Raw genomic sequence first — 576,716 nt, 5'->3', positions numbered from 1 at the left:
TTAGTGCATGTAATACGCTTTGTTCTCGAACAAATTTGCTGTTTTGATCAAAATTTGGATTTGCTTGACATTTTTTACTGCATTAAAATAGATGTTAATAAATAAGGAAGACAATATGACAGAGAAAGTAAAAGATAATTATTTTCTCCGTGCTACTTTTTACCCATATTTATTTTCTTTTAAGAATGTTACTGCCACTTTCTAATTAAAGCTCCTTCTGAAAACTTTTTCAAAGTATTTCAATCGCTTCCTTTTATTCACTAAATGTAACTCAAAGTAGACATTCACATTACTGTATAGATATTGCCTTAACAATCAAGTTATTGTGTCAGTGTCATGTTTAAGTTTTGAGTAACAATATGCCAGAGAAAGTAAAAAATAAATACTCTGCTTATCTTCACCCATATTTAGGATTTTTTTTTTTTTAGTGTTAAATCCACTTTCTATTTGAAGCTCCTTCTGGAGACTTTTTAACAGTATTTCAGTCGCGTCATTTTTTTCACTAAATGTAACTCAAAGCAGATAGTCACATGGCTGTAGGTATTGCTTCAACAGTCAAGTTTTGTCATGTGTTTAAGTTTTGGGTAACAATGTGCCAGAGAAAGTAAACAATAAATAATGTGCTTATCATCACCCATATATATATATATATATATATATATATATATATATATATATATATATATATATATATATATATATATATACGAGTATTTTCTTGTAAGAGTGTTACTGACACTTTCTATTTGAAGCTCCATCTGGAGACTTTTTAAAAGTATTTCAGTCGCGTCCTTTTTTCACTAAATGTAACTCAAAGCAGACATTCACATAGCTGTAGATATTGCTTTAACAACCAAGTTTTGTCATGTTTTAGTTTTCAGTAACACCTTTCGTTATTATTATTCAGGAAACTAACTCTTTGGATGACGACTATATTTCAACACTGATATTTATTTCTTTGACTGAGAAGAAACTAAATGCAGGAAAAAAACTGTGTGTCACTTCGCTGAGTGAACAATTATCGAAACAGTTCTCATGCATCATTTATTAGTGGTGGCGCCATTCCATTACGTGACTGAAATCCTCAGTCACTTAAACTCATTAGGTCAGATTTCGCATCAAAAGTGACAGATTTCGAGGAGAGATGTTTGATCGGGAGGGGAAGAGAGTGACACTCTATCACAGCGCACGCGCAAGCTGACAGCACATTCAGAATTTCGAGGGAGGCTTTATTGCGATGCGCAGTTAAAGAAATTTTTATGTCAAAAACAATAGAGCGACTCAGGTGTCGAAAGTATTAAGGATTCACGTGCATCTTCTCTTCTTAAAATCAGGTTGAGTTTTAAAAGTGCTGTTAATATGTGTGCTTTCTGTGTGCTAAGTTTTTCAGTATGCTCCCTAGCTTATCATAGATGCTTTTATTTTGTTGTTTTTTCTCCTTTTCCAGTTTTTAATTTAATTTTAATTTCATTTCAGAACTACCCGATAGTGAAAAATTTCGTAAAACGAAGATAAAAGCAGAGTTATAGCAGAGTTCACTAATAAAATATCTGTCTATCTATCGATATATATATATATATATATATATATATATATATATATATATATATATATATATATATATATAGTGTTATAAAAATGATTATATAACGTTCAGGGGTCCTAGTTATCTTACCTATTCCGTAGCACTTGACTTTGAAGCTGCTTTTAGCTACATTTATTTCAAAGCGGTTTTTTCACACAAAAAGGATAAAATATTTCAATATTTTTTATAATGCAAATTCTAGAAAATAAAATAAATATCTAATGCAGTAAAAATATTTTTTCCTTTAATTGAGTTGTTATAGGGTTAATATGTAGGTCATTTGTTTTTTGAAACAAGTAATTTACAGTTGTTCGCAAATAAAGTTAATGAATAATTAGTTAGCCACTATAGTCATTTCAGTGCTTTTGACTGTCATTACCGTGTCTCAGTAACGGACAATTAATCGAATAATCAAAGCTGTAATTCTGGCGAACGATCTCTGTAAACTTTTCATGAAGTAGACATGTTGTGTCGTAAAAATTGCATTTGCATTCGAAAAAAATTCCATCAACAGAAAAAAAAATGCATGAAAAAGAAACCTTTATCTGAGTATGTCCTTGATATTATAAAAAAGCATTTTTTAAAAATAATTAAGTGCCGTATGTATTTTAATAATGACTTATATCATTTTACCATTGTGATTGCATTTACAATACCATACATTTTCACGGTTCTTAACTGCGTTCAAAACAATCTCCATTTGGGAATCGTGAGACAGCTTTCTGTAAATTTTATCGGTCCTCTTAGTGTCAGCATTTTTATTTTTTGCGATGGTATACAAACAATTACAGAAACAACTTAAAACGTCATAACAGTTCCTTCATGTACACATACTACCGTATTAGAATTGCAAATGTGTGTAAAAGTCAAGGGATTTGGGGGTTGATCCCTCCAACTCCCTGCCTGTGCCTCTGCAGTAAATCCATAAACATTCTTCAGAAAACAATACAAACTTCTGAAAACCGGCAAGCAGCGCTTTCTTCATAAGTGTTTGGAATTTTGTGTATATTACACATCAGAAAATATATATTCATAAAGGACAAGATGAGGAAGGACAATTTCTATAGATAGCTGACTGACTTTCTCAAAGTTAAGCAATTAGTATTTTGTATCATTCAACGCAAAATACATTATTTCTAGGATATTTTACCTTTCAAGTTGAGTTTTATGGTATAATTGAATTCCCAAAATAAGTTTTGGAAGATTTATTTTATGATGATAAAGACATCGTAAATGGCTGGCATGCTACTTTCATTATTGTCAAACATCCTGGTCAACCCTGTCTAACCTTTTTATTATTTTTTTAATTATGCTGTTAAAGACATGGTAAATGACTGACATGGTACATTCAGTAATATCAGTCAGTTACCTTTTTCCAAATTATTGTTTTTAATCATCCATAATGTATTTTGGAAGTTACATTATACCAATCTTAGAAAATACTTTTTTGCTTTGAGAATGTCAGTAGTACCCACGTAAAAACCCGGAAAGAAAACCACTGTTAAATTGAAAATATTATGAATATACCCGTACAAAAAAAAAAAAAAAAAAAAAAAAGTTTAAGAAACAAGGTAGATGCTATTTGATATCATCGTCTTATTCAGTGAAACAAGTCATTTGATATGTTTGATATTACTATTTATTTAGTTCTATTATAATTCAATTCAAACGCCATGCGTTTATTAAAAACAAAATTTGTAGTTGACAGCGCACGACAACGGCATTTGAATTGAATTGTAATGTTATTAATGAGAAAATGACAGAGGATTTCAATAGAACAAAATAAATAGGAATATCTAACATTTCAAATGACTTGTTTTACTCAATAAGACGATGATATCAAACAGCACCTACCTTGTTTCTTACTAGTGTTTTTTTTCCGTAGTCGGGTTTCAGCTTTTTATTTATTTATTTATTGTGTTTTAATATGTTTCGTTTTAAACTGTGATGGATAACAAAATAATACCGTGAGTAATACACACTTAACAAGCAAGCATTTTATTTTGATATACAAGAATGGTAAATTTAATTTATTGCTATTATATCAAACTAATAGAAAATTAGAAAATTTTAATTATGAAAGATTGATTTTACTTAATAAAACTGCGACAATAATCAATACCAAACTTGCTTTAACCTGTTGTTCCCTTAGTCGTGTTATTGATAAATTTATTTAAAACTCGCACTAAAAAAAATCGGTTAAAATCGGAATTTACAAGGTGAAATCGTCTCCTCCTGTACTTGAAGTCGGTTAAAAAGTAGCCTCTGTTACTGGGGTCATATTGACGAATCGATTGACACCTTATTCATAAAAATCGTAAAAATAGTTTAGTCGCTGCGGTGGAACATACGTAAATACAAGACTGCTAAAATCAAAAAAATCATCTCCTCCTATTGTGGAAGTAGATTAAAACGTAGCCTATGTTACCCAGGCTATAGTAAAGAATCGATTGACACTTTATTCATCAAAATCGGATGAATAGTTAAGACGCTATGGTGGAACATACGTAAATACAAACATACATAGGTTGCTAAAAACATAAACTCTTCCTTTTGTCTTCGCCGAAGTCGGGTAAAAAATTTAAAATGAAATGGCTGTCGCGAAACTGGAAGATATAAGCTATGCTTTTATTAAATGACATGTCCTTACAATGTTAAAGGTACATTGGAAATAGGGGATTTGGTAGCCGAGCGGTATTGCACAGCAACTGCTTGCATGCAGAGAGGCGCGGGTTCGATTCCCGCCTACTGCCCTATGCGTTCTTTTGATTTCCTTGTATTGTAATAAATCTGAATTGTGCTATCTGTCTTATGTGTCTGAGCAAAAGTCGAACTTCCACCTAAAATGTGGCTTAGTCAAACGGAAGCCGCTCTTATTAGCCTCAAAAACGGAATAACGCCTTCGTTATTCATCACCTTTGGTGCTCCAAAGGACAGCAGAAACAACAACACATTGAAAAAATAAACCGAATTAAAGTCCAGTTAATAAAGGTAAATTTATTAAAACTTTATTACAGCGTACATAATCATACAACAAACTCAAACAAAACAAACATATATTACAAAACAACAACATATTAATATGAATTACTATATAAATAAAGACAGAAGATTAAACGAAAGAGCACATTATCAATTTTTCCTATACAGGAAGTTGTAGCATAGAAACAATAGACTTATGGTAACTGAAATACGATATAAAACTTTCTCATTCAATTTTTTCCTAGTATTTTGATAAAACAGCAACAAAAAACCTTTTCACATTAAGGTAAAATGTTTTTTTTTTTTATCAAATTGCATAAACTGAAAATTTTAATTTAAGTACATTTGTTCTAATTCGTTTAACTAACGTATATATTTTTGCTCTGGTTTAAAGTATAAGTTTATTACAGTATATATGCAAACTTTCAAGAAGGTAAAATATCTAGAAGTATTTAAAAGTTCAAGAAGAACAAAAATTTAAAATAAAATGTTTGATTGAAATTTAATTGTTTCCAGAATGGTAAGTGCTATCAAATTTAAACTTGTTTTAATTAATGTTAATGCTTACAGCTCACTATTCACTAAGAACACATTAAATGAACATAAAAATGACTAATTTTGAGAATTGAACTCGCTCAACTAACGAAACGCTTTTTTATGTCGGTTTTTATTTTTAACTTCAATCCGACTGCCAAAATAACCCATAACAAGCATAGCTTCAAAAATATGCTCGGCTCTTGGATCACGAAAAATATTTTGAGCAGCTAAGTATCCTCAGGAGAAAATATATAGATAATCGTCCATGTAATTTGGTGAAAACGCAACATTTACATGCGCTATCCGAAAAAAAATTTTTTTTTGGCTGAGGAAAACAACTCCTTTTATGCCAAAGCCCAATTTAATGCCCGAAACGCTTTCGTAAATAAAGACTGCAATTTCAAAACAACCTTCCTTTTCAAAGATGGCAGCTATAATCAACGTTTGTTAGGTCTTGACCGTTTGTTGACTCTGGTTGTTAATTTTTTTATCTTTATAAGAGGAAAAGCTTCAAAGCAAGCAAAACAATCATTATTTCTTTCAAGTACGGATTTTGATTTTTATGTTTGACTACGATTTTCTCCGTGATGTGTTTAGTCGAGGTAGAAAAAACAATAATTACTTCTTTAACAATAAACCCTTTAGATAGCATCGAAAGTACGTATACACATTAAGAAAAACATGAACTGTTTTGAAATTTTTACGAAAAAGGGTGAACTGGAATAAAAAAAAAAGAAGCCCGATTTCAAATCAAGATTCGTCTTCAAAACGAAAGCAAAAATGAAAAAAGCCTTTCGGGGTTTTTTTTACCCGGGAAAGCCAGCACGTTTCTTAATTGCTACTTTCCACCTGCAGCTATTTACTCCATTTTATATCATTTTTTAATCAACGAGTTCATTTCAGAAATTGTTATTTACATCCCGGACGTCATTGTTGTATGCGAACCATGAAATTGTGCTCTCCCACCACCGCTTGAGGTATTATTAGTGGCCGACCACTTTTGCTTTTTCGAAGGTGTACAAATATGACGCGCAAAATGATGAAAGGTGTGATATGCTTTTTGAACCTAGATGAATTTTACTTCAAAAATAAATAATGAAAAAAAAAAATCCTTCCAAATTCTAGCTAATTTCCACTCGTCTTTAACTCTATTAGCTTGAAGAGGGAATAGCTTATTTCTCGTAGTACAATCTCCTAACTTTACTGAAAATTAATTAATTTATTTATTTATTTATTATTTTTTATTTAATCCTCAAAGAATTATAAATAAGTGAATTTGCGCTAAAAAGCACAAATGCGTTCACATTTGTGCGTTCAAAAGCACAAAATTTGTAAAATTGCGTGGACGCATGTTTCGATGTTACATGGAAGTCCTTTTTCAACGTAAAAATAGGTGAGCTTATAAATGTAAATTTAAAGTATTTTTCAGATAAAATAGGGTGGTTTTTTTTTTGGATTTCTTTGCATATGTATTCCCACATCTTTTTGTACTGAAAGCATCTTTTTGTAGTTTGTGGAGATTACTTTCGTAAAAACTCCAAAACACTTTTTATTTTTCAAATTTTGTGCTTAATGTTCTTATAGATGTAAATTTAAGGGTTTTTTTTGGGGGGGGGGAACAGGCTTTTGTCGAATTTCTTTGTCTTGGAACCCAAAACAAGTTTTTTTTTTTTGCCCCGAAACATTTTTGAATTGCTGATAAAAGATCTTAATAGCAGCCTTTTTGCTGCTTCAATGCTTTCTCGAAACAATAAAATTCAATAAAATTAACTAAACAATGAGTTTTTTTTTTTTTTTTTGTTAAAGGTACTGGAAATTAAAAATCAGTTTGAAATGTAAGATTAGTTTTGATAAAAATATTCAAACAAGTGGGTTTTTAACTGTCGTCGATTTCGTCTTTTTCTTACGATTGTAAAACAGGTATAATTAGTTTTATTTCTTACGTAAACATTTAAAAATTCTAATATCTGACCATCCGTCAGGGTATTAAATACCGCATGGTTTCCTGGTGAGAATCCTGCAGAGAATTGGTAGTGTGAGGTGGGGAAAAATAGGTCAAGGTGTAAAATTAGTCAGTTTGTACATGAATCAATGTGAACACAATTAAAATGGATTTTTTTTTTTTTTTTTGTAACCAACACTTGTAATAATTTTTCTTAGTTGTAAGCAACAACTTTTAATATAAAGAAATGTTCTCTCCTGAACGTGACAACAGAAAGAGAGTATTTTATCAGCATCGGATATGACTTTGACAAACTTCGAAACATCTTCTACATTTAATTTATTAACAGGGAAAACAGAAGGTATTTCGTCATAACCGAAGATTATTACATAGGTTTAAAACAGTCTGATAAGAAAACATTGATATTTTCCCCCTTTATTTTGTTTTATTTTGGAAGAGGTAAAGTGGGTCATAGATAGACTTAGCTGATTTTTATAGTGCAGTGGAATCCACTTCATTGAACCACTGGTTAATCGAACCAGTCGCTTATACGTATCAAATCTTAAAGAACCAAAACAAATCTCATTACGCAAGCCTAATATTATTCCCTTCTTGGGATCAAAAATCCGTTTAATTATACCAAAGAACATGAGAACAAATGGGAAAAAATTAAAATCTCCCACTTTCAGTGTTTCAAGTGAATCAATGAAATAATAATGGCTCCTTGTAACTCACGTTTAAAACCAGCAATATTTACAGGAAAAAAATGGTTAAAGAAGCTTCAATTGCATGGTGGCACTGTTCCAGCAGAGGTCAAATTTTCAGGGACATTTCAAATTTCTTCCGCTCAGTTACACGATCAATAATATGTATTTTTTTCCAAAAAAAAGTTTAGTTGTAAAATACCTAATTTACATTTCATTGAAATTTTAAGTGACCGATTAGTGCTTTTTAGAACTTATTTTTTCACTCTCACATTTTTAGTTGCTACTCTTTATTGAATTGAATCGATACTGATGGAAGGAATAATTAAAATCGTATCGGTCTGAACACGTTGTTGAACGAGTGTAAAAAAATTATTTGCTTTATTTTAATCTATTTTTTAATGAAAAAATTTCGTAAACAGCAGTTTTTCTTTTTAGTATGCTCACTATACATTGGGGCTTACAATAATCAGAGGGCATTTAAATGTTTTGTGCTAAACATGTTCGCGGTAAAGCTAGTCCTGTTTGCAAAATCGGACCAACCGATTATTAGGACCGAAATGGTCCCACCCCAATGTGGCCCTATTAACCGTATAATCGATTGTGTTTAGTCTATTATAGTTAAATTATTGTAGATATTTAGTTAGATATTAATTGGAAAAATCACACATGCTGATTATAAAGAAGTGCAAGAAAAAGTATTAAACAAAATCAAGAATTGGCTAATTGTTATGCATTTCTCTAAAAATGAGAAGATTGATTTTGTGGAACAGTCTTTTAAAATTACAGGAAGATTTAATTTTCAATCAGTGTCAGCGACATCATTTTAAAATTTTAAATAGAATTCATTGTGGAAATGTTTTCATCTCTGCTTTTTGTAGCTACTTCTCAATAAACAGGTCCACCAATATTCTAAATTAACATCATTTTCCCACGATGGCCCATTTTACCACATCATGGGGTGAAATGATTCTTTACTTTTATGGCTATTTTTTGTTTATTTAAAATTTCGAATGTGTCATGAAATCACTTGAATATGTTTAGAATAAATCTGATGTCATAGGAAACATGAAACTATAACGGTTTTGTTGCTATAAAACGTTAAATGCGAAAATAGTTCAAAACTGACTTATTCCCCCCTCTACCCCTCCCCCTTTTATTTAAATCTCAAACAGCCTGCTTGCTGTCAATTCTAACATAAATCCTTTCAGATTTTTTTTTTATATATATATTTCGCTAGACTGCGATTGATTATAGAATTCCGGTTCAAGCATCGAAAATAATGCTTAAAAAATATATATATATATACTAATCCACATCTTTTTATTAATTCCGTTTACCACCTTCAAAAATTTTATTTTATTTTTTCGACTATAATTGTTGTTATTTCGATTGTATTTGTTCTTACGATTTTTCCTCGGACTCGATGCACCATTCATTCGCATTCAAATGATTCGGCTACTTTTGAATAAAAAAAGGTACACTTTCAAATAGGATAAGAACGAGTTTCTGGTGTAATTTGTTCACACTAGGTGACGAAGGAAGCATATGTCATAGGTATGATTTACACGAGAGCAATAAGTGCCACTCTCTAATTTCTCTCTCTCTCTCTCTCTCGAATAATGTAGAAGTAGGGATCATATCTGGAATAATATCATCTTCAAGAAAGGAAAGGGAGGGGGGGACTTAGTCAATGAACTATTGTAGCAATGTCTATGATTTAAAAGTGAGTATTGCTCAGAAGTTGTCATTTAAAAGGCGGCTTCATTACAAATCCTTCACAACATATTTGGTTCCGTAAACTTGTAGCCGTCCTTTGAAGGTTACCGTTGTTTAGAGCAGAGCTTCGCAACCGGTGTGCCGTGGCACACTGGTGCGCCGCGACAAGGAACCCAGTGTGCCGCGGTTTTTCGTAGTTATATAAAAAGAAAGAGCCATGATTTTTTTTTTCTTTTTTAAGTTACGACCGAATAGCGTTTTATCGTTCTGTAACTTCTCAATTCACCCTATCGATCATGTGCAATAAGACATACCCAACAAGGGGAGAGGCAGGATTTGCTGCCCCACCTCTTTTAAACTTCTTGTGATCCTATTATTTTCAGTTTTTGAAAACGGATTCTAATTTCCACGGAATCAACTAATTATACAGAATTTTTTCTAAACCTTTCGCAAACAGGAGTATCGTCCCCTCCCCCAGGCAAGAATCGTGCCCTCCCGCACAGAATTTTAGCCCCAGCTTTAGCTTTTGTTTTCCTCTTTTCTAGTTCCGATACTAATCTCATTTCATCATAGTTTCTCAAAGCTCGGTTTTGAGACTTAGCAAAATAGAAATTAAAACCATACACTGTTTCCTCCATCGTGAAGCTCTCATGGCAAGAACTTACCAGATGAGCTGAAATCGTGAAAATCGTGAATTTTATAAAGTCGAGGCCGCGTAATTCTCGCCTTTTCTCCGCACTTTTTGAAAAAATGGGGGCGGATCACCAATCTCTACTTCTTCATATAGTGATTCGCTGGCTTTCATGTGGTGAGGTACCATCAATAATTTTTGAATTGAGGGACGAGGTACAACAGTTTATGATTTTAAAAAACGAAATGCAGTACGCCAGTTTATTGCAAGACAAATATTGGCTGGCAAAACTAGCGTACATGGCTGACGTTTTTGAACTCCTTAACGAATTGAATCGGAAAATGCAAGACAAGGAGATAATTTGGGTTACCTGTATGGACAAGCCAAACGGGTTCAAATCGAAAATTCAGTTGTGGAGAGAAGAAGTAGTTCGTGGCTCATTGGACATGTTCAAACGGAACGTCAACATGGTATGTGAAGAAAATGGCATGGCAGAAAAGCTGCTAAATGTGGTGGCAGAGCATTTAGTCATTCTTCAGGACAAGTTCAAGCACTATTTCAAGAATACTAACATAGAAAAGTATGACTGGACTCGCGATCCATTCTCTTCATCTGCGGATATATCAGTTAAAGACCTTTCTTTGAAGGCTCAAGAAGAATTTATGAACCTCAAGAGCGATCGTACCCTTAAACTTAAGTTGAGCGAAGTACCTCTGGACGTATTTTGGTTGCTGGTTAATTGCTGGTGGAATGAGTATTCCACAATATCTTGTCTAGCTATTGATGTACGGCTATCATTTCAACTACATATCTTTGCGACCTCAGCTTCTCAGCCCTCGCACTTATAAAAAAAAAAAAAAAACCTGTAAGAGATCATCTCTAAAGAGCTGGATCAAGAACTTCGTGTAGCTTTTTCCAGCATAAAGCCGAACGTCAAACATCTTTGCTCCTCAAAGCAGGCTCAAGTGCCTCATTAGTGTCAAACGGAAGTTAGGTGCTTGGTTTTAATTTCTTGCTTGCTTCTTTCTTGAAACATTATTTGATAAATTGTTTTACTGCAGTGTGCACTTTAATGACATGTTTGACAGAAATGCTTTGAAACATATGAAGCATAATTTTCTGTAAAGTCTGATATAGGAAGTTTTGTTGTTCATTATCAACCTCAATAGATTCGAAATATTTCTACTTTCAAAATAAATTTAAATACACTACGTTTGTTACAATTGTTTTGTTCATGTAAAAAAAGTCTCCCCCCCCCCCCTCCCGTCTTTTTACCAATGAATGACAAAAACATTTCTATATTACCATTGCGAAAGTAAGTTCAGAGTGCCCCGTTGATCTAGAAATTTCACAAGTGTGCCGCACAGTAAAAAAGGTTGAGAAACACTGGTTTAGAGGTATAAATCCTTTACTGCGGAAGTTAATTTTGAAAAAAAAAAAAATAGAAAAACCATTGAAATCAAAAAGGTTAAACTGTCACGATATTTATTTTTTCCTTTATACGCCAAAAAAAGGTGGTTGCAAAGCTACTGTATATTGCTGAAGAAAATGAAAGGAAAACCTACATAACTCTTAGAGATGCTCTTTGGACAGGTTTTCAAAAATTGCATTGAAATGAAGTATCATGGTTGTCCTGCAATTTGTCAGAAAAAAAATGTAAAGACACTAATTAATAATTCAGAATCATTAACTTACTGAATTTATCTACATAACTAAACTTAAACTACAGTAACAACATTAATTACTGAATAATTTACACACACACACACACACACACACACACACACACACACACACATACATATATATATATATATATATATATATATATATATATATATATATATATATATATATATATATATATATATATATAGTAAAGTACCACGAAACATCGTTTCGTCTCAAGACATCAACAAAAGAAGTGACGATCGTGAAAACCGCTTCCCAAACTCCTTAGGTTAAAACCTGTTACTTGGTTCTTGACAAACAAACACTTGCTCATGTTTTACAAACTTCTTTATTTGTTGCGTCACTTTTCTCACAGTGCAATTTTGTAGCCACATATCCTTGTTCAAGATTATCCAACCGAAGTGATAAAGAATATTCCTTATTACATTGTTGCAAGTTGGCAAAACATTGATTCGCTCAATGCACCAACCCATGTTCAATAGCTGTAATTATCCTTGCGTGCGCAACAAGTGAAAGAGCAGTGTCACAGCTTGGAGAGTCATTATTTGCAATCCCCTTCCAGCTAACAAGTTGACTGGCTGTATCTTTGCAAACCAAGAAGTGAAGCGTCTCGTGTCCAATGCAAATAATCGAAATGAGCTTTAATTAGATCCCTTGGTGAAAATAAAAATGGAACTCAGATTTACCAACTGAGAGTTTCGCTTCAAACTCCATATTATTTTTTTCCCGTGAATGATTTCTGTTTATATGTTAATCATAGTAACATTAAGCCGCAAGAAGAAAAAAGAACAAAGCAGTCTTAACGTTAATTATCGTGTTTTTATTTTTTATGACTAAATCGTGCGGTGGAGATCAAATGAAATATATGACAGACATTTACGACTTGAGACTTAATTTTACGAGATCCGTAAATGTAACTGAAGAGAAAAGTTATCGTACAAAGTGGAAAGAAGCTGTCTTCTTTTCTTCAATGAAGTAATGTTTATTCTTGAAAAAATGCTTTTTAAACGGTTTTGCTGTCTTCATATTTCAACCTTTTTTTCTTTTTATAATTTTGTTATATTTTGGCAATTTAAATAATCTTAGACGCCAAAAAGAGAAAAGGCAGTTTATTAAGAACTGAAAAATTGAACTCATTTGCTGTTTCTTTTCTATCCGAATATGCAATATCTAAGAATAATACGTTGCAGAATAGATAATCCGTAAATCTCAAAACAAACTTACTCATAAATTGTAAAAAAATTTGTTGTTGTTTGAACTGTATTTGACTTGTTTTAAAATTTGGTATCCTTTTTCTTACTTGCATGTTTCAACATTCGTCTTGACAGTAAAATTTCTTGCTGTGTCACTTAAAGTGCAGAGAAAAAAAATGCTTATGAATTCAAATAAGCATTTAATAGCACTACCCAAATAACTAAAACTCGAAAACTGTAGGAGATAGCTTACCAGGAAACATCACGATCAAGGAAATTCAAAAAAATTCCAAATTGGTGGCATTCGAAAGAGCATTGGAAAACATGTTTATGGCACTGAAACTACGTGCCCTCGTGACCACGTTATCGAAATATGATGTCTTAAAAATTGCCGAAATTTTTAGTAAAGTCGCCAAATTTAGCGAGTTTTGTTCAGAAATGGAAGGTACGGCGCGAATTCAACATCTGCATCTGACAAGACATTTCACTTCCATATTTGGTCACCACCAAAGCGCGTGAGAAATATCGCATTAATTCTTTACTTACCATGGCGCGGGGTGTCGTGGCACAGACTGCGGCATTGAAATTTTTAGGGGCTTGTGTTCCGGGATATTAACGTGCAACTGTATAGGGGAAAACGCCACAGCCCGAAATATTTGTTTTATTTTATTGTAAAAACAATGGAATTTTTTGTTATTCTTAAGACTGTCTGTTAAAAAACTGATGTTTAAAACTTTTATGCTTCTGCGGGTGAAATATTTCCACTGAAAGAGTTTATTCGATGATGAAACTGTTTAAAAAAAAATGTGATAACCGTAGAGAAACGGTAAACACACTTTAAAGTCTTTTTTTTTTTTTGAAAAGTCGTAAATCTGAAGTCTTCAACAGTATCTAAATACGAAGAAAACGACATTTTTAAAGATTTCAAACCATGTTCTCAAATTTAAAAAAAAAACGATTTCTGTCAGTTATTTCCAGTGTGTTTTTCGTTATGTGTATCGTTTTCAAGTTATGTGTAAACCCTCTAACAAGTCAAATAAAAAAAAAAACTGTATTAATTTTTATTTTGCTTGTATTTGAATTCCCTTTTAACGTGAAACATAACTGGTAAAAGTGACTTCAGTATTTTTAAAAATGACTAAATAACATGCAATATGATGTGCATTTACGTTATAGCAACTTTCAATTGCAGTGACAGACTTTTTCGAACTACGGGGGTTGTTGTAATGAACGTCGACTATAAAATTTTTGATAAGAATCTGTTATGAAGTAATTTCTGACATCGTTAGTTTTGTTGTGCAAATTTTTGACATTTACTATCCGTTGTTTTCTTTTTTTTAATTATTATTTTTTTCGATTTTAAATTAAAAATTAAACATTTTCGCTAGCAGTGGTCAGACAATAAAACTTCATGAATGATAATAACTTTTGAAAAAATAAATAAGAGCTGAGATACTACAATCCATGATCATGTTCTTTCAACATCAAAAACTATCCATTTTATTTTCAATATATAAGCTTTAATAAGCATGTTTTTTTTTTTTTACTTATTCATATTAATTCTCGTACATAATTATTAATTACTTACAACACATTTCATTACAAGAGTACAAACTTAAATTAGTTAAGTAAAACACACTTGAAATGCACTTAAATTCTGAAGTGCATTATCATCACGATTACAAAGTTAAATCCTACGTTCAATTTCGTTACAAAGTTGTAGCTCCTCTGGATAAAGCTCTCTAGTTTCCATTTCACAGGCTTCATAATTACTTTTTAATTTTACCCACACAAGTAAAGGGTTAATTCGAAACATCGTTTACGCGCTTTGCAGATGACCAGGAATGGAAATGAGAGGCTTGCTAGACGCAGGCGATGAAATCACGTGGTATTTTCCATTTCTTGCCAAGTTTTTTAATTTGGCAAATTTTCGTAAGATTTCGACAGACTTTGACCCCCCATATCTCAAAAACAAAAGGACGAGGGCACACAATATTTGGGTCAAATTTTTTTCTAAAGATACTCTTTCGAATGCGACCATTTTTAACTTTTTTCATGATTACTGAACTCGTGATGTTTCCTGGTTAGAAGCATTATTATTATTATTATTATTAACACCTTTTAAGACATCCTTAGATAGTATTCAGAGCAGTAAAAAAAAAAAAATAAATAAAAATGTGAAGCCCAATATTGACTAAAAATGGAACTATTTATCAGTAAAAACTAACTTCTTTGATTAGTTCAAGAATGAAATTAATTAGAAGCTATTAGTTATATAGATTCTTCAGAGATTCCAATTTGTTCAATGACGTTACTTTGTAAGTTCGAAATATTTCTTCTCCAACTAGAAAACAGGAGCATTATTCTTGATGAGTTTCTTTACTTTATTTCCAAATGTAAAATTACCATTTATAGGCTAATCAATTTCTCTGAAACATTTATATACACCTATTATCTTAACGTATAATATCGTCAAAATCTACATAGTGTGATCTGGAAAAAAAAAAACGATAATTTTTTTGCGATAGAGTAAAATAATTGTGGTAATGTGTTTAAGGCTAATAATTATTCAAAATAGAATCCATTTAACTCTATAGAACGTTTTGAACGGTGAACCAATTTATTCATAGACTCTATGAATTTGGTTCTGAGAATGCTCTTTAGCACCTGTGTCACAGCTGCTTGAATGACTGGAACATCATCGTATAAAGCGCCTTTTATTATAACTTTCAGTTTCGGGAACAGAAAATAGTCACACGTGGATAGCTCAGGTGAATACGGAGGGTGTTGGATAGCATAAATCTATTTTCTATTCCCGAAACTCAAAACTGCAATGAATTTTAGAATGATGCTTTTAGAATGATGTTTCTGCCATTCAAGCAACGTGACATACGTGATAAAGAACATTCTCAAAACCAAATATATAAAGAGTCTATGGATAAACTGGATGTTGCCGATCGCAGATTTTCTATATTGCATAGATTCATTTGAGTGAGCTGAAGTGCCCCCGCTGAGAGACATTATTTAACTTTCCTCGACAGATAAATTCAAATGCTGATAACCTGAAAAATTAATCATCATACTTAAGCTCAATCAGCATTTGAAAATTCCCTGGTCAAGAATATTTTCAAGCGGTATATTATTTGATTGATAACGAGTGAAGGGCTGATTAAGATTCTGGAGTCGACTGTATGTACTTTTGATGAATATGATATTTGATTATTGTTTGTTTTGATTAAAAACTTACAATCAGGCACTTACTTAGCACAAAGTTTTTCGCCTACTGTGCATGGTTAAATATAATATTCTAAGTTCCTAAAAAGCAGTAAATATGCTTTAGGAATACGATAGTTCTCCAATGATTTCCCTTTCAAATAAATGATTAAAAATAAGCGTAATAGCTATAAAAATAATACAAAGTGGTGTAATAGTTTAGCGTTGGACTCTGAAACCCATGAGGCATATACTCAAACCTGGTTCCAGTTCAAGGATTTTCAAGATGCGTGACAGCGTTCATGTCATATGATTATGCAGCATGTCAAAGATTCTTCGAGCATTCGTTTGGCTTTGAATGCTGTTGGCAAAATTTAATTCATATACTGCATCCACGGAGAAGATAAACTAGATTTTTAAAAAAAAATGTGTCATTTGGCGACGCCAATCAGATGTTTGGCTTGGAAAAGATCAAATTTGGACGAAGCAGACGGTGAATGCGAATTGAGGTGGCGTATTTTTTTTTCAATTCCAGAAAAAAATCCAAAAAAATGTATATAGTGCAGTCGACAGTTTTTTTCGTCAATACCCCCAGGTGCCTCCGTCTGATGAGGAAACTGGGTGTCAAAATTCTCGTAGTAATGGTATCCGCTGATAGCTGTGCCACATCTCTGTCGTTCTTTGGGGCATGCTGGCATGCACTAGGGCTGCGAATGTGGTAGTAGCCACTACGCAGCCCCATTAGAAAAAAATAAACAGTATAAATAACAAATCAAATACTTTCATTGGCTTCTCAATGATTTCAAAGGTCTTTAAATCATCTAAAATCACGAGGCTGGTATACGAATGAAAAGTAAAATTCATAATATACATGTGTATATCACTCGAGTTATATATCCTAAAGTTTCTCCAAATAATTCCTGGGGGTAACTTAATGTCAACCTTTGGAACATCATAAACCATGGTCCATAACTAAATGGAATGCATGTCTGTGTGTGTGGTGTATGTTTTATCTAACCTCATTATTTACCCGTCAGTTCTGGTTCCTGCTAGTTTTTTATGTATAAAAATGTGCAATACCTCAAAATGTAAGCCATGTGCCCTTTTGCCGAAAAGTTAACAACTTTAACAGATGTTTCCATCTTTGGCAGCTACTGTTGCGAATTGGTTTGGGGAATCTAGTCACGCTATCTGTGGCCATCCTATCCCCGAAATAAATGTCATGTCACTTCTAGTGTCCTAAAACCCTCTTTCATTCTACAACCCACCCTCAATCCATAACCTCAACTCTCGGCACTCCTCGTAGTCATTTCTTCCGAATGACAATAAAAAGTTTCACGGTGGACAGCGAAAGGAGCAATAAAAAGGTCATGCCTCTTTTGCTTTGATCCTTTGTGTGGTATTGGCAGGTCAATGTTAACGAGAAGACACCCCTCGCACCTTTTTCTTCTGACAGATCGTGCACGGCGGATTATTGATTGAAGGAGATAATTACCAGAGGAACTCCACAGGTTCCGGTGATTTATGGATCAGTTAAGTCATTTTAAAGTAGGCGCATAGCTAGGCAGCTTTAACAGATATCGGAAAAATTATAGTTATGTCATAAGGCACGTTAATTTCTTCATATTCTAACAAACTTAGACAATGATTCAAAACATCCATCTAATTTAGCTCTTTTATTTTATAAGTTTATTTTATTCTTATTTATAAGCCTATTTTACTTCCTCAGTCACAGCGTCGCTGATAGGAGACACTAACCAACACTTACAAAAAATGCCACCGAGGTAAATAAAATGTGTCCATGATGCTCAGTATTTGTAAATTTTCTCCCTAATTGATGATGGCACTGAAAATAAGGTATTTCATTGAGAGATCTTTATTCACAGCATGTTTACAGGCAAATGATAATAGCATTTTCTGAAAAGAAAACTACTTACATGACCATTGAAAAGTGCCCATATTTTGTGCTTTTTCACGTGTGGTTATCAGTTATGCCCTCAAATATTTCTTCTTCTGATTTAAACACTATTTTGATGTCGCTCGTCCAAGATACACTAATTTTCTCAAAAATAGAAATTGTTATAATTTTTAAAACGTTTTTCTGCACTTCTTTGTGTTTAGAACCACTTAGTGCAATTTTTTTAAATTTTGGTCTTGGTTCTGAGGAGGTTAAGAGAAAGTTGGCAATGGTTCAGAAAGTTTCCAAAAATTGAGCGTGACTTTTGTGACAAACTTTTGTGACACACACTGGTCGAGCCGCAACGAGAGGTGAGTTTAGGGTCAGCCCCCTGCCACATCTCTCCGTCTCATGCTATGTTGACAATCCTAGTACAATACTATTCATGAAAATATTTCTTTCTCTCTCTCTCTCTCTCCTTCCACTCCTCCCTCCCTCCGCCCTAATAAAAAAAAAGGTTCTGGATGAGCTACTGCAATTCATGTAGCAATGCGTTAAGTATACAATTTGATAATGACCTTACAAGGGTCAAATGTATTAATTTGGAAAGCAAATTTCTTAAATGTTTTATGAGAATTTGAAAGATTTTTCAAAAAGGTCTTGTTCAAATTTGAGAAGGCGATGGAATTTAAGTAAAACTAACGTAACTGAACGTAACTAAATGCTTCTATCCTTAATTAAAAGTTGTACTTTGAATTTCGGCAATAATTAAGCTCTCAATAGGTTTCAGATAGTGTAATATCATTTTCTTTTACCTAGCGTGGTAACTTGCAAACGTAGACATTAGCTCAATACACATTATATCGCCCCCCGGTTACAACCTGACGAACATCTGAAAATTTTTAAAAAATATTTATCATTGATTTATAATCAAAATTCAATGCTCTTTCCAGCTAAAGCATTTGTATAATAATGCTACATTTATTTATTTACTTATTTATTTATTTTTTAATTTTTATTTATTTATTTATTTAAGCGTGGTAACTTGCAAACGTAGACATTAGCTCAATACACATTATATCGCCCCCCGATTACAACCTGACGAACATCTAAAATTTTTTAAAACATATTTATCATTTATTTAAAATCAAAATTCAATGCTTTTTCCAGCTAAAACATTTGTATAATAATGCTACATTTAATTATTTACTTATTCATTTTTTAATTTTTATTTATTTATTTTTTTTTTTATTTTTTTAAAATTTTTGAAGAACTTAATTACAATATCCTTGAACTTGACGAACATTCGGTAAATTTTTTTAAGGTTGAATTTGCATTTTCATTGCATCTGTCTTTTTTCTGCAAATACTTTGAAGACTTCAAAATGTCTCAATATTATGAAACAAAACTTAAAAGAAATTTATTAATTAATACCCGAGTTGACTATATTCTCCGCGGGAAACAATTTCAAATCTGAAAAAGCAATTAATTATTTTCTTTTTAGAGTAGAGAGGTGAGAGTATTTTACGCCAGTGTAGAATGAAAATAAGTAATAAAAAAAGTGCTGAGATCAAAGATACCTGGCATCTGTTCCATTTCATTATGTTTTATTTTACATTCCCAGCCTCTGATCTCAAGTTTTAACTGAGTTAAAATCTGCCAAAGAAAAACATTGACCACAATTTATAATTGGTTTAGGCGAATAATTGTACGGAAATATGAGGACCAGTTCGACTAGTTGATTTAAAGTACAAAACGCTGAAAAGCTTAACGTGGCTGAAAAAGTTAATATCTGGTCATTAAAGTAGTTATTCTGTGTTATCTTATCAATTTTTCTTCTTTTTTGACATTAATTTATTTTTGCAATCGCCTTATGTTGATTTATATGTTAAGAATAGCGAAGGAGTTACATGTTTTAAAGGTGAAAGAAAATTGCAAAATACTGTTATAGAAAAAGAAAAAAATATGGTAAGGCGTCTTACTATACGTATATAAGGCGTTGCAAAAATAATCGTAATTGTCAGCACACACTGTAAAAAACAAATTCTGAAACGTCGTTGATTATTTCCGTGGAACGTTTCGGGATTTAACGGATTCCATCTACAGTCAACTGTTAATACCTCGAAGTCCCAAGGGACGGGCTAAAACGTTCGAGTTATTGGTAGTTCGAGTTACGGGAAGTTTAAAAAACAGTCTCAAGAGTTTGGACCCAATAAAACTGTGAGATAAGGAAATATTCGAATTATAAGCTTCGAGTTATCGAGATCCGACTTCCCAATAAAATTAAGTTTCTTTGCAAGAAAAAAAAAGAAAAAATCTTGAATTACTTCAAGTTGCACGAATGCAGACAGAGTGCAGAATGCACTGCTGTGAAAAATATTTTCAGCTACCGGTTTAAAGATTTAAAGAGCTTGTTAAATAAGTATATCGGCTTTAGTTCGATTACGGCTCGTCCCGATTGACTAAGCTCCCAATGAGAGTGAATAAGTCTCTAGACAGCTGCAACTTTGTAAGGCAAGAGTTGCAGGCAAGGAAGATGCTAGGCTCTTGCTTGCAATTCTTCCTTAGCTTTGGCCATGGTTGCATTGGAGCTTTCTTAGTAAATCAGGAAGATTCTAATCAATTATGTTAAACCCACCGATTTTCCCTTGAAGGTTCCAGACTGGCTTTAATCGGGGAGATTCAAGAACAATTTCAGGAAGGTTACTGACTTTTAGAGGAAAACGGTCCTGGGTTTTGCAAGATCGTTTTTACAGTGCAAAGTAGAGTTTACTTTTCGTCAAAATTTGAAAATGCCTCCGATTTTAATTTTTACTTCATTTATATTTTTATCGAAACTAGTCCAATTATTTACATCTTACATCTTAAAGCAAGGTTATGATTCTGGTATGAACATAATGTGTCAAACAAGTTTGTTAGAATAATTAGCTATCGCTCCGGTAATTTGTACCTGAGCACCCTAAGAAGAGGGGTGGGGGCTAGCACTCAGCACTCCCAGAAAATATTGTGCGCCTGGAGAACTTAGAGACCACGACAGTTTTCAGATTTATAAATTAGTTCATTTGAACGTGGAATATTAGAAGAATTTTTCTTTCTTTCTGAAGTAATGACTGTACAAATACAACAAAAACTTCAGCAAAACAAATATGACATATTAAAGCAACTATCACTTCTGTGAGATAAATAAATACCTTTGTACTGAACAGTAAAGTAAGACAAAACAACGTAAGCAGAAGCACAAATTTGTAAATTACAGCAGACACGTGTTTCGGCGTTACAGGGAACGCCTTTTTCATTGCAAAAAATAATGAGCATATGGATGAAAAGACATCCAACAAAAGCTCTTTTGTTGGATGTCTTTTCATCCATTTGCTCATTATTTTTTGCAATGAAAAAAGCGTTCCCTGTAACGCCGAAACACGTGTCTGCTGTAATTTACAAATTTGTGCTTCTGCTTACGTTGTTTTGTCTTACTTTATCACTTCTGTGTTTGACAAACTTGTGAATAAAAATTGATGAGTAGAAATTGATATTTAATACAGCAGTTTCCAGAGCTTGGCGTTCAATTGCTCGCGCGATTTCAGAAAACTCGGCCACATTCATAGAGGACGAAAAAACGCTGCGCGAACAACTAACTGTTGGGCGCGCAACCCCGACAACCCGGGATTTTCAAACTTTTCGGTCCAACATAGCCACGATCGTTTATTACGAAGCCGTATACAGTGAATTTAGAGCAATAACGCGATAGCTTTAATTCCACTCCCCGTTTAACTGCGTATCATTCAACCTTTTACAACGAAATTACGGTTATTACGAAATGTTTATTTGGTATTATCGACTTTGCAGTAAGCGCACGCGGCTGTGTACCAAAACGTTTCTTGAAACATGATGGGTGCTGAAACGTTTTACGAAAATGACCGGAAGTAGTGCACAGAATGTATATTCTGAAGGTATCTAATAAATCAACGCACGTATAAATAACTAACCTTTTCTGAAAGTCTTAGAATAACGTGATTCGTTTTTGCACTTTTTCTCATACTTTTAAACTTTTTGTTTATAGTAATAATGTGTAGTAGCAGAAATATGATTCGGACACCTCATATTCAACCGTTTGGAAACACTATTGGTCCTTTATAAAAGTTTTTGATACTGATATGAATGGTAGCGCGATATAATATTATATCCACCTAAAAGAACGAAAAAAAAAAAAAAAAAAGAAACTGGTCAATGAACCAATAATGGGCTATTTAAGGACAGTAAGTGAGTTTTATCAAAAATCTTCGAGAATTCTTTCATAAGATCATTTATCCATAAGTGGGTCGCACTTTCATACAGTATTATTAAAAAAGAGTAACTTTTTTCTTTGTATATTTGAAAAAAAAAAAAAAAATCAACTAATCTATTTGATTTATTTTCTTCTATTCATGTCCTATTAGCTTGGTTTAAGCGAATCAAAGCAGGTGGCATATTACAGTTACATAGTTCATTAATGGTATAATTTGGCTCACATCTGAATTCATTACTGCATTAAAACTTCTAGAACTTACTTTTTTTTGTGTTCTATTTCGGTAGGACTTCGTGAACTAGATCAAGAAAAAATTTCATTCAAGCACTTCAGTCTTTTTCTAAAAGTATTTAAAAAAAAACTTAGAATAGCTATAACAGACATTTTTTCTTTTTTTTTTTTTTTACATTTGATTCATTTTTCAAAGAAGCTAAAATACACTTTTGATGTGGAAATCGATCTTACACAAACTTTAATATGATAACCAAAGAGCTAAATAATTTTAATTGTAAGGAAGACGTCTGTAAGAATTAAAATCTAATCCAGACGTACAAAAAAAAAAAAAAAGTTAGGGATAAATTATTTAGCTGCTCTCACGTATTTTTTTTTTGAATAAAAATTTAAAATTTTCAACTTAGTATCGACATTTAAATTTCTTCCAAATTAAAAAAAAATCTGTGCCTTTATATTAGACAAAAAATTTAGTGACAAATTATAGGAATTTAGAGCAAAATAAAATAAAACTGCTGATTAAAATAAACGATTTGGGAGATAAATTCTTCCTTTGCATTCCTGATCAACGAAAATGGATCCATGTTCAATGAAACGTTGCAACTATATTTACAAAAACAATTTGAACCAATTTTCTGTAATTATATCTGTTATTTTGTTAAAATTACCCAATACAATAGTTGCTATGGAACGAAACCTTTCAAGTCTTAAAATAATTAGAAACTATTTGAGATCGACAGAGTGTCAAGAAATTATTAACAATTTGACGATAATATCAACGTAAAAGCTCAAAAATTTGTGTTTTCAGAAAATTATTTACTTTTCCTTTCTTTTTTGTACAAAATATCAACTCGAATTAACTCAATAAAAGTTAAATAATAAATTAGATCCCGACATTTTTATTGAATTCTCGGAAACAAGCAGTAACAAAGTTTTTACACATTCCCAAAATTCGTTGCTCACACTCAAGAACTGTCTGAACTTCCCGATTTCTGCAGTAAAAAAATAAAGTTTATCTTCATGGGTGCAATAATTTTTCTTATTTTGTCAAAAAACTTGATTTGGTTTAGTGGTTCACCCATTTTATATAAACTTATGTAATTACGAACTCGCAAGTAAATGCGTATTTTATGCAAATTTAATCAAGGATTTCTTTTTTTTTTTTTTTTTTTTTTTTTTTTTGTCCAGAGCTAAATTTATTACCCATGATTTCTGCAAATCTCGAAATGTTTCTCAATCTTTTCCCGTTTTATGGAGACAATTAATAACGAATCTAATCAACAATCAAACATTCATTTCAGCTAATCTAACTGTTCCAATGTCCTTCTTCAAATTACACCGAAAATTGTAAGGCATAAATATACCACCCCAGAACTTTTTTTTAAAAACAGAAATGGTAGATATACAGCTGCTGAAGCATGTATCTGGTATCTAATTTGCTGTTTCGAAAATGTGGAATTAAATCACCAATTCGATAGAGAAGACAGATTTTGGGCTACCGAATCATTGAAATGCTGCGTGAAATGTCACTTAGATTTTCTATCGAGGTATATTTTAACAGAAACCTGTCAACCTGTCCAAAAAATTTCGAATTATTTGACTGGCCTAAGATTATATCTCGACATTAGATAAGCTACAGAAAAAACGTCATGTACTGAAGAAGCGAATTCTTCATTTAATCTACTTTTGGTATTCATGAACATGATCTAGCGTTAAAACTTGTTACCTCCGGTAACTGCTGCTGGAGTTATATATTTCACAATTAAAGCACAGATAACAGAATGAAATTACCTAGCCTTTTGAATTGAGTGCTTCATTGCATTGATTATCGAGGGCCATAAAACCAGTTCTTCACTTCAAAGTTTTTGACTTCAATCTTTTTAGGTAGCCTTGATAAGGTTGTACCCAGAAGTGTAAAGCGAAGAGGACGTTATCATTTTTGGAAGGCACCAAGTGCACACCAATCGCAATGAATTTGCCAACTTGAATGCGCAGTAAATGTTCTTTAATTGGCGAGGTAGCGGAATGACTGCTGCGTAACATGTTAAGTGTGGCGGCTGATAAAGATGACGTGAAATGCAGAAAAGGAATGCCATCTCTGGACCGCAGTTCTTATCGGGACAGTCTCGACATGATCTAGCACCCTAACCGTTGGGGAGGGAGTGCCGCTTCAACAGTTGCAGAAAGCCACTGATAAACAAGATAGAGGGTCTACTGAACTGGAATAGACTGAGTGAGAAGTAAACTGTCATTTTGCGTCAAGTTCAAAATACTCAGACGGCGTCTCTTATTTTAGATGAGGGTCATTTATTGAGATAAAACGAAGGGATGAAAATGAAGGGACGGTTTGAAATTGCGAGCTTGCACTGCAGGTATAAATCCTGGAAAAAGCATTCTATCTACAGGCTCGACAAGCGGGCATGTCAGCCTAGTCGGAAACTAGGGGCAAGGGCGGATACAAGGGAGGAGCGATGGGGGCGATCACCCCCTCCTTGAGTCGAGATACAGGGTGTATTTTCGATATTGTAGTCCCCAAAATGCAATTTTACATAATCTTCGATAGCGCTAGAAGCAAAGGAGCTCTTCCCCAGATATTCTTCTGGAATTCCAGTCTTGAAAATGCAGTCGTATCCCATAAAGATAGGGACCAGAACTTTCTACGGGATGGTTTTCGAAATTAAAGTTCTAAAATTTCAATTTTAGACGATCTTAGATGATATTAGGGATAGGTTCAAAGATTCACCCTGGATATTTTTCGAAAGAAACGCAACTGTAGGACACCTTTGATTACATAACCGTAAGGCATGGGGTTCAACACGGAAGTTTTTAGAAAGTTCCAAAGAGTAAAGAGTAAAAAACAATCACCCCCTCCTTGAACATTTTCGGATCTGCCCTTGACTAGGGTTCCATCCGTTGAGAGGGCCTCGGAATCGGAGTAGTGTAGATTTAATAAGTTTTATTGGGGGAAGGGGGCCGCCTTTGGCGACCTTGTGTATCTGAGAGATCAAGTCAGACAAAGCTGAATTCTGGTTCCGGGGGGGGGGGGAGAGAACTGAGAGGAAAGGACGTCAAGAGGAATGGTATAGCTGAATTTATAGGCCCAAATAAAATAATAAATTATTTCTAGCTTGTCCAGTACATGTATCACAAGAACCTAAATCTACTACACCTACTGAACAAGAGCAGAAGTAATTTTTCATTTTATTTCGGCTTATAAATACAGCTGCTCCAGTCCTTTCGGATCTCCCATATAGATGGACAAATGGACATTAAAAAAAAATCATTACAAAATCTTATAATTTTAAATTAAGTGAAATAAGTATTAGTTCGTTTATTTTTGCTAAATATACTTAGAAGTCTATTGTATGTATTAAATGGTAAATTAATAAGGTTTGATTAATGGCTTATTGATGGTTGTATCCCTTAAATTATTTCTCACTTGCCCAGTAGATGCATCAGCAAGGGTCTAAAGCTGCTACATCTACTGGGCAAGATATAAGTAATTTTTCAATTTATTTCGATGCATAAATGCTGCTGTACCATTCCTCACAGTTCTCCCCTATTAAGAGAAATGGACATCGTGGTGAAAAGAGATCATTACACTGTCTTATCATCTAAAAGAAATTGAAACGAATATTATTTAGTTCATTTATCGAAAATAAAACTACTCAGGAACTAAATATTTGAAATATCTATACGCTGTCTCCTCGTTGTAGCTTACTCAGAATTTAACCAATAAGGAATCTTTCGGAAAACATTTTTACGTCAGCCTGCTCATTTCAGCAGCTTCATTTCAGAAGAAACATCTCAAGTATCTAATGTAGAACAAGGTACGGAATTCTAAAGGTAAAAAATCAGAGAATTTTTTTTTTTTTAATTTTGAATATTTTTTGATTTTACACAAAATCTGTCGTTTATGAAAACGTATTATAAAAAACATTTTCAAAATTTAAAAGTGATTCAATTTTAAACAATTTTTTAAACTTTTTTCTTTATTTTTTAATAACTTTATCTTATTTACACGATTTTTGTTATCAAATTTCCATCCACTCTAAAATCTATCCCCTCTGGATCTCTGGAATAAAATCTTTTAACTAAATGTAGTTAACTAATAATACTAATAATTGGGTAAAAACAAATTTGTATACAATGAGTTCTGTAGAAATTGAGAAAAAGTCATACATACACAAATACATAACACCAACAATTTTATCTGAAATGAAGTTATTTTATAGGAGGCAATAAGATCTGACTTAAAAATATTTTCCGAAAGATTGCTTAGTCATTTAATTTTGAGTAAGCTACAATGATGAGCAACGTAGTTATTTCAAATATTTACTTTTTCAGAAATGGTATCCATACATTTTCAAAGATTTCCATTTTTCGTTTTAGTTGTATGGCTGCAATTTCCAGCTGATTGGAGCGTGGGTTTCATTGTGCGTTTTCTTCAATTTTCGTTTACATCTGATAAAGTTTTTCTATTTCTTTCTTTCTTTTTTTTCTTTTTGTAATATCGTCTACTTCTTGTTTAATAGTATTTCTTCTCATAAATGGGTCCAGGGGTAGGAGTAGAGACTACCATCTTGATTAGATGCATATCTACCTCTTTTCAGTTAGTTTTAAGTCGCTGATATTACATCGATTATCAGCATTTTGTAATACTCTGAAAAACTAAATTCTTCTCCTTGCAACTTTTATTGGAAATACTTTGGGCTGTCGCGTTACCCAACTTTTATATAACATTCGAAAGCATCATGCAAAATTACGATGTCAGCAACTATATGCTTCCTGCCGAAAACCATGTTACTTTCTGAAATAATTTCAAAGCATATTACAAGCAATTGTCAAAGATAATAAGCATTTTAACTTGGCTACCATGCCACTTGGAGGGTAAGAATAAATCATCTGTCGACCCCACGCCTTTTCAAACTACGAGGATAGCGCGGGCACTCTGTAGAACCAACTCAACAAGTGACCCCTCGAGGAACGTGCTGCGACGTGACATGATCTCGAGAAATCCCCAAGATACCTTCTACCTGAGCTGTCAGATTCTTAGGTCCGGTTTCAGACGTTGCAGTCAATTACTGAACCATCAACTCTGTATTCCCGTGATTGGTTTATGCTGAATCTACGACGTAATTCAACCGCTGAAGAGCGCGCTGTCTCGTCCAACTAAAACGAAGTTGTTATCGTTATGAACTCCATGGTTAAAAGAAGGAATGGCCTCAAGGGCCGATGCAGGTCGAAAAACCTCTCTTTATTCACGCTGCTGATGTTCGTCATGACACTTGTTTCGCTATCACTATCGTTTTTTTGCAAATCGCTTTGTTCGCAGCATTTCGACTGCTTCCGAATAACAATAGAGTCTTTTTTATTTCAGTTTTGTTTCTTTTCCCCCTTGCAGATTAGAAGAGGCTCTTCCCTGCTGTCAACAGTGTCGTCTCTTACGTATTCTGTGTTTTGTGATTTTGATCCGCAGTTCTGAAAGCAAATAGATTTTAATCACAGCGGTGTGTCCTGCCCACAGTGGCGGATCACCGCATAGGCGCATGAGGCGCGTGCTGGGGCCTCCAGCAAAGCAGGGGGCCTCGGAGCCGCGAAGTTTCACATCCTCGAACCAAAATTTTTTGTTTTGAGGATTTGCCATGGAAAGTCATAATTCTGAGTGGAAAATGCTCAAAACTCATGGAAATTGACTAAATAGTCATGGATTTTAGGCGCGGGCTGATTGCTCCTAATGCAATCCCCTGCGTCTAAAAAGTGGCCCCATTGGTGCTTTCGTTTGGATTTTTCCAAGAGAAAAAATTGGGATATTAAAAAAAAAAGTGTTTTTTTTTTTTTTTTTTGAGCAATCACGATTGCTTATTGTTCTCATTTGACTGTTTTTGGTGTCCGTGCCTTTTTCAACTTGGATCAGAACCCTCTGCAGCACCACCGTAAACCGTCCTCTGCTGGCGGCGAGGCGCGGCTGCTCCGGTCCTGAGCTACCCGCTTCTCTTGGTCGGAGGCGTCCATGTCCTACACACACGCACGTTCACACACATACACACACACACGCCTGCGTGCATACACACAGGTCCACGCACACACACAACGTAACCGCCCAGGAGGAGAGGCAGGCTTGGGGGGGGGGGGGGACAGGAGCCGTTTCTAGAAACAATAACTCCAATGAGTAGGGTCCTGTCTCAGTTCGTGATTGCGAGAAACATAAATTGAATTCAAAATTTCAGAATTCAAATTAATTTTCTTTCTTTTTTTTTTTGTATGTACGAGGTTTAAAGTTTCAAAATATATTTGTTTTTTTCCATTCGGAATGCTTTATCAAAACAAGCAGCATATTTCGTGCTCTATAATTAAGCGAGAAGAGTCTTTTCTTTAACTTATTGTGCCGTAACTACTCCTGCTGATGTCAAATGCAGGGTCAGCGAAATGAGGGGGCCAGGTGGATCGCACGGAGCGTCAAATCAGGGGGGTACAAAAGAAAGTCGGATTCTAAGTTTCCTAAATTATGTATTACTTTTTTCCGTTCCCTTAATATTTTCTGTTTGGAAAATATTCAGAAAAATATAGTTATTTTACTTTTCAAATTATATATTCCAATTTGAACTTCTTTGATGAATTCAGTTCTCAGTTGTTTGGATAAAAGAAAAGTTTCTGTAATAAATCGAGACAGAAAAGTCAGTGGGGCAACACAAATGAATCTTTGACCTTCATCGAATTCAGCTCCTTCTGGGACACTTCAACTTAGGCCCTGCACTAGCAGGGTTTTATTATTGCAAGAGGGGTAGATCCGAGAACTCCCATTTCTTTGTTCAAACAAGTCCCCAGGAAAGTGGGGTGTTAAGATAAGACGTAACAAAGGTCTCAAGGCTGTAAACTAATGGGGAAGCAGAAGCATTAGTATTGCTCAAGTTTCAGATCAGTATTCTAATATATGACAAAACCAGGGGGTTTTGACCTTGGGAAAATGACCGCGACAGCCGTTTTTCTCTCTTTATTATACTCGTACATTTCAATCCAATTCAGTTCAGAGTTTTCTTGTTGTCTTGTCACTATCTTTAGCCTCTTTCTAGTTTGATGGAAAAAGCAGCCTTTTCCCTTATAAAAGAACACTGGAATTTCGGTGAGCAATCATTTTTTTTTTTTTTTTTTTTTTTGTAGTGCCTCAGTTAGCAGTTTAGTTATAGTTTTAAAACAGAATCGTTTTTAAAGAGCCGAAGCGTATTTCTTTTTGATGCACTGCTCCTACGCATCATTTTTTACGATACCGGAATTTTTCTTGCTATCGATATAAACTATTCGCCCTATGTAAGCAGGGAAACCCGTTTTTTTTTCTTAGCGAGTTATCCATAAAAAATAGTGAAGTAAATTTTTATTATTTGCTTTCATCTGTAGCGTAGAGTGTTTGTATATCATATTAACTAAGATACAGTGTTCCTTGATTAGAAGACATGAATTTACGTAACAGAAGTTGCTTATATTCGTAACTGTTTTTTCCCCGTTTTTGAGCTGACGTAATGGTGTTGCTTTGGTCAAACTGATACCGAGTTAAACTTAGATTCACAAATTTTAAGTGTTTTTTCATTTTCAATGAGCAAAAAAAAAAAAAAAAAATTTAAATGAAGGAAATTATTCCGGAAATATTAAAAGAGCGTTTTTCTGAGAAGAGAGCCGGGTCATTTCATGTCAAGTGTGATCCAAAATTTGAGAAATTTTTCTCTCACATTTTTGTATTTCTTTGAAATTTGGCTTATCGATTGTATTCTTCGAGGTAATCAAAAGTTCAAATTTTAGATTTTTATCTCTTTTATTACTTCCTTTTACAACAAAAGAAGTATTGTATTCGCGAAAAGATTTTCACTCAAAAATTGGCCTTAATTTCCATTTTGCTCACCCTCGAATGAATGTTGAGTCTTTTTTTCGACCTGACCACACGTACATATATACCTAAGAGCGTATAGGCGCCCGAAATATCCATTTTGACGTTTCCCGAGTTAATAACAACGAGTTTTCTTGTGACGTATGTATGTACGTATGTATGTGCGTATGTGTGTATGTATGTCACATAACTTAAGAACGGTATGTCCTAGAAAGTTGAAATTTGGTACGTAGACTCCTATTGGGGTCTAGTTGTGCACCTCCCTTTTTGGTTGCATTCGGATGTTTCTAAAGGGGTCTTTAGCACCTTTTTGGAAGGAATTCATTGTTAGTTTCGATGCAAACTCAAGTGGTGTTATAATTTGGAGGACACTTGGCGATTTATCGACAGTCTTTTAGTCGCCAAGTTTTGTCGCCAACTTGGCGACAAATTTGGCGATTTCTTTTTAAAAGTCTGGTTTCAATGTGGCGATTGTAGGTGATATTTAGAGAGTTAACTCTTGAATCACATTAAAATTGCAATAATGGGGAAATAACATTAAATTGGTGTAAAAGGAAGTCATGTGATGCACAGCTCGTTTTTTTTTTTTGTTTTTTTTTGTTTTTAAGACTTTGATTTTCAGAAAAACCCTTTTTTTTCATGAATGCTTGAACATAAAATGGACGTTGCTGTTCAATATGATATGCAACGATTAATTTTATAAAAAATTTCATTTTTAAAAAGTAAATTTTAAATTTCTCAGAAAACATAATGATTTTTTTTTTTTGAATCTCAAAATATTTGTGTATTTTATCGACGTTTGTGCAAAATTTCAAGTTGGATCTCAATGGGATCATATTTTTATGAATTTTTGAATAAAATTTGACTTAAGAAATAATGATATTTTTCAGATTCTATTTAGTTAAATATGAGGTTCTCTTACTAGTGATGGTCTAGTGAGTAGTAATTAAACATGACTATGCTTGAAATGAGCTGGAATGAACCTGTAGATTAGTACGAACTCCTCCTCGCCGCACCACCGTTTTAAAAACTGTTTTCAAAATGTAAAAATAAAATAAAATAAAACAAAAGGAATAGTAAACTTATTTAAAATTGCTAAATGTTCTTCTTTAAAACAAGACGAAGTCACTAACATGATTATTTTTGTGAAAATTACCACTCGCTAAAATTAATGCTTTTACAGTATTACAAATTTATGCCTGAAACTATTATTTTTGAAGTCCCAGCACATTTTTGACGCCTGACATCAGCAAAGAAAGTCTTAAAATGCGTTTTGAAAGTTTCAAAATTTTTCTGGGGGAGAACCCCCAGACCCCCCCCCCCCCCCTTTCCTTTCAAATCAAAAGTTTTTTATTTACTTTTTTTGTCCAGGTTCCTCCCCCCCCCCTAAAAATGTTTTTCTAGTAGCGCCACTGAATTACACTTACATTGAAAAACAGCGTAAGAAAGCTGGGATTTTGCTCGATGCCGGAGATTGGAGCTTTGATCTCAACCCCTGCACTGGCTAAATTACGTAAAAATATAGAACGGCAAAATTTTTCACTAATGTTTTGGGGTTTTTTTTTTTTGGTCAGAAATGTCGTTTTTTCCCTTTTAAATAAAAATGTAACTACCTCCTTCGCCCTCAAATCTTGTTGATTCAAAGAACAAAAAAAAAAAAAAAAAACTTATGATTTTCTGCATTGTTTATATTAGTAAACTATATAATTTTTGTTTTGTCAAGGGCCTCCGGATCAGGTTGCGCCTGGGGCCTCACAATCCCATGATCCGCCACTGCCTGCCCATACTAATAATTGAGTTAGAAAGCTCTTATAAAAGAATGACAACTACATCCCTTCATTAAATTCCAGTGAGGTACAGTGAGTGATTCTGCTGATAGCATTATAATACCATTTTAAGAACTGTCCACACTGAACTGTGAAGTTGACAACAAGTTGTAGCTATTAAAGAAGAAATTGATGCTCAAATAAACGTGCTTTTCTGACTCCAGGAAATCGTTAAAAGTGCCAGGAAATCGTTAAAGTTAGCAAATGGCATGGCAGAGGTCTTCAACCTTGATCCGCGGAACCCTAGGATTTTCTATTGGCGCATCTGTACATTTTTCACCTCCTTCCTACAAGAAATCAGTAGTGCCAACTGGACTGTTGCCCCGCATTCCTTCAACAACGAACTTTTTAAAACTAGGCTTTAAATAAATAAATAAAAAATAAAAAAACCTTTAGACTTAATTTTGAACTAAATAGATTTAATGTTTCTTCTTATTGATTATTTTTATTGGTTTGAGGTTTTTCAACTACTTGTCCAAGTGCTGCTGGGAAGTTATATGATTTTCTTTTTAATCCTGATTTATAAGAACTAATTTTATTTATAAATTATGGTCAAATACAGCAAGTAAATAAACCTTGCATTGTTTAATATTGTTTGATTTTCAACCAATATTTTAATCTTAATCTAGATTTTTAAAAAAATTCAAAACTGCTCCCCCTTTAGATCTTGGTTTTTGAAGGCTTTCTATGAGTAAAATCTACGAAACTGGCTTAATTTGGTTAATAATTCAACTTTTTTTTTGTTTCATACTTTTTTTATGCAAGTTTGACCCTTGTTTTTGCAATTTGTCTGTTTTCTTCTTAAAATTTTCTTGAGTGTTTCTTGTATTTTAATTGCTTAAATTTTTTAACGAATTCATTTTTCTTTATTTAACTAATCTTTATTTCACTTGCTCAAATTTGTCAACAGCTTATCTAAGCTACAAACACTTTTTTCAATCGAAATTTTCTCTGTAAAATCTAATAAAATGTTTTAAAGAAATCCTATCGAAAGCCTTTTTTACAACAATAAAACAAAAGCTTTTCAGCATGAATTAAAAAGATTTTTTTTTTTTTTCACGAAAACCCAAAGGCGAGCAGTTATGCCAACTGTTAAAAAGCCTGTAGAAAAAACTAATATGAAAATCAGTTCTGAAGAGAGCTGCTTTGTAGAAACACCATAGAAAGATGCTCTATAAATATCAGTCGAAAGTTGTGTGGAACTTTATAAAAATATGTTCCATAGAAATTCCATAGGCAACCGTTCAATAGAAATGCTATAAAAAGATGTTATATAGAAATGATACTGACAGCTGTTGTGCAAAAAACTTGTAGAAAGCGTAAAAATTCTGCAGAAAGTTTTCCTGCAGAGCTCCTGTGGAAAGCTTTTCTGTGAAAATCCTATGAAAAGCTTTTAAGAATTCCTCTAAATAACGTATTAGTATGTTATCCTCCGAATTAGTGCGTGATATATATCTAAAGCAATTGTAGCTTTTATTGTACTGAAATAATTTTAAACAAACAAACTACAAATATCCTATTGAAAACATTTTTCTAGAAATTCTATAGAATGTTATTTTTTATGAATATTGTTCAAACCTTACGAAAATGATCATGGAAATATGCTATCGGAGAGAGTTCGTCAGAAATGACAGAGAAAGTTTATCTGTAGTTATTTTGTCGAAATCTGTTCGATTCAAATCCCATATAATATTACTTTTTTACAAAATTTTAATTGGGAACTGTGCCATACAAATTCTAAAAATATCATTCACAAGAGTGCTTTTCCATAAGTAAAATAATATTTACATTTTAAATGCAAGTTTTGACGATGTGAGGTTTGGGCTAAGGGGAAACTATGTTATTTCTTGCATTCAGCCAATTTATATGCATTCATCTTTCCTTAAAAATCATCAAGAATTCGGTAGATCAACGTGCATTACTGGAAACTGCGAACTGTATTAGAACTTGGTGTTCTCAGAATTATAATGTAAGTTTAAAAACAGTCGCACGAACTAATTAGAAATGAAGAAAAGATGTTCTTGAAGGGATTAAAATTCTGCCGTGGAAAGGCTCAGTATCTGGAAAAAAAAAATTTTTTCCTTGCATTTTTATCACCTATTGTATTTTAGCTTTACTGCACAACCTGGCTTTTCTATTTCCGCTAGAAACAAAGCAGCACGAAGATATCCTCAAATTTTAACATTTCACTATTGTTAGTGTCTAAAACGCGTTTCTTCAAATATCTCAAAAACTCATTATTGCAGATACTTCGCTTTATTCCTCCCCCTCCCCGCAGAATTGATCGCAAATGCATATAGAAACAAACTCAATCATTTTATGAAAAGGGACGAAGGACTTCCAAACATCTTTGGTGGTCAAGACACAACCAGCAAGGTTACAAACTTAATTTGCTAACAAGCTATTCGTGATCATTATTCGGTTTGTTGAACCTAAGAAATTATTTACTTCCTAGACAGTTTCTAGACTTATAAACGGCTCGACGTCGTGGAAAAGAAGTAATTGCTTAAACTAGATATATAAAAACACGTGTTTTCACAAGTTTTAATTTCGGGCAAATCAATTGGATTGATTGAATGCTGCTATTAGAGCTAATAAATTTCAGTCTTTAATGTATTTTCCAAAATGATGCCAACATCGTTTCAATTGAGGGAATAATTACACATGACTTATATGAGAGGAAAATTTATTAAAAACTCACTCTGTTATCATATGTGTAGTTAAATATTTCAATTGGAGACTGATACGTTGTTTCAAAAATGATACTTTGCCAACATGTTTTCGCAATACCATGTTTCTTGTCTTGAAGATTAATTATTTATCATCATGTTTATAAGCAATGACGCTTTGTATTGACATTTCGACTACTGGCAAGTGTGCAACATGTTTTTGGTTCATAAAGCACCATGCCTTTTGAAAAATTCCTGTGTGCGCCTCTGGGCTGTGATGTACATTTAAGTTCTATCGAGGATATCGTTTGCACTCATTTCAAGGGATTGGTGTAAAACGACAATAATCGAAATTTCAAAAAGCCATTTTGTTTACAAATTTAGTCCTACTGATGAAAATTAATGAAAAATTAATAACTTTAAGGATGAAAATATAAAATTAGATTTTTTTTTCTTTTAAATGGAAACTATTTTTTTCAAAAAAAAATCAACTTTTGACAGCACCTGCGGCTTTCTTGCTTTTTTTCTTTTCTTCTGAAAACAGTTTTTAAAGTGGAAACTTGGGAACGTACAACTTTTTCGGCGATTATATTTTTGTTAACCCTGTTCTCTTATATTTTTTAAAGTGAAATTTCATATTAATTTTTCATTGATAGTACTAAACTCGCTCGAAGCATTTTAGATTTTTGACACGCAAAACGAAAGTATAGATGAACTTGAATGATTAAAAGTAGGACAGGGAGAATGAATTGCTTAATTAGTCAAACCACATTATTTCTATTACGTTTATGGAACTAAATTTCATTAATTTCCAATTGCTGAAATCCTATTTTTCCTGGGATTTATAATCGTTAAACACAGATCAGTATAACTGAATCTCATTTTTTATATGTTTTGAGCAGTTCACGTATTTATTCCGAATCCATGGTGTCAAAATTGAAAAAAAAAGACAATACATCTTCCTTCTGAGCTGGTTGGCTCATTTATTACGAAACATCAAGGAAGCAGCAAGGGGAAGGGTATTCTTGGTTTCCGTACTCTTGGTTTTAAACCACATTGTCAAACTTAGTATGTTGTTATTACATGTTCATGCAAGGACCGTTATGAACAAGTGTACCCGACCAAGACGATCAGGAAGACCAGGGTCGAAGTTTATCTCCACACCGCTCATAGGCTGACCAGGGGCACCCCGAAGAGGGGTAACGGAAGGTACTGTGACCTCCAAAAAATTTCCATTTTCGGCTAATTTTGTCTGACGATTCGGCAAAATTTTCATCATTCGGCGAAATTTAGAGTGCCATTCGGCAACTGAGAATTTCCGCCCTCCCAAACTTTAAGTTCGGGGTGTTCCTGAGGCTAACCTGAAATCTGCCAACTAGATTAAGGCATGGGCACTTGGGGCATGGGGCCCAGGACACAAACATTTAGGGGTACCAAATTTGTTGGTAACGTTTTAATTGGACTCATTTCCTATCGGACTACAGCAAAATGTAAATACTAAATCTAGAAAAAAAAATTCCCCTTAAAAATTTTATATCTTTCTCAAATCCCAAAACCACTCCAAGTTTAGTCTATATTTACACTGTGAAAAGTTATATCATTCATAGATAATTTTGGCAAAGCTGGACATCTTATGCACACACACACACACACACAATTACGTTTCATTATCGTATAACTTCTCTTTTTATAATATATAATGTATATTCTATATAATATGTTGTAATATAAAATACCGCCAAATTTAGCATGAATGTCTTTACACTCAAGTATCAAAATATTATTTTGATTAAGTATATAGAATAAGTGGGGGGTGGGGATTCAATAAATTTTGTGCCTAATTTTTCCTGAGTCCTATTCCACTCAAAGGCAGTAAACGTACCATGACTTTGGAAACCCAGTGAAATTATTCCGTGAGAGGAAGAAGTCATTTCGAGAGAAAATTAAAATAATAATAATAATAATAATAATAATAATTTGGTTTCAAAAGTAATATGAAAAATGCTTAAAAAACAAAACTGACAGTCCTAAAAATTTGCCATCCCATTCTGTCTATGTAGAAATTCGGCTCTAATCAATATAAAATTCTTGCTCGTTATGACAGAGGAGAAACTTCTGGTCAAGTTAATGCGAAGCATAAATAATCTATGCGCAATACAGTTTCATGCAGGGGTGGACTGGGTCCCTCGAGAAAGCGCCAACCTTGGGGGAAAAAAGATGGAAAAAAAAAAGCAAGGAAAAAAAATGCATGGGAAAAAAAAACAATGGTTCTCAGGTTTGCAAGTTTAAAGAAAAGCGAAAAAAAAAAAAAAAAAAAAAACCCGAAATCGCACAGGTTAGTAAACGCAAAGAAAATAAAAAGAGAAGGCGCTCAGGTTCAAGGGTGCACAGGCAGGAGCAGGGCGTTAACTCTAAGATGAGCTCCCCCCCCCCCCCTGCTTACCATACATCTTCAGGGATGAAATGAATTCAAAGTTAAAATTATAAAACACTATTGATTGGTAACCTCGTTCAGCAAACTTTTATCAATTTCTTTACACGCCTTGAGCGTTAAAAGAATATAAACACACACATACACACACACAAACACACATCGAAGGCGCACAGACCGGAGGGCGTTCACTTTGGTTCAAGTTCAATCCCCCCCCCCACCCACCTTACCTATACTGCCGTGTGCAGGTAAAGGGCAGTTACTACAAATTTTTCATTTTTCATTTTTTTTTTGCATTTTTGTCATCTATTGTACGTTATCTTTATTGTACAAGCTCGCTTATTTGGTTTCCGCTGAAAAAAAAAGGCGCGAAAAAGACGTCTAATTAAAACATTTCCCTATTGCTTGCATTGAATCCGAAACGCGTTTTTTCAAATATCTCGAAAACTCATTTCTGCAGATACTGCCGTTTACCTGCACACGGCAGTATAGCATCCAGGCTGCTGTGATTTCAATATATTATTCAATTATCATTAAGTATTAATTGAGAACGGCAGACTTATGTAGATCGCTTCAAACGTTAAAAAAAAAAAAAAAAAAAAAAAAAAAATTGAACTTTGACATCTGAAATTCAAATTATGTTTTTCGCAATCACGAGTATGTGTCTGTATGTAGGCGTCTGTGTTTGTGTATGTGGAGGGGGTATGTTTGTTTGTGTGTGGGGGGGGGGTTATGTGTATGTGTGTGTAGGCATGTGTGTTTGTGTCTGTGGGTAGTTGCGTGTATGTGTGTTTGTGTGTGGGGGATATGTGTATGTGTGGGTAGTTGTGTGTATGGTGTTTGTGTATGTGTAGGTGTCTGTATGTATGCGTATGTGTGTGTATGTGTTTGCCTGTGTAGGTGTATGTGTTTGTAGGTGTACGTGTAAGTGTAGGCAAGTAAGTGACGGAACCCGGAGACTGTTTTCGCTAGAGGAGCAGCATCGTGAGGCGGCCGGCCGACGGTGGTGCTGCAGAGGGAGGTGAGGGGAAAATAAAATCATAGGAATTCAAAACTGCCAAGTGAGAACAATAAGCAATCGTGATTCCATAAAAAAAAAAAAAAAAAAAATCCGAAATCGCACAAGCACAAACAGGAGGGCGCAAGAACAAGCGGGCCGGAAGGCGCTCACCCTCTGTTGCAGCATCTCTCCTCCCCCATGACTCAAAAAGGGGGGGGGGGAGTTGCACAAAAAAAAATTCGTATTCAGGTGAGAGGGCGCATAGGTGGGAGGGGGCACTGCCCCCATCCCCCTCCCCAACTACCTATCACTTCTGGAGTGCTATTAATTCAAAGTTAATTAAAATACACCATCCATTGTAACTCTCTTCTATAAACTTTTATACATTGCTTCACACATTTCGAACGTAAAAAAGAAAACATAATGCGCACAGCTTAGACAGCTTACAGACAGGAGGGCGCTTACTTTGGCAGAAGTCCCCCCCCCCCCAACACTCTACATTCTACGTATCACTAGGGTGTTAGTTAATTATAATTCACTATTCATTGTAATGACCTTCCGCAAACTTTTATGAATTGTCTCGAACTGTTTAAACGTAAGGGGAAAAAAACGATAGCAACAGGTTCGACGGCGCAAATACGAGGGCGCTCACTTTCGCTCAGGATAGCCTCTCTTCAACCGCGACTTACCTATCACATCCCAGTGCTAGGAATTCAAAGTCAATTATAATAAAGTATCAACTGTGGACGCCTTCAGCAAACTTTGGATTTCTTTACACGCTTTGAACGTAAGAGACAGAAAACAAGGGCCACAGGTTTAAGGGCGGGAGGATGCACGGTCCAGAGGGCGCTCATTTTGGTTCAGGGTCTAATCCCCCCTCCCGCCTTACCCATAACACCGCGGGTGCTATGATTTCAATACATTATTTAATTAAAATCAAGTATTGACTGAGAACAGCAGCAGACTTTTATAGATCGCTTCAAACGTTAAAAAAATAATTAAAAAAAAAAAAAAAAACAAGGCGCGCAAGCAGGAGAGTGGAAGAACATTGAAAAAAAAAAAAAAAAAAAAAGTTGCACAAGCAGAAAAAAAAAAAGCATACAGGTTTCAGGACGCATGTGCGCATAGACTGGAGGGCGCTAACTTTGGCTCAAGATCTCCTCTTCCCATCCCTGAATTACCTATCACATCCCCGGTGCTATGAATTCAAAGTTAATTATCATAAAATATCAACTGCGAACTCCTTCAGTAAACTTTTATGGATTGCTTTACACGCTGTGAAAGTAAGAGACAAAAAACAAGGGCCCCAGGTCCGAGGGCGGGAGGATGCACAGTTCAGAGGGCGCTCTCTTTTGCTCAGGATTTTATCTTCCTCCCTGTTGCCTTACCTATAACAACCCGGGTGCTGTGATTTCAATATATTATTCAATTGTAATAAAGTATAGCAGCAGAGTTTTGTGGATCGATTCACACGCTTCAAACGTAAAAAAAACGAAGGCGCACAAGTATAAACAGGAGGGCGAGAGAACGAGCGACCGGAAGGCGCTCACAGTATTTCAGCATCCCCCTCCCTCTTTTTACTCACCAAAAAAGAGGGGGGGGGGGGGGGGCGGTGCAAAAAAAAAAGTGCAAAGGAAAAAAAAAATGTGTTCAGACTTGAGGGCGCAATGGCGCATCCGCGGGGGGGGGGGGGGGCGCATCGACCAGCGGGCCAGTCCACCTCTGGATTCATGGATTAAAAAACATTAATGCACATACTCAGTATGCTTCACATACGATTCATCCAGGGTAAATAAACTATGTAACACGATTATTGTCAGTCAACGCCAAGCGCTCTTCTACTACGATTTCATGCATTAAAAGGCGGACGCTTGAGAATTAAGACATTAAAGGCAAATTGCGCGTTGAGTATTTGAAGTATCGTTGTTGGGGGTTAATAGTAATGATGAAGACGTCAATTGCTGGGGTGTGGTTACAATTTTAGAGGACAGCAGATGGTGATAGCCAGAAGAAAACCTGTTTTGTTGCGTTGCCTCTTCACTAAAAGCCTCGAGGAGGAACAATCAAGTAATTTCCTACCACTCATCAAGCATATGTTGCTACTTTCCCCTTCAAATAAAATGCGAAGCAGAGATTTAATCGAAAATCTTTATGCAGTCGGTATTGGAAGTTATACTATTAATCTCTCTCTCTGTCTCCTTTTTTTTTAGTTTTTAATTTATGACTTGATCGGCTCTTTTGTAATGTATAATAATTTTGGAGACCCATGCGAGGAGCTGGCAATAAAAGTGTTATTAAATAGCAAGGAACAAGAATGGCAGGTCAAACTGATGTTAACGGTGTATGGAAAATTCTGAAAATAAACTACTCTTCGAAATATATATAAAATTATCGAATGAATCAAGTATTTTACCTATTGTAAATTCGATGGCTCGCAAAGGAATAAGCGTGGACTGTATAATTTTAAATAAATATTTTATTTTATCTTAAAGCAGAAAACTATTAGCTCAGTTAACATGAAACCAGAAGACACAGCTGCATTTCACATAACATAATGGTTGAATGACAAAACACATGGCTTGCAATGCTGAAAAAGTTCTTACAGTTCGTTGCCAATCGGTAATAAGAAAAACAATAAATAAATGCAAAGGCTTTGCACAAATATCGGGAGGAAAGTTGGATAATTCATTTAGGTAATCAACATCCCGGGCAGCCTTGAAATATTCAATTTCAAAAGATACAAATTTTAATTTGAAGGAGTTATTTGAGCATTATCTTGAATTGGAAGTATACAAATATTGGAAATTGATCTTTTAAATAAACCATTGCATGTACGCACTATGACCACTCTTACCTTACCATCTTTCCCAGGTATAACTTCCGTCACCCGGCCTGTAAACCATTTCAATGGAGGCAAATCAGGATCTTTCAAAAGTACCATCATTCCGACAGTTATGTTGCTTTTATTGAATAACCATTTAGATCGTTGTTGCATATGGCTTAGAAAATTATTTGACCAATTTTTCCAGATACTTTGCGTCATTTTTTGTAATTTTTCCCATTTTTTAAGTAAATTTTCATTTACATCAGTAAGCTGTGGTTCAGGAAGGGCAGTCAATGGCCTACCGATTAAAAAATGGGCTGGTGTTAATATTTCAAAATTTTCAGGATCGGAAGAAAGAGGTGATAGGGGGCGAGAATTTAAGATGGCTTCAATTTGTATAGTAACGGTTAAAAATTCTTCAAAGGTTAATCTAGATGTACCTATGGTTCGTTTCAAGTGGTACTTAAAACTCTGAACTCCTCTTTCCCACAATCCACCAAATGAGGGAGATCGTGGAGGAATGAATTCCCATCTAATTTCTTCACTTGTCAGAAAATTAGTGAAGCGTGGATTATTTTTTGTAAGTTTAATTAAATGTTTAATTTCCGAAGATGTACCCTTGAAATTTGTGGCATTGTCACTGAAAATGACTGAGCTTTTTCCACGGCGAGCGAAAAATCGCTTCAAAGTAGCCATAAGAGCACCAGCTGTCAAGTCGGTTACAATTTCAAAGTGAACCGCTTTAGTTACCAAACAGATGAATATTGCAACATAGATTTTTTGATAAGTTCCCTTTCTTTGCCCTTTAAACTTTATTTGAAAGGGGCCACAAAAATCAAGACCCACATTCGTAAATGGGGGACTAGGCTTTATTCTTTCACCTGGAAGATCTCCCATGATTTGACTTACACTAGAGGGTTTTACTTTAAAACATCTTACACATTCATGTACAATTTTTCGCGCAGTGTTACGTCCATTTAATGGCCAATAATGTTGTCTAACGGCATTTAGTAGACCCTGCGGACCAACATGTAAATTACATAAATGAAAGTGCAAAAATATGATCTTAGTAAAATTTTCATTTTTAGGCAAAATGAGAGGGTGTTTCTGATCATAGGCAAGATCAGAATTGGACAATCGTCCTCCAACTCTCAATAAACCATTTTGGTCTAGAAAAGGGTTAAGAAACCTTAACGGACAATTTGGCTGTACTGGAAGTGATTTCTTTAAAGCTTTAATTTCTGCAGGAAAATTCTTACCTTGAAAATGTTTGATTAAAGCATATTTAGCATATTTAAATTCTTCAGTAGACAGAGCTCCACTTAACTTACTTACATTTCTACAATTATTTACAAACCTAAAAATAAATGCTACAATACGAATTATTTTTACAAAATTATTGGACAAATTTACTATATAATCAAAGAAATCACATTCATTACTTGAAATTAAACTAGGAGAAGTGTTAACCTTAAACTCTTGTTTAAATGGTTTTTCGAAATTTTCATCGAAACTGATGCCATCATTTTTGAGCATTGATGAAACATCAGGACCATTAAACCACAGTTGACAGTCAAGTAAAGATGAAGCGTCTAAACCACGTGACAAAACATCAGCGGGATTAAGTTCAGATCGAATGAATTTCCACTTGCAGTTTGCAGATAGCTCTTGAATTTTACTTACTCTATTTGCAACAAAAGTTTTGAGCAAGTGCGGTGATGTCTTTATCCAGTTTAGAGCGATCGTTGAATCCGACCAGAGATTTATTTCAGCTATTTGGATCTTGAGAGACTGGATTACTTTGCGCATAAGTTTCACTAAGAGCAGACAGGCGGATAATTCTAACCTAGGAATGGTTAGAGTTTTGATAGGAGCAACTCTCGATTTGCTACAAAGAAGTCGGCTGGAACTTTCACCGGTTTCTGAGTAAACTTGTGTGTATATCACTGCACCAAATCCTTTTTCAGATGCGTCACAAAAACCATTGAGGGCAATTATTTTATAATTTGGAGTTAGTACGAATCTTGGTATTTTCAAAAATTCAATAGTAGGGAGCTGTTCAATAAATGAGAGCCATTCTTGCAGAGCAGGAGCTGGCAAAGGATCCTGCCAGTCTAGCTGAAGGAGCCAAAGCTTTTGCATAAAAAACTTGGCTTTGCTGATGAGGGGTCCCAATAATCCAAGTGGGTCGAAAAGACGAGCTATTTGTGAAAGAACATCGCGCTTTGTAGGCTTTGTATTTGTTGCTATAGCAACCTTGAAATAAAAGGCATCACTAGAATTGTTCCATAACACTCCTAGAGTTTTCACTGTGGCTTCAGACTCCTTGTCGAATGAGAAAACTTCAAAGCCATAAGGTACGTTGGAGCTGCACCACTTATGAAGCGTCATGCCTCCCCGTTGAAGTAGCTCAACTAAATCATTTTGAAGTGTCCTAAGCTCTTGTTCGTTAGAAGCGCCAGACAAGCAGTCGTCCATGTAAAAGTCGTGCAAAAGGACGTCAGACGCACGAGGAAATTCCTTTTGCTCGTCTAATGCTAATTGCTTTAGCACTCGTGTAGCTAAGAAGCTTGCAGGAGCAGTTCCATACGTAAGTTTTTAAACTAAAAACTGATACAGGTTCACTAATATCTTGCTTCCAGAGTATTTTTTGAAAGTGAGTTTGATCAGGGTTGATTTCAATTTGACGAAACATTTTGCTAATATCAGCGGTAAATGCAAACCGGTGCTTACGAAAGCGTAGCATTATAGCTAAGAGATCATCTTGAATAACACCTCCTTTATAAAGAACATCGTTCAAAGAGATATTTAAATTGCTTTTCTGACTTGCATTGAAGACTACGCGAAGTTTGGTTGAAACACTTTCAGGACGCAGTACCCCATGATGAGTAAGAAAATATTCAGAATCGTAGATATCCTGAGAATCGACAATTTTTTCCATGTGACCCAAAGTTTGATATTCGTCTAGAAATTCAGTATACATGGCTTTTAATTTAGGATCGCATTCAAGAGTTCGCCATAATTTATCGAGTCTCTTGGAAGCGATTTGTTTTGAGTTGCCTAAATTTATTGCGTTTATATCCGATTTGAAGGGTAGCGAAACCACATAACGACCATCGGGTTTTCTATAATGAGTTTTCGTGAAGTAATCTTCACAATACTTGAGTTCATCACTTATAGGTTTTTCACTATCTGGAACATGTTCTATATTCCAAAATGATTTTAAAGTGTTGTCTAAAGAGACCATACCTTTAGTTAGAAAACAGTGATTGCCTTGATTGGGGTTTTCATTTGAATTTGGAATGGAACCACTAACAATGTGACCAAAAACTGTTTCTTGCAAAAGTAGATTACTTCCCTGAATTTTAACTTTATTAGGCATTAAAATATCAAAGAAAAATTCACAGCCTATCAAGCAATCAATTTCCGAGCAATTACACCAGTTAGGATCAGCAAGTGTAATATTAGAAGGTATATTTAAATAACGAATGTCAATTCTTTTCGAAGGATGACATTTAATAATTTCTGAAGCAATTAAAAAATCAACATTTTGTTTGAAACTGCCTAATAGGTTAGAGACTTGAGCAGTAACGAAATGTGAAACTTTAGAAAATGACTTATTAATACCAGTAATTTGAATATTTATTTTTTTCTTGACTAATCCTAGACCGTCGGCAATCTTTTTAGATATAATTGAGTTTTCAGAACCTGAATCTAAAGTACATCTAACTGGAATTTTCTTGCCATGTTTATCAGCAATAAATATTACGCACGAGTTAATTAAACCACTACTTTTTGTTTTCGTAGTTGAAATAAGCGAGTTCGTAACTGAAGGTTCATTGACGGAATTTTTTTCCACAGCTGAAATAAAAGAGTTCGTAACTGCAGATTCATTGAATGAATTTCTTTCGTCTTCCCTTGGCGCAAGCATTTTTCGATTCTCATTCGAAAACCAGCAAAGAAGTGACGAATGTAACGAGTTTTTATTTTGCGAAGCACAATTTGAGCAGCGAAATTCAGATCTGCAATTTGAATCAGTGGTATGATTCAAGCATCGAGGACATATATTATGCGCTTTCACAAATTCAATACGTTCCGATAACGACTTAGCCTTGAATTTAGGACAGCGGTATAATTTGTGGATTTGTGCACACTCGCAATGATTATTTTTTCCTTTTGTTACAAGCGATTTGGATTTGCTATCGAAATTCGGTTTTTGCTTGTTGGGAAATGGTTGTTTACTAGTTGAAGAACAATTTTTTAGCCCATCTAAAATTCTAGCTCGTTCTTCTAAAAATTCTAGAAATTTATCAAAAGTGGGAATTTCCGTTGATTTGTTTGACATTTCAAATATTTTCTTGGATTCTCGATCTAATTTCTGACTTAATACATTCAATAGAAACGCATCAGATAAATTATTTCTATCGAAACCCAAATTTTGAAGTGAGCGAAGATGTCTTTTTACATTGTCAACAAGCAATCTTAATTGGTAGGAGTTTTCATGAACCTTTTCAAAATTAATTAAGCTAGTTATATGTGCATCAACAATAGCACGTTTGTTCTCATAACGACTATCTAGCGCTTTAAATAGCGAATCGTAGGTGTCTTGGGGACTTTCAATAAGCTTAGCATCGGCTTTTAACGAAGCCCTCAAATAACACAATTTTTGAGTATCGTTTAAAGCGTTATTTTCTCCTATAACGGTAGTGAATTGAGTTTTAAAGTTCTGATAATCTTCATATTTACCATTAAATGTTGGTAAAGGAAGGTCAGGAATTTTCATATTAGCTTTAATGTTTCCATTTTTAACTTCTTCATTATTCAATTTAGAAAGTAAAATTTTATATTTTACCTCCAGTTCTTCAAGTTCTTCAGCGATAGCCTCCGCTAAAGTTAGGTTATCTTTGATATCCACGGAATCAGGAAGGTTGCAATATCCGTCGATTAATTCTGTAGCGACGGTTTTTGCAGAATACACAGCTTCCAATTTAGTTCCAATAATAACCAAGTCTTGGTTTTTGTCTTCTGTTGGCTCAAAGCTTTGAATAAATGAGGCAATTTTGCCGATTTTGGTTCTAAGTACACCTCGTTTGCGATTGAGTGTGTACAGTTCCATTTTGAAAACGTGCAAGTATCCGGCTGCGAAGGACCATGTAAATTCGATGGCTCGCAAAGGAATAAGCGTGGACTGTATAATTTTAAATAAATATTTTATTTTATCTTAAAGCAGAAAACTATTAGCTCAGTTAACATGAAACCAGAAGACACAGCTGCATTTCACATAACATAATGGTTGAATGACAAAACACATGGCTTGCAATGCTGAAAAAGTTCTTACAGTTCGTTGCCAATCGGTAATAAGAAAAACAATAAATAAATGCAAAGGCTTTGCACAAATATCGGGAGGAAAGTTGGATAATTCATTTAGGTAATCAACACCTATATTTAATAAAATATCCGCCTAAGGAATTTCTGTAACATTTTTCTTTATGTTTTCAGATGTCTTTCTATTTTTAGACGGTTTAAAATAAATATGCGTTACGGGTACTTTTCTGGAAAAAATTAATTTTAAAAAAGAGATTGCAAGATCCATGTTTACTTCTAAAAATTGCGTTTATTGTAAGTTATATATTTTCCTTACTTTCTTTCATAATATGCTCTTAGATTTTGTGTGTAAAAAGCATAATTTAAATTGGAGTAATAAACTTTTATTTACAGTCTAGCTACATCAGTATTATCTCCAAAATACATCAATATCTACTTCCTTACAAGTTTGACGCCATTAAATGATTGAAATCCTCTTGGCATCGGATCACATGCGCAAGGTGGGAGACAACTTCATCTTGAGCAAAAAAAAAAAAAAAAACTCTGTTGGTACCTTAATTAGTTTCATTCACCCAGTGGGAGAACTCTTGGTATATGAACCATATTTCCATGTCTGAATTTCACCAAAAAGTACTCTTTTCACCCTAGGGTTACAAACGGCTACCGTTTGTCACCTTCAGCTTCAACAGTGTGCGTGAATTAAAAGAAAATAATAAGAAAAAAAGCACTCTAGGCTTCAATATAATCCGAGGTCTCTACATTCACATTCAGGCTTATCACAAGCATAAAAAAATATTTCGAACACAAAATAATTCAGATTAGTACGACCAATATTCACGAGATATGAAACGTTTGACTTATACCGCTTTACACTCTTGGTCATTTGTATATTTTTAGAGGGCATATAGGTATATAGCAGTCAAAGAGAGTGTATCAGAAATGAATGAATACCTTTGTGCCGTTAAGTAACCGTAACAAAAACAATGTAATAAATGCACAAATTAACAACTAATTACAATTAGTTTTCAATAGCAATGAAAAAGATATATATAGAGTGTTTCTTTTTTCTTCTACGACATGTTATAATTTATTGTTTATTCTCTTATAATTTTTATGATTCCGTTAAATTTTCTGCATGTTCTCAACTCTGTGCATTTTGTATCAGAATTTTGAGCTCAAGTACTTCTCTAAGTTTTGGTCGTAAATGTTCCGATCTTTTGTGTTGGTATTGTTTCTTCATGCAGATGATTCACCTAAACATGACTGGATGAACCTGATGACAGCATAAATTATACAGTTATATTTTAGCTCTTAATCACTACATTTCTCCTAGCATGAAACTTTTAATACCGTACTCTTCATCTCAATTTGAGCATTTCTGTTTTCGGAAATATGGGTGAAATAATATGCCGTTCAGGATAAACTTGAACACGCATTATATTTAAAATGCGTTGTGAAAACATTGCACGCAGAGTAAAGATTTGGAATTCCACATTATTATCTACAGTGTTTTTCCCAATACTTAATTTACAGTAAGGAAATTTATTTTATGTTAGTCAATTTTTTTCTCAATAGTATAGTATACTCTCAAGAGTTACGCACTTTTTCCATAATAGGATCAAAAAGAGGTAAGTACTATTTTTTGCATGTTAAATCACCTCTAACTTCCTTCCTCCTTTTTTAAAGGTAAGAATATATTGTTGGTTCAACATCAAGATCCTTCAATGACGACAAGTAGGTGAGAATGGTGGTCCTAAGGCTTTCCTAGCATCCTTTGGATTGAGATGGATCCTCATTTCGGTAAGTTGTTTTATGTTCAATTAGATCGATCTAAACTTAATTTTCGCTAACAATCGGACACTCAAGGGCGTGCACAGAGGGGAGGAGGGGACACCTGTTGGCCCGTGCCCGAGCCTGAAGGGGACTCGTAAAAGTCATTTGTGGCGGGCTCCAAAATTTCTGTGCACGTCCCTACGTACCACTCAATGGATTAACTCGTTGTGTTTTTTCCACCCGCATCGAACGAACCATTTTTATAGATCGTAAGGCTAAATCTGAAAAAGTGACCCAAACTTTGAGAGGTGATAGAGTATGCCAATACCAGGGGTTGGCAAGTATTTTAAGTTGCGGTCAGGGTAGTTTTTCAAAATTTTTATGAATATCCATAACACCGGTATTCTACACTTACCATTAAAAACTTAAACCAGTCGCGCACAGTAGCAGATTTCAGGGGGGAGGAGGCCCGTGCCCCTCCCAAAGGGATAAAATTAATTTAGCTGTCCGATTAAATATTCTTAATTTTTTTTCTAAACAACACAAATCAAATTCTTTTAACTATCATTTAAAAAAATGAACAGCGTATTTGAAAAAAAAAATGATTCCGATTGGAGTAAGGATGTGTCGTTCATGAACGAACGGGTCAAAAAGAACGAATCTTTAAAAGGAACGGATCCGTTCGTTCACTTAAAAAAATGAACGACCGTTCTTTTGAACGGTGAGCAGTTTGGAACATTGTATTGAAGCACTTGTGATAAAATCGTATGTATATATATATATATATATATATATATATATATATATATATATATATATATATATATATATATATATATATATATATATATATATATATATATATATATATATATATATATATTAATTACATTCATCTTCAAACTTTTAACTCTAAATCAATCTCAAATTTAATTTTTTCTCAGTACAGCACAGAAATTCATTTCAAACCTTTTTACTTTCTGCTTTATTCATCATTTTTCTGTTTATTTGTGATTTTCCAATGCGCCCATTAGTAATGTTTTGAGTAACTTGTTTGTGCTACTAACAAAATGTTTGGACATTCCACTTCCTGTCCCATGCACGTGTTAAAATCCTTCTTACGCATTTTATGGCCAAAATTATTTCTAAAAATAACTTTTATCTCTTTTCTGGCGATTTTTTGTCTTCTATATACATCGGTTCCCAACCGGTGGTTCGCGAACCCCTTGGGATTCATAAGAGGTATAAAGGGGGTTCACGGAAATAAACAGTAATGGTGGAATTTCAAAATGTTTGTTAGATATAAAGTTTTAAGTTCAAGTTTTTTTTTTGTTTTTGTTTAACGTCCATTTGTTTTTTTCTTGCACATACGGTACACTTTAGAAGCAAATGTTAGCGTATTTGCTGGCCTATTTTGAAAATTTCAAGATCTAAGGCTGTTATTACAAGGAGTGGGTTTTCATTCAGCATGATTAATTTGAAGCAGTGCCGGAAAGGTTCGATTTTTGAATACTATGAAAGCGTACGAAATCCTTAGTTTCCTCAATAGCTTTTGATCGGAATATTGGATTAAATCTGATGGGAACATTTCATGGAGCATACTTAACCGTCTGAAACATTTGTAGTTAATTTTTGATGCTTAATTTCTTTGCCATTTGAGTGTGACGAAGAACTATCACTCTTCTGGTGTGAGGAAAATGCGTAGAAGTGCAATCGCGCTACTGTTTTTTGCTATAATGTTCAAGAAGAAATAGTTAAAACGCCAAACATACTTCAAGCGGTGTGAAAAAAAAGCATTTTACTTTTTAAAAAAAATCCCTGATCAATTCTTGTGACAGTGTGAGGTACACAGCAAAAAAAAGAAATAGAATTAGAGAGAACTCTTGTGTACTGAATTTGCGTGGTATGTAAAAAAGTAATTCATGAAATTTGTACAGAAATATTCTCTTGTAACAAGTGAACATAAAAATATTTTTGTTGGTCCAAATCACCTTTTTTGAAATAATTATTGTTAATTATAGGCGTTTTATTGTTTTCAAAAATAAAATCAGATGAAACAAAAATAACAATGCATTTTATTTTGCTCGTTTAGTATAAGGACAAGAAAATTCTTCAGCACTCAAACGATGAATAATGTACACAGTATACCTCTATCAAGCAATTAGACTTATAGTTCTTGTAAAGAAGATACAAATTCAGAGATCTATCTAATTTTACTGGTAGAAAAAAAATAATGTAATTAATGTAAGACAGCTTTCTGAATAGTATTTTTAAAGATTATTCTTAAATTGACTTTTGAATCAGTGTAGTACTGTTGTGTCAGAAAAGGACATTTTAAAATTTGTTTTCCTCTTTTGATAACATTTCTGCATGAAAAAGGATTTTCAACACATACAGAAATAAATATAGAAGCAAATTAAATGCTGAATCTAATGAGCGATTGCAACTGTCAGATATTTTGGTCAAACTTTAAGCTTCTTTATTCCACAACCATTCCACTTAGTTAAATTTAGTTGAGTTTGCTCTGCGTTAATTTTTCGAGATCGTTTCAGTTTGTGCTTTTGTATTTCGCAGTTATATTTTCGTTCTTTATTGCGTGTGAGGTTTCTGTTTCTTTTTTTTTTCTTTTCTTTTTGCTTGTTATTTAATGCACCGGCTGTTCGCCAACTTTTTTTGTAACTTGAAAGGGGTTCGCGAGGGAAAAAGGTTGGGAACCGCTGTTCTATAACATCCCTATCAACTACCATCTACTATATTGATTTGACTGAATTTTTAACTTGCTTGGTGACTTCCAAGTCGCTTATTTTACATTCAATATCCAGAGGTTTTGAATAAGAATAGTTACTGTCAATTTTTCCCCCCATTAAAAAAAAGTGTTACTTGTTTTCTGTTTTCATTGGTACTGTGGAATAATTTTGAAGCTCCCTAATATTTAGGAAATGAACGGATCCGTTCGTTCACCTAAAAAATGAACGACCGTTCTTTTGAACGGTGAGCAGTTTGGAACCTTGCATTGATGCATTTGTGATAAAATCGCTTCTTCTTTTTTTGAAATACATTCATCTTCACATTTTTAACTCATTAATCAATCTCAAATTTCTTTTTTCTCAGTGAGGTACAATATATTCAGTTTTAACCTGTTTTACTTTCTGCTTTATTCATAATTTTTCTTTAACATTTGGCAGTTCTTCATTTGCAATTTTTCCATGTATCCATTAGTAATGTTTTGTGTAACTTGGTCCTTCTCACACTTTCTGTCGCGAAAATTATTTCTAAAAGTACCTTTTTCACTTTTCTGGTGATCTTTTTGTCTTTTATAACACCCCTCCTATCAACTACCATCTATATTGATTTGACTTAATTTTTAACTTGCTTGGCGTATTCCAAGTCGCTTAATTTTAAAATTTCATTTTCATTATCCAGAGATTTTGAATAAGAATAGTTACTGTCTATTTTACTCCCCATTTAAAAAAGTTACTTTTTTTACTGTTTTCATTGGTACTGTGGAATAATTTTGAAGCTCCCTAATATTTAGGTGAGTTTTTTTTTTTTTTTTTTTTTTATTAAGTTATCCGATACTCCAGCTGAGCTACCGATATCTATGTTGTTACTTTTTTCGTTATACATGGTCCATTGGAAATACTATACGTATGTATATATGCAGTGCTGTAGCTGGAAAAATTTTATAACTTCATTTTTTGACACGCTGAAATTGAACCTGCAATTTCTGGAATGAAAAACGTATCTTACCATTCGGCAACTGAGAAATACCTTACAAAATGAACTATAATTGCTTTATACATCTAAACCTGAATAAAGATTTTTTTGATTTATTTTTCATAGGCATATCTTCTTACTTTTAGATAATTTTAGTTATTCTTCCTTCAAAGAATATTACTGATTTAATGAAACATATCGCTTGTACGTGAGTATGTCGTGCGGAGCGACTTTTTTAAATGAACGAAGTATAGGCCATATCACACGTAGCGAAATTCGTTCAACCTGACGATCAACTTCGGTTCGACTCAACCGCGAGAGCGAATTCCGACCGGAAAATCCCCGTGTGCTATGCTTTCCGAGGTTGAACGTATTCCATTCAACTTTTTATCTTCTCGGCAAAAAAGTTGGATCAACCTCAACTTTCAGCCAATCAGGAGGAAGCAATCCTCTGACCTGTTACGTCAAAATACAACATGGCCGCCTGTAACAACATCAACAGCGTGTGCAAGGAATGGAATAAACTGCTAGAATAACTTCAGGTGAGTTATTAGTACTATATTTTCGTCAAAAACAAATATAAAACGTAATATTTTATAAATCTCCACCTTATTATTGTGTTAAAAGGTTAATTTCTAGTTCAAAGTCGTCGTAAGAATTTCCTTGCCAAATTCGCCAATCTCGTAGTGTGCAATCTTGCCAAATCAATGAATGTTTATAAACAATCTGAAGCAAGAGCAACGGTAATGGGTCAATCCGTAGAAATCACCCAGGCCGTGTTGCTCGACATTTTTGATTTTCCTAATTTTTTTACTAGTTAATTCTCACTACTAGGTGAGTTCAAAAGTGTTAAAAGAAAATTTTTTAAGCTCATACTTTTTTTTAACCCACTACTTTAAGTTTGCTTAGTTGCCGTTTTTGGACCAAAAACAAGTTTTACGTAAATGCATCTAACTCGGTCAATTTTACAGTTATCAGGACAAAACAAAATCCATCACCAGAAGGATGCCCCAGATACGATTTGCTTGCAAAATATTATTTAAATGGTGAGAAAGGTGAAGAAAAAAAAATAACAATTACAAACTGAAAATTAGCATAAAATACGAGTTTTAGTGCAACAAAATTAGTAAAAGGAGGAGAGTCTCAGCTATATTTTTTTTCTTCTGTAGATATAATATAGGACTACTTGTTGTAGGAATTTTAAACTTAAGAACTTTGTCCTTTTTTTTATTTTTGCAAACTTTTTCAAAAATGGAAAAAAATCGAATTTTGACTAAGTTTAAAGTAAAATATCTCAAAAGGGACTAGTGAAAAATTATGAAATTGATACAGGTAACACCTTTTTTATGACATGAAAATATGATTACAATTTGATGACTGAGACTCAACTGGTACTAGAGTTATAGAGCATTAAAGTTGGCCAAATATTGCATTTTCGCAAAGTTTAAAGCAAATTATTTCAAGTGGAACCGAGTGAAAAACAATGAAATTGATACAGGTAGCAGGTAGCACCGTTTTATTATATGAACCTATGATGGCAATTTGGTGACTGAGATTCAACTGGTGTCAGAGTTATAGTGCATCAAAATTGGCCAAATATTGCATTACACATGCACAAAGTTAAATATTAATTCATAGATAAGCTTCACTTTCCAAACATTTAATAGAAACAAAAGTTCATCTTCTTTAGCAAATTAAATTCATGCAATAGAATTATGCACAAAAAATAAGCAAATGAATAAATGAAATAAATGTTTAGCTCCTTTGTCCTAAACATTTAAGTATATACACATCATAAATCAATTGTTATTAATAACAACACATTTTTTTTTTTTTTTTTGCTACAATTTATCATCTTTTACTTAAGTTTTCTTCTGTATATAAAATACCAGACACCCGGTTATCACATTCAGAGGCTGGAGGCAGATGTTATCGCTGAGATGACATCTGCCTCCAGCTCGGTTATTCGCTCTTCTGGACTGATGAGTTCCAATAAAAACGAAACTGTAGTCTCAAGATATGATAATCGGGCTGTCTGGTATAACATGTTTATTATTTAAAAACAGCACACACACCATGCCTATACTTTACGGAAATACATTGATTTTACATTTCATAAAAGCTAGGGGGTACTTTGCCTGTCCTCCTCCCTGTATAATATTCATGTTATATATACTTGTCTAATTTGTTTTCTTAATTTTAGATTATGTGAGAAAGAATTTCAAGTTATTGTTTACAGATGCAGTTATAGAGGTTGCAGTCAAAAACTGTTTGTTCCAGGGCGAAGTTAATTATTGTTGAACTTTGAAATGTAATTGAAATTATGTATTAATACATATGAGTGTGTGTGTGTGTGTGTATGGAATTTATTGTAAATAAAGTTTATGTATAAATTTCATGTGTCAGTTTCTCTAAAGAATACTAGAAAAAAATGAACTATTTTGTAATTTTTTTTTCTTTCTTGGTATATATTATAAATGATAATGTTCCTTCAGTATGCTTTGTAAAAACATCTATGAAGCATTGTTCTTCTCAGAGAACAAAAGTAAAACAACTCACAATTTCTTACTTAATTGAATGTACCTGCATGACTCAATTAAATCAATAGAACCATTTTAAGTCCAATTTTTCAAACTATGAAAAGTAGTACAAACCTGCCTAAATCAGTAGAAAAGTTGGTATTCTTGCGTTCTATGTAACTTGTAAACTATGCAATAAGTACTTTATACTCTTCACTATTTAAAAATTTAAGTTTTGATTTTTTTTAAAAGTAATAAATTTTATGTGCATGTGTTGGAAAGATAAAATAGAATGGGTCATGTACAGAGGTTTCATATGAAAACAGTAGCATGTATATATAAAAGTAGAAAATTTTGTTATTCCACTTTTTGTGCATTGCTAAAAAGATTTCTATTTTAACAACTAAACTTGGTGTACATTCAATAGCAAAATAATAATACTTAGACGAGGTTGGGTTTTTGCCAAAAAAAAAAAAAAAAAAAAACCTGTTTTTGAAATGACCTGTTAAAAACTCCAATACTGACATTGATAGTTTTTATAAACACATATGGTTTCCTGATGCTGAAAAATTATTTCACATTATATCATTAAAATTAATAGTTCAATTAATAAGTTTGATTAAAATTAATTGATAAATTTTCTTGTAAATTTGTTACACTGTAAAAGTAGTTGTGGATAACAGATACAGCTTGTTTTCAAAGTAGTTTTGTTTTAAACTTTTTAATAACTTAATTCATTTGTAACAATTAGATACAATTAATTTTATCAATCAAAAAGGCTTTCTGGGAAAGGATTTATGCAATGTCTCTTTTCTTTTGAGTAAAAATGAAACTAAGTTGATCAGAACTCAATACTTAAGTATAATAGTATCTAAATATTTTGAATGGTGATATTTACTTTTTTTATGTTATTAATTTTTTCTCTAATATAAATATTCTCTGTTTATAGAGGAACTAATAGTTGCTTGATACAACCAAAGACATAAGTGTCAAAAACTTAAATACCAACTCTAATAGCTTTTGTAGCGGTTATCTCTCAATTCAGGATGTCCCAGCAAAAGTATGATGGGAAAGTTTTAGACAAAACAATATACCCCTGTTCAGCATCAATAGAGAGGATATTCTCCAGTTTTGAATTGATCCATTCCAAACTTAGAAATAGACATGGTGTGCAAAAGGATTTGAAATTAGTATTTTATCACTGCATGGTTTGAGGAGAAAAGATTTAGAGTGGGAATAAATGTAAATGTTGACTAAAGATCCAAGTTTTATTAAAGTTTGAAAATTAAACTAGACAAATGTATGCATTGCCTTTCACTTTCAGCTTTAAAAAAAATTAAGGAATAAATAGTCATTATTATTGTTACTATTCAATATACTGCTATTTCCATTACTTGTTATCCTATACTAATAGTAGCTCTTTTATTCATCTCTCTCATTCTACAGACAAGCAGCTTGTTGAATCAACATTCTGTTTGGGATTTTTTACTAAACATATATTTTTTTTTAATCCAAAAGAGTCGAAAAGTTTCCTCTAGTGTATGAAATCAAAATACTTTAAACTGAGAATCATTTGTTGTAGCAATTTCATACTAAATACAACTTTTTTAGTCAGGTTTTGGGCAGATAAGTGTTTAAAAGTAATAACTCAGAAATGTCCATTTACTTGATTTATAACTGCTGTTATTAAATTTTGTCACATATTTTAAAGTGGTAGACAAGTTTACTGGTTTAAAAATCACAGCTTTTACATAATTAGACAAGTTATTTATAAATATCGACTCTTACTCAGGTCCAGATCTACATGCCCGCAGTTGGGGAGTCAGGGCAACGACCCAAGAAATTGGAAAACTTTTTAGATAAACGAATACACTTAAACCTTCAACGTTGCAAACACATTTGGGAATTTCTGTAAAGTATCATTATAATTAAAAGATTTTATTTGGGAAAATCAGCAAATGTGAAATAAATACATAGAATTACCTTAATATGAGCCACGAAAATGTCCGTTTCAAATAAAATTATTAAAAAAAAACCTTTAAATATATTATGAAAAGCAGCAAGACTAATCAAAGTGTAAAAAACGTAATAGTTACATAAGAGTTACCAACCTTTGCAAAAAAAAAAAAAAAAAAAAACTTGCTATTAGACCCAGAAAGATGGATAAAACAAAATTTTTTATTGTAAAAAGTTTCTTATGGTCCATTGATTTTGTAATGAACTTATACGTAAAATGAGAGGAAAAAAATCAGGAGTTAAGAATTTCAAACTCCCTCAAAAACAAAATAAGTCAAAAAAAAAAAAACTTTGTCTGATAATTAAAATAGCCGTTTAAAACATAAACAAATAATAATATTGAATTTAAAAAAAATAGTGAAGAAAAGCTTCCATGTTTTTATTCAATTCTTATCGGGGGAGGGGGGATCAAAACTTACAGATCCAGGCCTGCTTTTACTCATTGTTATTAGGTAAAAGGGCTGTTATCGCTGTATTGAGCTAGTAAAATTAACATGTTTATAAATCACTTTTTCATAATTTCGAATGATTGCAACTTTCAAAACTGAAATTTATTTACAGTTTTGAAATAAATTGAGAAAAAAAACCCCATTAAATCCAAAAAACATCGCTCAGAGTACATTGTGCTAAGTCGCCTAAAGTGGTAGACAGAAGCCCCGTTTAGGATCAACCCTTCGTTTGAGAGCCTGGAAACCCTGTTCAACTTCTCCAAGAGAAAGTTGAATGAAAGCTTGAAGTTGAACGGGTAGGTTGAGCGAATTTCGTTACGTGTGATATGGCCTTAAGTCAAATGAACGAGTTGAATGAACGGATCAGAAAAGTGAACGATCCTCTCATGCCTCTGATTATTGAAAAGAACGACATTGCATACCTCTAGATTGGAGTAATATTAGAGTCACACGCCAGTGTGAAATAATATATTTAACTGTCGTAATTCACTGACCTAGAATTCAAAGGTACATAAAATCGCTATTCGTTCAATAATACTTCTTTGATAGAATCGGTAATTAACAGTAAGGGAGTCTAAAAAACATTTTAAAAGAACTTTAACATAGGTATAAAAATTGAATGATGGTAAGCTTTTTTTTTCTTTGCTTTTACTCAATGGTGCCTGATTCAAAAACAATTTCTGTATCCACCCCTCTCACACAATTACTTAAAAAATACTAGAAAAAGTTATGAAAGATGTACTTTGAGGTATTATTGTCAACATAAAAATATTTATTAAATTTATTTGTGTGATTTACGCTTTCAAAACATTTTTGACTTTCCAGTTTTTGACCTTCCGCGCAAACATAATTTCCGCGTTTGGTGAAGTTTTAGCATCGGAAACTGAACAGTCAAATCTCAACTTACGCTAGGGATGTGACTCCCCATTTAGGTTGAAATTTCGCGTTGAGGAAAAGAGTATCTATACGATTTTTTTAATGAACATACCAATTATTTTAGACATTTGTAAACACCCCTCAAACTATTTTAACTTATTTCGTAACTTCATTTTGCAGAATATAAACGTAGAGAGCTGAAATTGTTAATTTACAAATCGTCACTCCGCATCTTTTTCATTCTTAAAATGAAGTTAAAACATTATTTCACATAAGCGGGCTGTTTTTCTCTCGTCTGACAACTAAAGAAACTTAAAATTTTTTGATATTCTTGAACAACTGAAAAGTGCGTCGAATATAATTACTGTGTCTACTCTACAGTACTATTGTAGTGCTGCATTTTATTATGGCTACATACTATACGTACTTTACTGTTTCATTTTATCCCCTTCTCTCCGATTGATTTTGTGCACCCTAGCCGTATTTTTATTCAATAACACAGTTTTTTTTTTTTTTTTTTAATGTGCAAGTGTCGACTAGCGCGAAATGGCTGAATAGCGAGCTTTTTTCGAGTAGCGAATTTTGGAGCTAACGCGAATTCCTAACGCGAAAAGGAAAGCTCATTCACGAAACTAATATTTAGTACCCAATAAAGAAGATGATACCTAAACCTTGCGATTCCCTTCCGAAAATTTTCGTGTTACGGGGTGAGAAATTCGCGTTAGGTCTAAAAATCGTTACTCGGAAAAAGCCTCTATTCAACCATTTCGCGCTAGTCGACACTTGCACATTGAAGTAAAATAAGCATTCTTAGTTATGTTTCATATTTTGGATATTTATTAATATTTGATTGTAAATACTGGTACCGTTTGGGATATTTTTAGAATTTTTTTTTTTTACTGATTGAGTGTTGATATATATCAACAAAATAAAAGTCAATTATTAAATATTGTAAGTTTTCAAGGTCATTTGATAAAATTGAAAAATGCTCTTATTTCATTTTATCAGTAACGTAAGAAAGAAGATGGTGTTCAGGTTCGGATCCTTAGCTTGAAACTCAAACTCAATTAACTAGTTTTTACAAAAAATATAAGTGCCTGTAAAATTAACTCCTATAATGAAAATTACAGCTTTTCTCTTTTGTTTAAAGATGTTTTTAACCATCTAAATCAATTTTATGTACATATATGTATGTCTATATAAAATTTTAATCAAATTATGACTACATCTATTAAACTTTCAAGTAGCCTAGTTGCACTTCTTGGATGAAATATTCACTGTCAGGAAAGGATTAAAAACTTGAAAGTTGAAGTCCTTCAACTTTTTAAATCCTTTCTTGCATCGAATATTAGTAAAAATCGTAAAAAAATCGTTTGGAATGACCAATTCGCTCGGTAAAAGAATGAAACAATAAATATATAATTATTAGTAAGTATTTCATTTTCAAATGAGTCAATTTATTAATCTAAACCAGTTTAATTTTTTCATTCAATCCTCAAACGGTGTGTATATGTATGCTTTTTATTTATTTATTTTTTAAAAAGTAGCGAAGTAGCTACTACTTTTCAAAAGTAGTTTGTAGTTGCTACATTTTGAAAAAAATAGTTGTAGTTGTAGTTAACTACATTTGTAATAAAGTACTTGTAGTTCGCTACAAAAAAAAGTAGTTTTTCCAACCACTGATCCAATTAGATCATGAGTTGGGTAAGGCGCTGATAAGAAATAATGTACTCCTTGCTCTTTTTACATCTTGTTTCCCCTTTGAGGTGTTTCTTTCTTATTCCTATGCATATTTTTGTTTGCTTTTCAATAGGAGAAAAAGAGAAAAATCTGCAAGATTTATTATTTTTCAGAGCAATTTTTTTAAGGAGTTATTGGTTCCTTTTCACTAGCAAATTTAGAATATTAACCGGTTAGGGGAGAAGGGAGGGGGGCATAACATGCCAGAATTACCTCCAGGGATTTTGGGTAACAGTCCTTTTATGCACATTTATTGCCGTACTAGGATTGTCAATATGACATAAAATCAAGAGTTCTGCTGAGGTTTGCCTCCCCCCCCCTTTTTCTGAGCTATTGATTTTTCCCTTCATGCATAAATATCATTCGTTATTTTATATTAAATCAATTTTTATTGGCATTTATTAATTCATGTGACTTCTATTTAGTTTTGCAAAATCCACTTCGAAGCGGAGAACATCTGCATTATTAAATTGTCAATGAAGTTACATTAAATCAACATGACTTTCATTAATTTCTGTAAAATAGTTTTCCACATGGTCTGCTATGAAAAGAAGAAAAATACCAGAAGTTTTTAGCATTCAGACAGAAAAGTTTTCAAAAAATAAACATGATAGAGCTGAGATAAAACATTGCAAATCAATTCGAAGATTTGAAGAACGTTTCGCAAAACGTGTTGGCAAAAGAGCGATCTTTCCTACATCAACGTATTGAGCAAAATGAAGAACTCCCGAGACTCAATTGGTAATTTGGCGACCGGATAAATGTTCGCCGATGCTTTGGCGATGATTTCAAGACCGCGCCCTCTGAAACTCCTAACCAATCAGCGATTCAGAACAGCCATTCTCATTGTTGCATCTAACAGGCGTGGCGGCACAACGGTGTTTATGGTCTTTTGAGGTTTTTTTTTGTTTTGTTATTTTACGTGACCATCAAATTGCTTTCACACATAGCTCACGACAACTCCTACTAAAATTTACTCTCGCAAACGTAACAGTTTTTTTTTATTGGGAAGGTCTTCCATTAAGGGTGCTTTTGCAGTTCGACTTTTTTAGTGCCTTATTTTTTTTTTCTTTGATTTTTTCCGCTCAAGTTTTTCCAAGGTTTTTCCTATAGCCAGCACCGACGGCGCCTTTGTTTTGGCGTCGAGTAATGGCGATCGCCGTCACTCGGTGTGTCATTAACCTCAAAACAAACACAGAAAAATACAATTTACTTTCCTTAAGGGGGTGTCCATAAATGATGTCACACTTCCTTTCACCATTTTCGACCCCCCGCCTCCCGATCATAGAGTGTCACGCTTCATCTTACCTTTCGCATCCTACGTGCTCTTCTTTTGCGTCGTGTCGCGCTATTTTTCATAAACATACTCGTATAAAAAATGCGTGATGTCACTCTCTAGTTACCCTCCCTTTCCCCGCTGTCGTTGTCACAAACTAACAATTTTACAAAAACTCTTCTCCCCCCCCCCCGCCCTCAAAGAGTGACATCATTTGAGGCAGTGAGAAGCAAAGTGATGTAAGTGGCAAAATTAAAAATTTAGAGATAATAACCAGTACACATGGTAGGTGAACCTCTCCTCTGTTCTTGGGGCAAGAGGTGGTACTAGTAGTCCTGGTAGTTGCTGCTATACAGCATGATTTAGAATAAAATTTCAATGAAAGTCTACCTAGGAGGTTATCTTTAAAAGCGTTTTACTCAAAACTTGAATATGTCCTACATCCCTTTGCTTCTCACTGCCTCATTTGTGAACAGCAAGTAAAGAAAAAAAAAAAAAAAGAGAGAAGAAGAAATGTGGATTTTTAAGAAAAGAAGAGTAAAACTAAAGATACATAAAAAGATCAAATGAAAAAAGAAGACATAACTGAAGTGTCCTGGCGTCTTCCGAAAAAAAAAAAAAAAAGATATATGCCCCAACCTAATAAATTAATTATAAGAAGAAAATGAATAAGGAGAGGAACGAAGACTGACGTACATAAAATCTCGCATTTTCCCCATCTGATGACCTAACTTCCACTTTCTTCATGATTTTAGTTTAATTTGATAAATATTTTTATTTTGGTAATTTTTTCTATTGAGTGACTACCGGCTCAGTAACCTACTTTTATATTACCAGTTTTAAGTTGTTATTTCTCATATTTACTTTGTTTTTAAAATTACGAGAAAATAGGCCGGTACATAGAAGTTTTCTGTTAAGATCTGCGTCGATAAATTTAAAACAAACAAGTTTTCGAACTGTCCTTTTCATTTCATATAAAAAGTTTGAGGTAATTCAGTTATAAAGTTTCTTGTATAAAGTTTGAGGTTGTCTTGATGACGAAACCTATCCAGTTGGCATAAACCTTGGCAGAAGTCGAAACTTTTATGAATTGAGTTAAGCATGAATTTGTGTGCGTGTGTGTGGGGGGGGGGGGCTGCCTTAGTTCATCTGATAAATTTACCAATTACTAAAGTATATTGCCCACTAAGAACACAAGGAAATTGTCGATGAACCGAAACTGCTGTTCAGGTGAGAATGACAGTGGAATAAGTCAGCTTCCGTACCACTAATTACAGTTGCAGTAGAATTTTCTGCTCGAAGGAGCATCAGTCTCACACCAGTCCTTCGATAAATTCGACTTTTTAAAGTAAACCCGTAGTAAATTTTGGAGTGATAGTGATCAGTGGTTTAGGTCATTTAAAGTCACTTTTAAACAAGCTAAAATTCTGACCAGCGGCGTAGCGTAGGTTTCTGTCGCCCGGGGCAGTCACCAAATTTGCCGCCCCTCTTAAATTCTCCTGCTAAATGCCCCCCCCCCCAAAAAAAACGACATTTTTAGTATTTTACGGAAAGAAAACATTATTTTGCTACCCAAAACATGTTTTACATTTTAATATAATCTTATGTCAACAGGAAATATTGTTGATCGAAATATTTTTCAAAAATTATTGCATTATGAGCGAAATATTTTCCTTAAATCAAACATTTTAAACGTGATCAAAAACTGTATATACTGATAGTAATTCTCAAACCTTTTATTGGAAAGAAAAAGAGCCAAAAATATGATTATAAATTACCTGATAGATACATATATTTATGCTTGAAAATATTTTTTTCTTCTTAACCTATACTATTAATTTTCTACTTTCCATCAACGGAAAATCCTTAACAACACTATCAATGTCATTGTACCAGTCTGTTCTGTAAAATGTTACATAAAATGTCGTTAGATAAAATGACCCCCTGAATCCAAATATGACCACCGTTTCCCCCCACCCATCCCATTTTAGAGTTTTGGAGATAGTACCACTTCCTCCCTCACCCTTTTTTTTGTTTTGTTTTGTTTTTGTTTTTGACCGTTTTAAAGCCATTATTTTTATTTGGAGCGGGAAAGGGCATAATGTTAACCGTTAACATTCTTCTGAGGGACTAAAGAAAATAAAAGTTAAAAAACATGAACATTTGACGCCAGGAGGGACCCTCAAAATGGTATCTAAAATACCCTAAAATATTTAAAAAATCATCAAAACAATCTTTTTTTCCACAATTTGTTTTCGATCGTACTTCTCGATGCAAAATCAAAGTATCAGCTTCATTTTTATGAGCTCCATGTCCAAAAAATGTGCACGTTGAAGGAAAAAAAATAAAAATAAAATAAATATAAATAAAAAAAAATAATAAATCTTGAAGCACCGTATGTTGCATATGAGTCGCGTCACAGACCTTTAGTTGCAAACCTTCCCGAATTATTTATATTTATTGAAGTTACGATCACACATACAATTAAGATTTCGAATGAAATTAAGTATGCCTACAATTTAGCATTAGCATCTTCTTTATATAAATACTAGTGGTAACCGCACGGCTTTGCTCGTAGCAGAAAATTAAAAAGTCTTTTGGTTCGCCTGTATTAATATTTGCCATATAATATTTACAAATATTATATGGTGAATTTCTCGCCAATTGGCTTGCCCATGTTACGGTTCCACGTTATGATAACTTGGTAATTTACTCGTCCATCTTTATGATAATTTTGCTCGGAAAAATGTTCTTAAAATTGGAATTGAAAAAGAACAAAATCGAATTTTCGAAAAATCGCTTCGAGGTGCACGCCCCCATGCTACAAACTAACTTTGTGCCAAATTTCAAGGAAAATCGGCCGAACGGTCTAGGCTCTAAGCGCGTCACAGAAATCCAGATATCCAGACAGAGATCCATATATTCAGACAGACAGACTTTCAGCTTTATTATTAGTAAAGAAAACACAAACTCCAAATTAATGTGTCCGGGGTTAACTCGGAAAATACAGGACCGATTTCGTTAAAATTTTCAGTTTGCCTAGGTTAGTGCTGAAAAGGATTATAGTCCTTTTTGAAAAAAAAAAAAAAAAAAAAGTCGATGAATAATTCTTTTTTTATTCGAAATTCTTTATTTATTTTCTTTGACGTTTTGGACTCCAAAACGGATCTTTCAACCAGGGGCGGACTGGGTCCCCTAAGAGTTGGAAAAAATTTGACTCCTAAACCCGATGGGTGCAAAAAAAAGGTGCACAGATTTGAGAGCGCAAAAAGAAACAGGCGGCAAAGAAAAAAACTGGGGCGGTCACGTTTAAGAGCGAAAAAAAAAAAAAAAAAAAAAAAATATTAATTTGAATTTTTGGCATCTTGAATTCAAATTATGTTTTTTGCAATCACGAGCGTGTGTGTTTGTGTAGGTGCATGTGTGTGGGTGCGTGTGTACGTGTGTATGTATGCATGTGTGTGCGTGTTGTGTATGCAGTGCTGTGTGTGTGTGCGCGCGTGTGTGTGTAGGCGTTCGTGTGTGTGTGTGTATGTAGGCATATGTGTTTGTGTCTGTGCGCAGGCATGAGTGTGTGTATGTGTGTGTATGCGTGTGTGCGTAGGATATGGACGCAACCTGGAGACGGTTTTCGCAAGAGGAGCAGCATCGTGAGGCCGGTCGACGCGACGGCGGTACTGGCAGAGGGAGCTGGTGGGAAAATAAAATGATAGGAATTCAAAACAGTCAAATGAGAACAGTAAGCAATCGTGATTGCTAAAAAAAAAAAAAAAAAAAAAACTCATGCTAAAGGGCGTTAAAAAAAACCGCAGGCGCATAAGGTTTTTGGAAACACGTAGAGGCGCACTCACGGCAATGAATGACTGCTTGCAGGGGGCGGACTGGCCTGCGGCCCGATGCGCCGTTTTCTTTTTTTTTTCTTTTGGCGCCCTCAAATTTGTGCGACTTTGTTTATATTTCTTTCTTGCTTTCACTTTTTGAGCCCTCGAACCTGTGCGCCTTCTGTAATGAACTTTTTTGCTCCCTCGAACCTGTGCACCTTCGTTTCTTGTTGTGTCCTCAAACCTGTGCACTCTCGTTTTTTTTTTTTTTTTTTTTTTATCATTATTACTCCCTTAAACCTATGCGCCTCCTTTTTTTATTTTGCGCCTTATTAAGAGGACAAACTTTTGTAGCCATGGTTAGAAATGATTTGCGTTCATTCAAGAATGAACTTAAGCATAAAACTTAACTCTGCGAACTCCACCTTCCACCGGCCTCCGCGAGCGAGACCAAACCTGGGTGGTGGTGCGTCTATGCCCTACAGACGAACACACGCCCACACGCCTAAACACATAAGCACTCGTGAATCTTGATTTCGAAAACATAATTTTAATTCAAACGTAAAAAATTCAAGTATTTAAAAATTTTATATTATTTTATTTGCGTCCCCGAACGTGTGCGCCTTCGGGTTTTTTTCTTTTTTTACACCCTCTAATCATCAGTGCGCCTTCGTGTTTTTATTTTATTTTTTTTTCGCCCTTTGGTAGTCAAGGTTGACGCCCTCTTGGGGGGACCCAGTCTGCTTTGGACTGCTTGTCGATCTTTGTAATATTTATACTCCTCTTCAACGAGGTTGAACTCCCCCTTCTCGTCTTACTATGTCAGCTGCAGCTCCCGTGAAAAATAATCCGCATACATGTTAGTATCCAGTATTTCATGCTCGTGGCTCAACGAGAAAAATTTCCTGAGACAATTTAGAACTGAAGAGTAAAAAAGAAACATATTTTTGATGTTGACTTAGTGCGCAAAATTTGCCATTCTTGGCTGCCGTCTTTAAAAAAAAAAAAAAAAAAAAAAAAAAAAAAAAAAAATTTTGATTTTAATGTAGTGTTACAGAATTTGCCGCCCCTAGCAAAGTGCCGCCCGGGGCGAGTGCCCCCTTTGCCCCCCCTACGCTACGCCACTGATTCTGACGTCCTAAAACCGCGATTTTAGCCTTTTTTTGAAAAGGATTGGACGGGTGTTAGTTTCGGACTTCTCACCAAAAATCTTTTTTTAATTTAAGTCAATTTTAAATCTTTTAGGAAAAAGGTTCAGAGGTGCTGCCACAGAAATTTCTAAACGCGAAGTTATAAGCTATCTGTGGTGACGTTAGGGAAAGGAGAGGCGTTCCCGGACCCTTTCCTGGACTTTTAATTGAAATTTAAGTTTTAAAATGCAATTTAGGGCTATTTTTCAAAACTTTAAGTGAGAAAGGAAATGAGATTCGGGGATACTCCTAGGAAGTTTTCCGAAAACTAAATCTTAAAGGTGCAACCTTTAGAAAACTTTGGAGAATGCGAAAGCCTTATTAAGGTTATCTTTGAGGACGTAGGATTCTGGGGAAGTCCCCAGAGCTTTTTTGTCATTGAAGATTTAAAAATGAAATTTTTGACTGTACATGTGAAACGTTACGAATGTGTGTACGTAGGAGCGTGCACAGGAGTGGGGGGGGGGGGCACCTGTTGGCCCGGGTCCGAGCCTGAAAGGGGCCCGAGATTGGTGAAATATATTTGGAGACGTAGGGGTAAACAACATGGAGGGGGCCCGTAAACGTCGTTTGTGATGGGCCCCAAAATTTCTGTACATGCCCCTGTGTGTACATTAAAGTACTCAGTAAAAATTGAAGGCCTAAAAACGTACGAAATTTTTCGACATTGAGGCTTCAAAGGAGAAGTGATTTTTTCCAGTATGTGATTCTGAGATGAAAGTTCTCGTAGCGATAATTTACAATAGACCAAGGGAAAATCTTGGCAATTTACAGCATTTAGTTGAATTTTTCACAACCAGCTGAGTACATAGTGAATGTTACAATTTTTTTCTCAATTGGACCAGCAATCCGGGTTATTGCCCTCTTATATTTGTTGTCCCAATTCAAATTGGACAGCCAACAATTTCGAGGTTGCAGAGACCAACTTTTCGATTTCTCTCAAAAGTTGTGCCCTTATCCTTAAGTGCTTCGAATGTTGTTTTATTGGCTACTAGCCTTTTTAATAGCCTTACCTTTATTTCACCATGGAATGGACGCATGAAGATAGCTGGTCTACGACTGAAATATCATGTGTAACAGGGGTTCCCAACCTACGGGCCACATGTGACCCGCAAAGCTGATCTATGTGGCCCGTCGTTGTGTTCAATGCTATGAAATGAAAAATATATTCTGAAGAATTCCAAACCTACTCATCATCTTTATTCTGTTTTATGAATGATTGTTGCAAAACTTGAATCCAAGTAGTCATACATTGGTTTCTAAAAACAAATCCACAGTTCGGATCAATAAAATAAGCTTGTAGTAATGATGAAAGCAATTTTTGGTTTGCTATTGTCTTTCATTTTCCTTGTTTTCTCATTCTATCTAGAAAAAATTCAAAATTTGATTTTTTATTTGCTCTGGCCCCGGATATCCATTTTAATATGAGGTGTGACCCACGGTTAAAGAAAAAAAGGTTGGGCGTTATGCCCCACTGATGTATAGCACCAATTTCAATTCCATAGCACTTTTCCCGTTTTATTTCATAAACAATTTCGCCTTGAATTTGAAGAGCGAGAGCTTAAAACATGTTTTTAAATAACATTTGTATAACAAAAAGGGCCCCTAAGCAGTTGGCCCAGTTGGGGATCCCCGACAAGCTGACCGGGCCTTTCCGCTCCTGCACCGGGACTACTCAACGTTTATAGATCCGGGCCTGAATGTTACAATTGTTTTTATGCGATAATGAATGTACTAGCCCAAATATTTTCCTCGTTGGATGGGAAACACGTTCGATACTTTATCAAGTAAAAAAAATCAATTAGCTTTACCGAGGAAAAAATTCATTATTCATATGTAAAAAATAATAATTCCTTTCTTGCCAAAGTTGTTTCGGCAAACAATAAAAACAAGATTCACTCAAAACAAAGAAGAAATAAAATGAGAAATGTGTAGGATATTTATTTACTATGAAGCTAAAATAAAGAAAGTTACAAAATAAATGAAGCAGAAGGTTTTATTGTTTAAGTCGCAGGGAGGGAAAATACAAAAAATAATAAAACGTGAATTCGGCATCTGCAATTGGCCAGAATCTTTTCTTCTAAAACCCTTTATGCCATAAATTCTCCGATAATTGTTTCGCAAACATATTTTATCTCCCCCCAAGAGTAGACGTTGTGCTACAACATCGAAGAAAGCGAATGATAAAGCGATAGTAATTCCATAATTGCTGTGAATTATAACGAATTTCGGCTTATATCATTGTTCTTACATTGAAAAAATAAATAAATAAACAAAATGAAAACTTTTTGAATAAGTAAACTAGTTTTATGAACTCGACTTTTCCATTCATTCATTTTTGCTTCTTCGACGGTTGGCCCTGTTTCATTATTTAAACACACAACGCACTATAGTGCGTTGTGTGTTTAAATAATGAAACAGGGCCAACCGTCGAAGAAGCAAAAATGAATGATAGTGCGTTGTGTGTTTAAATAATGAAACAGGGCCAACCGTCGAAGAAGCAAAAATGAATGAATGGAGAAGTCGAGTTCATAAAACTAGTTTAAACGTCGGCAATTTTATGTTTTGAACTAACGTCTGATGAAATTTAAACACTAGCTCCATTACTTTTGAAAGTGAGGGGCAGTTAACCCTCTTGCCCCTCCGTACGAGCCGCCTATGCAGGGTCTGATTTAGAAATTTTGGAACTGTAAACTCAACAATCCTGTGGTGACTTGCAGAACCGAAGAATGTGCTCAATCGCACATCTTTTTGTCCTTGCAGAGCCCCCCTTTGGGGCTCCCCAAGCTAGGGGGCCCCAAATCCCGTGCTTGAAGGGCTTACACTTAAATCTGACCCTGCGCCTATGCACAGTACAAAATTCTTTGTGGTTTGGTGAGCGCCATCCTGAGAATTTTGTGTGTACCGGAAAGGCGGATACTTTAAAACTTGAAGTTCTAGTCGCTTTCAGGCCAATTTTCACCTCTCTATACACTGGGTACCCCGCCTCCCCCCCTTTTTTTGGTATATTATTTTTAGAATATCCTGTATTTAAACAAATTGAGAAATTTTAACATGAAAACATTAACCGAAATGAATTTATTGTAACATTAAATATGTTTTTAAAACCAAACAACATAGTTGGTTACCGAATTTTTTCAGCAAAAAGGCATGAAGTAAAACTTGTGGGGGTATGATGGACAAGTTTTTCGCATCCAAGGCCAAAAATCTTCGTTTACATTTTCCGTTTTCCCCACTTTCACTAAAAATATATACATAAAAATAAAAATAAAAATAAATAAATAAATAAATAAACCGCTCTGCTTCAAAATCAAAGTATAGATCTCAACTAAATATGAAAAATAACTCAACAAGAGTGTAAATTTCAAAAATTGAGTCTTCCTTCAAGAAACATGTTTTGCAAGACAGGCCCAAGGCGGTCTTTAAAATTTATTTTCGTTTGTAATATAGATTATTCAGTATACTCATAGAACTTTTTTATAAATACAGCCGTGCCCGTTTACAGCGAAGTCGTGTTGGCGAATTTATGGTTATAACGTAAAAGCTACAATTCCCCTTGACCATTTACAGTGTAACTTTTTATAACGAAATTTTTATTTGGATCCTTCGACTTCGACGAAAATGTGCATGACTGCATATTATAACAGTTAAAAAAGTATGAATGCGTATAAATATCTTATTATTATATAGAATACATTTTGTTTTGCTTCTCCTTCAGAGAAATTTAATCAATTTTTCAACATTTTTTTTTTTTTTTCGTTTTGCTCTCACCCCGCACCTTTTTTCCTTTCTTTTAGAATCATTGCACGCCCTAGATTCAGAATTGCTGACCTAAACAAATAATCTTTGATTCAGTTTTTTTTTTCTATTTTTCGTTTTTTTTATTGAAAGGTGACTTGACCGAGAGGGGGCTACAACTTTTATATAATATTCGTTTTTGTATGAAATAGAAATAAAACTATATGAGCATAAATACCACAAATGTGTTACCTATAACTGTAACTACGTACTAAAATAGCGGAGGGCGCAGGGGTGGATCCAGAAATGTTTGTAAGGGGGGTCAAGTTTCAATGGCCAGCGTTATACCTTCTACGTAAAAGGTATCAGTTAAACAGGGGTGCCATCCCCCCCAGGGGTTATGGAGCACCCCCCGCCCCAATGAGATCAAAACGCTTTCAAATTATTCCATCCCATGAATTTTTCAATGACTCCATGGACCATGTTCTCTCAAATTTTCCTTTAAGGCATGTTTCTTTAGGCAGAGAGGCTGATCACGTTACCCTAAACTTTGAACATACTATATTACAGCTATTAAAAAATTTGAAAAGCACGCACACGACATGACGTTAAGTTCATTAGAGATGATTTTCCTTTTGTAAATCAACTCAAAATAGTAATAGCTCATTTTAAACGAACCCAGTCAAACTTTTGAATAAAAACGCGCTAAGAAAAAATAATTTACAGAACCGAGCAAAAAAAAAAAAAAAAAAAAAAAAAAATCACATTGATTCCATGTACAATTTTTTCGGATTTAAAAAATTGAAGTTTAATAATAGTCACGTTAGAATTCTTGTCACAGGGGGGTCAACTGACCCTTTGACCCTCCCCTGAATCCGCCCTTGGGAGGGCGTGATTGATGTTATGAAATTGTACAGTTAAGCAAATAGACTTGAAGCAAATATACTTTTTCTGTTCTTAATAAAAAGATGTATACCTTTAAATTTTACATCCTTCACTTTCATATTATGGTGTTTTTACATTTACTTGTAGCAGAATATCGATTTTTATCCACAATAATCGAAGAGATCAATTTAATGAAACTGTTATTAATGTTGAAATAATGATTTGTTTCAAAGTAAATGTTTTAGCCAATGAAAAGGAACCTATAAAAATAATAGGAAGAAAAATAGTGCGAGAACACCGGTAGGAAAAAAATATGTTGTTGGTATAAGTAGGTAGGCTTTTTCCGTTTTTACTGGACTTCCTATTTATTCTGTACAAAAAAACAAAGTATATTAAAAAATAAACAGTATATGAACTGCAAAATATAGTGTTTTTCCTGGAGGTTTTGTGAGAGCAACAATATCAAATTGCCCTTTTATCGCCACAGAATAATAACAGTAATAATCCTAATATATATAATAGTCAAAATCACTAATCGAGTAACGCTCTGACATCAGCAACAATGAGACTCGAGATAAAATGGATGAATGTACTTATGTCCGTCACTCCCTATACCTTAGTACCAAACTTGAGGTTATAAATGATTAGCATGAGGGCATTATTTCATTTTTGGAGCAGCTAAAATTCGGTAAGTTCAATTTAAAAAGGTAGTGTCCCTGAAAACCAATAGATGCGTCCCTTTTTAGCTTGCAAACCGGATGTTAGTCTTTCCATCTCATCGGTGGTCAGACTGTATGAATAGATTCCTATTGCGCATCAATACATAACAACGTAATTCTGTAAAAAAAAAAAAAAAACCGTCACATTTATTGACCGTTTTAATGAGAGCGCGAATCCCAACCTTTGTATTCAGTAAACAAACGTTTTTACGCTCCCCCCAAAAGTAGTTTAATGTGACTTACGTTAGTCTTGCTTTGAAGTACCGATATTTATGGGAACGCGTCAAACTTGAAAGCCTCTCTAATATATACCATGACGGGTTATTTTCTAGTGATAATGATAAAAACGTTTCTTCCGTTCTATATGCTTTTGCGTAAAATAGTGTGAGAAGACATTTTTTGTACGACCCTTTTATAATATAGTAATAAAAAAAATATTCATTCATGATAATCATGATACTTTACGTTATATCATGTTAAATTATACAGTGTACATGAACTGTATTATATCCTCATATGTAAAATAGCCTAAATCACTGATCGAGTAACGCTCTGACGTCGCCAAAAAATCAAATAATCGTCTGATTTGGAATTGTAAAATTAAATTCTCAAAAAAAGAAAAAGGGAAGGTTTTCTCTCTTAATTAAATATCGTCTGTTTCGTTATCATAGTTATTTGATGAAAAATAAATGATTTTTTTTTGTACATTCAAAAAGAGTAATGGGTTTAGATTTATTTTACTTTTTTTTTAAAATATCGTCTGCGCTTTCTTTCCAGTTTTCTTTTTTAGCTTTTGTGGAACACGATACATTGGCAAAATTCTGTTTCGTTGATGTACATTAGTTCTAAAATTACTTTTAGTCTACGTTTTTAAATATGTTTCTGAAATTTTTTGAAATTAATTCAGTACATTCTACTGTCAACGTGGAAAGATTGCGCCTGATGCTAGTGCGAATGAAAAATTTATCTTCATGCTTGCTTATCGTATATATTTCAAACTCATTCCTACTTTCAGCAAAAAGTAGTAAATTAAATCAGTTGTACATCACATGCAAGGTTTATTTATTGCATGGTTTATTTATTGCAATGATACACTTTAACAATATTTTCTGGCAATGTTGACGAGCTGAAAACAGCTATATAGTGATTATGATTTCGAAAAGGATATCCTTAGAAATTTAAAACGTTTTATGAGTTGCTAATTTCATAATTTTATAAACAGAATGGTTATTTTACTTTGTATATAGAATTCTGTATTAGTTTTAAACATTTTTCTGTTATATATATTTACTTTAGAACCATACGAATGTGTCCAAAAATTGTTATTTTCGGGTTAGTTTTGCATTAAAAGTAGAATCTTATTCCGCATTAAGCCATAGCAACATAAATCTGTTTTAAAAAAAAGCAAAAATCCTTTGTATTTATTTAACAATATTTTAAGAGCATGAGTCTAAACCTTCGTATTCAGTAAACAAACGGTTTTACGCCCTCCTGAAAAGTAGTGAAAATGTGACTTCAGGTTTTGAGGCACAGATATTTTTGGAACACGTCAAATTTGACGGCCAATTTCTTCGATAAAAAGGCAATTAGCCCCGTCATACCATGACGTGTTATTTTCTAGTTATATTATATTATACCTTATATTATATAAAATTGTTCAGTGTATTATATTACATCGTTTTATGCTATATTATAACATGCAATATATATTATTTGCTCGAGAGCAATAAATTTTCTGTAGTTTATTACTTTTTACTTTTATTATCTCAAAGAATTGAGTTTGAGAAATGTATCATATATCAATAAATGTATTATAAATCGAACTTCGACATCGAAAGCAATTGCGCAGTTGTTTTGTGCCAAAATTGTTGAAACCAATTGATTACTCGACACCTGATTTTTTTTTTTTTTTGAGTAATACCTTATTGTTTTCAGTATACTGTAGCTGATGTTTGAAAATTTTATTCACTCTGTGATTGGCAAGTCACATGATTCATTGCCATTACTCGAAGAATTATTTTCAGAACTACAACTAGCGCTTTTTGAACGATTTTCAACACCCGTGACGAATGAAATTTAAAGTCTTCTGGGGGAAAAATTGCTCATCCTGTAATTAATATTGTCTTCTGATTTTTTTCGCATGTAAAAATAGTGTTAATTTAATTTTTTCTTCTTTTTCTATATATTTCTTTTTTTTTTTTGGCAACATTCTTCCGATAGGATATTCTTGTTACTTGTTATTATTTTTGCATATTTTTAGAATATTATTTAACTTCACACTTGCTTAAATACTGTAATTATGAATAGTTATTCGTTAAATCTAACTTAAGAATTCCTTATACAACTATATTGAAATGAATGAATTTCGAGTATATTTTTCAGTTTAATTTTGTTTGTTAAAAAATAAATATATTTTTCTTTCTTTCGTTCTTTCTTTTTTTTAATCACAATTTTCTAACGGTATATATTTTTTAATAATTCAACTGCGCTCATTTCGTACTTTCCTTCGGCGTAGATCAAAAATTCTCCTGCCTTTTTTATTCAAGGGCCACATACAAACTTTTGGAGGCGAGGCGGGCCAAGAATAAATCAATATTTTACTTCAGATGGTCTATTTAAGGCTGCTCCTCCCTCCCCTCATACAGATACTTTTTTTTTTTTTTTTCAAACTAAGCTCTTACTGACGGTTTTTGAAATTTTCTGGGCTTAGTTTTCTTAAAAATTGCTTTTCAAGTAAATATATTATCAAATAAAATTATTTTTTCGGTGTGTAAGCTTAACGCGGGCCGAACAAAACCCGTTCGCGGGCAGGATATTTTCTGCGTGCCGTAAGTTATAGACCCCTGCCGTAGATTAATCTATTTATTAATGATTGCTTCATCTATTATAGTATCACTTCTTTTTACGTGATATTCTGTTTAAGTGAAATTTCTGTAGAGACAGACCAACAATTATGCATAATAATAACTTTTAGAAACACGGAGTAACCAACTATGGAGCACGAAAATTCGAACATATAAAGATAAATAATAATGTTTGAAGGGGAAAAAAATAGATGCGAATTTTTCAGAAATAAATTCAGTTTTTCAATATTTTCTTCCATTTCTTGAAGTAGAAAACTAAGAATATATTCAGAATCTTTTCGATTTTCCCGATTTTTCGGTTGAAAATATATAAAAAAATGACATAAAAAAATAAACGAGCTGATGTGTGCATCACATGACTTCCTTTTACACCAATTTAATGCTATTTCCCTATTATTGCAATTTTAATGGGATTCTCTCTCTAACTCTTTAAATATCACTAGCAATGGCCACATTGAAAGCAGATTTAAAAAAAAAAAAAAAATCGCCAAATTTTTCGCCAAGTTGGCGACAAAACTTGGCAACCAAAAGACTGGCGATATATCGCCAAGTGACCGCCAAATTATAACACCACTTGAGTTTGCATCGAAATTAACAATGATTTCCCCCCAAAAAGGTGCAAAAGACCCCTTTAGAAACACCCGAATGCAACCAAAATAGGAGGTGCACAACTAGACCCCACTACGAGTCTATGTACCAAATTTCAACTTTCTAGGACATACCATTTTTGAGTTATGCGAGATACATACGCACATACGCACATACGCACATACGCACATACACACATACGCACATACATACAGACGTCACGAGAAAAGTCGTTGTAATTACCTCGGTGATGGTCAAAATGGATATTTCGCGTGTCTATACATTCTTAGGCACTTTTCCGCATGTGGTCGAATCGAAAAAAAAACTCAACATTCATTTGGGGGTGAGCAAAATGGAAATTAAGGGCGATTTTTGAGTGAAAATTTTTTCGCGAATACAATACTTCCTTTTTTGTAAAAGGAAGTAAAAATAATGTTGTAGTTTAAAAAAATGTTAACTTTCTCCCGACGACACTACCGTAAGCCAAATGAAACAGGTTTTTAGGCACAAGGATTTTTTTTTTAAATTTTTTTTTCTGTATTTTTCAATATGCTTATGTGTACGTGTTGCGTTTGGCATGAATGTAAGGGAAGTTCAAAGTCGGTGTTGGGTGGGAGTGAGGTACGTTCCTTTCCCCAGACGGTAACTTCTGGCCGGCGGCAAATTCATTCTATTTCTGCTTTTTTTTTATTTAGTACAAAAACTCGATATAAAAACTTAAAAGAAGACGGGTAAGAACGGTAGTTTCAAGATCTTTGCTCCGGGTAGGAAAAGTGGAAATAGCACTGCTTAAAGTTTACAAAACTAAATAATTAGGCTTTTTTTTTTCACTGAAATTACTTACAAAAAAATAGCTCAGCCACAATTTTAGGGGCTGGGCTGGACCTCTCAAACTCCGCGGCAAGGACCCCCTCCCCCCTGCCCCCTGCGTTTATTCACTCTTCTTTCAATGCGGGCATTTCTTAATTCAATGTCAACAAAGCGCTCAAAGCTAAGCCGAAAGAACTGAGTACACGTAGCGCCATCTAGTAAGCTTTGTGAAAAATAGAAATGAAGTTTGAGTTTCTTCTGGGTATATGGTAAATATTAATTGCATGGATCAGTTTCCGATCTGCAAATTTTGGTTACCCCTGCAAAAAATCAGTATGGTCGCTCCTACCCTCAAAAATTAAAAATTGCTTCAGGGATTGTTTACTTTTAACTACTTCGATTTTTCTACTTCACTTCGGAATTTATTTGTTTCATCGTTTTCATTTACATTAAAAAAAAAAAAATATTTAATAGATTTTTGATAATTTATCAAATGCTCCAGAGAAGTTTGAATTTTTTCAATGCTGCTTTTTTGAAATTCATTTGCATAAATTTTCATTTTGCATAAAAATTTTATTTTTTACTTGAAAATTATTATTATTTTTTTCTTCTCATTTTACGTCGTTTTGTTTTTTCAACATGTATTTTGCCTGTTTTTTAACTAACTGAATTTCTTAAACTTAACTTTTACATTCTATACAATTTTAATTTCATTAATTTTAATATTTAATTTAATTTGAAATTTTGCGTCACTTAAATATGCTTTCAGTAACTTTTTAGGCCATTCTGAGAAAGTTTGTGAATTGTTTTAAGTTATGCTTTCTAAATTTCTTATTATTCCTGGAATTATTTTTTAATTTTTGCATGTTGTGTGAAATGTTTGTTTCCTTGCTCTTTTCATCTTTCTCCCTTAAGTTTTGTTTTGGTGATTTGATTACTTTCATCCTTATCACATTGTCAGACAATAAGGAAAGTTTTTTTTTCTCACTTTGGTATCAAAATGATGAAAACTCTTCATTAGTCGTACAAGAAGCTAGCCTTTTTCATACATAATTTTAACTTCCATTTTGACTTGCCTTTTTTTTTTCCAATTGCATTTTTTTCCCCCGCTCGAAATTGGTTTTATCATGAACTGTTTACACAGTAAAAGGTTATTGTTTGCTTCCTAATTAGAACAACTTATTAGTTGAAATAACTCAGTTATAATCGGGACTTAAGTCAATTAATAACGAAATAAATTCAATAAATACCTATTCTGCTTCATTTCATCTAATGATTGCCTGAAAGATAAACTAAACACGGTGAACTAAATAGTATTTTATTGTATTTGATTAAATACTGGAATTTAGGTAACAAAAACTGAAGTCTATATTTTGCACCCGCTCCACTCCTGATATGACTCCAGTTATCTAGTGAGTCAAAGAAATTAAAATTATAACATCCTTCAGTGGTGGATTTAAAGGTTTGTGAGCCCATCGGAATGCATTTTTGAGGATCTCCTCTCTAACACAGAACTATGTAAAACATTTATTAGGCGCATTTGACATTTTTGAGTCCCCTTTTGGGCCACTAATAGTCGTGGGAACCTCTTGCAATTGCTACATTTACGACGCGGTAAATCCGCCAATGAGTTTCTCAAAAATATGTCACGAATAAAAGGAAAGTATAATGATAAACATTAAAATTAAACTTTAAAAAAATGAAGAAAAATTGTCATTGACACTATGGATACTGAGGCATGAAAACATTTCTAACATTATTTAAGTACTTATATTTTGAGCTGTTATTCTATGCATTTCATTTGTTGATTATGACAATATTTCGGAAACTATTGAATAAAGTTTAAACTGGCGTAACACGGGGCTAGTAGTGACAAGGTCAAGGAGCCACGTCGTGACAGTGTCACTACATGCTCCGCCCACTATTCGTCAGAGATGAGAGCGTTGATGACTAAAATGATAGTGAAAATAATGATATGAAAATATGAAGCTGTTAACAAACCAAGCAATTCAGCAATAAATCCAGTCAATGATAGTAAGGATGCAGAAAGAATATCTTTAGAAGTGAGAAATCTCATTCGATTAGAGCATTGTATCAGCGGTACGTTTTACAGTAAAAAGATGACCACCTAAAACACGAAATTGAAGCACAAGCACTCCGCTAGTGAATGTTTAAAACCAGCCATTCTAGCAATCTCTTCTAAAGAGAAAATTCGAGCATAATTAAAAGCAAGAGAACGCAAAAACAAACCGAAGAAGAAAAAGCAAAACGGAAACTACGGTAAGTCCAAGAAGTGCACAAAAATTATATCAACATTATTGAAAAATTGAAGAAGCAAGATTTGGATCAGTACCGTAACTTCAAATTTTCACCCCCCCCCCCCCCCATCAAAATCTGAATTTAGGCCTTCTCCAAAAAATTGTATAAATCTATACCTTTAGCACAACCGCGCTGTCCATTTAGTCATCAAGAAGTCACACTCGGGAAAGGCGAGTGAGGGGGGGGGGGGTTGCAAGTTTGGTGGTCTCCTATTTTTCAATCTCTTGTACATGTGCGTGTAATATATATATATATATATATATATATATATATATATATATATATATATAATGTTAGGGTGTCCAAAAAAAATCGATTTTTCAAGTTTCGCACCCTTTTATATTTTTCCTTTTAGGTAAAAACAATTGTAAACAAAGTTTCATACTTTGAACAACGGCAACTTGTGCCGACTTGCACCTGAAAGTGTAAACCAGCATTGTGTACTAGACCGAATAAAAAAATAAAAGAAAAAAGAAAATTAATTTGAATTCTGAAATTTTGAATCCAAATTATGTTTTTCGCAATCACGAACTGAGACAGGACCCTACTTATTGGAGTTATTGTTTCTAGAAATGGCTCCTGTCCCCCCCCCCCCAAGCCTGCCTCTCCTCCTGGGCGGTTACGTGTGCATAGTTGTGTGTGTGCGTAGGCGTGTGTGAGTGTATGTGTGTGAAGTCGTGTGTGTGTATGTGTGTGAACGTGCGTGTGTGTAGGACATGGACGCCTCCGACCAGGAGATCGGATAGCTCAAAACCGGAGCAGCCGCGCCGCGCCGCGCCGCCAGCAGAGGACGGTGGGCGGTGGTGCTGCAAAGGCTTCTGGTCCAAATTGAAAAAGGCACGGACACCAAAAACGGTCAAATGAGAACAATAAGCAATCGTGATTGCTCAAAAATAATTAATAAGTTCGAAATTTCATGTGGATAAAACGTTGCCCCTATAGCCCCATATGTACCATAATAATATTTATCCAAATTAAAAAAATATCAAGGTGCCCAGCAGGAGGCCTAAAATTTATAAATTTCGTCAAAAAATTGATTTTTTTCGATTTATTTTATAAAAAATTACATATACATTTAAACAAAATATCAAGTTCAAAAATTATTAGCGAACACATTTTCAAACCAACATTTGTAAACGAATAATAATAAAAATAATAATACAGGTAAAATGAAAAATTAAATTAAACTTGAAAAAATCGATATTTTGAGTATTAAGTGGAAGACTTAAATATTGCAAGAAAGCAAAAATTTGCATTTAACGCTATTTACCGACTTTGATGTTTATATTTTTCAGCTTGATAACTTCTTAAAATTTACCTTACATTTTTAAGAAAATACATGGAAACATATTGTCGGAGTTGGCCGAGCGGGGGCCGTTGTAATTACTTGTGAGATTGGTGTGAGGAGGCAATTGAGCAGAGTTCGCTAAGCATAGCTTTATTTATACAATTCTATGTACAAGATGATGATGATGATGAATATGGAATGAATGATGGGTAGTAACCTGACCGACAAAGGCCAGCTAAGCCCTTCTCGCAAACCGCGAGAAGAAAATCACAGCCTCCCGTGTGTACGGGACCGAGAGACGTACCTCTTCCCTCTTGAGCTTCCAGGGGTCAACTGCCCCCTTCTTCGCGCGGCGTTCTCTCCTCCCCCTCACTCCTTCCCCACTTTTGGCGGAGCGCGCTGTCGATCGCGACATATAGCCCCCTTCTTAAGCGTGAAATATGCCCATAAGGCTTTTTTCACAAGAGAGCCGAGGAGAGAACCTCACGCATATAACATTTTGATTGAAATGCTTAAAAGAAAATAATATTCTGGAATACATAGCACACATAAATGCAATTAAATAAGCATGAAAACATAACGATTCGAAAAGTTCGCAGGTCTTTTCAGTCAATTTCTAGCCGTGTTAGTGCATCGGCTGATTGATTTGCCTTTCCAGGTGTGTGACTCAGCTTAACGTTGAACTGTTGAAGAGCTAACGCCCATCTTGTTAACTTTGGGCTTCGTGGAGTTGTTACAGACAGAAACTTTAACGGATTATGATCAGTCAAAATCTGGATTTCGGAACCGAAGATCCAGTGTTCGAACTTCTTGAGTCCAAAGAGCACACCGTAAGCTTCTTTTTCGATGGTCGACCAATTTTTCTGAGTTTGGGACAACTTTTGGCTTGCAAACCCAATTGGAACAAATTGGCCATTTTCGTCTTTTTGGGTCAAACAAGCCGAAACTGCGAAATCCGAAGCATCGGTATAAATTTGGAATGGTCTAAGGAAATCAGGAGTAGCCAGAGAGGAGGCATTGCATAACCTTAATTTCAACTGTTCGAATGCCCTCTCAGCTTCCACACCCCACGGTACATGGTTCGGAACATTCTTTTTGGTCAACTCCGTCAGTGGTTTAGCGATACGTGCGTAGTCCTCTACATACGACCTATAGAAACCCATTAGCCCCAAAACAGAGCGGACGTCTTTTTTTGTTTTTGGCCTTTTCAGTTTCTCTATTGCCGTTAGTTTTTCCGGATCAGGGGCATGCGTTCCGGACCCGATAATGTGTCCAAGGTACTTTACTTTGTGTTTAGCAAAACTACATTTTCCTAATCTGGCAGTGAAATTTAAATTTATTAATTCCTTCAGGACCGCTTCTAAGTGGACCAAATGCTGTTCCCACGTAGTCGAAAAAATGGCGATATCATCGATATATGCCTGCGCATAATTCCTATGTTTTTGCAAAGCCTCATTTAACGCTTTCTGAAACGTGGCTCCCGATGTTTTCAGACCATACGGCATGGTTCTCCACTGCCATACCCCAGAATGGGTTGCAAACGCAGTTAAATGTTTACAATTTTCCTCCATAGGTATCTGATGATATCCCTTATAAAGATCTAACACCGTTATCCAACAAGCCTTTCCAACCACCAACATTAGGTCTTGTGCATTTTTCATAGGAAAACTAGACGATTGACTAACCTTATTTAAAGCTCGAAAGTCAGTACATACCCTAATTGTACTATCTTTCTTTGTTACACACACTATAGGGTACACAACTTCCGCGTCTGTTTCTTCTATTAACCCTAAAGCTAGTAATTCGTCAATCTGTTTATCAACTTCCCCCTTACACACCTCAGGAATTTTATATTGGTGCGGCTTAGATCTAATAGCCCCCGGTAGCAATTCAATTTTATGAGGTCGTACTTTAGCCACTCGTATTGGTCCTTCAAATAGTTTTTTATGATCAAGTAACAATTTCCTCAAAAATTTGCATTGATTATTAGTTAGATTATCGGGACTTATGCCCTTAATTTCTTCTTTTACATTAAACTTCAGATCTTTTTCTGTTGGCACATTTATTACCTCGCCAAATTCTTCGTCTCCCTCAAATATCACGTTCAAGGCGTTGACGGAGGCCACGAATTTCCGTATCTTGTTCTGATGCACCCTGCATGTGCTCCCGTCCTCAAATTTTATTACATACGTATATGGCTGATTGTGCTTTATTATTACGCCGGGACCCCGCCATCGTGCATAAAGTTTATTTGTGGAATCGGGAACTAACACTATAACTTGCTCTCCCTCTTTAAATTCTCGTATCGAAGATCTTAAATTATAGTGGTGCGCCATCCGCTCTTGTTGGATCTCTGCAGTTGCGTTAGCTAATCTCGCGGCTTCTTCGAACCTCATTTGCATATTGTCTAAGTATTTATTAATTGGAGTCACGTCTAATTGCGCGTTATGCACCTTCCCTGTCCAGGTCGACTTTAATATAGATAATGGCCCTTCGGGAGGTCTCCCATATAATAGCAAGAACGGTGACACCCCCGTAGTACTGTTCGGAACCTCCCGATACGCCCATAGAAGATAGGGTAACTGTTTGTGCCATCCCCGTTCATCTTCTCGGATTACATGATGGAGCATATTTTTCAAAGTCTGGTTAAAGCGTTCGACTAATCCATTGGCCTGGGGATAATACGGCGTAGAAAAACGGGGACTAGCCCCTAATCTCCTTTCGAACTCCTTCGTGAGTCCTGAAATAAAATTCCTGCCGTTGTCGGAGCTTATCACGGAAGGAATTCCCGTACGCGAAAAAATGCTCAACAAAGCATCACAAGTCGAACGAGCAGTCAACGATTTTAGAGGAACAGCCTCCGCCCACCTGGTATGCTGGTCTACCATGCATAAAATATATTTGTGCCCCGCGGAGCTCGGCGGATCTATAGGTCCTATCAAATCTACATTGACGATCTGAAATGGAAGTTCTGGCCTGGTTATGGGGGTAATTGGTGCCCTATCTTTAATTTTTGCATTCCTTCTCAGCTGACAGCCCTGGCATGCGCTGCAATAACCCTTTATATCTTTATTTATCTTCTCCCAATAAAACGAATAACGCACACGATCACATGTCTTTTTAGCGGCCATGTGTCCGCCGAAGGGCGTCTCATGCGCTCTTTTCATTACCTCTAAACGTTTCTCCAGAGGCAAAACCAACTGAGTAACCTCTATTCCTCCAACCTTCTCTTTGTGAAAAAGCAGATTATCCAGGACAAAATATCCTCCCTTTCCCTGGGACGCGAGCAACCATTCCTGGAGCAGAGAGTCGCTCTTCCGCTGCAAGCGGAGAAATTTTTCTTGGGGGCTGAGACCACCCTGACAGTCAGCTCCGTCCAATTCTCCCCGAACTGTTTTCCCCTTTTCCGGTGCCTCGAGCGCTTGCTCTTTCTGCGCTTCTTCCTCGGACGTTGCTGCTAACTTCTCTGTTTCTACCTCCAACACATCTGCTTGCTCTTTCTGCGAAGAGTCGGTTCCCCGTTGCAAACACTCGCTTTCATTTCCCCCTAGCAACAGATTTAAAATTTTTGGGTTCAGGATAGCCTCCTCGGAAATAAACGGTGTGATTGCACATAATATTGGCTTGTGCACCACACTAGAGTTACCCCCTATGGGTACTGCTAAATTTAAATGCCCCAACTCCGTCATAATTGGTTTACCGAACGCTGGCTTTAATAGAATCCTTCCTTCGGACTTCTGTCTCCCTTTCGGTAACATACTTTCCTTTATAACAGTGATTTGGGACCCCGAATCTTTTAGCGCAGATATAATCCTTCCTTCTACACTAATTTTTATCCGTTCCAATGGAACGATTAATGGGGTATTTGAACTTGTTATATCTGTATTGTGCCCGATGTTAATTTTAGCCACAATTGTCCCCTCTTTTTCTGGTTCGATTTCAGAATTTTCTGGCACCTCGATATGATTTACTCCCTGACCATTACTCCCTGTTCTTAAGTTATAGTTCTTTATTTTATTTTTATTCTGGGGACAGTCTTTCTTACGGTGGAACTTCGAAGCACAAATAAAGCATCCTTGGTTGGAATTTTGCCTGTTTTCTGTGCTCCGAAAGTTTGGTCTGGCCGTTGAGTAGCTTTTGGCCTTCCCTTCTCTCTCATTAAATTCATTTCGACTTTGATTTGGGGCTGTTGCGCTCACGTAATTATCGATTTGTGTAGACAATTCGCGCGGGAGGAACCATTTCTCTGTCTCTTTTAACTGTATGTATTTTTTTATTTCTGGGCTTAAGCCATCTTTTACCTTATCAGCAATAAGTAGTTGTTTCAATTGATCAAGATTGTTGACTTTTCGAGAATTGATGTACATATTGACTGCAGCTTCTACCCGTAGAGTGTATTGGGTGTATGTTTCACTGTCCATTTTCCTTATTCTATCAAGGTTGTTTTTATATTCTATTGGGGTGATCTGGAATTCGCTCAGCACGAGCTGTTTTACGTTCTTATAACTTTCCTGACCTTCCTCCCCTAGTCTAGAGCTCAGGCATGTGACTCTCCCCTTTAAGGTATGTAGGATTATTTTACCTTTATATTCCTCAGGAGTGTCGTACAGTCGAAATATTTCTTCGACCTCCTGAAAGAAGAAGGGCCAGTCTTCTGGCCTTCCCCTAACTTCTGGTAGGGCCCCTTTTATGATATTCAAGTGGGTCACAAAATTCTCCTTGTTTAGATTTGAATCCGACCCGTTCCTGAATTCATTTGTTTTAATCCTTTCGACCTCTAAGATATGCCTCCTCTCCGCTTCTAGCTGATCAATTTTTTCCTTCTCTAACCTGTCATTTATTATTGTAGTTAAGCACCCCTTAACAAATTCCTCGTCATACGAGTCACTTTTTGTAATTAGCTCTTTAAACTCAATTATCTTCGCATTTAAAGGCACCTCAATATTTAACTCCTCCGCTAATAAAGCGAGGTCTTGTTTTTTCCCTTTAGACAAAAAGGCCATTTTGTTCTTTTACCAATAATTTTACAAATGACAAGGTTAAAAATAAGCAATTCCAAAATTCAAAATACACATAAAAATTATCAACTTGTACTAAAAACTCAGTATTTTAGACATAAATAATGGGTTCGCAGCCAAAAAGTGCCCACTAACCTGGAGACCGTTGAAAACATCTCTTGCGATCTATTGTACTGCTGGGAGGATGACGGAGATACACAGTCCCATCAATATAGAGGCTTCAAATCTGTGCTGCTATATTCTGCCAGAGGCTATTCAGGAACTCTCGAATGTCTCAGCAAACTGCACTCCAGTCCGAATCGGAAACACGCTTTCAGGAACCACCTTCCACGGGAAACCGGGGCCTTAGATTTTATTCAGAGTCCCTCATTCAGCGTTGAAATTGGTGATCAAGTTCGTCCAGAAAGCTATTTGACTGTCGCTGATATGAAATCGTCATTTGCGTTGCCCGCAATCGTTTTCCTGCCTCTCAACACACACACCCCACTCCTGACACCAGTATGTCGGAGTTGGCCGAGCGGGGGCCGTTGTAATTACTTGTGAGATTGGTGTGAGGAGGCAATTGAGCAGAGTTCGCTAAGCATAGCTTTATTTATACAATTCTATGTACAAGATGATGATGATGATGAATATGGAATGAATGATGGGTAGTAACCTGACCGACAAAGGCCAGCTAAGCCCTTCTCGCAAACCGCGAGAAGAAAATCACAGCCTCCCGTGTGTACGGGACCGAGAGACGTACCTCTTCCCTCTTGAGCTTCCAGGGGTCAACTGCCCCCTTCTTCGCGCGGCGTTCTCTCCTCCCCCTCACTCCTTCCCCACTTTTGGCGGAGCGCGCTGTCGATCGCGACACATATCAATTTTTTTGAAGGAAATTACAAATTTTAGTTACCCTGCTGGACACCTCGGGGCAACGTTTTATGAACATAAAATTTTGAAATTTCAAAAATATTGTTTTTTCGATTCGGTCTAGTACACGATGCTGTTTCACACTTTCAGACGCAAGTCGGCACGGGTTGCCGTTGTTCAAATTATATGAAACTTTTTTTTACTATTGTTTTGACCTAAAAGGAAAAATATAAGAGGGTGTACGACTTGAAAAATCGACTGTCGTTTTTTTTTGGGGGGGGGGGACATCCTAATATATGTATATAGAGAAAAAGCGGATTCTTTTTCTGGTTTAGAAAGGGATCATTACTTGAATATAAGCACATAAATCAAGAGAATTCGTCTTGTACATCAGGGCACGTACGTTTCGAACATTTCTCGTACATTTCGAATTTCTCCCGGAGGGAGGGGGGGGGATTGGTGTATATGTTTTATCGGAAAACAACAAAAAACACGCTCACTTACATATAAAAAGCCGCAAGCTGCATTTCTTTCAGCAGTCTGCGACGTTTAGAAATTTAAAATGCGCGGAAATAGTTGTTTCACATCCACGCGATACTTTCATGACAACGCAGGAACAATGTTTAACACCTTTATTTTTTACTTTGTTTATTTATTTGTTATTATTAATATTTTTTTTTTTTTTTTGAGCAATCACGAATTGCTTGTTACTCTCACTCGACCGCAGTTGACGTTGGTCTGATTTTTGAATCTGGGCCTCTGCGAACTTCACTGTCCACCAGCCTTCACGAGCGGGACCACACATGGGCGGTGGCGTCTATGTCCTACACACACACACATACACACACATCTGCACACAAACACACACGCCTACATTCGCACACACACACACACACATACGCCTACATAAACGCCTGCACTCACATATATACACACAACACACACACTCGTGGTTGCGAATAACATAATTTGAACTCAGAGGATGTCAAAAATTCACTACTGCACTATTCTAGTACTGCACTAGAGGCGGGCAATGTCGTTCTTTTTAATAATCCGTTCATTAGAGGATCGTTCTTTTTTTTTTTTTTTTTTTTTTTTATCCGTTCATTCAACTAGTTCATTTGAACGATTTCGTTCAGTTAAAAAAGTTGCTGGTGTTCTCTCTGCACGACATACTCACGTACATTCAAAATGTTTCATTAGATCAGTAATGTTCTTTAAATTAAATATAACTAAAATGATCTAAAAGTAAGAAACTATGCCTATGAAAAATGTATCAAAAAAACTTTATTCAGGATTAAATGTATAAATAAGGTGACTATATTTTCCGTTTTGAACAGGATAGTCCCGTTTTCTGGCAGCCTGTCCCGTTGTCCCCGCACATTGTGAGAAACGCAGACATGTCCCGTTTTCTGAAAGTTAACAACCTGCTCTAAGGATTTGAAAAAAAAAAAAAAGGAAGAAGTGTTAGAAACTTCAGCAGAGATGATAAAAAATAAGTGAATCACATAACTGTAACTTATTTAACTGTAAATTACTGTATAGTATAATCACATAAGTGAAAAAAAAAACTAATTGAGCAAAGTAATCATAACCACGCAATTAGTAGATTAGTGTGTTGAAAATTATTACCATGTTTGGCAAATATTAACCAATTTGACCTTTTCTTAAAATCACTCAACAAAATCACGCTTGGCAAATTAAAAGAACTTCAAAGTAGCAATGGGGTTGTTTCCATCAGTCAAAAGTACTACTTTTATTCACTCAAGTTGATAGAATGAGCAAAAAAAAAAAAAAAAAAAACATGGAGCGAAAAAAATCTTTTATTTTCAAAACGTTTAATTTTTAATTAATTTTTTAAAATGTCCAATTTTTCAAACAAGGCGTGGTCTTTATGACGTCACAAGTGATGAACTTTGGCGCTACTCAACTGGAGCGCTGAGTGCTTACGCTTGCTGTCTACCGCGTTTCCAGGAAATGATTATTCAGAAGCGAATTAAAAATTGCGCTCTACGTTTGATATAAACCATATCGTTGCCACTGCGTATGAGTAAAGATGCGAATTAAATATTGCGCTCTGCACTAATAGCATCAGTGAATGGCATTTCATCATGTGTGATGTCATGTGCAGAAGCGTGAAAAATGAAATTAAATCTGCAAACCGATTAAATGATTTTTTTTTCTGATATTTAACTCTGTCAAATTATTTAAAAAATTGCTAGATCCTTTGCTTTTAAGCATGCTCTTTCAGAAAAAAAATACTTTTAAAATTTCGGAAATGACCACATTATTATGTCACCTTAAAAGTTTAGTGGGAAAAAATACGGGGAATGTTTTAGAAGTATACAATTGAAGCTTTTGAATTTATTGAAAGGTGGTGCAGTTCTCACACATGTCAGCAATTTTTGGCTAATTTTAAAGTGTTTTGGATGTTTTCAAAACTTTTCTTCTGAAAACCTTGATCTGAGAGAAGGAAATACAAAACGCGAAGTCTCAAAGTTCTCCGATTAAAGTTTTTGTTGATAATGATTGACTAAGTGAATCATTATAAGTGTCTCTTGAAATCCACATTCTTTTTAATCTGTTCATTTGTACACTTTGTAATGAGTACAATTTTTTTTTTTTTTTTAATATTATGCATAATGTTGCCTAAAATTCCAAACCGTCCCGTTTTGAGGGGGAAAATTCTGGTCACCTTATGTCTAAAGCAATTATCGTGTTTTTTTTTTTTTTTTTTTTTGTAAAATATTTCTCATTTGCCGAATCGCAAGATATGTTTTCCATGCCAAAAATCGCAGGTTCCATATCAGCATGTCGAAAAGTTAAGTTATTAAATTTTTCCAGATACAGCACAGCATTATATATAGTATTACCAATAAATCATGTATAACGAAAAAAGTAACAACAAATGCATCGGTAGCTCAACGGGAGTACCGGATAACTTAATTTAAAAAAAAAGTCTCACCTTAAATATTAGGGAGCTTTAAAATTATTCCACAGTGCCAATGGGAACAGAAAAAAAAAAAAAAAAAAAACACACACACACACACACACACACACACAATACTTTTTTAATGGGAGATAAAAAAGACAGTAATAATCCTTTTTAAAAATCTCTGAATAATTGAGTGTAAAATTAGCGATTTGGAAATTGCCAAGCAGGTTAAAAATAAAGCCAAATCAATATAGATGGTAATTGACAGGGATGTTATAGAAGACCAAAAGAAAGGAAGCGGGATTTTAGTAGGTGTATGGGACAGTAGGTGGAATGTTCAAACATTTTGTTAGTAGCCCAAACAAGTTACACAAAACATTACTAATGGATACATTGGAAAACTGCACATGAACTGCAACGATTAAACAAAAATGATGAATAAAGCAGAATATAAAAAAGTTCAAATGAATATATCGTCGATTCAGAGCAACAGTAAGACATTTAATTCCAGGAATAACACTAAGATATATAACTGTTGCTCTGAAGCGACGATATGTATTGTACTGCACTGAGAAAAAGGACATTTGAGATTGATTGAGAGCTAAAAATTTGAAGATGAATATAAGAAAAAAAAGACATTTGATTTTATCACAAGTGCATCAATACAATGTTCCGAATTGCTCACCGTTCAAAAGAATGGTCGTTTATTTTTTAAGTGAACGAACGGATCCGTTCCTTTTGAAGATTCGTTGTTTTTGACCCGTTCGTTCACGACGACGTCATGAACGACACATCCCTATACTGCATTAAAAAAAAAGATGTATTTTTTGTAGCTTCCGTAGCCCAAAACTCTACAAAGATGTTCCAGCCTGAAGTTGTCTGGCTATTTGTGTTTGTAAAATATACTGTCAAGTGCGCCAACTTTGTGCTTTTTATTTTTGAAATAAATAACTTTTTAAAATTTCACAAAAAAAATCCTTTTTTCACTGGACCGAAATAATCTTAACATATTTTGAGCGTCTTACATTCTGGATAGTATTGATTTGCGATTCCTTGGCGTTTTCTGCGCCACACTTTCTAGGATCCTCTTATGGTACCAACCAGCCATAGAGTAATTACGAAAAAATGTAATTGATTACGATTATGTGTTTACATCAAATTTTAACGATTTCGATTACGACCACGATTACAGGTATTTTCAGTTTTCAGATTACGATTATGATTGCAATTGCACAAAAATGAAATCGATAACGACGATTATGATTACGTAATCGTCGATTATTCCAAGCCTGGAACCAACACTTACTTCATTAACGAAACATCGTGTAATAAATTTTTTGATTAGAAGCTCTTACAAAAAGTAAATATAAAGAAAGAAAATACTTTTTAAATGACGACATTTAATTTCAATGTATTTATTAGAAAACAATAAGTATCATTTCTATTCTTTTAACTTTTACTTTTGCACTTTTGATATAAATCATCAAACTAATAATTGAGTACAGCACTACCAGTTTTGCAATTCAAGGTTTTTTTTCGATCCCCAGGGCTGCCTTTGCAATTTCCAAGTGCCTTTTCTTCGGTCCACACTCCTATTCCTGTAGACCAGAGGACACACGAAGGACGCTATGTGTGGGAGCCGAGCCGACTCCACGCAGCACTCGCCCACTCTAACAGGTAAATAATGTCTCTATGAAGTCACTTAATTTGCAGGCAGCTATTTCTTGTCCGTTATTAGCCCTTAGAAAGTGAGAAAATTAATGCCGCGTAACCAGCCATTTGTTTTAAAGAATGTTGTAATTGACCATTTAATGAACTAAAAGTAACAATGAATTTCTTTGAACCGGATTTTTTCAAAAACGCTCAGGTAAATTTGTAATGATAAGTGTTTCATACAATGAATAATGAATATGCCCGATAAATCATCCAGAATAATTTACTGTTTAAGTATTTTTCCACTTTAAGTTTGCCGAGTCTTATGGAACATACACTCCTCTGTAAATCTCATATAATGTGTAATTCATGCGGCCATTTATTACCGCACGAATTACACATAACGATGTTTATAACATAATGTTTTGAAAAATTACATTCATTGTACAGTGTTAGAGATCCTTTTCATAAAGAAATTCTGTCATTTCCAATTCACTTTTTGAAATCTTTTTGTAGTTTCAATTTTTAACCCGTCCTAGCAATTTCTTGATAACTGATTTATATTTAACTAGCAAAAATACCCGGCGTTGCCTGGGTCAGTAATAATTGTAAGAAACAATCGCTACTTTCTTTCGTTTTCTGTTTTAACTGAAAGAACTCAAAACACACCGCTTTGACGTGATTAAAAATCGAGCTTCTTCCTTACCCATAAAAGTAAAATAGCAATAAGTATAAAGAACCAACAAATATTCATTTAGAAACGAAAGAACGAATTTAAACATATAAAAATTTGAAGAATTTCCAAAATATGAACTAACAAAAACAAAGATCACTAAAAAAACCGTACGCTTGCTTCATTTAATTAAATAGTACACACACACAAAAAAAGAAAAAAAAAAAAGCTCTCTGCTATGTTTCCCTCAGGGTGTGAAAAGTAGAGTTTCCAAATGTTTAAATGACTTTAAACTCATGTTTGCTCCGGAGAAGCCTTGATTCAAAATTTTCATTATGATTACTTTTAATATTGCTGTTGTAAGGCAACGAATTTTCGAAACAATGGGTTTAATCCATAGACCATAGGCTAATAATAGGAGTAGACCGAGCTTTCCCAGACTTGCTGATGAAAAAATTGGTTCATGGATATATCATGTGACTGATGGGAGGCTTGGCGAAAACTTTGGCAGCATGGTTGCTAGTTGGCAACATTACGTTTGGCACTTGACATGTATTTTAAGACTTAATGTGTTTTTATTATAATTTTTTTTCCAGGTGCAGAGATTGAACTGTTTTTCTTTTAGTTATGTATTATTTTGACATTAGTAATTAGTTTTTGATCACAGTTTTCAGTAACTTTTATTTCATTTAGAACTGCTACGTCAGCGTTGGCGTGAACGTAATGCGTTAACGCAAAAATGTACTAATCGGTATCTTAAATTGAAATTGTAGGTAAAAATCTTACCGTTTGCCGATTCTTTTTGGGCACTTGCATCTTTAATTGCTTAGAGAGTTATTGAAATTGACTAAAGAAAATGCACAATACTATCTAAAGGAAAAACTCACTATATTAACAAAATATTTACAACTTAGAATAACAAATTTACAAATCGGACTCCATAGAAGATCATTCTTCCGTGTTCAATCAATTTTATTTACTTTATTTCTCGCGGGCGTTGATTGTCTGCTACGATCAACGCCCGCTGTTGCTGGGGTATCCAGCAGTCACATGGTTTGGTTTATGAGCAGCAAAAGGGATGCCATAGCTCGGTCTATTCTTATTATTAGTCTATGGTTTAATCTTTAATCATTTGATGTGGAAATTACATAACATTTACTGTTTTCGATCACGACGTTTTTAAGCTAAGTTTTTTAGCAATAAATTATAGCTTAAGTTGTTCCCTGATAATGTAGCTAACTACGGTGAAAAAATGGTTAAAATCCGTCCAGTAGTTTTGAATTTTACCCCGGACATCCGGACAGAAGTAGCCCTTTATGTATAAAGATGAGGATGGAATTCCTAAGAAAGCAATAAATGTCATGCTTGCTCCAGAAAAGCCTTGATTCAAAATTTACATTATGATTACTTTTAATATTGCTGTTGTAAGGCAACGAATTTTCGAAACAATGTGTTGAATCTTTAATTATTTGATGTGGAAATTACATGACATTTACTGTTTTCGATCACGACGTTTTTAAACTAAGATTTTTAGCAATAAATTATAGCCTAAGTTGTTCCCCGATAATGTAGCTATCTATGGCGAAAAAATGGTTAAAATCTGTCCAGTGATTTTGAAGTTTACCCCGGACTGAAGTAGTCCTTTATGTATAAAGACGAGGATGCAATTCCTAAGAAAGCAATAAATGTCACGCTTGCTCCAGAGAGGCCTTGATTCAAAATTTACATTATGATTTCTTTTAGTATTGCTGTTGTAAAGCAACGAATTTTCGAAACAATGAGTTTAATCTTTAATCATTTGATGTGGAAATTACATGACATTTACTGTTTTCGATCACGACGTTTTTAAACTAAGTTTTTTAGCAATAAATTATAGCCTAAGTTGTTCCCTGATAATGTAGCTATTTATGGTGAAAAAATGATTAAAATCCGTCCAGTAGTTCTGAAGTTTACCCCGGACATCCGGACAGAAGTAGCCCTTTATGTATAAAGATTACCTCATCTACTTACATGGAAAATAAGTAATTTTAGAGAAACTTCAATTCCTGTAGTAAATTTTTTTACATAGAATGCCAAGAATATATTTGTGGAGATTTTATTGAAAGTATTTCCTATTAACCTCCTTAACATTTCCACCTACCATGCCTTAATAGTTGAACCGATGCGTTCCAACATCACTCACCTCCATCAAAACTAATTTTACAGGAGAAATAAAACACTAAATTATTCAATATTCATCTAACAAGTAGGACTTTTTCCATTTTTTTACCATGGAATGTGGCTGCTTCCTTAAGATTCCACTTACTTCTGTGGGATTAAAACACTTCTTATTTCGTTTAAAAAGGTAATTAAAAGCTGGAGATGACTTGTTTTTGAACAAAAACATTAAAACATGTTTTTCATAACTTTAACAAAGGAAAATATTAATTATTCTTCATTAAGAACTTGAAATAAAATTTGTTATAGGTAGGGGAACGTGGAGCAAAGTGAAATAGTTAAAATAACTTACTTTTTTCAAAATGAACGAGTTGGGAATTTGTTCTGAAAATTACGGTACATAAAGAAAGAACAATATATTTTATAATAACACTTGCATTGAAACATTTTTTACTTTTGCCCGTAAATTTGTACCTCCAAAAAAAAAAGGGGGGGGGGGTGGAACATTTTCACTGCTTTTTTTATGAGGAGAAGTGAAAAATAAAAATTTTTTCAAATAACTTCACTTTTTTTTCATGGCACTAAGTAAAAAATAAACTTTTTTCTAATATTTTCTATTCAATTATTAAAGATGTTTTTTGGTCAAACAAATGAGTAAATAAAAGAATTAATGAATAAATGTAAAGTGAATGCAACAAGAAACGAATAAATAAATAAATAAATGAGAAAAAATAAATAAGTTAATAAAATAGCGAATGAATAATAAAATAAGTGAATGAAAGAATTAACAAATGAATACGTAAGTGATTTGATAAACGATTTTATAAATAAATGAAAGAAACTATTTCACTTTACCCCGCATGCACCTGACTAACTGTACGAAGTATTTAAAATATAAATAAGCTTCATATTAAACAAATAAATACTGCACTAAATATTAGTAGATCTCAATTAATATTTAAAATGTTATAATAACGAGAACTTTATCATTTAATAATAACAAATATAGCTTTTGACTTATAACAAAATGTTACAAAATGTGAATCATTTTTTGAAAATTGCTTGTGTTGTCATATTCTTTTATTTTCAGAGGTAATTTTTTCTTGACTGGAATAGACTGCATGTGTAACTACATTGTTAAAATATTACTAGATAGGTGGCGCTAAAAGCAGTAAATATTTCCCCATTTAACTTTGCTCCACTACAAAACACCCTTGTGCGAATTACTGGAATCAAGCCAATGTTTTTACAAAATCACCTTTATTAACATCATTTAATTATAAAAGCAAAATCACCACTTAGTATGCCCCCTCTTTTTTGCTCAGCACCATTTTCAATCTACTGGGCATAGAGTCAACTAGAGTTTTGTACTTTTCTTTGAATTCTTGATCTCTAAATCATGTTTTTAGAAAAGCACAAATATTTTTTTCTTTTGTTGTGCAATCAGATTTTCCCTCAATGTCACAATGGCCTGCCTCTTCCATAGAGAAATATCCATGGCTAACAAAAAGATAAAAAGTGACCGGATGGAGAAAAAACAGCAAACAAATGTAGAAACTTATAACACTTAAACAAAAAAAATATTTCTGCCAAAAAAAAAAAAAACGTGAGGTTATACCGCCTAATCAACTGGTCGGCTAAACAGCTGTTATGAACAAAGATTGAACAACCTAAAAAATTCGAAAATTACCAAAAATTAAAAATTCCCAACTTGATTCCATTAATTCGCACAAGGGTGTATGCGCTGGATCACATACAAATTTCTTCTTAAGAAGCCAAAAACCCCTTGGTATGTACTTTAACATTTTCTTACTGTCAACAATTATCTTGTGGTTCATGGCAATTTTTCCAGAATATGTTTCCTTTACTGGCAATGGGGCAACTTTTAGAGAACTTTTTTTTCGCATAGCAAACATTAGTTTGCTAAAACCAGAAATGAATTGAGATTACTTTAATTTCGCCAGGTGTCAAGCTTTTATAAGTGAAATTGTACTAATAAAACTCCCGAAATTGCTGGGGTTTTTTTTCTTGTTTCTGCAGAAAACATTTTAAAAATAGTTTTCTTATAATACTCCAGCCACCCAATTTTGAAATCAAGAATCATTTTTGCTGTTATCTCCTTCACAGTGAAGTTATTTGATGTGGTTGATGATTCTGGAATATGTCTTGCATCTGGTGAAATATTACCAAGTTTAGTTTTGACTCTATCCCGAATTGCTCCCCTTCTTTCAGAAGTTAGGCTTTATATCTTAAATTAGTGTTTGTCCTGAGGTCCTTGTTTATGCCTTATGTTTGCTTTGTTTTCTTAGTTTCTCTTATATTCAAAATTATTTCTGTTTTTTTTTCTTTTGATCACTTTTTTTTTAAATTTATCATTCTGGATATGTGTTTATTTCGGAAGTTTTTCTTCAAGGTCCTAGAAGTTTTATTTCTTTCTTACGTCAATTAGCTTTACTTTGTCGGCACCTCCTCATCGTTTCATCAATTTAATACCATAGCTTGACGCAATATAGTATTTTATTGCTTTTTGGAACACAAAAATCAATAGAGAACCAACCGAGTTAGTTAAAGAACAAGTCATATAACCAAGGATATGACATGTTTTCAAACTAAACAGAGATTCAATACTTAATATTTTCTAAAACTATTAGGAAGAAATGATTTGTTTACAGCCAAAAAGGTGTGTCCAGGTTGAACTGGAAAGTAAAATAATCTCAATTTGGTAAAAAAGTTGAGATAACTGGTTTTCGGACTCAACGATTGAATTGAAAACTTAAATTTCTTCTCTTTATGTTTTTAAATAATAGCTATGTTTATTCCCTTACAAGTAACCCTACCCAAGGGCAAATCACCGATTGGAATAAAACTTTGCTCATCGAGTCATCGATAGAAAACTTAAAAATATTGAACCAGTGTTTTTTTTGTTTTTTTTTTTTTAATCTGCAAACGACACCTTTAACGGGCTGAATTGCACCCCTAAATATTGGATAATTGGGATATTAGAGGATACAATATATTCGTTTATTTTAAATTTTAATGGCAACAATTCAAATAATGATTGAAAATTTGAAAAAACTATTTATAGGGGCAAATCATCCTTTGCAATATTACCGTCGTGGTGAATGACCCTGAAACTAAAATCTATTGTAAGAAAGTCAAGTTACATATCAATAGAAAGCTCTGTTTTTCAACTTTACAATATTTTTTGAATTTTTTTTCTGTTGCCCACTATAAATAGTATTTTCAGAAAAATCCTGAAACACGTCAGCTTTAGTTCGTTTTGTTTTTCAAAATTTCAATCATTACTTGAATTTTTGTATGCACTGTACCCTCTAAATCCCAACTATCCAATATTTAGGGGAAATTTTCACCTCGCTAAAGGTGTTTGTTGCCGATAAAAAAACATGCGTTCAATATTTTTAAGTGTTCTATCGATGTGCTAAGTTTTAATCCAATCGGCGATCCACACTTGGGTAGGGTTACTTGTGTCAAAACCTATAACTGAACGGATAGGATAACTTTTATTGGCACAGAAAAGAACTTATAACTTATATTTAACCTAAAAGTATATGTATACAGCCAATCACATTGTAGAAATTCGTGAAATGGCATCTGCATCTAAGATTGCACTTTCAGGTCAAATTAGCCCAAAGTATTAACACAAAATATCTCATATTTACTGCTACTCATTCGGAAAAAAAAAGGTGTAAAATACAAAGAGCATGACGAATGACTGGATTTCATTACTTTCCCCAAAAGAAAAGAAAAATAACTTAGGGTTTTAAATACCATTCATCTCTTTGAGGTGTCAAGTTGCTTGCCTGAGATTTCGAAGGCTATTGTTAGAACGTAGTTAAGTCAATTACTCAAATGTAATTAATGTTCAATATTTTCCTTTTACCCGCCTGAGCTTCTTTTTTAATTAAGAAGAATGTAAAAGAAACGGCAGGTGGTTCTTATTTTTATATCATTTTTGTGATACGAGCTTAATCCTGAGAAAGTGTAACTTACGATTCATTTGCTGTTTGAATAACTGTTGCGAAATACAAAGTACGAACTGTCCATTCCAAGAACAATCTCTTTTTACCTTTCTTAGTAGAAAAGGAAATTATCGTGGCCTACACTCGTTTACAAATTAAATGTAACTGTAGTTTATAAATGCTTCAGCGTTGCTCAATTTCATTTATGTACGCTTTATGATCCCTAGAAGGTACAGAATTTAAAATATGTAGCGGAATAGCAAGGTCAAGGTGTAGCTAAAATTTTAACTGATGTTCAGTTAAAAAAATACGGACGAGGAAGAAACCGCTATAAATATTCGGCTGATAATTTTTTGTCACAATTTTACGAACTTATTTCTGTCTTTTTTTCTTGTAAAAATATTTTTTTTTTACTGATTTACAAGTTTTATTTATTATAATTTGCTCGTCCACGTTATGGTAATTCGATCGGTAAAATGGACTCAAAATTGGAATAGAAAAAGAACAAAATCAAATTTTCAAAAAATCGCTTCGAGTTCTTCCCCCTATGCTACGAACTAATTTTGTGACTAAGTTCATGAAAATAGGCCGAACGGTCTAGGCGCTATGCGCGTAACAGACATCCTGACAGAGATCCAGAGATCCAGACTTTCAGCTTTATTATTAGTAAAGATAAATATAATTGCATTAGCTTGCAGAATTAATGAGAATTTGATTCATAAAAGGATATTTTGGAAATGTATCACAAAACTTTGATAAGTGGAGTTAGATTTTCAGAAGTTGAGTTTTTCAAATAATAAAAGTAATAATAGCAATAAAAATAATTTACAAAATATTCTCACTGATACGGTAGTCATCAAAAAAAAAAAAAAAAAAAAAGCGCGAAACGCTTATTTTTCATTGATTAAAAAAAAAAACTTTAGTTTCTGATAAGTTTTGGTTCGTTGTTCCCGCGTGGTTGATAGTTGTTTTGCCTTCCAAAGCAAAAAATTAGGTTCGCTTTTTTTTTCCTTTTCTTCTTTTTTCTTCCTCTTCTTTCTTTCTTTTCTTCTTCTTCTTCTTTTTTTTTTTTTTTTGAACAAGAATCGTTTCTTAGTCTTGGAGCGTATCTATAAACGTATTAGACTAAACTAAATAAGATGAATAACGGAAATATCAAACCGTAGAATCAAGAAAATAATTAATATTATAAGGGAGCCAAAAAATATTTTTTTAAATGTGTGAAAGTTTACTTTTTTAGGTACGCCTTTCTTTCTTCAATCTTCTCAGAAGTTTATTCCCGGAGCAGAACCAGGTAAATTTGGGTAGGAAAACATTTCATAAAAACATGACTTTATTGGAAAGGTGGTTTGAATTATCAATTCAACTTGATTAAAAATAATTTCTAACTACCGATTACATTACTTACATGGAAGCTCACAAGTTTACGGATTAAGAAGAAAGTTTTTTGAACTCCTGAAACATTTATGTGCAACTCATTTTACAAGTCTTTCTGCGTCATAAATTGTTTTCACCCATATTCAATGACAAAACAACCAAACGGTGTTTTCAGCAGCAAAATTATCTTTCGTAATTGCAAGCATTTAAAAAAAATAATGCTACTTATTTTCTCTGTAGTATTTTGTCTTTAACGTATGCTCTGATTTTGCAAATTGAGCCGAGACTTGAACTTTATTTGCTAAAATCAATCATTACATCGCTGTTCAGGTGGAACATTGACACAACTGCAAAAAGTGTAATTTTACAGGAGAACCAAATATACTCGTACAAAATTATTTTATTCATTACCTCATGCAATGGAACATAGTTGAGTTACTGCCCTGGTGGCTAAAAGTTGAAAAACAAATCTGTCAGTGTTCCTCCGTATATGGGGTAATCACGTTTAAACCCAGTGACGACAATAACTCACTATCAATTAATTTTGCAGTGATGTTAATGTTCCAATGTTCCACCGGAGCAGCGACATCATTTTCATATTTTTTTTTCCTATTTCATTTGTGTTTTAAAGATTTTTTTGATCTATTTTTCATCTCCTGCATTAGTACTTTTCAAGATTGTTTAAATGCTTTAATTTTTTTCTAATAGACTTTGTGCTGCCAGTGGTGGCAACAACCTGCCGGACTTCTCCCATTTTGCCACTCGGAGGGATCTTAGCAATGGCCATGTTGATTTCCCACCTCATTACAGAATTAGTCCGTACATGGAGCAAGTTTTATCTTCTTTACATGGTGGATCTCCGATGGGACCTTCTATGGTTCCTGATGGACGAGGTATTCACATCACAATACCGAATTTGCTTTGCAATGTTATGTTAAACCACTTACATATGAGCCATTTCCTGTGACTTTGGGTAATTTTCGTCTTTGTCGTTACGAGACATTTAAGATGAGGCGTTTCAATAATCAGTTTTATTAATGAGGAGCTAAAAACGTTCATTTCCAAGTATTAGAGTTCTAGTTTTTTCTCCCCCTAAATTGTTACAGATAGAAAGATCATACTAACTGCTTGTCATCTACAATGACCATTATTTTCAGTTTTTTTAAAAATGAACTTGCCCCACTTTCAATATACTAAACGACTCAAATGTTACTGGGACCTCCTTTAATCTCTGATGAAGGAGGTATTCAACTCCAATCACTGAATTTGCTTCGCACTGTTATGGTTAAGAATTCACATCACAGTATAGAAATTGCTTTGCAATTTCAAACACTAACACGAGTTATAATTACAAACATGTGGTAACAATATATAGTGCGTTCCCGTTTAACCATCATGTTCTCCATTTTCGCAATCGTTAATCTTAGATTCACACTTCCAATTGCAAAAATGGTCAAAACAAGATGCAGATTTGAGATACCAAACGTTGGAAGGTAAAATTTTTTTAAAAATTAAAATACATACAGTCTTTTTTCACTAATTTTTTAACGAGTAAAATAAGTGCTATTATCCTGCAACTGCGAAATATTTCATATTTTTTGGTCTGCAAGCTTGAAACAATCAGTGCGTGTTTAGAATGTAGTTTAACTGGGTTCTCCAGCGACCCATGCTCTTGTCAACTTCAATTACTTTTATCGGGTTTATATGCCATGGTAAGTAATAAGCCAGTTGATCTCTGAGGCGGCACAGTACCGAAGGGGAAGGTATGTCTCCAGTAGCCTGCACTTAAGGTAACTGTTAACGACCGACCTCTGACTCCTCGTGTGGTACAACCTAAGGCGACACGCTTGAAGTGGAGAAAAGTACTTTCAGACCCGCACCGCATGCAATCCGTAAGTATTTGGCGGTGACGCACTCAAAAACGTTACTATTAGGCTTACCATATTTTTCCAACCCTGGGAAAAAAATTTTGCTCTTTTTTTTTTTAAACGAAACATTGTATCTGCATTTTTAAATTTGTATACACACAATCCAATTTTTACACACAAGTCGGATGACATATATTACAAGAAGAACGTGAAGTTACATTCATAACCTTCAGAAAGTGAATGAATTTATTTTTTGTGATACGTTAAACGGTTAAACCATCAATTTTCAAGAGAAACCATTCTTCTACTCTCTGTCTGTATACAATAACTGAATATTTGTATTTGTGCTTTAACAAGCCCGCCATTTAGGGGATCAGGAAGGGGCAATTGCCCTCCTCCCCCCCGGTTTTGAGAAATAAATGTAGTTTTATGTATTTGGGGTTGGTTTGTTTTGTTTTTTGTAATTATATGCATTGAATAGTTTCCTAAATTTGAAATGACGGACCTGTATTTTAAGAAAGTTAAAAGTGAGTAATACGTGGTAAAATCTTATCAATAGAAAGGAAATAGCTATCCCTAACCATTTTTAAGGGGTCTAAGGACCCTTAACCTTCAAAAATTTCGACTTTCTGGAAAACATATATCTTATGCATAATTTAATTCTGAACAATTTGATACCTTATTTATTATCATACGCAAAAAACTTTTCAAGTTATCGAAAAAATGCGCAAACTTTCCATATAGAAATTTATGTTAACAGCAGCTGTTTAAACCTTTTTTTTCTCAGGTTGCATTTTCTCAGGTTTCTCATTTTGCGTGCGTGATATCTTAGAAATTTTCTTATATATTTCCGTAGAACTTTTAAGGCATGTTTGACTTGTTTGTTTCATGATCTGAACCTAAATTTATTTATTTTGTTTAAATATTTTTTTTTTGAAATTTTATAATTTAATATCAAAATTTTCCGAAATTTTGAGCGAAAATATTTTTTTTTAAATATTAACTTTAATTTTTTAGTTAAAATTTAGGTTCAGATAATAATAATAAATCAGACAAATATGCGTGAAAAGTTTTACGGAAATACATAAGAAACTTTATAAGATATCACGCACGCAAAACGAGAAACCGGCACCTGAGAAAAAGAGGCTTAAACAGCTGCTGTAAACATAAATCTCTATGGGGAAAGTTTACACATTTTTACGATAACTTGAAAAGTTTTTTGCGTATGGTAATAAATAAGGTATCAAATTATTCAGAATTAAATTATGCATAAGAAACATTTTTTTTCTTCAAAAAATCGAAAATTGTGAAGGTTAAGGGTCCTCAGACACCATAAGCATTCTTAGTTCTTGAATTTCACAAATTTTCTTTAGCAAATAATATTTCCTTTTTTTTAAACTAATAATATTTTTGAAGTATTTCTCACAAGAAATGGGAAACAGCATTTGCTCTTTTCACTTAAGTCAACGGTTCCCAACCTTTTTTGCTTTGCTAACCCCTTTCAAAATCTGTACGCATTTGGCGAACCCGTTGTGCACTAAGTACTAAGTGGCAAGGACCTCCTCCCCCGGTACACACACAGTAAAATTTCAGAGATTTTATTAGGTTCGTTAAGCACTTAATTTAATTCTGCATTTATCTCTATGTGCTGAAATTCATTTTTTTCATGGAAATTTGTCCAAAAGAGGTAATAAAATTTAAAATGTCTTTTTCTGTCACAAAAATACATTTATTCGTAACGCTAAATCAGTCAATTAAAAATGATCTTTCAAAATATATTTTAAAGAAAATGTCTCTCAAATAAACAAAATAATTTTTTTTCTTTCAGTAAAATTAGAAAGTTCCCTAAATTTACATCTTCTTGGAAAGGATTGCGAATCTAGTTGTTTCATAAGGAAACACTGTGCACATTAATCATTTGAGTGCTGAAGAAGTTTATGTTTTTTATGCTAAAAGTGCGAAATAAAACTAGTAGTTATTTCTTATTTCAATTTAGTTTTGAAAAATTACAGAAACGTCTGCAATTAAATCTAATAATGGTAAATTTTTCCAACAAAAATATTTTTATGCTCACTTATTACAAGAAAGTTTTTCTCCTCAAATTTCACGAGTTCCTTTTTTACATGAAGCGCAAATTTTCAGTTTTTAATTCCACATTTTTTTTTTGCGACGTATTCTTCACTATAGCAACAAATAGCGCCATTGCACTTAGTCACTGACATTTTCGGCTAAGCACAAAAAAGCGCGATAGTGATAGCTCTTTGTCGAACTCAATTGGTAAAGAAACTAAACATAGAAAATTAAGTAAAAATGCTTCAAACGCTCTTATATGCTCCATATAATGTTTCAATCAATTTCAATAAAATTTTCAAGTGTGAAAGAGACAAATGAATAAATGATGAACAAAAAATGCTTGAACTTGAGGCTTCATCTCAAAGAAACATGTTAATTTTCCGCCATTACAGTATTATCTTCGCGAACCCCCTTTGTACCTCTGGCGAACCCCCAGGGGTTCACGAACCACTGGTTGGGAAACGATGATTTACGTAATCAATTGATCGACAACCTAATTTGATTTTTGTTTTCATGCATAAGTTATTCAAATGTTCATACGCTACTTTTTGTTAGTATTATGAGAAAAAAAACTATTAATCACAATTTTATCATAAACGAACCTTTTTTTTTTCTTTGAAAAACTCATGGTAAAATAACAATTTCAGTACCTTTGTCCATGGATTACTTGCAACAAGTTTCTATGCTTCATCAAAGAAATTTGCTTGATGTAAATAATTCCTTGCAAGCCGCTGCAGCAGCAGATTTGTCTCACGGAATTGACGGTAAGTACAAGTGGTTCCATTTTAGCATTACACTTTTCCCTGGAAAGAAAAATTTATGACACCAATAAATAGAACAGGGTTTGCTTTTTGCTGGAAGGATTATCATTCGTATACCGCGTATATATGCTACGTTGCGAAAGTAAACTCAAAATTAGTTTGTAATGATTATATGTAAAATCTATATCCTTTAGCGCATAGAATTAACCACTTGCCCTAAAAAGACGTTTCATACATGCCAAGACGTTTCTGTCAAAAAATTGCCAACGACATAATGCCCACAATGGCTGGCAATTAAAGCTCTAGATTGGGAATTCTGAATAGTAGCCACTGGCTACCAGAATCACAAAAAATGGTAGCCACTTATGACTTATGTGTGGTAGCCATTAAAAAAAATGTATTCAGCGCAAAAAAATAACCTTAAGTGAGTTGACCCTTAAGGTTATTTTTTGAGTGGTGTAGGGTGACGCATGCTTACTATCACAAAAAATGGTAGCCACTTCTGACTTATGGTAGCCATTAAAAAAAAATGTACTCAGCGCAAAAAATATCTTAAGTGAGTTTACTCTGTATTACGTTGCCAAGGTGGAGTCGACTGATGCGGTGAAATCCTAAGGATTAGACACGTGTTGTCGTAGCACGATATACGATATGATTTTTAGCAGATAAAGAAGCACGTGGTTACCACTTTTGGCAGCTAAGATTTGATTTTCTGGCAGCCATTTTCTATGAAATATTCACCCGTTAGCGAGTGGTGACCGCTAATCTAGAGCTTTACAAGCAATTATCAAAAAATAAAAATTGACTTGCATGACGCGTCTCACTTTAATTCTTACTCTTAATTCTGGAAAAAATTGATTTAGATCTTAATATCACCTCTTTTACATACCATCGAGGTAGGTGCAAAAAGAAAAAAACAAACAAAAAAAAAAAAAAAAAAAAAACAAAAAAAAACTTTAAAGGGTTTTTTTTTCTTTCTTTTTTTTTTAAACATTATAGGCAAAAGGAGATAGTGAGGAAAAAAAATACTTAGCCTGTTTTAAAACAAGACTAATAGAATTTTACATGCATTTATAACTTTTTTACTTATAAGTAAGCTTAAAAAAGGGTCAACTGTTTTACCAAGTGGAATTTTGGGAACATGTTTACTGTTGTAATGATATCTAAATACTAAATACGAGAGTAGCAAGGTGCGTTAAGAAAATAAATACTTCTGTTACCTAACAGTGCTAGGCAATATTTTCTTCTTTTTTCTTAACTATAGAAATTACTCGCTTTTTTTTAAAAAAACTTTATCGCCAAAGTGTTTTAGAAAAGCTTCTTTTAAAGATTCCATAATATTAAGTAGAAAATATAAACATAAATATATAGATGCAGTGGTTTTTGTAGTCTTTAAAGAGGATAAGACACTGAAGCTGATAAAAAGGGCAAGCAATGTAAAAAGGGCGCAATGACTTTCCAAAAGGTAATATTTTCATTAAAACAACGTACTCATTTTTAGATGAAGTTGACAACAAAAAATAATAATAATAATAATAATAATAAGTATAAAAAAAAATAAAAAAAAAATCGCACAAGCAACTAAGAAAAGATAACATCAGATAAGGGAATTTTGCTAGAAACATGCAAAACATGTTATGCGAGCAACTTATTTCAAATTGGGACTTATTTTTCAACTGAAGCCTTTTAAATAGACATTTTTCGTTTTAATTTGTAAAGCTGGAGATTCTTATTATGCTTATTACCTATAGTTTGGGAGCAAACCCAACTTGGCAGCGACAGTGTCATAATGTTGAGATTAGCATCTGCGTAGCTTTTCGCAATGTTGCCGAGTTAGGTTTGCCTCAACAATAGATGTTTCGCACTATTTTAAAACACTTTTTTTTTATAAATATATTCATCAGAAAGCTATATTTTGACTTTGATAAAATAACTTCCGATGTGCAAAGGATTAAATGATTCCATTTGGTAAATAGAGGAAAATCGATTTACTTTGCCGATAACGGTTGTTTCCGTTGTTTGAAGAAAATATTTTTTCTTTCAACATAGACATAAATGTGGTCATACAAGGTCGAACATCTTATTATCAGAGGCATACTGTAGAAGAAAACATTTTGAAAATAATCAAAAATAAATAACTACAGTTCTTATTTGTATATGAGATTCGATCATTTTCGTAATTGCGATTTTTGTAAAAGATTCGTTCTTGTAATTGCGATTGTTTGTAAAAGATTTTATTTTTTCAATTTTCATTTATTTATTTCATTTATTTATTTAAAAACTTATTTTTTATCTTCCTGGTTTATTAATTAATTTATTTATTTTATTTGAATGCTGCTAATATTCTGGACGAATAAACGAATAAGGTTTAAACTTTTTTTGATGTCATGTCTTATTTACTTTTATATTTTTAAACGGTCGAGTCTCACCATGATAAAATATTTGGAAAATTCGCCCCGTCTTGCTCAACCTTTTATTTGTATGATCCATCGCTAAACACGTCCTGCATAGATACTCTTTTATCATGCTACTTGCAGTGCTTATTTGAAACTTATAGTGAGTTAATTAAGAATTTTTTACGGAAAATTACGGCACATGAAAAAATTGCATTCAGCTTTTCTAACAAATACGAAATATGCAACAATTATGCCAAAAGTAGAAAACTAAAATGCTTCAGAGTCGCTATATCTCAAACTGCAACAGCACTTAATCTAAAGCTGGTCTCGCGTCGACTGCGGCAACAACAGTTATGTCTATTGCAATAGATTTTCTATAAATACACTCCTGTTTGAAAATTGCAACACTACGAAGGACTTACACGAGTGAGCTGAAAATTGCAGGAAATGTAAAGTAGGGTATGATATGCAAATAATTAGAATTGCAGAAAGGTAGCGCATGCGTATGCTGAGCAGCGCCCTCTGAACGGCGGATCGAACTGGATGTAAATAAACGGCTGTAGCGAGGCGTGTATGATTATCGGTGGTTATATGCTAGAGTAAACGTTAACTGAATCTTTACTATGCCTCTTCGACGAAATAAAGCGAAATTTGAGCAAATTTCGGAGTTTGAACGGGTCAGAATCGTCGGCCGCCTTCGTGAAGCTGGATTGTCTTATCGTGCAGAAGCCACTCGTGTGCAGCGAAACAGCAGCACAATTATGCGTGTTTGGAAGCAGTGGACGGATGAGGGTCAGACACCTCGGAAATCCGAGAGTGGACCCCGAAATGTGACGTTAGCTCGCGATGACAGACACCTGGTGCGTATGACACTGACGAACCGCACAGCTTCTTCTAGACAATTGGCAGCACAGTGGTCAACAGCTACAAGTGCTTCATCAATTCGGAGACGTCTACTGCAGCGTGGGCTGCGCGCAAGGATTCCTTCATACAGGATTCCTCTCACGCAAAACCATCGCCGCCTGCGGCTACAATGGGCCAATGTGCATAGGAGCTGGCGTGGTGATTTGCAGCAGGTCGTCTTTTCTGACGAATCCCACTACAATTTGTGGCACCATGATGGCCGAATTCGTGTCAGGCGCTATGCCGGTGAATGGCACATTCCGGAGCGCATTATCGAACGCCACAGTGGACGAACCCCCGGAGTTATGGTCTGGGGTGCCATAGCATATCATGGACGATCACAATTGCTACAAATTTTGGGCAATTTGAACAGTACCCGATACATAAACGAAGTATTACAGCCCCAAGCTATTCCTTTCCTGCAAGGATTGCCAGGGGCTGTATTCCAGCAGGATAATGCCCGTCCACATATCGCCAGGACTGTCAAATCCTTCCTTGATTCGCAGCAGGTACAGCTTCTTCCTTAGCCTGCATATTCCCCGGATATGTCACCGATTGAACATGTGTGGGATTTCGTCGGGCGGCGTCTCGCTCGTGATCCTCGTCCTGTTGCTTCGACAGACGAACTTTGGTTGCGCATACAAACAACATAGAATACTCTTCTGCAGGCAGATATTCAAACTTTGTTTCACTCCATGCCGAGTCATGTAGCAGCTCTTATTGCGGCGCGTGGTGGCCACATAAAATACTAATTTATATCTCTTTTTCTTGTTTGTTTGGTTTGAAAATGTAATAATTTATTTGTACCATTACCACTCAACTGTGTATTAAATTTCATTCAACTATGATGCTTCCTTCATGGTGTTGTAATTTTCACAGACAGGAGTGTATTAACAACCAGAATTTTCAGTCTCGTTGCAGCGCAATCACAAATGATAGTCCTTGGTATGAAAATAATGTTTAACAATGATTAATGACAGCCAATGAACAGGTGTTTTATCTGATTTAAGTACAATTTATCACATGAGCTAAAAGTTAGCGGCAAGTATTTCGTTACTGTTGCCTATACAGTCGAGTCCCGACTTACGTGAGGGATGCGTTCCAAGACTCCTCGCGTAAGTCGAAATTTCGCGTTGTGGAAAAAATTATGTTTATGAATTTTTTAGAAGTATACTAAATTCTTCTAGACATTTGTAAACACCCCTCAAACTGCTTTAAAGCATCCCTCAACTATACATTACCGTTTCTTACATAGGGAACTGAACTTTTACTGTATTTAGAAAATAAAAAAGCTGTTTTATTCAACACAATTTACTTAAATATGCACAAAATGAATGATCGATTGGTGGGAAAGACATACAATAAAACAACACGGTACGCACAGTATGCAGTAATAATAAAATGATGCACTATAATAGTACTGTACACTGTTCAGTAGATACAGTAACACTTATGAGTTAAAAAAGGAAGATAATGATAATTTATGCTCTATAATCTTTTGTGGCTCAATTTGTGACAACAGCCCCTCTTCCTGATCTCTTCAATCCATAATACAAGAGCAGCTTCTATTTTCATTTTATTTAATTTGCTAGACTGATCTGCAAGCTTAAATATTGAAACTAAGTTCTGAACTTTTACGGATATCGTTTTGTTTTGACTTTTAATTGTACTCATGGAAGATCCACTCATATTTATTGGTGCGCTACCATTGGCGTTTTGTAGTTGTTCAAGCGTCTCGAGAATCTTAGCCCTTTTTTTTTTAAATCAGAAACTTTTTTTTCTTCCCATCTTCACAAAGTGTAGATAAAGGTGCCACTAAGGAACCAATATATTTCATCAACTTTAATATTTAGAATGAAAAAATTAAATGAAAGATGCTTGAGTGGTTATTTGATGCACTAACAACTCGATGCGTAGACTAGTTTGATGTGGGAACTTTCGCTCTCAGTGATGCTTAAAGGGATGTAATAACATTCACGAAATCAATATTTAGTAGCCAATAACGAAATCGATACTTCCTTCTAAAAATTCGTGATGTGGACGAAAAAATCGCGTTAGCTCTAAAATTTGTAACTTGGGGAAAAATTCGCGTTATAGCCATTTCGCGTAAGTCGAATCGCGTTGTAGCGGGAGTCGACTGTAGTTTGAAATTAGCATAAGGCAAATTCAAAACTTCATATGGAGTTTTTTCCATCCCTTAGAAGCAACGATGATAGTATATGCAGTATGGTTTTATTTTTCTTGTAGGATCTCAAATTGGAAGTCCCAAGTCTTCATCTCGTCATGGCAGAAAACGAGCTCTTTCCAGTTCTCCGTATTCTGACTTTGACATCAATTCGATGATCCGTTTTTCTCCGTGTTCCTTGGTGTCTATAATGAATGGATCTAGAAGTTCTAGCCGAAGTGGTTCATACGGGCATTTATCAGCAGGTAACAAACTGGACTTAAAGAATTTATGACATAATTCTGTATTTGATGAGCTGTTTGATGATTTGTTAATGTCAATTTATTTCTGTTAATGAAAAGTAAAAGTCTAAAACTGTAGTTAAAAAATATTCCAATTAAGAGTATAAAAGTGTGGGAAGCTCGCAAGGAGTATCAGCAAAAAGAAATCCTTTTTTTTTTATTTTTTTATTTATTTTTTTTTTTATTATTTTTTTTTTTTATTGTTAAATTTTGTAACTACTCTTCAAGCAATATGTTTTAAACTTATATTTCTTTTACATAATAGTTGACACTTTTACTTTCTCCTTCCTCCTCTTTTTGAAAACCATTAGTAAAATGCAGCTAAAATTTGATTTTCAAGTTGTTTTTCGTCTCATTATGGTGGCAATATTTTTTCCGCTTCATTTTTTTGTGTAATTAAGCAACAGTATGTCTATTTTCCTTCATAGTTTGATATTCTTACATTTGATTTTGTTTTCATAAATGCAATTTAGCTTTTGTTGCTAAAAAGTGATTAGGAATGCACGCTAAATCAGATCAACCGAAGGTTGAGGGCCTCATATCTCGCTCATTCATTATTCAATTGGCTTCAATTTTTGTACATTCATCAAATGACTCGTAAAAAAAAATATCATTCCATGTGAACATTTAAGTTTAAATTATGTTTGTCAACAATTTAGCCAAAAAAATGACGAATTGGTCTTATTAGAAATACTGGTCGCTAATAAGGCCATTTAAACACCAAAAAGTACTATCAAACTAAAAAAAATAATCAAAAACTATTTATTGTCAATGTAAAAAAAAAACTAAACCGCATTAGATCAACTCAAAAACATTTTCGAAAATTTCATATTTACTTCAGTGGAAAGCAGAAAAATCAATCGTTACATTGGAGGCACTGATAACTACACTGCTTGACAATTGCTAAGGAACAATTACGTTTTTTGGAATAGTTAAGAATAGATAATTATTAAAGAAACAGAACGAAATATATAGTTAGTAGGGAGGATGTGCCTTTATTATAAGTACAAAATAATACAGATATTACTGCATCAATGAAGTAAAAACTTAAAAATAAAAAAATAATCCTACTTAAATGATTTTCATACAACCACAAAAAAAATGATCTAGGTCAGAATGATGGAGACATGAGTACCTTAATATGATGTATGATTAACAGGGACACTGATGCATAATTTACATCTGTTTTCCATACTCCCCATTAATTATTGAGGAGTGCTTGGGGTATGTTTTCAGACTCCTCTCTCAATGTAGATTTGAGTTCTTGCACTGTTCCTGGGAGGGACAGTTCTTCGCGCAACACGTCTGCCAAGAGCCCCCCAGGCAAGTTCAATTGGATTTAAGTCGGGAAAGTAAGCAGGCCACTGCATACGGAGAATGTTTTCACTTTGCAGTGTGTCTGACACTTCAATGCTCCAGTGTGGCCGTGCATCGTCGTCCGTAAAGAGAAAGTCTGGACCTACAGCTCCCCTAAAAAGACAAACATGGTCCAAAATAACATCTCTGCAATACATTTGCGACGTATCGCTTTCTTATTCAAAAGTGTAAAGCGGTGTTCTGCCATTGTGCATGATGCCTGCCCACACCATGACGCCTGGGCCGTATCGATCACGTTCGCAAACAATTTTTTTTTGCATAACGTGTTCCACGCTCTCTCCACAGTAGTTGGTGACCAGAATCACTTGTCACACTGAAACTAGATTCGTCAGGGAACATCACTCTAAACCAATTTTGAAGATCCCACCAACATGTTCCTTATACCAGCGTAATCTCTCTCGACGACGGCGTGGTTGATCTTGGATGCAATGTACGGGCTTCCGTGCACACAAACCGACATCATGTACTCGCCGTGAGATGGTTCTTGCAGAAACATGTGTATCGGTAGCGGTTGTTAGATTTGCAGCTATCTGACCAAGAGTGAAATTTCTCTTCCTTTTTGCCACGAGGGCTACACAGCGATCTTCTGAAGGTGTGGTGCTCCTACCACGATCCCCGTCATGCTTTTGCAAAACATTTCCACCTTCAACTGCCGTCTTTAATCGGGAGATGGCACGTTTTGGTACACCCATTGCAGCAGCCACAGTGGTGACACTTTGACCTGTTTCCAGTCGTCCAACCACTCGTCCACGATCGTAGATACTCAAATGATGTCTTGCTGACATTTTACTCTTAAGTATTTCAAAAACCAAACAGAATTTCAGAGAAAAACCTTTTTTAACATCCAGCACTATTTTGGGGTAAAACCAAACAGCGTGAATTTTCGTACGAATCTTGAGTGCGTATGCACTGCCTTTTATACAGATAACGAGTCTTGGTCTACCACGTCATCTGAACTTGAATTTATTTCCATTGGCCAGGTAGTTGAGGTACAAATTTGCATAAATCACTTGTTCCTTAGCAATTGTCAAGCAGTGTAGTTATTTTCAGTTTTTTGGTCAGTTCGTGCGCATATGTGCAGCATGTGCGACACGGAATCAAAACCTTCAACCGATCATTCGGTGTCAGAACATCGGAGTACTAATAATATCAATCATCACCTTATTGGGTCACACTCTACTTTTGCAGGATTATGAAATCATAGGAAGAAATAACGGTACACAGAGATATTTTTCCCTATGAATTCGTCGACTACATGAACTTGACTTTTTGGAACAATTAACAGCTTTTTATGCTAGTTAACCAAAATCAACCATTAAGAAACAAGATATACTGTAAAAAAAGATCAGACAGTTTCGATAAGACTCTTTCATAATAACTGTTTCTACACTTTTGCCAGTCGGTAACAAACTACTTGCTGATAACGATTTATCATTAGTTACGCCTTTTGGTGCTAATAAAATCACGATCTAGCGAATTTTTACGATCTTGCATTGAAAAAAAAAGGGTGGGGGGTGGCTTTACTGGTCAACATGGCATTATTTAACGCACACAACTTAATGTGTTTACCTGACACTAGTTTTGACCTTGCTTTCTTTTGAGCTTCGATAACTTTTTCTACTTGAATGTACCATCTAACAGGAACTTGGCATCATTTATATAATAACTGATAACTTAAGTCGAATGGTATTTCTATATTTCTGAATTATTTGTGTGATTTCGCTTAATCCCATTTGCATTAATGATGAATTCATACACGAAATTTCTTTGGCTTCGTTTACGTCATTTTTAAACATTTTAGGAGATTTTTACACAATAAAAATTTTGTTGCTACGAAAAGAAATTCTATTTTGTTTGCACAGTGAAAAATACTACAAATCTGAAGCTTAGATAATGAACTTTAAATTTCTTTTATGATTCATTTGTTATACAATTGATTCTAATTGATTTTATTGAAGTTGAAAGGATAGTTAGTTCTCCAAGAAGATTAATATATTTTCCTCTTCCTTCAGGTTCCTTAAGTCCAGCTTTGGGGGTGTCTCCTCCGGCTGTGCTTCCTCATTTCCATCAACTCCATCATTTAATGCGGCAAAGTCTCCCCACGCCATTCCTATTGCCTCCTACTAGCTTGACCCAGCCTCCAATTTTTCCTGCTCATATAGCCTCACCTATAACAGTCAAGGTATTGTCATTAAAAAAAAATGTTGATTGAAAAATAAGGCGTTAAACAATGATTTTCATTACTTAAGCAGTCTGATGTCCGGAAGTTTAGTTCATAATACAAGGCTTTCAGGTTTGTTGAATACATTTTTTGCAGTGAAAGCTTTCAATGGAAGTTGCGACAAGAAGGGCCTGATTACTGAATAGGCCAACTGGGCCGTGGCTTAGAGCTCTCGCTTTTTAGGAGACCCCAAATGGAAAAAATTGTTTTAGTCAATGGCTGTAACTGTAAGGCCTGACTACAAGAGGGGATCCGAAAAAGCATTTGACCTAGAGATACTCGGCTTAAAGATACTAGAGATACACTAGAGATAGCCTTAAAATACTGGGGGCAGTATCTTAATTGAGGCACTGGCGACGAGCGTGACGATTCGTAAGAAAATCTGTACACTATTGCTTAAACGAGGCGGGAGGGGGGGGGGGGGGGAGGGGTCTTAGTCTTCAGTGCTGAACCGTATTTTCTCTCAGATTTTTCGCTGGTTGCATACATTGGAATACTAACCAGAGAACCACTCGAATTGTGTAATAATGAAACTTAATACGTAAAGTGCATTTGAAAGAGCATACTGAAACATTTTTTTTACGGGGCTTTATTCTTCGATAACAGGGAGACGGGGCAAAAAATTAGTGCTCCCAACAACATGTTTCGCTATGCTCTTTCGACTGTTACTTACTTATTTATTTATTTATTCATTTTTTTTCACTATACTCCAAATACAGGGTTCGCATAAAAGAATATCCCGGTTTTAAAAATTTATGTTTCATAAACTATTACACTTTACCACTATAAATGATAAATAAAAATAAGGATAAGCTTTCCAAGTTTTTTTGAACATAAATAATTACAGTGAAGCACCGTTTATACGTTTCTGTTTTACACGTTTTTATCATTTATACGTTTTTTTAATTGGTCTCCTCAGAGTCCAATACATAATTAACATATACCTATTATACGTTTTTACACTAATACGCTTTTTTATGCAGTCCCTTCAAAAACGTGTCAACAGTGCTTCACTGTAAAAAGGATGAAGTTAGTCTTGCTACAAGAAAAATAAGATTTACCAAAATAAATATTGAGAATTTTCTATCAATTGACTATTTTTCAAAGAAGTATCCGGGAAGCAAGAAGAAAGAAAGTGTTTGTTAAATATGTTTTTCAAAGCAATTAATAAAGATCATTTTAAGATTTTTTTTTTTTTTTTTTCATTTTGTCTCATTTTTTTGAGCCGAAAAGATAAAACTTTAGTTCAATTTTTAAAAACTAACGTACTTCGAAGATCAAGAACTTTCCGGGGAAAGTATTGTTATAACATTTTCGGCTGAGAACTAAAACTAGGTTACTGCAAATTTGAAAAAAAAAAAAAAAAAGAAAAGAATGGTTCACTTTTGTTTAAAATTTCTTTCGAAAGAAGACATAATTACTTTTTTTTAATATAAAATTTTGAAATGGACGCTTAATAAAATTTATATTGAATCTTCAACTTCCCCAAAATCGAGAAAAGTTTTCCTCGAAGCAGAACGAAAAACTGAATTGTAGTTACCTACTTGTAGCAATCACCCTACGATATAGACTTACACCTTTATGCAACGAAATTTCCGATATCAGTTTCCAATTCAGTTTTAAAAACGAAATTTCTCTTGACTGTTTAAACTATGCCGCCTCAAGGTCCCTTCCTTTTTATTTTTGTGCACCTTGTCTGCCCATAGATGTAGTATTAACTAGATACGCAACGAGAAATCGGTTCCATACGCAACCGAGACCAACTAGTAAACGGACAAGCGTCTGGAAAGCGCATGCGCGCGGCTCAGGGCATGCAAAAACATCTTTTACGGTAGCTTACGAGGATGCAAATAGCCTTGCATCCACTGGAGAACAGTGGTTGCATCTTTCTAAACTACGCTTTTACCCGTTTATTCCAAGATTCGCACGTTCAAAGGCATCCAGTGGCTGCTGCTACCGGAGTTGGGTATGTATAGTTATACTAGATCTATGCTTGTACGGTGCCAAAAATTGGGATTTGGCTAATACTGGTTGGAACCTTAGATGGTCTGATGCTATATTAATTAACTGCCGAACGTCCAACTTTGATTAATAATCCTAATTTTGTAGGGTCCATTGAGTGCAGGCAATACTCCAAGCGAAGCCGCAACAGTTAGTTCTATAGCCAGTGGAAAACATTCCACAGAGTCTTCGAGAATCCCCATTTTAGAGTGCGGAGCTGATGAAGAAAAGGAAGCTGCTTCCGATTTGAAGGATGAACCCGGTGACTTCATCGAAACTCACTGCAGATGGTGCGGTTGTGACCGTGAATTTCCATCTCAGGAAGATCTTGTGAAAGTAATTAAAATCATTGTGTAATCGAAAAAAATTAAGAAGATTTAAGATAGACACACCTGTAGTTACCAGTGCTTCATTAGTGGCCATTTCAAGATTTATAATTGAAAAAAAAATAGGATTCCAGCTTTCCCAATGGATTTAAATGTGAATGCACTTTTCAATCCGTTGGGAGACATGGAATACTATTATTTTAAATATAAACTTTGAAGTGTCCCCTACACTTAAACAATGGTCACTATTGGTGTTTTACCTTAATGTAAGGGGGAAAAAAAGGAAAAAAAGTGTAATCCGCTACTAATACAGGATACAAGAGATCCTGCTGTGATGACATTAGTACAAACCTGTAAGTTTTAAAAGAATTAAAATAATGATGCACACACACACACGTACGTACGTGCGTATGCATGTATATACGAAGTCCGACAAAAATTCAAAATTTCAATCACTAGGGATTTTTTTCGGTGCCAGGCGAATTATTTTTTACAATTTAGAATATATATTTTTTTGTTGTTCTGAAACAACTTTTTGCTAAGATATTTTTTGGTCCCCCGAGACGCATCCGTAGTGGAAGCCTCATCAATAGGAAGGTACAAAGCATTACTACAACCGTTTTTAAAATGAAAGATGTAAGATAATTTACTTTCCCTGTACAGCAAAGTATTACTTCCTACTTTTCTCATTAACCGTAAAAATGAATAAAAATGTCAAGATAGCTCCATTTAATGTGTGTGTATAAATAATCTACCATAGGGCTATTCCACGAAAAAGAAAACCCTTTGTCCCGCACGTGACGGTTCATATATTTCAATCAAAAGTAATAATTTCAGAGGTCATGACGAAATCTTTTTAAAAAGAAATCACGCATAAGTTTGTAATTTGATATGCAGAATTTTTTTTTTTTCATAAATATTGCAAAGTATTATTTTAATGAAATGTATGAGGCGTTACGTGTGGGCAAAATGACCTTTTTCCGTTGGATTGCACATATCTTCAAATATTTAACATATTTTACGTTTTCTAAGAAACTAAAGCTACTGTACTGAATACTGCCATGAACAGGTAAACTGCAGTGTCTGCAGAAATGAGTTTTGGAGAAATTTGAAGAAACGCGTTTTGGATTTAATACTAACAATAGGGAAATGTTGGAATTCGATGTTTCTTTTTTCAGCGGAAACCAAATATTCAAGCTTATGCAATGAACCTAACGAACAAGAGATAACAAAAGTTTTTTCAGAAATTCATAAAAATACAAAAACCTTTTTTTCATCATACTTAAAATTAAATTTTCTACATTTTAATACAAAAAATATTTTTTTGGCGCAATTGGTTCGGGGCCTGTGGGGTAAAAAGTACTAAAGTCTGCTAAAAATCACATAAAACATTGAATAACTTTTTTTCTAATTAAAATATTAATGTAAATTATAGCCTAGAGCCTTCCTCAATAAATGAACTATTCAACACAAAAAGAATTTTTCAATTCAAACCAGTAGCTCCTGAGATTAGCGCGTTCAAACAAACTCTTCAGCTTATTAGTATAGATTTCAAAAAATTAAATTTTTCCAATTTTTCCAGAAAAAAACGAAAAAAACTTTTTCTTTTTTTTTTTGCGTCACCTCAATTTTTCGGAAATTTTACATTTCTACACCAACAACAATCTTTTGGGGAAATAAAGGAGGTGTATACCTCCGAGTCTCTGGGGTGAGTGGAAGCATCATTCGATTTAATAACAAACAGTCATGGAAGTCAAATTTTTCGTACCTAGTTACTCTCATAGGACTGTTCACTGTTTAAAAAAAAACTTGAAATTTTACGGTAAAAGTTACTGGCATCCGCGTTGCCATTAATTTTTACCGTAAAATCCAAATTTTTTTGCTTTAAAATTTTGCGGTAGAATAAACGAGAGTAAAAAATCACAAAAACGTGGACAGTAGATTCGATCTCGAGACCTTCGTATTGGCAGGTGGCTTTGCTGAACACCATTCGAGCTGGGACGCATCGATTGGCCGGGAAATACGGTTTTAATTGCTTCGCACAGTAAGTCACGTGGCGTATCAATTGGCGCTGCAATCGTTTATTTTTTCCAGTACAATTTACTGTATTATTTTTTCTGTACCATAAATTCTCCATTTTACAGTAATAGTTACCAAAAACGTTTCTTGAATTTTTAACAGTGTAGTCTTGAACACAAAGCAGACAATTTTGATTCTCAAGTCATCCCAATGCGAGGGAAGGATCTTAATTTGAAACATAGAAATTTTGTTTCCCTTTACCACTACTGACGGAATATTATCTGACATAATTTAAAAATTAAAAAAAATTAAGCATCATATGAATTGCCATAGCCAGGTTCTGAGTGGCCAGTCGGTGGATTTTCGAGATGCAGAAAATCTTCAGCGCCCATGTCGTATAATTATGCGGCATGTCAGAGATCTCTTGGGTGTACGTTTGGCTTAGTATATCCCTCAACTAAATTAAATTCCTAGTGCAATTTCGCATCAAATGAGAGCCCAGGTGCCTTTATCTGGTGAAAACTGGGTGTTAAAAACACTACTGTGTCATGCATCAGCGCCTTAATAGTGACACACGAAAGACTGATGCATTGTTGGGGAGTGCACTAGGTCTGGTTGGCCCAGACGCCTCTTGAGGTGGGTCTCTTATACAGCCTCATTGGTATAAGAGACCCACCTGCTGCTCCGATAACTGTTTAAATAACTATTTCTTGTGTTTTCAGCATATTTGTCAAGACCACATTCATAGCAATAAAAAAGCCTTTATTTGTCGCTGGAAAGATTGCTCCAGGGAAGAAAAGCCCTTCAAAGCTCAATATATGCTTGTCGTTCATATGCGGAGACACACAGGGGAGAAACCCCATAAGTGTACGGTAAGTTTTTTAAATTATAAGAAAATTATTATTTTATTTGAGAAACTTTTAAAATGTGCTGCACAGAGAAAAAAGTAACGTTTCACATAGATCAATGAATAAGTAAACTGCTACATTTTTCAACAGTTTAAGATATACGAAGGGCATCCAAGAGCGTGCTCCCCCCCAAGCTCAATTTCGCATATACCCCCTCAAAATATTTCTTAACTCTCCTGCTTTCAAATTAGGTTAAACAGAGCACTTTTTAGATTCTCAAATTTCCAGGTCAATTTGCATACTTGGCATTTTGCATTTAATGAATCAATAAAAAGAAAATAAGTGAAATAAATAAATGAAAAAAAAATCAGAAAATGAATTTGCATGAGACAAATAAAGTTACAACGAAATTTGAAAATGAACTGCTTAGATTCACGACAGCAGTTACAAATACACCCAAACCTGTTTTTGTGCGATCTTTTTTTGTGCGAATATTTTGTGGGTGTGGTACATGAAAATTATTTATAAAACGAGCGGAAATTACACTGGCCAACACACATTTTGGTGCCGTGGCATTTGGAGTTGATTTCATATGAATTTGATGCCCTGAATTCAAATATGGCATTAGTTTTGCCTAGGAGCTCGAATTTCTGAGATATAACATTTTAGTAAAATATACGTTACACTATTTACAGTTAAATTCATGGATCAAATAAATATACTACACACGGATTTTTTATCATCAAATTTAAAAATTATTATATTTGTATATAATAATAAATACGTACAAATACAATATACTAATTATGTACGATAAAATAATGATATATTAGATAAAAAAAAAGATAAGATAAAATTTATTAACAAACAAAATACACATACATAATAGCAAAATTAAAAAAGTAAAGTTAAAAAAACTTACAAATTATAAAACATAAATTACAAACTTCATAACAAAATATTAAGAAAATCTTGACTATAGTTCAACACGAGTTAGTATTAAATTCACACTTAAGAGCGCCAAAGGCACTGTCCGCAGTGTTTTTTAATTGGTTTAGTATGGAGTACAAACACAAATATGTATTAGCAGAAATATTTACAAATTAATTTTACACAAGTAGTAAAAATTTTACACAGAACAATTATTGGACTGTTTGACTCCAGAAAAAAAAAAACACAATAACTCGCATTGAAACATTCAATAGTATAAAAATTACAATACAAAATCCCCCCCGGTTGGCAAGTCAGTATATTTTATCAGCTAAAAGTTAATTGTTGATAGAATGTCATTATTTTGTATATATTCATTGACCCCTTGTTTATATTTTTTAAAGTTCTTCTCATTCCTAACATCTTCCGTTAGTTCATTAAACAGCCGCGGTGCCAAGTAAAAGAATTGCTTTTTAATAATCGTTTTATTTGGTTTTATAACTTTATATTGTTTACCTGAAATTCGAGTATTATATTGTTTTTCATTAATTTCAAACCAGTTATTGTTGTTATGCAAAAAATACAATATTCTCTGTGCATATATTTCTCTGATATTATAGATTTTCTCTGACTTTTGTAAAATAGTATCGTTTTTATTAAGTTCTTGTTTAGATCCATAAATTATTTTCAAAATTTTTGCATAAGTTCTATTTAAATTGGTAAGATTTGTTTCATAATCACCTCCCCATGCACAAATACCATACGTAATTATTGAATTTATCCAAGCATAAAATAAACATCTAAGAAACTTTTTCCCAACTATATTTCTCAATAGATAGAGCCAATGTATTCTACCTCTTAATTTCTTCACAAGTTTATCAGTACGGCATTTCCATTTTAAATTTTCACTAAAAGTTATACCTAAATAATTTATATTTTCGACTCTTTCTATGGTAGGGCAGTTACAGTTATTTGTGCAGTCACATGTTGGTTCGTGATATTTTATGCCTAAATCAATTTTATTATTCTTCTATCTTAGTAATATTATATATTACTAAGATAGAAGAAAAAATCATTGATGAAACCAACTACTCACTGAACATTTCCGATGCTTCTTTTCCGTGACATTCTTGAATGTTTATAATAAACAAAGAAAGAGGAAAAAGTACAAAATGAAATTAACTACTCACTGAACGCTTTGGAAGCTTCTTTTCCGTGACATTCTTGAATAGATTATGGGACAATCCCTTTTTAAATTCCAGCAGTAATCTGCCATCATGTGCGTATCCCATCTTCCTTGGTAGCGGTAATCCAGAGTTTTAATATCATAGTGAAATCTTTCACTTGTTTCCTCAGTGGTATCTCCTACAGTGTCAGGAAAACGGTCTAAGTGGCTGTGTAAATAGTGCACCTTAATGCTCATGTTACACCCAAGGGATTGACTGAACTGTTAGCATTCGTTTACCAGTTCAACATAGTTTTTAGCTTTACGTTTGCAAAGAAAATTTCTGAAACTACAACAAATGAAGTCCAGGCTTTTCGCTCAGCCTCATTGATCTAATTTACGAAGGCAGGAGGCATTTTTCCCCCTACATATGCAAGGCACGATCCGTTCTTCTCAAAAGCCTTTACAAATTGTTTCATAAGGCCTAGTTTGATATGCAGTGGAGGAAAGATTATTTTCTCTCGTACAACTAAGGGATCGTTAATGATACTCTTTTCCCCAACGTTCATGTTTTCTCTTTGAGGCCACTCTTTTCTGACCCAGTGGTGTGTTTTGTCTCTGCTATCCCAGAGGCACAAGAAACAAGGATATTTGGTGTGGCCACTTTGCTTTCCGAGAAGAAGGTTTACCATTTTCAAGTTGACACAAATCACGCATTGATTTTCATGATACATTATCTTCTCCAAGACCAAAACTATGCTCATATATTCTTCTTTTATTTTCGTTGAGTGAGCAATTGGTATGGAACCATATTTGTTCCCATTGTGTAAAAGGGCTCATTTCAAACTTCGCTTTGAGCTGTCAATAAATAGGCGTCAATCATCTGGAAAATATTCAGGAAAAGACATTGTTTTCAGGAGCACTTTAGTTTTGTGACAAAATTCAAGATTGTCTTCTTGAGAGAAGAAGGGTAGCAAATCCTTTTCTCTTGTACGGTAAAAGGAGATTTTGGTTCCTTGTTCCTGTAAATGTTTGTCGTTCAACCTGGATGCCAGTAATTCAGCAGCTTCTTTTGACTGGTTGAGATCTCTGGTGAGGTCATTTAACTCATCCTGGTTGAAACGTTGAGGAATTGATGATATGCCCTCATAATCACTGTCACCTTCATTAGTATCAGAAGGGTGATCGGATGATCACTGATCTAAAAAAGTAGAGCTGATAGAGAAAAACTGATTTCATATTCAGATTCAGCGGCACCAAATACTAGGCACCAAAAAAAAAAAAACAATTTCTTTTTTTTTTTTTGTTGGCCTGTGTTATTTATAAAACGAGTGCGAGGTAGTATCTTCAAGTGACGACAGGGACATTCCGATGGGAAGTCACTGTGACTTCCCAATTTCCTCTTTCTGGAAAATTTTCGGGAGTCGGCAAAATTATCATCACTTGGTTTATTTTGATTTCGTTCAAGTATAACATTTTGGGTTATTTTCTACGTGAGACTTTTTTCATGCAGTCCCTATCCACTGCATAAAAAAATATTGTTAAACTGTTTTGCGAAAACAACTTTTTATAGCTGCTCGTGAAGTTTCGAACAATTTTTTTTATTGCGATTTTTTATGCGGTCCCCATCCGCCGCATAAAAACAGGTTTGGGTGTACAAGTAATGTTATTTCAGTTTGGGGGATGAGGGTAAAATAAATAAACCACGAAGAACGAAAAAAAATATTTTTTAATTCCTCTATTTTTAAGCTCTGTGCTGTGCCAATAAAATTAGTCGCGACTTCAATCATAGAATTAGACACTAAAAGAATAAACTTAACGTTATAATCAAATGTTTATCACATAATATTTATTCGAGTAGAACAAAAATCTTTTTTGAAAACCTAAATTTTAGATCGAATCCACGAAAAGTTCTCATTTCGCACTTTATAATGGGGCAGTAATTAATGAAATCCATCGCTAAATTTAAGCTCTTACGCATAATCGTAACTACTACGTTTTGCTGTTTGCTCCGAATTTCGAACTAGGGTATGGGAAAGGGGGTGTGAGTTCAGTGGCCCCTTTATTTTATTTATTTATTTATTTTTTTCAAACGTTTGTATAAACACAGAGAGAAGGAAAGTGGATTAAGCTTCTGGTTTTGGAAGGAGTCATTATTAGACCTAAGCAATAAGACTCTAATCGTAAGTACAATGTTCTCACTGAAGTAGTAGAATAAATCTTATTTTAGATAAGATCTAATGATCCAACACTAAAACGTTCTCAACGCAAAAATAACTTTTTTTTTTTTTTTCTAGTTTGAAGGGTGCTATAAAGCATATTCTCGTCTGGAAAACTTGAAGACCCACTTGCGCTCGCACACTGGAGAGAAACCATATCTCTGTGAATTTCCCGGTTGTACCAAAGCTTTCAGCAACGCTTCTGATAGAGCGAAGCATCAAAATAGAACCCATTCTAGTGAAGTAAGTATTTAAATGTTAAATTCAAATTCGAACTCGAATTATATGTTACATTTAATGTAAATGGAAATGTGTTAAGGAAATTTTGTAAGAAACATATAACCTTTAATGAGGTAAGTGCCCGCAAATAATGCCATCTAAAGGTTCAGGGTCTAGTATATCGCTTACTTATGACTCAATAAGCTCCAACTTTTGTACATTCATCAGCTGACTAATAATGAATAGGAAAAAATAGTTCAAAGAAAAAAAAATACGTTTACATATATCGCTCACTTATGACTCAATAGGCTCCAACTTTTGTTTATTCATCAGCTGACATATAAAGAGTAGGAAAAAATAATTCAAAGAATAAAATTAATTTCAATTATGTTTGTCAGCAGTTTTAACAAAGAAAGGCGATATGGCGTTATTAGGAATGAGGTTGCTTTTTTTTTTTGGTCGTTCCTGTGCACAATTCGTGCACATGTGTGCAGCATATACAGCACAGGGTCAAATCCTTCACCCGATACACAGGTGTCCTAATAAGGAAACCAGAATCCTGATAAAGCAAGTCATGGCATTATTGGGCATCAATCTACTTTCTAGATAATCGAATATCAGAAAAGAAATGACGGTAGACAACGACATTTTTCATTTGTTATTGTTACTTATGCCGCTCGGAAAACCCGAGCCTGAGCAGCGATGCTACTCGATTTAAGCAGAGATATACTGTTTCCGTTTACTCGAGCACCTATTTAGGTGAAAGTCCGGTTTGGCTCAGACAGCACACGATAGATGGTAGCACCATATGTGGACAGTTCAATAGTTTAGAACCAAACCAGAAGTCGAATAACTCCTGCTTGGCACCCCCAGAGGTATCGTTTCACTTGGAGGACTTTGTGACTATGGGCATATTTAACGTCCGCCAGTCACCCTTAATGAAGACGATGGATCTTCAACCGGCGAGGATCGAACCAGGGACCCTCTGGTCACGAGTCTGATGCCATACCGATCTGGCCACCACGGCCTCACATTCTTCATTTAGAATTCGTTGATTACAAAACAATTGAACAATGAAGAAACGAAACTTACTCTAAAATAAGACCAGGTAGTTTCCACATCACTCTTTTACAATAACGTTAGCTACACTGTTACCTGTTGTTATCAATCAGCTTGTGGATAACGCTTTATAATCAGTTAAGTTTTCTGATGACGAAGAAGTTACGATCTAGCACTTTTTTTGTACTACATCAAAAAAATTGGGGATTGCCATATTGGTCTACATTGTCTGATTCGGCTCACCAGCCTTATTGAACAAAATAAGTAATGTATTTAAAAATGTTATAAATAAGCAATTGCACTTAAAAAAACGAAATTTATTACTAGTCAAACAAGTATTTTAAGGAGAGTACTGGTGTAAAACGAAAAAAAAAAAAAACGTTATAAAGGAACAAATAAGTCAACTTTTTTGATTCATAGCACGCTTCGAAGAATTTCAATTTTCTCACGACACCCTAATCTATCTCTATTATATACATATATACTGATACCATGGACAATTTGGGGTTCCCCCTCGGTTTTTCTTGCGACACCCCTGGGTGCCACGGTGCCCAGTTTGGGAACCCTCTGATATATGCAATGTTTCGAGGTTACAAGGAACTCTTTTGCCATTGCAAAGCGGTCTGAGTTTCAGAGCTGTAACTTACTTGAAAGAGCGTTACAATGCTGTCTTCACATTTATTTGGTTTATGCACAAAGGGGGACATTTTGTTTTTATGGGTTGTTAACTGTTAAAATAATGCTTTTCATTATAAGAGCGGATATACGTAAACTGATAAAACTAAAAAGCAAACATTTCATTTAAAAGTAAATTGTGTGTCTAAAATATTATAAATGTATGTTTTCATTGCAGAAACCGTATGTTTGCAAAGCTGAAGGGTGTACAAAGCGATATACTGATCCTAGCTCTCTAAGGAAGCACGTGAAAACAGTTCATGGCCCTGAGTTCTATGCCAAGAAAAAGCATAAAGGCGAGGAAAAGGATGGAAGCTCTGGAGGATTGAACGAGGGTAAATCTAAAGACAAAGCTCAGAGTGAATCACCGCACTCTAATCCTGAAACCTTACAAAGCAGCCAGATAAACGGGAATAGTTCGACAAGTTCAAGACAAAGGAAGGTAATGCTTTCATGCCCTAAAAAAATAACTTTTTAATAGAAGAATAACAATGTTTTTTCTTCCTGAAAGTAGTTAAACTAGAAATTATGAGGGAAATATAGTGCGACTCTGATAATCTGTTGCTTGTCCTTGGACGAGCTCATCTATGTTTGGGTTAAAAAGGAGAAATTTTTAGATTGGCGGAGCGTCAAAAATAGTCATTACAATAAAAACCAGCTTTTATCACCCTTATTTCAAAAAATGGAATTGCATGCCTCAGCAAGTCGGAAGTCAATTTATCATTGCTAAAATGTTGCTATCCAACTGTGTACAGTGTGGAAAATTGGCAAGAGACGAATTAAGACGCTTCTATCTGAATGGGCCTAGGTTCTAGGAGGAGAGAGATAAAATAAGAGGGATTTTTTTTTTTTGGAAGCACGTATTCCGTTCTTGTGGTACATCACTTCTTCGAATTCGATTAACTGGCAATCCTGAAAGTACGAGTAATAGGTGAGTTCGCTTCCGCCAAGAAACTAGAAATTCCAGAACCCTTTAAGAATATCAAATTCGGAGAAAAAAATATTTTAGAGTGCCTAAAAGAAGGGAGTGCAAGGCTTTTATATAGGGGAGGGTTGCCCAAAGCGGGTAAGTAAACAAAGAACGCTCGGAAGTTGTAGTTTTTGGATTTGTATCGCAACAATTTCGGTTTTATTCCCTAGCAGGATTCTTGAACTTCAAAATAAAAAGTGATTTTCGCATTATTTCAAACCAAACGTTTATTTATTATCAAACATTACAAACACTTGAAAAACCCGCTTTGCCCTATCAGCAGACCTAAAGCGGATAAGCCGCTCGGGTAAAGCGGGTAAGCTTAACTAATTGTTATTTGGTACATTTGCCAATCAAATATGAAGTGATAAATGATTAAATTAATTGACTAGCTAACTGCCATTACAAAACAATTGTAAAAATGTTATACTTATCCAATTTAAATTGAAAATCTAAGTCAGCACATCTGTTTGTAAAACATAAAGAAATAACTGACTAAATTAATAGACTAACTAATTGACATCATAAAAAATAACTTTTTAAAGTTATACCTCTCCTATCGAAATAGAAAATCTAAGTCAGCACATGTGTCAAAAAATTATAAATAAATATATAATTAAATCTTATACCCGCTTTGTCCCAAGGTATGTGTTTTATTTTAATAATTATAACCAGGGGCATCGACATCGAAAAATTATTGAGGGGGCCGGACGTCAGGGGGATGGTCATCCACCGGAAGTTTTTTAGATTTTCATACCTTGAAAATGCCGTTTTACGTATTTTCTAATGTGTGTAATTTGCATGAATCAGCAGTATGTGCCGTGGCGTATTCAAAATACAAGAATTAAAAAATTGACATACAAATTTTCTGGTTCAATTAGACCATATCACTTGTCCAAAGGGACATTTTTACAGTTATATGTTGTGGTGAGCCGTGCAGTGGACATTTATTGCTTGTAGCTGGTGATTCAAAATAAACTTTCGAAGTCCACCAAAATAATCCCTGGTTTTTGACGCAACGACTGTCATACTAGCAATCCCCTTGAATCCGGAAAAGACAAGTCTAGGCCTACGAGAAATGTTTTAGTAAATTAAATAGGATATTTGCCTTGATATTTGTAATTTCATTAAGGCCAACAAATTCCGAAAATCTTCACATTTGACATTGACGCTCCTCAATCAAAAAGAAACTCCTCCTCAAGTGAAGCACTAGCCACTCCCTCTTAAAAAAGATGCACAGACACAAATAATTGGGGGGGGGGAGCCCTATCAAGCCCCATGGAGTCGGCGCTAGTGATTATAACCTTAAATTTAAAAAAGAAACAAACGAAATGACAATTGTAGTTTGTAAGTGGATCGTGTCAGAATAACGTAATGTTATTGACATAAACAAAAATTAAACTGGACTTTGACTAATCACAAGTTACATATCTTCAGTTTTTTTAGATATGCATCATTTTTCTTAATTTAAGCCTGGTTACGCCATGCCGCTTCACTGCTGCTTCGCTGTGACTGAGTGAAACTCAGGGGTGTTCGGGTAAACACGACATAAGCATAAATTGCAGCTTGCACACCATGCGGGCGACATATGAATGCCTACCCGCTTTGGGCCTCCCTCCCCTATATATACAGGGTATGGTTCAAAATTTTCAAGACTGATCTCAGAAATAGAAATGTATTGGACATTTAAGTACAGCGGACTAAAATTCTTCAAAATATGATTCTTTTCCACCGCCTCTTCCATTGCTCGTAGCCCTTCATCAAGTCCTCGGGCGGCATGCTGTAGAGGGCTCTCGTCTAAGCCTGCTGGACTGTTTTTTTTCCATCAATGGAGTCGAATCGATTTCTTTTTAGGCCTGTCTTGTTTCGGGGGAAGAGGAAAAAGTCACTTAGCCAAGTCGAGGCTGTAGTATCGCTGCGGCAGTGTTGTCACGTTGAACTTGACCAAAACTTCGTCGGCAGCGTGTGACGTGTGAACTGGCGCGTTGTCGTGGTGGAGAATCCAATCACCTTTGATCGCCGGATGGACGCGGCGGACTCGATCACTCAAGTGGCGGGATGCTCTAAGACAGCGGTTCTCAACCTTTTCCCTGTTGCGAACTCCTTCCGAACTCCAAAAGAAGCTGGCGAAACCCCTGTTCCGTAAATAATAAGTAACAACTAAAAACACACCCACCCATACAACAAAATGAGATTTCTTTTTGGTTTGATGTTGCTCAATAGTTCACAACAGGAACGAAAATAAGTCTTACATTTATCTGTGCACTAAACCAGAAGGTGCTTAAAGAATAATCTTTAAAAATACCTTCCAAAAAAACTTCCCCAGATTACCTTAATGTTCTTTTTTCTTCTAAGAAATTAGAAAGGTATCTAAATTCGATTCGAATATTGCTGTTTGATAAGAATATACTGCGTACTTTAATCGTTTGAATGCTGAGGAATCTTTAAGTCCTTGTACTAAATGTGCGGAATAAAATGCATACATTGAAAAATAATAGAAACACTGATAACTAACTTTAGTTATTTAAAAGGTAATTTTTACCAACAAATAGTTTTTGGTTCTCTAACTACAAACCAAATTTCCTGCTCAAGTTTCATGAATTTATTCTTTACAGACAGTGCAAATTAAGTTGTATGGTTAAATTCCCAGGAAAATTTGGAAATTATTTTATTTATTTTTTCATACTTGTCATACTTCATACGTGCGGTATTTTTGGGTTACTAGCCACGCTTTCTCTGCTTCAAAAATAAAACTCGAAGTTAATTGTAGTCCATGCAGCAGGCAGTATGAAAATTGTAGCAACAAACAGCAGAGTAATCGCAATTCTACGCGTTTTCGGCACAAAACGGAAGCTCTCCGTTGCACTCAAACTTGAAGAAACTAAACAGCGAATATTCACTAAAAGTGCCTCAGACGCAGAGATCTGCTTCATTTGACGATTACATCATGTTTAATCGAACTTTCCATCAAAAGCTTTTGAGAAAACCAAAACATTCATATTATTTCATCTGAATACATTGTATTCCAAAGTGGGAGCTTTTTAACCATGGCTTCTATTTTCTAACATTTTCAATGAAAGTGGTGAAACTCGCGCTTTTTAAAGACACTTAATTCTTTAAAAGGAAAAAGTGCAGACAAATACAGTAAAATTTTCATGTGAAGAGTATCGAATGTGCGACAGACAAATGAATAAATAATGAACAAAAATCGCTTGAAATTATGACTTTATCTGAAGAAAGCTTGTTAACATTCCGCCATTTATTTTCGCGAACCCCCTTGATCCCTCTCGCGAACCCCCAGGGGTTCGCGAACCACCGACTGGGAAACGATGCTCTAAGAGCTACTCCCAATTTTCATATCTCCCACTTTTCGACTCAGGTCAATGACACGCCCTCACGCAGCAAGCGATACTCACTCTCCAGTGTTCCGAAGCCAACTGCCACAGCTTCCGTTCGTTTACTGACCCTCCACTACTTCCCCAGCCCAGCCAGCCCGCACCAGTCCGCGCGCGCTCCCCTTCTCGGAAAAAAATCAGCCTGGAAATTTCTAAATCATACCATATATATATATACAGTGAAACCTGTGTAAGTTGACCACTCGCGGTGCAGTACTTTGGTGGTCAACTTAGACAGGTGGTCAACTTATAAAGGGTGGTAATGATTTTTTTTTAATTTTTGTCATTTCTTGCACCATGTACTCATTTTTTGAGTAATTCACCCTTATTCTTTCTGTTCAACTCACTTTCATTGTTTAACATTATTGAAAGTGAAACAACAGTTAAAAATACTATTCAAATAATTTTGTTATTTTTTCCTTGTTTTTAACTGCATTAGACACTAGTTTTAGAAATTCCATATGTGCCGGCTGATTTTCTCTGGCTTTCTCTATTTTCAATTAATTTTAATATAATATTTCATACTTTTTATTAATCTCAAGTTCAGCTAACTTTCTTTTTCAAGCCTTTTTTGTACAACTTATAGCACAAAGAGGAATAAGCGCGACTCTCCCAGTTCATAAAGGGAAAATTAAAATGTCCCATATCTTAATCCTTTGCACCAGAAACATGTAACTTTATTCATTAGCAGGCCCAGATCTGCGTACCCGCAGTGCGAGGGGCCCACGTACTTAAAGGGGCTAACAACCCTAGAAATTGAAGAAAAAATAGAAAAAAAAACTAGCACTAAGACTTATTCACTTTACAAATAGACACTGCTGGCCACTAGGGAGGGGCCCTAGATATTTTGCTGCAGGGGTGACCCAAAATGTATAGATCCGGGCCTGCTCTTTTTAGCACGATTCCTGTGTTGCCACAACAGAAGAAAAGACTGAACTTTTCTACTAACACCTGTTTTCACTGAATAGAGTACAAAAAGCTATCTCAAATAGAACAACAAGTGTGGAGAATAAAGAGCAGCATAAGCTTTATGCTGCTGTTTAGTTAGTAAAATGCTATTCTGTCATCAAAGCATTAAAAACATTTTTGGAAAGCTTTAAAAAAAAAAAAGAAAAGAAAGAAAAAGAAATAATAATAAAAAATAAGTAAATAATAAAATAAAATAATTTGCTGAAGAAAATTTAAAAAAATAAACCAAGTGGTCAACTTATAAAGGGTTTTTTACAATACTCCAAACCAAATTTGGCGTACATTAGTGGTCAAGATAGAGAGGTGGTCGAGTTACAGAGGTTTCCCTTCATTATATGAGATAGGACTAATTCCGTTCCTGACAAAAGCGGTCAACATAGACAGGTGGTCAACTTACAAGGGTGCTCAACTTTACAGGTTTTACTGTATATAGATATATATATATATAGATATATAAAATTTGTGTGTGTGCATGCTGATGCGGACAATACCGGGTGACTAAAGAATTGGCTACAAGTTTATTATTTAGATTTCATTATATTTTTTTATACTTAGTTTATTACTATTTAGTTTATTATTCAGAAAGATAGAGAAAAAAAATCGCGAAAATACTTTTGAATCGAGCGTCTTTTGCTTGTAAGATTCCAAGTGTTTTACAAGCAAAGTAATTTTTACACTTGCAAAAACTTATATTATTTATTCTTCAACATTTTCTAATTTTTTTTCTGAACAACTTACTTATTATTAACGGCTGACTTCAACAAATGTGTAAACTAATGCTAAAATGCGAAATTAGCGGTTTAAAGTTTAATTTAAAATTGAATAATATAGCCATTAAATCATCAATAGAATGTGTTTCAACCAGACAAATTTGAAATTTTATCATGTGCTTCGTATTCAATTTCAAATGTCTTGAAATACAAATGTACTATCATATTAAATTTAGAGAAATCTTTATTTCTCATAATTTTCTTTAGGAACAAGGTCCTCAAGGCAAAGGCACTGGAACTCACAATAGCCGTTGCTTGAAAAGTGAAGTTCCTATTAGTGACAATTGCGTATCCACTACCAGTGGATTGGAAGAAGTCTGTGAAAGAGAAGGTTGGGAACCGGCAGAGTACGAAGTAAGTTTCAGCTGAAAAAATGTCTTGACTTTTGTAATCAAACTTGTAAAATTGATTTTTATACAAATTCCTGGAAGGAAACGGGAAATTTAACTTTCCCAGATTGCTATCAGTTTGAGGGAGAGACTTTGTAGATGTCCCACCTTGCTCCAGAGGTAGTCGTAGTGATTTTCAGAACTTGCTCTTAAACTGATAATTGCTTTAATCACTTTTTGGAGAAGTGCCTTTGTAAATCAGTTTCGCAAGTTAAAAGTATTAGCGTAAGATGCATGCAATCTTATTTTTCGGAATCTTCTTTCCTATTCTTAATGACACAAAAGGAATCAGCTTTTACATTCCAAAAAATCTTAAATGATTCCTAAAAGCAAACCTTTTACCGAAAGTAGTTGACAGAGCAAATAAATAAAACTGGCAGGACTGCCATACAGATATGATGATTACAAAAAACAAAGCAGTTTCAAATCAATTCATTTCAAGGAAGCTTTTTTTTTTTTGGTAAATATAATTTTCACTGAATTGACTCATTGCGGTTTTCTGAAACAATCCAATGAAAATTTCCTCTTTGTACTGAATTCAGTTTTGAGTGCATTCACATTTACACATAAAGTTTGGCACAGCAAATTACGTAAGTCCTGGTTGCATTATCAAAATGTTAACTAAATTATTTTTCTACTTCTGGCTGAGGACTTGGCTACCACTGAGCAATACACTTCCGTTTTATTTCTTTTTTCTTATTGTTATTGATGTAAAATGGTTATGATGAAGGTAATAATATACATATGAAGGTAGATAAGTTGACAGATAGATATAAAGTATCGAGCACCTGAATTATTTGTCTTGTCAAGTTGTTGAAATGTTTTGTACAAAAAGTAAGCCATATAGTCAGTAATTAAATAATTATCAGGCTCCAGGGTATAAAAAAGTTGGTCATAGAAAGTATTGTTAAGGGCGCAGAAATATTTCTGTTACGTATCAGAAGTGTGAGAATGTGTTTCCTTAACTACTGAATAATGATTCACGTTGCTACAAGCTGATGAAATTCTATGAAAAAGATCGTATTATTGTGTAGGTTTCAGACAGCTCAGAATCTATATCAATTCATGCATATTACGTAGGCACCAAAAAAGGGTAACGTTATACTTTGCTGTTGTTGCTTCAAGTCTGAAAATAGAGAGCAAAAGACAAAAAAAAAAAAAAAAGAATTATCCCTTACGGTCGGAGAACGCATTGTGAATTATTATTATTTTCTTCTGGTGTGTATGTTCAAAAGATGAGTGACATGTTTATGCGATTTTGTTGCTTTATTGAAGATAGCAAAAGGAATGACTAAATCTTTTCAATACAATTCAATACGGTGTGTACGTCTAGTAATAGACTATCATCTGTAGTCTGTTTACTAGGATCAAAATGTGAATTATCATCTGTGACAGTGTCTCTCAAAAGTAAACGGTCCCAAAACATCATGATGACACATTACTGAAATATGCTTATATGCAGAAACTCACTGGAAATCATATTGCACCGCCATCACAGCATCATTTTGTGTGAATGGCTGAATGGTCAATTTATAGACGTGAGTGTGTTTCTTTGTCTAGTAAGGTCCCTCAAACGTGAATTTAAATTGTCTGGAAACATTTTTATCAAGTAGGCATATTTGAAGGATTCATATGACTTCCAACCGCTTAGGAGTGACTAGTGCCTTGTCGAATTACCCTCGAGACGAACTACACTGTTAAAAATTCAGGAAGCTTTCATGGTAAATATTACTGTACAATGGAGTGTTTACAGTACAGGAAAAATTTACAGTAAATTGTACCGAAAAAAAACCGATTGCAGCGCCAATTGATACACCACATGGCTTACATAGCGAAGCATATAACACAGTACTTTCCCTCACTCGATGTGTGCCAACTGCTATAGTGGTCAGCTATGCAGCCTGCCAATACGAAGGTCCCGAGTTTGCACCCGATGTTCGCCTTTTGCGTTTTTTAACTCTTGTTTATTCTACCGTAAAATTTTACAGTAAAATAGGAATTTACGGTAAAAATTACTGGCAACGTGGATGCCAGTAACTTTTACCGTAAAATTTCAGGATTTTTTAAACAGTGTATATCACCAGCTCGGAAAGGAGCATTGCGCTATACCTTTGTTTGTGAGAGGCATACAAGGTACATTAAAGTAAATAATAATGCATTCTTCTCTTTTAGGAAAGTGGATACTTATCTTCTGCTCTCTGCGCTGTTACGTCCAGTGGTGAAAGTGGTGTCCTTCTGAGAGGAAGAAAAAGCGGTTTACATAAAGCAATTAAGTCTAAAACGTCGTGGATTCCAAAATTTCAGTTACCAAAAGGAAGTAGGTATTTCATCCAAACACAAAAGGTCTGAAATCACTAATCAGCAAAATTTTAGTTGTCTAATGTTTAAGTTTTGTTAGTTGATCCTTATGTATTATTTGACTAAGAATCCGCAAATAACCCTCGTTAAAATGTTTTCTCTTACATTTTTTTTTTTGCTTATGCTATACTACTATATTTGAAGCAGTTAAGAAGGCTAAAGAGTGGAGTCTGAGACTGGATTAAGAGTCTCTTAACTCCAGTGAAAGTTAAAGTATGTACTGATTTATGTATTCTGAGATATGTAATGTCGTCACATGCCATTCTCTGTCATCACTTACACTCTACTGTGTGATCTCACCACATGATATCTGCACATGTTGGAAAACCTTTATGGCGTAGATGGTGAAGAAGAGTCGTACACTATTCTCCATGTTTAGTCTCGGAAAACGTTTCAGACCTAAAATGTGCAAGTTTTTGCCCTGCAAATGGCAGAATAAAAAGAAACGAAATGTAATATTTCAGCAAGAAAAAAACCTCTTTTTTTTAAAGGAATTATAGTACATACATAAGAAATTTTCATGAAAAGTCATTCTAGATTTTCTAAAGTTCATTTTAGGATTACAACTTGGATAGATTTCATATGACTACTACGTCTCGGCAAAATTCTAATTTTTCAAAGAGTTTTATGACTGGGGAATGTTTGGGAACCCACAATTTAATCCTTTTTGCTATTTTTCCAAAGTTAATTCACTGTAAGAAAATTTTGAAAAGTCTCAGACTATTTCAGTGCAATGTTACAGGTCTTCATGGGTTTTAAGCAATTTCCTGTGAAATTCAAGTATATTTGCGAAAAAGTTTCCTGAATTGCTACCAGTTGCATGAATGCGGACTTCTCACTGTAGTGAAAAATATTTTTAGCCTCTTCAGCAGCACTACAGGCTGGTGCAGGCCAAGGATTTCTCTGTCTGCTTCCTCCAGGTGGTACGATTTTTTGCTAGGCTTCTCCACCTACTTATTCCCAACATCTCCAAATATCTCTCTAGACTACCCAACCACCTTGTAACTGGTCTCCCTCTGCTCATAGTACCCTCAATCTTCGAACTGTTAGTCTTCTAGGTCCAAATCTGTCCGTCAAAAAATGTATCCCTTCCATCTGATTCTGTTGAATTTAATAACTCATTAGATGTCTTTATTTAGTGTATACTTCATTTTTACATAAACTTCTCCATGTATTATTTTCTTTTACTGCTCCAAAAATTTACGGCAGGATCTCTCTTTCGAAAATGAGTAGCTTGTTTTCCTCTGTTTGTTAAATGTCCATGTCTCACTACGCACATTGGTGTATAGATCTATTTTTTGTATTAATGGTGAGGAGTTAAGGTTTTAATTGGCTCTTTAAACCGAAGTAGCATCTACTCGCCACCAAAACTGTTCCTAATTTCAACCTTTAAATCATTTGACTGGTAATAAGCGTGCCCAAGTACTTAAACTGGACAACTCCTTTTAAAATGTATTTTCCAATATTAAGCCACTGCACATCATGTATTCTAATGCCATATTTCTAGCTACCAGTTTCAAAATATAATCAGTGTTTTTATTAAGAGTTTCAGTTTCAGTTCCATTACGGTCCGTCCGAATTGACTAAGCCCCGAAAAAAGGTGAAAATAGTCTCCAGGTACTGAAGTTTTGCAAGAAGTGCAGGCAAATTAGGGGCTAGATGTTTGCCTGCAGCTCTGCATTAGCTTCGACCATGCTTTTTAAAATGCTTTAGGAGCTTTCCTGGTAAATTAGAATGGTACCAAGCGATTACTAAAGAATTATGCAAGTTTTCTAGGAGGGATGCAGAATTTTTTTTTTTTTCCTTCCAAAGACGTGACTGGCTTTTATTGGGAAGGTTTTGAATTCCTCAGAAAGATTTTATGTTATTTTCAGCAAAGACACTGAATTTTAGCTGGAAACTTTCCTGTCATTGGCCAGATACTTTATTGGCAGAAATTATGTCCATTGGTTACCCATAGTTTTCCAGGAACGTTTCTGAATTGATTGTCTAGTGCATTTATTCGATTTATATACAAATTGGTAACAAAAGTTTAGAAATTATTATTGTTGCATTCATGAAAACTTACTTATTTTCTAGTTTAATTTGAAGCAACGTGTGATATATTGAAGTTAAAAGTGCTTTTTCTTTTGATAGGAGCTATTTTTACAAATGTTTTTAAAGATTTTTTTTTTCAGTCTTCCAAAGGAACAGCTGCAGCAAGACATCGGATCAACCATTGCCTAGTGATTTTAAAATACCAAATTCAAACCCAGAAAAGATATATCGGGAGCTTTCACCCTCATCAAAATCAGGTACTTTAAAATATTTTGCTTATCTTTTAAAGTTATGAATTTACATATTTTGTCTTAATTTGTCGTAAATTGAGCAATCATATCGAAAGTCATTTTCTCCCAAAAATAGATTTTACGTCAATTAATATTCTCAAGTTTTTCCATTATAAAAATATCAAAATTATTGATGATGTTATTTATTCTTTCAACAGGTGTAATCAAATTATAAATGTAATGTTGTAAAAAAAAAAACGTTTTATTTTCTGTACGCAATATTTATTTTTTATGGGGAGAAGATTATAAGGAAAACAAGAAAAAATTTGTTTGGAACTAAACAGGATAAGTTTTATACTGTTACCTGGTTTGTAAAAGATGATGCAATTATTGAAAATTTATTTACTTACTTATTTTATTTTATCCTATTCATTTATTTATTTTTGACACTATTTAAGCTTAGATTAAACTGTAGTTAAACATCAGTTTCCTTTGAAAAAGAAGGCTTTTTTCGAAAAAGATTCCTGAATCGCAACAAGTTCCATCAATGCCGATTTCACACTGTGGTGAAAAACATTTTTAACTACCTGTGTAAAATTGTACCAGACCTCTTTATGACGTGTTTCTCTTTCTACTAAGTTATGGTCCCTTCAGATTGACTGAGCCCCAATCAAGGGCGAAGTGAAGTCTTCGACTATTTTAGCTTTGAAGGAAATGCTTGCAATTCCGACTTAGCTTTGCCCATATTTGGCTTTGTTCAGCTTTCTTGCTAAATCAGGAAGGAATTAAGCTATTACTGTATATGTATAATAAGATTTCACTAAAGGTTCTTGAGTTAGTACAAAAATATAACTGACTTAGATTGGGAAAGTTTCTGAATTTTTCAGAACGATTCCAGGTTAATTTCATGAGAGGTTACTAACTTTCAGCTGGGAACGTTTCTGTTTTTATTCAGATATGTTATTGGCAGAAATTAGGCATATTAACTGCCCATTATTTTTCGGAAACGTTTCAAAAAATTTTTAATAGTGTGAGTGGAAAACACATTTGATTACAAACTGAAACCAAATTACATTGTTTGAATTAGCTATTACTTTTTGTTTGAGCAAGCAATAATTTCTCTTTTTTAATGAACTTATGAACAGTTGTTTGCCATAAGCATTATAAATAGCTGTTGATAAGTTCATTACAAAGCTGTATTTTTGCAGGAAATACAGCAGTTCCTCAAGTCAAAATTGGTGATGATTCTCAAAGAAGAAGACAAAACAGTACTAGTTCAGCAAGTACATTTTATGGAAGCATGTCATCTGATGTCAGTAGTCAAAGCCAGGATACCAGTAAAAACAATAACAAGTGTTCTTATACATCTCCAAGTACTCACAGTGTTCAATCTTCATGTGATCCTCTTTCTCTCTGGAGTTCTCGCCGCTCAAGTGAAAATGGTAGTTTGGACCGCTTATCTCCAAAAAGTTTTATGCAAATGCAATCTTTGCAAACGGAAGTAGCAAAGGTGGAGTTCAAATCACTTTCTGATGTTCCAAAAGAGGAAAAGGAAGATTTATGCGATGAGGAAGAAAGTGATATTTCTGGGCTACTAGTAGAAAAATCAGTTTCAGACTATTATAAATCACAAGAATATCAGGCTGATATGTTTTTCCCTCCACCGTCTGATACTAGTATAATTTCAAATGACTCACATTCACAAAGTATAGTAGATACATTGGCTTCTGTTTCCCAACCTTCACCCTATATCCATGGTAATAATAATCCCCTTAATTCGAGCGCGGAAATAAGCAAAAATGCAATAAATAACGAAAGTTCGACAATTATTAGCAATACATCAGAGCCAGATGCATTAGATTGCAGTAAAGACCTCCTTCTTCCAGATGATGTAGTTGATTATCTTTATAAAGTGACTCAGCAGGAAGATAATAGCTCCGACCTTTGCTTCCAAAAAGGTCCAGATCTACCTGATAATACATTTCCTCCTCACATCAGGTCTAACTGTTGTGCCGGATGTAAAAGAGAACCATCAGAGAATCAACACTACCAAACCCCTTGTTGCAATATATCTAATTCTGAAACACAGAAATGTTACAACCAAAGTTGTATAGCATCTCATCACATCAGTTTAGGAACTAGCAGTTGTCATAATCCAGTTCAGAGTAATTTCAATCAAAATCAAATGACTTTTCAAAATTCGGTGACTAATGTATGTAAAAATGAGTATACGCAGCAAGCTTGTAATCAAGTCCCTAGTCAAAATATGACGAATTTTTGTCCACAACAGCAAGCCTGGAGTAACCAAAATATCCAAGCAGGAAACAGTTTTCCAAATCAAATGTGCTCCCATAACATGAGCACATCATTTCATTGCAATCAACAGCATTATACAAGTCCTCCTTATCATCCATCAAACCAATATGCAATGAATAAACACCAAAGTCAGCCGCAAGTTTTTGAAAACAGATGCTTAATGAATGGATGTGGAGCCTCACATGCAGTACATTCCCCTCCTGCACTTTGTAGTCATCAGCAAGTTCATCAGATGTCGCAGCAACAATCTGTGTATCAGTGCAATTCAGTCCACTGTGCAGACGTATCTAACAGCATGCAAAATCAGTATCAAACACCATCAAATTATGTGTACACGCAGTCGAATTCATTAATGCCGAATTGCAACCATTTCCCTCAACATCATCAGTGTTTTAACTGTAGCAATAACTGTGGAATGGGTCAGAATTTTTACCATAATCGCTGCTATTCTAATAATATTCTGCATTCCAGAAATTCGGCTCAACAATATAATCTGTCCAATCAAAATGTGCAATGTAGACCTCAGTTGTCAAACTCGCTGCAAGAGAAAAACAAGGTGTCTGACCACGGACACCAAGAAGGAATTTCAAGTGGGAATTGTCATCTTACGAATGAAAAAGCGATCATTCCAGAGAATCAAACTTACATTCCAACTAAATGTGAAGTCATCTCTAAAAATTCATGTGCAAATCCCGCGAATTATATCATCGGCAAAACCGCTGACATTTCAAAAATCATAGAAAATTCCAGTCTTAATAACAGCAACTTAAATGTAGAATCTGCCCTTCCTACACAGCTTTCTGCACAAGCTGCCCTTCCAACGGGCAATATGGTTGTTAATGATATGAACTCTATGCTTTCTTCTTTAATGGAAGAAACCAAATACTTAAAACTTCTGCAGTAAAGGGCAATATTATTTACGTACATTAAGTGCCTTACGTATAACATCAGCTCAGACGAAATGCAGGAATAATATTTATGCCCATTTTACTGAAATAAATCCTTCCTTAATAGTAAACATGCATGTATGAGAAATAGAGAAAATCTCTAATGTTTCAAAATTTACTGCCATTATTTTGTATATTTCTAAATTTTCAAATTTATTTCAATCAATTTTCAATATTAATTTTACGGGGAATTCAGACAATTTAACGGGGGTATGTTATTTTTGTATAATACAGCGGATTTCAAAAGAAATAAATATTCAACCTCAAAAGGACGAAAGACAATTTTATAATGCTATCAATACAATTTATAATATAATATATGCTATCAATAAAAGTATTCGAAGTTTTTTAAAAAGTTTTGAAAAATCAAACCCTTTTTCGGGGTTTTTTTTTTTCTAAAATTAAAACTGATAGCAGCACGTACTTTGTAGGGAAGTTAATGATTGCATCAACTTAACTATTAAAAGTATTAAGCTATTAAACTAACTATTTAACTAAAAACAGAGGAATTATATGTACCAATTCCAAAGTATAAACTCTAAAAAGCACCATCTCTTTCAATCAAGCCTTTAAATTATCTTTATTTTATTTTATATCGTATTTGAAACATTGAACGTTGCATCTAGGAAAATGTTAGATACGTCAGTTTATATTATCTTATTCTCAAAACACTTTAAGAACGAAGAGCATAACTTTGCCTCAAGAAAATCAAAAGTAGCATTCCATTTCATAAATATGCTCTAAAAAACTATGAATCTTAGAATATTGTTTTCACTTGTTGCCTATCGAGCTGATGCTAATGAAAAGGTAATATTTTTCAACGTAAGGTAAACATTATACAATTTAGTCATATTTTTATAGTGTTTACCTTGGTGTGTGCAATATCATCTGAAGTGTTCCTTTTTTTAACGATAAATACAAGAAAGTACAACAAATGGACAGACAAGAATTGAGAATTATTTTAAAGTGCTCATTTTTTCAAATGCGACTCGTCTATGTTTGAAAAAACATTAATTGTGTATATACATACATACATCAGGCGCGCCCCTTCTAAGAGTAAAGGCGCACCCCTCCCTAAATATCGCGAAGACCCCCCCCCCAAAATAAGAGCCCACCCCCCAAGTGAAAAATAGCTCTCAAAACAACCCCCTCCATAAAAATTTCAATGGCGTGCAGTCTTCCCCATGACCCCCCCCCCCCATATGGGCACCCCTGCATACACACACACATACGCATATATATATATATATATATATATATATATATATATATATATATATATATATATATATATATATATATATATATATATATATATATATATATATATATATATATATATTTAGGGGGACCGGAGAGTAATGTTTTGTTCTACATTAAATTCACACAGATAAAGTTTTGCTGCTTTTATTTTTTATCAATGATGTAATCACCCTCACTATCAACATTCCTTGCTGCCTGGTGGGAAAGTTTTCAATGCCGGATTGATAAACATCAATTGGGTTTTGAGTAAAATATCTGAAGATGGTATTTTGGACTTCATCCGAAGTTCAAATTTTTTGCCTCTTTGCAAACGTAGCAATCAGAATAAAAGGAAACCCAAAGTTACAACGTTGGCGAAGTATGGTGGGGTGTGAGTCAATACCTCCCATCCCAATTCATATAATTTTGCCAATGTTTCATCGTGCGCAGGGCGGTGTTTGCATTATCGTGTTGCAGAATAACACCTTTTCGTTGTCAATTGCTGGGCATTTTCAATTAAAAGTTGATTTAATCGATCCAATTGCTCAAAGTAAAGGATTGCATTCAGTTTTTCCACGTTTCAGCACTAAACACCAAAGTGCCTTTCTGAAGTGTAAACCAGCCGTAATTGCACTTCGTGGAGATTTATTCCAAGACAGCCTTGACTCTTACGTTCTGATGTTAATTTCATCAAAATCAAAGTTGTTCATCATCACACCGCCAAAGAGCGTATCTCTCTTACAGAATTTGACTTGTAATCAAACTATTGATATTCGAAAGAAATAAAAGTACAGTGAAAACGTCTCATATAAATGAAAATGAAAGGAGCCATAGCTTTCTCATTATATCGACGTGCTCTTGTAAATGAGTATCCTTTTGGAGTTGGATTGGAAGGGGGAGAAGAGTCAAAATGCAACTGCAATTTTCAAAGAAAATCCTAAATGTTTCTTCCAGAAGTTTGAACCTACTTTAAATTAAATATCGGTTCGAAAATGATTGGTTGCTTGATTGCCGTTTTCAACATGATATTGATTAAAACCGCTCAACTAACACAGATTTGATTATAAACTAAATGAGAAATTTCTTTCTTATTTATAGTAACAGAATTAAACATGTGGGAGCCTTGAAAATGAGGTTGTGAGATGGAAGGTGAATACGCTAAATATTTAAAACGTTTGACACTTTGTGGCTGTTAAAAGTTCGAAAAAGACATCCTGCAAAAAACATTAGAAAATCTTGGTGAAGGCTTGAGTTTATTTATTACATGGATTAATTCATCTAAATATCCGAATCAAATAAGATATTTTCACTTTTCGTTTCACGATTATTTATTAAAGTCGTTATGTTTGTTTTACGCTAAGTTGTAGTTGAAAGATATTTTAATAGTGTATCGTAATGTAATAGTGCAAAGAAAAGTTTTTAACTTCTTTGTATATTGCCTCTACACTTGGTTAACTTTCCTCTACATAAACTTAAAGCTGCACTTTTTCTGCATCAAAAACTGAAACCAATGCTAATATTTAGTGGCTTTTCTTTAACACTTCATTCAGTTTCGAGATCAGAAAGAATGTGTTCTTGCGACTGTGGATTAAAATGATGCAACTCTTTCACATTTTTGTGTAAACCTCCTTTTCCTTTAATTCACTCTGAAGAACATGTATTATTGTGCAAAAACTTTATTATTCTTCGTTCCTGATTGCTTGCTTGCCGTTTTCAACATGATATTGGTTAAAACCGCTCAACTAACCCATATTTGATCATAAACTAAATGAGAAATTTCTTTCTCATTTATAGTAACAGAATTAAATATGTGGGAGCCTTGAAAAACAGGTTGTGAAATGGAAGATGAATACTAAATATTTAAGACGTTTGACACTTTGTGGCTGTTAAAAGTTCAAAAAAGACATCCTGCAAAAACATTAGAAAATCTTGGTGAAGGCTTGAGTTTATTTATTATATGAATTAATATTCATCTAAATATCCGAATCAAATAAGATATTTTTGCTTTTCGTTTTACGATTATTTATTAAGGTCATTATGTTTGTTCTACGATAAGTTGTAGTTGAAAAATAATTTAATAGTGCATCGTAATGTAAGAATGCAAAGAAAAGTTTTTAACTTCTTTGAATATTGCCTACACTTGGTTAACTTTCCTCTACAAAACTTAAAGCTGCACTTTTTTCTGCATCAAAAACTGAAATCAATGATAATATTTAGTGGCTTTTCTTTTCTTTTCTTTTTTTTTGCTCTTTATTCAGTTTCGAGATCAGAAAGAATGTCTTCTTGCGACTGTGGATTAAAAAATGATGCCACTCTTTCACACATTTGTGTAAACTTTTTCTTTTTTGTGATGCACTCTGAAAAGCATATCTTATTGTGCAAAAACTTTCTTACTCTTCGTTACTGAGTGGATAAAATTTGTGCAGATTATTTGCGAAAGTGTTTCCTTAGGACATATCTGACTGTGATAAAATCAACTAAATAAAATAAGGAAAGAGGTCAGCTATTTTTATAAAATTCGTGCACAAAAGAGTGACAAAGTGACTATTGATGTAAACATTCCTGTGTGAAAAACTATGTTTAAAGTTTTCTTTCTTTTTTTTTTTTTTTTGACTGATTTTTTTTTAAATGTTTGGTGTGAATTGTATATTTCCAGAGTAATATTTTGAAAGAAGTAAACTTTTTCCCTGAATTGTACTGTATTCTATTTATTTCTCTTGTTTCTATTTTTTAAATCTGCAAGTAATAAAGTATGCTTCAGTGTAGCTCAGCATTTCTGGTGCTCGTTAGAAAAGTCGGAAGTATCGAATTCCTAGGGAAATAGCAAGAACAGTTAACGTGATTAGGACTGAGCGATATAAGAATTTTAATACCGCGATATATCGCTCTCCAAATATCGATATTTTTGATAGATTGATATATTTTTAAGGGGGCTGGGTGCAAAGGTTATAATTTCGAGCACAATATATCGAAAAACAACAAAAAATATTTCCAAATATAATAAATACAATTATTTCTCTAATTCAAAACTTTCCTGGAGGGAGGGAGGGAGGGCGTGCAAATGGTATAGTTCAATGCATGACAAAAGTGCTTCGCAATGAAAAAGTTTTAAATACTCAATTCAATATTTTGTTTTAATCTTTCAATTTGAGCAGTCTCAATAATTTGAATGTACTTTGAACTATATTTCGTATTGACGTCTTAAATTGTTTATTTTTAGTCATTTAATAGCTCTTGCTTTAAGACTTTTTAACTTCTTAGTTGAGTAACATTAAGTAAAATACTAATAATAAATCTTTAAAGAATGCAGCTATAAATTTTGGAAACTATCACACCATACACCCAATAAGCATATCGAACTATGAAATATACCTTTAATTTATGTGTCACTAGTTGCATTACCCGACGTTTCACGGTCTACCTTGAAAATAAAAGTATCGTCTAGTTACACATGTTTTACAATCAGGTTTAAAAAAGAAGGGAAAAAATAGCATAAACATTTTCCGTCAATGTGTAGAAAGCACAATTTTATGGCTCAAAATTTAAATTTAGACATCATTGGATTTTTTTGTAATCATTCTGGATTTTCTGGCGAACCCCCCTAAAGTGGTCCCCATACACCACATTTTGATGAAAAATAACTTATGTGAATTCCGGAGCATCAAAGGACCGCTGCGCCATGTTTGAAAAAAAAAAAATCGACGAAAACTGGATTTGCATAACGAAAATCCCTTGTGGGGTGTATTCGCCTACTCCCCCCTTTCCTCATAGGTAGGGGGAAATCCCCTATGACAATTCCTGACCATCAAAAGAACCGCTGTGCCAAATTTGGCAAAGATCCGACGAAAACTGGATTTGTATAAAGAAATCCCCTGTGGGAGGGAGGGTGGCCCCCATTGCGAACGAAAACTACCCTAACTGAATTCTTGAGCTTGAGCATCAAAGGAGCTGTCTACAATTTTTTTTCAAAAATCCGACATAAACTGGATTTGTATAAGGAAAACCTCCGTGGGGTATTGTCGCCCCCCCCCTCCCTCATCGATAGGCGAAAAGCCCCCTATGAAAACTCCTAAGTATCAAAGAATCGCTGATCCAAATTTGGCGAAAATCGTACGAAAACTGCGGATTAATAAAAGGAAACCCCTGGTGGGAGGAGGGGGATATCCGGTTGCGAACGAAAACTGCCCTATATGTAAATTTTTGAGTATCAAGGGACCTCTATGCAAAATTTTGCAAAAATCCAACGCAAACTGGATTTGCATAAGGAAAACCTCCGTGGGGTTTTTTCGCACCCCACCCCCTTCCTCATAGGTAGGCGAAAAACTCCCTATGAAAATTCCTAAGCATCAAAGAACCGCTGTGCCAAATTTGGCAAAGATCCGTTTAAAACTGTGGATTCGTAAAAGGAAACCCCCGGTGGGAGGGGGAGGGGGTTCCGATTGCGAACGAAAACTGCCCAATGTGAATTCTTGAGCATCAAAGGATCTCTCTGCGATATTTGGCAAAAATCTGACGTAAACTGTGAATTTGCATTAATAAAATCGTTATTTGGTTAATTAAAATATATAATACATTTATAACTATAGCTTCTTTAACGATACACGCATTTTTTTATATTGATTTTATAAATGCATTTTCTTCTGCAGATCCAATCCAGAATCCATATTATTAGGTGAATTAATTATCTCATCACTGTCATTATTTCACAAGCAATTTAACGGAAAAACAAATACAAAAATTTCTTCACTTTTTCAATTCCGGTATTTGATGACGACTCTTAAACTGAAGTAAAAAAATACGAAACATAAGGTCTGCAATGAACTGCCGAAGTAATGTAATACGCAATACTTTCGCGGTTTATGCGCGCACTTACATTAAAAACCCTATTTTTTCGCATTCAAAGAATCGCTAGAAGTTCCGCCAACGGCGTATGTGACGCTTTCAGGCGAAATTATGAAGTTCAGTTTCGTTCTATTCGGGGTTGCCAGCAATGCGAGATTTCGTTATATCATTTCAATGAAGGGGTTTAATATTTTTCCTCTTAATTTTGGAATTAAAGATATATTCATTCAGAGCTGAAACAGATAGTTGCGCTCCATCTTGTGAGATAAATGGGCTACAAGTAATTTCTTTAGGATTTTTTCGTTTTTCTTTCTTTCTTTTTTTTTTAAATAAAAACATTTCAGTTCAGTAGTTTTTAAAACCTTTTATTCAGCGCAATATCAATGGTTTATGTTTAATTTGAACAATGAATCGTGTTGATACCTCAATTAGTTAATTTTTAATTGTTGCATTAAGATGCTTTCTTAATAAATACACATTCACGTTTAGGGGCCCACGACAGGTCATGTCAGCTTTGTCAGAAACTAGGGGCGCGGTCCTTGGAAGGGCCCCACTCTGAATCGTAGTAGTATAAGTTTTGAAAACTTTATAGGGGGAGGGGATCCGGAGACCAAACTGACAAAGGGGCCCACATTCACCTTCGGCGGCCTTGTGAATTTTTCCCTTTTACTATAATTCAAAATTAAATAATTGTTTGAAGAATGCAGAAAATATCTTGAAATTTCAAACACTCAACCATCACACAGAGCTATGAAAGATTATGTATTTTTAAGTCAGTATTTTAATTTCTCCGTAATTAAGTCCCGTATTTTTTTTTCAAACGATATATCGGTTAGATAGAAATCTAAATATCGTTATCGCGGTAGTAGATATCTATCGATATATGACGGTATATCGGTATATCGCCCAGCCCTAAGCGCGATATGCATCTCAACATGGAGTGAGGCAGGAGTTTTCAGATGAAAATTATTTATTATTGAAAACAAACTAAGACGTTTCAAAAAAAATACTTGTTCCGTCAAAACTTGATTACAGCAACTCATGCTTCTCTTGTTTACAATTGAATTTGATTTGGACTCGGCTAAGGGCGAGCGCCAAAAATCCTGAGCTGCCCTTTAAATTCACATGTAATAAAGGTTAAAAGACATAGTTGCGAAATCAATTCATGATTCATGGAAGCATTAGTGATGGTTAACAAGAAACTTATATAAATGCAGCATTATTAAACCTAAATTGTGGGTAAATTTTATTTATTTATTTATTTATTTATTTATTTTTCATTTTACTTACCGCCCGCAAAATAGATAATTTTAAAAGTAAAATCATAGCCCTTTTAACAGCCGCCTTGCGAAGTGAAGCAAACCCCATTATCTCTTTGACAGCAAATTAGGACATTAAACATGATCGTGGTCTCAATGTCCTCCAAGTGAAACGATACCTCTGGGGGTGCTAATTTCAGGTAGCTATTAGCTCCTGGATTAGTTCAAAATTCTCATTAACTGTTGGATCCGGTGATGGTGCTGCCATCTATCGGTATATAAAATAATGGAGGCAAGGCACTTAGTATGCAGCCCTCGACATAAATACAGTTGTAGTCAGTTGTGACTCTTGAATAGAATAGAATTAGGACATAAAAGTTAGGCCTCCTTGACACCTGGCTTTTATGGTTAAGTAGCCAAAATGTTCTACTTAGGAGCAAATTCAAAACAATTCAAATTACTTAAGCAAAGCAACCAACTGCTAAATGTTACGATAACTAAGTATTTGCTAAAAAGTAGCTCAAAACTTTACAGCCTTAATAACAAAATTATGGATAGCGAACAATGAAAAATTATCGATAACGAACAATTACTGAAAAGCCAATTTAAAGTTTTTGAGCAGTTGTCAATGTTATTTTAGTGTGTGCACTTGAAGATGATTTTTTTTTTTTTGTTTGTATTCAGAGAGAAGCTAATCGTTTTATCCATTTTTACAAGTTCTACATAAGTAAAATTCACAGTGGGGAGAGGGGGGGGGCACAGTAGGACAGTTATAATTTCTTTTGATGTAATTTAGTTTTGTTCCTAAGGAAATTTTCAATGTAGAACCCAATTATAGAACCCTTTAGCTATCATGATAATTTTCATCATTTTCTCTACTTATATTCCTTAAAAAAATAAAAAAAAATGGTGCGCTTATGCGCGCGTGTATGTGCGTGTTGTGTGTGTTAAATTGTTAAATTTTCATTTAAAATTAATTGTAGTTTCAAAAATTAAAATTTTACAATTTGTAAATTTAAAATATCAGCTACAACCATGTTTTTACGTTTATCAGCAATCCAAGCATCAATTATAGGGTCTGGTGGGGTACTGTGGTCATAAAATCGTAGGTTTTCAACTTAGGTGGATAATAAATACAATACATTCTTTAGAAATTTCAGCTTTTTTTGTGGTTATTTTACATTGCATTATTAAAGAACACGGTACGTTGAATTTTAGGGAAAAAAATGCTGATTGAAATAGTTTTATAACATTTTCTTTTCCCTATGTTTTTATGACCAGTGTACCCCATGGGGTAGGGGAAAGTGTTCATAGCATGGGGTGAAGTGGTCATAGTTTAAAATACTAGATTCAAAACAATCATAAGTAACTCTAATAAATGCATATTTCGGTTATTTCTATAGTTACAAGTATATGCACAAGTATATGTGTGTATACACGAGTATATAAGCGTCGTGTAAACATGAGTAAACACGATCATATATGAGTAAATACATGTATACAACAGATAAATGCATGCACGTGCCTACTCAAGTATATACGTGTATACACGAGTATATAAGCATGTATACGTGATTACCTACACGCATACAGGAATGTATGCGTGTCCACACGAGTATATAAGTGTCACGTGTATATACAAGTATATACGAGTACACTGCCGTGTGCAGGTAAAGGGCAGTAACTGCAAAATTTTCATTTTTCATTTTTTTGCATTTTTGTCCTCTATTGTACGTTAGCTTTATTGTACAAGCTTGCTTATTTGGTTTCCGCTGAAAAAAACACGCGAAAAAAATTCCAGCTTTTCTCTATTGTTAGTATTGAATCCGAAACACATTTCTTCAAATACCTCGAAAACACATTTCTGCAGATACTGCCGTTTACCTGCACACGGCAGTACAAACGAGCATCTTGTTCGCTTATGCACTTGTATCTCGAGTATTTACGTGTATACCTGACGAGCGTGTCTAATACGTCTACTATACACGTGCATACGCATACAGTAGACGTATATACGCGTATAGAAGACTTTTGGATGATTGATACATTATCGACAGACGTAGTAAACTATGTGAGACAAAAATTACATTAGTTTAGCATAAATATGTACTTTTTATTTAACTTTTGGGTACAAAAGGAAAAAAACGCACTTTGTGCATGTGAGAAAAACAAATAAAAAAAGAAGTTTATTTAAAAGAAAATCACTTTTAGTTGGGGTTATGGTAACCCTAGACCGCCAGCAATATAAAACACCTCTGAGGCACGGAATCAATGAGTCAATCAATGAGAAGTTGGAAGTATTCTGCTCTAGAATCCCTATAACTCGAGAGGCCGACGCATCCGCCATATTGGAGCAAGAGCACAACAGGGAAGGCTACCTTTATTAGCAATCATTCGCCAAACAGGGAATTTTTGCGTCACGTTTCTTTCTTGTATTGTGAGTACTTTCGAAGACAAAATTGCTTACAGGGTTTGCTTGACTGAGTCTTTCTAAAGAAAATAATAATTTAATTACCTAATTTACGCTAGTAAAAGTAACCATTTTAAACTAATATGAGTATCGGACATTTAATACAGTCGAACCGGCAAATAAGTGAATTTAAACTTTAAGAAAATATAAATTATAAAACGATTTTAATTTGTTTCTGACAAATTAATATATTTCCAAATAGAGGATTGTAAATCTTTCAGATGAATTTTTGTATCATTTGTAAAAAAAAAAAAAAAAAAGTGTGATAGCCTTTCTTCTAATTACCTCCCCCTACCTTTTCGATAAAGGAGCGGATGTTAAACTGCGGTTAAATGAAAAAAATAAGCAATCCAAGATCGCTTTTTACAAAAGATTCAAGGAAGCATTAAGTACGGTTTTTCGAACCGTACTTAATGCCTCCATAAGGCATTAAGTACGGTTCGAAAAACATAGAGTATTCAGGGGTGCCCACAACCCTAAGGGCAACGGTGCACCCCCTCAATATCGCAGAGACACCCAAAAGGGAGAAAAATATCCCTCAACCCCAACTCCTAGGTGGGCACTCCTGTAGTATTTGTATGAAAAAATCCTTTATCGAATCAACTGCTCATTTCTTTCTTTTCTTCAATAACATCAATTTGGATTTTTTTTAATGCAAATAAAATAATGATTTAAATTTATTAATGCTAAATGAAAATTCGTAATGCTAATTATTACCTCCAAGTAGTCATTACGCCCCAGAAAACCTTCAATTGGTGGGTCTGGCCTGGCATGATTAGGTGAGAAAATGTGAGTGGGGGGGGGCGGTGAGTACACTCTAAATAAACTTTAATACATTTTTTGATTGCATCCCAAAATGACTGGAAAGGCGATAATTACAATTGTGTACATGTGGAAATCTTACTTTAATTTTCTAGGATTTTGGAGACAGAAAACGTAATATCCAAATTTCATAAAAACATCTTTTCCGAGGAATAAGCAATGAATGATCAAAAAATCTAATTTCAACTTCACAACAGTTTTTTCAAAATTCGTACATGAGAGAGCCAAAGAGCGAAGGTAAACATTGGCGAAATTTTGGAAACAGTTGGCGTGGCTTCCACCCTGCCAGTCACTTCGCGGGCTATTAATTATCCATTTCTTTTTTTCTTTCTGCATCTGCTGGAAATCTGAAGAGCTGAAATCCTTTTTTAGAGCTGTTTGCACAATTAACAGCCGAACAACCATCTATTTGACACAATTTAACATATGCTAAAGAAATGTAAACATCAGCAGCAATGCTATCGCTGCGAAGCACTGCATCAAGTTTGCTCCAAAATGGCGGATGCGTCGGCTCCCCTTCTGCCCCACTCCTCCTGAAGAGCTCTTTCCAGTTCTTGGAGAGTTTATGGAGGTGGTAGGCGTCCAGAAACTCGTTGCCTAGAACGTCCTAAACATGCTCTATTGAGTTTATATCCGGAGAACACGCTGGTCATTCCATTCGTATTATTCCTTCCTACAAAACGAAATCATTCAACAAGTTAGAACGATGTTGTCAGAAATTGACATGCCATTAACATGAAGTCATCTCCAATTGCTGCAGCGAAGGGACTACAATAGGTTGAGGATATCATCCCTATATCGACGACCGGGGGGGGGGGAGGGGGGTCACAGTTCCATTCGGAATGACATGCAGATCGGTGACCCATCAATGGAGATGCCAGCATGTACCATCGGACCACCACTAAATCTGACACTTTCGTGAGCGAACGCTGGATTGTTTCTAGTGCCATGTTCCCGGCAGATGAAAATATGCCATTTTGAGGATGAAGAGAAGAACAGGACTCGCCAGAAAAAAGAATATTGCTCCACTCCTTTCTTCTCCAATTCACATGCTCTGTTGTCCACTCCCTGCGGGCGCGATGGTGCCTTGCAGCTAACATGACACACACCATTGGTCAACGAGCATAGAGGCCTATACCGTGAAGGCGATTTTGGACACTTTGTTTCGATACTGTGGTGCCAGTACCTGAGCGAAGGTGTAGTTGTAGTGGAGTGGCATTCATACTTCGGTGCCTCCGAGCGGTTCAAGTTAAATAACGGTCTTCATTGGGCGTTTTTGCCCGTCTGCGACTTTGTCCTGATCTTCGGTCAGCATTTCCCGTCTCTAAAAAAGGGTTCCAGATCCTAGAAATCACACTTTGCGAAACTCCAATTGCTTCTGCTGCCTCGGCTTGTGTTTGGCTCCTCTCTAGCCTGACAACAACTCTAGAAGCTTCTGATTCCATCAAATGACTTCGTTGAGACATCGCACTCACCGAAACAACGCTCTTACACCCCGTTTGCACTACCGGAATAAAGCCGCTTTAAGTTTCCCGCTTACTAATGCGCACTCACTTCACGCATCTCGAAGCCGCTCTGGTTGAGCAACATCCCGCTGCTTAAAGCATTGGTTTCCTAGGAGGGAATCGCCGACCTTCGGCGTCGCTTCTCGCCGAGAGGAAAACTTGATTCTTCTGCGCATGCGCGCCCGACCAAAACCGACGTTCTGAGTGGCACGGTGGCACGCCGGAATCACTTGACTTTGATTTCAGCGTCACGCAGAGCAGCGACGTCAAAGCTCGGTGATTTCGCTTCTAGGAAACCAGGGCTTAAACGGTTAGTTAACGCTCAAGATAGTTGCCTCCTTAAAAAGGAAAGATAACTGGGCGGATGATGAAATTTTTGCACTTTTGAATTTATATAGAGACAGCCTAGACAAATTGAGAAAAAATAAAAGGAACATAATTGAATATTAAGGCATGAGTGAGGCTTTCAAGAGCTATGGATTTACAAGAACATCGGCGGAGATTTGAAAAAAAAATCCAAAGTCTGAACCGGCGTTACAGGTGAGTGATATTTTTCTATTTATGTGGTTATTTGTATAACCGTTTTCTTGTGATAAATGGTGTTAAAGTTAATAAGAATTTCCAAAATTCATTCGTTAGCATCAGGGTTTTTTTATTGTTTAAAACCCCAGATCTTTTAAAAGTACGTCCGCCTCAAAAATTCAATAAATGCTGTTAGCTTTAATCTCGTGTAACAAGAAATTAGTAATCGTTACGCGTTTATATTTTACCCAATATCATACCGAAAATTTTATATTTAATTGACTGTGTAGCAACAACATTCGCTACCGATCTGTGACTTACGTCATGTTAAATACTTTGTAACTTTTAAAGGTATTTGTGTGCAAGGCCGCGCCGTCCCTATGTGCAAGGTCGTGCGGAGCACGACGGCGCCAGAGTAAAAAAAAGCGCCGAGCTCTACCAATCAAAAATGCTCCAATTGAAGGGGGAAATTTCCAACCAAAGAAATTTTTTTTTTAACTTTTCATTTTTCTATAAAAGTAGCGGTGAAATTGTACTGCTCATCAAAGCAAGCAATCCTCCTTGCTGCCTATCCATAAGAAAAAGATATTGCCTTGTGTCTAAATATGCTATTCAAAAGCGCAATCTTTTACGCTGAAAACACATGATGCTAATTAATGCATATGTTAGCATTTTTCTTCAAATGTGGAGCCATGAATGTTATTTCAGTATGTCTATAATTTCACAAGGTTGAGCATACGAAGAGCAAGAAACTTGCTTATCCCCATTTCGGTTCCTGCGATGAATATGTTATATTATAATTCGTGTAATATGTATTAATCAGTACTCTCCTGTTCCGTGGCTCAACCACAGGAAGTAGTGGTCCACAGGGCACCCCTCTTGTTGCACCGCCCCGTGCCCCCCCCCCTTCTGAATGCTTAGTTGAATGTTTTTCAAAAATATTTACTATTGAAGGAGGGAAAACGCGTCTTTGGAAAAAAAAGTGATTTTAGTAGGAAAAAAATAATGAGATGTTGGTGTAAAACTTTAATTTCTTTTAAAAAGAAATCTGAGCTAAAAATTCTCAATAGTTTCAACTAATTGGTCAGCTACTCCCCCTCCGTCCTATTTCTTTTCTCTTTTCCTTATTATTTTTCTTTTTTATAGTTCGCTTGAAAATAAAAAAGTTTTCTAATTGCTACTCCTCCAAATTCCCCCCCCCCCCTCCGTCAAAATCATTACGGAGCATCTCAAATTTCGTTTCCAAATCTTCAATTTCGCAAAATTTTGCGAAAGCTCCCGAATACGAAACATCATCGTTTGAAACAGCGTTCGAAAATCACTTAAAATTGCGTTTTTAGAGTTTCAATTTCGAAAGATTGCCAGCCCTAATGTTACCAAATATGGTCTTACAATCATGTTTTTAAGACTTCAATTTCAGAAAATATTTGGGTAAGGGTCTCCGACCCTTCTATCTTCAATATCAATAAAAATTAGGTTTTTCAATAAAAATCTTCAAAGTTTTCTACAACTGCGTTTTTGGAAGTTCAATTTCGAAAAATTGGAGGAGAGAAAAGAGGAATTGATTTCTATCTATTTAAAAAAAAAAAAAAAAAAAAAAAAACGATCGGGTAGAATCCATCCCCGGAGTTCCATCCCTTATTCTAACATCAATAAATATGGATAGTAATCACGTTTTAAGGCTTCAACTTCTATAAATTTCCGTGGAGCCCCTTGTACCTCCCCCCCCCCCATAACACTACCAAAGACCGTCTAAAATTGCGTTTTTCAAACTACAAGTTTCAAAAACTTCCGGCGCGAACCCCTGGACCCTTTTTATTAAAAGATATATATTTTTTCAATTTATGCCCCCCTAAAACTATTTTCTAGTTGCGCCACTGCTCCTGTTGTCATGTTTTGACAGGCATAAAAGTTTTATTAATTGTTCATCACTTTGAGATTAGATAGATATTCAAAGTGGCTTTAACTTAGATATTAAAATATTTTCTTCTTCCAAAACGCATTATCAGCATATCAGAGGTTCAGAGGAGCTGCTGAACACGGAATAATTTCGAGATGTGAAGTGAAATATTGCGAAATTAAATATTCACACATTATTTTTTGTATAAAGTAAATGCCAAACGCATTTCTTTCCACTTTATATTTGTCTACAAAACCTCCCTTCAGGTATTAACTATATTTTCCTCAAACGCCAGAGCATAAAGGCGCTAAAAAGGCATTTGCATGACGGCGCCGCTTAGGCTTGGCGCGCCCCTGTTTGTGTGTACTAATTTCGATGTTATGAAATTTTTATAACCTCATCTATGTTTCATTTGTTAAATGTAGCTCCTGCATTTTTTATTTTGATGCTTAAAAGGCTAGTCTCCAACTTCATCAAGACACATATTAGATTTAGATTTCTAATACTGCTCTCAACTAAACAAAATTATAAAATTCATCACTTAAACAGATAAAATTCAGTACTATCTTTCAAAGTACTGAAGTTAAAATGCAATGTTGTCAAATGAGAAGCTGTCAAAAAAAATTTTTTTAGCAGTCTTTGACACGGATCAAATAACCTATATAAATAGTCAGCAAGGTAAACGAACATTAGATTAATGATAACACCTATTTTAAATTTTCACACAGGAATGCCTCAACTGCTTAACCATTAAAGTTACAATATATTTTCCAATATTCTATTTTGTACTAGAAGCTATGTAGTTGCACAAATACTAGAGGCTAGGTGTACGTTCTGACATATATACGCAGTTCTGTACTTCGTAACAAAAAATATTTGGGGCAACTCACTTTATGGGGTTTAAAGGGACCCTCAAAATAAGTACAGTAAAACCTGTGTAAGTTGACCACTTGCGGTGCAGCACTTTGGTGGTCAACTTTGACAGGAGGTCAATTTATAGAGGGTAGTAATGAAAACATTTTTTTTTTTTTTGTCATTTCTTGTCCTATGCATTCATTTTTAACTAGTTGGAATACTTTAAAACAATAAGAAAAAATATTGTTTTAATATCTTTAGAGGTTATTTACCAGAATGACTCGTAAAATATCATACAAATTTAAAATTTCTGTGAATCGATCAAAAAAAAAAAAAAAAAAAGCCTCATTACTAATGAAAAACAACTTACTTGATATTAATAATTCCTAAAAATTCATAAGTCAAAAGTTACTCAAATTCTTCATTTGTTTATTTTTCTTGAACATTTGTAACCATGGTAATCTAGTTTTCAACGAAATAACTCCTTATTGAAGTTTGGCGCATTTTCTGGGACCTAACATCAGCTCAATGTTTTTCGATGGAAACATAAATATTCATAGGATTTTCTAAAATGTCTGTTTATTTATTTGAGGCATAACTGATGAAACCTTTAGTACAATCTAATGCTTTTGCCTAGTGGTCAACTTACAAAGGGTTTTTTACAATACTCAAAACTAAAACTGGTGTATATTAGTGGTCAAGATAGACAGGTGGTCAAGATAGAGAGGTAGTCAAGTTACAGAGGTTTTCCTTCATTATATAAGATAGGACTAATTCCGTTTCTGACAAAAGCGGTCAACTTAGACAAGTGGTCAACTTACAAAGGTGGTCAACTTTACAGGTTTTACTGTAGTAATAAGTAGTGATACTTATGTTACACATACATTATTTTTACAATACAAAATAATAAATCGGGGAACAACGTCCCCCGCCCCCTTGGAAGAAGAACACTGCTTGTATGCAAATATATTATTCTGCTTAGTTGAATACTAAGATTTCAAGTTGTGTATACATTTATGAAGAAAACCCTTTTTTTTTTTTTTTTTTTTTTGTCTCCTCTTAAAATAATTTTGTACTTTTAGGGAAGAAAAAACAAAATGTGGGACTTTTAAAGACTTATTTTCAGGCACGGATCTGCCTACCCGCTGACCCCACATTGCTGGATGCCCACAACCTAAAGGTGTCCAATAAATTGAAAAAAAAAAAAAAAAACTTGTTCAAAGACGTATTAACATTGTAAATGTACACTACTGGCCTCACGGCCCAGATTTTCTCGCATGGGGGAGGGGGGGGGCAAATTTTCAGATCCAAGCCTGCTTATTCTAAGAAGATAACTCCACACCTTGTAAAAAAATCATGAAATAATATTTTAGCAATATTAGTTGTGCATTCATATTCAACTTAGAAGGACTAATTAAGAGTCCGCTTTTCACTTGCGGTACATTTTCTGTCAATCCAGAAGCATGTCTGCAATTGTTATTTCAAAAGTCATTATAAAACTGCTTTGAAAGAATCCTAATTTCGTGCTTCGTGTTGAATTTTTTATGAGTTTTGATGTTAACCTGCACATGTAATTCTTCAACAATCAAAAGTGTTCTTTTTTTTTTTTTTTTTGAACTTTCAGTTACCTGCTGCAGATCTATTACAAGGTGTTGATGTGGATAATCCATCTTCTGAACTTCCTGTGCCAATAACTGGTCCGTCATATCAAGAAAATGCTGATTTGTCCCAGGTTAGTAAATGTTTTTGGAAGTGCGAATGATATTCCCAACGCAGCGAATGATATTCCCAATTTAAAAAAAAAATCACTTCATTTTTTAAATTCATATCGCTGATTATTTGGTTTGCTTTAAACCATGTATAATGTTTAATTTATATAAAGGAATTTTGAAAATAACAATAAGAAAGTTTTCACTGGCAGTGATGTTCTCATCAATTCTTCTGAGGGTATACTCCCAGCAATCCATTACGCAAAATTTGTATGATCATATACATAGTGTGTCGTAATATGAAAATTCATGAAGCTTGAGGGTATACGCTATGTGTCTAAAAAATGTTTGAGAGTATACCTCGTGTATGGAGTATGTCCTATGGGAACACCACTGTTCACTGGTTTAAAAGCTGTGACCGTATTTTTTTTCACTCATATGTATCTCTAAATAAAGTTGCTAAATAATTAAACATACACTATGACAATGTATGGGTCATTCTTCAAAAAGTGTAACTTTTCTGTCACACGCCTTTTACAGTAAAAACGTTAAGGAACAATTCATTTAACAATGATTTTTAATTTTATCAAAAATATATCTATTTAAACCTGCCACCGATTTTTGAATAATAATATTTATTTTATTATATTTTTGGTTCAGAACATGTGAATTCTCACCTCCGTGGCTTGTCACACACCTTGTGTGGCTGTTTATGTTGCTTAATAACTTGTGTATACTTATTTATTGATTATTCCTTTCACAAGTGTCAAACACTAATTCTTTACGGATATTTAAATTTTTAATATTGAGTTTTAGTAGGACAAAAAAGAAGTCATGCCACTCAATAAATTCTCACCTCCGTTACCTAAGCACAAAATGCCATCCCTCGTTAACACATGGCAATAATGACATCAAATTTTATTTTCCATGATACAAGAGAGCCCCCTTGTATATTTTCAACCATAGTTGAAGTTGTGAGATTTTTGTAGAAAAACAAAAAGATAGAATTTGCCTCAAAAACTTAGTATGGTTATTCTAACATGTGCGAATTGTAACAACGAAGGAAAAAAAATCCCTGAAAAATTTATCTATTAAGCCTATATTAATCGAAAATTCCTCACCTCCGTGAATCTCACCTCCGTGACAGACCTTATTATTTCTGAGGTGAAAATAAATGACGGAGGAGAAATACATCAATAATAGGCATTCCACCAAAATTTTAAATTGCCAGTATATCTTCAAATGTACTAAATACTATTTTTTAACATACATTTGAAACTACTAATTAAGCCGTACTTCAATTAAGAGAGTTTAATATTATATTCCCACTAATCATTAAAATAGCTGATTGTTTGCACAATTAACAAAATTACTACTTTGATAATAAATTGGCCTCTAATTTTAAACATTAAAAGTTTTTCTTTTTTTTTTTTTTCTATGAACGAACAAGGCATTTTTATTTTTTTTTTTATTTATGAGTAAAATAATTGGAAGTTAATTGGGTCATTGTTCATGGTTACTTCTAGTAGGTAACACTTTCATGTAAGAACAAGAGGTTTCGAAGTTGAAAAATATTTGCGTTCAAAAGTTACGTTTTCTGAAGAGTGACCCATATACATATTATTAAGGGATTACTAGCTGCTTCTGTATGAGGTGGTCTCTAAATAAAGTTGTTAAAAGATTAAACATTTATATGTACACTATGACAAAATATACATATTATTATGGGATTACTACCTGCTTCTGTATGAGCAGATTTCTTTACATTTATTTCTCAACAATTTCTTTCAGGATAGTTTTTCTTATTCATTTGTTAGTTTTATACCATCATGGAGTGGGTGTGTACTGGAGAAGACAACGCATCAGCTACCCCTAAACCCATGCTTATATTATTTTGCCATAACATATACATATTTCCCTATGCACATTGTAAATGCATAATACCTTGTACAGAGTTTACATGGCGCAAGAAACCTGAAAATTAATGGAATTCCAAAATAAAGGAGGGGGGACGGAAAAGTCGGGGCGTTTCAAAATTTTCCTTGAAAACCTGGAAAGTTCAGGCAATTTTCCTTTTTTTCTTTTGAAGTTGCAAAAATTAATGCCAAGATAATAAGTAAAATAAATTTTTAAAAATGGTCATTTTACTTTAAGGTTTCTTTTCTTTTTTTTTTGTCTTGGAAAATATTATAATATCTATTATAAAAGGTAAATTTATTTAAAGGTTGTGTTTTCGCATCTTTCATGTCTTGCATATGCAGTCTAGGCCTATTTAAGAGTAAAGTGGTAGTTGACCTTTCAGTACGAGCCCCGCCTATGGGTTTTGGGGATAGTGGAAAAGCATTTTATTGTTTGAGTTGAAATTTGAGTGGTAACATTTTTATGAAGACAATACTTCTTTTTCTTTTAACGCAGAAGTAAAAAGCTATGTGCTTATGTTGTCTGAAATGTGAAAATTTTCAATTGCTAAAAATTTTCTGAATCTTCAATTGCAATTTCTTGTCCTATTTGTATTTAGACAATATTTTAGGTATTTTGCCTGATTTCTTTTTTTTTTTTTTTTTTTTTTTTCACTTTTTTCAGAGGCTAAAAAAGAGGAAGGCGACAGCATCTGAAGGGGGAAAAAATCCAGATTTTTAGGTGAGCTGTTGCAACAGTTTAATATAATGCAACAGTCTTACAATGAGAATTCGTGGGAAATGCTGAGAACTATGAGGAGATCCGTACAAAATGATGACACTATCATCGAAGTGCTACAGGATCAAATAAACATTTTAAGATCTTTGTTGAGTAAATAAAATACACTTGGCAGTTTTATTGCTTATTTTGGCTTCAAAAACTATTACTTGTATAGAATGAAATAAACTGTACTTTTATTGGTAGATTATTCTTTTACTTTAGGTTTCAGTACACTTTGGCGTAACTGTAATACATTTTATATCATTTTAGAAGTAATGGCCCCTGTTGGTAAAATGTTGTGCTCGACAAAGAGAAAACTGCAGCTCTTTGTTTCTAATCTCATTAAATAATCATTAGGTATGAGACATTTTGAAAAGCCAAAGAGGTAAAAAAAAAATTACAGCTTTGTCTAGTTTTCCTTCTCTTGACTAAAGTACAAGTTCATGATCTGAAACTAAATTATCATCAATAAAATGTTGAATTTTTTTTCTAAAAATTATCAAGCCACTATATATTTTCATTTATTGTAGTTACAGATGAATTATATTAAAAAATGTAATTAAGAAAAAAAATTGCAGTAACTTTAAAAATATCAGTGCTCATATTTTATCATTATTCTTCAATATATGATTTTAAAAAAATATCATGAAAAGCAACTAGAATGTTTTTTCAATTATATTTACTCCTTTCTTAATGTTATTAAATGGGCTAATTAATGCTACAATTTGCCGTTGAAAGTTTTCACGTCTTTTAAACATGTAAGTAAGATTGGCTTGACAAGATATTAAGGCTACGGCTGTTGCGCGATTCATAGCCGATTCTGAGAACAATATTTTATTTCATTCGGCGCCATGGCGCAGTGCTCAGATGGAGAGGAATAGAATCTAAGTTCCTTCTCTCCCGAAACAGAATCACAGTTACCATTCCATTTGAAGTAGCGGTTTACAGTTAAACTTTAAGTGCGTTGTCTAGTGCAAACAGCGTTCCAAATAAGTGCGCTTAACTCGTAAGTGCATTGATGGATTATTCCTCAGTGCAAACGGGGTGTTATAATTTTACTTTTAAAACTTGACTAAAAATTAAATTATTCAAAGCAGTTATGTTGAAGAGTATCAAGCAAAGGGGTCGCTCCACCGAAACACATTCAACTTAAATATAAAGTTAACATGCTTGGAAGAAAAAAAACGCATTAATAACGGTATCTAAGTATAATAACATTGCCGCCTTTAATAAGGATGAATTTCATCTAGTATAGTTAAAACACAAATTATATTTAAAGATTATGCAAATACTTATACAGATGTGAAATATGTACCAGAAGTACCCTAACGACCTTAACTTTATGCACTGCAGCAGACATAAACTACTTTCAGGGGCGGAGAGGCTAACAGGCCTTACATGCAAAAATACGACCGTACTATTATTGGCCATTGACGAAGGGCTCTGGCGGATTTTCGACTCACGAATTCATTCCTCGTTATGCAACTAATAATTTACATAAATACATGGTTTCGATTTATGATTCAGTAGCTTACAAAGGAAAAACTAATAATTTTATTAAATATCCGAAATTGTTCTCTCTCTCTTTTTTTTTTTTTTGAGTTTGGTGGAAAAGGGTTTTTAGCACCCCCTCCCCAAAATGGCTAATTTATTCATTAGTTTTTTTCTAAGACTATAAACTAAAGACAGAAGAAAAGTAATTTTCACAGCCAAAAATTTATTGGAAGTATTATGTATATGATTGGGATTTCAGTTCATTAAGGAAAAGAACTTAATATGTACAAAACTAAAACAGAAAATATTCAAATAGTAATATAAAGGGCGTTTTCTTCAAATTTTAAATTAAGTTATACAAATATTCAATTCAAGTTATTGATAAAAACAACTAGGCAAGACACTTTTTATATTTAAACGAAATAATGCGAAGAAATAAAAAATAAAAAAAAAATAAAAGTAAACTTCAAAGATTTGAAACGTATGTACACTTCCGACAGTAAGGTGCAGTAGAAGCTGTATTTACTATTTATTTCATCGGCATGTTGCATGAAACAATAATAATTCTTTCCAATCATAAACATTGCGATTTACATTCAATAGAAAACTACGAAACGGGATGGACCTTGTGAGCAGTATGCTCTTACTATCATCATGACTTAATCATCGGTCTTCATTTTTGCACTATACCTTTTTTATCCTTAAAATGTTAAGCATCGACATCGAAAAATCATGAAATGCAAAACATCGATGTTAATATTTTCTAATCTGAATTTTTAACTTACTTCGCTTCTAACAGTAAAAAGCAATGGTATGAATAAAATGTGTTTTTAGAAAAACAAGTTTTCTAATATGTATACATATGTATCTGTACATATCGAAATGCACATTTCAGAGTAGAAATCCCTATGCTATTCTTTATTTATTTGGTATTAAGCGATTCACGCTCAATGTTTATACTGTACTTGGTGACACATTCAGCTATTTCACACGGGGTCGCGATAGAAAGGGTATTAAAAAAAAATTTCCGGTAAGAAAGAAATATATTGATGTCTTGAAAGCATATTCACATTAAAAAAAAAACTCGTGGAAGATCGAAACATCGAAGACGCATCGGAAGTGTTTCTATAACAAGACGAATGCGGCAGAATAGCCGGAAGTAATTTATACCAACATCCGCTTAGGCGCGCTTGGAACTATGGGTGTTCTAGCATGCCACATGAGATTACAGGAATTTTTCTGGTGGCCCGGTGGAACACCTGTGTTTCCAAACACTCGTGGTTACATTGCGGTAGTTTTAGTTCAGCAGCAGACGACGCTCACAAAGACGCTCCAGTCACAAAGCGTGTAAAATTTGATACACGATCTGATTAGCCGAACCATACCACGTGATCTCGCAAACCACGTCGAGACCGCGGTAAGAGCGGTTGCAACCGCATCGACCACTGTAGAGCAACCGCAAGCGTTTCCGAACGCTGCACAGTGTTTCGATTAATACAAGCTAGCTGGACAAAAATCAAGTTCAGAATTCACCGTCTCATCACACAAAATTAAAGTGTTCCTAAATTCACATGATTTAATCGTTCAAAATGGATATTATTCATACTGGTAAGTGCTTTTTTTCCCTAACTTAATTACTCTATCTGATAATTAAACAGTATTAAAAATTTTTTGAAGATAAACGAAGGAGATGATCGTTTAAAACCGTTCAAGTGATGGTAATGATTTTACCCGTTTGTACCCGGACCAAATTTTCTGTATATAATAGCTGAACTTTTCCCATTATTAATAAGGCGTATTATAGTCGGTAGACTCTAGTACACCGTTTTCTTTTTCTTTAGAGTACTTTCTTTCGGGTAGGGATTCTTTGTAAAATTATTGAAGCACCCAAAGCTTTGGGTAAAAAAAATATGTTGTACTCGAGTGTGCTGACTATAATACGTCTTATTATTAATCGGAAAGTTGTAGCTACTATATACAGAAAATTTAGACCGGGTACAAATGGGTACATGTCATTGCGATCACTTGAAAGTTTTGAAACAGGCAAAAAAACCATCGTTTATCTTTAAAAAAAATTAATATTGTTTAACTATCAGATAGATTAACTAAATTAGTAAAAAAAGCACTTACTAGTATAAAAGATATCCACCTTGTTCATTAAACTCATATGAAATTAGGCAGAGCCGACCTTAAGCCGATTAGAGCAAATGAGTCTAATCTGGCCCCGCGTTAGCAGGGGCCCAGCGCTAAAAGATTTTTTTTTCTTTTAGATAAACAAGAGAAAAAAATGTATGAAAAGGAAAAAAAGACGTCCAAATTTAATATTTAAATGACGCTTAATCTGGCAGTGTGGAGCTTTTCAGCTAATTTTAAATTCACTAAACGCATCAGGAGTTAGCAAAACATATTTCCAAAACTACTTGTGTCAAATCAATTTCCGGAAAAAAAGTTAAGCTAACAGTGCAATTGGTCATCTGAAATCAATGGCCACAAAGCGACTATACCTTATCCCTATACTAACCGGTCAGGAGAAAGGGAGCTATGTAATAATGTCATGTGGCTGGGGCCTCAAAGAACAAATTTTCAATGATTATTGTCTATTAGTACGGTGAGTAATAAAATTATGGCCCTATCTCAGGTCCTAAAACTATCGCATGAGCAAATCGAAAAATGTCCCGAAGCACCCAAATTTTGCCGGCCCCAAAGCTGTTTTTTAAATTCAGTGTGCATATTTGTTTTATTTATTTTGGCGGAAAAAGTGCAAAGATTCAACAACGATGAAATTTTATATCGTATACAATTTACAACAACATAATGTATCAATGTACATAATCTTGAATACCACTTGCTCCAAATATCATCAGTACTCATATTATTGTGCAATTGTGAAAGAAAAGTATCAACATTTTGCCTGAAATTTGGTTTTTAAAACCTCAATGTCAAAAAATTGTCAAGAGACGTCTCCAAACTCCCCTCTTTTTTCTAACGTGATCGTTAGCAACTCTCCAAAGATTGCCTCAAACTATGCCTAAAATTTTCAATTTCAAAACATTCCCAAGGGATTTTCCCAACATGGGAGATTCCTCCCTCCAAAGATAGCGCCAAGTTGTGATTTTAAAACTCCAACTTCGATAAATTTCAGGTAAGCGGCCCCGAACCTTTTTTTCCCTTTCCTTACGATCACCACTGATAGCTTTAACTTTAGCTTTGAGACAATTCCACGGACCAGCTCTCCTCAACTTTCCTTAAAATAGACTTAAATTGACGTCAGTTTCGAAAAACATACTTGAGGCTGCCATCTCCTTTTCCCACTGTCGTTATCAAAAGACTAAAATTGTGTTTTCACACTTCAATATTGAAAAAATTCCGGAGGATCATCCGATCCCCTAACATTGTCAAACTTAGCTTAAAATTTTTATTATATTTCCCTTAATTTGCTCTTTGCCTAAATTTGCTATTTTGTGGTCAGTTTTCAAAGTTTTTTCGGGAGCGAAATTTGAACGCCTCTCCCTTCTCGAACTTCTGACTAAAACTGAGTTTTTAAGTCTTCAATTCATAAACTTTTCCAGGGGAGGTCGCCCGACTCCCCACCTTTGTCCTATTGCTGATGTCCCCAAATACAGTCCAAAATTTCATTTTTAAGTTTTAGCATTGGTACATAACTTTTCTGACAAAGCACTAAATTGCGCATCAAAAATTTCTCTGTGTTAAACTTGTCTAACTTTTTTTTAAATTCGCTCTCATTCTGTTTTTTTTTTTTTTTTTTTTGTCTCAAAATAAATGCAATTATTCATAAAGGGCATCGCCAATATTCTCAAATCGGGTCCCACGTTCGTTAAGGCCGGCTCTGAAATTAGGAACAATTTAATTTTGTGTCATGAAATGATGTCTGGAACTCAACTGATTTATTCAATTACAAACTGATACGTACCTTTGAGCCCTATTACTCACGTGACGGAAGGGAATTAGTCATAAACAAATGACTAAATATCATGTTTTGGTTTATTGTTTGCATTATCCCAATACCAAAGTTTAGAATTTTGAACATGACTTTTGTCCACCTAGGTTGTACTAATCGAAACACTGTGCGCTGGTCGGTGGCACCAAAAATCAGCTGATTGCGTTACCGAGCGCTTGCGGTGGCACCGGTGCGACCGCGGCAAGTTTCCGAACTTACCCTAATTTAAATGTCACTGATGAGCCGAGACCCACGTGATAACAGGCCAGACAACTCCTTTCCCCCCCGCTTCGTTACGCCACCAGTCGTCGATCTATGAACTTGGCGCGAAACTTTGAAAGCAGTGCGTTTTACCAGTAAACAGTAGTGCTCTGGCTGAAATAGATGAAATAGGAAATATGTAACTTCGAATGCACATTTTTAAGTACAATACTGTTGTATTTATCTCATCCTTTCCTCGTACTGGAATGTAGAGGCAATTAAAAATATATATAATTAAGTATTGCAACTGTCTGCCGAATGAAAGTGAGTCAGCGATTTCAGCTTCCGAACAACCTGCATGCGAAGAAAAAAGTTGGGCTTATCATGGAATAAATTTTAAAGTTCGGAGGTAAGTACTTTTCTCAGATAAACAAATTTACATTTTATTCTTTTAAGTTCATGCAGTTAAGGTTACTTAATTTTTCCTCTATTACACAAACAATTGTCAGTTTCCTTTCTGATATCTTTGTCTGTAATTTGTAATTTCAGCGTACTGCTTTTAATATTTGAAATGGTTAACTTGCAACTTTTTATTTCTTTATTTTTTTAACCTTGTGCACGCATTTATTCGAAATGGATTTTCCAAGCTGACAATATACATATGTCAAAATTTTCTGCAAATATACTCGTTGCTATCAGAAGCAACGTAACTTGGTGTTGATATTCAGTTAATATGTATGTAAACAAGTTTATTAAAACAGGCTTTTAACTGAACTAATCTTATATTTTCGGTTTCGATTAAATTGTTTCATACGCTAGCATGTGTTATTTTGATCAACAAACATTCCTTGATGGGCTTCCGTAGTTCTGAGATAGAAGATTAGCTTTGAACGCCGGAGGTCTTGGGTTCGATACTCAAACATTTCCCCCCAACTACGCCCCTGCAATGTTATTCAAACAAGCCGGTTCTGTGCGTGAATAAAAAAAAAATATACGTTTTTTTTCCACTGTTGTCCTTAAGTTTTATGATATTTATGCACAAATTGTGGTTGAGTTAAAGGTATTCATAATTTCTGAGCTTACGAAAGATTACTTTTGAGCAGTGGATACGCAACGTGTTTTTTCCAAATGCTATGCTTGTTTGTTTATGCTTAAAAAGGGCAAAATGTCTTGAACTAAATATTTTTTGAACTCCTTGGGTTTTCTGTTAATAAGTTTTGAGGAACTCTGAAACTGTAACATAAATTGAATTAAGGGGCTGTCCATAAAGTATGTTGCAAAATTTTGAACAAATGCCCCCCCCCTCCTTGTTACTTGTTCAACATGAGCATATTGTTATAAACAACAACAACGCGTGATGTCATACTTCTTGTTATCCCCTCCCTTCCCCCTGTCACAAAACTGTCACACTGAATTCCTAAAAGAGCATACTCAGCAAAATGTTGATCTAAATTTAACATATATGAGGTTTTAAGTATTGAAGAAAGTTGCTAAAATGGTCATTCTATGAAAAGTTTTTTGAAAAAGGTTACTTTGTCATCAATTAATGCTTTTTTAAATAATTTTTCAAAAGCCTAAAATGATGAACTATTCAAGCCCCCTCCCCCACACACAAGAATCATTAGCAGCAGAAAAAGCTGAAAATGGAAAAGTAGCCAAATTCCAAAAAAAAAAAAAAAAAAAGTCTGCTTAGATATTGAATAAATTTTTTTGATGTACAACATACAGTATTCATGATGTTGTATAATTCCTTCTTTAATTAACGTTTTTCAAGTTGAATTCCTGTGTAATTTTTCGAGAGTGCCCACCGAAGGAGGTGGGGGTCGGAATCATAGTCTCATAGTAATGGTAGCTTTTCAACGGCTATAGTTATAAATAACTGTGCCCTTGAAATTTTAAGGGAGATGGAGATGTTTTGGGTTTTTTTTTTTTTTTTTTTTTGAAGTTTTCATAATTGAAGGGGTAGGGCAGTGTTTACTTTGGGGGATGGCACCCAAGCATTCATGTCTTTTTAAAAGCATAAATTTGCTCAGCTAAGTTAACATTAATAATCTGGTATTATGTACTTTAATTTGATGTTATATGTCTTTGAAACATATTGCAGTCATGTTTCCCATTTACTTAAGTAAAAATGTTTATTTATTTTTTAAAATTTCATTTAATTCTTATTCAAATACAATGGTAAAATTATTTTTTGTTTTGATGTAATTGTAAAATGAAAGTTCATTTATTTATTTGAATACTTCTTAAAAGTTAATGTTTCAATACAATATACAAGTAGTTAAAATGCGATTAGGTAAAAAAAAAAAAAGAATTCAAATGAAAAATAAAACTGCTTATTTATCATTTCGTTTTAACATGATTGTAAAATAAAATCGTGTTTAGTTATTTGAATACTTTGTAAGACTTATAAATGTTTTTATGTAAAATACTATGAATTAAGCTCAGTGTATTTTTTAGTGTATGATTATCGGTTCCTTTTTATGTTTTCAAATGAAAAAGTATAACTTTTAATGCTACTAAAATAATAGAAGACAATAATAAATAAACCAAATAGTTTGATTAAACTAAAATACTAATCGAAGTGCTCACTTCCCAATATCATTGTGGATCGACGAACGATGACGTCATTTGCTAGTTGGATGGCCTTCCTATCTCGAAGGCCTCGGATGAGCCCGAGTTAACCGGTTGCACTATTCGAACAAACGCAAAATGTACGCATCGTTGCACAGAGACAACAATGGTTCTGCCTAAAAAGAGTTTTTTCTAGGCACTATAGCAATTACAAAGCAAAAAAGAACATTAAGTGTACAAAATGGAGAGAAATGGCGGCAAACAGGAAATCATGGGAAGACGTGGACGTTGTGCCACATTTAATACAACACATTATGCTTTTGATGACGTATAGCGTCAAAAAAGAAAGAACGAACGAAATTCTAGGACGGTGGAAGTGGTCACTCAAAAACGGAGCACAAGCTAATTCGAACGGCTGCAAAAAGAGTAATACAAAGTTTTAAAAAATTGACCTGGCAACACTTCATTCAATTTGGTCGTGACATATGAAAGATGTAAATAAAAGCTCGTTTCTCGCAAAATTCGGAAGCATTTTCTATCATAACTTCGAATTGTTTTGCATTTTATATATATTTAGTCGATTAATTGTCTGATGCTTCGAGATAATATCTTTTTTTGAGAGCATCAATGCTTGTAAATCAAATTTTGAACCATTATATTCTGAGCTTAGCTGGTTAAGTTATAGATTGTCTTTTCAAAAAACATGAACATTTCTCTACTGAAATTATTTCCTGTGGTATTGTCACAAAGTTTTATGCAATGAAAACGTATTGGTGACCATTAAAAAACAAGTTTTGTATGTTTATTAAGTTTCAAATATTGTTGGAACCGCCATGAGATGTGGAGAAGCAACATTTGATTACCCTTCTCATGCTTTTCACTATTCGCCTCGCCCTGCTTCTACAGGTAAGAGTGATCTTTTATTACTTTTCAATTGTTCTTTTCACAGCACTGTTTACAAGTCTTTCGTTTAGACATTAAGAATATTTATGCTCATCTCTTGTTTTCAATTTCGGAGGAATATGTTTTAAAATGTGTTCTTTTTTGTTTTTGTTTTGTTTTGGGTTTGGGATTGTAAATATTGTAAATAAAAGCATAAATCAACACTGTTCTGTTGAGAGCGAAGGATTTAAGAATTAGTTTCCCTTCTCATTGGAATAATCAATGTATGGTGGAAACCAAAGAAAATTATCCTTTCAATTAGAAAAATATTAGTAACGCAGTTCAGGGTGCTGAGTTTGAGACTGCTACAGTGCTTAAGCACGGACCTTTGCACCCTTATATTTTCAGGATGAAAGCATATATTCCTGTTTGTTTCCTTATACAAAAAACAGGTTTTTGAAGTTGAAATTTATGAAAAAAAAAATCTTCAATATTTTTAAAAAGTTAATTTATATTGTTCCTTTAAGCACCTTTTTACTCTCACATAGTCATTCTTTATTGATTATTTTGTAACTTTTTTTTGTAGCTAAAATTTTGGACCTGAACGGAGGGTAACGAATAGTAAATATATATTTTAAATGTTATTTTAAAACTTTTCATTTAAATAAACTTGCATATTGTATGAGGAACACAATCTGAACTGATTAAAATGTACACATCTTTCTTAAAATGAATTTTTTTTAAAAAGTTGTATGCTCCATTTCTGATTTTATGTCCTCCGTTACATCTGTACTGTAACAGAGGATTCATATATGGAGGATACAAATACTTATGTTTTGCTACGCACATAGTGTTGATTTAGGGTTAACACAACATGCCATTTAGAATTTACTTAAAAAAAAAGTGATTGTTTTAATTAGGTATTAAAAAATTTTTTGTACACAAACAATTCTTTCCTTTTTAAATAAAGAATGGAGGATACACAAAGTTAAATACCTAGTTGACTTCCAAGAGAATAATGCTGAAATTCTTTCACACAAAGTTGTTTTGCTTCACTATGAAGACCCAGAGTTTAAACGGGCTAACTTGCGATTCTAAACCTCTGTAATGAGCTGCCAGTACTGCTGTCTATAGGAAATTCTAATACTTAATTAAATCTTGAACAGATGATACAAGAAGGACTGACAGTGATTCAAAAGATTATGAATGTTATATATATATTTTTATTTTATAGCATAATTCTTTTAAATTATTAAAGAAACATCAAATGATTCAAATTTCATTATTAAATCTGTTATATATTTCTTTTATCGAGTAAATAAATGAAAAAGTACATGGGATTAAATGTGTTGGAACATGTAGTGGAGGCATACAAGTATCCCTCCGTTCAGTGAAAAAATTATTAAAGAAAAATTTACAACATTATTAATTTGTATTGATTATTTTCGAAATTATCTCACAAAGGTTTTTCACGCAAGCGTTTCCTAATTTTTGCCGAATGTTTTTACGCATATCATAGGAAGTTTTAATCACCTTCCTGTATATCTACAACAAGAGCAAATAAAACTTTGTCTCATATGATGAAGAGTAGATTTACTGTTCGAGAAAACAATAAAAACGGAGTAGATTTTTCTAAGAATGAATTTTTATTCTCATTCAAGGTTTCAGTGTTTATATGTTCAGCAATTGAGAGAATCACTAAAAATTATAACCCTTTTTGAGAACCATCTTGCCCAACCATTTCCATTTAGGTGGATCTAGCTTCTGGTTGTGGAAGGGGTTAATATCACCATATTAATTTTCAAAAGCTTGCTGCACCAGGTACAAAACAAAATATTTTAAACTTTTTTTCTTAAAAATTTTCCTTTCCCCCTTTATTCCTCTGAATTACATTCACAGGGGTCTGTCCAGGATTTTTCACAGGGTCCGTTTTTTGTGAAAAATTAAAATAATTTTGTGAAAAATGAATTAATTTTGTGAAAAATCAAATTATTTCGCAAAAAAAAAAAAAAAAAAAAAGATAAAACGAAATTTTAGAATTTAGAGATGGCACAAACTGCATCAATTAAACTTAAAGTTAAGTGTTTTCCTCTTCTATGTCGAGAATATCATTCTGGAGTGTTTTTTATATCGTTCTGGACATTTAGTGAGGGGGGGGGGGGCATTGCTCTCTTAAGTATCAACATTTATCTACCATTCTACATTATGTTAAATTATACTAGAAACATTTCTGTATAGTATTTAAAATATTTGTAACAAAAAAAAAAATAAATAAATAAAAAAAATTCAGACAAGGGTCAGCATTTTTAACTTTTTGACCCAAGACACTCTTAAAAAGCACAGAATTTCGTTTAAAACTTATAAATTCCGTGATTTTTACAAAAATAAAAAGATATTTTAATTGTTTACCTCTTGACAAAGCGCAATAAACATCAAAAATTCGAAAAATTGGAATCCCATAGCAGATGCAAAGAGATTGCAATTCTTAAAGTGAAGGCATCAAAAGTATAAAAACGGCTTGTAAAAGAAATATTTTTGATAAAATTATTTTAAAATTGCAGTTTAGAGTCCTATCATAAACATTTCATTAATATCTGTGGATACAGTTGAAGCAAAAAATAAAAAAAATAAAAAATAAACCATCTATATCTATCCTCATAAAAGATATTGGAATTTTGCTTTAAAAACTTGAAATGAGAGTTCTGACAAAAATAAAAAGACTTTTCATTTATTTGCATCCTAATAAAGCGAAGTTAGTTTGAAAAAAGAACAAAATATAATTCTCATATCGGATGTTAAAAGATTGCGTTTTTCAAAGGGTAGACATCTAAAGAACAAAAAAAAAAGGTAATTAAAAGAGTTTATCTAAAGTTGTTAATCATCCTTGTTAGCATCGAAAAATCAAAACTCATATAATTTTCTCCCAAAATAACAGTTAAACATCGCACCGCACCTTAACAATGCAAATATTGACAAGCTGGTAAAATGATGAGAATTTTTTCTAATCAATTCATTATAAAGGTTCAACGCCAGACTCTAAGTGGTGATAATTTTGAAGTTGGTAACCCTATCTGAAGTGATCCATATTTTCCCCCCACCCTTACTATCCCTTTGCAGTTTTAAGTTCATATTTCGCAGGCATATATTATTATTGTTTATTAAATCATGAGCAGGGAGAAAAGTGCTTACCAACACCTTTTCAGAAAAGCTTACAGCAGCACTGCTGCTAATTAGCTGTGATAAAACAAACAACAAGCATTCTATTTATTTGGCAGTAGCAATTATTTATTGTTTGCAGGAGCATTGCAGGAGTGCCGTTTTTTTTTTCTTTTGCAAAATTAGGCAATTTTGTATAAGCTGATCCCTCTAATTTGACTTCAGAAAAGGTTCCAAAAATTAACGGTTTATACACAGAAATATGCGTTATTTTGCTTTCACATTTGCTCTTTCAATAAACAATTTGTGAAAGATCCGATCTTGTTTATCAGAATTTTGTGAAGGGTCCGTTTTGGTTGATCGAGATTTTGTGAAAGGTCCGTTTTGGTTGATTGGAATTTCGTGAAGGGTCCGTTAACGGACCCAAATATCCTCTGGCCAGACCCCTGATTCAAGAAATTCAGTGATATTCACTACAAAAAATTTAATAACTCTTTCTTGCCAGAAAGCCATTCAAGATGTATTTCATTGTGCAAAGTTAATTCTTAACTATGTGGGATAACTTAAAGTCTTGAATACAGAGCTTAAGCATTAACACATTCAACTGTCTGCCCATCTTGGGTTTTACTGAGTTACTTTTTCCCTGTCTTGACAATAGAGAAATACAGAGTTTCGCTTCTTAAAAAGTATGTCTTATTGATGAATATTTACATACTTCTAATCATAACTTAAATACCTAACAATAAACATAAAAAATGTCAAATTTTAAGTCAAGCTGCATTCCAATAATTATATCATTTGAAGCCACAAAGAACTAAATCTAGTCTTTATAATTCGAGAAAAAAAAAAAAAAACCACAAATGTAATCCAAAATATACATAATTTCTAAAAATTAAATTGAAAGAAATATATTTCGAAAATTTTATTTGTAGTTCCATAAAGATGGACTACTTTGGCCCAGATTTTGGAAATTTTCTCATTTTTTCTCAATAATTTTGTAATTATTCATATTTCCAAGCTTTGGAAACCTTTTTTACACATTTATTTCAAAGTATTATTAGCATTTTTAATTGTTTATCATTTGGGCCAATGTTACCCATTACACTTGGGTTACTTTGGCCCAAAGCAGTTTTCCCTATTTAAAACCATTGCAGAACTAATTAGTACCAAAGAACGAAGTTTGTTCATTGGGAAAACTATTTATTTAAAAGAAAAATGCATTCTGCAAGAAGTTTGAGTCACACATATTTGTTTTAAGGAAAATTAAAGTTTTTTTAAAAATGTGCGTGTATACCTTGTTATTGTTTCAGAAATTACTGATGAAGAAAATTCCTCTTTTCATCAGTTTTTGAGGTTTAATAATTTCTTTAAGATAATACCATTCATAAAACAAAGGATCTTAAATTTTCGGTCCCTTTTAAAACTTTTTGGTTTGTTTAATTTTTTTTTTTTTTGCTCTTAACATTAGCTCCTTTTTCTCTCGCATAAACAGCTGTTCCTGGAAACCTGAGCTCATTCCATTATTGCTGTTGGAAATTTTGTTATTGTCTACAATAACAAAATTTCCAACAAATTTAACAAAATTTGTAAGAAATGGTAGATGCAACTAGGTCAACATTTTCTATACCTCCTGCAACTTTTAGTTCATCTTCCATAACAAAAGTCATGTAACTGAGCCTTGTGAAGTTGAGTCTGTAATTGCTCTCTTGATATGTTGCAAAAAATTCCTGTTTTTTTTGTGGGTTTTTTCTGTTAAGAGTTCTACTTTTAGCTTTTCTTATCTTTTCCAAATCTCTCTGGTGGTTTTTTTCATGTTTTTATGCTGGGCCAAAGTAGGTTGTAATTTTTAAGTGAGGACATATCTCGTAATTGTGAAAATTTTAAATAAAAACATTTACTGAAATGTGAAGTACAACTATGCTACTACATAAATTATTGAATAGTGTTCATAAATAGGTACTTAACAAACTCTTAGCTGAATTGCTTCTACATGTAAAAGTCTGAGAGGTTTTAAAAACACATGGTTGCACAAGAAACACAATACCAGTAGTGTTACTCTTCTGGAGAGCTATCAAACTGCTTGAAATACATTACTGAGTCTTTGAGACTGCTCTCTAATGGAAGCTGTCAAAATATGTTTAAAATTTCCTTTTTGAAAGTTTACAGAGAATGTTGTATATTTTTCTCAATTTGTGCCAAAGAATCACTCTAGGGCCAACGTAACCAACGTTTACGGAAGTTAAGACATTCTTGGATTGCAACACAAAATGGCTCATCTGATTTTTTTTTATTGTACTATTTATAGTTTTAGTAATGCCTTATATGACTTAAAATGAAAATTTGAAGTAATAATAAATGTATTTTTGCAATGGGGGGGGGGGGGTATCATTTAATTAAATTATCATGTGTTGTATACATAAATGTGCATTAAAAATTTCCCCATCGTTGAACTACCTCTAAATATTGTTATATCATTCTAAAATTTTGCCTGATTTTTTTTTTTAATAAAAAGGAATCAAATTAGAGGGTGAGAAGATGATAATTTCATACTTCAAAAATAAGCTTCAATCTATTACTGGGCTTTAGGATATATTTCCTATGTATTGATGAATGCTGTCACTATTTAAACAAAATAAACTAATTGGCATATTTGATAGAGCCAATTTAGTTTTGAGATAATTTAACTAAAGATGGAAAATTATTTTGAATAGATTGTAGTGCATGCTTTGAACTTTGATTTCATTATGCTTTTCCTCAAAATATTCAGAAGAGCATGTAAAATTAAATCATGTTATTGCTTGCTTGGTCTGAAAAAATCTTACAATGCAGACTTGAACCATTTCATGTTATATTTACACATATTAAGTGGATAATACAGATCGGTTAAATTTCTGCATACGTATCACATCCAAGGCTCATTGTTTTAAGCTTTTCAAATATCGAGCTACTAGCTTACTACCCGGCGTTGCCCGGGGGCTTTTCAATGCAACATATCTTTCGGATAACCAATTGAATGAATTCTATCTAAATGAGCGTAAAAAAATACATTCATAACGCTTTCTAGGCTCAGATCTTCAAAACACTTTAAATAACACAGAAAATCAAGCATTTGAAGAAAAAGTAGCATTAACTTAAAGCAAAAAAGTATGGGAAATATTGTTTGGGCTATGTAGTGTCCACTGGTATGTTGTCTGAGGTTAAATCAGACAGGCGGTACTTAAATTGTCTTAATGCAAAGACAAATGATTGTCTTTTGCACATCTTGTGGGACAACCTTTTACGTGATGCTTCGAAAGAAAAGCGTTGTGCCCCCATTGTAGGTTTTGTTTTCCCCAATACATCAAAAAATGCAACAGTACTTTTCACATACATTTTATTCGGAAATAAATCATTGAATGTTTCCTTAGAAAGAGTCGTGAGCTTACCAAAAAATAAAAGTCAATCCCTATTATTAGGCACAAATATATACAAAATAGTCTTCTTGGACATGGTTCCAATATTTTCAGATTAATTTAAAATCATCCTCAATGTCCAAAAGCTAAAAAAATAATCCACCGTACAGAAAATAAAGAATTCAGTCAGTGTTGTTAACAGACGATAACACTCCGTTTTACGGATTTTTTGTCGGTGTTTTTGAGAATGAAGGTATCAAGTCATTGGTTATTTTGTATGTTTTCAGGCAAGCACATTTCGCAAAAAAAGTTTGCTTAGTATAAAAAAAAAAACTTTACCAAATGTGTCTTCTCGCTCTTGCCACGTTGATTTAGTGCAATGCCATAGAGTAAAATTGGATAAGTGTAACTTACCTAAAAAGACGCACGTCAGCTACATTTTGTTTTCTTATGTTGACGTCAAATTTCTATTTTCGTAGATAAAAATGATAGTTAGACAGTAATATTAATGTCTTGTACGATTTGAAATTTGTCAAGATTTAAGTTCTAGTTCAAATTTTTAAAACCTAATACTTGCCGTAAATGTTATACATGATATCTCACACTGATGCAGGTAGAGAGAGCACGTATTTAAGTTTTGTTGCTTTAGACAGAGTATTCCGTAGAAAGCATCAAAACTTTAATTTAGAGGGATACAATCGTCGTGAGAGGTGGCAATGGGTCCACTGACTACATTACAGTCATTATTTTAAGGTATGTAAAACATTAAAAATGGAAGTAGGTGGATGTGAAGTTATTGAACGAACTATTTAAAAACCGTCAATTAAACTGCGCTATAGAGAAAAAAAAAAGGCGTGTGCATTTTGGTCACTATCCGTGTTAGATTTTTTTTTTTAATTATTTGTAGGCCGTGAAATTTTTTGAAAAATAAATGTCTTGTTTGTACTTAAACTGTATACAAACTTCCAATAATTTTCGATTGTTTACAATAGCAGTTATCGAACTTAGCTTTTTAATTGGAATGCAGCTTTTTTCAACTTATTTCACGATGAAGAAAAAACTTCATAGTGTGGAGTAATATTTCATCATGCCTTTAAATAGTAATCTCTGTGTGTCAAAAGATGCATCATACCCGCTAACAGATTAAAAATTATTGCTAGTCGGCGAAGATGCTTCATCAGGTGTATTATTACTCGAGCATTAAAGTAATATAAAATTTCAAATAAAGAAATTTGTTTAGATAAAAAAACGTAGCAATTTTTTGCAGTTTAAAACAGTTTAAATTTAAATTAACATTTATTCGCATTTTTTCCAAACTTAAAACTCCAACCCTCCCAAACTGTATGAATTCCGCCAAATTATATTTCCGTGTGGTTTTGCGGATAAAAAAGGTGCACAACCTTTAATTTTAGCACACATTGGCAATCCTAGTATGGTAGTTTATGTGCATGTAAGAAACGTCATGACCATCCCCTCTCCCCCTTGAAAAACAAATTCCAGATACGCTACTAAGCACGAATATGATTATTTTGTAGTTTATTTGAGAAATTAGTATTTTTTACCCCTGTTCTTTGTGAGACTTCAGCGATTAAACTTAGTTGAACCGAATTATGTAAAGATCCGACGTAAATCATGGAATAGTATAAAGAATATATGCATATTGGTTTAAAGGACCATCCAACATTAAATTGTTGAAGCTTATACGTGGATAATGAATGAATTATTGATACCGAATTAATTTTCGTATTTTCTGGGCTGTTCATATGGAGAATACTGACCCATATTTTCGCTTTACCATTACTGCTATGGAAATACCAAAGCAAGTAGAACCGTCGGAAACCGCAATGATTCCTGCTTTGCAGGAGGCTATTCAAAAAACGCGTACAGCATTTCTTTTCCGTTCAGCTTTCTTGCCAACATGTTTTACGCTTGTTGCTAATCGATTTTACGGCCAATGTTAAGTATACTTTTTGTGTTGATTGCATTTAAAATATCTCCTGGTGGTAATATGTTGCTGAGCATTTTCATTTGCTTTGAACCAAGGTTCACAAACTTAACGATTACAGTTAATCTTTGAAGAGACTTCATTTAGGGCATTTTTTACAGGCTTTTCATTCAGACCAAACTCATAATAATATGAAAATTCGTCATGTCGAAAACAGCCTTTTTATGATTAAAAATGTAAACTTTAATCTCTTAGGATCTTTTTTAAATTCCAAAAACCAGCCTATATGAAGTCTTGAGCAATAATTTACCTCTGTGCCAAATTTGGAAGAAATCCGACTAAAACTGGATTTGTATAAGGAACATACATCCCCCCCACACACAAACATACATCCATTTTTATATTTATAGATACATGTAAAGAAAGCCTTGACTACATCCCTCCCCTTTGAAAGATCAATTCCGAATGCGCTATTGTGCATTACTATGATTATTTTGCAATTTATTTGCTTTATAAGTACTTTTACCCCTTTTCTTTGACAGCCTGAAGCGACTTCTATTAAACCGAATTAGGTTATCGGTTATAGTTGAACCGAATTACTTAAAGATTCTATGTAGATCAAGGAATAGTATAAAGAAAATTTACATATTGCAAATTGGTTTCATAAGGTCATAAGGATCATAGAATATTAAGTTAAATTTTTACTGCAAGGATGAAATAGATGTAGTTTTAATAAAAGTAGTCTAATGCTGAAACAGTTGAAGATTGTACGTCAATATTAAATGCAATATTATTACCTTACTCCTGTTCGTATTTTCTCTGCTATTAACGGGAAAAACACTGATCAAAAATTACACGCAACCCTTACTGTTTTGGATTTTATAATTAAACAATATTTAAAACTTATGATTTAACGGTAGCATTCAAATTATGTAGCAACATGAGCAGCGTCAATGAACCCCTGGGGCTTCGTAGGTCGCAGTTTAAGAAACGATGTACAGCATCATTTTTTATACCTACGGCTTTCTCGCCAAACATGCTTTATTGCTCATCGCTAAACGGCATTGACGGCCAGTGTTCAGGATACGTTTTGTGTTGATTGCATTTAAAATAGCTCCTGGTGGTAATATGTTGATAACCGTTTTCATTTGCTTTGAACCAAGGTTCACAAATTTCACGATTAAAGTTAATCTTTGAAGAAACTTTATCTAGGGCAGTTTTTTACGGGTTTTTCATTTAGACTAAATTCATAACTATACAAAAATTCGTTCGTGCAGAAAAGAGAGTTTTATGACTCAAAATATGAAATTAGACCTCTTTGGGTCTTTTTAAAATACCAAAACCCCGCCTATATGAATTCCTGAGCAACAATTTACCTTTGTGCCAAATTTGGAAGAAATCCGACGAAAAATGTGGATTTGTATAAGGAACATACACACATACCCACACACCCACAAACATACATCCATTTTTATATATATAGATTCTTTGATTTGGGAGACATTACTACAAAGAGATTTGTACGTATTCAGAATAGTTTACTGGAAGCAACAGGTTATATATGCTAGGGAGTTAATCACTAGCGCAGTCAGAATTACCTTCTGAAGGGTTTTATTTATTATTATTATTTTTTGATCAGAACAGTCCTTACAAGTGTATAAACTACTGATAAATAAGATAAAATGTATAAAATGTAATAAGTATAATAAGATAAGATGTTAAAACCAAGGGCTTCTAGGGAGGGAAAAGAGGGAGGCGTACCCCCAAAACTCTCCCTTCGCAAGGCCACTGGGGTAAATAGTTTTAAGAAGATTCTTGATTTAGAGAGAGAATCACAGGGTGGCGACAGATCAGGGAAATCAGGGAGATCAGGGAAAAGTCAGGGAACTTTATTAATCAGGGAAAAGTCAGGGAAATATCAGGGAATTTTGAAAAAATAACAAAAAATCAGGGAAAATTGATTTTATGAAGGAAAAAAATTTTTTTTTTGCTTTACAAAATTAAGTATTTTAATTCCCTACGCATTTTCCCCCAATTATCTGCTCAAAAAAAAGTAAAATTAATGAGGTGTGATTATGCACTGCCGCATATTTGTGCATTTTTTTTCTTCAATGTCAAAGTATTGAATCTTACTTATTCCTCACAGGATGAACTTCCTAAGATTGTTTCTGTGTCTGTTAGGTTGTTTATTTTACCTAGCTTAAAATTTCCTTTTACGCTTTCAATGCTACGTAAAATAAACAACCATACAGGCAAAGATGAAGCCTTCATTAATGCCTTAGCTCCTTTGCCTTTATTCCATTGTCTCGAAGTAATTAGCATACTGTAATCAGAATTTCAAGAAGAAATCTTTGGTTTTTGAATTAATATTATAAAAGCTTAAAAATTATTACTTCTTCCTGTTTTTAATTTGATTGATAAAATTGAACTTTCAATAAAAAAAAACTTTGTTTTTTGCCGTTATATTATTTGTTATCACCGCAATTATAAAGGTTTTCTTTTCTTTGGACTTCAGTGATTCTTTTATTTTATAACCAAGTTGTATTCTTCTTTTATATATTTTGAAATTAACTAATTGCTTTTTTATTTCTTTTTTTCCCCCTTGCATTTCAAAGTTTGTTACAAAAGCGATGTAAGATTTTTTTTTCATTACATACTGAAATCATTTGAAATAGAGTTAACTAAGTAACTTAAGTGAATACCTTTATTTTTTATTGTTAAAATGCTGTATTCATTCATTAAAATATATGTTCTTGATTAGTGAAAAGCTCCATATGAATGGATGTCAAATGGTTTCATCTGTTTTGCATAAATATGTCAATTAGTTATATAAGAATAACTACATTACTTCTATTATTTCACTTTTGCTTGTCATTCTTGCAACAATTATTATACTGTTTGAAAATTTAGTTCAAAATAATTTCAATTACTTTTTAGTTCTATCATAAATACACATATGTTTTTAAGATTGATTTTAATAGTTTCTTAAAATTCTTATGCTAAGTGGTTTCTGGAAGTAAAGTATTTTTTTTTTTTTTAATTCTCTATAATCTTTCCATTGTCGAAAAATGTAATATACTATTTTGTAGGTTTTTTTCCCCCAAAAAATAACTTGATATGTTTTTTTTTTAACCATTTTATTAAAAAAGTAGCATTTTTTTAAAATATACCTTTAGTTCAACAACTTTACACAACTTAAAACGTTTAAAATACTGCATTTTATACAAACATACTATGGATTTCAAGTAGGGCAAAGAAAGAAAACCATTATCATTGGTAACGTAAATCAGGGAAATTTGGTGAACTTAATCAGGGAAATCAGGGAAAAGTCAGGGAACTTTTTTTCACAGTTCCTGTCGCCACCCTGAATCAATTCTAGGCAAGTCCAGAGCCTGTTTCTTATTTTAACTTTTGTATTTTATAGGACTCGACCGATGCATCGGCGCCGATGGTTCAACAATTTAGCCATCAGCATCGGCATCGGCGGCCGATGCTAACTTGCAGGAAACATCGGCCCATCGGCCTTAAAAGCATCGAAAAGCCGATGGAATTGGCCGATGTTTTGAAAAAAAAAAAGGACCTTTGTTGTTTTACTTTTTAGTACAAAGTAAAGGGAGTTATTGTTTTCAAACAAAATTGTTTACTTAAATTTCAGTATGAATTTCTATTTTAGTTAACCCCGAAAAAGTTTTTAATACTGCATTCCGGTACTAAACAAGTTAATTATTGCGTTGTTTCTTGCGGCTGGATGTACGTATATATCTTTTATAAGTCATAACTCAAAAATGGTAAGTTGTAGAAGGCTAAATTTTCGCATGTGGGATATGCGCACGTTACAGTAGTGCACTTCCCTTTTTATTTTCGATCGGGTGTTCTAAAAAGCCTATTAACTGATTTTTTGTGGTTATTAATTACTTATTTCAATGCAAAACTAATATAGCGTCTCAGACTGACGATCATTTGGTGATATATTGCAGAATTGGAGATCATGGAAACAAATATGAGATGGCGAAACCAGTTTTGTTTCCTTTTGTTAGATTCCCATTGAACCGACGGTAATTTTTCATTTTTCGATGTTTGTAATATGAACCACAGTAATGCAGTATTTTCTGTATCGCTTCGGCGGAGCTACAAGTTTGAGGCCCGTCGAAATACATTTTGTGGCCCTATTTCTCTATCACAGAGGTTATAAAACATTTATCATAAGCATTTTTGTAACTCCTACGGTGCCCCTATGGTTATGGAGCCTCTCGCGCAATTGCAACATTTGCTATATTTTAAATCTGCCACTGCACGTCAAAACAAACTCGGGTGCAAGTTTTCAAACGGTTTTTTTGCTCAATGTTTATGATTATTTTGAACTCTATTTTTTACGACTATTTTTTTGTATTTCCGAGAACACTTGCGTGCCCCTCCTCCCACTCCCTCAATTTCTGAAATTAAACTCTAGTTGTAGTTCTGAGTAATTTAAAACTAACACTATTCATAAAATTAGAGATTTTTTTTCAAGCTTTATCTATTGTTTAGGAAGAATTTAGAGCACTAATGTAAGAAATTGATTAAAGACGTTTTGAATGGTGACATAATTCGGAAAGCAAAGGGACTTATGAATTTTTTCTTCGGAAATGCTGGAGTAGATTCAGAAACTCTTCCGAGGCGTTGGTGGTAGCGATTCTGTACTAAAAAAAATTAAGCCGAAGTTGGGGCCGAAGTTTAACGTTGTGAGTTACTCCAAAATCAGAGAGTGACCCCCCTAACCCTACCTCGTCGTTTCAAGCATTTATTAAATATTTAGCGATTATTTATTTTGGTCAAGAAAAGTCATTTTGTTTATTTCTTATACTTGTTTCACCTATATTTTGTAATGCGCCATCTTTTTTGCATCATTAGTAGCGATCGATTTTTTTTTCTGTTGTAAGTAACTATTTTTATGTATTTTTATAAAATCAATGAATAAGTTATTTTTGTTTTTATCATATGTTTAATAATATGTTATAGAAAAGTTTCAAGGATTTTCTATTATGCAATTTTTTAAATTTCGGAAAATTATTGTTAAATTGAAGACTTTAATTTGAACTTGTTTGTAGTGCTTCATAAAAGATTAAACAATCAAATTGTTCAATATTACGTGTACAAACATCAGATCAAGTATAGTATATGTACGCAGTTATTAACTTGGTGTAAATATTGAGTTTGTTTATTGTAGCTACGTTTTAAGAACCTCGCTCTTTTCATGGCTATTTCTTTTTTCCGCAAAATTTATGTCAGTTATACATTTTATGAAAAATGCAAACTTTTCTATTCATAAGTATAAAAATATTCCTATTATGATTTAATATTGTAATTTATCTGTTACCTTTTTTGTTTAATTTGATGACTAAAAAATGTCTACGTGCAATCTTTCCACTTTAATTGCGTAATTTGTTAACGGTTTCATAGTGTGAGTCTTATTTTTTTTGAATGATTAAACAACATAATTTGATGTTTTTTAACTATGTTTAGTTTACCTAAATCAATACATTATTACAATGTTACTGAAATCTTAGTTATTTGTTCAATTGAAAAAAAATCAATTGGTTATTAAACAGTCTCTTTGTTTTTTTTTTTTTTTGGCTGTTGTTCTTTGTCTTTCATCATACAGCAGTCAAAAAAGGAGAAGCATAACTACACCCTATACAGATTGTACGTAGTACGATCCAAAAGTTCGGGGAGCCAGCTGTATAAAACCTTACCCTGAATAGTTCACATAACCGAAGCACATCCACCTTCAAAAGGTCATCTTGAGGGACTGTGTACTTCTGCCAGTGTTCATATAACTTTTGGAAACACTCCTGGCAGCCATTTTTTGCTTCCTTCTGTGATACAGCTTTATCTTCTCCTGACGGAAGAAAGCAGCATCTATGCAAATGTTTTTTTGCTGGGAACAGGTAAAAGTCACACGGAGCTAAGTCCGACGAAACGTTATGTTATTTGTTTGTCATATCAGAGTATTGACCAATCGAACCGTGCATCCTCAACATGGAAGTCGCCTTTTTCCAAACGATGAAGTTAAAGCAGCAGCGCAAGAGGCCTTACAGGAGGTTGCGATAAATGTCTTCCAGGAATCCTTCTAAAAGCTATACGAACGTTGGCAGAAGTGCATAGTCGTTCAAGGTGACTATTTTGTAGATAGATGTACTTCGGCAATGTGAACTATTCACGGTAAATTTTTATGCAACTTGTCCTCGAACTTTTAGATCATACTACTACGTACGTATGAGTTTTCAACTTACTATTTCATAACTTTTCGAGTGACGTAAGTTTACGCCCATGAAGACATCACAAGAGAATTTGCGATAATTAATTAAGGAGGCTTTCAAAATGGATATTTCGGTCATCTATATGTTCTTAGGTACATATGCATGTACATATGCGCCGAAAAAACTTGTGAAGTTTAAATTGGATGATCATAAAATAAAAATTTAGATCGAAATCTGATTTTTTTTGGGGGGGGGGGAGGGATTTTAATTCCTTATTCGTAGAAAGGAAGTAAAATGAAATGAATCAATGATCCTTTAAATCCCTGACAATCTTATCAATTTATTTCTGTTTGATTCTTTTTTTTTTGCCATCGGCCAACAGCATCGGCCATCGGCAATCGGCCATTTGGAGGAAAACAATCAGCAATCGGCCATCGGCCGTCTCTGAACAATCGGCCAACAATCGGCATCGGCCCATCGTCCAAAAAATGCCATCGGTCGAGCCCTAGTATTTTATTTGTATTTCAATTTTACTCTAAAATTAAAATGTTCTGCTACAGAGTGCAACATGTTTTGATTTTATTTTCAGGTCCATTGCAGATAAATGATGATAGAGTTCCTGAATGGGAGTTACCCCGAGCATATCCAGTTGGTTACAGGACAATTCATCCTGAATATATTCCAAGGCATCCATTACCTTCACAACCTACACAGACATGCTACCTTCCGAATACTCCAACTGAATGGCGTAGAGAATCTAATCCAAGACCTCAAAAATCCATTAAAAGTATGTAGTTTTTTGCTGGAATCTTTAAAAATGCTTTGGGCAAAATATATATACAGACAAATCTTTTTGTGAAATTCAGACTAGAAGAATAAGATTAACAAGAAAAAAAAATCTTTTTATAAAACTTCATGAGTAACTACATGGATTACTGCAACGCATCATTTAAAATTTTTTTTGCTGTTGATGTAAGCACATTTCAGAATCCCTCCAAAAAAGAAATGGAAAAAAAAAAAGAACATAAAGAGTAGCTCTTAATGTGACATTTTTTTTTTTTTTTTTGCTGTTAATTCGAGCATAGTTCAGAATATCCTATGAAAGATGTGAAAAAAATGAAAAGAAAGATTATAAAGAGTAGCTGTTAAACACAACTTTGAGCAGAGAAAATACTCTAGTAAAAGAATGATTTTTTTTCAGGAATCACACTAAATGCTTCACAACGATCTGATACTTTTTTTGTTGTTGCGTCGTTACGAGGCAGATCTTTGCATTTTCCTTGTCACAATAATTCATTGCTGATCATCACATTAGATCAGTTTAATCATACTACAGTGAAATCTCGTTGCAACAAACTTCAAAGGGACCACAAATTTTGTTCGTTGTAATGAGAATTTCATTGTAATGGAATTCAAATAATGAAATGGCAGTTATATTGGGACCGAAAATGTAGTTCATTGAAACGGAAATTTCTGGTATTCGTTGTAACGAAATTTCACTGTAGTATAAGTGAGGCATAGCTTTGCATTTCTTGTCAAGAAAATGACAGATAGTGAGATAGTACCCTAATTATATTAAAAGTGGGAAGAGCGATATTGTCATGTGACCATTAGGCCATAACCTGCTTTTTGTTAGTGGGTAGGAAAGCAGTCCTGTGCTATCTTTACCACATGTCTACTCTATGGTATACAAATACAAAATGTGAAATTATTCTGATAGATAATTATTGTTTCGAAAATTGTTGACAATTTTTATCAACTTTTTAAGGTAAAAGAAGTATTAATTTTTTCTTCTGTTATGAAAAGATTCCTGGAATACCTATTCTACTAAAAAAAACCCATGATACCAACAAATTTAATTTTACTGTCATAATGGTAATGAATTTATTGACATATATTCAAGTTTGCTCCTTTTGATAAATCTTATTGTTAATTTTTCCTTTATTTAAAGAAAAATAAAGGGATAAAAACAATTTTATTAATTATTTTTCTTTAAACTGTCTTTCAGAAGAGGACATTTGTATATTATTAATGAATAAAGTGGTTCTTTGCGTTGAATCAGAAAATCCTCCTCAAGCTACAGTTCAGGAACTTATGGAATTGATCTTACAAGATGATCAAGATTTATCTTTACCAGCAAGTGCAAGAGATGTTTTTTCTTTGTGGCTTGTTTCTCCAATGCTAGGTAAGTGTTTTACTTTCCTTTTGCATTCTTTTTGTACATTTTACTTATTTTTTATCTGAAATCAAGTGCAATTTTAAAATAAAAAGAACAATTGTGTACAAATTGAATTTAATGGTGTATTTTGGAACTGACTGCTGTATGAACTACACTTTTACCATTTTTGTACACACACACACACAGGAAAGCAAACTCACTTATTTTCAAAATTTTGCATAATCTTTCCATGGATTTGACATTTTTATGCAGGGAGACATAGTGGGTCTGTTTCTATTCTCAGAGTTGAAGCATGACCATAAATAGCACAAAGATAAGCCAGTGGAGAACAGAGCAGACTGTTTACGAAACAGAAGGAGGCCCAATTGCCTTTATAATGGTGAAATCAAACATTTTATATAAGAAGATAGAGAGCTGAGTATGAAAACATTTACATTCAAAAGCATTTTTTTCTTTCACACAATTTATTTCCATATTGCTAAACAGTACTGCAGTAAGGGGGGCATGAAAACACCCCCCCCCTCCCAGAGCCATTGGGGGGGGACTCTGGGAGGGGCATTTGACATTGATGCAAATTCTAATACAGTATATGCATATGAAAGGGTGGTGTTAATGAAGGAACCCCCTTCAGAAGTTATTTTTAATCAAAAAAATCCCCTTCAGAAGGTATTTTTGATCAAAAAACCCCCTCCGGAAGGTATTTCTGGCTGTGCCAGTATTGCAAAACATTTTTCTGAAAATAAGAAAACAACAGAAGAGCGCCTTTTGAGAGAGCACACCGGGAAACTTCCTAGTCAAGTCTATGGCAAGTCTAGGCCTGAATAACATCCTTCATGATAAATAAGTTTGATGTACCTAGAAAATCTTCACAGCAAGCAGTTGTTCAACTGACCAATGCACAATCATTCTTTTTTTTCCTCGGCCAACTGCTTGATGCACAGAACATTTATTTCAATCTGATCAGCTCTACTGCCCAAATTATCATCTTAATCCTTCAGTTATAATAATTATTGCTGTATAGTAGAGTCTTATTATTATTAATTGCCGCACTTTGTTATTATTTCTGCATATTGTAGGGAAATGTGGGGCCAAGTGAAATGGTTAACATGACTGAGTTTTTTCAAAATGAAAAAATCTTAAATTTGATTTGAATATTACAGTACATAAAACATTGTATTATAAATTAAACTTGTTTTGAAACAATATTTTATATTTTTGGCAGTAAATTTGACTCTTAAAAAAAAAAAAAAATGGAAAATTAAAATTTTTTTTTCTTGGGGCAAAGGGAAAAATAAAATATTTTTCTAATGATATATTTTCTATTTGATTATAAAACATATTTCTGATCAAAAGAATCAGTAAATAAAATGTTGAATGAATAAATGCAAAGATAATGAAACAATAAATGAATAATTCAATGAATAAATTAATTTAATATATGAAGAAAAATGAGCGAGTAAAAGAATGAGTCAATAAGAAAATTAATGAATGAATGAGTAAATAAGTGAATTACTAAATGGAAGGGTTGTTAATGAATTAATTAATAAATGAAAATGTAAGTGACTTACATTAAATGATTGAGTGAGCAAATGAAACAAACTATTTCACTTTGCCCTGTATGTACTTGACTAATTCTACAATTTATTTAAAATACAAATAAGCTGAATATTGACTAAATTAATACTGCATTGCATATTAGGAGGTCCCAATTAGTATTTAAAACAATAATAACAATAGCTTTATCATTTTATAGTAACAAAAATAATTTTTGTTTCACAACAAAATATTACAATATGAGTATCATATTTTAAAAATTGCTTGTATTACTAAATGCTTTAATCTTCAGCAGTACTTTTTTTCCTGACTGGTATTGACTACATATGGTACTACATAGTTGAAATTATACCAGATAGGTGGCTCTAAAAGCAGAGAAAGTATTTCTCTATTTCACTTTGCCCTGCTATTTCAATTTGCCTTATGTTCCCTTACATATGCTACTGTAATTTATCTCTCGCTCAGCTGATCATTAATTTTGTGTATTTACAATACTGAACAATATTATGTCAAACAACACTGGCTTTTAGAAATGCACTATTTATTCATTACTTTATGAGGAAAATTGTAATGGATAGTATGGAAATATATGAATATTGAGTAATTTATGGGGTGTGTCTAAGGTAATTATGTATACATTCCAAGAAGTCATTCATATACCCTATTTACTAATGCAAAATTTTCACTTATGGGAGGGATCATGAAATGCATCCCTTGTATAAGTAAAGACTACTGTATTGGAACAGATTTTTCTTTGTACATTGTTACCGGATATCTTTGCCAAAGTTCCTACTTGAACCAGGTTTTTAATGCCGTGGCTGAATTAAATACCCAATTGTTAAAAATCAGCTGGATAGGCAGATAGTACTGTATAGTTGCCGGATATCCAATGCATCCCTAATATTGAGGGTATTGTGCTGTTCATAATCTTAAATATATTTAATTTTTTTTTATGTATGAAGCTTGTTTTGGTTTACCAAATCTTCCAGTGTTTTAGAATTTAAGTTAGTTAAGATAGAAATGAAATAAAATACAAATAAAAAAACATTTCTGGGAAAATAATTAAATTAATTTCTTTTAGAACTTCAACTTACAAATTTTCAACGACCCTATCATACTCGGCAGCAATGGATGACTTTGCTTCTGAAATACACATCAGCTTCTACTAAGCATTTAGATAAAGGTAAAGTAACTTACTACAGTATATCAGAAAATAAATCTGTATAACTGCTGATATTCCTCTTTTGCTGACCCAGTTTTTACTTTTGCCTAAGAGCTATTTTTGTTACATAATTCTGATTTACTAAATTCCACAGCAATGATCATTTTATTTTCAAAAATTCTTGCTTTTTAAACTTTATTTAAGTATTTTGTATTTCTATAAAATTAGCTATGCATTTATAGCGCAAGTTGTAAAAAAAATAAATTACGAAGCGTTAAAGAGATAAACTCACTTCTTGAAATATGTGTTTTCTTTTTTCTTTCTTTTTTTTTTGCAAAACTTGTACTTTAAATAGAGTATTTGAAACAGTTGTTTGTAGTTTAAAGGTAGACTTCTCACTCGATCACTTTTTACATTAGTAGTCACTTTTTTTCCTGCTTAGTCACTAAAAGTGCTCTATTTTCAAAAATGGTTCCTAAAAGTCATTAATTTTAACAAAATTGATGAAGTTTTAATTTTTTGTCTCAAAAAATCCCAAAAGTTTACTAGGAGTGACATTCTTTCTCTACCAGGTCTGTGTAGCGTATCATGTGCTCCCCCCTCTCCCCCACTGTACTCGGCAGAGTGTCAGATAATGAAAATTCATTCTTATCGAAATTTATTATGTATACAGTGAAATCCGGTTACAAGGAACTCCAAGGGACTGGAAATTTTTTTTATATTTTTTATAAAAAGTGTTAATTTTGCAAATCTGCACGTTAATATAATTAAATCTGTAACATTTACCGTTACTAACGGTCTAAAATATAAGTAAACACATTATTTATTCTGAAAAAACAAAGAAAAACATATGGAGCACTGAACTCATTCATTGGTTATCTTCATGAAATGTGTTATTTTGTATGAGAGATTTGGTCCCAGAGGACATTATAAAAGATTCTAATTTGTGAACAGCACTTACACCACATGAAAAGTTGACACTAGCCCTTTCGAATTTGCAAGGTGCTTTACGTTTAGTGCGCAGAAATCGACTGCGCTTGGCTAGACACTGGCTTTTGTTGTCGCACATGAACTTACATTTCAACATGAACGGATTTCCACCTTGAATGGTTCTGTTCCAAAAGTACGAAAGGAATTCTTACATGACGACTTGTGAAAGTCATTTTTTAGTTTCTGAAACAGCATGAAAAAATATTCTAACTGAAGTTGAGAAAAACATTTCATTGCTAACGAATTTTTGAAAAAAATTGCTTTGTTAAAACAAGATTTTTTGTACATTTTCATTATGTGTTTTAAAACGAGACTGAACGTTTTGTTCGCTGTAACGGATATTTTGTTGCAACGGGATTTCATTATATATATACAATTGTTTATTCATCTAAGTTATGGCATAAAACAACTCTGGACCTGTGAAAATGAGGCTTAGGGCTGGCCACTCTTTTTACCTCTCCTCGGTAATGCCCTTGGTATACTCAATAGGCTTGTAACTATATTTTTTTTTCAATTATATTTATTTTCTGTGCTTGTAGTTGAACTTTAATGTCCTGATTGCAAAAAAAAAAACTTATTGCAGTTGTTCTTAGAAAAACTTGGGAGAACTTGTTTTTGGTTTAGTGTACTGAATGTTACTATAAAGCAAGTAAAACCTCATCATAGTGTTATTAACCATAAAATGGCTTATGGAAAATGTTCATGGTTTTATAAAAACATTAATCAAAAATATCTGTGAATTAGTGATAACCAAAAGAAAACTCCTGAGGTGCTTGGCGGTGTGGGGAAGTTTTGGTGGAGCGATTCATGATATCAGCAGTTTTAGGTTTGCAGTGTAGAAAAACAAATTCCAGTTAGACATACAAAAAACCTACATATTTTGAACATTAGAAAAACAGAACTTACTGGAACTTTAGAATTTTGAAAGTAAACTAACTCTTTCCTCTCTCTCTGTATATATATATATATATATACAGTCAAATCCCTCTATAGCGAACCCGGGATATAGCGATCTCCCGGTCGTAGCGAACCTTTTAATTGGTCCGAACCGAAGCCCTATGTCATTAATACAATTCCATATGCTTATAACGATCCAGAAACACGAAAAAATCGGCTATAACGATCCTAAAATGTCTGATTTTTCAAGTTCTTCTTTGCACATGCCCCAATGAAATTCATTAGCAATTGTTCTCTCAGCAAACTCCATCTTCTACAATTCTCAGCGCTTTTTCTAGGAAATCTCTAGTCCAAACCACATTCCTCATTTATTGTTCCTTGCAAGGGCAGCTGCTTCTTCAGGAGGGGGGGGGGGGGCGAGCCGGTTTTCAAGCTCGCTCAATTTTCTCAACTGGTTTTAGTCAGAGGACGAGATTATTGGTCACTCGTGCGTTTGCTCTGATTTTTAGTTTAATTTCCACTGCGGATAATCGTGTGAACTAGGTAGAAATCATCATGGCCAGGCGAAATAAAGGCAAAGCATTTTCTGTTGAAGAAAATGTGCAATTAATTCGCAAATTAGAAAGTGGCGAAACCTAATCCTCACTTTGCAAAAAATTTTCGCTCTCAAAATCTACTGTAGCCACTATTTGGCAGAATGGTGATGCAATTGTTTCTGCCTATGAAACAAACATAAACGACTGTAAAAAAATGTGGAAAGCAGTAAGGGAAAATGTAGACGAAGCGTTATTTAAGTGGTTCAATCTGCAGAGGAACAGAAATGTACCGATAACGGGAGCCATTCCGCAGGCAAAGGCAAATGAATTTGCCGATCATTTTAATGAAAAAGGGTTTGTCTGTTCTAACGGGTGGTTGGATAGATTCAAGAAACGGCACAACATAATGAGTGGAAAAGTTGTGGGTGAAGCTGCAAGTGTGTGCTCTTCTGATGTGAAGGATTGGATGCAAAATGTGTGGCCGGACATCATTCAAGATTACGACGAAAAGGATATTTTTAACGCCGACGAAGCAGGCTTATTTTATAAGCTGACTCCAAATCAAACATTGAAGTTAAAAGGTGAAAAATGTGTCAGCGGAAAACACTCCAACACACGGATAACCACTTATTTGTGCTAACATGACTGGCTCTGAAAAACGAAAGTTGATGGTTATTGGAAAATCGAATAAACCCAGGTGCTTTAAGAATGTGAAGAAACTCTCTCTAGTTTATAAATCAAACAAAAAATCTTGGGTCCATTTCTGCTGCAAAAGCAGCTGTAAATATTTTGAACAATTTTTTTGCGACTGAAAACATTGACAAACATATTGTGGATTCTTTTGCAGTAGTTGAGAAAAAAATTGATATGTATATAAAATCCAAAAGTTTTCAACCGAAAATAACGTCTTTCTTCCATGCTACTGATAAATAAAAAAAAAGTAAAATTTTAATTTGCTTATTATTGAGTAAAATATAGTTACTAGTTATTTCTAAAACTTAATTTTATTACCCTAACTACTAATTAAGTCATTGTGCAATTATGATGATTATTATTGTAAAATATTACTGAATTTTGACTATTTTTTGGAAAATCGGATGTAGCGAACCCCCGGTTATAGCGATCTCTCAAGTCGGTCCGTTGAGGGTTCGTTATAGCGGGGTTTGACTGTATATATATATGTTAGTCCTCAAACAGTTTTTTTAAGGTTTTCTTCAGAAATACCATTTAATAAGGATTCTTGTATGCACTTAGAATCAACCTGTTGCTTAAGAAACAGAACTGTACCAGAAAGGCAAAACACAAATATTCAAATCTGAAGTTTGTCTTAAGTAGTATATTTTGACTATATAAAAGAATTTTCACTAATTGTTGAACATTGTTTCAGAATGGAACAAAACAACTGTAATTTTCTGAATATGTATCCAAACGCTCATTGATTTCTACTACAGGCTAAAAGAAATATTTTAAAGCCATAACACTAAAAGCCTATAAGCCCAAAGTATGTAACAAAGTACAAGGGGAGGGGAGGGGGTTAAAGGAGATTATATGTAATGATAGGAAAAGAAGACATTTATGTAAAGCCCCTTGTTAGTAGGCTTTGAAGGTTTTATGGAGTATTGTTTTACATGTAAATCTGTATCTCTTTAGTGTTTCTTCATAATTTTAACATTAATGAAAAGGCCTTTTTTTATATTTTTACGAACTGTGCTTTTGTAAATGAATGCAATACTTTTTGCTGAAAAAAATCATTTCATTTCAGATGAACCAGAGTTATACCTGAAGCGCAATGTATTTTATGAAAAGCAAGATGAAATGAGGGTATGATACATGCAATAGAAGTGTTGATGCATGCATTATTTCAATATTACTTTTAATTTTCTTGAGAGCTCTGTTAAAAACCAAAGATTAAAGTCATTTTTAACCATATGTACTGAAATATGAAGTTTGTATACTCTATAGTTTGGGCTAACCTAACCTGGCAGCGCTGTAATGTTGTGATTAGGATATGCATAGCCTTCACAATGCATTATGCTCTGAAAAAGTAGTGTCTGCAATGTTATTGCATACTAGCTCGTGCTCAATGCTGCATGGGCTTCAAATACAATATATCAATCCGCAGAGATAAAGGGTAGAGAAAGCACTACTTCCAACCACTGCTTTTAGTTCATATGTATACAGGTTACATAGTTGCTCACCGATATTGGCGATAAATAATGAAGCTATTAATGCTTCAATGATTTTGGCATGTTGCCTTTTAATCTTGTTTAATGCCTTTTTTTTTTTAAAATTAACTTATAAATAGAAAGCATGATATCACAGAATCAGTAGCTGCCATGAAATTTTGACCAAACATGACCACACAATACCAGGGTTGCCATAAAGTTAAGAAATGTTGTCAACCAGGGAATTGTAAGTTTCTAATACAGGTAGAGTAAGCCAATATGTCACTGATCCATTCCTATTCTATGCTCTAGCCAAAATCATGGGTCAGGATGATTCATGTCTGGTGAAACAGTGAAAAAACTTATGTTTATTAAACACTTTGAAAGTGATCAATGTTTTGAGATGGAACATTCAAGCTCATTTTTCTTAAGACAAAAAAAGTTTGAACTGTTTTGTTGCAGAAATTATCTATAGAATTGGTTGTGAACTCATTTCTGAAAGATTTTTTTGAATGTATCTCAGGAATAGTTATTTTATGTAAACAAGAAAAAGTTTGGGTTATTATTATTCAAGACTAAATGGCTTAAAATAGTTTTTTTGATTATGTTGTTTTAAGTAATATAAATAGTACCTTTTCATTTAAATGTTATTTATCAAATTAGTGGTTTTATTTTATTATTACAAAGCTATGCCTTATAAAATATTTTGCATTTTTTTATTTGGAAATCTTCTGTAATTTTGGAATGAGAGAATGACAGATATATGCATGTATGCGTAAAAGAGTTGTTAATCAAGCATTGAAAAAGGGGGAAAAAATCTTCGGCTCTCCATTATAAAGATTTTTAAAACTTTTTCTTTAATTATTTATAGCTGTTGTTACTTTATACACACATTATCTTTAGATATGTGACATGAAAATTTTGGAACTCCTATATGAAGAAGCCAAATATAATGTCTTGAAGGGCCGATATCCGTGTGAAATACAAGACTGTGATGTTTTAGCTGGAATTCAAGCTCGTTTGGAACTAGGGCCATTCAACCCACAGATTCATACTGCTGAGTTTTTTAGGTTTGTAATGTTCCATTACTTATGTTTATGAAAGTAATCTTTTATCATCTTTGATGTTCATAATTTTTTGCAATATGTATGTATTTTATGTACTAGAACATACATTTTTTATCTAGATGTTAATCATTTTCACAAAATATATGCATATTCTTTTAAATTATTTTAGGAGCAAAATCAATGATTACTTGCCAAGTTATGCTTGCAAAAGTCGTTGGTCATTTTTGAACATTAGCACTAAGCCTGGCCCGGAGCATCGACTTTTAGATCGTTACAAAAGCATATCTGTAACTACCACTAGATATAAACTTCTTAGAAAGTATATGGAATTCTGTTGGTCTCTACCTTATTATGGGTTAGTATTTTGCACTTTTAAAGAATTAGATTCAATTACTTTTGAACTTACATAACTTGATAAGTGGTATTCACAATAATGATAAACATGGCCCATTACATTGTTTGTTTATCACTTATACCTCATTGATTGTACCATGGCTCAAGTTGAAGGGAATTTACTTTTTCATAGTAATAGACTATATAAGAGTTTTGTTTATAGGAAGTGATGGTAGTTCTGGCGTAACAGTAGCAACATTTTATTGAAGGTAACTAGTATGATTCAATATTGCACATGATAATTTTGTTTGCACACAACTTTTGCCACCCATCCAACTATGTGTGTAAAAGTATAATGTTTTAAAACTTCACTTCACACAGTTCTAAGTTTAAAAAAGTAGAAAGATAAACTTCAAATGACAGGCTTCGATAAGATTAATATCTATTGCTGTTGGCTTTGCGTTTTAATTCCTTAACAATCAAATTAACTTTATTTATCTACTCTAATCACTTGAATAAAAAACCTCTGTTTCTAATTTGTTTCAGTGATTTTATGCTGTACAAAACTGCTGCACCATAAAATATAACATCCATCTTATATATTGATTTCCAACTCTTCTTCAATTACTCTGTAATAAGAACAATGTAATCATCAACTCTTTCCTGATGACCTTCCCTAGGAACAAATTATTCTCATATGTCGTCATCACTATCTATAAATTATCCTCATTTAGTTGAAAATTACAATGACATCATAGTTTCTAACTCAAAAGTTTCTGTTGTTACATTCTTTTGCTGTAAACTGTTCTCAATTTGCGGTTTTTGTTCTCTTCAAAACAATCATTTTCATTGGGTCAGACACCTATTCTCATAAAATTCTCAAATCACTTTATGATGATTTGCATTTGTCACATATTCAATCAACCGTCATCATTTGAATTGTGACAAACTTCTTGAATTTTACCTTAACCTAGTGGTTTCTACTTTATTTCAAAACTTCTGTTATCTCTGAGGAAAACATTGAGCTATGCAATTTATAGCTTCTTGATTATGTACTGAAAAATAAAAAAGCATTATCTTTACTAATAATAAAGCAGAAATTCTGTGTCTCTGGATCTCTGAATGTCTTACGCACATAGCGCCTAGACCAATCGGCCGATTTTCATGAAATTTGGCACAAAATTAGTTTGTAGCATAGGGGTGAGCATCTCGAAGCGATTTTTCGAAAATTCGATTTTGTTCTTTTTCTATTCCAGTTTTTAAGAACATTTTACCAAGAAAATTATTATAACGTGAACAATCAAATTACCATAATGTGGACAAGTAAATTACCATAATGTGGACGAGCAAATTACCATAACATGAGTGAGCAAATTACCATAACATGGGTGAGCAAATTACCATAACATGGGTGAGCAAATTACCATAATGTGGAGGAGCCAATTACCATAACAAGGGCGAGTAAATGAACAGATTTTTAGCAATAATGTTTGGACTGTCATAATAGCGATTAGAGCATTTTTGTGCAGTAATTTCATGGCTGAGACATATCTTTACCACTACATGCCAGAAGCAAAAAAAAAAAAAACAATCAGAACTGTGGGTGGAAGCCAGTGTTCAGTGCCATAAGAGAGAAGTTGATCCATCTGTTAGAAAGGTTTTGGGCAACTTGTTTTGGAGCACAAAAGGGATCCTGTTAATTGATTGCCTTAAGAAGGGCTAAGCAAAAACGGGCAAATATTACTCTAACCTTCTTGCCCAGCTGGATGTCGAAATTCTGAAGAAGAAGCCTGGCTTGAAGAAGAAAATAAATCTTTCACCAGGATAATGCAACTAATGGGTAAACTGGAATTTGAGGTATGATTTGCTCAGCCATTCCTCCTGTTCCCCACTGGCACCCTCAGAATTCTATCTGCTAATAACCTTAAACTAAGACTTCTAGTTGTCAATTGCTGTTTTCTCTCTGATGGTGACAAATTCTATGCTTCAAAAAATGCAAATTAACTGTTCTTGTAAGTTATTTCAGCCTGGCAGTTAAAACATATCATATTTCAAATATTTTTCTTTTGCATGTGTAAATTATAGTGTGGTTCAAATTTTTAAAACTTCAAATTTCATGTTGATGTTTGAAGGTATTAACTATTTTTGCTGTAGGACTGAATTTTATACTGGGCATTGTAAACAGAATTCAATTTATGTTTATTTTCACTATTATGTTTCTGTTCAGTTTGTTTTTGCAAGTGAAATATTTTATTATGATAATATGAAGACAATATTTTAGATCTGCATTTTTTCATGGCCAAATTGAAAAACCTACAAATGGTATAGCAAGTTTAATAGATCATCATGACAAGAAGGTTTTAGTGGGAATCAACAGAGAAGGCATTCATATCATGGATGAATCTGATAAAGTATGTGTCACACATTAGCATAATTTATAAACATTATTTATATCTATGGGCAACATAACAGTAACAGATGTATCAATTGATGCACAAAGCACCTTAAAAATACTTCATACATGTTTCATCCAAGTTTCAGTGCATGTACTTTATACAGAAAATGGACTCAACTTCTGTACAATACAAGTAAATTTTGAACATTTCCAGAAACAATTTTTTTTTCAGTAGCAGAGGTATCTCATAAGATACGCTATTACTGGGACAAAAAATAATATTCAAATAATGTTTCTGGAACTTTTCAAGACCTAATTGTGTTATTTGAAGGTAGAATCCATGTTCTTCAAAAAGTTCATGCAATAAATCAAGGATGCAGCATATTTGAAGTCTTTGTAGTATGTTTTGTGCAACAACTGATACATGTATTTAAATGGAATTTTCCTTATATGATAATGTTTCCTAATAATGCTGTCTGTCATGAGATAAAAGAAACAGTTCTCTTTCTTCTTAAAGACTTCCATATATATTTATTATTCTTTAATTTTTTTAATGCAATAAAAGTATTATTTAATCTTAAATTTTTTTAAATATTTTTACTGAAGAATTTGAATATTTCCTGGAGACGAAATTGAATATTTCTTGGAGGAATTTTTCTTTCTTTTCTGTCACTTATTGCAGTTTTTTTCGTTGACTTTCCTGCTTAATGCAGTAAGAAATTTTTAACTAGTAATCTGATGACCTCTGAGATACTGAATTATAAAATTTTTCTATATTTTTATATAAATAGAGCTCAAACTCCAAATGTGTGCCTTTGGGGTAAACTCAAAAAACTATCAGATGAATTTTTATGAAATTTTTAGTTTGTGTTGGTTAGTGTTGGGAAGGTTTATAGACCATTTCAAATCAAATTTGATGAATATATATATTTTTTTCATTTGAAATTTAATTTTCAGACTTGAAAAATTGACACTTGCTCGCATTGTTTAACAATTCAGAAGCTTACAGAGGACAAAAAAATTCCCTTGATGTTCTAGAGGTTCTTTTTCATTCTTTCAAGCAATGAGTAAATCGTTAAGGCAGGCAAAACAAAATTCTACACCACAAAGTATAGATTTATGAATCTCTGAAAGATATGGGCAGCAGTGCAAAACCCAAAACCTTTATGAGGGAACTAAGTCTAAGGGGGTATGAGGGAAGAGTCTAAAGGGTGTACTAATGTGGGTCATCCCTACATCACCAGGTTCAATTAGAATGTGATTATATGCTTTGACTTAGAAACTCTTGTATCTGTAGAGCTGACTGCTAAAATCTTATTTATTGTACAGGTAGTATCTTTCTGGTTTGGTAACTGCATTTAGAACTTGGTGTATCTCACTGGTTTGGTAACTGCATTTAGAGCTTGGTTATTGCCACAGGGATGATTCTTTTCATTTTACTTTATACCATGTTCAAAGGGCTAGCCGAATTGCTCTTGCTAGGTCTGCAAATTTGTTACTGCATTTTAAATGAAAATACTGCTTGGGCAATTTTCAGCTTGTTAAGAGCTAATTAGCTTGGTGTTGATACAACTGGTAGCCGCTTGTTATAGTGTGGTGTGTCACATTATGCTTAACATTGACCATGCCTGGCTCACTCCACAGTATCGTCTTTAAACTCATTGAGAAGAGTAAATAGTCAGGGGATCAGTGATTGAGAAGGATGCATTTATCAGCACCATTGGAGGAACAGCGGCCGTTTTACAAAAATATCTTAATGGTGTTTTGAGGTCTGTTGACTTCTTTTGCTTCTCTGCTTTCAATCACATCTGGGATACCACATGTAACTGTCATAGTTGCATTAATAAAAAATGATAATTTAAAATATAAACAACTATAAAGAAAATTTCCAACTCCATTATTTATTTACATACAGGGTGGTCCAAAAAGCATGATAGAAAGAAAAAGGCGGCATGACAGAACATGAAACCTATTCTACTGAATGAAGATATCAATGACATATAATGCACAAGATGCTCAAAATATCTACCCTCCTTGCTTATAGTTTTATAAAACCAGCTATAAAACTGCTTCTGAAATTAAACTGGTGCCATTGGAGTGTAGAAAATCCTCATCTCAGTGTTGTCTGACTGCTATATCCATTAAAGATTATGGTGTGATGTTCCATATCATCCAAGAGGATAATTAGTCCGATATTCATCTGGTCACATTATTTAAGTATCCAGAGTTGACAGAGGGTCGCTTTGGCACTGATGCAGGCCGTTTCAACATGGCACGCTGCTACTGGTTCTTATGGGGTAAGACTTGCCCCCTAAAGAACTGCTGACGCTTTCACAAGGCCTGTAACAATGTTTGATTGCATTAGATGCAGAGAAATTCTCAGCACTGGATAGAGGGCCCTGGGACTGATACAGTCAAGACCTAAATTTGTGTGACTATAACTTATGGGGTTCACATCAATATTAGAATTCTTAAGAAACTCCCTGATTCTCTGAACTATCTGAAATCGGCTATCAGAGGAAGATTGATGCATTTGTTGGTCCCTACACGGTCTATCAAATTTTATAGTTTAATAAGCAGCTTTATGCCAGTACCATTGGGCACAGTGGAAATTTCTGGCATGTTGTATGTTGCATGTCATTCAATAAAATAGGTTTCATTTTCTTGCTGTTTTTTCCCTAATGTTCATTTATTTTCTATTCTGCTATTCGCACCAACCATAGTAAACCCGAATTGGAATATCATGCAACAAAGCTCAACTGCCGGTATATAGAATGTTAAAGGTATTCAACAAGATTGTTGCCAAACCAAGAAATATATAAATGTTGCAATATTTAAAGACTGAATCAATTTTAAGTTACAAGATATAAATTGGTGAAAAGGTAAGCTGATAGAATAAATGAAAACATAAAATAAATGTCTGGTATATTGCATAAAATTGAAGCTTTAAGGACACTACAGATTTGTTTCTTTTTGTAGTGCAGGGAAACAAAATTATGAGGAGTAAAAATCATTTATTCAACTAACGAATCAAATACTAGAAACACAAAATACTGTACCTTCTAATGAACACGCAAAAAAAAAAAAAAAAAGTAATACTTAGCTTCAATTAATTCGAACACAAAACCATAATCTCTAAAATCTTAGTTTTTCTTATTTTTGTAATTTTTCCAATTATAGTTTCTTCAATGCTTTTTTGATAGGTTCTTCTCTTCTGTCCCTTAGTAACCACTGCTTTTCAAATGTCACTGGGCCCTGACATTTTTATTTGTCAGTATATATAGCTCCATCACTAACCAATAAATTTGCAAAAGCTTGAGTATATTGTGCCCTTATCATCTTTTGCACTATATTTACTGTACATCCTAAATGTTGACTCCTCAAGGTGTCTGTCTCTTGCTTACTCCATTGCTGTTCTTAAATCTTTGAAGTTTATAAGGCTGCTTTGAATTTTTGCTGAAAATATAATCACTCTATAATCACTATTTTATAAATTACTTAGGTTGCCTGTAAGAATATATCATGGTTTAAATTCTTTTGTATTTCCCATTAGGAGTAATTTTATTCTTTTGTAAAATATCTGATGCAATCATTCTATAAGAGCATATAAAATCTCTCTTTTGAAGAGAATAGTTTTATTAAGCAAAGTATTCAGTGTGCGCCAAATTTTTTATTGTTTTACATAGCTTTAATTATAAAAGTTTTAATGTATGTAGTTATTGTAACTTTTTTAAAAATGTTCGTATTTTTGGAAATGTTTTTTGTATAAAAGTGTTCATTTCTTACAGTGCCTTCTATTAAGCATGAAATTCAGAAATTTATCATGGGATTATTCTGCTGCTTTTAAACCAGAAAATCCCGACTGTCTTCCTTGTTTGTTTGTTCAGTTCAAAATTCCTGGACAAAGAATCAGAGACTCTAAATTAATTCAAATTTTTTCTCATCAGGTAAATTATTTTATTTCCTGTTTTAATTTTTTTCACTTTGGTTTCAAATGAAAAGTGTTTTTGTCAATTTATATCACTTTTGTTATCTGTTCCTTTATCAAAATTTTTTTATTCTTAATATTCTGAAGGAATTAACTAGGGATGCACCAATAAGCAAATTAACCAATTACCTAGTAATTGGCTGTTGATAATCAGCCAGTTAATGATGTTTTTTAATACAACAATTTATCCATTACCATTTTTTCCCGTTAACTAAACATAAAAATTCAAATATTTAGTTAGTTGCCTGTATTCAGCAGACACTTAACTTAGTAGTTTTTTTTTTTTTTTTTTGTTACTAGAAACCTTTTAATGGCAAGACTTTTACTCTTCATGAAAATTATAAGATAATCTTAAGAAAAGTATTCACATAAAGAGCATGTTGCAACATTAAAATATGCATATTTTTTCAAACCAACTAATTTAACATTACTTCAACCATCAATTTTTGTTAAAAAAAGTATATAACATATTAAGAATGTACTTGACATTTTTGAAAATCAAATGATAAATGAAGTAATAAAATAATGTGAAGGAATTTTTAGTGCAGGAAGAAACATATATGAACCATCATAAAATACTTTATGTCCTGACTAATCCAAAATGCTCTTATTTTTACATTGCAAATTAAAAGTACCCAGATTTAATTCCTCACAATAGTAGTAAGCGAATGTCAGCTGTAAAGATTTATTTCAATATTTCATTCAGTTTTAAGCAAATTTTGTATTGTTTGTCTTTATTTTAGGCAGTACCTTAACAACCTTATGTTGCTCAAAATTACATTTTTTCATTACTGATAAATTTGTTCATTTTGGTTTCTCGTAACTTACAAATTAAAAAAATATTAAGAGTATTTAAAAATGTTTTTCCCGCTGTTTAATGACTAAAATTTGGCCAATTATGAATGATCAGTAAAGTGGTCAACTAGGGGTCGATTACAGATATACTGCCGCTTAATTGGCTCATCCGTAGAATGAACAAATTATAACATTTTCATTAGAAGGGTGTTCTCCTTCTCTCCAATTATCATTCACAAAAAATTATAAAAAAAAGAAATTGTATTGTTTTATTGCTAACTGAAGTATATCTAAATACATAAAAGGAGCAGGGTTTCCATGGCTGCTTGAAAGTGCTTCATTTCAGTAATCTCTTGCAAAGAGCTCTTAAAAGTTCTTAGTTTTATTTCAAATTCTTAGATATCATTCGAAAGAGTCATATTGGGCCACTGGTTGATGAGCATGGAATTTTAATTCAGGACGATAGTGATATTGCTAGTGTTCTTAATAACTTTTTTCAAGTGTTTTTAACAACAACTGTCTCAACAGTTGACACCAGCAAGACACAAGCTATAGTACAGCTTGAGGACTTTGTATTTTCCAGGGATGACATTTTACTTCATTTGAAAAAATTAAAGAGAGTAAGGCTCTGGCACCAGATAATATTTATCCAAAAATTTTAGTTGAATGTGCAGAGGAATTAGCAGATGTAATTGTAAAAATTTTCAATGCTTCTTATAACTCGGGGACAGTGCCAGAGAATTAGAAGCTGGCTAACATTACATCGCTCTTCGAAGGTCTAAAGGGAGTGCGAGAAATTATAGACCTGTGAGTCTAACTTTGGTAGTTTGCAAAATTTTTGAAACTTTGATAAAAATTAAGATAGTAAATTTTTTAGAGACTAATAATCTATTGACTAGTTTTCAGTACGGTTTCAGGAAAGGTAAATCTTGTACAACTAATGTATTACATTTCTATAACAAAATTACCCTGGCTTTAGACAATAAGAAGCCTGTAGATGTTAACATTGATTTTCAAAAAGCTTTCCATAAGGTACCGCATGTTGCTCTACTTAGCAAATTAGCTGATACAGGAATAGGAGAGAGAATTTTCATTTGGGTAAAAAGCTGGCTGATCGGAAGAAAATAAAGGGTAGTTGTTAGGGGAAATTGTTCTAAATGGAGCGAGTTTTTAAGCGGGGTAGCGGGGTTCCTCAGGGATCAGTGTTAGGGCCTGTTTTGTTCTTTGTTTTTGTGAATGATATTCATAAAAATATTTCTGGGAACATGAATTATTTTGCTGATGATGTCAAAGGAATGGGTATTGTAGAAAATGAAGAACAAGCAAATCAGCTGCAAAAGGATCTAGATCATATTATGGAGTAGGCTGATAAATGGGGTATGGCTGTTAATGTTGGGAAATGTGTGTTTATGAAAAAGAGTGCTACATTTAGGGCATGGAAGTAAGTGTACAACTTATTATTTGAAAGGTTCAGTCATTAGTCAGGCAGAAAAAGTTACTGATCTCAGCGTCTTCATAAGTCAGGATTTAAAGTTTAGTCAACATTGCTGCATAGTTAGTAACAAAGCCAATAAGATGCTTGGGTTTATAAATAGATCTATTTCAAACAAATCTAAAGAAGTTCTTCTGCCCTTATATAGAAGTTTGATAAGACCTCATTTGGAGCATGCTGTTCAGTTTTGGACTCCTTATCTTAAGAAAGATATCAATGTATTGGAAAGCGTTCAAAGGTGAGCTACAAGGCTAATAAATGGACTTTGTCATTTAGACTACGATTCCAGGTTTAGAATGCTAAAAATGTACAGTCTTGAGCAAAGAAGAGACCAAGGGGATATGATTCAGTTGTTTAAATTTATTAAAATGAAAGATATAACGGGGCTAAGGTTTAGCACTGAAAACAGGACACGGGGTCATTGTTTGAAGCTATTAAAATCTCAGGCTAACATGGATATTAGGAAATATTATTATTTTAGCAGGGTAATGGAACCTTGGAACAGCTTACTGGAAGAGGTGGTAATGAGCAAGGGAGTAGATATTTTTAGAGAGCCATTGATCTTCACTGGGGATTGTAAATTGACGAGGACCAGTCTACCTGTGCCCAGAGCCTGATGCTGGTCCTCACTTTTGTATTTATTTCGACCTCGTACTTTCATTTGTTATTTGTTTAGTTAGTTTCTTTAAAAAAAGAAACATTTGTCCTTTTTTTTCAATTATTTCTTTCTTTTTAACTGTAAAGCTCCTTTTTTATTTCTTTGACTGAAATTTGAAATTTTAACTAGCTACTAAGAAAATGAGCCATTTTTGTTAATGTTATTAATTTCTTTTGCTTTCTTTTGAAAATTGATATTTATTAAATATTCATTTAAAAAAATGTCTTTGGCTTCCGGTTTTTCAATGTCTTTTTGTTTTCATTTCAAATCTGATTATATATTTTTAATTGTTATGAAAGACTACCAGTCTTCATGCATTTTCCATTTGATAGAACAGTTGTTTTCATAATTGCACAGTTGCAGCTGGAATACATTAGGCTTTAATTTTCCATTACCGCTTTTAATATAACATCTATGCAAATTACCAATAGCCCAGTTATAATATCCAGAGACTGCAGTTTTGTCTTCATTATAGACTTAGTAGTATGGAATAGTCAATAACCAAGCTTGGAGGCAGATCTCGTTGAAGCTGATATTATAAACTAACTAGTAGCTAAAATAATTTAACACCTGCAGGAAATAGTGCAGTTCAACTAAAAAATAATGGTAAAAGCTTAGGTATTAAGCACTAAGAAATTGCCTAGTTGATCACTTACTGATTAGTAAAGTTTATACTCTAGTCCAAAAATTTTAATTTAATTTTTATTCATTTGATGTCATTAAAACTTATACTTTATGTATTTACTCATTTATTCCTGGGATTTTTGTGAACCAAATATAAATTTTGAGAAAACAAGAAATATTAAAATTTTACAATTTACCATGAAACTTAGGATAACACCCTAATTGTGAGGCTGTAGGAGTAGAGAAAAAATAGGGTACTTTGCATTGCTTTATTTTGATTTCCAATTTGCCGTGAGAATCCTGAAGAAGTAAAAAAAAGTTTTTGCTTTTGATGTAATTAAAACTAATGAGCTTTGCCATTAGAGCAAAAATTGTTGGGTTTTTATGATTTAATTGGGAAAACTAAATCAATTTATTTTGTAAAATCTAAGCATAATGTCACTGACATATTTGTTAATTCAGTATTGTAAATTTTCAGGCTAATATGATGGATAAATTAATATCAAAGTTTGTGGAAGAGCTGAAACAACGTCCATCATGGTGTGAAGATCAAGTGGATAATTTCATATCTGTACCACACGAGGAAGATGATGGTAATTATTAATTAAATGCATAACCTCTAAACACAGAGCTTTGTATGCTAGGGTAAAAACTAAGAATCTGTCAAAAGTTGTCTCTTATGCATTATGAACTTGCAAAGGATTTTTTAATAACATGGAAATTAGTTAGAAAATTATTATTGCAAACCTCTTTTTTGCAGACATTTCTGTTTTTCTAATATTTTTTAGACTTAAGTGCTCATTTTTATGAGCAAATTTTATCCCTTTTTTAAGCATACTCAATTATTAAAATAAAACCAAAAAAAAAAAAAAAATAATAAATAAATAAGTAAATAAATAATACAGTAAAACCTGTAAAGTTGACCTCCTGGTCTATGTTGACTGCTTTTGTCAGGAACGGAATTAGCCCTATCTTGTATAATGAAGAAAAACCTCTGTAACTTGACCACCTTTCTATCTTGACCACCTGTCTATCTTGACCACTAATGTACCCCAAATTTGGTTTGGAGTATTGTAAAAAACCCTTTGTAAGTTGATCACTTGGTTTGTTTTTTAAAACTTAATTTAGCAAATTATTTTATTTTATTATTTTTTTATAGCTTTCCAAGAACTTTTTTGATGCCAGACCAACATTTTACCAACTAAATAAAACAGCAGCATAACTAAACCTCCTTGTAAGTTTAACCACATTGGAAAACTACTAAGAACCCTTTTATTCTCCAAACGTTTTTTTTTTGTTGTTCCATTTGAGATTACCTTTTGTACTCTCTGTTCAATGAAACATGTGTCGGTAGAAAAGTACAAAGTATTATTTTACCAGTTGCAATATTTTGTGGCAACACTGGAATTGTGCTAGAGTAAAAGTTACTTGCATTGCAGTATTTCTGGTGCAAGGGATTAAGAAATAGGACATTTTCATTTTCAACTGCCTTTTAGAACTATGAGAGTCCAGCTTGTTGCTCTTTGTGTTATAGTTTTACATAAAATGACTTCAAAAAGAAAGTTAGTTGAACTTGAGATTGATAAAAAGTATGAAATATTAAAATTAATTGAAAAGGGAGAAATCCAGAGAAAATTAGCTAACACATATGGAATTTCCAAAACTAGTGTCTAATAAGTGCACCAAACTTCAATAAGGAGTTATTTTGTTGAAAAGTAGATCATCATGGTTATAAATGTATTAAATGTATATGAGAAAAAAAAATAAACGAAAAATTTGTTATTTTTGATTAGCTATGAATTTTTACGAACTATTATTATCAAATAACTTTTTATAAACATTGTTTTTTTTTGATCAATTTACTGAAATTTTAAATTTACATGACACATTATACGTCATTCTGAGAAAAATAACCTCTAAAAATATTTGAATAACATTTTAAATTATTGTTTCAAAGTAATGTTAAACAATGAAAGTGAGTTGAACAGTCAAAAAATGACATGGTGCAAGAAATGACAAAAAAAAAAAAAAATATCATTACCCCCTTTATAAGTTGACCACCTGTCTAAGATGACCACCAAAGTACTGCACCGCAAGTGGTCAACTTACACAGGTTTCACTGTAATAAATAAAAAAAAATATTTTGTCTTCAATTCAAGTATTGCTCATATCTATACATATATAGAGCAACCTTAAATTTCCAGTGTAATTGGGACTGATACTGAAAATTTAAGCATTTTGGATGAAGAAGGTTTTATCAAAATGAGCAAAGGTGAACAGGTTTCAGAGGCACAGATGCTTAGTAAAATGAAATCATACAAGACGCTGAACTAGTAACATATTTTGTGAAAACAGGCTTTAATGTTCATATTGGGACCAATTCAAAGCATTAAAAAATGTAACCCTTCACTCAGATTCCCAAAGTGGGAGCTGCAGGAAGAGACAAGAAGGGCCACAAAATGTCCATCATATCAGTATGCAGCAGACCCTCATTTTATGCCGTTTTTTTCAGCCTTGATTTAATAATACATGTCTTAACATTAGACATCCTTGTTTTGTTAAACACGGATGAATTTTTATTTTAAATGGAAGTAGCATTACAAATGGAGAAAATTTTTCCCTTCTTCAAAATCCAAACTCTTAATATTGCAGATAGCATACAATTAACTGCATTTTAGGGTGCTTATGAGCAAGTTTGGCTCCTATGAGAAATATTTTGATACTGGTTTTTAGAACTCTTTTTTTTCTTCAATAGGTTAAAGTTATTAAACTCACACAATTCAGAGCTCACTGAAGAAAGCTTTTGAAAAAGTGACAAAGAAGGAAAAATGAAATCAAGATGCCGACATTGACTCACAACCAAAAACTTTCACATTAAAAGCTTTGAACCATTTCTTGACAATTACAAAATTAGATCATAAATAATTTTTCTTATTTGTTAGTGGAGGACAACTTTGTCATGGAAATGACACAAGAAAATATAGATGTGTTAATACCCTACAAAGAACTTCAGAGATTAATGTTTGACTGCTAGCATTATTATAACCAGCTATTTTTACAAACAGTGAGTTTATTCGTTTTTATCTTTATTCACGTTGGCCATTTTTATCAAAATAATTACAGATTAAATTTATTATATATTTACCTATCACTAGAATCAAATTTTTTTAAATCTATGAAACCTAATCCCTACTTTAACATTACTATTTAGGCTAAATTTTGGTGGGGGGTTCCTCAGCACTCTCATGGAACATTACCCCCCTCCCCACCTACAACAAAGGTCTATTGTGTGTACATATAATTGAAAGGAATAGGGTGCCATTAGAAAATTCTAGTTCTTCAAAGGATGCTGCAAATTAATCAAGTTTAGTAACCCATGACTTCTCTATACAGAATGAGATTTGGGATTTCCATTTACTTGAATGCAACTTTGGAAACATGAGATGCGCTGCTGAAATACTGATGTTTTGAAAGCGTCACTGTTTTGTGCTCAATGTTTTTTCCTTGCTGATATTTTACTTTTATCCTTTTTAAGTTTTTATTCAACTGAAAAAATAAATTTTTTATTAGTTTTTGTTTTGAAGTAAAAATTTATTTTCAATTGCATTTAGTTATTGTTTTGGCTTATATTTATGATTCAAGAATCAATCTTAAGATAACACAACCATTCCAATTAGTCTGTCTTCATGTGTATGTATGTATTCAGTTTTTTATGCAGACTCTAATAAAAATGTATAAAAGGATATTTTAGAGCATTCATGTTTCAAACTATTTGTTGCTACTAAGGAAAAAAAGTTGCTTCCAGGAAATCAGACAATTGTTTGATGCAGATTCCCAAAAAAACTGATTGTTACTTAATCAAGCTTTTACTCTATACATTGAAACAATAAATTGAATACTACAGGTTTCCTTTAAAAATCATTATGGTTGAATGTTTCTGTAACATAACCCCTAACAATTTAAGCGAATCAGTTTGATGTTTTCCGAAACCATAATTGTTTTCTTTTAATATAAGATGTAGTCGAAGTTGCTTATGTGTACTAAGTTTTGAACAGATGTTATTTGATAACAATTACAAATTAAGTACAACAAACAAAAAATGTTAGAAAATACAGAATTCTAATTTTACTTAGCAATATTTACTTTTGAAGCAACAAATATAAATGACAACGTTTCATTCAAATTGTATTTTGAACTATTAGAAAACGTTTGTTTAATATAGTCTTCCAATGTTTTCTGCCTTTTTTGGTCTCCGCAAATTATTGATACATCTTTCAAAACTTGTACTGTATTTTCACAAAACCTCCCACTAGTGCCTATTTGTTGTTCCCCAAATAATGAGACCCAGAGCGTCTTTCTCATTTCAGTAGCAGGTAGAGGATAAGGTTTTCATCTTTGTTTTTTTTTTCTTTATCTGATGTTTCAGAATTTTTTTCTTCAATAGAAAACAAAATACAGCAAGGCAGGGTTCCAATTAGGGAAAAAGTAAGATGGGATTTCTCACCTTGACCAAAGTTTTAAGTTGAATTGTTATAGTTGAGGGGTCTTTTTTTTTCGTTTTGCGGTTTAGTTCAGTGCTATACTATTCATACTAATTTGAACGCAATGTATGCATATTATGTAACACAAAATTATTCAATGATCTAAATGCTGACAAAAAAAAAAAATTACAGTAGCAAGTTACTGCCCAATACAAGTTAAAATCTCTTACCATATTAAATAGTGTGCTACTGATGCACTCACAATTGCCCTTAAAAACATATCTCAATGCTTCAAAAAAAAAAAAAAGTCCCAAAATGTCAATTTTGTCAAAGAATACGTTTTGGTGCAGATTCAGCATTAAATGGGTTTAAAATATGCAATCAGTTTTTGTGGACCCCTTTGTCTGTCACATAACTATGTAAAACATTTGTTGTGCTCATTTTTGTAACTCTAATGAGTTATGGTCATTGAAGCACTGCAACATTTGCAATGTAAAAAATCTGCCACTGGTAACATGCAGCTAGGAGAAAAAGATGAACTCAAAATTTCATTGGTGTTTGAGCATTCAGAAATGCTGAAGAATAACACTATTCTTAACCTTTTCTTCCTGTTCCTTTGTGGTTAAATTCTTAGATTTGTCTGTTCATTGATAATGATAGGATGGCAGTTAAAAAAATATTGCCATCCATTCCATTTATACTGGCTGTTTTCTTAAAATAAATTTGAAAGATAGCAAAATTCTCCTCTCAAATTTTTCCATCTTTTAAACTTAGTCTTCTAATGGTGAAGAGCAAGAACAGCACACAATCCTGCACTCAGGCTCATACCCTGCAACTAAATGTACATTTTCATGCCTCATTGGCATTTGGCATTGCCACTTGGGCATTTTCATCTATAAACATCGATCCTGCTAAGTTCTTTTCAGTCATCTTGTATTGTAATGTACAGTTTTATTTAGTTTCAATACATTCTTATGATTTCACAAATCAACCATCTGATAAACATTTCTTAACTTTTATATGCAATACTTGATCCAACAACAGTCTGATTTTTCTTCTCTACTTATGCATTTAGAATTTATTGCTCTTTAATATCCATGTTCCTGAAACTCGATTGCCTCCTTTTTAAATGGCAATTCTCTTCCATTTTTTGAGTTATTCTTTGGTCATACAGATTGATATGTACTGTAATGTTGGTTGGTACAAAAATGACCTTGATGAGTTGAAATTTGCTAATTGCATCATTAGTGATGCAGTCATAGATGCTTGTAGCAATTCTGAGATCTAAGCCTTTTCCCCAGTTTTGAAGAAAACTGCTGAACAGATCAACTGTCACACAGGCCATTTAATCATCTTGACTTTTTGTTTTTTTTTTTCATTTAAAAATTTTTCTTTTTTTCACTCATACTTGTACAGCAATCTTTACAAACCTTACTGCTCTCAATTTTGAAACAAATGGGTATAGTATGGCCAAGCATAAAAAATAAAGTCTGGTTTCATTTGCATTGAAATTGTTTTTGGTGAATGATGTGATTTTTATCAGCACTAATTTACAATCCGTAATTTTCGTAATGAAAAACCTGCATGCTTTTATTTGACATTGGTATACTTGTTCTCTATGTGCTCTCATTTTCTTCAGTAATTAAATTGCCTTTGCATTAACAGGCAGGTGTTTGCCATATTTAAAAGCAAGATCCTTAGCTTTTCACTGTATTAAATAACAGTTTATGTCTGCGCTATATTTGTAGCATGGGTAAACCAGTTTCAAAACCGATTTTATGCTTTTTCCAGTCTGTATCTGATTACAGTTTAGTTCTGCGTCTAATTACACTTCTAACATCTACACTAATTACATCTAATTAAAAGGTTGACTCTGTCCATATCAGTTAAATCATTTCTTTTTTTCAAATGTTAAAATGTTTGAGAGTCTACAGTAAAATTTTAAGAGCAACTGTACAGACAGAAATATTTCTACAGTTTACAAGAGATCATGTTACTTGCTTGCTGATAAGGCATTATTGCCTGTGGCTGCATCCTTCGAGCCTTGCAGTTAATTTTTCTGCCATATACCTCATGATAATTCTTGCTTGTGTCTCCAAAAGGACTTCTAAAAGGGGTTACATACATAAAGTGTTAAATATTTTTATGAATTGTCCCTTTGCGTTTCTAGTATGAAATTGTTGTTTAAATGAAAAATAGAAAGTAGAAACTATAAAAAAATGGTTGGAATAGGTGATAACATCAAAAATACTCATTACAAAACCAATTTCTTACATTTCTTATCCAAGCTTTCTCAATTTTGCTATTCTGGTAACATTAAAAAAATAATGACATTATTTAAAATCACATTAAGCTGAATAAATGAATGAATAATGAAATGATAAACATATCGGTTTATTGATTAGTGTGAAAAATTATTATGTGAGTAAATGCATTAGTTAATGATTTAAAATCCAAATATGCCTAATAGAAACTAAATAAATTTTGCTTTGGGCAACAGAAGATCTCATTAAATACTTGAAAATAAATTACAAAAACTTTGTCATTTTATAATAACAAAAATTGTTCTTGATTGACTACAAAATATTATAATATGTGTTAAATTTTAAAATCAACTTGTATTATTTTCCTTGATCTTTGGAGCTACAGTAGTCTCTGCTTAGTGTGATCACGTTAGAACACAATGATTTTAATAACATTCGGGCAATAAGTGAATCATGAAGTTAGATAAATTTAGAAATTTAAGTCTACACATACTGAATTTAAAAGCAAAATGACAAAACTCGTATTTCTGTCTGTATTGTATATGTGTAGTAAAAATATAAAAACAAAATATAAAAATGAAACATTTTTAATGTCATAAGTAGTTGATTGCCTACCAATTTTCAGAAGCTTATTTATAAACTGCACCTAATTAATATTTTTGAGTCGAAGGCTTGACAGCCCGAGCCCGGGCCCTAAGCTGGCTCGGGCTGTAGAACTGAAAATAGGTTTCGTGCTCGGGCAAGCTCGGATTCAAGCAAAGATATTCATTCGTCAATATCCAAACAAATTCAAAGCAAATAAACATTTTCCTACTGTGAGAAAATGAAAGGAACATTTAAATTAGTTCAGTCAATGTGAAATTTAAAAAAAAAAAAAAAAAATTATGCTTATTTATAGTGCTTTTTTTTTGCAATTAATATTGCCATAGGTCATACAACAATGCATTTGAAGTGGAGCATTTTAAGAAAATTTAGAAACTTCTCTGTTAATGAAGAACATTTGACATAAAATTTTTTATTGACAGAGAGATTATGTCAGACTGTAGAAGGCTCAGTTTTTTATACAAGAAATTTTCCTTCGGACTCGGATTTTGGCCCGAGACAATATTACCCGGATTCGGGCGGGCTAGGTTACAAATTTTCTCAAAAATGAGCCTGACCTTATGTCTACTACTCAATTAAAAATGGCGTGATAATAATGGGTAACAAAATGTTTTCCTTTGTACATTTTGAAGGAAAGGGTTTCAACCAAACAATCGGCTGTTATTTCACATGTTTCCATTAGAGTCCTATTAGCTTGTTTTACACTAGTCAAAGCAGGTGACCCATTTTTGGTATATGGTTTGTTAACCTTAATTATTATTGTTATTTTATTTGTAATTAATATTTGAATAAACCAATAAGATGTAAATGCAGAAAAGTTAACAATTGCTTTTTCAGCATCCAGTCTCAAATCATTTCCTTTTTTTATGCTTATGCTTTGAAAAGTCAAGAAATAAATATTTCACTTATTTCAGTTTTTTTTTTAATTCAAAAGTATCCTTCTACTGTTACTTATGCAGCTTAAGAATTACTGTATGCACTCAATTTTTTTTTAATTTCAGAAATTAATATAAACTTGGTTTTAATGGATTGCAATTTATTATAGTTCTTCCTGTAACAACAAGACACTTATCTTCAGATGCATATTTGACAGAAAAACTCAAAAGGCTGTCTCTAACTACATTGAATGAATCAGGTAATTTACTTTGAATTTATAACAACGAAAAATGAATTTGCATAATTTTGAAGAAAAGTGCCTATTAGTTTTAATGCATGTTAGAATTTAATCTATTGAAGGACATAAAGGAACATTTTATTATCTAAACCTCTGTTAAATATTTCAGAAAAGATGGACTAATTGATAGATACATTCGGAAATGGGGAACATATTTTCAAACTGTTTGTGCCTTTACTTTTTATACTGCAGATGCTAGGATAATTTTAATGAAATTTGTTGAAATTAACCACAGTAAGGTAAAACAAAATGATAAAAAACAAAGACAGTGGGAGTGCTTTAGAGTTCTTAGCATCCTTTTGGTAAGTTAAACTGGTTAATTGAAACTCTTGAGAATTCAACCTGGGTTGCAAGGACACAAGTTCACTGTAAACATGAGTCTCAAGAACACAGAATTCTTGGAAACCTGGAACTTTTCAGTGATAAAAGGGGTCCAAAATGTACAGCTAGAGGAGGAGGTAGTTTGGCTTGAAAAAAAATATCACACATGAGTGAAGTAGGTAACTGCATAAGAAGGTATCTTCAATTCCATTTTTTTTTTTTTTTTGGCAAATGTGTTTTTTTCTCTACTTTTTTTTTCAATACTTTGGTAGGTCAACAACCTAAGACTCAAAGTTTCAGAATGGTTCACTAACTGGTTGAAACAAAACAGGAAAAGTTATTCTAACTCATATGGTTTCGTATTGTATGAATTTTTCATTTTTTCGGAAGATACCTACTTTGCAGCCATGCCCTTCAGGTACATAAAATCCTTATTTAAATCATTTTAATACATATTTAGTGTTTACATTTCGTACCTTTACATTATTGTTTTGCACTCTATTGATTTTTTATTAGTACTAAGTAAATTAAAATATTGTTAGGTATTCTTCTTCTCTTCTTCATTGGTTTGCCAGCCTTTTGTATGCCAAGGCCTTCATCAGAATCTCCTTCCATTTCACTCTCCTCTTTGTCTGGGGCTCGTTAGATACTATCTATACTAATATTATAAAGAGAGAGGGCGGATTTTTGTGTTTTTATGGTTCTCCAGAACCATTGCAGCTATTTGAAAATTCTTTCACCATATGAAAGGTGCATTCTTACTGAGTGACAAAGACTATAAATTATGCATATATGTACTTATACTATTTTTTTAAACCAATAGTTTGTCTTCGCTACCAGCTTATGTTTCCTACTGATCTTTTGCTATATACGTAAGCACAAGTGCTGTTTTTCTCACACTTGCATTGATTAAATAGTTGAAAGTTCCCTATGAACTGAATGCTAAGGAATAAATTCAAGTGAAAAAAATAACGATGGCATAAGAACCGCCATTACCTATACGTGTATTTGCGGCTGCAGATGATAAGGTATCTAGCATTCTATTAGCCTTGGAGGTCACAAAACATTTAGCCTCACAGAATGTTAATGCATCAAAATTTAATCAAATGAATTATAACTGTGATTCGCTTTGAGTAAATTAATTTTTGAATTCAAGTAGTGCAAAGGGATAATATTAATCCATGATTTTAAAAGCTGTAATTTTGGATGCATTTCGGACTACCCTTTGAGGTTTTTATGTATACTAATATTATAAAGAGAGGATTTATTTTGTACGTTTATATTTTCCAGACAGTATTAATACATGATTGCTACCTACTGAATGAGTATGTTTCCTTTCAAGGAATTAAATTAGTAACCGATCAGCGACTCGCCTATCGTACCACAATGCAAATTAATGTTTATCGTCATACCTGGTGGAATTGAAAAAAGTTTAATAAATTTAACCAAAATCAACAATCAGACTAAAAATGTGTTGCAGTTATTATTTTTTTAAAACTCAATTGCAGCATTTTTTCTTAGTGGTCAAAAAACTGACCACTCCAGGTTTAAACTACTTTGAATTACCCTTCAGAAAGACTCCGTATGTTACACAAGAATGGGCCATTTGGATAGCGTCTTCAAAAAGTCTGCCGCATGATATATTACAGATGTTTGATGAGCCTTTGTTTGTATGTAGAAGCCGTAGATTCTAAATGAACTGAAAGATTGAGACAACATTGAGAGAGGTGTCATCTTCATATTTGCCGGTGACTCTTACCAAACTATTCCTGTGGTTCTCCTGATAAACGCGTGCAGATATACATTAAGCCTGTTTAAAACCATCTCTTTTGAGAGACTCTGTACAATCTCTGTATCTTAAGAATACTTTTAAGAGCCGATATTCATTCTATTAAAATTAAAGGCGGTATTCCAATAATTTCGTTATGAAACTTTAATTTGTCTTATGTATGCAATGGAACTGGACCCCAAGTAAAATCAATATGGACTAATATGATATACAGTATTATTCTTACTGGATCAGCAGCAGCTCAATCAGGAATATTTTTCGAAATCCTATGCTACTTGCACATTTCCATTTTTAATATAAGTAATTGCAATTTCCAATGAAAATTTCTTATGCAATCATCATCATCAAAACTGAAGGTCATACATACAACACTACATGTGGAAAGATTATATTGTTAACGGGGAAGTAAAGGTTGATCTTGATTAGGAAATGAAGTGAATCTATTTCTTTCAAAACCTCATAAAAATGAAACAAAAAGTGTATGTATGAGTATATCATGATAATATGTATACCATGATATTTTGAAACAAAAAAATGTGCAGATTATTTATTTCAGACAGAAATTTTTTTTCACCGCTGAACAAGTTCGGGACGGGCCCCTATTTATGTTTTAAAATGCAAGAATCTTCTGAAAATAATACTTTTAAAGTGTTGTGCTGGAAATGAGTCAAGCATATCTCACAGCATCTTTTCAGCTAGTTGAATATACTGAGTGCCCACATAAATAAATTCAATGTATGTAATAACAAAAATGCAGAAATTATACATTTCTATAGGAGTTAAAATATGACTTCCAGTAGTTCTTTGCATGCTGGCCTTTTTATTGGTTCTCCTTACAGTTTCTCTGACTCCGTTACATTTTCCTTTACCTTGAGATCTTGCATAGAAATGCAATTCAGCTTTCATGCTGAAATCTTGTTTCATGATGCCAAAAATTAACAAAGTTTTTTCTAGTTTTGTAATATGCTTAAGTAAAGCAGTCCAGTATGCCATATACTGTGTCACCATTAGAACTGTACTACCAATGCTCAAGTTCATTTTATCAAAACAAACACTCAAACAAGAGCTTAAAAATGCACTTGAGTTTTTTTCAATCATGTATAATATGTTTTTGCATATGCTCAGGTCAAGTGACATAAGTTAATGTAGCGACATAAGTTAATATGTTTGTATATATTGAAATTTTTTTTGTGTGATATACACCATCATTCCAGTCTATACATTAACTTCTTGAATTTTCAATCAAGTATAAATTCATTTCCGAATATTTTTAAGTTATCAAATAAAGTAATTATATTTAGTTTTACAATATATTTGTTTTGTATATATACTATATAGTGTATAATTTTTATCATTTAAGATTGTGAAATGATGTTTTTACCTTTCATTTCTGTTGCAATGTGTGCTTTAACTAGCCAAATTACTCAATTTCCAATAACTGTACCTTTTATACAAACCAAATGCAAAAAACAAATATACACAACATGCTTAGTACTTGAAAAGAATTCTCAGTTAGCTAAGAAATTTCATTTTTAATTCCATCCCCATTTGGTTTACAGGAATCTGAAAATGTCTTTTTGAGAAGCAGTAAATTATTAAGAGGAAACAAACACAATTGCTGTTAGAATTTCTCATTTGTTTCATTCCAATGATTAGTTTTGCTATATTTCACTTTGTTATTTTGTCCCTGAAGTCAGGATTTCTCGAAATTTTTGGACTCTCCTTTCAAGAAATATATTTAATTCATGGCACCCGAGTCTATTGTATTCAAAAATATGAAAATTCTCTCCGTTGTTTGGAATTGTTATTGAAACAAATATATTGCCAATGCAGCAGTAATGCTGACTTTACAGGAGATTGAAACTGCATAAGTTTTGTTTTTGGAATTATTGATAAATAGACCTTTCCGTATTGTGATCAATCACTGTGATATATCAAGTCTCAAGTCGTTTCACTCACTGTAACATGTCATGATCAATCTTAGAAAATACAGTTGTGATCTTTAGGCGTAAATCTCGCAAATCACGTGGCTCATGGGGCAGGAACTCTCGATCTTTGATTTTACATCATGAAAGAAAAACGCTTGGAGTTTGGTCCGGAGAGCACAGTGGCCATGGAAGAAGGTGAGGGTTGTCATTAGAACCTCTTCAAATCCAATAACTAGGGACCTCGTTATTGAGGAAATAGGGAATGTCTGTCAGATAAATAATGTGGGGGGGGGGGAGGTGTTCCATCTTGTTGTAAAATGAATGATGATAGAATGACAGACTACTGCTAGTGACAGGAGAACTAGTCTTAAGACTTGATATCTGCCGCATTACAAAAGGTTCACATGTTGAACATTTAGAAAAAACAAACTTGTACAGTTTCTAGTAAAATCAACATTGTTACTGCATTTGTAATATCTTTCATAAGGCTTTCAAGCCCCATAGAGAACTGCCACAAAACCCGGACACTTCAGGGCTTCTTTGCCAATTCTTGCAGCACCTAGTTTGAGAACCCCTGCCCTAAGTGAATAATGAGTAAAAATTTTACATCCAACCTTGTGCTTTGGCCTGCTGCTATTTTAACTATTGAACTACAACTATATAACATAGCATGTGAGACTATTTTCTTGTGTTCTTCAACTCCAAAATATGAAATTAACTGCCATAAATGTAGTTCAAAAAGATTTGGGATAAGAAAAAGACATATTATTTTATTTTCTTATTTTGTTTGACTTGCATTCCAATGCTGTGAGTGCAATTTAACTCCTTTACATACTAAGAAACTCACTTACAATTACTATAACTTTTAATCTGTTAACATGCACTGCTGTCTGAGAGACGTCATTCATTTCATGGGCAACTATAATATTTGATGTCTCTGAGATGTCGCTTCAATTTTCATTGTAAACTAAGTCTCCCACACTTCTATCATTTCATGTCCCATTATAGACCCTGACGATTTTGACACGCCATTTTATGTAACGGGATTAAACGAGAAATTTAGCTAATTTTTTTTTTAATTATAGGTAAACCTGTTTGTGTATCCAGGTCATGGTCATGTCGCAAATAGATGCCATTTCACTTGCGTGAAATATTCAAGTATACATTAGTATTAGTACATTATTAACATTCCAAAGCAACTTCTCTCACATGAAGATTTATATTGATGGACACCATATTTTCATTAATTACTTTGATACAAAAGAATAACATGGATGTTATATCTGCCATGGTCACAAAGTCCTTCAAGTTTCCATTTCAAATCAATACTTCTAGGGGATTGATTTAGAACATCTACTGAATCAGTTCTTAGTCTGGATACTAATAAAAAACAGAGCTGTCTGCAAAGCTTCATCCGACCAATTAAGCCATGTGTTACAATGGTAGGTTTAAACTTTGACATAAGTTTGAACGTTAGTATCTAAGTTTAATTGTAAAGAAAAAAATCCTTAAAAAGGGATTGTTTAACAACCCCTTTTTAATGATTGTGCTTAATACCACTGTTAGTACTTTAGTATTATTTGTCATCTATTTTACATTAGCTTTATTCTACAAGCGAACTTATTTGGTTTCCACTGGAAAAACACATGAAAAAAGGAAAGCTTTTTAAAGGTATTAGAAACTATCCTGTAATACCTGCAAAAGCTTAAAAGAAGAAAAATTAAAAAAATATAATGAAAGTGAAACAAAAGCTACATTCTGTGCTATTAGTTAACTTTTTTTTCTGCACTCAAAAATATGCAGTAGAATCAAATAGTCAGTATGAGCAATTGTTGGTTAGCCGTTTAGTTGAGTTTTAAGATCAAAACCACCTCACTGTATACTATAACTACAAGTTACTAAGGTACATGAAATATTATATATATATATATATATATATATATATATATATATATATATATATATATATATATATATATATATATATATATATATATATATAGCCTATAAATTTCTAATTCCTTTTTAAATTGTGGTAAACCATGTAACGACGCTCTGTATTATTGTTCAAACTGCATATATGTGGTGTTATCGTGCAAAGTTTGCCTGGTTACATGAGGTCAAAAGTGCAAAATACAGGGTTGTCCAAATTAAAGTTCCCCAACTCAGAGGCCTGTGCAGGATGTTCTATGAGTCATAATGTGATGAAATTTTGGAAACAGACACTTCAGATCATGCGCTCGTGATTTATTTAAAAAAAATAGTACTAAAAGTTGCCGATAGATGGCGCTGTAACATAAGTAATTGGGAAATTTGCATATTTCTACAACGTGATTTCCAGAAATAAAGCTTCTGCGCAACGTATGCAAAAGATGAGCCCTACAAAAGTGGAAGGTGGAAGACAGGCGCTGCACAGGCAGTTATTTTCAACCTCGCTGGTACACAATGGTGACTTTGAAAGACTATTGGTCAAACTTTTTTACCAGAATGACAAGAACTCATGTGCTGCTTTAAGAGCATTCCGTCGGCTGAAGAACATGCGCCGAGGACCGATGTCACCATGCGCTTTAAGAGAAATGATGAGGAAGTTCGAAAGATCTGGACAACTGGGAATTTTACCAGGTAGAGGACGCCATGCTGTGAATTCTGCACGCGTAGAAGACGTTGCTTTGGCGGTCGTGGATACCACTAGACAATGGCCACATGGTGTTGTCAGTGTGCCACGTGTTTCTCGTGCTGTGGATATGCCCTATACGATCGCCTGGCGTGTCATGCGTCGTATCCTACGCTATTTTCCTTACAAAATCCATAGCGTTCATCATCTGTCGGACGGGGACCCTGTGCTTCGGGAAACATTTGCGCTGCAGTTCCTTGCCAGAATGGAAGTCAATGCTGCTTGACCGTGGAATATCCTTTGGACGGATGAGGCCCATTTTCACCTGAATGGTCAAGTGAATGCGCACAACTACCGCATTTGGGCAAGTGAAAACCCGCGAGCAATTCATCAAGTGCCCTTGCACCATGCAGAGGTTACGGTATGGTGCGGTTTCTCTGCAACATTCATCATTGGGCCTTATTTTTTTGAAGAGGTGACTCCAAGAGGATTCAAAACCTGCTCTGTCATAGGAAGACGATATCAGGACATGTTGACAACGTTTGTGATTCCTGCAACTGCAACAACGTTGCCACTTCCAGAACATGATATTTATGCAGGATGGTGCACCTCCCCATATTCTTCTGGGCGTTCAACAGGTGTTACGGGCAACTTTCACTGATGCACGTGTGATCAGCCGCTGTTTCCCAACAGCTTGACCTCCTCGCTCGCCTGATCTCACCCCATGCGACTTTTGGTTATGGGGATTTTTAAAAGATAAAGTCTACCGAGAAAATCCAGTAACCTTGGCAGATCTGAAAGACTCAATTATTCAGAATGTGCATGGTATTAATGTGCACTTATTGCGTTCCGCTGTGGAACACACTGCTTTACGGATGGAAAAAGTTGTGGAGAACCACGGCACACATATAGAACATCTATAGAATGTCTTGTTGATCTGCAACGCCACCTATCGGCAACTTCAGGTACTATTTTTTTTTTTTTAAATAAATCACGAGCGCATGATCTGAATTGTCTGTTTCCAAAATTTCATCACATTATGACCCATAGAACATCCTGCACAGGCCTCTGAGTTGGGGAACTTTAATTTGGACAATCCTGTATACATTTAAAAAAAAAGCTCTTGTCTTGCACTCTTCCACTGTTCTACTTCAAACATAACACTTGCAATAAATAAAAATATCTTTAGACTAATTGTAGCAAATGTTTCTACTATGAAAAGCAGTTGTACAGTAAACTCCCAATTATCTGCAGCCTTTCACACTTTCAAAGATTTTTTTTTCAGTGATTATTAACTGAATGTAGATTAATGTACACATTTTTATTTAACAAGTGCAAAATTTATTTTTAGACTTTCCTATTGCTTTCTTCCACCTCCCTTCCAACTGCATTAAACCTTTTTTGGTCGCTGAAACCTAATTAATCGAAACCTAATTTGTAAATCAATACTACTTACTGCTTTACATGTTCACTACTTACTGATTTAAAGAACTACTTACATGTGTCAATGAGTGAGCAGACCAGAATCTTGAAAAAATTTCTCTCTCCTCCCCTTTACGTGTTGGTGTAACCTAGAGTACTCTGTTGCAGAATATCTGCTTGCATGATTTGCTCATGTATGTGTGTTTTCTGTTAGCAATGATGAACAATCCTTTTTTCTCTTTTACATACACTGTTATGTTAACTATAGTTTAAATATATGCCATTGTCACTGATCTTTTTAAGTAGTATTTTCGTACACTAGCATTGTTTATACTTAGTTTTCTGATTGTCTACGAATTTGCTCATCCGCAGTTATCATGCCACCCTATTCCGTGGATAATCGGAAGTTAACTGAACTTTACTTGTTTAGTTTATAATTTATTTCATCATTCTTGCTGTCCTTAATCTATACAATAATGATTTTATTGGTTCAAATGATCATGTGCTTCAGATTTCATTCATGTTTCACATGAAAAATCTGATTTAGATTTTGTTCCATAAAAGTATCTTAGTTTTTTCTTTAAAACTGTGTTTTTTCTCATGTTTCTTTCTAGAAAAATATAATGGGGTACAACATTTTCATTTGCATCCAATGACTGAAAATGATAAGAGGCTTTTAATAACATTGGGCATTGTATGGCTTCTTAGAAGAAACACTCAATGTTATTAAATTTGAAGGATCTAGCATAGGTGGTGTACTTTTTGTTTGACAATACCTGAAAATGACTATTCATCAACACTTTTACCAGTAAATATGTATCTAAACTATGATCTTTCCTGAGACTGCGTTTGGGGCGCTGAGCCACAATGAGTGGGAGATGAGGTGATAGGTGTCATAACGTAAACTCTTCTCCAACAATAGCAATCCAGCTATTAATTTTAAAAAATCTTACAGTTCCTCAATGTTCATTTACATTGTATTTGTACAGAGATTAAAGACTGAATCTGGGTGTAATGTTGATAGCAGAGAAATGCATGTATTAATTCAAAGTCTCTCTGTATTACAATATAAAAGGTATTGCTTTGCATCTAATTCTCTTTATAATAAACCATTAAAATGGTGTGACCATCTATTGTTTTCCTTTCGTTTGAAAAGTATTATTGAGGATTAAATTACAGCCCTTAAGTTAGGGCTAAGGCAGAACTACATGCAATATACCAACAGCCTAGGTTTGACATCCTGAAACTGCAGTTTTGTCCTTGTTATTGACTCATCCGCCTGGAATAGACAATAACTGAGCTGAAGGCAGATGTCATCTTTTTTAAGCTGAGAGTGCCAACAAACTGGTAGCTAAAATAAATTTATTCACTAGCAAAGTCCCCTGCAATGGTACAGTTCAAATTGTCATTTGAAGACAAAGCTTGGATATTAAGCAGTAAGTTATTGCTCTTAAGCCAGGGAGGATAAGGCAGAACTACATGCAATATGCTGACCGTCTGCATTCACGTAAACGTCCTGGATTCATGTTCCTGTGACCTGAATGTCCTGTTCCTGAAATTTGGACAGAAGGAGAAATAATAATCTTCTGGGCTAAACATGACACAATGTCAAATAAAGTTGTATTGTTACAGCTTGTTATTCTTATTATATCTTGGATCATTTTTTTCACATCACAGTGTACGAAATCATGGAAAAATGAATATGTGCTTTACTGTTCTATTCTTTGCATTGAGATTTCCAAGGTGTCTTTTTGTGCTTGATAGATGATGCTCTACAACTTTGTAAATCACTTTTTTACTCTATCTCAAACCGGATTTGTGGTAGAAATTCTTACTCTGCAGTGTTCCACCAGGTGATGCTGTGAGCCGTCTTATTTGGTAGTGCATATCTGATTTACTATACCTAGATGCAACGTATATTAAGATAGTTGCAGCCATTCCAAAATTAAGAGGGTGACAAGGGACTTTTAGTGGACACATTGTGTATGAGGCAGTGAGAAGCAAAGAAATTTAAGTGGACATTTTCAAGATCTGAGTAAAACACTTTGTACTAGGTAGGCTTTCATTGACATTTTTTTCTAAATCATGCTGTATAGCAGCACCTACCTAGTATTATCTCGGGATCCAAGACAGAGGAGAAATTCACTTACCAATTGTACTGGTTATCTACAAATTTTTAATTTTGCCACTTAATCCCTTTGCTTCACACTGCCTCTTATGTATTATCAATTTGATTTTTGTTTAAAACTAAATTAGTGATTATTTTGAGATACTTATTTTTGTTAATATTTTATTTGACACCATGACTTAATGCATTTTTTGCAAGCAAAAAAAAAAAAAAAAAAAAAAAAAAACACACTACAAACATTATAAAATATTAAATTAAACTTTTTATGTATTAAATAATGAATGGCTCATTGTAATTTTGCAGAAGATTTTTTTAAAGATTGTGTTGCAGCCAAAATGCTGAAAATTAACTTTACAAATGGAAGTTCTTGTTGTACCTATTTAGTTTTCTAACTCATCATAGCATTTATTTACTCCATTTCTCGTCATTAGCATATATTGTTCCTGAACTTGCTAAAACTTTGCTAAAAGTCTTTCTTGTAATGAAGGTGATTTTCAGGGGAGAAAAATTAAGTTCCAGTGCCATTGTTTCACCCATATACACTAGGCTCCCCTGTAAATTTTCCACCATAAGGTATTTATTATAATTATGTTAACATAGAGCAATATCTTTTTGTGCTAAAATTCTGTAATTTCAATATCTGAAGTAGTTGAAGCGAACCTTTCTGAGCATTTATTTCTTTTTAACTCTGTTGTAAATATTTAGTAACTTTTGTGTAAAATTTTTGAAACAACTTGTATTAAAGAAATATAAATCGAATTACTTTTCTTTTCTTGTTATTTTTTGATGTATATACCAATTCATAAAGGGATTTTTACAAAATAAATACATTTGAAAAATGTCTTGTGTATTATATTGATGTGAAAGTTATGCTAAACTTTTCATTCATCAAACTTTTCATACGTCTCTAGAATAAAAGTTGCTTAAGAAACAGATTTTTTTTTGAGACCGTATATCTAAATACCATTTCCAAACAACAAGTGAAAAGTGTTTATTGTGCATAAATTTCATTCAGTTCATGAAAGAATAAATAAACTAATTATCTATTTAAATGTACACAAATCAAACAAAGATTCAAGTATATTATATAACATTCTTCAATGTCATTAAAAAAACAATAAATAATAAAATTTTAAATTGTAGTATCAAGCTCTATTTAGTGAAAATTTGTGTTTCATTGAACACTGAACTGTTTCCTATTACAGTGGCTAACTTATTTCCTGAAAATATTTTCAAATTAGAGATGATAGTGTAAGCACTCAAGGTTTTCATAAATAACTAAATTTACATGAATGATGAAAATAAAGTTTTGTTTTAAATGAAATTGGATTCAGTCACAAAGTGAAACACACAAAAGAGAATTTCATTCTGCAGATATTTTTTTTCAGAAAAATTCCTTTCCTCCTATTCATTTGCAACGATGCGTCCTCAAGTGATGACTTATTTACGTACAAATGAGTTGACTTGATTAATCCTTCAAAATGTCTCATAAGCTCATTTGATTAACTGATGCCATTCAAAATTTCATCATCAGTACCAATAGATCCTGAAAATGCAAGGAATAAAGGCAAGTTATAGATTATAACTTAAATAATTTTTTAACAAAGTCAGCATAAATTTAAGAGTCTGAACAAGTTTGTTTTGTTTGACAAATTAGTAATGCATTCTTAAAGATCAAAAATTTTCTTTCTAATTGATGAAATTTTAATGATGTATCACTATTGTATGGTTTTTATGCCGCCAAGCACCAGTTACATAATCTAACTTTGTGCAAGTCTTGTGGCAAGAAAGAGCATTATACATTTAGATTTTAAATCAACAGCTTGAGTACGTTTTTTTCCCAAGTTTTGAGTTGTGTCACTTTCCTTGCCAGTGTACGATATGTCTCCCTTTTTTAATAGCATTTATATTATATTAATGCAGTGGTTCCCAAACTCTTTTTACCTGTGGGCCACACCACATATTAAAATTATTTTCATGATTTAGCAGTGAGTTACCGCCTCTAAGCCAGGGCTTAGGCCAGAACTACGTGCAATATACCAGACAGCCCAGTTATCACATCCAGAGACAGCAGTTTTGTTTTTATTAGAACTCATCAGTCTAGATTAGTGAATAACCGAGCTAGAGGCAACTGTCAAATCGTTGAAGCTGAGAGTGCCAACAAACTGGCAGATAATGTAAATTTATCTCACCAGCGAGTGTCCGCAGCATGGTGCAATTTAACTCGTGAATTGAAGGCAAAACTTGGGTATCTAGCAGTGAGTCACCACCCCAAGCAAGGGCTAAGGCAGAACTACATTCATTGTATGATTTTCGCGCGCCAGAACAGTCATACAATTTCAAAATATTTCATTGGAAAGCATGAAAAAGGAAAGAAAATTGCAAACTTAGAATTGCAGCTATCAATACTTGATGCTTATTTTATTAAATGCATTTGATTTCCAGAAACCAGCTTCTGAATATTTGGCTGCGACTGCATATTTGTGACATAGATGGTTTTCGGTTAGTAGCACTGAACAAGCAACGAGCAGAGTTCCTCAGCTTTGTGGACACCATGTTGCTCACGGGCCGTAGGTTGGGCACCACTGTTATAATGCAGTAATACTTTAAATAGATATATTTTGACTGCGTGGTATCTAAAAGGGACCATTCACAGCAGGGGGCTAGACCTATACGCGGCGCAAATTTTCCCCTAAACAACCCTTGAAAAAAAAAAAAAAAAACTTGATTACAAATATTTTACAGATTTGATTACAACGTTTTTGAAGGAACACTGAAGAAACAAGTACCGACACCTTCAGGTGTAATTTCGCATTGTCTGGTTGTGAGTTAAAAACAACAGTAAAATACTGACTGCGTGAAAAGTAATAAAAACGTCACATTCGCGATATTTCCGATCGTGTGAAAATCAGAGCTCGTTTTTGAAAACTGAATGAAGTTAAAAAGCAGAATTTTATTGACACTCGTTCAAAATTCAAACAACAGTCCATAAAAATAGAAGTAGTGCAAACTAACTTTTTGCTAAAGTAGCAATTTTAAAAATTAACCCTGCACAAAAACTGCGATCACAAAAACGAAACTTTCCGTAAAAAAATATGAGCACATATTTCTAATTGTGAATAAGTTTATTGCATTTTATTTTCATATTTTTTTAAACGCCCGTTTTCAGGAAATGAACATAATAAAGCGTTCCCATTTTTTTTCTTTCGGAAAGTAAAAGTGATTTTTTTACAATTTTCCCGCACTAAGAAAAAAGGAGTTTTTATGTGTTTAGTCGCCTTTTCTCTAAAGTAGTCGCCGTTTTTTTTTATTGATTGTGAAACAGTCGTTTTTTATCAGATTTTGGCTAAAATGGTCACCATTGTCGCCTTTGCTTCAAAACAGTAGCAATGATTGCTTTTTTAGTCGCCAGTGGCAGCCTTGAACTGTTTTGATTCAAAATTAATTTTAACGGGTGCTAAAACATTGGAGGAGCACCAAATATATATTTTATACTATACGGCGGCGGCGGCTCATCCTACCCGCCTGCTGCGTATTGGTGCTCACCACTTACGGCGGTATACTGCAGGGGCTTCACCTCTTCTAGTCAAATAGTGGTACAACAATTAAAGAGCAGTACATTAATTTTAGCGCAGAGCACCTCCAAAATCATTCCATTCCCAATCCGGTGCGCCTCTACTTTAACGCTAACTCGAATCACTTAATCACTTCCGCTTCAGATAGAAAAGGAGATAGTATAAGCCGTAGAAAGAAAGATCCTAATTTTGTGGAGGCGAGAAAAACATACTCTTGAGAAAAGAAGTTCTAAGGGTAGAAATTGTCCCTCTGCCATCCAGACTTTGCTTCGAATGAGATAAACATCCTTGAGAAGTTATGTTTTAATTATTATGTCTGCTAATTAATGTCACACCGCTCATTGAAGTGAATAAGTATGGAGAAAATCACTAATTATAAAAATCCATAAAATAAAACTAACTATTCATTTTCTCATCTGGCTTACTTCCTTAATTTGGAACGATAAGATTAGTTCTTACTGTTAATTGAACCTCAAAACCAAATATTTAACGTGTGGTAACAATATTGAAGTCGAAGTTCACGCTCCTTGTAAGTGGAGGAATGTTTAAAATATTTATATACACGGTTGTACAACTGACACTTCTTTCTCCCACGCTTTTAATCAGGGGAAAGTATAAGGTTCGTGTGAAAGCTAACTTGTGTATTGGAACATGGAGAGAAAGTCCAAAACCCCTGAAGTGTAAAACCTCCATATAATCAGACCAAGGAAGGAGCGGGTTTAAACAATATATTAGGCATAAGCAGGCGTACTGCACCCTGAAAGACAGGATGCGTGGTGAGTACATCTCCATCTACTCTTAATAACTTTATCTTTTAAAATGCCTAAATGAATATGCCATACACATCGTTCTACGTCATGCACCCCTGCACTTAGTTGAATAAAAATATTTTTTAAAATTGATAAACTGTTTCACGTCTTTAATTCCGCTCCACTTCTAAACTGAACAATTCGCCACTATAAAATCTAGTAACGAGTGAAGGAAGGGTCGTGACATTTTAAAGTCGTACAGTTATACTATCTAGCCTAACACGAAGCCTGAAAAATTATGAATATCGATACCTGGTTCGATCTTCAATTCTCTGGCGTTCGGAAGAAGTTGGAGTGATATACATACATACATACATAGACAGATACTCGAACGTCTTAGTATATAATATTTTTAAAAACATGACTGTATACCTTAAGCTATGCGAGGAAACATATCGGTAAAATAAATGACCTTCAAAAACGTTCCGTAACGGCTATGATGATGCGGATAAGTGTTAAAAAAGAAGTGATCAATGAATTCTTAAAGAAAGGATGAGATTTTTTTTTTCCATTTTTCAAACCCGTTCACCAAACAAAACGTGAAGAGCTAGAAACATATTGAGTCAAAATAATTAATGTAACTGTTAACAACCTTCTTTAATATCGCAAGTTGGACCCATCCAGCCAGATGTGCAGGAACATTTGCCATTTAGAGCATCACAGGTAGCTCCATGTCGACATATACACCGTTCTTGGCATCCAGGACCATACTTTCCATCCCGGCATACTGCAAGAGAAAGACATCACTTACGTTTTTCTGCCAATATATTAGTTAATTTATTGCATTGCTAAAATTACCTATGCAGTGAAAGTTATACAGTCGACTCGTGCTACAACACGATTCGACTAACGCGAAATGGCTATAATGCGAGTTTTTCACAAGTAATGAATTTTAGAGCAAACGCGAATTCCACGTGTGCAACTAAATAACACCGTACTACAAGCTTCTACAACATACTAGTCTGAAAACATCGCTTTGTTAGTGTATATAAATAACTACTTCGCACTTTCATTATTATTTTTTCATTTTTAATGAAAAAACTGATGAAATATGACACCTAAATGAGCTGTTACACCTAAAGTTTATTAAGATGAGGGGGGGGGGAGCTTTTGACAGTTAAAGAAAAGCTAAAGATTCTTAATTCACTTAAAACAACTAAAAACTGCGCCGAAATTATCACGATAATTACGTATGAGTGTATCTTCCATATATGCAATTAAAATTCAGCAAAAATAAATCCGTTAAAGTTCGCCGAATAGTATTAAGATGAAAAATGCAAACGTAATGAATATGGAAGCTGCTCTTGTGTTGTGGATTAAAGAGACCAGGAAGAGGTGTGTTAACATAGATAGGAACGTTATAAAAGAACTGGCGAAGCAACTGTATTTAGAAATATAGAATAACAAGTGGATCACAAATCATTATCTTTATTTTTCAAGTAAAAAATATTATTACTGACTGTTGTAGTCGAGTACTATTATAGTGCAGCATTTAACTAACTACATAATATACTTACTGCAATGTTTTATTTCATGTCTCTCTCTCATTGATTTAGAGCATCGTAATAATATTTTACGCTGAATCAAACAGTTTTTTGAAATATGCACTTAAAATTCAGTTCTTTATGTAACGGAAATGTATAGTAAAGGTTTTGTTTTAAAAGAGTTTAAGGGTGGTGTTTTCAAGTGTCTAAAATAATTTAGTATGTTTATAAAAATTCGTACACATACCTTTTTCTACAACGCAAAATTTCGACTTACGCGAGGGATCTGGAAACGCATCCTTCGCGTAAGTCGAGACTCGACTGTAACACGGTTATACGTATTACAATACAGTACGTATAATTGTACACTGATGGACAATTGCTAAGGACGGATGGAAATTGCGGCTATAACAACCACAAAATGGAAGTCAAGGAACTGTGGTAATTAGCATAAGTGCGGGATACGGTAAGACGTGTTGTGCGATGCAAATTTTGGATTGCCGACGTTGTTCGTCACGTGATAGTTACTTGCTGCTACTGTAAAGCTAATATCCCGAAAAAACTACAGCCAGACCCTTGCATGCAGTAGGACTATACACCCGCTGGCCTCTTGTGTGCATCCCATTGTCTAGAAGCCAACGTTCAGCCTGTATGCAATGGTGTAGTCAGCATCGCAATTAGAGGGAAGTCAACTGGGCTTGTGCACTATTCTCAGATGAGAGTAGGTTCAGTCTGTCGTCTGAATGTGGATGACAACTGATCTGGCTTGAGAATGGTACTGCATACAGGCCAACAAAACATAAAAGAATGTGACCAATATCCTGCAAGTGGTGTCTTGGTGTGGGCTGGGATCATGATTAATGGCCTTACATCGCTTATGTGCTTCCAACTGGGACTATGACTGGCCAACTATACATTAAATCTGCTCTGTGCCTCATGTTCACATGTTCCGTGGTACTGTCGCTGATAAATTTGTTTTCATGGATGAGAACGCAACATGTCGTCGAATAGCCGCTGATCAGGAGTGTCTAGAGAGCAAGGATGTCAAACCCATCGGATGTCCTGCACGTTCTCAAGATCTGAATCCCCTTAAAAATGTTTAGGATCTCTTGGGAAGGAGTCTTGCTCGTCGACAATACCCTCCGAAAAAACAAAGGCACCCTCTTCCATGCATTGACAGAGGAATGGGATGCATTACCCCAATAGATGCTGGATAACGTTGCGCAAAGCATGGCAGGACGTATGGAAGCTTGTGTAGTTCTCCATGGTGGCCATATCCCGTATTGACATCTTACGCGGTAATTAATTTTTTTCAGTTTTACATATTCAGCACAAAATGACCGTTTTGTCCCTTAAACACGTTGCAAAGCCTTCTGTATTTCAGAAAACAATAATTTATTGTTATTGTTATGTTTCAGCATTCTGGTATTACAGGGTGCGGAGAAAGTTCCCTCAATTTTGTTTAAAATGTTTTTTTGGCGTTAAAATCGTATGTTGGCGATTTATTTGGCACATATTGTTTATTGATATTAAAAGTATTTGAGGTTTAATCATTTGTTCTTTGTTAGTTCATTGAGTTAGTGAGCTATGAATCGTGAAAATGGTGCGTGTTACTGTCGTTGAATTACACAAGGGAATGAAAACAGCCGATATTATTCGAACGACTGGATTCAAGAGTAAAACAGTCTATGACGCTGTGAAACACTACAAGGAGACTGGAGGGACTGCCGACTGTCCACGGAGTGGTCGTCCCATCACTGCAAAATGCATGGAATGAGATAACGGTGGATGCGTGCGCGAGCATCGTCGGCAATTTCAGACTGCGGCTCCGTAAATGTATTGAAGTCCAAGGAGCCAATTTTGAACAATTGTTATAAATTTTTTGTTTAATATTATTATTATTGTTTCAATAAAGAGTTTTTATTGCTTTAACTTGTTGATTTGTTGAATTATGTGTTAGTTACTGCCTATTGAAATATCTAATAAAATTGTGGAAACTTTTTCCGCACCCTGTAGTTTATTTCACTTGGCATCTAATCACACTTACTTCTTTACGCGCTACATAGCCCTTTTTGAACCGTCCTTAGCGATTTTCTACCAGTGTATCTCCAAACGCGAATTTCTGTACCTTCAAATTCATCAGTTTCGAGTCTTCCAATTTGATAATATATTTATTAAAGAAACTGCAGATGTAGAGTGCGTCTGAACGCAGCGTTTCATAAAAAGTAGCATTTTTAGTGATGGGCACTACGATAATTTTTGTTCATGGCTATTTGGATATTTTATTTTTTACGCTACTTTTTTTTTTTTGTGTTTGTTCTTATAGCTGTAGCAAAGTATTTTTTCTTTTACTTTTAATTTATATTTGACTTACATTTCGAGACATTATTTTCTTAATTAATTTAACCGTATGGAATTCGATGCTACATAGTGAGGTGTGCTAATTACTTAAAATAGATGAGCATCATGAAGTTTGGTCAAAGTTCATCCAGATTCTTCAAGATTTTAATTCTTTAACACACTTTTATACACCATCAACATTGCATACAAACATGTTAAGAAAAATTGCTTACTCATGGTTGCAAGTGTATGATTACAAATTAATTACTTATTGAAAACCGTATTTCTGGTTTTTCTTCTCTTAACTCAAAAAAAAAAGTTAGTTTCAGATTGTATTTCCTTCCAAAATGTGTGTCTCCATTGGCCTAAAAAGTTGAGGTACAACATGCTTTCCGAGACTCACCATAAAAAATTTTGTAACAATAAAATTTATAGTTTATATTAATGATAATTACGAATTTGAGAAAAACTTAGGAAAAATCGATAGCTAACACTTTATTTATATAAAATTAATAAATAACCGGTATAGTGAGTGAGAAAAAAATATGCAAATAACAAGGTTTTGTTTATTTTCAACTGTGGTCTGCAGTTTCGTTGAGTAGTTCGTTTAGTAGAGTCCAGCAATGTCTAAAAGAAGTCGTTTCCGTTGCTGTATTCGTTAAGTGGATAGAAATGGGGTTCAATGTGTCTGGCAGTGCAGTTTGGCTCAACGACTTTGGGATCAATATCAGTCCGAATATTCCTTGTCCAAAAGACATGATTCAGGCCTACCTCGAACTAAAACATCTGTAAAAACCGTTTTCTAGCTCTTTCGGCCTAAAGGAGAAGACCACTACTGTGCAGACCTTTTTGTAGCATCTAGGAGAAGAATTTCTTCTTCTATGGGTGCGAAGAAGACTGAGTAATCCGTGCCCCTATGCAACCAGTTCTGTATGTCCCTTTTAACGGACTACATAGAATTAAGGACGCTTATTCTGGACAAGAATCCCTGGACCAAACTGCAATGTTCCTTTGTACTCTTTACTGACAAACCCAAATTCACACTAGAGAGCTATACTAGGCTTCTGCTGATCTTCAGGGAACAACGCACCAGATACCATCAGTCCAACGCTGTTGAAAGACAGTTATATAGATGTGGTGGAATCATGGTTTGGACAAGGATCTCACTTGGTCGTCACACTGACCTGTATGTGTTCCATGGAAGAAAACTGACTGGTGATGGTGATGACATTCGAATGAGCAGGACTTAAATTTCTATTAGAAGAAGTGGGAGCCCTAGTCTCTACAATTTTTTTTTTATTTTTTTAACGCTTAAATAGCCTGATGTTCGCTCAAAATGGTAAAATTTGCATTTTTCTTAAGTTGAGAAAAAGTGCTGGAGCTCGAGCTCAACTCCCGTGATGCAAATTAAGTCTTGGTTATAATGTCTTTGATCTATACATGTGTCCGCTTAGATTCTGATGCTATTGATGGGTTTTATTCTGATGGATGATAATGCCCAGTTCTTGTTTTGTGGATACTGTCTAGAGGGATACTATTTGGAGCGAATGAAATGGTCAACTCAATCGCGAGAACCGATCCGAACCCGATTGAACATCTTTCGCTTTATCCTTGCATACAGGTTGCCACTTTAACCCTCCAGCAGCCGCTCGTATCTGAGAGATAGACCAAAATAGGTAATCTCATTTTATATCCAGATAACGCTACGAACGTGTGACTTCAGCTTTTCTTCTCCCTCTCACAGACCTAGTTTTAGTAATTATTACAATTTTTCTAGCGTCAGTTAGTCTGCACATCTGCTAATATTTGTATCTGAAAGAAACGTTTTTAACGTGTTTAAGTAAGTTTTTGTTGCATGCACTTTTCTATTTATTTTATTATTTCTGGCTTAAGTATGATATGAGTTTTTGAAGGGATGCTTTTTACGCGAGATTTCCAAACTTTTGTGTGACGCAAGTGACGTAGATGTTTTGTGTAACGACAAGTCGCACATGCGCTCTTCTCGCTTTCTCTTTTTCTCGTTGTCGTTGTCCATGGTTTCGTGTGTACAGCTGTTAGTTATTAATAGAGCATCCGTTGAAACATGGGTGTATAATAAAAGCGTTTCAAGTATTGTTTAATGTTCTCGTTGTTTATAATCTACTTTCTTTGAAATTTATAATTTTTTTGTGAATATGCTTGATACATATTGGCCGGGAATCGATCCGGCGTCCAATAGGTTCGAAGCTTAACGTTCTGCCGATTGAGCCATTATGATTATTAGTCGAATTACATGTATTATGTATTGTCAATAATACTATGTGTACGAAAATCTTATCTTCTTAAGAACGAAGAAGATGATGCACAGTGACACATATGTCTATAAATTTATGTAGATAAATAAATCATAAACACAATTTGTGCTATTCAAAAGTGATGGATGAAGAATTAAAATGTTTCCCTGTAATACAAAAGTTTCTCGTCTATAGTGTGTTTTTACGACACTCCCTGCTTTTTTTTTTAGGAACAGCTCCTCGAAATACGTTTAACGGTGCTGCACTGCAATAAAAACTTCCTTTAAAACATAGAAAATCGAATGTGATAAGAACTGAAACAGTCACTCGTATCTCTCAGATACACTGTGCTAATATTGTAACACTAAACCCAACCTAAACATAAAAGTTACCTCAAAGCGTAATCCAAAATTACAAGCACACTGGATTCAGTATCTCAACTGCGAGATATGCCAAAAAATTTAAGTGTTTAGAATAGGGAATTGAAGAAATACGCGCAGCCTTTCATGTTGGCATAGAGGCCGTGCCCGCTAGAAACTTAATCCTCTAAGGTCGTTGCATGATCTGGAACAAGGTTTTTTACACTGTGTCTAATCTTCGTTTCCCATTTCGGTTTCGACAACTGAATTGACTGCTTTAACAGCCTATGCTGTCAAAGCATTCTAGTTAGGGGTGGACGCATTCTTTATCGAGCTATTTTTTTTTTTTTTGGTAATGTTTCTATGACATTTTGCCACACAAAACCGGGATTTACTGGTTTTTTTTTTCCAGGAATGGACTTATCTTACAAGAGTGCTTATTTCGTTGTAAATCATTTTTGGATTTAACTTTTGTAATTTTCTATGAGACATTCAATTAAGTAACTGCATAATGTACATGTCTTCTGAATTTGTTTCTACATCCATAACTTTTGGAGGCCAGTGTTCGGGGGTAAATTCGTAAAATTTCCAGCGCAAGAATGCCAATGGGAAATAACTGAATACTGTGTGTGACCAATTTTATGTGAAATGAAATCATTTTTTCTACAAAAGCAGTGCTGAAACAATGTACTGTTGCGTTCCAGCACCAATTCACCCGTAACATGTGCAAACAAATGAGCAAAAAGCTTACTTTCAGTACACATTGGTCCAGTGAACCCTGGAGGACAATGGCATTCTCCAGTTACAGGATCACAAGGATGTGTCCCACAGTTGCACTTTTCTTGACAACCATGGCCATAAAAACCAAGAGTACATGCTGAAAAGGGGGGTAAAAGAAGTGATTATTAATATTGAATAGCTGTAATCTCGTTCGTCGTTAAACTCAATTAATAAGAAATTTGTTGCGAGTAAAAATTAAAAAGGATTTTATCTCTGCAAATTACAGTGATAAAATCCTTTTAAAATTTTACTTGAATGTAAACTTGTTTTAGCTTTGGGACAATTAATAATGAACTCATAATATTAGCAATTTCAAACAAATTGTGTCTCAGTTTCATTCTATTTCTTATGAGAAACAAAAATGAAGCAAAAAAAAAAATTTTTTTTTAATGTAAATATTGTGTGTGTGTGCCTTTTTGTCATTTTGCTCTTTTTTGCAATGCTACCATTGCGGGTTTCCAACATAAGTCACTTTTTATGGGCGATCTTAAAATCTTGTATACAACTGTGAGCTACTTTGATTACACTTCAAACTATGTGTTTGATGAAAAAGTCTATAGCAAGATGATAATTGACATCGTTTGTCAATAAAATAACGTTTTCGAAAGAAATTAAACATGTTTGATATTTTTATCAATTAATTTAACTACCAGAAATAGAACTGTTTTTAAGTCTTGTCAGCTTGTTTAGTTCAGTTTTAGCCTACCTTAAGTCAAATGCTGGAAGCTTAACTAAACCATTAGTAATCAAATTCAGTTTATACTTTAAATAAAAACCTCGATTAATAGTTTAATATTTTATAAACTGAAAATGTGTTCTTATTATGAAGTACCTTTATCACACTTTGGACCATGCTGACCGGGTGAACAGCTGCACGCTCCAGTTGCTGGATGACATGATCGAGATCCAACACAGTCGCAACGTTCCAGACAAGATTTGCCATACCAACCTTCTGGACATTCTACATGTGTTGAAAGCATAAGTTGTGAAATAAAGTAAACAGAATTCAATTAGATGAAAATACTGTCCACCTCTGGCAAGTTGAGCTCCGCTGCCCGACTGATTAAACGGATTCCATTTGATGAAAATCAGGTGAGGAAAAATGGCTTAAGAACTTGCGGATTTAGCTTGCAGTATTATTGCCCATTTGGCGAACAATATAATTCAGTTCAGATCGGTACAGGATTTTCTCGCCAATAAAAGGGTTGCAATAGTAGCCCAACTTTGCGCCTAACAATTCCTCTTCTTGCTGATTGCTCTCCTTTGGAAGAAATGGACTTGCTCAAAGCTATAGCTCAACTTCTCAGAGGTGGACAGTATATACTTTCGTTCTGAAGGCACGAACAAATCCTAACACTACAAACGAATTCAACTTCTTATAAGAAAATGAGGTTCTTAAATTGATTTTTTTAGATGAAAATGAATCAGCTGATACACCAACTAGTCTAGTCTGTTCGGACTTCCTGGTACTACTTCTTATATTGACTTTCAAACTATGCAGAGATTTCAACATATAATGGAGGTGCCTAGATCAACTTGTTTTTTTTAAAACTTAAATAGGCGAAAGAGATAGGGATAATTACTTGAATCAATAGTTCTTAGGCGTTAAAATGTAATTTCAAAATTCCTGTCGAGTTGATTTACTACTTTTAAATGAGGGGGAGAAGGAAGAGTGTGTGTGAAGCAAAAACACATAATTTATAATTTTGTTTGTTGGATGTTTTGCTTTGAATAAGACATTACATAAATACATATCTGTGAAAATAATTAAAAAAGAAACTATTTCGGAGTAATAAAAATATTACTTTGAAATCATTGAATAGCAGCATACCATATTCGCAATGACCACCAATGTATCCATTAGGGCAATGACAGCAACCCGTCACTGGATCACACGACGCGTTGTGTTTGCACTGGCATGGAAATTGGCAACCAGGTCCAAATAAACCGCTTGGACAGCCTGAAATCGTGAAGATAAAAATCAAATTGTGCAGAAGATTTTTACTATCAAAATAGTTGAACCTTTCTCGCTTCAGAATCACTTTTCACTCAACGTTAAACTCCACACAATCTCCGGACACTACTAGTCTCTGCAGCAAGAAAAGTTATTTAATTTGATAATCTTCTCTCTCTTTAATGGAAGAGCCGTATGAAATATGTTATTATCTTTTTTGAATTTATGCATTTTTTTCGTTGCTAGTCCTTCAAACTAATCCAAGATCCGCCGAAATTGAAGAATTTGAGCTACTAAATGCCACTTACGAAAGGAAGAAATTAACAACTGGAAAATTCTAAGCTCGCAATAAAAACTTTATATCATCATTAAAACATCGTATTAAAATATAAAATAATAATAATAACTACTTAAAATACACCGCCAGCTCAGTTATTCCATCCGAGGACTGCAGTTTCGTGCTTTTTAGCCCTCATCAGCCCGGAATAGGAATCACATAAGCTGGAGGCGAAAAATAATAATAGCTGATTGTGTGAAATAATCCAAGAGAGAAGCTAAAAGCGTCAAAGCCAATTTCTTCTGGTTAATTACTTTTTTGTCAAATATGTTCTGCCACAAAACTCTTCAATTAAATTTTTTTGCGACACAAGTGAGAACTTACCTTCTCCGCAGTCAATTCCTGTAGAATTAGAAGGGCAGATACACTGTCCAGTTTTAGGATCACATTTATTGTTTTTGCATTCGCAGTCATTACTGCATTCATCTCCAAATTTTCCGGAAGGGCATTCTGAAATCAAAGTAAAATTTTGTGAGACGGAAATTTGCTATGATTTTATTTATCATATCAATAAAGTACTTTGAAGTAAGAAATAGTGTATGGCAAGGCGATACCGTTGACTGGCTGTTTTGTTAATTTGGCTTTGATTTTTTTTATTAAATAACATTAAAGATACATTTCGTTTCATTGATGAATCATTTCATCATACCAGCCGAAATAAAAATAATATATTATTTATTTTGTAGGGTTGGTTGGGGTAAGTGGGACCCCTTTTGAGAATATATCGTTTTTTAAACCTTATACAAAAGCTTTGAAGCAAAAAACTTAAACTTGTCTTATTTTATCTCGGACATTATTACTAAACAAAAGTTCCTCATTATTTTCTAAAGTAATGTTTTAACAATTCTCAACGATTATATTTTTTAAAAAATCGGATTAGTGTCCCACTTACCCTATAGTAAGGGGTAAGTAGGTCATTCTCCTTTTATTTAAATTAAATGAAGCGTATCTAAAAAAGGGGTATGGGAGTCTTACATCACAAAGTATGTAAATTTTTAGTCTGAATTATTTTTTTGTAAACGCATCCATTTATGAAATATTTACTGCCTTTTAAATCAGTATCACGGAAAATTTTAAAACAAAACAATATCATTTGTGAAATTGTGAAATTTATTGAAAGCCTATAGGTATATATTTTGTTTTTACATATTAAGGTGTGTTTGAGTGACGTAATACAGTTGATTAAGATCAATTTTAGTAAATTAGCCAAAACTGTCAATTGAAAAAGAAATTGGAAACACTAAATGACTGCGTCTATATAAAGTTGGTTAAAGAAGAGCCATTACTACTTCATCCTCAGTAATTATTCCCACATCATCTGCACCATGCCAATAAAAAGTGTCACTATTTCTATTCGTTCTTGCAAATTCAACAGTATTTTTAATTTGTATCATCAACTTCCAACATTAGACCAACTTTATGGTACATTGATGCAATTTTAACACACACATAATCACCAGCTTTAGCAGTTTTTAGAGCTGAACTACCAATTCCTACTAGGTCATCATAGTTGTCGTGTATTTCACTAATACAAATATTTAATCACAGCTGTTTATGATTTTGAAATCCCCATTATTATAGGGGGAAATACTTACCCTTTATAGCAAAAATTTATGGGGTAAGTGGGACCCCTCCTCTTAAACAGTTATTAATAGTATTTTATACAAAAATTCTTGTTGCTGTATGAACTTTAAGTTAAACTATACGTGAAAAAATAATTATCATAAAAAATAATATAAACCAACCTGGAAACACTTCTCTGAAAAATTATGATTGAACTCGCAAAAAAAAAAAAAAAAAAAAAAAATCAGATTTTTTTTTTTTTTTTGACTAAGTGCTATGACCAAGAAAACATTTCCACGAAGCCCAAATATATGCAAAACCAATCACTGTGATAAAGTTTAACATGATCAGTGGAGAAAAATTCGAAAACTTAATCTATATTTTAGTTTTAGGGGGATGACCCACTTACCCCAACCAACCCTATAGTTAATTTTAATGTAGTTAGAATCCAAAATGCATTTTGTTAGTATTTAAAATTTTATTGAGTAAACCTTTCTCGCATGAATCTCCGATGAATCCTACCGGACAGATGCATTTTCCGGTTTCTGGGTCACAAGTTGCTCCATTTTGACAGCGGCAAGATTTCAGGCATGCATCTCCGTGATACCCGTCTCGACATTCTAAAAATAAAAAGAAAGTAAAGAATACTTTTCAGTATCATAGTAAAAATATCATGCAATTATGTTATGCATCGAAAATATCAATGTTTTTTTTTTATTGAAAACATCAATGTGTTTTTTATTATACGAAATAAATATAGATTTTTGTCGAAACATGCTGAACTATTTATGGGTGAGCAATAAATAAATACCTTTGTGCCGAGGAATAACAGGAAATATCCAACGTTGTTTAGCACAAATACACAGATTTCAGAATACACGTGTTTCGGGGTTTCAAGGAACCCCTTTTTCAATTCAAAGGTGTGAGCTTCTAGATGTAAAGACACCCAGTAAAAGCAATGAAAATGGACAGCAGACAGTTTAAATATCAAAATAAGCAATAACAAAACCAAAACAAGACGAAACGAAACTCAAAGTCTAGATTTATTGCATGATTCCCTCCCAGAAAAAACCGTTAAGCAATTAATTTCAGTAAAAAAACCCATAAAATACATGTTGCTCTCAAAATGAAACCGCTTATTAATAAATTAGCAATGAATTTATGTCCGAATTTTTTTTTTTACTACGACTCAACTGCCACATTTAGCGAAAGGAAGAATAAACATAATTCAGGAAAACAGAAAGAAGTTGGAAAACAACAAAAAGTTAAACAAGTACAAAATAAAACATGAAATGGAAACGTAAAGTCAAAAAAAAAAAAAAAAAAAGAAAGACATTACCATAACAACCTACAACGCAACGGAGAAAAAATATGAGATCAAAGAAGAGGGGCGAAAAAAGACTACCAATTAATGAATGGATGCCACACCGCAGAAAAATACGGAATGGATTTAAGATCGTTAACTAGATTAGAACGATTCTTCAGAATGTGGAAAGACTCCCAAAAATCAAGATCTGATGAATTTGGGCATTTCTGGATAATTTTAAATGAGTTGAAATGAAAGGAGTGATTTAAGTCCCAGCAGTGTTGAGCAATACCAGACTTATTGATTTGTTGTTTTCTCACATAATTTTTATGCTCTTTTAAACGAAATTTCAAAGAACGGCGGGTCTGTCCAATATAGGCAAGGCCGCAAATGCAATCAATTTTATAAATTCCACAATCATTAAGAGGATCAATAGAATCCTTAAGAGACGAGAACGAAAGTTTATTAATTGGTGAAAACACAACATGGAATTGGAAACGTTTAAGTATCTTAGCGATCTGAAAACTAACAGAAGGAAAGAATGGTAAAACGACGAAATTCTTAGTGATGAAAGTTCTTTTTCGAACATTACTTTGGGATCTTTTAGAAAGCTTTTTATAAATGGAATCAATCAAAGTGGGCGGATAGTCTCTCTCAATTGCCACAGCTCTAAGATAGTTAAGTTCGACATTAAGAAGTTCCTCTGAAGAACAAGTCTTTAAAGCACGATCAACAAGAGCATTAAAAGCAGAATATTTTTGATTAGGTGGATGAGACGATAGTCTATGAGGAGGTAAAGAAACAGCAAAAGGTTTGCGATAAACAGTAGTTTCAAAACAAGACTCAGTTCGAGAAACGAGAACATCGAGAAAGGGAAGGCAGTTATTTTGTTCTAGTTCATACGAGAACTGAATATGAGAATCTATAGAGTTTAAAATAACCAAAACCTCATCAACATTAAGATCATTATGGTTGATAAGAACAAAACAGTCATCAACATAGCGAACATAAAATTGAAACTGTAATTTTTGGAACAGCTTAACTTCAAAGTAATGCATGTAAATATCACTAAGAATGGGGCTAAGTGGGTTTCCCATAGCCAGACCATCAACCATAGTATAAAATCTACCATTAAAAACGAAGGAACATTGTTTTAATGCTCACCCATAAATGTTATTTATGGGTGATTTTCAAAACTATTGACAGTTGGGTGTCCTGTCTTTATCCGTTCATTCTTATGTTGATATTTTTTTTTTTTGGTATTGCAAAAGAATGTAAGGCATTGTTTTACAATTAATTCATTGCATGGAGTGCTTAATTTCATGATCGTAGATTAATCAGCCTTTTCTATTACTTTAGTTAGCTAGTAACGGAAATATCTTTACCCTGACTAGAAAATTCACATTTCCTAAATCTTTTTTGTACGTTTGCAAGCAGCTTTTTAACTTTTTATGCATTGAAGAAAATAGTTATACACGGCTGAAATTGATTTTACAGATTTTTTTGATTATTTGAACTGCTCATCTAACAGTTTAAAATTTCAATGCAGTTTGTGTCCTTATGTGCAACTCATGAGTGTTACCTCAGGGAATTAAATGTTTTTTACGTGCAAAATATTTCCTTATCGTAGTTATCAGCAGTGTTAAAGAAGTCATACTTGTTTCTTCTTTGAATGTGTAAGTCTAAAAGTAAATATATTTATTCCTTATTTGTTGCATATTGAAATATACAATTCAATGTGAAGAGCATTTTAATCATCTCTCATGAGTGTTACCCATTTATTTTGTAATATTTTTATAGAAATATACAATTAGTAACGTATGTTTTGTTAAGGAAACAAGAGACCTAATTAAATTTTCAAAAACACCAATAGAATTTATTCCAGCGAAGATTTCGTCAATAAATCTCATGAGAGTTACTTTTAAAATTGACGAGTGAGCACTGACACAAAGCTAATGTTTGCAAAAATGAAATTTGTGGATGTTGTTTAGGAAAGACTAATTCTCAAGATGTGGTATTCAAAAAACTACATATTTTAGATGAATTACTGCCAAAAATCTACTATAAATAATATAATGAGTCCATCTCTCATGAGTGTTACCGTCTCTTATGAGAGTTTCTATAGCTAAAATTTAGCATTTGTATTAGTAAACCTTTTCTTGAATCTTTAAAAATTGGTTTCAATATTGAAATTTTTTTGCTATTCATGGACATTTCAATGAAAACATTAAATGTTTAATTTAGTATGTTACCCTTTATTTAAGAAACAAAGTAACACTCATGAGAGAAATATTTTTACAAATTCTTAAAATTTCTTAAATAAATAAATATTTATACCATTTTGACTTAAAACTGAGTATTTAAGATAGTTTAATCAATATTTGTTGGATTATTTATTTTTAGAAAAGAAATTACAGATTGGTTTATAAAGGTAACACTCATGAGAAAAACGGTGACTTGCGAAGAGGTTTTTTGGAATTTTAAAAATCTAAGCAAATGAACTCACAAATAATCACAGGGTTATAAAGCTGTAAATTGTAAGGAATTAGGAACCTAGGAAAGATTTAATGTTTGTAACAACAAAAATTTTCCAATTGTATCGAGCCTAATGTGTCAATGCATTTGAAAATTACCCTTATACGTTGTATTTATGCGTATGTGTTAGACTTTTTTTTTTTTTTTTTGTAAATCATTGGTTCTGATTCTTCCTAAATGAATTCTGTTTTCAATTAATTGGTTTTAGGGAGTAAAATATTTATAAAAAGAATTAATCATAATATTAATAGGAATTTATAAAAATATTTTTGAAGGGCGCAACAAGTAAATCGTAAAGCATATTGTGACGTGATTTTTCGCTCCTTATTTATTCTTGTTATTTTAAATTGATTATTTTCGTTTATTGTAGCGTAAGATTAACATAGTGGAATAACACTACAAAAATGAAAGGTAAGAATAATTTCAAAATTACGTTTAATGCAATGCCACATACCTTCAGCACATGTGGGGCCTATAAATCCAGGTTTACAATTACATTCTCCTGATAATGGGTCACAGTCTGCATTATTTTCGCAAAGGCAACGAACAGAGCAGTTTGGTCCAAAAGTTCCATTCATGCATACTGGAATGGGAAGAATGCGTATTAAAACAAATATGTGTACGGATATACTATAGACTAAGAAATGCTGATGAAACGTGGGTGTTAAATAAAAGGGTTTAAAATAAACGTTTGTAAACAGTAAATAAGAAAAAAAAAGAAAAGAAAAACGTTTAAAACTTATTCATTTAGTTATAAAGAATAATATCTTTATTATTTGTTGGTGCAGTTGCAGAAAAGTATTGTCTCTGCAGCAGCTTGAGTTTGAGATAAATTTGGTTTGCAGTTTCGCTAAATTTCTTCGCGTAAAACTAAGTTTCATGAAAAAATTAAGTATCAAATTAGTAAAGAAATAGATAAAATTTTACATTGCGTTAATTTTATTCTGTATCTAGATAGTGCTTCAGTTATAGATTTAATAACTGATTAGGGAACACATTTTTCTTGCTAGTGGAAACAAAAATGTTTAGATTTTACAAACAGACTAATTTTGAAACACAATTTAACATTTACAACGATGCGATGTTCGTGAGAAAGCTGTATATATTCTAAAAGGTGTTATTTAAATTTATCCTAATATTATTGCTTTTTGACTAATTAATGCGCCAAAACTACCTTTCCAAATTCTATTTCAACTACACGCACGAACACTTTATAATGCACTCTTAATTCAGATGTTTTTTTTTTAAGCTATCTAAAATTAATTTTATTCTAGCTTTTGCGGAAACAACATGTTTATTAAAAAAATGTATGTCGTAAAAATTGTTCTACTTACTTTTGTTGCAACTTTGTCCATGAAATCCTGGCTTGCAGAAACAGCGCCCATTCACTGGATCACATAAGTGATTTTGTGGGCAGTTGCATTTTTGCTTGCATTCTAATCCAAACTTCCCTTCAGAGCAAGCTGAAACAATAAATAAATAAATTTTATTTCACGAAAATAAAGATTCGCGTAAACCTAGCGTGTTGACCGTTGCGCAAGTTTTAATAACCCACGTGTGATTGTTCCATTGTGAAGATACGAGTAATATACATTAAATATTGGAGCATCTGATATCACAAACACTACAGCTAATTATTGTAAAACATACACTCCTGTTTTGAAAATTGTAACACCACGAAGTACTTACGCGAGTTAGCTGGAAATTGCAGGAAATGTAAAGTAGGGCTTGATATGCAAATGATTAGAACTGCAGACTGGTAGCGCATGCGTATGCTGAGCAGCGCCCTCTGAACGGCGGATCGAACCGAATATAAATAGACGTGTATGATTATCGGTGGTTATATGCTAGAGTAAACGTCAACTGAATATTTACTATGCCTCTTCGACGAAAAAAAGCGAAATTTCAGCAAATTTCGGAGTTTGAACGGGCAGCAGTGCGATATTCGCTGAATCCGCGACGTTTCTTTCTGTACATATTTCAATGAAGTTTTGAAGTAATACAACGTTGACATTGTTCATTCATATTAACGGCACTCCAAAATCAAAAGCGTCTTAAAATGAGATGAAATGAGGGAAAACAACTAAGAAATAGTTGGGGGGGGGGACATATTCGCATGGTGCTTAGAGTTTTTATATCATAAATAAAAACTTGGATTGTTTAAAACAATCCATGAGTTTAACCATGATTCAAAACAAACCATGTTTAAAAACGCATCTCGAATTCACAAAAATCACATGCATAAATTTAGTAAATAAATAAAATAAAATAATTGTTTGCAATTACTTTGTTCGCATCCTTTTCCAGTACTTCCCGGTGGACACTTGCACTCTCCAGTGACATGATGGCACGGCTCTCCCTTTTTACATAAGCACATCTTAGAGCAATGAGGGCCATAGTACCCATGAGGACAAGCTGTAAATATTTAAGATGTTGGTAAAAATTAAAATTATTATTCTAAAAACAGAGAGATAAATTTATACTTCTCTGTATTTATTTCTCATATACACTCAAGGAACATTGAAAATAGCGCCCCAAGCAGGAAGCATTGGATTGAAGTGAAATTTAATATATAGAACAAGTACATACACTTAATCCCAAAATCTAGAAAATTAATCAAATACAGGCTAAAGAATGAGATAAATACAGTGCTACTTCAATAGCGCGTTGGACCCCCTTTTGCTGCAATACATGCCGCAACATGGTCCGGCATTGAGCTAAAGTGTCTGATGTTGTCCTGAGGCAGATGGACCACAAATTTTGAACAACCACTTTTAAATCTTGCACAGAGTAGCACGGCGGCCGGCATCTGGTGTTTCAACTGATCCTATACATGCTCTATAGAGGCCATGGAAGAGTCTCAAAAGGACGTAAGAAGTCTTGAGCAACTCTAGTTGTATGCGGGAGAGCATTATCTTGCTGAAAAATTGCCCCTAGGAGACCATTTAGGAATGGTCCTACATGTGGTTGCAGAATGTCATTAACATAACGCTGGCCTATTAAGGTTCCACATACCACAACTAGAGTGGCCCGGCTATCATAGGCTATGGCTCCCGAGACCATTAAGCCCGCTGTGCGGGCAGTGTGTCTTACGATAGAATGGGTGGAATGATGCCTTTCTCCAGGGCGCCATCCCACATCACTCTGGCTTCGTACCATTGTAGACTTCCGCAAGACGTCTAGAAATGGTTCGGGGAACAACTTTACATCTGCTTGTATGGTGGACCGAATCACTGTGGGATCCACGAAGGCTTGCCGCACAATTATTATTTAATCCTCTCTCCTTGTCGTCTTCTGGGTCACTTCAGACCCAGTTTCTCACACGTGGGTACCATCTCATGTCCACTGCCTTTAATAGTTTCTAACGGAACATTCCGAATGGTCTACCTTTGCAGCAACGTCGACCAGCCTGCAATTTTCATGCCGATGATCAATCCTCTCTCAAACTAGCTTAGCTGTGTGAGAAACGTTTTCTAACTCGTCTACCTGGCATCCTTCACTCATTAGGGTTCTCCAACAATCGGGTCTGAATAAGTCTTAAAATATGCACTGGATTAAATGGCACATTTTCCCCGATTGTACCGATAATGTAGGGTAAACGGTCATGCGCTTTGACACCAAACTTGGATCATTTGCATATCAGATGTAATGCTTCATTCAAAATTTCGTGGTTGTACCTTTCTTCTTTCTTGGGGCGCTATTTTCAGTGTTCCTGAAAGTATGTGTATGAGTGTAAATCCATTAAAGAACAGGGGATTAAACAGAAGGGGGGGGGGGGCATTGAGTCGGTGCCCAACCCAGAAGGCCGTGTTCATTTTTTTGAAAAGCATTCTTTCTTACTGAAGAGAAGAAAAGAACTCGTCTAGGATTAAAACAGTTATTTTAATAAGGAAAAAATGTCAGTAAAACCACAATTCTTTTAAAAAGAAATCTTTGCATTAAAACTTTCTAACAGTTGCAGATCATTGGTCAGCTGATTATGTTCCACCTCCCTTCCTTTTCTTTCATTTCCCACTTTTCCATTTCCCTCCTTTTCTGGTTCGTTTGAAAAGAAAGAAAGCGGTGTCCCCTAACCGCCCCATCCCCCGTCTAAAATCATTACAGAGAGTCTCAAATTTTGTTTTCAGGTCTTGAATGTTATCAATATTTTCACAGGAAGAGCCCCGAACCTCGCTATCTAACAGCAGCGAAGATTGTCTAAATTGTGATATTGGAGCATCAATATCGCATACAACAGTGTTTTTGAAACTTTGATTTCGAAAAATTTCCGGTAAGAGGCGCTGTAGCTCGTCCACCTAATATCAATAAAGTGATAAATATTGCGTTTTCAAAACTACAATTTCAATAAACTTTAAGGGGAAAACTTCTGAAATATTTTGAACATCTAAAAACTTCGTTTAAAGGATCACTTTTCTTTAATTTTGAAAAATATTCAAGGGAGGGACCCCAGAAACCTCTTTTCCTTAAAATCATCGATTGTCAATAGTTCCGTTTTTGAGCTTCAATTTTAGTTAGGGTGATGAATCAATTCGAAAAATTTATTGGGAACAGTTCCTGCGCCCCATTACTTTGTTTAACGTCAGAAAATACGGTTATAATCGCGATTTTAAGACATTAATTAAAAAAAAAAAATCCGGGGAGAATTGCAACCCTCTCCTCCCCTTAAATGTACCAAAGAATGTTTAAAACTACGTTTTTAGAAATACAATTTTGAAAATTTTCCGGCGGAGAACCCTTTTGTAACCACACTATTTATATGTTCTCATATTTGAGTAATGACCGACCTATTCCCAAACCAGAAGTTTAATGTTCTAATGTAAAAAAAAAAAAAATATATTCGAAAAAATACAAGACATGCAAACTCAGCACTCCAGCCTCGAGTTTTTGACATTCCCCTCTTCCAGTGTTTGTATGAATGTTATATAGGGAAAATTTCAAAAGTGTTTTGCGGCAGTCCTCCGCTTACTTACGAGTAAAAGAGAAAGTCTTCATGTTCTCCTCTTTTTAAAATCTCTTACATCCTTCCCGCAACCTTAATCAGAAGTTTGAGTCGTTTCTTGGAAAACATTTAACTGTTAAAATAACGCAATAACGTCAATAGTGCATGAACTGTCAGGTCGGCGAGAACTGCAGGGTCTTTCCTTGAAGCACAGCAGGGAATATCATTTATTACTTCTTAATTATGATCATAGGAAAAGCCCTGATTCTACATACTGGTCGTATCTGTATGTTGAGCAACCAAGAGCAAATTTTCTGCCAAACGTTCTACCTTTTCGCGTGGGAGGTTGAGAATACTATCCATTGCCGCGTGACGTCAGAGGCCAATGCACCCCTACCTCTTATTGTTGCAAACTGTCAGGTGCGTTTTTAGAGAATATCGCCTTTACTATTCGCCTAGAATCTCGTAGATTTAAGCAGAATTGTATTCAGTAATGAGTACCGCTCCGAATTCAGCCCGGATGAGCGTCGGAGTAAAAACGTACTTGGAGATACCTAGAACAACAGTAGGGAGTAGTCTATCATCCGCTACACTGCCTGGCAGTCGGAAGTAATTGTATGGGAATCATTTCATTTGACAGGAGATCTCCTTTGGTTTTCATCTGTAACGTCCTTACAGCACAAAGGTATGTCAACGTTATTTTAAGTACTATTGCATAGCCTTCCCTTAACCGAGCCCTGGGTTTGTATTCCAACAGGAATACGTTCGCTTGCACACGGAACGACTTCATACTACTTGTCTTTGCGCTTCTCTAACCCTTCCTCACATTCATGATTACCGAATCACCTCCCATATGTGGGCGCTTAGGCTATATTAAGGAGGAGTTGTCAACTGTTCCTAGATCGGGCTGATCTAATTCGTCAACTAGAAAATGTATGGCAAGCAATCCCGGTGGAAGACATTCGTCTGCTCTACAAATCTGCTAGCTTGTATAAGGGGCTTAGATGAGCCATCTAATCAATATTATGATTATTAGTTTTATTAACAACTTTTGCTGCTGTATTTCCTAAACAAAGCATTTAATTCCGATTATAAATACTTTGTTTTGTTTTAAATACATGTACGTCACTCTACCGATTTTCTCCCAGTTAGGATATCTCTTTCTTGTTGCATTTTTCATTAATATAGAGAATAACTTGAATCTTGGATACATAAAATGCATTACAGAGAGATGAGAAAGATATAACTTACTCTTTTCGCAATGCCTTCCTTTGTATCCTGGTTTACAGCTGCAACGTCCATCTCTAGGATCACAATTAGCTCCATTTTGGCACAAACAAACTCCTTCGCAGTCATATCCGTAAGTTCCCGTGGGACATGCTATGCAATTCAAAGTAATTTTTAGATACACAACATATATTTAATCTCAAAATTAGTAATTTTACATTCTGAAACTGGTAAAAATTCGGATTCATACAAACAGTTATTTTTTTATATCTTCGCGTTCTTTCTTGGAAAAAAATATTTAGAAAGATATGAGAAAAGCTGCTTTTAAGATTAGCATAAAAAGGAAAATAAAGAAGCAAAACTAAGATTAAAGCATAAGCATTTAAACTATTAATTTAAACAGGGCATGCATAAGTGCGTTGTGAAACTAAGCAATCACTCACCCAAACCACACGTTTCGCTATGCCATCCTGGTAGGCAGTGGCATGTACCGTTGATAGGACTGCATACAGCACCATTTTGGCACTGGCAGTGCTCTTGACAGAAATTGCCGTAGAACCCAGGCGGACAAGCTAAGAAGCAAATTGGCTTTTAAAAATACAGCAAATAAGCAATTAGCGCAAAGTATGCAGCAGGAAAGATGAAAGCAAATGTAAAAGGACCATTTTGCCGCATGTTTCAAGCATTAAAATAATAAGTGAATATGTGTCGCTCATTATTTTGTGAATGAGAACAATATCCTGTCAGATTAAGTTTAAACCTGTGAAGAAATACTTGAATGAAGAAATATATTTCTTTTTTGAGTTTCAAATTACATTTATTTGCTTTTGGAAGTTGAACGTTTATTTCAAAATCAATTCTGATCTGCTGGTATAGTGGTGGTTGAAGACCACACTTGGAGTGCACAATTTAGTCTAAGAAAAATTCTTTACAGAATTTATTCTCTGCTGAATGCTTCAGAACAGTCATCGAATTTTTAAATTGAAGTTCGTTAGATGCAGTTGTTCAATGTACTCAAATTTACGATACAGGAAGAGGTGTTTAAAATGCCTTGCATAATTTTCAAAGAGAGTATAGCAAATAAGCTGACTGCATATTAGGATTTATTACTAGCAGAAACAAACATTGCTACGAATTGCACGTATGTACAAAACTTAAACAAGGACGTTATTTTGAAGCAAGTAGCTTTGAAATATAAAATAAATGTTAAAATATCTCTCTTTTATTAACTTTTATTTTTGAAAATTGATTTAAGATATGGGTTCTAAGTTACTTTGCATCATAATTCTCTTTATAATTTTCGATTACTTGTTTGTCAACTCTGTGTTTTGTTGTTGTTCGGCGTCCCTGTTGTATGAAGGAGTAGCGAGATGCTACTAAGTCGTTTCTGTAATAAGCAAATCAACAGTTGTACAAAGTAGGCCGAACACGTAGCGATCGTTAAAGAATTGGGAATTGAAGAAATTGAAACTCTATTCGAAGTATTTAGCCCTTATTTTCTAACTCGAAGTTTTAAAAGAAGGAAGCAAAAATATGGCCTTTAACGAGAACAAACTGCCGAAACTAAATTTACTTTAACTACCACCTCACTTTAACTACCAGGCCGCACTCTCAGCTTCAATGAGATGACATCTTCCTCCAGTTCGGTTATTCACTATTCCAAACTGATAAGTCGATCAGGGCCCGACTAACTAAAAGTGAGACCCAAGGCCCACGTTGCTTCGGAGGCCCCCTCCCCTCTGTTCTATCACTGTAAGTCAACGCAAAATAATGTTAAATTAATGTTAAACAGCTAATTAAAGGAGGAATTTTTATTATTTTCACAAAAATGCATGATTTTTTAATGCTATGCTTAAGTTAAAAAAAAATCGAGGCTTCTTAAGAAGATGGGGCTCTTGGCCTAGTTGGCCTGTGTGGTAATCAGGGCCTGAAGTCGGTAACAATGACGAAACTGCAGTCTCTGGATGCGATAATCGCGCTGTCGGTATAATGTATGTAATTCTGCCTTAGCTTTGGCTTAACGGTGATAACGAACTGCTTAAGAGAACAATTGTTAGTTAATTTTTGTAACATAAAATAAGAGCGTGAATAATCCTGCTGCTAGGAGATTTAGTTAGAAAATGTTTTCATTTTTTGGTTTTCATATTCCTTGTGCTTTCTTTTTAAAGTAGTTTATGATAGTCGATCCTTCTTTAAGTTTTTGCACTTTTATGTAACTCTTCTACTTTTTCACAAGAAAGAGATTTAAGATTTGATTTTAGACTAGAAACGAAATTGGCATTCCTCAGTTCACTACATATTTAATTCATTAGTATTTTTATAATGAATAATAACCGTTTTGTCATGAAAATACGCATTGTTTGCTCAATTCATCAAATAGTTAGTTGTGATTTAGCGAATAAAATATAAACAAATAAAAGTGCTTTATGACGTAGTTTAAATGCTTTGGAAGTAACACTTTTTTATTAAAAAAAAATCACTGATCTTTTTTCTATTCTCTACTTAGTATCAAAGAAACATAGTTTGAAACAGAAGATTTCACCAAATAGATTAGAATATGCGAAATAAATCAGATTTATTAGTTTATTCTTACTCTTAAGACACTTATCTCCGTGTTTTCCTGGCGGACAATGGCATAATCCTGTTTCTGGATGACAAGATATTCCATGGCCGCAATCGCACGTATTTCTACATTCAATCCCATGGAAACCGCGAAGGCAAGGCTTTTCGCAGAATGTACCCCTCCATCCTGGTCCACAGACACAAGCCCCACGAATATGATCACACGTAGCTCCATTTTCACACTGGCATTCTTGTTCGCAGTTTTCGCCATATTTACCTGGAGAGCAAGCTGAAACAAGAGACATAATCTCTCAAGCATATATTTTAAAGTGAACGAAGTATTTTTTAATACTTGCAATGCAAAAGAAATTTTTTTCAAAAGACGAATATTTAAACTATAGTTATGAATAAAACTAAAAGTGAAGTTAAATCTTTAATAGCTGACACATAAAGTTAAAAACATATTAATAAATAAATTATAGGTATTATATAAAGCCACCACTAAATAACTGACTAACCTTTCAATTTAACTGAGAAAACTTTTCAAGAATGTTTTTCAATCCATACTATAAACACTTTTATTGCATAAAATGTACCATCTATACCGTCTGTTATATTTATGGTATCATAAAATATTTATGAAATATTTCAAAAAAAAAAGTCAAAATGTTAAGACTGGAAATATGTGTTAGGTAATAGTTTTACTCGTACTGAGTGACGGTGAAAAATAAACATTAGAATAGTTATATTCTCAATATTTTCTGTTGACGTTAAGGAAGTGCTTTCGCTGAACTTATTAATATCCGGTGCAAGAAATTTTTTTATATATTTTTTTTGTTTTTTTTTTAAAGCTTATTTATATAAATTTTCAAAAAAAATAAAAAATAAATAAATAAATAAAAATAAAAAAAATAAAAAAAAAATAAATAAATAAAAGAGTAATAAAAATAAATAAATAAATAAAATAAATAAGTAAAAGAAGTTCATTGTATTCGCAGCATATAACTTAAAATTCCTCAACAGTATTAAATTTTTTTATACTGAATCGTATCTTCAGAAGTACTAACAAAATTTCCTACTAAGCAAAATATTCGAATATATACAAATTTTCCTGCCAAAATTTCTACATTTATTATGCAATTTAAAATTGCACTTTTTTAAAATTCTTGGTCTTTTTTTCATGAAATAAATTTAGGATTCTTTTCTCAGAAACGAGGTTAAAAAAGAAACACATATCAAGCATTTCAGAGATCAAGATTTTAGCACTTACGCTTTTCGCACTCGATGCCTTTCCACCCTGGTGCACAAATACATTCTCCTGTGAATCTATCGCAGTCACCTCCATTCTGACATTCGCAATGCTTCTGACAATTAGGGCCAAAGCTCCCTGGACTGCAAGCTGTAGGACAAATATTGCAAAAATATCAATGAAACACTAAGTTCTTAAAGGAAAATTGTACAAGAAATTATAAAGTTAAACAAATATTTAATTTTCAGCAACGATTAAAGAGTAAAGTGTCTCAGACTAAAATACATGATTACGTGGTAGCTATAACAACAGTTGTTCTTTATAAAGTATTGAAATTTAAAGAGTATCATACATAGATGACATTTTTTTTCAAATGAGAAAGCGAAGTTAATCTCATAAAAAACGTGACATATTTTCGAATGCAAAACTGCGCCTTTAAAAAAGTAGTTAACGCTCTTCATTGTTTGTTGGCTCATAAATCGTGACGTAAAAAATGCAGCACAAGTTAAAATTTACTTCTAATTCGAATAACATTCCGATATTTACCACCAACAAACACATGTTTCAATTAAATACGTTTTTCTGTTGTAGCTTCAGTTTCAGATTTAAAACATTATTTGCCTGTTTCCTTTCTTTTTTCTTTTGGAACAAAAGCCTTTTGTTGATGCACTATCAAATGATTGTTCAATTTTACATAAGCGCAAAAATATTTATGAACAAAACATTCTTTTCAAAGGTCGCTTGAAAGATAACAATGAATAGGTAAACAGCATAATAAATACTGAATGAATCGGAAAAAAAGTTGCTTTATTTAATAGTTATACATGGCAGGATAATTAAAGTATTTGCTGTTAACTCAACGAATTTAACAAACGCATCGCAGTTTTGATAAAAATGAGTATTGAGTATATAACTTCGATTTAACGATACCCGATTTCCCCAATTTAATGAAACATTTCATTACTCCGGATTTGATTGCATTGAATGTCCATGCTCCTCGGTTTAACGATATCTTTGGTTTAAGAATAACTTTTTCCAATCCCTTGACAGTCGTTAAATCGGGGTTTTCGCAAACAATTTAATCTGAAAATAAATAAATAAATAAATAAATAAATGACTAAATACAAATATATTTTGTTAGCTGTTTTTGCTTTCCTCAGGGAAATTTTTTTAAAAAGATATTATTAACTTAATACAATGTTTTTGCTTGCTAGGCCTAACTGAATAAATAGTTTACTCTAGTAAGCATGAGTGTTATCCAGGAAGTTACCGTAATTTTATTCAAATAACGAAATGTTTGTATGTAACGCTGAAGTATTTTTTTTATTTAATGCTTAAATCTCCTGAGAAATAATAATAAAAGGTAAAAATGTTCGCAAAAAATAATGTCGGCGCTAAGATATATATAAAAAATAATAAAGGAATAAAATAGCATCGAACAAGCTCATACCAAACAAAGGAATAATACAGTTAAAGTTAAACTTGTGCCATTGACTGCAAGAAGATTTTCAGAGCAAGGAAGTAAGTTGAGTTAGAAAAGTGTGTTACATTTTATCTGATTATTAGCGCGTTTGTTTATCTGATTAATGATTTATGAAACTATAAATTATTTCTATGGCTTCAGCCACGTGTGTGACTCGTTCAAGTAAATAAAAATCAAGGTAGCTCAAATTATGCATTGCAATTTTGAGAAAATATCGATTCTATACTATCTTTCTATACTACCTTACATAATTTTGTTATTGTTGTTTGCGAGTTATATACATGACGGAAGCCATATGACCTAAAAATAACCAACAAAAAGAAAAATTATGAAACGAATAATCTCCTCTATTTTTAAACTTTTAGTGCATATTATAGAAATAAACATTCTGAAGCATCACAAGGTATAACTTTGAAGTAGTACAAATGAGTACTAAATGTTTAAAAACATTCACTTGCATAAAAAAATTGAAAAAATGGATGTCATTTTTGTGATGACATTAAGACAAATAATAAGTCTAAAAAAAAGATGAAAAATAGATTGCAAACCTTGCTCAAGCTCATCCGTAATGCATTTTTCTTTTAATTTCACTTTTCACGCAAAAAATAAGACAATGAAGGTTTGTTGAAAAACTTTAAGGGGGGGGGGGGGTCGCAAACAAAGACAACCGAATCATGAAAGTGTTAATTCCGAGTGCTTGTAAAATTTTACTGTTAGTCTCAGTCAAAGAGGAACACTTCAGCATGACGTTTATCCACCTCATTTGAGGCTTATGACCGACTCTTATCAGTAAAGTTGACAATTTCCCAGCTTTCTGGCTCAAATACCCCTCTGTGCGACGGCCAAAGTGCTGGTTAACACGGATGTAAGATCCAATAACCTCACCCTTACCGTTACACAGCAGAAGCAAAGATATATCTGCCCCAACGAGATGACGTTCAGTTTTAGGATCTACATTGACTGTAAAACTTCGTACCATGCAACACATGATACGTATTTTTAGCTGATATAAATTTCCTAAAATTTCCTATTCGCAAAGAATGTCAAAATTTCAATCTTCAGCCACAGAAGAAAAAAAATGAGATGGTTTTTTTTATTGGTAAAAATGAAGAAGAATAGATGCAACAAGAGCTTTGAGAAGTATAAAAACTATTATAAATTTAATCTACAGTTGGTTTATGAAACCAAATATTTCTGCAGTCAATTCTTGTGAAAAATTGAGAATTAGCTACTTTCATATAAATTAATATTTTTGCTTACGCTGATCGCACTGAATGCCAGTCCATCCTGCAGAACAATGACAACGTCCACTGACTCGATCACAGGAAGCTCCATTTTTACAATAGCATTGATTTTGACACTGATGTCCATATTTGTCTGGAGGGCATTCTATATTGAAAACAAGAAGTTATATTTCAATGAAAGAGAAACTGATCCCTAAAAATGAGAGGTGTTTCCTTTAAAACAACCTGTTGATTCTCAACCTTTGGTCCGCAAAAAGCCCAGTGAAAATGATTTTATGTCATTTTTATAGTTGTATTGTTAAAGAAAGCTTTTGGATTTATCTCGTTTCTCTTATTATAATTGTTGTAAAAATATCATTTCTATCGCATGTGGTCTGCTTAGGATTCGGAAAGGTACCACGTGGTCCTCACCAGGGAAGCACACGAATAATGTAATAATGAAAAACTTTCAAACTGGTAATAATCGAAAGAGCATTAAGAAATTTTTCGGCGCAAAAATTGTTTTCCCTCGTACCCTCGTTATCGACATATAAGGTCTTAAAATCAGCCGAAACTAAAAGAAAAGCGCCAAATTTAAAGACTGGAAGCGAAATTAGAGATATCCTATGATTTCACCACCTGCATGCGGTAGGACATCCATTTCTAAAGTGTGAAACATGTCTTCCATTACTCACCAAAACTCGCTAACTTTGGCGACTTTACTTAAAATGTTGACTGACTTTTTGACCTCACATTCCGACAACGGGGACACGGGGGTAGATAACTTATGCGTCCAGAAAAGTGTTTTACTCTGCTCTTTCAATTCTACTTATTTAATTTTTTTCGATTATTAACCTATCATGTGGTTTCCTGGTCAGTGGCGAAAAGGTTGAGAACCAGAGCTCTAAACAATCAAAACGATTTTATTTAGTCTTTTAAAAAGTTTCTCTAGATCTGTTAAGCTGATTAATGCGTTGAGGTATCTCAAGTATAACCTGTCTCTGATAAGTTGAGCTACGACCTTGTCAATGTTTACCTCTTTTTGGGATTATAAGGAAGGGTAACTGGCGTTGAACTGATTTGATTTTGATTACTTTCGTAGTAGTTTTGCTCAAATCGTATCGATTAACACGTTTTGTTTTGCACTAAATTCTACAAAAAAAAAAAAAAAAAAAAAGGTTAGCATTGTCAAGATCATAGCTCAACTTATCAGAGCCACTCTATAACTCCACTTATGTGAATAATAGACTGGGAACTGCTGCAGGAAATAACTGCCAGATTTAAAATGATGACTTCTTTATTCCTTATAGGATAGAATGCTAAATACTTTGAAAAATATTACGTAGTTGAAGTTTCGCTTGAAACTTTAAAAACTGAAACTGACGGATCAAATTTTTGCCAAAATGGTACGTAAATGGTTAAAAGGATGCAAGTTTTTGGAGACGGAGATGTTCTCAATGAGAAATTAATCTCCTATTGGCATATGAGTTTTAGATGAAATAGAAACCCTTGAATATGGAAAACTATCGGTCCTTTCTTCCTCATCAAAAACTGATGAAAAGTATCGTTCATTTTAAAAATAATCCAAACAGACTGTCTCCAGAAAATCATTCTGATCTGCCAAAGTCTGTCGTTGATCGATTTCTTGCTAAAGTTCGCTTTAGATGAGAATTATTTACGAAAAATTCATTCTTGTTATCTTGATTAAAAATTATAAGACAAACATACACATTTGTGTGTTACGTAAGAGTTTTTTAGTTATTCTGTAGCCACACAAAGGTAATTATTTACGATTTATGCTCTTATTTTTCTATTTCTTATTGAAAGATCAAACAAAAGTAAAAATTTTCCCGTAGTTTGCAACTACAGTTGGACCCCGATTTAACGAATTCATCGAGACCGAAACTCTTATATGTTGAATCAGGGTTCTTCGCAATATCGGGTTGCGAACAAAAATTGCAATTTTTTAAAAAATCTTTTAGCCCTAATAAGCAACTGCACAAAAATATCCATAGCAAGAAAGGGTACACTTTTTACTCAACATTCCGCGATTTATTACACACTAGTTAGTTTGAAATTTTGTTGTACTGTGTAATAGATTTTGATTTTTTTGATACTTTACTCGAAATAGTTCTCTTTCTACTTTATGTAGGGAAGAAAATACTTGGAAAAAACAATCCAATATTTCCTAACTCAAACTAACAAAAACATTTTTTTTTCGGCTGTTATAAAATAATTTGTTAATTGGGGGGTTAATATTGGGTAAATAGGGGGTTTTGCCTTCATTTTAGTCGGGGAAAAAGAAAAATGAGCTAAAACGCGAAGTTCGTTAAATAGAGGTTCGTTAAATCGGGGTCCGACTGTAATGTATTTTCAATGAAATGAAAAAAAATATATTTTATACATACTTTTTTCGCATGAATTTCCAATAAAACCAGACGGGCAGGAACATTTTCCATTCTTGGGGTTGCAAGTTCCTTCATTTTCACAAGTGCATGCTTTCAAACAGCTCTTACCGTATTTTCCTTTTGGACAATCTGCGAAACGGAATTTTTAACCAATCATGAATGACATAGTATGAAAATTAGAAAGTGAATCCTTTAAGTGCTAAAGCAATGAGTGAATTTTTAAATACTAAAATGTAGCACACAAGTAAAAGCAAATTAAACAGCGCGCAACGTACAAAAATGTATAAATTTGCAGAAAGAAATGTAGACATGTGTTTTGGTTTTATAAAAAACCACCTTTCAATGCAAAAGATGTGAGTTCGTGAATGCAAAGACATTCAACAAAAGTAAAACCAGAATTTTCGCACCCGTGAGAAAGTTTAACAACATAGTTTGCTTTTCTACTGGGTTTTTGGTGGTTTATTCATTTATTTTTTTGCATCACTAGAATGTTTTCTTCAATATTTTACTATTCAAACTTTATTTTTTCTCCTCATTGCCTTTGTTGGATGACGTTTCATCCATTAGCTTGCATCTTCTGCATTAAAAAGGTTGTAATTTTTTTTTTTTTGAAAATGTATGCATTAATAACAGCATTTACTTTACTTTAACCTTTTAGCACAAAGGTATTCATTTATTTTTTTACAGTCTATATGGTCCGAATATACTCTTATTTCTGTCAATTTTTTAAACTGCCCTTGATGAAAACATATCATTTAATGGATCTAAAATAGAACTACAAATCATGAGCAAAAATTTTAAAGTATGATTCTTATAATCAATTTATAGCCTCACGTGATTTTTACACAAATGAATGATGTCACTGAGGGAAAAAAAAATAATTTGCTCATAGTTTGAAATCAAAATATTGCAATTTGAAGTAGGAGCCTCTTATGAAGTTCAGGGCAACACGATGGTTGCTTTAAGGCTGTGCTACACATACTGAAAAATCAAGAGTACATTTAGCAGGTTTATATTAAATTAGATAAGATTTTTAAAGATGACTTTTCCTTCGCATTAAAGCTCGCTCTTCATATTTATTCAATTTTGTATAGTGACATTTTAATCGATGTAGAAGTTACTGACTCAGAACATTCAAGTCTTGTGTTACAATCCGAAGAACGTGTAGTTGGTCAATTGAGTACCAATTTGATTAAAAATTTCATGTACCGCACAAAAAAAAAAAAAAAAAAAAAAAAAGTCCGCACAAAAGCAGGTTTGAGTGTACTTGTTATATAACTAAAATAAAACTCACTTTCCGTGCACAGGTCACCCATTTTCCCTGCATCGCATAAGCACGTGCCAGTTGCCGGATCACATTCTCGCATTCCACATAAGCAGATTTTCAAGCAATTGGCTCCATAAAATCCTTCTGGACATTCTGAAATAAATTAAATACGATGTGAGCTAAGTCTTAAAACAATGTTTGCCAATACACTCACTATAATCATGAAAACATACGTACTAAGAGAATTTTTAATTTGTTTACTAGAAATTAATTTGAATTTCTAAGAATGAAATCGCATTTTTTGAAAGTTAAAAATAACAACTGAAAACAAAATACGTAAAACTAACGTGCATGTAGAAATCATGACAACGAATGTTCACTTACCCCATGCGTGGCCAAATAAATTTCTCATAAGTAATATAATTTTTACTTGCTTAAGTGCTTAAGGCAAGCGAAAGGAAACTATGCATCCGGCAAGGAAAGTGACATAACTACTCAAAACTTGAAAAAACCGCACTAACTATTGATTTAAAATCTATATATATATTCAATACTCTTTCTTGCCACAAAACTCGCGCTAAGTTACTTTACAGAACTGGTGCGTGGTGGTGTAAAAACCTAGTAATAAATAGTGATACATCATTAAAATTGCATCATTTATAAGAAAATTTTACGAACTTTAAGCACGGATTATTAATTTATGCAGAAAAAACTAACCATTAAGCATCACATTATGAATTGTTTGCGCGTATAGTAAGTAACATTTTCCACTAAATCGCTTAAAACTACTATTGCGTAAAACCTTGGTTTTCTCCATTGCTCTTTTTTTGAGTTGGGTCACCTTCCTTGCCCGGGTGCGATATAATGGGAACTGTTTTCTGAAATAACGATTGAGGACTGAAATATTTACAGTAATAAAAATACTGAAATATTTACAGTCATATAAATATAAAAACTTACCTTGATCGCAGTTGGTGCCATTTAATCCTGGTGGACATTCCTTCATACATTCTCCATTACCCGGGTTACAAATGGTGCCTGAGGAGCAGTCGCAAGGTTTGTGGCAAGTTTCACCCCATCTGTTTGGTGGACAAGCTGTCTCACATTTAGCGCCGGTGAAACCCACTTTGCACTCACATTTCCCTGTCTGAAGGATATACCGATTTATATTTGTATATCATATAAGTAAAATGCTATTTTAATTATGAACTTTCATTAACAAATATTAAGAAAAGAAAAAACCCGCAATAAGTATAAATGTAAATTTTAACTTGATATTCGTACTATGATATTGCTTAGCTTTACATTAAATGAGCATTTAAATGTTAGAAGTTTAAAAATGAATGTACACTGTTGCGAAGGAACAGAGAAACATGAATATATGTATTTATATTACTGTCCGTTTTCGAAAGTGAAGACTATCACTCAGGAGAGATTCCATTTTAAAAAGGGGCGATAGGTTGAGGATGGGCATTTTCCGCTCGCACTTGCTATCTCAATCTTTTTTGACACTACTTTGGAAGAACTGCTGAACGTGTAATTTTGCACCTTTTACTTCCGGGTTTCCCTTCCTGTTTTGTTAAAATCAGAGCAAACCTGACGCATGCGCAAATTGACGCTAGGTCTCAGCTAAGGAAAACAGACAGTATATATGCATCTATACGTTTCTGAAAATTTTAATGATTATTTAAAAATGAAAATAGATGTTATTAGTCGGTTTAAATTAAATGTAGTATAATAGTTTTTATCATTTTGATAATCTTATTGTTAAGTGCGTCATGGTGCTATTTTTATGGTGTTATGATTTGAAGAACATTAGAAAAAAAACAAAATGAGTCTATTTTGAAAAACAAAAAAAATTATAAATTAAAATGAAAAAAATAATAAATAAAATTAAAAAAAAATCAATAAAATAAAAATTAAATGAAATCCAGGTTTGCCTATTTAAAATTTTAAACTATCACAAGTATTGTTTGTAACATATTAAATACATCATAAAATTACTTTTAAGTACACAGCATCAAGAAAAGCTAACTGAACTTATTCAAGAGATCAGCTCTTGATTTGAGTACAACAAGTCCACCACCATTGCAACATCATTAGCGAAGAAGTTTTAATGAAGATAGATGATTGCTACCACATTATTCTCCGTGGTTTTGATCGATGAAGGGAATTCAAAAAGGGGAAATAGTTCCGAATTATTAGAATATATTTACAAACATATATTTATAAATTACAAATCATCCATCTTTTGAATTACCAAAATTGCCTAATACATAAAGTTGTAGGAAATGTCTAAAATATTGAGCCAGACAGCGTTAATGAGCTACCATTAGGAATAGCCTATCTGCATTTTATTTTATCTGGGGAAGTATACATTCTGGAACATTACTTTAACAATAATGTTAAGGAAGGACAGAAAATGTAAGTATTCTTCCGCAGATTAACATAATAATTATAGAGCAGTAATATTTCCTAAAATGAGATTTGAGCAAACAACAGCATGAAATCTAATATTCTTAGATGATAGCACTGCATTTAACTTTTTTCCCATTCAATTTTTACTTTTTTTGTACTTTAAGTTTCAAATACCATATAAACAACCTTCAAACACATAAATTGACTTCATGGACCACAAAAGAAATCATTCGTGTCGAACTGATGTTCTAGGGGACTAGTAGTTTAGGACACACATGTATGAACAGGAGGTCCCAAGGTCCCTAGAAATTGTTAGTTCCAAACTGACAAAAAATTGAAAATTAATTTCGTTAAATAAACTAGTAGCTAATAATGCGATAAATTCTGCTTCCAAATGGCCCAAATCAAAGTTTATGATAGTTGAAACTAGTTTTTCGATCAAGCTGATTTGAAGTCATTTTTAGAACACAGATAAAACAGCTAACGATTTCATGAATATAAATCCAGTTTGATTCTTCTGTCTATTGGAATCGTATTGAAGCTAGATCTTTCAGCTTTCTAGAAATGAAACTGAAACTTCCCCTCTCCACGAGATTAGATTTTTAAAGGCAAAGAGTAAAGATTTAATTACTCGTATATGAGTGTAAAAACTGAAGATGTTAAAATTTGCTTCGCTTTAGCATCCTTTTTGCTATGTCTACAATCACGCTTTTTCCCAATCGTCTTCAACATGACGAAAAGATGATAAGATGATGAAAACATGCAGACAGTGGGCTGCATTATGAAAATTTAGGTAATTCAAGTCGTAAAAAGGCGTGCGACACATGCTTTTCATTCGTCTCCCTTTCGGCATGTTGAATATGATAAAAAAAAAAAAAAAAAAAAAAAGAAAAAAGAGTAGTGGACATAGATATTCAGACCAAAAGCATATGCGTAGCAGAAATCTAATTTTGTAAACATGGGTTTATTAAATGGGGAATATTGGAATATTTCAAACTTTTCCAAAAACATATGAAAGACTGACCCGTAACCATCGCACACATTGTCCTTAATATGTGAAGCAGTAGTCATTATACTGTCTCAATCACCCTCGACCTCGCACGAGTCTAAAGATAATAAAGGCTTTATGCGCTTGAAATCTTTTTTACAACATTTCTGTGGGATATGCTATAATACTTCATAAAGTAAGGCTCGTTTTACATTTTAAATCGTAAAATAAATTTATTTTTAAAAATCCTTTCTTATACGTTGCGTTTCCTGCATGTATTTTATTTTTTTTATGTCGTAGATGCTCAACGAAAAAAATGCATAAATTAAGTACTTCCCTTTGAAAAGCAATAAAGAGTAACACAAATTAAAATACATCTAATTACTATTAAAACAATAAAGTTAAAATAAAGAACTTTCATGATATTTAAAATGGTGGCATAGATTAAAGCTTCTATTATAACATTATTTGACTTTCGGGTTATGTTATTATTTGAGTTTGAATATTTTCAATTATTACATTTAGTTTTAAGAACCATAAATTCTTTAAAAAGTAACTTTGCTAAGATTTTATCTTAATTTTGTTTCAAGATGTACTTACCATGAACTTTTCTTTATAACCAGGTTTTCGTCGGTTTTCAAATTAATTTTCGTGAATATCATTGATCTAAAACTTACCTTTGAAATAAGATTTATCTTTCACCAGTGAACATTCCTAAAATATATTATTTTCAAATGCTGCTATCAGAGATACGTTCATATTTGAAACAGTTTGTTTTTAATCTATTAACTGAATTTATTTCAAAATTCATTAAAACACTAGAGTTGACTTTTACGACTTTTGCTACAGCGCGAAAGACAAGAAAATAACAACAAAATTAGCGCAAATAATTTACCACAGCTGATAACAAGTAGTTTACATTAGGTAAGAAGAAAAAGAAAATAACAACTTAAAATTTCATGAACTCAACAATCGAGTCCAAAGCAATCCAATTGATCTGTTAATTAAAACAAATAATTTTTTTTAAAGCTATTGGTTTGGATTTTGTTTTCTTTTGAAATGTTTCGAATACATTAGTTCCCATCAAAAATACAGTATATTTTACAATATGCAAAGTTACAGTTGGTTTTGGATGACAAACCGGGTAACAACCGAGTATTGAACTACAGCGTATGAATGTATTTCGCCTAACTCAAGAACGGTATGCCTAGAAGGTTGAAATTTTTTAATGTCGGGTCTTTATGAGGTTTAGTTGTGCATCTCCCCTTTTGTTTGTATACCGATATCCCAAAAGCGGCATGGACAATCTTTTTCGGAAAATCGAAGTTAATGTCAATTCAGACTTGTCATCCTAGAAGCACCCACACCTACTAATTTCCTTGGTTTATAGGGTTTAAATGCTACTCAAACTGTGGAAAGTGGGTCGATCACTTAAATTTCGGCACAGTAGGGAGGCAAAGCCTTTAGTACTCTGTTTGAAAGGAAAGTTCTAGCGATCAACCTCAAGACTTTTGGACTCTCCGAGTTTACTAAGGCGTATTCCGCGAGCACTCGGAAGGTATTTGGCGTCGTCAGGCTATGAACCCGCAACCCTGTGACTAAGAGTCCTCTGTTTTCCTGTTTAACTAGATTACTCACTGCTCAGTCAACGTAGACACAAGTAATGTCACAAATCGTTAACTCATAGGGCTGCGAAATTGGAGTGAAAATGACCAACATCGACTCCTGAAGGTTTAGAACCGTCGACCCCGACTCTTTTACCACGAAATCAGCTCAACTATAACTCCACTATTCTGATATTTCTCCGCAGCCCTCCAGTATAGTTAAGCACTAACGACTCCGTCCTTGACTCTTGAAATTTTAAAGCTTTCCACTCCTGACTCCGACTCCGTTACCCCAAAACCAGTCCAAGTCTGGACTCCAACTCTGTTACCCAAAAATCAGTTCGAACCTGACTCCACGACTACGATTCCGCAGCCCTTGTGACTACTTGGCGATATAGTATATCTCATCTCCAACTTTCTTGTTGCCATACTTCTATGGAGAAATATCGACATAATGGCGAAAATTTGAGAGGAAAAAAAAAATGAGATCCCCAATCTAGTGTCAGTTTGGTGATATTAGTAGCATTTAAACAAAATTTTCGTAGAATCAATGCTAAAATAGTAGGGTGCTAGTTATTATAATTTTTGGAAATTATTGTGACAGTTATTGGCGACATCAAAGTTTTTAGGGTGTAAGAATATATTATTATATTCACCTCAAACCCACATATTAGTGACGATACTTATACTACGAACTAACGTAGAAAAAAAAAATACCACAGTAAAAAAGATTCAACAAAGAAATAGTGAGCAAGGCAAGAATTCCTTGCCAATAACGTACTGCGATGGTAACCAACATTTCACAAACGTAGCAGTATCTCTCCTCTCGTTAGACAATAGATGTAGTATTAACAAGACACAAATCGAGAAACTGGTTCCATAGGCAACTGAGCTCATCAAGCAAACGGGCTAGCGTCCGAAAATTGCATTTGCAAGGCCTAGCGCATGGGCGCGATTAACTTTTGCCGTAGATTGATAGGATGCAAACAACGTTGCATCCGTGTACGCTACGCTTTTACCCGTTTACTTCAAGTTTCGCGCGTTCAAAGGCAGCCAGTGGCGGTCACTAACGAGTTGTGCATTGAATTATACTATATCTGTGCATTAGATCTTTCTCGAAGTCATGGGTTCTTTTTATCAGGGCCAGAGTATATTTTGTTCCTACCTTATTTTATTATTGAATAAATAAATAAATGAATAAGTGTTTGAAATTTATAAAAACTTGATGCCATCACTTACTTTTACATTGCACTTTTGAGTATGTTCTTTGAAACACTTGCATTGACTGCGACAATTCGGTCCATATGTGTGGTCGGGGCAAGGTAAATTGCATTTTGGTCCAAAGAAACCAGGTTCACATTCACAATAGCCGAAAATTCGGTTGCAGCGCCCACTTGCACAGCGTTGTGGACATTGCTTTTCGCATTTCTCGCCATATGTACCTAGAAAATCAAAACATAAAGCACAAGCTGTCAAAATGGAAACATTTTGCGTTTCATTTTAAAATGTATAGAGAGAAAATAAGGAAAAGGATGCATCCATCAACAGTGAAATAATTTTTTTTAAATGATTTTTTTTTCTAAAATGAATAAAAAAATAAATAAAATGAAAACAAAGCTTAAATAAAGAAAAAACAATTCCTGCTTGTAAAAAATTTTAGCACAATAATGTAAAAGTGAAAAAAACCAGAGAAAATTTATCTTTCTGAGATAAGCTTTTGCCGAATGATAATAATTTTGCCAAATCGTAAGATAAAATTTGTCGAATAAGGAAATTTTTGGAGGGTCAAAGTGACCTCCCGCCTGTGCGCCCCTGAATACAGCTTCTAATATCTTTACTAATAATAAAGCTGGAAATCTGGGTCTCTGAATGTCTGTTACGCGCATAGCGTCTAGACCGTTCGACCGATTATCATGAAATTTGGCACAGAATTAGTTCGCAGCATAGGGATGAGTGTCTCGAAGCGATTTTTGGAAAATTCGATTTTTTTCTTTTTCTATTCCAATTTTAAGAACATTTTGCCGAGCAAATTATCGTAACGTGGACGAGTGAATTGCCACATTATCATAATGTGGAACCGTAACATTGGCGAGAAAATGAACATAGCAAATTGGCGAGAAATTCATCATCCATTATTTGTAAATATACAGGCGAAACAAATGACCTTTTGATTTTCTACTACGGGCAAAGTCGTTCGGGTACCGCTAGTAATTAAATACAGAACACAAAATTTTAAGGTTGCCTTATTATGTTTGAAATACATTCTGAGGAAGTTGTTCTTAGAGGTACGTTCAAATTTTCACTGCTTACTTTTTAAATACTATTTTACGTGTTGGATACTAATAGTAAATATTAACTACAAATTGCATCAAAATTTACGATACGTCTCAGATTGAGCAATTTTTTTTCATAAAATCTTCAACTGACATTGCTAGAGTAAGAGTACTGTTTACCTGGAGGGCAACCTTCTTCACATTGTTTTCCTTGTACCCCTCCCGGACATACACATTCACCAGTTACGGGATCACAAACACCTCCATTCAAGCATTTGCATTTACGACTGCAACCGTCACCATATGTTCCCTAAAAAGAAAATTATTCAAAATAGGTAAGCTTTTTTCGAAACATCTATTTATTGAAGAACAAAGTTATATTTACGCTAGTCCATGTGAATTCAGATTAAAAAAAGTTTTTAACTTAAAACTTTTTTAGTCTTACAGTGCTCGAGGAAAAACACGCAATTTCATAGTATGCGTTTAATAACATTGGATAGTTTTTCCCCCTTAAGAGTCTATTAGTTTTATTTTGTTAATTTTTGTGCTGCATGTATGAAAGAAAATGCATAACCCTGTTAAGTAAACTTTTTAAAAACTGAAATTGATATTTTATACTAATAAAACAAAAGGGCATAAGAAATTCAACAAACGCATTAAAAACAAGCTATTGTAAAATTTTGTTTCAGGAAGTATGTTTTAAAAGTTATTGACTATAACTTCAGATGCTGAGTTTTCTTTTACAAGACACTGAAAGTATATGTGTACGTTTAAATAATCATTTAACATTAGTAAAAGTAGGTAGTTGTTTCATTCACTGTTGTCTCGGTGAAGCACTGTTGTGGCAACGGTGGGACATATCGGGACAACTTTCATTTAGTTCTGCTTCTTGTTTTAAACATCTCAAACTTTTTTGTAGACTGATAATTAATTGTTATAGAATGCTAACTTATAAGGTTTCTAAAAAATACCATTTTAATTAAAAAATATAAGTAGGTACGTTGAGTTAAAAGTGTTTCTTATAGCACATTTTAGAATAAGAGTATTTATTCTATAAAAAATACCGTAACATAATAGAAAATCGAATCACACAGAACTTCAAAGCAAGAACTCCAACATTTTTCTTCATTAATTTATTGCTGGATATCAACCATCTGAAGCAAAAATATTGTGAATAAAACGGTCTTTCGATTTCAGTTCGCCATGAGGTGGACGGATAATTTCAATTTCAATCTTCCCAGAAAAGTAAAATTAACGTCATTTAGTGCTGCCATCTGTATTTGTGTAATAGCAACACAAGGAAAAAATTCCTATAAAACAGGGGAAAATACGAAAATATTTCTCCTTAGAGAGCAAAATGTATGACAGCACTGGATTTTTATTCTGTCACGTACTGATGACTGCTTTATCCAGGAAGAAACACCGCTAATGTTTCAAAAAGTTTGTTTCACTAATTACAGGCTTGCTTTAAAAAACGGCGAGTTGCGAGTTCTCTCAAGAATTTTTATTCATCAGCAGCCAATTGGGCTCTCTCGCTCAAAATTTGATACATTTAATCTTCAGCATTAGTGTAGTTTTATTGATAGGTCATCCTATCCGGGGCCTGAATGTATTTATTTATTTATTTTATTATTATTTTTTTTTTTTGGGGGGGGGGGGGAGGTTGATTTTGATTTTACCGAATGAAACTTTATATTTTAGAGAGTAATAAAATACGAGCATACGCACTTTCATCTAATGAGAAAATTAAAGAATGAATAAAAATATTATTAAATAAAAACAAAAAACCCGACTGCGTAAAAACCAGAAAAACTAAAAAGAAAAATGTATAAGCCCAGTAGTTTAGAATGTTATTAAGTAGTACTGAATAACCACACCGTTGAAATAGTTTTATAACCGTATACAGATAAGACAAATCATAAATTCAAAAGCAGAATAGAAGGATCAACAGTCAAGGCCCATTCCTTTCTGATTCAAAGAACGCCGTAAAATTTGAATGGGCCCCGACTGTTGATCCTTCTATTCTGCTTCTGAATTTATGATGTCTTACTGTGTATGGTTATAAAACTATTTCAATGAAGTAGTTATTCAGTAGTACTTAATAACATTCTAAACTGCTGGGCTAATACATTTTTCTTTTTAGTTTTTCTGGTTTTTACGCAGTCGGTTTTTTTTTTATTTAATAATATTTTATTTTACACTTTTTAGTTAATTTTCATTGACTTAGTTATTATGATTATAAAGCAGAACATTTCGCAACCTTGTCATTTCATTGGGAGAGCTTGTTTGTATCATGAGGTTTATTAAGTAACTTGCGGTGGTCTAAATTACTGATAATTAGTCCCTCTTAGGGACCTAACTCGGCTTAAAGCTACATGTGCTTGATCTTCGGCAAAAATGCCCGAACTTAAATCAACCGTAGCACAGCTATATAAACGGCCTGTATAACTCATGATGACGCGAAATCAGAAACGTCGTCAGTCAAATCTTTCTCGCAAAACTAAAAAAGCCTCTCAAGAAAGTACACGTAGCGAAACTCAATCCCTTGAATCAAGGCAAAAACAAATACAACATGTTAGAGATGAAAATCGAATTAGTAGACTCTTTCTTTTGGTGCTTATTGCACGGTTTTATTTTGATGAGAACTACAATCACAGTGTCTTGCCTTCATTACGCATAATATATTTTTTATTACAGTACAGAATACATATCAAGAACACATGAAAGAATTTATATCAGAAAGAGGGGAAGTACATCCGGAGCGAGGGTGTCTTGACCCACCGCCTCAAGTGAAAGAAGTAATCGCTTAGACCACTCGGCCAATGCGACCCCAATTAGTAGACTTAGTACACAAAAAAATTAGGCAGCGAAAACTACCTGCATTTGTCACACGCAGGTAGCGTGCGACACAGTGTGCAACACCCAACGTGCGCCGATCCCGAACAGACAAAATGGCAACCGGTTTTTGAAATGGTACTTTTGATTACTGTCTTGTGTTTAGTGATACTCCCAAGGTTAAGACAAATCGATTGACGTAAGAATTGCCAAAATTGGCCAAGGCGTTTAGCCTGTAGAACGCCACATAGAAACGGACATACATACATAGACTGATAAACATAACCCTCCTTTGCGTCGTGCACGCGCAGTCGGGTAAAAAACAAAAATAACATTGCAATACTGTCTTCAAAGTTTCCCAATCGTCGGCTAAACTTTGCCGAATAAGGAAAAATTTGGGGAGATCACAATTAGTTTCCATCGGGTCTCCCCTGATGCTGCCCTTTCTTCCTTGTTTTGAAACCTTCATAAAATTTTTGTTTCAATGGTAGACAAATCAGTTCAAGAAGAATAAGATAAAAGTACAGCTTTTTATCTAGTAAAATATGTTTTCTGGCTACAGAAATTGGGCTCGGGAGCAACATAATGTAAATACTAAAAAATGCTGGAAATTCAACTTGCGTATCAACACATCGTCAAAATGTAAACGATTAGGTATACAAGTATACTTGAGAAATATGTATGTTCAGACTTTCACAGCAACATGTATTACAGTCGGATCCCGACTTACGCGAGGGATGCGTTCCAAGACTCCTCGCGTAAGTCGAAATTTCCCGTTGTGGAAAAGTGTTGTCTATATCATTTCTTAATTAACATACCCAATCATTTCAGCTATTTAAAAACACCTTTTAAACTGTTTTAGACAATTTTTAGCTATATATTACCGTTTCTCACATAAAGAAATTAATTTTTTCCGTATTTTTTAAAAAAAGGTGCATTATTCAACATAAAATACTGTTACGATGCACAAAATCAATGATGAATGGGAAAGAGAGACATAAAAATAACACAGTACGGTACGTACAGTATGTAGTAATAATAAAGCACTGCACTGTAAGTGTACTATACAGCAGATACAACAAGTTACATTTATAACTTAAAAATTGAAAATGATGATTTATGCTGAGCTATCTTATCGTCTTTCTAATATATTTTTGAATATAGTAGCTTCGCATTTACTTTTGTAACATTTATATCTATGGTAACACCCCTCTTTCAGGGTCTCTATTATCCACAATACAAGAGCAGATTCCAGTTTCATACTGTTTGCATTTTGCTTTAACACTAATCTGCGACTTTTCATTGTACTTATGAAAGATTCACTCTATACGTAACTGTCGCGCTACCTTCGATCCACTTTCTAGTTAAGTCTCTTTTTGTCCTGTCTTTTCATAGATAAGCTCATTTCTTTTGCATTGAAAAAGGCGTTCCTTGTAATGCCGAAACACGTGTCTGCAGTAATCTGAAATTTGTGCTTTTTGACGTTGTTATTTCTTACTCAACTTTCTAGTTGTTCAAGTGCATCAAAAATCTTTACCTTTTCTTAAATTGTCGCAAATTTTCACTTTTTGTTTCTATCTTCAAACTTTAGATGAAACAGCGTGCGTAGGTACGCTGTACGCTGAATATTTCATCACCTTTCATATTAAAAACAAAGAGGGCGATATATACACACTAACAAAGCTATGTTTATAGTGCGGTGTGTGGGAACTTGCGCAGTCAGTGATGCTAAAAAGGATGAAAGTACATTCACGAAGTCAATAAAAAGCATCACGCTTCCTTTCCAAATATTTACGTGTTGAGAGCGAGAAATTCGCTTTAGCTCTGAAATTTGTTGCTCCTTTAAAAACTCGCGTTATAGCTATTTCGCGTAGGTCAAATCGCGTTTTAGCGGGAGTCGACTGTATATATATTAAGGTGGCGCGAAAAAAAAAAAGAACACTTTCGAGTCACTATAGCGCGGAAAAATTGTGATTGAGAAAAATTAAACAAAAGGAATAATAATATCCAAAACCAGATAATATCTTTCAATTTCGCAATGAGCTAGAATTTTAGAAAAAACAGAATTTCACCGTTTCTTAGTCCTTTTTTTACTTTTGCTTCGATGTTTTTCTAATGCTACACTACAAAAAAAATTGCAACGAATACTATTATGTAACAAAAGCAATTGTATTTTCCGCTTATATATATGTACCTCAGAGCCAGAAGGACGTAAGTCACATTATGATAATTTTACAGGTGAGATGAAAAAGTGTTTGCTGGCGCAAAGGATAGGACGCGCGCTCCTTAAACTCCGGTAAAAAATTGAAAACGATTTTTCATTTTTAAGAATTGCATTCACACGTGGCTCGATACAGAATAGACTTCTACATACAATGCACTTTTACGTCTGTCTGGTTCCGAGGTACAGGTATTACCTTATGTTTCCAAAAATTCAAAAAACTTGACGAAAAATGCAAATTTTTCTTTTTCCCCCCAAGTTTAAAATAAATTTTTGTCGGAAGGATCCGTAGTGACGTCAATATGACTCTAATTCTGGAGAAGAACTTGTTCGAGAAAAAAATGATGATTCACAACTTTTTTGAGTTACATTATAACTATAAAACCCGTCATGCATTAAAAAAAAAGAAAAAAAAAAAGCTGTTACTTTTAAAATTCGCTTCGCGAAAACTATCAGAAAAAGATCCTTGTTTGAGAAAGAATGAAAGTGTTATTATGTGATTGTAAGATACCCTCTTAATATTAGCCTCTAATCAAAAACCCCTAAATAATAATTATTCTTTTTTTTACAGTAGTGTCTTTTGCTGCGCTTTTAGCGATTAGTACTAAAAAGAGAAAAAACACATATAAGCAAAGACTTCTGGGGAAAAAAAATCACTCACACACACACAAAGAAAAAAAAAAGAAAAGAAATTTGAAATTTTTCATTGTTTAAAAACTTTTAAGCGTATTGCGCGATTTGAAGACAACCGATTTCAACAATTTTTGCGAATTTAGTATTCATCAATCAAAACTTCTCTGCTCTTTTGCGACTGAAAGATAAAAATTTTCTTTTCTTTGCACGCCCCTATTATACCCTGGCTAGAATTGAGTAATCCATTCTGTTTCGAATCAGGGTGCGATCAAGCCATGGTTCCTAGGCCATAGAGTTCATGAAGGCCCTCCCCTTCCTTCTACACATCAACCCATCATTACAAAATGGCAATATGATATCTTAGCAATTTTTTTTTAGTATGGATTAGACCAGCTCTTTCCAAACTTCTACATGGGGGCCTCTTTCATAGACCAATATTCAGTGCGGACCGCTGCCATTAGAGTGTATATATACTTGTAGCTAGTAGTTAATTAAACTTAATTAATTTCACCATTTCTACCAATTAGCGGGAAACATGAATATTCAAAAATGGGTAGGTAGCCTACAATGCTCACCTTCATTTACAAATTTTGAAATCGTTTTCGAAAAACTCTTATTGTCTTTCAATGCATTTCAATTATTTTATGTAGTGTCTTTGCCTAGTACGTAACTTGCAATGTGTTGGAGTAAAGTTTATCAATTTTAAAATTTAATTTTTAGCTGTTTGTATTAAAGAATTACTTATTTTATTATTATTTTTAGATTTGGTGCATTTAACCCTTCTTTTGTTCTTTGAGTCTTCTAACCATGATGACTTCAGTATTACTCTAAGTTTTCAGAATGTTCATTCTTTTTAACGAAATTCTTACTTTCGTTACTTAATATGCTGTCACTTTAAGCTATTGTTCTGCTTAATTTTCTTTGTAACTTTTTTTTAAATTATTGAATTGTCTCTTATTTCAGATTTTTACATTCATATTTTGCATATATATATATATATATATATATATATATATATATATATATATATATATATATATATATATATATATATATATATATATATATATATATATATATATATATATATATATATATATATATATATATAAAAGATTGATTATATCCTTTTAATTGATTGCAAAAACTTACTTGAGAACATGTTTCATTGCAAAGCAAACCACTGAATCCAGGTTGGCAAGTGCAGCTCAGAGCTCTGATATCACATTTTCCACCATTTTGACAATCGCCACAGTTGAACATGCATGCTGGACCAAAAGTGCCGCGATCGCATGCTGATAAAAAAGATATTCAAAACATATTAATGAATTGGGAATCCGTAGCTCAAAATCATTTTGAATGATAAATGAAAATGGAGCAATATACCGTCATTTCGAAATTTTTCAGGGGGTTGCAAAGGGTAATAATACGATAAAATTTGCATACTCAACGCAAGTTTTATGGTAAAAGAGTAAAACAACAAAAACCATGCCCACTTATATGTTAAAAAAAAGAAAAAACAATGGGATTATCACTAAGCAGTTTCAAGGAACTCTAAATAGTTTATGAAGAAAATCATTGTTTTTTTTTGAAAAAAATGGCGCTAATATTATTCATCATGTTTCATAATTTCGTATTTTAGTAGTTGTGTACTGTGAACTTGTCGAAAACCCTTAACTAAGCACATCCAGTGAATGAATGAACAACGAGTATTTTTTTTAAAATATGGTTTCCAAAGTTTTTCTTAGGGCTCGTTCAGAAATAATTTTACGCTTTAAAGAGGAAGGGGGTGGGTGTTTGAAATGGTGACAAGGGGGAAGGAGGGTGTAACAAGAAGCTTTTTTTAAAATTTTTTATAACAATATGTTTACGAAAAATGGTGTGACATGTGACAAGGGAGGGGAACAGGTGGAGTGTGACTCTTTGTGATAGAGGAGGGGTGGGGGTAAATTGTTGAGATAAAGTTTGACGTCATTTATGGTCAGCTCCTTAGAGGAATTGACAGTAAGAGCTTCTTTCTATGCATTTCAAATAAGAGAAAGATTAGAAAATGCTGTGTTTGTCCACTGGTGTTAATAATTGGTGCACTTTTTTCTTTACTTCCCCCAAAACCTGAAGATGAATAGTAAAAGATCTCCCAATTAAAAAAAAAACAATTACACGCATCAATTAAAATGTTTTTACTCTCATGTGCCAAACGCTAAAAGTTTTAACGACATTGAATTTTTGCGCTTAAGTGTTAACTTACTGTTCTGTCATCCCTACAGCGTGTTTATTAAATATAAGTTGTCTTCGCATACAAGTTGCTTGCTAGTTTTAAAGTAAAAAGCCTAAAACAAAAATATTTATCTAAACAAATTATACAAAAAATAGTTTTCCTACAGTTTTTAGTTAATTGATAAATTACAAACTGTTTCAAAACAGTTTTAACGTAGCAAAAAAATTTCACGCGCATACGTCGTATCTGAATTTTATAGATAGGAAGAAAAAGCACGACTTAAGAGCAAATAAACACCATATGTATAATGGAAGAAAAACGAGTTTCTCTGTTTTATTTTAAAGTATCCAATCATAATATTCGTACATTTATTCTAAGAGCCAAAAGTGTTTAAAAAAAATATTTTTTTTTAACCCTAGTCAACTTTCAAAGCAACAAAAAACTTTCATTTATCATAGAAAATGAAAAAAAAAAAAAAAAAAAAAATAATCACACGGAAAAATTGAAATATGGTTCAATGAAATGTTGTTTTTAAACCTTAAGGGAAAAGAGACTCGGTAGCATGCAAACGATGTACCACAGTAATGAGTTCAGAGAAATTTAATCATTTTATTTTAAAAAAGGCAGCACACTTGATTAACTCAAAGTTATTTCAATTTCAAAAATTAAAATTTGCTCCTGCCAGTCTACAATGTTTTTCAAACAAAAGTTGATCAAAAATGTTTGCAAAAAGTAAATAAATAATTAAAATCAAAATAAATAAATAATAAAATGAAATGAAATAAAAAGACTAGAAATAGTTGAAGCAAACAAAAATGGAAAAGTATTAAATTTAATGGAGAGATTAAACCGTTACACCTATCTAGAATACCATTTAGTTACGAGGGAAAGAAAGACATCTTGCGAGTTTATCTTTTCTAGAAACTGAAACAGATCATTTCTTTTGGAATGCATTATTTTATCATCAACAAGGAACGAAATAAAAAAGAAAGAAAATAAGCAAAATCAAAGAAACTATTTTTAGTTTTATTGCAAGAGCAGGAAATATTTTGGGTATATTTTCGCGGTATTGAACAGATGTAAGTATTAAGTTTTGTTTTTTTAGTTGCAAAAACAAAATCGATGAGTTATTATTCACACAGATTGAAATAATTTTTCAGCATTTTTGTCTGAGAAATTAATAAGTTAAGACTTTAATCTATCAAGATTTTAAACTTAAATCCCCTCTCCCAAAGAAAAAAATAGCAAGAAAATATTTTTAGTCTGTCTGCTGTAAAAGTTTGAAAGTATTTACATTTTAAAATTATCATTTAGCGTTATAATCAATATAATATACTACTATACTAATGTATACATTAGTCATAAGATAATTCCTAAGCATAAATTAATGTATTATATTTTAGATTAGTTAACTATGGTTAAAGTTATATATTGATCCCATTCGTAAATATGTGTTACAATACGATTTGTTTTACCCATGGCGTCCTTAAATATAAAATGAATTTAGAATTCATTCGATTTTTGGAGCAGGTTTTTTTTAAATTGAATTTACCATGTGAGCTAAGGAAAACTGCTAAATCTTTGCATTTAATTGAGCCAGCTTGGTTAAATGTAAAAATCATAAACTGACTTTGATTTAAAACAAAAACAATTATCCTGTACGCAGACTTCAATAGAACTAAAAACAGTGAACTAGAAATTCGATTACGATTGAAATTTTGATTGACTTGTAATATGCAATACGTATCAGAAAATGTATTATTCCTAGTTTGTTGACATCGATGTATCGTTAAAATAGTGCTTTTTTTTACTGGTAAAAACAAACCACACATTCTTTAAATTAAAATATCTTTATCACAGTGTTATCACTTCTCTTTATCAGATCGTTTCAGATAAAATATTACAATCTTCAATGTGCGATAACCCAATCTTTTCCCATCTCGGCAAATGACTATCCCAGACTGATGGGTCCACAACAAGGACAAAACTGAAGTTCGACCGGAATGTCTGTATGTTGCATGTAGTTCTGCTGTAGCTCTGGCTTAAGGGTTTTAACTTATTACTTAACTTAATAAATGTTTTACGTAGAAAAAGCATGGTTCCCCCTCCCTTTATCGTGATCTCACGCAAGCACTGCAACATATAAAAACTATACGAATAGTTAAATTACATGTTTCAACGTATTTGCAGTGTATTATAAAAATGTGCAATGCTTGAAGACTTAAATTTTTTATTGACATTTCTTCATAACTTCAAATATTTTTCTTTCACTAATGATTTAAAATTTCTTTTTAGTATAAGGACTTATATATTATTTCAAAATATACAATGTCATCATAATTTCTACTATTCATTTTGTGTAAGGGATGACCTAAATTATTTTATCTATGACTAATAAAGAGAGTCATAAGTTTCGCGATAAATTACTTATTTTATTTCTTTAGTAAATACATTATTAACTATAGATACCAAGCATTTCTAGTACAGACCATCATGTTTTACCGTCTTCAGCTATCTTTTAGCCCTTTCTTCGATAACACTGTGATAATAATATTTTGTTATAATTAGTATGATTGTAATCATAACAATCATAAAAAAATTTTAATGTAAAACACATTTTGTAGCAATGATGTGGTTTAAAAATCCTTAATCTATGAATAATAAAGAGAGTCATAAGTTTCGCAATAAATTACTTATTTTATTTCTTTAGTCAATACATTATTAACTATAGATACCAAGCATTTCTAGTACAGACGATCATGTTTTACCGTCTTAAGCTATCTTTTAGCCCTTTCTTCGATAACACTGTGATAATAATATTTTGTTATAATTAGTATGATTATAATCATAACAATCATAAAAATAATTATTAATGTAAAAAACATTTTTAACCGACTTCAAAAAAGGAGGTTATGATTGCGTATTGCGGCTTTTTTATGTGTGTTTTCGAATTATTCCAACACTACTGGACCGATTTGAAAAATATTTTTTTGCTTGGAAGGGTATACTTCCCAGATGGTCCCATTGTAATTTGGTCTGGATCTGATAAGGGGTCTCGGAGAAATCCAAGAAACTTTAAATTTCATACGTCATGATCACGTTGTGTTGCTGTGATCGGTGTAGTTTCACACCTAAGCTTTTGGCTTTCTATTGAACGATATTTAATTCTCGCGGAACATGGATGATGATTTTCTCAACTCTGCGCCGCATGGTAAATTTTTATTATAGGTGTTACTAATGTATTTATTACTGAATAGCAAAGCAGTAAATTAAATATATTTTGCTACTTTAATCGTTGAATCAATTACTTTAATATTTTATTTACTAATAAATAAATTTTTTTAGGCACTAAAATATAAAGTTCTTTATTTAATATTCCAATTTTTAAGTATATTTACTGTTCAATTGAGGGGGAATTGAATACAGAACACCCCTCCCCCACAATTTAATTTATATTCTTTAATAATATACATTATAACTGTGTATGATTTCTGAAGTTTGACCAATATTCTGGATTTACTATTTCACGATGCCGCCAGTTCAATTTGAAATTAGGGTTATATTAATTAGCAGGCTTCAAAAAAATGAGGAGGTTCTTAACTCGTCGGATTTGTTTTTCCTTTGTACAATGTTCCATAAATACTCGAAGACACCTGTACCCAGGAGCATGCACAGGGGGGGGGGGGGGGACACCTGTTGGCCCGGGCCCAAGCCTGGAGGGGGCCCAATATTTTTGTAACTAACGGTGAAATATAGGGGTAAACAATATGGAGAGGGGCCCGGAAAAGTCATTTGTGATGGGCTCCAAAATTTCTGTGCACGCCCCTACCTGTACCGATAAGGAAAAGCCTTTTTTTTTTTTGTTTGAAACAGCGTTCCTCGGCGGTCTAATGTTAATCAAGTTCAGGTTTGATGAAATTGAAGGAACTCTTCAAATATCATACTCACATTTAAATCGATTTGTACTTTATTAACTTTGTATATCGTCTCACTTAGTGAACCGGTTTTTATGCTTTTATTTTTTTATTGGTTGTTTTGTTTAGGGGTGGTCTAACTTAGGTTCCAAATCTTTGATTTACCCTATTTATTCTTTAGGGAAAAGTTAAGGGTAAAACAATAAATTTCATGCAATTTCCCTCACAAACGATTAAATATAAAACCCATTGATAAACAAAGGCCATAAAATAAAGGTTTATACTTTCTTTAGCTATAGTTAAAGAAAGTACTAAAAAAATATATTATTAAGAGTAATGATAATGAAAATTTTGAATTAAGGATTCTCTGTAGCAAACATAAAATTCATTCTAGTGGAATTTTAAATCTTCATCTATAGTGGGGCCATGTGAAGAAACATGCGACTTTTATCACGAGTTACATTACACTAATTGCGAAACATAAATTACAATTTACAATATTACAATTCTAAAATTTACAATTTTACAAATTTAAACTTAAAGCGATTTTGTTTTTCTTTTTTTTTTAGTGACTCGTGCATTTGCTTTCGGAAAGCAAACTTTGATAAAGGTGAACAAATGATGAAGACAATTTTTTTTTGTACATAGTTACGCATTTGAAAAAGCCTTTCTTCACAATCGTCGGAAGTCTCCCAGACGCTCGCCGTGTTATTTACACCACTAAAAAGCAAAAAATAAATTACTTTTAAATAAAAAAAAAAACCGCCTTAAAAAAATACCCAGGAACTAAAAAGCAAAAAATAACTGGTTACACTTACATTCTATTTCCTACCCAAACATAGAAATGAAATTTATTTTACAATTCCAGTACAAAAATCAACTAAACTAAACACCGAATTATAAAATAAACACTGATTTAAATTACTATACGATGAATTATTTTAAATACTAACTAATTATATACGATCTTTTAATTTTTAATAACCTTTTGAAGTCGGGGCCTCCTGTAAATTAATACCTAACGTAACTGAGTAGGTTTAGTTTTTAAGATCATTTTCGCGTATAGTTAAATTAGTGTTTAATTCAGGATTCGGTGGGTTGTCAGTTACGTTATGTAGTTGTTTATAGGAGGCCCCGACTTCAAAAGGTTATTAAAAATTAAAAGATCGTATATAATTAGTTAGGTATTTAAAATAATTCATCGTATAGTAATTTGTTTAGTTGATTTTTGTACTGGAATTGTAAAATAAATTTCATTTCTATGTTTGGGTAGGAAATAGAATGTAAGTGTAATCAGTTATTTTTTGCCTTTTAGTTCTTGGGTATTTTTTTTGAAGGCGCTTTTTTTTTTTTAATTTAAAAGTAATGTAGCAATGATGTGGTTTAAAAATCCTTAATTTTTAGCGCAGCATATGTTTCGGGTTTCTTCGGCTGCGTTATGGTCTAACTCGAACTCATAAAGGAAAAGTTTTTTAATTAGCTTAGTTTGGCCGTTATTTTTTTTACTAAGTCTACTTCACATGCCTCGTATCAGTACTCAGTGTTATTGTGAGATAAGTAAGTTTAAATACGGGTCTTTTTTATTGGTTATCTTCCCATGCACACTTATCAACATTAAGTTACGGCCAAACTGGAACTTATAAAAAAACAGTTCGTTAATTAGCTTAGTTCGGCTGTTAATCTTTCCTACTTCCACTTCACATGCCTCGTATTAGTACTCAGTGTTAGAGTATGATAAGTAAGCCTGTATACAGGCTTTTTTAATTGATTATCTTTCACACTTGCATGGGGTACGTTTACGCAGTGCCCTTTTTTCAAAACGAATTATAACTGGAGAGCCAACAGTCATAACAGATTGGTGCTGTTCCCTAGCAAATATTCTCACAAGCTTTTGAGCATCAGTCGAGCCTCGGTCTAACATGCAGAAAGGATAATCTTTTTTTTTTTACTAAGTTGAGTAAATTTCGTGTTGAACGTTTTGACGTTTATTGTGAATAAATAATACTCAGTTAAGAAAAAACAATAAAAAATTAGAAGAATTTTATCCTTTTTTGAGAATTGCATTTGTATGAACTGAAATGTTATTAATTTTTTTTGTACGTTGAAAATAAAGCCAAACTTGGCGACGGGGCAAGTTTACACGTTGACGTCGGATCAACTTTACGCACGTTCTTACTGTGTCTTACTTAAATGTGCTCCTGACACTTTTTTTGCTCCAAACTGTCTCAAATCTTTTTAGTATTTTCCGGCTATTTAGTTAAAATAATTACCATTTAATTTTTAATTAAGTTACACATTTGTATCCTATAGCTTACAATCATACAGTGCTGTCTTCATGCCCATAGCTTTAACTTTATACGCTATTCAGTCTGTAATAAACTTGCATTATTTTAACGATGGCAAGACATTATAATGTTCGAAACACTAACAGAACCACGCAGAACCACGTTAGGTGTCAAAATAAATATGCGTAAACGTACCTCGTGTTCGGGGCAAGTTTACGCAACCAACTTGGACTTAAAAAAATTTTTTTTAACTGTTAAAAACATAAACTGAGCAACAACTGAACATCTCAATTTTGACTCCAGTAACTGCTTCATAAAACCGCAATGTCTAAAATTTTCTAAGTTAAAACATAAAAATTAGAAAATTCATTGAAAATAATCCTCGTAAACGTGCTCCGGTCTACCCTATGCACACTTGTTAACATTAAGTTTCGAAAATTCCCTTCCGTCAAATATTGCTGAACTTATGAGTCACCTTTATATTTAAAACAATATTTCCTTAATGCATCGATACAAAACGGAAACGAATATCTACGTATCAGAAATTCTCATACGCCTAACTGTTTCAATATTTTTCTGTCCACATACTTTAATACTTTTCTCATACTCCAAAGAACTTTTATCCCCAGAAACGTTGCTGCCACCAAATTCAAAACATATTTCAAATTTGAAGTTTATCCCAAGTTGAAAGGTACTTTGAAAGTTTGTTTTGGAACTAAAAATACGAAGTCTTTCAGGGCGAAGGGGCTGAAGAGGAAAAACCTAAGAATCCTATAATATTAAATAAAATGATAAGATAAAAGCAGCAGCAAGAGCAAATCTGAAGTATCGACTGCAATAGCTTCCATTCGGCTCTTTTTTTTCCTGTTCAGTTGACAAATCTTCCTTTAGAGAATTTATCGATTAGTATAGTTGCCGAGCGACAAAAATACTATTTTGAGTCTGAAATTTCAGCTCTATTTAACACGAGATTATATTACTGTTATTTTCACCTTCAAAGAGTTTGTTAAACATAGTAATTGTATTTTGCTGCAAAAAAGTTGAAATTTTGCGGTCAAATAAATTTTAAGTCAGTTTCGTATTGGATGAAACAGAAAATATATACATTTTTTTTGTGATAAGCATTAATATAAGTTCAGAGGACTTTTCTTATAGTTAGTCATTGCTAAAGAGTAAAGTATGACAAAAACGTACCAAAGATGCTTAACAGTATATTTTAACGCGCAGAGTTTATTGGTACAAATGACACTTACCCACTTTTGTGGAGCCATACACTATTGGATGTAGCAAAACATCCAAAAATCATTTTACCAAAAACGAGTACCTGTCAATATTTGTAAATTGCGGACATTTTTGTATTGTGTATCATCGTATTCAGACTGAATAAGAGGCCGTAATTTTGAAGTATTTGCTATATTTGCAATTATTTAATTGAATTAATTAATTAATTTATTTTCTTAGTACTTTATGTTTACAGAATGTGTTTTTGGGTAGCAGGCATACATTCAAGTTCAAAAGAACTAAACGAATCGCATAAAAGTATTTGTTAATGGTGAAGAGTGCAAAATTATTGATTATTTTCAAATGTGTTTCAAACATATAATAAGCTTAAACATATAACAGTTTTAAACATATACTCGCAAATTGCTAACTAAATATACATTCTGGAAAAAGTTACATAAAATTTGCTTACTAATTCAGATATTTCGAAATTTAGGCCGTTTTTCGCAGGATTAAGATATAGATATACATATATGGTAAATGAATAATTATGGGCATGGTTAAGGTTTCTTAAAAAATGAGCTGCTGTTGAACTGTGATATTTCTAGTTCACGGAAAAAACTAATTCTCACGGTTTTAGAACTTAGAGGTTGCCCTTTTGCAGTTGGGAAAATTTTAGAAATTTGCAACTATTATTCATATAGGCATAATACAAACTAATAACAGTCGCATGCTAAACTCAATTATTTTCAGGAAATACTCGAAAAGTATTGAGTGATATTAATCGAGTTTAAAGTATGTTGACTTATCAACTGGAGAAATATCACATTTAATTAAATGGACAACTGACAAATCACTTTTGAATAGTTTGTCTGCACAACAACAGCAAATGAAAATAAACAAATAAAATAAATAGAATTACTCAACTGCTGCACTTTTTTTTAATCGTTTTAAGTATATCTTACAATTTATCGTCAATCCTAAATTAAAATTTTGAGTAAGAATGGCCAAAAAATCAATTATGTTTATATGTGCCCATAATTAAAATACTTAATTTTAATTGACTAGTTATGGGCACATTAGCTGTGAAGGATCTTAAATATCTTAATTAATGAAAAAATATACCAATAGAGTACGTACAAGTAAAACTGCAAATTGATAAAAACCAGTAATGCCAGGTCCTTAAGAAAGAAACCTTTTGGAAATGTTTAGAAAATTTACTATTCGCGACTAAGAAGCATCGTGACAGAATAAATCACACTGTAGATAAAACTTATGTTGGGAAAAAAAGTAGTGGGGGTTTTCTTGAAGGATGCTATTTTGAGAATGCACCAAATCGATTACAAACTTGATATTGAGATTACAAGACAAACCGCCCATTACTGGTTGAGTGCCTATAACTAGTCATTTACCCTATGTATTATATTGTGCAAAAATATTTATTTTATCAAGCCTCAGTTTTGAATTGGAACCTGTTTATGGAAAAAGGTGTTTGGTTTTTTTATGACTGTGAGGTAATAGAAGTTATTCAACAGATTTTTTTTTTTTTTTTTTTGCATTACCCATTACGCCCATGAGGGAGTAAAATGGTTAAATCGTCAAATACATTCAATGAGACAACTTAATTTATAACTTACTTTGTCGTATGTCAGGTCCTTCCAGAGCTAAATACTGTCTAAATTCTTCATCTAGAAGAGGAACTACAGTTGGGGGTGTAACTTGAAAACGAATTCTTGGTGAATTCTGATGCGGAGGAGTGTCAGATCTGCTAGATGTTTCAATCAACACTGCTTGTCGAGGCGGAACTGGAAAATTAAGTTTCGAAAATAAATATCACTTTTGTAAGTTTTCCCAAATTAAATATTTTTAAGCAACTTACACTCTTCTATTGGAAGTACATTTTCAATGGCTGAAAATGCCAAATAAGCAATTTATTAATGAAATTTTGTTGTTTACTACTTTATTTGGTCTCTAATGCTTCTAAAAAATAATCTCTTTTGCAGGAAATTAAAAATAAAATCTCTACAAACCCCTAAACAAATTATTAAAAGATAAGGATTATACTTTCCAAGCAAGATCCTCACGCATAAGAATTTCTTGCAATCTGTATAATGACAGTTGAAAAGTGCTTAGTTAGCTACATTTTGACAGTCATTATACAGACATTGTCTAAAGTCTTATACATACAATATACAAACATATTATAAACACCTCGTGGCGTTTTCTTAATTGATGCTGGTGTTAGAACTGTTTCTCAAACAAACACATACACACTGATTTTAGGAACTAATGTAATATATTAAATGTGATTAATTTTCAAATTGATTTAGATTTTTAACCATTTTGAAAATCAAGTTTGCTTTTCAGCTTTTCAAAATAACACACAAATAGGTTAACCCCGAAGAGCACGGTACTTCAAAAACACGAGCATCGAAGAACACGGATACTTTCCCCAAACTAACAACCCCAAACTACTACACTATTTTCGACTAATTATTTTGAAAATCAATAAATACATATATTATCTAATATACATTTATTTCCATATATGTTTTTTGTTTGATAACGTAGATAGTTACGATCAAAGGCAAAATTGTAAATTTTTTCATTTCGTTTTTCACACTTGAAACGTAATCCATTTTTTTTTTTTTTTTTTTTTTTTTGTAGTTTTGAGCAGCACGGCTTCAAAGAACACGAAGTCAAAAAATGTTTCTTTTTTTTCTTGAGAGCTTTAAAAGGAATTTTCAACTGTTCTGAATTAAATTTTTTTCGTTCATCATTCAATTCACTTCTATACTTCAAGTTCGATGGATATTGCGCTTCGTTTTCGTTTTCAAAGAAGCGAAAAGAAAATGAAAAGAAAAAAAAAAGACCGGGAAACCATACAGTCGGCAATAAACGGGCTTCATCAAAGAAGCGTGTAAGTTTTATACATCAGATGCGTTTTTCCTAAAAATTTAATTGCTGCTTTAGTTATGATAGATAGGCCTGCTCCTTCAAGGAGAGTTTCCTTACTTAAAATAAAGGAAATGCAGTGACGCGATGGAGAATGACTTGAATTGATAACAAAAAATTTTAATTGTGGGTTAAAAAAATCGGCATACTGAATTTTAATTTTCTTAATTTCACATTAAATTAACGTATGTCATCCAATCTCACCCTGTTGATGGGGTAAGGATGGGTGACTCTAAAATGAATCATCTTTTCAGGAATCCTATTGTATTTATTTAGGAATGAGTATTTTAATTAAATTTTAACTTATAGGTTGAATATTTCTGATTTAACACGCCCTTAGGGTGTTAGACACACACTCATAACACAGATCTTCCTATTTTATTGATGATCCAAGTGAGTAAAAGAAAAAATGAACGCAATAATCTTATTTAAAAAATTCATACCTAAAACATCAGCAAAATTTAACTCTTAAAATACTACAAATTTGTAAGGAAAAGGTAAAGACTTTTAGTTTTGAAAGAAAAATAACGATTAAAAAACGTTTAATGAGAGATTCGGAGATCCTGAGCTCAAAACATCACTAAAAGTAAAATTGTAACTTCAGAATGTGTTACGTCTTGGAAATGAACATTATACAATAAAACACGAAACACTCTTGCAAACAACTAAAACTTACAAAAAAGATCTTTTTTCACATAGTAGCAACGGAAAATTATTATTATGATTATTTACAAATTAAAAAAACTATGATGATGATGTGTGCCATTAACTCCGAGATAGACTTTAATTTAAATATTACAAAAATCTACGTACTTGGTTGCACTTGAGCGCTTTCCTTCAAAAAATTTTTAGCAGCCAATTTTCATGGAGAATTAAGATACCACGTTTATTTCCATTAGAAGTTCCTAATTATATCCATTTAAACTCCGCTGTTAAGATTTAGTTTTGGAAGCAGAAATATTTTAATGTACTACGCAGTAATCAGTGTCTCCGTTCTTGCTTATCATCGTAGCTGCTTTAATCTCATTCCTTGGACGTCTGAAAATTATCAGTCTCCATTCCCGAGGATCTTTGAATGTTAACGTCACTTAGTTACTAAAGAATTACGTTGAAGTATTTATTCAGGAATAATGAATATTGGAGGGGGACGGCAATAATAATTGTGTAGATACCAACCAAGTGCTGCGATGGAAGCCGTGTAAGTGCAATTGGATCTCTATTGATCACCCTACACATTAAATATTCCTGTTTCCATCATTGATGCGTTTGTTTTGGTTAAAGGAATTAGAAATTACTAGAAATAAATTAATTTGTCTTAAAAATATGTGTATTAGAAAAATAAAGTAATTGGTAAAAATATGAGTTACTGAACAAAAAGCACTTTTTTTATTAGTTAAAAAGTTATCTTAAACTAGCATCATAGTAAAGTAAGTCTATAGATTAAGACGTTATGTTCTGACACGTAAAATGCATTTTGATTTGAAATTTTGCACTTTTTACCGCTATGAAAGCAAATCTTCAACACAAAACGGAAGTACTGAAACAGACCACAAAAGGGGAATGTCATAAATGATTTTCCATTTGTCGAAAAGTGAGCAATATTTATTTACACCAGTGGCGGACACAAGGGGAGGGTCATGGGGGTCATGACCCCCCCCCTAAACCGTCGACAATAGTATTCGTCCACCTGTTTTTCAAACACTCTATGCATAAAATGTAAACAATTACTGTATCTATTCAATTCATTAATTACTTTTAAACGTAAAAATTTTAACTACTACTTCGTTTCATTGCTAATGAAGTTAATTTGGAACATTTATCCTCAATTGGATGCTTTATTCCTGTCCGATTTGGCGCTTTTTATTGACTCCCAAGCAGTTTCAGAAATGTTTCGTACCCAAAACCGTAGGTTCGTTCATGGAGGGGGAAGGGGAGTCTTTAGCATGATATCCCCCCCTAAAATGGTTTTGTGTATCCGCCCCTGATTTAAACTTTATGCTAAAAATGAGACAATCAACAACTTTGTAAGAAATTTTCTAAACGTCACAGATTATTTTTACATAACGTTTCGGGATTTCACGAGTTTCCTCCTGGTTTCTGTGAGAAACGAGAAATCTTTGGGAAAAATTTCCTGAATTGCTATCAGAATGCAATTTTCTCGTCGTTACGAAAAATATTTTTAGCTACCAGTGGAAAGATATGCACATCTTTATTAGGTGTTTTGTCTACAGTCCTGCTACGGCCCTTCCAAGATTGGCTGGATCCCAAACAATGGTGAAATGCAGTCTTGAACACTATAGATTTAAGAATTGCAGGCCTGTTCGATATTTGCATGCAATTCTGCCTCTGGTCATATTTGCTGATATGCTCTAGAAGCCTTTTTGGTAAATCAGAAAAGTGTGAAACTATCACTATAAAAACATGTAAATTTTCTTGAATAGTTCTTGATTTATTTCAGAAACGTTATTGAATTTCACTGCAAAGTTTTCTGAATTCATCAATAAGATTTCAGGCTAATTTCGGGAAAGATACTAATGTTTAGGTGGAAACTTTTCTGTTGTTTTGCCAGATATATTACTCGTACATTAGGTTGCCCATTGTTTCCCAGGAACGTTTCTGAGTTTCTTTTACAGTAAAGCCTTTGCCTGGGCATATTGGAAATATTTGGCCAGCTTCCTGTAGATCCCAATTCGGTAAAATTTTGATCAACCAACTCTGTTAAAAGTTTTTTAGTTTCCAACAAACTAGGAATTATACAACCACTATTTAAAATTTCTACTTTTATTCCCATTGTACTTACCATTTAGTTATTGATATTGCAGATTTTCGGACGTCAACAAAAACATTAAATTTCGATAGGCGTGAAAGTGCTTTTTTATATATTAACTGCGCTTCAGGAATGTGGATAAGTAAAAATTCATTGAAAAAAAGAATGATGTATAACTTATGCAGTGCGTACATGAGTACTTGCATACATTTTCTAAAAATATGACGTCATTATCTACACAGTGGCCTGGAATAGAAACATCTTATTTTCATTTCTCAAATTTTAAAGGTAAAATTTTAAAGGTAAAAAAAATAAAAACTCCGATGAAAACTTGAAAGTTTTCATCTTTTGTATGTCTGTATGATGCATAAGTAATAATTATAAGTTTAACGTCATTATCTGTACTGTGGTGTAAGGAAGAAAACATGTTTTTATTCTAAGTTAATAACGCAACTTACAAAAATTCTTATTGACGCTTCAAGGTGTTCACCTCCTGTATGATACAATGGTACATTTAGCCGAAGTTCGAACTGAAAGCTTGAGTGCCTCTGATTTTAATAAAGTATGTTTCTCAGAAAAGGGTAGACCCGGGGCACGTTCATACATGGAGCACGTTTACGCAGTGCCCCCCCCCTTTTTTAAACGAATTATAACTGGAAGGCCAACAGTCATAACATATTCATGCTGCTCTCTGGCAAATATCCTCACAAGTTTTTGAGCATCAGTCGAGCTTCGGTCTAGCATGCAGAAAGAATAATCTGTTTTCTATCAAGTCGAGTAAATTTTGAGTTGAATGTTTTGTAGCTCATTGTGAATAAATAATACTTAGTTAAGAAAGAACAAATGTATAATAAATTTGCTTTATTTTAACGATGGTAAGACATTATGTTCAAAACACTAACAGAACCCCGTTAGGTTTCAAAATAAATATGCGTAAACGTGCCCCGTGTCCGGGGCAAGTTTACGCAACCGATTTGGACTCAAAAATAATTATTTTTAACGGTTAAAACACAAACTGTGAGCAACAACTGACTATACCAATTTTGTCTGCTTCATAAAACCGCAATGTCTAAAATTTCCTAAGTAAAAACATAAAATTTAGAAAATTCATTGAAAAAAACCCGCGTAAACGCGCCCCGGTCTACCCTACCTGTTTATACGATGAAATTTATAAAAAGTCGTAATAATTAATAATGAATTTGACCATATGCTTCAGTTAGAGGTTCGCACCTAACGCATTCTTTTCTTTACTAATGATTTTTTCTATTATAAAGGGAACAATTAAATCTCAGATTTCTCCCAAGAAAAAGAGCAAACAATGAAAAGCATTCACGAAGCATAACAATTGATAAAATATAGGTAACGATTTTCTTAATGTTAGGTTAAGCGTAATGTTTCAAAAAGCTTTTATAGAGTTCAGGATCTTAGAACTTAAGTTATAACATTTTAAACCACTGCTGGCAAGTTAAAAGAAAATAAAAACTGCTTTTAAACAAATTTGAAAAATTAATTCACCAACCATGACTTATAGACATTTTTAAACTTATGCATAAATGTAAGATTTCTGAGTTTGAAGAAAATCTGATATGATCGGGTTGAGTATCCTGTTGATGTGACATTTAATGACATTAAGGAAAAAACACGTTGACATATAAGCAAAAAATACAAAGCTGTATTTCAGTTCTAACTGTTCATCTTTAGTGCTATAACTTTCTGAAATGTTGGAATGCACCTTTGTTATGATAAAATAACTGCGCGGAATACTTTCACAGTTTAATTTCTTGGCTGAAACTTACGCTTCAGACTTGGTAACTCACTTTACATCGTAATTGAAAATTCTCTAAAAATGACTCAAGTTAACAGTAAAAATATATTTCTGAAACATTGCTATTTACAAGCACTCATGATCACACTACGCAGCTGACTATCAAGAATCTAGAAACTCTTCTAGAACGATCGAGCCTACTTTCTCTTTTACCAACATCAATTTTCGAATGTCAAGTAAATCCTTTTCAGAACTGCCAAGGTTGTAATTTATTTTTAATATACCTTTTCAAAGTTTTAAATTTACTTCTGAGAGAGGGGGATAGTATGTCACTTGTATGTAAAAACAATCGCAAATTCATTCTTTCAAATTGTTAGGGGTGATTCCATTGTAGCCTACGTAACATTTTTTCTTCTTTTATACTTCCTTTTACAAACGAGCTGATGTGTGCATCACATGACTTCCTTTTACTCCAATTTAAAGCCTCGGAGTACGCAAAGAAACACTTTAAATATTTTCACCCCAAGTTTGTTGCGAACCGAATCAAAGAAAGCGTTTTATACAGATATATTTTTGCAATATTGGCAGTTTTAATGTGAATCAATGGTTAACTCTTTAAATATGGCTAAATTAAAACCCGATTTAAAAAAAAAAAAATCGTCGCCAAGTTGGTGACAAAACTTGGCGACCAAAAGCTTGGCAATATATTGGCAAGTTTTTGCCAAATTATAGTACCGCTTGAGTTTACATTGAAATTAACAATGATTTTACACCAAAAAGGTGTAAAAGACCCCCTTTGGAACATCTGAATGCAACCAAAAGAGAAGGTGCACAACTAGACCCCACTAAGAGTCTACGTACGAAATTTCAACTTTCTAGGACATACCGTTTTTGAGTTATGCGAGATACATACACACATACACACATACATACGTACATACGGACTTCACACGAAAATTCGTTGTAATTAACTCGGGGGTCGTCAAAATGGATATTTCGGGTGTCTATACGTTCTTAGGCATGTATCCACGTGTGGTCAAGTTGAAAAAAAAAAATCAATATTCGTTCGGGGGCGAGCAAAATGGAAATTAAGGCCGATTTTTGAGCGAAAATGTTTTCGCGAATAAAATACTTCCTTTTTCGTAAAAGGAAATAAAAAGGAAGTATTGTATTCGCGAAAAAAATTTCACTCAAAAATCGACCTTAATTTCCATTTTGTTCACCGCCGAATGAATGTTGAGTTTTTTTTTCGACCCGATCACACGTGCATATATACCTAAGAATATATATACGCCAGAAATATCCATTTTGACGATTCCGGAGTTAATTACAACGAGTTTTCTCGTGACGTCTGTATATACGTATGTATGTGCGTATGTCCGTATGTGATTATGTGCGTATGTATCTCGCATAACTCAAGAACGGTATGTCCTAGAAAGTGGTACGTAGACTCCTAGTGGGGTCTAGTTGTGCACCTCCCCTTTTGGTTGCATTTGGGTGTTTTTAAGGGGGTCTTTTGTCCCTTTTTTGGGGGAAATCATTGTTAATTTCGATGCAAACTCAAGTGGTGTTATAATTTGACGGTCACTTGGCGGTATATCTTTTGGTCACCAAGTTATGTCGCAACTTGGCGATTAACTTGGCGATTTGTTTTTTAAAATCTGGTTTAAATTTGGCCACTGTTGATGATATTTAGCGTGTTAACTATTGAATCACATTAAAATTGCCAATATGGGGAAATAACATTAAATTGGTGTAAAAAGAAGTCATGTGATGCAAACATCAGCTCGTTTCAAAATTATTTTTTACACCTCGTGAAAAAATGAGTAATTCACTTATTTTCCTTAACAAGATTCCCATTCGTTCAGACCAAAATTAAAAATTTTTTTTATAACCCATTGCAAATCTCATGAGTTTTGTAATGGGTTTTCGAAAAGATTCGACTGAAGTTTCGAAATATTAATTTGAGTAGTTTGATAATTTCCCCTACTAATAAAAAAATGTATTTTTGCTCTAACTTTTTATTTAGCATTATGCCTTGGAGAGTAATTTGAATAAATTATGGACTGATATTCCGTTTTGTGAAGGCTATTTCTAAATGCAGTTGTCGGGTCATACATATTTATCGGGTAGCTATTAACCTAAATGACTTGGTAACTTGTGCTATGTGATAAGTGACGTTCAAAAGCAAGGTAACAAATACTTTTAATAATTATTCATTAAGCTTTAAGATAAGGACTAAATTCGTAAATTTCCCAGTACTGAAACGCCAATGAGAAATAATCGAGACCTGTCATGGACGGAATTATGGTGTTGTTTAAAAAAAAATTCACTCAAATATCGGCCTAAATTAAAATTTTGCTCACCTCCCGGTGAATGTTGAGTTGTTCTTTTTGGCCCGAAATCACGCGACTATATGTACCTTAGAACGTATGGACGCCCGAAATATCCATTTTTACGATCCCCGAGTTAATCACCTAGAGTTTTCTCGTGACGTCCGTAAGTGCGTGTGAATGTATGTGCGCATTAATCTTACATAACTCAAAAACGGTATGCCGTAGAGAGTTGAAATTTGGTATGTAGACTTCTAATGAAGTCTAGTTGTGCACCTTATCTTTTGATTGCATTCGGATGTTTCAAAAGGGGGACTTTAACATCTTTTTTTGGGGGAAATCATTATTATTTTCAATGCAAATTCAAATGATGCAAAATTTGGTGAACACTTTTCGATAAATCGCCAAGCCTTTGGTCTCTAATTTGGCCTCAAATTTGGCGAAAAAGTTATTTTCTGATTTCAATTTGGCGCTATTGGCGATATTTAGAGACTTATTCATTGAATTACGTTAAAATTGTCGATATTGGGAAACGTAATCTCTGTAAAACACTTTTGTGTATCGGTTCGCCACAAACTAGTTAATATTCAAAATGTTTTTAGTTTCCTTAATTTGAGTGACGCGACCAAATCAGGTAAGATTGTTTTTCTGAAAGTCTTCATTACAAATCAACCTTTAAATTATAGTTAAAAATGCTACCATTAAATGTAAAAAAAATATATGTAAAAGCTAAAAACGAAAAATAACACAACCATATAAGTTTAAAAAACATTTAATGGCTTTGATATTAGTACATATCTTAAATTTTTACAAAGAAGACGGTTAGTTGTAAATCATCACCGTTGGAAAAAAAACAATGTTTGAAAAGACCCACGGATAATCCGACCGCTGATAATCGGGAGTTTACGGTAGATGTAATGCTTTTGGCATTCGTTATTGCCATTGAAAAGCACAACGCCGTTCCAGCAGATTATTTTTTCGTTAAACTCGTAATATCGGTGGTTAGTATTTTGTTTCACCGCAGCTAAATAGCACCAAGTGATATATGTTTTGTGACTTTTAGTTTAAAACATCTAAAAGTATAGATTCTATTTTCCAAGCAACCATACTTTGATAACTCATGCTACATGTTCAAAGTGCTATAACTCGTTCATGAATAACTTTTCTCTTTAATTATTAAAAAGGTATTTAATTATTTTTACGAATTTCATAAGGGTAGTTTTTTAATAATAATAATAATAATAATAATAATAATAACAACAATAACAACAATAATAATAATAATAATAATAACAATAACAATAATAATAATAATAATTCTTACAATTGTAAGGGAAAAAAATCATTGCTGTTGAACTAAATCTGTGTCAGATTTTATGCGAATAAAGACAAATTTCTCCAAAAATATTTTTTTTTTTCAAAACAGCTCAGTAAGATATTTTTTCCAATTTCTTATGAAGTAAAAAACATTTTTTTAATGGTTTGTTTTTTCAATGGTATATCCTTATTTATGATCTTAGGCTACATAAAAAGTTTAAAAAATATAAATAAGAGGGAGATTATGGACCATATTCCTGATGTAAGAAAAATTGATAATACTAATTTAAGTTTCAATTTTTTTTTACCTCGAATGCATTATAATACTTTTCGAAGTGAAAAAAACTTTATCATTCTTGTAGCATATTAATTTTACTTTCATTAACTTATGCCCAAAAATTAAAAGTGTTAGAGATATTACTCTTGTCTTTATCGAAAATAATAAATTAATATCTTGATAAGAAGAAAAAAATTACTAAATACAAAAAAAAAAAAAAAAAAAAAAAAAGACAAATTCAATTTTCTTACAGAATATTTCATTAACGCAAACAAAATAAAATTTAAGAACATCGCCGGGATTTATACTTAACATTCAGGGGAAAGATAATTAAAAGAGACTTACGAAGAGCCGATTTTAAAAGAAGAAAAAAAAAAGTTTTTATATGTTGCATGAACCGTGTGCAAAACTGAAATGGGATGAAATAATTTAACGGTTTAAAAATGTTAAATTGAGCAAGATGTATTTCGGCGTTGAGCAATACAAGGAACATATTAACATTGAAAGTAGCTAAGATTTACAACTAAGCAATCAATAAACGTAAGAGTTTATGTTTATTGATTGGCAAGTTAAACCTTTGAAATGCGAATTTCGAACGTTTTTCTTTGTAACTAAACTTAAGTCGTCTTCATAAATTTAGAAAAAAAAAGAAAAAAAAAAAAAACGAAATAGATATGTTAAGTCAGAATATTTAATGTAAGTATGACATAATATAGTGAACTATAATCTTCATTGCGTTATTCATAATGCTGCTAACTATATTTTTTGTAATTGAGGTTTTAGCATTAATACGTTGTTATGAAAATAACTATCTAAATAAAACAATACTTTACTATCAGATTCAAAAGCCTTCAAATTTTGAAGTATTTCAAAAACGAAGAAAAAATTTAATGTCCCAAAAATTTACTGGTGGGTTGGGGGAAAGAACAGAAGTAATAAAAATGCATGAAATTCTATCCATGCATAATCTGGATAACTTTCTACCTGTAGCAGGAATGGTTATATCCGCAGACCCTGAAGTAATATATTTTATTTACCAAAAAAAAAAAAAAACAACAACAACATTTATAAGAAAATAAAACCAAATGTAAGAGAACTGACGAAAGTTAAATAAAGTTCTACTGAAGGGATATATATATATATATATATATATATATATATATATATATATATATATATATATATATATATATATATATATATATATATATATATATATATATATATATATATATATATATATATATATATATATTGTAGACATTGTGATTTTATAAAGCAATTAAAGAAGTCAAAATTTGAATATATCGTTGTTGCTCAGTTTGTGTTTTTAACCATAAAAAATGTTTGTTGAGTCCAAGTCGGTTGCGTAATTTTACCCTGAAACGGGGCAAGTTTACGCATTTGAGTGGGGCACGTTTACGCATTATAAAAATGATATCAAGAAATAAGTAAAATAGATATTTTACCAAATTTAAATGTTGTATTTCTCTTAAAACATTTTGAAAATAAGAAAATCAATAATCATTAATTAAAGAACATTTTATAGGCTAAACTAAAATCATAGAACTTATTTCTAATTAAAAAAAGACAGCATTTAGTCATTTTCTTCATCACTGCTAGATTTTAATAAACAAAATAAATTATTTCTAATCGCATACTTGTCATGGGACTGCGTTTTGACATCTTAGACATGGAACCCTGTCTTATCCTTTTGTTTGCTTTCAAACAATAGATGCAAGCACAATTTTCTACTACGTAAACAGAATCGTTCATTTATTTACAGAGTGTACTAACTTTTTCCCCGTCGCAGGTTTTGGTTTCATACTTTTTTGTTTGATATCTTCTATTTCTGCTTCAAAGAAATATGTAAATTTTAAAGTAATTTCTACTTTTTTTGTTATTCTTCCATCTGGTTTCTTTCTTTAGCTTCTAACTGCACTTGTCTGCGAGCTTCTTTAATCAGAGTATCAGTTAGGATTGTGAGCATCCTCTTTTTTTTCCTTTCCTCGTTCCTAAGCTTTGGTCCTACTTTTTCAAATGATCTCAGTTAGTGTAGTCTATATATGATGATGTGGAAGGCCTACTGGGAGAAATACTTGGATTATCGATAAGCCTTTTCATTATTTTGACATCTAATTGGTTCTGGCAGTGTTTCGAACGTAATGTTTTACCATCTTTAAAATGAATAAAATGTATTGGAACAGTCTATAAAGTTAAAACTGAACAGGCATGAAGACAACCCTACATGATTGTAAGCTATAAGATACGAATCTGTTAGTTAATTAAAAATGAATGGTGATTTCAAAACTAAATAACCTGAAAATACTCAAGTTTTGAAACAATACAGAGCGGAAACAATGTTCGGGGTCCGTTTAGAAGTAAGACAGAGTAGCAAGACACAGTAAGAACGTGCATAAATGTGCCCCGATGAAAATGTGTAAACGTGCCACGTAGGCATGCTTAGATTAATTTTTTACGTGCAACAAAATTTGATAACTTTTCTGTCCATGCAAATACAATCCTCAAAAAAGGATAAATTCAATTTTTTTTTATATATTTGTTTGTTTTTAACAAAGTATTACTTATTCACAATAAGCTTCAAAACGTTCAACTTAAAATTTACTCGGCTTTATTAGAAAATAGATTTTTCTATCCGCATGCCAAACCGAAGCTCGACTGATGCTCAAAAACTTGTGAGAATATTTGCTAGGGAGCAGCATCAACCTGGTATGACTGTTGGCTCTCCATTTATAACTCGTTTTGAAAAAAGGGCACTGCGTAAACGTACCCCATGCGTAAATTTGCCCCGGTCTACTCTACTTTGTCATTTTTTTAATAAATAATTCCAAACGGCCCATTAGCTGTTTAGAATGAATCCTATAATACGAACAGAAACAAGGCGTGCACTGAGATTTTAACTTGAATTTCCCTAGAGAAAATAATTAAGGGATCATAATAGAACTGGAGTGGTTTTGCTTGTGCTTGGATCGATGACAGAAACTAAACATTCCTCGGTCTTGTTAGAATTTTTTGTTTGAGCTACAATTTTAGAATTCACGTTTTAACAGGAACAAGCTGACTGCTTGAAAGCAGTCAACTTAACAAGTTGCAGGATGTGTTGTTAGAAGGTGATAAGATCTTACTTTGTTTTAAGGCTTTTCTAGGATTTGACTATAAGTAAGTCTTTGATTCCGGAAACCAAGCGTATCAAGTTTACCTGTGACATATTTTAAAATGTGAAAATGCAAAATTTCAGTGTATAAATTTTAAATTTCACACTCGTGATTAAAAAAGAGATTAAAATTTCATACTCGTGAAAAAAAAAAAAAAAAAAAAAAAAAAAAAAACAGAAGGAGAAAGATTTAAATATCTAAAAGTTAACTCTGTGAAATCTCAAAAAATAACATGTTACTGTTTTCCTCACATTAATTTTAAAAACTTCAGTTATTCCAGTAATATTAAAGACAACGACTTCAGTTTAATAGCTTCAGAATTCCAATAAAGTAATCAATATCAAGATATGTAGCTGCCTTTTTTTAATGAGTTGTACGACTAAAGAACATCCTTTTCTAAATTTTTGTTTCATGTAAACACGTTGCAATAGTACCAATGAAAAATCTATCTAAACTGCTTTTCAGAAGTTTTCAATCCGAAACAGATGAAATTAAGTTAACAGAAACCCTGATGCAATCTTGATTTAGTGAAGAAAGTTCAACTTGCAAAAATAACTGGAAATGTTAAACCTCACATAAATAATAGCCAATGATCGAGTAACCCACGTGTTTCAACAATGAAACTCGCGTCACGGCATGATAATTTGATAATATGTTTTGGTAATGTTTAATATGCATGGAAAGGCTTTATTGTGACAAGGCTGAACTCGATCCAGTAACTTAACTGTTTTACTGGTAAGGCAGTCATTTTAGAGAAATGAAGAATAAAAAAAAATGCTTGGAAATTAAAGCTATCCACTGGAGTTTAGGTTTAATCCACTGGAGTTAGGGTTAAAATTTCAAGTATCAAAATATCACCAAACAGGCAATTGCTTCGTTCAAATGTAGAAGAGTAGAAACAATTTGCACCCGTCATTCTTTGACCGGCGACTTTCTGGTATGTATTATTTATTATCAAAAACAAATCCCGTGATCTTAACAGCCTTATAAGCAATTTTCCTTCTTTTCTTATCTAAGAAATCCTTTATGCTGTACTTAGCTAAGACTCTGTTCCAACATTATTCAATTCTTCCTTCTACTTGAAATATGCATGAAAATTGTTACCAGGAAGCGACTACTAGATTTCCGGGAATGCAGAATTTGATTTTTGGCATGTATTCTCAACAAAAACACGTCTCGAAAAGAAATACGATTCCCCAAGATAAGAAAATCTGAATATATCTACGGAAAACTACATTTCAGAGATGCATCTTGAAAAAAAGTGGAGAATGAAAGAAAAAAATCAATTTCCTTTGTTCTTTTATTTATTAGCTTTATCTGGGATTCCTTCACTGATTCAAATGAAAATTTAAAGAGTATAGGGATAAACTCTTGCAACCTGTATCTTAACAAATGAATTTTTGGACAAATATATCCTGATCTTACTTTTTCATGTGTTTTAACATACATGTTACATTAAAAACTATTTAAACATTTACCAAGAATATCAAGGTAACGCCCTGGTTAAATTGACATGGATTCCCGTTTGATATCTCGTTTTAGCGAAAGCCGTTATTGTGAAAATTTTGTAATAATGAAGACTCCTAAGATCTCCAACTTGTATTTTTTAGCGTCATAGTAATTTCACTATAACCAAATTTCTTCAACTTTGTGAAACTAGGGATGTGCCGTTCATGAACGAACGGGTCAAAAAGACCGACCCCTCAAAATGAATGGTGCGTTACGATTTTCTAAAAAATGAACTGCCGTTCTTTTGAACGATGATTCTTATTTCATATAGTTAGTTCTCTCTCTCGTTCAATTTTTCCAATTAAGTTTTTTTTATATCTTTTGATATTACTTTCATTTTGCTAGTTCAAAGTTATCCTTTGTTTTATTTTTCTCTTCAAAATGTTTTATTGCGACGGTACTCGGCAGTTATTCGTTTATTTTGTAAATATTAATTTAGCAAATTATTTGACATCATGTCAAACGATTCGGTGGCCACTGTGGTCACCCGACCTTATACTACTTGAGTTATTTTTATTAGAATTTCTAAGGGATCAGGTGTAACGAATCGAGGCAGAAGACAAACATGAATTTAAGACATGCATTCACAATGCATTTGAACATGTCACCATTGACTTGCTGAAAAGTATATGGGGAAAAATTGAATAAAGACCGGACATTGTCCGTACCTCTCTGAATGAACTTACGGATGTTTATGAATGAGAAAGCACAATTTTATAAGTTTTCTTTCTACTTTCAGAAGATTTTTTATTATTTTCTGGTATAGTTTTTTTAAAGTTATTTAAGTCTGAAGTTTGTGACGAATTTAATAACACCCTCCATACACTTTTGCCTGTTGATAGTAAACTGCTCCTTGATAACGCTTCATCATCATTTTTGCTTTCTGACGATGCTAAATTCACGATCTAGCGAATTCTTACTATTCTACATTAAAACATATGGGGCTATACTGCCTTGATAAGCGCAAAAGTCGCATCTGCAGTCGAGTTCAAAATGAGAAATCGCAGTTTAAAGTTTTGCGCCTCCATGCAGGCCTAGATTTGCGTGAAAGCTAAGCAAGCTATATTTTAGGGCGCCCGCTTTACTAGGGGCCCCCAACTTCTAGAAATCGTTTAAAAAAAAAAAGGAAAAGTACTTGAAAAAATAAATTTCATTTTCTAGTGCTTGAAAACCTTGATAATTTGGAAAAGTGTGGTTACAAACCACAAATGAGAGGGGGTAGAGAGAAGGAATGCCAATATATGTCGAATTCAGCTCCTTGATTTATCCTGTACCAAAAATGTAAAAAAAAAAAAAAAAAAAAAATGGTTCTTACGTTTCTGAAACATATTACGAATTTTGATTACTCATATATTTCATATCGTGCTATTTATATACTAATTCCGAATGCAGTATTTTGGAAATCCTTTTGGTGTTGCTTGCTTTTATCTTACTTCTTCTGTATATCGTAAATCTGTTCAGCACGGGAAAAAAATACACTACCTCAATTCTTATTCGTTTTCTGTGCCATTTGCAACTGAAGAGAAGTTGTTGTCATGAAAAATCAAAAGTTTTTTTCTCTTTTAAATTTAAAATAGCTGTTTCTTACAGAGTTAGAACAGGAGTGCAAAACTTTACAATCAAGTACTAAAATATCTGGGACTGGAGTACAAATGAAGTGAAGAAAATAATTTTAATTGTTCTAGAGTCCTTGAAAATAATTAGATAAGTCTTTGAAAATTCGAAGCAAAGTTAGGCTCTTATTTTATTTCTTATCAAGTGTATAAATTATGAATTGTTCAAATGGACGGTTACCTATTCTCTAAATATATACACCATTTCTTTTAAAGCATTTTTTTGAATTAATCATTTTATATTTACTCCATTGTTGTATTTGTCGTTGGTTTGGAGCGGTGATTAAAAACTAATTGTACCAACAGCCAATGTGAGCAAGTAACAATGCATTATCTTTTCTCTTCCCGCGCTTTTTCTCTCTATCAAATGCTGTCATTATTTTGTCGAATCAGAAACTATTTTTACTGTGTGTTATCTTAATATTCGAAAGAGTATATAACTTTTAAAAAGTTTTGTTTGCCTACTTCCGTCCTGATATTTTCGTAGTTTGAACTACATCTTATAAGGCTTCAAAATGCAAAATTTTATATCTATTTTTCAAACTTTCGTCCGGGGGAGAAATCCCCGGACCCCCTACAATTGGGAATACTGTATACTCAACTTAAAAGGGGAGTCCTGGGTCATTCTCTTGATACCATTCCCCATCTTAAAGCCAATCCAAAAAAAGGACATCAGGGAAAATAACGATCAAAAAAGTTCAAGTATTGCTGTATGTATCAGAGGAAAGAGACAAACATAGTAAATGGGGAGGGGGGGGGGGAGACGATGCCTCTTACACCACCGAGAGAAACGCTGTTCAAATTACAAAAGGGGGCTCCAGACCTGAAACAGCTTAGGTCCCTATTAAGTGTAAACCCGGCCCTGCCTCCATGTATTTGATTTAGATGGATTTTTTATAGAATTAAAAAAAAAAAAAACCTGCTGACAACTAACCATAAACCATTGTACTTAGGTGAAATGTGTGACAAAGAACCAATTGGGGACCGTAACTCAATTTTGATAAAAAGTGCAGATACGACTTTGGTGCTTAGCACGGCAGTATAGCCGGTCTACAAGAAATAAGACGTTGGTCTATAGGGTCTAAAATATCTATTAACACCTTCCATACACGAGTATTTATGCACCTATTTAATAATAAACTGTTGATTAGGGTCTGGTGGGGGAAAGTGGTCAATGGGGTAAAGTGGTCATATGTCAAATAAATGACTATAGCTTGGCAATAAATGTTCGAATGAATATGAAAATTTTATTTTAGGTTCGGTGAGTTAGAAACTACATTTTGAATACAAAATTTCAAAACTGGCAAAATTTTATTTGGTAAAAAAAAATATTTTGTGTAAATATGAAAATTTTAAAAATCTAAACACCCCTTTTAACTTCTTTGGGAAATTTTGTTTGTTAGAATTATGAACAGATTGACGGCACAGGAAGCTTCCTACATGTCTTAAGATCGCTTACTCATTAGCAGTTAGCTGAATATATTTTAGATAATTTTTTTGGACAATTTCAGTAAGATGGGGTAAAGTGGTCATAATATTAGGCTTAACGAATATTGTTCTCCTAATGTCACTTAATAGTTAAGTATAAGGCAGATATAAATTAAATATTAATTTCACTTAATATGTATTGTTTTTACAGTAAGTAGGGTTAAATATACGAGTATATACGTATGCATACGCATATACTTGTGTAGGCGCGTACATAAACGTATTCACATAAATGCATCAGTAAATACGTATACGGGTATCTGCGATATGGGTATTTTTTATCTATGCAGATATACATTCGACTACATACGTATATACTTGCTCTTACTCGTATGTATACGAACACATATATACTCAGGTAGACACGTTTGTACACTTATGTACTCGAGTAGACACTTACATACAAGCATACGACATACAAGTATACAGGGTGAGTTTAAACTCTTGGGAAAATTTTTAAAAGGTGTTAGGGGGGAGGATAAGAAGTAAGAATCATAAGGAACATATGGTCACAAACACAATGCTGACGCACTACATGCACGCAAAGCCAAAGACTGATGGATACAAAACAGGTCACAAATTTGTTACACTAAGACAATTTTACACAATATTTTAGGTCGTAAGAAAGTTTTAAAGCGATTGAAGAAATTTGCGGCCTGCAGCTGTAATACAGGCATCGGAATCACAAAGACTTCTCTGTTTTAATAACGAGACTTTTGAAAAACTTTCATTCGTTGCTGCGCCTTTGTTGCGATGCGTGTATTCGAACTACAGTGCAGGACCTTTTATCGGGAACCAAAAAACCGGGAAACCAGAAAACCGGCAACCTTTTGCCGATTTTCCCGCCATTTTTTAAAAATGCGCATTTTCGACAATTTTTGAAAAACTAAGCATTTTTTTTGAAATACCTAAAAGAGTATGAATGGTTTCTTAATAAATACCATATTACTCATCTATAATTAGGGAAAATGTTTTCAAAAACGAACTTCAGAGGGTTATGCTTAACGCAGGTCAAAATTTCCGAAATATTTTCTTGAATTAAAAAGTACACTCGTAAGTCTGAAACTTTCGTGTTTTATTCCAACTGAATGCTAAAGAAATAAATATTGTCACATTCTAAAGCAATATTTTATTGAATAGTCTCTAATTAAAGCCATTTGGAGCGTAAGTCACGTCGGAAAAGCGCGGGAAACACCGATTTTTAATATGTATAACTATTTATTATGGGAATTTAAGTTTCATAAACAAACGGCCAATAGCGCTTTTTAGCGATCCAGAAAACTGGGAAATTTAGATATCCGGGACGGCGATGGTCCCGAACTTCCCGGATAATTGGTTCTCTACTGTACTACGGGCCGTAACTTTTAACAAGTGCTCTAAATATTTCTGAAAACTAAAATTTTGAGGAAAATCATCTTTGTGTAAAAAATTTGTGACCTGTTTTGCATCCATCAATTTCTGGCTTTGGGTGCATGTAGCGCGTCAGCGACCGTAAGCTCCTTATTATTCTTTGCATTTTATCCTCCCCTCTCACACCCCTTAAATTTTTGCTCCAGAGCTTGGATTCACTCTGAAGGCATACATGTATATAAGCGTATATGCTCGTGTATACATATATGTACTGGTGTATACACGTAAGTGTACGTATATACGTCTTTTCAGGTATATAATTGTGTTTACGCGTATACATACGTATATACTCGTGCTTCCATATATACATGTATATACGTGAGTAGATACGTACAAACACGCACTGGATACATCCAGGAATTAACTCGTGTATATCCGTATATACATTTATGTACACTTGTGTATGTACCCACATGTACACCTGTACATATATGCGTATATACGTCTACTATACACGTATATATTCAGGTATGCACGTGTATACTCGAGATACAAGTGCATACATGCATATAACGTTCATTTATATGCATATATACACGTGACACGTATATAAACATGACACATATATACTCGTGTAGATACGTCAACACTCCTTTGGGTAATCACGTATACATGCTTATATACTCGTGTATGCACGTATATACTTGAGTAGGTACGTGCATGCATGTAGCTGATGTACACATGTATCTACTCATATATGAACGTGTTTACTCATGTTTACATGACACGTATATACTCGTGTATACACACATATATTAGTGCATATACTTGTAATTATAAAAATAACTGAAATATACAAATATTAGGGTTATTTAATATGGTTTTGCATTTATTTTTAACTATGACCACTTTACCCCAGGCTATGACCACTTTCCCCCATCCCATGGGGTAAAGTGGTCATAAATACAAAGGGAAAAGAAAGTGTTATAAAACTAATTAAATTAAAATATTTTTTTCTAAACTTCAATGTACTGTGTTCTTTAATAATGCAATGTAAAATAACAACAAAAAAAGTTGAAGTGTTTAAATAATTTGTTGTATTTATTATCCACCAAAGTTGAAAACCTACGATTTTATGACCACTTTACCCCACCAGACCCTACATTTTACACAGAGTAGCATAAAAGCGTATTATTTTTTTAAACCCTTCCTTTGTGTAAGTCCTTTTATTGTGTGTATATATATATATATATATATATATATATATATATATATATATATATATATATATATATATATATATATATATATATATATATATATAAAGTATATGTGCCAAATAAGGCCCAGTAGACCAACAAGGCCAAAGGTCAAAACTGTTTGACGTAGGATAGCAAAGATTCGCTAAATCGTGATTTTTGCGTCATTAGAAATCCTAACTGATGACAAAACGTTAACAAGAAGCAGTTTGTTATCAACAGGCAAAAGTGTAGCAAAAGTTATAACAGAAGAGTTTTAGTGTTTTGTCAAATTTCTTGTTCTTATTTAACTATAAGATAAAGCTAGAAGCGTCTATGATAAATTCAGCAGAATAATAAAAAGCAATCAAGTTATAATTTTTTTTGCTAAATCTTTCATTCATAGTTGTAAAATCATTTGTTTGCTACGCACTTTCAGTGGTATTGCGTTGTTTTACTTTAATATAATGCAGCAGTTGTATTAAAACCAAGATGATACTTTTGTACAATATGTTCTAATATGGTCGGAGAGATTGCGTACATGGGTAGATATTTCTTGGTTATAATAAAAAAAATCAATTATTAACAGTGATAGTTACACTTAAATATCATTACTGTAAGGTTTTTTCGCAAACAGTATTGGATTAGGAATACAAAGCTCAACCTAATGATAAAAGACCCAGAAAAAAGAACAATATTTAAAAAAAAAGACATTTTAATTGAAGAAATAAAAATTATAAAAGAAGATCAATAAAACTTGCGCAGTGATTATTGCACATAATTTGAAGTACAAAATTAGCGGAATTGAAAAGCTGAAAATTGTAATGAGGGAAAAAACTTAATTATTTACCTTTTTTTTTATTACTCTACAAACTATTTATTTTCAGATTATTCTCTTATTTTCAATCTTTCCATCCTTCGAAATTGGGTTTTTCTATATGCTTCTGAGAATAAAGATGAATAAATAATTTTTAAAAAATCTTTTTTTCCCTCTGAGAAGGAAGTCTGATTAAGTGATGGAAGATTTTTGCTGCATAATTGGGTTTTTAATTATTCAGAACTGCATTCTTTGATCATAATGCCGGAAAAAATACAACAAACAGGATAATCCTATTTCCAGAATTCTACTGAGAGATAAAATCTACCGAAAAATAGCTAATGAGAAATAATTACGGCCATGCATAATTTAAGGAGAAGAAATATTTTTCGTCTTTCGAAAACATTATTTCGCTTTTAAATATCCTCGACTCAATATTTACCTGCTCCTGCTCTCGGAAGCGAGAGAAAATGAAAATACAACTGTCTTCCTCTCAGAATACAACTGAATACATTCTTGGTAGGAATGATATCATTTACATTGCTGAAAATGTGTGTGGAGAAACGACATAGTCAGAAGGAGATCGATATGCGTTGTACGCCTTGCAAGTGTCAGCCTCGCTATGAATATCCAAACACTTGAAGAACTCTCACCCCCCAACACTGATAGTTATATACTTGCAATAAAAGCGACAGATATCAGTCTGATTTATGGGGAATGTTGGGCCAAGTTATTTTAAAAGATATAGTCCTGTCGCTATTTAAATATTGATAAACTCCGTCTGACATGATTGAATTCAATGTTTGTCGTTAAAGCCTTTTACTTTGCGAAATACGTAGAAGTTTTTCGGCTCAAAATAAATATGGAGCATTCATTTTTCCATCTAACTGTATTTGATTTGCATAAATATGAGTTTTTGGAAGAAATTCTGAGAGAAGAGCATTCTGTTTTAGGTTTTGGAAATGTGAAAGAAACGAAAAACACAAATCACACACATTTTAAATTAAGAAATGTTCTTCTTTCTTTTCTTTTTTTGTAATTCTGCTTAGAATTTTTATAATATCATACAATAGATTAAAAACATCGTTAATACGCTAAAATCAGACAACCATCCGCAATAAGAATTGAAGACAAGTGTGTGTGTGTGTGTGTGTTTTTTTTTTATTTTTTTTTACGAGGTATCCTTTTTTTCTTAAACAAAAAATTTTGGTGGATATCTTTTATCCATAAGCTGATTTTTTGGCACTAAAAAGGAGGTTTTTTATTCCCCCGAAATACATGCCTACAATTAATGCCACATTCTGCTCGCTTCGCTCGTTAACCCTCGCTCGCAGCATGCGGTGGATGCTTTGGAATTTTCACCCCCTGTTGGGGCAATCGGTAAGAGGGCTGCGGCGCTCATGCTCATTTGCTGTCAGCCGCCTTCCACGGCTGCTTTGTATTTTCCGCTGTTTCGTGAAATTTACGGCAGAATTGGCGACATGTTGCTAAATTTGAAGTCAAACCAGATGACGTCTCGTATCAGCACCAGATGATTTGCGGATCCCGGCTTTATCGGTATGGATGGCCAACTGTTGCTTCGACTGGGTAAGGAGGAATGGGACCAAGCTGAATGGCTTCCTCTGAATATTGCGAATTTAACAGTACTTGGACTACCAATGGACGAATGAGGACAGACATACAGATATGCACAGATTTTAATAAAATGAATGTGCAATTTTAGCGCTTGGAACTATATATCTTAGTTTCGTAAAAATATAACAGACATACCCGAAAGCTAACAGCAGCTCTTCAGGTAGCAGGAAATGAAATACTCGTGGCGTTTTGTACTTTCATCTCTTCACTGCGTTATGTATCAACCTGAGCATTTTAACTTTTTTTTTTAATTTTGAAAGTATGGGGGAGTTTTCATTTTTATTTGAGCGTATTAGAGTTTTGGAAAATATTCTACAATGTTATAGACGGGGGCAGCTAAAAAATAAGCCGGCAACATAAAATCAATTTAATAGGAAATTATGATGATCAGTTATGATAACGTGTTTTATGCAGGACTGCGGAGTCGGAGGAAAAATGGCCGACTCCGACTTCGGGAAATTTAGAGCCTTCGACTCCTTTACCCCGAAATCAGTCGGACTCAGTCTCCGTAAGCATTGGCAGAGTCGCGAACTTTGAGGGAAATTTACCTACTCTGACTCCGACTCTTGAAATTTTTAACCTTGGACTCCTGACTACAACCCATTTTCCCCAAAATCAGTCCGACTCTGAATCTTCGACTCCGACTCCAACTTTGCAGCCCTGGTTTTATGTTCTTATTAGTACTATCATTATTTAAATCATGATAAAAAATTAAAGTAAGGATTGAAATGGAAGGTCATAGATATACTTGACTTATTGTATTTTATAAGAATGGCTACGCGATTTCAAAATTGTCTTGCATTTGAACTATAAATTCCAAACATTTATGCATTCATTTCGTTTTCTATTCAGAGATAAATTTTTAAAAGAAAAATATTGCAATTTTAGTATTAAAAATATTCGTGCACAAATCATACAATTTTTCAAACTATGTAATAACCAAATTAATGTTCCTTGTGTTTTAGAAGTTTAGTGCCATTACACGATTTTCGATGAAAACATATTTTTTCATTGTTTGATAGCACCCTGGCTCAGTAACATATGGAAAATTTATCATTGTAAAATCATCCCCAATATAAAAGTAATTTCGTCAAACAATAAATAAATTATGCACTCTAAGAAATGCATCACTCAATTTCGAAGATTCTTCAATGTTTAGACAAATTTCGTCATTTACGACGATTCTTCTCTCACTTAGTCAAAAAAGTATGATCAAATTTCAAAGTTTAGACAATTTGCCGAAATTTTACTTAATTTGACGAAAAGTTTAATCGGAACATTTTTCAAGAAGCCATTCCGTCAAATACAACAAAAGTTTCACGGTATTTGGGAAACTTTTCTGAGAGGTGTGCTGTTGTTTTATATTTAATTGACTTAATGTTTAATACAATTTCAAATTTACCTATGTCACAGCTCTTTTTGTCTGGCAAAAGCCTATAACCTTCTAAGCAAAGACATCTGTAAGACCCAGGAGTGTTTTCACAAGTTTGATCGCAGCCTCCGTTATTGACCAGGCATTCATTATTATCTGGAAAGAAAAAAATTATCATCATTCACTCAATTGCATAACCATTAATATATTTAACTAATTCTATGTTTACTGAATACAATGGGAATTTAGAATTTCTCGTATTCTTTTTTATGGCCTAGTATTCCAGAGTTTCAAATAAAAAAAATTGTAAAAATATTTAATATGAGACTGAGCAGTTTGAAGGATTTTTCAATATGAAAAATATTTCATGTTGATGCATGCGAAAAGAAAAATGAAAACTTAAGTATTAGATGCCGACAAAGCTAATTAGTTTGAAATGTTTTACTATACGCTAAAATAGTAGTTTTTAATAGGAATTTAAATTAAAATACGTATAAATAAAACTAAAATACGTTGAAGTAACTAATACTTTTAACGTCTCTACCTGTTTTGACACAAAATTTTATTGAATTCATCTCAAGTTTTACCGATTTCTTCACACAATTCACAGAAGTTCGATATCCGAACTCTGAAAATAACTTTCCTGTGGATTGATATTTCTTAAAACAGGACTACTTTTTTTTCGATAAGAAAAAAATAAAAACAAAATATAAAAATATAAAATAAAATAAATAAATATAAAACATGAAATTACGTAAAATTTTCCTCTCATAATTTGAGGGGGAAAACGCAATATTTCCCCGAATACTATTTCGAGCCAGATTTTTTCTGCTAAGCATTTTATTACGTAAATGTTTTTCACTCCATTGTTATTTTCAAAATATTGTTATTTTCTAGAAATATGTTTAAAAAGTATAGGGGAGACCGGGGCAGATATTCTATAGGGGCACGTATTCCAATGCGCCATAGTTTAAGAGTTTCTCGCTACGTAGCGACGCTTACCGGACAGTGTGAAACTACAGCACTGCGCACGCTTTCCAAGTGATCCTCAGTTCATCAGCTGGCTTTGTCTTGATGAGACGTCAACTTTTACGGTTTTTCTTCTGGTGAGTAACTTTGCAAGCATTTACTTTTCATTAAAAAAAAACATGTATGATACTGTTTTTGTTTCATTGTCGGGATCTGACTTTAAACTATATTTCATTACGGTTCTGATGGCGTGATTGTTTTGGCAAATATTTTTTATTTTCATAGTTAAATATTACAAAAAATATCAAATATGGCGTTGGGGCACGTATTCCAATTTAATACGGGGCACATTTTCTAATTGGAAAATGTGCCCCAGGCTCTCCATGAACGTTTTTTATGTTTTTTTTAACCGTTTAACTTTATATTTTTAGCCAATACAGTTTATAATTACTGCATAAAGCCACAATTATAAATATTTAAAACTAAGTTTTGGATAACTATACTTAAATAATCTGATTTAGTATTTTTTTAAATAGTATCAAGTCCCATCTGAAACTGAATTTTCATTCTCCAATGTGATATATCAGATGGACTGAAAATGATGCGCAATTACCGTAAAAAGTCAGACCGAGGGAACTACACGTAAGCGCAAATAAATGCCGCGCTTGCAGCAATAAGAAATGGATGTAGTGTTAGGAAAGCTTCTATGGAATTTAATATAAATACGAGGACATTAAATAAGTACATCCACAAGTTCATTAATGTTCAGTTGGCTCCAACTGAAGTACCTCAAGTCGAAGTGCCTCAGGCCGAAGTTCCTCAAGCCGAAGTGTCTCAAACCGAATTAACACAAGCCGAAGTGCCTCAAGCTAATGGCCCTCAAGTCGGAATGCCACAGGCCGAAGAACCTCAAGCCGAACCCAAATGCCACATGTTGATGTACCGTCAGCACAAGTTCCTGCAGTTGAAATGGCCTCATCTGAAGGCTTGTCCCCCTATATAAGATTTACGATTCGGATTCACCACAATATGGAGTGTAAGTAGACTTCTTACAATAAACCTTCAATAATTTATTAGATATAGATATAGTAGACAATCTCCTTTGCGACAATCTCTTTTTACTGTATGTTTATAGGTCTAACTCAAAGCCAAAAGAAAAGTGGATCCAGTGTATTCGTTGCAAGAAATGGGCTCACCTAGCGTGCGTCAAAAAAGAAGACTTTGTTTTTTTGTTTACATTAACTGTCACAGTAATACGGAAGATGACTTTGACTAACTTTGATTATTGTTATAATACATTTTAATGCAATAAATTATTAAGAATGTACCCATTGTACTTACTAATGAATTAGAATATAAATTTTACGTTACACTCTATGTTTATTTTACCTTTATTATAGACCATTTAAACTAATTGGAAAACTAACCCCGACCCAATTTTATATGTTTTAAAACATGCCCCGGCTACGGGGTTGGTTTTCCAACGTGACTTGGTAACAAATATATATTTATTTATTGGAAGTTTTTTTAATTTTTTATATTTTAGTAATCTTAATATTTAGCCTAAAATACAAGAATTCAAGGCGTAATCAAAACTTAACAAAATGTTTAAATAAAATACTTTAAAAAAATAAAACAAAAAAAGTTGGAAAACCTGCCCCGGTCTCCCCTACTTGAGTCTTTTGAACCTAAGAGAAGAGACTTGATCCGGGATCAAGTGTCCTCTGATATGATTTTACGCTAAGTATATGCTATTATTTTACTTATGTTTTTAACAGAAATGCCGCTGCGTTACAAAATATAGCATACAGCTAAAGTAAATACCCTATTAATGGCGAAAGCTTTAAAAAAAAAAAACTGTATTGGGAGAAGTGTTTCTTTACCCCATTAGAAAAAAAAAATATCACAACGTCTTTTAAATCTACCATTAAGTTTATCCGTTTCTTTACTTTTCCAAAATCTTTGTTGAATTTTGAAATTTATTGTTTCTTTTTCTTTTCTTTCAAGTCACTAATTTCAGCTGATTGTTAGTGTCAGTTTTTAAATATTTTTAGTTTATGACGCTAAAACATTAGTTTTGATCACCCACTATACTGAATACGTTAAATTTCAAATGTTTTTTTTATATATTTTTTTCTTGAATACTTGATCAAGACCGAGGAAAAATTTTAGTTTCTTTAACAATACATTTCCTATTACAGAGTTCATTATGTGTGAACTATATTAGTCTTAATCAATATTGTTTTTGTTTTGTTTTAGTTCTTAATTTGAGAAGAACAATTTTTTAAAAATAAATAAACAATAAATGAGTCGCAATAATAAATGTCTAACCTGCAATTAAACACTTATGAGGATACCTTTCCCTCCGGGATCAATCCTCATTTGTGGATTGATCCCGGGAGGAAATGTGGGATCATTTGTGGACCGAGTGAGTCTCTCACTCGGTCCACAAATGTGTGTACCGAGTGTGGACCGAGATCAAGTCTCTACGTATAAAGCGGACTTGGTTCTTTTCCCTAATTTTTGTCTTTTTTATACTTCATTATAATAAATACATTTAAAACGCGGAAATACATTTTGATGAGACCAAGACTGTTCTAAATATGCAACTTAAGATCGTTTAGTTCTATTGATTAAAGCAAAAGTTATAAACCTCAACGAAATCGGAGATAAACTTGTTTCCCAATCTCCCCTACATGAGGAATTTGAAAACTTATTACTTCCAAAATAATATACTAGGTCATTAACTCCAATAAAATTTGGCTACTTTTGCCATATAGTTCAATTTCGAGTAACTCCAAAAAAAACATGAATTTAATCAGCAATAACTTTATAATAGATATCAGAACTACCGAGAAAGCTAAAAATAGATAACTGTAAAACAATACAATTGGTCACTAATTGAATTAACAATTGGCAATTTTCCCTGAGACTCGAAAAAAAAGTGATTGCAATGTGTGCTTTATTACGTCCTTTTATTATTTTTTGTTGATAAAGAACTCGAGTCAATCATGGAATTCACACAGTTATTATAAAGTTTTCTGCTTTATCAAATACAAGGTGACATCAAGAAAATGATGCTGTAAATAATAATCGTATAATTCAGAAACATTTATTGTAGTTTTAAACTAGGGCAGTTCCACTTGTAACTGACCAATATTAGGACGCAAATTTGCATTTTACGCAAAATATGCCATTTTACAGAACCTTTACCCTGACTAATTGTGTTTTTGAAGCTGAGTGTAATGGTGCAATTGAATTCCAAAAACTACATTTTGGATAAGTGTAAAAAAAAAGTTTAAAACATGGTAACTGACTAACATGCTCTTATCATTATTTTCAGTCAGTTACCATATTTTAAATATTTTTTAAAACTATCCAACATGTGTTTTGGAAATTCAATAGCACCATTAAACTCAGCTGAAAAATACAATAATCCAGAGGAAAAGATCTTTTGCACAATGTACATTTTGAAATGAATGTTGCAAAGTTTTTACTGTTTTTTTTAAAAATATATCAGTCAGTTACCAGAGCAATGTTCCGTTAATTAACATTTAAATAATATTTATTACGAACATTATGATTTTCGCATACGAGCTCCTCAAATTCCGTCTTCGTTTTTACCTACTATCATAAATAATAAATATTCCTTAAAATAGACCGAATGTAAAAGTATTTTGTAGAAAACACCAATAAAGAAAGTAATAAAATATTAAAAAGTACTCTCATAAGTTTTAAGTATATTTCTAATGTCCTTCCCTATCGCTCTGGAGCCGTCCGTAACAACAGTCGGCCGGTTCGTAATTGAACCATTTCTGTGATGTTTCCGAATTTAGTTCCGCAATTTATTTTCTAAATGGCAGATAAAATTGGAAACAACCGAAATATTATGAATATCTTCGGCTGAAGCTTGAGTTTAGCATCGCTTTGGTGGGTTTGCGGCTTGAAAGATTTTTTCCATTACATATGCGTTATTATGATTCTGTGTATGCTTTCTGCTGCAATAGAAAAACGATTATAAATAATGAAGTTATATCTGATTTAAAACTCGATGAATTTATATTAAAAACAATTTTTCTGATATTGTATAATCGAAAAAATATGTCAAAGAGGAATCAAAATTGTTAATCAGTTGGATTTTCTTTTTTTTCCCCTTTCCTTTTTTTTTGTTTGATCACGAAGAGGAGAGTACACATGTTTTAGTGTAAATGATTTTTTATAAATAAGCAGTAAAATGTAGTGTTTCACAATGTTCATTCATAGTTCACCTCAGATTAGTGTTTGAGATAATTTCACAAGCGCATATCATGGTTACAAACTCAGCCAAGTGCGATTTTATTAAAAAAGGAAATGTTTTTGCTAACGTATATTTTTTCTCGAGTTTATTTTATTAATTTGAATCTACTGAACTTGTTAATTAATTCTATTTTTTGGAAAAAGTCTTCCATCATTCTTTTTGGCGTACATGATTTCAATAATTTGCAATTTGGGATGTTTCACCTATTTCACATCGTATTTTCGTTCAAATTTCTCAACTACAAAATTCAAAAATTGCATTTTGCCGCCTGCTGAGAAGCCAGCATGTTTTATGAATTTGTTCTCAATGATGTAATAGTAGCTCATAGCACTGAAAGTATTTTTAAGTAGTTTTTCCTTCCACTTACCATTGCATGTAATCCCGTCTCGATCAAGAGAATAACCAAGGCGGCAAGCACATGAATAACCACCGGGGCTGTTATTACAATCTTGCTTACATTGTGACAATCCTCTACGACACTCATCTATGTCTATATAGGAAAAGTGGCATCATAAAATTTTGTACTTGAATAAATTTTACGTAATATGTAATTTGAAAACAGAGATAAAATATAACATCAATGAAGGAAAGCTATGCAATGAGTTAGAAATTACATCTTTTTTGTTTGCTATTAAAAAATATTCTCATCGTAAAAAAAACGTGATTTGTATTGCAGCTAAACGTCATATGAGGCAGTGAGAAGCAAAGGGATGTAATTGGACATTTTCAAGTTTTGAGTAAAACGTGTTTAAAGATAACATCCTAGGCTTCCATTGAATTTTTTTTCTAAATCATTCTGTATAGCAGGAACTACCACGACTACTAGTACCATCTCTTGCCCCAAAACAGAGGAGAGGTTCACCTACCATGTGTACTGGTTATCTCCAAATTTTTAATTTTGCCACTTACATCCCTTTGCTTCTCATTTCCTCATATAATCTATCTGTTTACCACGATATATCTTAAAACATTACTTCCCAACTCGAAGCGCTTTTGCCTTTGCAATTTCAACGCATTTTTGCAATTTACCGTAAAAGCAAAAGGCTAGAAATCAGTTTCTTAAGCAATAAACACATGTCATCCACACATAAAATAAATAAGGAAGTTTTTCTTTAAGCTTCAAGGAACACAAATATCAAAATAGATCTTTGATCTTTATGATAAAATAAAACCTTGTAGTATAACATGTTTGATAATTTTGAGGCAAAACTAGGAAACATTAGATGATTTAAAGCCTATACTACCGTGCTAAGCGCAAAATTCGTATCTGCACTTTTCATCAAAATTGAGTTACGGTCACCAAGTGGTTTTTTGTTCCACCTTTCATCTAAATACAGCGTTTTATGGACATTTGTCAATGGTATATTTTTTTATCTAAAAAAGTTGCATTCGCAACAAATACATAGAGGCGCAAAGCTTCAAATGGCAATGTTTCGTTTTGAACTAGGCTGCAGATACGACTTTTGCGCGTAACACTGCAGTATAAGTGAAATTACGATTTAAAGTAAAGACTGTTTGGGTTTAAAAAAAGACTATATGGATGAAAACTATTTTTCTTGATTTTATTAACGTCATAACAGATTGATTTTTGTATTGATTCAAGGGTAGATAGCTGTTAAAAACAATATCTCATTTTAGCTGGAGCGCCAAGGCTTTAAAACAGTTTATGAAGAAACAAGGTGGCATTATGTTTTACACATGTTAATCCATAGTCGATGCAAATACAGGCGCTTAATGAACTATTCTGTTAACAATAAGCAATTTAATATTATTCAAACTCTAACAAATCAATGACTCGCAGAATAAAGATGCACGTGGTATTTACTTGCCCGTTTCAAACAAAACAAGTTAATTAAATTCTTTCAGTCTATGTTTTTTAAAACTTCCAGTTTGAGTAAAAGAGATGTTTGATTAAATAAAGGAAGAAAAGAAATCAAGTACAAAGTCATGCTAATTCGGCACTAAACTACCCGATTTTATGCGGCATGCGTTTTTCCCCCATTGAAATTACGTGCTTTATTTAAGGAAATAAGTTTGAATATCGATGTGAAGCAGTGATTACAATTCTACCTGTTGAAATGTCAGAACGTTGGAAAAAAAGGATATCTCAAATTGAGCGACAAGTGAATATAAATTGCATATTTGCTTTATTATTATTATTACTATCATTATTATTAGGAAGGAATTTACATAGAAAGCGTGCATTATACGGCTGTGTAGAGATACGGTCGTGTGTGATTTCCTATATGTGGTCCATATTTGGACATTAGTATATATTTCAGAAATGAAAAATTAAGAAGTGTTACTTCTACGGTTACGTTTGCTTTATTATTCCAATGCGTGCAAACTTGTGGTTATTCTTTATACACTCAAACCTGTTTTTGTGTGGTGGATAGGAACTGCATAAAAAATTGTATAAAAAGACCGTTCGCTTTAAAAGAAATTTCGTCCGTTTTAAAAATAATTTCGTCAATTGAATCCCAATCTGATTGAAATTTTCATATATCGCACAAAAAATAATAAATAAATAAATAAAATAAATAAATTAATTAAATAAATAAATGAATAAATAAATAATAAATAAATAAACTAAATAAATAAATAAAAGGACGGTACAAGAAGAGGTTTGAGTGTATTACTTATTATGCTCGATTTTTATGCTTTATCAAAGTTTCAAGGAGCCGATATTTCGTTAGGGAAATGGTTGACCACTGGATCCTATATGGTAGATCACTGGGTTTCTATGGCCGACTACTACAGCATATGCTGGTATTAAAAATTGCCTAATTCTTTGAATAAATATTTTGTTTTCTGAAACAGTTAGTAGGAATACTATTAGGAAAGTATAGAATTTAGTTTAACAAAGTTTTTGTTGGTTTATTAATTGCTGAAATTTATACTTGTACGGAAGTCCGAAGTAGAGCTCTTAAATAGCCGACTACTGGTGCTTTTAGCCTATATAAAGTTGCTCGATAAATTAAAAAAAAAATGTTTTTTTTCCACAAAGACGGAAAAGGTTATATTAAACGTGTTAAACAGTATTAAAAGTGATCTAAAGAAGTTAAACTGTGTAAAATAAATAATGTTTACTGAAAAGAACACCAAAAATGCTGCCGTCTATTACAAAGTTTTTAAGGGCTATCGGTTGATAAAACGCAGTTTAAATATTTGTCCTATATAAAAAAAATCGATGCATGGAAATCATTAGTACAACAAAATTCACTTTAAAATAATTGCCACGCTCAGACTTAAAAGCCTTTTCGCTTAATATATACTAAACAACTCATCCCAATCTTCCCTCTGAAGGCACCAGGAGAATTTGGATATTGGTAGTGAATTTTTGTCCCTGAAACATTACTTTGCTTTTAAAACACTCCGTACCATATCCTAGAAGTAGAACAATCTTTTCACGTATTCACGACGAGAAAAGAGTATCGAGACACTCAAAAAAAGTTCACAAAATATATCAACAAAAAAGTCTGATACGCTGTGTCATCATTTTTTGAATTTATTTAAGACGTATACAATTCACCACTCAAGAGTTTCGGCTTAAAGTTTAGTTGCAAGGTTTTTATTGGAAATTTGCATCCGTTAAGTATTTTATTTTAAAAACTCATAACTATCTTTTTTTATCGCATTAATGCAACTACTGTTTCAAAAATATTATTAAACAGATAATGCTGAGTGAAGTTCTTTATTTAAGACCGTAGTTTTCCATTATTATTATTATTTTTTTGAAGTTATACAAATATGCGATGAGTGAAATTTCAACTTGCAACATGCAACGCAACGTCATATACTGGATGACAAATTCATCTATCAAAGAATAACAGTTGATTCTTTTTTGCTGTTTCATAGAAAGTAGCTGCCCGCCTTGTCTAGTGGTCAGAGTAGCGTGACTGCTGTTCCGTGTTCGAATCCCGGCTCCTTGCATGGATGTACTTTCTCTCTTTTGTCCTTTCTTTGTGCGAATGTGCTGTGCTGTGAAGGGTTGACTACCCTATAAACGGGTCCTTATGGCATGTATGTACTGTGGAACTCGGGCTTCACACCAAATTACAGTACAGTTGGAAAAGCGAAGCAGTGCACCCCAATATTGCCAGGCTTGCTGGCACACGACAACAACAACAACATAGAAAGAAAGTACTGGAGAAAAAAAAAATTTGCTTTTCTCTAACGACAATTCAACTACCGTCGAACCAATGTCAGTTACCTAAACCGCCGAATGAAGCTTCTTTTTTTGAAAAAGAAAGCTTCGATTAGTTTTAGTGTCTTGCAATGGTCCCTACCGGTTTGTGAATAACTCCGTTAAAAGTTCACAATATTCGTTAAAATGTTTTAAAATTTTAAAGGAGCATTTTATGCTTTTCTTAGCAGTTTCGAAATCTCGTGTTTGATAAAATACAAATCAGTAGTGTCCTTCGTAGTTGAAAAGGACCAATTAAAAATTGTTTTAAACTTTTCAAACAAGTTTGCTGTATCATTGATTAATTCTTACTGAACTGAAAATGTGATCAGGTTCCAAAATATATATTTTGCTTTATTTGCAAGCTTTAACTGCTAACTTTAAATCAAAAACTTGACGAAACTTGCAAAAAGTGTAAATTGATTTATAATTGTAATTGAAATTTCTCTCTTTAACTATTAGAGATAGTTTATCTTCTTAAATGCCAAGTATAAAAATCTGGTAATTTATAGTTGACTTTTTTGTATAATTTTCATTCGTCTAATAAAGTGATACAAAAAGCCTATTTTTTATTCAGTAAAAAAAAAACAAAATCCCTTAAGAAATCACGTGTATACGTGAGATTTCGTAGAGGAAGAAAAAAACACATTTTGAAATGAACTATAGAGCTATGACGTGCAGAACAAAAATTTCTGTGTTTTCTCCTTTTATATCAAACGGCCCTTTAAAAAAAAAAAAAAAAAAAAAAAAAAAAAAAAAAAAAAAAAAATCTGCATTATTTAGTATTCAACCAAACGACCAATTTTGTACACTTGAAACCAATGTATGTTATAATATAGAATGGAGAGAATTAAGCTTGAGAAACTAATTTTTTTTCTTAACATTTTGACACGTTTTATTTTTTACTAAAATTACTGAAACCCAATGCTTTATTTTCCTATTTTTAAATTGAGCGATAATGATATTATAAAAATTTCAATTTGCTGACAACTGTTTGAGAAGATAAAATTCTTACCATTGCAGTTTTTTCCATCACTATCAAGCTCATACCCCGCGTAGCAGCTACAAATCGCTCCTCCAGGTCCATGGCGGCATTTCTGATCACAACCTCCGTTTTTGTCCGCGCAAGTATTCACTACTTCCATTTCAATACCTACAATATAAAAAGGAAAGTACGGATTCAAAAACAACGAAAATGTTTCCGTTTAGTTGAAAATATTTATTGTCAGAAAAAAAAATTTAAAATATTTTAGTTTATACGCAGTTATAAATGTATTTGAGGAGAAATCTCAACGAGCGTGTTTGCTGGATCGCGTTATATTCAGAAGCTCACGCCTTTCTGCATTGAAAAAGGGTTTCCTTGAAACCTCGAAACGTAGTTGGCAATTTTTGAAAATTTTGACAGTAAACTCGGGATTATCCACGATCGGATTATCCGTGAGGCGGATTATCCGCGAGTCAAACAACAATCAAGAATATGTATTTTCGCAGTAAAAAGCAAACACCAATGGCTGTTTTTTTGTCGAAAAATTGTAAATTTAAACTCAGTTGTTTTTGTTTTATTTATTTATTGTGCTTTCTTCATCGTACATACAATTGTTCTTTATTGATGCTAAGTTCTGTTACGCAAAAATACGAAACATTTTTACTGTACTGTATATATTTTCACAGTTGGAAGAAAGTATTATGCATCAATGCAGCTGTTTTGAAGAAGGTCAATTTCTGCCTTATTTGTCCCTAATTTTAGCCTTTTTGTGGTTTATCTGCGCTTTTTATTATTCGCGGCTCTTGTGCCACCCATAATCGGGAGTTTACTGTAATTTATACGTTGATTTGTTTCATACTATCAGTTCGTATGAGTTGAGATGTTTGATTTATAAAATGAATTGTAGATGTATGGAATACATTATGCTAATTGAAATAAAAAGCTATATAAAAAGATTTGTGCTATAAAGTAATAGCATGAAAAAAAAATCAACGTACAAAGTACAAATTTGCAAAAATTGACAACATACGTTTCAATGAAACCTTTTTCCAATGCTGAGGTGTATCCAACAAATCTGTAGGTGACTCACCTCTACATCTCTACCTCCTTGGTATTTTTCTTAACTATATTAAAAGCGTGGGAATATTAATGTAGATAGATTACTTCTAGTTATTATTTGTACTGCAGGTTAATAGTTTAACATCTATTTTCACTTGTACTTGCTACTTCGCGTTATTTTGAATGACTGTAGCAAGTGAACCATAATAAGATCAACTAGAGTGACGGTTTGAAGCATCTAAACTTTTTTTGTTTTATTTGTAGCTAATTCTTACCAAAAATAACATAAATGCATTTTTTAATTTTAAAATCAAGATTAATGACTCTGGCTTTTTACAATCTCAACTAAGAGAGGTCGAAATAGAAAAGAAATAAAAAACACACAACTGTTCATGTGAGACACATTTCTAAATAATCGCACATTAATCGTCAATGGAAAACAATAGCAGATCAGAGATCAATGTTTATCACTAAACAAATGTTTGGCTTTTGCATTCATTGTTTGAAAAAGTTCGCTAAAAGATAGTCTGGCATTTTTCCGAAAGCAATTAGATCACAATGGAAAATTATTCATTAGTTTTCTGTTTTATGGAATTGTTTGTAACTAGTCACATTGTACTGCTCTGACAGACTAATAACTTATTATTAAAATTATTTTCAACACATAAAGATTTTTTGAAACATTATCTATCACCAATTTATCTATAGCAACTAGCCAAGTGAAAATTTAAGCAGCGTTTAAATACAATAAAATGCCCATAATAGGGAGTTTTGAATTTCTACCTTTAGTAGCATATTCATCACCTGCTTTCAATTTAAACAAATAAGCTATTTTATCGAAGAGCCATAGTACTTTACAACAGAAAAAATATATAGATGTTGCAGTATGTTTTTTTAAAATTAATACACAAAACTCATTTCCTTAAGTTCGAGATCCTTCTCCTCAACTTGGGACACTTTACGTTTTTGATTTTTGTTTCACATATCCAACAGTAGATAATAACTTTGGACAACTATTAGTATTTTAAAGAAATTCATTTTGCAACAGACTAAAGAAAAAATAACATTAGATAGAAATGATAGCCGTGTAGACTTTTCACAAATTTGAGAATGTAACACTGCTCCTGAATATATTGGTTATCTCCATAACTTTCTTTAGTCTTTAGCAAGTAAGGTTTACGTGCTTTCCTATACATTTAGCTATAAAAAATAAAAAATATTAAGCTCAAACTAGTTCCTCACGAACCTGATTTTTACGTCTCTCTGCTCCGTATTTCGATAACCTTTTCAACTAACACTTTTTCTCAATTATTCTTATACCTTCTTTGTGCATGAAATTCACAACAAAGACATCAGTCTCATCTGTACTTAAGACTAATCTTTATTAGTAGAACAAGCATTTGCAAGACTTTGGCAAAATGTCTTATGGCCATAGACAGATTTCAGTTTTTTACCAATGACTAATTTGCAGTTTCGTAATAACATTATGGCACATTTATCGTTGTCACAGTAGTCTTCATTATCTCTTATTTTTTTTAACCACTGACGTTCTCTAAATTATTCTTCGGATTTCGATAGTAGTTCTTTTCTTAGACACTTTTTCTATTTTTAAACCCAAATTTTGGACATAGTCCCAATTTTGGAGCTAATCAGCAACTTTTAAATTAATGCACAAGTAAATTAGATTAAAGATGTTAATCCAGCTATTTTTTTAAAGTTTATTTTGGTACCATAGGTATTTCCATACTTAAAAACCGCATTGTTGAAATTTTCAAAATAATGAATTTCGCACATAAATTTGCAAAATCATTTAACTTGCACATAAAGCTGCAGATAAAATTCCATCCCACATAGCCTCGAAAAAAAAAGGGTAATAATTTAAGCTGTTATACCATTTATTTCTTACTAATGGAATGCTGTACTCAGAACAAAATTCCCCAAAATGTACTAAGCTAGGGTCCTGCCCCAAGTACGGTCACTTGACTATAGTTAAAGTTTTTCCAAATTAATGATTGACTTCAAATAAGTTTATGCTGAAAAAAATTGATAAGAGAATTGTATTTGGGAATATTACTAAGGATAATAGGATATAAAACTATTTTCTTATCACAGATTCTTAAAATTAACTATTTAAATATAATGTAAATCCCAGTATATTCTCTAACTTCATATTTTTTGTAGAAACACCCAACGTTAGCATTGGTGAATTATTCCAGGACGGATATATATATAAAGAAATGTACAACATATTTTTTAATTAAAATAGAGCGGAGCGAGTGCTCTGATTAATACTGAATCCATGAAAGAAATACCAAGCATCATGATGTCATGATGTAAAATTTGTTAGGCATAATTTCCTTATCCTTTTATTAATTTTTTGCATTTAGTTTTTACTATTCACGATGTATAGTGCCTACGGGAATATAAAGTATTCATAACAAGTCAGCGAAGATAGTTTCTTAATGGGATCACTCATATAATTTTATAAGCAATATTCGTATTGAATTTTGTTTCTGAAATAAAACAAAGGTTTATTCAACTAGTAAACACGATTCAAATTTATCAGATAACGTTTTATATTCAAGTTAGCAAATCTAATGCTTGACATTTGAGGCAGTGAGAAGCAAAAGGATGTAAATGAACATTTTCAAGTATTGAGTAAAACACGTTCAAAGATAAGGTCCTTGGTTGGTCCTTCATTGAAAAGTTTTTCTAATTTATGCTGTATCACACCACCTACCAGGACTACTAGTACTATCTCTTGCCCCAAGACAGAGTTCACCCAACATGTCTACTGGTAATCTCCAAATTTTTAATTTTGTTACTTACATCCCTTTGCTTCTCGCTGCATCATTTGTAATCTGAAGTTCCTTTAGTGATTACACATACGTATATTTCTATACATTAAAAAACCGCAGCATAATTGTCCAAACACAATTACTGCATAATGTTGTAATTTAAATCTGGCCTAGTTTATAGGCTACCCCTATTAAAAGTAGTGGGTAAAATCGATGGTACACAATATAAAAAATAATTTGCCAGTAATAGCTATTTTAAAAAATACAATTTTAAATAACCGATGGAATATTTTTGGATTGTTTGCAAAACTATGTGCTAATGCATAAGAGGACAGTGAACAGAGAACTAGTCAGATGAAAGATGAGTTTTCAACGGGAAACTTGAGGAGAATCTTTAAATGATTTAAATTTCAATCATTCATTTCAACGACAAATTAATTAATAAAATGTGTTGAATATCATTTACTTAATGAAACATGAACTTTAACAAAACGAGTCTTTGACGTATTAGGCATCCCTATATGAAAGAGTATGGCAACTCGCAACTGACAAGCTGCATATGTGAGAAAGATATTTTAAAATTCATGCATCGATTGCGGAGGAGTTTCGTAGCTGCGTAAGCGAAGCATAAAAATACACGCTTCATCGTTTTTGCGCAATCGTGAGCAAAAGACGCTTTGTCTCTCTGTATAATAAAATCTCCGAGTGTGTCGCTCGCGAAATAAAATTAAAATTTAACATAAATAAATAAAAGTTTGTTATTCAAAAAAAGTTTTGAAAGTTCTTGAAATAAAAAAATTTTGAAAAAAAAAATAGAACCGACTTCAAAATTGCTCTAAAAAGTAAAAAATAATTTTATTCTTTAAACACCATCGATAATACTTTTAAACATAATTTTTGAAGTTGGCGCAAAAACGATCGATAAAACCATTCACAGCCATAACTCAACTACAAGTATAAATTTAACCACGTCCAGTTTCTTCACTACCACATGCATTACGCATTGATGACAGTCTATATTAGCAGAGCATATTTGAGTAACGATATAAATGTTTCGTTCCTAAGTTTGGATGCTTTTTTGATAAAAATATGAACAAAGCATGGTTACAATGGATTTTACTTTTTGTTTTTGCGCCAACTTCAAAAATTATGTTTAAAAGTATTATCGATGGTGTTTAAAGAATAAAATTATTTTTTACTTTTTAGAGCAATTTTGAAGTCGGTTCTATTTTTTTTTTCAAAATTTTTTTATTTCATTCTTTTTAGTGTAAATGTAGATATTTCAGTAAAAGTAAGAAGTTACCTAGTAAGAAGTGCGGCTCTTTATCACTGTATTGCTTTAGAAAAGCCTTTATTCAAAATTATCATTACAATTACTATTAATGTTACAGTTATATGGCATCAAACTTTTATAACAATGAGTTTCATATTGTCTCGTAGATGAAGATAGCGAAGACAATGTGAAAGCCAAATGAAGCGAATACTCGTTAGTCTCAACTCGAGATCTTAATTCAGAACCACGAATGAACGTTACATCTCCTTATATACAACTTGAAAAAGTGCTGTAACTTTCCAGACTTGAAAAGATACAGAAATTAATAGAACATTCGAGAAAGTACGGAAAACAGTAGAAATGAAATTTTAGTAAAATTCACTTTGTCCTAGTCGGGATTTGAACCCAGGTTGCTCGTGTGGGAGACCAGAATTCTGCCACTGAGCCACCGTTATCCACGGATGACAAGTGCGAACTTTGCTACAATATCATTTTAATCATTTAATAGGGAAATTTACTGTTTTTTGCCCATAACTTTTTTTCTAAAGAACAAATATGGTCAAACAAAGTAATGGGACCTAAGTTGAGCCATCCTCTATCCATTAAAAAAAGAATCATCAAAATCGGTTCACTAGGTGAGACGCTATGAGTGGACAAACAAAAAAAAAAAAAAACATACATACGCTATGAACTGATAACCGCCTCCTTTTTGAAGTCGGTTAAAAAATACTTGTACTGACGAAAATGGAGATTTTAAAGAAAATTATTTGAATTGTTTTCTTTCCATTTTTATGAAATTGCTGAAGGGAACTGATTCTGGTTTTGTTTACGCTTACATACGCTTTAAGTCAACCCAAAACAGGCAATAAGTGTCTTAAAAACAAACGAGAATTTTCTCAATTTCGACAGCTCATATTTTCTTTCCCACTCGTATGTATAGCAATACAGCCACCACACTTAATAAGAACTCGAAATGAATACGAGAACCACAGGATTAATGAAAGAATTAACAATCTAAACATACGCTTTTTTCTGTTTCTTTGGCGTTTAGTAACAAAAAGCAACTGCTTATGCTGATTATAATATGCATGCTTTCACAACTACGGTACAGGACGAACAATAAAACAAACTGTGCTTGTCATGATGTATGTTTTTACAGTAGTGGCAATATGAGGCAGTGATAAGCAAAAGAATTTAAGTGGATTATTCAAAGTTTCGAGTAAAACACGTTTGAAGTTCAGATCCTAGGTAGGCTTTCATTGGATTGTTCTTTCCAAAGCAAGCGGTATAGCAGCATCCACCAGAGCTACTAATTCTTTCTCTTACTCCAAGACAGAAGAGAGATTCGCCTACCACTTGTACTGATTATCTCTAAATTTTTTATTTTGGCACTTGCATCCCTTTGCTTCTCACTGCTTCATATGAGGCAGTGAGAAGCAAAGGGATTTTAGTGGGCTATTTAAAGTTTTAAGTAAAACGCGTTCAAAGTTCATATCTTAGATAGATTCTCATTTAATTGCTCTTTCTAAATCATGCTGTATAGAAGCACCCACTAGGGCTACTAGTACTATCTCTTGTCCTAAAGCAGAGGAGAGATTCTTTTACCACTTGTACCGATTATCTCCAGATTTTCAATTTTGGCACTGACATCCCTTTGCTTCTCACTGCTTCATATGTTAAAAAAAGCTTGGATTGAGCTGGTTTTAAACAAAACGGTTTTTTTTCCAGAGGTTCGAACTTGATTGAGAAGGCTTCCTTCCAAATTGCTGTGTTGCGTAGTAGTATATACGAACTATCAGATCTGTATCTCAGAGCCAGACTGACGTAAGTCCAAAAATTGCGATTTTCCATTTATTATTACATTGTATATATAAGCCTATTCCACATCGAGTCATATGAACGTAATTCTTAAAAAAAAACCTTTTCAGTTTTTTACCAGGCTTAAAAGAGCAAGCGTCCCATCCTATGCATGCCACAGAATATTTCCCCCCTCCTCCTGTGTTGCGATTATGTGACTTATGTCCATCTGGCTCTGAGGTACAGAAATTATGAAGAAAAAAAATCATGGAATAAGCTGCTTTTGATACTAAACTCCTCAATATATGGCAGACCTTTCATCCCATAAAAAATATTTATGTTTAGTTATGTGTTAAACTGATCTCAATAATTAACTTAAAACTTTAATTACGATAAGCTTTGCGGTACAATATTTATTTTGTCATGTTTTCAAAAAATATTTTTAAGAAACCTTTTTTTTGTTGATAATATTAGGATTCTGATGTCACAGCAACATGAAACAATTTTATATATTATAGTTTTATATCATAGTTTTTAAATTTCTTGTATTCGATAACACTAATAAACAACAACAAAAAAAAGTTTCGGCGGATATCTTGGTATCCAACACTTGTTATAAGACAATTGAGACATGCTGATTAAAAATATGCATACCGTTTGCCTCTATCAACCACCGTTTTGAGATATCATTGCATCAAGGCAAACAACTCGCTGATAAGTTACAGAAGAGCACATATTGCTCAATAGAGTACTAATTAACATGAACTATATAGCATCATCTAGTTTAAGGTATAATACACACATAAAATACATAGGTATAATATAAAGCTCTTGAATTCAAAGTTAGTTTGGTTTGAATTTATTGGCTGTAGACATGCGTTTAACTAGATACACAACCAGAAACAGGTTCCATGGGCAACCGAGCCCTGCTCTTAGACGGATAAGCGTTCGAAATGCGCGTGCGGAAACAACTTTGACCGTAGCCAAGCAGGATGCAAACAGCGTTGCATCCTTGCAGGCTATGCTTTTGCCCGTTTACTTTAAGTTTCGTGCGTTCAACAGTGGCTGTCAATACGGAGCTGGGCATCTAGTTATACTACATCCATGTTCATAACGGTTAAAATATTTTTTTTTCAGTTTACTGCAGAATCTAGGAAAGCACTGGGATTCACTTACGGAAACAGCTGCGACCATCGTTTCCAAGTTGAAAGGAAAGATGACAGGAGCAACTGTAGGATCCAGGAGTATTTTGACAAACATGGGCGCACGGGCTGTTAGCACTGCACTCGTCGATATCTGAAAAAGAGAAAAAAAAATATTTTTAAAGATTGACCGTAATAGTTTCAAAAACCATCATTGAGTTTTTTCAAACTAATACTCTCAATTATGCTTCATTATGAAAATGGCGAGATTTTGGAGCCGTCAAAATGTAATTTACATTAATTCGAAGCAGAAATGATATTGTTGTGTTGTACTAAATAGCTGGATTCTATAGTTCTTTCTCACACAAGCATTCGTGTAAATAAATTATATTGAGCAGTATTTTGTTTTTTATAAAGTACGAAACTCATTTTCGTGAGAAAAGTACTTACAATTAATCGCAGGGCCAGCGCCGAAACATAGCTAACGATCGCGTGCTAAATCTCGATAATTTAGTTTTCCAAAATACAATGCTTGTGTTAACGTAAGGAAACGCTTTGTAATCATTACATTAACTTTTTACGTGATCGAAATTAAACTTACAGATTCTTAAACAAGATTTATGTTCATGACGAAATATTCAATTCAATTTATTTGATCAAATAATGTATATGATGTTGCTGCGCTTCTATTATTTAGAATGTATGTTGAAAGTAACCTTTAAATGAAAATAAGTAAAAGAAAAAAAGTCTGAATTGCTATCGAACGGGTTTTTTACTTCATGTTTGTGTGGGTGTGGGTTTTTTTCATGTTTGTTCAAACTTATACTAAGCGTTTTTAAACACAACGCCAAAACACATATCGTACGGAATTTTCAGAATTTAATCCAGTCAACATTCAAAGCACATATTTTCGAAAAAAAAAGAAAAGAAAAGAAAGAACGGTAGACATGTGTATTTCGGGATTTTACTCTTTTTCCAATGCAAAAAATTGTGTGTTTCTGGCAGTAAAATCATCCAGCAAAATCTTTTGAATCTCCGAATTACATGTCTGCAATTATTTGCAAATTCATCGTTCAAATGTTGGTTTTACGATTATTATTTTGTAGCATTTCATTCGTTTTAACAAGCAAAATGTATTCTCTTTGTCTGCAATCTATTTTTATACATCAAGAATAAAAATATGTTTCTATGTTGTAGTTATTAAATGTTTAGTTTCTTATATATCTTTAATTGTAGCTTTTTTGAAAAAATAATGTGCATTCTTTTGATGCGTGGCTTTTATTTACTCTTAAAAGAAAATAGTTTACTCTTAATGAATCTTAAGAAAATAATTAAAAGGGGAAAAACATCACCTAAATTGTTTCTTTCACTTTCCCAGTTTATATTTGTGGTTATTTTTATGATTTGTTAACCACATACAGCTAATTCAAAGTAAACTGAAGCGTTTTCAAGTGCATTGCAGAAACACGTTATTCTTGCAGATTTTCTAGAATTCATTCGGAGTTATAAATAATGCTCGCATTATTAGAATTTAGACATTTAAAACAAATTCATATTCTTCTAAACTGTTACTCATATATATATATATATATATATATATATATATATATATATATATATATATATATATATATATATATATATGGTTTAAAAAATACGACTCCATGTTTTTTTAACCAAAGTTTACAATCTATGTTAGGTAATTTAGTACAGCATGATTTAGTGTAAAAACTAATTCTTTACAAATAAAACAAAAAATTTTATGATTGAAGTGGCTTAGGTGTCCGATACTACCCGACCTTCCCCTATATATATATATATATATATATATATATATATATAACTGATTACATTATTATACTTGTTAATTCTATTATTCCTGCAAAATTTTGTTAGCCAGAGCATAAATGTATTCAGCTTGAAAACTTTTAAATGCACATTGCGTTCAGAAGTCAGGAAGTAACGAGATTAAAATAGAAACGCATTTTCCCATTATATAAGCTTCTTTTTAAGTTAAAGAGATTGATAATCAAATTAGCTGAACATTTGTCTGATTCTGTTATCTTCTAATACATATTGACAAGACATTCTCTTTTTCCAAGTGAAGGACTTCAAATGCGACAAAAACGGGAGACATTTTTTTCGTCTTAGAAGTCAGAATCAATGAGAGCATTTTATACGGAGCGGGGACATTTTTGGAAAACTTCCAAGACGTATACTTACGAAAATTAAGCTGCCTTTCCAGATCTTTAAATTAAAGGTGTCCTTCTTCAGAACCATAATTTATCCTTTTGCAATGTCATTGACGTTAAATAAATTGGAAAAACGGTGGTAAGTTAAAGATTTCAAATTTCGTACTAATGGCCAGAAAAGAGGAATAATAATTGATCACTTACGATTATGGGTAACAGCAGTTTTATGAAAGAAACTGCAAAATTTTACTCATCAGCATCTACAAGCACTATTTTCATTGTGGTTCCACATCGTTTGGTATAACAACCACAAGCTACATTTTCTTTTTAATGCAAATGATACAAACATTTTTTTATGCATCTAATAAAATGATTTGTCAATCATCTCGAAAACAGCTGAAGGAGAAAATACTCGTACTCTGAATAGCCTCATGATCTACAGCAGGGTTTCCAACATTAAAAGAACATTTTTTAGGCAATGTGTAGCTGCTCTTAAAGGAATTGTGGAGAAATAATTCTTTTACTGATGGAAGACTTGGAAAATCATGGTACAATGGTTTTAATAGAACCCTTCAGTTGCTCATAGGATCAGTGAAAACCTCACATCGTCTCGTTAAGAAGTAATTACAGAAAGTTTAGGCAACTGGTTCAAGACCGTTTACGACTATTTAAAAGACAAAAATCATCTTGGTCCTTTAGAAAATCCAAATTGAATTTTTAATTCCGACGAAACTGCTTTTTTTCTCAACCCAAAGGTATCCCGAGTGCTTACAATGAAAGGTGACAAAAATGTATACCAAGTTGTGAACGATGATGAAAAAGAATGTGTCACAGTTTTATGCACTGCAAACGCTGCTAGGCATCTTCTACCACCAACAGTAATTCATAAATACGTAAGAATCCCAGATAGCATTAAGTTCAGTATATGCTTGAGGATTAGAAAAGTCAGATTCAGGGGGGAGGACAAGCAAGATGTAGTTTGAATATTTGACTAATGTATTTCAGCCATGGCTAAAAACTCAAAGGCTGAATTCAGTTGAGCAATCATGAATTGCTTATTGTTTTCATTTGACCATTGAATGACGTTCCTATGATTTTATTCCCCCCCCCCCCGCCTTCTTCTGCAGCACCACCGTCGCCCTCCTGATGCTGCTCCTATAGCGAAAACCGTCTCCAGGTTCCGTCCATATCCTACACACACACGCATACTTACACACATGCGTGCTAACACACATGAATTCCTATACACTGTAGTATACATATACACACACACACGCCTACACAAAGACACACACGCACACGCCTACACAAAGACACACACACACACGCCTACGCAAAGACACACACGCACACGCCTACACAAAGACACACACGCACACGCCTACACACATATACACACACGCTCGTGATTGAGAAAAACATGACTTGAATTTAAAATGACAAAAATTCTTTTTTTTTTTTTTTGTGATGAAAATTTTTCTAGTTGGGTAGGTACTCAATTATTGTTCATTTAAATTTGCACTAGAAACAAAGAAAAAAATGGAGTTTTGTCTATTACTCATCCCGTCTGTTACTCGTCCTTTTAGCCTGTCTCTTACTGGGTATCATCAGATTTTTCGGTGTCTGTTACTGGGGTTCGGAGGTTTCTTCGAAATTTAGCAAATAAAAATAGAATTGACTAATTCAGAGGATCCAGAAGCAGCCAAACGTTAGGTAAGATGTTGTTGCATGGGAGAAAAATAGTTTTAAAAATCTAACTACATTTAAAGGATCAGAAAATTGAGTTAACCTGAGAGTGATGTCTTAAGCATGTCGGTTACTGGTGCCGTTACCCTATGTTCTTGATTTTCCTTTTCAAGAAAGAGAAAAAAAATATGAAATCAAATTGCAGTTTCTCCTAGACGTTAAATTCTGGTATGGTTATTAATAGGTAAAATATAAATTTCTAAATATGCAAACAAACTTATTTTTGGAAACAAATAAAATGTAAAGACACAAATTATTTTGGAATACCATTTTTAAGTTTTAATGATTTATTGTTTGCAAACGGTTCAAAATAAAACGTCAGAAAGACCATTCATTTTCAATGTTATAAGTTTAAAATTAAGTTTTTGAAATTGCTGTTTTTATTTTATTTCGCCTCGTTTACGTATTGAACTAGCAAACTTCATTTTGCAGGCATTTCTGTGGTAAGTCATTAGTAAAGCTCGTTTTTTCTTTTTCAGTCCAGTTACGTAATTAAAAAAAATCAATCTTGAGTTTGAATTATTCCTGTTAAGAAAGTAATAATAGTTAGAAATTGTTGAAATACGGTGCTTAAAAGCTAGAGAGAATGAATTTGATATCATATTTATATTAGTTTATTGAACAATCACGAATTGCTTATTGTTTTCACTTGACCGTTTAATAACGTCTGTCCTTGGATTTTATTTTCTATGCTTATAATGCAGGCGCTCATGTGCCTCGGAATCGAATAATTTATAAAAGACCTTATCGACTTCACACAATTCTTTTAACGCGAAAACGGTATCCAGCTCACAACATCCCGCAACCAAACCCTGGCCTCATTTGAATGTTTGCATCTTGAATTCAAATTATGGTTGCGATAAAAGCCATTATCAGAAACAGGATACCCAACGAGTAGGGTCCTATCGCAATTCGTGATTGCGAAAAGCAAAATTTCACACAATTCAAGATCTCAAAATTCAAACTTTTTTTTTTGCTTTCTTTTTACTTTTAGAGAGAGAGAGAGAGAGAGAGAGAAATATGGCTGGCTAACAGAAAATCGACGATTACATTCGGGAAAGTAGGTTTTTTTTAAATAAATAATCTGTGCACTTTATTGTGCATAGATTATTTTCTCCCTAATAATTTTTTTTAAAACCTAACTTGATATTTTTATGTAAAATATACAGATAACATGAATTCCAGCTCGTTGCTTTGTTAAAAAATGTAATACTCGTATTTTCCCTGGGTGTGAAAAGGAGTACTATTTTCAAATGCCATTAGTCGAAAATTGTGAATGTAATGCAAATGATAGCCAAGTACCGGCAAATCTTCTAGCTACAGTACGTTTCTTTCATTGATTCGTATTCATACATGCTTTTCCGAAAGTCACTAATTAAATTTTAAGCCATAATTATTCATAAAATGCTGTTTGATCTTTAAAGATTTATTTTACGAAAACTGCATTGCTTAGGATTTGTTGCATCCACGAGTAAAAACATACGCTGGGGGTGGGTGTGGGGAATAATTTTCATGAAAGAGCTTCTGTGAATCAAATAAAATGTAACGCATTGCAGTTTTAGGCAGAACATTTGTAAAGGTTCAGTTAAATGCACTAGTAGAGCTACGAATATATGTTTCGCTTCTATTCAATAATTCAAATCTACTCTTTTCGCTTTATTTGCGTATTACGTAGACGCAAGCATATTGATTTCGCACTCTTGATTCTTGAAACCTCACACAGCACTCGAAACTAAAACGTTCAATTCTGAAAAGCTCGGCAAATTCCCCGTGAATAAGTTGAAGGTTTCCAATTCAATAGTTCATTGAAAGAAAAGCTTTTAGGAGTTCAGATTAATTTTTATTGTTAACTTATTCTTGCGCTTTATTAACAATATATCGAATCTCAAAATACATGTCCATATAACTATAAATTATTTTTTGAAGAAGTTCCATTCATTTAGGAGAAGTGATAACATATATTAATTGACTAAATGAAAGAACTTTAAAACTTTTTCATCGATTTACATTATATGTTCTGTCCATAAAATAATTTTATTGATCTTTAAATATAAACACTGAATTCTCAAATCGGAAAAAAATAAGTGATATGTTGCGGGGCTTATTGGACACAGTATATACGTAACAAAAATAATTTTCTTACGCTAGTCTTTCTTTTTTCTATTTTTTAAGATAAACTACACCGGAAATGGAATGTAAAACATAGAAATGAATGTATGATAATGGTTTAAAGAGAAAGAAATGACTGTAATAGATAGCCAAGTATAATTAGTCTTTTCCAAAAGGCAAGTTAGGAGATAAAGTAAAATATTTTTCAAAAGGAAAATACTTTAAATTAAAACTGATTTGGGCATTTTAGATCAAATTCATGACAGGAGGTCAGGAGACTCACCGTGCTGAAATTTTTGAAGAAATTTGGATTCATTGTAAGATTGGTGATTGCCGGGTTCATGAAAACCAAGTCAATATTTAAGGAAATACTCCATATGAATGTGATAATTGTTGAATCAAAAGAAAGCAATCACAGATGCATTTTCTCTGTAAATACTTCATTTAACTTTCAGATCTAGGGTTTTTTCAGTATTCATTCTCATACCATATATTTTTAGTTAAAAAATTAATAGTACGTACGTTTACTACTAATAAGAAGTTTCTGTTATTAATAATAAATATTTGTAAACCAAAAGTTATGCCTTCATTCACATTCTTTTCACGTCTGATTCAGCTCTACGTAAATCAAATCCATGAATATAAAATGACTGTGAAAGAAAAAAGACTGATGTTTTTACTCTAGAAAAACGCGTTAAAAAAAAAAAAAAAGGTTTTCATAAAATAATGAAGTTTCGTACGGGATGCAATCTGCTTTAAGCGAATGTCATTTTTGAAAATAGAGGAAAGTTTGAGGTCTTGAACAATAGAAGAAACAAAGGAAAACTGCTTCTTTGGGAGAAACTAAGCTACAACATAGCTTGATTGACTTCAATATTACCAATATATAAAAATGTTTCTTTCGATCAATCATGCGCGTTTTGCATACCTTGAAGTAGAATCACTTAAAATATAATACAGTTTTAGTGGTAACTTTATCCCGAAAAAATATTAAAAAAAAAGAGGGATTAGTAGCAAAGAAAATGCCTTCTACTTATCAATGAATAAATAAATAAATAAAAATTGCAGAAGAAAAATCAAATACACAATTCTATAAAAACAACTCTAAACTATAGTTTTGCTAGAAAAATCATACTTGTCTCTGGAAACAGAAGGCAAGCTTTAACTAGTTCACAAATGCCCCCCTTTACGCACTAGAAAAATATTATCTTCAAACTTATTTTCTCCGTAGAAACATAATCCAAGATTTAACTACATCACAACTACTCTTCACGTCATGTCGTGTATATACTCACGTGAAATATCTAACAATATAGCCTCCTTTCTATTTAAATAACATAAAACTTAGAATTCCTCAGTGAATTTCCACTCGCTTTTCCCACTCATATCCAACAATAACCTCAATACAAGCTTCATCTGTATTCCGTTCACCTTCCTTCAGCACCATAGATATGTGAACCTGTCTTGGAGTGGTCTACACAACTCTCTGCGGACATTCTTTGGACAGCCATCTCTTAGTAAATCGTTTAAAAATCTTTTATCCGTAAAGTAGCCAAGAGCTTATATGACTCCCGACGGAGTCGCATCTTAAGAACTGTTACGTCGTCAAATGTAACATTGCATAAGGTTCAGTAAATTCCTCTTGTGTCCATAAATGTCTTTTCTTTTTCCTGATTTGTTTTTTTGGACTGAGATTGACTCTGTAGCGGTTTGAAGTAGATAACAGTCTTAGTTTATGGATTGAATTAATATTTATCACCTTTCACGTCGTAAAGATTTGACTTTTACTACTTAATTTTATATTAACGCTTAAGTGGTTATGTGTGCAAAACGTGTAATTAAAATGTCAAATATTGTTCATGTAAGAATATTATACAGTAAACTCTCGAGAATCGGCGGTCGGATTATCCGCAGGTCTTTTCACAATTTTTTTTTCTTAACGGTCATTAAATGTTTTTTAAACGATGATTGTTTTATCGTTCGCTTTTAGCTTTTATGCATCCAAAGCGGGGTCATCCTGCTATGGACGTCACTGAATATTACTGATATATGCTTTAGTTCTATGACAAAAATGATACATAAATTTCTTCAAGTACTGTTTTAGTGCAGTACAAATAATTATTTACGTTGCATACATAAGTATTTAAGAGAGGAATCTTGAAAATTGACTTTTAGCAACAGAATATACGAGTTTGGAAAAAAATTCGAAAAAATATTAAGTATATTTATAAAAAAAGAAATATTAAATTATAAATTGTAAACGCATTTTCTAAATAGGTATTTTACGTCAAACTTTTTTTTTTAATATTCAGATTTTTGATAATGAGGTGCTATCAAAGAAAAGCTATTCGACAAAACTGGTACCAGAAGGGTACATATCAAGTAATTCAATAAGTATTGAAACGTTAGTTACAAAAAAGCATCTACAGCCAACACTTCTCCTTAAACACCTCTAGAGAGCAAGCTGAAAGAGGCTAGACAGATGACGTTGTCTTCTGAAGCAATGGCTAGAAAAAGGCTAGGAAGATACACAACTTCTTTTTTTTTTTCAGAAACCCAAGAAGGAGGTGTAACATTTGATAGACTAAAATCTTACTCCTGTTACAGAGCAAAAATCCCCGGAAAGTAAAATGGAAGAAATTGTCATCAACTGATGAGGAGCTGTAGCTTGCATCTCTAGTAATGATCGGAGTTAAAACTCTAAAAACAAAGACAGTAGGATTAGGGGTAACTCATGTCGACACTGGTCACAGGAAACCTGTTCAAGTGCAGGAAAACACGATGTAAATTTCTCATATATGACTTTTGAAATTAACATATTTTTCTGTAGGAAACAATTGCTCGCTTACATTTATAGTGAACACTTTTCTTGTACGCCATTTTAGCTCCTTTTCTTTTACTAAATTAGTGTTCTTGATATATCATGCCTCGAATATTTATTGTTTTATAAAAGTTCCTCATTTTAACAAACGAATGTCCAAAACGGGGACTTAGATCATTTTCTAGAAAATATATTTTTCTACTTCATCCAACTTGCTCTTTTGAACTGAACACCTCACGCACCGACAGTTCAAAATCCATTCTAAAAGGAAAATAGCTTAAAGTTTTAATTTTAAAATATTTCCTTTTCTGCAGAACAAGATGTGTCATTGCGCCCGTTTTGGAATCACTAATACATTTTGTTAATATAATAACGGACCCCTGTATAACAATATATTGCTATTCATGGATTCCAGCGTTTCTGCATATACAAGGAACTATAAACGTATTTATGAATTGTAATAAAAATATATATTCTATTAATATAAAATCACGCAAATGTAGATGCTACCAATATTTCATTTCAAGAGCACCTTAGAAAAAAATTAATAAAAATAATAATATAATAAAAAATAATGATCTTTCCCGTCCTTAATATTGGAAAATACGATTGTCATTTTAAACACTATGTTACCGTATTTATAAACAACTTTTACATAAACTTTTGCGGATAATTTTACCTAAGTCTTGTAGACTTCAAGGGAAATTTTTTCAGAAAAATAATGATGACGGAGAGCAAAAACAAGAAAATTAATTCCTCAAGTTCGAAAATAATAATTTGAGAAATATGTTCTGAAATTTTCGCAGTAGAAAAGATTTTAATGGGTAAAAAACTCCCTGCTTAAGTTGCAGTTTTAAACTTTCTGTGCTTGTTGTGGACTCTGGGAATATATTCATTTTTTTCTTTTATTGAATATTTCTAACTCGGTAAAATATTGTTTTGAACTATCATTAATTAAAATTTCGTCTTTTTTCTCACAGTATTGAAGAAACTAATCCTTATAAGGAAAAAACGAACTAGAAAATGTTATTTATAACAAGGCCTTCAATTAACTTCAGTCAATTAAATTGTCGATGCAGATATACTTTTGAGCTCTACAAATTCTTTATAGATGTCGAGATTTAAAAATTTATTAAACTGAACAGAATGACATGGGCCGGTCATGACAAGCTTTTGTCGGGTGTCCTTTCGCCCATAAGCTCATTTCTTTTGCATTGAAAAATGTGTTCCTTGTAACGCCGAAACACGTGTTTGCAGTAATCTGAAATTTGTGATTTTTGACGTAGTTATTTCATATTTTACTTTTCAGCACAAAGGTATTACTTATGGGTCAAATGTTTGGACACCAAATTTAGTGTTAATAAGATCAAAAACTGCAGGCCCACGACCTTGAGGAGAACAGACCGATTGGATCTTATAAAGAAGGCGAAAGCTCACAATGGGCTGTTGAGCGAACTGTGATGATGATGACAAATTTTAAACAAGTTCATTTTCTGCATGAGTATTGCAATTCACTTTTTTAGTACAAATGTCTCTATTTCTCTCACTATCTTAGAAATGAATATGAAAATAAAATACAATCACCAGAACTCTAGTACATAATTCACTAGCTCAATGTGTTAGCCCATAGTCACCTGGCAGACGGTACAACAGTAATCAAGCTCCCTTAAAGCCTCCAATAGCTTGTTTCTGTCAATGTCCGCCGCAGTAGCAGTGATGTATTCTTGAAATGCTTGTATGGTGATTTCTTCCTAGAGGTTATGAGAAGAATATCTTTTTACCCGCTATATGACAACACAGCTGTAAGAAGCTTAGAGCAGGAATTAGTAAATGGTGGGAGCGAGTCCAATCATTTGCTTAGCAAAACCTGAGGCAAAAACCCCAAATCACGAGACTCAACAACGACGAATGATTGACACGTTTTGCGTGAAACTAGTGAAATAAATCTGACTTCTTCCAATGCTTTGCTTTCAAATCTATCAGGTGACTTGGGATCTTTGCTTCAAGAATGTATTCAATCCCTCCATTTTATCTCTTCTCAATGGTAAGAAGCACTACAGAAACGCATCGATGCTGCTGTGACGAACACTGACGAAAATACGCTATGAAAAGTTTCAAGAGAGCTCATTTTCCTGTCAAATAACATGACATCGACCTCAAGCTCGGTTATTGACTATTCCAGATTGATGAGTCCATAACAAAGACGCAACTGCCGTCTCTAAATGCAATAATCGGGCTATCGGTATATTGGATGTAGTTATACCTGAGCCATGGCTAAAGGGCCGTAACTTACTGCTTAGTATGTAATGTGATTGGAATGAAAAAGCGAAGCAAATAAGGCCAGGATTGAAAAGAAAAATACAGAAAATGATTTATTTACGTTGTTTGGTATTTATATCACATTTTAGCACAAAACATGCTTAATCCTTTTTCATTTAAACATTAGAGGAAAGGGGGGCAAAATGAAATGGTGGGGCAAAGTGAAATGGTGAAATATTTACTCTGCTTTTAGCGCTGCCTACCTAGTAATATTTTCACTATGTAGTAACACATGTTAACAAGGTACAAATTTACTGCCAAAAATTAAAAATGATACTGCAATGCAAGTTTTATTATAAAAAAAAAATGTTCTTTCTTTATGTACTGTAATTTTCTGAAAAAAAAAAAAAATCCAATTTGTTCATTTTGAATTGATGAGGTAATGAAGTTGGTAATGAGAGACATTTGCAAACAATTCTGAATCCGCGAATATTTTTTAATTTTTTGATATTTTCATTCGTTAAAAAATATTTTTTCTCAAAAATTAATGTTAACAAAAGGTAAAATTTAATAAATGTATTTCATATAATACTAGGTACTAAATAGTGTAATATTATACTTAATGATAGTTCTAAATAATGTACATAACCTAGAAATTGACCAAAAACATAATATAATTTTTAAAGTCGCAAAAAAATATTTTAAAAGTTCTCTAAAGTATAGTCCAAAATATGGAAAAAACGTGTCTTAGTACAAGTGTTATTAGGGATGTTTTCTAGTCCTCAAGTATAAATGAACTAAGGCTAGTTATATCTCAAGTAGTAGTGACTTATACGTTATTTACAGACATTCTACGCGTAAAATCATATACTTATAACATCTAAATATGATATAATCTAATGAGTATAGCTGATTTTCGATTTAGGCTACGTTGAAAAAAAACTATTCTATAAACCTGCTAAACTTAGACTAACCATCAAACTTATTGTGATTTACCTAAAACAAACAAATTTGTTAGTATGGGGTAATAAGAGACACCTGTCTCTTACTACCCCCCCCCAAATAAAAATAAAAATGGGGTAATAAGAGACTGGCCCACAACCTGTAAATGAAGAAGGCTTTCAAGATTTCCAAAAAAAAAAAAAAATAGTACATCAATAGTCATAGTCTTAGTCAGAAATTTATACATTAATAACTCCCAAACACCTCACCTACAAAATAAAAGAAATTAAAACGTAAAAAAAGTCCCGAACTTTTATGGTAAGTTCAACGAGAAGGTTTTTTTCATTGTATGAAAAAAAAAATCAAAACTTGTTATAAACATTAAAATAAGTGTATACTAGTAAAGTATACATATGGTACTTTATATTACATATTTTAAAAGCTCTCTAAGTAAATTTGTTTTATGAATTTTTGACTGCGTCTCTTATTACCTCTGTCTCTTATTACTACGACCTCCCCTGCTGTAATATAAACGAGCAATGTGTGCATCACATGACATCCTTTTACTCTAATTTTAATGTAATTCAATAGTTTACCCTCTAAATATCACCACAAGTGGCCAAATTGAAATCAGATTTTTTAAAAAAATCGCCAAGTTGGCGACAAACTTGGACCAAAAGACTGGCGATATATCGCCAAGTGTCAGCCAAATTATAACACCACTTGAGTATATACATCGAAATTAACAATGATTCCCCCCACCAAAAGGGGCAAAAGACCCCCTTAAAAACACCCGAAAGCAACCAAAAGGGGAGGTGCACAACTAGACCCACTAGGAGTCTACGTAACAAATTTCAACTTTCTAGGACCTACCGTTCTTGAGTTATGCGTAGAGATGAAAACAGTCGGAAAAAAACCGGAAAATTTCCGAAAAAAACGGAAAAAAACTGTTTTTTTCCGAAGGAATAAATTTTCACTTCGGAAAAATTGAAAAAAAAAAAAGATTTTTTTAACTTTTCAGGGTTTAAATTGAAATTTTCAGCAAAAAGCGATTAGAAATTTCTCACGCTTAAGTTCTGATGCAATTTCTCCCCCCCCCCTCCCGTTTTATGTTAAAATACTGTCTAACGTTAATGCAAGTTGTTGTATAACAATATAATTTGCATATAGATCAAAAAATGTTTAATAATGCTATTTACAAAAAAGCTTAAACCAATAACCTTAGTGAAAAATTTATTTTCCTTCTTCATAAAATAAACAAGCATAACTTTAATCACAAAACTAGTATGTTTCTGCTGACTGCGGACCAAATGTATAGGGTGCGGCAAAAAAACCCGGGCAAGCAATTTTCCAAGAAACTTTATTAAAACTAAATAAACTAACAAAACACAAAAAATAATAATATGAGAAGATCTTTAGCAATCATTAAATTTAATTGGTTTCAAACTAGCAGCATTTTGCAGTAATACAGAGATGCAACTGCTTATTGAAATTTTCATTCAAGGGCAGCAAGACCTTTTATCAATCCTATTCCCTATAAAGCATTCGATTTAGAGAGTTCAATTTTATGTGTAGTTTAGGGTAGACCTTTGACTCTAAAATAATCCATACAGTGTAATAAATGGGATTGAGGTCGAGCGAGTAGAGCGTCCACTCAAAAGATGATATTTTGTCAAAAACAATGCGCCTTGCACCACTCTAGTCTTTTCGGCCATATGAATCGGTGTGGAGTTAAAGAAAATGTCCAGTCTACAATGCTGAAGTGCTCTTAGGCCCACAGAAGTACAATAACTTCCAAAATGTCCTTCTGGTTCACTTTTTGATTCATTTTATGGCCCTAATCCATGGCTCGCTTGTCCTGATTCCATCTCAGACTAAGCCTGACTTCGGATTTTGTCGATATCTAACACTTTCTAAGGTGCTTGGAGTGTCTACCAAGGGCGCCCATATGCAAAATTTTAAGGGGGGCTCTGATATTTTCCCCATGGTTTAGCAGGGTATTTTCCCAATGGAAACCGACTTTAGTACAGATTAGAGCTAATTAAATTGAACATTTTTGATTACTAATTCATTAATGGCTGGAGAAAAAAAAATGTTTTTACATTTTACAAAGAAAAAAATATTAAAAGGAAGAGGAAGTTCTCATTTCCAAAGGGGGGGGGGGCTTGAGCCCCCACTTTCCCCCCTATGTGGGAGCTAATGGTGTCTAAAGACCAAATCCTATGGTTCTGGGGGATATGAACCGGTTGAACGGTAAATCAGTGAAAGGTATCCATCTATCTCTTCCAGCGTGGACTTGCGGGCCCGTCTCAAACGTTTCTGCATCTTTAGAGTCATACGAATGCCTGAGTTTTTGGAACTTGCAAAACTTCTGTTTGAGTTGTTTTTTCTCTTAATCGCACTTCTCGGTCACAAATTCCCACTAACGACTACTCTCGGGGAAACCCGAGGGTTTCATTGAACTCACTTTTAAAAGACCTAACGATTAACTGAAATGTTCACTGTTCGTTTTTTTACACTTTCAGGACATCGACTATCATTTCCAAGTCATTTGAAACGGCATGCCATTTCAAATACTGTTTGTCGAGGCACAACAAGCAAACGAACTGCCGTTCTACTTGGTTAAACAATTTAAAATAGCAGGTATTTCGCTTAAAATTGTAAGAAAACTGAAAATCAATACATAAACTAGGTAATATACTGTGAATTATTTCCAAATAAAGTGAGAAACAAAAATAAATTAGGTACTCATTAAAATGAAATTACCTTTCTTTCATTCGATGATAAAATTTTGGTCCGATATTTTTTTTACCGCACCCTGTATACTGCCGTGCTAAGCAAAAAAGGGGACTTTGCAGTTGGACTCAAGCTGAGATTTGGATTTTAAAGTGTGACTCTTCCATATATTTGATTCAGATGTCTTTTTTTTTTAAAGAATTTTTCAAAACAATAGCTCTTGATCAAATGACCCTAAAACATTTTATTTATTAAGTAAAATACGAAACAGAGAACAACTTGGTTATAATAACTCAAATTTGTTCGAAAGGGCTGGTATGACTACTTTCACAACTGTACTTAGCTCGGCCGTATGAATAAACTTAAACTCCAGTTTAATTTTGTTTCAGCTTAAGAAAAACCAATTTAGTTTTGATTTAGACTTAGACTGGATTCGAAAAAATCAAAACTCAATAGCTTTCATTTTCAAACAGTAACATTGTATTATTTTTCTTCCAAAAAATATCAATCATGTTTGAAAGTAGAAAATTTCAGAAGTTTCAAAGGCAATCTAAAATAGAAAATGTAATTGTTATGATTAAACGCACATTATCCAGTATTATTGGTTGAGTGACGACTTGACTTATTTCTGGGTTTAACCATGAAAGCCCTCTACTCAGTTATAAAACAAAAAGGTTTTTTCTTCTAATTAATCTTACCTTTATGTGTATTTCTGTCAAGCAGAAAAAGAAGATCTGTGGATAGCATATATTTTTTAATGCTTAACGCTTTATATGTTACAAGAAACGCAGAGCTATTAAGAAACCCAAATTTCATTCATAAAAAAATCAAATTTTCCATTTTTTCCCGAAGAAAAACGGGAAAAAACCGGTTTTTTTCCACCACTTCAAAATTTCCGGAAATTGTACATCTCTAGTTATGCGACATACATCCGCACATACGCACATACATACATACGTACATACGAACGTCACGAGGAAAGTCGTTGTAATTAACTCTGGGAATTTCAAAACGGATATTTCGAATGTTTATACGTTCTTAGGCACTTATCCGCGTGTGAGCGGGTTGAAAAAGAAACTCTACCTTAATTCGGGGGTGAGCAAAATGGAAATTATGGCGGAATTTTGAGTGAAATATTTTTCGCGAATACAATACTTCGTTTTTTTGTAAAAGGTAAAAATATAAAGTGGATCACAGTTATCCTTCTGGCTTAAAGGCACATTGAAAGATTGTATTGGCTTCTGCTTCCCCCATCTTTTACAATATTAAGTTGAACATATTTCTTAGTCTTTTCTCAGACATTTATAAACCTAAATATATTGATGTTTATAAAATGTGATGCAATTCTTAAAAAATAATGCCTATTGTTCACTGTTCTATCAATATTTTTTTTCTTCTGAGTTTGTGACAGTTTTATGCTTGCTTAGTATTTCAATGATGGAGAAAGTGATTTGTGGCATTCAAACCCCAAATTATGCTGCACATTAAAGCTAGAAAAACATTTCACTTTAGGTATTATTAGCCAATTGCTGTTCAAGAATCTTCCAGAAACATTAATAGCTCTATTTTACGAGACGCAAGTTTAAACTTTCGAAGCAATTTGGCAAATGCGTATTGAGAAAAAAAAAGACCACATATTTTCTAACTGATACCAAATTTAAAACAACTTTGGTTCTTCAACATTCATAAGCATTGCCTTTAAATAATACAAGTACAGCATAATTTCCTTCAACATAAATATAAAGGTAGTCTAATTTTTAAAATATATATATTTATTTTTTCAAATATGAAACACTTACAAATGACTAATTTTATTTAATATGAAAACTTTTTACTAAAATTACTTAAAAAATAAAGTTTTATAGCGAGTTTTCGAAGCACCATATTTTGTTTAAAACATTAAATTGTATATACTTCTAAATTCTCGCCAGGTAAAGTTTTAAAATACAACGCTTATCTAATTTAGTACATATGAGGCAGTGAGAAGCAAAGAGATGCAAGTGGCAAAATTAAAAATTTAGAGATAACCAGCACAAATAGTAGGGGAACCTGTCCTCAGTCCTGGGGCAAGATATAGTTTTAGAAACCTTGATAGGGTGCTGCTGTACAGCATGATCTAGAAAAAAGCTTCAATGAAAGCCTACTTAAGATGTTATATTTAAACGAGTTTTACTCAAAACTTAAAAATGTCCACTTGCATCCCTTTGCTTCTCACTACCTCATATATTGTAGGTAAAGATAAATTTAGCTATGCATGAAAAGTTACGGAATTGTAATCTTAGGACAAAAAATTGAGAAGGAGCATCAACAATCACATCCTAAATTTAACGTACACGTAAAAAAAAAAAAAAAAAAAAAAAAAAAAAAAAAAAAAAAAAAAAAAAATGGAACACAAAATTTGACTTTTTTCGTTCATGCTAAATTCTTAATGAGACAGCAAACAAAAGAAAAAGAAATACGAAATCTTCATGAATTTAATTGAGAAATGTTTATGTGTGAGGGCATTCCATTAAGCTTAGGTAGTGTAATACGTTTTGATTAACTACACCTTACTTATCTTTTTATTGCCAGTGTATTTTTCTCAAACTTAGGACGAGTCGTTTAGGGATAAAGATTGCTCTAAAGAGGATTCTTGTAGCAATGAAATTACTACTATAGGATAATTAAAACTTATTTATGCATGATCTACCAGCTATCGCACTTCGTAAGTTTAAAATTTTTAAAAATCAAGCTGTTTGTCCTCACATTTTATTGTACTGTTGCCATTGAAAACACATAGAAACATTTAATATTTTAATAATGTGGCAAAATTGTTTCGTAATCAATACTCTGTGAAATTACCAAAACACCCTTTTGCCATACTTGAGAACCTGTAAGACCAAAAATAAATATTATATTTAGTGCTATTTTTTAATGTTTAAGGGTTTTCTTGAAGAATCTACGATTCTTTTGATAAAAGTTATATATTCATCCTCACACTTAATACCTTTTTTAGAGTAGTTAAAAAATTTATCTTATATTTTCTTATGAGTTAGTGGGAAATAAAAGGAAGTAAGGGGAATTTTAAAGTTTTGAGTAAAACGTGTGTTAATTTCAAACTTTATATGCAGGCTTTCGTTGCAAAGTTTTTCTAAATCACGCTGTATTGCAGCACCTACCAGGTCTACTTGCATCATTTATGGCCTCAAAACATGTCATATTTTTCTTTTTTTTTTAACATTTGTACAAGTTATCTACAAATTTTTAATTTTGGCACTTACACCCCTTAGCTTTCAGGTGCACCATATATTCTAGATTAAAAATAATGCGTATTAAAGTTCATTTTTTTATTTTGTTACAAAAAAGTAATTTTTCACGCAGAGCACAGAAGTAAATTGCTTTTTAATCTCCTAATTGAATATAATTATTTACAATGGAAAAAAGGAACAGAAATACGCGTCAAATTCAAACAAAAACCCTCATGAAATGCGTATTTTAATTGAAATAACACGCTTGCTAATTAAATCTTTCAGCTGCCGCAGTTTCCTTTTAAAATTTCCTTCGCTCCAAGAAGTTCAACTTCCCATCTGTTGTCATTGTATTCAACATTTACATAAATCTACATCCCAGAACCTTTAAACTTGATCCTACTGCACCTTTTGCATAGCATTAATAATTTTCATGTAACTTTCGAGAGAATAATACATATTATTTTCTTTACTGGTTAAAACGCAGTTCTCTCTCTAGAATAGTGGTTCCCAACAAGGAGATGCCTGCGTACATTGTTAAAAATTCAGGAAACTTTTATGGTAAATATTACTGTAAAACGGAATGTTTACGTTACAGAAAGAAATTTACAATAATTTGTACCGAAAAAAATAAACGATAGCAGCGCCAATTGATACACCATGTGACTTACAGTGCGAAGCATATGACACCGTATTTCCCCTCACTCGACGCGTCCCAACTCGTATGGTGGGCAACAAAGCCGCCTACCAATACGAAGGTCCCGAGTTCGAACATGTGCTTTGCATTTTTTTAGTCTCGTTTATTCTACCGTAAAATTTTACAGTAGAATACGATTTCACGGTAAAAGTTACTTGCAACATGGATGCCAGTATTTATTACCGTAAAATTTCAGGATTTCTTTTAACAGTGTACCACTCAACGTGAAAGTGCATTATCACGGACCACCTTTTGCATTATTAGATATCCCTTATTATTTGTGACTAAATTCAAATATAACTACAGAGGGTGGTCGAGTTATTATACTCCAATAAACTTTTCTGTATTTTTATTGTTTTTAATTGTTGTTACACTGTTTTATCATTTGAACGCATTTTAAAGTTTAGTTAAAATATGAATTAAACACATTAAACGTTAAGTATCTCCTGATTGATACTATAAATAGGTAAAAAAATAATTTTTAATATTTAGTTACTCCGCATTTTGCTGCTATCACGGCTTGGATGCAGTATGGCATGTTTTCAATGCATGACATGACTACTTGAGTTACTTAGTATTACAATAAAATCATTAATTTTTTGCAAAAATCACACTCACAAGAAGAAGCTTAAACTTCTTGGACACTGACACTGACGTCTATCACATTCAAAATATTTTACAAAAGAAAAAAGTAGAGTTCTGGCAGAATAAACAACTTTAAAGTAAAGTGTAAAATGCGTTTAAATAATAAAACATGTAACAATAATAAAAAAATAATAAAGAAAAGTACAGCGAAGATTATTTGAGTTTAATAATTTGACCACCCTCTGTAACTGCAACAATTACTGAAAATAAACTATTATCATTAAATAAGAAACTACTACATAATTAACCGCATGGCCACGTGCTCTCTAACTGTAGACTGTCTACACGACTCCAGCAGAAGTGTTCACCTGTCATAATATTGTTCAAAGCTAGTTTTTTGCGTAAAACCAAAATTATTGCGATTGTGTTACGTTCTAATATACTTATGTTTAAGATAATTCAGTACATGTTTGATTTTATCAGGACGAATGCATTTTTTAAAATTTGTTCAACGAAAGTTGTAGTTTTGATTTTATCACGGGAAAATATTTTAAATAGTAACCAGACTCTCCCATGGACCACTTCCGAGGAAACCACTTGCTCTAGATAGCACACATCTTAGTAAAAACTAACTAGTTAGCAAAAGTAAGATTTCCTCCAATTCCCTTTCAGAAAACTTTTACTATTGCCCATCATGCCCTTGACTCAAAGAAAATAATGTTCCCAAATGATAGATTGAATTATTTTCTCTGCAACTATTGTTTTTACGGCGTATATGAGTTCATTATTTATCTACTTGAAAAACACTACTTAATTTGCCTCAATTTATTAAAGTAAAAGATACAATTTTTACAAATTTTAAGATCTACGGCAAAAGATCGTTGCAACTAGTAAAATTTCAATACAGTAAACTCTCGATTATCCACGGAGTAGGGTGGCACAGTAACCGAGGATAAGCGAAAATTGCGGGTAATTCGAATAATAGGTAAAAAACGACACTAGTGTATACACTAGCTAAAAACTATGAGTAACACTCACACTTAGATTTAAAATATAGATAAAATCGGTAACACTGAATGTAAAAAATATATGTAAATGCTTAAAATAAACAATAACACAATCATAAATTTAAAAGAAACATTTAATGACTATAATATTAAAGCAAACCATTTTAAAAAATAGGAAAAGACTCGCGGATAATCCGACCGCCGATAATCGGGAATTTAACCGTATATACATCTGTATCTATGTTGTATGGTGCGTATGTAAAACATTTTTATTCCCACATTATACCATTACGGTTATTAAAGTCTTTAAAAAATATCAGCAGTTAGGTTGCACATGTTAATTAATGGTGACACTTTTTCAGAAAATACTTTGATTTTCCCATTAAAGCTCTCAAAGCTGTGATATCTTTGAAATCTCACTATGCTTAATGCATTGGTATTTTCTTTCTTAAGGCAGGTTTGGTTCTCTTAAATTTGAAGTTCAATCAGAGATTGTGTTTTTAAGCCAGTACCGAATAATGGTACTGCAATTAATTCTTCTAAATATTTTACTGAAATTTAAACTTGCTTCTTGCTTCGAAAATCTCCTTATAACCTCATAATTCAACTCACACATAAAGTTAAAAAAAATAAAAACAATTTACATGTTTGCAAATGAAATTGAAACTTTTGTCATCATTTTTTCTTTATAAAGAGTAGTACGAAATCTTTAAAAAACAGCGAAAAAAGGAATTTTTTATTCAATAGTACGATTATTGATTGCATATAGAAATAGTTAATGACTTTTTAAATAAACGCAGGAGCTTTTTTTCGCGATATTTTAGGCACGTATTATAAAGAAGTAACAATATAAATTATTGATAACGAAACATTTGAACTTTCTTTATTCTGCGATATTTTTATCTAAATGTGCTCTTAAACAAGAAGATGCGACTATAAAATTGGGTTAAATTTTTTGTTGGAGAAATACAAGAGGAATTTAATGACGTATTTGATATAGGCAATAACACAAAGAAATAATTAACTTAATCACATATACACCATCAACTAAAAATAGCCACTGAATATTGCGCAAACGAAAGTTTAAGCCTAACACAAACACATACACACTTATAAACCCTGAAAAAATTAATTAAAGTTTTGGATGTTTCGATCCAGAGATTTTCACATTAATCGTCGCAATATTTGATAATATATATTAATAATGTACGAAAACTGTCACGAATATTTGAAAATATGCTTTTAAACCGCAGTCTTCGTTCGTCTCGGAATTCTCAAAAGCCTTCGAAAGATGCTTTACTGAATAATTTATTTTCACATCTGTGAAGTTGATAAACCTTACCCTGCTTTGAAAAGTATTTCGGCGCGCACTCCTTCTAATTTGCGAGGAAAGCAACTTGAATGAGCTAGAGAAGAAATTAATGTTAAATGTCTCACTGCTGACGAATTACTTTTTTAAGGTCCGATAGGCACATTACGCGAGCTTTTAGCATGTTTAAAGTTTAAAAGATTGTCGACACTGAATTTTTAATTTATTCAAAGTAAAAAACGTACATTCTGAAGTCATTTAAATATGTTTTGTATTATGTAATATGTACTACATGTAATATGTACTACATAATGTTTTTAGTAAATAACAAATTTAGTTTTGAAATTTTCAATATGCTTAAAATAATTATAGCATTTTAAAATTTGACTTTACTGTGTAAGCAATTTATTTATAAATTTTGTTTCGTAATTTTTGATGAAAATTTGATTTGTGTTTTTCGAGAAATATTCGTTTTTTTAGGAACTGAAATTGTAGGCATTGCACAAGAAGTTACACATAAAAATTGTATTTATTACCAATGTGATTTTAACAGAATATTGGGCTTGACGTTTTATTATAGGTTAACTTGTCCAAATGAGAAAAACCTAAGGTTTAGGGCCTAATATCTCGCAAATTAAGGTTTAAAATGCATCCAATTTTTGTGCATTCGTCAAATGGATCATAAAAAATGAGAAAAAATATCATTACATATGATTCAAGTTTAAGTCATGTATGTCAGCACTTCAACAAAAAATGGCGAATTAGTCTTATTTAAAACAGGTTTTCCCAGTAAGACCAACTCCAAAAAAGCGCCAAAAAGGACAATCAAACGAAAAAATGGAAGTTATTTTAATTGTCAATAAAAAAAATATAATAACGCACGCTTGATAAACTTAAAAATTCAATATTTAATTCAATGGAAAGGAGAAAAATCAATTGTCACAATCGAGACACTGATTAGACGTTATATTCTGTTTTTCGGTCACTCCTGGCGCACAGTTTGTACTTATCTGCAGCATATGCAGCACCGGATCATGCTCGACCGTTCGGTGTCTTAATAAGGACACTGGAGTCTTAAACGTCCCAATAATGGCCTTATTGAGTCCAGTATACTTTTCTGTGGTTATCAAATTACAGAAAAAAAATGGCAGGATACATCGACATTACTTTTTGAATTCTTCAACTACATAAACAAAACTTTCAAGAACAGTTAACAACTGCTTTATGCTAGTAATATACAGTGAACTACGATGAAAAAAAAAAACTTCCGTAACAAAATAAGTTTAGGAAAATTTGCAAAGGCTCTTTCTTAATAACGACTATTACACTCTTGCCTGTTCATAACAAACTATTTGTTGATAACGTTTCATCATCAACTAAGCTTTCTGACGATGATAAATTCAATCTATATAATTTTTGCTATCTTACGCAGAAAAATGGGCAGTTGGTCTAAATGGTCTACAAGCACTTTTTTGGTGCATCCACTTTTATGATAGTAAGAAAAAACTGACCTTGTGACAAAAACAGTTACACATATAAAATTGTTTTTCTCTCACACACATAAACCGTTATACAAAAAACTTACTAAACTTTTTGAAAATTTAAATTTCTAAGAGATAACAAACTTGGATGAATTTTATACTTTTTAGAAAAATAAATTCTTATAATTTAGCTTAGGATTCTATATGCAATATATTTTTAGTACGTTCGTGCCGAAATTTTGTTTTAAAAAATGAAAGCATAAAATACAGAGTACTCAAATGTTATAGTTGTACAAATATACTTCAGTTGCCGGTAAAGTACGTCATACTAGTTTGGGAGATTTTATGAAACGATAAATTTTATGCTAATGCACTTGAAATCTCGTACACTAAGAATTTCAAAAACATAAGCTCTTAGATACTATTTACCGTGTATATAGCAGTGCTAATATTTACAGAGTAGGAATAAAGTCACTTAGAAATAACATATTTTAAAAATAAATTTGATTTTAACATGTTAAAACGTAAAACCCTTTAAAAATAACTTTCTTCGTTGTTCTGGAATATCTCGTATGGCGTGCTGTTCTAAATTGAATGAAAAAGGTTTCTTTTCTTCCTGTCGGCGAGCCCTTCATAAATAATCTAAATGGAAAGGAGCTAAACATTTTAACAGAACGGGAAACGGTTTTTGTAAAATAAAACATCCTTTTAAACGGCATTCTTCGGAAAGGACATTAATGAATAGAAAATTAAGGAGAAGGAACAAACTGGCATTGCAGCTCAGTTGTTTGAAAACTATTTGCAGTATTTTTATGCGATATTTAACACAAGCCAACAAAGTGACGTAGTAGTTAAGCGTGGGCCTCTCATGCTTAAAGACGCAGGTTCAAACTTGGGCATGTCGTATTAGGCAGTGAGAAGCAAAGGGATGCAAGTGACAAGATTAAGACTTTGGAGATAACCAGCTCAAATGGTAGGTGAACCTCTCCTATGTCTTGGGGCAAGAGATGGTACGATTAGCCTTGGTAGGTGCTGCTGTACAGCATGATTTAGAAAAAAAAAAAAAAAAAACTCATTGAAAGCCTACCTAGGACGTTATCTTTAAAAGCGTTTGACTCAAAACTTGAAGCTATCCACTTCCATAATTTTGCTTCTCACTGCCTAATATGATTATGCTGCATGTAAAATATGCGTCGAATGCTCGTTTGGCTTAGGATACTCTTGGCAAAATTAAATTTCAAGTGCAGTTTCTCATCGAAGTGAACCCAAGTATCTCCGTTGGCTGGGGAAACTGAGCGTCAAAACTCTCGTGGTAATGACATCAGCTGACAATTGTACCACATGAAAAAAAAAGCTACATTGGGGGGGGGGGGGCGAGATTGCAAAAGTTAAATCCTCAAACGCAGCCCCATCAGAAAAAAATACATATACACAAACCAATTTCATTTTACAAATTACACTACCTGATATTTTAAATATTCTCGATGAGTAACTACGAAATAGGGTAATTCCACGGAAAAACAGATATTCTGTCCCGCACGTGACAGCTAATATATTTCATTTAAAATAATAATTCAAAAGGGTAACGAATACAGTATTGTTGCTTAAGAAATCACAAACGCATGTGCGATATTATAAGTAAAAAGTATTGTCCTCTACCTTTTAAAATTATTGTTTTTTAATGAAATATATGAACTGTCACGCGCGGGGCAAAATGGTGGATTTATCTTCGAATGGTCAAAAATATTGATCCCAGAATAAAGTGGGATACAGATGAAATGTGTGTTAAAACGTACTCAAATAATATTTGTAAAATGATTTTATATTATATTTTCGAGATATACGGTTTAATAAATTTAATTTCAATTATAACATGAATAGTTTACACTTCATAATTTAAGCGAAATACTATACTTTGAACAATGTGGTTTAACCTGCGCCACTTAATGTTTTTCTTTTTCTAACAATATTAGATTTCAGCAGAAATTAAAAGGTAAAATGCTGAACTAGGCTGACAAGGGTAGGGGAGATCGGGTCCAGTTGACACAATGTTAAGCTGATATAAGGGTTTTAATTTTCGAGTGCGTATGCGCCCAGAACGGTATTTAGGGGATAAACTAGTAGCTTTGTCCGTATTGGATGAAGAAATTAACTTTGAAGATAGGAAAAGATTAGTCCAAAAAATGCTTGTGATAAGGAAGACGTGTCTGATGACTATTTAACAAATTTCAGATAACAGTAGATGATTTGGAATACTTTCTTAGTAAAGATCTTTCTCTTTATAGAATCAATTACGAATCAATAAAAATGTTTGATACAAATATACAAATATAGATACTAAAAGATTTTTTCCTATTTGATCCTGATTCACGGCAAAATGAAGGAAGCTATTTAAAGGGAAGAGAGATCGTTAAAATACTAAAAATTGTGAATGATACAACTGAAAGAGGAGCACAATTAATCGAAGAGTTTCACAACTAAGTTACCAAATATGAGTCACAAAGCAATTTATTTTACATACTGTCCAAGACTATCGGGAAAAAAAATACACGCTATCGAGATACATTGAGAAAAGCGTACGATTAAGGAAAGTTTCTAAAGCATTATTTCATTCTTATTCAACGTAAAATCTTTAGATGATATAAAGTAATTAAAAAGATTAATTTCATTGATAACTCACTGTAAAAATATTTTGCAAACCTAGGAGAAACGATGTACTGGGTCTGAAGTAAAAACTCGAAGATTTGTGAGGAAATTATCAAAAGTGTTAAAGTTCAACGGCCTAGGGGCACGTGTTATTACTGACCGATCGAGTTGTTTTGCACACGTTACTTTTTATTATAGTGTCACAAAACTAGGGGGCGTCACTCGTTGAATTCCGAAGTTTTTTTCCCAATATAATTAAGGACCACCCTAATATATATATATATATATATATATATATATATATATATATATATTATATATCTTCTTCTTCTTCTTCAAGGATTAGGCATATAGCCTGTTCCGGCTTCTTGGTCGCCCCACCGTTTCCGGGGCCTACCACGGTCTCGTTTGCCCCTTGGTCTGTAATAAAAGGCAGCTCTTGGAAGTCTCCCTCGTGCCATACGTCGAACATGGTTTTTCCAATCGTTGCGATATTCCGTGATTTTTTCATTTAGGCTGAATATCTGTAATTCCCTTCGAATGGATTCGTTTCTTATTTTGTCTAGGATAGTGCAGTTCTTCAGTGATCGCAAATACTTCATCTCTGCTGCTTGAATTCTACTAGTTTCTTGACTGTTCAAAGTCCATGTTTCAGAGCCGTATAGTAAGGTTGGCACCGCCATAACCTTATAGAACTTCAGTTGTGTGTCCTTTCTCGTTTTTCCCTTTAGGATTCTTGTAAGGGTTTCGTATAAGTGTTGAAACCTATGTAGTTTGTTTTGGACATCATTGTCGTGGTCAAAGGTGAGGTCACATCCTAAGTAGTTGAAGTGCTTCACCTGTTCAATAATTCTATTATCAATAACAATTTTACTTCTAATTGGCTCTTTATCCCTAAATGCCATTGTTTTAGTTTTCGGGATTGAGATCTTCATATTATATTCTTGGCATATCTTGTGGAGTATGTAGGTGGATCTTTGAAGATCGTCTTCATTTGATTGGATAATAATCTGATCGTCAGCAAAGAGCAATGTATTAACGTAGGTTGACATATTTAGGTTAATACCAGCATTTACTAATGCTTTCCAAGTACGCAGGATATCATCAATATAAATATTGAAAAGGGTTGGGGATAAACCACAACCTTGACGTACTCCTTGATTAGTTTTGATTTTCTCTGTATCAATCAGTATGTCTGTATTTTGATAAAGAGACTGGCAGGACTGGATTAGATGTCTAAGAATGCCTCTTTTTTCCATTATGGACCACAGTTTCTCTCTATCTACACGATCAAAAGCCTTTTCATAGTCAATAAAAATCATATGTGTTTCTAGATTGAATTCTCGACGCTTCTCAATTATTTGTTTTACTACAAACACATCATCCATACATGATCTGCCTTTCCTGAATCCAGATTGCTCCTCTAGAAGTAATGGATCCATAATCGTCCGTAGCCTATTGTTAATTATCTTACTGTATAATTTATAGGTGCTATTCAGTACGCTAATACCTCTGTAGTTCCCACAGCAATTTCTATCTCCTTTTTTGAAGATAGATATAATTTTACTAGTTTTCCAGTCCGTGGGAATCTCGCAATTTTTCCAGCAAATATTAAACAGATGGAGCATTTTTTCATGCAGTAAGCTCCCTCCATATTTTAGGAGCTCCGCGTTCAGGTTGTCAGTACCCACAGCTTTCCTGTTTTTTATACTCTTCAATGCTTCCTGCAGCTCATTCATTTCGATGTAATCAATGTCCTGGTCTATTGTTCCGATATCAAACTCTATAGCTGCAGTTGGGCAATACCAGAGGTTTCTGTAATGCCCAATACATTCTTTCGTTTTAATGATATTAATGTCAGCATTGTCTCTCTCCTCCTTGTTCAATTTTCTAAGGATCTTGTAAGCCAATGTCTGCCTACAATGCACATCATTTTCAACACGACTAATAAATTTGTCCCACGATTCCTGGTGTGCGTTACGTATGATGCGCTTTGCTAGATTTCTTTTCTCTTTATAAATTTCTTTTGTTTCAAGTGTATTATTTTGCAGCATATTCCTAAAGGCCATCTGCTTTTCCTTGACAGCTTTCTCAATGTCATCATTCCAAATTCTCAGAACATTTTTCCTGTATTCTTTTCTACTCTTTCCAAGCGCCTCATATGCCGCCTTCTGGATCAAATTTTTGATGTTATCCCATTCCTCGTTGACATTATCGTTTGAATCTACTTCTCTGATCAGTTGATTCAATCGTTTTTGGTATAAATTTCTTATACTATCCTCTTGTAACAGAGGTATCCGGAAAACTTCTTCTTCAGGTCTATTATGTTTAGGTTTAGGCCTTTTCCATCTAGTCATAAGCTTAATTTTAGAAATGACCAAAAAGTGGTCAGAATAAATATCATATCCTCTGAGGACGTGTGTGTCCATTATTTGTGAAGATAGATTTTTATTTACAATTACATAATCAATTAGTGACCTTGTGCCTCTTGCACTCCACGTATATTTGTTGATCTCTTTTTCCTAAAGAATGTATTTGTTAACTTTAAGTTGTTAAAAGAGGCAAAATCTCTTAATTGTTTACCATTATCATTCAGACAAATTTCGCCAAATGACCCAACAACATTTGGAATAGGCTGATTGCCAACTCGAGCGTTCAAATCACCCATTAAAATCATACTATCATTTTTGCTACAGTTGTTTATTCTACGCTGTAGCTCTTCATTAAAAAGTTCTATCTCTTCTTTCCTGCCATTTTCTGGGGCATAAGCGCCAAACACTGACAGGTATCCTCTCTCAAATTTTAATCTCACTATTATTATTCTTTCGTTAACAAAGGTGTAGTTTACAATTTTGTTTTTCCATGTCTTGTCCAGTAGAATAGCAACTCCGCATGCCGCTCTTTTGTTTTGAGGCACTCCACTATAAAGCATTACAAAATCATCAATGTCCTGAGTCCCTTTCAATTTCTTTTTTGTCTCTGTAATCACTGCGATATTAATTGATCTTTTCTTCAGACGATTTATAAGTTCAAATTCCTTCATAGCCAAACCTCTGACATTCCAAGTAGCAATGTTCAACAATTCCGCAACTCCAAAATTTTTGTCCTTTTTCTTTCAACGTCGCGATCCATTAAGGCCGTCCGGTGAGTTTTTCCTTTGAAGCTTACGAGTGTTTAGCTTTTTTACATGAGTAGGTTACCGGCCTACTGCATAACCCCCAACCTGGAGGACCAGGGTGTTCCTTTTAGTTTGGCACCTACCCTTTGACCTGTCCGGCTTGGGTGACCCTGCCAGTAGCAACGCTACCGCCGACATAGCTCGCGGGGTCATTGGTGCACGCAAGCCCAACCGCCCCGGCAAGGCAGAAACACTATATATATATATATATATATATATATATATATATATATATATATATATATATATATATATATATATATATATATATATATATATATATATATATATATATATATATATATATATATATATGTGTGTGTGTGTGTGTGTGTGTGTGTGTGTGTGTGTGTGTGCACAGTGGAACCCCGATTTTACGTTCTCGCTTCCGACTTAAATTTCTGCTAGTCCCTGAAAGCAGCTACACTGATAGTGTTAAAATATTATGGATTTAACTCTACCCTCTTTTTAAGACCGTCCGCTCAATACGTTGTTCTACAACCAATAGAAATAGTTTTTCATTATCAAGACTCAGGCTTACTCAAATTTTTCTGCTTTAAGATTCCTTGTTTTTCAAGTTTTTTCTAGCTGTTCGAAATCGCTCTGTCATTCTTTATGATCTAATTCATATTTGTCCTTTCTATCTTTTTAGAAGTTGGTGACGTGTGTATCGTCTCATCACATTACGAATTCCCTCAAAATCAGACTTACATTTTGCTTTCAATAAAAATGGTGAAGACGAATAAAAAATAATAGAGGATGTCCCCACAGCTGATCACGCGATTTTAAGCATCAAAACTCAAAAAAAAAAAAAAAAAAAAAAAAAGAAAAATTACGAATATCCTTCTCTCATCAAAATTTATTTTCCCCATTAGTGTATTATAAGCTAAAGGCATGTAGGTGAAGCTAACATCGAAAACTACAAAGTAGCGTCTATGAAAGATTAAACTCTGACGGACGCCGCTTTTAACACATATGGCGAATCCTAATATGACCGTTTATATCCATATTAAGACTGTTTTGACCAAACGCATCCCCCAGAAGCTAACTTCTGGTTTTCGCACTTGGCATGAAGTTGAAAATCGCCTTGATCTTCTGAGAACTATGAAAGGTCCACATGCAAAAGCGTATAAACGTTTTAAAAACAACTTTTTGAGATTAGAATGAAAATAAAAATGAATTGTGTTCAAATCTGGAGTAGTGTTTCTCAATGAATTTTCTTTATCAACACTTTATAAACACCCTGTATATTTGTTTTCCAGCTCATACAGATTTGAATATTTTTAAAGCTAAAACTACTATAAAATAAGAAATAACAACGTTAAAAAGCACAAATGGCAGATTACTGCAGACGCGTATTTCGGCGTTACAAAGAACGACTTTTTCAATGCAAAAGATATGAGCTTACGGGTGAAAAGACATCCGACAAAAGTCGACTTTGCTTTTTTCGGATGGCTTTCCACACATAAGTTAATTTATTTTTCATTGAAAAAGGCGTTCCTTGTAATGCCGAAATACGTGTCTGCAGTTATCTGTAATTTGTGCTTTTTTACGTTGTTATTTCTTATTTTACTTTTCAGCACAAAGGTATTTATTAAACTCCCAACTTATATCTAACGGTCCAGATGGGATATTTTGTTGCTAAAACTTCGTCACGCGCTGATTTATTCTTGCATAGATGAGTTTCAGCTAAATTATTTTCTTTGTGAACGTTGAACGCATTTGACATAGTTTTAGTTAAGAAAAACTAAAAGCAAACTTATGCTCAAAATTCTTTCGTTTCAGTTAAAATGCACTGATTTGCATTGTGGTATAACGTTTTACAAATTTTTTTCTAGTTATTTTAAATTTTTTTAGTAGTTTTGCTCTTAATATTATGAATTTTCTATTATTTACGTTTATTCGGGTACTAATATTACCCTTAGCATTTTTACTCGCTTTTTTCCAGATACAAAGATGTAATTCGAAAATTGTCTCCTTTGTGAACATTGAACGTATTTGGCATAGTTTTACTTAAGAAAAATTCAAAGCAAACTTCTACTTTAATTTGGAGAAAACTGCATCCTTTCGTTCGGGTAAAAATGCACTGATTTGTGTTGTAGTAAAACATCATTGTACGCTTTGTGCACTATTTTTTACTTATTGTTTGATCGTATGATTGTTTTGGGTTGAGCATTATACATTTTCCTATTACATTTAACGTTTACTGTTTGCTATTAGGGTATTATTTATACCATTTAGCATTTTTACTCGCACTTTTGCTGACACAGACATATATGTCATGCAGGCAAGGCAAATTCAGTAGATTTTAAAAATTCTTATCCGCAGTACGGCAAATAGATTAGTTTTTTGATTTTAACATAAATTTTGGGTTAAAATTAAATTTTTTTAAGGGTAAGTATAAAATGAATTTTCTCGAGATGAGTTTTACGTTTACTGGTGGATAGTGTCTAAGAAATGTTAAGTACTTGCTTCTTTACCAGACACGCTTTAATGAAGAACGATAATGATTCACCTGATCCATAACTTAATCATTCTGCCGTATTTTTAGATGTTATTTCATATTTGTAGTAGCCAGAAACCTAAATACCTAAGCTATGGAAGCAAACGTCCAGAAATAACATATTTTGCAGTCTCAACATTAGTTTAGATCTGTTTCTTTTTTTTCTTTTCTGTTCAAAAAATAAATAAGTAAAAATGCTTCATAGCTTTAGAAAGCTTAGTAATTTCTGTTGCCCATAATGAATTAAATACTTCTGGTACTTTACGCAGGGAATATGTTCTACACGAATATTGACATCTGACAGTAAAAAAAAAACGACATAATTAAGTAAATAATATAAAAGTGAATTAGCTATTGAGGACATTCTTTTCTGTACATGAACATTAAACAATATTTGTTGACAATAATAGGTTGTGCAATATAAGCGATTTAGTATCATAAAAAAGGAAATGTTACTGCAAAACCTCTATACTTGAGTAAGATGTCCATTTTTTAAAACGTTTTAAAGGAAAGTTGTGCATTAAAGAGATAGGTTGTGCAAGATAAGTAGGTTGTGCAAGATAAATGGTTTAGTATCATCAAAGAGGAAAGGTTTATAGCAAAACTTCTATACTTGAGGAAAATGTCCATTTTCTTTTTACTTTTTTAAAAAAAGTTGTGGTTTAAAGAGAGAGAGGGAGAGTGGTGAAATTTATCCACGAACCACCAGCTTCAAGTAAATGCTCGCTTGAAAGTTTAGACGTTATGTCACTCGTATGTTCTTTTAAAATTAACTACAATACCTTTGGTAATATGTCTGATGATAATTTTACTCAAAACTGCTTCACTTGAATTACTTTTAGAATTTCAGGCAAGCAAACCGATCGGATTGGTTTGTACAAAATAAAAGTAACAGTAGAAGGATAAACCACCCCAATTTAAAGAACTGTAAAACATATTGCAAAACACAGTGTCTTAATTTAGTCATGTTCCAATAAATTCATTTAATGCAACATCAGTACAACATGGGAGTAAAACATTCGATTTAACAAAATATATCCCGTATTCTTATTGGATAACATTGTCTTCTTAACTCGAAAAGGTTGTGAACATGTTATAAAAATTTGGATTGGGTGAGGTGTAAATATAACAGATAACAGAAGACATCCTTGATGCCATACAAAAACGATATCAAACCCCTGTCTAACATACCAGACTTTTAAAGTAATAACTACTATAGTTGTATTATTCCTGCAATATTGAAATTATTTTGTTATAACCTCACATTTTATGTGTTAACTATTGGTGCTAATTTGAACGCAGACATTTTTAAAATGTCTTAAAAGTAACAGCGTTATATATGTGGGCAATTGCATGGGTAACTGACTGAAATTTTTGAAACAAAACAATATGCATTTTGTAATATTCAATATAAAATATAAATAGCAACAACAATCTTTTCCCGTGGAATACTTTATTTTTTAGGCTAAGTTCGATGGTATAATTAAATTCTGAAAATACATTTTGGATTATTAAAAAAAATTAAAAGCATGGAAACTGACTGACATACTTGGTTTTAAAATGTCAGTCAGTTACCATGTTTTTAATAAATATTTAAAATTCTTCCAAAATGTATTTTGGGGATTCAATGATACCATTAAATTCAGCTTAAAAAGTGTAATATTCCAAGGTAAAAGATCGTTTGCACAACATATATTTTGAGTTGAATGTTACAAAATACATATAGTTTGCTTCAAAAATTTCAGTCAGTTACCCGTGATATTGCCCATGTAAGTTGTGTGAAGTAAGTTAGATTTTGGTTAGACCAAAAAAAAAAATACATTAAGGACTTTTAAGAGTCATTTGTGTAAGTTAATAGAGAAAATTTAGAAATGCTAGTTTTAAAAGTAAAAAATTGTAATTTAGTCGTGAAATAACAAATTACAATATAGCGCAAGGCTTGTACCATAAAAAAATGAAGAAAAAATAAATATATTTACGCTAGTAAAAAAAAATTCTAAATTATTCCCACATTTCTTCATTTACATAGTATAATCAAAACTCTGAAAATAGTACAAAATATTTAAAAATAGCTACTGGGTTGAATGGACACTTTGTTGAGTGTTATAAGTTGAATATAAATATTTCATTCAATAAACATTTCATTCCGTTTTTTCAAGACTAAATAAGTACTTAAGAAGCCAAACCATTAAATTCCTTTTCTCCTGTAAATTTTGTATGTTTTAACCGGTGTAAGTCATATTTTTACTATCGTTTTATTTTGGTAGTGCATCAGTTTTTACAGAAGTATTAAGATTTGAAGCTCATTTGTTCCACAATAGAACAAGTACTGAGAGAAAAACAAAAATGTAGATAAAATGTAATACTTTTGGTTTTATGCATTAAACTAGGTTAATTTTACGCAAATAATTTTCCTCAAAGTTTTTTTTCAATGCTGATTCACAATGATCAAAACTATGACAAATTTTATAATGATGAATTTCTTTAAACAAAAAAAAAAAAAAAAAAAAGAAAAAAAAAATCGGAAGTACAAGGAAAAAAAATTACATTTTTCTCATGGAAATGCAAAACCAGAACAAGTTCCCAATCCTTGTGTTTATTTAATAGAAATTCTATCTGTAATGCACCGGAAATACTTAAGATTTTGAAGGTTATTTATTCTAGAGTAAAACAAAGCTTAAAAGAAACAAAAATTTACTCCAAAATAAAATATTTTTGTTTTATGAATTTAACGCAGTTTATTTTATGTAAATAATGTTTCCTCAAAGTTTTTTTTTTTTTTCAATGTTGCTTAACACTGATCAAAACCATGACGAATTCCTTCATTTATAATGACGAATTCCTTCAAAGAAAATAATCGAAAGTATTACAAAAATATTGCAATTCTCTTGTGTGAATACAATATTTCGAATAACTTTCCAATCATTATTTTATTTCGTAGAATTTCTGTTTGCAATGCCTCTAAAACCTTGTCTCGTTGCACAGTTTTTCAAATACTTATAACTCGATCACAATAAACCTTTTTAAAAGGAAGCAAGAGTTTTTTAAGCTAAAGGTAAATCTAATTTCATAATATAGATGCATGTACTTACATTTTAAAAAGCGTGTCAAGGGTTTTTAGGTTCGAGTTTTTAAGTTTTGATGTCTGATACTCTTTGCAGCTCCTGACAAGAAAAGAACTGCCTTTGCCGGTTTACGCAATGCAAACTTGTGCGAACGGAGCGGCGTGAAAAAGCATCCTTTCGCCAAGTGATAAGGAGGAGCAAGTGAGATCGGAGAGGCAGTGGCGCCGCCCGGACCGCGCGATGCCGGAGCGCAAGGTCAGCAACCAGACAGACGCTTCTTGTGAAAGAGCGCCGCAGAGTTCGCGATGGTAAAGCTCTTAAAACCCAAACTGACGCATCAGGCATTTTGGGACTCCTCTTACATGTGATCTACAGCAAACTCCCGGTTATCCGCAGGGTGGATTACCCACGAGCTAATCAACAATCGGGAACATGTATTTTCGAACGCAAATACCAATGACTGTTTTTCTTTTTCTTTCTTTTTTTTTGGCGAAGAAATCGTCAATTCAAACTTAGTTGGTTTTTGTTTTATACATTCATTTTTTATGATTTCTTCATCGTACATACACTTGTTCTTTTTTGATGTTAAGTTTTGTTGTGCAGAAATGCAAAACATTTTTACTATTATGTATATATGTTACCGTTAAAGTATATAATGCAGTTATTTTATAGAATACCTAGTTATTCAATAAAATAACTGTCCGTTAAAGTGTGTAATATGGTATTAATTTGACACTTTAACTAGTTATTCTATGAAATAACTAGGTATTCTATAAATTAACTAATGAGAGACAGTTGAAGCGTTAAATAAGCAATTTATCTAAAATGAAATAACTATATATATAGGTATTCTGTAAATAAACTAATGATAGACAATTAAAATGAAAAAGAAGCAATTTACCTAATTTATGCAGCTTATAAATGGTATTTATGAAAACGTAACATAAAATCATTTGTTACAACAAGGATTACTAAAATGACACTTGGAATTACAGAGAACAATATTTCTAAAACAAAAACATTTTTTGTTGACACACTGGGTTTTACACGAACATTTTGCGGGTAACACAGGGCTGGAAGGTGAATGTATTTGTCATGCAAGATACATAATATAGATTATTTTACACTTTAACGGGATGCAGATCGTTATTCTATGAAATAACTAGTTAAACCATGAAATACAAGATAGTTTACACTTTAACGGACATGATCAGTTATTCCATGAAATAACTAGGTATTCTATAAAATAACGGATTTCGTACTTCAACGGTAACATATATATTCCGTTTGAAGAAAGTATTATGCATGAATACAACTAAGGTTATGAAGAAGGACAATTTTTATCTTAGTTGTCCATCATTTTAGCCTTTTTGCGGCTTATCCTCCGTACTTGTGCCACTCAACCCCGCGGATAATCGAGAGTTTACTGTATTACTTGTTTCTGAATCTACAACGCGAAATTTTCCAATTTCATGTTAGAAAAAAAAATCTGTTTATATTCAATTGGTCAATGCAATACTTTTTATTGAAAGTAGCAAAGTTCAAACGGAGGAAGGGTTTCATTGAAAAGTGTTTTTTTCCAAAACTTGTTGCACAGTTAGCAGTACTTTCCTACACAGAGCTACTATTATCTCTTGCTGTAAAACAGAACAGAGTTTCTTCTATCATTTAACTACAAATCTACGAATTTTTAATTTTGGCACTTACGTTCCTTTGCTTCGAAACGCTTCAAATATACTTAAGTGTGAGTTTCTTTCAGTAAAAGATAATATAATCATTTTTGGAAAACATAATATGCAATTAAGAAAAAAAAATCGAACTTTTCAGCTCGGCGCTTCAAATGATTATTGAAATAAAAGATTCATTTGTTTTAATTTTGTGTATGAAATATAATATGCAGTATTTAATCCAGTAAATAGTTTGATATTTAGATTGTTTTCTAATGCAAAAAATATGAACAAAAGCGTGTTTAAAAATTTTCAAATCAAAAAAGAAAAAAAAAAAAGAACAAATCAAAAAATTTTCCAAAACTTTAAGAGCCTTAGTAGAAACACTAACTTCACAACACACTTTGCTTCTTGCTTCTGAAGGATGTAATGATGGAAGGCAATGTTCTAGTTTTTATTCCTTAATTTGAGACTAAAAGTATACAAGAATCGCATTTAGTTTAAGATGCCTTTGACATAAAGTGAAATAATTTCAACTATTTTGAACGGAATGGTAAAAAAGTTAAAAAAAAATATTGTTTAGTAGTGCATATTATATTTACAAACTAATTATTTTTTTATATTCTTTTGTTTTGTTTTTCCAACACTCTTCAATACAAAAGTAAGAGTTTACAGACGAGTAAGATTAAGAGATCACCATTTAAAAAAACATATTAAAAAATTCATCAAAAGGAAAAAGGTCAGCGGATGCTTTCAATTTTGACTAAACTTATTTTTTGTTGATATTCAAGAAACAACTATTTGTTTTAAAATACATAAAATGACACTTAAACAAGATACATCCAAAATTACGGTAACAATTACCAACGCACTTCCTTTGCATGAAATAAGATGGCGGTCGTGGTTTAAGTTTGAGTTTCAAAATTTCAATGCGATGTGATGACGTAAAACATCGTCACTCCTTCTAAGCTTCAGGTGGCGGAACTTCCCCTGTTCAGGTGGAACATTTCACTGCGCCATACGAATGCTGAGGTTTTATCGGGTTGTCGTTTTATGACTTTATTTCTCCGAGCTTGTGGCAACCGCGAAAAATTTATTAGGTGTGAAAGTTTTAAACATTTACCGCTGAAGCGTTACGAATGTAGCGATAAAAAACAAAAATAAAACGTGTTTTCTTTTATACCAACAACTAAACTTAGAAAGAAATCTACTTTTTCACTTTAAAAATAACTTTTTCGCATTATTTAACGACAGCTTTGGCTGCTACTTTCTTCAAATAGAGTCCGGCAGTAGTTGTTTATTTTGTTTTCGCTAAATACCACTTTTTCCCACAAACTCAGATTTTTTTAAAATGATTTTTTCTTTCAGAGAGGCAAACATTGTCTCAAGCAATAAACTTCAAAATAAAATCAAGAATTCCTGTAATACATTACGTTTGAAATACAGGAAAACATCAACAGCACTTGCTTATTTTCAATGAATACTAAAGTGAAGTCACCGCTAAACTTTATATAATATTGTTGTATAATACAAGAGTTCCACAATATGAGGAAATGAAATCTTACAGGAGAAGCGTTTGAAGTTGAACTCTTCAGACAATTTGCATTAAGAAAAATAAGTTTTCTGTGCTCTTCAGTGGTTAATATTCGAACAAAAATCTGGCATTATTTTCCAAAGAAGATAACGTTCTTTGAAGGCTTTTAAGCGAAAAAATTTTTTTAAAAAATTTAAAAATTTCGTACTGTGGCACTCTTTTTCCAAACGAGCGATATGTGTTATTAAAAACTGGATGTTTTTCCGGATAAGTTTTAACTGCCAAATAATTATTATTATGAGACAGGGAAAATAGACCAGAATTTTATGATCTGTGCCAGACTTGAGGGATATTGTGTTGGCTTTTGCCGTCCCAAAGAAACTGCAATAAGACACACGGAAATCGATCCGCCTTCCGCCTATACGCGAACAAAGCAACAAAAGGGTAAGCAATCTCTCAGTACAATTTTTACTTCGGGTTAAAAAACAGATAAAGTAACTTTCTTCATTATAAAAGACAAATTGATCGCTAAGGATACTCGTGTGATCAAGTTAAAAAGAAATAACAAAAATATCTGAGCAAAAGGAGAAATTAAATACTTCTGCATTCCCCTAAAATGAGTTGCATTAATGTCTCTAGCTATTATTAACATCGAATATTTACCAATTAAACAAAAAAAAAAAAAAAATGGTGCGTGATCTAATAAGATTTAGCTAACCGTCATTCATAACTAAGCTAAGTAGCTAGTTCAGCATACCATGAAATAAAGATTATTCTTCAGGGAAGGGAAAAAAAAGCAATCAAGCGAGATTTAGTTAAATATCGTACATAATTAAGCACAAGTATAGCATACTTAGCATTCCATAAATTGACTATAGTTTCTTAATCCAAGGAAAATTCAGAGATATTGAATTAAATTCATTTTTAAGAGAAAAAGGAAGAGTTGATGATTGTGCACATAAGAATTCACATCATCAGATGGAATGAAAGAGAAAGATTTAAACTATTTAGAGCTGGAAACATAACATCGGGGAAAAGAAAATCATTAAGAAGCTTTGCGTAAGGTGTGTATCCTTAAAAAATTTTCCTTCACGTTGTACAAAAATTACTTATTTCTGAAGAAATGTTAGCTTCTTCTCGCCGATGTATCAAATTTAAACGAATGCTAAGTACTTAACGATCATTTTCTCTTCTTAACGATTAAAACATCGATGGACCAATAAACCGATTCTTTTTTTCATGAATGAAGAGAAAATAATAGCGTTTCAGCTTAGATATTCAACGAATTAAAGGATAGAGTATAACACACCCTACAAAAGCTATAAGAACAATGTATTGAAGACCGCGATAGAAGAATAAGAAAACTCGACATTTTAAAAGCTTCCAGGAATCAGTTTCAAAAACTCATTTTTTAAGATTTTAGGTTTATATTTTATATTATGTTAAAATTTTCCTCTAAGTATTTTCAGTAAAATATAATGCTATCAAAGGGTAATTAAATGTAATGTATTTTTTGCAGATATCTCGATTTTGCTCAAAATGCATATGACGATCCAAAAACATTTGAAATTTTTAATAATAATGAAAATAATTAATGCTTGAATTAAAGTTTTCAATCGCCGTTTAAAGAACGTGAATGAATGATTAAGTAAATTCAGAAGAAAAAAAATAGTTTAACCCGTTGTCGCCTAGTATTTTCATTTGGAAACAATGAATAAATGCCGAAGGTTTTTTTTAGAGAAAGTATATTTATTTTGGACATAAGTTAAGTGTTTCACGAGAAAAAAAACTTTTTTTTTTCTTATTCAGAAATAATATTTGCTTCCAGAAGAGAACAATTGTAGTTGATTAATGAGGGCGTTGCGTGCTGGCGGAAACAAAATCGTTCATGTTGTAAGGAGAGATTCATTATAAAATATTATTATATTCAATTTGGCTGTCATAGCTTTTAAAGAAGCAATTCCAGAAGTTTAATAGTCCAGTTCAGATGCGAGTTAACGAACCCCGATTTCACAACTTCAATTTATTTTACAAGTGAAATACGGAGGTACTTGGAGCCAGTTCATTTTAGAACTTTCCGTGCAAACGTTTCTATTGTGAGTAGAAATATTTAAATACGTGCTTTCTTCAGGCGATGAGATTCAGTTATTATACAAACCTTTGCTTATTTTGCTAAAACTCCGAAGTATACAACTGATGTTCAAAAGCTTGTCCTGCGATTTAAACATTTAAAAAAATACTAAATAAAAATGTACTTAAACAAACAAAATTGCTTAACAAATCCCACAAGTAAAATACTTTCACTTGGTCAGTAAACTTTTTAATTTTTGCTTTAAACAATTTGTAGGGGAATGTAGGGCAAAGTGAAATAGTTAAGATTACTAACCTTTTTTTAAAACGAACAAATTGGAAATTTGTTTTGAAAATTACAGTATATAAAGAAAAAACTTTTTATTTTATTAAAAAAAAAAAAAAAAGACCTTGCATTGAAACATTATTTTAATTTTTTTGCTAGAGAAATCGGGCGTTCAAAAAAGTGGAAAATTTTCAATAAAAGTTTAAGATAATGCGTTACAATGTTATTTTTACACTAAGAGTTTCACAAACAGAGTTTCGTACCAGTGTTATATAAAACCATCCTATACCAAATCTATCATTATATGAGGATTTGGAATGCATTACAATTTTTTCCTGTTATTTGTTATAGATTTTAATTCTGATTCAAAAAAAAAAAAAAAAAAAAAAAAAACTTTACTCGTGAATACAGAGTTATATGGGACAAAGAGTGATGTAATTTAAAAATACAGATGTAAAATATTCAAAAAATAACAAACAAGTCTCTCCCAAAAAGCATACGTCTCAAAAGATAAATATTACCAAGATACATTTTGATCAATCGCGCAGCAAACATTTTCATTTCTTGCCCTGACATTTACATAAGATTTGTCTTGCTGTCTTTGCAAACAAAGTGCTTTTCGGAAACTGCTGCGAAAAGATACATAAAAATCTCTCTTTTGCTCGATGATTGAACTGAAAATTGCGCAGTGAAGGAAGCATCAAAGATGCAGAATTGTTAGTTTTCTCTAGCTATAAGGAACTTGACTTTAAAAGGAAAGGGTTTGACTGCAAATGGAGTTATGAAAATTTGTTTTTCTGCGGATAATTCTCATACAAACACTCAGAAAAATTATCCCACGCATAAAAAAACTACTCTTCCAAATATGTATCGCTATTTCAGATTAAAAGTAGTGATAATTATTAATATTAATAGCTCCTTTTGTTAGGTATCATAAATGAAGAGTAAAGATGATGCTTAAAATTCAGTATATTATTCCTGAATGTTTTCCGAAGTAGAACATAATCAACTCTATTTTTTTCAACTAGCACTTTTTAAAATGATTATTGAAAATCAAATGCATGTAAGGAAAAAATATTTCATGGCTGTTTTACTGCAGTATTAAGATTTATAATATATTGAGGAACTATAAAAGTTTGGTTACATACTGTTTGATCTGTAACAAACAACCTTTTTTTCTATTTTCTGCATGATTTACCATCCGTCTAGACAAACCATTCAAGATATTAGTTTTCAAACATTTTTTAAATTCTAATTGGAGATCAAAAAATAACTTCTACTTTTAGTTTAGAGCTTAAGGGGATTAATTTTAATCAATTAAAATTAAAAGAGGAAGTTCACTCAGGAACTAAATGACATCCTCACATATCTTTATCTTTTAACTATACCTTGTATTTTATATCTCTTAAAAAATATTTTAGAACTAATAGCTAAAGGAAAAAGTTAATGAAGCCTTTGTGCTAACGATATTAAATTCATCACATTAATTTGCGAGCCTAGTTCAACATTTGTTCAGATATTTAAGAGACATTTTCTATCATTTAAACACCATGTTTAGTAAACTACATATAAACACAAATATATATATATATATATATATATACATAAGTAAAAATTACTGGTCAGAAAAATTTTGAATTAACCCGGGTTATGTACTATTACAAAAACATTAAAAATAAAGTAATTATCCAGGTTCAATTCACAGTCACTATGATCATAATTCAAAAGTATTTAGCAGTCATGTATGTTGGTAGTACTAACTATTAACTCATCTGGGTTTCATACAGGATACTTATTAATTTAATATTGGGAAATTCATGCAAAACATTTGATGAGACTGAAGTTCAAACAAAATGAAATCTAATATTATAAAAAACACTTTTGGTGCACTCCTCTATACTCGAACTAATTTTGCGAAACATTTTTTGAAATTCAATCTTTCGATCCGATGCAAAACGCAAACATTCATACCTGAGGAGATACATACAGACAGACATATTTTTCTTTACTAGAAATAAATAATTACAAAAGATGCGTTACATTTTTCTTATGAATTATCTGCTCGTGTATGTGTTCAATTTTTTTTAAATTTAAAAACAAATATAATTTTAATTAAAATTAAAAAGACAGCGCGAATTGTCTAGAACCTTTACGACTTTTCTATACAATTTGTGCTTAATTTTTTTCATTTAAATCATATTCCTAATCGAAACATTTTTAATAATCCTTTTTCCGTTAAATATTGCTTTAAAAAAAGTTGCATTCACTATAAGTTAAATTGACATTGGGACTTGTACAATCAAAAAAAAAAAAAAACTTTACAACTAATGAGTTAACATTTCATTACATGTCACTGAACATGCATAACAGATGAAATAAATTTATTCTCCAGTATATCTAGAGCAAAAGTAAATACTGTAACTGAGAATAGATAGTGCATAAAAACGTCAAATTTGCATTGGGCCTTTGGAAAAATTGCTCGTGAATTGGTTCACGATTGGCCATTATATTACGCGAAATGACCATTGGGCGGGTGCCTTGGGAGCAATACGTACTGCACTAGGAGCCGAGTCGTCGTTTTGAAGGCACGTGACATACATGTCTAAGTCGAGCGGTTTCTTGAAGCAAAAGATCGATCCGAGAAGGAAGACTATCTTTCATCAATTACATGACAAGCGACCGTGACTATTTTAAAGGGGGCCAATTATTCAAATCTAGATCGATTCAGACCTTCTGGAAGGCGTCGCTTATGGTTGTTGCAGGTAAATGTTTAGGATGATCAGACGTAGTAAATGACTGAGTGAATAATGGGTATGACATTTTTGTTTTCTCAAAAGACCAACTTCTAGCGATTTTGACACGAAACAGTTTTATGTGTGAATTCTGCTTCTTTCCTTCTGCTTCCTTCTTTTTTATGCATTCTGATTCCTTCTGCTTTTCGTGCAGACTGTCTTCGACGGCAATTGGGAATTATTTTGGAAAAAAAAAAAACATTTTTATTTCTTATTAAGTTAGAGATAAGTAATAGTTTATCCTAGTACTTATTTAACAACTGTCAGGCTGAATATTAGCTGTTACGTGCTTATTTCGCAATTTTACGTAATCCGTGTTTTTTTAATTTCATAAAGTTAAATATTTGTATTCATTAGCTTGTTATGCATTTTTATTGATTGGAAATATATAAGTTTAGATTTTTTTTTGTTTAACATAAGTTATCATTTTTTTTAAAGTTTCTGTAAGTATGAAGTAATTCCATGCTGTAGTCCACTTTTGAAAGAGTTATGCAGATTAGAGTAATGTATATTGGTAGTAAAATGTTTGAAATAAATTAGAGCACATTTGTTACAATTATGATATTAAACAAGTCATTTTAACAAAAACAGACAACACATTTTAAGGTACAAGTTTACCGGCAAAAATTAAATATAATGTTTCGATGCAAAATTTATTTAAAAAATCTAACTTGTGTTTGTTTATATATCGTAAGTCTCAAAACAAATTTTCAATCTGTTAGTTTTAAAAAAGGTATGATGCCTTTACTATTTCCTTTCGAATTCCGCATTCCCCATTCATCCCTCAAAATTGCATTGCTTTTCTCAAAACGTATAGGTTACTTTCAATCGTAATCTTATGAGGCGTAGCTTGTAATAGCGACATTATAAGTAATCATTTTACTGTGCTCAAAAACCATACTTTACTTATTTTCATTAAACTTCTAATCCAAAATGATCAGCTAGTATTTTTCTTATAAACTATTTAATTTTGAATAAGATAAAGAAAATTTTTAGAATGCGATTTTTTATTCTTGATTAGCTTATACGTAACCAAGTTCATGTCGATAAAAAACACACACAGTTAATTTTGGGGGAAATATTTATTTGGATAAGAAAAATAGAAAAATGAATAAATTAAAAAAAAATCAAAAATTATTTTTACTAGTTGCGGGCCCGCATTGCACGGGGATGCTCTAAAAATGAAAGGAAATAAATGTCCAGTTGATGTTTTTGTATTACATGTTTGTTAGAAACTGATGTCAGAGAACATCAGTTTCTAACGTGTTAAGGAATAAATAAATGCACGTAATGAAAGGTTTGCAAAACACCAGTAGAGCATATTTTTGGCAAAATTCTCATAAACATTAATCGTATTTATCAATGATACAAGATATAAATATTTTCAGTTAGCACAAAAGATGAAAATATATGCATTATCAACTATAATCTGTGCTCACGTTAAACTGAATTACATCTGATAGACTATATCTGAAATATTTATGTACAATTACAAGCAGCTTTTTATATAAAATGATACATACTGTTTGGTTTATTACGTGAAGCTAAAGCACCGAGACTTAATAAATACCAATAAAAATTAATTCAATACCAAGTCATCAGATTCCAATTAAGCTTTAGTTAAAATCCTTAAAAACAATCTTTTTTGTTCAGCTCTATTTCACTTAAAGAATCCTAACAAACTTAATTTAACATGTTCTCTTAACGATACAAAATGTATTTCAAAAGTAAAAACAGGAAGGAAAAAGGGAGTTTTTATAATTCGAAAACTCACCCATGTGAAGGGAAAAACTCCAACAGAATAAACATAATTAGTCGCACACCCTGAATTTACCAAAATATGAGGCTGGTAATGATAAACTTACACTACAATAAATAAACATAACTAAAGAAACAACTTTCATATGCTGAAAAGTGTTAAGAACGTTGTCTGTAAAAAATAAAAAAAAGGACAGACGATAAAATAAAGGTTATGTCCGAATAGAGCAAACGATTTTAAACTAATTTAAAATAAAATTGTATATGGAAACGTTGTTTTAAGATTTGGACAGCAGTCAAAAGAATTTCTTTTAAACCAATTTTTATATTTTTATTTGCTCACCCATATGCAAAATGGCAACAGGAAATAAATAAAAATTCCTGAATAACGTAATGTTAATTAACATTTTAATTAATATATCGGCTGATTAAAGTCGTACAATTACGCAATTTGTCTTATTGTTTTCTTTGAAAAATTTCGAATTGATCGGTATCTCGTTCGACTCTCGATTCGCAGTGATTCTGGAGAAGATTTATCTTCAGATGGACAGACAGACGGACGCGAACAAATTTTAATAGTATAGATAATTCTGAGCAATGGATCATTTAAATTTTTTTTCAAAAGATTTCTGTCTTTTAGTCAATAAAATCCACATTTTCTGAGCTTCGACATGGCAGTGGTTCAGTTTTATAAAACTGATTTTTAACTATGAGAGTTACTTCATTTTCCTGTAGTAACAAAGTAACATTAATTAACTATACAAAATCTCTAGTTTGGACTAAATATCTTATAAGTTCTTATAAGTATTTTTTTCATGAATCTAAATATAAAATAATCTGTGACACTTGCTTTTCCTATTAATATGAACATCGAAATAATTTTATGTTAAATGTTAACTCTAAAACAAACTCCGGTTATGCTCATTAAATGTGCAAAATTTTCCCAATTTCATAAACTAACAAGCCGTTCCTGAACATTTATCATAGATTTTACCTTAAACACTCTTTCAATTATCCGTAAGAACAAAGATTGCTCCAAATAAAATTAAAAAAATTTCTTCAAAGCTAGGAAACCATTTCCGCAAATGGTAACACAAAACAGAAAATACTTAAGCCCTGAGCTGCAAATTATTTGACAAACAGTTATTTTCTAAAACTTATCATTCAACATGAGCTTCGAAAGGGTTAAGTTAAGAGTTAAAAGTAATTAACGATACTAATCACTCGCTCAATCTGGCCATTATTAATGTTGAAATGCGCTGAGAGTTAAATTTCTGCGAAGCAATCAACCCTACAGTTCGTTTTCTAAATGGAATGCAATTATAAATCTAATGCAATCCGATTTGAGGAAGGCACCTGTGGAATGTTGGTCGCCGATTGTAACTGAAAGTTGTAGATTGTAACGGAGTTATTTTAAAAGCAGCTATTGGGGGGGGGGGGGGGGTCTCTCGCATTCCAAGCTGAAGATCGATAATTCTTTTAAAATGACATGATCACAATAAGTTATTTCAAAAGTTTTAAAAGAATTCTGCCATGTTTGTTTCGAGGGTCATAAAAGTGAGGTTTGTTTTGAGGGTAGTAATTTTAAGGTCTGAACCAAATTAAAATCGGTAACGATTCCCAATTGTTTTCCAAAACTAAAACGGTAGGAAAGGTTTGTAATGAACACTTACAGTTTAGGTCAGGCTCGTCATTTGGGCGGACAGGGGGAGTCAATTAACCCTCCTTGTAGCTAAGAAACATATTGAAATTAGGCATTTTTGCACTTATTTTGTTGTTTTTTCCATAAAAAATGTATTAAACACAAACCCTTTGCCCCCCTCCCTGAAAAAAGTTTGAAACGACGGGCCTAGTTTAGGTCAAAAGTTCTGAAGCGCCAACCCATTCACTTATCTTAAAATGTGCATAGTTTGCTAATTATAAGCTGGGTTTCGGTCTGCTGAGGTTTAAATGTTTCCACGTTTTAAAATAGAAATGATGTAAGTCAGTTTGCGTTGCGGAAACGATTTGTTTTAAAAAATATTTACTCCTCTTTAAACCCAAAGGTGAATAAGCAAGTCCATGTTCAAGCTTTAAGCTACCAGAGCCACACTACGAGCATTTTAAGTGTTTTTGATTTCTTTCAATTTGTAGCACAGATTCAAAGTTGAATAAAATGTTCCTTTCTCTGAACGTTACACTTGAGTTTGTACTCAATAGTAACGTTCAGTTTGCACTCTGTGGTTGCATATGGAAACTAGTTTAACAAGCCTGGTTGTTAAAAATGCACGTGAAATTTCTTTCAATCTCTAATTACTAATCGTAAAAACTGATAATCTAATTTATTATCATATTTTAAAGCACGCATGTGTTCAAGAGTTGTGAGGCGTTTTCTCTCGTGGGCAGGTAGACGGCAGTATCTGTAGAAATGAGTTTTCGAGATATTTAAAGAAATATGTGTTGGATTCAATACTAACAATGGGTAAACGTTGGAATAAGACTTTATCGTCGCGCCTTTTTTTCAGCGGAAGCCAAACAAACAAACTTGTACAACAAAGCTAACGTACAACAGATGACAAATTTGCAGTTACTGCCATTTACCTGCCTTCGTAAGTTTTGAACGTTTTTGAGAGACGATAATCAGCATACGAAAAGAAGCTTTCTTACTATGGTTTTTTTTCTCCTCGCCCTCCGTGTAAGGAGATCAATTTTTTTTTTCTGCATTTGGAATGAGGTAAGTATCTCGAAGCTAGTGCATGGATAATATTTACTAATTTGTGTTTTTTAAAAAATTATTTTAAAATTTGTTTTTTTTTTTCCTAAGCAAAGATAAATAGCTTACTTCATGTAAATGCGGTATTTAAGTTATTTATTCATACAAAGTTCCCGTTTACCATTAAAGTAATTTCTAAGGTAGTTTAGCATGATCTGTTTTTGGTTAACTGGTATAAAACCTTGTGAAAACTCTGGTTAAACTGGTGAGAATAATACATGGAGAAGCTTATATAACCGTGTAGTATACAATAAATAGACAACCAAACATCTTGAGAGTTATTAAATCCAATAGAATCAGTTGCCTGAGGCACATTTTTTGACGGTCAGATTTGGACCCAGTTTAAAACTAACTTTTCGAAGTTTGGGGGATTAAGAGAAGAGGAAGACAAGCTACAAGGTTATTGGAAAGTATAGAAAAAGATTTATAGATTTTGGGAACAAATAAGTGGCGAAACCTAGAAGAAAGTCGTACCGCTTTGAGGAAGCATACAGAGAAAGTCTTGGCCTGCAACAGAGTGTAGTGCTTCTGAAGAAGAAGATCAAGAAGATCAAAACCATGAGCAAACAAAAATTTCTTAACCCATCTTTGAAAAGCACAAATTAATTGAAAGCACAAAATTAATTAAAACAGAAGCCTCTATTTCGTTACAATACTTAAAAAAAAAGTTTTGTAATTGTGGCTCAAATAAGTTGAGCTATGTCCTTCGCATTTTTAAACTATTTTTGGGGAGTTTAGTGAAAAACGGATGCGTCATTGACTCAGACTTGAGTTGGAATACCTTTGCAAAACTAATCGAATGTAACTTAACTCAATATCAATTATTCTTCCCAGTTACCTTAAAAAGAAGTAAACATTGTCAAAGTCATTTATCAACTTATCTGAGTGGCACTAAACTGCGATTCATCACATTAAAAATGTTTTGTTTCCTGATTTTAACAACACCAGAATGTTCAGAATCCTGCAATGAGTTTAAATTATATATTCACGGAAATTTGGATCATAATTTTGCTGTAGAAAATTTCGGTTGCGTAGGTTTTTGGAAGTTCATCATCGTCTTCACCTGAAGTAGCTGAATGAAACTTGAATGTGGCCAGTTTATGATCCGTGCTACGACTCGCAGCGAATCGGAGTGTAGGGCGAAGTCTGACAAAGTAAATACGTTTCATCTTTGAATTTCTTACCTAACGTAAAGTTTAAGAGGGCGAAAACAGGAGCATTCACTTACTTTCATCTAAAATGAACATGAAATCCACGCTTGTCCCATTAGGAACAATTGTTCAAACTGAAAATGTTGCTTATATTTGATAAAATACTTAATGTCTATGCATTCAAGTAAATACTATTCTTATCAGTTATACACTGAGACTCAACGTTGTTATTAAAACAAGAAATAAATAAATAAATGTGAAAATATTCATTAAACAAAATTAATGAAAATTTTAAATAAATAACTAATACAAAATTAATTGACAAATTCTCAATCATAACATTACAATGCACAGAAGCAGATGTGTCTCTAAACGAAAATAGGATTAAAAAAACTTCGTTTCCCAATCATTTTTTTCTCTTACATCATTATTTTTTTGCTTTTTATTTTTTGTGGCGAAAATTGAACATATAAGTTTTTTAAATTTATTAGTACATGATCATTTTAAAATCTTTTCCCAGATTTTCGACCCTTTAAATAAATGTATCGACGAAACTTCCCTATCCATTATCTTAAGTAATACGCTTGCCGTTAGGCGCCTTGCGTTCGGTGAATAAGAGAAGACCGGATAGCTAAATGTCCATTATTTCTCCGGAAAATAAACAAAAGGAACTCCAGAACTCCTGATTCTTGTATGTTCTTCAAATTGCTCTACTTTTGTTTCTCATCAGCAGAAATCGGCCAAGTCCTGCCTGTTCAATCACTGGATCATGTTACAGAGGATAATTGCCTCAGTCGGGAATTTGATGCGACTGGGAGTGTTTATTTATTTGATACGGTCGAGTAAAAGTACAACAAAAGGTACCTAAAAAGTTCACTTTTTACTCAATGGAAAGCTTAGATGTTACGATGGTTATTTAATTCTACCAGTAAAAACTTGGCCATAAAAGCTAAAGGAAACTATCTCTTATAATGCACCGAACTTGAAATGTCTATGATATTAATAAATTTATTAACTTCCAATCTTGTTCTTCAAATTGCTCTACTTTTGTTTTTCATCAGCAGAAATCGGCCAAGCTCTGCCTGTTTAATCACTGTATCATGTTACAGAAGATAATTGCCTCAGTCGGGAATTTATTGCGACTGGGAGTGTTTATTTCATACGGTTGAGGAAAAGTAAAACAAAAGGTACCTAAAAAGTTCACATTTTACTCAATGGAAAACTTAGATGTTACGATGGGTTTTAAGTTCTACGTATAAAAACTTGGCCATAAAAACTAAAGAAAACTATCTCTTATAATGTACCGAACTTGAAATGTCTATGATATTAATTAATTAATTAACGTCCGTTCTTGTTCTTCAAATTGCTCTACTTTTGTTTCTCATCAGCAAAAATCGGCGACCTGTTCAATCACTAGTATAATGGTTCAGATAATAATAGCCAAATTTCTGACTTAAATCAGACTGGGAGAGTTTATTTATTTGTTACAGCAGAGTGAAAATACACAAAAGGAGCACAAAAAGGTTAATTTTTACTCCATGTGTATTTTTACGGTGAATTTTTTTTCTACCTGCGTAATACTCAGACCATAAAAATTGCATATGCGTAGAAATATCAAGCATAATGTGTCGAACTTGGGGGGGGGGGAGAACACGAATCAAAGCAATTTCATTTTGATAGATTTTTCTTTTGGTTGAAAAAAATCACCCTACAGTGACTCTAAATATGTTAGATCTTTATTTCATTGATTGCACTTTATGGAGAACATGGACTTGACTTCAATGTAATACAATTAAATATTGAAGATTTCCAGAAACACTGAGTACAAAATATTATCTGAGTAATACTTCTGTGAATTATCAAAATTTAACTGCATTATACGGAAGGTAAGCCCAATTGAAAATTTTAGAAAGAAATGATCGAAATATGTTAGGTCCCCTTATTTCTTTGCATGAACTTTATAAATAATATGAACTTCACTTCTATATAATGCAATTAAATTTTGAAGATTTATAGAAACAATTTTTAAATAATATTTTTTGGCTCAGTAACGGACATATCGTATGAAACATGCCAGTTACTGAGCATAAAATACCATTTTAATATTGCTTCTGGAAATTATTATCAAAATTTAATTGCATTATATAGAAGGAAAGTCCTTGTTCTTCATGAAGTTCATGCAATAAAACAAGGGAATAACATGTTTGGAGTCTTATTAGGGTGTTTTGTACAGCAATTGATACACCTGTTACCGTGGAATTGTCCATTATTGTTTATTTGTTTTTTTTTTCATCCTCCTTTCCTTTAACTCCTACATATCCTGTTATGCATTTTAAAAATAAACTAATATGACAAAGCTTTCGCTCTTACACACAGTTAAGACTTTGCTCGAGGCAGAAATAACCTTAGCTCTAAAAGATCAGTAGATTAATGTTAAAAAAAATAACTGCCAAGTTTAATTAATAAAATAAGTGCATGGCTATACGAAATTCCTGAAACAGGAAAAATTAAGCTTGGTGCCTGCTGGAAAAATACATTATAAGGAAGTCAATTTTACTAAAGTGGAGCTACAAAAGAAATTAATCAAAATTATCTTTTCTTTAAATAATCGTTAATGAATTTCAGCTTAAAAAATAAACAAGCAACTTATAAGCGTTTAAGTGCGCCTAATCAACATTGGAAAAAAGTGAATTATGCTCATTTGCTTCGAAATAACATAACCTTTTTGAAGTTTTTTGGGGTAATTCGAATTTAATTAAGAATATAAAGTTACAGTTACTCGTCTTTCTTCAGATCTAAACTCATTTTCAATCAATTCACTCAATTGCAATGTCCCAGGTTTTGTACACTATTGTCTTTCTTCAAAAATATACTCTCCAATGATACTACGTTCTCATTAATGAATGGTTGCTGTTTAAAACATAATTTTCATGCTTATACAGTGAGAATATAAAAAGAAACAATTTAAAAGTCAGCATATAGGATGTCACTCCGACTTTGTGAATGTTATCCATCTTTAGGACAATGACATGTACCAGGAATAAGGATCTGCGACGTACTTAAGATTTTATATGCCCCTTCTTTTTAGTATGTCCATTTAAAAAATTTACTTAATGAACATTCGTACAAAAAAATAATTGTAAATTGTTTGGCTTATTCACTTTTTTCGCCCAACTACCAAATTTAAAGCAACTTTTCTTCGCAAAAAGGTTTCCTATCCCTGGTTGGCACAAGATATTACACTGTAGAACACTTTTGAAACATTCCTGGAAAATAATAGGCAGCTAGAGAGCCTAATTTCTTCCTATGAGATACCCGGGAAAAAAAGGAAAGATTCTCGCAAAAAGTAAATGATCTTCTTGAAATTAACCTGGAATCTTTCTGAAAAATTCAGAAACGTTTCCAATCAAACACAGTTATGTTTTCGAACTTGCTCAAGAACATTCTGTGAAAATTTATGTATGCATATATTAATAGCTTAGTACCTTCCCAAGATACTAGGAGAGCTCCTAAAGCAAATACAGCCAAAGCTAAGACATAATTTCAAGCAATTTCTTCAAAGCTAAAATATCCGGAGACTGCATTTATCCCTTGATTGGGGCTCAGTCAATCTGGAGGGGCTGTAACTAAGCCGAAGGAGAAACACCTATTAGAAAGGCTTACTTTACCTCACTATTTTTTAATAAAATAAGCCTTAAAAAATAAGTTTGATCAAATGGTTATAATTAAGTATGGTGCAAAAAAATGAAGTAAAACAATAAAATTTTAAATGTTAAAAAACGAGAAGGTTCGAACTAGAATAAAAGATATGAGCTAAATGTATTACAAATACAGACTTGAAGAATTATCGAACGATATTTCTGGCTATGTAAAGAATTCGCTACGTATCTGGTAAAAGGGTGTTTGAATACAAAAGTAGAATATTTTAAGATAAACTTCAATTCATTTAATGTAAGTAAAAACCTTTGAATTAAATCTTGGTTATTTTTAGCAATCACAATACCAATACAATAGATTGATTTCGCCTTTTTCTTATTCTTAGATTGAAAGAGTGAAGTAAATAGGCATATGGTAAGAAAAAGAGAGAGGGAACATTAACATGACATCCATATAAATCAAAGAAAACTTTTGGATGCATTGCATACGTCGCAAAGCTCTGCAGAAGTACCTTCTTTGCTTTCCGTGACAAATAACTGTTGCCATTCCACGGAATGAACTTTCATCAGAAATGTAGAAAATTCAGAAGAACAGGCAGATACATTAGTTTGATCGAATGTTATCGCTTACAGGGTTCATACAAGACGGGACAGAAGTGCTTACTTATGTTGTGTGTATGTCGAATATTGAAATATAGTTCGTGAATTTTGAAAAGCAAAATGAACGTAACGTTTCTTAAAGCATGAATGTAAAAAGCAATTTAGCATTTTTCTTGACATATGCTAAGGGTGCTTGCTAAGATTTATCCTTCCATTTGCAGTAAAATATAAAATGAAACGTTTTCGCTTAAATCTCACTGAATTGTTTAAAGATTCGAACTCTAAATAAGAGGTATGATTCATTTGACCTAGCTCTCTATTTTTAAAAAAAAAATTTTAAGTGATAAAACTATTTTGAAAACATTTGCCTCATGGAATGCCTGAATATTAATATGATAGATGATTAGGAATGCCATTTATGAATTTTGATGTAATTTTATGATTCTTAAGGTAAAAACTAACTTGCTTTTTCTGTCTCCTAATCCAAGAATGTTAATACAATAGGGGACTCTTTTTACGGGGCATTTATTGTTATTTTTTATCCTTTACTCAATAACTTAGTTTTACATAAACTTTGCAATGTGTATTTATAGTGTTTGTTATTGAGCATACTGATTAAGTTTTATCAGTTTCGAATAAGAAATTAAAACTTTTAAACTTCGTAACTATTAAGTGGTTACTTGAAAAGGATTATTCATTATTTCTAAGAATTTTACTCTACAAAAAGTGTCATCGAAGTCATTGGTTGATATCAAAACAATCTGCTTTGTATTCTGTGTTATCAATTTTTGATTCAACCTCCACTGCTGCGCAAACTTTTGCAACGAAAGTGCAAATGTTATTCAGGTGTTGCAAGAAAATTTTTAATTAAAGCAGCAGAAGAATTTAAGTTTAAAAATAAATATAGTTTCTTATAGAATAAAGCATTACGAGATATCTCTCAATGTCCAATGTAAAGAATCTTCCCACAGAATAGAAAACCGCTGTGTGCTTTTTAAATTTCAAACTATAAGAATACTTAAATTACTATTTACATTCATAAAAAGCTCTTTTTGTTATTATAGTTATTATTATTAATTTTTACTATTATTATTAACTATTACAATTATTAGTATTATTTTATTATTATTATTATCATCATTATTTTATTATTATTATTATTATCATCATCATTATCATTATTATTATTTTCATTATTATTTATTTATTATTATTGTCATTATTATTAATCTTTATTATTATTATTGTTATTGTCTTTGTAGTTGTTCACTTTTTGTAACTGATATCATGCTCACTTAATTTGCGCAAAGGAAACATTTTTAGGCATATATATGTAATAGCACTTAATTGCATTTAATAAAGTGCCGTGACCGTAGTAACATACCCGCAACACGTACAAATCAGAGGTCCCCACTTGGGGGGGGGGGGGACATGGCGCTGACTTCGTCATTGAAATTTTTAGGGGTGGGAGTTGTTTGAAGTGATATGTTTCTCTTTTTTTCGGGGGAGGGGGCTCTTCATGTTATTTGGAGAAGGGGCACCTTTGCTCTTGGGGTGGGATAAGTATAACTCTATAAACCATTATTTTTTTATACAAGAAAATTTTTAGAAAGTTGATACTTAATATTGTGATGCATAATGGTTCCACCCAAATTTGAAAATAAATGAATAAAGTACGCAAAAATGTTACGCCTGCGGGAATGAATTGAGCATGCACTTGTTCTGCGCCACCGATGAATTAGAAAGCAAAAGAAACATTAACAAATTTTAAAAATCTGTTCTAATTAACTATTTAGGTAACACAAGAAACATCAGAGCAATTAGGAACAAGAAACAATAAATACATAGAGACTAGCAAAAACTAGCTATTTTAAAGAAAGTTTTTGTTAAAAGTTGTTTCTAAAATATGAACATTAATGCTTTGAGGGCAGAAAATTTGTAGTTCAAACATTTTCCTTCCTTTCTTTTTACAATCTAAGCATGAATTTGCTACTAGTAACGGTATAAAAAAATAACTTATTTTAGAAACTTTACAACAAACGAGAAATTAAAATTTATAACTCATTATTTGTAACGAAAACGTCAGCAAACAGTCAGTGCACAATAGTTACTCTCATTCTCCGATCAACATTTATTATTTTCAGTTATTTCAGCTACAAATACCTTTCGGCGTTCAAAAGAAGTTTGAGCAGAAAAGAATGTTGAGCAAACACATTTCAGAAAACGCTTCACTTACGAGAAGATTTCTGCTTTAAGCATCAGATGGTGAAAGAAAAAATCAGTGGTGCCTGAAGGCGGCGAAATTGTTATTTTTACGAATGTCACCAAGTCGGGAATTTCTTTTATCAAGCACTCTCTTCGCTTTTTCCTTTAGAAAGAGTACCTTGTTACGAACTTTTTCAAACGTCTAATAACGTTCGGAAGAAAACTCGGGAGGTCTCGGAAGGACATTCCTTTTGATTTATTTTTTGTCAACAACATTCGAATCTATTAAAAGTAGATTTGCCGAAAAAGATTTTTATTTTATTTTAACGAAATCATCTATGAAGCTTTTCTCGCTTGTTGCTTTCAATAACATGATATAGATTTCATAACCAGAATGATTATTTTGCAATGTGCACCTTACTCTTGTGAAAGTCAGAAATAACATTAAATTTAAAAACACATAAGTAAGCGAAATACAAAGTCTATAACTTATTTTCGACTTTTTCTTACTTACTTTTCTATTGAATGCTTCTTAGAGAAGTAAATAGACCCCTGAATGCTAGCGTCATTTATTGAAGTTTGCTTTGTAACAGATTGATTAATTTAATGGATCTATAAAGCCATGATAAAATTAACACGTATGATTGAACAATAAAAAATATACCTAAATTTCAACCATTTTTTTGTAGCCCCGACCGTTCTTTTGAATTAATGCTTCTTAAATTATCCAAAAAAGTTAAAATAATTGTAAAACCGTGTTAATATTTCTTACTTAATGTGTAGACAATTTCAGAAAATTGCTTTTTAAATTCCAAATTTAATGTAAAATTCAGGGAAGTAGGATTAGTATATCTTCGTGTTTCATCTAAAATTTATTAATTTTAGTCTGGGCTGTGCTAGAAGTTTTTCCCAAACTGACAACGGCCAGCTTGTTAATGTTATTTTTAGATGTATTTCATACTTCCTTTTTTTGTATTTTTCATTAAAAACACTAGTCAACTAATGCAAGTATTTTATTTATTTATTTTGAATATTTCTTGACTTGTCAAACCTCAGGCACACACTACAATAAGAAATAACAACGTTAATAGCACAAATAGCAGAGAACTGCATACACGCGTTTGTCGGATATCTTTTTATCCATAAGCTCACTTATTTTTGAAAAAAAGGTTCCTTGTAACCTCAAAACACGTGTCTTCAGTAATATGCAATTTGTGCTTATATACGTTGTTATTTTTTATTTTACTTTTCGGGCACAAACGTATTTATTGAACTTTATTTAATTTTAACTCTGTGACATAGTTTGAAGACCACTTCTCTGAGTTAAGAAAAGGGAAGGAAGCTTAGTTGCTACCAGAAACCATATGTAATTTTGTCACAAACATAAATGTATACTAAATTTTTACGTGACGCTTTAAATAAGCACTTAAACTTTAATTTTAACTTTACCGCTGATCAAGAATAATTGAGTACTTTCTTGGTGCGTGAACACTCGTAAGTCTTTCCGACAACGATCAATATTTGTTGCTTTATTGACTTCCTGAGTTTGGAATGGAGGAAATTATCAATAAATGTGCCGAAATTAGAAGTGGCTCAAGAGCTCTTCGACGATGTTACTTATTGCTCAAACAATACGGTTATTTGAAGAATGAACTCATTGTTAAGTCAAAGAATTTCCTAAGATCGGAAGTTTGGATTTATGCAGCGGTCGGAGAAAAGGACTTAAAATGCAGGAGCTAGCAGATAGGTTGGAATTTTTGCTTCTATTGAATATGTCGAGTTTTGGTTAGTAACAATAAAGTCTTTTGTGCATCGCTTGAATACTAAGCAATTATTTCGTCTTAAAAATTCAAAATAATTGCCACGACAAAGAATATGTGACGCTGGGGTTTTTATAATTTGCATAATTATTCAAGAGAAAGGATATGGAAATACAAATTTGAACACACACGCTTTCAAATTATCTTTTTACAGCAAAACAACAACAACAAAACAATAAATAAAAATAAATAAATAAAAAATTTAAAAAAAAAAGGAGCGAGAAGAAAAACATGGCAAAGTACATAGCAGCAATTTAGAATATGGAAGTCTTTAAAAAAACTCATGTTAAGTGTAGAGTAAATATACTAGGGTTGCTTCATTTTAGACTTTAAGTTTATTAGTTTAAGCCAGCAAACCTCACACATTTGGAATCAAATAGGAGCACGTATTTTACAAAAATGAGATAGGTTGGTTTGCTTCTTCAGCACGTTTTTGCATAACTTCACCTCACCGATATCAAGAAATGCTTTGCCTTCTTCTAAACTGTTTTATTATCGCCGACATTTTTCCTTCAACTGAAAGTTCAAGTCGATATTTTGAGTTTAGAAAATGTAGAAAATATTCATTTAGTATCACGTTGAGACTTAGCCTGTGTATTTTAAAGTACCTTATTCATATGTTAGTAGTTTTATTGTATTTGTTAATGTAGAGCGAAATAAAAAATCCAAAACATTTGTTTAGTTACTCAAATAAGTTATTAAATTTCAACTGAAATTGAGTTATTTGCCTTATTTAAAGTTATCTTCCCATTCAGGGTCACTTTGAGCTGTGTCGAAAATGGTATGCAAAATGATTTTTTTCAATAAAAGTAGAGCAACTTTTAAGTAGAAAACTAACATATCTCAAAACTCCCTTATTGTACTTCACAACATGACAAGATTTCTAACATTTATAATAGTGGAAATAATATTACAATGCAGGAGGAACGCTTACAATAACTTCAAAAACATCTGAATAGTAACTTCCGACTTATTGAATGATGTAATGAGCTGTGTACCTGTACACTATTGCACGTTCTGTTTTGTTAAATGAAGAGAAAAAAAATCGTAAACTTGACAGGTCAGTGCAGCACTGGGCTTTCAAGTTTTTTCAAAAGTCAAATAAACTAAAAAAATTAAAGAAGCGCAGACTAAATCAACCTGATTCAAAGTCATTCTAAATGACTCCACACATACTAAAGTAACTAAGTTATTTCTTCGGTAATTGGTTTAACTTCAAAAATAGCTTCCAAACAGTAACTTCCGAGTTATTGAATGATGCAATTAGCTGTGTACGCTATTGATAGTTCTGTGTTGTCAAATGAAGAGAAAAAAACTCATTTCATAATACTGATAGTTAAGTGCACTACTGAGCCTTCAAGTTTTTTAAAAGTCAAAGACGCTAAAAACATTGAAATGGTGCAGACTAAACAGATATGGCTAAAAGTTATCCTTAATGCTCTACACATACCAAAGTAACTAATTTTTTTGGCAATTAATGTATAACAGGCGGAACTATATTTATTGTTAATAAAGGAATACAACTAGGATTTTTTTAGTTAACTAGAAATTTAGATAAGAACGAAAGAGAAGAAGAAACATCTTAGAATAAAGATAGAATTTGAATGATTTAAATACAGTTGTTTTCTTGGCAACTATCCAATTTGATATGTATAAGTAGAAATATTTCAAAACAAACAACTTTAAAAGTTTGCTAACATAAAACACAAGAACATAATAAATCAACGCCGAAATTTTAAAAGTGGTTTCATTTCCTACGATCGGAAGTTTTAATGTACAAAAAACCCCCTATACTTTGACTTCAAATTAGAAAAAACTTTCTAACCAGTAGCATCTATTTTTGGAATAATCTTAATTTTATTAAGGAACCCATTAATATTTTTCTTGCGATGCAAAATGTTGCGAAAATTCAAAACAAGAAAAACCCTCTGCATTCATTAGTGGTAGAGTTTCGAATCACTCTACACGCGGGACGAAGAAGTAGGGAACCAAACATATTAATGCTCTCTTCTAGTTTCCAAGATGCGTAGAAACTTTCTACTAAACGGTGCATTCAAAAAATAATAAGCGGAGTGAAAAGTAAAAAGCACTCAAAGTCTGCTAACACTTTTGGAGCTCTTCCAAGAACACGGTAAATGATTTTATTCAATTCTTGTTGCTTTCTGAATGCATGGAACGCGCCGTTTTCCCTGACATTGAGTTGCCCTTAGTGGAACTCTCTCAACCATGATGTCGTCAGTGCTTCTGATAAATCATGGCTGTCTCCTCAGAGAAAAACTTCGTATGATTCTTATTTGATATTAATATTCGTTAATAGCAAAATTATTTCTCAATATATCTGGTACTTTTATGAAGCTATAACGTTGAAAAGTAATATGAAATAAAATTGAATGTCGGATAACTGACACTAAAACAACTGTAGGATATAAAACTGTTTTTTCTTAAATTGCAATGTTTAAAAAATAACGTATTTGATCTCCTTTTATTTTTTTCAAATCAAAAAAGTTTTGTAATTCTTAAAAAGGAAATTAGTATATTAGAAAAAAAAACATTTTAGTATGGATCTCTACCAACCATATTCGTAGACCTGACATTGAGTTCTCTCTCAACCATGATGTCGTCACGGCTTTAAATAAATCTATGCTTTCTTCTCAGAGAAAAATTTCATACAATTCTTATTTGTAGTTAATTATTGTTATACCAAAATGTTTTCTCAATGTGTGTTACTTTTAAGAAACCAAGACGTTGAAAAGTGTATGTGAAATAAAATTTACCGTAAGATACAACTGATCTTAAAATAAATGAAAAATATTAAACTGTCAAATATTGCTATCATTAAAAATCAGAACTTATTTATTTAAAAATCATAATATTTTGTAAAATAAGTCTTTGAATGAAACCTTTTCTGACAATCCGGAAAAATACATATTAGTAATGATCTTTACTAACAGTAACAGCAAACGACGTCAGAAACGAGTAGAAAAACTCAAAGGCAAACAAGATTTGATAGATCAAATTCATAATCAAAAATAAAAATAATAAATATGTGAATAAATATGTGTATTTGTAAATTGTTTATTTTAAATTGTTATGAGATTAGACGAACACTTAAGTTGTAAGAAAAAATCTACCAGGAGGTAAATTACTAGTAAATTCATTTTAAATTTTGTCATAGCAAATATTAAAATAACAACAATAATAATGATTAATAATAATAATAATAATAAAACATGAAAGTGATGATAGAAAATCTGTCACGACAGAAGAAAGAATATACGTAGGCAGATGTAATACTAAGTATAAGGTGATGAAGTGTAAAGTTAAAGCATATCCCGTAAATTAATAGATTAGAATAAAAACAAAAATACAAACACATAGAGAAAATTTTAAAAAATTAAAAAAAATACCAAATTAACTTAAATGATGATAAAAAATAATGGCATTGCTTCGTTTTAATAAAAAATATTATTATAATCTGTAAAAAAGAGCACTGTAAATAAAAATAATATTTAAAAAGAAGTAACATTAAACTATTTTCCAAATTTTAAAGTTAAACCGTCGTTAACGAACAGAAGTTCCTCCAACACTAAATCAGCCAAATTTCTTGAGTGTCAACAATGATTTTCTAACAGCAGCTACATCCCTCTCTGGATTGTCTTAAGTTGCAAATCATTCAAAGCATTATTTTTGAAGAGTTTCAAAATTGGAAACAAAATATTACTTAAGTTACAAAGAAAATAATAACTTATCGTAAAAGAGGTATCAAATTGATTCTTTCAGCCTTCAAGGCATCATGTTCCAGCAAATTCCAAACATTTCTGTTTTTATAGGGATTGTTTAATTTTCTCTGCCTTCTAGGCATCATTTATCAGAAAATTCCAAGGATTTATTATTTTTTAACTAACGGTAAATTAATTCAAGCGCATTTTCGTTTTACGTTTTTAAGGGGACAAAAATTGGAGAAATTACGCAAAATTAACTACTAAATTATTGCTATGCTAAAAATTCACCCAAAATATAATTTTGGAATTAAATAAGTAAACGCGAATAAAAGAGTGATTTCTATACAAAATTTACAAAGAAACCTAGATTTAATCCCGATATTAGAAATAAAATATTTTCCCTTTATTTTTTGAACCTTGCCAATAAATAAACAAACACATAAAACTTAAAAAATATTATTTTAAAAGAATTTTTGCTCTTAATTTTCAAATGTTTTTTTAAAGGTAAAAGTGATCTTTTATTTTATCGTAAAATCAAAGATTTTATGCATCAAAAATCCTTTCATCAAAAGTAAAATCGTTTGCAGTTTTCTAGTGCTGACACGCGATTTTTATTTGGACTGCTCCAGGGAAGCCATTTCTCCCGGTATCACACCTTTATACATAATAAGCGAAGGACATTCGTCGCCTGACATCTAATAATGTTATGCCCCTGATATCCGGTTTGTCATTGTCGGAGATGGCGTTGACCCCTAGTATATAAATAAAAAGTGGATAAATATTCATTGCCGCCAACTCTCCGAAGTATTACTTCTGGTTTAGTAACGGATATAGTTCTAAAACTAACTGGGAAAAGGAAATGTTTCACCTTTCCTGCTTTAAACCTGGGTAAAATGTTTTAAACATTTTACTAAAGCGACGCATGGGAACTTTCTGAAGAAAGGAGTAACTTTGTCTATTAAAAATAACCAGTTCAATAAATGAAGAAAATGATGCATAAATAAAAGAATTTAAGAAAAAATATTTTTCATTATCCCGTAGGAAACTGCTAATGTTTTTATTCAAGGGGTTTAACTCTGCATTCTTTGATTTATGAGCTCAATTGACTAACGTTCAACTAACACTAATTCGGATTTTTGTTCTAAAAACCTCTTCTTAGTTCATCTTATAAAAATTTTCAGACTTTTTGAAAACAATATTTGTATTTGGTCGAGCTGTGGTAATCAATCCAAATTTTAAACTACAGTAAACAATTTAAATTTTTTATTTGAGACAAATGAGTACTACTACTTAAAATGAAAATATAAATCAGTAAACACTTGAACAAAACTAAGAAAGTAAAAACTAAATAGACATTGCCTATCACTCGGTAGAAAATAGATTTCTCAGGAGCGAGGAAAGATATCTTAAAAAATATGCTATTTTAAGAAATTATAGATTCATATTAAAATTAATAATAAATAAAAATAGTGTATAGCATCTAATCAAATTTAATATAGATTCTCTTCTAAGTTTTCTGAAATTTCTGAGAACAAAATCAAATTGAGCTCTAAAGAAATGCTTTAACAAATTCTATAAAATGAATCACATTAAACAAGCTTCTTTAACTAAAAATTCAAAATAAGATGATTTCAAAATTAATTTTGGTGACGAAAATTGTAAAACCGGTAAGCTGAAAATTTACAGTAAATATCTATAAGTTTTTCTTCAGGTTATGCAATAACCATTATTATTTCAGCCTATTAAATTCTAAAGGTATTACCTGAAAATTTTTCTTAAAAATATGAGTGATAAGAGAGTTTGTTTATTTGTCTTTTTAATCTCTTATTTGAATTTCAAAAAAATTAAGGGCTTTTTATACATCTTAAATAATATGGGTGATGTTCTTACAAGTAGTTACGAAAAATGGAAGGGAGGGATGACATGATAATGCCCATCGAGTCGAACAATGATCGTGATTTCGTTCATAGTCTCAAGTTACTCGAATCGTCAGAAAACCGAATCTCAGAAACACATCCATCAATCACAAATCCTCCCTTGTGACACCATTCCTGCTATATTGCAGAAAAAATCTTTTTGTTGAACACCAAATATTTATATTATGCCTCTTTCTCTGGAGAAACATTGTGGCAGTGAATGGAATGAATTCTACCCCAAGAATCTAGAAGATGGGCGATTTTTTTTTTGTCTTCGTTGCGAATTGTCAAAACGCAACTTTCAAAATCATTTGTAGCATGCCTTTTGAGTCTTCTACGGATATACACTACTAGGGCTGCGGAGTGGGAGAAAAAATGAAACACTCCGACTCCTGGAAGTTAAAAGCCTCCGACTCCGACTCCACAGTCCTAACAGAGTGGAAAATTTGGATGGAAAATGACTGATTCTGACTACTGGAATTTTAAAGCCTCCAACTTAAATTCCTTTATCCTAAAATATGTCCGACTCCATGACTCTAAATACGCAGTCCTGGGTTGTACCACTTATGATTTTATTATATTTTCATTCACACTGTGTTAATTGAAGTTTATGAGCAGATTACCAGGACACATTAGACTTCAAATTAGGATATGATGTCTAAAAATGTTGCTGTTGTTGTCGTTTAAACACTTCTGTATCCCAACCCGAGTAGACAATACTACCCGATTTAAGACGGAATCCGTTTTGCAAAGTACCACAAAAGAGGGAAGTCCGACTTAGCTTAGGCATCCCACGACAGATGGAAGCAACATCGATCAACATTTCGATAATTTTTATTCAACCAACAACCAGAACAACCAGAAAAACTCATGGTTCAGCAACCACATATGTATGGATTTATAATGGAAACTTGGAGGAACTGAACACGATACATCTACGTGCCCCAGTCTCCCTTCAAGACAAAAAATAAAAATGCGCATAAGAGACAATATTTTCCGTAAAAGCAATTGAATTCCATAAAAAATTGGTAATTTTAGCAATTTTAAATCTTTCTGAACCTGATCCCTACTGGCTGATTTGATAAACCAGAATCGCGTTGATTCCTCTGTAATTTCAAGAACCACGTTTTAATTCCTTACTTGATTAATAAATTTCAATGAATAAATTCATGAAGATGAAATAATAACTAGGAATTAAAACTGCATCAAAGTATAGAACATATTAATTACGGTCTAGCCAAAACGGGCGTATGGAGAAAAAAAAACAGTATGATGTAGCAACAAACAAAGTCATGTAAACTGAAAACAAAACAAAAATTCTAACCTTGCTTTTCAAGTATGACACTCTTTTATTTCTTCCGTATTCAATTAACATTCCTTTATTTCTTGTGAAACAACACCAAACTCATTTTTAAACGATGATGATGCGTGAATGTCAAACAGAACTAATTTATTTCAAATACAGCAAGAAATAAAAAGAGAAATAAAGATTGGCTAAGAACTTAATCGATCGGTTGAAAACAAACCGAAAGGATTCCCGAAAAAAGTATAAAGTGAGGAAATTAACGAGCATATTAACAGCTTCTAAAACAATGGGAGTACATTCCGGAAATGTTCACCGGAAATATTTTACGGCTCCACAAGGTAAGTTGTTGGTATTAATGGTGGAAATCGTGAGATGTTTTAAGTTGTAAGTGAGAAAGAGGGAGAAAAAGAGAAAACAGAAAAAATAATCCCTTGATTTATTTGAATTTATAGTAAGTAATTAACAGTTGGAGGTGGATAAGAATGATTAATTTTCAGGTATTAAACAACTGTTCTTGGGGGATATTAATTGCCTATTTAAATCAGACGTCTAATTAAAAATGTAGATTTCCAACGAAAGATTTTCATAAATTTTTACTGTCTTATATCAAATTCGAAATTAAATAGTTTCAGAAATAAAAGCAGAAGTGCTGAAGATAATGCATCCAAATATGTTGCAAATTTTGAATGACGTTGTTTTGTATCCAGTGTGTGGGATGATATTTTCATATTTAAAGAAAATATAAAAAATATTTTTTTATTTTTTCTATAGCAAAATGTGAGTCGAAAAACAAAGAAAAGATTTTGAAAGTTTTATTGCACATGTGTTAAAATTAATTAGATAAAATGCAGATATATTTTATATTGCAGGCTCTGGAAGTATAGATTAAGCCTTAATTACTTTTTTAAATGTTAAATAAGCAGGTATAGGGCATGTTGGATAGAAAATTGACAGATTAATGACTAAATGGCGCAAATTTAAATTAAAACGTGTTTAAATATCTTCTTTAAAAATGAAGTGTTCTTTAAAGAGTCGTCTTTACAATGATTACAGCCATACGTTTATTGAATTTTACATCAAAGGAACAATAACGCTGATAACTGATAGCTAAATAAATACAGCCTTTCATTTTAAAAGGCAAAATGTCAAGTTCAAACGCTTCCATGTGGAGAGAATATTTTGAAGCTTAAACTTAAGCACTAGGAATGATTTTGTTTGAAATTTAGAACCAATGAAGATGTATCCGACGGTCAATGCTAGAACTAAGCATTAAATACCATGATTTAATGACACCATACTAATGATTAAATACTTACTACTACCATGATTCTGATTTTAAATATCAAAAAAATAATAATTTACATAAGCCGTATGAAGTACGGAAATAATATCTACCGTTTATTTACTTTGGTCGTCGCAGTAAACACAGATACACACGCAAAAAAAAAAAAAAAAAAAAAAAAAAAAAAAAAAAAAAATCAGTTATACCTGCATCAGTTAGGAAGCGCATAAAAAAAAACTAAGTGTTGTAACTTTTGTTTCTATTTAACACCATGTACTGAGAATTAGTCTAAAAAGCGCACTCGTGAAACTTCACTGCAATATGAGTACTATAGTATAACATTTATTCAATAATATGCTTATACATTTTAATATTTTAATAAACCATGAGTGCCAATAGATCCTGACTAATTCCTAAAATATCTCATACAATCTAAGGAAAATACATTTGAGATGAAATACATTTTTTTTATTATTATGAATTACACAATTTTCAACATTTTCTTTCTGTAATGCATTGTAAATTTAGTTTATGGAACGTACAAATATATTTAAATTTGATCCTATTATATATTTATTTATTATTATTTTATTTTAAAACTAATTTAAATTTGATCCTATTATGCATTTATTTATTATTATTTCATTTTAAATCTAGAAGTGGAAGAGAGACCAACTAAAATTTCAAGATTCATGTCTTCTTTTCATCTGTTTTAAACAACAAGACAACTACTCCACTAATTAGATAAAAGATATACATTTCTCAAAGGTGCTTTACATTATTTTTATAACCTCTACAACTTTGACTTTTAAATTTCAACTAATGGTTATTTTTTACGAACTAAAAAGGCATCACTAAAAGATATAACCCTATTATTTCCGGTGGAAGTTTATTTTAAACTATGCGGTTGTTAGCAATAAAAATAATTATATTGAAACTTAAGGTCATTAAAATCGTACGCATCATTGTAATGTTTTGTTACAAAGATCATTCGCATAATGCGATAAGATGCTATCCCTTTGTCTTCAAAGTGAACAAACACTACCTGACACTCATGATTCTTCAAGGAATGGAGTCGAAAATATGAATACATAACAAAAGAAACTAGCCTGTTGTTTCATTCAGTTTCCGTTGCAGTTTGTAAGAAAAAAGTTAAAATTATCCTTTTGATCACATTTTTAAAATCAATTTTGGTTATGAGGTAGGGTGATTGAATTATGTTAGAAAAGGGCTGAGTTTCTAATTAAACGCAAATATTTATTGTTCAGTAAAGAACAAGAATACAAATAAAAAATTAAAGCAGCATTTTATGATTTCGCCAAAAAAGAGGTGAAGACATTCAGTTTTTCATCACAATAATTATTATATTATTTGACAATATTTCCATCGATAAAATTAATAAAAAATGTATACGAATTTTAAAATCTGAGTTTTCTTTCTATTACGAAGAACGGCTTTTTAACATACGTTTAATTTTTTGTCGGCTTAGCTCGAGAACTAGACTGGGATTAAAGATAATATTTATTTTCCTATGGAGGGGGGGGGGGGTAATAGTGAACTTTTACCTAATACATTATTAATAAAAAATTTTGTACAACAGTCATTTCATACTGAATTGGAATGAAGAAATACTTATCACTGCAACAGCAGCGTTAAAGGATTGCCAAAAAATCTACATTTAATTGTGGCTGTTGCTGATAGTATGAACCAGGCTCGTCGTTTTGAATGTTTCCCTTCAAGAAATTGACCTCCCTCCCCCCTCCATGCTGACTCCCCTAAATGACGGTTTTCCGGCGCACTCTTCTTTTTCTACTATGTTTCACTAAAGCTATTCAAATTGGCAGAAAGCACAGGCGATATTGGGGGGGGGGGGGCATGAAAACTTGACTTATTACTTTTTTTCATAAGAATATCGTCTGCTACGTATCAGAAAATCAACTTTATTTAATTTCAATAGAAAGTGTCGTCTGCGACCAGAAATCGCAGACGACACTTCAAAAATGAAGCTAAGCCTCGTTTTAGAACATGGAATTTTCATAAAATGAAGAATTTAGAGGCGTTCCAATTATCTCTCGAACTTCGAGTAAAATTCACATTGTGCACTTATTAAGGGCTTTAACACGCTGTAAAAATCGAACAAATTTGACGATTTTTTCGATGACATAATGGAAAGTTATGTTTTTCTTTAAAATTAGAATAAAAAATCATGGAATGCTTTTATTCTAAACGAAAGGTACCCTTTGTTCACTCCGTCATTCATGACAACGTGCATACAAAATTTCATGCTGATCGGTTGGGTACTTTAGGCGTGAAAGAAAAAAAAAAAAAAAACAAGTATACAAACAAACAAAGTCACTTTCGCATTTATAATATTAGTAAGGATTTAGAATTGTTGACATGAATCGGTAAAAATCTGCCAACCGTCTTAATTTCTATTCACGATTAAAGTCACTGAACCTTTTTCAAGATTTTTGACGTTTTCGAGCAGCAAAACAACTTTCTTTCCGTACAGAAGTAGATTAAGTTTCTTGACAGCAGCCGTAGAAATCACACCCTGCGAAAATTAACTTCCGTCTCAGGATGATACACAGGTTTCTTTCAGTCCCTTTTTTTCAAGTGTCGTGTTTCTGTCTTGATGGATTAATGAAGATAACACATAGTGCGAGGCTTTCATACGTACAGTTTCTGAGAAGGCAATAACATTGTAACTTTTCAGATGAGATATTGTATATTTTTAATTAATGGATGATATGCGGAATGAAAAGCAAACGGACGTTTCTTTGAAATTAAATAATTGTACTTCATCAGTACGAAATACAAATGAAAAATATTAACACAGCAGTATGTTTTTTTAATACTGACGTAGTGATATTTGTTCATGTTCAATGACTTACATAAATAATGAATTTTTGTAAATTATTCCGGACTAAATGTCTCTACAATAATACCACCTCAAAGTTATTTTCTCAATTTATTCTGTTATGCAAAACTGAATCTTTCGCCAATTTAAAAGCTTTTTTTTTTCGCATCTTTTTAGAGTGTACTGTTTTATAGGGTCGGAGGGGGGGGGGGGGGTTGTAAAGTGGTTATAAAGTCCAGGTTTTTCAACTGAAGTAAATAATAAATGCAAAACTTTCTTTTTAAACTTAAAATATTTTCGTTGTTATTCTACATTAGGTTAATAAAGAACACATTGTACTGAATTTTTGGAATAAACAAAATTATTTAAATATCTTAATGGGATATTCTTTTTCAAATATGTTAATGACCTGGGGTGGGGTAAAGTGGTCATCGTTTAAAAAACAATAGAAGTAAAACCATCATAAATAACCATCATTTTTTAACGCTCAGCACACTTAAGTGTTTTTGGGAAATTAACTTCATTTAAATGAATTACAAATTTTGATGGTCAACTTTGATCAAAAACTAGTTCTCCAATAGTTTTAATCATTTTTCACTCCTCAATTTCATCAACATCATCAGGGAAGCTGTGATAATTTCCTGTTTTATTTCTCAGGAATAGAGACTGAATGATGTCTAAATTACCTAAATTACATGGTAAAAAAACACCCCAAGAGAGTTCACAAAAAATGTAACTTTATCAAAAAACAAAGGGGAACAAATGGTTAATTTTTATCTTATTAGTCAATACTTACATTATACAGTCAGTTTTAATCTTCTACTCTTTGCCGAAATCGAACGATTTTTTTTTTTGGGCGGGGGGAGGGGAGTATTAAATAATTCTATTAGAATAAAGTTAAAGCTGTGGTTGCAGAAAAAATGCTAAGAATGTTTCATATATTATAGGATTACAATCTTGCACTAATTCAATTGATTTGTGTATATAACATTGAAACTTATTTTTACTTAATCCAGTTTAATATAAAAACAGTAAATGTTTAGTAAATTAATATTTAACTGATATTTTCCATATAAATCAAGCTCAAATGATTTTAGATGAAGGATATATATTAAGACTAACCTATGACCACTTTAACCCATCTTACTAAAGTTGTTCTGAAATATTATATAAAATGAATCTAGCTTTGCCATTTATTCAAACAAGCTAATGAGGCATCCGGGAATCTGCCTGCACAATCAATCTAATAAATATTCTAATGAACAAAATTTTACTAAGAAGTTAGAAGAAGCATTCAGATTTTAAAATGTTTCATGAGCAAACAATTTTTTTTTTCGCAAAATGAATTATTGCCAGAATTAAAATTTGCAGATCAAAATATAATTCCCATTTGTTCAAATGTGACATGAAAAAATTACCCATTCTTCCATTTATTTCAAATATATGGCTTTTTATTTGATATATGACTACTTTAGCCCTTTGCCCACTTTCTCTCACCAGACCCTATATTACGCAAGGAGCCTCATAGCCTGCATAAGAATTACAAGTTAGGCATGATTTGCTGTAATTAAAAGTGTTGGTAGTTTTGAACTATGTTAAGAAACAATCAAGTAATGTACAGATTTCGTACGTTTGATCATGCATCGTTTTGCAAAGCAATGAGTAATGCGCGAAAACTCGTCCCGAGAAATCAGCGCCAGATATTTAAAATTTAATCTTAATAATGACTTGTTTTTCAGTATTTCAAGTCGATTTCCATTGGAATTTTAAAAAATCGTATTATTTTTCAGGATAACAGCACGTTAGGACGCTGTTTTAGCAAAAAAGAAAAATTACAAATTAACTTACACGAAAAAAAATTAAAAAGCATATACTTCAAACTTACCCTCGCATGTCCTCCTGTCTCTTGCAAGCTGATATCCCGGGTGACAACTACAAATAGGCCTACCACTGACGCTCTCACACAAATGGGAGCAACCACCTTTATCTCGAGCGCAAGCATTTATTTCTATAATAAGAAAATAAAAAAAAATCATTAAAAATTATTTCTGAACTAGCTACAAGAAGACATTAATTTAATACTTATTTCTTTAAATACAAGTAAATAATATTTAGTGTTTTGAAAAAAAAAATCCTATATGGTTTGGTTCTGGTTCTCGTTAGTTGAGCTATAACCTTGACAATATTACCTCTTTTTGGGGAGCTCAATGAAAAGGGAGTGTGTTATTCGCACGAATTTGAGTTGGAATACTTTTCAAAACTCCTATGAATGTGACTTAACTCAGTGCCAATTACCCAAAAATAGTAAACATTGTCAAGGTCATAGCTCATCTAACCAAAGTCGCACTATATTTACTTAAAAAATATGTGGCTTAAATTAAATGTTATTAACATGCAATAGTTTGAACTCCATTCTTTAATTCTGCTGAATAAATAAAAAGGATTTCAATATAACTTTATGAAAAATAAATGTTTTATATTAATAGGATCACGTGATTTGGTTCCATATCTTTTGCACTATAACTTCTCAATTATCCCTTTAAACACATTTTTTACGCGACCAGTTTTAAATCTGTAGATTATATGTCTTAAAATAAATAAAAATTGAAATTTTAAAATAGAAATTTTGTGAAATGAAAAACTGAAGTATCTGAAACTGAAAGAAATGAAACGAAAAATCGTGATTTGTTGTAAACTACTAAATAAAAACTAACTAAATAAACACGTCGAACTTTACGACGTGAGATATTATTATTTTAAGTAGCAATAAATTTTCTAAGATTGTCGTTAGCACAACAATTATCCATTTAGCTTTTCACTCTCTTTTAGAGTTTTAAACAGCTTGCTCAGATGCAACGTTCTTAAGAATCCAGGTTTTTTCCCTGGGAGTTTGAATGGGAAATTCTAAAAATTCCCTATATTTTGACAATTTGTTTTTTTTAAAAATCGGATTTTTATTTTTTTTAGAGTGAAAAGATAGTATTATTCTAAAAAAGGATTGTTTTAATTAAATTTTAATTTTTTATTATCTACATTTGTAACATACATACAATGTGCGTACCAAATATACACATTTAACCATACATAATTTACATTTTTTTTAAAATCAAGATTCAGTATCATCATTCAAAATCTAAAAATGTGCAGTTAAAAAATAAAAACCCTTATAACTTACTACTAAGTACGAACTTCGGTTTTCCCGTTTAAAAGGGCACTTTTTTTTTTTTTTTTTGCAATTTAAGCATATTAATAGAGTTTAAAATTGAGTAATGTTTTAATTCCTTCAAAATGTTTTCACAGTAAAGGATATTTTCTCACAATTCCCGTTTTTTTCCTTATTTCAATTCTCCCAGGTTTTTTGAAATTCTACTTAGAAGTAACAAAGTCCTCATTTCTAGTATTTCATGTACGTTAATCATATTCCATATGAAATGCCCCCATCATGTTTCAAAAATAATCGTACTTAACATTTATATGTTTTCAGATTTTTACTTAAAACTTTCTTACGATAATTTTCCATTTAACAAGTTCTAACAAGCGATCATTTCCGTCCTGCTGTGTTCAACTAAAATGTTTCACATTTTAATAACAGTATGACTCTTTCCATTTATCTCTTATTTAAATTCCCGAATCAGAGATTAAACATAAAACTCTATATCCTCTATTTAGCTAAGCAACGCAATTTAATGTACTACTGCAATCAAAAGAAGCACGGGGATTTACCTAAACACTTTTCGAATAATTATGTTATAATTACATTCAAATTCATTTACTTGCTTTAAAATAACGAGGAGTTTTCGTTGCAAACCGCTTTCCTAATATTTTAATTCCTTCGAATTTTTCAATAGATTTTGCGCCGAGGAATATTAAAATTTATTCACGCATTCTGTTTATGCGATTCATTGATCCAATTTTTTCGCTTCAGTTTTCTCCCTCTCCAAACTAGGCATGTTTCAATTCCGCAAGAAATATTTTTCAAATCAAAATATTTTCGCAGTCGCTAGCCTGTGTTTATCAGTCTGTAAATTTAAGATAATTTTATTTTTTCTTCTGTCATAATATATTATATACAGGATGTTCCGTTTTAACCTGCAAGACCTTTATTTTCGCAACCAATAGTCCTAGATGTATACTTTTAACAGCAAAATTGTTCAAAATCAGGTCTTGCAGGTTAAAACGGAACACCCTGTATATATATATATATATATATATATATATATATATATATATATATATATATATATATATATATATATATATATATATATATATATATATATATATATATATATAGGGTGGTTATAAATTAATGTGAGGAGCTCAGAGCCCTCTAGCAAGTGAAGTATTGGATGAAACATTGCCAAATTTCATGGGCGTACATAGCGGACCATGGGATTTCGATTTTTGCAATTAAAAAAAAACAAGAAAAGTCACCACCAATGGGAATTTTGGCGCTGTAAAAGTGTATTACTTGCGAATATTGAAGAATTAAATGCCAAAAATTGCAGTACACATGCAGGTTTTTCTAGAAATAATTGTTGCTTACAAATAAAGTTCAATAAGACCAACAAGAAATTTCAATTTGTAACAAAGGAAGAAAATTACGAAAGTCGGCAGGAAGAAATTTCGGCGTGGCAGCAAGGATTTCTTTTTGAATAATATTCATGTAAGATGGTGCACCACCCCATGTTGGGCTTTAGTTACTTAGTGTATGGTGGCAACCTTTCTTTAATAGCAGTTTTATTAGTCATGCATTTCCTACGTTATGGAGACCGTGGTCGCCCAACCTTTCACCTTCTGATTTTTAAACATGGGGATTTCGTAACGGTGTTGTGTATCTGAGACATGTTCCCAATATCTCAACTTTCTATACTAGAAAAATGTTTCAGGTAGGCGAAATTAATCCCCCCCCCCTCCCGTAGAGGTATGGAAAATATTGTGTACTGTATGCAGTACCTGGAAAATCCCGATGTTGGTCATATTGAACCTCACTTGTTGGTAAAAATCATATTTTGTGAATAAAATTGATGCATATTTTATCAGTTAGCATTTAATCCTTCAATAGTCACAGTAATACATCTTTTCAACACCAAAATTTCCCCTGGTGGCAATTTTTGGTACTAATTTTTTACTTCAAAAATCGAAATCCCATGGCGTACTGTGTATGTCCATGAAGTTTGACGATATTTCGTTCGATACTTCACTCGCTAGAGGGCTCTGAACACCTCACGTTATTTTATAACCACCCTATATATATATATATATTAGGGTGGTCCTTATTTATATGGGAAAATATTTTTTTCGGAATTCAACAAGTGACGCCCCCTAGTTTTGTGACAATATAATAAAAAGTAATGTGTGCAAAATTTGAACTCTATCGGTTAATAATAACACGTGCACCTAGGGCGTTGAACTTAAACACTTTTAATAATTTTCTCACAAATCGAGTTTTTACTCTAGATCCCGTACATCGTTTCTCCTAGGTTTGCAAAATATTTTTACAGCGAGGTAGCACTAAAATTAATCTTTTAAACTACTTCATATCATCTAAAGATTTTACATTGAATAAGAATGAAATAGTGCTTTAGAAACTTTACCTTAATCATACGCTTTTCTCAATGTATTTCAATCATGTGCAATTTCTTCCGAATCTTGGACTGTCTGTAAACTAAATTGCTTTTGTGACTCAAATTTGGTAAATTGAATGTGAAATTCTTCGATTACTATTGTGCTTCTCTTTCAGTTGTATCATTCACAACTTTCAGTATTTTAACGATACCTCTTCCCTTTAAATAGCTTCCTTCATTTTGCCACGAATCAGGATCAAATAGGAAAAAATCTTTTGGTGTTTGTAACTTATCAAACAGTTTTATTGATTCGTAATTGATTCCACAAAGAGGAAGATCTTTACTAAGGAAGTATTCGAAATCATCTACTGTTATCTGAAAATTTTTATAGTCATCAGACACGTCTTCCTTATCAGCAAGCATTTTTTGGAATAGTCTTTTCCTATCTTTAAAGTTAATTCCTTCATCCAATACGGACAAAGCTACTAATTTATCCCATAAATACCATAAGTGATTTATGAATTTTCCAATCATTGCTTCTGCTGCATGTTTGTCATCATTTGTACAAAATGATGACAAACATGCAGCAGAAGTTTTTTTAGCTAGTAGCTGCTAGTTTTTTTAGACACATTATATTATTTAAAGGAGCCTAAATTGGGTTGCTGCGAAAAATCATATCTTCATACAGCATCTAACTGTAAAACAGCATTTATGGGCTTTCTCTTCATGGATGGTCAATTTAAATTGTTTCCAGTTTATTGCTTTTTTTTTCAGTTACATCTGGATGTAGCTTTTTGTATCCCAGTGAATAACTAAAAAATCTAAATTTAAGTTCATGAAATTTGATTTTACCTCTCGAAGATTTTCTCTTGCTCTCTTAAGGGATGTCCAATTGATCACAAGGTCATTTAGATTTAAATTTACTGCATCTACATAGGCTGTTAATAAATGAACAGCATCTTTGTCCCTAATACGGCATTTGTCTAACAGTGATGAAAGGCGAGCCGATATCAAGAGTTGTTAAGTCTTTTTTTTTTCGTTGTAATAGAACAAATGTAGAAAAAGGTTTTAACAAGTTAGGATAGATACCCATTTCAGTTTCTAAATCTTGTGAATTGCAAGAAGAACTTGATGATAATAAAGGTATATGTACTGAAATAGAAGAAAATTAATTTAAAGTATAAATTTTTACATTATTCCGATCTGGACATTTTTTAAATTTATATTTTAGGTATGGAAAATACAGTATATTTTTATGTTAGAGTAATCGAGTATTTTTCAAAATTTATGCTTTAAGAATTAGGAATTGCATAATTATTTAAATATATTTATAACTAAAGAACAGCGAATTAAAATACAATTGCCAGTATCATATTTATAGCGCTGAAATCTAGCAACCCTATTTGCCACACCTATAACATACACAGGAAATTTTTTAAAGCAACACCCTCAAAGCCTGAAGGAGGCAATTTGTTATCGTCAAAGATCATTCATTAATGGCCTAGACCATTCATTAATGGCCTTTAGAATCCCTTGTATCTATATAGGTTGAAAGAAATGTTCCCCTGCCGCTTGGTTTGAACCGAGCGGAAAATAGCGGTATGGCCGACCCAAGGCCATTGGTGTACATGAAGTTTCTGTAACATGTAAAATTTTACACAATGAAAGTGAGAGAATGGTCAGTCTGGAAGTAGCAACATCTATTCACGTTCAAAATTACTTTAAATATGAAACTAAAGAAAACTTTCACATAAAAATGAGAAAATCCGCAATTTTTTCTTCGAAACTCAAAAAAAAAGGGCCCTAAGGGCACGGGTTAATATTCATGGATTGACTTAAAATTTTGCAAGGATCATTTATTTGTATAATGGAACAAATTGAGGGGGCGTCGCGTAAAATATCTACAACTTCAAAAATAAGGACCACCCTAATATATATATATATATATATATATATATATATATATATATATATATATATATATATATATATATATATATATATATATATATGTGTGTGTGTGTGTGTGTGTGTGTATGCACAGTGGAACCCCAATTTTACATTGTCCATTTCATACGTTATCTCGCTTCCGACGTAAATTTCTGCTAGTCCCTAGTTTGCTGCTGAAAGCAGCTACACTGATAATGTTAAAATGTTATGGATTTAACTTTACCCTCTTTTTCAGACCGTCCGCTTAATACGTTGTTCTACAACCAATAAAAATAGTTTTTCATTATCAAGACTCAGACTTACTCAAATTTTTCTGTTTTTAGATTCCTAGTTTTTCAAGATGTTTTTTTATAGCTATTCGAAATCGCTCTATCATTCTTTATGATCTATCTAATTCATATTTGTCCTTTCTATCTTTTTAGAAGTTGGTGACGCATGTATCGTCTCATCACATCACGAATTTCCTCAAAATCAGATTTACAACCCACTTTCAATGAAAATGGCGAAGACGAATAAAAAATAATCGAGGGAGTCCCCACAGCTGATTACGTAATTGTGAGCATCAAAACTCAAAAAAAATTACGAATATCAACTAAGAAGCAAATTATAAAAAAAGGGTTAGTATTATTTTGTCACAAGTCGGTATATAAAATGCGTAGTCGTTTAAAAAGATTTACATATACTTTTTACAAAAAACTTTTTTCTCTATTAGTTTAAAAAGGCAGTAACCGCAAATAAAATATTTAAAAATGTGAATGACATAAAATAAAATGCATATGAAATTCACCCATCCATTTTCATCATTGTATCCAAGATCATTATAAAGCTAACCCAAATCATATCCTTACATATCGTCGTTAGAATGAGAGCGTTGTAGGTCATTTTAAAATAGTTAAAGAGGGTTTCTAAAACAAAAAAACTTAAAAAACATGACTAAGTGCATTTTATTTTCAAGAGCAGGACTTGGATTTAAAGATAGGTAGGGGAATGTTTGGCAAGGTAAAGTAGCGGAGCAAAGTGAAGTGGTATAATAATTTCAGTTTGCAGCGACACTTATCTAACAATGGCCCAACTAGTTTCTTAAACATAGAGTTGATTCCAGTCATAAAGTAATTGCGCCACAATAATGAGCTATGTCATTCCCAAAATATAAAACACATATTGAAAAAATTGTGGTTTATCAAAAGCAATTTTTGTCATTATAAAATAATAAAGGTTTTAGCAATTAACATTTCAAGTAATAGGGTCTGGTGGGGTAAAGTGGTCATAAAATAGTAGGTTTTCAACTTAGGTGGATAATAAATACAATAAATTCTTTAAATACTTCAACTTTTTTTGTTATTATTTTACATTGCATTATTAAAGAACACGTACATTGAATTTAAGGGGAAAAATATTGATTTAAGTAGTTTTATAACATTTTCATTTCCCTTTGTATTTATGACCACTTTACCCCATGGGGTGGGGGAAAGTGGTCATAGCATGGGGTAAAGTGGTCATAGTTAAAAACAGCTGCAAAACTGTTACAAATAACCCTATTATTTGTATATTTCGGTTATTTTTATAGTTATAAATATATGTACGAGTATATGCGGGTATGCACGAGTATATACGTGTCGTGTAAACAAGAGTAAACATGTTCATATATGAATAAATACATGTATACATCAGATACATGCATGCATATGCCTACTCAAGTATATCCGTGTATACACGAGCATATAAGCGTGTATACGTGATTGCCTACAGGAGTGTATACGTGTCTACACGAGTATATACGAGTTGCTCGGTCAAACACAGCAAGGGAGTAAAGGGATTTCCTCTTCCGCATTATCACTTTCTCTGGTCTGCGTGATGCTCTGGTCTGCGATTTGTGACTTGTCACAAATTGAGCATATCTGGGATCACTTGAGACGGTAAATTAGACAGCCTGTAAGTTTGATCAAATTAGTGGCGCGTTTACAGCAACTGTGGTGCGAGAAGGCGTAAGACATCGTACGAAACTGCTGTACCTCAATGCTCGACCGTATCGGTTCTTAAATTCCAACTAGATGTGGCGCAACAGGGTACTTAAACCTCTAATCATGTGAGATTTTTCCAGTAATAAATGATCATTTTGCTTTCATTTTGTAATCGTTTTCTAGTGTCAATGTTGCCATCACGTGTGCAAAATTTTGTTTCATTCAGACTATTCCTTCTTGGTGTAGCAATTTTAACGGCCAGTAGTGTACTTACATACATATACGGGTATACACGAGTTAATTCGTGGATATATCCAGTGCGTGTTTGGTACGTGTCTACTAACGTATATATATGTGGAAGCAAGAGTATATACGTATGCTTACGTGTAAACACGATTCTAGATACTTGTTAGACGTATATACGTACATTTACGTGTAAACACCAGTACATGTATCCATATATATCTACGAGTATATCCGCTAATATACATGTATGCTTACATAGTGAATCCAAGATCTTGGGCAAAATCTAAGTGGTGTGAAAGGGGAGGATAAGAAGCAAAGAATCATAAGGAACTTTTGGTCGTTGACGCGCTACATGCACACAAAGCCAGAAATCGATGGAATGAAAACGGGTCACAAATTTGTTACACAAAGATGATTTTACCCGACATTTTAGTTCTTAAGAAATATTTAGACAGTTGTTAAAAAGTAAGGCCTGTAGTAGCTCTAATACACGCATCGCAACAAAGGCGCAGCGACTGATGAAAGTTTTTCAAGAGTCTCGTAATTGCAACAGAGTGATTGCGACGCATGTATTACAGATGCCGGCCGCAAGTTTCATCAATCACTTTAAAACTTTCTTAAGTCGTTGTGTAAAATTGTCTTTTTTTATAATAAATTTGTGACCTGTTTTGCATTCATTAGTTTCTGGCTTTGCGTGCACGTAGCGCGTCAGCGTTGAGTTTGTGGCCATATGTTTCTTAAGATTCTTGCTTCTTATTCTCCTCTCTAACACCTTTTAAAAATTTTCCCAAGAGTTTAAACTCACCCTGCATACATGTATATCATATGCTAGTATGTAAGTGTTAGCTCGAGTACGTACGCGTATATACGTCGTGCCTACATGAGTATATAAGTGTTCGTATATGTACGAATATAAGCGGGTATATACGTGTATAGTCGAATGTTTATCTGTATAGATAAAAAATACTACGAGATATCCAAATACGTGTTTATTGGTGCATTTATGTAAATACGTATATATACGTGCCTACAGGAGTATATGCGTATGCATGCGCATATACTCATATATTTAACCTTGTTTACTGTAAAAACAATACATATTAAGTGAAATTAATACTTAATTTCTATCTGCCTTATACTTAAAGATTAAGTGATTTTAAAAGAACAATATTCGTTAAGCCTAATATTATGACCACTTTACCCCATCTTACTAAAATTGTTCTAAAAAATTATTCAAAATAGATTCAACTAACTGCTAATGAGTATGAGTTCTTGAGACATGTAAGAAGCTTCCTGCGCAGTCAATCTGTTCATAATTCTAACAAACAAAATTTCCCAAGGAAGTTAAAAAAGGTGTTTATATTTTAAAAAAATTCATAATCACACAAAATATTTTTTTTCACCAAATGAAATTTTGCCAGTTGTAAAATTTTGTATTCAAAATGTAGTTTCTAACTGCACTACTCTAAAATAAAATTTTCACATTCATTCGAACATTTACTTCTAAGGTATAGCCATTTATTTGAATTATGACCACTTTACCCCATTGACAACTTTCCCCCACCAGACCCTAATTGAGATCTACTGGTGTTCAGTGCAGTATTTATTTAGTGAATATGAGGATTTTAAAAAGTTTTACTGCTTAATGCAATTTTTATAGTGCATGCAGGGTAAAGAGAATGGGGCAAGGTTAAATAGTTAATTTCTTGTACTTATTCATGAATTTATTAAATCACTTACGTATTCATTAACTTATTTATTCATTTACATTCCTTCAAGAATTTTTTTTTATTCATTCACTGTTTGGTTCAATCATTTATTTTTCTCATATTTTAAATTGATTACTTTATATATTCATTTGTTGTTTTATAATTTATTCGTTTACTCATTAATTTGATGAAAATTATTTTTAATAATAAATAAAAAAATGCTTTATTAGAAAAATATATTTTTTTTCACTTTGCCCTACGCCAAAGGAAAAAAAAAATTGACAAATTTCCTTTTTTCTTCGAAGGAAGAAACTTATTGTCAAAATAAAAAATATTTAAAAGCAAGTTTTTTTTAGATAATACATTGTTTATTCTTTATGTACTGAAAGTTGAATTAATTTATCAAAAGCTCACACTGAAAAAAAAATAGAAACATCACTGATTATTTCAATGGAACGTTTCGGGATTTCACAGGTTTTCATCAATTTCCTGCGAACATTAAATATCTTTGGCAAAAAGTTTTCCAAAGTACCAAAAGTTACACAATTGTAGACTTCTCACTGTTGTGAAAAATATTTTCAGTTACCAGTTTAACTGAGTGCATTTATAAGGTCTATCGGCTTCCATACGGTTACGGCCCGCCCAGATTGACTCAATTCCCAATCAGAGAGAATAAGTCTAAATTCCGTAGCTTTGCAAGAATTGCAGACAAGTGAGATCCTTGCTACTTGCAATTCTTTCTCAGCTTTGCCCATGGTTGCAGAAATGCTTTTGGAGCTTTGTTGGTAAATCAGGAGGGTGCTAATCTATTTTTTAAGCCTAAGTTTTTTTGAAGGTTCCAGAGACATGGCTGACTTTAACCGGGGATGCTTTTGGATTCTTCAGAAAGATACCAGGATATTTTCAGGTAGGTTACTGAATCGCAGAGGAGAGCATTCCTATATTTTGCAAGATATATTACTGGCACATTAGCTGCTTAATACTTCCCCAAAAATGTTTGTACAGCGCACTGTTACTTGTTTTAAAGTAACTTCAAGTTGAATTTCCTTACTGACAGTCTACATTCACGATGGGTTTATTGAAAAAACTGCTATAAATATTCAAAAAATGCACAAAATTTTGACTGCTGGTCTTATCAGTGATATAGAAACTGACATCATTACTTTCACCTGAACAGGAGCTTAGGTTCGTATAGAAATTTTGTTTGCCTAGGAGCTAATGTATTTTAGTATTTTATATGCACTAGGTACACTTACTAGAAAAACAAAAGAAAAAACCAAATATATCATCAACTGAAACTGTATTTTTTTTTTACTTACATCACTATCATTCCAATCTGTCCATAGAAATTCTTTACATACTATTCAAAAATCAGTTCCAATACAAGCAACTAACTTAGTTTAATGCACCGAACAAATCAAATTTAATTTAAAACTTTTGTAAATTTCCGCGAAAAGAATGCAATAAGGAAAATGCCTTAATTAAATTACTGCTCTTAGATTCTATTGTGATTGCCGAACTCTAGGATATTAGCATTTCTCTCTCAGACTAATTAAGCTTTTTTGGATTAATTAAGTTTTCATCAGGTATCAAACTGTAATCGAATTAAGTCTTACTGCGAAGAAAAGTTAGTTACAAATGATTTTGTATGAATCATGAATTTAGTCCAGAATTAAACCAGTTTACTGTTGTATGTGAAAATTAATTTTTCAACATTGACTTTTTCTCAATTGTCTCATGCTCTAAATTCTATGATATACAAATTTTTAACGATTAAAATATTTTTTAAACGAAATCTAATCCTTTTACATCTATATATATAAAAATGAATGTTTGTCTGTATGTCATCCATGAACTCAAAAACTACCCGGCAGATTTGGCTGAAACTTTCACCGTTTGTTATTTTTGGTACTGGGAATGTTTATAGACCAGTTCGAAAAAAATCCGATCCATAGTTCCTTTTTTATTCCAATTTAAGTCACAATCCATTGGATAAATACGAATAAAATTATCGGTTGCAGAAATTAATTCGCGTGAAAGATCTCATTGATAAGAAGTTAGCTGTTGCCATTTTTCTTGAGTTTGAACAAATAAATTCTTTCTTTATTGTTTTATGGCTTTTCATGCAACGGGGGGATTTAAATCTTTTTCTATTTGATATTTTTAGTGATTGATTGATCTTGCAAACTGCGTGAGTACAAAATTTGAGTATAGTCACGGCTTCACTTGATACCTGGACCGATTATTATGAAAATTGCTATATATATGTATTTTTCCACGGAGAAGGTGCATAATATGCTCATTGAAGCCACTCGCCACCAGGTGGCACTGCAGAGTAGCAACTTCTGCCCCGTTCAACCGATTGTCATGAAAATCAGTATAATGATGTATTTTTTTGTTGGCGTAGCAACGCGCGTCGGGTACAGCTAGTTATTTAATAAATAGTGATTTACAACGTTCGGAATAATTGAGCAAAATAAAGGAAAAACGGCTTTCATACTTAGATTCTGGAAGCAGTTTTCCGTAAAAATTAACCAGAATAGTGCCAGAAGCATTCTTTATGCCACTCAGTGTAATATATGATGTAGTGAGAAGCAAAGGGATGTAAGTGGCAAAATTAAAAATTTGGAGATAACTAGTACACAATGCAGGTGAACCTCTGTCTTGGGGAAAGAGATGGTACTAGTAGCCCTGGTAGTTGCTGCTATACAGCATGATTTAGAAAAAAAATCAATGAAAGCCTACCTAGGATCTAATCTTTAAACGAGTTTTACTCAAAACTTGAAAATGTCTACTTATATCCCTTTGCTTCTCACTGCCTCATATGATTTTTGCTTAGCTTTGAAAAAAATCAGCAGCATTAAATATTTAGAAGGTTGCAATGACGTTACTGTAAAATAACTTTAAATGAAAATAAATAATCACATTAATGCATTGCTTAATTATTTGGAAGAACTTTCGCCAAGTGTTTAGTATTTATTATTCTCAAGTACCTCTTTGAAGAGGTAATGGTCTGCAAATTTGAACCAAACGTGTTTATAGCATTTTTTAACTCAATATTTTACAAATGATTCAAAAATATGCGTCTAAATAATGACGATGTAATGAGGAATTAAAGACATTCTAGTTAGTGTCTAAAAACAATCTAGTTAGTGGTCAGCTAATGGGGTTTAAAATAGTTTAAAATATTGTGTAAAACTATTGTGACTATCAGCTCAGTATACTTTTTGGTTCAAAAGTTGAATCCAAGAATGAAAGGTTTATTACTAATAGTTTGTGTATTATCTATTGGTTGATATTCTGACTTCAGATTGTCTTAAGACAGTTTATTACGTTTCTTGTTATCTCTGCTTAGTATAGTTTATTAACGGGATGACTAGATACAGAAAAAATATAAATATTGTGGAAAAAAGATCTTTACGACCAAACCACAGATTTTCAAGCTTGCAAATAAGACCAATAGATGTAGATGTATAATCAGTCTTATTTAAAAAGTCCTTCTTTTTAATTAGCATTACCTTTTTTGGTATTTTCCATCTAAAGCAGGTGGAAAGTTTTTGAAACCTATAGAAACAGTGCATACATTCCACCTCTATTTCAAAGAGTTAAAGCTTTAATATTTTCGTATAGTTTAACAAAAGTTCTGTAGAATGATTTATTCGAATTATTCCCCCAAACACGTTTAAAAGTAAAAACGTTGTAATTCGTACATCATTTGCTATCTAATTTGGACAGCAGTTTAGAAAATTATTTTCAAAAACATCCTCCGTAGAAGTATTAGATATTTTATTTTGTTATAACTGTTTGTCATTTCGGTAAAATAACATTATATTTGTATTTCTATCCACTAAATATTTGTTATTTGTTCATGAAATTTTAAATTCAATTTCAAACCATGAAGGTATTAGGGCAGGCAAAGGAATGTTTTCACAAGAGTTTAATCATAGGGAAAAAGAAGTTGAGTTTTTATTTATAGTTACTCTCTTCAGAATTTTATTTTCATAAGATTGCCTTTTGTGCTGATATATTTTTCTAAATACCAATATTTGATCAGTAAAGAACATCAAAAACTAGTACGGATAAATGCTTAAATATTTTTAAAAGAACTTAATTAAATGAGTTATAAATATATCTTGCTGCTTAATCATTTAAATTCAAATGCATTCTCCATTATCTAAATAACAAGTCAAACGAGTATATTTTTTTCAATAGAGATATAACACACACACAAATAAAAAAAAAAGAGTTAAAAGTAAAAAATCATTTATTGCCTTGTTTTAGGAAACTTGGTTCATTGAATTACGTATAAAGCATATACAAATACAAAGATTTACACATTTTATTTTATATTGTAACAGCAATGTGTAACGGCCATAAAACTTTAAATACCTAAGCATTTCGGTTATCTAAATTCTGCAGCTTAAAAAAATAATTTGTCTGCTTCATTACAATTTTGGAAACTTACTATTTTTTATTTTATTAGAGAGAACATTATAAAAATCAAAATCGTATTTATCTTCATTAAAAGAATGTATCCATACACATTTTTTAGTCTCTTCTATGTAATGTTTAAAAAATGGTGTAATAACGTCACAACGAATTGTAAACAAAATCAGCACAAGCTATTCTCTGTCACAATTAAAAGGATCAAATCTGTACCTCAGAGCAAGAGTAAGTCCAAAAAATTGCGATTTTCCGTTTATTAAAGCATTGTATGCAGAATCTTATTCCGGATCCAACCATATGAACGTAACACTGAAAATCATTCTTTGTAATAATTTACCAGTGTTAAAAGCGCAAGACTAATCCTTTGTATGCACCAAGCGACAGTTTTCACCCTCTTACAAAGTAGCGATTATGTGACATACGTCAGTCTGTCTCTGTGGTACAGAAATTTGGAATGTCATCTTGATGTACGTACGTATCGGCTGGAGACAGGTAAACGGCAGTATCTGCAGAAAAGAGTTTTCGAGATATTTGCAAAAACCCGTTTTGGATTCAGTACTAGCAATTGGGAAATATCGGAATTAATCCTTCCTTCGCTCCATTTTTTTTCCAGCGGAAATCAAATACGCAAGCCTTGTACAAAAAAGCTTCATACAATAGATGACAAAAATGCAAAAAAAAAAAAAAAAAATAAACAAAAAGATAATAATTTGAATTTTGACATCTGGAATTCAAATTATGTTTTCGCAATCACGTGTGCGTGTGTATGTAGGCGTGTGTGTTTGTGTCTGTGTGCAGGCATGAGTGTGGTGGTGTGTGTATGTGTGTGGTGGTGTGTGTATGTATGCGTGTGATGTATGTAGGATATGGACGCAACTTGAGGCTTTGCTCGCTATAGGGGCAGCATCGTGAGGCCGGTCAACGGTGGTGCTGCCGAGGGTGACGGGGAGAAAATAAAATCATAGGAATTCAAAACAGTCAAATGAGAACAATAAGCAATGTGATTGTTCAAGGAAACAGTTATTGCCCTTTACCTGCCCACGGCAGATTTGGTCTTTGAATCGAGTTTTTCAAAAACATAAGACTATTTTTGCAACTGACCTGCAATTATGCACTGTAAAAAATTTTGTGTAACTTTACTCCGTAAAATCGAGGGCAGCTACTGCTCTGGAGTAACTTAATTGATATAAATCGTATAAAGTTACACATCGCTTGTAGAAGGTTACAGCATGGTAATGTAACTATAGCGTTACGTCTTATTTATTACTGTGTTAGGTTACGCCAGAGTTTTTTGTATGCTTACAGAGAAATTGCTTGAAAGGTTACAAATTAACAAAAAATTAGATTTCATCTGAATTTCTTGAACGAGTGCTTATTTGTAAGTAGACTTATACTTCAAGTTAACTATTCAATGGTTTAAATTATCCAGATATATTAAATGATCAAGTTATAATTTCACCTTTTAAATTGAAATTACAAAGATAAATTAGTAGGTAATACTTGAAATTTCCTTTTAACAGTATAAAAAATACGTCCTGGATACCCCTTCTTTACAGCTCTTTTAACTATTCGTTTATTCAATATTTATCAAGCTTATGCTTTTTCACAACCAATATACACATTTTAATGCACAAACAAGACATTTTTATTGCACTAAGAGAGCAAAAAACCTAAGTGGAGTCCAAACTCACAACGCGAGTCTCACAGACGGGTCGCAAGGCAAGAGCGTTTTACCGCTTGGCCACCAAAGCCGGTCTTCGTTTCACTAATAAGAGTTTACCGATCCTGATCTTTACGCATGCGCTTTGAATTCTTCTGAAACCATAGAGCAAGGTTCCCTCAACAATTTGAGTTTTTAAAACAATAAAACTACACACTTCAGAATTCATGTAACATTTCACGCATTAAACTGGTTACCTTACACTTTTTTTTTTTTTTTTTTTTTTTTACAGCGTGTGTTCAACTTAAAAGACCAATTATACCTGAACATTTTCTTCCATCTCTTGCCAATTGGTAGCCTGGTGAACATCTGCATGATGCTCTTCCGTTATCATTTTCACACTTCTGAGAGCAACCACCGTTATCCCTACCGCAAGGATCTAAAACTGAAAAAAAAAAAAAGAAGTTAAAAATTCACCACATACTTATAAAATACGGTTCAACGGATTTCGATGCAGCTTAATAGAAACTCGTTTACCCAAAATAAGTCATAAAATTTCCCGTGTCAAATCCGTCTAAAAACTCGTTTAAAAAAGTAGCGAGTTAAAAAAAAATCTTAATATACCTGCCGTCAGCAGCAGTGAGTGACTGTTTATGACAGTCCCGTGTAATTATGCCACAGTTTAATAGCATTCAAGTGCTCCTAAACCGTCTTTAAATAATTGCGTTCGATAGAACCACTATTTCGGGATGTCTTCATTACAGTTACTTTTTTTTTCTTTTGCCGCTTAACATGTTCACTAACCGATTAACACGCATGATGGGAGAAATATTTCATTATGATATAAATTATTCGAGCGTGTTATTTCAACAAGGGTTCATTTATTTCAGAACATATTTACCTGCTGTTTAAAAAAAACAAAAAATGTTTAAAGAGATGCGAAAATGTTTTGCAGTTATAAGCTGTTTTGAGTTTTGTTCATAATGTCTGTGTGGAAAAAAAAAACCGCTTATTATAAGCATTTTGTTTTTTAAATAAAACATATAAAATTGGTGATATTTTATTCAGTGACGAAGTACGAAAATCAAAAAATCACCCTTGGCTGTTATAACTGTGAAGGTATTTTTTTGAGCAATCACGATTGCTTATTGTTCTCACTTGACAGTTTTGATGTCTTATGATTCCCCCTCCCCCGCTTCCCTCTGCAGCACCATCGTCGGCCGACCGCCTCACGATGCTGCTCCTATAGCGAAAATCGTCTCCAGGTGGAGTCCATATCCTACACACACACACACACCTACACTCACATACACACACCTACACACACCTACACTCACATACACACACCTACACACATCTACACACACGCACACACACGCGCACACAAGCACATACACGCACACATACACAAAACACACACACTCGTGACTGCGAAAAACATAATTTGATTTCAAGATGTCAAAATTCAAATTTTTTTTTTTCTTTTTTTGAAATTGAACTTAAAAAAAAAAAGACGCACTTATTCTCATAAATGAGTGAAATGCACAAAATGTGTGATGGAGGCGGGAACATAAATTTTAGCAAATCATTAAAAAATATCTAATAATGTTGTGTTACAATACATTACAAATGAACGAGCTTTTAAAGAATTTGATCCATTCAACAGGATGAGCATAAAATGATAGACGTGTTTCAAAAAATTATATATATATATATATATATATATATATATATATATATATATATATATATATATATATATATATATATATATATATATATATATATCTGTTACAAATATTCATTATGTGTGCGAGCCTTTTGCTGTGCAACAAACATCTAATCTGTATTCCAGTTCGTTCCACACTCCGTGTTTTTTTTTTTTTTTTTTCTAATAGGGTTGCGTTAAAGACGAATGAGAGTAATATAAGTAATGAAATGGGTAATGAAAAATTGACGCAATTATACGCATAACACTAAAACTCTATAAAAGTGTAAAACATTAAACACCCTCATACGTGAGTTTATAAAAACAAAAAGTATTAAGACATTAAAAGTATTACAAATGTCATGAAGTTACACGCTTTTTTTCGATTTGATTACTTAAAAAATCCGTTTTCGACATAAACTGGTCTGAAAGATACAATAAGTGTCTATTTAAGTTACTAATTTTACTCTAACCTCACGCATAATCAGATTTAAAAATCTGTACTATTTTATAATGTTAGTGCTAAATTTAGCTTCAGATACTGTTTCAATTATAAAATAGTTTTTCGTCAACCTGCTTTCTCTAAAAGTAAAAAATGAAAAAGAAAAAAAAAATAAGTTAATGATAAAACGCATTAAGGAAAATGTCAGTCCTTAAAACGTCGATTTGTTTAAAAACCAAAAAAAATGGAACTCTTAATATTATTTTACCTATTCATATGGGTTTAAGTAAACTGGAAATTGACACATACAAAATAATTCATGGGGAAAAACAAACAAAATGTTGTAAAATTGTTTGACATACGTCAAATATCTTCCTTTTTTCCCAGTTTTCGTTCAATTTAATCTCTTTACATCTTTATGCTTTTACACTTAATTAATAACATATTTTACACATATTTGGAGTTACTTTGAAACTAACTTTTCAGAAGTTGTATTGCGAAAAGTATTAGGAGTCATGAAATCAGCATATACTGACTATGATCTAAGAAGAGGGTGTTTGCCATTGGAAAAAAAAATCAATGAAAATAGTTCAAACCATTTCACTCAAATATGGGACCTGTAGTCGTTTCCCAGAGCAAATTGAAGTTCGGTTAATTGACCCAACCAATCAAGAAAGGCCATCAAATGCACGGAATGAGGTTTCCTTGGAGATAGAAACCGCCTCTGGAGAATCAAGACCAAATGATTCGAAGCGAAAGAGGAAATTCTCCATCAACTTTCCAAAATTGCGAAAATACACCACTGGAAATATTTTTGCTAGGCTATAGAGGCCAAAAATTTTTTAAGTCAAAAACTTTAAAGATGCTAGCAGCTGTATCTCATTTTTTAAAAAAATACTCCAAATAAATTAATCTTTTTTATATAGTTGTGTTATACATGAGCTTTACAAAAAAAACAGTATGTTCATACTCTTTTTTAAATTTTCTCATCTCACCCAACATATATGTTTTTATATATATTCTGAAACTTTAAAAAAATTGGCTGATAATTCGAAGCTTCTAATTATATGCATTATATGACTTGGCAATCAATGCAAAAAAACAATATATTTATGCTGTGTAACAACTTTGTTTTTTTTTTTCAAATCACTAATGTGCACTAATGAGAAAATAATTACCAGTTTTGCAAATCGAAAGCAGACGCTCAAGTTTACTGGGTCATTCGTCAAAAAGTGTAACTTTTCTGTCACACGCCTTCAACAGTAAAAACTTTAAGGAACAATTTGTTTAACAATGTTTTTCAATTTCATCAAAAATATATCTATTTAAACCTGCCAACAATTTTTTTAATAACAATTTTTATTTTAGTATATTTTTGGTTCACAACAATGTGAATTCTCACCTCCATGGCATGTCACACACCTTGTGTGACTGTTTTGCTTAATAACTTGTTTAAATAAAAGTATATGCTTGTTTAATTATTAGTCCTACTAACTATTCCTGTACTACACAAGTGTCTCAAATACTAATTGTTTAAGTGTATTTATTTTTTTAATATTATGTTTTAGTTTGTTTTAGTAGGATAAGGAGTCATGTCACACAATAAATTCTCACCTCCGTTACCTAAGCACAAAATGACATCCCTCATTAACGCGTGGCAGTAATGACATCAAATTTTATTTTACATGATACAAGGGAGCCCTCTTGTTTACTTTAAGCCTTTAAAAAGTTGAGGTTTTTGTAGAAAAACAAGAAGCTAGATTTTGCTTTAAAAACTAAAAGCCGTTATTGTGACTTCTCACCGCCGTGAACTTGAATTTCAGGGATGCAAATCAATGTGAAAAAAGAAATGAGCAGTGTTTCTCATATGCTTAACATGTGCCGATTGTAGTAAAGAGGAAAAAAAATATTTCCCCGAAAAATGTATCCATTACGCCGATATTAATGGAAAGTTCCTCACCTCTGTGACAAACCTTACCAATGTCATTATTTCTGAGGTGTAAATAAATGATGGAGTGTAAACGCATCAATCTTAGGCATTCTACCAAAATTAAAAATTGCTAGTATAATCTCAAATTTCCTAAATACAATTTTCAACACACATTTGAACTGAAAGGGTAACTACTAATTAAGCCGTACTTAAATTAAGAGAGCTTAACATTAGATTCCCACTAATCATTAAAATAGCTCATTGTTTGCACAATTTTAAAAAAGTACTACTTTGATATTAAATTGGCCTCGATTTTTAAGCATTAAAAGTTTTTTTTTTTTTATTTCCATAAATGAGGCATTTTTTTAAATTTTTTATTTATGAGTAAAATAAGTGAAACTTAGCCGCGCCATTGTTTATAGTTACTTCCTGTTGGTGACACTTTTATGTAAGAATTTAAAAAAAAAAGAAAAAAAAAAAAGGTTTCGATATTGAAAAATATTTGCGTTCAAAAGTTACATTTTCTGGAAAATGACCCTACTGCACAACTATAGTGAAACAGTAGCAATGCTCATAGAAGTGTCACCGAAGAAACATTAAAAGAAGCTAAAAATACAAAGCTTCCATAAAGAAAAATCCGAATGTGAATGGTTTTAAACATAATTAAAAAAAAAAAAAAGCTTAAGCGTTGAAGATTTTACCAAGTTAATGTGAAGTGATGTAGTTTACTCACCCCTCTTCTCCGTTAATAGCTTTGCATAGTTAATACATAGTTACTCTCTCCTCCTCTTCATTAATAGCTATGTATAATTGATATAACAATTATTGAATTGATAGGAAAAAATTTAATCAGTGGAAAAAGAATCAGTTTTTTACATGTTTAATCAACGAGATATTTCGTCTAGAACCGCAACATAGTTGCCTCGCCGACTGATTAAAGAAAAATGTTTAAAACCAAAACATTTTTAAAATTACCAAATAAAGTACTTTTGTCTCTATTCTACGCCAAAATCAAAGTAAAAACCGTCGTTTTTGCACATATTTCAGCTCAAAAATTATGTACGTTTCAAACTTTTCCATATATACGCTAAAATGTTGATTTCCTTGCTCTTCTAAAAACGACTGTAATAAATCCATTTTTGAACACATGCTAATCCAACAATTGTTTTCTTTAGAGTTAGTTCAAAGCAAATTTGTCTTTTAGTTTGGGAGTTATCCATCGCTTACATTTTTCTGTGCATATTCAAGTAAAAGGTGGTGGATTTTTTTTAAACTGTTAAATTAGATTTACAACTGTCAAGTAAAAAAAGAGAATGGCTGAAATCTTTTGATGAAAAATAGTTTTTTTTTATTTTGATTCAGACTACCCCCTCAAAAGTAAGAAAGGAGTACGATGGGGGGCATAGAGAGAAAAAAAAAACAATTGACACAAATTTCTTCATTTTTAAACGTTATTTATAAATTTTAATTTTCCAATTAATTAAATATCTAATTCACTTTTGGAATTCGTTTCTTTTATGATATTTTGAAGACGCAATAAACATTCTTTAATGCCTTTTCAATAATCTTTTAAGTTTGAGGAGAAAATATTTAGAATGATGATTATACGTATAGTCATATTTGAGCTACAATCTTCTTGCCTCGAAGAAACGTATAGAACACAGTAGATACAAAATAAAATCACGTGGTACTTCATATGGTATTTAACGAAGGCTATTACATTCCTCCGTACTAGGGCGGACTGGATCCCACCAAAGGGCGACAACCTTGACTACTAAAGGACAAAAAAAAAAAAAAAAAACGCAAACGCGCAAAAAAAACGTCACCCACAAGTTTGAGGGTGTAAAAAAAACAGAAAGCGAGCAGGTTTAAAAACGAATAGATAATGAAATAAATAAAGTCGCACAGTTTTGAGCCCCCCCCCCCAAAAAAAGGGTGCACTAAAGGATTGGTCTTCCCCTTGACAAAATATCAATCCCTGGATCACGTTATTCATTTTGGTGTTGTTTCCGTGCTCTTGCATTTTGCAATTTCCTTTTTGCATTGCAAAATGCAATACAATATATATATATATATATATATATATATATATATATATATATATATATATATATATATATATATATATATATATATATATATATATATATATATATATATATATATATATATACACACACAGTTGGCTCTCTGTTTAACGACGCTCTATTTAAGGACGATTTTTTGTGGTCCCTTGAAAGTCGTTAAACAGAGATCCAACTGTGTACGTATATATATTATTTATCAAAATCAAATTCCGTTACGACTGCATCAATGAACTAACCAATGAAGGTCTTCTTACACGGAAATGGGCCATTCCACGAAAAATTCAACACTTTGTACCGCACGTGACAGTTCCTATATTTCATTAAGAAGTAATAACTTTAAAGCGTAAGGACGAAAATTTTAGTTTAAGGAATCACACATATGTTTTCAATTTGTTAAACAGAAAAAATGTTTTTATTAATATTTTTAAGCATTATTTTTATTGAAATATATTGGGCGTCAAGTAAGGGAAAATTGTCCGTTTTCCGTGGAAGGACCGAAATGCAGATTTAAATATTTACACCAGAGTCTTGCATGTCAGGGCAGTTAATTTAATCATTCCCGCCTTTTCTCCACGTTTTGTTAACGGCCTCTTTTAAGGGCGGTAAATTAATGAACATTTATGCGACGACCACTGTTCGATTGCGAGAATGTTCAGCTGCAAAGGCTTCACTTTGTGCAAATTTAGGGCCCCATAGAGAACATACATCTAGGACTAAATGCAATTTCCAATGTTAGGAAGCCGTACCAATTATTTCAAATGTTCAGGATAAGTGTACCTACGCACTACCTCATAATCATACACTTATTCATGTATAGCTGATAAATGACCACAAACAGAATTTCAAAAAATCGAAGGAGAAATAGATTATGAAATACTATCAAGAATAGCTGAAGTTTTAAGGCGTTCATATAACCTTTAAAATGTATATTATTTGTTAGTACAGGAATAGTTAGTACACTGTAAAAAAAATCCGGAAACGTTTCTGAGTATATCGTGCAGCTGTGGTTCATGAAATTTTCAAAAACGTTTCTGAGTATTTCGGAATTATCTCTCTGTAGTGTCCAGAAACGTGTCTGAGTATTTCGGAATCCTCTTTCAATGTTTCTGAGTATTTTGGAATACTCTTTCCGTAATTTTCAGAAACGTTTCTGAGTATTTCGGAATCCTCTTTCCGTAATTTCCAGAAATGTTTTTGAGTATTCTGTGCAGCTGTGGTTCATGAAAGTTTCGAAAACGTTTCCGAGTATTTCAGAACTCTCCAAACAATTTTCAAAAACGTTTCCGAGAATTTCAGAATCCTTTTTCCGTGATTTTTTCTAAAATATAATTCCTTACTATAGTATTGCATACCATATCAGTTTCAGTTCTTTCATATTTAACAGCAATGAAACAAGCAATTTTAGAATCATTCGTGGATTTTTTTTTCTGAATTTCTAATGACAAATAGCATGGTTAACAGCATAACATATGCACATTTATAATTTTTTGAAAATTTATGAAAGAATATAGTAGTGCAAATCACAAAATCATCAGGGGAGGGGAGGGGGGGGGGGTACATTCTCAAAAGTGGGATTGTTTGTTAAACAATCTTAAACTTCAGTTTTTCTCTCAATATTTTCAAGACAAAATTATCAACATATTGTATTTTTAATGCAGAACTTAAAAACATATCTTGTATCAAACTTGATAGCTTTTATTTTCGGATAATATTTGACAGAACTTACCTTCCCTTCGCGTCAAGGACGAACAAAGTGTACTGAAAAGTGCCAACAGAGAAATTGGTGAATTTAAATATGACACCAAGTCCTCCTGTTGGAACCATTCGGGTTGATTCTTCTGTTCTTGCCCTTTTCCAGTTCATCACAAATATAAATACTTAATCAAAATAGGTTACTGATTTTATTTTTACAATGTGCGCAAAATGCATTATATATTTTATTTATTAAAACATTGAATTCTATTGCATGATTACTCCATTTCATATATACGAGATTCCCCCCCCCCCCACACCATAAGAGTGATGGTGAACCCATAAAATGCTATAAAGCGCCCCCCTTTTAAAAAAAAAAAGCAGTCCCTGAAAATGTCAATGGCAGTCTGCGTAGTGAACGCCCCTCGTCTTCTCCCCATATGTACTTTGTATATTAATAACACAGTATTTTAAAAATGATCACTTTTAAAACAATGACATGAAATAATATTTTTTTTTTATTTCGGCTTGTAAATGCAGCTGTTCCATTTTTGCCACTGACTCATTCCTCCTGACTATCCTATATTAAACTAGTATATTCACGAAGGAAATGTTATTTAGCGAACAACTAATGTCAAGGAATTTTTTATTGTCAACCACATTTAACAAAATGAATAAGCACATGAATTAATTGCATAACTATGTTGATTACTAATAGATAACTGGGCCATTTTCTAATGGTATAAATATTTTTAAATAAATGAATAAATTATAATAAAAAAAGATAAATAATACTGGCACATTTTTTGTGAAGCATATTACAATACTAGAAAACATTTGCATTACCATATTTTTAATGAATTAAACAATTGATTTTTTTTTGAACCAATGTATGTATATCCAAGTATTTCGAAATAACTTTTCTGTGATTGCTTTTCAAATATAAATCTTATTTCTTTTGCGTAATTAATCAGTTTCAATTGGTTACAACAAATAGTACACTGCGCACATAGGTATGTAGAATAACTTTAAATTAATTCGATAAACCCAAAAACAGTTACAATTGGAGCCTCATCAAATGTAAATCAACAAAAATATAAATATATATAACAACATGCTTTAAAATATTCATTAATACTTACAAGTGAACTAGGCAGAAGAAAATCTAAGTACCTCCATTACAACTGGATAAGTAATCCAAATTGTTTCGTTTCATTAAGTATAAAAACGGGTGTTGAAACTATTCACGCTTGAACACACAATATATATGTAATAATGGTCGCACCGGAAATTGTAAAGAAGCAAATCGTTATTAACTAACTTAAAAGCTGCGTACATCGTCTAAAAAATCAAGGGCAGCCGAAAATGCAAAGGCCTAAAATTAGTTTCGACACAATTTGCTACTCTCTAGACATGAAATAACAAGTAATCCAATGCTAAACAGTTGCTGACTGCAGCAACCATGGATAAGGAAAAAAATAACCTCTCGTTATTTCCGACTCACTGACGCCAGTGTTGGAAGGATAAAATACGTTTTGAAGCATTGCGCCTCACTTCCGCTTCTAGATTTTTTGAAATAACAGAAAGCTTTCTGAATAATGAGGAGTTTGCTATTGGATGAAGGATTCTTATTATTTCGGAAACGTTTCCGATATACCCAGAAACGTTTCCGAAATTTGTTACAGTGTAGGAATAATAATAATAATTATTATTATTAACGCAAATTGATATTATTATTAAGACAAATCGATATTATTTTTTTAAGACACAGTGATTATGTCATTATTATTAAGACAAAATTTCAGAGTAAAAAGCATTTCATCTTATCTTGGTTTCTCTCAAATATGGATTCTAAGATAAAAAGAGCAATTTCAAATTTTTTCTTCATGGGGCCATTATACGGTAAAGATGGCCCGCACGTGACAGGTAATATATTTCACTAAAAGTTAATAAATAAAAATGAAATAAAACTTTTTTTGCTTGAAAAATCCCGCTTAGGTTTGTGATTTTTAGGCATTATTTTTCATTAAGTTTTTAAACGATAAGTTTTAATTAAACATTTTTGCTGTCACGTGCGGGACAAGATGATCGTTTTCTAGTTGAATTGCCCCAATAAATATATCACTTCTCATGAATCCTCTCTCCTTTTAGGTGCATCCAAAATTACTAAATAATCTATTACTCCGGAATTTATTAGTTCATTTTCTGCCTTTAATGAATTACTCAAATTCTACGTAAAACCTACGTGGTATGCACACTCTACTACAAATTACTGTAATCCAAAATCTGGTGTGCACTTTCTGTACATTTTAAAGGCTTTGACTACGCCTGAAATGATGTATCAAGTAAGCCTGAGATTGTTAAGACTGAAATTATTTTCGTGAATAGCACTCTAAAACATATTTCATGCAAGATCCGTTGACACACATTTGAACCAAATTTTAATTTAACGAGTTTATTTATGTCAAGAATATAAAACAAATATAAAACAAAATGTCCCCCCCCCCCCCCCAACATTCACACACACAAAAAAAAAACGATTATTTGTTTCTGAAATATTTCAAAATATCCATAAAGATATGATTTCTTACACACAGAATATATATATATATATATATATATATATATATATATTAGGGTGTCCCAAGATATAATGGCGAAAATAAAATTTGTGAAATCGAATACGCATACCCTCCAAATTTTTTCCATTTCACCTCAGAAACATGAGAAAAAAGTTTTATTGCAATAAAATTACAGGAACCCGTGCCGACTTGAGGTCAAAGTTGGACCTAAAATCCTGTACGGCGACTACAGTGAAAAGATTTCTAACTGTATAATTCCTTACTACACGCAACATCAATTTATTTAAAGCAGATATTTACAACAATATTAGACTAAAAGAAACATATTACTGTACATAGTTTTATTTCAATGTTTGCTTTTTGCAGTCAGGATAGAGCTTCCGGTGCTCTTGAACGCAACGTTACACAAATTGTTTTTGTTCCTCATCAGCTGTTAGCAAACCATTTAAGTCCTGCATCATTTTTACCGCTCATTCAGCTGCATCGTTTACTGCTGTAAGCATTGAGACAGTCTTTTTCACATCAAGGAATGAAATATTATTGACCATACCATAAAATCTGGATGAATTTTTGTAGAGCAATTTTAGAGATGATGGGTCCACATTTTCGTACTCTTTTCAAAAAGCACAAATCTTTTTTGGGTGCTTTGACTGCCAAAATGCAATGAAGCCATGGTTTCACGTATATTGTCACTAAAAACAAGCAGACATAAAACAATGCTTCATTTTCCTTCGTATCTAATTTTAGTTATGAACTAAGCAGTAATAGTTTTAGGGAGTAAATCGCTCGAGCCATCTATCGAGCTTGGTGCATGGCTCCCGGTGGTCGTATTTTAAATTCATTTTCTATATCTCCACCTAAAAATAGGATAGGCAGTTCTATCAACTCTTGATAGTCATCCCTGACCATAATATTATTAAGTTCAGCACGGTAAAAGTCAAGTAAATTTTCCAAGTTTAAGTTTTAAGTTTTTAAACGATAAGTTTTAATTAAACATTTTTGCTGTCACGTGCGGGACAAGATGATCGTTTTCTAGTTGAATTGCCCCAATAAATATATCACTTCTCATGAATCCTCTCTCCTTTTAGGTGCATCCAAAATTACTAAATAATCTATTACTCCGGAATTTATTAGTACATTTTCTGCCTTTAATGAATTACTCTAATTCTACGTAAAACCTACGTGGTATGCACACTCTACTACAAATTACTGTAATCCAAAATCTGGTGTGCACTTTCTGTACATTTTAAAGGCTTTGACTACGCCTGAAATGATGTATCAAGTAAGCCTGAGATTGTTAAGACTGAAATTATTTTCGTGAATAGCACTCTAAAACATATTTCATGCAAGATCCGTTGACACACATTTGAACCAAATTTTAATTTAACGAGTTTATTTATGTCAAGAATATAAAACAAATATAAAACAAAATGTCCCCCCCCCCCCCCCCAACAATCACACACACAAAAAAAAAAACGATTATTTGTTTCTGAAATATTTCAAAATATCCATAAAGATATGATTTCTTACACACAAAATATATATATATATATATATATATATATATATATATATATATATATTAGGGTGTCCCAAGATATAATGGCGAAAATAAAATTTGTGAAATCGAATACGCATACGGGATAGATCAGTTCATATACATGATGACGGCAAGCAAATGAAAGCATTTCTCTATCAATATTTTGCTCAAGAATAGCGCAAGAACCACTTAAAGGACCTGTTTTGGAAGCTGTAGTATCACAACAGAGAGTTTTAACTTTGTCTTCGAGATTCCAATCTAAAACTGCCTTTCAAATAGCCTATGTTTGTTCTTTTCCTGTAGAATTATCCAGTTTAGAGTCAACAATGAGTTGTTCGTCACATCCATGTGAAATAACTACAGATAAGCGATCTTCTTTTGATTTTTGAGCACCAAAAGTAGGCAACAGTTACATATTCCAAGGTAAATTCACTATGGTACCTCGTACTGAAAACCAATTTTTATTCTTTCCTCGTGATCCTTCCGCTTTTTGGTTCGAATTCTTTGAATTGAAGATTTACCTATGGAAAATTCATCAATGTTACACCCAAGTACGTCAATAGTAGCTTCAAGAATTAACACATAATCTCGTATACTTGGACACCTGTCCAATGAAGCAACTGACTTTGGAGTAATAAAATCGCTCCTCATTACATATTTACTTCTTTCAGGTTTTGATACTACTTGTTCCAGGTTCTCATATACTTGCTCCAGGTTCTAATATACTTGTTCCAGGAACTGATTTATATGTTTCAGGGAAATCTTCTGAATTAATATTTTCACTAGAGCTCAAAGAAGAATCTTCTTGTACAGGTTCATACAATTCCGTGGATGTTGAAGCGGAATCGTATGTAATGCGCCTGTTTTCTTCTTTGACAGCTCAAAGTCGAGCCCTTTCCTCTTTGTCGGCCAGTTTTTTTATCCGCTCCACCTAAAGTGACCACGTCGGCCGGGCTCTCTTTGGAGTTGCAAGAAAATCCCATCTTCGTCTACTTTGATTAACCGAAGTGCATCAGCATGTGCAATATTGAATAAATTGTTTGAATTACTCTCAAATTCTTATTGACGCTGTCTGAATACTTCTTGCAGTTTCTTTGCATTTTTTTTGTAATTCTCTCCAAATTTGATGCTGGTTTTTCAGTTTATTCACTCAATTTGGCAACGATTTGGTGGGAATGCGTGCCTTTTCTCAAAAGATGATGCATTCCGAATAGCGAGATTTGCACTTTCACTGATGGATTTACTTCTCGAATGTCATAAAACAAAACAGACAGAACTTGTCCGTTAGAGGAAAGTTTCATGTCCGTAATTTGGGTGTTTTACGCGACTCCTATTAAATATATCTCTTTTTCCGAACTTTGCAGTTCCACTGCCATGTTTCGTTTCCTATGAAAGGACTATACTGCGCGCGCTGACCGGAATGTATTCGTACTGACACATTTGACGGTTTGCAAATTGCCAAGGATAAGCCCCCCCCCCCCCCAACATATGTTTTTCTGTTTTCATTTGTTTTCTGTACGCTATTTACAGCCGCTTTGAGCTTCGCAAAGTATTGTGTCGCCAGCGTTCGCTTGCTTATGAATACACGTGCTATTTACACGTTTAGGCGTAAGTCGGCACGGGTTACCGTGCTTCAAATTGCATGAAACTTTTTTTACAACGGTTTTGATATAAAAGGAAAAAAATAAGAGGGTATGCGTTTGAAAAAAACGACTTTCATTTTTTTGGGACACCCTAATATATATATATATATATGTTTTACTAAAGCTGCATTACATGGTTATTGTCTAATGCTTCAAAAAACTATTCCATAAAATCAATTCTTGCTTTCTGAAAACATCGATTTTGTATAGAATAAAAGTTTCCATCACGTTGAAATTTTGTAAACATCTTAATAAACGAATCATCTTATTTAAACTTTAATTTCAAGAGCTTAATGAGGTCACGAAGAAATTCTTTTGACAAAGGAGCTTTCAATGGCATCGACATTTACATTCATGTACCTTAATTAAAAGTTGCCCCAGAATTCTTTCTTCAGCACTCTTTTACTCTCCAGTTCAGCTGACTCATTTCATCTTTTTGCAATTTACTGAATGCCATCTCATTATCTTTTCGGTTACCTGATACAGTTTGTTTTTGTACTTTAGTTTTTTAATCATGGATGGAACTTTAATGGCGAGTTTGTTTTGTTTGGACTTTTATAGGTATCTTTACAAATGACGTTTCTTTTAAAATGAAGGATGAATATGGCCTGAAGCTTCAAATTTGTTTTTTGAACTCATTTTTTTAAAAAAATTAATGGATAGCCATAAGCTAATATATAGTATGTGGGTTTATTTTTCGTATTTTAGATTCCTTTGCTTTGCTTTTTAAGTAAAGGTTTCGCGTGGAAAAAGTGTTTATAAAGGTCTCTAGTTACATTTTAAAAATATTTCTTTATGGGTTTTCAGCGTGTAGTAGGGCAGCAATATTTTACAACCCGCTTAGGTGTGAAGTGGAAGACATCTTTCTTTTAATCTCAAAGCGTTGCTTACCAACAAGGATCCTTGCAGTGCATTTCCTCTACAAACAGACCCATGGTTTATGAGATCGGGGGGGGGGGGTAGGGTCAGGATTTAGAATATATAATGTAATTAAGCATTTTTGATGTATTTTGACGGGTTTTTTTTCAATAAAATGAATTAAATCTATACAGTTTGCCCCCCCCCCCCCTCCTTGAAAATTTCGAAACGACGGCTGTACACAGACCTTACATTTGAGACAGTGAGAAGCAAAGATGAGTTAGTACCAAAATAAAGCAGAAAGAAGATAGCTAGTACAAGTAGCAGAAAAACTCATGCGTTTAGAGGCAAGAAATGGTAATAGTAACCATAGCAAGTGCTGTTGGGGTAAGTAGATCGATAATTCGTACCAAGAGAAGGTGAAAATTTAATCCAATATTACCCCAAAACGTAACACTAGATGCAAGAGCACTATGACGGTACTTAACACGATAGTTGAACAGCCTCTTTCTATGGTGTCTCTTACCTCGAATTGGACCATAGAGAACAACACAACTTGTTTATATGCTACAGGTTTTTTGTTCTCTTTCAAATAAATTTCTTCACCTTTATTTCAAATCAAATAACACTCAAGAATTATTTCAAAGGATATCCGTTAAAATATTCTCTAAAAAGAAAGAATTTTGTCGAATATCAACAACATATAAGATAATTTACCTACCTTCACAAGTTCGTCCATCTGGATTCAACCTATATCCATGTCTACATCGGCATCGTCCGCCTCTACCATTATCATCACATATATGTTGACAACCTCCATTGTTGATACTGCAGAGACTGACCATATCTAGAAAGATAAAAAGGATACGGTATGAGAGTAAATTAAGTTAATTTGGAATCAACAAGGGAAAGTGGTCGAATTCTGCGCACATAAAACTTAACAGAAGTATAATGCCTGATATATAACCATAACATGTAAGATTTTCGAACATGTAAAACATTAGACATGCAAAATTTGCTGCGCAAGGTATCTGAGCAATTTCGATCTTTAAAATAAATTTAGAAGATAAACACTGAAAACTTGCTGTGCGCAGAAATAACCTACACAATCGGCAATTCTGCGCATCTCATCTGCCTTCGAAGACAATGTACGGAACTGAAGCGTAATTTCAATAAAAAACTAATAATTACCAGACCTTGCTTTTTAGTCTTTCTCAAACAACGAAAACGCATTTTGACACATTACACATTATTAGGAAAGTTCATATAGACTGAGTGTACAGTGAACACTCTCTCTATTCTGTACACTCATGGAACCGAACAAAAGTGTTCAAATTATGGCGGTGTTCATAATAGATAATGCATGTAGGTATATTCTGTTGCGTTGGTGGACTATTTTCAGTATACTGCCCAGTGAGCTATATTAGTTAATGAGATAGCGATGCTGAATTTTGGATTGTGGTTAGTGTAATGTCTAATTCAACTCAAAAGTAACCGTACCCAAGTGTGAATCACCGATTTGAAAAAAAAACTTCGCGCATCGGTAGAACACCTAAAAATATTGAACATGTATTTTTTTCATTGACAACAAACACTTTTCTTCTTCTTCATCAGCACAACAGCCTGGTGCAGGCCAAGGCTTTCTCCGTCTGCTTCCTCCAGGCGGTACGACACGTTGCCAGGTTTCTCCATCTGTTCACTCCCAAAATTTTAAGGTCCTTCACAAACACTTTTAATGGGGCAAAAATTTTCACTAAATATTGGATAATTAGGATAGTAGAGGGTGCAAAATCTTCTTTTATTTTAAATTTTAACTACAAAAATTCAAATAATGATTGAAAATTTGAAAAAAAAAAAAAAAACTAAAGTTGATGTGCTTCAGGATTTTTCCGAAAATACTGTTTATAGGGGTAACCCATCCTTCACAATATGTGAATAACCTCTGTGAATAACCCCGAAAATTAAATCTATCGTAAAAAAGTTATTTTACATATCAAAAGAAAGCTCTATTTTTTAGCTTTACAATTTTTTTTTAATTTTCATTCTGCTACAATTAGGAAAAAAGCTTCAGTCATTTGTAAAAACATTTTTTATTTCCCCCCATGTTTTCAGTTTTTTTTTTCTTTTTTTTTTACAGGGTTTATGTTTCAAACAATTTTCAGAATAAAACTCTAAAATTGGCAGGATTGCTTATCTTGTCATATGTGTCCTTCGTGCTTTCTGAAATAATCGATTCAATTTCGGACGCCCTCGATTAATTGCAATGTTTCCCCATTTTTTAATACAGTTTTCTTTTTTGCAAGTTTCGTTTCAAAAACGAAACATTCTGCAGAACACTCTGACACATTTTTCACCGAACCCTAATTCACACAAAATATTCTTTTTTTTTTTACGCAAAGCAATCTATTAATTCGTTATTTCTAGTGTACTTTTAACTGTTAAAAATAAACATTTCGCACTGATGCTAACTTATGTTTCAAAAAACAAACCAAAACAGTGTTAGAATAGATATTTATAAATTCTGCTTTAAATCTATTGATGTTTACAAACTAGGACAGATAAAAATTAATGTAAATCAGAGAAGAAATAAAAATGACTGCAGTAAATTTAAAACGCGAGGTACATTCAAATAAATGCATAAATCAATAAATAAGTAATATTTATAGATACGAAATAAATAAGTAGTACAGGAAGTATATGCCAGAAGAAAGACAATACAAAACTCTAATACTTTTAAATGTATATTAAAAATCTTATGCGGCTCAGAATGTCAAAAATGTATATTGTTTATTACAAAAAGTTGCTATGTTTAAACATAAGAAAATATTGTAAAAATATGTTGAACAAAGTATTTAAGAAAAGTGAAAGGAAATGGTTTTAATATAAAATTTACAATTTAGACTAAAATATAAAATTACAAAGTACTGAAAAGTATAAAAACTTCAATATAAAATTCAGCGGCTGTTTCAGTTAATTGAATATATTTCTTCGAAATTCCCATATTTCTAGAGGGATAAAATAGACGCCTGAAATAAGTAATTTTCTTCACTATAATTTTAAGTGACATTCGCCATTTTAAATACCTTTCAAAAAAAAAAAAAAAAAACCTTTTCCTTTATTATTTAGAAAATAAATGTAAAATACGAAAGAAGGAAACTAAAAATAAAATCCATGTCCCTTCAATCTATTGAAACCATTCATTAATAAATGAATAGAAAGACATATTGTGTCTTGAAATGACCTTTTCGAACAGAAGTGTTCAATTGTGTTTGAAATGCTTTAAGGGAACAAGCCATTTGAAAAAAAAAAAAAAAAAAAAAAAGATATGGCCCGCCGTAATTCTTAGATCTATAGACGGGAGGAATAAAATAAAATGCTTTTAGATATGGCATGTTACCCCATTTAACCATGATATTTCACCCAAAACCATTAGACATACAATGCTGGAGGGCTAATCGATTTTTCCCGCTCTAATCCCAAATGCTTTTCAAAATGTCATGAGTAATCGCTGCTACAGAACTGAACAAAATAGTTGATGTCTAAAGCAAGCTTCCGATTTCAGTTTCGTTAGCGCTGAGGTTGAGGGAAAAAAGTGAATGAATCATTGTCATTTATTTTACTTACCGATGCATGTCCTGGCGTCAGTATGGAGACGTTGTCCTGGGGAACATTCGCAAGAGTAGCCACCGTCGTAGTTGATGCATTTGTTCTGGCACCCACCATTATGGATACGACACTCGTCAATGTCTGTGGGAAAATAGTCAAAGAAACGTATAACTTTAACGAATGCCAGGTAAAAAAGGCTTTTTGAATTCAATAGAGACATTATAATATACATTTTGGTCAATTATCTTTTAATTCTTTATATCGCTAGGCCTTTTAGGACCTAATGTCCTGATGTATTAGTAACCGAAAATCTTTGGTATTGAACTGAAAAATAAGTGACAGCATGGTAGACAAAGTATAGTACTTTATTTTTTCCAATTACGTGTAACCTAAAATAACGATGTTTGCAGTAATGTACAGGAGGGAATGTGGTATTTTGGTTTAATACAGAAACTAGCATATACCCTCTGCTTTCTAATGAATTTATTTCTTCATTTTGAAGATTTTAAAAATAAAAAATGCAAAACAATATCGCACAGCAATCGGCATAAATGTCTATTTTTCTTATCCAATTCTGATCATTTATTTTTCATTACCTATTATAATGTTATTAAAATTAACAGACAAATATGCATTTCGCTTTGCTATATAGGAATGAACTATGTAGTTTACCTGTGCCAAAAGTCCGCGTTTAACAAAAGGACTTTAGAACCCCAGTTTCTGCACTCTCTTTTTTTTTTTTATTTCAATGCAGCAACACAATAGTAGTTCCGAATCTGGCCCCCAATAATTTAAAATTAAATATTTATTTATATTTTGATCAGAAATTAGCTCAGGAAAATTAGTCATTCAAAAACTACATTTTCTGGCCCTCGAGAGGATCAATCCCATGACCGCGTTAGCGGCAGGAAAGCTGTTAAAAACTAAGTTAGTAGGGCTCCATCTCGGGATGCTTTTCAATAAAACAATGCGTCATAAAGTAGCAAAATAAATTTAAATCGATGCCTCTCTTTTACTAAAATATTTTTAAAGGTTTTGCTACGACTTACCATGTTAAAATCTTTCTTTAATGTGCCAAAAAATTCTTGGACTTGTGAAATATTATGACGCAAATCGAATATTCATACGGCAGTTTGTTGCTTTTTAATAATGGTTAAAACGTGTCTAGGACTTTTCGGACAACTTGTATAATGAAACTTATGTGCGTAATAACAAGGTTTATTTTAGCGATGTTTATTTTAATTATCTTTCTTATATTAAAAAAAAATCTTCTTTCTTCGAGTGGTTCGGATATTTTACTATAACTGAAATTCGTATTGTAATTACACATTATTTTTTCTGCGGGGAGATTATTTTTACTTTGTTCTAACCAGGGCTGTGGAGTCGGAGTCGGAGTCGGAGTCGAAGAGTCGGAGTCGGACTGATTTTGGGGTAAAGGAGTTGGAGTCGGAGTCGTTAGAAAACATGCCGACTCCGACTCCGACTCCGGGTTTCTTTTTTTCTTTCCTTTTCCCTGACTCTCCTTGCATTTTTTAAAAACGGACTACCAATTGGTTCGATTACATGTATAAAAAGATACTAATAAGGAAATAACTGCCATTATGGCAATCAGCTAGCTTGAGTGCTTATCGAACTTTCTGTAGCTGTCCCCTAGTTTGCTTGCTTTTTAACTTAACTAATAGCAACTGTCAGCAAACGGTTTTGTTGCCTAACATTTTCAAGTAATCACTTTCAAATAAAAATAGAAATATAGTGTTTTGTTCGATCTCAATTATAAAATAGTAAAAGAAACGTAACAAATTATTAAATTGAGGCCAGTAGCTAAGGTTGAAGCGTTTAAGGGTAAACGGCAAATTCAAAGAAGTTCTGGCGCGAAAGTACGAATCCAAAAAATTCGATGAAATAATCTAATGTTTTTTTCTTTATTAAGAATATTTCTATAAGCTTGGTTCTCACTAAAAAGTATGGAACAAAATAAGTGTAAATGATTTCTTGATTACAACACTCAATAATTGCAGTTAATCTTAAAATCTTCATATTAAGGTTAATTCAAAGCAGCCAATAAAATTTAAATTAAAAATTTGGCGAAGAAGAAATATAGGTATAGTAACCGCTATTCGTACAAATTTATATACCGCCGCATTTTGTGTAAAATTAGCTCCTGACGTATATGTGCCCTATTTTCGTTGAAATTTTATTGATAAAATATAATTTAAAATATATTCGCAAAAATTTTCAGAATTAAAGTATTTGTATTTTTTATAAACTCTGAAATTAACTTTGGGTGTCATCTACCAGATGGGTGTCACCCGGGGCGAACCACCCCCTCTCAAGAACTTGGATTTAGAAAAAAAAGCTTTTTTTCTCTCAAGTTACAGCTTTAAAAAATTGAAAGCACACGATTTGATCAATATCTATTTGTTAAACATTACAGGTGGGCAAATTACAGATAATCCTTTTCAAATTTTTTAAAAGGGATTTTTAAGTCATCTCACTTTTTAACTCGTAACTATTGGAAAATTTGATCTTTAAATTGAATTTCTAACGTTGTACGCGTCTTAGGTTTACAATAAAAAACAAAATGCGAAATTTTCATAAAAAGGAATTAATATTTCAATCTCTGTTTAGAGGTTTTCCCCCTTCCCCTGAAGAGAGCGAGGGAGTTGAAAAAATACAATTATTTTTTTTTTAATCCGGAGTCGGAGTCGGAGTTGGAGTCGGAGTCGGGCGTTTCAAAATCCAGGAGTCGGAGTCGGGGTCGGAGTCGGTCATTTTCCTTCCGACTCCGCAGCCCTGGTTCTAACTTTAATGCAGAATTTCATTAAATTCCATTTCCTTCTGACGTATATTTTAATTATTTTTTTTATTAGAAAGATATTCTCATTTTGTTGTGCACTTTAGTTAACTTTTATTTTCTATAAGGGAGAGAACTTCCATTTTGTTCTAACTTTAACGCATACTTTAAATTCTTTTTGTTTTGGAGGAAGTGAGTTTTTGAATAACATTTGCTGTTATTCAAATAATTTTTATCATCAAAATTATTTCACGGAGTACTATAAGAGCTTAGGTTAAACTAGGTGTGCGTATTTAAGTTTAAAAAAATGATTCTCTTTAATTCGGGGGACGGGGAAGAACTTCATTAACTCAAGAGATTTCTTTAAAAAGGCGCGGCGGTGCTTCCAGCACCGCCATGTGGGTACAGCCAGTAAAAATTAAAAAGATTTTCCCGAGCTAGAAATGACCATAACACTCATGATTTTGGAGATACATCAGTTTTCACAATGATTTTTTGGAGTAACAAAATACGAAATTTTATGGAAAAGGGAAACTCTAATAAGTAATATATTCGACTTAAAAAGGCAATTGCTACTCGTACTAAATTCATATTATTATATGTACTGCTAGTTAAAAAATATATACTACAACTGTATACCTAGAAAGTAACACTACCTAAAAATAGTGGAAGATAATTCAAGCATTTATTTACATTAGTTTCCGAACGAAATAAAATTTTGAAAACCAAGAATTTTATTTGCTCAAAAACAAACTTCAGGTTTGTTGCTGAATTTAAGATATTTCATTTTTCCGAAAAAAATGAAAAACTACATAATATTTCAGAATAAATAAAGAGAAAACTCGAAGAAAAGTGCTTTGTTCGTAGTTTGGGAGTAGAAAAATCGATTTTTCCCTCATTGTAAAGGAATAAAAATGGCAAAACACAATTCACTGTATATTTAAGGCGTCTAGCGATTTTATCTTCAGAGAAAATCACCAAGGACATTCAAAACTTATATTAGAAATCTAAAAAAAGACTAAGATCTTTCGCTTCGGACGAATTGCTGGGAAAAATAAGGCAGCGGGAATAAAATTGAATGATAATGACTGACATTCTGTGGTTGAATCTTCGCTTTTGATTAGGGGCTTTTTGCATTTAAACTTTTAAATTACCATTTTTATTTGGTTGACTATTTATCGGATGCAGATAAGAGACTAATTTATTATTTTATGAGTTTTTAGCTTGGACATCGGAATGATCAGAACTTTTGATTTATTATTGTTATTTTTTCGTACAATTTTATATACCTTTTCGATTTTTAAATGATATCATAAACAGTAAGCGCATTAAAAAGCAGTAAAACAAAGTAGTTGCTTTATCGGGAAAACAAGAAGCATGATTTTTATATATTATTGGAAACTAATAGTGAAACATAATTTTCAGCTGTAAAAATTCTACTGAAAATGTAAGCATAAAGCATGGATAACATTAAGAAAACAAAACTTTACAAAAATACACGCTTTATTACTTTTGCATTTGAAGTTTTATGTTTAGAAAAATAATCTATTTGATATTTTTAAATATGGCAGTAGCGTTTAAACTAAAGAAGATACTGTTTGTCATCCTTCCGATGTTCGTAGTTTAGAATTGTTCACCAAAAATCTCTGAGCATGTAAAAATTTTAATTTTCCAACGCTATTCGCTTTCTAAGTTTTCGACCTGTAAAAGTTGTGTCTCGACTTGAGCTCGAGCACAGTTAGCATAACGTCGTGATGTTAAAAATATATTTCTGCCCATATCCTGATTAATTGAACAATTCTCAGTGGAGCCAGACTATTCTAGCGGACCCCAGATGGGACGTTGGGCAAAACTAATTTTAGTGACAGTGTGAATAATATACTTAGCTTCTATGTGAAGTTATTTGCTTGCAGCTTGCTTATGGCTATTCCAGACAGATGAGCACAAAAACAAAGGCGACACCACGATCACTGGATGTTGTAACTTAGCTGTTCGGTACCTGCTCGCAACCAGATGAACCAGTTCTAATGACTCAGGTTGAGTCGTGCATTAGTCACGAAGTGTGTTAATGATTCGTTTCTTGTATGTACATGCATGTCACATTATCACATCACTTCAATACTTCAAAATTAAAACGATTTTTTTATCGCCATGATGAAAGAAACAAAAAATGCAATTGTTCGGAAGAACTTTAAAGAAACTTCGTGCTCGGTATAGTCCAAAGATACATCTAATGAAATATATCCTGTGTTATGAAAATTGCATTTCTTAAAGGTAACACATATGCGATGCTGTCAAAGTATGTAAACGAAGCAGATATATTGTTCATGCAAGATTTTTTTTATTTTTTAATTTTTTAATTTTTTTTTTACGGATGTAGAGAAAATATTTGCACTCAAACCTGTTTTTATGCGGTAAACAGGGACCAAATAAAAAAATTGCTTAAAAAAATTATTCGTTTTAAACATAACTTCGTCCGTTTGAAAATAATTTCGTCAATTGAGTCCCAATATGACTGGAATTTTCATGTTCCGCACAACTAAAGTTCGAAAAAAAAAGAACCGCACAAAAACAGGTTTGAGTGCATTCATTTTTGTAATTAAAGATAAATAACTTACCTGAGCACGTTCTACCATCCGCATTCAGTTTGTACCCCGGATTACAACGGCAGTAAAAACTTCCAAGTGTGTTGCAACAAGAGTGATGACATCCCCCGTTATTTATAAGGCACTCATTGACATCTAGTAAAAAGTATTTAATGTAATTAGGTTGGAAAATACAGCACAAGCTATTTAAAGCAACAAATTATTGAAAATCTGTGTAACATTAATTCGTAATTTACATTGCAACATTAGAACGTATTGTTCTTTGTAACATGCTCAACAGCCATTAAAGAACAATTATGTATAACTTTATTGATTAAGAAAGATTTTAGAGTCGAGTAGATAAGCTTATATTACTTTCATGATATTACTTTCAACCCGGCTAAATTCGTTTTTGTCAAATGAAACTGTCATCTGCTTGTAATCCGTTTTTATCGTCTTCACAACCAAGTTATTGCAATACTCATTTAGATTTTAAAGTAGTTTCAACAAAGAATTAGTACGCAAATGTTTCCAAAAATAGGGCAAAAATTTTTATCGCTAAGATTACGAGATATATTGTCGTTCCATTCCAAAGTTTTGAACTTGTTACACACAAATCTAACAAGTCAGCAAACAAACAAAATTACAACGGAAAAATTAAGTAACAATACCAAAAGCTGACAGTTGTGAAATATAGTCTAGTTCCGGACAGACAAGTGTTTTTTTTTTTTTTTTTTTGAGCAATCACGAATTGCTTATTGTTTCACTTGCCCGTTAAATGATGTCAGTCCTTTGACTTTATTTTCATATCCTTATAATGTAGGCGTCCAAGTGCCTCGGAATCGAATCATTTATAAACGACCTTATCGACTTTAAACAATCCTCCTTACGCGAAAACAGCATCCACCACACAGCATCCAGCATCCAGCCCCTGACATTAATTTGAATTTAGACGTCTTGAATTCAAATTATGGTTGCGATAAAAGCCATCAGTAGAAACAAGAAACCCAACGAGCAGGGTCCTATCGCAATTCGTGATTATGAAAAACATAACTTGAATTCAGGATTTCGAAATTCAAACTAAATTGTCTTTTTTTCTTTCTTTGGGTTTTACTTTTCTCGGGTGTGTTGTAATAGCATCACGTGCAACTCAGTACCTCAACTAAAGATAAACTAGACTAATTAGGGTTACTTTAAGCTTTACTGACCACAATTACATTAATATTTAACGGCAACTTGGCTGAATTATTGAGAACCAAGTGTTTTTACAGCAATGATATTTCACGCAACATTGGTTAAATCCAGATCTTTTATTTTCACCATGATGGCGTTAAAGACCAAATGCAGCATTTATCTCTCTTTCTAGACCTCAATTTCGTTTCTGAATTGTATGTTATGTTATCTGTGGTTTTTACTTTTGGGACGTGTGTTACTGAAAGATTTTATAGACGCGAGTAACACTATTTGCATTAACATAAATGTATCAGAACATTTTTATAGATAAAACACATAAAATGTACATAAAATAGCAGGGAAGGTATACGCTTTTCCAAGATATTTTTAGTAACTTTCCACATGTAAAACTAGTTGAAACCAGTTACTAGTCACCTGTGTTGACCACTAAAAAAAATTAGTTCCCCTTTCTCCAGTAACGGCTGGGTTGTACTAAACATGTGTTTCGATATGTGCTTGGATGTATCTGATTAAGAAATACAACACGCAGAAAACTGATGCAGTATAATTCGGAAAACTGTTGTGCTTAAAACTTAAAAGGATAATTGCTTTAGTTGATACATATCGTTTGATTTTGAAGCAAGACTTTTTTATGTTTTCCAAAATATTTTGTGATATTTTTCGTAATTTAGTTTTTTGATTGGGGTACATATTTTTTAAATGTTTGCATTAAATAAGATTTACTTTCTGTATTTTTAGGATTTGTATTAAATAATATTTTTATTATTCGATAATCAATTGATCTACACCTCAACTTTTTACGTTTCTAGACGAAACAATTTGTAACAGGGTTTATCAAGATAACAAAAGCACAATAAAAGACAAGTAGCGGACCGGAAAAAACAACATTCCTTTACAACATACTTTATGAAGATAATCCTAATAGGATATAAAGCCTCCAGAAATTCCAAATATTTTCCTCCAGAAAATAATTTCGGAAAAAATACGGATTACCAGCTTTTATACTTTACCAGTAAAAATTCTTTTTAACGGCATATTGTAACCCTGTAATACCTTCGAGGACTAAAGAAACCTTTGATGGAATTACGAAGGAAAAAAAAAAAACTAGACATGTTCTCCATTTTTGGAAGTTTTATAATAGCCTCCAAGAGAAAAGAATAGATTGCCATCGATGTCAGAAAGAAGTACAAGAGTAAAATGTTTCAACCGTGGATCAAATTTACTTCTGTGGATTCAGGTGGGAATATCGGTGCTTCAAACAAGGTAATAAAGTTTAGCCATCAGATTTTTTCTTCATAAGTCAGGCTTATCGTCGAATTTAGAAAATAAATTATGCAGAAGCAAAGGAATTAGTTATTTATGCATAGTATATTTTTGAAGTTTTTCTGCTCAAATATCGTTACCTCGTCCACCATTGAGAAATCAATGACAGAAATTATTATCAGTTATATAAAACTAGTCTTTTAACAAGAACAGTTTATAGTTTTCGTGTAATGATGTACCAAATTTATGGATGCCATTTTTTGACATAATTTCAGTAGCATAAATGCTTCAACTGTAATAATTTTTGACTTTATAGCCTTTTTGGTTTTGGATTTAAGAATGCAGGTGTAATATTGGCATTACACCACAATTTCTTTTAACGGAAAAAAAACTGCACATAAGGCGCATGAAATTATTTTAAGAATACTTTTTTAGTTCATTTATTTTGTATCTTTGTCTACTGTCCTTTCTGAATAGAAAAAGGAAGTTGATTTTAAAATATACCTATACAAGATTAAGATATTATTAAACATAAAATGTTTAAAGTTTCTTCAGCACTCTTCTTCCAATAATTCTTCAACATCAGCCGGAAATCTCTAATTTATTTCGCTGGCCACTGCACTATTTCTTGGGTAATAAATATATTACAAGACTAAATAACTTATACTAAGAATTGCAAAAATACGTTTCTCCATTTTATTTTAACAATCAAGGTATGCTATTTTATTAAAAAGGTTTCACGGTTAAGTCATTTCATCACGCTTAGCTACGATATTTTATGAGAAAACGATTTATCAAGAAGATGAATCATTTAACTTACATTTATCATTTGCGACTAAGCAATAAATTTATGATTTAAAATGACACTTACAAATCTACTACGCCAATTAAAAACCATTAAGTAAATTGGTATTGCTTGAACGAGCGTACGATTATATATTTTTGATACTAATGAAAAATATAAAAAATGAAAAATGTTCACTAAATTTATGAAGTTCTGTTTAGAGCGCGAAATTTACACTAGAATAAGATGGGAAAATGTATATTTATTATTCAACATAACAAGTTGGCTAAAATAAAAAAGGTATTTAAATTATTTATCAGTAAACCCTGTTGCTTTACAGTTGTTAACAAATTACGAGCGTCAATCAGCATGTATATTGATTGCAAAAATCAATGCAAGTATTCAAAAGCTAATAATGATTATAAATCACAAAATACCTCAAAATGAATCTGGTAAAGCATCCCCAGAGGTATTGTTTCACTTGGAGGAGTTTGTGACCACGAGTATATTTAATGTCCCCCAGTCACCATTAATGAAGACGGATCTTCAACCGGCTGGGATCGAACCAGTGACCCTCCGGTCACAATTCCGATACTTTACCGATTCGCCACCACGGCCCTCTATATACCCTCTGATTATAATGCGACATACGTACTCGTAAAATGGGTCTGAAAATTTTGGGGTCGGTCACTAACAGTTGCCTCGGATGTAGGATACTGAAAAATCTCCCCTCCCTTTCTGTTCGTTTTTTCTTTTTTTTCATTTTTTTTTCTTTTTTTATGGATATCTCAGCGATCCATTAGCCACGGCATTTTAACTCGACCAAAATATTTTAGATTGGTAGGCGCGACGGATCCATGCGATGCAAAATCATTCTTGTAACTTTGCAATGAATTGTACCATTCAAAAAATCAACATTTGAACGAAAGAACTCCCTCAGGAAACGTTATTTCCATATTTAATATATTTTTTTTGTTTCCAATTGGGCTGTATAAGAGACCTACTTCAAGAGGTGTCTGGGCCATAACCAGACCTAGTGCGCTCCCCAACAATGCATCAGTCTTTCATGTGTCACCATTAAGGCGCTGATGCATGACACAGTAGTTTTTTGACGCTCAGTTTCCAATAGACGGAGGCCCCTGGGCTCTTTTTTGATGCGAAATTGCAATAGGAATTTAATTTAGCCGAGGGATATTCTAAGCCAAACGAATACCCAAGGGATCTTTTACATGCCGCATAATCATACGACATGAGTGCTGATGATTTTCTGCATCTTGAAAATCCACCGACTGGCCACCTCGGGCTGACCAGAACCCGGGTCCACGGGCTTAGAAGGCCAGCGTCAAACCATCACGCCGCCGTCCGGTCCAAATTTAATATTTAGTCTGGACAATTTTAGTTTAATTCTCAACACTTAAAAAAAACTGAGCATGATCAGATTAGAGCTACGAAAATCTAAAAAATGAAAGCCGGCATTACTCGAACAAAGTTGCGGAAAAGAACTTTTGATGTAAAATACGCACGAAAAAAAAATCTAAAATTGTCTCCCACGGGAAATAACAAGTTAGGGGAATGCGATGCAAAGTAAAATAGTTAAGCAAACGTTAAGTTTTCAAAATGAACAAATTGAAAATTTGGTTCGAAAGTTACAGTACATAAAAAATATAAGATTGTATTTATATCAAAAACATCCAACAAGACATTATTTTTTATTTCCGACAGTAAATTCACAAAAGTGGAAGTTTCTCCCCATTTCTCTTTCATGTTGCTAAGTGAAAAATAAAATATTTTTTTTACAGTGAGATTTTTTCTTTTTTAATATTTAAAAAACAATCGATCATATGAATGGGTAAAAAAAAGAATGAGCAATAAATGAAACACAATAAAACAATAAATGAATAAATAAATTAATTAATCTATTCCAGAGAAAAAAAAAATGAGTGAATAAAATAACGATGAAAAAGTAATTTAATAAAAGAGTGAATAAAAGAGCGAATGGATAAGAAATTTAATGAATGATGGAATAAGTAAATGAAATTAGCTATTTCACTCTGCACCCCCCACTATGCCTCGCATGCACTTCACTAATTGCTTACAATGTGTAAACTATCATGATTGTGTGCCTTATTGTTTTTTTATGCAGCACAAAAAAAAAAGAAAAAAAAAGAACGTAAACTATAGAACTTGTTTGAAAAAAAAAAAAAAAGAAAAAAGAATTTTTTTGTTACAGGAATGTCAAAGATGTCGAAATTTGTGAAAGATGTCGCAGCCTGGTCCTTTGGATTGAATTTTTTTAAGGACACAGTTAGGTCTAAATTTGCATCCCGTATACTTTGGCTATTTATTATCCAAATCAAAATTAAAGTTTTATATGCTTTAAAAGAATTTTGTTAAAAAAAATTGTCTCAGAATGTGGTAAAAGCTTTCAAAAAACAGATCAATGAGTGTAAAATCAAAAGAAAACCCAAGTGCTACTTTCAAAAACTAAATAAATTTCAATGTAGCGGTTAATTTTTTTAACAGGAAATGCATCCGATAACACCATGATCATTCAAAGGAAAAATGTTAACAAAACCGTACTTAATCAGTATAAAAATTTGTTGAGAAATTTTTATTATGAGTGAGTACTGTTTTCCTAGAGTTGAACTTATTTCGGTCATCATTTTCTAAGAATGAAAAAGAATTAACTTATCTAACACTGAAAGAACATTTGATTCCATAAAAGAATGTTGCCTTTAATATTCCTTTGAGAAGTCATTTTTATGACTAAATTCTGTGATAAGTGGGTTCAGTAACAAAAGAAAAGTAATGGGATGATGAAGTTTGATATGCAAGTTCATTGACACAGACACATAAAACTTTTATCCCCTCAAGATTGCGTTTTACTGCCATCCTCATAAAAGTAATGATATTTGTAAGAATTGAATTATGGGATACTTTGTATAGCTTTCGCTTGTTTTTCTTTTTATTTAAGAATGATTGAATGTAAGGTCAAATGAGTGCTCACTAGGTCAATTATCATGTGAGGTAATGTAGCAAAATTGAGAATATTTTGCAATTGTATGCTTTGTTTCATTATTTGCAGCAAACCATTAAGGAGCACAACAATGTTTTTACGTATATAGTCTCTTATCATTACATAATACTCTAAACACTGCTGTTCATATGAATCACCCAGTTCGTTTCATTGCAAAAAAATTTGATGTATTATTGTATACACATAAAACTTAACCACTCTGAAGCGGATTAAATTAATGGCTAGAACAAATGACAGATGGCAGCAGCTAGACCTTACATTTTCACTCTTCACTGTAAAGCGTTGAAGAAAGTGACAAGGCATCTGGGACTGCTTTAGCCAAGCAAAGGTTGTTGTCATTGTAATAGATTAAAATTGCTAACTTAGCTTAACTTGACAAGTTTTGCTTGGTTTTTAAGTTTGTTTGAATTAGAAAGAAATAAAACCCTAATACGAGGAGTAATAAAACATCTAATAACGTGCCATAGTTAAGTTATATAGAAATATTTGCAGCTTTACGAAGTACTGCTAAAGCATTTCTTTAGATACAGTGGATTAAGGGAAAACACAGGCAGAGGTGTCAAGACTAACTCTCCCCAGTAAAGCCGAAAACAGCATTATTCAGACTTCAGTTTTCAAAAAATTTCCAAGAAAGAGTTCCAGACCCCCTTATTGTGCACCAATATTACACTAAAGATCCCTATTCAATAAACTTGTGTGCTCTTATTTCAACACTGTCCCAATCCAAAATTTGTTGCTAGATACGCCGTTAGCATTGACGTCATCTATGAAAGTTTTATTTAAAAATCATTTACATATTAATTAAAAATTGTACCTGTGTGTCAACAATCTCAGAAGCGTACAAATAAATGCACTTTTATAAAATATTAATTTTTTTATTTAAGACGCATTTTAAGCTGTTTTATATCTCAGTGCGATAATTTAACTTAAAATTATAAAACAAACGTTAGTTTGTATTAAAATGAAACCACACACTGATGCAATTGGAGCAATGCAATTTCTGTTAAACGTGTCAGAGTACATTTTATAAAATAGTTAAACAATGCGTTCTGGAGAAAAGAACAAAAAAATATAGCTGTCTACCGATTTTTCTATATACAAATGCACTATAAAATGTAAGAGATAGTTACAGCAGCAGCTAATCATTCGGAATTAATATTAAGAAGCAAGTAGAAGTGAAGATTAAGTGACATTATGAGGTTTTAAATTTTACTTAAACTAAGCATTAACCGAATTTTACAAAGAGAAAGATTAGTGCAAAACAAATATTTTTCAAGTAGAAGCATGATGAATGTAGGGTAGACCGGGGCACGTTTATTCGGATTTTTTTCAATAAGTTTTCTAAATTTTATGTTTTAACTAAGGAAATTTTTGACATTGCGTTTTTATGAAGCACTTATTTAGTCAAAATTGGTATATTTAGTTGTTGCTCAGTTTGTGTTTTTAACAGTTAAAAAAATAATTTTTAAGTCAAAGTCGGTCGCGTAAACTTGCCCCGGAAACGGCGCACGTTTACGCATATTTATTTGGACACCTAACTTGGTTCTGTTAGTGTTTTGAACATAATGTCTTACCATGGTTAAAATAAAGCAAATTTATTACAGACTGAACAGTGTATAAAATGAAAGCTGAACGGGCATGAAGACAACAGTGATTGTAAGCTCTAAGATTTGTAACTCAATAAAAATTAAATGATGATTTCCGAAACAAAATAGCCTGAAAATACTAAAAGTTTTAAGACAGTTCGGATTGAAAAAAGCGTCAGGGCACGTTTAGAAATAAGACACAGCAAGAACGTGCGTAAAGGTGATCTGACGCCAACGCGTAAATTTGCCCCGTTCCCAAGTTTGGATTTATTTTTAGCGTGCAAAAAAATCGAATAACATTTCAGCTCATAGAAGTACAATTCTCAAAAAAGGAAAAAATTCTGCTTGTTTTATTTATTTTTTCTTTCTTAACTAAGTATTATTTATTTACAAAAAGCTTCAAAACGTTCAACTTAAAATTACTCGACTAGGTAGAAAACAGATTATTCTTCTTGCATGCTAGATCGAAGCTCGACTGATGCTCAAAAACTTGTGAGAATATTCGCTAAGGAGCAGCATCAATCTGTTATGACTGTTGGCTCTCCAGTTATCATTTGTTTTGTAAAAAGGGCATTGCGTAAACGTGCCCATGTGTAAGCGTGCCCCGGTCTACCCTAATGCTAAAAGTCAAATATTATAGTTACAGGGAGTGGCAGAAAAACTGTTAAATTTTTACTGCTTGCGGTATCAATTGCAAAATGTAGCACAATGAGTTCCGTTTCCGCTTCCAGTTTATCCGTCATCTCTCCTTGCCACAACTATACCTATTCCGTTGTAGAACAGATGACTAACGCCGTATTAAATTCCGGCTTGAGCATCAATTTCGGAAGCCCCTTCTGAATTCCGAGTTCACAAAAATTTAGCAGCAGAACTTAAAAAAAGTAACAAGCTTTTGATTTTTCAATTAGCGAAGACAATCACTGCTTAAGTAACGAAATTTCTTTGTAACATAATGTGACATGCTCTGCTTTTATCCTTTAAGCGTGAGCCGTTTTGATATTTTGATGCAGCATAATATTTTAAATTTAGTGGAAATATTAAAGGACGGGAAAAATTAATTCGAAATATGTTACGAATATTTTTAAATGTGCATCAGAAGAAACTTTTCGCATTCATGTTCCCTGAAGAAAGTTTTTGCACTTTCTGAACGCAGAAAGTTTAGAAATATGACCACAGCTATATATATATATATATATATATATATATATATATATATATATATATATATATATATATATATATATATATATATATATATATATAGTAGAAAATTATAATTTTATTTAAATTAATTTTATTAATTTTCAATTATTTTAGTTATTTAAATTTATAATTTTATCAAAAAATAACTTTTTTGGTATTTTAAGAGAAAAATCACTTGCTATAAGTAATGTATTCATAAGAAATTTTTACTGCATGATACAATTTAATAATGATAATCACTTAAATATTTTTGAGAAAACACGTTGGACTACATGAAATCACGTAAAGCTCATTATTTAATATTTAAGAGAGTTCTTTACAAAACACCATTCACTTTTTTTCAGGACACTTTTAAGTGCTTAGAGAAACGCGGAAGTGTAAACAAATTTAACTTATTTGCTCTCCTTTTCTTTAGTTACTTGTTTCAAAATTTGCACATGGCTGAATTTCTTCCGCAGTTGCACATCAAGTTTTGATTGAAAACAGTTCCCTAAGTTCGCTAATAAAATCGCATCAAGTATGGCGTAAATCAAAAGAAGAAATGTTTATATCCTACTCTTGACTATCGCTAAACTTGAAGTGGATAAACGCTGAAAGCTGTTTACTAGATAATGTAAAAATGCTTTGCTACATTTCTTTGAAATATATAGTTGCATCTCCAAAGTAAAAATGTATCGTTCGTTATTTTTAACCAAAGGAAATTAAAAAAATTATTCTTATTTATTTCACTTAATTAAGTAAAATTTAATTGGTATTTACAACAACTTTACTTTCAATCTTCTTTTTCGGTGAAAGAATACACTTTTATTGGTACTTTGAATTTTATTCATGATTTATAAGGTAACAATATGTTACCAATCCCACAAATTTTACACTTAGACATTACCTTTTTTATAAAAATCGACTTCTAAACATATCTTACAAATGCATCTTTAAAGGAAAAATATAATCCCTGTTTTCCTGTTACAAAAAACCTTTTTTTTTAATATTCATTTATTACACATCACCCTACAATACGCTACAAAGATTATAAAAGAAATAGATCAAAATCGATGTTATGGCTAAAACTAACTGAGCTAATGTCTGTTTGCAATAACAATAAGTCCAGATATCCGGTGCTCACCCAAGAGTAAAATTTGTTTCATATAAAAGAATTATAACTTAAAATGGGTTATCTTTTAGAATTTAGGAAATGCATTACCAAAAATCGATAGCATCATAATTTGTTTTATCTAAAAATTTTTTCGATCAGGTTCACTTGAATAGAAGGTACACGATGACAATTATTAAGATGAGAAAAAAACATGTACAAATAACTTTCGTAAACTATTAAGTTAAAAAATACCTACGGAAATGCGAATATGATGTGCCGAACATGAAGGCAAAACTCTGTAAGACTCGCCAACATGTCAATACAATTATGCTTTCGATGACCAAATGAATGGCAGTTTTTGGCTCAGGTGAGGTTTAGGGGTCATGTATGTACTTATTTAAAAACAAGAGTTGAGATTAGGATAAAAAGCCTCCTACACACAAGGCGGGTTGTTGCGTCAAATAGTTAACTGGGTTTTTCATTGTGTTCACAGGAGACAAGTTAGTTGAATCAACTTTTCTGCTGGAAAGAAAAGGATACATAAAAAAAATTTCATGTCTGTCACTAAGTCAAATTTATTTGAGCAGCTGCTCTACAATGCTGTTAAAACTAAACCGAGTTGACTCAACTAGTCTACTCAAGTGTAGAGCGAGGGCTCGGCAAAATGTCCTTTTAGTCATTCAACTCAGCAGGGTGAGAATAGTAGTGGCACATGTGTCTGGCATGCCTGACGAGTTGATTGCTGTGTAAAGGTTGCCGGGCGATTTCTTCACTTTTCTACCTGGTTACACTTTATAATAACCGCTCGTTCGAAAGAAGATTCAACAAACTGCCCCATGTGAAGGTGATCGAAGACGATCGAGCGACAATCCAATAAGGTAAGCACACCAATGGGGGCCAGTGCTTCAGTAGTGGCCACTTTAAGGTTTATATAAAAAACAGGATTCCAGGTCTCCCTATGAAATCAAAAGTGCATCAAACCTCCTGCACGTTTGAATCCATTGGGAAACCTGGATCCCATTTTTTTTCAAATATAAACCTTGAAGGGGCCACTTCTGAAGCACTATTGAGCTCCGGTCACTACTAATGTGTTTACCATAGCATCTGCAAATGCTGTATAGCGAACATGGGCTTTTCTTGGTACAATTTCAGTGAGCACTTTGGAATCTTTTTAAACTTGGTGTCACCTAGTCAATAAAGAGGGGATCATTTTCATTAATTTTGACCTATCGTCATTTAGCAATTTTCGATAGGTATACTGCTTAAACAAATAGTTTTCAGCTTATCCTCCCTCGGAAATTTTCTTTCAGTAGCAATTGGGCTATAATTGCCCAAAAATTCGACCTTGAAAAACGATGTATGCACATAAATGTGGTATTTTAACGTTTTCACCAAAAACTGAGTTACAATGTGCATGCTTAAACGATCCCTGCATGCCCGAATTCCATCGCCAAGTTTTAACTAAATCTCGCTTATGGTTAAAATCTTATCTGCATTTTTTATATTTTCCAAGTTGCTCAGAAATCGTCTCTCTGTATATTGTGCTAAAGAGGAAGAAATAAGAAGAAAATACTACCAAAACATCGCCTAAGTCTTACACATAAAATATTCCTCTTTCTAGACAAATTGTTTATAGTGCTTAGGTATTTTTCGATAAAGAAGTCTTTATGACAAAAAACTCTTTCATGTAAAATGTTTAAAACTTCCAAAAAGTCATAACTATATTCATGCTTTTGTATTTCTGTTAGCTGTACCACTGAAATACATAGCTTTGCTGAAAGCAAAATAACTAAGATACTTTATTTAAAAAACCATGAAAATAGATAAAAGCAACTTTTCTAGTATAAACAAGGAAATGAAAAAGGGGAAAAAACATACGCATCAAGGAAACCAAAATTTTTTGCGCAAACACTTAAAATAATTCATGAAGGAAGAATTCATATTAAAAACACAACAAATAAATTCACTAGCCACAGAAAAATAATCAAACAAGGAATTTGCATGCCCAAAATATTTCGGAAGGATAGTCCTTTTTAGATAGAAATAATAAACATATTTTGATGCATCGTTGGAAAGTTTTGCTCTTTAGCCGCTCCTCATTAATTTTGTGAAAAACTAAGATGTTTCGAGTATGTGTTATTTATTTTAAGAGCAGCTTTAAAAAGGTTTTAAGAGTTTGCCTTTTAACACATTCGACTTTAGAGCACAATCTGATATGCACTTAACGCTCAACTTATAATTTTAGATAGATCCTGTAAAGAAAAAACGCTTTTTGCCAGTTCCCACAAAAATAGTAACGTAAAAAGTATTTTTCATTTGAACTATTTGATTTTTTTGTAATACTTTAAAGAAAAAATGCAATTAAAAAATGCGATAAATAATTAAGCAAGCTTATTATTTTAGAAGTAAAAATTCACTGTTTTAAAAATATTGTATATAAACCTTTTAATATTTCGCCATGTTTCTTCCTTTGTTTCCAAAACCTTTTGAAAATATAGGATTGACTAAAGCTAGTTGGCACAGGCTCAAGTGCTGTCTGTCGAATTAAAAGTGTAGCTTATGGATTTATTGAAATGGTCATAAGCAAAACTCATTAGACATTTGCAACTGATTGCAATCATAAATGTGACCTGTTGTGATATTACATAGCACACAATATGAAATTAATTTAGTTCCTTTTTACCTACTTAGTTAACTGAGAATATAAAATGTGACGATTAGCTTATTCAGACCACTAATGGGAAAATTTCATAAACCATTCATCTTTCGCTTATTATTCAGGTTTCTCATTTAAAGAGGCAAAGTTGTTGAGAAATGAAAATAATGCTAAGAGTGACACGAAGATAAAAATGATTTATATATCATTCTTACACACGAATAAGCCGTCAAAAATGAGATCGTCACGGGTAATTTCCAGAAATTTGAGATTCAGAAACGATAAAACTATACAAAACAGATTAAAGTGGAAAGGAGGAAGAGGTACGATCCTCCCTAACATCTCCGTATCATAGTACATTTGACAGTCAAGTTTATTTTTACTTCACTTTTGAAATCTTACGTCAGGAATAAATTGCGCGGAATAAGATTTCTTCTTCTTTTCTTTTTTGGAAAGATCAACGGTAAATTTGCTTCAAGGAGTAGGGCTGGAAAATGATGCAATTTGAAATGCATTATGAATATTAAATAGACTATTAGGAGCATTCTATTATTTTGCTTATTTAGCAATCATTTCTTTTGAATAATTTGCTAAAACTCGCCCATAACTTCACAACATTTGCATTTTTAATCTACTTTTTGTCAATTTGAATAAAGAAATGTAACATTTAAATCGCATAAAAAGAAAAGATAAAATTAGGATTAATAGTTTCGTTAAATCGTCAATGGTATAATGTCTAATATAAGTTAAATAAATACATTTGTGCATAAAAGGTACGTAAGAATAAACGTGAAAAAGATGGCGTTTTCTCCTATTAAAAAATGTTCAAGATCTTCTTTTAAAAATCCTATTCATCCTCTTAATTATTCTGGAATTTATTAGTCAATTGTATTTGGAATCTTGCCTATAGTGGACAGACTCGGCGGTCTTAAAAATTTGCTCGAAAGAGCATTAAAAGTATTTGGAAAACAGCAATTAAATAAGTCTAGAATTCAAACCACACTTTCGATTTTAACTCCCCCTTATCAAAAAATCAAAAAATACCCAAACTCATCAGATCTTGACTTTTGAGAATCTTTCCATATTTTGATGTACAATTCTAACTTAGTTTATGATTTTAAAGCTGTTCCGTATTTTTCCAGTACCTGGCTTCCATATTTATAATGTTGTCCTTTACCCATCCATTTTTTTCGGTGTGTGTTTTGCATATTTTTATTTTTTATTTATTTTTTGATTTGATTCTTTTTATATTTATATGTTTTTTCCCCAGTTTTTATAATGCGGTTGACATTCCTCCCTTTTCCTCTATTTATCTTTATTTTTCTTCGTTCAAAATTTTTGCTTTTTGTTTATTTCATTTCTTGATGTTTTGTCTTCCATTCAACATTTTCTTTTCTTGTGGGTCACGGTTACTGTCATTGTCCTTTTTGTTTTAGCTTTGTGGCTTAATCTTCGCCCAATTGAATTCTTTCTTTCTCTTGTATCGTACCTATGAGAAAGCTCTTGCTCTTTGTTTGCATTCCTATTGGTTCTTTATTTGTTTATAATTTTCTTATTGGTGTTTGGTTGATCAGCTGTTTTTGATTTTTAAGCTGTTTGCTTATCTGGCTTTTAGCTTTTATGTCTTTTCATCCATAAGCTCATTTCTTTTGCGTTCCTTGTAACGCCGAAACACGCGTCTGCAATAATCGGCAATTTGTGCTTTTTATTTTAATGTCTAATATCCTTTGCGACTTTATATATTCTGAATAGTTACCCATTTTTTCTACATGCATTCTCTGAATTGATGTCAAAGAACTTTTGAAAAAAAAAAAAGCAATGTAAAAAGGATAATCTTTCAAGAAAGCTATATTTAAAGAAAAAAAAGTTAACGGGTGAGACTTTGTATACCTGGAGCCTTTTCATTTTACTTGAATTATATTTAGTTCTAAGAGATATTCCTCACTTGGATGAGTAACACAGAAGTGAAAAATGTTTTTATACAGTTTAAAGTAAATTTTTACTGCTCAGTGTTTTTAACGATGTACAAAGGAAACTCAAATCCTTTTCTTTAATTTCCACCGACTGATTTTGTTTGTATAACATTAAGTACCATGAAAAATGGAGCATTCAATACATTCCTTTTCCTTGTAGATCATACAGTAAAAGTAATTTCAATGGAAATAACCTAATCTTGTACCTATGATCCCATCTCTGTCTAGTATCTAAATAGAACTACAGTAAAACCTGTAAGACGTACTCTTGAATAAATTGACACTTGTTTCACTGCATCAGGATTCCTATTTCAGAAACAGCACTTCGCTTGAGAAAAAAGGGAAAAGAAAAAAAAAAACAGGCTTATACCGGGGCCGTCGCGCATCTGTCCATTATGACCACTTTTAATTTGTATCTAAGCGAAAAAAAGTAGAAAAAAAATGAGCAATGGGGAACAAAACACAATCTATGATTGAGCAGGGATTTATCTTTCAAAAAGTATTATTTACCTAAAAATTGAACAATAGTTTGGTTGATCACTCATGTTTTGAAGTTCTGCTTTGAAAAGCACTTCTTATTCCCTCACCCCTCCCTTTCTACATTCTTTATCTCCAGGAAAGTGACAAGCATACATTCCCCCTTCATTTCCGTTTGTGAAACTACTTTCTTTTCTTAGCCCCTTTGAAGGGAGTACGTCTGATTTATTTTCTGAGTCTGTGTTGGTAAAAATCCTATTAATGCTCCTATTCACAATCCAAAAGTAACTCGCGATCTAACGAGACAATGTTATTCTCAAACCAGTGTGAAAACAAGCACTAGTCATCGTGTAAGAACCTACTCAAAGGGGTAAATTCTCGGATCAACCCATGATTATTAATGCAGTGAAACCTGTGTAAGTTGACCACTTGCGGTGCAATACTTTGGTGGTCAACTTAGACAGGTGGTCAACTTATAGAGGAGAGTAACGAAAACTGTTTTTTTTTGTCATTTCTTGCCCCATGCATTCATTTTTTAACTAATTGGAATACTTTAAACTCACTTTCATTTCTGAACATTACTTTAAAACAATAAGTAAAAATGTTTTTAAATATTTTTAGAGATTATTTACCAGAATGACGCGTAAATTATCATATAAATTTAAAATGTCTGTAAATCGATCGAAGAAAAAAAATGTCTCATTGCTTATGGAAAACAACTTACTTGACATTAACATTTCCTAAAAATTCATAACAAGTCAAAAGTGGCTTAAATTCTTCATTTGATTTTTTTTTCTTGAGCATTTGTAACAATGGTAATCTACTTTTCAACAAAATAACTCCTTAATGAAGTTTGGCACATTTTCTGGGACTTAACAGAAGCCCAATGTTTTTCGATAAAAACATAAATAGTATTCATTGTTTTTTTTTGTTTTTTGTTTTTTTAAAAGTCTGGTTGCCTATTTGATGCATAACTGATTAAACTTTTAGTATAACCTAATGCTTTTGCCAAGTGGTCAACTAACAAAGGTTTTTTTTACAATACTCGAAACCAAAGCTGGGGTATATTAGTGGTCAAGATAGACAGGTGGTCAAGATAGAGAAGTGGTCGAGTTACAGAGGTTTTCCTTCATTATATAAGATAGGACTGATTCCGTTCCTGACAAAAGCGGTCAACTTAGACAGGTGGTCAACTTACAAAGGTGGTCAACTTTACAGGTTTTACTGTAACAGTGCATTTAGGATCTCGTTTACGTTCCTATGAAGATTCTAATAGGAAATAAAATTATAAGTATCTACTAAAAATGGATCACTTTCGGGACAAGTTTAGGTTCTATGTATGGGTTGCCCAAATAAAAAGTGGACACTCGTGATTGCACTTGGAGCATAATATACTGAATCTGAAATTTTGCCCATCAATTTCAAATCTTATATTTTTAGCTGTAGGCTCAACAAGGAAAAAAAATCAAGAAACCAGATTTTAAAAATTTTTAATTGAAAAATACATTTAAAGCTACAGATTTTTCAAATAATATTTTTGTAGTTCCCGTTTGTAGATACTACTAATAAATATTTTGAACTGTTAAATTTATCAATAAATAATATTTTTGAAAAAAATATTTTCATACTTATAATTTACATTAAAAAAAATCTCACAATTGCTTAAAACCAAATGACAAAATAATTATTTTAATAGTATATTTTTCTTGCAAAGCTGAGTATGTTACTTTCATTTTGATTTATTGAATTGTTAAAAACTAAATGCTTTTATTGAGTTAAAAATCAAATATGGAACTTCATTTTCCAAAAGATAGTTTTAAAGAAACCGCATTTTCAAAGAAATATAGAGTAAAGTAGATCAATCGCCACGTCATAAGGTAGGTATTTCGAAAAAAAAGCACACAGTAAGAAAATAATATTTAGAGCATTAAAAAAGAAACAGGCTGAAACTAGACAAGCATACTTTTGAAAAGACTAAAGATATATCAGTCAATGTAAAAGTGACAAAAAGATAGCTTTACTAAAGTGCATAAGTCCTTCAGAATGATAACACAGACTCAAGATTTGTCTCCTTTCCTCCGCGAAGTCCTCAATTTTTTTGACGTGAAATAGTTCATTGTAAAACCTCTTCAACGTTTCAAAGTTTAAGAGTGAAAATCTGAAGATGATGTCGTAAAATCTTAGACGGCGTGAATCGCCTTTTACAGGGCACAAAGAAAATAAGTGAAAAGATATGCTACTGAAATGTAAAGGAATACTTCAGCAAGTTAATAAAATGTGATGAAAACGTGAAAACGTTTTCATTTTTGAAAATTACATAGGCAGTTGAAAATTCTGAACACACAAACACACACACACACACACACACACACACACACATATATATATATATATATATTAGGGTGGCCCTTAGCTATAGGGTATTTTTCGAAAGTTAAAATTTTATTGCTCCCAACCTCTTATCTTGTTCCAATGAATAATAAAGCAGGCTGTGTAAAATTTCTCTTCATTTGGACAATTTCTAGGGGTGCCGCAAACGACTTGAAATTCAGCAAATCCTAGAAATCTCGTGCTTTTTTAACAATATTTAATTTTTCTTTACTAACACAACAGCTTTTAGAGGATAAATACATTTTATTATGACAAACAATTTCTACAGAACCAAAACACAGCGGGAACAAGCGAATGTTCAACATTATTTTTTCCTAAGTGAGGATTTAGTAGCAGTAGGGTATCTTTTGCGATCTTCAGCAACAATTTGTAAAACAAATTGTTTTTCATTTTCATCTTTTGTAAGAATATTGTTGTATTCCTGAATTAGTTTGATCCCTCTTTCTGCAGCATCATTCACAACAATTATTTTATCAAGTTTTTCCTTTCCACTTGTGTAACCAGGGTCATCTTTCCAAGTTGAAGGGTCTTTGTTGAGAAAATCAGAACTTACAGAAAATCGGGTGAGGAAATGTTTTGTAATAGGTGTCACAAAAGATGAAAATTCGTTGTTAATAAACTTAGAAAAATTGTTTTGATGTGGAATGTATCTCTTTTGTTGGTTTTCTGCTTCTTGCGATTCTTCATCTTTATCTGCTTCCAACATAATTTGTGCCATGTTTCTCTTAACCGAGGTTGGAACAATATCATCAAATAAGGATAGAGCCATAGTTTCAGGAGCTAAGTACCAGAGATGTTTTGAAAATTTTTTGAGAGCAACATACTGATTTCTGTATCAATATCCTGGTAATCGATCAGTTGACGCATAAATAGGAAATCGTGATATGGAGCTTTAACTGCTTCCGGGGAGAGAAACCAAGATCGAACGTAGACTCGAGCAAGAAAAATACATATTCTTCTTAAAGAGTTCTTCTCCCTTTCAGATAAGGGAAACTGATCCTGAAATAAGTAAATCTTGAGTGCATAAATGGACTTTGACATCCACCTAGCATGACTTACAGCTCCTGGCTTACGAAATGATATTCCACACTTTGGAATCCCACCAAGAAATATCATACTTAATTCCAACAGTTCTCTGTAATCATCGCGCTGTTGTTTCCGAGCTGAAAGGTGTTGATCAAGAAATTCGAGCATGGTTGCACGAATATCATGAGGTACTTCATTGCTACCAGTGGTATAATTTTTTTTGTCGAGTTTTGTCCAAGTTTCTTTAAATCTTTTGAAAAGTGGCATGTCTGGACCAGAAGTTGCACTCATTAGAGAGTCAAAACATCCCTTTAAAACTAACTCAAAAATGTGATGACGACAAGGAAGGTACAGCAGATCACGATCAAACAATTTTTCTAGATTAATACAGGCACCATTTATTCGGCCTGTGTTGCTGGCTGTTGTATCACAGCAAAGTGCTTGAATTTTATCGTTTAATCCCCACTTTTCAACTGCTTCATAAATAGCCATGGCTTGTTCTTCTCCTGATGAGGATGGGATTTCAGGAACTCCCAACATTTGCTCCTTGCCTTGGAAAGTTACTATTATTGCCAGTCTGTCAGTTTTTTCGACTCCTGCAAGTGTTGGGAGCAATTTTCCATCCTAGTGTAAGACAAGCTCTTGGCAATCATTTAAATTAAATTTTTTCTGAATTTCCGCATGTCTTTCTTCTCTAAATTTCTTTCGGAGGCGTTGAAGAGAAGTTCGATTAATGATCAGGTCTTTAGTATCAAGTCCAAATGCTTCTGCAGCAGCTACCAGTATGTAAATTCCATTTCTATCTGTGATTTTACATCTATCAAAAACTTCAGATAGACGAGGAGTAAAAAAATGCAATGTACCTCTAGTTTCTGCGTAAGTCGTACTGTCCGTACTCTCAAGTGTGTCTATATCAGTTTCTGGTAATTGTTTATCAATGACAGAAGAAGGGCTGCTACTGTCGTCAAAACCGTCACTGCTTGGGTTGCTTGAAACTATATCATAAGATGTGTCGACTAATTGTCGTTCCATTTCTTCATAAGTTCGTTTCTTTCGGGCAACTTCTGTTCTGTTTTTCTTTGATTTCCTTTCTTCTTTTTGTGTTAGTTTTAGGTCAACACCAACCATGGAGCCCGGTCTTCCTTTTTGGCGCTGAAGAATTAGAAATTTCCTATCTTCTTCAATTTTGATGTCTTCTAAAGCATTTGCATGAGCAATATCGAAGAGATCGTCCATAATTTCTTCAAAAGAATCTCTTCTCATTTTTGCTTTCCCTGAAGTTCTCGAAAAACTTTTCTGCAAATGTTTCCATTCATCATGGAGTTTGACTAACTTGTCAACGCAGTGATCCGTTCTTTTAGTGGGAATTCTTGCCTTTTGCCAAAAAACAGATACTTCTTGAATCACTAATGTTGCACTTTCTTTTTTTGTCATATTTACAACTTTTATATTGTAAAAAAAGACGCTCAAGACTTGTCTATTCGATGGTAGCTTTGCTCCAACAATTTGATTAGAAATGTTGCCAACAAGATCAATGTAGAAATCTTTTCTCAACTTGTTTAATGAGCTACCGGAAGACGTTGATGCCATTTTGCAAGTCGGAGTTGATAATGACACGAAAGTCAGGCGCAAGTTACCAGCAGCACTCTTGGGGGCTAAGGCCCCTAGGGGCTCTATTGTGGGCAGCTGCTCCCACGCTCACCCAAGGTCGTCTCTCACCCCCGCTTGACTTTTGACCTCTGACCAAATGTGGGGTCTTCTTCGGAAGGGGATGGTGGGAAACGGTTAAGGGGGATGGGAGATATACTGGACAGAGAGAGGACTGATGTTCGCCTAAAAGATGTTTCAATTGGAACTCTTATTTTGTACAATTCATCAAATTTTCTTCTAAATAGATGTAGATCATATGTATTGTGACTCTATTTAAAACTTGGGATTAAAAAGCAGCAGTCTTTATCATATCAAAGCAGCAAACTACCGTAAAAATGAAACATGTTCTCGGCTCGACAATTGATTTGTTTCATGTATTGGAATAATAAACGATGGAATGGTAATGATGGTAATGAACAAAGACAAGGTTATACTTAGTTAGAAAATAATCAAACGAAGCACATAATAAAAATAGAGTTGATTTAAGTTTATCCAATCATTTGGGAAAAAAAATAGGATTTGATTAATAATACAAACATTATATTTACTATCATGGTCCTAATCCTGATATATATGATAATACTCAAATTATATTTTTAATTAATTTAAAAATTACTCATAAAATTAAGTGTGACTACAAAAATAACTCAATTAAAAAGTTGACAGGGAAATTTTCATAAGATTGATGTAGAAACAATTGCAGTAGCAAGAACGCGTCATGAGTAGTGAATGGTGTCTTGGTCAAAAAGCTTTGATACCACAAAAGACGTCAGAGGAAAAAGGGGGAAAGACATATAAAGTCTCTGAAAAACCAGTTAGAGCAAAATAACACCTGTAAGAAGATATAGGTACGTCAAAAATGTAAATATGCGAGATGCTTTTTTTTTTAACTTGAAAAGATTTGAAAAATTCCTTTTTTGGAGAAAATTTGATAATTTCATGCTTGTTGCGGCACCCCTTAAACTTTTCCGATTGAGCTAATATTTTGAACACATCATTTTTTTGTCCATTGGAACAAAATAGGGGGTTGGGAGCTAACTTTTTCGAAAGTTGAAAAATAAGGGCCACCCTAATATATATATATATATATATATATATATATATATATATATATATATATATATATATATATATATATATATATATATATATATATATATATATATATATATACTAGCTTTTACCCGCGGCTTCGCTCACGTTGATGTAGTTTTTTTTCGATCGATTGAAGTTAATGGTCAACAGAAGCAGAGGTCAGATAGTTACCAAAAAATGGTTTGTCCCCAATTTCGCCGACATTTTTTCAAATGGCCTCCTCACTTTAATATATCAAAAGGTATGATTAAAACTAAAAATCAGGGGGGGGGGGAGAATCAATTGGGGGAGAATCAATTGTAGGCGAAACTGGGAAGACACCCAAAAAATCACACAACATAAATCAGGAAAACGTTCAGGAGTTGTAACGAAGCTAGTTTGGGTAATTCTCAAAATTTCAAATTCGAGTGAGGTCAACAATTCTTAAATAAAGTCAAACATTTCCCTTGTAATCCCGATCCCCTTCAAATGATGTCCAGCGCTACACCGACTATCTAAATTATTGTATAGCTTCTTATCGGACAAATCGTCCCAAAATAGGATCAACGGTCACTACACATCCTGATTATAATAATGTCCCTGTAAAATGAAAACATCAACCCTTTAAAACCCCCATCAGAAGGAAATCAACTGTTTCTAAATAACTTAAACGGTCGTGATTAAAGTAATAAAATGTTCACAGTAAAAAAACCATTAAAATCAGCGAAAGCACAACAGTTTTTTTTAAAGTTCCCTTTTAAATGAGGACAATAGTACAAAAAACTTCTCATTTCGGAAAGAGAAACATTCTCTAAAGGTTCTATGAGAATAGGGATATCAACGTTTTCAAATAACATCTCCCTGTGAAGATCTCCGTCGTGATTGATACCAAAAATCTTCATAGCATAAAAAACAAATTTAAAAAAAAAAGAGAAAAAATAAAGAAAGATCAATGTTCTCCATTGTCGCCATTAAAGTAGGGACATTAACTCCACAAAATCCTAATTAGTATCCTTAATCCTTAAAAACACACACAATCCTAAAAGAAGAAAAGAAATTGAAAGTTTCATAAAAATTAGAAATGATTCACCAATGCGCTAACGTGGCCACCTGGTGAGACTGGAGATAAAAAACGGATTCCGCGAATTTATTTACATTTTAATAGTAGTTTTAATGTTATTTGAGCGTGTTGTTTCACTAATTTGACGGATTAATTTTAACTTCGATACCTTATACATAGTATTTAATGATCTTTTTACCAAAATTAATTTGGCGAAATTTTTGTATTTTAACGCAACTTTTGCAATGGCTATAGCGAAAGGATTTTTGAACACTCATCCAGACCGCGTTATAATAACTCTGCCTATCGAGTAAGTTTTTAAAATGTCATTTTGTATAGTTTCATTTTCTATTTTTGCAATTAAAAGCAGCGTAAAATGTAAAATAAGAAATCCAATTCCATTATTTATCGCAAAGAACCACAGCATCATACATTCGCCAGAGACTTGCCAAGTTTATGAAACGGCGTAAAATGTTTGCTCAATCTATATATTTATGGGATATGATTTTTAATTCCGAAAAGAAGATGCTATATAGAAAATTCTTTGCATGTATTTGGTCATTCCTGGCGAAAAATAAATCTTTTTTCGACGGTGACTGAGGGTAGGGGGCAGACTCTATTTAATAACTTTCTTTACTTAGCTAAAATATTGTTGTACACAAAAAAAAAAAAAAAAAAAAACCGGCGTTGCCTGGGTCTGTATGAGATACAATCGCTAATTTTATTCGTTTTTTTTTTCTGTAACTGAAATAACTCAAAGAACACCGCTTTGACGTGATTAAAAATCAAGCTTCTTCCTTACCCATAAAAGTAAAATGGCATTAAGTATGAAGAACAAAACAGTACTCTTTTAGAAACGAAAAGAATGACATTTAATCATAAACATATTTGAGGAATTTAAAAAATATGAATTTAAACTTAGCATGTTTAAAAAGATTTATTTCTTTTTTTTTCTTTTTGAACATATTCTAAAATCTTTTCTATATTGCTATTGAAGACAAACTTTTAAAAAACTGTAGCCGCCCGTAATTCCTTACTGCGATTAAAAATATTACCAAATTTGCGGTAATCGTTTTGAGATACTTTGGATAAGGCTCCCCCTCCCTACTTTATAAAAGAGACATTCCATTTCAGATCAGGCAGGGTCTGTCACATGACCATCACCGATTTTTTTGAAAAAAATACAGTAGTTACAACTAAGGGACATATGAAATATCCCAAAAGGATTTTGCAAGAAAACATTTTTTTTCTTCAGTTACAGCCTATTAAAATTCTGCACAAAATCCGCCATTTTGGAAAAAACCGGCAAAACACTCCATTTCAAATGGACATTATTTCAAAAGTATTTAACCTATTTGAATAATTATTTTTTCTAAAAATAAATAAGGACCCATATATCCTCTAGACATCGTTTTTGAAAGTTTAGTTAGGTTTTTTGATAAAGAAAAAAAATCATTTTTGTCGCGAAAAAACTGCATTTTTACCGATTTTATTATTTTTTTTCTCCATGAAAAAAAAGTTTTTTTTACTAAACGGAGATGGCAGTCTAAAGCTCTTATATGATAGTTTCATAACATATTTTATTAGAATCCTTGGATGCATACAACCTCGGAAATAAAATTTAAAATTTTGAAAATTTTCAAAAATTAGCGATTTTTGATGTGATTTTACTCAAAAAACCCATTTTTTAAAAATCTAAAAATTGGCTCATTTGAACCCCATATAATGCTTAACAAGTGGGTAGACACCGCATCCCGTATTTTTTCCCATAAAATGTTTTATGATTTTTTGAAAGTGACCTTATCGCCCATGGCATGCATGTAAAATAAAAATTTCTAATAATTTCAGTAACTGAAATTCTGGTTATATTAATGCCTAATAACTACAATAAAGGTGCCCTTTATCAGGAACAACTAAAATCTTACTAACTTTTAATAGTGTAGCAGTATTAAACTGCTTCTGATGACCCAGTCAATTCGTCTTTTTGTACTTTGTTAAATGAATATATTTTTCTGCTGATCAGCGCCTAATTGTTATGGGAGCTGAGATCCCATACTTCCTTATTTGTTTCACTCAAATTTTTGTATTTTTGACCGAATTCAGGCCACTTAAGCATTAAAATAAGTTCTGAAGACTATAGGGATCCTGACCTTCTTTTGTTAGAAATTGGATCCCTGGCTATAATAGCTACCTTTGGTGATATCTGTTTGGTTACCTCAACTTACAACCATGTTCAATTAATTATTTCTCTCATAAAACAGTGGGCTTTTTAAATTCTTAAACTACAAGTGAGTTTTGCGGTATGAATTTAGCATACATATTCTTACGTATAAAAGTAATCATACTAGGTAGGATCCAAAAATTATGTGACAACATTCGCCAATGTCAACCAAAGCACGAAATTAAAATTAATCGTTTTAAATGCATTGTATTGTTCTTCCCTTTGATGGTTTCCCCTGTCGCGTAATTGAGTTGAAGAGAAAGAGAATTGAAAGAGAAAAAATATGATTCGTTGCTGCATATGAAAGTAACGGTGAATGCATAGCTTTGGAGACAAAATAAACTAATATTTATAAAAAAAATATAGATTTTTACTGTTTCTGATAAAGTACATCATTATCGTAGCTATTAGTCATTAATATAATCACCAAAGGCTCTTCTATCTAAAGACTACACACAGAGTCTTACAAAAAGACGAATTGACTAGGTCATCAACAGCGGTTTGTTACTGATATATTATTAAAAGTTAGTAAGATTTTAGTTTTTCCTGATAAAGGGCACCTTTATTGTAGTTATTAGGCATTAATATAACCAGAATTTCAGTTACTGAAATTATTAGAAATTTTTATTTTACATGCATGCCATGGGCGATAAGGTCACTTTCAAAAAATCATAAAACATTTTATGGGAAAAAATACGGGATGCGGTGTCTACCCACTTGTTAAGCATTATATGGGGTTCAAATGAGCCAATTTTTAGATTTTTAAAAAATGGGTTTTTTGAGTAAAATCAGTTCAAAAATCGCTAATTTTTGAAAATTTTCAAAATTTTAAATTTTATTTCCGAGGTTGTATGCATCCAAGGATTCTAATAAAATATGTTATGAAACTATCATATAAGGGCTTTAGACTGCCATCTCCGTTTAGTAAAAAAAACTTTTTTTTCATGGAGAAAAAAAATCATAAAATCGGTAAAAATGCAGTTTTTTCGCGACAAAAATGATTTTTTTTCTTTATCAAAAAACCTAACTAAACTTTCAAAAACGATGTCTAGAGGATATATAGGTCCTTATTAATTTTTAGAAAAAAGAATTATTCAAATAGGTTAAATACTTTTGAAATAATGTCCATTTGAAATGGAGTGTTTTGCCGGTTTTTTCCAAAATGGCGGATTTTGTGCAGAATTTTAATAGGCTGTAACTGAAGAAAAAATTTTTTTCTTGCAAAATCCTTTTGGGATATTTCATATGTCCCTTAGTTGTAACTACTGTATTTTTTTCAAAAAAATCGGTGATGGTCATATGACACTTTTCATACCTGCCTGCCTGATTTGAAATGGAATGACTCAAAACTGGTTGTTACTCATTTTCATCGAAGAGATAGTGTCGCCAAATACTGAGATACTGCTCGTGACCATAAAATGATGCTACCCCCAAATTTTTCCAAAATAAGTAGTAAAATTTGGCAATTGTTTGAAATTGTGTGCAAATTTGTGCTGTTTATAGATTTACTTAATTTAGTTGGTGGATTATTTTACATGTTAACAGCTGATTTAAAGAAAGAAATATTAAAGAAATGGCGATATTTTGGTTACATAGTGAAAACCGAGAAACACAGTATTGCGTAGTCTTTAGCTTCAAAAACAGCGACAATTGAAAAAATTGCCTAAAGCCTTAGCTATTGAAATGATTCCGCAAAAAAAGTTTGGCGAGATTCTTGCTGATCGATCAAATACCCAGCCAACACAAATTAATTAAAAAAAAAAAAAAAAACATTAATCGCCTCAAAGTTGCTTTAAACTGAAAATAATCAGCCAAATCCATGTATTATTTGCCCATCTTGTGCAAAAATCTTACTTTAAGATTTGACTTGAGAAAAGCCTTGAACAGTCGGACGAAAAGAAAAAATAGTCAACAATGCAACAATTTTCGCTATCGACAGGGAGTTGAAATGATACACTAAATACTGTATTGCGTTGAGGAAAGCCTTCGAACATGGAACTAAAAAGCTCATAACTTGTTTTTTATTCTACTTAGAAATTTCGAACCGGTGCCATCTTCAGCAGAAAAATCAGAGCTTTCGATGGACATGTAACGTTAATATATGCAAGTATTTTGTCATCCCCATATTAGAGAATTTATGCGAAAATTGTACTTTATCACCCCCCATGGGGGTTTTGCCCCCCATATGGGAATGAAAACTACCCTATGTGTTATTCTGATGCATAAGCTACATTGTTGTAAAGTTTGATCAAAATCCATCCAGTAGTTTTTGCGTGAAAGAGTAACAAACATCCATCCATACAGACAAACTTTCGCATTTATCATAGTAGTAATATATATATATATATATATATATATATATATATATATATATATATATATATATATATATATAAAGGGTGTCCCAAAATTAACGCAAGATTTGAATTTGCCGCCATTTTTGCAATAAATGGTTGGCAACCCTGAAAAAAGAACAATTTGACAGCTGAGAGTTTAGGGTAATCAAAAATGGAGCGTTATACGATACAATAACGCACTTTCATTATTGAACAATTGTTTCAAAAATAATGAAAGTTGAGGCTGGTCAAGCAGTTACTGTTATTGGCGCTCGGTATCGCAACACGGTAATGCACGGGTGGTTGTGGGCTTGTTGACATAGACCTTTAAATTCAAATAACCCCATAAGAAGAAATTTAAAAATGTTAAATCACACGATCTAGGGTGCCAATTTTGATGACCGAAATGAGAGAGTACGCGACCAGGAAATGCCTTATGCAGTAATTGAAATGTTTCACTCTCTCTAGCTGTCTGGTACAATAACACCCCATTTTTAGTAACCCTAAACTCTCAACTGTCAAATTGTTCTTTTTTCATGGCTGCCAACAATTTATGGAAAAAATGGTGGCAAATTCAAATATTGCGTTAACTTATATTGCTATATAACTAATATTGCTTACACTTTGTATAAATGGGTGAATAAATAAATTTTCAAATTCATTGATATTTTAACATGATAAAATTCAAATTGCCTACAATTGTTAGTAATAGTAAAATTATTTAAATAGACAAGAATAAGTAGCATTATCAAAGGGTTTTTTTCACTTCATTTTACAAAAAACGAAGTATTGTATTCGCGAAAAAAATTTCACCCAAAAATCGGCCTTAATTTCCATTTTGCTCACCCCCAAATGAATGTTGAGTTTTTTTTTCAACCCGACCACACGTATGTGCCTAGGAACGTACAGACACCCGAAATATCTATTTTGACGATTTGAAATGTTTGGTTTTAAAATTCATTTTATTGAAGTAACATTTATGAGGTAATCAGGAAGAGTTGATATTTTTATTTCTTTTATACATAAGGTTCATTCAAATGAAACCAGGTCCGTGCGTCTAACTTTACATTATACGTTAGACGATGCCATGTAACTGCATGTATTTAGACACCATATATTGGTAGAGAGATTGACGCATGCGCAACGTTTCATGTTGCACAGTGACAGTGTGGTTTAACGTCGAAGAGAAGGTGGTCACACAAGTTATCGTCCACTACGATACAGGTCCTTTTTTGTCCACAAGGGCCCACTCAGGGGGAGGGGGCCCACTCCCTGGGCCCACTGCTTGGCGAGTTCCTGAAACGGGGAACCACCATCATTGCATGTTGTTCAAAGGAGTTCACATACGGCCAATGCGGTGAAGACAACATTACAGTAGTTTCGGTGGGAAACGCTGGAGATGGAACATCCACCGTGCAGACCTTTCACTGTGTCACTTTCATGTTTTTGGACCTCTAAAGCAAGCTATTCGCAGATCATATCGCGGATATCACAATGGACGACGTGTGACTGGGTTCACAGTCCTGGATCCGATAGCAACCTACTATCTTCTTCAAAGATGGAATTGACCGCCTAGTGTTGCAATGGGATAAACGCGCCAACAGTTTAGGCGATTATTTTTGAGTTAATAAAATCGTAACCGTTACTTTAGGCTAGTGACCACGTTTCATTTTAATGCCCCTTATAAGTAGGGTGAAGCTTAATGTTCTCTATGTACAAAGCATTATTTGGTGAGTTATATAAGTTTTGAACAATACGTGCGATATACGATGTTTTAAACAATACGTGAACAATTTCAAAAAGAAATATGGATTTTCAATATTCTGGTAGGCCTTACCTTAAAGGAAAAATGTAAAAGTTTGAGAAATTTATTTGAACTTCTTAAAATGTTTTTACCAAATCAAAGTTTCTTTAAACTCCTCAAAACCATATTTGAAGAAAACATTTATTTAATTTTTCGGTATTATTTTCGTCGTCAAAACCTAAAAATAAGGTCACTACTCCTTCCCTCTCCCCAATGAATGTGTTTATTCGTGTAAGCAGGGCTTAATTAATATCAAAAGAAGACCAGAATCCATATAATCCCCACTAAATATTTTTAAATTGCTTAAATTGCCTTGTTTGCAAATTTCCTTGTAAAGCGTGCATAAAATTGAAAATAAAGGCAAGATCTCAGTTTCCGTGAATTCAAATAAATTCGTGCATGTAAGTCCCTAATCGCATGTAAATTATAACAAACTGGTGTTTCCCTTTCCTATGTAATGCATAGAATGTATAATAAAATTATTTGCATAGGCTTAAGTATATAATAATTTACTGGTAATTTATTTGCCAGCTCCGTTGTGGTCTGCTCAAACCGAATAACAACCCAAGAAACATATTCGTATTCTGCATGATATATTTTCTGATTGTATTATTTTTTTTTAATTTCATACACTGCAACAAAGTTAGAATTATGCGCATGTGAAATCACACGGTGGCCTGCTTTATACACAGCAAGTATAGCCTCATAAAACTAATTAACGCAGGGATTACCATCATAACTTTTCCTTTGTTACGTATAAGTAAACTCACTTTTTAACGATAAAAATTCCAAACCGATACGCTGGATTTTGCTATGATTCCATAAATCATCCACAAAATTTCAATTATTTGCATTTTAGTGTTAATCATGTGAGACTTATTTTTGGAATGTCTTTTGAAACATTGTTCTTATAAAGTGTAAATTGTGTATTTAAATACACACACACACACACACACACATATATATATATATATATATATATATATATATATATATATATATATATAGCAATCACCTTTGATTTTCTACGCTATCCCTTCACTTCCTTTCGTTACGTGAAGTTTAATTTGCTAACTACTATTAATATTTATATTTGTCTTTAAAAAATCCTGTCAACATGACTGACTTCCGGAGCTTTAAAAAGTCATTCAAAGAAATACAAGATAATTAGTATTTGATTTCACACACGAAACCAATTATCCCTCAGTACGACATCTTATGCGGTTGATCCGTCTTAGCATCAACTGCAACAATTAATAAACCAGGAACTCAATCTGGAAGATTCTTTTTTTATCAAAGAATTCCTTGGCAAGTTTCGGAGAAGCAAAAACAAACATTTGGCAGTCCCTATGCAAAGCATAATCCCTCACAGACACTGCACATCCTCTGCCAAATTACATCAAACCAAAAACCTTGGATGGAAAACTGATGAAACGCAAACAAAAATTCAGCTTGTATTTAAATTACGTAAAAAAATACTAACCCATTTATATTTCGACATTCAAGCGAACGTGGTGGCGTCGACCCGGTAGCTTTCTGATCCAAAAGTAAATGAACGTTGAAGTTAAGTAACTATGTTATTCCACTTGCAAATGGTATGGTTGTGGGAGATCTATTCATCTTGCACGGGTTATTTCGGACGGTATACGTTTCTTGAAAAGGTCATTAATCACTTGGGAATCATCCACGCTCCGGGCATTTGTTTTTTTGCTTCTATTTTCTATTGACACTAGATTATTTATATCAACCGAATTCTGCTGGAAAGCATAGAAGAATGCATCTGTAACACCAGGCACGATTTAAGCAATAAACGTGTTTATGTGACAGTTGCCGAGTTTAACGGAATGGCACTAAAAGTGACATTCATGATAGTGTCATTTATTTCAAAGCAACTCCATAGGATCTGAATGTCTACGTTAATATATTCTTTTGTGATGCTGATGAATTAGTGGATATAAAATGGCAATTTTTAATGTCATGCTTAAGCAAAGGGGAAATAATTCATATGAAGTTTAATTATGCAAGAACGGAACGTACTTCTATTATCAGCAGCATAATATGACTGAGTGAATAAGCACAACCACGACTTTTCTGAAAGAGTGTTGAGGATTTTTTTTTTTCATTTTCTGGTTTAGGAATATGAGACTTACTCATAAATAAAACAGACTCTCCAGTTTTCTATAATGCTTAACTTTGCACTATTATTCGATTTTTTTTCATTCAAGAAAATAACCCACAACATTTTAACTTAAATTGATGATTTAAACACAAATCTTACTTTCTTTATTATAGTTGCTATAGCAGTGTTATAGTCTACGCAAAAATATACCGATGTGTTTTAAATAGTTTTGGTAAGATATATGTTTTTATCAAAGCATTTTTGATAGAGCAGAATCATATACTTCAATTTGACAAGGGGCTGTCCAAAAATGACATAACACTTTTTTCAACATATTTAACCCTCTCTCCCTTTGTTACAAAGTATTACACTTAACCTCCTCTCCTCTCCTAGTCACATGTCAGGCTACAGTATATAAACATATTGTTATTAAAAATGTGTGATATCTTACTTCTTACTACCCATTCTTTTCCCCTTGTTACAGATCTGTGAACCACCACTAACAAAAAATGTATTCAGAGGACGAAAATTTAGTTCAGATTTTCTGCTCACATCTAAAAGAAAATGTTGGAGACTTCCAAACTTTTCAAAAACTTAACTGAAGCAAAAGAATATGTTTTATACTTCAACTTTAACAGAAAAAACAAATACGTGGGAGAGATTTACACTATGTAACTAGTTTCTTAAATGAATTTTAATTGAATATCAAAATTACTTAGTAAAATTTAACGTATTGTAAAGTTAAAATTGAATCTCCGAGAACTTGTAATATAACTGGCGTTTCCTTTTCAGTTTCACTATAATTTAGTATTCTTAGCACTTTTAAATGCTAGATAATACAAACATAATTGTTTTTTCCGTTTTTAATAAATTGTACACCAACATTTTAAAAATACTTCAGACTACTTCTTGCCTTAAGAAATCATTTAACTTCTTGCTTTGAAATTTAAAGGATTACTTGCTTAGGGTGAGTGATATTATGAATCAATATTTTCGACTTCCTTAATGTGATTTTAAATAATATTTCATCTCATCTTAGTACTTTTGGAAGATCTGGCAACAATTGGAAGGTTCAACAAAACGGTCAGAGGAATTTAAAGTTGCTCACTCAGCCAACTCATTATCAAGATACTTAAAATTCTTTCTCTTAGATCTTCTTCATTTCAAAACACCAAAATTGATTTCCAAGACTTAAAGAATAATCTTTATAATTTTTGTAGTTAAGAGGTTAAACGAGACAGTGGAGAGTTCGTATCTAATATTTAACTTGACATCAAAGTTGCAATTGCCATGATATTACACAGAAATGTCAACCAGGATTGCTTGCACCAAGATTGACCAAAATGCTTGCACCAAGATGGGTTTGGCATGTGAGGCAGTGAGAAGCAAAGGGATGTAAGTAGAATTTTTAAAGTTTTTTTATAAAACGCGTTTAAAGTTCAGATCTTAGGAAGACTTTCATTGAAAAGTATTCCAAAATATTACTTTATAGCAGCACCCGCCAGAGCTAGTACTTGCACCATTCTTGCTCCAAAGTAGAGCAGAGGATCCCGTATTTTTTATACTGGTTACCCCCAAAATATCAAGTTTGGCACTTACATTCCTTTGCTTTTCACTGCTCATATGAAATTAACTTTTTCGAGTCGGGGAAAGCATCTGAGAAATGCTGCGTTGTAAAAGTAGAACTACTGTCGATGGATCTCTACGTATGAAAAGCGATTTAGAATTATGAACGATTTTTGACTTTTACAAATCCGGTTGGAGTACAATTATCCACCCATAGTTATAGGAAATGTTCAGTTTCGATATCGTAGAAAGAAGGTACTTGGGGACGTATAACGCTAAAAGCAAAACTAAGCGTGATCCAAATTTCCCAAAAAGGTTAATTATTGATAACGTGCAAAGCTTTTCCTTTCTCAATTTGAGATTTACTATGAGTCCCAAAGATTTTCATTCGAGCTACACTGCAATACTTTTTATGACTTCTGCAAAATTTTGGGAAGTCAAAATAGACTGGAGAAAATGTCATATTAAAAAATCATGTTGGTCAATCAATCGAACTAAATATGGGTCATTTTGGAGAACCACTTGGATGAACATTCTCATCTGTAAGTTAGTTTGAAAACAGTAAATATTGTTGTTGTTGACCAGTATCGTAATAGACCACTATGCTAAAACATCTAGTTAAAACCTTATGCTCCGCAAGGCCAGATGAGAAAAGTACTGTTGTAAAAGCAGTCAGGAATAATCATGTTTACAGCTAAAAATTACCTTTTCTTGCTATCCACGTGTCGCTGAGGTCTTTAAATCTTTTTCCCATTTATGCTGAAAAACCAATTTTCTAAAGTTTTTGAAGTTCGTGTGGTTTATTTAGATTTTCTTTTTAAAACCTTTCCTTCTCTTTTAATACACTTTGAAGAGTTATAATATGAGTTGCGTCAAAATCGAACTCATATTTCCTTGTTAAAAAACTGGCTTGCAGCTTGCAGTCAATTTTTGCACAACAATCTAATATTTGTTTGATTGCACTTCCCAGGCGAGAACTTAAGAATGATAGCGTCGGCGATCCTATTTAAAAAGGTCCACTATCTACTAGGGTATAAAAACCAGTTTGAATAACCTGTAAAACTACTAACTACTTTATTAAGGAAACTTAAATACGTCAAAAAGCGTTTAGATCAAGTTGCATTGAAATTAATGCTCGATTGATTATTTGCATTTTAAAATGATAATAAAAAACTTTTGTTCGTTGATTCTAAAGACGTGACAGGAAGCAGTGGTAAATTTTAGAAATCAAATAATCTGTTTCATTTCGAACTGATATGAATCACCCAACAACTTGAAATTGACTGCAATACTTACACTACTGTTTTTCTTTAAAATATTTGACATTTCTAAAACTCAAAATAATTTTGGCACATCTGAAACATCAATAATTCTTTAGAAAAATAAATTTAGTTTTGGAAAAGCACGTGGGTCGATCATGCAATTTGAATGAATTGATTTTTTCCGAAGTATGATATTATTATTGGTAATATTATAAATTTATAAAATAAAAATTTTCTTTTTTGTCCAAAACTGTATTTTGTTTTCTAAAAAAGGCACGTGCCATCATAAAATTTAAAATTTTCTCCTCTACAGAGTAGGCATGTCTTATAAATGGATTGAAACTAACTATTTTCTTATACGGACTATTTTACATCATTAAATAAGATTGTAAAATATGTACACACTTATAACAACATATTTCAGTTATTAAATCTTATTAATGTGTTTTTAAGTATTAATTTCATAACAATATGCATATTCTGAGTTTAAACAAAATCATAACTAGGTCCATTTTTGACTTAGAATAATGAGCTTTTTTTAAGTTAAGTCAGAGAAACAGACAATTTTGGCTTCACATGAGTAAAAAAATAATTTATAACCTTAATAGTAAAAGTAAAGTAATAACCATAATTAAGTTTTAAGAAAATGCCAAGCCATAAATTGCGATTAAATAAAAAAATAAACTTGATTTACACTCTTGAAATACGAAACAGAAATCAGAAAAAAAACTGCCTAAAGGTCAGGAAAACTAGAGATCAAAGTATTGTAAAACGATATCTAAGGTTCAATAATTACGTTCAAAACATTATATTCTTGCAATGACGAGTTTATCTAGTTCTTTACTATTAAAAATTCATGATGCCCTGTAATATTATTATGGGCAAAAGTTTCTTTTTTACTTATTATTTTTCTGCATCTACTCTGATCATCTTTCAGTATTTAAAAGGAATAGTTTAAGCAATTTGCAAAAAACTTATTTTTTGATTAACCCTGTATACCTTCTCATCAGTAAAGACTTACCTTGAAAAAAAAAACATTTCTGACATTCTGTAAAAGAAGATTTATTCGTTTTTCGTCCTTTTGTAAAAAGAAATTTTCAAAAAATGACTTGGAAAATTTTCGTGACAGAAAATCACCTCCTCAAGTTGTCAAACGTCAAGTATCATACCTCTCACTTTTCCGCATGTGACATGAAATTTCTGAGCACCGAAAGATGTTAAAAAATCGTTATTTTTTCTCTCAAGATTTTTTTCTTTTAAAAGAAAGTTTCGTTAAAAACATTTCATTGCACGGATTTTTTTTTTTTTTTGACTCATTTGCTGTACAGACCGATCGATTTTGCATTATAAGAACAGCATGTGGCTGAAGATTTGAATCAACTTCAATGTCTTGTTTTGTGTTAAGCACAAATTATTGAATACTAGTGGACGGACTTCTCATGATACGCATATCATTGAACTATAGTTGAACTACTGAAAAGTAAATGTGCACAGTAAGATAAGTTAACTACACAAGTTAAAGCTCTTAAAAATTACTAACTAGTGATGCCTCAGTCAGAATATGCAAAATCGCATGCCAATTGCTGTCCGAGTTGAGGATGCTGAATTCAGGTGATGGTTATTTTTACGCTAAATAAGATGTTTGTTTAGTAGAGGACCTCATTTACCACAGCAACTGAACAAATAATGTAATCCACAAAGTATAAGTGAAACATTAATAATTACAATCACTATAAAAGCGGTAAAAGTTACGTTGTTAATAATAAAAGAAACGAGCGGCAAATACAAGTTACATTGTAAATAGTAAAAAAAACAAGCGGTAAACACAAGTTGTGATGTAAATAACAAAAGAAACAAGCGGTTAACACAAGTTAAGTTGTAAATAATAAAAGAAACAAGTAGTAAATCAGTAAAAGGAATTGAAGATTTGGAATTCTGTGGAGCCATTAAAAGTTATTGTTGTGAATAACATACTATTGCGCGTTCGCGAAACACAAAGTTTAACAAATATAAACCCTTCACACACTACCTGATTTGCATTATGTTCACTAATTTAGCACTTTTTTGTTTTACAGTAGAGCTCGCTTTTGTGATATCAGTTCCCCGGAAAAAATATCCCGCTTAATATTATAAATTTTCAGTGCACCAAACCGTTGTAGTTTGCCATTTTGATTCCTTACAATGAAATATCCCGCTTAATAGAATATTTTTACGTGGTAAACTGGTTTTTACATTAAGCTGTCTCGGTTGCATTGCATACAAAGACACTATTTTTCTCATGTAATATGCTTTTGTGATTTATATTAAACCTACACAACAGTGATTGCATTTTTTATTGAGATAAATTTGATTATTATTATTGTTATTTTATGTTTTTGGAAGTGGTCAGTGAAGTGTTACTGCTTTTGTGCACTGTTTCGCAAATGCATGACCATCTACACGGAATTCGGAACCGGTAAGTATCCGATAATTTACGAATCTGAAACTCATTGCTGTGTGTGTTGTGACTTAATCCACTAGAGAATATAAATTACTATCTTATTTAAATCATTACTATTTTATTTATATTAAGGCTTATATTAAGACTTATTTCAGGTATATATTAAGGCACAAATGTGGTTTCCGTTTTAACGAGCACCAAAAAGGTGGAGAACATACATGAAACATACGCTCATACAACACACGGTTCGTATATCTGGTCTTCAAAACCTAGGGCGCACTCTCCACGAGAGGACATTTTAATTTCGTCAGGGGAAAATCCCAGAAGGAATTATTGTTTTAACAAATGAGTGAACTCTTTCATTGCATTACCAGCTGTTTTTTCTTATGTCACAGATGTTGTTAAAAAGATTGTTAAATCCAAATTATCTGTATTTTAGGGCTTTTTTTAAATTGGAAAAGCATTCATGTTTTGAGTAACATGCGTTATATATCAAGGGAGTAGATAGATAGATAGAAACACTATCTGTTGACATTTCGAAATTTTTCATCCAGATAAGAAGTCGCACAACTTTTGATACAGTACTCCCAGAAGTATTGACTTGTAAAGCAAACTTGGGTGATTTTGACTACGACCGATTTAACGTCCACAAGTCATCAATTGCATAAACGGAGGGTCTTTCACCAGTGTCGAACACATGACCCTATAGCCTTGACATCGGCACTTAACCGATCTGGCTACCTCGGCCTTCCTAAAACTCGTAATGATATTAATCATTGACAGGAGTGGATAATGCAGTTCTTTAGATAGTGAATTGGATGGAAAAAATTGCAGGTATTTAAATCAATATAAAATAACGACTATGACGTAATTGTCCGAGAATTACCCCAGGAACAATGTGCAGTACTAAATACACCTGGTATGCCTACATCATTCTTGCATGATATCTATGATCTTTAGTTTTATTAACAAGAAAGTGTTGAGCTAATTACTTTCTCCATATTATTAACTGGGAAAATAAATTAATAAGTGGATGCGATAATTGTGAAAGCATTTATATTTTCATTGCATTACAATTCGAATACGATTAACAATCACTAAAATTATCTAACAGAATATAGAAATGTTACACAGAGGACAAAAACATCAATATGACATGATATGATTTAGCCTAAAGCTTTATGCTTCCTTTTAGCGAATGCACTTTAAGAAACCTGGTCATTAAATTTATTTAAAATGAAACCTTTTTATATAAAATGAAATATTATTTCATTTAAATTTTTTTTTTTCAAAAATTAGTAAATGAGCTTTTAAATTAAGACACATATGCTTAAATATTTGAACTTACCATATTGGCAGCGATGTCCTTGGAAACCATTTTGGCAGTGACACCGGAAGTTCATGCCACCCCTTCCTCGGCCCAAGCATCTTCCAGAGTTGTAGCACATTCCATCGTTGCACTGAGCTAGCAGCACAAGAAACAATAGAGTCACTTTCAGGGCATTTAGCAACATTTTGAAAGTCTAATTATTTCACTGCACTCAATATCAGTATTCGATTTCAAACTAATAAACTAATCATTAAATACTTTTTTGCGAAAAAGAGGTTTCTTAAGAGTACTTTGCTCCGAAATAAGGACATATAAGTTATATCAAAGGAAACTTTAGCATTATAAAGTAATATTTTGATAGCTTGATCTGTAATTGTTCAATCAGAGTTATAAGATTTGAAGGAAATATTTTTAAATCAGTAAGATTGAAATTGATTTTCTGAATGTTTTCAAAAATACATATTTATTTTCAAAGATACTCCAAAAAATTCGGATGTGTATAGATAGTGATTATTATTCAAAATCAACTTTTTATTTATGTTTACTGTCTCGTTTCAAAAGAAGAAAAATCAACGTTATATATTCCAGCTTTCTTCAATTAAGTGTTCAAATAGATCAATAAAATGAATAAAAGTTAATTACGACTACATTGTAATCTTTTAGTCAAATTGGAAATATATTATAAGTAATATATCAATTTGCACATATGCAATTATTTCTTCCGAAACATCCTAGTCATTTTACTGCTAGATCACTACACATAATTAATTCACACCCACGATTATTCACTTTCTTCTTCGTCGTTAGTATATTTTTTGCTTCGCAAAACTAAGAAGAATAAGGAATGGGCTGCGTTTATTCTTTACAGCAAAAAAGCGCGCTACTCATTTGAATTCGCAAACACACGTGCATGCTTGCGATGCTTCAACTCCTTGATGCCAAGCCTGAACAGAGAACTAAATCGTCCGTCTTCAGAGGGAAGAGATCTTCAACGAAGTGATGAAGTTGTTTTGGGCTTGTTCTCCGGCGTGCGACTTGCGTCATCGTATTCGTGATTCATCAAGAGAAAAAGAAAGGGAGATGAAACAAGAATTGGACAACCCACCATCCCTAAGTAAAGATTTTGTTTTCGAAGCTCGTATGGCAGTAAAGACTATCATTCACTTGTGTTCCCAGCTCACGTCAAGTTTCATTGACAGCAGTAACGACTCAGGTTATATCCTGCTGAAACCGTGTCGTTGATTTTTACGATCTGAAAATGTTTTCTTAAAAAGGTTTTGCAACACGTTAAATCTGCAAATTATTTATCAAAATTAGTCACATTTCGCGAATTCATAACCTATAACTGATGCGTGGCGGCATATATACCATATAATCAGAAGTGACATATCATGCAAATTTCATTATTTAAGAGGAAAGTTTTCAAACTTTTAGTATGTATTATTAATTTAGAGTACAAGAAACAATCATTAAACATAACTATTTTGCACTTACTGTACAATTTGAGAACAAGTCAGTCAAAACTAGTATTACGTGAAACCAAACAAAATAAAGGCACGTTAAGACGTTCCTTTATTGTCGCCAGTGAGCAATATGTTCATTAAGGCGGAGTGAAAAAGTCAAAATATGTTGATAAACCGAGACAATAAAGGCACATTGAGACGTGCATTTGTTTTCGCAGGTGAGCAATATGTTTATTTGGATGGGATGGGGTGAAAAAGTCAAAATCTTGAATGTCAACCACGAATAGTGCGAAAAGTTAAATCTTGGAAGATCTATTTTGGCATGTAAAACGATTTTAAAAGCAAACAATTTTTTTAGGGTCCACTCGTGCCTTGAAATTGAGCATTATCACATAAAAACTGGGAAAAGTATCAAAGACCAAAATTTGATATAATACCACGTAAGATTAGGCTTTTCGTGCATATTACACCGTATGCGATTATTTTCATTTCCATTTGAATTATTTCTGAAAGGTTTTTTCTTTCTTTTTTTTAACGCCATAACTTCCTGAACACTTTAGCAAGCTCTATTAGTAACGCATCACGTTTTCACCGCTTTAGGCGAAAAATGAAGATACAGTTCAAAATTTTGTTGTTCAATGCATTCCTGGGATGGAGACTCATTGACTCAGTTGGTTAACGAGTCGTGCAAATAATGTGAAGGTCGTGGGTTTGAACCCCCATGGTCCGAAAAAATGTGGTTTAAATGACTTATTTTCTTCAGCAGAACTCTGATCCAAATGTCACTACTAACAGCTAAAAATAAACAAGTCACATTTTTGCTGTTATTCCAAAAATTGCTTGCAAAATCGGGATTTTGTATTCCTTCTGTCAAGCGCGAATTCTTCTCAAGGGTCAGCTTGTAAACTATATTTTAAAGCTCCACACATGCGTTAAAGTTTAGCGATTTCGAGTCAAAATTATATAACATATTAATGATCTGTACTATGAGAAAAAGTATCGGTTAATATTTGCAAGAATTAGCTTTCGTATTAATAAATCCTTTCACGCTAATGGAAAAAAAAAATAAGTAATCAAATTTTTTAAACAAAAGCAAGTTTGAGCCTCAAGCTAGCATATCAACATTGAAGCAAAATGTGAAGTTTTCTTATAAAAGAGAACAAAGGCTAAGTACACATAAGTTTGAATATAAATCCTACAAGCAACAACCCACAGAAGTTACTAAAGAAGAAGTAGAACTCGCTAATTAAAATCTCATGTGTTTCAGCCCTCAGATTACAATACCAGGGCCGCCGTGACCAGAAGCTTATTAGGAAGTATAACCCGGTAGAAAAGTGAAGGAATCACCCGCCATCCTTCAAACGACAGTCAACTTGTCAGGCACGCCAGGCACATGTGCCGCTACCTTTCTCATCCCGATTAGCTGAATCAACTTTTGAGTTAATTCTACTCAGCAGGATGTTGCCAAGCATTTGTGCAACTCACGAGTAAACTAGTTGAGTCAATTTGGTTCAGTTTTAGCAACGTTGTGGAGCAACTCGAATAAATTCGGCATAGTCCAGAGATGTGAGACATTGCTTTTTTTTAATGTACCTTTTTCTTTCGAGAAGAAAAAGTTAATTCAACTAAGCTGCCACGTGTGAACACAACGAAAACGGCCTGTCAACTAGTTGACAGGCAACTTTTTCGAAACGTTGATTCAACTAACCTCTTCGTGTGTTAGAGTTCTTACTCTTTAACAGAAGTTGTTTCTCTTTTTTATATAAAATCAATTTACAGAAATGACATGATTTTGCCCTTTTGAACTAAAAACGTTCTTCGTGCAAAATTTAAAATGTTAATATTTCTAGCATTGTATCGATTCCAATAAATGCTTTAAATATCATTTCCTTACAGAAATCCCTTAAGAGAACAAGATATCGAATGGAAATAAAAAGCTAAAATCATTTTACGTCCTCAATAACGGGGGTGTTAGCGTTTCAAATACCATATACGTATATCATGGTGACAAAATGGTGACATGTATAAATATCTATCCGAAATTCCGATTCTAGGCTTTCAAAAAATCTCGTAGAAATGTTGCAGATCATTTTTCTCTGGAGAAAATATTGAATATATTTTATATCTTAAATAAATATTTCATGGAATCATTTAAGCAAATATTTCCAGACACAATCAAGGTTTTTCTTTGCTGCAATGCTAATTTTGAAAACGTAAATAGGAATTCTCTTTTACTAAATTGATCTACGCATTGCGTTTTGAAATAAAATATATTTGGAAGAAGTATTTACCGTATTTAGTTTGTGTACCAAACTGCTTTAAAAAAAGTTTTTCTTTTGAAACTCAAACTGTTTTGCTATGCTTATAAACCAGATAACTTAATGAAAGATAACTTATAACATAACTCCCTGAAAGTGGCTAAAAATGCTAAAAATATCCTTTTATATACAAGCAATTACAAAACAGCTCGTTGCAGTATCCAGAGAAAGTACGCAAGTTCTGATATTTGAAGTTGTACAAGAACTTTGTTGTTGAGTATGGAGAATTTTCGTATATAATAATATTAAATATAAACGTAAATAACCTTTATGCAAAGTTTTGTGGAAATCAGTTCAGAAGATTTTGTGGATGTGACAGAAGTGTGTATATGATCCCTTAGAGATGCAAAACTAACAATTTTCCAAATTCTGTTTAATTTATTACTCATACCAGAATCATTAAAAAAATGATCAAATTTCTTCTAAGAAATCTTTAGTTCAAAGTATTATTGAACGAAAGTAGAAACAGGAAAATATGGATGCAATGTTTTCAATCGAGGAATTTCATGTGCGATGTTTTCAGTTCAAATCTTTCATTTACGTTGTTTTCAGTCAAAGTATTTCATTTGCGATGTTTTCAGTCGATTTTTTTTCATTTGCAGTGTTTGCAGTTCAAGTATTTCATGTGCGAAGTTTTCAGTCAAAGTATTTCATTTGCGAAGTATTAAAAGCAAAATAAAGGCAGTTTTTCTTTTTTTTTCTTTTAATTTTTTTTTTTTTTTTGCTCATGCTACTATTCTAATGTCTCAATAAAATGCGAAAGAAATAATTCATGAATTATTTGCATTCAATAATCAATAAAAAAATTATCAACAAAGGAGACACATTTTCACCATGGTCTTCAAAAGGGTTAATGGAGAAAATGTGAAAAAGTCTGATGAACAGGAAAGGAAGAAACTTTTTAAGCTGTTCAAAAAAGTTTTCAAATTCAGCTGAGAATAGACACAATGACTTCTAAAGGTTTCATGCTGAAGTTATAATTATAGTTTATTAATTCAAAATGTAATCATGCGAGGCTGATGAAAGTTGTATGCTAATAATATTAAACAAACAACAAAAAAATGACTACATTAGTCAGCATCATTTGCTCATTTTGGCATAAAAACAAGTCAGCAAAATTTATTAAAGAAAGAAAAACGGAGTAGAAAAAGAAGTGAATTAAAAAGCATCACAAACATCTCATTATTTCCTTCCGTTACATAAAAATAATCTTTTATTAGTCATGAATGTTTTATCTGAAGGTTTATTTCTTTTACATCTGCTCAGCATGATGCCTCAACGATGCTATTTAATCAAGAGCACATTTCAATAAAACTCTCACCGATGCACGCGCTTGATTTTAATTCAGACTGCCATCCAAATGCAATTCATTAGTTTCACTCGAAAGCATCCGCGAACGAAATTGAATTAGTTGAAAGCGCATTTTGAAGAAATAGCAATGATGTAGTCCTTTCCCTCATCTAATAGGAAAGAAGATAGTTCGGTGAATGCAAAAGCTCACAAAGCTCACTGAAATTAGCCTCGGTCGAAGTCTTTACATGCTTTGGAGCAGTAAGCTCCAATAAGCATTCATTTCAAAGAACAGCAGACAGAAAGCGAGATGCCAGTCTGAAAATTTAATAAAACATTCGTTTTCATATTCTTATGAAAGCGGTTTTTTTTTAATCTTTAGTTAGCTTCAGAGGCGTTTCTTGTTTAAAAAGAGGAAATATGTGTTGGTTTTTACATTTTTTAAAATGCTCTCATGCGCTTTAATTGGTAAAGCATAAGCGGAAATAATACAAAAATTCTTTTGATTTTTAAAGAAGAATTATTTTTCTAATTAACTATTAACAATACTATTATGACTAGAGAAAACTTTCTTAAGCAGCTTTCAGTTATTAAAAAAATTTCGAAAGTTTTGCACAGAACGAAAAAAAAAGGCAGAATAATTTAAAAGTAAATGATTAATGCATTTCAAAATAAACATTCTATACCCAACAACCCATGACTTCAGGCAATTATAAATATGAAGGGATCGAAGCAAGAATGCGACATGCCACATGATATGAACTTTTCAGAAGGCCAATTTCCAACATAAAAAATATTTGTAGAATTTTTCAAAGGTATTATACATTATATATTCTGCTATACTAAAACCAGATATATTTTTCTCCAAATGACATAATCTATTGTCATGTTTACTTCAATTTTAGTGATGAGAAAATAAAAATGATCGAAAATTCACTCTTATGGAGTGTGACATTTCTTCCCCCATATCATAATATATTGTTACTTCTAAAACAAATTTAAATATGCAGTGCGATTTCATCAAGCCCGTCGTTTCAAATTATTGCAGGGAGAGGGAGGCAAAGTGTAGTGACAAAGAGTATATTCTCAATGTAAGTTTCATCAAAAAACAACTAAAACGACATTCACTTAAATGTGAAAACGTTAATTTCTCAAAGCCAGAGAGGCAATTGACCCCTTAACTACCCTAAATGACAGGCCGGGATTTAATATTTGGAGCTTTAAAACTTGTGATAATCAGTTGCTTGTCAAGATAAAGAAAAATTTAGCTATAGTATCAACATTTTTACCAATTAAACAAATTTATTGCATAACCTACAAGAAAACGCCTTCATTGGAACACCTCCTTCAGAAAAAAGGCTCTCATAAAGGGTTAATCGCTGTCACAATTTCTGAACAATTTTTCTATGAGAATCGTGAACAGAAGAATGTCCTGAAGAAGGGAACTTAAATGACTGGTTTCCAAATGCTAATCTTGAATCCTAACTACACACACACACACATTAATATATCTTGGTCTCTAAACGATGGTAGTTATTAATGGCATTCAATAGGTCCTAAAACGCGTGAATGCAGAGGTTTGATTTCGTGCGTGTGGGTTGCAAAGTAAGTTAATTGGTACTTGGTGAGGAGGACTATCCCTAGCTAATTAGCATGGGTGCTTCATAACTCTCAGATGCTTTGCTGCACCACCCTAAAAATAATTTTCTATCTCACATTAAGTCATTTATTACAACGGATAAGTGAGTGGGTACTTAATAAATGAATGATTCATAAATGAATATCAAACTGCAATGGTTGAAGAATATCAGATTGTAGTACGATTTTGCGTTGGCGCCATGTTTGGGAGCGCCATGTTTGCGTTTCTTTAGATGTCACTTCTAAAATTACATACGCAAAAACACATTCATGATGTTCATTAGCTGATTAGAACAGTGATGGAGAAGTAACAGCAGTGGGGGAGAACTTAGCGTGGACGCAATACAGGTTACAGTAGGTCAAAATACAGCAAAGAATTTTGAAAAAAAAAAAAAAAGAATCCTTTCATTCTGAGGTTATCTTTTTACAACAAAGAAAAAAAATGCATTCCATGACAATAACTGATAGGTCTTTCCGCCCGTGTTGTTGCAACTGTAATCCCCAAATCTTCGAGTTTGAATCAAAATGTTTAACTTTCTACTATGAGAAATATTTTAACGTACACAAAACACACGTGAACATAAGAACATATCTCAAGTTAAGTGGCACAACTCAAAAAAAAAAAAAGCTTTATAGAAAATCAAGATTTTACGCAATAGTAGTTTTAAGCGATTTAGTCTTAGTCTTAAATACACTACAAAACGTGTTAAAAATTATATTGTAATGTTTACTGGTTAGCTTTTGTTGCTCAAATTAATAATGCATACACATTAAGTCCTTAAATTTTCTTTTAAATGATAAAATTTCAATGATGACATCATTGTTTTTATCGTTTTTACGCCTCCATGCACTAATTATGTAAGCTAACTTTGCGAGTTTTGTGGCAAGAAAGAGCATTCAATTCAGATTTTAAATCAATAGCGAGAACGTTTTCCACAAATTTTGAGTTGTGTCACTTTCCTTGCCGAGGTGCAATATGCAGGGTGAATCTGAAAAAGTGGGCCGATCTTTAAAAGGCAATAGATTACACCTAGATGATTGGGAATCACCTTGCATTGCAGGGTTGGTGTGGCTTTCCTTCTTCGGTAGAGGGTGCTCTACGTCGATACGAACGAACAATCTTTTTATTGAATGCATAAAATAAGATTGTTTTCATACATTCATAGTCTTTCTGTTAAACACTAAAAATGTTAAGAAGCAAACTTCTTCAGTGTAGTAAAACATACAAGCGTTTTTGTTCTTTTTTTTTTTTTTTTTTGACGCCGCAAGCTTGTTTTATTATTTTTTAAATAAAAAAAGAAGTGTTATAATGCCAAGGAAGTGATGGAATCTTAAGTAAACAGCCATACTCTACGGTAAAAAAAAGAAAAAAGTTGGGCTGCAAAAGTATAGTGTAAGAGTGGAGGATCGGTAGGGGTTACGTAATCCAAACAAGTTCACGTTATGAAAACTTTTCAATTGAAAATAATTCAATTTTTTCTTTTTGTTTTTTATTATCGAAAAGATGCAAAATAAGGTCATTAGAAATGATTATTATTCTTAATATTTAGTATATCTTCAACTAAAAGTTTTTTTTTTCTTGTCCGGAAATGTCTTCACAATTGTTTTCCAAAGTGAGCACATTTTTAACGATTGACGATTTATGAAAATCAATTTTTATTTTTTGACATCCCAGAGTTAATTGTTTTGAAAAGTTCTTGGGATTTTTATAGCTCAAAAAGGCTTTGAAGTTACAAAAAACTTGTATTTGAAGTAAATTTTCAGCAAAACAAACTTCATTTTTTTAATTTCAAAACAACAAACAACACTATCGTAATTTTTTGAGCATAGTAAGATAATGATTTAATCATGCTAGAAAAAAAATCCAGATATTAGTTGGTACTCCAAAGATATGACTAGTTGAATCTTCAAATTGAAAAGCATAAAAACTGATTATAGATGAGAAGTGGCACCACTCTACTTTTCGCATAAATATTTCTGTAGTTTATACTAAAAGAAAAAAGTACTAGATTGAAATTGATACCTCATTCAGTTTAATTGGTTTAAAAATAAAGAAATTAGAGAGGTTTTTCTAAATGTATACAAAAAAGTGGACTACGAAAAGTGATCAAAAATCGAATTTAAAAAAAAATCTCCATAGCTTAACTTTTATTCAACAATTTATAAAAAATTAATTTGAGCTTATCTCATAGACATCTAATTGTAAAAAAAGGACAAAATCTGAGACAACACGGCATGGCTGACTTTTTTGCGCGATTTTACCTATAGTGATCCATATGTCACGCAAGTATTGAATAATTTAAGTGTTTCCATCTCCTGTAAAATAAATAAATACATTTTGACGGAGATGACAGGTTTTACAACGCATCGATTCATTTAAAATCAATACTGACTATCTTTAATAATCAGGAAAATATGGCAAATATATTTTACATATATTCTTGTGTTCTTATGGTTTAAGGCATAATTACATTGATGGAAAAAATATTTGCAAAATGAAACTCAGGTTGAATATTTACAGTTGCTAAATTTCTAATAAAAATAATATTGGTCGATAATGGTAGTTGTAAAAGGCAGGTCAAATATGGCATCACGATCGATGTGGATGTTGCGCCAGTCTTTAATTAACATCTTCAACTTTTTTTTTTTTTTTTTTTTTTGGTGGGGTGGGGAGTCTTGCCCACTTTGGCTTGAGTATTTAATGAGCTCAATCGGAAAGTTCTAACTTTAGTACTCCAAATTTACTCCCCTACTTAAAATGGGCAAAATATATATTTTAGATGAAGTAGATGTAAAAAAAAATTAGCAGCGCAAACATAACGGTTGAGCTGTGATTGAAGTAACATTTTAGATGTGACTTGCATAACAATTTAAAAAAAGACTTATTCTTTTAAACATATTTAATTTAACGTTCATTTTCATGTACTACTTTGATTAAAAAACATATTAAATTAATTTAAAATATTAAGGCAGTAAAATATTAAGGCAGTAAATATTAAGGCGCTCCACTAATTTAGCAATATATACATCTCTGTCTAAATAAAGAAGACCTTTTTACAGGCCTTCATAATAATAAAAAAAATCAATAAAGACTATTCTTGGAAAAAAAAAAAAAACAGTAGGTAAAGAAGAATTATTATTCTTTAAAAAGAAGATTAGGTAAATCAAAATAAGTACAATGATGAACATACATTCAACACGAGAAACCATTAGTCATAGATTATTTTTTAAAATAAATTTAAAGAGATTATTTATGCAACGAATCATTTTTAAAATGGAAATGATAGAACTTAACAAAGAATTGAAGTTAGCACTTTAAACTTAATTTTTAAAGCAACTATGTTCTTTTATAGCTCCATATTTCATTTTTACCAACACCTATACAATAGGTAGTCATTTAGATTACAGTGCTCTTAGAAGCTTCTGTGAGATTTTGGGAGCTGAAATTAAATGTTAGATGAGTAGCATTCTATCTTATTGGAATGAATAATAATTTTCAGAATAAATTTTTAACTAAAAAGTTTTATGTTTTTACAAATTTGCATGAATTGTTGGTATGTTCAAATGCTACAGTAAGGAATATTGTGTTGCTATCATTGTATGGTTTGGAATTTCACTCAAGTTCAAAAGTGTCATAAGCATAGATTTTTCATGAAAAATTAATAATTTTCTTCAAACTGATATTTTTAATACTTAGCACTGGCGAGAACAAGTGTACAAGACACTTCGTGAATAAACCCTATTTTTGTCAAAAATTTTACTTGCTATAATATATTAAGATTTTATTTTTTGAAAACGTCTAATTTTCTGAGAATCATCCAAGTATTATCTACCAAACTGAAACATAAATCAGTATAAGAACTAACAAGTTGTAGGCAGCCAATTTACAATTACCGTGGGCTCTGAAATAGACAAAAGATTAATGAGGGCCTGATTTAATGAATGTTCATTCTACTGCTGACGTCATGAGGTGCACGAAATTAACCAAGTATTAAGCAGTCAAGGTCTCGGTTTAATGAGAGGCAATGATGCAGTGGAATGAATACTTTAATGAATGGACTCCTACGCCGAAGAATACCCACTTCGAAGAACTTTGCGACCCTGCTGGAAAGTTAGGGAAATGTCCTGAACTTAGCACTTTAGTTATCAAGACTTGACACAAAAAGAGCGTCTCGGCTCTTTCAAAGAGAACTGCTGGTAATTAAGGAACTTCTGATTTCTCGGTAGCGTTTGTGTGCAGTATTTTTTAATAGTCATTATATAAAGGTCCAGATAATAAGTAATTACCAGAACACAAAGTTTTTAAAAGCTATTTTTTGAAATAGAAGCGCAAAACCTTTTAGGACTAAATAATCGAATGTCTGTTCATCAATAAGCTCACATCTTTTGCAAGGGGTTCCTTGTAAAAGATGTGAGCTTATTGAAAAAAGGGTTCTTTGTAACCTTGATACAAATGTATGCAGTTCTCTGCATTTTTGTACGAATTAACGTTGTAATGTTCTTGCTATTTTTTATTTTTAAGTACAGTTATGCTACATGTCTCTTATAACCCAAAATTTATTTTATAAGGTATCGAACATAAATAATTTTAAATCATGTAATTTTCATGATATGGAGAAATCAGACTCTTAATATTAACAAAAATAAACAAGTAAATAATTAATTAAAACTAAATAAATTATTGTTTAAAAATGTTCATTTTTTTATTTTTATTTATTTATTTATTTATTTATTTATTTATTTATTTATTTATTTATTGTGAAAACATCTACATTCATACTGACGATGTTGCTACAAATGCTGCATTTAACATCAAAGAAGTTCAGATTACAATAAATAAATATATTAATTGTAAGTTTTCGTAGTTTTAGAAGATAGTCTATAGTTTTCTTTTAATAAAAACAGTTTCTTTTAAATATTAAGATGAATGAAACAGGTTACACATTATATGATCAGTGTGCCTCCGCACATGAAGCAAGTTTAAAGATAGGCATGAAAAGTTAAAAAAAAAAACCTGGGCATGGTAAAAATAACATTTAGTTTTTTTATATGACTGGCTTAACACAAGATTCGACTTCATTGCGAATGCCATGTCATATTATTTAGAGTAGACACTGAATGCAAAAGTGGAAAAAGAAGAAAAGGCCAGCTTTCAAACAATAAACAAATCAGCGGCAGTATTTCATAAAGCTCAAGATCCCATTTTTGCCATTGAAATAGAAGAAAAGACATTTGCTATAGTCGTATCAATCAGCGAGACAGAGTTCTGAAACCGACATGTTAAACTTAACGCCAAATCCTGTTTGTCGGCATCTTCAAAACTGACAAGGTTCTTTCGTCACCCACACAAGATAGATTTTAAGGAATGTGTGCTCGAGATTCTCCTCTTTTCTCAAGAGAATAACTTCCTTTAAAATATAAGCTAGAGGGGAGAATTTCAAGCAGTTCTGAAGCCAAAATGTTGTTTGATGGCTTTACTTGTTGAAAGATTTACTTCATCTGGAGAAAGAACAAACTGAATTAGATAACGGAAAGGGAAGGGAATTGTATTTTTGACTCCACTACCTTGTTCTTGTCATTCACCAGATTTAGTCTTTTCTTTTTCTTGAAAGTAGAAAGGGAAGCAGTTTAAAAAAGTCACTATCACTCCCTCTTCTTATGAAATCTGTGTACTTATATGTATATCTATGTACTTATATGTTTAAACAGTTGCTTAAATTAGACTTGGTTGTAACTTTTGAATAGATAACGGAAAGAAAACATTTTCACCTTTTTAATTCTTTGAACTCGATTGCTATGGAAAGGTAATGCATATAATGTATGAAATGTTTATTTTTCCTATAGCTCTTGCTATGAAAATAAACAAAATTAGTGTCCCCCAAAACACTGTCTTTAGCTATTTTTGGGTCGAATAAATTCGATTCCAAAATCATACTTGAAATTAAATATTATTGTATTTACTGATTAGGGTACACGTGTAATAACAATAAATAGAGATTTGATGCATATGGTGTAAAAAAGTTATAATAAAACACATATTTAAAATCCTTGCCTTACTATTAAAAAATAATTAGAAGTATATGGAGGTACCTTTTGTTATGTTGTATTGCACAGTTGATAGTATAAAGCACATGTAAAATAAGAAAGTCTCCTCGTAATCCAGCATTGGACTAAACATTAAAACTGCAGAGCTTTTTGATACATCTCTCTGTTGGTAAATCGGAAAATGTTTCAATGAATGACATCTTGGCAAGGATGTTGATTTAAACATAGAATCTAAGAACGGATCGCTCTTGATGTTGTCAGACGGCTTGTTTCCCCGCATTTTTAGATGTATACTTTCGTTTGTCGCAAGTACAAAGTCTTGTCGTAAAACTGCTTCATTTTGAATGATCTGTTGTTAAAGATTTAATATGAGAAATGGAACAAATAACATTTTATAAAGCTCATAACTTATTCGATAATTCATACGTCTTCATTATCCTGAGTTACTGCTCAGTTAAAATTTATAATTGTGTGTAAGCTTGTTAATTTAAGACATATGCTCTTGCACTGGATATTCTTGAAATATTTTCAAGCTCATTTTTTAAAAATCTTTCAGCACATTATGTGTCCTTTTTAAGCTACCTTTTGTTTCATGCAATATTCGTTAATTTAACCAAATAAAACCGACACAGTTAAATATGAATCTTGGGCAAAAATTCGTTTTGAAATTGAAAATTTTAAAATTCCAATTTTGAAATTGAAAAAAAAAATGCTTTAATGTTAGTCAAAAAGTTGTGTAACAGAATTTCGTTAGATACAATTACAAAACATAAATTCAAAGACGAAGTTAATTAAATTTATAAATGAGTTCTTAATTAAATGTCACAACCGAAGACATGTACGAGTAAATATGCACCAATGAAAACCAGAACTAAAATTTGGCTCAGATGGACGCGAAATAACGTTTGTATTTTTTCCGTCCAAGTGATTAAAAACGTGTTTTGAGGTATTACTCAAATTCTTGAATATAAAACTCCTTCTTCTTTTTGTATCAAATCTGACAAGTTTTTAAAAAATAATCTGCATTAAAAATATATGTAAAAATTAATTATAAAAAATGTGAAAAAATTCATTAATGTCTAAAAGTTCTTATTGAAACCAATTTTTGTAAATTGATACATTTAATAGCTCACCAGTGTATGTTCATTTTTTCATAAAATGTATTTTTTCAAGTAGGGGAATGTGGGGCAAAGTTAAATAGTTAAGATGACTGAACGTATTCAAAAGGTACAGATTGGAAATTTATTTTGAAAATTACAGTACATAAAAAAAGAACATTGTATTTTATAATAAAACTTGCATTGAAACAGTATGTTTTTTATTTTTGGCAGTAAATTTGAGCCTTCAAAAAAAAGTAAGATTTTTATTTTCATGGGTGAAAGCAAAGTGAAAAATAAAATATTTTTCTAATGAAATATTTTCTATTATTATTATAAAAATATTTTTTATCAAATGAATCAGTGAATAAAAGATTGAACGAATAAATGAAAATATGTTGAGTTAAACGAAAAATTAAATTAATTAATTAAATAATGTATGAAGACAAATAAATGAGTGATTAAAAGAGTGAATTAATTATAAAATAAGTGAATGAATGAAAAAATAAATAGGACTCGGCCGATGCATCGGCGCCGATGGTTCAACAATTTAGCCATCGGCATCGGCGGCCGATGCTAACTTGCAGGAAACATCGGCCCATCGGCCTTAAAAACGTCGTAAAGCCGATGGAATTGGCCGATGTTTTCGAAAAAAAAAGACTTATGCTGTTTTACTTTTTAATGCAAAGTAAAGGGAGTTATTGTTTTCATATAAAATTTTTTACTTAAACTTCAGTATGAATTTCTATTTTAGCCACCCCTGAAAGAGTTTTTAATACTGCATTCAGGTAGCAAACAAGTTAATTATTGCGTTGTTTCTTGCGGCTGGATGTTCGTATGTATCTCTCATAAGTCATAACTCAAAAATGGTAAGCTGTAGAAGGTTAAAATTTCGCATGTGGGGTGCGCGTACGTTCCAGTTGTGCACTTCATTTTTTGTTTTCGATCGGGTGTTCTAAAACGCATATTTACTCATTTTTTGTGTGTATTAATTACTTATTTCAATACAAAACTAATATAGCGTCTTAGACTAACGATCATTTGGTGATACACTCTATAAGAAAAAAATCGACGCACCAAAAAGGAGTGATCCGATTGAAACGAAAATTGGTGGATGGGAAGACAATGCACAGAATAGTAAATGATTAAATTGTTAGAAAAATTGAATAATTTATGTCAGGGTTACAGTAACAAGTTCAATAAGGTATTGACCCACCTCTAGCTTAGATACAAGCTGAAGCACGACGTGGGAAACACCGATAAAACTCGCGGAAGTTCTCCTGCGATATTTCCGGCCAAATTCGCTCTAATTGTCGGACGAGGTTACCAACATTCCTTGCCAGATGCTATCGCCATCCCATCATATCTTAGACATGCTGGATGCGAGAGCGATCTGACGCTCTGGCAGGCCACGGAAGAGTTTGACAAGCTTGCAGACAGTTCATAGGAACACATGCCGTGTGTTATCTTGCATTGTCCTGCTGAAAACCAGCCGAGGGTACTGCAAAAGGAACGGCAACAAAACAAGTCTTAGGATGTCGTCGACGTACCACTGTGCAGTAAGTGTACCTCTAATTTCGACCAAAGGGGCCCAGTTATCAAAGGAAATGGCACCCCAGACCATAATGCTTTGTTGAGGGTCAGTGTGGCGTGCAAAAGGATCCCTCTCTGCCCTGGGTGTCTCCAAACACGTCTTCGATGATCATCATGACACAGTTGGAAGCGGGATTCGTTGCTAAAAACTATACGTCCCCAGTCGGTACCATTCCAACCTGATCGAGCCATGCACCACTGTAATCTGGCTTGGCAGTGTATAGGCGTCAGTGGCAGGTGGCGTAACGGTTAGGGCGAGTGTAGATTTCGTAGTCCCAACCGTCTGTAAATGGCCATGATGGACACTGGTGTTTGTGTTGAACGTCTGGTGGTTCATAGAAATGAAGAAAGCGCTGTGACAGCTGATCGCACAATCACTCTGTGATCACGATCTGTTGTGACCCTAGGTCGACCGCTAACATCCTGACTCTGAACTCTGCCATTTTCCACCCATCCTTCCCAGCATCTTCGAATCGCCGCATCACTTCGACTCAAATGACGAGCGATTCTCCGATTTGATCAACCGGCCTCTTTCAATCCAATGATATGAATTCGTCTAAACTCTGACAGTTGCTCGTAATGAGCACGAACCATGCGGCGAGGCATTTTTAAGTTGTGGAAAGGTAATCTGAATCGAAATCAAACCGAAAGTTTTGACAACTGTTCAAGAACTGCTCTTTATATACATCTGCTGGAAGCGCTGTTTCGATGCGCTGGAGATCAAACTATTCATTCATCGGACACCAAATTTAATTCATTTGCAGATCTGGTCAAAACAATCATGCATACAAAATTTCAAAGCAATCGGATGATTGCTTCTTGATGCGTCGAGTTTTTTGTTATAGAGTGTATATTGCTGAATTGGCGACCATGGAAACAAATATGAGATGGCAAAACCGGTTTTTGTGTCATTTTGTTAGATTTTTGTTGAACCGACGGTAATTTTTAGAACTCCTTGCGTGCCCCCCTCCCCCTCTCTGTATTTCTGAAATTAAACTCTAGTTGCACATCCGAGTTGTTTAAAACTAACACCATTCATAAAATTAGAGATTTTTTTTCAAACTTAATCTATTGTTTAGGCAGAATTCAAAGCATTAATGTCAGAAATTGACTAAAGACGTTTTGAATGGTGACATAATTCGGAAATCAAAGGGACTTTTGAAATTTTTTCTTCGGAAGTGCTGAAGTCGACTCAGAAACTCTTCCGAGGCGTTGGTGGTAGCAGTTCTGTACTAAACAAATGAGGCCGAAGTAGGGAACGAAGTTTAATGTTGTGAGTTACTCCAAAATCAGCGGGTGACCCCCCCCCCTTCCCCCGCCCGTCCTCGTCGTTTCAAGCATTTCTTAAATATTTAGCGATTATTTATTTTGCTCAAGAAATATCATTTTGCGTATTTCTCATTTTTGTTTCATCTTTATTTCGTAATGCGCCATCTTCTTTGCATCATTTATAGCGATCGATTTTTTTCTATTGTAAGTAACTATTTTCATGTATTTTTATAAAATCAATGAATGAGTTATTTTCGTTTTCATCATATTTTTAATAATATGCTATAGAAAAGTTTCAAAGATTTTCTATTAAGCAATTTTAATTTCAGCATATTATTGTTAAACTGAAGAATTTAATTTTAACTTGTTTGTAGTGCTTCATAAAAGATTTTAACCAATCAAATTGTTCAATATTAGGTGTGCTAACATCATATCAAGTAGTATATGCATTCAGTTATTATTAACGTGGAGTAAATATCGAGTTTTTTTTATTGTAGCTGCGTTTTAAGAACCTCACTCTTTTCATGGCTATTTCTTTTTTAAGAAAAAAAATTATGTCACTGTTATAGCTTTTATGAAAAATGCAATTTTTTCTGTTCAAAAATTTTAAATAAGTATAAAAATGTTCCTATTATGATTTAATATTGTAATCTGTTACTTTTTTAGTTTAATTTCATGACTAAAAATGTCTACGTGCAATCTTTCCACTTTAATTGCTTAATTTGTTGACGGTTTCATATTTTTATTCTTTTTTTTTTGAATGATTAAACAACTTATTTTAAAGTGTTTTAACTATATATAGTGTACATAATCCATACATTACTACAATATTGTTGAAATCTTAGTTATATGTTCAATAAAAAAAATTAAAAAAAAAAAAACAAATCAGTTGGTTATTAAACAGTGTCTTTGTTTTCCTTCATTTTTTTTTCTTTCTTTCTTTCTTTTTTTTTTTTTTGGCTGTTGTTCTTTCTCTATCATCTTACAACAGTCAAAAAAGAGAAGCATAACTGCTGTACGTAGTACGATCCAAAATTTCGGGGACAAGCTGTATAAAACTTTACTCAGAATAGTTGACATTACCGAAGCACGTCCGCCTTCAAAGGGTCACCTTGAGGGACTATGCACTTCTGCCAGTGTTCATATAACTTTTGGAAACACGCCCTAGAAACCTTTATCTTAACCTACTATGATGCAGCTTTATCTTCTCCTGACGGAAGAAAGCGGCGTCCATGCAAATGTTTTTTGCTTGGAACAGGTAAGAGTCACACGGAGCTAAGTCCGACGAAACGTTATGTTATTTGTTTGTCATATCAGAGCATTGATCAATCAAACCGTGCATCCTCAACATGAAAGTCGCCTTCTTCCCCACGATGAAATTAAAGCAACAGCGCAAGAAATCTTACCGGAGGTTGCAAAAAATGGCTGCCAGGAGTGCTTCTAAAAGCTATACGAACGTTGGCAGAAGTGCGTAGTCCTTCAAGGTGATTATTTTGTAGATAGATGTGCTTCGGTAATGTGAACTATTCAGGGTAAGGTTTTATATTGCTTGCCCTCAAACTTTTAGATCATACTACGTACGTATGAGTTTTCAACTCACTATTTCATAACGTTTCTGAGTGACCCAAGTTTACGCGTATGAAGACATCACAAGAGAACTTGAGATAATTAACTGAGGAGGTGTTCAAAATGGATATTTTGGTCCTCTATATGTTCTTTGATACATATACGTGTACAGATGTGCCGAAAAAACTTTAAAGTTTAAATTGGGGGATCTTAAAATAGAAATTAGGTCGAAATTTGATTTTTTTTGATTACAAGTCCTTATTCGTAGATAGGAAGTAAAGTGAAATGAATAAATAACCTTTAAATCCCTGACAATGTTATCAATTTATTTCCGTTAGATTTCTTTTTTTTTGCCATCGGTCAACGGCATCGGCCATCGGCAATCGGTCATTTAGAGAAAAACAATCGGCAATCAGCCATCGGTCATCTTTGAACAATCGGCCAACAATCGGCATCGGCCCATCGGCCAAAAAATGCCATCGGTCGAGCCCTAAAAATAAATGATGTACTAAGTGAATTAATTAATGAATGAATAAGTAAGTGATTTAGTAAATGTTTGAGAGATTAAACAAAATAAAATGTATCAATTTGATCCGCATGTCCTTGCCTAATTGTACAAAATATTTTAAATACAAATAAGCTTAGTATTAACTAAATAAAATGTTAATAACAATAATTTTATCATTTTATAAAAACAAAAATAATTTTTGACTTACAATAAAATATTACAAAATGAGTATCAATTTTTAAAAATTGCCTGTATTATCATGTGCTATAATCATCGGCCGTATTGTTTTCCTGATTGGAATAGACTATGTGTGCTACTATATAGTAAAAATATTACCAGATAGTTGGCACTAAAAGCAGAGTAAATATTTCACAATTTCACTTTGCCTAGCTATTTCACTTTGCCCCACATTCCCCTGCATAGACATATATCAGTTCACAAAACTGCTAAAATTTTTATCTAGGCAACACGATATCCATTCTTTAAAATCAAGTTGATGGCAACTGGCATGAAAAAGATTAATCATGTTTGAGCTAAAAGCTTTTTTAATAGAAACATGTAAAAGTCTTAATTCGAAATGAATATTTCTCCTCTAAAACCTACGAAGTGAATAAAATATGAGTACAAGCACAGAAATGCAAGAGAAAAAAAAAAACGAAATTTTTTTTATGAAAAATAATTTGAACGTATAAGAACATCAGATAAATGCAATTTTTCGGAAGTGAAAAACTAATGTACTAACATAATGCACTCTCTTGCACTTAAACACACTCCATAAAGCACTTCAAACAACTAAAAAGAGAGAAGTTTCGCTCGTCTTTCACGGTTTTCGCCCTCTCGAAGAAAGAATCCAGTAGCTCGTCTAGTGTAATACATGACAGCGCTAGATATAAAGGCATAAAAAACCTTGTTATCAGGTATATTCATCATGTTTCAAAACCAGGTTTTTTTTATATCCCCTCTTCATAAGTTGAAGGGATGTATATTTTAAGAACGAATTCCGGTCGATGATGAGCGTAAAAAAAATATATGTTTAAAAAGCGTCGTTGATAAGCGGTTGCTTTTTTTTTCATTTTAATCAGAGTATCCGGAAAATTGCACAGGCCATTGAAGAAATATTAGAGACATGAGAAATTTTGTATATTTCGATTTAGTCGCGTATACTTAACATTTAGCTGTAACGTATAACCATACATAACTTTTCTGATGTTAAGTACTGTTGAGGGGTCTAAGGTACTTAACTGTCTATTTTTTAAGGTCCGATTGGACCGTAAAAAATAGACAATACTTTAAGCTCTTATACGTTTTTGAAAAAAATAACTTCACTCTTTCAATTTTTTGCAGCCTTCATTATGAAAACGTGCTTTTTAAGAATCATCTGTTTTAAATTTTTAAAATAAAAGCTTTCTTTTTCATTTTTTTTCTCTTTATTCTGGAAGTGAAAACATTGAAAATGTATGCCGTTTTTTACACTGTGACCTTCACTGTACGCAGAACTGTGTTTATAAAAAATTAAAACAAACTTCAAAGGAAAGCATAACAGTGCCTTAAAGACTAATGCACAATCTTAGGCACACAACAAGTTGAAAACTGTTTTTAATTTAATAAAATTTTAAATTTTTAAATTTCATGCAAATAATAGTTTTTAATTAAAAAAATCTGAGACTCACTGCAGCTTACAATGAAGCATAAATTCTAAGTCACTGTTTTGACTTTTTTTTCTGAAGCATTTATTCAATTGCTCTTTAAAATAAACTGCACGACAACTGAAAAACTGGAACTGAGAAAAACGCGTTTTTAAACTCTTGTTTACTTCTTCATGTTTTTTTTTTAAACTTTGAAGTTTTCGTATTGTTGTCAAATTTTTTGTATCAAATTGTGCTGGATAAATTACTGCATCGAATACAACTTTTTGAAAAACTTGAAAATTTTGAAGCTTAAGACTCTCATAAAGCTACGCTAAATCTGTTAGCAACACAGAAAAAGGTGTTTTTAAGGTGTTCGACCTTATAATCTTTCTGAGGCAATCTCGAAAAAGATTTTTGTTAACACTAAATTGTCAATCACTGGTGGATCACCCTACTTCATTACATGACAATAATATGATTATAATCGAATCAGCAAGAAATCTGATTTATAAAAATGCTATTAATACTGCACGATCAAGACTCAATTGTTCACTATTACAATAAAATTGTTATTACTACTTATTACTGCTGCATTGTGCTTAAGTACTTACAATCTTATGTAACACAAAATCATCTGATTACGTTCAAGGACATGACTTGACTTGTAAAAATTATCAGAAAGCAAGGCAAGTAAATGAAACTTTTTTTTTTATTCTCACCTAAGCAAGCAATTAAGTATGCTTCAATGCTTGACGAAATTTCATAAACCATATAATAAACCAAAAAAGCGTAAACTTAACTATACAATGACTTTTTCGCATTGTGACTACTTCTTTGTATGCAGATGAATAAGTAACATAATATTTAAAAAAAAACTCTAAGGCCCCAATCTTGAATTCAGCTGCACAATGTTTGATGTCTTCTTTTCCTGAAAGAGATTATTGAGAAGAAACCATTCAACACTTATAAGTCATGTCCTATTGATATTTAATAGCGTGAAGAATGTGCTTCGCATTGGGCGTCTCCTAGGAGGGGGATATAGTAAAGCTTTATTAGAGGACAATGAATGGCAAAATCTGACAGCCCACGTAAAAAAAAAAAAAAGCTATCTTTGAGCGTTAAATACAAAGTATCACTTCAAAAATGACAAGCAATTACGATTGCTAGCTACTAGAGATCATTTATCATGACTTGAATGGTTGATTGGCGAATCTTCTGAAAAAGATTTTCAGAAGTATGACGCTGAGTGCATTGATTTCTAAGAAGACAGCTCTTTTTGCACAGTCTCATAAGACTAAAGCTTAAAAAATATATAATATTAACCTTGAGCTACTGCTAAGGCAGAACTACATGCAACAAATAATATTATTATGCTCCCTGCAAATAATATTGCTTTAAGCAATATTTATATTATTGAATTTCGTAAATTCAATCGAAAACTGATATCGAATATAGTCATTTTGGGCTTGGTTATCGACTCAGTTGTAATTTAGGGCTAAACACGAAAATAATCTTTATTTTCAAGAACACGCCACGTTTTTTTTTTTTTTTTTTTTTTTTTTTTTTTTACAAAATGCAAATTTAAAATATTAAAAAAAATTAAAAGAAAAACAATCGAAACATTTTATTTTCGAAATTGACCAAAAATTTTTCATCATTAATGTTAAATATTAAGGTACGCATTTTTACAATAACTTAATTGGTAGCAATACATGGCATAATTTCCAGCGTTGAAAATGATAATTGAGACTATTTCTTATTCAATAAAGATATAAGAATATAAATTTCTATTGGAGGTCATTTTAAGCTATTTTAGCTGTCTAATTTTGCTCCTCACATACAATAACCCTGCCTAACTAGAAAATTAATTTTTTTATTAATAACTCTAATATCTATATTCAGATACATAAATACAAAGGTATAAAATTGCATTTTAGATCACAAATGCTCAAGTTATTCATTGGCAGTAGTGGAATATTGTGCTTCTCGCCAAAAGATACACACTTGGTGGCACAGGAAGTGATTTCAGCCCGCATTATAGGGTCAAAAACTGGTTAGTGACCAAAGTATGGAATGTCTTTCTGAAGAAAACTTCCAAGTATTTTAATTAAAAATATACTAGTTTTATAGCGAAAGAGGACGCTTCGATTATTTTCGTACAAAGAAATGTAAAGTTAAAAATAAAACGTTTTCAGTGTGAGATGTGGAAAACGTTTCCTACACACATAAGCAGAAATCGACAAACAGTGAAAAATCTTTGGATTTCTTTTTTAATGCACCGGAAAAATTATTTCTCAGAGCTTAAAGGAAGATTCAGCGAAACATGGATCCCGAAAGATATTTTTACTGAAAGAACTAGTCACTTTTAATCACCTAAAAGACATGGTGCCGAAAATTTGTTGGAGTCTGAACATAGTTAACTATAGCACAGGGGAACAAGTTGGTATCGTTAACGAACATGACGAAAGGTAAGCTGTTCACGACAGCACTCTGACACTAGTATGAATTCTACCGTTAGACATCAGATAATACCAATAGTGGGGATGTGTTGAAGCATAAGTGCCCGCAGTAACAAACAATTTCTCAAATCGTTACCTAGATGAAGTAAAAAAAAAAAAAAAAAAAACTGTAAGAAAGCGAAGTGCGTTAACTCGTACGAGCTTCTGAATTCACATTTTACTATTTTCCAGATAAGGAATTTCGTTCGCATTGACCAAAACGGCAGCTCACCGAGTTAAGAAAAATACTCAAAAAAAAAAAAGGGGGGGGGGGTGAAATAGAAAAAAATTAATTTGAATTCTGGCATCTTCAATTCAAGTTATGTTTTTCGCAATCACGAGTGTGTGTGTGTGTATGTAGGCGTGCGTGTTTGTGTCCGGCCATGAGTGTGTGTGTGCATGTATGTATGCGTGTGTGTTTGTGTGCAGGCATGAGTGTTTGGGTATATTTGTGTATGTGTGTGTGTTTGTAGGTGTGTGTATGTATGCGTGCGTGTGTGTGTGTAGGATATGGACGCAACCTGGTGACGGTTTTCGCTAGAGGAGCAGCATCGGGAGGGGGCGGTCGACGGTGGTGCTGCAGAGGAAGGCGGAGAGAAAATAAAAACACATAGGACATCAAAACAGTCAAATGAGAACAATAAGCAATGTGATTGCTCAACAAGTGGATCATTGCATTTAGAACTTAAGACCAACTTTTTACCAGGGGGATACATCGGAGGAGCCCTGTAAATCATTTTGTCTAACCTTACTTCATAAAATCGGTGTCAACTTAGCTGCCTCTATTGCTCTGAAGTAATTTCAAGGTTACACCAGAATTTTCTGTAAGCTTACACAGAAATTGCTTGAAAAAGTTAGCAAAAATTAAGCTTTCATCTCACTTTCTTGAACGGGTACTCATTTTTATTGGTATGTAGACTTATACTTCAAGTTAACTAATCGATGGTTTAAATTATTCAAAAACAGTTCGCTCTCTGTTTAACGCCGCTCTATTTAACGACGGCTTTTCACGGTCCCAGATGGTCGACTGTAGTGTTAAAAGCATTCTATTTAAGGACGCTTTCTACTTAAGGACGATTTTTTGTGGTCCCTTGAAAGTCGTTCAACAGAGAACCAACTGTATATTAAAAGACCAAGTAATAGTTTCTTTCTATAAATTATAAATTGAAAGTACAAAAATAAATTAGTAGGTTACAATACTTGAAATTTTATTGCTTTTATTTATTCGTTTATTCAATATTTATCAAGTTTTTGCTTTTTCACAACCAATATACACAAAGTATTTATTTATTTTAAAACACAAACAAAATATTTGTATTCCACTAAGAGTGGAAATAACCTGAGTGGTGTCTGAACCCACAACATGAATCTCAAAAACAGGTCGCAGTGTAAGAGCTTTTACCGCTCGGCCACGAAAGCCTAAAGCGGTTTTCGTTTCGCTAATAAGAATTTACCTGCTCTACGCCAAATTCTGATCTTTACGCATGCGCTTTGAATTCTACTGAAACCATAGTGCAAGTTCATCGAATAAAGTGAGTTTTTTAAAACAATGATACTACACACTTCAGAATTCGTGTAACGTTACACCCTTTAATGTTGGTAACCTTACACATTTCCTTTACAGTGGATTATTAATCAACTGCAGGGTTTAATGTAAAGTTTGCTATCAAAAATCTCTGCACCGGCAGTCAGCCGGTTTACAGCATATTCTATGGATACGCGCCAAACGACAGTACAATTACGAAATACATTGGTGATTTTACCAGGGCATCAACGAAACGAAAATGTTATATCAAGCAAATTGGAGTACAACAATAATCACTGCGCTGCAAGAAAAACAATTTCAAAATGCTTTGGCGTACATAACACCCCCGCTACCCTCGTGGTGTTTCGAGGGGGGGGGGGGAGTTGCAAGAGGTGTAAGGGCGCATGCTTTTAAACAAATAATATTTGGTTAAGTTTATGTAAAAAAATATCTTATGTGGGGGTCGCACTTATAAATCTTATGTGGGGAGAGCTGTTCACCGTAGTCTATGTACGCTACTGATCTGACACCACTCTTGCTGATTCTTATGAAAAATGACCCACCGAATTCGAAAAGGACCACTATTTTCCCCCTCATCTACCAGTTTTTGGATTTTTTTCTTTTTTTTTTTTCAGTTTTCGAGTTTTGTGGTATTTGTTCTTCGCAGAGAAAGGAAGCATAACATTAACCGTTTAAATTCTTCTGAGAGGCTAGAGAGTTATAAACTTCAAAAGTATGGATATTTGTTACGAAGAGGGACCCTCATGGGGGGTATTCCCCATTAAAATATTTTTAAAATCCTCAAAAACTATCTTCTTTGTATGAATTTTTTTCACAATTTCGTCACTTATTTTTTCTCTGTAAAACCAGATTATCAGCCTCCCTCTTATGAGTTTCATGTCTGAAAACATTTTCACGTTGTAAAAAAAAAAATAAAAAAAAAAAAATCTTGGAAGCATCACATGTCGTATACCGCAGTCGCATTACAGATTTTTCAGGAAAGAATCTTCCCGTAATATTTATAATATTTCAAGTTACACTCAAAGATATAATCAAGAATAAGAATGAAATTAAGTATGCTTATAATATAGCAAACGTATGTTTATATTTCTGGGTAGTAATGTGCATTGAATTTTATGAACACAAAACAAAACGCTCAAACTATAGTGAAAAATTTGTGCTAGACATATATTTTAGTTACTAACTATATCATAGGAATTCTTCAGGATTGGAAAAAAAAAGTTGAAAAATAAGATGAAAATAGTAGGAAATTCTCATTAAGTATGAACAAAAATATAATAAAGCTACGAATTTGATTAAAATTTCACGCGGCAAAATAATTTTTGTCATCAAAATTGCAGAAATAATAACATATTGATTTTTCAGCACTCGCACCGATATGCTGAGTTGAAGATGGCAAAAATTAAAAAACGCTTGCATAACTCAGTGTGATACGAAATTAAATCTTATAAATTTAACAAGAATTCAAAGCTATAATATTGGTAAAATGATAAGTATACAACGTGTAACGTAAAAAATAAGTTAATGAAAATCCAATATGGCACTTTTGAAAAAGAGAACAAAATAAGACAGGATAATTTATCGTTTCTGAAGGAAAGTTTTAAAAAGAAATATACATACAAATATTTTTAGTTTATAAAAAAACAGAGTAAATTTTCAGTAGGTAAATACTAAGAGCCTCAATACTGATGGAAAAGTTTATTTTCCCCGATTTTGTGACATAAATGTCCATTTTAATTAAGGCCCTTGAAAATCTTTTTTTCTGCATTTTATCGAGTTTTACGAATTCTGATTTCAAAGCAAGTTCAATTGAATATACCATCCGTAGTAGAGGAATGTTGGGTAAAGGGAAATAACAGGCCAAAGTGAAATGATAAAGTTTGTACGGCAGTTTGCAGCACCGCCAATAGAACAATATTTTTACTATGTTCTTAAACATATAAATGATTCCAGTCAAAAATGATATTGCTTCCAAAGATCAAGGTATATAATAATACAAGTCATTTTCAAAATTTGATACCTATATTATAATTTGTGGTTTGTCAAAAATAATTTTTATTTTTATAAAATGATAATGTTTTTCATATTAACGTTTTAAATACTAATTCAGATCTAATGATTTCTAGTGCAGTACTTATTTAGTTGATATTAAACATGTTTACATTTTAGATGTTTTTATACAATTAATCAAATGAAAGCGGGGCAACCTAAAAAATTTCATTTCGTTTACTTATTCGTTCATTTATTAAATCACTTACGTATTGATTTACTAATTGATTTCTTTACATTTCTTAATTTATCAATTCACTTTTGTATTCCTTCATATATTTATATTCTTATTCCTTCACTATTTTATTTACTCACTTATTTTTTTCTCATTAATTAATTTATTAATTTATTCGTTTAATGTTTCATTATGTATTTATTTATTCATTCATGTGGTTAAAAAAACTGATTTTTCCAATAGAAAAAATATTATTAGATTTTTTTTTTCATTTTTTATTTGAAGGACGTGTAGGGTATTTACTTGGGTTATTTTCAATATGTTTGGAACAAAGTTACATTTTTTCAATTTTTTTCTTTTTTTTTTTTTGAAGACACAAAATCTATTACCAAAAATGAAAAATGATATTTTAACAAAAGTTTTATTACAAAACTCATTATTTGTTTACGGTCTGTAATTTTTCAAACAAATCTCTAATCCAATTTGAAAGAGATAAATTTTGCTATCTGTTTCACATTGCCCCACAATCCACTACGACATACCACTCATACCTATTTAAAATTCGTACTATTCACTCAATATATGTAAAATCGCACCATTTGTTGCCAAATTTATATTTAATTAAATAATTTATATTTATATTAACACCTATGATGAATTGTGGAGAAAGATTTAAAAAAATAATAATAATGCTTAAAGTAATTTCTCAGAAAATAACAACTGAAAACTGTTTTATCTCATTTCAATGCCTAAAACATAAATTTTTGCATGAGCAGTTTTGTTTGATTTAACTTTAACGGAAGTTAAATATGTGATTGAAAAATAAAAATATCTAGAACTTACTTATTCGTTCATTTATTAAATCACTTAAGTATTGATTTATTAATTGATTCATTTAAATTCATCAATTTAATAAACTCCTTAATTTGTTTTGAGAATTCAAGACTAAAAATGAGTATAAAAAGCCACTATCATTTAAAATTAAGCCAACTTTTAGAATGCGAAAAGAAAAAAATATCTTACAATCCCTAATTCACAGCTTCATGCAAGATAAAGATTTTTTATGATCCAATAACACGTGCTTTAACAATTTTTGCAAGATGTACTTAAATTAAGTAGATTTTTCCACTTATTGTATTACCATTGTTTACATCATTATAAAAACAATAAATTGGGAATTAAAAAAGTAAAAAAAAAAAATACGTTGTTTACATTTATAAGCATGGTAGAACATATTCTATCATGTGTTTTGGTACAAGAACTACATTCTGAAGTTCTCTAAATTTAATATACTTGCATAAGATGCATAATGTTAGGAACAGTTGTTGTTATTTACGTATCCATTAACCATTCACTACGGAAAGATTGGGTGTCATGGCCTCGAGCGGTTGGACTCTTTTTTTTTTTTAATTAGATAACACAGGAAAGATTTTACATCACAAAGAGGACATAACACCCAGGTCACCTGTAGGAATCGAACCTTCGACCTAAGCACATGAAGCGAAGCTTTCTCCATAGAGCCACAAAGGCCGCTCAAAAACATTTGCACTTTATGAAAGCAATTCAGCTGATAAACAGTTGCATTTATTAAAAAAAAGAATGTTTATGAATAACGGTTTTCGCCGAAAGGAAAGAGTAATGTACAAATACCCAGAATTTAAAAGGATAGCAGTAAAACAAAAAACTAGTTCAAATGAAAGAGACGTTTTCAAGTGCTTGCCCTTTCTATAAATAACTTGAAGCAAAAGAATTTTTTTTTGCAAAATGAAAATAGCTTTTTCTAAACAAATATCGTAGTCTTCGCTATTTAAAACACCATGCATACATTTTCAGGTTGTTTTAAGTTTCCTGCTTTGCAAAAATATATTTTGTATCGTAAATTGCTCTAGTAAATTAGAACAAGTACAAAAGAGTTGTCACTAAAATTGTATGGTTCTGATTAAAAAAATGTAACCCTGTAAAGATTATTTAAAAAAAATCCTACTTCGTGTTGTACAAAAGTTTTTCGAACCTTAAATATAGATAATATAACTACTTCTGAAACATCTCTCAAATTTACTCTATAGAAGGCATGTAAAATTTTCTATTTAAGTAGTTTTCGGAAAACAATAAAAAGCCTTTTTTAGAATTCTCACTATTAGGGAAAAAATGAGTTTTTCAGCAATGACAGTAAACAAAAATCGAACTGTTTTTAGAAAACTAAAACAAAATTAAAAAATAGAATTAAACGTAGAAAGTATCTTGACTAATGAAATATACATTCACATTATTAATTTTTAAACCAAAAATGAAGTAGTATACGTTTGTATATTCACAACCACAAGCATAAATATATTTCAAAAGAAATATTGCTTGAATTGCTAATAGTACACACATTTAATTGCTAATTAGGAAATTTTTATCTGTGAAACAAAGCATCAAAACTTTTGCATCTTGCAGTGCAAGCAAACATTAATTAGTGAAAAGCACGTCCAGACACTTGAATGCTTGTTAGAGAGCACATTTACGTCATATTCTGCAATTCAACAGCAATCATTAAAATAGGAATAACTAAAATACGAGCAGTATTGTTCATTTCGAAAGTGTTCTCATTGTTCTGACGTTGAGTGGTATTCATAGAAAAAAAATCATAAAAATGTTCAACTCCTTTCTTGGAATATATATATATATATATATATATATATATATATATATATATATATATATATATATATATATATATATATATATATATTGATTAACTATATAAAAATAATAACGTGTACGCGTTGTGTGCATGACCGTACGGTCACACCAGCATCACGCACAAATCATTATGTTTCAAGTATAAAAATTTCTTTAGAAAATTGATAATTCATGTTATTATACATAAAGGTTCCTTTCATTTGAATGTAATAGAGTTAAAAGCGAAAGATTAAAATTCCAGGATTGAAGTGCAAATATATGCGCAAAAATGTCAAACACGTGCAAATGAAGTTTGAAAAATACCTTTACCGGTGTGCTCGAAAAGTAAAATAAGAAATAACAACATATAATATCACAAATTATTGATTACTGCAGACACGTGTTTCGGGGTTACAAGGAACCCCTTTTTTAAAGCAAAATAAACGAGCTGGACAAATTGATGAAAAAACATCCGACAAATATTTGCTTTTGTCGGACGTCTTGCCATCCATTTGCTTACTTATTTTGCATTGAAAAAAAATGGTTCCTTGTAACCCCGAAACTCATGTCTGCAGTAACGTGTAGTTTGTGTTATTATGTATTGTTATTTCTTATCTTATTTTACGGGTAACTGGAGTGAGCAAAACATGTATATGAATCGAAATTGGAATATAATGCAAAAATATCAAGCATGTACAATTTAGAATCACTTATAACTTTTTAGGCTCAGGTAAAAACAATTTTTGTTTGAAACATATTCATATTTTAGGCATTCAGTATCGCTAAATACGGGAGGGAGTAAAATTCTCAAATAAAATTATTTTCTTGTTTTGATAAAACTGTACTTCTTAGCATTTTTCTTAGAAAATTGTTCTTTAAAAATATATTTAAAGAAATTATTTTGCAAATTTCTGTTTTAACAGATCACGCTTTCTTTTTAATCTACCACAAGAGCAATTTGGTACTTCATTAATGTTTGAGTTAAAATTCTTCTTATTGTTATACTTACGATAAAAACAGCCTGGTTCTTCATTTTTTCTGGTCCAGCCTTTACAACACTTGGAAACCGTGTTATATTGATTTTCGTAACTATCTGTAAAACCTGTATAATACACTGTCCTAAAAAGGAAAACACCACTGTTAAAAAAGTAATAAGATAAACATTATTATGATCATGCATTAAAATTGTTTACATGTTTATAGATAAAGAATAGGACTTAATTAATAACTAAATATGTAGAGATGTAGCTTATATTTAAACCTCACCAGCATTCATGTCAACGCTAAAAAGCTCATGAAGGTTTTTTAAAGCACTCCGTTTGCTTCAAGTAACAAATAAATTTGAAGATCACTTCAACCGTAATTTGCAACAGTGCTTAGCATATTGGAATGGGACATTTAGCGTTTATAGGGTGATGGTGACGTGGGTAGATCTGTCACACTTAAATGCAAGGACATAGCCAAGGGATTTCTCAGAGTACAGGATTGTAGCAGATGTGTATTCGACATTTTCTAATTAGAGGTCTTGATTTGTGAATGTGTCTCAAACAAGGTTGGACTTCACAGAAGATTAAAGGACTAGAGATGCCATCGTTAACGAAAATGTCGGCAGTCACGATACCATGAAGTCAAATATGAATAATGAATCATGTAGTTGTGCATTTTATGAACAAAAATTAAAATATTTTTCTTTATGCGCCTTTTCCTGAAATGTTATTTAAAAGCGATCATAAAAAAAAAAGAGTAAAAATATATTGGTGAATATTTTTTCAAAAAATGAATTCAATATGGAGATGGAGGGGGGGGGGGGGGGTCCATGGCTCCTCGGCCGGGGCTAAATTGGTCCAAGCATTAATCAGGGCTTGTCTAGAACCATTTTTACACTTTGATCTTCGCGATTGAGATACTGAAATCCTTAAATGTTAAAACAAATACGTTTGAAATTTACGAAAAATGTAAAAAACATATATCTTAATTTTTTTTAGGTGTTAATGGATTTGGGAAATCTAAATGAAAAATATGCGCAAAGATATTAGGTACTTTTCTTATACAGCAGTATACTACCGTGGGAAAGTAAAGCTCAGTATCTGCTGAAATGAGGTTGAAAGATATTTGAAGAGACATGTTTTAGATTCCATACTAACATTAAGAAATTGGGAATTCAACATTTTTTTGTGTTTTATTTTCAGCTAAAACCAAATAAGCAAACATTTCGGGGGGGGGGGGAACCACACACACACGCGCGCAAGCAATGAAATCCATTTTTTTTCGCTCGTTACAGGATCGAAAAATACTATTGCAGGGTAGACCGGGGGATTGCTGCCACCCTGGGGAAATGCCCCCCCCCCCGATATTTGAGTCAAGGAAACTGGACAGCCGGCCTGACAGCTCCTGACTTGTAGCTAATGATGCTACAACCAATGCCCCAAGTCGATGACAACCATTGCGCGCGTTGTTTTTTTTTTTTTTTTTCTTATAGTGTCGAACGTTGTTTTGAAGGAGTTTGATCTTATTTTTCCACTTTAAATAAGCTGAGGTATGTACCTTCAGATGCTACAGTGGCAGCATTTGCTATGAAGAACCTTTAACTTGATATTTTAGCCTACATTTTAATCAACAATATTGATCACTTCTGTTTGTTTTGATGTCTTTAATTTAAATTTCTTCCATCTTGTCGGATCGGGGTTATGACGCCACCTCACCGGGGGTAATGCCGCCATGGTGGCGGCATTACCCCCGGAAGCATGTCTCCATTGTATAGTTCAAAAGCAATTTTTTAAAGGAACGAAAATGCGCTCTTGTAAACTGTGCTTAGTAAAAAGAGTTAGTTAACAGAAGTTAGTCTTAACAGAAGAAACTGGTGAAGAAAATAATACTGTAAATGCGAGCAATACGTATGAAGGTGAGTTACTGGATGTAGCACCTCGCTCATCAAAGACCGCTCAGGAAGTGCTCAAAAACGTTTCTTCAATCGTTTGAAAAGTTTTCACCAATTCCAAAATTGGCAGCAGAAAGAGTAGTGGACAGTTCTAAAAGTAAAGGTCACTCGCCAATTACAACGAGAACCCGAATGATGGCAGTTTTGTTAAGAAACGGTAGCTAAATGAAAGGAAAACACATTGAAAAAGAAACAAGCCGAAAGAAAATATTCAGCAAAGGTTTTGAAAATGTATATCAAAACTGAATCCAAATGCAAAGAAAGAGAAAGCAGTGACAACACGGCAAAAGAAAAAAGAAGCAATCTGTTAAGAAAAGGTGCTAGCGATTTTTTAATTTGGAAAACTCTTTAAATGAGGAGGACATCGACGTCAAAAAGTTTCGTGACGACGACGAAAATGATGACCTTTAAAATCCAAGCGATCCAAACTTTGTGCTGCTGTATTGCTTTGCGCGAACGAACTGCGATACAGATGTACTTGCTGTGGCAGGTGGGTGCATTCAGAGTCTAGCGATGCTGAAACAGCTGTAAACTACATTTGTGATTTTTGTAAATTTTAAGAAAAACAGATGAATTCAAAATACTATTTTTTAACTCGTACAAACTAAAAATATCATTTCAATTGCTTTTCAATTCCTACATTGTATTGCTAATTGCATATAGGATTTTCAATAAATTTTCCTTCTTGATCTTTTAGTCATATTGGCTAGTGGCGGGATTACCCCAGCTCCATGGGTAATACCGCCACAGTGCAGAGGTTGACAAATTGATGTTTTATTACTATTTCTTTTGCAGATTTATTAATAACAAATTTTGTATAGATTCTTAAGATGGCTTACAATAATCTATACTATTGATTAGCTTATAAATACGATTTTTGATGGTGATAAAAACTGAAGTTCCTTAAGGAGGCTGCATTACCATGGTCTACCCTATTTCAAAAATTCTACATTTTGTTTGTTTTTTTTTTTTTTTTTTCGAATTTTCATGCTCGTTCGTGCAACCAGAAATAATTACCCATTTCATTTTGAAAATGTATTTATTTATTTATTTATTGTCTTTTATGTCTTCACTAACTGCAACTTTTCTGCTCTATAGCGCCTTAAAGTAATAATAATAATAATAAATAAAAATATATATTTGTTCCACCCTAATATGCATATTTGCGGGAGTGATTTTCTTGTTTTCGGTGTAATGTACAATGAGTAGATGCAAATCTATTTAATAAAATGCTAAATTTTGAAATGTCGCGTCTGTTCAAACGATAAAAGCTTCAATTATATACACACGGCAAACGAGCGTAAATGATTAAAATAAAATTTTGTTTCATAAAAATCAGTTTATTTTTCCTAAATAATATGAATATGTACACAAACCAGTGGTTGGAAGTAGCGCGCTACAAGTAGCGACGCTACTGTAGTAGTTACATTTTTTAGTAGTTTCTAGTGTAGCGCACTACTTTTTGAAAAAAGTAGTGTAGCAAGTAGTTCGAAACAAAAAATTAGTAGTTTATAGCGATTTCAGAAAACTACTTTTAAATAAACTTCCGAAAAAAAAAGAAGAATCAAAGTTCAAACGAATTTGACTGGTGCAAGTTTTACACAAGTGCATCAGCGGATACAATGAGAAATAAAGCTCATAAAAATACGAGCTAACCTCAGATCTATCGTTTTAACGCCATACGTTATATCTGTTTGACGCCATTAGTTTGTTTGTCATCGTATTTCTCATATTTTGTCAATATTTATATTGAATAGAACTTGACTTAAAAAGAAAGTATATGAAATAGCGATAACCGCCAATTTTGAAACTCCTTTGTTTTTTCTGGCTGCCGAGAATGTCCCGTGGATGAACATTTTAAATTTCAAAGAGATTATTGTTCCAAGATTGTAAAAGCACTTATTTTCGCAAAAATTAAAATATCGGTGACTTCGCGAGTTGAAAATTTCGTGAATTTTATATGAACAGACCAAAAGTTGAAAAACAAAAGTATTTCGTGAAGGTGAAGCTTAAATTTTCGTGATTACGATGGGACGGAAAAATCGTGAAAATTAAAGTTTTGTGAAAATAGTGCTTCTACAGTGTTCACCAAATAAAGAAGCTGTAAATATTACAGAAGATGATACTAAACTGACCTGACCGGCTTACAATAAATACGAGCATTAGAGTGTTTATAAAAGTATGATAACGGACGTTTTTGGGGAAAATAAAAAGAAAAAAAAGAAATAATAGGTAATTCTTAGTAGTATTCCATGTTCAGATGAGCTAATTTATCAATCTAACCCTTTTTCCGTTCAATCTTCGTACGGTGAGTGTGTGTATTAGAGTGCTCCCGAAAAATCAAAAGTTGATTTTTCAAGTCGCACACCCTCTGTATTTTCCTTTTAAAGTCAAAACAATTGTAAAAAAATATTTCATATAATTTGAACAACGTCAAACAGTGCTGGCTTTTGTCTGAGAGTAAAAACCAGCCTTGTGTACTAGACCAAATGAAAAAAATATATTTTTTTTCGAAGTTCGAAACTTCACGTTGATAAAACGTTTGCCATATAGCCCCACATGTACCAAACGTATTTATCCAAATTAAAAAAAAAAAAATTTAGGTATTTTACACTTGGCCTAAAATTAATATATTTTTTTTTTACTTTTCTTTTTTTTTTAATACAAATTTTTAAAAAGCAAGGTAAATTTAACGAAATTATCAAGCTAAAAAATATGAGAAGTAAAGTAGGTTATTAGCGTTAAACAGAAATTTTTGCTCTCCTGCAATATTTAAGTCTCCTACATAGTACTCAATAAAGATATGCATTTTTTCAAGGTTAAGTTAAATTTTTCATTTTAAATTTCTTTTTTTTTTTTAATATTATTATTCATTTACAAATGTTGATCTGAAAAATGTGTTCGCTAATAATTTTTGAACTTGATATTTTGTTTCAACTAAAATGTAGATAAATAGAAAAAAAAATTAGTTTTTTGAAGAAAATTATAAAGTTTAGGCAAAGTGTGAGATATCTAAATGTTTTTTTAAATTTGAATAATTGATTTTATGGTGCATGTGGGGTGTGGGATATATAGGTGCAAGGTTTTATCAACAAAAAAAATCGAGTTACTAACAAAAGATTTTTTTTTTTAATTTGTCCTGACATACTTGTACTTACAAGTGCTGGCTTAACCTTTCAGACGCAGGTCGGCACGGGTTGCCGTTGTTCAAACTGCATGATTTTTTTTTTTTTTTTTTTTTTTTTTAACAATTGTTTTGACATAAGAAGAAAAATATAAGAGGGTATGCAACTCGAAAATTTTTGTGGGTCACCCTAGTCTGTATGCTTTTTATTTACTTATTTTGCTGCTACTACTAGTAGCGGCTACATTTCAAAAGTAGTTTGTAGTTGCTACATTTTTAAAAAAGTAGTTGTAGTTGTAGTTAACTACATTTGTAACGAAGTAGTTGTAGTTCGCTGCAAAAAAAATGTAGTTTTTCCAACCACTGACACAAACTATTGACGGTGCTTGTACTCTGTGTAAAAGTAGTTCACATAAAAGAATTACATTCGAAAGCAAAAAGAAAGAACTCTTTGAGTACCATTGACATCAATTTGTAATATTTCCGTGAATGAAAATCCTTACTTTCTCTTTTGAAATGTTTAAGTTTTTAATTGGAAAACATCGTTTAAGGGAGGAATGGCAGCTGAGAGGTCAATGTGTTCTCCCAGAATATCCTAGTTCGGCAAATGCTGCCTGATAATTCGGAAATTTTGCACCAGCATTGCAATATTGCAATTCTTTCGTTTTTCAATGATGCATATTGCCCTAACTTAGTAGGTTTGATTGCATGCTCGTATTTTATCATTCGATAAAATTTGGCTTTTAATTCAGTGAATTCAGAATTTCCTCCTCCCTTCCCAAAAGCTTAAGTTCGGACGTCCCTGAATGACAGGCACATTGAAACATTACAAAAAATCTCATTTATTGTACTAAACAGTAAAATATTTTGGAGAGTCGATTAGCTTCAAAATATTTAATGATTAATGCAAGCAGAATTTCCAGAATCAATAATAATTAATAATAATAAAAAGAAACTTAGGGATTGATGAAACTACAAGAAAAACCAAGAAATTTGCACCTTCAAGTATCACTACATAAATCTTTATTATTTTTTACGACGTAAATTTTAGCAGAAAATACACAACTAAATTAGTAAAAATAATTATAAAATAGTACGATCGCAACACCTGAAACTGTACGCAATAGATGGCAGCAGCAGTCAACAAATTTTCTACCATACTTGGAAGTTTTCCATGTTAGGATTTTTCTTTTTTTTGGTTAAAAACTTTTTCTTCGTAACTTGTCGGAACGTAATAGAAAAGGAAAGTGCCGAAACGCATTTGATATGCAATAAGCAAATTGAAACTAGAAAGCGTATTTAACGGTTGATCTGCATGGGTGGTCGAAAGGGATAAGAGAGAGAAAGTAGTCGTTCCGTAAACGGTTTGAGAAGATGGTGTTTTTTTCTCGTTAGCATATTTTTCTATGCAGAAACTATTTCGGTGAGGTTGATGTAAATAAAAGGCCATAAAATATTTTAATCTTACGTAAGTCAAAAAGCATTACTTCTGGAAATGTATCTGAAAAATGATTATGCGTATTTGCATTGCAAAATAAATTAATCACTTGCGACCAAAGAAGGGTAATTATAAAGACAAAAATTATGTCTGCGTTTCTTTGGTGGAAAATGACTTGCAACCTTTTTTTTTTTTTTTTGCTTTCAATACAAAAATAAATTAACTGTTTTTATGATTAAATAATATGAATAAAATATGAAATTCACTAAATAATATGAAATAAAATATATGCTATTCATTAATAATGAGAGTAAGCACAATAATATTAAAACTTTTCACTTCATCAATATTTATAACAAGAAATTTCATCTAGAACTAAACGAGCTCTTTTTCTACTTACTAACACTAACATCCGGCAAATCTCTCTCCAGGGCCTGATTAAGGCACATGCAAACTAGGCCTAGGCCCCCAGCTTTCTAAGGAGCCCCGAATTTTTAAAAAACGTTTACATAGCATTAAAGAATCGTGTATTTTTGTGAAAATAATACAAAACCCTCTTTTAAGTAATTGTTAAACATTATTTTGCATTGACTTAATGCAATAGAATAGAGAGGAGGACCTCTAAAGCAATGTGGGCCTAGGGCCTCACTTTTATAGTTAGTCGGGCCCTGTCTCTCTCGATCAGATTATGCTGCAAATTATTTTAATACACCTTTTCAACATTTAAAACTGATTTATAGACACAAATTTTGTCTTTTTCACTAAAAAAAGAAAACCGTATGTTTCTAAAAACGTAACACCAAATTCATTCTTCCAAACTGTTTGGCATTATCCTACATTAAATTTTAACGATTGATGGACTGTTTACTTAAAACATGTCAACTCCAAAGAGCTTTTTTTTTTAACATTTAAACGTTCCAGTGTTAGACGAACAAACGGGAGAGCTAAATCACAAAAAATAAATTAAAGTCTCTCAGCATAGGATGTCAAACCTGAACTGGAAAAGATAAATAAATAAATAAATGAGCAAAAATGAAGCAAGAACAAATATTTTGAGACACAAGGGCAACTTATTTTTCAGCTTTACAATGAGAAAATTTCTTTAATCGTTGCTAAATTATAATATTAAGTGGAAGAGTTTGTTTGTTTGTTTGAGCGCGCTAGTCTCAGTAACTACTAATTCGAATTGAAAAAAATATTTTTGTGTTGAATAGTCTATTATTGAGGAAAGCTATATTCTATTTTTTAAAATCAGATTGACCAAAATACGTGTAATTACAAATTAAATGTTTAATTGATTGTTTAGTTCTATGAATTCCTAATAGATGGCGGGGTAAGTTAACTCATCGAGAGGACGCTGGCCGACATTGCCGACTGCTGTGAGGAACCATGCTGCGCGGCTCATACGCGTGGTCGGCTACGCTGTTGTGGTCAGCGAACTGATTTTTGAATGCTTTTTTTTTTTCGATATTCAGATACATAATTTTGTTTTGTAGGATTTTGCTATTGGGTTTTGTTTTTCTTATTCCTTCAACGTTTGTTTTTGTTCTTATAGTTGAAGATAGTTACTTATCTAAGTAAATAATTTGATTTGTCGTATTATTCAATTGCGGATGTTCTTTACAACGTTTTTACTATAGTATTGTTCATTTGGCGAATCATTTTAAATTGCAGAAAAAAACCGCTTCACTCGCTAAAGGGTTAAGGTAGCGTGGCTGCTTGGCACGTTAAGCGATGAACTATACAGTTGAATTATTATTTTGAGTTTTAAAGCTAATTTTAATCTTTTTATGTGTTTTGGTGAATAGTTTTAAATTCCAAAGACTTAAATAGGTTTTTTGAAAAAGGGTGTACGCATTTTAGTTGAAGAAAACTGATAATTTTACATCAGAAGGGGGGGGGGCGTGGATTAATTTTATTCAACGGATTTCCTTTAAGTTCTTAGCACGGGCATTGCCGTGCGGGTAGTGTTAGTAAATATATACAGGAAAAAAACATAAAGCACTAGAGGATTGTGGAGCAAAGTGAAAAAAAACTTACCTTCGAAATTAAGAAATGGGAAATTTGTTTGAAAATGACATATCATAAAGAAAGAGAAGTGTAATAACCTTTCAATTAAATTTGTGTTATAAATACAACTTTAATTGAAAGGTAATTTTTCGTTTCTAGCAGTAAGTTTATAATTTCAAAGAGAAGTGGAATAATAAAGTATTTTTTTCTATGAAATACTTCATGTTTGATAATTAGAAAAATATTTTTTATCCTAAGCTATACTAATATTATAAGGAGAGAGAGCGGATTTTTGTATGTTTATATGTTCGAGGTAATCTCCGTAACCGCTGCAACTATTTGAAAAATTCTTTCACTATATGAAAGGTGCCTTCTTACTGAGTGACATAGGCTATAAATTATGCACATATATATTCATACTATTTTTTTGAATCAATTGTCTTCACTTACCAGTTTCTGTTTCGTATTGTTTTATTCTTATATACGTAAAAACAAACCCCGATTGTTGTGAGTCCGCAATAGCAAAATAAATAAAATTATTCCTCAAACTGAATGCTTAAGGAAGGGAACACGGGAAAGAAAAGAATGTCATGATGCCAGCATGATCACCGCTAAAAGCTTTACATATATTTGAGGCTGCAGAAGACGCTACAAGATTTAATTAAATGAAATATAACTGAGATTCGCTTCGGCCAAATTAGTTTGTGAATTCAAGAACTGCAGTTTCTAAATGTTGTAATTTTGCAAGCATTTTGGGCTATTCTTTAAGGTTTTTGTATCATACTAAAATCAAAATAAGAAGCATCTCTAAATACATTCAATTAAGTACATTCACTTTAGAGAATTCCCAACTGAAAGAGTAATTGATTAAAATTATCGTACTTTCAAAGTTAAGAGTTAAAACAACAACGAACAAAAAATATTGGATAGGCAAGAATTCGACAAAGAAGAGGAAATAAAAATAAAAATTATTTGCAGAACTACTCTTCATGATCACCGTAGTTAAACTTTTAAAAAACGATATAATAAAATAATATAGCACACAAATATCCTATCAGAAAGAAATTACCAAAAAAAAAAAAAAAAGAAAAAAAAAAAAAAAAACAAGGCATATGAAAAAGGAAATTTCCCGAAGAAACCGAGTACATGAGGAGGAAGGACATCCTGGGATTGAGAAGGACTCACCTCTTGGTAGAATAAACATTATTCATCCTAACAGCTAATCTGAGTTTCGTCACATAAAAATTCATTTGGAACATTTTCGTTTCCCTACATATTTCCAAAGTCGTTTAATAGTTAAACATCCGGCCAACCTATCAATTAGCATGTATAGAACTCGATATTATAGAGGACGACGAACCTTAGAAACTAACCTTAGTTTATACATGTAGCTTGCTGACTCCGCTCCTAAACTCAGAGAATTGTTTACAACTATTTTAATTCTTATGACAAATTTTAGATCCTATTACTTTATTGCAAACATTTTAAAAAGATTTCTGTGATGACATATTGCAAGGAGAGCGTCAGCAGAAATATTATGATTGTCGTTCAATGTCAAGCAATATAAAAATTAAAGGCAAAATTTGTGAATGAAGCGGACACTCAATAGGGGACTTTTATTTACCACCGCCGCAGCGAATCAACGAAAACTATTCTGCTAAAACATGATTGGTACATGAAAACCAGAAACGTATTTAAGCGTTTAACACGAAATAATAACTTTCAAATATCCCATCTGAATGAAATTGTGAAAATAAAAAAGTCGATGCATGTGAAAAAGCAAGTTTTCCGAGGAAAACGAGTCTATGAGGTTGAAGGACACCCTGGAATTGAGAAAAACTCAACTCTTGGTGGAATATATCATATTCATTCTACTGGCTAACCGATTTTTTTTCAATTTAAGAATTCTTTTAGACCATTTTAATGGTTCAATATTTTTGCAAAGTATTTTTGCCAGTTAATGGACAGATCTTGCCAATATATCATGAATAGCACTCGGTATTTTAGATGACTGTACCCTTGGAAGCAAACTTTACTTTATGCATGCGACTTTCTAACTCCTAAACTCAGAAAAAATTGTCTGTAACAGTTTTACTATTTAAATAACGTTTAGATCTTTTTGCTTAAAAACATTTAAAAAATAAATCTATGACGATATATTGCAAGGAGAGTGTAAATTTATGTTGATCGGCCCACCCGGTGGAACTGGAAAAAATTAATAAATTCAACACGATCCAAAAATCGAACTATACGATACATAGTGCAACGTTACATACGGGAATTTTGTATTGTCCGGTGGGAATTATATGTTGTCTCTCTTCATCAGGAAATGAGGGAAATCAATTTGTTTCAAATCTCATAAAAATCAAACAAAATAATGTTGCTACTATTAATTTTCTAATTTAAAAGTACCTTAATAATATTTATTTAAGATAGATAGATTTTTTAATCCGAACTAGGTCGGGACGGGCCTCTAGTGAATGAATAAATGAACGAATGAATGAATGAATGAATAAAATACGAAAAAATAAACGAATAGCAAATTTTTTTAAATAATTAATACATGAGAAAAATGAAAGAGTGATTAAAATAGTGAATGCATAAATGAATAACTGAAATTATTTATGAATGAATGCGCAAGTGAAGTAAGAAAAAACAACGTCAAAACGCACAAATTTTAATTTGTGCGTTTTGACGTTGTTATTTCTTACTTTACTATTCAGCACAAAGGTATTTATTTATCTTATTGCGTAGGTGATTTGATAAATGAATGAATTAGTAAATGAAATGAACTATTGCACTCTCGAGTACAGCTACATTGAAGGAAATGTGAACTAAAAAAAAGTCTTAAATTTCTCCATTTTTTCTACATTCAGCTGTATTTTATTTCACCTTTTAATATTTTTGTTATTTCTGTTTAGAATAATAACGATCTTTCTCGGACACGCTGTTCAGAAAAATTTGACAAAACCAATTATCACATGAGATGTCCCGAAGCAATAAACAAAGGTTTATAATTTCTGTCGGTGATGCCCAATAATTCGACGTAATATTTTCTAAAAACTTCTAATATTAATTCTAATGCAATTAGTTTGGAAAGCTAATTCAGCGATTTCAATTTTTTGAAGTTATGTGCAATCGTGTTAATATGCTTTGATATTTCTGGAATTACTTGCAGCTTGCTAAATAAGGTTAAATGCCGTTATAAATACCAGTTTCGCCTCAAACTATGTTTGCCTAATGATTTTCAGTAGTTTTACACTGATTAATTAATTTTTATTTATTTTCCGAAAGTCCATTGACTGATAAAAACTGCAGCGTAGCTTTTGCGTAGCAAAAATGCAGAATATTCGCTGTCTATGAAAATATGCACATGATAAAAAGTAAGGAATTTTGGCAGCATTTAAGTAAAAAATATTTTTATTTCACTCTTTCCAAACCTTTACAGCAACAAAAAATGGTTAGAATGCAAGGTTTAAAGTAGTTTTGCGAATAAGAGTAAAATACGAAAAGGGTTACTCGTTCTTTAGTGAAAAAATTGCACCCAAAATAATTAGGTACAAAAAACGCACCGTTTGTCACCAACACAAAATTTAACAAAAATAGTTAGGGCTAAAATTGTTACAGCGGAAGTCGGGACTGAATGGGACATCCCAATTTGCGCTATCAACAGTAAAGAAAGTAGTTTGAATATTTAGGTAAGTCGTAAGTAAACAGAAGCAGCTATTCATCAACATTTTGGTAATATGCTACATAAAGATCTCCAATTAGTTGTAAATTTGCTGTGAGTATTGAAACTATTTGATAATTTTTATTTAAACAAGGCTGAGAATCGTTAGCAATAGTACCATAAAGTTTGCGCAAAACTTATAGCACATTTAAGTAGCTTTTGAGGTACAAAATTTGGAATCTAAATTTGAGTAGAATTTGTTTATTTTTGGAAGCATTTAAACCTAATTTAATTAACGTTTATGCAGCAGAAACAGTTCACGAAATTCATGCAAACTGCGTGGTTTTCAGTTGTTGATAAAAAGTGCTCGAGGACTTAGTTAGCATGATAGAGAGTGAAAGTGAAATATAGTAATATCACTGAGGGCTGAGCCCATACAAGGAAATTGATGAGTGAGAAAAGCATGAATATAGGTCTCAGCAAGAATATAAGAACATATATTTGTTTCTCTGTATAGTGACATGACAAACTTTTACCAGTTAGTTTTTGGATAAAAAGTAAAACCATGAATTCCTATAAATTCAATATTTCTAAAGCATTTAAGCATTAATTTTTGCAACTTTCTCTGCGACTATCCCTTAAATAAAGTGTCCCTTAATGAAGGGCAAATACATGGAGCATCCCGTTCAAAGGGACTTGCTGGGAATATAAAAAATTGTTCCTAAAATAGAGGTGTCCTTTATTCAAAGGTGTCCTTTAAAGGAGGTACTTGGTAAAATAGTATTTGTAAATGCAGTTTATAGACAGTTATTTTTTAACATTTCAGTTTTTTCCCCGCGCTTATTCTATTCGATTAAGAGTGTCACATGGCAGATAATTACTTTCGAAGTTTCCAAATATTACCAATTTTACTGCTTGCTCTGCAAAATGTAATCTGCGTTCATACAAAAATTGGGCCTTTCTTGCAATTATTACGTCATAAAACTCTTATACCGTTCCGCCCTGAGATACCATTGCGCAGTTGAAGGAAAGCGACTTCCTATTTATGAAAAAAATATATCTTGCATTTGAATGAAACATTCTCTTAGGAAGAAAAATCAAGTCAATTTTTATAGAACCTCTTTACAAACAATTAGATATTTTCTTTTGACTATCTGAAAACATTTATAATTAAGAGCAACTTTTTTGGGAAAAAATAAAGATTCAAATATAAAATATTGATGATTGAATGATTAATGACGAAAAAATATATACAAAAGAGAGATTTTCATTCACAAAGAAGCAAAACGATTTTTTACAACACAAACCTCAAGTGTCAATTTCTGCAATGTCACCTTTATAAAAAAAAATCTTCCCAAAGATTCTCAGAAAAGTCATTTTTTTAGACTTAGGAAGAGTTCGAGAAATTGGAAGATAGTTTTGTAAATTATTCTTACTGGCGCCGGTAGAAAAATCGAGTATTTTAATCACACACTTCGTTCATAAACAAATAGCTCATCATAAGCAGTTCTTATCATAATAAAGAAGTTCACAATAAAAATAACGAAAGTGCCAAAGTCATCCAAAGATTTTTCTTTTTTTCCTTTCATGAAATAACCAGTAGCATATCAATCAGATGTTATTGTAGAATAGAAAAGATATTGGTTTCGTAAATCGACTACAAGAAGTCACGTGAATTTTTAGAGTTCGTGATGGAATTTCCCATGGTAAGAAAATTTATAGAGCTTGTTTTACTCTTCCTTTTTTTTGTGTGTGTTTAACAGAAGTTTGCAGATTTTTTTCAGACAGCATAAGCGTGTGTACTGAAAGGGAATCTTTGTAAAAATTATTTACTAAGATTCGCTTACTACTATAATATTTAAGATCCGTACTGATGTAAACTTTCTTTTTTGTGAATTCTTAATGAATGAAAATGAAAAAATTAAGAATACCATACCTCGGTTCATATGTTACACACCAACTGTGATGACCACAGTTTGGTTTCCATACTTTACTCATTTGCGTGTACGCTCTCGTACAAGGCTTTTGGACTTTGACTGATTCTAAGTGACGTTCTGTACAGACATGTGGCCTGGAAGAAAACACAAAATTATGAAATTTAATTTATTTTGACAAAACTAAGAATACATGAATTTTAACAAATACGAACTTCAAATTTTTTATCATATTTGGATTTAAAAAAAAATTTAAAAATTGAAAATGTTACTAATTTTGACAATTTTACTTTGATTTTGTTACAGCATTTATACTTCAGTCTGAAACTATATACTTAAAAATACACAATCAGTACATAAACTCATTAATATAAGCTATTTGAAAACATAAAATATTTTTATAAATGAAAAGTATTAGAAATAGCTTTGCTTTTTGGAAAACCAGTCTGAAATTTACTACTCTTAGTGAAAATTACTTTAAAAGATCGATTTCTTGTTTAAAAATGTCCCCTCCCTCCCCCCCCCCCCCCCGAAAAAAAGAGAATATCTGTAGGTGGAAATGTAAAAGCATGAAAGACTGTGGAACATTTCTAACCACGTTGTGATTGCAATAAATGGCTATCCATAAATGTCAGAATTTGTTTTAACAAATTTATCTCCTTCCCCCTTTTTTTTAAAGGGTCACACATCACCTTACCTCCTCCCCTCGTCACACATATTTTCATAAGCATATAGTTATAGAAAAAATGTGTTATGTCACAATTTCTTGCTATCCCCTCTCTCTCCCTCGTGCTATAAACTGTCACAATTTCCCTCTCAAAGCGTGATCACTTGTGAATGACCACCAAACCAAATTTATTTGATTAGCTTCATATTTGACTTTTGTTGTAAATAAGATGAGGAAGGTTATTTACTCAGAATCGCTTTTCTCTTTAATGGAAATTTTTTTTCCAGTTGAGCGTTATATAATTAACTTATATTAAAAGCGTATATGAAATTAGATTTGAATGAACTGTGGCTTAAAGCACAACGAACCTATGAATTAGTAAAGCATATTTAAATGCAGTTATTTTTCTTTTGTTTAAGTACATATTGAGGTAAATAAACTTAGCACAAAATTATTTCTGTAGCCATAAAATGATTAATTGACACAAGTGAGATAATAAAATCTAACGAAATAATTAATGCACGGAATATTTATCTAAGAGCTAATTCCGAGTATACAAGTAACATTGTTTACCTCTAAATATACGAAACAAAATCAAAGTCATATTCAATGGCATAATTGAGTATTAATTCGTTCAGTTTGATTGAATTATTTTATTCATACGATAAATATTAATTCTAATTAAGCATACTTTTCCAGAATCTCGTTATTTCCGAAGAAAGCCAATTATTTAAGAAAGGCAAAATCTTTTTAAGTTGAAAGGTAGTTTTGTCTAATCTATTCACATAAATCTAAAGCATTAATAACTGTCAGAATTGGAAAGTTTTCGTTAATTGAAAGGCTTTTTTCTCCTTTTTTTCAATATTCACAAGTAATTTGAAATTTGTTCATAGCCTTAATTTTCGCGATGTTAATTTTACTTTCACATTCTAAATTTGTTTGAAATAAATTATTAAAATTCCATCGAAATTCTAAAATACTAAAAAATCTTAAAATTCCTAAAAAATGAGTTTTTTTTTTATTGCTTTATAACGTTATATTTTAATACTTTCATACATTTTTTAGTTTCGACAGTGTTTATGAATTAAAGGACTACATTTACAGTTATACATATGCATCGAAAATCAGTAGCAATACATGTGTTGGGGTTATCCATTTCTCTCTCTCTCTCTTCCGCTCTCTAAAACATCTCTCTTACATTTTTCTTTTAAGTTATAGCATTAAGAAAGGGAGAGTAAACAAAATTTAGAAAAACATCTGAAAACTACTATGTTACCATAACGATGAAAGTCTAATTCTAGTCAGAAAGATGAAAGCAAAAATGGCACTCCCTGAGTTAGTGTTTGATTTACGAAATTGAAGTCGTATTGAAGTACTATTTGACATTATGAGTTATCAGTGTAATAGTTAAAAATAGTAGTTTTTAAACAAAATAAATTACTGTAAGTTAATATTTTGAAAACAAAATAAACTGTTACCACATTAAGATTTGCTATTGATTCAGAGTTTCAGTAACATATTTCTAAAAACTATAGCTGTCCAATGATATGTTGCTCGCAACAAAAAGGTATTCTTTCCTGCCAGGTGAGTTAGCTCAAAGTGAGCTACGAAACAAGAAAACAATTTCCTGGCATATGTATGATGACTGGATTACTAAAATGGAAGAACCATCTAGTAAGTAATAACTGTTGATTAGAAAATGGTCAAAGATTACAAAACAACTTTACGTAAATAAATAACCTTATTTCATTACGAAGCATCAGGGTGACAGTCAGAGAGAAGCCAAATCGGGCAACGCTTGTACTGGAAAAACAGTGTCTCGTACTGACACATTCCGTGGTCATTTTTTCTTTTGTGCCAACTTTCTTAGCAAATAAGTAAATAGATAATGCCACACAAATAAATTAAAATGTAAACACGATCTAGTAGTAAATAGCAGAAATTTAGAGTTCGATGTACCTCAATGCTATCGGAATGGGATTACACCCAGAAAATGGCTACTCTAGGTGCTCTTCCATGGAAAATTTGAGAATTAAGCATAAAACACTCGAACGGAGCCAGTTTCTGGTTTTGTAGCGGCTCTTTATTGAAATACGAGCACAGAAATCGGAAGAATTGAAAAATTCGGGCACAAATATACAGTCTGGGGATCTCCCTCAATAATTTCCTGAAAGTAAACTCCGCAAAACGTACTTTTAGGCTATCATTCGTCGTGTTAACATAAGTTTTCTCTTACTCACTCAGAAAAATCTGATGTCCAACTTAATGTTCATTGCTAGCTAAGGGCAAGGGCGCATCCAGCTTCTGGTTTTGCAGAGGCTCATTTCCGAAAAGGCTGGTTATAATTACCATTTTTGGGCATAATTAAGGGTCTGCTGGCAAATTTTCAAAATATATGTATCCAAAGAGTAGCTTTTGGTTTCCTTTGTTCACTAAAAGGGGACATTATGACTCCCATGAACTCTCCCCCCCCCCAGATCCCCTTCTTATTTTAGGCTTGGTTCAAGGAAAATCATACTGACGTCTTGTCATAATAGTGAATGTCAAACAAGCATCTTACCAGCAAATAAGTCGTTCCACGATTTGGTTAAAGATGCACAAATGATGAAAAGGAAATAGAAGTACGGTCAATTCCATCTAAAGAAATCTTACGCAAAGGTATTTTCCAGAAAATTAATGAACTTGAGGACCCTTTCTTCAGACCTGCCTGACAACAAACCTCAGTGAGAACTTCCGAACAAGTGGAGAAAGTAACAGAAGATTAATGTTGAGGACCCAGGAAGCGAAATGTGTCTTTCTGAATGAAATAAGAGATGCAAAAATTGATTTTCAACTTGATATATGATGTAATATAAAAATTAAAAGTAGTATTGTGAGAATCCATTGTCTTTTCTGAAAATTTCAAAAATATCATGCCTTAATTATCGTCAAAGAGCTTACGCCATTTTAAAGTAATTTTATTCCTTTTTTGATAAATGCAGTATTGATTATTAAACTTTAACATAGACAACAGTAAGAATGACTAAATCCAATCAGTGTTTTATTAATTTTTGTCACAAACATTCCAGAACGTTGACTCCCTATCAGTTCCTTCACGAACGCAAAAACATACAAAGTTACCAAAATAGCCCCATTATGTAGGAAATAAATAAATTACATCGTAATAAATAAATGTAAACAACAACGTTAAAAGCCAAAAATTGACTTAAAATTGCACAGGCGTGTTTAAAGGTTATAAAGTAACTCTTTCCAATGACAAAATATGTGAGCTTTTGAATGTAAAGTAATCCGATAAAAGATAAAACCTCCTATCGGAGAAAAACGTCGTTGGAATTTTTAATATATTGTGCTTTTTTTTTTTTTTTTGTTTACAATGAATCTCCATTATAGGGCGTTTTTTAGGTTCCATTCAGGAAAATATAATTCAGACCATTGAACAGAGAAAGGTATGCGCAATTTTTCATTCTCTCGTCTGTATCAATTTCGAATTGTTTGAGAAGTATGTAATGCTTCCATAGTTTCCAACTTTTACATTAAACAAAAAAAGCCCCTTCTACTTTAAATCCATAGAAATGAGATGTTTTTTAATCAAACTGAAACATTCATTTGACGCAATCAACCGTATCAAACTTTGAAACTCTAAAACGCCATTAATACTTCTAAAGAGTAAAGAAAATAAAGACGACATATTGCGTGAGGAGTACAGCTCAGCAACGTATAAAAGAAATAGACAAAAAATCAAACTAGGGCATCATCTTAGACCCTGTAATGCACTGAGGGTGGTCGACGGAAAAAAGGCCATTCAATTACGAAGCACCAATGCAGCATATGTTAGCGGGGGAAAGCTTTTTAAGAGGCACCGTCTTCGTCATGAATAGTTTAATACAACAAAGAAAGAAAAAAAAAAGAAAAAAAACGCGTGTAGTAAAAAAAAAAAAAAAACCCTTAATTTTGCAGCTTTCTTCGACTTCGGGTCATCCTGGTTCCATGGATATTTCACAGTAATTGAGGCACATGTTTTCCCATTTCATGTACGAATGTCACTAAAGCATGAGGCTTTAATGCAAGAAGATTTGAACAGTTTATTAGGTGTAAGATTCAAAATATTTTAAAGCACAATATCAGTTCCTACTTTTTTATGAGAAAATAAATGTCGAAATAGAAAATAACTTGTCATCCTATTGTTAATAATCGCGATCTTAGGCCATATGTGAAGTAAAATATGCTATGGGAAAAGAATTATAGCAGGAAAAAAAACTCAATTGATTAAGTCAGGGTTGCGGCGTTGGAGGGAAAATTACCGACTCCGACTCCAATAATTTTAGAGCATTCGACTCTGACTCCTTTGTTTCAAAATCTGTCCGACTCTGCAAGCACTGGCAGAGTTGCGGACTTTGAGGTGAAATGACCGACTCCGACTCCAAATCTTGGAACTTTAAACCTTCGACTCCCCCGACTCCAACTGCTTTACCTCAAAATTACTTCGATTCAGACTTTTCGATTCCAACTCCGCATCTCTGGAATAAGTAAAATAAGGGAACAAACATGGAAACAAATGTATTCTTATAAGAAAATTGAATGCTTTATTGAACAAAACTGATAAATTTATTAAAAATTCTGAAGAAAGTTTTTATTTAAGTTATGATTAAAGTGAAAAACTAACGTAAATCAAGCACAAATTCTGAAGAAAAAAAAGAGATGTAAATTTGTGCTTTATTTACGTTGGTTTTTCACTTCAATCATATTGTAGCATAAAGTTAGCATGATAATTTTTCATTTAAATTTAAGTTATCTTGCCTGAGGAAATTAGGAAGTTTTTTGACAAAGAAAAGCAAGTTATCATTCAAGAGATATCCTTAAGTGCGTCAAGCTGCTATTTTTCGCCTTTTAAAATACTTTTTTTTAGACAAATGATCCTGAAAGTGAGTGGTAAAATATATGATGCGTTTACTATAAAAACCAGCTCAGTACTCTTTCTTTTCATAATTTGATTGGAGAAAGTGCGGTTAGATGACGGTATTGAGATTCAGTTTTTTTTTTTTTTTTTTTTTTTTTTTAACGCTTTAGCACGTGATTTAAAATTTTGAAGCTTGTGCCCACGACTTCTTTAAATGTTAAGATTAATTTAAAAAATAAATAAATAAAACTCTGGTTATCTCCTTCTGAAACATGAAAAATATGTCACTAAAAGTTTTCGTCATCTTACCCCACGTGGGGCAAGGCAACGGAGAAAAGTAGGTAAAATGACGAGCAGCAAAAAGTAAACATTGTCGGAGAAAAAGGATAGTTTAAAAATACGTAAATAGAGATTAAATTACTGAAACCAGGAATTTCTCTAAAGTAAACCCTAAACAACATGCTCAGAGTATGTTGTCCCCCCACCTCTATCGCAGCTAGTTCCTCAGTTGGAAAGAGTTTAGTTGGATGATTCTGATGGAATAATTCCTAAAGACGTATTTTCAATGATACACTCCATGTTTCTAAAGGACTCCCTAAATATTCTGTACATGACTTTGCTACCTGTCAAAGAAATTCATATCCACTATTAAAATGGATATTTAATTTTTTGATGTTTTAGACAAAAATATGATTTGTTCACTTTTGGTTTTGGTTGAAAAATCACTCGTGACATTAGGTTTTGTACCAACCAGTGGAAAGAAGTAAAAATGTCAAGTATGAAAAAAAAATGGTTACTCCTAATGAAAAAAGTTTTAAAATGTGGTTTGGAAGAAGCTTTCTACTTTGTTTCCTAATTGTTTTCTTAACGGTCATCCAAAAAGGCGAAAAGTCTAGCAAATAAATGAGAAGGTATGGAGAAAGTGCCAAGGAGTTTGATGGGTGTAGGAGAACTGTTGGTAAAGTGACAGGCTTTTTGTTATGTTTCTGACTCTATAATGGGTCTGGAGAATAGTGGTAAGGAGACAGCCTCTTCCTTTGCATCTTGGTTGTTTTCTTGTAAACCATTTGAAGTTGAGAAAGTACTGGGCGTGAGTGTGTGGGAGCTGCAGAGGGAGTGTCACGGAAGCTGAGGGCTGTGAGAGCACATTTGAGGAATTGTTAGGCATTTTGAGGAATTGGTATTGTTGATGACTCTTGATTGGTTTTGGAGTGAACTCTGAGAAAATGGGAGAATCAATAGCTTGGGTATGCTTCCTCTTGGTTTCAACAGCATCCGTAGTGTACGAAGCTTGAAATTCTTGATCTGCATAAACGATGATGTCTAGAAATTTATCTAAAGAGAATAGTACTTAAAAACGTGTCAGATAAGATGATAAAAGAGCCATCCAATCGTCATCTTACCCCATTCAGCCGGTTTCGGTTTGAGTTTGGTTTTGAAATTGTAAAAACGATTCAGAAACGTTTCTGGAAAATAATAGGTAGCTGATGTGCCCAATTTCTGCCAGTAACATATCTCGCAAAAACTAGGAACGTTTCCTGCTAATATTCAGTAACCTTCCTGAAAAATCCAGAAATCTTCCCGTTTAAAGCCATCGTGCCTCTGGAACTTCAGAGTAATCTTAAGTAGGGATCATTTAACAGCTCGGCACCTTCCTGATTTATCAAGACAGTTCCAAAACTAGTAATGTAAACATGACCAAAGCTAAGCCAGAATTGCTAGTAACTAAGTATCAAGCATCTCACTTGATTGCAATTCTTGCAAAGCCTACGTAGTCCATACTTATTGGTTCCCTTTGGGAACTTAATCAGAATGGACGGGCCGTAATCGAACCGAAGCCAAAACAATTTATAAATACTCTCTTAACTGGTTAATCTTTAAACTAAAAATAACTTTAAGCAAAAAATATTTTTTACAACAAAGAGAAGCCTGAATTCGGACAACTTGTAGCAATTCAGGAAACGTTTTGACAATGATACTTGATTTTTTCAGGAAGTGGATAAAAACCATTGAAATCCCGACACGTTACACGGAAATACTCAGAAACGTTTCGGAATTTTTTTACAGTGCAGTACCGTAGCCTATCGTTACATCCTAGACCACACATGGTTTTTACATTACGACTTGTATTTTAGAAATTATTATTGAAAGAAAAAAAAAAAAAAACTTACTGTCGTCGTGTAAAGCCTTACGCTGCAAAGTCAAAACATTAGAATCATGAGCAAGCAAGATTCATCTTGCTGGTTTCAACTCTCAAAACAATCTATTTCGATATCACTTGCAGCGAACTTCGTTACGTAACACCTCAATTTCAAAACGTATTTCGAAAGATGTTGATATCAATGAAAGAATTAGTACTGAAATGGTAAAATCGCCATATTACCCTTTTTTATTCTACTTCTTTGTCAATACTATCACGCCAAAAATAGATTTCTAACAAAACCTCCTCAATCAGGTCAAAAACAACTACCAAAAAGCAAGTTTTTCTTCAAAACCAGTATCAGTACAATCCTTGCTTTTAACATATCACCACTGAAATAGCTTATGGGTAACACCACCAACATTATTATTATAAATTGCTTTATCAACTTGCATTTTTGAATGTCATAAAAGTAAGAACCCCAATAAATTTCATCGGAATTTGAACTGAAAATATGAATGATAAAAAAAGAATAACATTGATTTACTTCAAAATTAGCTCAATCCAAATGCATATTTATTAAGACATTTAGAGTTGGCAATGTGTCGAAAAAGCTGCTTATTGAGAGGTGTTTTTACTTCCCAATCCACCTGGTTGTGCTCTGGTCAAGGTAGTTGAAGTTACACGCAGATTGCTTGTAAATGCCTTTAGTGGAGAAAGCCATTATTTATTTCAACTTAATCACAAAAATGAAGAATGTGTCAGCGTAGCACTGCGGGTTATATCTGGGTATAACTGGTACCGAGAGACCACTGACGTGTTCTGCATTAGTTAGAATAATCCACTAATTTAATTAATTATTTCTAATTTATTTATCATTATGGCCTATTCTTTAACTAATGGGAAGCATATGAACACGACTATGCTGAAAATCGTAGTGAAGAAAAATGTTTACTATTTTCTTCACTGTTATTTATTCAAACGTCCTTTCCATCTTTTTTTCCACAAGATGATCAAGTTTTAATTCTTTTCATTCAGAGTAAACCACGATTTTTTTTCTAAATCTTCTTTCCTTTTGAGGTACTAATTAATAATTTTCCCTGACTTCTAGATCAACCTATGTAGAGTAATAATTATCAGTTGAAAGTTTGAAAGCTTCCAGTTCTCGAAAGCCAAAACATTTTCCTCCATTTTCAAAATTAAAGTTAATAAATTCAATAGGTTTTGCTAGCGAATGGCTCTAAGATATCGTCTTCCCTTTGAAATTTAATGCAAATGACTGGCTAGGATTACCAAAATTTTAACGACATTTCAATGAGCATGAAGATATTTTTATTGCAATCTACTTATAGCTTGTCACAGCAAACTCCCAATGCGTAATTTACATTGTCTAAAACAAAACAGATGGGCTTGTCTCTAGGTTTGGAGATTTGTCCTTCATGTAGTTTGAACGAATGAATTTATGTCAAATTTGGAAGCTCCACCCTGTGGTTGATGCATTGTCTTCCTACACATGACATCATTGTATTTCACTCACTTGTAATCGCCATATCGAATAACTTTAAACTTTAGTTTAAGAGTGAACGTGATTTTATTGTATATCGCCAGAAGTTCTTTGTTATTGATAATATTCTAACAAGAATATGCGTCACTAAAACTTTAAAATTATAATGAAATTGAAAGCTAATAAACTGGTAAATTAATATTGAACTCATCAGGTTATCTTACACGATTGGGGGTTAGGACAATTAAATCAAAAAAAAAAAAAAAAATATTATGCTTCTGGTAAAGTAAGAACAATTAATAAATGTTGTTAACTGAAAAAGAGATCTAGTCAGGATGATTAATTAATTTGTTTAATTAAAAGTAATCGACAAACGTATAAAAGTAAAATACCGAAAAGGTTTAAGATCTGCCTACAATGCACGCAATAAAAATTTACATAAGTGTTGTACTAAAGATTAGAATAAATTTTGCCTTTAGTGAGCATAATAACCATTTCGCCCTTTGAACAAGTTTTTATGCCATATCTTGTCGATTTATATTTTACAATCGCTATAAAAAGAAATTCTAATCTTAACATATGAGTACAATTTGACACAGCTAATAAATTCATAAACTATTTAACTTAGATTTGTCCGTATTTGTATCAGAAACACACAACTCAGTATTAGCCTGAATTAGCGTGTTCTAGGCACAACTGCGGAGTCGGAGTTGGACTGATTTTTAGGTAAATGAGTCGTAGTCAGGAGCTGAAAGTTTAAAATTTCAAGAGAGTCGAAGTCTGTCATTTTCCTCTAAAGTTTGCAACTCTGCCAGTGCTTGCGGAATCAGTGTCGGAGTCGGACAAATTTTGGGGTAAAGGAGTCGGAGTCGAAGGCTCTAAAATTCCTGGAGTCGGAGTCGTTTATCATTCCTCCGACTCCACAGCCCTGGTTCTAAGGGATAAATTTTTCAACTACTCAAAACACACTTTGGATGCTCCCCTCATTTTTTAAAAACCAATTCTACCTACTCAGAACACGTTTTGATGTTCAACTCATTTCTAAAATATGAATTTAATAATGTCTTTCTGAAAATGACCATAGAATACGAAGTGTATCAAGCTGTATTTCTAAAAGCAAAAGCCTTTGAAACATATTTTGTTGATGAAATTTGTAATTTGCCTTACCCGTTTCGAGTGATACGCATCTCAAAGTGTCATGCTGCCACACTAAAAAAAAAAAATCTTATTTGCATAGTATATCTATATATAATTGGCTGCATAAATCATCTGTCAAATCTCGTAGGCGTCAGCTGTAAACAAAGTTTGTCATTTTCAAAATTATCTGCTTTTAAAATAATATGAAGTAATGCCAAGATACATACTCGCTACCCTGTTGATTATAAGCGTGTTTAGGAAAAGATGTTAACAATGTTTCAAAAGCTTTTAATGTTTGTGCAGACAGACTTTTTTGACCTCAAAAACATGGAACAATTCCAGAAGTTCGACTACAATAGCTTAAGGCATTAGTTTTTATGTCAACTTAAACAGGGACAAATAAACAGTTCATAAGAATACAGTTCTTGAGAAAAAGACGAAACCTTTTTTTTTCTTTCTGTCTTTTCAATTTTGTGAAACTCTGCATATTAATATTACTACTTTTAAATTTCAACATTGCATTGTTCCAACGTTTATTATTGATTTTACTTACAAAATCGATTTTGTTTAAGATAACACTCACAATGACACCGTAAGATATTGTAATAATGAACAACTCTAAATAAGTCGCAATCAAAAGACATGGCAATACATTTTTTAGGACAAATAAACTATTTGCCCTCGTCTCTCCGTTATCGAAATATGAGGCCTTAAAGTCTGCCATAATTTTAAGAAAGTCACCAAATTTAGCATGTTTCTCAGCTTACGGATGTAAGGACTTCCGACAAAATTTCCTGTTGCTTATCGAAGAAATTTTCTCTGGGCTGAAGCTTTTAAAAAACTACTTCACGGTCGTGCATTGTGAGTACATAAATTATCATTTTTAAACTGCACGAAAAGAACGTCAACCTCTAATACTTTATTAGAACTGTGGGAAATTAAGAAACGCGTTTTTTTTAATAATCTCTAAAAACACATTTTTGAAAATTTGGTCCTTTACTTGCCCAAAACAGAATAACATCTAATGTGCATACATGAATACAAGCACCCATCTTTCTAATGTATATTTTTATAGCTTGAGGCATTTTCTTTGCAATAGATGCATTTTACATTTAACTCTACATGGTTTTAGTTGGAAATCATTAAAATGTTGTTAAACAAAAAGGGAAAAAATATCATTTGAGCTAAATTTGTTAACTAAAATGCAAATATATGCTTGAGGCAAAGTTAGTTCAAATAATAATTCTCATTAATTAGCTTGCGTGATCTAGTATCTTTTCCATATATCTTTTTAGCCATTATGTATGAGTAAGCCAAAGGTTAAGAGTTTCTAGTACAATGAAATTCGTATTTTGTTCTAAAAGCATTTAAACTATCAGAAAATTGTCTGACACTTTTTTTCAGTACCCTAATTTCAGGAATAAATATGACTTTTTTTTTTTTCATATTTTTTGCAGCATTTTAAGTAGGTCGCTTTTTATGTTTTTACCTAAAGGAATACGCCTTTTAGAATCGTTTGCTTATGAATGCAAACGATATTAATAAATTAAACGAATCAATCATTAGTAAAAATCAAACATAATTCGTCTTAAAAGTTGAAATATAAGACATATTGCAAACATCAGTTAATCACAACATAGGCTGAAGTAAACTGCAAATTATACAGAATGATCATTTTTTTCATAGCATGATACATCCCTTTGTTGTAGTTGAATCATTGCCAACTTTCACACAGAAATTCTTCTAGGTAATTAGTTTTATAACTATTATTTGCTTTTTTTTAATAACTAAAAAAGGCAAATGTTAATAGAAATGTACATAAAAACTATTTTTAATTAGCTTAACTGACGTTCACGACTCTACATTACTGCAGAGGTGCCCACCTAGAAGGGGTGCAAACTGCACCATTGAAAATTTCAGGAGGGGGGGAGTTGTTTTGAGGGGCATTTTTCTCTTTGTTGGGGAGGGTCTTGATTTGGGGGGGGGGGTGCCTTTGCTCTGAGGGGGGGGGGGACATCCCTGATTATTGGGTTCATATCTAAATTAGATAACCTCTCCAGCAGTGTTTGGTAAGTCTTGCATACAGATTTGCCTCCAGGAAAGATACTTATACATTTAGGAAAAAATAAAATAAAATGTGTGAAGTGTGTAAAAGAGCAAACGAGCCGATGCCTACAGGTAGTTCTAAATACACGAGACAGCACACGACGTAATGGAGAAAACGCGTAAATCGTTTTGATATCTTATCTCACTTTCCACTCAACTTAACGACTCCTTCCTGTTTTCAACAGCATTTCCACACGCACACTGGAGCAGCTTGCTACAGTTTTTTTTTTTTTTAACCATCCATCCACTATCTTTAGCAATTTGTTATCCTAACACGGCAACAACAAAATGTGGGTCAAAACCGAGCCGTAAGATCACTGGAGTACCGACGCATTTTGGAACCCCCCACCCAAAAAAGAAAACAAGCAAGGAAACCTTCTACCCTCAATCTGATAGATCCCAGGGAAGAATAATTCAGATTGCCCAAGGATTTAACAGCCCTCTTTTTTTTCCATAGGAAAATTGCAGGAATTTTACGTGAAACTCATCTTCCCACGATTCCATGGGGGTGCGATTATCATGTGCGTGCCCTGTGGGGAGAAGTAGTTGCCGACAGCATGAAGGAGTGTGGTATCCGTTTGATGGATGAAGACATCATGTGCTTGACGGCCCTTTTTGTATTCCCAGATTCGCCTCTAAAATGGATTAGTCAGACAACATCAGATCGATATCAAGTCTTCCGCACCTTTCGAAATATATTTTGGTTAAAATTAAGTTCATAAAATATTAAAAGAAATAAAATTACTTATCCTCTTCAAACACGATTTTTTTTTTTTGGAAATACTAGTAAAAACTGATCAATTTATTTATTTATTTATTTTTGAAGAAAATGAGCATATAGGAATGCTGTTAGTTATTTTTCGCGATTTCAGCTGGGGGGTGACAAGGGAAAAAAGCTAATGAAAAATATTACACTAACGATGCGTAAACGATTTGATTGTTGTTTATTTCAAAACATTATAATCAGATTTAATACATACTGTCAATTTTTCCACAGTGACAAAGGACTACCTTTTCCACACCAAATAAAAGCTTTATAACAAAGAATTCCTATCAAACTTATAGCTAATCATCAAACTGCGCCACGTGGTTTGTACACGACGCGCATCGGAGTCATCTATGGTAAATAAGTTTATGTTTAATCTAGACTATCTATGTATTTTTACTGGAATGGATCGCAGACGGGCACTAAAAATAAAATAACGTGCGATACAAGATGCCCGTGTGAGACACGGGCATGTGCAAATTATCCGGTAACTTTCGCCTGTATTTAATGCGTTATGGTAAGAAATAAAAAATATAGCTCAAAAATAATTTAAGGAGCACTATTGATATCATTTCGTTATTTATTTGTTAAATGCAAACACTACATGCCTGATAGAAATACATAATCTATGACGTATTTTTTCAGGCTCAAAGTACAACAAATAAACAAACTTTTTTTAGCAATAAATTTGTCGAAATGTAACAGTATATAGGAGTGCGGTAACCGCTTGATGGATGAAGACATCATGAGAGGCTTTTTTTATGCCCCTGATTCGCCTCTAAAATACATAAATCATAAAGCTTGAAACTACTTGGTTTGAAATCTATCCTGCTTAAAATATATTTTTGACTAATTTTGAGGCAGTGAGAAGCAAAGAAATGTCAGTGGGCTTTCAGTAAATCTTTCGAAACAATTAAAACCTACCGAGAAGTTGAAGAGAAACTTTAATTAAAAATTTCTCTAAATGACGTTGTATAGCACCAAACAGGGTGCAATTAGTACCATCTTTTGCTCGAAAACAGATGTTTTTTTTTCTACCATTTGAATTATTTTTCTCCAAATTTTTAATTCTGGCACCTACACCCTTTGCTTCATGGTGCTTCGATTCAGTTCATAAAAGAAGGATTGCAATAAAAAACTTCATACTCATATTAATTCTGACTGATGGATGTCCCATTATAGAGTAAAAACTATTTCTTAATATTACTGTATCATTTATTTACTAAATTGAGATGCAGGAAAAAGCATTGAAGTACATGCAAACATCTTATAAATTATTTTTAAGAAAGCAAACAAATGCATCATAAATGTCCAAGTACAATGAATTAGTTTTAAAAACGGGGCAATTAATATAACGACATATACTAAATCACTAAAAGTATTTGGACATGTTCAAAAACTCACATTTTTACGGATTTCTCTTAAAATAAAAGACCAATTGTTCTGTAATTTTTGCCACATAAAAAGCATCTTCCAGCTGTCATTTTTCAGTAAAAAACTAATTTACACGTGCGTTAGGGGAGCAGCAACGAATTGAGAAAATAAAAGAGGTTATTGATCATAATTTATCGTAAACAGCTGGGAATGAGCTATAAATTTCAGAAATAAGTTTACTTACTATGTAGAATTACAATTTTCATATTTTCGTGAAAGTATCAGTTATATTCACGAAGATATAAGCATTTTGACAGCATACAAGAGAAACATAATACTAAAATTTTAAAGTAAAATATTGAAAGTTTAATGAAATATGAACGTTTAAAGCAATTACATTTTCACAGCGCATATGCGAAGTTTATAACCTTCATAATTTGAAGCCGAAGTAGATCTCTCAACTCATAACCAAATTCCAGTTCAATATCGTAAAAATTTAGAAATATATAGATGATCTAATGAGCCGAATTTCAATAATTCTCGAATATGCAACGGATCCTAAGGAGTTGTGCTCAAATTTTCAACACTTACCTGCCATCGTTCAGTGTGATACATAATAAGAACAGATTATTTGCCAACAATCCCTCACGATTTGTCGCCTATCCAAGAATTATTGAAATCCTGCTCCATAAATTGTTTATAGCTTTTAAAATATCAAGTTTGATTTTAATTTTAAGATATCAAGTTTGAATTTTATTATGAGTTGGGATATCTTCTTGTTTAAAATATAAAGGTTATAAATTGCTATCTTTTGCGCATGCGCAGTGAAAATTTTATTGCTTAAACGCTCATATTTCATCAAATGTTCAATATTTTAATTTTAAAATTTAATATTATGCTTCTTTTGGGTGCTGTCAAGTTTAGATGGAAAACTCAGCGTGTTATAAGCCAAAAATCTGCTAGCAACAATTTGTATTTTTAAAAGAAATACTTCTTTCTTTGAATATAAGGGATATTTTCACATAAATATAAATTCCGTATAGTTTGTAAGCTTCCGTATAGCTAATTCCCGGCTATTTACGATAAAGAATGATCAAAATCCCCTTGTTGTTTTCTCAATTTATTGCTGGCCCTTTAAATGTATGAGATATTTACTTTATGCTGAAAAATGACAGCTGAAGCATACCTTATGTGTGCCAAAAGGATACATGACAGTTGGTCTCGTATTTATCAAAAAATCCGTAAAAATCTGAATTTTCGAAAGTGTCCCAATACTTTTGGTGATATAGTATATGTGCTTTCAGAATCTCATAAATCATTAATCTTTTTAATTAATGTTGAGCTACCTTTGGTGATGTTAGGGGAAGAGAGACAGGTATTCGAGCTCCTGTATCGTTAAAGGGCTATGCTACTTTGGCTAAGTTACACAAGGGAAGAGGAAGGAATGGTGACTCCGGAAATCCCTTTGAAATTCAAACCCCTCAAAAATTATTTTTTGCCAATTTTGGCCACTTGAGGGGGGAAACGCAGTTCAATGGCTCTCCTTCAAAAATATTTCGAAATTGAAGACTTAAAAATACGATTTTAAATTATCTATGGTGGCAATAAGAGGGAACGTGAGGATTAGGGATTCATCTCCAGGAAGAAGCAGTTGCTTCTCTCTACGGCCTCCCGCTACGCTCATGGAGATATGGTTAATCTTAGTCCCTTTCTATGGTAAAAAAGGAAACATTCTTAGTTTCTTGAGGGGGGGTATATATTGGAGCGTATCGTGCTTTGGATACGCTCCTGAGTTTTTAGCATATTTTTCTAAAATTGATTACTGAATAAAAAATTTGTCACAAAATCTTGTAAACAGTTGTATTAGAAATATTTCATTGTATGATTAGCGCGGGGAATGGGATCAATAGCAAGACATGGAAAATATCGATGGAACATATCGATGTGATTTATAATATTTCATCATACTTTTCGACTATAGCCCAGATTTTTTTTTTTTTTTTTTGAAAAGAATCTTTTCATGCAAGGGCATTGAAATTTTGATCAGCAAGTTTTTGCGTGAAGGAAGTGACGTAGTTGTTTTTGTGTGGCAAAAAGTCGCACATACGCTCCTCTCGTTTTTTTTCTTTCTTGCTGTCCGTGGTTGCGTGTACTGCGTGAGTACAGTTGTTTTACCAACAGAACATCCATGGAAACACAAGTGCATAACCAACCTATTTCGAGTGTATTGTTTAGAGTTCTCGTTGTTTACAATCTATTTTCTTTATAAAAAAATATACATTTTTGTAGTGAATATGCCTGAAACATCTTTGCCGGGAGTCAATGCGTTATCCGATGGGTTCGAAACTTCACTTTCAGTTGATTGAACCCCGCTGATTGTCAGTCAGATTGCGCTGTGCGGCAATATTAGTAGGTGTACGAAAACGATAATTTATCTTCATACACTGTAAAAAAAAATGTGTAACCTTAACTCCGTAAAAGCGGCGGCATTTTACTGCCTCTATAGCAATAGAGTAACTAAACGCATAAAACTGGTGTAACGTTACACATCGCTCATACCATTACTGTCCGTTCTCGAAAGCGAAGTCTACCACTCAGGACAGATTCCATTTCAAAAAGGGGCGATAGGTTGAGGACGGGCACTTACCGCTCGCACTTGCACTCTTTGAACACCTTATTTTGCACCTTTTACATCCGGGTTTCCCTCCCTATTTTGATAAAATCACAGCAGATCTGAGGCATTCGAAGATTTCGGGCATGCGCAAATTAGCGCTGTCTCGGCTTAGGAAAACGAACAGTACAGCAGTTTTATCAGTTAAGTTACTCCATTACTATGGAGGAAGCTAGCTGCCGGAATAAGGTTACACAAAATGCAAAATGCTGCCACCGTATTTACAGAGTAAGGTTACACAAATTTTTTACAATGTAAGAGCGGAGAAAATGGTGCATATATAAGTGACACATATGTATATAATTTTATGTAAATAAAAGAATGAACAGAATGTATATGCTATTCAAAAGTGATTAATGAGTATATAAAACGTGTCCCTGTAATACAAACGTTTCACATCTATCATGTGTCTTTACAACACTCCCTGTTCTTTTTTTTTAATTATTTGTACCAGTGACAAAAATCGACTTCGAAATTGCATACAAAGAGTTCATTTTCAAATTTCTGATGATATTTTAAGATATTTTCTAAAGCCGGTTTTGTCTTCTGCACTATAGCAAGCTTTGCGTTATTTAAGAACTCAAAATACAGTTCAAAGCTTCACTGAGAGGGTCATTTTGGGGTGTCGAGCAGGTGTTGTCTATTTCAGCGTAAAATATGATTATCTACAAAGTTTGGAGAACACAATGGGCTCCTTATTTAACCTTTTGAGCAGAACATGGTGTAAAACTTTAAAGAAAGCTGAAACCAACAATTCAAGTCAGAATCAAAGATATATTTTTATTCATTATAATCAAAATTAATTCTTTTTTTTTAAATGTACGTTTTGGTTAAAAAAAACTACCGTTTTGACTTAGGTTAGGGAAATGGCGATGGTCTCGGTTTAAAAAGAAATCATGCCGTTTTCATAGCAGCTATTTTTCTTAGTTTGTGTATCAAAGACCTAAAGCCAAGAAAAGATTAAAATACAGTTGCGATATAAAATATGATGGATAACTTGTTTTGGCATAACATTTAAATTTTATACTTATTTCAATGCATATTTCACAATTTAATTTTTTGTACAATGAGTTTTAACGCTGCTACTTACAACAGGACTACAAATTATAATAAAAACAAAAAACCCGACTGGGTAAAAACAAAAAAAAAAAAAAACTAAAAAGAAAAATGTATACGCCCAGTAGTTTAGAATGTTATTAAGTACTACTGAATACAGTTGAAATAGTTTTATAACCATACACAGATAAGACAAATCATAAATTCAAAAGCAGAATAGAAGGATCAACAGTCGAGGCCCATTCCTTTCTGATTCAAAGAAACCCGTAATATTTGAATGGACCCCGATTGTTGATCCTTCTATTCTGCATTTGAATTTATGATTTGTCTTATCTGTGTACGGTTATAACACTATTTCAACGGTGTAGTTATTCAGTAGTACTTAATGACATTTTAAATTACTGGGCTTATACATTTTTCTTTTTAGTTTTTTTGGTTTTTACGCAGTCGGGTTTTTTGTTTTTATTTAATAATCTTTTATTTGACACTTTTTAGTTAATTTTCATTGACTTAGTTATTACGATTATGATACGGTACATTTCGCAATCTTGTCATTTCATTGAGAGAGTTTGTTTGTATCGTAAGGTCTGTTAAGTAACTTGCGGTGGTCTAAACTACTGGTAATTAGTCCCTCTAGGGACCTAACTCCGCTTAAAGCTACGTGTGCTTGGCCTTCGGCAAAAATGCGCGAATTTAAGTCAACCACAGCACAGCTATATAAACAGCCTGTATAACTCATGATGACGTGAAACCGGAAATGACTCCCCCCCCCTCCCCCCTTCGTCAGTCAAATCTTTCTCGCAAAACTAAAAAAGCCTATCGAGAAAGTACACGTCGCGAAACTCAGTCCCTTGAATCAAGGCAAAAACAAATGCAACATGTTAGAGATGAAAATCCGAATTAGTAGAATTTCTTTCTTTTGGTGCTTATTGCACGGATTTATTTTGATGGGGACTACAATCTGAGTGTCTTGCCTTCTTTACGCATAATATTTTTTATTACAGTACAGAATATATATAAAGAACTCACGAAAGAATTTACATCAGAAAGAGGGGAAAGTACATTCGGAGCGAGGGTGTCTTGACCCACCGCCTCAAGTGGGAAAAACAATCGCTTAGACCACTCGGCCACTAAGACCCAATTAGTAGACTTAGTAAACAAAAAAATTCAGGCAGCGAAAACTACCTGCATTTGTCGCACGCAGGTAACGTGCGACACAGTGTGCAACACCAAACGTGCGCCGATCCCGAACTGCCGTATTTTGTTAAGTGGTTGTTGACATGGTGAATTTTGATTACTGTCATGTGTTTAGTGACACTCCCAAGGTTCAGACAAATCGATTGACGTAAGAATTACCAAAATTGAACAAGGCGTTTAGCCCTATTTTACCCTCCTTTGCGTCGCGCACGCGCAGTCGGGTAAAAAGCCCGCATATCTCCTCGAAAATGAATGCTTAAATAGAGTATTCTTCCGAATTACGTGACCGTTCTAGAAATTTTTTTCACTCATCCTTTTAAAAGAAACAAACTTATCGATCAATACTGAGTTGCAGCAAATTCATCAGTTAATTAACCATTTACTTAAAATCCGCTAAATCAGTATTTTTAACGAGTCAATTGTAAGATTTATAAAATCATTACCTTTAAAATTTTTAAGGTTATTTTTTACGTAAAAAATAACTATCTGCAATAGTAAAAAAATTAATCTAGTGAAGTAAACTTGTCGCGCAACTAAGCTGATGAAAATAACATTGAAAGAATAAATATATTACTCAATTTCATGCCTACTTGTCCTTCCGAACATAGCGATAACATTTCAATAAGGTTTCAAACAAGAGGGATATTATCAAATGAAAAAGTAATGAGTTTTTTGAGTGTCAATATATATATATTTGAAGTGTTCTTCCAATAAAATGTACTCTACGTTTGAAATGAGCAAATTACGAACTACTTCCGCCGCTTAGATTTCTCGATGCTGGGTAATGGATTTTATATTCTTCGCTTTGTGCTAACCTTTTCTTTCTTTTTTTTTTTTTGGAAACTGTTTAGGAATTCCGACTTTAGTTCAAATCTTTCCTAATACAATGTTTTGAGGGAAACAATTTTTTCGAGATGTGTAAATAAATGTAGAAAAATATATGATTGGATACAGAAGCATACGGTCAAGCATGACTCAAGTCGATAAATATTTTGAAAGCCAATTTATTGACATAACTCTACTAATTCATAAAAGGAAGGTCTTTAAACAGAATGATCTAAAATGTTCAGTCGCGTAAAAATCATCAGTATATTTTACTCAGGATTTTCAATACAATCAAAGAGACATACTAATAAATACGTAAAATAAATAAATAATTGTTATATTGTATATTTCATTGAGCAAACAAAAAGAAAGATTTTCTAGAAATCAATGTTTCCTTTAAAAATGTGCGGACGCTTTTCCAGTTGATTTATTATGAAGGTGTAAAAAAAGAATGTTGTGCTAGGGTTACCATAAATTGTGACAGTAAATCTTAATATTTTACTATTACAGCATAACTATCACAGCATATTACAGAACAATAGGTAGCATACAATTCTGAGATAAGTCGTGAAATTTGTTTCTGAAGTTTGTTAAATTTAAAAAGGTCCTATCGGTAAAGCAGGCATTTTGTCCCGCACGAGCCAGCTGTATATTTCATTTCAGAAAGTGAAATTATATATTTACGAAAATTGCCACTTTGTAGAATTTATTGCTAGAATTCAGATTCCGACAGCTGATGTCCGAAAGCATGCCCTGCCCCTGAGAGACAAACTTCATTTATTTTATTTTAATTTTAATCTTTGCTACCTTCCGTACCTGCCTTAATAGGATGAAGGGCACCACTGGTTGTTTAAAAAAATGCTTGCTAATGAGGGCGAAATGCTGCAGCGGGACTGTAAAACACTATTTGAAATAATAATGTAAAAACGCGTTACTTACATTAACCAAACTTTAAATAATAACAAATAAAAATAAAAGCAACGAAACATGAAAAGGTATTTAAAAAATAATAATTGAAAAAAAAAACATTTTCAAAACAATTAAAAACACACAAATAGTAATGTATTGAGGGGGAATAGTAATATATAGAGGGAATAAAAAGTTAGTAGTTATGTTGAAAATGATCTGTCGGTGCTGTGAATTACTATTGAATTTATAAGTGAAAATGCTGTTGTATACCACAATATATACCACAATTAAAATAATAGCAATAACAATAAAAATAATTGTAGTAAAAGAAATATATACATAAAATACTTATACTGAAAAGAACACTAGATTAGCAATATAAACTGCATTAAAGAAATAAAAGTTGAAAATATATTAGTACCGATGTGTACCAATAAAAAATTAAGGAAAAAATTGGCCAAATTGTCCCACACGTGACGATGGAAACACCCATAAGTGAAACATCTGGAATATTTTTGATCCAGAGAAGTGACTGATAGAAAGGGTACAAACCTCGTGAGAATTTCTGCTATTTATTATAATAATTAGCAAACTTATTGAAGTAACAAAGAAACCTGATTTAAGAGAAAATTGACAAACAAGATTTTTATAGAGGGATGCTAGGAAACGTCTATTGTAGAGTCTTGAAATTCCTTCCGATAACAGTGGTTTCAAGTCACGACCTTCATAACAGTAAGAACAACGCCCTTCCTTTTCTAATTACCGTCATTTACAAAGGTGACTGAAGCAGGTAATGTGAAAAATGAGCTTATATGTTTTGAGTGGGTTCATTAAACTCTGTAAAAAAATCAAAGTATTACTCCATTTTTTGCAGAGAAGAGGCACTTATTGTGCAGGTTTATAAACATGTTTGTTTTTGTTATGATAAACATGGATTTTTTGGGGAAAGTATTTAATAAATTTACGTTTTACAGATAGGGCTGGTTGATGAGAATTAAAACATGGTTCAAATGACCATTGCAAACATATATTTAGTATTAATAAAAAGAAATACTTTTCGTTTCGTTTTCCAAATATTCAGGTTATTTTTTAAAAACATTGTGATATATTGTGAGAACATTGCATTAAATTAAACGTAGTAAAATGATTTTTCTCATACAAAATTATAAACAATAATAGAGGATATTATGTGATATTCAATAAAGTCTATAACCGGAAGGTCTGCAGATAATTTTTAATATGATTTTTTTTACATCCTTTTGCACACAAATCTGTTGAACAAAAAGAAAATAAATACATAACAGAATGAGACAAAGAAAAAGTATAAAATCTAAAATGAACTGAGGTATGGCGCTAACTTCGTAGTTCTATAATATTTGTGAAGATGGTTCTAGATTTTCTTGACCAAAAATTTAAATAGGTGCATTATAAACTAAGTACCTTTTCCTTTTCAGGGATTCCTTTTGCGGTGATGATTTATCGTTATTATGACTAATCAAACACGTGCATTCAGTAATCTGTTTATTTGTGCTAAACAACGTTGGATATTTCCTGTATTTTCTCAGCACAAAGGTATTTATTTATTTCTAAATCCAATCCTGGTTTACCTTGCAGAAAATGTTTAGATATTGTCAATTTGCGTTGCAGACTTATGAAAAAAAAAGAAATTTGTTAGGTAAAATATGTTAATTAGGCTTAGGGTTAGTATCAAAGTTTGATTTGCATGGAATCCTACGGCTCCCGTATTTCTCATTTTTTTTTCGGAATTTTCACATAATAGACAGGCCCGTCATTTCGAAGTTATGAAGATAATTAATCTCCTGCGCGCTTCTTTATATTAGGAATCAAGCCCTGGTTATTATCATACATTCTGCATTATGTATCGAGCAAATAATAAATAATAACTTCAAAAATTGTGAATATATAATATTAAGAATCGGATAACACTACCAAATATTTCAACTGTTGTAAACCTTCATTTATCCGAACCCTAGTAAACTGGACTAATCCGGACAACTATTTAGATGCACAATACATACTGAAAATCGTCGAGTTTGCGCAATTCTGTATTTTTATCGACAGTATTTTGTATTTTTGTAATTTTCTCTTAATTAATCTATATTTTATTCCCTCGGGTTTAAAATAAAATTTTACTGCAAACTGTAGTTTGATTCGCCAAATGATGATAACTTTGCTGAACAGTACTCCAAATTTTGCCGAATGATGATGAGGATTTTGGTGAATCGTCAGACAATTTCCAAATAAGGAAATCTTTGGGGGGGGGGGGGGGGTCACAAGGACCTACAGTGACCTCCCATCGGGGTGCCCCTGATAAGGGGGATAGAGTGGTTAACAAGAAGTGTCATATTACACATCTTTTAAAAGAATATATATATATATATATATATGAAAAATAGCGTGAAATGTGACAAGGGGGAATGGGTGCGGCTACACTTTGTAACAAAGAGGGAGAGAGGGCAAGGGCATGCACGGGGAGGGGGAACCTGCTGGCCCGCGCCCGAGCCTGAAGGGGCCCAATATTTTTAAAAATAGGCGTAAAATATAGTCGTAAACAATATGGAGGGGACCCGGAAAAGTAATTTGTGATGGGCCCCAAAATTTTTGTGCACACCCCTGGGAGGGGGTCAAAAATGTAAAAAAAAAAGAGACATCATTTTTAAGGACAGCCCCGAACTAAACTAACAGTCTAAATTTTAAAACGTTTTTCCCCAAAATTTTCTTTACTACCTTCAATAATATCCAACGCAAGGAAAACACAACCTTATTCCCAAAAATGTTTTACACAAATATACATTCGGAACGCTATGTACGTTATTCATCATTGATTCCACGGCAACGGAATCTTCCGGATACGCGAAAAAGCAAAATAGTCCCATCAGCAATAAAACATGTACTTTAAACGTTGAACATCAAAGCGAAAACGTTCCCTTTGGGCGGCAAGTCTCTGCTCTCGGCAAACATTAATTCGCTCTCGGTGTCACAAGGGAAGGAGATGAAAGATTTGCTTGACACGAGCCGTCACGCTGATATCGCGATCAACACATAAAAAATGAGTCGTTTTGTTTTTTTTTTTTTTTTTTTTTCTGGTCAGGGGGGAAAAGATGAAATTAATATTTTCAGTTTTCCGTCATATAGTCTTTTAATTCATGCGTGTTTCTTATCGGCATACAGCGTTATCGAATATGGATAATCAGCTGGAATTTGATATGATTGCCTGGTGTGTTCAAAAAAGTGGAAAAATTTAATGATGTGAACTTAAGACTGGAAGGACAATTTTCGAAATTCGATACTTTGAATCTGGAATAGAAACTGTCGGCCACATTCTGCCATCTTTCTTCATGCTTTTTAACATGTTAAACATAAAACCTTGATTTGCAAAGTATCAATTTAAGGAGCCTAAAGATTCTGTAATTTCTCTTAAAACATCTATGGTTGATGTTTATTACTTTAAGAATATTAGAGACAATATTAAATTTTAAATCTTTAATTATTGATCCATTAAAATATTTAATTAAAAATCTTTATTTGTTGATTAATACTCCAGGTGGAATAATTCAGGTATTCGTGAGAGACAGGTGGGAAAATTCCCCACTGGCTTTGAGAAATGTTATATCTCTAATGATATTTGTATTTATTTTGTTCTTTTCAAATACAATATACATACAGGGAGTATTCTATCGATTTCTCCTCTCTCTTGAAAATTTTAAAACGTTATGCCTGCCTGCAATACATTGGTAAAAGTAATTGATTCGAATTTCAAAAAATAAATGTCCAATTGAAACAAATATATTGATGTAAAAATTATTGTCACCCTAACGAACATATGACTTAGTGTGCAAGGTATCAAACAGTTTGAGTTCATTACATGAAAAACACGTTTCAGAAGACCTCCATTCCTAAAATATCATCTGATGGATTGTAAAATCTTGCATAAAAATAATAGTAATTTGCAATAAAATTATACGTTTGTGCAGGAGAGCGTACTTTTTTTTTTTTCAAATTAAACTGTCCTCATTCCTGTAATCATAATGAGAGCTTTTCTTCCTTGGTAAAAAAAAAAAAAAAAAAAAAAAAAAAAAAAAAAAAAACAAGCATGATGGCTACTTAAACATTTTATTATGTGGTAAAATATAGTATTAAGTAAATTTTTTTAGGTGAGTTTATTATTTTTAGAACCTGATTTATTGGAGCTTTACTCATACCTATTGAACTAAATACTCCTACGATGAGACAATCACTCGGCAGAGTATTTGATGATGAGTAGCAAGAAACCTTCAACAGGAATATTGGTTAGCTTTTCATCTATAGTACACATCATAGATAAAGTATGAAAATAAGAGGTATCGCAGGGTTTTGATATTATAGATGTTTCTTCATAATACTCGAAATTTTCCTTAGCTTTGATTGGTTTTCGACAATCTTACTAACACAGGGGTGTCCACGAGAGAAAGTTCGTGGAACATACTGCGCATTAGAAATTTTTAGGTTGGGAGGATTTTCATAGAGATGTTGATCTCATTCTTGGTTGCTCTCGCTCTGTGGAACATTTGAGGAGAATGCACCATCGCCCCTTGGGGGGGGGGGACACCCCTGACTTACATTAGTACTTTTATACATCAGATCTAACTTATGCATACTAACCTGCATTTATTTGCTTAACAAAGGAGTTAATAAAAGCATGCGAAGTCTTTGATTAATTTGATTTCTAACAGATTAAATTTGACAACGTTACTTATCTGAAACATTCCGAGAAATCTGATTGATGCAAATATAAAGGAAGAATATCTAACGTGGGAAAAATTATACTTAAGGTGTTTTGTTCAATGTTTTCTTAACTTAGTCCACAAAAAAGGTCAAGGAGTACTTTCTCGAAAATATGGTAAGAGATTTGAGTACATATGAAGCCTAATTTTAACTTAGTTTACAAGAGCCCTTAACTTCTCTAGCTGACATGAAAACATTCTGCTAAGTTGGTTACCAAAATAGTCAATTAACATATTTAACCTGTTTCTCAAAACCCAAGAATACTAGAACTATTTTTAACCTGAACGCTTCACCTCACCAACTTCAACTCTATTTGAGCTCTATCGCCGGACAGTGCCCAAATACATCATAACTTTCTTCTTTTACCACTTTTTTTCTCCAGCTGGCAAATGTGTGCCATTGGGTGCCGTTTTTCACTTTTAGCAGCAGGTACTTAGGGAGCGGCGAGGGATTAGTTTCAGACAATGATTTGTGAGCGGCGAGTGGCAACAGCGAGGAGGCGTCGCTGTCACTCATGCCCAGGGTTATCAAAACAAGGAAGCTGCCCGAAATACGCGGCAGCTCAGAAAAGGGAAAGGCTTCAAAACGCAGATTAAAAGAAAGCTGTTTACTCCCAGATGGAAAAAGATTTACAAAAACAATGCACGTTTTAAAATACGATGGATTGATTGTTTATTATTTGTATCTAGTTTTTTTTTTTTTTTTTCGCAGTTTATTATTAAAGTTGGGAGATTGTGGGAGTTTCAAACCTGATCTTTATTATATCATGTTTATGTATAAATATTGACCATTCCATAATAAAGTTTCAAATATTTGTGAACATCTAACAAGGGGTCATCCACAAATAAGGCAGTAATAAGCAAAGGGATATTAGTGGACATTTTTAAGATTTGAGTAAAACGCGTTACAAGAGAAGATCCTAGGCAGGTTTTCATTAAAATTGTTTTCTAAATCATGCTATACAACAAAAACTACTAGGGCTTGTAGAACTACACCTTTGCCCCAAGACCGAGGAAAAGTTCACCTATCATTTGTAATGGTTATTTCCAAATTTTGCCACTTACATCCCTTTGCTTCTCACTGCCTCAAATAATGTCACTCTTTGAGGCGGGAAGGGGATCGTGACATTGTGACAAGGGGGTAACAAAAGGATTGGCATCGCACATTTTTGCGACAGTCTGTTTAAGAAAAATAGCGTGACAAGTGACAAGGGAAGAAGGGTCAAGATAAAGTGTGACAAAAGAGGAGTTGTCAAAAATGTTCAAACAAAGTGTGACATCATTCATGGGCACCCTCAAGGTGAATTTTGGCACAGTTTGAAATTTCTTCAGTCAGAAGCATCTAGTAATAAAATATATCCAAAAATATCTACCATTTGTTGCAATAACGGATCCCCCTCCGCTAGTGCTAAAATATAGGGCTGTGAAGACAAAGGTTGTTTGAAACTCACTGAGTTGCAGTTGGAGTCAATCATTTCGCAGCGAGTCCGCAATTATGATGGAACTGCTCAGTTGGTTTCGTAGTCGAACTGATTTTGAGGTAAAGGAGTCGGCGACGGAAGCTCAAAAATTCTCTGAGTTGGAAACGGCTATTTTCCCTCCTGATCCATGCCTTGCTAAAAGCAAAGCGAAATAAAACGTTCATATTAGCTTGAACATCATCGTTGTTCTTCTGCAAGTACTTTTGAATATTATTTCCAAAAAATTCAGAACAAACTTCAAGCTTATAACTTCATCAATAACTGTTTTTTAAATATCATGGTAGGCAGTGGTGTTCCCATAGTGTGACATACTATGTATATGATCAACATACACAAATTGCGCGTAATGGATTACTGAGAGTATACCCTCCGAAAAAATTGATGGGGACATCACTGATGGTAGGTGATTTTAACATTTCTGAAACAAGTATGTCATTATATTTTCTGAATAATTTACTTTCAAAAGTGAAATTTAAACCACATTTGAAATAAGCAGTAAAACAGTTATGGAACTAAAAAATATTTGAACAAGAAATACTACTGAAATATTTGCAGAAATCATCGAAAATATATCATCAGAAAAACTAACAGATGAAATTTAATTGCATTTATTTAGTGGCTGCCAAACATGGGAGTTTTAGCAAAATTTGTGTCTGTAAAAACTAATTTTTGTTATATAAATTGATCTTTCATTTATGCGCCGGCAAAAGAGACCAACAGAAAGACGTGCATAAGTAAGAGAGACGAATAAGTGAAAAAGTCTTAAACGCAACATAAGTCACAGATGATAAATATAGAACGGCAATCAAGTTTCACATGGAAAAACATAACAGTAACCAATAGCGCCAAGTACAACCACTTGAATAGTAGCAGCTATACTATGTGCCTTGTTTTGTTGTCTTGTGCCAACTAAGCTGGCAATTTGAGTTGTCTTGCTTCACTTTTCCATCTGTATCTTAATTTCATCTGAAGTACGACTACCACACGACACACATGCCATAAGGACCCGTTCATCCGTTTACAGGGTGGCCATCAGTCACAGAACAACAACCAATCCACAGAAAAAAAGGACGAACGAGTACAGGAGAGAGAAAGTACAGCCATAATTCGAAGTCAAAACCATCCCATACGCAGTCGAACTTCTCTGACCACTAGACAGAGCGGTCGGCATATCGTCGCCTCAGGGCAACAGTAGAATATCTTACAGTTGTTTCAAGAATTAAGATGTCTTACTGTTGCTCTGAGGCGACGATATGTACCTAACTAGCCTTTATTATGTCACCTTGGAAAAAAATTTGCAGGCAGAAATATGGGGAATGAGTTATAGATATTCAAGTGTGGTTATAAAATTGAAGCTTTTATAATTTCCATGAATATATGACTTATAATTGCCTGACTAGCCAAGTCAGCTGTGTTTGGCTAACTTTAAATATTGTTTTGGCTATTTTCAAAACTATTTATTTGACAACAATGATCTAAAAGACGGAAAGAAAAAACAAAAAGAGATTAGGTCTCAAATTAGGTTTAATTATTGATAGTGGTCGACTAAGTGCATTATTATATGCGTGTCTATTAAAATTTGAAGTACTATTCTTCTTCTTAACCTATTCATTTATGCTTTTAGCAATGATCACAAGCCGTTAAAAATGTTATTAAGTATACTGTTGCTTAAAATTCTAAAGCCTGCCGTTTTGGTTTTGAAAAAAAAAATCTGGTCACCTTAAGTATGCCATTAGGACAAATGGTGGCGAGAAAAATGGTCCTGAAGGTTAAACAGCGAAACGCTGTATATTGCGCAGTCGAACCCTTAATATATATATATATATATATATATATATATATATATATATATATATATATATATATATATATATATATATATATATATATATATATATATATATATATATATATATATATATATAGTATATATGAGTGTGTGTGTGTGTGTGTGTGTGTAAGGGCCAACTCCTCCCCTTGTGCCCTCAGATTTAACATGCATCAGTCATCCTTAAAGTATGCGGAGTTGCTTTAAACAGCCAGTAGTGAACACTCTTCGGCCTCCGCTCCGATGCTTATTCAACAGGGCTACTTTGAACTCTTCCCCTCCCCTCTCCCGAAAAAAAAATAACCTTGTCATTGCAATAAAAATAAATAAATAAATAAAAAAATCTAGGAAAATTTTCAAACACCCATCTGCATTTCCAAATTAAACATTTATATTTCTTAACGAGCAATACTGCATACAAATTTATTTTTCCCAGTGATGAGAAGAATTTTTCTGCAAAGCTAACTTTCCTTTCGCTTTCAAAAGCCCGAACAAAGCGCGGAAACGACATTTTATGCCTTTTTAAAAGTTTCATTTATTATTTTTTTCCCCATCTCTTGTCCTCGCGGTTCGGAGAAGATGGTCTGAAAATAGCTAACCTCTTCAATCTGCGTGGAAATATCTTCCTCGAAATGAAAATCTACAATAAAAAAGAAGCCAAAAGAGCGCGCAAATTGCGATGGTTCCTCACTCTCAATACACTACGGAGGCGTCAAACTGCATTAGTGGCGGCTACATCACAAGATCATTTACCCAGGAGTAGGATGGAACAGACATTGCGTAGAAAACGTTCTCTGTCCAACACTCTGCTTAAACAAAACTAAAGAAAAAAGGCAGCACTCTATTCATTTACTTTCTCCATTCAGAATGTTAAAACAAATTTCATTCGCTTTAGTTAGAAAGTAATGTTATTGCACGAATTTTGTTAAAAGTAGTTACATAATTTTAATTATTTGATGGGCATCAAAGTCTCGGAGGGTAAAATTCTTCCATGATATTGAATTTCAGAGATAAACTATAATTAATTAGAATGCATATTATTTCGCAATGTCATCATTTAGGTTTCATTAAAACTCATATTATTTAAAGTTATAAAATGCCATTAAGATAAATTAGTTTGTGTTTTAACTAAACTTATAAAAGTGGCGCGACTAGCTGGTGATGTGCCTAAGTCAATAAAAAGAAAAAAAAAATCGAAAAACAACTATTCAGAGAAATCATGAGACATTTTAGCAAACAACATGCAAATACAAAATATATTATATATATATAATGAGAAGGATCGTTAGGCATCATTACAAAAAAAATTTAGAATTTAAAAAAAAAAGAAAAAAGAATATGTTGCTATATAATCTCTAACTTTTCTTAATCGCGAGCAAAATTTGCCGAATAAGGAGTTTTTTGGGAGATTGCTGTGACTTCCCATCCGGGCGCCCCTGAATGTGAAACGTCATCATTTCTTCATAAGCTTAACAGTTTAAATTTCGGGAACACTTTTTGCGTGTTTTTGAGGTTTTGCTTTTTACTTAAGGGGGGGGGGGCAGCAAACTTCAAACCTGCCTAGGGTGACATGGAGCCAAATTCGGCCCTACTTCTTTTACCGTTGAATACAGGATATCCAGGAAAAGTCATTCCGCCCTGTCGCACCTATATAAACTTCAAGGGGCCAGACATGCAGGATTTCCTAAAAACATCCAAAGCATTATCATGAACTGTCACCTGCCGCAGACGGCACTGAGCAACCGCAGGTGGTGAACTGGAGTCGTGAAGCGAAGCGAACTGGGGACGGAGCCGCCCCTAGTTGTTATGGCTTTTTGAGTATTATGATAGTAAACGAATGGAGTGCTTCTTCTATTGTTCATTTCATGAATAAGTTTTCTGCACAAATTTTAAGATTTAATCTAGTTTTCTACAAGTCTACTTTAGAAAAAGATGAGGAGGGGTTAGGGTCTGGAATTAAATTGCCTGCTAGCTAGTGTGAAAGCAAGTTATTTTAACGATGCATTTTTACAATTGACGCATGAAATGCGAATAAGAACGAACTAGGAGTTATATGAGTATATCTGAATTTTCACTTAACATTTTTTCCACATTTACACATTTTTTGCAATTGTCGTGTTTATTTTTAAGTATTATGAGTTCTTCATAACATACAATTTTCATTATTGCTTTTTGCGCGTGATTAAAAAACACGTGACTGAAATCTCAGGATTCTGTTAAAATGCTTCTTGTTTTGAAAGCCGTTCTTTCAGTTTATGACAGCCCCTGAACTCTTGATTGGTAGTACTAAATCGAACAATGATCCAGTAATCCATTAATTGTTAAAAACAAACAACATCCACTTTTCTCTGAGGATGCGAAATTTGACCTTTAAATTGTCCACTTATTAAAAGGAAAAATGGGCTATTTCCTCCTCACAACGACAATCCTTTCTCTAATTAAAGGATTGATGAGTCGCAAACCTCCTCTACTTGCCGCTCAACAACAACTAAATATATTGTCCCCACATGATAGGGGGTAGGTGGTTGAGCTGCAACGGGACACAGGCAAATTTGGAGCCAGATCCGGTAGCAGAAACTGCGACGTGCGTCGCAGATTCTCGAGAGAATCTGCAGAATATTTCTTAGTTGGGGCAGAAAAAAATAAATTTTTTTACGAGAAAAAAAAAATCAAAAAAAAAAAAAAAAAAATCAAAAAAAAAAAGAAAAAAACATTCAGCTAATGAAAATTTATACCACATTTTCTGAGCTATTATCCACAGGTTACATGTATTTGTAATGACGTCTCAAACGTTGTTGCTGATTTAGATTTTACGTTTAAGCATATGTCGGTTTATCTTGCAGACCATTTTTTTAATTTTTAATCTGTGTTGTCGACTGCTGAAACGAATTCTGCCACTGAAGGGCCATATATTTAGAAGAAAAAAAATCGATCGAACCTGTACTTATTTCTAAGCATTACAAAAGTGCAAAGGGGTCCTTGGCACGATCTGATAAGAAAGTCCCGCAACAGATGTGGGCCCATGACTCGATCCTATATTCAAAGGATAAATGGATCGTAAACGTTCTCTTCTTCCCTCCCACCAACAGCCCCATCCGTAGCTCTAAAAGATAGATGAACGGTAAAACCTTTTAGTCTAAGATCCCACTAGGCTTGACCTACCCTCATCCAGTTTCCTGAAGTTGTTGCTATAGATGAAGAATAAAAGTTGTAAAAAACACGTGAAAGTAAGAATTTCTACCTCTTTCACGGGACCTAATCAGGGTTGCCAGGGGTTGAAAGGTGCCTAAAAATGATTAATTTACCTTCATCGAGTTTCCGAAAATTGTTATCATAAATGAATATAAAAGATGGAAATAAAATGCTAAACTAAGGTTGCCTACCTTTTTCGGCTCCCTGATCAGGATTCTCAAGGGATAAAAGGTTTTCATTGAGGCAGATACTTTACCCCTCATCGAGTTTCCGGAAATTGTTGCCATAAATGAAGAGTAAAAGCTGTAATGAAAACGTTTAAATAAGGTTGCCTACCTGTTGTGTGTGAACTAATCAGGGTTTCCAGGGGCTAAAAGGTGCCAAAAATGAGTTATTTACCCTCATCGAGTTCCAAAAATTGTTGTCATAATTGAAGAGCAAAAGCTGTCAAGAAAAGGTTAAAAGAGGGTTGCCTACCTTTTTCCGGTCCTTAACCAATGTTGCTAGGAGCTAATAGGTGCTCAAAAATGAGTAATTTACCCTCATCGAGTTTCCTCATAAGTTATATGAAAAAAAGTAGGCAAAAATATTACAAAACCGATGGTATAGGGTTGTCTAAGCAAAAATGCTCCAAAAATAGGGTTGCCGCTATTTAAAGTTTCAATATTAAAACTTCGAACAACCTTACTTTAACGTTTTCTTTACAGCTTTTACTCTTCATTTATGACAACAATTTTTGGAAACTCGATAAGGGTAAATTACTCATCTTTGGGTACTCTTTAGCCCCGGCAACCCTGATTAGTTCACACGCAACAAGTAGGCAACCTTACTTTAATGTTTCCTTTACAGCATTTATTCTTCATTTATGACAACAATTTTTGGAAACTCGATGAGGGTAAATTACTCACTTTTTTGGCACTTTTTAGCATAGACTAATAATAAGAGTAGACCGAGCTTTCTCATTCTTGCTGATGAAGAAAATTGGTTCATAGATGTATCATGTGACTAGTGGAAGGGCTTGGCGAAGACTTTGGCAGCATGGTTGCTAGATGGCAGCATTATCTATAGTTTGGCACTCGACATGTATTTTAAGACAATGTGTTTTCATTAAAAAAAACTTCCAAGTGCAGAGATTGAACTTTTTCTTTTAGTTATGCATTATTTTGACATTAGTAATAGTTTTTGATCAGTTTTCGGTAACTTATTTCATTTAGAGCTGTCAGCGTTGGCGTGAACGAAATGGCGTAAAAGTTTTGCGTTAACGCAAAAATGTACTAATCGGTATCTTAAATTGAAACTGTAGGTAAAAATCTTACCGTTTGCTGATTCTTCTTGGTCGCTTGTATCTTTTATTGCTTAGAGAGTTATTGAAATTGACTAAAGAAAATGCACAATACTATCTAAAAGAAAAACTCACTATATTAACAAAATATTTACAACTTAGAATAACAAATTTACAAATCGGACTCCATAAAAGATCATTCTTCCGTGTTCCATCAATTCTATTTATTTTATTTCGCGCTGGCGTTGATCGTCTGCTACGATTAACCCCCGCTGTTGCTAGGATATCCACCAGTCACATGGTTTGGTTAATGAGCAGCAAAAGGGTTGCCATAGCTCGGTCTACTCTTATTATTAGTCTATGCTTTTTAGCCTTTGGCAACCCTGCTTAGGGACCGGAAGAAGATAGGCAACCTTACTTTAGCCTTTTATTTACAGCTTTTAATCTTCATTTATGACAACAGTTCCCGGAAACTCGATGAGGGATAAATTATCTCCCTCATTGAAAACCTTTTATCTCCTGACAACCCTGATTAGGAAGCCGAAAAAGGTAAGCAACCTTAGTTTAGCGTTTTATTTCCATCTTTTACTCTTCATATTTAAAAACGATTTTCAGAAACTCGATGAGGGTAAATTACTCATTTTTAGGCACCTTTCAACCCATGGCAACCCTGATTTGTTCACGTGGAAGAGGTAGAAATTCTTATTCATGTTTTATTTACAACTTTTACTCTTCATCTGTGGTAACAATTTTAGGAAACTCGATGAGGGTAGGTCAAGTCCAGTGGGTTCCCGTTTTATTTGTACTCTTTAAAAAATATACAGTGCGACTAGAAAATACCTAAGAAACTATGATTCCATAAAATTTTCCTCTAACAGAAATATTTTTTGCTTAAGTAACACGTATTACTTAGAATAATCTGTATCGGTTACTAAAGTATTTAATGTAATCCCCCATTTCCTAAAGAATTTCTAGAAGAACAGCGTTTTATTTATTTATTTTTTTTACAGTGTACCTTTCTTCCAGCAAAAAACCCGACGCCTTACTTAAAGGATAAATGGATCCTCTACCTCCCTTTTATCGAAATCTGATTCCTCAACTACTACGAATAATTTTTCCATTTTTATGACCGTATTCATTCATCTATCACTTTTATATCGTGTCAATACTCGGCTGCACGAGTAACAATTTTAAATTCATTTCTCTCTCTCTCTCTCTCTTTTTTTTTTTTTTTTTTTTTTTTTTTGTAGTTTTTCGATGCGTAAAAATTTGAGAAAAAAAAAAGAATAATGAGACAAATTTTCAAACAGCACGGATAATTCGAAAACCGGATAAACCGCTCAGTGAACAATATACGTATAATACAGCTTGTTCTGTAACTGCTACTTGTATATCTACAAGTCTAAACTATCTTGGCTCACCGAAGCTCAGTTCCACTACATCTTTTATTTTTATGTAAAATTTAACAGATATGACGGTATTCCACACTATGTTTGCAGTAAAATGTTCGGAAGAATGTAAATCTCTAGTCATTCTTTAAAAACAGGAAATAAAGTTCGATACCAGAAATTAAGTATAGATTTCTGTGCTCTTAAATAAATAACGGGTGACCAGACTGCGCCATTAAAATATTTAGGGGGGGGGGTGTTTTAAGGGGTACTTTTCTCGTTTTGTTGAGGTCTCTGTGGGGGTCTCGTCCTGAGATGTGAGGCTCTGGGTGGATTCTCTTATAGTTTGTTGTTTAATAAATCAAGTATTAACTAACTGAATGTGATGAAACTCTCCGATTTTTCATAATATGACTTGATTTGAGTATTCATTTGCGCATTTAGTTGTTAGCCTCATACCCAGAAAGATGAACGGCCCCTTAGGAATTTAAAATTAAAAGCAGAAATTTCTTTCCTTTCTCTTATTCTCTGTATCATGAAATACTGCTCTTCACTTTAGTTTCACCTATACATTTCACTTTTTGCAGTCGGCTGGAAATCCTAATGCTAAACACGGCCGACTGACCACCAGCAAAATAGTAGGGACAGCTCTTCGAAAGAGAAACATTTCCGTATATACACTGTCAAAAAAATCCTTCTTTTTACGCTACATTTTCCTTCATTTTTCGACGAAAAATTATCGTTTTCCGGTGAAACGAAAACTTTCTGTCAATGGGCGCGCGCATGCGTAGTTGACATTTTTACTATTCTAAATTCTACACTTGCCGTGCGCCGTGCCGACTGCCCGCCAAAACCAAGATCTGACAACGGCCATGTGTGAAAGTGAATAATGCAAGTCCTGTGACCTCAAGAAGTACCTTCAATATGAATAATCTAGTTATTGGGTGAGTACTTATTTTAGAGTTTGATTCCAAAAATATGTATTGTTCCTTTTTACTGGAAAGCAGTACGTAATATAGCTTGAAAAAAAAAGTTAATTTCGCAGATGAGTAAACGCCGCCATATTTAAATTTGTATACAAAACAAAGCTTCCATTTATATTGAGCAGGAACATAACAGGGCTTATGCAAAGCCAACAAATGTACTTTTATTTGAGTTTACTGAAAAAGGTTAGAAATAAACCTTGGGACTTGTTTGAAAGTCAAATTGTGGTTGAGAGAACGATATTTCAATATTATAGTCTTTACGTAAATTGATTTTACAGTAGCGAGACAATGTTCATTTTGTTAACTTTCCATTAAGCCTTGAGAAAGGTTTTTGTTGAAAAATTTCAATTAAGCAGTGTAATTTCGTTTTAATACAAAGTTGCTTTTGTTGAAAATGATAATACAAATTCGTATGCTAGTCGAGTGATGTTCTTTTTAACCTGGACTATGAAACTTTAACTATATGAAAGAATAAATCTTCGTTTATATTACTTGAAATAATTAATAAATAAGTAGTTTGAACAAACCTTTTAAATTTCTCTATCGATGTAAAATATTTTGCTTGTGTTATGAAATTTAAATAATTCTGTTATCATAGAATTTGATTCCTATTTTCATTTTAAATTCACAGCTCCGGCTCTAAAAATTTTGGGTCCCCCTGCTAAAAATCAGTCGGGCCCCTAAACGCCCACTAAGTTGCTCTGCCCGCCCCTCAAAAGAGTGATTGTTTTATGTTTTTAACTGCTTCAATGTTTCTACTTAAATTTTGAATTCATTTATTTCAATGTTTTATTTATTATTATTGTTTAAAAGTTTTTAACTTGTAGCTGTGTGGAGTTTTTATCCTGATTTTTAGAAACTCATTTTACTAATAAGTTATATCAGCAAGGAAACAAGTCTCAAGGCCGTAGCCAGGATATTTTTTTGGGGAGGGACATGGTCGGAGGCAAATGTGGTTCGAGACATGTAATACAGGAGAAAAATAGCTTTTAAAAAAATATGTTTATTATGTTGTTTGCAAAAATTAAACTAATTCTGAAATTTTAAATTCAAATTATGTTTTTCGCAATCACGAGTTGCGATAGGACCCTACTCATTTTTTACTACCCCACTCACTTGTTTCTAGATGCGGTTCCTGTCCCCCCAAGCCTGTCCCTCCTCTTGGACGGTTACGTGTGTATAATATGTGTAGGCTTGTGTGTGTGCATAGACCTGTGAGTATGCACGTTTGCGTGTGTGTATGTGTGTGCGTGTGTGTGTATGAGCGTGCGTGTGTCTAGGACATGGACGCCACCGATCAGGTGAAGCATCTACCGGGGGCCAGTTGCGTCTGCAGAGGACGGTGGGGTTGAAAAAGGAACCACAACATCACGGACGGTAAAATGAAAATAATTAGCAATTTTGATTGCTCAATAAAAAATATTATCAAATAATTATTTTAATTAACAACTTCTTTGATTAATGTCTAATAATTAATTTATATTACACCAGAATTATTCATCAGATAAAAATGATATTTTTGTATAAGATCTCTGTCACTGCCAGGCCACTATCTGATGACTGCCCAATTTAACAAAATAAGACTTATACCGATGTAAACATATACAGTGTATAATGTATCGTACAGTGTTTATTACATGTTCGCTATTACAAATGCTTGCAAGGGGGCTCTTAGAATAACTTTCGGGCAAAAAAATAAAAAGTCACAATTAAAAAGTAATCTACAATTGACACCTCAAAAAAAAAAACTTAAAGGATACAAATGCGTCAACTAGAAGGTAAAATTTTTTGCATCAAAAAACATAAATCCTTTACTCGTTAATTTATTAAAATCGACCAAAATCAAGCATTTAATCAAAAGTATGATTGGGTTAAAAATGAGTTTTGATCATGCAAATTTGTTAAGTTTCTTATTGATGTTTTAAAAATGTCCTTTTCCCCTCTTTTAAAAGTGTTATTCGTAATAAGAGTCATTAACATTCTGTGATGGACCAAGGTGTAAAAAAAATAAAGACTTCTTTGAAAAAAAAATTTAAAAAATGATCCAAAAAATAAATAAATAAATCAGATATAGACATCTTTTATTTAGGTCGGATGCTTTGATTTAAAAAACAGACAAAATAGCTGCTTTGATCTCCCACTTCTTTGATGCTCCAGCCGCCTTACATGCGGCTAATTAAAAATTATTTTCAGGCTGAGTAAGAGAGTATTTGAATAGATGAAAATGGTTAATAGAGGATAAAAACGTATGGACATAATAAAAAGTATAGGACGAAAACATAATGGGGAAAATAAACTTAAGCAAAGGAAAGTTTTAGTGACAAATTTTTAAACGGCAGCATAGTTGGAATTCAGAATCTAAAAAATATGTATCTAAGAATTTCGGGGGAGGATTTGTCCCGACGGTCCCCACCCTGTCTACGGCCCTGTGTCTCATAACTTTACATTGACTCCGCCCCCCCCCCATTCCTTGCTTATGTGCTTTAGTAATATGTGATGATTTTAAATTTTTCTCACATTTGTACCAAAATATTGCAAAAATATATTGAACTGTTAAAAGACTTGATCACAGTTTTTGATAATTTATTTTGAATTTATTCATTTGGTTTCTTGGGATGTGCCCCCCTCTGTGGTGCCCCCCTTAACAAGCGAGGGTAGGCAAGGTAATTCAAGCAAGGGTGTTTAACTATAATATTTCTAGACTTGCTGAAAATGAATAGCTGATACAAATGTCTTTTTACCGTTTTGTGATTAAGGCTTTAACAAGAGAAACTTTCTGTTTTTTTAATTTTTCATGGAAGATAGAATAAATATAATTCTTGTTTCGGTGCGCTTTCGCAGCTAGAAGCCATCAACACTTAATATCTTTTCCTCAAATAACAACTAAAGATTTTTCTTGTCATAGTAAAATTGCAGTTGGAAATCAAACAGGATATTAATCTGAAATGAATTGAGTTCAAATGAATTAAATTTCATTTAGCATTATTTTTGGTTTCAAAACTTGGTTTCAGAAATTTGCGTGTAAAACGAATAATGCATATATGTAGGTGAAAGCTCAAATTAACGATAATTGTTTATGTAATCGAATGAAGTGATAATTGGAATAGAAATACTAATTATAAAGTTATATAGCATTTTAAATAAAAAGCAAAATGTAGCTAAAACGCTAAGAAAAGATCCATTTCAGCCAACAATTCCACTGTTATAAAATATTTACTATTTGTGTCAGTGATATTTTTTCAGAATGTTAAGGAAACATTTTTATGGGGTTAATATCCAGCCCCATTAGGCCATATGTTGATTATTCCTTTTTGCATTGAAGTTCTTTGCTAGCTTTTTTTAATATTCAAATTTATGAAAAAGCCATGTAATGTAATGTTGAAACAACATCAACTGAATATATATAATTTTAGCATCATTATAGATTTTTAACCAGGGACGCACTGAATACTCGATTTTAGTCTTACAACACATTGATATATTAACCTTACTGTAACTAATTCATTTAAGTATGAAACATTAACCAGAAAAATATAAGTTCATATTATCCTATCAAGTGTTCAAAAGTCAATTTAACTGCTTATTTTGTCTATAAAATATGATCCCGAAAACATATCTTCAATTTCGTAAATAATAGAAAAGGTGATCAATAATATATGGAAGGAAACACTTAGTATTAATTAAATTTTGCAGCATTTTAATTTTTGAAGTTTTACAGTCATAGGAAATATTAAATAAAGATGTACCAAATATCGTTTTGGTAGAGTACAGAGTACTCCGCCAAGTACTAATTATGCTTTAAATTAACGATTGACATACATGTGATAAATTTTGAACTCATATGAATAGCTATATAGACCTCCATGTAATAGTTTTCAAAACAAGTTCCAGCTAAAATTCGATTTTATTTAAAATATTATGTTTATGTCAAAAACTTAACAAAAAAGGTTTTTTTTTAATTAAAAATAAATAAATAAATAAAAAATATGATTAATCAAGTTGGAATTAATATGAATTACATGAATCTATTATAGTTATAATCATCCGCCAAACATGAATAATGTTTTTAAGCAATAAAACAATGTTAAAAACACAGATGTTCAGGAGCACTCCTGACACATGTTTTGGCGTTACAAAGAATGCTTTTTCAATTCATAAAATGTAAGCTTATGGATGTAGACATCCTTTTCTTTTTGTCATTACAAATACTTGTACTTTTTTATTAATTGAAAAATGTGTATTGAACAATATTTAATTTTTTACAACTACTTGGTATTGGCCGAGTCAGTGGCATACATAGCATCCTCGCGAAGGGAGGGTGCACGCTCTAAAATAAAATAACACTATGTTAAAATTTTTAAAAATTCATACGGAAGCGTGGGGGGGGGGGGCAAAGAAATCTATGTACTATACTGAGCTGAGTACCTCATCAAAATTTGGCCCAAGTATGAGTATTTGGCGAATTGACCAAGTACTTTGTACATCTCTATTAAAAACTCATAATTTTCTTTGAAAAAATGAGTTATTTTTTAAACAATTTCATATTAAAATAAAACTATCAAGAACTATTTGTGCTAAAAAATTGCTTATTTACATATTAATTGATAATCTATGTTTTAGATTTTCCCGATGTTGATGATGTGTAAAATTGTCCTCTTAACACCTTTCTCGGGACTTTTTGGTAAGTTCATATTATATTTATGTTGGAACCCAGCATCAAAGTTGGACAATGTCTGAAAACAAATGCACACAACATGAATGGATCATGAGTAAATGTGCCAATGGGGTTGCTTCTGAAATTTTAAAAGTATTTTTTTCTATAAAAGCATGCTTAAAAATATAGGATCTGACCATTTTTTAAATACATAATTGCAAAGTTTAATATTTAAAAAATTATTTTAATGGTGTGCAGATTCAATTTTTTCCTTTTTTGCTTCTTTCTGCTCATGACATCACAAATGATGAAATGCCATTAGCGCAGAGCGTAATATTTAGTTTGCATGTTCACTCACATTTGCTGGCACTACTATGGTTGATAGCAAGCATAGAGAACAATATTCAATTGGCATCTGAATTATCATAACCTGGAAACGTGGTAGACAGCAAGCGTCAGCACCACTAACTGGAGTACGCCCCAAAGTTAATCATTTGCCACGTCATAAAGACGTCTTGTTTGAAAAATTGTACATTTAAAAAAATAATTGATAATTATCCATTTAAAAAAAAAGATTTTGCTTGCTCCATGTTATTATTTTTTTGCTCATTCTATCAACTTCAATGACGAAACTTAGTACTTTTGACTGATAGAAACAACCTTATTCTAAAATTTAATTTTGGAATTTGTGCATTTAAATTTCATTAATTCGCAATCGAGCAAATTAGTAGTGACCCAAGTCCGACTTCATATTTAAAAGATAGGTGAAATACTCCTTACATCTCTAAGCCATATAGATGTCAGAAGAGTCATTTTTAACTCTAGGGTACTTAACCTATGAATGGAATGAGTTAAAATTTAGCTTTAATGATGTTTATTGAATATTTACAGTTAGAAAAGCATTTCCAATAGTCCATAGTGAAAAAATATGTTCTAATGTGACCAGTGGCGAATTCAGGATTTAGTTCTGGGGGTGGCTGAGATCATTAAAAATGTATGTCTCCTTGACATCACCAAAAGTTCATTGATGTAAACGAAGTCGTTTGAAAAAAAAAAAATTTTTTTCAGGAGGTGTCAAGGGCAATGACATTTTCGGAGTCACAGTTGAAATTATCTAAAATTTGGTGTTTAGTGGTAAAATTTTAAAATTTAAATGTCAGTAAAAACAATTAAACTAAATTTTAAAAAATAAAATTTTTAGACATTATTTCTAAGCAATTTGAAGGCAAAAATAACAATTCTTGTTGATTATGAAAATTGTCCATGGCAAATGCAAGTCACTAAATGTAAGTAAGAAAAATCGTGGACTAATAGTTACAAAAAGGGAAAACGAAGATAAAATTCTGAGAATTGACACTAAGCGCATTAATTAAAGAGGTCTGAAATTTTTTTTCTGTTTTTCTTCTTTTTGAGTAAATAATTTTTTTTTAAAGGCAGGGAAAAATTTCCGAAATTCGACGGGAAATTTCGGAAAACAAGTATCTCTATTACTATAGCAAATTAGTGTATAAACCTGAGGGAAAACGATTAAAATGATAAAGATAGGATGGATATAGGAAATTATATATTTTATTATTTTACATTAAGATGCATACACAATAAAAAAAATTAGTTCTAGTCTGGAAGCGGCTGCAGCCTCATAGCCGCCCCCCTGGATTCGCCACTAAATGTGACCTAATTTTATTCTTCTGTGACCAAAATTCATATGAGCTCAATAAATAACTTCAAAAAATTTGGTCATTAGTTTTGTCAAAAGTGTTTCTGGGTTGGGCCACAACTTGTTATTTTTTTTTTAATTTCAATTTTGATGTCACAAATAGTTGATACCTCTTACTTTTCGAGTTCTTAGAGATGATGGATTGCTTATTTTTCTCTTATCCACACTGAATTTCCCTTCCGCTATTGTCTCAATTATGAATGCTTGGGTGTTTCCCCAATCTTCCAAGAGTAAAATTAGACTTAGATCAGCACTCATTTGCCGGATCAGGAATTTATCAAATTCAAATGCACCAATTCTGAAATAATGTAAAATTTCGGACTTGGAGCATAGTATTTGTCAATGATCCATTTGTGTTATGAGCAACTTTTTACTTTTTTGGACTTTGTCGGATTTAAGAATTGGGTTACAACATTGAATTCATTCAAATGCTAATGCATGTCACTCTGAACAAATATATACTTGAATTAAAATATGTTTCATTTGGATCTTTGGTGAGCGCTTCTTGGGAAAACTTTATGGCTTAAAAAAAAATTTCGTAAAAAGTTTTTACGAAAATTTAGTTTTCATTTTTAGGTTGATTATTTATACAGTACTGCTCCTTAAAGCGCGTAGTGTTGCAAGATTGTGTGAGGAAAAGTAGTGGATATTTTTTGCTGTGGCTGACAGTTAAAAATTTTATTGCTGGCTAGTCTTAGAGAGGCTTAAAATTTTGGCCAAAATTGAAAAAAGTTTTTTTCTGGATGACTCAAAGAATCTGCTTTGAGAACAAAAAGACTTTTGAAGACAATAAGATTGATCAAGAGAAAAAAAATTGAGCCCACAGCATACAAATTTAATGACATTTTAAAATGCAATAAAAAGCCTAAGCAGGCGAAACTAACTTCCTTTTTCAAAGTATCTTTTTAATTATTCTCTCTAAAAATATTTCTATGTTGTACTTATATTTAATTTTCTCCTAACTATCTGTGTTATAGTTTATCCAATATGCACTGTTCCTGAAGAAGAAAATACAAATTCTTTAAAAGACTGAGAAAGGAACTTCCGATAACTCAAACTACCGATTCTTTGAAGGTTTTAGCTTGTCCCTAGGGTCTTTGAGTTATTGAGAGTTGACTGTAATGAGAAAAAAGTAATTTAATGGTGTACGTGATTTTTTTATCCAATAGAACCTGAGCTCGATTTTACTAGCCTTCTAATTGTTAAGAATCAAATGAGAACAATGAAATTTTCCCCAAGAATTGGGTGTTTCATACTTTTTGCCGGTACAAAATTTCCTTCCCCTTTTCTCAGTTTCAACAATCTTACCGTTTAATACATTTAAGGGGGAGAAAATTTTAAATATCAGTAAAAAGAAGAAGAAAGAATTCAATTCAGAGTTAGAAATAAATATACATTGTTGTGAGTTCATCCTATGTATATGGCGGTTCAAAGCTAGATAGACTTAAAAAGGAAATAATATGTGAATGTATTTTCTTTTCTTTCTTTCTTTTCTGATAATTGCTAATGCATCTTAATTTTTTAAAACGGCTCTCATACACCCTGTATGAACTGGATAGAACATGTGTAATATGCAGTCTGCTGAACAAAAATCTCTTCAGTTGGGAGGCTCTACATGACATGCAGTTTTTAAAGATATATACTTTTTGCTGTAACTCAGGAAAAAGTATTCTTATTGTTAGATAGGTTCAGGTAATAAATCACCAAGTAGAAATAATTTTTTTCTCGCACCTGACATGTAGAATGGAGCTATACTACTTTCTGTTTATTATCTTGCTCTGCAAGTACTTAGTGCAAGGGTAGGAATTCTCCTAAAAATCAAACCAGAAATGACACTTTTCATGATGATATGCCTATATTGTAGGCTAAAATAAACTTTGTAGACCCTAAGAAATTTTCTCTAAAAAAAAAGAGAAAAGCCTGTGCTGCTGCTGTTTTTTTTCTGATGAAGGGGGGGGGGGGGGTGATTCAGTTAACCAAAACATATGCTCAATATAAAGCTGTTTGTTTCATCTATATACTTTGTAACTCTTGCAGTAGTTTCTCTTCTGCAAAAAATTAGAATATGATATTTTTAATTTTTCTCTTTTTAAAAGAAATGAAAAATGGGGGAGCATTCCCTCCTTCTCTCAAATTGCAGTTTTGTGGTCGAGGGGAGGGGAGTGAAGAGTATTATAGCTTATTGAAATAAAATAAATATAATGAGTTGAGTTAGAACCCAACTATAAACACTTGGATCAAAAAATATATTTAGATCAAAGTTTAAATGGGTTGTCCCCAAATGGGAAATAATTTTATTTTTATAGTGCTTATCTTGTGTTGTGGTCTGAGCATTACCTTGTTCTTTTCAGTATAAAGAAGTCAGTTTGCTTTGTGTTTCTCTTCATTGAAGTTAGATCATTTCTTGCACTCATAATTTTTAAATTTAGTCACTAACTTTTTGCTTTAAAATTGTAAATAGTAATTTGTTTTATTTAAATGCCACGGAAAACAAATTTCTCTTTCTTGTGGTTGGAAAAAGCAGACAAAAATTTATGCAGGATCAGCATTGGTGCTGTTCAGAAAAGGATCACTTTAAAGCATTTTGTTCTGTTTATACACTATCTTTCCAATATTGATAATCAAGGATTTTTACAGGTACTGTCTCATGCTGATGTGGCGAGCAGTGATGTTCCCATTAATTTTTTGATGGTATGCTCCCAGTAATCAGTTTTGCACAATATGTGTATGCGGTCATATACATAATATGTCATAATGTGAGAATTTTTGAAGCTTGAGGGTATAAGCTATATGTTTTTAAAATGTTTGAGAGTATATAGCGTATGTGGAGCATACCCAATGGGAACACCACTGGTGGCAAGACATAAGAGGTTGAAAGTAGCTTGAAAAATCAAGCTGTATTTTTAATTCCATGTTCTTCGTCCTCTACTGAAAACAAATTAGTTGTAATGAAGCAATTCAAAGCTTTTGCGCCAAATTCACTCCAAGATAAAATTTTGAAAGCAGAGATTTTCTTAGTTTTAGTTGCGGTAATAAATAATTATTCATTTGCATCTTTAAATGATTTATCTGTAATTTACAGGGACATATCTAATAAAAGTTAAGTATACATAAAATTTTGGGCTTGCAGCCTACTTTAAATCTTTCCTTATTAAGGATATTTCTTTCTCATTCTTTAATTCACTTTGATGAAACAATAACAAGGTAAGTAAAGAAGCACTTGAACAGACATTTATTCTACTGGTATATGTTTCTACTTCATAATGTGTCACTGTGTTAAATAATAAAAGATTGAATGCATTTTGTTGTAGTTTTCAAGAATTTGAAACGTTTTATAATCCAATACGAAAATCAAGCTAATGAATTACATTTAAATTAAAAAAAAAACTTGATATTTGTTGTCCTAAAAATGTACTAAAATTTTATAAAAATTGTGTCCTAAAACTTTTGAAATCATCACTTGCATAATTTTAGCAAAATGCATTTTTTGTTTGTTTATAGGGAACAATATTAAAATTCAGAAGAGTTTTTAATATTTTTGGATGGAAAGCATCAATACATGCAAGTAATATATTTTCTGAATTAGTTCATTCAGCGGTATGTTATTGTCATGCATGTGTGACTTAATTTTAATAATTTAAGTAAGTTATAGTTAATATTTGGGTATGTTTGTTTGGGAAGTATTTACCAAGACCCATCCAAAAATAAACACCTTTCTAGTAAAAGAAAGAGCATTCTCTAAGTACGCATTTAACATTTATTTAGAAAAGAAATTTGCAATCTTGTTTTGTTGAAAGAATATGATAGAAAAAAAAAACTTCTGTCCAGCAGAATTTTATCTATTTGTTCCAGCCCTTTATTGTCATTGTCTCTTATGGAACAGTTTTTCAATCTCCTAGCACATCTTTATTACTATTACAGGTGTAGGTATTGTTCTAATTTTAAAAAAATCCTATAATTCCTAATACCTTCAAATTTATACTAAATATCCTACAATTTTCATAACTTCACCTCACTTTTTTTCAAAAAAAGGAAAATTTCCAGCTTAAATTGGTTCAAACTTTTTTATTAGTCTTGTTTACAGTCGAAAGTTGCATGTGGTATGATGTAACTTCAAAAGATTAATCACTAGCATATGAAACCTCAAATGTGAGACTTCAAAATTCAAATTTTTTTCCAGTGCGAAATTGACTTGCAAAAAATCTAGAAAATTGTTTGAGTGATCTCAATACCAGTCTGACCACATGAACATTCAAGTAAATTAATGAAAATGTTTCCTTTTTTTAGTAAATTTAGATTTTACACTTTTGCAATTTGTTCTAAGGTGAATGGTGGGGATCCTATGAACAACATCTAAGGGCACATGTGAACAGTTCCCATGTAATGTTAAAATTACTGTAACCTACTTTAAGTTTTTTTTAAAAATGCATAGGTAAACACAACAAAATTACATCACTTTTGGAATGTTGATTATTTATGGACGGTTGCAACTATGTTAACATTTTTTACCTTCAAGATTTTTAAGTCACTTAAAATAGAAGCCAATTTTTTCAAATATTTTCTTCTTATTTTCAAAAATGCTCACCTTTAATTGACTCAAGGTATGGAAAAGGGCAAGAATTTATTAAACAAACAGCAGGCATACTGCTGCGCCCTTCTCTGTTTAGTTTTATTGTCTTGTGATAATTTCTTTTCTTTTCTTTCAGTGTCTTTGCAGAAATAAACCGGGAAAGAAGAACCAAGAGTAAAAAAGTGTTAACCTCATCAAAATGCTTAGTTTTTTATGCCTTTGACATTTATATTTTAATTCTGTGCTATGTCTTTCAAGTACAGTATATCTCGAAAAACTTGATATGACGAAAAATTATTTCTCCCCTTTTGCATATTTTTCTAATGTTATTTTTCATTCTTATGTTGAAGCGTTTTTAACCAAAACCTTGTTATGTGGAATATTTTTGAAAGTCAAATATGCCTTTTTCGGAAAAACCGCAGTTTATTGTCTTGAAGCCACTCAAGGAATGTTTCCAAAAGTTTCACACCCCTTCATTATTTCTCTCAAGGGTTACGAATGATTAGGCGAAGCTTATCTTCTGTCACTTTCATTGTGCAGCCTAGGGGATTCAGAAAATTCAAGTCCAAGAAACGTACGTAAAACTTTTTGCCCCCATCTCATGCCATTTCGTTGGACCTTTTGACCCTATTTTCACCTCCTTGAAAACGGGAGATGAACGGAAAACCCCTTTAGAGGCGCAGGGAATGGTGAAATCCTTTGTCTAACTTCTTTTGTTCCGGAGCACTCGAAACTCGTTTGAAACCATTCTGTAACTTAGTAATCCAAATCTTTGATCAGTTTAGTTGTGGTAAATCACTACATTTTGCTACTTCTTTAGAGTGTCCTTTTTTAAGCTTTCATTATATGTTTCCACTTATTTTTAACTAGTGTGACTAATTTTTAAAATATTTTAAATTATGATTATACCCTTGTTATCTCAAACTTGATACCTCAAACTTTTTTTACCGTCCCTTCGACTTCGTGATATCGAGAGTATACTGTATTTGAGATATTTTAAGAATAGTTTCTTCATTAATGTTCTGCAACTTAATCATTATTGAACAAAAACTTATCAATGCAAATTTAAGTAAAAGTTTTAAGACCAGCTGATATTGGGAATGTTGTTCTTAATTGAATAAACAATGGGGTTGTTTTCTTCAGTCAAAAGTACTACTTTTAGTCACTGGAGTTGATAGAATGTGCAAAATAAATAATAATAACATGGACCCAGAAAATACTTTCATTTTCCCAGCAGTTATTTTTTAATTAATTTTTTAAATGTCCGATTTTTCAAACAAGGCATGGTCTTTATGACGTCACAAATGATCAACTTATGCGCATACTTCACTGGCACTCTGAATGCTTACACTTGCTGTTTACCACAATTCCACGTTATGATAACCAAAAAGCAAATTTAATATTGCGCTCTACGCTTGCTATCAACCATATCCTTGCCATACATGTGAGTAAAGAAGCGAATTAAATATTATGCTCTGTGCGAATGGCAGTTCATCATGTGTTATTTCATGGGCAGAAGAGTAAAAATTAAAATTGAGTCTGCGCATCAATTTAAATAATTTTTCAAAAATAGTAAACTTTCAAATTATTTTAAAAATGATCAAATACTATGTTTTTAAACATGCTTTTTCAGAAAAAAAAATACTTTCAAATTTAGGAAACCACCCCATTCAGCAATCGTTTGATATACAATACAATTATCCTTGCAAATAATTCTTTTATTTAAAGTGTCAATTTTTTTAAATTACTTTATTAAAAAAATATCCTTAGTGGCACAGAACTCACAAAAAAATATTTGAGATTTTAGTCAAGACTCTTAAGTTTTTTTTTTTTTAAATAGGTTTATCTTACTTAAACAATCTGTGAAAAACATTTTGTTCACTGCTGAAACTAATAAAATTGGCAGAAAAATTCATTTGGATAAAAAAAATTAGTCAATTAATAAAATTAGTTTAATTAATAAAATTAGTCATTTAAAAATTAAAAGACAGACTAAAAATTTTAATTGAAGAAATGCTAATGAATTAGTAAATATGGATGAATAAACATATTGATGTCAAAAGTCGCTATCTAAATGCTAATTTTGCTACATTGGAAATTATTGCCGATAATTCTGTATTACTTTACAGTGTTTATTATGGGATTAGTTTTTTTAGTTACAAGCTATTACAACTAAATCTACATTGCTATTTCAAAGTTAATGGATGTAAAGTACTTTTAATACTTTAAGTTACTCTTAAACATGTATTATCTCAAATTTGTTGCTTCGCGAAAAGAAATTCAGTTGCACTGAAAACTACTGTGATCAAGATTCAAACTATATGGGCAGTGTTGTCATATCACTATAAAGCTAAAAACAATATAAAACCGAAGTATAGATCAAAGGTACCTTACTAGAAATAATTTGCTCAAACAAGCAAGCAAAAATAAAAAAATTGCCTGGTAATTTTTATACTTTGCTCTCGTCTATTTTTCAAAATTGTAATACTTTTACATAATCTTCGGAATGTCTTAATTTGAAATTTGTGGCTATTCTCCCGTTTCTTTATTCATAAATTATGTATAGAAGCTTACTTTTATGTTGCAAACCTTAATTTCAGAAATTAAAATTTTATTTAATATAAAAAATTAAATCAAGCTTTATTATTTATCTAGTTAGTGTAATTTTTATGATTGGAAAACTATGTAAAATGACTGTTGTATATTTTGTTCAAAATATCATATACTCTTTGAACAAATTAAAAAAAAAAGTAAAGAAACTATATTCTTATTTGGAGTGTAAATCCATTTCTAAATTATCTAGTCTCAGTTATGGCTAACATAATTAAATCAATTAAATTTTATCATATAATTTCAATTTCAATTCTTTATTTTAGTCAATTATTCATATCCATAAAGATGGTAGTTGATGCAAGAATATAAATAAAAGTAATTGAATTTTCAAGAGATTTTATTTTTTATTCATTTGCAAAAGATTCATTTTACATTGGAATGAAATTGCTGATGTTGTTAATATTACCTGTATGTATAAATGCTTATAAAAATAAAGTTAATTCTACATTCTTCTACACTCTTTTTCTTTTTGTATTTTACTGAGTGATACTAGACGAATCTATCTTCTTCCAATACTAAGCACATTTTTTATCCATTATATATGTTTTACAGCGTGCATTTTTCAGGTTCTTATTTAAATAGAACTTCAGAAAAATACCAGAGTGAGTAAATCTCAAGTTGATCTGCATACAATCAATTTTTCATAATTTTCCTCTGAATGTGGTTATCTCATTACACGAAATGGTCGTTTTTCACAAACTAATTTTCCTATTCTTAAAATTTTTATGAAGTTTATGAAAATTTTAAACTTACACCATTTGTCGTCTTTCATGAAAGAAACCTGCATTTTGAAACTGCTATGTAATAAGATACCTGCTTTCAGGTGACAAAAATAGATTTTTGATAAATACATTTAGCAATAAGGATTCTACTTTTGAACTTTCTTGTGGAATTTTCAGAGGCGTATTTGATTCGAAAATTTTGGGTTGCCGTTTCCGAAAATTTTCGACTGACAACATATTCTAAAACTAAAAAAATTAAAAGTTGTTTTTAAATAAGTTTGTAATTATTTTTGGATAGTTTTTTCGCGAGGGAGGGGGAGGGGTCTAAAATTTTACTTGGGGTTTTGGTTGTTTTTATGTATCCACGTTTCGGACTAAGAAAAAATACAGCTTCAAAGTATCTGAAAAAAATATTTGTAAAAAACCTCATTAACAGAAACAAAAAAAGTTGCTTCAAATAACGCAAATTGTCTTTCATCTGACAGAAACGTTCATAACGGATGTTCTTCAAACAACGAAATAAATCATTCATGTAACAAACAAAAATAACGAGCATTTCTTCAAATAACGAAAAGTTGACTTCATGTAACAGAAACTACCATAACGGACGTTTCTTCAAACAACGAAAAATTTCCCACATTTAACGGAGAAGAAAAGAAACGGGGAAAGTGTCAAATGACAGAAAATATTCCTCCCACAACTGGAAAAATATGGAAGAAACTTTCTTCATTTGACAGGAGAAAATAAAAACGGAAATTCGTCAAATGACGGAAAATTTTCCTCCTATGACGAAAAGAAATAAGAAGGACGTTCCTTCATTTGACAGGAGAAAATAAAAACTGAAATCCGTTAAAAATCGTGAAAAGTCCGGCAGCACTGCTGCCAAGAGAATTTCCGTCAATTGAAGGAATTATTTTTGAGAGTGTAGAGATAATATTACAAAACATTATTACATGCTCTGTTTTAGCTCAGTCATAAGAAACTGTGTGAAATATGTGGACTCATTCAAGAACATTTTTAAAGGAATTTACTCAAAACATAGCACACTGGCCCCTTCAGTCTTACTAGGTATACCAGGGTTGCTCACCTAGGTGGGGGGGGGGGGGGGGTCATGGCGCAGACTGCGCCATTAAAATTTTAGAGCGAGTTGTTTTGAGAGGTATTTTTCGCATTTTTTGGTGGGGGGGCCTCTTAATTTAAAGGGGGGTCTTTCGATATTGAGGGGGGTGCGTCCTTGAGCGTAGAGGGATAGGCACCTCTGGGTATACAGCAGTTTTTCATCTTCCTGGAGCTAAGATTTCACCAACACTTTTTTATTCATTCAGATGAACATATCGTACTTTACAAATAGCAAAGAACAAAATAAAATCAGTGGGAAAAAAATGGTTCAATATTTGCAAGGGAGGAAACGAATCACCATTCCGATCGCGAGTGCAGAGAAGAGAACGTGGGAGCAAGAAGACGTCATCGCTATCTCCCGCTGCTTTGATATCAATTCTCGTCATTCGAGTCATCGCCTACTGCGTCGACAGAAACATCGCACTTAAAGCAACACTATGTTGACTGATATGGTTTCCAATTTCCAGCGATTTTTAGCTACGCCATGGATTTTGCGGCAGTGTCCTAGTGTACAGTAAAACATTCAAAACTTTTGACTAAATGGCAGAAGAGGGAGCTATTTATTTGTGAAATTTTATTTTATTTTCTCTTTTTCCATTTGTATTTGCCCTGATGTTTTTTTGTATATTTTATTCTGTACCAAATATGAAATCTCATAAAAATACTTCACTCTACTTCGCATCTCGTAACTCTGACGCTGGATATTGCTTGTTTCGGCTGACGATCCATTTCAAATCATTTCAAATCATTAAGTTCTTTCGTAAGAATTCTTATTGACACTGTATCCTACTTTTTTGGCCTCCTAATAATTTTAATTATTAAATAACTTTTACCTTTCTTTATAGACATGCGCCTAACCTGCGATGTTCAAGTAAAATATAGTTAGGCGTAAGTCCTAATTTATTAGGCTTATCCTACTATATTATTTAACTTTTAATGATTATATCCGAATTGAGATTGCTCAAAAGAGCTTAGCTGCTCTGGTATTGTCCGTTTTTTACAAGAAGGGACTTGACTGCTCCTTCGTCACATGTTATTCGAAGATTCTATCTCACTGTTTTTGGCAGAAGGTATATTCGGATCATAGCATTTTGTTGTAAAAACAGCAGTTTTTAAAATGTAAGAATAACTAAAATGACCTCAGACAAGTGAAGCAAGTGATGTAAAGGACACTAACACTTTATTATAGATTAAAATGCGCGCCCAAGTTAAGGCTGTCTGGTTGTCTCATTTAGAAGCGCGTGGATTGCTTACCGATCACCCCCGCGTAAAATGGAACTCTGCGTTCGAGGATTCGGAGCGAAGTGCCTTCTCTTGAAAAACGGATAATAACATCGACGCCCGCCTGCGGCGGGCGCACATCCGAATGAAGTCTCCCATAGCTTTGACCTTTCGTTACTATGAAACTCTGGTTTATTCAATTTTTTGAATACGAGGTAACTAAAATAAATTAATGAAAATAATAATAAATAAAATAAATTTAAAAAATACACGACAAAAAGACCACATAGTTATTTCTGACTGCTTTGATATTAATTCGAGCCATCGCCTATTGCGTCTGCATAAACATCGCACTTGAATCAACACAATGCAACGCAAATGAGCCGAATTACTTTTTTATGCAACTTGATTTTACTTCCGCCCCGATTTCGATTTGCAGCTCTCCCATCATAAGCTGTAAGCACTATTCTATGACAAAATTCAAATCTCATAAATCTACACCTTTGTCTTCATATCGTTTTGCGTCTCTATCAGTCAAAAACTCGGAATGATATGATTATGTGGATTCCAAGCAACAAAATCATAATAATAATATATAAATAAATGAAATATCTACACGTGTCTGTAAATTTTAATTTTTTCACCACACGCATGTTAAGAAAGTTAAAAAACCGAGATTCTAAACATACACTACAACCCTCTCCCCTTCCCCTTTTCCTTAAAAAAAAAAATACTCATGGCAAAATATGATGTTACGTAACGAAAGTGTAACACCATCCTTCCCAAGTTAAAAAAAAATACACAAAACACCCACAATGAAAAATAATAAAAATTGTTTTAAATTTTTGCACGTACCGGTAGTAGTTCACTCTCTGCAACAATAAGCGACATTTATAACAGTTGTTTTCTTTGGCACCAGTTTTCGTTGGGTCAGAGTGTAGACCATGAGCTGTAGTGCCTGAAGCCTAATTGAGTTATAAAATCCATTTGATGAATTTGGTGTTTGAATGTTATGTTGCTTACAGTCTCTATTATGATACAGGGAGTAAAAATCCGTCCAAAATGGTCGTATTCTTCGCACGAAAATTCTGATCTCAGAAGTAAGATTAAAGTGAACTGGGGATATACATAACTAATTAATATTATAACTAGTGCATTAGACTCTGTAATCAGCAAACTGTTGCCGGTGTTATTTTTTAATCTTGAAATTTGTTTAATGCTAAGAACGGATTATTACTTAATAAACAGATTTTAAATTGATAACTTGATACGCTTTTTTTTTTTTTTTGACAAACGCTACGTATAGTTGATTAATTACATGTTCTTTTGACACAAACAAAAAAAAAATCGCGGTTTTTAACAAATTAATTATCTGCAAAACCACTAGAGAATTGAAATCAGCATTGAAATTTCGTTGGGTTTGAAATATAATGAAAAGTGCGGTATAACTGTTGATAGACGGAGCACCGAATTAATAAATATGTCTTGTGATCAAAACATATTCTTTCATGAAAATTAAATTAACTCGTAATAGCTCCTGCTTTTAAGAAAATAAAGTTAAACCGTAAACAATCAATATGTGAAATTCTTGTGCTTACGATTAATGGGGAAGAATATATGACGTAAAAATAAATACAACAAAGTAAAAATATCAACAAAATGGAAAAAAAAATATCATTCCCGATTTTAGGAATTGAATAAGAGCAAAAAGGTATATTATATGAGTTTGGAAACCAATTTATTTCCTAGATTATAAAAGTATGTAAATGTGGGGTAAAGCCAAATGGCAGGACAAAGTTAAATTGCAAAATAATTTCCGTTCCGAACATTCCTTAGCTAGCAATATTTTAACCACGTTTTTAATCATGTATAATTGGTTCCAGTCAAAAGATCGAGGTATGTAATTGAATCGGTAGTTTGAAGAAGGAAACAAGTGCCAAAATATGAAAATTTGAATTTTAGCGAACGTTTTTAAAGGTTCATTCATTTTTTTTTAACCTCCAAAATTCAAATTTTGGCGCTTGTTCCTTTCTTCAAACTACCGATTAAATTATAAAACGTATTTTCAAAACTTTATTACTCATATTGTAATATTATGCCCCCCCCCCCCAATTAAAGAACAAGTTTATTATTATTAAATGATAAAGTTTTGTATTTAACATTTTAAGTATTAATTAAGATCTACCGATGTCCTGTACGTTTCGCATTTCGTTAATATCAGGATGTTTTGATTTTAAATGTTTAATACAATTTATCGAGTGCACGTGGGGAAACTAAATGGGGCAAAGAGCAATAATTCCTTCTGTTTATTTATTCATTAATTTATTAAATCACTTACGTTGTAATGCATTTATGCATTCATTTGCATTCCTTCATTATTTAATTCACTTAGTCATTATTATTGTTCATTCGTTCACTCATTTTCTGAATCGTTCACAGTTTATTCAATCATTTCTTTCTTGTCATATGTTTATTAATTAACCATGTTATTTATTCGTTTATTCTTTCATTATTAATTCTATCATTCTTGAATTTATTCCCTCTCTCGATTTTTTTTAAAGAAACGATTAGAATATTTTTCTAATAAAATATCTTCTACTTTTAACTTTTGTTTGAAGGTTCAAATTTGCTGCCAAAAAGGAAAAATGATATTTCAGTGCAAGTTTTATTGTAAAACAAATTGTTCTTTCCTTAGGAACTATAATTTTAAAACCAAATATCCAATTTGTTCATTTTTAAAAAGGTAAGTAATCTTATCTATATCACTTTTCCCCACGTATCCCTACTTCCAAATGATTAATGACATTTTACTATAATGGTCTTTAAGATAAACATAAACTGAAAATAATTTTGGATTGAAAAGAGCATGGTTTTCAGAGTTTGTGTATGTGAGAAATAGCCTAAATTTATTAAGGAAAAAAAAGCCTTTTACCAGTTTATGTTACTACTTCGTTGAGTTTTTAAAATAATATGTACTATATTTGTAATTTAGTTTTTACAGCCACTATTCAAAAATAAACATCCCACTCTCTTCAAACTCTTTTCACACTCATTCAAGCTTAAAATCTTCAGTTCACGATGCGTGATTGATTGTGATTACACATTTTCCTTCATTTTTCATTTTAAAACGGGCTTCAAACTCTTCATCTGTTTCCGACTTGTTGGTTCTTTGCCAGAAAATTTAAAATAAATAATTATACATTCATTTATAAATTAAGTGAAAAAGCCTCATTTTGACAAAAAAATTTAGATGAATAACTTAATTATAAATACATTTGAATGTGTCAACGTAAAAGTATTATAAACAATGCTTAAGTTATAAAATGAGTATTGAAATAAAAAGACGATTACGTGAAACTGAATATTTTTTACCTCCGGCGCAATGCGTTAATTTGCGTCACTGTATTTTAATGCAATAATTACCAATTAAATAATTTATAAATTACAAGAAAGCAATTTGCGCAGGAAAACTTTTTAAATTTTGAATACAGTAAAACCTGTAAAGTTGACCACCCTTGTAAGTTGACCACCTTTCTATGTTGACCACTTTTGTCAGGAACGGAATTTGTCCTATCTCACATAATGAAGGAAAACCTCTGTAACTTGACCACCTCTCTATCTTGACCACCTGTCTATCTTGACCACTAATGTACGCCAAATTTGGTTTGGAGCATTGTAAAAAACCCTTTGTAAGTTGACCACTTGGTTTATTTTTAAAAACTTTCTTCAGCAAATTATTTTATTTTATTATTTATTTACTTATTTATTTATTATTATTATTATTATTTGATATTTTTCCAAGAATGTTTTTAATGCTTTGATGACAGACTAGCATTTTACTAACTAAACCAGCAGCATAAAGCTTATGCTGCTCTTTATTCTCCAAACTTGTTTTTCATTTGTTGTTCTTTTTGAGATAGCTTTTTGTACTCTGTTCAATAAAAATAGGAGTCAGTAGAAAAGTTCAAAATCTTTTCTTTCAGTTGCAATATGTTGTGACAACACAGGAATTGTGCAAAAAGAGCTGGCCCGGATCTATATATTTTGTCCCCCCCCCCCTGCAACAATATATGTAGGGCCCCTCCCTAGTGGCCAGCAGTGTCTAATTTGTAAAGTGCATAAGTCTTAGTGCTAGTTTTTTTCTATTTTTTCTTCAATTTCTAGGGCCGTTAGCCCCTTTAAGAGCGCGGGCCCCTCTCACTGCGGGTACGAAGATCTGGGCGTGCTAATGAGTAAAGTTACATGTTTCTGGGGTGCAAGGGATTAAGAGATAGGACAATTTAATTTTGCCTTTATGAACTGGGAGAGTCGAGATTGTTACTCTTTATGCTATACATAAAAAGGCTTCAAAAAGAAAGTTAGTTGAGCTTGAGATTAATAGAAAGTATGAAATATTGAAATCAATTGAAAATGGAGAAAGCCAGAGAAAATTAGCTGGCATATATGAAGTTTCTAAACCTACAGTGTCTAATATAGTTAAAATCAAGGAAAAAATAACAAAATTATTTGAATAGTATTTTTAATTATTGTTTCACTTTCAATAATGTTAAACACTGAAAGTGAGTTGAACAGAAAGTGTAAGGGTGAATTCCTCAAAAAATAAATAGATGGTGCAAGAAATGACAAAAAATAAAAAAAAAAATACCGCCCTTTATAAGTTGACCACCTGTCTAAGTTGACCGCCAAAATGCTGCACCGCGAGTGGTCAACTTACACAGGTTTCACTGTATCTGTATATATATATATATATATATATATATATATATATATATATATATATATATTCCACCACCGAAATAACATATTTTTACTTGTGCTCTATTCTAGTGAGAAATACGTTTTGTCCAATAAAGGAGTATTCACTGTCAATTCTAAAAACGTAGAACAGAAACGCACGTACTAAATCATGATTTATTAAATTACGACTGAAACTTGATTCAGAAGTAAAATCAAGATATGGATGCTGTCTTTAGGGCAATATCAAATTAACGCAATGTTTACGAACTTAAACTCTTGCTAGATAAAATTCATCTGACGCAATAAAAGTAGTTGAACTTAAATCGTTAATTTTCAAAGGTTTTATTGCTTGCTGATTTAACAGGTAAAACTTATATAATAGAATAACTATTAATCCTTTCAACTGCAACTCCGAATGAACTTGAGCTGGTCGTTGAAGTTAGCTTTGAGTTGGTGCCCCATCCCCGATAAGGTTATTGTGTACTCTCGATACTTAAAGTTTTAAGTTCTCACTTAAACGCTTAAGCAAAGTTATTGAGCTATTTGCATTTAAGTTATTTAAAATAGATACTTTATCTATTTGAAAATACTTTTTGATAATGAAATTTAAAAAAAAAACATCTTACATTATTTATTTAAAAAGAAATAAAGAGACACAATGAGACACCTACTCGAACAGATTTTTGTATTGATGACAAATGCGAGAGGGTTTCAAAAAGTAATAAAGCACGCTCCACACAGCACGAAAATTATTCAGGTATCAAAAAATACATATAATGTAAGGAGCTAAAGGTGCAGATTTTTTTCTCTACGTAGTCACCATGCTTATGAGGAATTCGTTACAGCGGTATAGCAAACCATTGAAGACGGCATGAAAGAAATCACCGTTAATGTTGTGAAACCATGTCAAGACGGCTTGCTAAATCAAATCATCGGTTCTGAAATGTTGACCACCCAAGTGTGTCCCATACGAAGAGATGGAAATCACTTGGTGCGAGCTCGGGACTGTAAGGAGGGTGGTCCAATACCTCTCTCCGAAAACCGCAGTATTGGTCATATGAGTTCGGACTTTGTCGTGCAACATTAAAACGCTTGTTGTGTGCACTCCTGGATCGACCTAGTGCGGCACAATAACGGGCAGCATTTACGGTTGACCATGATTTTGTCAGCGCAGCCATCTTCTAACTGACATTCCGTTCTGCTTGTGACACCAAGCTCCATTTACCGGCACCAGTAGAAAGCTCTGTTCATCTGTGTTATCTTCAGCGTGATTTCTATTTATAAAGAGAAATTGCACCCTCGTCCAAGCACATGTTACCTTACTTTTTGAAAACCTATGTATATATTAATGTCCTATGTTAATACATGATTTTAAAAATGATCAGAATCTCTTCCCTGTAAAGCCTACATAAAATGATTAATCGTCGTAAATGCAACAGAAATTGCATTAAAAAAAAACCTACAGCAAAAAAAAGCTTTATAAAGCCACAGTGAATTCGCTTTAGCTGCGTCCAAGTATGTCCGGCGAAGTACAGGGTGACGAGAAATAACTTAGACACACATACTACACCATAACTTTAATGCTAATGAAAATATTACGACGAAATTTCGAAATAAATATGAATACATTATTTCATCTAATATATTTACAAATTTTCAAAGTGGCTACATTTAGGATTAATACAGAGCTTTAAACGTGTCACAATATTTTCGGCTCTGGTTCACAACTCACTTACTGATATTTTGTCCCATGCCTTGTAATATCCCATGCCATGCCTAATAAGGATTTCTTTTGGGATGCCAAAGTTTTATGACGTTTAGCACACACCCTTGTCTCCACGATGGATCAAACAGAATAATCCATTGGGTTAGAATCTGGGGAATACAGTGGCCATTCTTGAGCTCCAATGAAGTCCGGAAAATGTGTCACACAACAGCACCAATCTTGAGTGCTTTAGCCCTGTGTGCAGGTGGGCAATCCTGTTGGAAGGTCCATCTTTTTTTTCCAAAGAACTGTTGCGACTAAGGTAAGCAACATCTTCCAAAATGCGTTTGAGATATGTTTCTTGACTAATTTTATCTCTTGATTAATTTGATATTGATCAGGGGATCAACTTGTGACATTTTCCCTCTTGCACATATCCCCCCCCAAACCATTAGATTGGGGTCATTGACGCCGTTCAACAATGCAAGAAGGTCCTGGAGACTAGGTTGTGTACTAAACTTCATAAACTTTGCCATTCCTAAAGAAATCCTTACGCAAGGGATGGGATAAAATATCAATAAGTGAGTTGCGACCCAGAGCCGAAAATTTTGTGACACGTTTAATGTTCTATATCAATCCTAAAGTTAGCCACTTTGAAATTTTGTAAATATATTAGACGAAATAATGTATCCATATTTATTTTGAAGTTTGGTCGTAACATTTTCATTAGCAATAAAGTAATGGTGCATTATGTGTGTCTAAGTTATTTCTTGTCACAGTGTACATTAAATTCAAGAGTTGAATTTTACCTATTTTCAGTAATTTACTGGCCTTTTATACGAGCGTTTCTTACTCATTTTAATAAAAAAATTCTGTTGATATTCTTGTCAAAACACTTACATCATTTTCAAAGGGCATGCCTGGTTAAAAATATCATAAAACTGTTTATTTCTTTTCCATTCAACCACAACGTATTAATTTTATCTGTACTGAAATAAACAGTGGGATAAAGAATGTTTTCATAAGGCGATGCAAAAGAGCGGTTGTCCTTTACATTCCTCATTTTAAGTTACTTTTTATCTAGTGTCTGAAAACATAAAAAACGCCACAATGAATGGATTCATTGTATTTTCAAAGTTTAACTCCAGATAAAGCAGTTGTTTAATATTTACTTTACGGATGAATCAGATAGTTTAATATAATGTCAGTTATGAAGCTTAGTGAAAGACATACTCTATTTGCTTATATTAAAGCAATGGTATCATTAACTGTTATTTGTTTTATTTCTTTAAGCATCTGATGAAGATGTTACACAAGTTAAAAGGGTAAATTGTATCACAAGTTAGAATGTGCAATTAATTTTATTTAGCAGTATTCCCTTTGAACGAAAGAATACTCGAATATCTATTTAAAATAAGAAAACGACATCGTTAACCGCTCAGTGTTACAGTTCTTTAAGTATTTAATTAAGATGTTACACAAGTTAAAGAGGTAAATTATATCGCAAGCTAGAATGTTCAATAAACTTTATTAGACAATATTATGCATGTCTTCAATGAAGCTTAACGAAAGAAATACATTGATGTATGTACAATTCTTCCATAGTTTAGTAGCACATATAAACTATTTTTAAAAAAACCTGAAAATTTACGGTAAAAGTTACTGGCATCCATGTTGGCAGTAATTTTTACCGTAAAATCTATTTTACTGTAAAACTTTAAAGTAGAATAAACGATAGTTAAAAACACAAAATGAGCGCAGCAGGACATATCTCGGGACCTTTGTAACGGCAGGCGGCTGTGCTAACCACCCTACAAGTTCGGACACACCGAGTGAGGGGAAAAACTGCCAGTTGTGCTTCGCACTGTAAATCACGTGGTGTATCAATTAACTCTGCAATCGTTAATTTTTTTTAGGTACAGTTAACTGTAATTGTTTTCTGTACTGTCAACACTGTCTGTTGTACAGTAATATTAACTATAAAAGTTTCCTGAATTTTTAACAGCGTATAGACTTTTAAGGTAAACACGGAATTACTGTAAATAAATAAGAAGCAATATAGAAACAGTAAGCTTGGAAGAACAGTTATTTTTCGTAAGAATATTTTATGACAATAATCGAATGTGAGAATAATGTCGTCGTTCGAAGGATATGTCATTCAGAGTTACGAAAGAAAAGGACACATAGTGAAGTAATAATCACTGGTAAGCACACGAAAGTCGCAGTCAATTTGATACCATCATATGGCTGATGTTCTAATCCTAATCTCGCACCGATTTTCGTTGGTTACAGTTTTATGAAAAGATTTGAATCTACCGGGAGTGTTTGAGACACAAGAAGCATGGCGTAGGCTTTATTTCCCTAAAATGTAAAGTTTTAACACAGAATTTCGGAATTGGTATTATACACTATGGCTGGGGACGGTAGACTTTTCGAGAATCTTGTATATTAACTATCATTTATATATGTATTTAAAAAAAAGGTTTTTTTTTCGTTCTTGTTTGCTGTCTTTTTCCACAACAATCGCTTACTTTTTCAGATGTTTTTGAAGCACCTTGTATTAAAATAACGATATCGTTAATTGTCATTTGTTTTATTTCTTTAGGGATCTCATTAAGATGCTACACAAGTTAAAATAGGAAATTGTTTCTCAAGCTAGAATGGACAATTTATTTAATTACACAATATTACGCATGACTTCAAATTTGTTTGGAAAGAAGTGACCGAAAAAACTACTACTGAAGAAATGCTCGTTGAATGTAAAAGAAGCAGTAAAATATTTTCAAATGTGCAAAAAGTGAAGAATATCTAACTGAGTTTATATCTTATCTAAGGTATATATATATTTTTTTAACTTTTTTTTTTTAAATTATGGAGACGTATTTGAAAATAAAATAACTTTTTTGTTACTGGCACGTTTCCCTTTGATTAAATACATCTTCTTTTTCATTTATAGAATACTTTTCATCATGATTCATTTCCTCAATCATTTAAAATGTATCATAAAATAATGCAATTTAGGTACAGCACTTCAAGCAACTTAAAAATAAATGGCAATCAATAACCTTATGACACACACTATTTTGTATTGAAAAAATACTTCCCTGTAATCCCGAAACACGTGTCTGCAGTAATCTGCTAATTTTGTGCGTCATAACGTTGTTGATTGCCATTTACTTCTCCACACAAAGCTATTTACTTATTTCTTACTTAAAAATAGCTTTCAAGCAGTAACTTCGAAATCATTAAACAATGCAATTAGATGTCT

The 576,716-nt window shown here is 32.7% G+C and overlaps 3 protein-coding genes across 4 annotated transcripts; 2 read left to right on the top strand and 1 right to left on the bottom strand.

Annotated features, from left to right (window-relative positions):
* Positions 1–48,349: 48,349 nt before the first annotated feature.
* LOC129231017 (zinc finger protein GLI3-like) lies at positions 48,350–137,659 on the top strand. Its single transcript, XM_054865263.1, has 13 exons — positions 48,350–48,365; positions 89,503–89,632; positions 98,504–98,688; positions 102,384–102,500; positions 108,044–108,226; positions 111,652–111,821; positions 113,970–114,197; positions 116,929–117,078; positions 121,447–121,611; positions 123,500–123,763; positions 129,633–129,779; positions 131,987–132,038; positions 135,660–137,659. Exons 1-13 carry the CDS (start codon positions 48,350–48,352, stop codon positions 137,657–137,659), a joined length of 3,807 nt encoding a protein of 1,268 aa, XP_054721238.1.
* A 28,908-nt stretch (positions 137,660–166,567) lies between these two features.
* On the top strand, positions 166,568–221,746 carry LOC129231016 (FERM domain-containing protein 8-like). Its single transcript, XM_054865262.1, has 13 exons — positions 166,568–166,640; positions 181,938–182,135; positions 183,357–183,533; positions 186,163–186,264; positions 190,429–190,487; positions 191,735–191,901; positions 192,068–192,253; positions 194,513–194,642; positions 198,415–198,573; positions 202,662–202,776; positions 210,577–210,666; positions 215,829–216,185; positions 219,394–221,746. Exons 1-12 carry the CDS (start codon positions 166,568–166,570, stop codon positions 215,870–215,872), a joined length of 1,500 nt encoding a protein of 499 aa, XP_054721237.1. The 3' UTR covers positions 215,873–216,185; positions 219,394–221,746.
* A 78-nt stretch (positions 221,747–221,824) lies between these two features.
* On the bottom strand, positions 221,825–470,184 carry LOC129231811 (multiple epidermal growth factor-like domains protein 6). 2 transcript variants are annotated; one of them, XM_054866187.1, is made up of 32 exons: positions 469,758–469,843; positions 432,228–432,350; positions 426,834–426,956; positions 423,931–424,056; positions 409,050–409,172; positions 393,074–393,196; positions 323,343–323,462; positions 315,270–315,407; positions 310,436–310,558; positions 304,833–304,958; positions 280,828–280,995; positions 270,705–270,847; positions 264,044–264,173; positions 262,830–263,032; positions 257,541–257,727; positions 256,608–256,733; positions 255,314–255,442; positions 252,943–253,071; positions 250,221–250,349; positions 248,982–249,239; positions 246,832–246,960; positions 246,413–246,541; positions 242,509–242,637; positions 241,557–241,685; positions 240,677–240,805; positions 236,873–237,001; positions 235,143–235,268; positions 234,359–234,487; positions 233,360–233,488; positions 232,499–232,624; positions 225,884–226,018; positions 221,826–222,453 (listed from the first exon to the last, which is right to left on the bottom strand). In XM_054866187.1, the coding sequence occupies exons 1-32, from the start codon at positions 469,810–469,812 to the stop codon at positions 222,410–222,412; spliced, it is 4,245 nt and encodes a 1,414-aa protein (XP_054722162.1). In that variant the 5' UTR covers positions 469,813–469,843; the 3' UTR covers positions 221,826–222,409. The 2 variants fall into 2 exon arrangements, with proteins under 2 accessions (XP_054722163.1, XP_054722162.1); XM_054866188.1 differs by lacking the exon at positions 246,832–246,960 and having other exon boundaries at positions 221,825–222,453; positions 469,758–470,184.
* Positions 470,185–576,716: the final 106,532 nt, after the last annotated feature.

This window comes from Uloborus diversus, chromosome 10 (genome assembly GCF_026930045.1).
Source record: "Uloborus diversus isolate 005 chromosome 10, Udiv.v.3.1, whole genome shotgun sequence".
NCBI lineage: Eukaryota > Metazoa > Arthropoda > Arachnida > Araneae > Uloboridae > Uloborus > Uloborus diversus.
Note: the sequence above shows the minus strand (reverse complement) of the source record. Positions and strands in the feature narration are given on the sequence as shown.

Excerpts from the sequence above, each read along its gene's own strand:
- LOC129231017 (XM_054865263.1), top strand. Across the intron at positions 111,822-113,969 it reads CCTCACCTATAACAGTCAAG|GGTCCATTGAGTGCAGGCAA; the intron begins GTATTGTCATTA and ends CTAATTTTGTAG. Across the intron at positions 129,780-131,986 it reads GGGAACCGGCAGAGTACGAA|GAAAGTGGATACTTATCTTC; the intron begins GTAAGTTTCAGC and ends CTTCTCTTTTAG.
- LOC129231016 (XM_054865262.1), top strand. The coding sequence starts at position 166,568 with ATGAGATGTGGAGAAGCAACATTTGATTACCCTTCTCATGCTTTTCAC. Across the intron at positions 192,254-194,512 it reads TGGTCTCTACCTTATTATGG|ATCTGCATTTTTTCATGGCC; the intron begins GTTAGTATTTTG and ends ACAATATTTTAG. Across the intron at positions 202,777-210,576 it reads ACCACACGAGGAAGATGATG|TTCTTCCTGTAACAACAAGA; the intron begins GTAATTATTAAT and ends AATTTATTATAG.
- LOC129231811 (XM_054866187.1), bottom strand. The coding sequence starts at position 469,812 with ATGAACTTCCGGTGTCACTGCCAAAATGGTTTCCAAGGACATCGCTGC. Across the intron at positions 304,959-310,435 it reads AGACGGGATTACATGCAATG|ATAATAATGAATGCCTGGTC; the intron begins GTAAGTGGAAGG and ends TTTTCTTTCCAG. Across the intron at positions 232,625-233,359 it reads TGGTCCAAAGTGTGATAAAG|CATGTACTCTTGGTTTTTAT; the intron begins GTACTTCATAAT and ends CCCCCTTTTCAG.